Source organism: Stegodyphus dumicola, chromosome 2 (assembly GCF_044657685.1).
Source record: "Stegodyphus dumicola isolate Sdum_Otavi_A_Nest chromosome 2, ASM4465768v1".
Lineage (NCBI taxonomy): Eukaryota > Metazoa > Arthropoda > Arachnida > Araneae > Eresidae > Stegodyphus > Stegodyphus dumicola.
This window is the reverse complement of record NC_140769.1, coordinates 172,639,582-173,216,297: the sequence shown is the minus strand read 5'-3', so window position 1 is coordinate 173,216,297 and position 576,716 is coordinate 172,639,582. Positions and strand designations below refer to the sequence as shown.

Here is a 576,716-nt window from a genome sequence, read left to right as displayed (position 1 = left end):
ATAGAAAATGAATAATTTGTTAAAAATGTAATAAAATCTTTTTGTAATTAAAATTGTTTGCAATTTTTTGTTGTTTTAAGATATCTGTATGTAGTGTAATTTGTTTTATACAATAAATAATAAATATATCTTATAAATAACAATAATCATTATAATAATTTTTATAACTTTAAAGAAATTTCACGGCTAATGTATGCAATTTCATACATATCGAATCACATAATGTTAAAATTATGTCAGATTTTTAAGTTTCAATCTATTATACTAGATTAATCACACTGACCAAACTTCAATGATAGTTATTAATATTTAGCGTTAAATATTATTATTACCTATTATTTATCTCATTCAACAGAAGATGTGATTATTATTAATAATTACTGGTTATTAATAATGCTGAAAATTTTTTTTTTGCTCTAACCGTAACATATATACTCAATTTCAATTTAATTTCTTAAAAAGGTTTTTTTTATATATATTTCCGTGTATTTTTATAATGATGACAAAATGTAATTCATTACGGAATTTATTAGGAAAGAAAATGGTCATTCTTCATAACATCGTACAATGACGATCGTAAATTCTAAAAAAGACAACACCTCTTTAGACTGCCGGTGAAGATCTGTACAAGGAATGCGAAATTAAATTTAAATGCAGCGTAATTAACTTAATGAGCAGCGAAAAAATGGGGATTATAATTCTTTCACACCTTCTGTTGTATCATTGCATAATTTATCCCCTTTCATGAATTTGATTTATGTTTGGAGATTTTCGTTTAGTGTTACTTCAACATCCTTTATTTTTATTGTTTTTATTTCATCCAAACATTTATGGTAGACAAGAAATTATGATACATGTAATGCCTATTATTTTTATACATGAATATTATTAAAATATGGAGTGTTAAACTTAAAGGAAGTAGTTTTGTTTTACTTTGGATGTTTTCTAAAAATCTTCTAAGAGTTACAATGAATAGCAAGTTGATGTTCATGTTAAATTAACAAATAAGAAATAGCATAGCTTGAGTAAACAGTAAGAATCCGATATAACATAATTATTTGCTATTTTAAAATGTATTTTCTGCGTTATTTATTATTCTAGTTTCATAAACATGATTATATATATTCCAGAAAAAAAGCTATAAAAACTGCATAAGAAAAATGTATTATAATTCTTCAAGTAATATACCAGTTTTCCTTTACTTACACAGTCGCAAATTTTTTCAAGCTGCCTAGGGAGAGAGATGTCTTCGTGTAGGACTTTTTCAGGAGAGCTGGCTTATATCTAAGTTACGCACATAGAAAACTACAAATTTTCCGAAATTTCACCCGCATAGAATACCAGTGTTCGTCATCTAAATCTCACAGTGTTTAATCTAACCAATAAAGGAACTGTACCACCAGTCCTGACAAACCCGTACAACTAAGAACAAACGAAGAAAATAAGTAAATACAACATAATAAAATGTAATAATAATAATAACAGAAAATTTACTTCAACAATTTCCACGAATGGAGATTTTACAACTTTTAAGTATCAAGTTATATATACTTTGTAGAGACATTAGGTTATTTAGAAGCAGGAGAGATGAAAAATGAGCAACATCCTCGCCGGGAATCGAACCATGAATCAAGCCGGGAATGAACTCTGAAATACGCGCCCAGTTTGCAGACCACTACACTACGAAGGCCTGCTAAGAATACCTTATAACTTTTAATACATCAGTTCACTTATACACTTGATAAGCTTGTTAACAATCATTCATAATTGTGAAATTTGTCAATACTTATAGCATAGCCAATACGAATAATATTACATAATTATATCACAAAATCAAAATTTAATTTATTTCAGCCTAAAGGAAAAATTACAACCTAATCAGTTATTTCAAAATATTCACAATTAATTAAATTGCTTGCAATTTTCATAATTCCTAATCTAGATTTTTCGAAATATTTACTTACACATTTTCTCCTGAAATATTTTTAATATATTTTTCCCTAATAGGAACTGTTTGCATATATTCCCACAAGTAATGTGTAAAATCTGCATGCTGTGATTCACAACCACATTTACATTTCATATTCTTTTTATAAAATCTATTCAAATATTCTGGACATTGTCCATGAACTGTCAGTGCTTGGTTTATTCTTTTGTCACTGAAAAGTCTTGTCTCTCTTAAGGAAAAATCCAAAAAAAAAATTTCTTCCACTATTATCATTTTCCCATCGATCTTGCCATTTTTTCGTAATTTCTCTTTGCAGTAATGTTTTTATATAGTCCATTGAGATGGCGAAAAATATATCTGTAATGTTCTTCGTTGCTTCTTTTGCAGTATTATCTGCAGCTTCATTCCCTAGCGTTCCTGTGTGACCTTTTACCCAATTTATTCTCAAATTATGATTTTCTATAAGTTCCATAATTTTGTTTCTTACTTCAAATATCTTTCTAGCCAGACATTTTCTGGAGTTTAATGCTTTCAGCACACTGTGGAAATAAGTATAGATTAAAACAGAGCAGCTTGGCAGATCTTGTTAGTCTATCCAAGGATCAGTCCATTTTAAAGTTTCTTTGAAGGCTGATAATTCAGCCTAAAATATTGCGCTTTTTCATTTATTCTAAAACTTTGTCTTCATATTTCTATTCATTATAGTAAGCTACAAAGGCAACTCCTATTTTCTCATTCATCACCGAGCCATCAGTAAAACCTCTAAACCACATCGTTATGGCATATCGTTCCCCATATATAATGCCAGATAAGTTCCAACTTCTAAATTTGCCTTTAAATCAAAGGGAGTAACTACCGCTAAGACTTGTATATTTAATTCAGAAGTCAAACAACAAAAATCAGCGTTATATTTACAAAATTTTCACAGGACTAGTTTCGATGGTTTTACCGAACCACCATCCTCAGCTACAAAACCGCAACTGGACAAGATAGGAAATAATGATTAGATAAGATAAGAAAGTCTGGACAAGAATAAGCAAGTGGCGCCATCTGTTGGTGAAACCAGAACTAAAACATAATTTCTTTAAAGGCCGAAGGCCAATTTGGATTGGAATTAGGATCGTTAACTACAACAAAAAGATTTTTATGAATTTGAAATGCCTCTAGAAAATTAAGTTCTCCAATGGAAGATGTTTTTTGAATAATTTTGGCAGCAGAAAAATTGAAAGTGTGATTTTCGGACCAACAATGTTGAGCAACAGAAGACTTCTGTGTTTCCTTTTTTCTAACATATGCTTCATGTTCCTTGACGCGAAATTTTAAGGCTCTCTTAGTTTGGCCATGTAAATTAAACCACACTGGCAAGGAATCCTATAAATACCCCAGGAATTCATATCCGGAAAGGGGTCCTTGAGTATGGAGCTCGGAATTTTATTGATGGGAGAATAAACAACCCGAAACTTAAATTTCTGCAAAATATGTGTAACTTTATAGCTGATTGATGGAAAGAAGGGAATGACAACAGAACTTTTATAATCTCCTAAAACAAGAGTGTGCCTTTTAGTGTGTTGAGATGAGAATTTTTTAACTGCTTGATTAATAATGTTGGGTGAAAAGCCCCTGTCAATAGCTATTGCTTTTAAATACTTTAGTTCTTCATCAAGGGCTAGTTTGGGGGAGCAAACTTGAAGAGCACGGAAAACATAGGAATAAAATGAAGCTAACTTTTGTTTAGTAGGATGACATGATTTAAATTGTGGTGGAAGGCAAACCGATGAAGGTTTACGGTAAACCGTAGTACTGAAGTTGGAAATGTTACGTGTGACCAGAATGTCGAGAAACGGAAGAGAATTGCAAGTCTCAAGTTCAAAAGTGAACTGAACAGCAGGATTTATAAAATTCATTGTTGAAAGAACTTTATTTAAATCATCTTTATTACCTTCAAACAGAGTAAAAATATCGTCTACGTAGCGGAACCATGCCGGGAAGTTTAAAGTTTCAAATAATTTTGATTCATAATAATGCATGTAGATATCAGCCAGGATGGGACTGAGGAGGCTTCCCATGGCTAATCCCTCAGTTTGATTGTAATATTTATTTTGGAAAACAAAATGTGTTTGTTTCAGAGTTGAGTGAGAGAAATTAGCTCATCAATTTCGATGCAAGAGAAATGAAATTCGCGAAGTCTGGTTTCTAGACATCTTAATGCACCCTCCACTGGGATACTGGTGAATAATGATTTTACATCAAAAGAAACCATGAGTAAATTACTAGGAGAAATGTTTTTAACCTTTTTTACAAACTCTATTGAATTTTTTATGGTGTAAATGTTATTGTCTAATATAGTTGAAAATCTAGAAACCAAATACTATGTAGCTAATGGATACGAGGCAGTACCTAAATTTGATACAATAGGGCGGAAAGGAATACAGCTTTTATGAATTTTTGGAAGAACATATAATCTGGCACAATTCGCAACAGATGGGATAAGCGAATGTTTTAAGTTGCTTGAAATGATTTGCGAAGATTTGATCGCAGTTTTTATTTTTGAGAAGTCCGAAGGTGAAGGATCTTTAGGGATCGGATTATATGGGCCTTCGTTGTCCAGACTTTCTTATCTTATCTAAACATTATTTCTTATCTTGTTCATTTGCGGTTTTGCAGCTGAGGATGGTGGTTCGGTAAAACCATCGAAACTAGTCCTGTGAAAATTTTGTAAATATAACGCTGATTTTTGTTTTTGACTTCTGAATTAGTATTTATTCGGCGTGTTATTGTGTCTTAACTTGTATATTTGTTGTCGATACTGTCTTGTAGTAAGCAGTAACAGACAGTAAGTCCAATCTTTGAATCTGTGAAAGTTTTAACTTTTGTCTTTTCATTCTCCTTCCACCACACGGGAGCATTATATAAAATAATTCCTTCTATTCCTCTTTTATACTACTCTTTATGTACAATTTTATTTCTATAGTTATCTTCGTTTATGAATCTATTTAATGTATTAAAAATTTCATATGCCTTTAATTGGATTTATATCAAATGTGGAAGCCAACTAAAGTTTGTGTCCGTAGTTATTCCCAAATATTTTATACTCTCTTTACTAATAATATTCCTTTTATTCCATGATACTGTAGGTAGACACGCTAGCGTAGACTTTTAAAAAATGTTATCATAGGTATTTTATCGATACTAATTTCCAATAAATTTTCATCACTCCATTTAAGAAAAATATCCAAAGCCTTTCTCTCCTTGTCTTCTATCACTAATCTAATTTCTCGTGAAGATCATCGCTAATTTCAATCATTACTCCATTTAGGAAAGATAGTCAAAGTATTTCTCGCCTTGTCTTCTAATATTAATCTTCTTCTCCTGAAAGAAGTAATGAAAGGTCATTAGCATAAGCTTGTAACTTTTTTTAACATCATCAAATTTTAGTCTCAAGACTGTATCTGCTATCAAATTCCATAAGTAACAGTGCTGTATAGTTAAAATTGCACTCTACCGGTTATAAAACCCAAACGCAACTAGATTGGAGTGAATGCTCAAATCACAGTCATAGATAAACAGTAATTAAAGACCTTCTTTAAATGATTAAATTTAAGTATAATGGCAATAATGAGACAGTTAGAGAAAAACTTGGTTAAAATATATGAAGTAATCGAACGATAAACAAACGGAATGCTCGAAGCAGGAAATTTGTATACAAGCGTTCTCACATTATTTGAATTTTCTCAGGGGCCATCCAGCTTCATGTATATACATGTATTTTTCATATGGTTCTTCATAGTTTCTCAGATTGTAACGTGGCTGTAGTACTTAAAAGCGGAAGGAAATTATCTGAAAGATACATGACCTAAGAATGAAGCTCTCAATACTCAAAATCTATTGCATCCTTATGGATTTCATTTATGCACATGAAGGTTGAAATATTACGTTCTTGATTATCTTCTTCGTCACATATTAAGCAATTCCATTTTAATTATCTGGAATAAATAATTTTCTAGAATTTTGCTTCTTATATGATAAATTCTTAATTTATCTTTCTCACTTGTCAATCCCATGAAATAAATAATAAATCGTTCCTGACATCTTTGGATCTGCGTTGAAAAGCCTTTAATTCTAAAATTAAATAGTTATAAGATTAAATAAAAGGGAAGACCATTGGTTTTACTGAATCAATATAATGAGCAAAGTAGTAGCTATAAAACTAAGTTGAAATTTGAAAAGAAAATAACAAAAGTAACAACACATAATAAGGAGATAAATAATGTACTCAAAATTTGAAATAAAAAGCATTTATATTGAAAGTGGAGCAATCATTTTTAAGTTCTGTTGCTCAGTAACATTTTGATGTTGCGTTATCTGAAGTGCAGTAGTGTCGTCAGCCCGCAGAAAACAGCAGAACAATTAGTCCCTAAAGGGATTGTTTAGCGACTGAGTCTGGCAATTTATCAGTTCCTCCAAATAATTATACTCCAAACAGTTGAGGAACTTTTCGGGTTGGAGACCGAAGAGCTAAAGATTAATTTCACTAATTCTGCTTTATATCTTTTATATTCCTTCTTATCTAAAGGACATTTTTGTTACCAGCGACCGAGCGGTAAAGTCTCTAAACATTGGTAGTTCGGGTCTGGGATTCGAATGCTGCATGGGCGTTTTCGTCGTTTTCTCCATATGTAATGCCTATACAAGCCAGTTTTCCTTAGAAAGGTCCTCTTCGAAGACATCCCTTCTCTTAGGCAAATAGCCCTAGAGTGCTGTGCCATAATCAGATAAAACAAACCTGAAAGAAATTTCAATGTATTGGCAAAATTAAAGACAAATACAGCATCCTCAGTCCTGGGGAACATAGACATAAATAACGAAGGTACCTTTAAAGTAAACAGTAAAATAAGAATTTTACTTATGATACTAATCTATAAGCACAAATTAGCAAGAAACAAAACAAAACAGAAAAGGTTTAACTTACTATTGCTAATTTTATCAATATTTTCGCACATTTCTTAAAATATTTTGCAAAATAAGGTTAAAAATAAATATAGTCATCTTGAAATTTGAGGCAAAACCAACGTTATCAGTAATTCTAAATACTTAAAGGCTACGAATAATTTTCAGTTTAAGAAAAATGAATTCTTTGTTCAAATGTAAGTTTAGGAAAAAACAACAGATATCTGTTTCGATCTAATAAATGTGAATTATAGGCAGAATAAAGTGTATTTTAAATGACTGGCAAAAAAATTTTTAAAAATGAGATGGTTTTCATAGTCTATAACAGTGGTGCCCAACCTTTTGCCTCTCGCGAGCACATTTTGACCTATTGCGAGCACATTTTGGCCTATCGCGAGCACACGTGTTCAAAACACCAAAACTTTAAATCATGTTTAACCCATTCTGGAATTATCATTTAAGTTATTAAATTATTCCATATATTGACTCAGCATAGCATCCACAACACATTCAGTCAGTTTCTACGCCTTTAGTGTCTCTCTGCCGAGTAAGACCAAGCCTTTCAGTTTTGGGCACCGATAAATCTACCTTCTTGTCCGCTGGCCGAATTGCTTGTTTTTGCGTAGAAACTATAATTTTAATTGTAAAACTTGTTCTTTAAATTGTTTTAAGTGCATTTATGTTTTATATTTTCCTATATTTTTCAATTTTTAATAAAAGAATTTTGGAGGTTTTTATGTATTTTTGCCTTGTCGCAAAGTGAGAACTGAATTAATTCAATGAGAAATATATATCTCTAATGAAATTCGAGGAAATAAGTTTAAATGAAATGCGGAAAAAATGCGAATAACTTAATATTACGTACAAGGAAGTCATGTGGTGTACATACAGTTATTTTTTAATATAAATATTAATTTCGGTAAATTCCATTGCAATAATTTAAATTAAAGATCTATTTAAAGGAAAAAATAATAAATTTTCTGCGTACGAAGGTATGAATTTATGCATTCAAACTATGAAACAGCTTGAATATTAAACAGAATAAGTAACCATTGTTCATATTTCGATACTTTAACAAAGTATATATGGTTAGAATGAAATGGAATATGTGTTCGAAAAAATAGACATCTTTCATTTTCTTAATTTATAATAGAAAGAATTTTTGTAAAAGAATGGTATTTTTTTAGTTCCTTAAGTGAGTTAGTCCACTCCATTTTTTTTCCTTTTTGTGTTAGCTTTATCTCATTAGCAGCAGGTGCAGACAAAGAATAACTTGATTATAATTGTAGAATAAATGAAGGAGAAGCGCACTGATAAGCTTATCAGATAAATTTCATTAGGCAGTTAAAATGATTCTGGTAATAGAAATCACAAAATCGATTTCGGAACCAGAAACTACTTAAGAAGCAAAAATTAGTATTATAAAATAAAAGGCGCCCAAGATAAAACATTAATCTGAAATAGAATAACTTTTTCTAATTGACAAATTACTAAACTGAAATATTTTTGTGCATTTTATTACAAAAGAAATTAAAAAGAAAAGTGGGACAGTTCGATATCTCCCATTTTACTCTGCCGATTGACGAAATTCAAATTGCGTTTTTCGTGTCTTGAAAGCGCCACATAGTATATATATTAGATTTATATACAACATTGTTCTGATATAGGTATTTTGACACAAAATCGTACTTTTTCTGAAATGACATAATTTTGTTTTTTCAAATTTAGATTCTACGATTCATATTATGCCTAAATATGGTAAATGTTTTATAGGTTAAGAGGATGGTAAAAGTTTTACAAGTCGAAATTTTGTTTGGTAAATTTTTAAAAAATGCTTCAAAATACCAATTTTAAAAATAAATCACCAAAAAACGGGCAAATTTTATTTGTAATGAACTTAAATTTCGAAATGTGAAAGGAAGAATCAAATATGTTTAATCAAAAAAAAAGCGATATCAAATTCAATTAACACAGAGGAGCTAAAATTTTAAAAGCCAATTATTTAAAAACTGCTTTTGCGATTTTTTTACAAAAACTTGGCACTTTGGCATAATTTGAGTCGTAGAATCGAAATATGGAGAAACAAATTGGCATGCCATTGCAGAAAATCCGATCTTGTGTCTAAATACCATATTATGTTGAAATGTAATCTATATTATGTTGAATGATATTATGCTGCCTAAATACCTATGACATGTTGAAATGGGCGTGGCCTTTCATAACCGTAAGACCAACTTGTTTGGTTTAGACAGGTCGGGCTGCGCCCACTATTGATACTAATACCTATATTAAAACAATGCTATATATATATATCTAATATATATCCAAAGTTGCGCTTTCGAGACATGAGAAACGAAAGTTGAAGGCCAGTCGGCCCAGTAGAATGGGAGATATAGAACTGTCCCCCTTTTTTTGCGCAGTGTATAACAGCAATAATTCGAACTTGTAAATGAATTTTATATATTATTAAGGAATTATAATCTGGAAAATATTATTGAAGAATAGCCAAGGCAACACCAACAAAACTAAAACTGTAGTATTTCTTACATTTCTTCTTTCCTGTCATGCTTATTATATGAGCGCTCATAAGACATCACATGCATTCTACAGCATACACATGTAGAAGCACGCGCAGTTTATTTTTTATCGCCATGAGGTTGTTCTTGAATACATCAATTTTTTTTTATGTTTACTCTTTCTCTTTTTTTTATATTTTTCTTTTGTCTTTATTATCTCCCACCAACATATGTACATAGGTAAGGGAGGTAAACGTTTGGGGGTCCAAAAATGCATAGGGATTTTTCAGTGAATTAGGTTCCCCACAACACATTTTTACTATTTTTACAATGATGTCTGCTTGTGTGCCTATATGTGTAGAACGGTTTGTTTTGTCCACGATAACTCTTACATCAAATTTTCAAAACCTATTCCCGATTTAAGCTTTCTACATTTTTATAAAGAGTTCATTAGACTTCGGGTAAAATTACATAACTTTATAAGGACTAATGGATAATCTGAAGTAGTACTTTGTTTGAAGCCCATATTAATTTTAATGAAGCACTATATTAAAATATAATCCAATATTTTTAAACTTTAGAGTTTAAAGATTTTATATGAATGGAAACAACACATAATATTTTGGCTAAAAGTCATAAACCGAAATTGATATTTTATTTGAAACTCTGAACAGAGTTTCATAAAAAAATATATTATGATATAACCCAAAGCTTCTTAAATTTAGTATTTAAAATAGATATGTGATTTAAAAAACAACATATTACACTTTTGAGCATCAAATATATTGTTGTAATGTTGATAAATACAACGAGAATAAGCTTATTATTAAAATGAACACTCGTTATGGAACAATTAAATGTGCTGAGCCTCAATTCTCAGTTTGCTGTTCCTTTCACTTTCGTGTTGAATCACTTTACAAACAAAAGGATGTTCCCAAATGTTATCTCTGTGTATCAAGTTTAAATAAATAACATAGGAAATACAAATAATACAATGAATATAAAAAACTGCATGGAAACAATTAGTAGGACATGTATTGTATAATAAGAGGAGGCCCACCAAAATGCTATTAATAAAATTTGTAAAACTTTTGCTTCATTTTATGTAGCATATATGAAGTATTTGGGATGTACATCAGTTAAAGACACGATGAACCATTTGAAACAATACGGTATTATGTTTTTAGATTAAGCTTTCGCAGTGTGGGAAAATAAAATCTTTACGCTTTTCTATCCTTCATCAAAACGTTTTCCTTAATGATACGCGGTGAGATAATTTCTCAAAAGCTCTCGTGTAGATAGCATGTACAGAGTGGTTGCCATACTAATATAAAAACTGTTCCTTTTGCACGTGGAGTAAATTAAAATAAATTAAAAAAATTCATTGCTTTAATTCTCATCAGCAATGCTACATATTCATAATATGCTGTATATTTTGTCGACATGTTTTTAATTAGCAGATCTGTCAGTGTAAATTATACACAAAAGAAAAATGAATATTTTTAATGAACCCGGATGTGCAGAAAAGGATAAAGTATTAACATACATTTTAATGTTTACATATTCCTTTGTTAAAAACGCCACAAAATGATTCCTCTTTCCCAAGAAAATATATTGTATCTCTTCTGGAGTATTTTTTCTTTCTTCTGACAAATGAGCCAGGCAATTAATTTTACTGCTCAGTTTTCTCGGAAACGTTGTTGAATTTATATTACATAATATTTACTTTACTACTAATAATAAATCTTCAAATTCTTTAGATATTAATGTCACTTCGCTTTGTTTAAATTCATGCAAATTGGAATAAGGATGTGCTGCGGAAAGAGGATTTGGTGTATTTTTAATTAAATGCGAATCCTCTATTCCAAGAACGATGGGGAAGTTCATTCCAGTGTTTCCTAATTTTTTACGAAATATTAATAGAGATTTTAATGTCGTCATAGTAAAATATTTTAGATAAAAGAAATATGTCATAAAAATGAGACAATCTCTTTAATTTACAATTATTATCAGATCAATTTTTAATAAAGTTCATCCTTTTCATTTCGGAATTAAATTTTAGGAATTTAATAATAATTAATTATAGGAATACTAAAGTAAAAGAAAAGTTTATTTTTGAAAAAATGTTATTATCACTCTAATTTATATTCTTCTTCACATATTTTTCCTTACAACTATAAGCTATTTCTTCCGCCTTCCTAGCTTGTCTTCGTGGTGTGGTGGTTTGCACGCTGGGCGAGTATTCCAGAGGTTCGAGGTTCGATTCCCGGCGAAGGCGTTGCTCATTTTTCATATCTCCTACTTCCAAAAAAAAATAGATAATCTCTCTACACAGTTAACGAAAAATCATGCTTCTCAAAGAATGCAAATTATCATAATTGTAGTTTAAGATTTTAAAACCATTCCATCTTTATGCAAATATTATTTAGCTTAGCATATTAAATTGTCGAAAATATCGAATTATATTAATTCCACAATCAAATTACGTGACCCTTATACCTATTGAAGACAGTACATTAGAGAACAGCATTATGAAGAAATTCGAAAAAGTGGACGTAAAAACATTTATGCATTTGAGAAATTCCAAGACAGTACAGTCATATCTTGACTTAATGCTGTTCCGTCGGCCGAGTTCGTGATGGATTGAATGCACACGGAACCGATGAATGTTTGATGAAATTTATTTTCAGAAGTCTCTTCACAGTTCTGTAACAGTACTTGCTCAGCTCTTCTCAGTATGACCGAGCACAATCACTAGTTACTACTTCAACTACTAAGAAGAATGAATGCAAGGCAATATAAAACGCATGAAAATAGCAAAATTCTCTACGGTGATCTCTTAATACTTTGAAATTTCAAGATAAAAATGATAACTGACGCTCTCTTTGGTACTAGTGTATATAGTTTTCCCCCGTCCGCCAGGAAAAATTGTGTAGGTTCGATTTCTGAAAATTGCAGGAAGACATAAACTAGTACAGATATATAGGGTCATGTACAGTTACACAGTGATCGAACCGAAATGTAGCCAGTAGAACGCCTAGCTTGGGGACTTTTTGAAAATTCTCGTCAAATTTGACATTTTCCTTAATGATAAATGGACTTCACAGCGTATCTCTAACAAGAGGTACCGAAATTTACAAAAAGATGCTAAAATTTACACAAAATTTCACCAACATTATTCACATGTATACAAAATTTGTAATACTGCCCCGTTCCCAAGGACTGCACGCAGTACAATCCCTGGAGAAAATCATATTTGCAACTAAAGAAAGTCAACAACAGAAATTATACAATTACAATATTACAACTAAACATATTAAAATAATGGTTTGACAAACAAAACAAAACTTTAAGAATCTATGGAAAATACGTATATTACTCAAGGAAAACCAATTATTCCATTATGTGCACCAAGAGAGATAAATAAATAAATAAATAAAATAACTTAATAAATGACAGACAACTAATAAAATACTATATAAATGAATACAGGAATTTAGAAATTAGAAACACATAGGTCCATGATGGTAGTACTTAGATTATAAATACTAAGGGGATTACGGACTATGACCATAGTAATTGACTAAGCTGTCGTAATGAATTACCTTAAGCTTAAAATTTGATGACTTACGGATCTGAGCAACGACGTCGTTCAGCTATGGCAGGATTGTGTAAGGACAACATAGTCAGGACTTTTAACAACTGTCTCAGGGTGACTGTAGATTAAGGGAAAGTACTTTCTTTTTCGAATCGGAATTCATAACTGCATCTTGTCACCTTCGTTGAATCAATGTCCTGTAGCTCTCGTGCCGTATAAGGTCTTCATCTTCTCCGTCACCAAGATAACTCTCGTGAAAAATTGTACATCACTTCAAACCATGCCTGAAGATCTTGAATGTACTCCTCAGGCGATGAAGACGCGTACAGAGGGCGACCAATTAATATAGTGCGAGGCAGACGAAGGTCCCAAACGAAAAGCATTTGGGAGGGAGAATAGCCTGTAGTCTCGTGGAGAGCACTGTGATAGTTTGTTAACTTTATTTTATAGAAAAGTAAGAATACAGGTAATTTTTGCTTCCAGTCCTGTCAGCTTCTGAAATCACCGTCGAGTGGTTGCTAAGGTTCGTTCAATTAAAACTTTCTAACATGGGGCCTGATTGTGGATATAAAGGTTTCGTCTATGTTTTATCTACGCCAAGTAGTTTACAAAATTCTTTCATTCCAGCCAAAAACGCCTTTCTTGATCGGAATGTAACTAAAGAGCACTCCGAACCTGGAAATCCAGTGCTGTATCATTAATTCTGCTAATGTGACAGTCTTTTGTTTAGGAACAGGATACGCTTCAGGCCACTTTGTGAAGTAATGAATGATAAAAAGGGTGTGTTTTTTGCCACCAGCAGTTCGTGGTAGAGATCCCAGGACTTCAAAAGCAATGCGTTCAAAAAGAGCTCCTACACTGTACGTTGCACCTTCCCTCGGTTGCGTTTCCTCAGTCCTATTCGACCCAGAAACGCATTACAAGATTGGCATCAATTTTGACCGTCCGCCCTTGCTTTACTCCAGTAAAAGCGCTCTCGAACACTTTACAAAGTCATCATTCTTCCGAAGTGCTGTGTAGTTCCTTAATAACGTCCTGGAGCTGGGATTTCGGTAACACTATCAGGACTAGTGTTTCTTTTGACTTGCTTTGGAAAATGAATGGTCTTGAATAGGAATAGGGAGCTTACTCAAGCTATGTTCAAGAATGTGTGAAGTAGACAATACAAGCAGCAAGGGTATACGAAACCCTTTATTTTCTATACTTTACAGGAGTTTCCGAAACTTCGGAATACAGAGGCCAACCACTTGTGGTCTGAACGTAAGAATATAAAAACTACTAACAAAAACTCTAACTAAAAACTAACTTTGAATTAGTATACAAGTGCCTAGCACTAAGATTGGCCTGTATTTAAAGAAAGGTACGTAGGTAGTACGCCGAGCTGCTAAAACTACGATACGTGCGCAATTATCAAGAGGGCTAAACCTCTGGCCTTGAAGGCAACAGAAACAGAGTGAAAACTCGTAAAACTACAGTGGCAAGCGGTTTGCTTCCAATAACTCCTTCCTCTCTCTTGCTTGGCAAAAAGTCACAACTTAAGTACTTGGCGTTAGCAAGACAATTTGCATAAATAAGTTAAAGCGTTTAATTCTGGCCGGATGTAGAAAATAAGAAGTGATAGTTCAGTTTTAAAATAAAATAAACGTTAGTAAAACTTAGGATCCTTAGAACACCACCTGCTTGAGAATGTCTTTCCATCAGTCGATTGGAACTTTCGTTACAAGACACCGTTTCGAATATGAAAAAAGTCTCAAAGAGACCAATATTGTTTTGCCATCGAAATGTCCTGCCAGGCAATTTATTTATTTGAAGATTCCTTTAGTCCATTATAGGTTTAATGTTGCCGTCGTCCAACTGGTCTTTCCTGTTTTATTCGTCACTCTATGGGTCTCAATCAGCCCATCTTGAAGTTGTAACTTGTCATGCGACCAGTTTAACCAGCTCGTATTTCTTTTCAATTCCGTAAAGATATCCGTAGCTTTATAGGCCGGTTGTTCTAAACAGGACTTTGGCATTTTCATGTGACGATCCCTTCCGATGATGAATAGTTATGTCATATTCCTAGAGACTCTCTATTCCTTTTGCTAACTGACTTTCGGAATTGCTGAAATTTAACATCTAAGTCAACGATGCATGATCTGCGTGAAGCTGACGTTTCCTTCTGTAGAGTTAATGATTGAAATCTTCTACGGTTTACGTAAGGGGGTAAGTTTTTCCTGGTAACACAGTAATTCTTCTCTGGTTTAGATAGTAACTTGCTCTAGTATGCCATGACATGTCCTTCATCTTTTATGTTTTGGAACAAAACAAAACCGATACACTTATTGCTCGCATCCGTGTCATAAATAAATGGTTTGTCGAGTTGAAGATACATCAGAATTGCCGCAGGTGTTAAAGCCTCTTTCAGTCTGTAAAATGCATACTCACAATTCTTTTCCACGAGAACTTTTCTTGCTCTTTTTCGATTTCTAAAGGGGTCTTGTGAGGAAGAAACGTCCTTCACAAATCTTCTTAGTGTGCACAAAGCCCCAAGAAAATTTCAGCTGATGGCCCTTCCGGAACGTATTCAGTCTTTATTTACAGATACTTCTTCTGGATTCGTATATCCACCTTCGGCAGAGATGACATAACCGAGATAACTTACTTGTCTAAATAATTTACATCTGGCAGGACTTAATTTTAGATTGGCTTCCTTCAATTTCTGTAGCATATTCCTAACATTCTCGAAATGCTCTTCAAAACAATTATAACGTCATCTAGGTATTTCAGATCGGCTCTGTAGAAACGATCTCCCGGTCTCCATGAGACGTTCGAATGGTGCCTGCGCGCTTCATTATTCAAAAGGCGTCATCTTGAAATGCCCAAGGTCTCTTCCCCTAGTAAAAGTAAAAGCTATCTTAGTAGTTGCAGCATTTCAAAAAGAAAAAGAAAAAGAAAAAAAAAAAAAAAGAACAGCTGAAGTACCAGAAAATTGAGTCACGTAACGCCCTACCCAGCTTAAGCCAAATACTACTGCAACTAAAAATTAATATTAGAAAAATAGCTCACCCCGTAGAATAGTAACAGGACTGTAAGAGCAAAACCTATTGTAATGTAAGCTTATTACTATCCATTTTGTATGTACTTCTTAAAATAATGTTGTAAAGCAACTAAAAATGACATTGAAAATCCAGTCAATGTGTAAGTGAATTACAAGTTTACTTTGATTATCTCAATAAAAGTATTGTAAATATGAATTCAGATAATGTTTAAATGTGCACGTAGCTGTCATGATTACATCTAACTATCACATGTAACTTGTACAAGACAATGTCTGTAATTAACATATTTTTCTATGCTTATACACAGGTCTTGTATGCCCATGTAATATTTATATTTTTATACGGAAGAAATTATCCCTTCTGCCAGGATGACTATTAACACTGTAAGACTTTTACAACAAAGTCAGGTCAGTGGCTATCTCATGCGGCGCTCAGTAAAAGCCATCTTTTCTTGGACGTCAGGGTATATCTCTATGTACCACTCTCTACTCATTAAATCACGCGTCCGAAACCACTTACTCCTAGAAAGAGTAACCAGAATATCGTTAATTTTCAAAAGATTGTAGTGTCTTTCTTTGTGGGGTCATTCAACCGACGACAGACCACGCAAAATATAGCTGTCCTTATTTCTAACAAGGACGATAGAAGAAGTCCACGTTCTCGCTGAAAGCTCTATAGGTTAGGTATAATTACAGGAAGCACCTACTATTTAAGCTGCATAAGTAGGCCATAGACTCTTATACTAGCTCTCCAGATTAACATCACTTTCTTAAGGTCCGCGATGCCGTTCTGGTGCAGAGGTATTGCCTGGTGCAACCTACATCGAAATGTCTGCCACCACTGGCCGTATCATCATGTTTTATGTCCTGTTTCATGTTTCTAGCATTGCTTTTCTGTAGAATTGCACATGAAAATATTGAATCTATATTTCAATGCATTGTTTTGCTGTTGCTAAGCACCTTTTTGGCCGCTAATTTTCGCTGCATAGCTCTTCACGTTTGGCAGCCAGAAAGTCAATAGTTTTCTTTCGTAATTTTATTCCTTAAGTGCTTATTTCTGACTGCATATCTAAGGAATGGGACTAAATTCTCTCCTAAATTTCCTTCTTTAGATGAAACAGCTCTGTTAACGGGCAAGAAAAAGATAATATTCAGAACGGCCCCTTTCTCCTCGTGCCGAGTGACGAATCTGTTGAAGACAGATTCCTTGCATGGGAAATGGGAACGTAGGAAAATGGGCGTGCCCCGTGAAGAAAGCACGATAACAGCACTCTTTTAATAAAAATACTCTATTACATGCTCTTTAAAAATGTTCCTACCTCTTGTTTAGTTCTTATTTGTTCGCCTCATATGGACTTTTTATTTCATATCTTCATCGTTTTGGGTTCCATCATACTGACAACTGCATCTGTGGCTCAATAGGACCAATAGATCATTATAATGTTCCGAATGTTCAGTAACCAAAGATCTCTACTTTTGATCCTTCACAGCTGTCAACACAAAAATCTTGTTGAAACCACCTCTTAAACATAATTTTCTTCATAATAAACTGCATAACTTAGTCTAATATCTCATAGAAAACTGAGATCATTTAAAAGCAAAATAAAATAAGTTCACGCCATCTATCTATCAACACTATCATTTCAAAATAAAAATGAACCAAAACTCCTATAACAAGTACCTTCTATTTCATACTTCATGATCCCCGTCGGCAAAATTTTGAGATTTTCCAAGATTAAAAGATTCTTCAAAATTGAACTTATGTACTCAGAACTCGACTTCCTATTTCTCGTTCTTTTTCTAATCCAAGATTCAAGATATTTCATATTTCCATACACAAGATTTTGCTTTCATTCATTTGCAAACTCAAGATGTTGTATATTCAGTGGCATACTCAAGTTACTCAAGACGTCAAATGGAACTTTTAACGCTTTTAAATAACTCTATAAACTTCTAAGAACTCTAATTCCAATATACTAATTGAACTTATATAGTTAATATCTCTTAATTCAAATTCCTATGACTTGTTCATAAACACTTATGAACTTAAAAAAAAAAAACTCTAAATTCATCTCAGCAGCTAATACAGAACTTTCAAATTAGATTTAATTAATTTTTATGTATATATCAAAATGTTTCTCATAAATTTATTTAATGCGTATCTATCTATCTATCTACACTACAGACCAGGCTCCCGTCCTAAGGTTAAACCAATCGGAATATACCTTAACTGTAGAGCCCAGTAGATCAGCGGCTTTTACTGAATTTCGAATCAAAACAAATTACAGTAATATATATAGATCATATTAACATATATCTGCAGCTGATACGCTGCCACATATAAAGCCATTACAGATAAATTACAAAATATTACAGCCATACATAAACGGTATAGTACAACTAAGTTCATCACTGACTAAGTCAGTATTATAGTTCGTTGCAGATAAAGTCAACGTTACATAGTACATTGCATAAACATATACATAGTCAAATTCTATGCCGTTGTTTCATAGTCATGGTCTTAGTCATAATCATATGTCAGTCAATAAGTATGGTCCAAGTCTGAGTCATTATCATTTGTCAAGCATTACATAGTTATTGTAATAGTCTTTTGAATAATATTGTTACGAAATGTAAAGGCACGGTAAGATGGCTTCTCCGCAAAGCAGTTTTAGGGTTGCCATAAAATGGCAAGGGAAAACAGGTTTGCCAAATTTTGCGAGAAATCGACCATTTGGCGATATTTGGCGACAAAATTTGCGATATACTATGAACGGTTTTAGAATCTTCTGCAACGAATTCTTACAGGTTTAGCCCAGAATGTTCTCGAACACAAGCCAAAAGCTATATAAATCCCGCTGGTCCGCAGTCAGTTTATCTCGTTGAGAGGGCGAGTGAGTATGTCTCGTCTAGAGTGCGAGTGTCTCATCTAGTTAGTCCGTGCGGAGACGATCGAGTTGACAGCTGGCCAGCGAGTGCCGAGTGGGTCGTTGAGTGCACCGAAGGAGTTTGTTAGTGTTTCGCGGTTACTGCATCGTCCATAGAGCGTGTTGAGCTCCGGGAACGAAGAGTCGGGAGCTGTGTCGTCGAGTGCATCGCGAGTTGTAGCGTGGAGAGTCTCGAGAGTACGTGGAGTTCCGAGAACGACCAAGCAGAGTCGGGTGCTTTGCAGGAAGCCTGATAACATGAAGGCTGTGTCGCTGATCGTGTCAGCGTGTTTATAGTAGTTCATCGACGACTGTAAAAAAAGTGTTATTTGAGCTGTCCTGATTAATATTGGCTAAATAAAGTGTGCTTCCATACTTCATCAAGTGTCGTCGTTATTCATTCCAAATCTACGAATCCCGCACGAACGTGAAGAAATAAAATAACGTAACAACTGGTGTCAGAAAAGAAAAAAAAAAGTAACAATATCACAGTCATTTGTTACATTACATAGTCTATATAGTCAATATGCCGTTTCTAACTGTACATAATCAATATACAATAATCAATATTGCCGTAGTCTGTTTAAATCATATCATAGTCATGTGTTACAATACAAAGCCTATATAGCTAATATGTTATTTCTTGCATTACGAAATCAATATATCAGTCATTACATATTCAAAGTCTTTTGAATCATATAATGATATGTCACATAGGTACAAACATACGAAAAATACTGCTACAAACAGCCTATTATGCAAAGTACTAATTATAGTCTTAGTCATATCTAAATTACAATTACAAATTCCTTATAAGTTCCTTACATTGACATTACATGCACCTTGACATAAGTCATTGACAAAATCTTATTACAGAGCATAAGTTACAGAATAGAAGTTATAATTACAAATTCATATTTGCATTACAAACAGTAGCATATTATAATCAACAGATAAGATCAGTGTAGCTGTAGTACAGGATTAGAGTTATAAAGTGCTTACAGTGGCATAACTCGCATTGCACATTGAGTTATAGACAAGGTCATTATTGCAACAATACAATCATCACTGTCAAAATCATAGTTATACAGTTATAGTTGCTTACAGGTATAAAACATATGCAAAAAAATTAGATAAATAGATACATCATATAAAACGTGAACAATATTTAAATAAATAAGATATAATAAAATTTAGACATTTAACATAAAAAAGCCTTTAACTACATATATAAATATAGACATATACAAATAGAAATTGAGTAAAAAACTAAGTGAAAGTGTTTAAGCAAGATAGGGCATGATTGAAACTTTGGCTAATATTTACTAGTGATTCCAATTTATGTAATTGACATTACAAGTCTTAAAGACGTTGAATAATCTAGTATGCATTCCTGGATGTGAAGTCAATTTCTTGGTCCACTCTCCTATATAACGATTTGAACCGTGAGGTCTGCAGATTGCGGAAGCCATACGAACAGTGTTAAGACATCTTCAGCGCATCACCCAATCCAGGAAACTGGAAGTCCCTTGTTGAGATAGTCATGTGAAATTTAAAAATGAGGTGCAAACTTTAATATTTGTATTTAAAAGTTTTTTTTTTTCGTAATTTATTAGTCTGCGTATAATATTTTTTCAAATACACTATTTTAAACCGGATGAACCCTTTATAATTACCCCAAGTTAGCTGTCTTTGAACGTTAAAGACTTCACAATTAGTGCTATTAAGCAATTTCTAAAGAAAATATTTTGTTGACGTAGCTTAAAAACCACTTTTTGAGTAGCGCTGAAGACATGATGTTGGAGGAAATACAAGACTAGCTCTGTGATTTTGTTGCGTTTCTACGAGTCCGGGGATTTGGAGTGATTAACGACAACACTTGATGAAGAATGAAAACGCAATTTACACAATTTATTAGCCAGTATTACTCATGACAGCTCAAACACGTTTACAGTCGTCGAAAAACTACGACAAACACGCTGAAACAATCAGCAACACAGTCTTCAGGCTATATCGGTGAAGCCAGCTTCATGGCAAAGCACTAGAGCATAGCTCCCGACTCGGTTCGGTCACTCTCGGAGCTCAACACATTCAAGATAAAAGTCGATAGCCTCAACGACGCAGACTCTCCATGCACTACGAGACACTAGACGCTACTCCGCGTTCAAACAGGGTTTATATAGCTTTTGGCCTGCCTTCGAGAACATTCTAAACCAAACGGGTAAGAATTCGTTCTAGAATGTTTTCCATCAGTCTAGGGCATAACGGCTATTTTATCTCAAAATGGGAGATTTCGTGTCAAATATGGCAACCCTGTCTTTCCTTGCCATTTTCTGGCAACAATAAACCTGCCTTAACCCGGAAGCTATCTTACCGCAGCTAGGCGTTTTGTAATAATATTTAGTGTTTAATATTTTTGATTGATTCTATCTTTATTGAACTATTAATACTGTCAAAAAACCCAAATAATTGGGTATCAAGTACTTAATACATCGTGTCAGAAGCATCACTTATTAATAATAATATTGTAGAGACATTAGGTTTATTTTAAAGCAAGAGATGTGAAAAACGGGCAGTACCCTCGGCGGGATTCAAACCCTGAACCTCTCGAATACGCGACGAGTGTGTACTGTTACACAACGAAGGCATACTGAAAGGAGGGAGAAAATACCTTATATACTCCCCTTTTAAAGGGTGACTTGGGATGAGGGAACCCAATCGCCAAATCTTGGTTGTGAAGAATCATCATCCACCACCTTTTTAGTTCGGGCGCCACTGTAGAGACATTGGGGGATTTTTGAAACAGAAGCTGTGAGAAATGAACAGTGCAATCGCCAGGACTCGAACCTGTAACTGTCGAAGAATGCAGAAAGGAAGGAGAAAATACCTTATAATATTTTTTTTTAAAATTTGTAACAATTATATTTGTTAATAAGAAGAGAAAATAAGATTTTTGTCATTTAAAAAATATATTTTATTGCTTTTTAATAGTTCTGCTTGTTTGGCAATAGCAAACTGATGAAACTTGAAAGCTAAATTGAAAATATTTTTGAACGAAAAGCAACACTCTAGGAATTGGTTATCGTATGCAAATACTTACTACTGCACACATATACGGACTATATAAATTCCCTCCTACAAATAGGCACAGCCCATCAAAGGTTGCTAAACAGTGGTAATTCCACTTGAGTTCAAAGCACGTTGAATGTGCGTTGAACGTTGCACGTGGCTGCATGGAAATTGTCAGGATATTTCTCATGTATAATGTGAATACAAGATGATTCCTTGACCATTTCTCAGGAATCCTCCTCCAAAACATCCATTAACTTGAGCAGATAGCCCGAATAGGCGTTGCCATAATACAAAATTAAAACCAATTCCATCCAAAATTCGTTTACGTCCTTTATATAAATCTAAAAGTGCACTAAAAATTGATTAACAATAAAAACATATTATTTCTTTATTTATCCTTGAAACGCAATGGAAGTACAAGTAATGCTTTCGACACATTTCGATAAAAGAGTGTTTTATAATATATATTTTTGTTTCTTTCTGTTAAAGATTAGATTTACTTTTAAATTTAATGCAGAACATAAAACTTGTGAAATGTAATGAATGTATTTGTATCCTAGACTAAAAAAATTGATTTCCATCCATTTTTATTTTGAATAGATATTCGCATGGCAATAATTGTTTTGTGCATGAAATGCTTTTTATTTTATGATTATGAATTTCTATTACTGTCAGCGATTTAGAGTTTGTGAATTTTCATCACATAGCAGATGCTTGAAATATGAAGATAAGTAGTAGCGAAGCTCATCCGAAGAAAGAATTCAAAGCAGTAATTATGACTTCTATCATAAATGAAAATGAGCCGAAACGATGCTGTAGTAGGTTCCGATAGAAATCAGACGCAATTTTGGTGTTGTCGTCTGTAAACATAAGTGTAGGAAAATAAAAACATAGAAATTTGGCTTATCTTTACTAGCTTTCAGAGACTATTAGCCAAATTCTTAAAATATTACAAAAAATTAAGTTTTAAAATACATGTGATAATTGTGAGTTTTTCAAATCAAGCATTATTTATCAACTTTGAATTTTGTCTAATAAAATTATTTGTACACGTATATTAATAATTTTGTCAGTTTCCAGCTTAAGCATAAAAGCAAGTTTCATGAAACGTAATATATTTTTAAGTCTGCAAAGACTGGAAAACATTTTCAATCCTTACATGAAAAGAATTCAAAAATGGCGAAAACGAAAAAATAATCATACGATTTTCAATCATACGAGGCTTTCATCAAAATAAAAGAGAAACGGTTGTAGAGACATTAGGATTTTTGAAAACAGGAGAGTTTAAAAATGAGAAATGCTCTCCCCGGGACTCGAACTACAGACCCCTCGAATACGCGTCGAGCATGCTGACCACTACACTACGAAGGCATGCTAAGAAGGTGAGAAAAATATCTTATACAGTTGATCAACTGATCTTTTTTTCCGTAATTTGTTCGTTAATTAATATAAAAATAATGTTATTTTATCTGAATTATTACTAATTAATCGATACTATTAATTATTTATAAAGATATGAGTGATTGATGATGAATTTTGCTATTTATTGTTATTAAATATTAAATTATTACATTTACGGAAGAATTATTAACTCAGAATCTTCTCCGCAAAAATAAATTGCGTGTAAATTTACACAAAATTTTTACTCATTTCTTATGATAAACGATGTCTCACTCCTCATATCCATCTGGCAGAGAAAATAAATCATTTTGGAAAAAAATACCTAGACACAGGTGCAGAAAATTTCTACAGCTATGTCATCGTTTCGAATAAACGTGGCAAATATAATTTTGTCAATTACTGGATTCTAATTATTTTTTGGTTTTATTATTGGCCCTAATTGTACTAGTTGATGAGTTTTTACCACTAAAAATAAGTTAATACTTCAACATGTATGCGTTGTTGAAAGAAATGGATTTTCAAATATTACATCCGCTTGCATTTCGTAAAAAATCATTAAATTCCCTTTCAAACCGGCGTATTGTCAATAAAAGTGAAATAGGTTCACATCATTGCCTGCATCTTCTATAAAAATAATCATAACATAGATAATTCTACCTTGTTTTAGTGTTTATAAAACTCTCCTTCAAATGATTTACGAAATATGCTCATATTAGGTATATATTATAGCCAAAATAAAGAAAAAGGCATGAAATCTCCTGATTAAAAACTCACTTAATCAGGACTTCTGCCCTTTTGCTAAAAAAATGATATAGCTACTAATTTTAATTTGTGTTAAAAAAACTATTATATTTTGCCACCAATAACTATAAGAAACTTAATACACAGCGAAAAACTTGCTAAGAAATATCTGCCCATCTAAAGAGAAAAAACTCCCAACGCTTACTTCACTTCATCTTTAGAAGTCTAGAAAAGTCATTTTAGGTAGAATAACAAATAGAAGAGTAGCAAAGGTCAGCCCAGATATTTTACCCTGAGGCCAGAGCATAGAATAAAACTCCTCCCAATCCGTTAGTCTATACTGAATGACTTATTAAGAAATCTGAATCTTTGTAAGCAGCCTGATATGCTTGGATAGGAATTGCGAAAAGTGAATTAAACGGTTCCCAGCACTAGTATTTCAATCTTTAGGAAAGGCCATTAACAATTTCAATATATTATGTCATGAAAATCCCTTTGGGTATAGATATAGATCATTTAAAGGGAAAGTTTACTTGTCAACAAAATTCCTGCAGAATGAGAGTTGTTTACATTTCCATCTAAACTAGTGATTCCTAACGTTTAATTATTTTAAGAGAAGAGAGATTTTGAGCATTATATATCATATACCTGACTCAGCGTCACGTTTTTATATCTTCGAAGTACCGTAATTTAATTTAACATTTCTTAACTGTATTTCTCTTCGAATTTAGAATGTTCAACCTTTGCTATTCTCACATCAGATTTTAGATTTTGGATTATTTTCAGCTTCCGTTCTGTTTAATATTTCATTTCTGTTCTTCATTCCATTCTCATACTTTACAACATTATTACACACATATATTATTTCATACATTATTGCATACATGTATTATTTCATACATGTATTATTTCATACATTATTATACATTATTTTAATTGAGAAGAGACATTTCTAGCACTATATATCATATACCTGACTCAGCGTCGCCTTTTTATATCTTAGAAGTGTCGTAATGTAATTTAATATTTCTTAACTGTATTTCTATTCCGGATTTATAATGTTCAATCCTTGCCATTCTCAGATCAGATTTAAGATGTTTGTTTATTTTTAGTTTCCGTTCTGTTTAATTTTTCCTTTCTGTTCTTCTTTCCATTCTCACACTTTCGCACAGTCTGACAATTTTTCCTGTAGGCATAGCTGTCTATTTTCTATGCTAAGGCTTTTGTCTGAAATCGGTGCTTTGGCATAAATATGAGTAATGATACTTTACGCCTCGTGTTAAGTCTAATCTTTCAATTATATCAGAATTACCTCTATGTAGTATTCGTTGCTCTGTTAAGCTGTTTCGTGATTTTTCTTTTCCAAATATAAATATATTTCTTTGCACGTGAAAGTAAAGTCTCTTTTAATCCATTTAATATTAGGTTATTGTTTATTTCTTCTGCGTTTTACCAGTTTTTATCGTTAATATATACTAACCACACTAAGTTATGTCTTCCAAAGCAAGATACATTTCATCATTTATCAGAGTTAAATGCCTTAAATATTTTACGGATTTTGACCAATAGTTTTAATACTTCCCTATCAATTGTTTTTAATACTCTTATTTCTTTATAGATAGTTCTGCCAATAATGTCATACTAGTTCACCAAATACGATACAACTAGAGCCCCTTTCAAGATTGTTGGTGCATCTTGTAGTTATGAATTCTCTATACACTTTGAAACTAAAATGGCAACTTTGCAGAATTTATTGGGCGTTCGTGAAACAAGCACTTTCAAGAACATGTGAAATCTTTCTAACTTCTCATTATTGAAGCTATTTTTTTCCTATTTCTGTGTTATACCTTCAAAGAAACTCTACCCTTCCTCAGCTGCAAATTAATGCTTAGAGATCTGCAAACTTTAGTGCTAAGACTATTTAGTTTTCATTTCTCAAAGACTTATTTCTCTTTGCAGGCTTTCATAACTTTCACTTCCTATATTCTCCACACTACAACTGCAATATCCTGATTCAATACTTATTCCTTTCACAGTATTTCCTTATTTTATAGTCTTAAGAATGTTATCTAGTATATTCCTTTTCTAGTCCCCCTTTACATGTGAAAACTGCACCATTATCATCAGTAGCTGCTTACATGGAATACAACCCTTAGTTAGCTAAAGTTCAGTATCGATCAGCTGACGATTGTTGTAGTAACTGATTCCACAATAACAATAACAATTCAAATAAATTGGAATGCTAAGCCTTAGCTGGGAAAAGGGATGTTTCTAAAAGAACCTTTTTACGTATCAGTCAAGCTTCTAGTGCTTTACTAAATACCATACTTTCATACACTTGTGGGAAAAGGTATTTCCAGCTCAGTGTATCACGAATGCTTCACAGGAAATTATTATTTCAGCCGAATATTTCAGGTATTCATTTTCAAATGTATTTTGCGCAGGTACGCCTTTCAGAGGACGCTCAGACGGTATAGTGGTTAGGAAAGCCTACTGAAGTTTTCGGATCCGAGTCCCGGAGAAGGCATGGATGCTGTTAAATGTATAGTGTCTATGCAGCATGAGTTAATAACAGCATAATGTTCAATCCTAAATATATAGCCATCACTCTTGTATGGTTTGGTGGTAGGAGAAAGGGGTGGGAGCAACCTGCACCCCCCGGGGGTGCGCTTCCTCAATAATAATATTTTTCCAAAACATTTTCTATACCAAAACATTTCTAGCAATAATATTTTTCCAAAACATTTTCTATACCTAGAATATATAGCCAAATTCTTCGTGTCTTTTTTTCTGATTAAAGTCATGTTCTATTCGTCTTTATTTCCCATCTTCAAGAAAAATCAAGAAAGGGGGTGGGCAGTTAATTTCTGTCTCACTGATTCCAGTATCTCACTCTTAACAAGAAAGAATTAAAATCTATTAAGGAAAACAAATGAAATATTAATTCATAAACTGAAGAATAATATTATGCTCCTTGTACGTATAAACAAGGCTCTTTTCACCGTAGGACCAAAAAGATCCACCTTCAGTCGGGCGTTTCCTTCTATAATATCTTCCTACTCTTTGTTCTTGGATATCAACGTGACCCTTCTCTGTGAATGTAATCACCTGTTCGCAGTTGCTGAGCATATCGTGACGTAGGTCATTTTGCACGTATACACGTAGTCCGATCATGCAAAAATAACATTTAAATTTCGTGCGTATTTGCAAACGAGGACTACGCATGGATTTTTTACCCGACAGACTCGTTCCTTAATAACTTGGAAAGAAGTATCGATGTTGAAAAAACGCCATAAACTGCACAATTATAACCAAATACAGCTTTAAAAATTGTCTCTTCTGGCAAACCTCTCATCGAAAGCAAATTTCTGGTAATGTCAGATTTAACGACAGTTCGGATTGAGTGGTTGGTGCCTTAGTTTAGGAGAGACAAATCTAAAAATTCAAAATCATACTTCATCAAATACGATAAAGATATCAAACAGTCAGCTATTTCCTCTGAAGGAGAAGAAAGTATTCAGTACTGAAATAGCCACATGAAACGATCATGAAATTTTCAGTATAGCAGCAATGTGCCTGAATAACAAAAGACTATATAAAAATGAATGAAAAAGTAGTTATCAAAATTAGATTAAATGCAGATGTTACTATATCTATAGTGAGGTTTTTACGAAAATAATTTAAAGAACAATTGCACATTGTTATGATTCTAAATATTTGTAATCCATCAGGTCGTACATTGTTCATTACTCTTCAAAACAATGCTATTGTAGTGCTGAAATGAAATTTTGAAGAATGTCAATTGCGCAAGAATGTTTATGATTAGATTAATAAACTATAACATAGAATTACGAAACTAATTCCGAATATTACGTAGCATTTTTTATATCCTATAATGTAACACAGATTTTGCAGAATAGTTTCCTGCAAACATTTCTTTTGAAATGACTATAAACATGTCTCAATGACAAACGTTACAAAAACAGTAGGATATTCTATTTAATTTATAATTACTTATACCTTTATGATTACTAGTAAGCCCTCCGTTCTGTAACGAATTGAACAAGCGACCGCGTCAAACTCGCCATGTTATGAAATGCAAGGAATTGAAAATGGAAGAATTAAAAAGTAGAGAATCAATACAACTTTAAAGTTGTACATACATTTTGTTATTTTTTATGTTAATTGATTAAGGCAAAGCAACTCGAGAGCTATCTGCCATTGGGGCCCAATGCCTTCGTGAAGGAAATTTAAGTACATACATTATGAAAGTTAGCGATAAGATTTTTAAAAAAATGAAAAAAAAAAAAATCTGAAAGCTTTCAGCTTTTTTATTACGCCCAAAAGTGCGTTTTTTTAAAGTTTTGTGTGTTGCCCTTATTTATTAATATCATGTTCTTCCCACTTAAACCACATGAAATTCAAATCAACAGTAATATCACAAAATATTGAAAAATAGAAAAACAGCATACTTTAGAATTTTCGATACACATTTTCGAGCGCTGAAGATAAAAAAGTTCTTTTTTCCCGTACAGTTTTGCTATTGCTCGCTTTGAAATGAATTTGCTAATCAAAAATTCGTTTACGATGTTTCACAAATAGATAATAAAACGGATTCGAAATACAAAATTCGGGCTTCCAAGTGCCCATGTTCAGTTGGAGGACAACGATATTGAAAATTTGATGGCCTTAGGTACAGTTTTTGTTTCACAATGCCACAATTATTCATGCAAACATGCAGATTCTTCATTATTTAATTTCTTCAAATGTAATGCATGATGATACTATTTTGATGGCAACAGTTTGAAAAGTGAACCAAAGAAAGTAAAACGACGCAAAATGCTGTTTTCAGACTAATAGTCTTTGAGTGTAACGCCTCTTTCAGCTACAAAGATTAAATGAAATTAAAAAATAAATAAAAAAAAAAAAATAATAAAATCTGAAAGCTTTCAGATTTTACATTACGTCCAAAGGAACTTTTTTTAGCGTTTTGTGTGCTACCTTCATTTATTGAACATCATGTTCTTTGCTCTTAAACCATAAAATTCAGTCCAAGAGCAATATCGCAATATAATTTTAAAATGAGCATATATTTAGAATTTCCGATACACAGTCTCGCGTGCTGGAGTTAAAAATGTTTTTTTTCTGTAAAACGTTGCCATTGTTCGCTTTAAAATACTCGAGTTTCTTAATAAAAATTCGTTAAAGTTTTACAAAATATGAAATCGATTATAAAACAAATTCCAGATTTCAAATTTGGGTTTCCAGATGCCCATATTCGCAGGAGAATTACATTATTCAAAATTGGATGGCTCTAGGTACCGTTGTTTTATCACAATGCGAGAAACATACATAAATTTACGCAGATTCTTCATTATTTAATTTCTTTAAATATTACACAGGGCTCTAATATTTAACGGCAAAAGTTTGAAATGTGAACTGACATTTATAGTGCCAAAACGAAATTAATAGCCTTTCTGGGAGAACGCCCTTTGGGCTAATAATCAATATTTATTAAAAATTAAATTCACGTGGACCAATAATTATTTTATTGTTTCATTTTACAACAAAACCTAAACTTTGCGCAACAATGAATGTAAGGATTATGTTAATTTTATTAACAGTTAAATTTTGAGGTAAACTTCCTTTCCTATCGCTTCTTAATTTCAACTTACCACTTCCGGCCAGAACGTAGTTTTAGAATCACGTCTGAATGCTAATGAGGAAGAGTGGTATTTAACCGCGAAGTTTTACTATCTTAGTGAGAGAGATACCAGATATTCTGGCTGCACGCGTCCGCCTTTTTAGGCTATTATTACGCTCGGCCGTATTTTAGCCCTCGATAGCTTCGCAGTCAATTAGCGTTAAGGGGCCAACTCTGTTAGAATTTTGATAGCTTCGTCTATACCTCTTTAGTTTAGATTAGTTTAGTTTGATTCTTAGTCTCTTAAGTTCAAGCCCAAGTGTCGGCTTTATTGTACAACTCCAAGACGGAATTCTGTTAAATCTTAGTTGAATAATAAAGGGTTTTTTAACACTTTCCAAGTTTATTTATTGTCTCACGAACTCAAGCGATTGTTCGGTTACTAGTAGTTCTTAAGATTTTACACTTTTAACTGTAACTTACACAGTGGGGAATCCTACAAGGTAACAAAATAAATCAGCTCATGAAATTAATCAAAGCCTTCACTGTGTAGTATTCCATATTTAGAGTAAAAACCATTGTAAAACAGTGCGAACCGTTACTAATAATTCGTGAAATGTAATAATAATTTGCCTCAAATTTAATGTTAAAGAATGCACTTCTACCTAATGTGGTACTTGCAGTGCATGCATGTAGTTAAAACTTTCAGGTTGCAAGAGGATAGGAGGGAAGAGGTTTTTTTCTTATGATCTTGCAAAATCAGCTGAGCGTTCTACACCCCGCCTATTTTTTGCTCTTTGCTTTTTTAATACAAGATGGCTTAACGTATCAGTTCGTTTAAACATATAAGTTTATTTTAGTATAGCCTTTCCTTAACTGGTTTAAGGAAACGTGACATTAAAATAAACTCGTACATTTTTAAAACGCCCTACACCTAAAAGCATAATTCTTGAAAACCTTACGGGGAAAGATAGGCAAATTTTTAGCAATCAAAATGCTAACTTTTGTACATTATTAGAAAATTTATTTCCATTTAATAATTCGTTTTAAATCAATTACATAATTCTTTATACTTAACTATCACTATAAGTTGGGAAGAGGTGAAGGTATAAATGCCCTTCAAATGAAAACAATAAACATCTTGCAACTTCAAGATACATACAAGGTGTGACACAAAAAAAAACGAAACTGGTCCAATAAATCGTTGTACTTACATAATCAGTTCTCCGTGACATTATCACCTTCAAAGTAGTTCCTTTCAGCATTCACAGACTTCTGCATTCGGTGCTGCCATTGCTGTTAACAGTTCTGGAACGAAGTTCTCCGTTTTTGCCTGAACCTCTTCAACTGAAGTAAAATGTGTTCCCTTTAAGCAAGATTTAACTGTAGGAAATAAAACAAAGTCGCATGGAGCCAAATCAGGTGAATAAGGAGGATGCCCCAGAAGAGTAATGTTTTAACTAGTCAGAAACTGTTTAACAGATAGGGCCGTTTGAGTGAGTGCATTGTCCTGATGCAACAGCCAACCATCACTCCACAACTGTGGCCTTTTTTTCCCCTAATTTTTTTACGAAGTCTTTTTAGTATTTCAATGTAGTAGTGTTGATTAACAGTCTGACCATTGGGCACCCATTCGATCATGATGACCCAGCACGTTCATCATCTTCCACATTGTCCTTTCCCCCTGAAACCGCTTATTGCATTCAGACACACGTGCATGAGACAGTTTCATCTCCATAAGTCTCGGTTAACATTTGAAATGTTTCCTTCGTGGCTGATTTCTTAAGTTTCACAAGAAACTGGATGTTGATTCGCTGTTCGGTTTTTACATTAGACATTTTCCCGGCAGAATGTAGTTGCAAAGTGTTCACTCAATGACGCAGTATTCCCCGCTGGCGTTGTTGGTTAAGTCGAAACTGGCCGCATGGATAGAGGAGCTGTGTGGCATGACGTCTGCAGAACCTTTGTTGCAAACTCCACTATTTTTTTTTTTTTCAAGCTGCACTCTTAGGCTCTTTTTTTGTGTGTGTCACACCTCGTATATTTACAAATATTCTCCATAATTACGAAGTTTCTTATTCCTTTTAGCAATTGCAGTCTTTGAACTTACTCCTTACAAAAATCCCTGTTTTGTACTGAAAACTAATTTCAGTCTTCTTGAAAAGTATTTCTTCGGTGATATAAGCAAAGAGTACGAGGCAATCAGTCAGAAGCAAGGAATTTTTAATAGGTTGTTGCTGATGCCCTTGTACCAGTAACCATATACTTTAATCACTATTACAGCAGCCTATATCTAACCTATATCTAACCTATATCTATCGTTTATGGAAAATCATTGCGCAATGCGGCTCTCTAACCAACTCCTGTTTCCTTTATTTTAAAAGTTATTCTGCGATAGATAAATTGCAGTTATTGTCTGCAGACATAAAAATTTTCAAATTTTCATAGCTAGTAAACAACTGTTTTTAGAGCATATTATCTCAAACATAGCAGAGTTACTAACGTATATATGTTTCTTGCTTATTATTTTTAAATTTCCTATACTTTATTTATAATATGTACTTCGTCATTACCAGTGCAGATGAAATGTAAGTTGTAGTATATTTTTGGCAGCAGTGCTATTATTTTGGTTCTTTATAGCCTAAGTAGCAACAATATGAACATTACAAGTATTAATTTATAATATTATTAAAATTATTATTTTCAATCATTAATTTATAAGATCATTAAAATTATTCTTTTATCATCATTAATTTACAAGAACTTTTTATTGGTTCTAATCATTTTATGCAGAAAAACCAGCGACTTTAATTTATTGCCCAACCAGACCCATACTTTTTTAAAATCACCAAATTTCCACTCACAAAATTTTCACTTGTAGTTGGTAGGATTCGAACCTACGCGGGAAAATCCCAATGAATTTCTAGTCCATCCCCTTAACCGCTCGGCCACAACTACTTACAATGCGTTACTTTACCGGTAAAGTTGTCATTCCTTCAAGCGAGTATTTTGCGCTAGATTTTAAGACATACTCCGTCTCCGCGCAATTTGCCCGTGCATATGAGAACAAAATTTACTTCCTCCTCTGTGTAACTTGCATTTCTTGAAAAAGCGATAGGTTGAAATATAAAAGAAAAGTCTGAACCGAAGCAAAACCTGTTTTATACAAAGCAAATAAATTTTAATACAACAAAAATAATAATTTAATTTTAGCAACGGAAAATAATACTTTTCGGTTAAAAAAATGCTCAATCGCTGTCAAGTAACACAGAACTACAAACATTCAGAATAAATGATACCAGAGACTGCACAAAGAAGTGAAATATGGCACAGTCAGGAAAAAAGGCACAGACGTTGTCAAAAGAACACAGAACTACAAAATTGTTTAGGCTTTCACACTTTTAGACATTTTAGACGTTTTTCAGACTTTTTAAGACTTTCTTTTTCAGACTTTCTGACTAAATGATAGCAGAGATCGTACGTAGAAATAAAACACCTGATAACTAGGCAGGTATCCTCTCCCTCTAGATTAAATACCTTGTATGTATGCATTAAAATATAAATGATGACAATTTATTGTTTATATATTGCACTTTATTAGAACAAAGATGATATAGTTAAATGATATACTTTATATCTCAGGGAAAAGAAGGAGAAAAAAGTGATGCGATGTATGTAGCTAATGTTACTGTCTACAATTATTAAACTGCATATGATAATGGAAGAAAGTATGTGTTTTCATTTCAGTTCATTTCAGTTTCTTGCTCTGAAAAATCTGTTTTTACGAAAGTATTTTTTATAGCTAAAACTGACGTCTGGAATAAACAAAGAGATGTAGACGTTATTTGAAAACTTGAAAAACCTGAGGTTTCTGTTATTTTTCCTTCCTTGTACGAAGTAAAAAGGAAGTATTGTAATCGCGAAAAGTTTCAGGCAGCATATTTCAACGAAAATATCCATTTTGACCGCTATCGAATGAAATTTAACGATGTTTTTGCGTGATATCTGTACGTAAGGACAGAATAAAAGACTCCTTTCCTCCAAAAATATTATAAAACTGCTTTAAAATTAATTCTGAAGAGAATTTTTCGTGGCGTCTGTACGAACGTATGTACGTATCGCGCATAACTCAAAAACGAGTAGCTTCAGAACGTTGAAATTTTGTATATAGGACTATATAACATGTAGATGTGCACCTCGTATTTTGGTTGCAGTCGGCCGCGCCAAACGTATATAAATATATTTGTACATATATCCACTCTGTTACCCGGCTCAGTGATCTCAGTTTCTTTACACTTATATGTTTGTATACTGTTCATTTTTTGCTTTAAAAATGATTGAATTATGTTGTTCTTATCTTCCGGTTAAGGTTTTTATGCCTTTAGTAAATCTGTATGCAATGTTTTTAGAATTATCAACAATTTTGAAGTTGTTTTAGTGCCGCTAAGCCTAATATTTTTTTTTTGATGGCGGCCATTGCTTGTTTACATTTGAAACAGCAGAGTAGTGGATTTGTTGCCAATCTAGAGAAACGTAGCTTCGCAACAACAAAGATAACGCCTTTATTTATTATTGCGAATTAAATCATGCTTAATCCTTTCTGGAATTTTTTCGAGGAAATAAGTGTTTAAGATCTACTTAATTTTTAATAATTAGTAATTTAATTTTAATAATTAGTAATTTAATTTTTAATAATTAGTAATTTTTAATACGGATATTTTGAGTTTTTGTATTTTTGCCTTGTCGCGAAATGAGAACTGAATTAATTGAATGAGAAATACTCAATCGTCTGTGAAAAACTTTTTTTGTTTTTGTTTTGTTTGCTTAATTTCTTTTATACATCGTTCTAACTTTATTATAGTATTTGAATATAACATGTGGCAACGATTAGATAATTCTTTAAATGATATAAATTTTGTGCATTCTGAGTTATAATATCCACGAAATATAATACTGTTAATTGAACCTAGCGCCAGAGTGTCGCTATGATAAACAAATAGAGTGAATTTTAAAGAATGCATTTATTCTATTGGGGTATATGCGCTGTATGCGAAGTAGATTTAATTAAATTCAATAAGTTTAAACGAAAAACAAGAAAAAATGCGTATAATTTAATATTCCGTACGAGGAAGTCATGTGGTGTACACATCAGATTTTTATTTTGCAGTATCACGGATTACTTATCAACGAATAGCTTATAGTTATTTGAATTTTCGGAGCTCCTAACCGACAATTCCATTGTATTCTCCAATGCAAAAAAGCTAATGTCACTTTGTTACATTGTTTGTCTCTTTGTTGGAGATAAGGGCAGAAATTTTATGGCGTTTATCCCAATAAATAAGAATTCCCCAAAACTTTTTCTGGAACGCGCATGAATATACAATTTGTTTCAATCGGTAAAAAAACATGAGCAGCCTTTGCTACTAGCTCCTGAGCCGTACTCACAATTTTCATAATACCGTCCATATAATTTGCAAAAATACAAGCCTATCATAATTCCTCCTTCTTTTCTACTTAAAACAATCAACATTTACGTTCAGTAGGAATTGGTCCAAAATTAAGACTTCCTATTTTTGAAACTGGGAATGAGATAGCTATAGTGGGTTCAAGCTAAATGTGTTTTTGATCAGCAGTCCAGTAGTGGGAAAAATTAATTTTGAGATTGATTGCAATAGCTGACAGATTGCATCTAAAATTTTTCAATACCCTATATGAAGTTGCTGCCTTGATGATCTAAGTAAGATGGGAGTTAAAACGGTCGTAAATCTTTCACTTATTTTGCTTCATAATGTGAAAAATACCACGATACTTTATCCACGAAACTTCTGCCCTTAGGTAAAATTCCTGGCATTATGTCAATTCAAATATTTTTAGATTAACCAAGCAGTCTATATGAATTCGATGATAGTTCATATTAAAGACTAATAGTTTTATGAGGTTTCAATAGCCATTCGTCTGCTCGAAACAAAAAGAAATCGACTAGTTTCAAGTGGCTAGTGTCCAAATGGGCAAATGTGTCCCAAGCGAGCTCTATACGTCTGTGTTGAGCGTTCATCAACAGCGATCAGTTTGGGTCTTCTGAAGCCCACGTAACAAAGGAAAGATATTAAGTTCTCTCGCTATTGTTTACTGCGATGCCAGATTTGAACCTCGTTGTTGCATTGTTACATGAGGCAATGTTGCATTCGAATCACGTGAAACAACTCATAACAGCTGAATTTGTTCTTTCATAGACCTCTTAGAGCCGAATCTTTACTCAATCAAAGTTTGATTCTTTTTAGAGTCGAATCAAAGTTTTACCTTAATTTTTATCTTCATGGAATAATCTTCCAATTAAACCTACATGAAAGATCCAAACGTTGCTTGTACTTCTGAAATACTAACACTTGTCTGACGAACTCCAAACATTATATCCAAATAAAAATCTTAACAACACACAATTGTTTAAATGGAAACAGTTCTAGACGATTCTCTATATGTACGTTATCACTTTTATACATGCATTGGTGGAAATAAGTAGTAGCGAGACTAACATTATTTTTTATTCCGCAAAGGCACAACTGTACTAGTAGTTTTCTTTTTTTTTCACTTCAGTACATCTTTAGTTTCATCAGTCCCCACCATGCACTTTCTTTACATGTACTGCTCCTTCTTTCAGGGCTCCTCAGTTTACATAGTCAATTTCCGAAGGACACAGTACTAAGCTTTAGGTTCTTTTTTTAAAACCCAAAGGGCGTTAGCCCAGAAGGGCTATTCATTTCGCTTTGGCATTTTGCTCCAAAAACTTTAAATATCCGTTTCACGTTTCAAACTGTTGCCACAAAATATTTTCACCTTGTGTTTATTTAAAGAAATTAAGTAATGAAGAATCCACATAAATGTATACATGTTTCTCGCATTGTGATAAAACAGCAGTACCTACAGCCATCAAATTTTGAATAAAGTGATCCTTAATCGAATATGGGCATCTGAAAGCCCTAATTCGAAATATGGAATTTGTTTTATTATCGATTTCATATTTTGTAACACGTTAACGAATTTTTTATTAACAAACTCAACAATTTCAAAGCGGGAAATGGCAACACTGTACGAAAAAAAAATTATTTTTTTTTTAAATCTCCAGCGCGCGAAACTGTGTATCCGAAATTCTAAAGATACGCTCATTTTAAAATTATTTTGCGATATTGCTGTTGAATTGAATTTTATGGTTTCATTGCGAAGGACATGATATTTAGTAAATTGAAGTAACACACTAAACGTTAAAAAAAGCCCGTTTGGTCGTAATGTAAAATCTGAAAGCTTTCTGAATTGTTTTCTCCCAATTCCAAAGACGGGATCGAACAGGCACCTAACCCAGTTGGCTAATTGTTCTGTCGATGGCGAAAAGAAATATAGTACATATGACTGCCCAAACTTTTTTTTCTGTCTATCAATTAATATATATAAGTTCAGAAATTATAGCTTATATTCTCACTCAACGTTTTTTCTCCAGTGCACGAATGTTCACACTCACCAGGCAGCGAGGATGAGAAGAAGATTAGTCCCAGCAACAGTTCACTTCAGTGTAACTCAATTTAAACGATTACGAGTCCACAGCATTTATATCCTGTCCTAATCTCTTCTTTGTATAGCTATATACATACGTATACGAAATCAGAAAAACAGAGTGAAAAGAGAGAAAACTGAAAATGTCTGTTTAGGTGTGTATTGGTGTATTAGCACACTAGGACTATCTGCCTAAGGGGAGGGATGCCTTCGTGGAGGGCTTTCTAAGGAAAACTGGTTCGGAACTAATAACAAAAGAGCCTTAATTAGAAGAAATAAAATTTTAAAACTATTAAGATCTTCGAGACTTTCATAGAATGAATATGGGCTTCAGCTAGCCTTGAAGAAATTATTGTGTAGATCACAGGATTTAAAAATGAAAGGATAACACTAGAAATTTTGTTCTTAAGTAAGAAATGTGGTGTAGGTAAACTGTTGTGATTGTCATTTTGAAATAAATTTTGTCATCGTATGAAAAGTCAATATCATTGCTGTTTGTAAAGTTGATCTAATCTAAAAATCTATGATATATAAATTTAATTTATTCTTAAAAGTTATTTTTATGCAAATTCAAATTAACGTTTGTGTTTATTAATAATAGCTGTTTTGAAATTATATGGAAATTGGCGTTATCTAAACACGTTCTGTCTGTTGGGTATAATTATTTAATTAATGAACATATTGAAAAGTATTTAATATTAAAATGATGTTTAGTTAATGTAAAGAAAAGCGAGTTAAATCTAAGTGTTATATTTATGCACTATTCGTTTGATTAAAGAATGCTACAAAGACAAATATTTACGAATAGATTTTCTTTCCATCTGCTAAACTTTGATCATAAAGCATTCTTCTGCATGTTTTATGCAGACTGTAAAATGAATGTTTCTCTATATTCTTTTTTACGAAAACAATGCTTAAGTTATATTTATTGTTTGTATAATAGTTCTTTTTATTTAAAGACCGAGAATAAAAAAGCGGGCTTAAGAAAGTCTCTCAAATGTCTACATGTTTAAAAATTCTTCCATCGTAATTAAGGCAAAGCTAATATTTTAGCGTCTCAAATGCTTGTTATAAATTTCGGATCTTTAATAATATGAAATGAAAAATACATCTTGGACTTGCCATTTTTTCATTAAAAACATTTTCCGTTAAATGTTACGCATTTAGTAAATAATCAAGTTGTAGACGTGCAGTATCAGAATACTTATTTATATACAAATATAAAAAAGCGTAAAAACTTATTTTTGCAGAAATATATGCATGGTGAATATAGTTTTCAAATAAGCAGTTTTCTTTCAGTAAAAAATCTGATGTGTACACCACATGACTTCCTTGTACGGAATATTAAATTATACGCATTTTTTCTTTCATTTCATTTAAACTTATTGTATTGAATTAAATAAGACTTCGTCGATAGCGCATAAGATGCAATAGAATCTGAAGATGAACTCTTTAAAATTCACTATAATTGTTTACCACAGCGACACTCTGGCGTTGGGTACACTTATCAGCGTTATATTTCGTTCATATTATAACTCAGAATGCTCAAAATTTATATCATTAGGAGAATTATCTAAGCGTTGTCACATGTTCTATTCAAGTACTATAATAAATCTAGAACGATGTATAAAAGAAATTAAGCAAACAAAACAAAAAAGAAACAGTTTTTTCACAGACGATTCAGTAACTCTCATTCAATTAATTCAGTTCTCACTTCGCGACAAGGCAAAAAGACATGAAAACTCAAAATATCTATATTATAAATTACGAAGTAAATCGTAAACACTTATTTCCTCGAAAAAATTCCAGAAAGGATTAAGCATTTTTTTAATTCGCAATAATAAATGAAGGCGTTATTTTTGTTGTTGCGAAGCTTAGTCTCTCTAGATTGGCAACAAATCTACTATTCTGCTGTCTCAAATGTAAACAAGTATGTCCGCCATGTTATTTAAAAATTAAGGCTTAACCGCACTTAAACAGCTTTTAACGTGATAATTGTACAAATATTGCTTGCAGGTTTCCTAAAGGCTTAAAATCCTTAAGCGAAAGATAAGAACAACATAATTCAATCATTTTTAAAGCAGAAGATGTACAATTTACAAACATATGAGTAAAGAAACTGAGATCGCTGAGCCGAGTAACAGAGTGGATATATATATAAATATATTTATATATGTTTGGTGCGGTTGGTTGCAACCAAAATACGAGATGCACATCTACATGTTATAGCAGTCCTATATACAAAATTTCAACTTTCTGAGGCTACTCTATTTTTATTTATGTGAGATATATACGTACATACGTACGTACAGACATCACGAAAAATTCTCTTCAGAATTCATTTTAAAGCTGTTTTTTAATTTTTAGAGGAGAAGAATCTTTTATTCTGTCCTTACGTACAGATGTCAAGCAGAAACATCGTGAAATTGCATTCCATAGGATCAAAATGTATATTTTCGTTGAAATATGCTGCCTGAAACTTTTCGCGATTACAATACTTCCTCTTTACTTCGGACAAGGAAGTAAAAATATACTGCTTTACTGAAAAGGATCATCTTTGAGTAATTGTAAATATTTAGATAGTTTAACTACATAAAAAGCTTTTTATAAGTTACTTTTATGCAGAATAATTTCTCAGGCCTTCAAGTCAAATACATGAATATGTGAAGAGATTTACTGGTTGCAAACCTGCGGCATTTTTATGTTATTATTATGATTAGCATATAAGTTTTATTTTCTTTTAATAAATAAGGATATTTTTCTTAAGAATCTGGACGGATCGTTTTCGTAGGACATTACGTGTGAGCTTCTAAGACGCAGCCTCGTACGGGAATGTTTTTGAAAGAAAAGGAAAAGTAAAAATCTAAAAGAATTTACTCCTTTCCTGAACTGAAAAAAGTTTAACTGAAATCAATAAAATAGCTTTTCTGAAATAAAAAATTCGGTAATGATAGTTCTGATGAAGCTGTGCTGATTTGGCTTTAATGAGGTGCAAATTAACAATCTCGCTCCATTCTCTCTTTATCATCTTAATAGTTTTTCTGCCAAAAAATGTTTTCTTTTGATTCTCGGAACCTTCAAAGATTAAGTTACGTTAATTTGAGTTTGGCAAAGCACAAGAGGGTACCTGTCAAAGGAGACTGATGCCTTCGTGGTGAAGTTTTTTAAGAAAAATTGGCTCGTGTTCACTTTGCACACGCGGAAAATCATATGAAACTAACCACATAACCAAACCGTTCGCCTTGCGTGGAACTCAAGTCGAAACTTCCAGTAATAAGTCGTCTTTAACCACTTGGCTATTGCTGGGCTGGAATCTTCAACAGAAGCTGAAAGGAGAATATGATTGGTTTTATTTCCTTTCAGACTTAAATAACATGTATGTGAATCCATTAGTGTACACGCATTTATACGGCATTCTTTCTATTAATTCTTTTCTGTGCTTAGAAATTTTCAATATTATGCATCAAATTTCAATTCATCTTTTAGAGTCTTTTCAGAAGTTACTCATACTTTATAGATCTTATTCTTTCACACAGCATATTGGCTAATTCGAGAAACTAAAATTTAATTGATAGTGATCTGTTTAATCGACAGAATTAATTTCGATATGATAGAGACTAAAATGGCAGTGGATAAATTTCTAACATATTTCCCATCAAGTTGCTTTTAATGTTGCCTATGTAATGTTGCTTATAGAGAAGTAGTTTATAGCTTTACAAACTTACGAAAGTAAAAGATTGCATTATCTCAATAATTTTTAAAAGAGTTATTCAAATTTCACTTTGGTTATTAATACTTCCGATAAGAAAACTTAAATAATCTCTCAGGAGTAATTATCTCTTTAAATTTCCATTCAAAGCCAGTTACTATACAGTAATTTTAAGAAACACTTCTTAAATGCTTTTAATGTAGGATTATGTCCCTGCGTAACGTTATAGAAGAAATTTTAAAAAAATACACATATTTTATTTATTACATTTATTTGTTTAAAATGGCCCTGTGTAAAATTGGTCGATGATATGAGAAATAATGTATATAATTTAAGATGTCTGCAGGTATATTCCTAGCTAATGGAGCAGTTATATTCCTAGTAAATGGATCTATAAATTAATTGCCAAGTTTACTTGGATAGTTACTTGGCACCATATTGAGATTAAAATGATGTTTCATAAAATTGAATGCATGTATTAAATCTCCTGAATTAACAGTTGGATAAATATATAAGGAAGCTAGAATAAATCTTGACTGTCCATTAATAATTACATCAACTATATAAATATCGCTTGCTTTTGAATCCTGTATTCTCTTACGTTATTTAACAGTAAATTTTATCGATAGACAATCTGCTATAGTGGTCAAGGCCACTAGCTTGATGAAATAAAATAAAAAAGAGCAAACACAAGCCGAATACACTAACTGTCTACCATACCACCTTTAAAATATAAGTTTCCTTAATAAAGACTGACTGTTATTGGTAAATTATACAAGAACGAACTAAAACTTGTCGGTAAGGAATTAGACTTAACCGTGTAGGGATTTATATTTATTTTAACTAACAAGTTAAAGTTTAATTTTAAACTTTCCTATAAGCCTTTTATTCCCCTAATTGTCAGTGCCAGAATATTTAAATTTTGTAGCGCGCGTGGAGGAATGCAAATTTCTACTTTCAAGAAAGTATTTAAAAGCCGAATTTCAGTGGGAAAGAGAAAAGAGTTAGGCTACACCTCTGCCGTAGATAAGTTTGCTTATTGCTGGTTCATGTGGCTTAATTGCATTTACTTGCTAACACTAGTTTCGAAGGGGGTTTGAGTAACTGGATCTCGCTGAGCCCTGTAGTTTAGTTCTATCACTTGTTAAATATCTTCAAATTTTAGTTTCGTTATCTGATATTTCAGTTACAGCTCAAGCAGAGGTGAAGTTTGATAGCGTCGAGTTGACGCATTGTAAATTTTAAAGAGTTAATAAAGGGTACTTTAACCCTTCGCTTGGTACAATTACTACGATTCCAGTTTTTTCACACGGAAGTATATCTACTGGACTTTACAAACTGCTGGATCATCCAAAAAGTTACAGTTTTTCAAATCGAAGAGTGCTTCCTTCTAATTGTTGTGTTACTTCTTATACGAAATGAACTTTTCTGCTCACGTTCCATAATTATAGTATATATTGTGTTATAACTTCTGTTTCAGCTCAGTGCTAGGAATGAAAAACACAAAAGTTCATTTCCCTCACATTATGCTTTTTTATTTAAAAAAGAGAAACAAAGGCTAATAATATTGCTTGTAAAATTTATGCTATATGCAGAAATAGTTCTGTTTCTCATAGCACAGTTCGAAGGCGTTTTGAGAAGCATGAGAGTTTCAGCCTTGAAGACGATGCTATGCCCTCTCAGAATTGCCATCCCCTAAATGAACGAAACTATTACTGAAGATCCAGGTTATATAGTTCAGGCTAATAAATATTTCGAAAAAGTTAAATATAAGTTAAAAAGATTAGATTTGTAATTCAGCTACCCTATATATGGGTATATATGGGTATCCTATATAGCGCAGCAGGGTAGAATATGCTTGCTCACGTTTTGGTATGGGGTTCTTTGTTGAAAAAAATAAAGATACTCTAATTTTGAAAGAGAAGGGACTATTATATAATAGTTAAGGAAAAAAAATAACCTTCTTTAACAAGAATGGGAGTGGGGTTGCATCTCAAAAAAGTAATGCTTTGTGTATGTTGGTACTACGAAGGAAATATATACTACAAATTGTCGCCACGAAATCAGACAATGAATTCTTAAAAATATTTTCCCCACATTGTAGGTTTAAAAGTGGAAATCGAAGCAAATTGCTGTGAAATAACCAATCTTCCATGTTTAGTCTTTCCTAATAACAATGCTCGGCTCCCCATTTCTATGAATGTATAAATATGTCTATAAATATATTTACAGAGATTTTTTTTTCGTAGCTGCCTCAGTATTCTACCTTGCCCTATTGAATTCATCTCATTAGGTCACTTCAGAATCTTCAAAATGGCCTGGAATGAGTTAACTTCTCTGTCAAACAGCAGGTCGATAACCTTTTTACGAATTAGCTTAATCCCTTTTCTTTCCAGCTCCTGAAAGATGGCCAAAAATTATAGAATAAAAGGGTGTTATGTGATTCAATGGAAGTTTCTTAAGCTTTTAGACTGCTTCAAATTGTATTCATTATAAAAAAACTACAGAACGTTAAGGATCAACCAATATATGAGTCAGTTACAGTATCACTTTAATTATAAATCAAATGAGAGAAAATACATAGAAACAAGACAAACAGGGACCAGGTAAAATCAAAATAACAGGAGCAGAAAACTTGCGCAACTTTTTACAGAAATTATCTAAACAAACTACTTTGTTCCTAATGCAAATGTGTGTTTTAAAATTAGGCTATATATTATTTGTATTATAAGGAGAGGAATCAGAATTATTTTTTTGTAAATTACTAAGTAATTAACACGTTCGCTGCCATCGTAGTTGGAAAACTGAGTTTACTTGCCAGCTACGAGATAACTCGCTACTGATAGGCCTACGTAGTACGAGTATTGTCGTAACAATTTTTTTTTTTTTTTTTTAGCCCAAAATGACAATTTGCCCAGGACTGGCTGTTAATTTCGTTTCGGCATTTTACGTCGTCCACTATAAAACAGCGTTTCACTTCTCAAATTGTTGTATTTTGCGTTGATTCACTATTAAACGGAGAATCACTTTTTAAACTGTTGCCATCAAATATTAGAGCCCTGCATTGTATTTAAAGAAATTAAATAATGAAGTATCTGCATGAATGTATGTAGGTTTCAGCATAGTGAAAAAACAACGGTACCTAAAGATATCAAATTTTGAATAAAGTTGTCCTCCACTCGAATATGGGCATCTGAAAGCCCAAATTTTGAATTTATTTTATCTATTTCATGCTTTGTAAAACTTTAACGAATTTTTTTATTAACAAACTCAACGATTTCAAAGTGAGCAATAGCAAAATTGTGCGGGAAAAAATGTTATTCCCAGCACGCCAGACTGTATATTGGAAATTCTAAAGATATACTCTATTTAAATATTTTGTGAAATTGCGGTTGAGTTGAATTTTATGGTTTAAGTCCGAAGAACATGATAGTTAATAAGTAAAGGCAACACATAAAACGATAAAAAAACGACCCTTTGGGCTTAATATAAAATCTGAAAGCTTTCAGTTTTTTTTTTTTTTTTTTTTTTTTTTTTTCGCTTTAGTCACTTGGGAAACGTTTGAACGGCCTGCTCAAATTCTTATTCAGTGACTCACCGCATATGCAGTTTATCGTGAAAGCTCAGAACTGGGGAACATTTGTTTACCTGGTTTTGAGTTATCTGGTAGATGGCACAGGCAGCAAAAATATTACTTTATATACCAACTACCTCGCGTATCTATGTGGATTTATTTACGGCTAAAAGTAATGTAGTATACCTGAATTTAAATAATAAAACAACACGAAATAATTTAAAAGCATAAAAATGCTTTTGATAGGATTTTGGAGCGTGTGAACGGATGCACCTTATCAGCTTTGGCAGCTAATGTTAAGTCATCGTACACAATAAGCTTTGATTCTTTTTGTATGTGTTACTTATGCACTTCGCTTATCTGGCATTCTGTAAGTTAACCAACTATTTATTCATTTCATATACTTAGGCACTAAAAAAGTAACAAATAAGTAAATAAAATTAAATTAAATCTTTAGGTTGCCCTAGATTTCATACATAATATGAAATATAGTTTTATGCAAAATTACTGTCAATCTAGGGATTCTCCAGAATTATTTTATGCTTCATATGGCATGCTTCTCATAATAACTTTATTTATTTGTCACCCCGGTAAAAGAAAAAGCTTATATAAAACTAAAATCCAAAAAACAAAGCTTAATTAACACCAAAGCCAAGCGCAGGACAGAGGCTCCTAATTTTTCCCATTTTAAATATTTTTTACTTTAAAAAAAGTAGAGGAAAAAAATGGAAAGGACACATTGCAAAATTTATCCAACGAAAAAATATATGTTATGCGCATTCTACCTTACAGGCTTTAAGCACATGCGTATATTGTTTAACAAATAATGTAACCCTAAAGAGAAATCAGTATTAAAAAAAATATGATCTTGAAATTTGTTGCCCCATGCCCCAATTTTCCCTCTGAATGTAATGCAGTAAATTATGGAAAGAGGAAGTGTTGCCAGAAAATTTTCAGCTAAAGTAAGCTAAAACAGACTCAAAACGTCGCAACAACGTCGCATTTGTCTCTCTGTTTGGGTACCCAATAATATATGTTACATTTTTTTCTCTATTTTGGTACCCAATATATGTTAAATTTCTTTCTCTGTTTGGTTACCCAATATGTGTTTTATTTCCTTCTCTGTTTAGGTACCCAAGCTGCAAGTTCTTTTGTCCGATTCTTTATCATCATAGAACTGGACTTAAAAACAAAACTGACTTAAACTGAACTAATTTAAAAACAAAACACACAGGACGGGGGGGAGGTGAGGAGAGAGTTCCCGAAGCAGTTTTTTTTTTCTTTCTTTCCCCCTCCCTTTCCCCTTCTCGTTATACTGAGGTCAGGATGTGAAGCCCATTAAAGGAAAGCCCATATGTAAATTGGATTGCCAGAAGCCAACTTTTTTTTAAGCCTAAATAAACTGTTTTTTTCTAATGTGTACTATTTTTAACTGATACATTAATTTAACATTTCAGCATTTTACGATATATTAAAAATATCTTTGAAGTCGCAAAAAATAGCATAAGGAAATGATGGAAGTCGCAAAAATTTCGCAAAATCGCAAATACTAAACTTTTAGTAGCACAAGTTTGTCAAAAGTCGCAAATTTTCGCAAAATCGCGCGATCTGGCAACACTGGGAAGAGGATACCCCAGGAGATTAGAATTCTAACCTCCTTGAGGTAACTCAAACGCTTTGCATAACGGCGGAAGATTTCTAATTAGCCTCTGTAAATAATGTTGCTGAGAGCATAAAATATAAATGTTATGGGAAAGCAGATGTGCCTTTGTTATCACGACGTTGAAAATGCGGGCCAATGAAATGAAGCGTTGAAGAGGTTTCTAATTAAAATTATTTTGGGAGCTTCCCTAACGTGGCTCAGTGGTCTAGGGGTATGATTCTCGCTGTGCGTGCGGGAGGTCCCGGTTTCAAATCCCGGCTGATCCCTGGGTGTTTTGTTTTTTTTTTTTTTTTTCTGATACAACTAACGTATCCTTTTTTTTATCTAAATAAAATACTTCGTAAGTGGAAGTGGCTGTTCGTTCATATAACATACATTGATGTTCAGTATACATACAATTACATTTTTCCCGTCTTTACAAACTTTGCCATCTGACTAACTCAACCATGATAAAAGGACTTAAGAAACCATGATCAATTCCCTAAAGCATTTACATACATCATTTCCCATAGCAGCAATACGAATATTTCTTTTACCCTTTTAAGGTAACCCACCTCGTTCAAAAGGCCGATTTCGACTGAAAAACTCATTTTTTTTTTAATTTAGTATTTTTAAGGCCATATTCTTAGCTATCGAAAACAGCTTTTCTCTTCTTGATATGTTGATTAGAAGTGGAGATATACTCGTTTTTCTGAGATACAACAGACCGGAAGTAACTGTCTACCACACCGGAAGTTAAAGTTTAAAGGACAAATTAAAGGTGCAACTTCCACTTTTTTCTGTGTTATATATAAATTAAATAATTTTAAGCCTTTCGATATGTTTGGAGAATCTGGCAAAGTATTTTCATTATGTATTTTCTCTTTTACGTTTGGCAACAACGTTTCAAACTTGTTGTTTTGTTTACATTGAGATTTCGGTATTTCGGTTTTGTGTACAAATTTCCTGCACTAATTTATCAGCTAAAGATTCATTTTTCTGCACTTTTTTTATTCTGTTTAATAATCGAAAGTTCGAGAATACCAAAATTTATACGTAGTCATTCAAAAAAGCGGAAATTTTACAGCGACTAATACACTAAATATGTGACTGCTGATGCTGGTAGTCACAATGAAACTGAAGAATCTGTCTATGAAATTATCTGGAACATTTATTGCAAATGATAAAAGTGATTTTGATGAATTAAAAGGCAAACATATGTTGAGGTTTCGATTCTTTTAAATGTTATACTCTCACTTTGTCACATATAATGCAGGAGCATTTTTAGTGAATATTTGTGTATATAATGTCATGTAACAATCTGAAAACTTTAAACGTGATTTTTGATTAGTTGTTTTTTTCATGATTTCTGTTCACGGCAACCTTGATAACTCTAAACGTTCATTATAGAATCACTTGAAATTTTACACACACGTGTTATACATTATTATGCATAATCTAGACTAGCAGTTAAAAAATTAATCCCATAGAATTTAAGTTACATCATTTTTTCTTCAATAGCGTGTGTATTTTTTTAAAAAAAAATAGTGTTTACTAACATATTTGACCATATTTTGCTAGTGAATCAATATTTTCAAATTATTCTGGTTCAATATATGTTTCTAAGTAGTATGTATAACATAAAGCCGAAAATAGATTTTTTATCAACAATATTTTCTTGTCAGTGATGGTTGATATTTTTATTAATTTTGATATAAAATTTTCAGTTTTTTGCGTACATTTCTCAAAATAATGATTTTTTTATCGCTTTTGCGGTGATTACATTTAAGCTTGAGTACAATTCATTAAAAAATCACTTAAATTCAAAAATAGAACAAACATTTTAAAAAACGCCCATCGAACGAGGTCGGTTACCTTAAACAATTTGCAAACATGAAATTTAATTAGCCTTGAAAAATATATCTCTAATTTTTTTTCGCGGTGTGTTTCTGAAGCTTTTTCACTTTGCTGCTCTCGTATAAACACTACATCTTGACACTGATTTTAATCGAGGATCAGATATTATAGCTTCATCGTATAATTCGCCAAACTGAGAATCATTAACTTAAATAATCTATAAGCATAGTTCTAAGAAGGTGCACACGCAATATCTGTAACCAGAATATTCATCAGACCACATAACTGAATAGCTAGAATAACAGCACTTAATATTTCTTAATGTATTACTGTAACTAATTAAATAATATCCTAATGGGTACTTTGAAGAAAAGGGTTGAATTTAAGTTCAATTAATGCTACTTAATGATTTATTATATTTTGGAACGGCTTTGCATCATATATTAAAATACTATTCCATATTTTGCTTATATTGTGCTGTTATATATGTATATAACTTTGATTCATTTATTTTCAATGATTCTTATTAGCTTTCCAGTAACAGCTCAGCTTGAAGACTGTGTCTAATATGATCGAAATTTTCGATGCATAACTTGCTACACATTTTAGTATAAAGTTAAGATATTTTAACATTTAAGACTTGAAAAGATTTTTCAAGAGATTGAAAAACATATCGATTAAAAATTCGATTATTCGATAAAAAATTTCGTCTAATAATAAAATTTTACTTGATTAATCGGTCATTATCAAGTTTATTCCAGGAAAAAACTCAAAAGATAGAAAATTTCTTCTTCTTGCCTTAGATAACTGAAGCAAAAGTATTATAAAATATGAAATACCAAAATTTAACTTGTACAACAATCGAAATTAATTACATTTATAGCATTAGTAAATTAATTACATGGCACATTAGAGGTATTTGCTAAAAGAAAGGAATAACTTTGTAGAGCACCATGAAAAGTTTAACCTGTCAAGCCGCAAATACGCTAGAAACATATACCTAAAAAAATTCTTTTTTAAGTTTCACGGATTTAACCACTGAGTCATTTGTTGATTTACAGTAGAAGATATGGGTGGCTTAGCAATATGGACGACTTGCTGGGATGTCATTATAAAGTTTACTATTGTTAACTATTGAGCATCGAATCCATTGTTAACATTATCGTGCTCAGTGGTCGAATGAAATTCTGAAGGTTAAGAAGTAAGATTTTTGCTTAAGTGAAATGTTATATCACTGCGCAAGTAATAAAATTTCAAAAAACATATGCTTCAAACAGATTAATTAAATTCTATACCACTGACCAAGACATATAATTTCAGGAAGACCACGTTTAAAACAGATTAGCAGAAAAAAATAAAAAAAAAAATCATGTTTTCGATGAAATGACTTCAAAAAATTTCTAGTCGTGGCCATGAACTTCAAAAGTCATGGAGGCGACATCACGCTTATGAATCTGAATTTTTTTCTGTTGGTTTCTTCCTGCAAAGACAGCCTGTACGGAAGTATTCATGATTTTCCCCTAGTGCATACGTAAATATGAATACATAAATAAATATATATATAATAATATAAAATGTATAATATATATAAATGAATAAAATGTGTAAATATGAATACATAAATAAATATATATAAAATAATATAAAATGTATAATATATACAAATGAATAAAATGTGTAAATATGAATACATAAATAAATATATATAAAATAATATAAAATATATAATATATATATATGAATAAAATGTGTAAATATGAATCAGTTTACTTTTAAAAGTTCATCACGGAGACTTATCTTTTTATCAAACAGATAGCCCAACGTAAGTAGGCAAATAAAGTTAGACTCTTATTGAGTTTGACGTCACTGTGGGTAAAATGGAAACCACAAGTAAATGCTTTTGAGTAATTCTTTGAGTGTTCAAAAATTTTGAGTGCTTTTGAGAGTAAATGCTTTTGAGTAGACTAAGAGCCAGTGACGTCACAGAAGAGCAAATCTTTTAAGGTATAGTTACCTTGAAATAGTCCTCATGTCCTGTTTCAATTACCTAAATAATTCAATCCAGTTATCTCCGTCTTTATTTTGTTTGTTCTCAGTCTTGTTAATATTTCTCAAAAAAGTAATTTTACTGTTTCTGTGCTTCGACAGAAACACTGAAACTAACTATGCTGACTATATATAAGACACAATACAGTTTTCATCAAAACACTCTCGAATCAGTGCACTCAAATATCAAAGAATTACGTGTATGATAAACAATCGTATATGAATATTATTAAAAAAACCCAGTAGTCATTTATGTTAAGTATACTTGGCGTGATATACGAGTACATTAACTGAACATAGTATGTAGTGTAATATCAATGTACTAAGACATGTATTACTTTAAAATTTTTAGAATCAAAGAAATATTTTAATAATAATGATATGAGCGAAAAAGAATGAAAAGAATTTGTAATTCATCCCATAAAAATTTCTGCGAAATATGCCTGTGATGTTACTGAGTTTATATAAAATAAAAATTTGAAATGTCTGATGCACATTAATAACTCATATGTAATCGAATTATAATAGAAGTAGAACAAACTGCGAAGAAGGATGTGCACAAAATTTGTTAAAGTGCATTATGGCTGATATTATGAAAATAAATATTCTGGAATTATATGCAGTGTATAATGAACGGTAATAATGCTCTAAGGGTTTAAGAATGTCACATTCGTGAGATAATGTATTTAGTGACTAAAGCTAAAACGTTATATAATAACAGAAAAAATGAAAAATATCCAACATAAAATTTAATAAATCTGTTTCAAAATTAATTAATTTCACAGAATAAAAATATCGAAATATAGTTTAAAAATTCTTATCAAGATAGTACAGCATATTTAGAAAATTCATGCATGAACGAAAATTCATGAAAGAAAAGAAGAAATTCAATGAAAATGTTCATTTAGTTTTATAGTTTATAGAAAAGTAGTTTATTAGTTTATAGAAAAGCAATGAAAAGACCTTCCTGATAGTGTCGCAAAATATTGTAACACTCGAACGAAAACTGTAAAAAAATTTATTAAAAAAAATAAATAAATCTGAAATCTTTCAAATATTATACTGCGCCCAAAGAAGCCTTTCTATCATTTACACATACATACACGTTCCTAACGCCACTTTGGGCTAAAAATATTTAAAAAAAGCATATCTTTAAAATTTCCGATAGACAGGTTCGCACGTGGAGATAAAAATGTACAATTCCCTACTGTGTTACCACTGCTTGTTTTGAAATTGTTGAGTTTCTTAATCAAAAATACGTTAAAGTTTAAAAGATATGAAACAGATAGTAAAGCAAATTCGAAATTCAAGATTCGGGCTTCCAGATGCTCATATTCGGATGGAGGATTACGTTATTGAAACTGCTTGATGGTTCTAGGTATCATTGTTTTCCCACAGTGCTAGAAACATACATACATTCATGTAAATTATTTATTATTTAATTTCTTTGAATATAATAGAGAGCGTTAATGTATGGTGGCAAGAATCTGAAGAGTGATATAGCCGTTTATAGTGATTCGACGCAAATTTCCGTTTCGAGACAAATAACACTTCTGGGTTAGCGTCCATTTGGGCTAATAAATAAAAATACATCCTTCCTCCCAAAAAAAAACATAAAAATTCATTAAAATACTCAGGAAATTATATTTGAGTAAAAAAACGTAGACTGACAAGATTGATATGTTAGAGGAAAACCGTACTCACCTAAGATAATGCTATACACTAATACTCAGGAAATTATATTTGAGTAAAAAAACGTAGACTGACAAGATTGATATGTTAGAGGAAAACCGTACTCACTAAAGATAATGCTATACACTAATGACACTTATATTTATTAAACTGCAAAGCTAATTACAAATGTGTAGCTAATTATAAAATAGTGTTATTTAACCGTTTCAAATAACAACATAAATTTTAAACAAAATAAGAGTCAAAGTACGCAGAGTACTGTTCTATTTTAAATTTTAAAGAACCTATTATTGGGTACCGGCTTACAGTCTCCCAGCAGTCATTTTGAATGAGGTATTTAATAAAAATAATTACTAGCTTCGAATTAGGTCCTAAAGAACAAATTTCCTTCTCTGAAAGCATTAAAAAAATGCCAAGAAAATCCAGAGAGGACAGTAATCTCCGATATGACGATAACAGAATTAAATGAGTAAATAAATGCAATTTTTTTTAAAACATCTTTATACATTTAAATATCTCACTCCAGTATTGTAGCACATCGAAATAGTCATTTCTAAAATAATAAATAAAAAGTATGAAACAAAATGCAGGAAATTTCTTTGGAATAAACCAGATGAATCACCAAGAAATATTTAATCGTTAATCATGTAGATTATCGTCACGTGTTTTACCCACGTCCGGCTGTCTTTGTTATCACAGTGCTGAAAATGCTTATCTTACAATAGATAACCCATGGATGTTAAGCCACGTGTGTTTGTATGGTTCGGTGTGCTCTAGGAGTATGATTCTCGCTTCGAGTGCGAGAACTCGGCTACATGTTCTTGTTGAAATTTTATTATTACGACATTTACAACAAAAATTCATAGGCTTAAACGCAACTAAATAAAAAGGGAAATCATGAATGGATCAGAAGCAAGACTCGAACTCGAACAAAATTGCCTTAAAATGTACCAATAAAAATAAGGGTAATAAATATATCGAAAAATTAATTGGATTTTCCACCAGTGGTAATTTTTATATTGCCATAAAATAAATGCCGCTATAACAATTCGTGCGCTTTGCCGTTTTCGAATAGCCTAGCCTAATCTAACAGCAATAACAATTAGGAAAAAAATTCTATAATATATAAATTAATACACATAAGTCTTAAAGGTTTAATGCATCGGAAAAAATATAATTCTATTTTCTTCCTTTCCTACACTCTGCATTCCCAACTTATATCCAAAGGTTCTTCTCCAATTTGTGTCTCTAATTAGGAAACAGATTTCACCTTTCTTCTTTATTAATTTCAGGGGTCTGAATTTTGTGTCTAAAGCTCCGTTCAGGCTTCGTTGCTAGGTAACCAGATCTTGCTACTTCACAAGAACTGGTTTGGGGGCTCTGGCATAAAGTTCGAAGTTTCCAACTTTATGCCGACTTGGTATAAGAGTTAACCAATCAGAGCAAAGGCTCGAATCCTGAACGGAAAAACAGGACGGGAAAGCTGTAGACACATCCACGCATGCGCAAATTTAGCTTTTTCTGATTGTGTATGGCTTATACCATGTCTCGCAGGTGTGAAAGGAACTTCCGCATTTTAAAATTATGTCTAGGCCTCTATGACATTTCTACCATCTGCTGAACAGAGCTTAATACTGTAGTTTTGTTTCATTAAACCGCCAAGCCCAGAATCATTTATAAAAACCATCTATAAACAAAACCTAAACTATAGTTTCGTTGCATCAAACCTCCAAGCCAAGAATCATTTATCTAAACCATTTATAAATGAAACCTTATAAAAGTAAAGTTTTCAATCTGGTATCCAATACTCTGCTGAACAGCTCTTATAACGACTTTTGCTATTTCACCAATAGTAATTAATCACTGACCTGAATAACTAGTACTGAAACTTTTAAATATTCCGTAAAGGCTTTAGTAACGCAACTATTAATAAATTATATTCTAATAATTCACTAATTAATTTAATAATTCTTAAAGGAAAATATTGAATTTAAGTTCAATAAATGCTTATTTATGACCTGTTTTATTTTGCGAAACATTTTCATTATATTTTAAATAGTATTGCAACATATATTTATATATCCTGTTATAACTTTAAGTCCTCTATTCTAAAAAATTTTGTTGTGGATTTAGTAATGGACAGAAAAATAATTTTTTCTAATGAAAGTTCAGAATATTTACCACAAATTATAGTAGACTGCTATGGTCACAACCGCATCTTTACTGCAGGCCACCTTAATGTGATCTTTAACATGTAATTTACTTTCCAAAATAATATTAAATTATTTATAACCCCGACTGCGCTGCTATAATTTTTTTATGAACACCCTGTATTTTTCTAATCTTCCGCTTGATGGCTCTTTTGTACCTTGAGTAAAGAATTTCATCATTTCTAGTTTCACTAGTGAAACAAAAATGTGACCTGTTTATTAGAAGAAACTAGACCTGCTCTATTAGAAGTTTATTAGATTTGTTCTATTAGAAGAAAAAAAAAAAAAAGACGAGCTCATCATAGTTATGTTGCTTGTCAATTAGTGATATAATTGCAAGAATTGTGCTAGCAAATGGCTACATCTGCATTGATACAGCATCACCAGCGCCACTATAAAGCCACTATATAACTACGTATAAGGGAAATGCAGCAGCAATTTGCATTCATATTTTCTTATCCAAAAGAAGTTACAGAACTTTCTATAAAAAGCTTCTTATATTCATTTTATTCCAACATTATTGAGACATTAGGATTTTTTGGAAGCTGGAGATGTGAAAAATGTGCAGTGCCCTCCTGGACTCGAACCTAGACCTCTCGAGTACTCGCCGAGTGCGCTAACACTTACACCACGAAGGCGTGCACAAAAGGAGGGAGAAAATAGCTTATTTTGAAGATTCTGATTTCGCTCTTTTGAAGGGCGACTGGGAATTATGGGACCCATTCGCCCAAATCCTGGTTGGGAAGAATTATCATCCACCACCTTTTAGTTCGGTCTCCACTGTAGAACCATTGTTCTTTTGATGCGGAAGACGTGAAAAATGAGCAATGCCCTCGGGACTAGAACCTGGACTCTAGAATATGCGCCGAATGTGCTATCTTTACATCACGAAGGCATGCAGGAGGGAAAACCTGCCTTATAACATAATTGTATTATAAATATATAAGAGCGCATATCTATGTATAGCTACAAAATATACAAGCATTAAAATCAGGGATGTAACACATATTCTATTTTAATTTCATTTAAAACTTGTACAAATTGAAGTTTTTAAACTCTTTAAACCATCGAACATTGCAAATTCTTGATTAATTTTTGTTGAAGACACTTATTATGTTTTAGTTAGCATCAGGTTCAGTTTGAAAATCAGATTTGACAGAATGAATAAATCCAATTCCATGTTAAGACATGAAACTGGAAGAAAAGCAACAAGATTTAAGTAAATTATATTTCTTCTTTCTGATCGCTTGGAAACAAAATATAATTTTTTTACAAGCTCTACGGCCCAATGTTTATTACAAACACTGCTCTTTTTTGTTATCATGTTCCCCATAATGATAAGTTAATCATGTTCATGTGCACATCAGTTTCTCATGCTTTCATCTGGAAACATCACATCGATTGCACTATATAATCATATCATATAGTGTTTCGAGTTTAAAAATCAATGATTTAACAATCATAAAATTTTTAAAAAGAGCAAAACAGCACATCTTTAGAATTCCTGATGGCGTTAAGTGATATCATTCATTTATTTCTATATTTGCTATATTGTTTATATTGATATACCAATTAAAAAAATAATGCATATTTGGTGGTCGTGTGTGCTTAATGCATGATATAACTAAAGGAAATAAGAGTAGACAATCTCCTATAACAAAAGAATATATTAAATACTAAATTACATTTTAAATTACATTGCAGAGATCAACACAGAGCTCGGAACACAGTTCGTGCTAGCGTCGCGTACCTTGTCCGACGAGAAGTCTGAGTGAGTAAAGATGTCGCTTTGCTGCTCCGATTAAGAACTGGATTTTACACGTGGCGCCATCTCGTGAATAGAAGGTGAAGTATCTGTCGGAACGCCACAGTACTGCCCCCCAAGTACCATCGGTACGTTATAAGTACTTTGGGTTAAATTTAACCTTTCTTCCAGATCTGGTAGTTTTAGGTTGCTCTTTAACGGGATGTAAGCTTTCTTCCGGGAGTGATGTTGATGAGGAAGTTGTTGGATCTTGCATTAGAAATGCTGGTTTGAGACGATCGATTCCAATCACTGATTGTTTGCCATTGCAGATGATGGTGAAATGTTTCAGTGTTCGTTTGACAACTTTGAATGGACCATCGTATGAAGGTGTTAAAGTTGGCTTAACTGCATCGTTGCGCACGAATACGTGCGACGATGTCTCAAGCGCAGGATGTACAAAATAGCTTGGCTGGTTATGCGAAGATGCTGGGGTTGGCGAGATTGCTCATGGTCTCACGTAAACGTTGAAGGAATGTTGGAGGGTCGATAACTGGAGTAGATTCTGGGTGAAAGAATTCATCTGGCAGACGGAGGGTTGCACCATATAACATTTCAGCACAAGTGCTACCAATGTCTTCTTTGAATACTGTGCAAAGACTAAGCAAGACTAGGGGTAAGGCTTCTGTCCAGTGTGTGCTACTGTGGCACTTCAGACCTTCTTTGAGAGATCGGTGAAAGCGTTCCACCATCCCATTTCCAGATGGATGGTATGGTGTTGTGCGAATATGGCGAATGCCAAGAAGAGAGGTGAGGGATGCGAACAAGTGACATTGAAATTGTCGGCCTTGGTCAGTAGTGATGGTGGTAGGCATGCCAAATCTTGAAAGCCACTGGGAGATGAATGCTCGAGCTACAGTTTCAGCGGATATATTTTCAATAGGAATGGCTTCAGGCCATCTTGTGTACCGATCAATACAAGTGAGGAGGTAAGTGTAACCATTTGAAGAAGGCAATGGGCCAACCAAGTCTAAGTGTACATTATCAAAGCGTCTTGCTGGAAGGTTAAATTGTTGAATGGGACTGTGAGTGTGACGGGATACTTTACACCGTTGACATCTAATACATGAACGAGTCCATTCTGTGATGTCTTGATTCATCGCTGGCCAGACAAATCTGTCTGCGATCAGCTTTTTGGTGGCACGGATTCCAGGATGTGCCAAATTGTGCAAGTCATTAAACACTTCACGTCTAAAATTGACAGGAATATAGGGACGTATTCTATTGTTCTCTATGTCACAGTAAATTTTAAGCGTTGGATCAATGTGCAGCGGTTGTAACTGAAGGGAGATTTGTAGATTTGAGATTAGGTTCTTGAGTTCCTCATCATGCAATTGAGCTTTTGCAATTTCAGAGAAATCTGGGGTAGTGAGGTTGATATTGTTTACCCGAGACAAGGCATCAGCGACACAATTATCAGTACCAGAGACATATCTGATATCTGTACTAAAGTGGGCGATGAAATCCAGATGTCGAAGCTGACGAGGAGAACATGAGTCAGAGTTTTTTCTAAAAGCGAAGGTTAATGGTCGATGATCAGTGAAAATGATGAAGTCGTGTCCTTTCAAGTTGTGCCGGAAGTATTTAACAGCACAGTACACAGCAAGTAGCTCTCTGTCATATGTGCTGTATTTCCTTTCTGCAGTAGTAAATTTTCTGGAAAAGAATGCCATTGGGGAAAGTCCTTTAATGGTATGGGCTTGAAGCACTGCTCCTATGGCCGTGTCAGATGCATCTACCATTATAGAGAGCTAATCACTAGGTAAGTGATGGGAAAGTGTGGCTGCATTTGCCAGATCGTGTTTGCATTGCATGAATGCTACAGATGCAGATTCAGTCCAAGGGACAGCTCGTTGATCGTTTTTTTTTTTTTTTTTTTTTTTTTCTATTCTTCAGAAACTCATGTAGGCAGGCTTGTGTTTTTGCGGCATTTGGCAGAAAGCGTCGGTAGAAATTTAACATTGCTAGAAAACGCTTCAGTTCAGAGATGGTTTTGGGCTGAGGTAGGTCGTTAATTGCTTTGACTCTTTCCGGTAAAGGTTTGACTCCATTCTGGGTGATAAGACATCGAAGAAAGGAAACTGAAGGTTGATCAAGTACACATTTGGATGGATTTAGTTTTAATCCATGATCTTTAAGGCGAGTGAAAATCCGACGCAGATGTTGAAAATGTTCTTCCGCATCTGTAGATGCAACCAGGATATCATCAAAATATGGAATGCAGAAATCGAGGCCAGACAGTACTTGGTGTATGAAACGCTGAAATGTTTGGCCAGCATTGCGAAGGCCAAATGGCATATATAAGTACTCAAAGAGACCAAATGGTGTAGTCACTGCGGTCTTGGGCACATCTTCAGCATGCACTGGGATCTGATGATATGCTTTGGCAAGATCGAGGGTAGAAAATATGTTTGTTCCATGAAAAAGATGGGTACAGTCTTGGATATGTGGGACTGGATATCTGTCAGGGACTGTGACGGCATTAAGTCGACGATAATCTCCACACAGCCGCCAGTCACCATTAGACTTTTTAACCATGTGAAGTGGACTGGCCCATGGACTTTTAGATGGGCGAATGGTTCCCTGTGCTAGCATGAATTCAAATTCTTTGCGAGCAGCTTTTAGCATCTCTGGAGAAAGACGACGAGGCTTGGAAAATACAGGTGGGCCATGTGTTTCAATGTGATGATACACTTCCGGCTGATGAGTATGCTGCCCTGATTTGGATGGATTTAAAATGTCAGGGAATTCTGCTAATAACCGATGAAACCGTGTGCTGCCCGATAAAACACTTATGTTGGTAGGTACGTTTGATATGTGAGAAGCTTGGCCCTGTGATGTCAGCTGAGTTGTAGCATCAATTAAGCAATTATTCTTGACATCCACTAGAAGGTGGAAATGTGTCAAGAAGTCGACACCAATAATTGCTTGAGTTACATCCGCAATAATAAAAGGCCAGTTGAAAGTCCGGCGCAAGTTTAAATCAAGTGTCAATAGTTTGGTGCCGTAGGTTGCAATTTGGGTACCATTGGCTGCATACAGTACAAGTTTATTAAGTTGGTGAGCATTTGTTTTAGTTCTCGGGAGCACTGATATGTCAGCTCCAGTATCTACTAGAAAACATAACTGAGTTGAACGATCAGCCAGTACTATTCTGTCGATGTGGCGGACATTCTGTTGGCCATCAGAAGACCGCCCATTTAGTTTCCAGCTTGTTCAAAAGTGCATGGAGGGGCACACTTGCGAGCCAAAATGCATATGATAAAAACATATGCCACTTGTGGGTTCTTTGTACTGCGTTCGAGTATTAAGACGAGATGGACTCCTGCTTCGGGCACGAAATTTATTACGTGGGCCCTGATTTGATCGATTGTATCTCCGTGAAGCATGAAGACTTGCAGAGAGTTCAGATACTTTTTTGGTCAATTCAGCCACTTGTTGTTCGAGGGATGAACTGGAAGGTGCAGCATTAGCAGCACTGACATAAGCTGGAGTAACAAGTTCATTAATTTTGTCAGCCATTGCTGCTAAACGGGTTAGATCTTCATTGGAAGCAGCAAGAATTATTTGTATGTTACTAGGGAGACGCGAAAGCCATAGTGACTTCAACAAGTCGTCACTAAAATGGCTTCCTGCCAGATCACGCATTCGTGACAGCAAGTATGAAGGTCGCTGATCTCCAAGTTCAAGTCCTTGTAGTAAAGTACGTATTTTTGAAGATTCACTTTCTGAATAGATTTCAATGAGCCGCTGTTTCAGTTTGGAGTATTTATCACAATCAGGTGGTTTGAGAATTAAGTCATGCACTGAATTCAGAATATCAGACTCAATTGCTGCAACTACGTGGTTGAATTTTGTAGAATTCTCACTAATGCGAGCGATAGAAAATTGTGCTTCGATCTGAGCGAACCACAATGAAGGATTATTTTTCCAGAAAGGCGGTGGCTTCACCGCAACGCGTGTGATTTGTGGCTCTGGTGGAATATCGTCGGGCATACTGATAGATAATTTTCACTTTAAATAATAAACACTTAACAGCACAAATATTGTAGCATGAAGATACACTATTGATATTTTACCATGATAACAATAAATATTTTAACCATGCAGAAAAAATTTACGTAACGATACACACACAAATAAGACAGGGTCAGCAATTACACACACAAATAATATTTTACCGAAATGCATTTGAAAAGAAACCCCTATTTGAGAAAAAATGATGCGTTCATTTTGTATTGCGCACACACAAAATCACCACTTCACACTGCTAAGGCACTTTCGAAGGAAAAAGGAAATCACTCCTGTAGCACATGGGAAAAAAATTCACTACTTTCGAACACCGAGGGAAGAATTTTGCCGTAGCACGTTGCAGAAAAATTACTGATGTAGCACATTTAGCGAAAATCACTATTGTATCACATTTGTCACAAAAGTTGAATGATCGAAGAATTATTGCACGACTGGCGAAGTCAGCGGAACGGAACAGATCACATTGATGATTTGCTGAAGCTCCTTGCGATGATATGCACGACTTTGTAAAAAACACAAGCAATATACATCAATACTTCTAGAAATAATTGAAGGGATACGTTGTAGCATACGTTTAATGTCCATATTCGTTGTTATTTTTAGTCAGTTCTTCAGAATGCCTTGGATGCACGTGGCTTAGGGTCGTTGAAAATCCATTCTCAGTAACGTGCTCAGTCAAAAGGTCACCACTTTTGGTGGTCGTGTGTGCTTAATGCATGATATAACTAAAGGAAATAAGAGTAGACAATCTCCTATAACAAAAGAATATATTAAATACTAAATTACAATTTAAATTACATTGCAGAGATCAACACAGAGCTCGGAACACAGTTCGTGCTAGCGTCGCGTACCTTGTCCGACGAGAAGTCTGAGTGAGTAAAGATGTCGCTTTGCTGCTCCGATTAAGAACTGGATTTTACACGTGGCGCCATCTCGTGAATAGAAGGTGAAGTATCTGTCGGAACGCCACACATAGCATTGGCAACATCCTTTTATTTGAAAAGTGATTTGACACAAGAGTGAAAACAAAACGAAATTGAAGATTGAAGCTAATGTATTTAATTGCTTCATAATGAAAGCTTTTTATTCAGTATAAGTTTATTCTCGTTGCATCTCGTTGCATTCCAAAATTATTTTAGTTTTTGATTATTTGAATATGACAAGCCTAAGCTATTTGCCTAAGGGATGCTTTTGTGGAGGAATTCCTAAAGCAAACTGACTCGTATTCACGTTACAATGGTGAAGTACATTAAAACCAAGCATGCAGCCAACCCCCCCCCCCCGTGCACCTGGGATCTGATCCATGCGAGTTCGAAATATTTCTACTTTTTTTTTTTTTTTTCTGCGAAAGTCTGTTCAAGTATCGTTTTCGGTTTATCCATTTTACCCGAAATTTAATATCTTGTTTCCATTTATATGAAAGACTAAATTGAAAAGGCTTGGGTTATATTTTAATACTTTCTTCAAACTATGATAGACTTCACATAAAGTACCACTTCGAGTTGCCCATTAAGAATTGTTATGGGCTTGGCATAAAATACTACTTCCAATTGTCCAGTTTTACTCCAAATCTAATCAACGGTTTGCACGACTGATGAAAGCTTAAATTCAGAAAATGGAAATTTTTCGAAGTTTCATATAAGAATTACTGTGGACGAAAAGGTCGTCACATACATATTTACAGAAAGATATCATTGTAAAAATAGTAAAAAGTGTAGTGTGGACCCTAAATCGTGCTTATTCTCTAAAAACTTACTATCGAATTCTTGAATCTAAAACGTTATCTCCCTTAATGATGTAGATAAAAATATTTTTATCGTAACTTCAGGAAAGAGAAGATTTATAGTTATTCATATTTTTGAGTTACTAATTTCAGTAACAATGGGCGAATAAATCTTCTGGTAAATGTAAGCATTCCCCTGAAAGAACATAATAATAAATATATTTTATTTATTATTTAATGAAAATAATGAAATTTATTATTAAATATTATTATTGTTTTCTAATAATGAAATTGTTTGAAAACAATATCCTTTGTATAGAAAAGTTGAAACTGCGAAAAAACAGAATAACAAAGATCAGCGAAACCCTGGCAGAAACGAGGCTTCTCCCTTTACACTTACTGATAACATTCGAGGTTTTGCGTGCGCCGAAATAGCTTAGTTGGGAGAGCGTTAGACTGAAGATCTAAAGGTCCCTGGTTCGATCACGGGTTTCGGCAGCGCTATTTTTTTTCCTTCAGTACCGACTATGATAACGTCTTAAGAGCGTTTAATACCCCTTTCTCATGTCGATTTTTAATAACAGATGGCGCTACGAACGTTGAGCGATAAAGACTCAAATCTGTAAGATTACCTACAGCCTGGTTACTATGGCAACGACGCTTCCTTCCTCTGTACTTGTTTGGCGGGAAAGTGAGTAAGCCATAAAACACATCCCCTCAGTTGAACAAAAGACCTGCTGTCATTTCTTCCGTCTGTGACTCAGACTGCAGGGTATGTTTTGAACAGGAATAGAACTTTTTCACCTTTGTGTTGAATGAAAGATATCTGTGAGATACGTGCAGCAGTCGCTATTTCTTTTCGCAAAATTTGTTCATCACGCTTTTCAATGTTGCGTAATGTTTCATAATTTGCCGTTATTTTGCGGAAGAAAACAAATTTCATCGCGACATAAAAATTATATATAAATGATTTTATACTTGATGATATGTGTATACATATATAGCACGCACATAATATTCCATTTACTCATCCATCCATAATATTTCATAAATTACCATCCATAATATTCCATAAATATGTGTTAGCACTTTCCAGAGCTTTATATATATTTTTTACTTGTATTATAAAATCGTATAACACTCCTAACTATTATTTTTTTACTTCAAAAGTGGATAAATCATTATCAAATTTTTCTAGTACACGGAGAAATGGTCTATGTATCCACACACATAAACGTAGTAAAAGATACTATTGTTGATTGAATATCTTTTGGCAGCAATATCAAGATGCAACGAAAATTCGAAATCAATTAATAACATGCATTTTATTACAAAAACACTAGCAGGACGTATTATTTGCACAAAAAACTTAGTGTGGAAATAATTTGCGGCACATTATCTGAGATCCGCTTTGAATGAATACATAAAGTGTTATAATGAACAATCAGTTTTAATATTTCACTTGATACTGAAATGCATAAAATCAAATTGCGTTTCTATGTTTCAGGTTTATAAAATACAGCTGATAATTGAAGGGGTATCAGGTTTATAAAGTACAAGCTGATAATACATGATAAGGGAGAAGAAATTCCTAAATTACAAAATTGAATATTATATTTTAATAAAGTAAAATGATACATATTATAGATACATCCTAAAAAACGATAATATATATATATATTGTATATCGTTGTATACCGTATATATATATTATGTATTTATATGTATATCTACTCTTTTCCGGATGTAACTGTAATTACGTACTGTGCTGGTTTATCATCTTCCTGTAGCGATGCATTTGGATTTGCTGTGTATGAATCTGTTTCATTGAACAGGAACAAATAGGAAACAGAATATTGAAAATTGAATTTTTTTAAAGCATTAGTAATTTATATATATTAGATTGACTAAAAAGAGTATATTCATGCATAACGTATAAATATGCGAAGTGAATACTTTTTGGCAATCACCTTTCTAGGATGATCATTTTTAAAAATAACCAGTACTGTTGATAAAATAAACACCGGTACGATCTATCTGCCTAAGGGAAAGGATGCCTTCGTGGAAGACTTTCTAAGGGAAATTGGCTCCTAGACACGTTACACAGGGTAAAACCACGAAAGCGCAACTAGTCCCTTCGCGGGATTCGAAACTCGGACCGAAATACTGGTGTTCAGCTACTTTACCGCTTCGTGCCTCATTTCAGAGCGGATTCGCTATATATGAAACAGAGTAATGTGCTGTTACCGTATTTAGCAGCCTGCCTTTTTCCTTGACCTACCATAAAAAAATAAAATAGCAAAATTATAACAGCGTCTCTAAAAAGATGCTTTGCTATATTCTCATTAAATCTTTATCATTCTGCGCTACTAAAAACGAAGTACGATTATTTCAAATTCAAAATTTTATAACATTACTTTACAGAAAGCGATCTCATGTCTTCTAAAAATAAAACCCAACATCTGTTTCTACTCAAGCGCTTACTTTCTAGACAAAGTAATTTCAGTGTAACGTACGTTCAGTTTTATCTAACTTTGAACGGAAAAAAAAAAAAAAAAAAAAACTATGTACATAACAGGCAAAGGTAATATACATAACAGGCACATAAATTTAATCAATTATATTGGATTACCAGAGGAGAAAAAAATAATTCGATGAGATAATTCTCTGAGAATTCATAAACGCTAAATTAAGAATAAATTTTATAAAATGTTTACTAATGAATACATGTATTTGCATAGTAAGTTTCCTTTTTTAAAAAATTTTTCATCTTTATCACGTTTATCGGAGTGTCGTATTTAACTTCACAATTATGCTCCGAAATTTCATTGCTGTAGATTGGATTATTACCAATATATAATTCTACTAGTAACCAGAGCCAGTATTAGAGGTTTTTGCTGCTCACTACAATATCTGTGGCTCTTACTTCTGCCACGCGCCGCCAGTGGCTGAGTGGTTAAGAATATTGATTACTGGAAGTTCGACCTGGTTTCGGTTCGATCCCAGGCGAACCAGCTGGCTGCATGGTTTGTTTTCCTGTTGTGCAACATGAATACGATCCAGTTTCCTTCAGCAATTAGGCTCACCCGCGGCCGAGCGGTTAAATCGCTGAACACTGGTAGTTCCGACCTGGGTTCGAATCAAGGCGAACGGGCTGGCTACATGGGCGTTTTCATAATCTTCCCCGTGTGTAACGTGTATGGGGAGCTTTGCTATAAACTAAACTAAGCCTTCAGAAACTTCCTCCACGAAAGCATCTGCTATCTGCCACCTCGTGGCTTTGCTATATTCAAAGAGCCTAACCCAATTCTAGCACTCAGTTCCTCTCTAAATTCTAGCGGGCGAGCGCTAAAGTCGCCTATTACTGGTAGTTCAACCTCGGCACATTATCTGAGTTCAGCTTTGAATGAAAACAACATAAAGTGTTATAATGAACGATTAGTTTAAAGATTTCACTTGATACTGAAATGCATAAAATCAAATTGCGTTTCTACATATCAGATTTATAAAGTACAGCTGATAATTGTAGGAATATCAGGTTCATAAAGAACAGTTGATAAATACATGAGAAGTGGGAAGGAATTCATAAATTACAGAATTTAATGGTTGTAACGAAAATTTTAAGCACGAACGTTCTTCATAAAGTTATGAAAAAAAAGCAGTCAGTACCTTTAGTGCGGATAGTAATCACTACCAAAAATCTATGCTTTTCTGCCAATTTTTTGGTAGTTTTTCAAAACCTTCGGCTCGGAAACTTGGTGGCCCGAGTCCAAACACAGGTCAACTTCATTTCGGACGTCTTGTGCAGAAGTGAAGATAGGACCAGCAAGATGTAGCTGAAAGTCCGAACGTGCGATGTCGGGGTTATATGGTGGATGTGGTGAAAGATCCCTTTCGAGTCCGTACAGAGGCTAGCCGGTGAATGCAGACACGTATGGTATTATCTTGATGGAACGTTACCTTTCTGCGCCGGAACTCAATTCGACTCTTTTCCTTGATAGCAGCGTCAACATGCACTAGCATCTCGTTGTATCCTTTACTGTCAAGGGTTTTACCTTTTTCCATATACTATTTGTGATTAATACCACGGCAATCCCACCAAATACAAAAGAATGATCTTTTTGTTAGTCAAATTACGCTTTACGATGCTGCCGACGGACTCACGGGCGCAGATCAACTAAATTTTTGGCCTATGTTGTTGAAATAAATTTATTTTTCAACACAAGTGACTATCCAGATCACCAGATCCAAAGCATGATCTTTTCGTTAGTCAAATTACGCTTTGCGACGCTGCCGACAGGCTCACCGGGCGCAGACCAGCTCCCTTTTCGACCTATATTGTTTGTGTAAACTTGTCTAACTTTGAAAGAAAAAAAAAAAAAACTATGTATATAACACGCAAAGATATTACAGAACATAAATTTACTCAATTTTATTGGATTACCAAAGGAGGAAAAAATACTCAAATAACTCTCTTAGAATTCTTAAACGCTAAATTAAGAATAAATTTTATAAAATGTTTACTAATAAATACAAGTATTTTAAATAATAAATTTTTCCATCTCTACATATACCACGTTTATCGGAGTGTCGCATTTGACTTTACAATTAAGCTCCGAAATTTCCTTGCTGTAGATTGGATGATTACCAATATACTTACAATCCTACTAGTAACCAGGGCCACTATTAGGGATTTTTGCTACTCAGTACATTATCTGTGGCTCCTACCACACGCCACCAGTGGCCGAGTGGTTAAAACTACTGAATACTGGAAGTTCGAACTGGTTTGGGTTCGATGCCAGACGAATCAGCTGGTTGCATTGTTTGTTTTCACCGTGTGTAACATGAATACAAGCCAGTTCCCTTCAGCAATTAGGCCCTCCCGCGGTAGAGGAATTAAATCGCTGAACACTGGTAGTTTCGACATGGATTCGAATAAAGGCTAACGGGCCGGCTGCATGGACGTTTTCATAATCTTCTGTATGTGTAACGTGTATGGGTTGTCAATTTCTCTAAGAAAGTTCAACATGAAGGCATCCTACTGTGCTTTGCCATAATAACCTAATCTAAGCCTTCAGAAAATGACTCCACGAAGGCCTGCCATCTTAAGAAGGTAACCCTCGTGGCTTTGCTACATTCAAAGAGCCTAACGCAGTTCTAGCAAGCGAGCCGCCGAACACTGGTAGTTCATCCGGAGTTCAAGCCTCGATAACGAGTTGGATGCATGACCGATTTTGGTGTTTTCCAAATTCACCTGCTTTGGCGTAATCAAAGTCTATAATTCTAAACAAACTGACGTTCGGTTCGGCTCCAACGGCTCTAGCACCACGTTCCAAATTATAACTACAGTTCAACAAATAAATGTCTGGCGTATACATTCGAATAACCTAAGTAAAAAAAAAAAAAAAAGGGGGGGCTTTTTAATTTCTTCCACAACCAAGCATGCATGCATGCACATAAAGCGAATAAAGAAAAACTTATGGAGTGCAATAGGGTTCTAATCCATAACATATTTAGTTAGTGATCGCCATCATTGGGAGCTATAAATATGCTATATTGACGGGAAGGAGAAAATTTTACTTCCTGAGTGAGCTAATTCAGAACTAGTCATTATTTCATCTGTCATCTTAAATTTAGGATGTCAAATTACGTGACTAACAAAAACCTAGTATTTATATGAAGCTTGATAAAAATCAAAGTTTTGAAGACGGTATATGTGATCATGTTCGGTTGATTACCATTATGATCAGCAAATAACAACAGCAATTTACTGATGTCTTTCTTATCTTTATATTCAGATGTAGTTTTCAGGGCAACTAGAGAAAATTTATTAATTACTTTTATTATTTTTGATACTTTATACGTACGAAGATACATACTTGTAGGAAGAGAGATATAAATATCATATTCGAACAAATAAAAACAAATCGTGACTTGAAGACCCTAGAGATACGGCTTCTGATTGCTTTTCAAATTTTTACCATATTAGTAACGATATAATCGAATAATCTTTCAAAGATTATTGTTTACCGATTTTAGGTAACAACTAGAAAACATTTTTTCGAACTTATCCTCAAACAAGTTTGCTATTGGTAATGAATACTGCTGTATCATGAATCAGGTACGGCGCTATGCATTTTGCTGACTTTGTACGCAATAAATTCTGTTGTCAAGTGCCCTTCCCACAAAATTCTAAAATTTTATTGCTTGATGCTTCGCTGAATTTTACAATTTTGCTGTACGTAAATTCTGCCGTACCGGCAGTGATCATGATTTCAAATTCCCCCTCCCCGAGATTTACTGTGTTATCTGAAAAACAGCTCACAAGTTGCTAAAAATAGCTATAAAACTGGTTCCACAGCTTTTAGCAACGGCCTCCCGTTGTGCGTTTGGAAACTCAGCTTTTGAAAGAAAAGGAAGGGGAATAATTTCTCTCTGACTACAGTATAGATGAGGTCCGTGACTTTGTTTGAGCTACTGCAGAATGTTCTGAAGTACACTTTTTTCTGTTTCGGCAACATTCATCTTGAGAATTCAACACTTGTTCATTAGCCCTTAGTAATTGACAGAAATGCTTTTAGAAAGTAGTGGGTTCATTGATACCAACAAAATGGTTGGTATCAATAAACTGGGGATACGTTAGTTTCAGTTGTTGGGTTCAAATGAACCTTTCAAATACTAAAAAAGTCCTTTTGCATAATCGAATCCTTTTGCATAAAGAATTTCATCTGAGAATAATTTTTCTACTTAAAAATGAGTTTTGCAGTACTTTTTAAATACTACTTGTATTTTTATTTTCGAAAATTTTCATAAATATTGTAATTAATTATTTCCAATTTTAATAACTCGCAGAAAAAACACAATTTTCAAGAAATTTTTTTATTATGGTTATTCAAACTTATACTAATATACAGCATCTTTTATATTCCTTATACATTTGACACTGCATCCTTCAACCTGCATGTAAGTTTCTCTTCCTTAGTAACTCCTGACCCAGAGGCGTCTCAATGAAAGCCAAATCATGCACAAAATTTTCACCTGAAAAGAAAAAAAAAAAGAAAATGATAAAATATTTTTAACACCATATTCTCGACCCCCCCCAAAAAAAAAGAAATTGCAAGAAATACAAATTTCTAACAGAAAAATGCATTTTCAAGCAGCTGAAATTGTTTCACAAATTAATAAAGCAGATAGCAAATGTAACATATGGCACTATTGCCACTCAGTGCAAACTCTGCATATCCTAAATTCTGCTGGCTGATGTCTTCGTAAGTTCTAAACATTTTTTTGCCTCTAAATTTTGCTGCTCAGTGCCCTCTGCTAAATTATAAAATTTTGACTACCACTGGTTGCACAGGCCCTGATCAAAGCAAAGAGGCAAGATGCTACCTGCTATTGATAAACTGCCTTATAAATACCAAAAATCTAAATAAATATCAGTTTTATTTCCAAAACAGAATTATCTCACAGCTAAAGCATTGCCTTTGCAGAAAATCTTCTAAATGGAAATAGAATTGCATCCACATTACATGTGCAGAATCCCAATAATTCATTATAAACAGTTCCAAACCATAGTTAGGCTTAGAACTCACAACAGTATTCTTCTTGGAAGTCTTCCTAAGGAAATGGTAGTATATTCAGGGAACATGTGGGCAAAATCATGACAGTATATCACAAGCCTAATTCTTGACCATACATACTAGAAAGATCACAGAAATTCCTCACAGGAAGCTAGATTCATATAACAAAATTTCATGCAACATATGGCATATGGGAAAAAGCAAGGACATTATAATCACTAGCATAGTTTATACCCAAATGAGTTGCAGATGGTGCACTATGTGCTCACAGCTGATTATCACTAATGCAGATATATATTTACTAATATTTAGAAGATGATGAAGTATAGCAAAATATACAAAACATTAGTCCTTAAATCCAACACATTTTCTGATTTTCATACCATCTAGAATAATAGATTTGACGTTAGGTACAATATCAGAATTTTGGGTACATGAAATGTGAAATGGTTTTTTATTTTTAGTCACTGTTTCTAGTAATTTGTTCGAAAGTAACAAATAAGCTGGTTTCAGTCTGTCAATGAAATGTTAACTTGTCTGTCCTTAATTAAGACTCGGAAATATTTATCATATTTTTTCACCACAAAAAAATGGTCCCTCAATAAGCAAATTCAAGTGCCTTTTTCACACGATCAGTTCTCACAAACACATGAGAACATGATCTCAAGTCTTTATGCATAAATATTTTATGTTTGTTAGCAGTTGATAAACTGGTGCTGATCCATAAAAGACAGTAAATTTGTTACAAATGGTTCAGGTTTAGTTTTAGTGGTAGGTAGTCGAAAAACTCACATGGTAACCTTATTTGCATAAAATATACCATTTGAGCTACAGAGTGATTAGTATCAGGACATATTGCAACTCTGAATCCTAGAAGGATTTCTGTCCATCTGATGTTGCTGTGAGCCTTTATTGCATTTTTTTAAGTTCTGAGAAACTGCTCAATTTTCCCACTGCAATGTGGGTGGTATGGAGTGGAACGTAAAACTTTAGCACCACATACTTTTGCAAGGCTCTTGAAAGGCTGCGACTCAAACTGTCTTCCTTGATCTGAGATTATGGAACTAGGCACAACAAATCTGCTAATCCAATGATTGTAAAATGCTTTGACAACCATTTCTCTTGTGATATCTGGTAAAGAAACTACTTCTCCCTAACAGGAAAAATGGTCAATAAATGTCAGATAATACGTCCTACCAGCAGATGGTGGTAATGGCCCAATCAGGTCAACTTGCACAATACTTAATCTAGCATGAGGTGCTTGGAACTCGGCTATTTTAGATTTTGTATGCCAGTTGACTTTGCTCCTTTGACAATTAACAGGACTTTAAGTCTATTCGTGAATTTCTTTCTTTATATTTGGAAAGATAAATTTTTCAGTCATCTCGTTGACAGTTGTCCTGATACCAGAGGAGCAAAATTATGAATTTGATGAAACATTTGTTGTCTAAATTGCTTTGAAATAAAAGGCCTGATACTGGTTGTTGAGCTGTCACATCTTAATGTTTTCCAAAATGCTAATGTAGATGATTTAAATTTCAGTGAAGCACTACCTGTCATTAAATGTTGCAATTCTTCATTATATTCTTGAGCATCTGCTACTGCTTCATAGCCAGTAACTGAGACTACTTCAACTGCAACTAAATTTTCTTTGGCATCAATATGCTGAATATCAGTTGAAAATTCCGATATATACTGAAGTTGGTGTTGTTGTCTGGGTTATGCCTTCCCATTCTTTTGCTTCTATGCATATGACAGTGGCTTGTGATCAGTAAGTATGATGAATTTGCGTCCTTCCGATACATGTTTAAAATGCTTGACAGAAAGATATATTCCTAAGAATTCTCTGTCATAGGTACTATAAACCTTCTGTGCATTATTTAATGTTTTAGAGTAGAACACAATAGGTTTTCAGTCTTGTTCTTGTTCTTCCAATTGCTGCAATACTGATCCTATAGGAAAGTCTGATGTATCTGCACACAAAGGGTAATCCATTGGGAAACACAAAAGGGCACCATTGACTAAATCAGATTTGCACTTCTCAAACTGGTGAATTCCTTCATCTGTGCAGGCCTACCAGCGGCAGAGCGGTAAAATCGCTGAACACTGGTAGTTCGGTCCGAGGTTCGAATCCCGCGAACGTACTGGCTGCATGGGCGTTTTCGTGGTTTTCCCCATGTGTAACGTGTATATGAGCCAGTTTCCCTTAGAAAGTCCTCCACGAAGGCATCCCTTCTCTTAGGCAGATAGCCCTAGTGTGCTTTGCCATAATTAAATACACTAAACACCTTCATCTGTGCATGGAACTTTACAATGATCTTTTTTTATCACCCTTTAACATTTCGTGTATGACTCCTTGAGTTTCTGCAGCATTTTTCAAAAAGCATCGATAAAATTTTCTCATGCCCATAAATGAACAAAGCTCATGTATTGTCGGTAATTTACATTGCAGATTACTTCAACCTTTTCTGGCAGCGAACAGGAACCTTCTGTAGTTATGAGGTAACCCATAACTTATGTTTAATATGTAATACATAATGTAATATCCCACCACATTACCCATTTCCAATCCTCAGATGTCCAGTGTCTTTTCTCGACACCACTGAAAATGAAGTCTTGCATGTCGGCAGAACTGAGTGATTTTCTTACAGGCACCAAAACTATGCATTCCTATCCCTCTGCAATTCGCTGCGCATAGTTCTAGCTGAAATTTGTTGGGAAGAGCCTTGGTTGACGATTTGTGATAGTTGAATCCGTGTTCTGCCGTACAATTCATCGGAGATACCGCCGATCACTGTCTTTGAAAACTATGCTCGAACTGCAGTTACATTTTTTAGAGAAGGATTCGAAATCGATGCCCCCACTAAATGTGCACCAACAATAAGCCCCTTTTTCAAATGGTGAACGATCTGCCGCCTTTTTTCCCCATTTTACTTCATTCATCATGAAAAGCACTCATCATGAAAGCAGTGCAGCACAGGAGATTCTAGCTTCAAGTATTGATTACAGAATTATGGCAGAATTGATCAGACGTATCTATTACTGAAAGCAGAGACTTTTTGAACATATTTTTTTTAGAGAAATGGGGTAATATTCTAATTAGGTATGGATTTAATCATAATGCTTTGTTGCAGGCATAGTTTTTATTCAGACGTAGAAAATGTTACGGTGTGCTGGCTTGGCTTGTTACTGATTACAAATCAAAAATAATTTTTGGTTTCCTGATTCTTTTCTCTCCTGCATTCTTTCTAGGAGATGAAATAATTTTATCTGCTTCTGAAATTTCAATTTCTCTTTTTTCTTGTGTTTGTTTTACAGAAGCAGTGGCCTGTTTTTGTTTCTCATTCTGTGCTCTAGCATCAACAATATACTTCGGTTCTCTAAGAGACATTTTTCTTGGTGCTCTTGAATCAACAAGCTCAGGAAGAATACAATTCACGTAAAATTTTTCGAGTTTTGGAAATAAACTGATCCAGAAAGTTTTGTCTTCGGGTATTCTTAATGTGATTGCATCTTCTCTGCACCATATATATAAATCACACCAATTCCTCTCTGTTATGGCTAACTGCCCTTGAATTTGAAAATAATATTTGTGGCTTTTCGGTAAATAAAGATTATTATCAGCATCCATCCGAAGACCAACAGAATTAGGCTTGCTGAAAAAGTCTGACAAGTCTGCTGAGAATCTGGCTGTATAAGGACATTTTATTTCAAGTAATCCATCTTCGTCTATCAATCCATCTGGCGAAGTACAAAGAAAGGGATATTTAGGATCAATAAAAAGGCCACAACGTCTGATGTTTTTTCCCATGTGCTTTTCCTTGTATTGATTTAAGGCTACTGCTTCGTTAGCCAAGCCATACTTTAATGCTTTAGTTGAAACGTTATCATTATATATGATACGTTTCACTAAAGCAGCACTGAGTGTTGTTGGACGCCTATCAGCAACATCTTTGAAAAAGGATGATGATATTCTTCTTGATCTTTCATGACGCCATCTTTCAGATGATGACTGTCCACGTGTTACGGCCTCAAGAGAATCTTTTTTTGGAACTTCAATTGATATAAAAAAATTTTTAGCTGCCAATTCATATGCTTCATCTGATAGGTCTGGTTTCTCAGGAAAATCACCATAAGAAATATCCCCACCTTGCTGAATATGTCCTGCTTTCCTCATATTTCTCTTTTTCTTCTCAGTGTCAAAAAGTCTACGTCTCTCAAGACGTTTTACATGGCGCTTATTTCTGGAAGCTAAGAATTTCAAAGTTGGAGTCCTGGGGCTACTTCCTGTTACAGCTTTTTGTGCATTTTTTTGCCACTGCTGTGCTGGATTTTGATAGGCCATGACAGCAATACTCGCACGCCTGTTCATGCCACCAGCTTTGGAAAAATCAACTCTTTTTCCACCAGATGTTTTACACAGTTGACTCATGAAGCTTTCAGCAGGATTATTTGTGGCATTCCAAATAAGAGTACTGCTACACGATATCAGTACTCTTCCCACTTCTGCTTCAATAGCTTGCAACATACCCGAGGAAAAAATTTCATTGTATGTGCTGTCCAACTCTGCACCTTTCTTTGCACAAAAAGCACTACAAGCATCATGCTTGCCAAATATATGATGTGGCCCATTTCTCAAGTCAGATACTAATGCATCAATAGCTTCTTGTGTGTGCTGATAATGGCTAGGTAAAGCATGAGCTTTTATAGCTACTCTAGCACCTCTGACTAACAGTGGCATTTTAATTTTCAGCAATTTACGGGCAGCAATTCCTTTAGCCCCGGGGAAGCGCGCAGTATTTTGCTGAAGTTTCTCAAGAGCTCTGCGATATCTTCGAACAGCATGGTTAGCACATTCTACTTTGATCACTCGTCCTCCATATGAAACGCTTTCTTTCACTTTGGCCATTGTGTTAGCATCTCCATCTCCAACAAGTCGAGTACAACGTATTTTGTGAACACACTGGAGATAATTCAGACCTTCCACAATGGCACTGCTTTCCATACCTGTAGAAGGCCCATTCCAATTTCGCCAACAAAGGTGCACTTTATTTGGCATCTTGCCATCTTCAATAGCACTGCATATAAGGCACACTTTGTTGCGAATTCCAACAAACAAAATTTTCTGGGTGACCATGCCTATAATAACAGATATGCCACTTGAAGCATTGTAACCATGCCCATAGCTTCTTTTACACCAACCTCCATCAACAATGACAGTTATACAGTGATAACCATCATTATCTTTATCATTGCGAAGTTCTGCCTGCGTTTTCTCCTCTTCTATAGCAGCACACATAGTTTCCTGTGCACATCCCTGTATTATTTTGCCAGTAGTTCGCTCACAAGAAGCAAAGGTCGAGTTGCTCATATACGGAATTTCCATGATGCTAAACTTTTCCTCCTCTTGTGAAAATCCACTGCCAGTAGATAACGCACCTAATACTGCAAGCTGATTTAGGCTGCTTTTCTCCATATCAGAACAAATTGTTGCCATTTCCCCACATAAAATTTTATCACATACATAGTTATATGTAGTGACAAGACCACGTCGAATCACTTTGTTAAAAATAAATGATCCTCCAAATTTACAATTTAGGGAATGTTGCTCTAATGTCCTAGCCTGCACTATTACAAAAGACATATTGCAAATTGTTCTGCCAGATGGTAATGGATTTGCCTTTCGTCGATCTTCCCTTTCGATAATTAAAGGTGAATCAGGACACAGAAATTCATCATTAAGGTTCTCCTGAAGAGGCTCAGACTCCAAGCTAAAATATATATATATACAATATATATACATATATATAATTAATATATATAAATATTACAAATTAGGTTTAAATTTGGCTTATTTGATGACAGCAAAGCACTTGATCTTCCTAAGAGGAGGAATGCTTTCATGGAGGACTTTCTAAGGGAAATGGCTCATATACACGGGGAAAACCATGAAAACGCCCATGCAGGCAGCCCATTCGCAATTAGGTTTAGGAAATTTAGGCAACAGATAGCAAATAAATTAACAATAATAATACACTGGATTACCAGTATATTACTACAAGAAGATGAGTCATCTTCACAACTGCTGCTTCCATGCTCGCAGTGTCATTTGCTCGTGCAATATTAGTCACTACTTTGTGTGCCGGAGGTTTCACATGAAGGGCCTCTACACCTGAGTATAAAATGTTCGTGTTCCAGTAAAGACTGAATTCAGAGGGGCAAGAATAACTCTTTCATGGTGGATAACTCAGTTACCAAATGGCTTTCTAAGGCTCTATTCAAGCCGTTGTATAAATGTCATAATTCCCAACTAACAACGCTTTGTAGTCAGACCTTGCTATGTCACAAAAACTAGTTTGGGCATTAAGCTTGAAGTTTTCAACTTTGTGCCGACTTGATATAAGAGTCGGCCAATCAGAGCATATACATAAAACCTATTGAGAGAGAAAGCTGTAGACACATACATGCATGCACAAATTTAGCTTCTCTAATTGGCTATGGCTTAGACCCTCTCTCGCAGGTGTGAATGGAACTCCCACATTTTGTGCCTTATGATTATGCGTCTATGACATTTATACCATCATGTGAACGGAGCCTTAGGATGGCATACTAAGAAGATGCACTGTCTTGTGGGGATAAGCAATTTATACTCCTAAGCCTAAAAAAAAAACTTGGAAAAAAAGATCACGACTTAAATTTGTTGTCTAATTGCTCTAATTTGAGGCACATTATGAGAGGAAAGCAAAGGTAGTAATCAGAATTATTTAAAAAATTTTATCCTTATATTTTTCTTAAAAATTCTGTAAAATAATAAAATTTGTGGTTTTCCTCAAATAAATATATATGGAAAAAATAACAGCCACATAATCACAGATTTCATTTTGTTATATTTTATTAACAAAATTTAAATTATTAAAAATCTCTTTCATGAAGGGAACATAAAACATCATGAAAACAATGAAAAAGAAGCAATATTTAAAAAAGATAGTAGGCTTATTGATGAGGCTCCCATCAAAAGAATCAAACCCCAAAATATTTTCATTTGCTTCAGTGTCCCGACTGAAAATTTCACTGATTTCAATGAATATATTTTTAAAAAAATCTTTTATTTTCAAGTTCTTTCATGCAAAACGTCCAAATTTGGTACAAATCAAATTCATCCCCCTCTTTTTGATAGCTACAATATTATATTTAACAGTTTTAATAGCTATCAGTATGTAAACAACATAATGTAACACCATAAAAGAAAAACATAAATGATGACATTTTAATTTTGGCATAGAGAAATACATATTTACCCCAAAAGAGAGCTTGTATTTCTACCTTCTACGTCAGAGTCAATAACTGAAATGTCCAGATCAGAACTGAGAAGAAAAGAACCATAATTAGTTTAATTAAGATACAATAACACACCGACCAAGTATTAATTTGAGAGTCAAGCAACAAAAATCAGCATCATATTTTGAAATATTCACTATTTGAAAATATAACGCTGATTTTGGTTGCTTGACTTCTAAATTAATACATAATTAGTTAACCATAATTAAGTAACTGTAATATCATGCACAGCTAATATCTATTTTAAAAATAAACCAACTTACCTCAGGAAAGCCTGGTTTGTCTTAGGAACATTAGCTGTAACTTCTGGCGTAGAAAAGTCAAATTTTTCACTTCCGGACCTAAGAATGAAAGAAATAAACTGCTATAACATAATTAAAAAAAAAAAAAAAAAAAAAAAAAAAAACATGAATAAATAAATAAATAACACATAACAAATTTAAGCATTAAGCTATGTATGACTACCACCCATCTCAGACAGTGCGACAGATATTGCTGTATACTGTTTCGCCATACCCTGTGTAGCTATTATATCATGCTGTATAACCACAGTTTAGAAAAATTACAAAATGTGTTATTTATATCTATCTAAAATGGTACATTACTACATGATTTGTAAGAATAAATTAGAGGGCTCTGCGAATGAAATTCCTTCCAATTAAAAAATGTAGGAATAAAGAAAATGCAGGAATTGCAAATGCAGAAATGAAAAAGGGGATTATATTTTTTGTACAGAATCCAGATGACATATTTTTCAACATTTTAGAAATTTCAATATTAATTTTAGGGGCATAAAATATTAGGCCCCTAAAAGCAGAATATAGTTTTTAAATGTTCAGATAATCTTCCTATGAGAAGAATTCCTTTGAGAATTACACATCTGAACCACAATTAAAAAACATGTACAAGAACAGAGCTGAGGACTTCTGTTTGCAGAAAGTCTGTCACATAACATATGAAAAGTTTCTTATTGGTAGATTTTTGATCAGACGGATATTTTAATGTTATACAGAGAAAGCATTCACTCCCTTTATACTGGAGATAATTCAATTTGGACAATGGCAAAAAGGCTAAGCAAGCCTGAGCGTATTGGTCCCATTCTTGGCACTAGTTTGGTTTACGCTCAAAATACACAGCAGATATTTTCTAATAACCTGCATCCCAATATCAATTCAATTTAGCTTTTGGTGGAATTTAACATTTGTGACATATTTTTCAAAAACTACACTTCACAACATGCATACATGACAAATACACAGAACCATAAATAAACAAGCAATAATATATATTTATATATAAATTTTACTAAATGATCATAAAATGTTCCAACGCTAAAAGAAAGTTTTAACATCCAAGTAAATGACATAATAAAAAAAAGCAAGTTGAACAGCGAGCACATGAATAAATGTGCATACACCTGTTAAAATATACCATAGGTAACTGACAAAGCATTTCGTAGCAAACATATGACTATAAAATTTCCAATAATACATGTAATGATGGTGAATTCAATTTAGATCGCAAGAACATGCTCATACTTTTGAAAAGATTCAATTATTTCAGCAATTCCTTGTGAATTGGAATTTACCCTTTCAATATTTCCCAACAATTTAGTGTGAATGGAGGAATAAATTCTTATAACAGAATTGAACAATTATTAGCATCCCCTCATACACACACATACAAAAAAAAAAAAAAAAAAAACTTACTTTGTAAAAAAATCATCCGGGCAATGATTCTCCTTTGACACAGATGCAGTTGTATCAATAATTTCTGACCTTCAATAAAAAAAATACGCATATTTTACTTCGGAATTAACTTACTACGAAATCATAAACACGGGGTAGTCGATATAAAGAATAAATTATTTCTCACCTTTCGAAAACATCCGCTTGTTCGGAATCTTCCACATCTCGGGAATTTAATTTCATATTTTTTTCTTGAGCTCGACGTTTACGCTGAATTCTGGATCTTTTATTAAAACCAGGATGTTTTTTCGGTCGTCCTTGATATTTTCGCATATTTTTTGCAAACTGACCACAGTACAAATAAATGTAAACAAAACGAGTGCGGAATAGCAATGCAATAGGGTTGCCGTAAACGTCATTCTGCTGACAGCTGACAATGTTTAGTGAAAACTGTGTATAAAGGAATATATGAAACGCTTCTAAATATTATTTAGAAAAAAATATGATTTATAACTGATATCAAAATCAATTACTTCGTGAATTTTTGCAGAAATAAGATTACAATGTTAAATTTTAACTTGTAGCGCCATCTATTGATGGCTTTCCAAACTACACATTAAAATTACGTATTTCAAACTAATTTTTTTAAAATATAATATTTAAGTAAATTTCATTTCAAACCTGATTCTAACATTGTGATTCGAAAACTGACCTATTGCTTTATATTTCTGCCAAATTGCACGCAACATAGTTTCTTAATTAGCGATTCTGCGTGTAAAAAAATTTTTAGTATTGTAATGCTGCTGTAGTAGACCACCTTAAATCCTAGACGAAACCGTCAAGTAATTTTAAGTAATTCTTCATATTACGCGAGACAAAGAAATAATGATTTACATACATTTCAAGACATTATTTTTACTTATTTGTTACTAACAGAAGGGCATGATCATTCCGATCATTCATATTTCTTAATTTATGTTTAGTGGTTAAAATTTTCTTTATTAATCTAGCATGATGAATGATGTTGGATTATTCCACAGCGGATTAATTCTTCTTAGTTTAATTTTCTTTCTTTCTTTCTTTTTTTTTTAATTAAGATTCTTACACACTACTTTAATTAAGATTTTTGTCATTAAGATTTTTTTTAATTTAAATTTTACTTATGTTCTTATCTACTGAATGGCGCATAATATTTATGAATGAGCTATTCCGGTGTTACAGTTAGTTAGTCATAGATTTTAAGCTTAATTGCAACTAAGCATGTTTCTTATTGCTAAGTAAATTAAATTCCATCTAATTTTTAAAATACTTTTTTTTTTTTGACGAGAAACTTTCTTTGCGGTTTCTCAGGCGCTTCTATATGTTTAATACTTAGCTAGCACATGTAACATGCGCTAGTCATGTAATTCTACATAAAAATTATTTTGTGCTTTACGCTGGAGTATCATAAAAATGCAACGCTTTAAAAGAAGAAATTAAAGCAATATCATAAATATTATTAATTACAAACGGAGAGGCGTATTTAGAAAATCATGATTTTATAGGACTAATGTAGAAGTTTTAAAAGCTCTTCTTTAGTACTGCAAAGTAAATTTATATCACAGAAGTTTTGCGTTCATGATAAATGTACGCAATTCTTTATATCAATGTGCTCGAAAGTTTTTTAATTTAGTGAACTTTGTGAAAGGAGATTCCGAAAGAAACTGCCTGGTATTTACATAACATATGATTTCTTCGTTTCACCAAGTACGCCAAAGCATAATAGTTAAGGTGAGAGATGCCTTCTTGGAGAATTTTCTAAACTCGTATCATGTCACTCACGGGGGAAACACAAAAGCGTACTTGCAGCTGCGGCTTGTTTACCGGGAATATATCCTAAATTTAATTATCATTGTTCATAAATTGAACTATCATTGCTCCATCCACTCAGCTTCTCAGAGACATTTGCATGCTGGTGTCCAACATTTAATGAAGGGTTACAAAAATTAAGATAAGCTGTAGGATCCGAAAAGAGCCAATCAGAAGATTGCCTAATATCCAATACAGTACCGCACACGCAGCATGATGTACTGTGGGCATGAAAGAAAGCCCAGGTTAGTGTACCTTTAAGGATTTAGAGAAAGAGAAAATACTTCTTACGTTTTAAAGAACTTTGATGTTATTAATTAACCAGTTTTGTTATATTTTGTATCCTTATTGTCATTTCTCCCTTCCGTTTTCCTGCTAGAATGCAAATTAGTTCGCTTGTGTTTAAGATGAGGTTTTAGACTGTAAGACAGAGTATGTTCTGCCTCCGGGGGGCACATAACTAGGTTTCTATATCAGGTAAGATTTGCAGTCTTCGGCATTGCATTATAGTTGTCTATATTTGAATATCCACGCCGGTTAAGTTTTGAGCCAACTTCTCGTTAATTGATCTGTGTAGCCTAGCCTTTGGCTACTAGCTTATTTAAATTCAATTTTACGTTTGACTTACTGTTGCTTTAAGTTACTTCGCCACAAGTTGTTGGCTGTGTTGTAAGCACAAAACAGGCCGACTGTTTTTATTCAGTTTTAAATAAAGGGTCTTTTACACATTTCTCAAATATCAGTTGTTACTTTAGACTTAGCAATAAGTCTCTGGCAGTCTATTTAAAGTTTGATTACACTTTATGATGCCAAAGAAAATTACTAAACTTTGTAATTTGGCCGAGTTAAGATTCATGGTGGTGAAACTTGTCTGCACGTAACTAATACCGAGATGACATACAGTAGTTATCAGAATTATGCTGGAAAAGTAGTACTGTCAATTTCCTCTCATTTCGAGAAACGTTACTACGTTATATTGTAAATATTTTTTGTTAAACTTTATAAATGCTTACTGTAAAAGATGTATCTCAACTCTGACACAAAACGGGATTCACTCATTTTGAGAGATGATCATAATTATCTTTCATCATGCTGCTTCTGAAAGGATTATATATAAAATCCTTTATTTAACGTAGATACCAAACTGAGACTGAAGCTCGTTTAACTTCGGGTTTAAAATTGTGTCATTATTTGGTATATGTATAAAACTTTCTTTTTTCCAAGGAATTCCCCCCCCCCTCATTGTCATGGAAAAATTTCTTGTTTATCAAAAAATGGCCAAAGATTTTTTTTTTTTTTAAACATTTCATAGAAAGAACTAATTATTTTCATGTTGAAAATATGAAACTCTCCAGTAAATGTTAAATTTGAAGAAAGAGAGAAGATATAAAAAAGTTTTCCCTGAGCTCCTATTTTTTTTTATTCATTTCTATTTACGAAGAGAAACAAAAAATATCAGCACATAATGAAAGCAGACTTTTGTTTGGATTTACGAGAAATACAAATGGGGAACTTTGTATAATGTATTTGGTTTAAAAGAAGGACAAGAGGACTTTACTCTGATGGCTGCAGAAGTTTCCGAATTTAAATTCTTACAGAATTACGGTACTGCTCCATATTTTCCGCATAATCCCTTGAAATACAAATTTGATAAATTTCTAATGTATAGTACAAAATGACAGAAAATAAAAGTACAGAATACAAGCTATAAGTTTAAAATATTAGCAATGCGGAAATGTTTTATTAGTTTTTATTACTTCAAAAACTGAGCTACTTAACAAGCATTATTTTTAAAGTATAAAAATGGCAAAAAACTTTACAATTACTGCTATTTTTTATTTCCCCTTCTATATTTATACTTAATAAACAGAGGGTTTTGTTTGTTTGTTTGTTGTATTCATTTAAATTTCTATTAACGCTTTAAATACTCTTCTGAATTTTACTTCCTTATACGAAGTAAAGGAAGCGAAAAATTTCGAGTATCAGATTTCAAAGAAAATATCCATTTTGGCAGCTATCATATCCATTTGAACGGTGTATTTGCGGGACATCTGTACCCACGGACAGAATAAGAAACTCTTTTTCCCTCAAAACGGATTGTGAAATGGATTTAAAAATGGATTCAAAAGAGATTTCTTTCGTGACGTCTGTACGCACGTACGTATGTACGTATCTCGCATAACTGAAAAACGAACAGTCTCACAGCTTTGAACTTTTGCATATGGGATAGCAATAACATGTACCTCATTTTTTTGCTTGCAATCGGCAATGTACCTCATTTTTTTGCTTGCAATCGGCGGCACCAAACATATTTAAGAATTTTTACTTCTGTAAAAAATTCACTGTATTGTAAATATTTTTTCATGTTTTTAGATACTTGCATTTAATTTACATATGCTTTCTAAATTTGAATAATACTGCAAATTAATTCGCAGCAATAATTAATCTTTTATTTGTGTTGTTACGTTTTTTTTTCTGACACTAGTTGTTACTTTATTTTCTTCTTTCACGTTCGTACGAGGTTCGTAGATTTGGAGTGAATAATGACAACACTACTTGATGAAGTTTCGAAACACACTTTATTGGCCGGTATTAATGAGGACAGCTCTAAAACACTTTTACAGTCATCGAAGATCTACTATAAACACACTGGAACAATCAGTGACACAGCCTTCACACTGTCAGGCAATAACGGTGGAGACAGCTTAACTGCAAAGCCCCAGAATACAGCTCCCGACCCTTCGTTTCAGTCGTTCACAGATCTTAACACACTCTCTCGACGGTGCACTAAGAGACTCTTCGATGCACTCGACGACCCACTCGGCACTCGCTGGCCGGTTGTCAACTCGATCGTCTCCGCACGGACGAACTAGATGAGACACACTAACACGCACTCGATGAAGCACTTAGTCACACTAACTGACTGCGGACCAGCAGGGTTTATATAGCTTTCGGCTGACTTTCGAGAACATTCTGGGCTAAACCGGTAAGAATTCGTTCCAGAAGGTTCTCCATTCGTCCATGGCATATCGCCGATTTTATCGCCAATTGGGCGATTTGTCGACAAATGTGGCAACTCTGCTTTCCCTTGCCATGTTTTGGCAACCCTAAAACTGCTTTGCAGGGAAGCTATCTTACCGCGCCTGTACATTTCGTAACAGTATACAATTTAATGGTCCTAATTTAAAATTTAAATTATCTTTATATGAATGAGAGAATATTTATTAAATTCAAGTATTTATATACGCTGTTACCCGGCTCGGTGATCTCAGATTTTTTATTCTTATATGTTGGTAAATTGTGAAATTTTTGCTTTAAAAGGGATTGAATTATATTGTTTTTATGCCTTTAGTTAATCTGCATGCAAAAACTGTAGAATTATCAACAATTTAAAAGTTCTTTAAGTGCTACTAAGCCTAATGAAGCCATCATTTGTTTACATTTGAAACTCTTATTAGAGCAGTTAATTTAGTCTGATTCTGCACCAACTTCAGTGTCTTTTTGCCGGGTGGGGCCTAAGGTAGACTTAGTTTTGTATACTTAAAAATCAGACTTCCTGCTCGCTGGCTTGTTTTTGCGTAGAAACTATAATTTTAATTGTAAAAATTATTTTCTTAACTGTTTTCAACAATATTTGGTGTTTTAGGTTTTTCTGTATTTTACAGTTTTTAATGAAGCTGTTTTGAGTTTTTATGTATTTTTGTCTTGTAGCGAAGGGAAAACTGAATTAATTGAATGAGAAATATATCTGCAATGGAATTCGAGGAAAAAAGTTTAAAACAATGCAGCAAAAAATGTTTATAATTTAAGTTCTAACCCAAGTTGAAATAGAAACTAGTAATTTATTCTACTAACACTCATTTTTGTGTCCCGTACGACTTTTCTAACAGGCACTGTATGAGGAGTCGACTACTGAAAATTGTTTTAATCCCGCAAAATATTTGTATTTTATCGTTTAAAATTTATATCGATTATTCTACAAACCACTAAGTTTTGTGCCTCGGGCGAGTGGTTTAAAGCTTATTGTATGAGGAATCAATTACTGAATACTTTCTGTTTTGATCCAAGTAAAATATTTGTATTTTATTTCTCAAAACTTGTATCGATTATTTATAAAATTCGAAAATATGTGCAGAATCGCAGATGAATCCTAATATGAGATACTAAAATCCTGGACTTTTTCCCACTTTTTTGGTGGTGTTATCACGTTTATAGCGCGGTATTTTACAGAATCTTTTCGAAACGATTGTCTGAATTTGCAACACGTATGTTCAGTGATGTTGTCACATCTACAATGTCCGTTCGCTGAAGATCGGATCAATCTGACAAGCGTGATTGATCATGTGCTGCAGTCTAATAATCCGTAATTCGACGTAAATTATGGTCTTTTAGCGATCGTACTTACAAAAGTGTTGTTGCGTACGCGCTTTCTGCGGACCACTTAAAACACTTTTTCGGGGATCTGTGAAATTATTAGCAGCTGGAGATTACAGGTTTTAGCTGTCATTGCAAAGTAACATTTTTAGTCCAAAGCCCCTTTGGACTAAAAATGGATTTTGTCACTGAAGGACTATTGTTTTCGTTTTGCGATTTTGCGTTGGTTCACTATAAATCTCCGTTTCCCTTTACAAACTGTTGCCACCAAATGTTAGAGTCCTGCATTATATTTGAAGAATTTAAATAATGAAAAGTCTGCATAAATGTATGTATATTTCTCGCATTGTGATAAAACAATGGTACCTAGAGCCATCGAATTTTGAGTGACGTAATCCTACTGCGAATATGCGCATCTGGAAGCCGAAATTTGGAATTTGTTTTATTATCGATTAGATATTTTGTAGAACTTTAATAAATTTTTTATTAACAAATTCAAGGATTTCAAAGCGAGCAATGGCAACGTTGTACAGAAAAAACATTTTTATCTCCAGCGCACGAGACTGTGTATCGGAAATTCTAAACATATGCTCAATTTAAAACTATTTTGCGATATTGCTCTTGAGCTGAATTTTATGCTTTAAGTGCGAAGAACCTGATATTTAATAAATAAAGGTAACAGACGAAATGTTAAAAAAACGCCGCTTCGGACGTAATTTAAAATTTGAAACCTTTCAGATTTTTATTTATTTTTATGTGTTTAGTTTTATTTATTAAACACTTCGAATAAAAACTTGGTTTTTTATTTTTTTCAAATTAATTTATTGAGGAAGGCTAGTATTAATTTTCTTTGTGTTGAAGACGAACGACAAAACAACACTCAACGCAGTCAGTCCATTCCATCACATTAACTTTTAAGGATGAAAGTATTTTTATTATTCTGTATCTGGAAAGTTCTTTTTAGCGATGAAATGCAGAAATTTAGAATACTTTTTTACTCAATTATTCAACTTGGATTTTAATCCTAGCAAACCAACTATTTGCATGGACGTTTTTGTGCTCTTCGCCACATGTGACATAAATAAAAATCATTTTCTGTAAGAAGTCCTCAGCGTAAGCATCATTCTGTTTATTAAGATAACTCAAGCTCAATTAAACAAACAAACAAAAATTATAATCTGAAATAATAATAAAGATTTATGTTCTCAGAGTAATATAAATTTTGGGATTTAAATGAGTAAATACTAATCGATTTATTTTTGGATATTTCGCTTATCCCTCCGCATTTTCTACTTCAAAGTGAAAGAATTTAAGTGGAAATTTACATAAAATATGACGCAAAGATTTAAAGTAAGAAACGTGTTAAATGGTTTCTGTTATGGAAACGAACTGAACCTCGATTATCCGATCAGTGTGAAGTGGAAATGAAAATTTTGTACGATAATTCTTATATGCTGCTTAGACACCTTAAAGCCAAAGTTAAACTTTAGATCGGTTTTCAGGAAGTCTTAAGTTTTTTTAAAAAAGCAAGCGCATAAATTTTCGTGTTACAGTAACTGCACAAAATCCTTTCTGTGTATGTGTGTTAACATGCATATGCGCGCAGATGTATGCTTACACATTGGAGTGTACGGTACGTTTACACAGGTAAATGCAGCAAGTTTTTAGCAGCTTACGTTATCTCAAGCTTGAGCTAAAACAAATTTACTGGCGCGTTTATTTGTCGTCTATAGCGTAAATGAAAATTTTGCACATTTTGCTCCTAAATTGTCCATTTTTATATCTTCGCACTAACCTGATCTTAAATAAATATTGGCCCGTAAATAAATTCTCTTTAGGGTTAAATTCTCTTTAGGCTTTAGGAGAGTTGATTGACTCAAAGACTATACTTACATATTTTCCGAAGCTCGGATAATATGGTGTGGTTTATTTGATTATGGCAAAACACTCAAGGGCTATCTGTTTAAGGGGACGGATGCCTTTATGTAGGACTTTCTAAGTAAAACTGTCCTTTCGTATGGTTAAACCATGAAAATGACCAGACATCCCTTTCGCAGGATTCGAACCAAGGACTGCACTACCAGTGCTCAGCTACTTAAATGCTCGGCCGTTGGTAGAACCTCGTGATTATATAGAAGTAATTATTTCTAAATGTACTGGATTTCGGACGTTCAGTATTTCAGGTTGTTAGATTAGGCTCTATTGCTAGCATAGACCAATTAAAATACAGTTATTGCCAAAGAGAGAGAGTTGACCAAGGTAACTTTAGCGAAAGCGCAGTAAAAGGATGGTAAAACTGTGAGACCATGAGAGTGAAAACCATATATAGTGTTGAATCAAAATGGAAGTAATACGAGCTGTCTGCGTGATCGTTTTCGTGGTTTCCCCATGTATAAGGCCAATACGAGCCAGTTCCCTTAGAAAATCCTCCACGAAGGCATCCCTTCCTATGTAATATAGGTATCCCTCCACAATATTAGGATAAAAAATTATTAATTACATTTAAAGCAGCTTTTAATGTCTTTTTGTTATTAACGGAAAAAAAAATATGTGTCAAGTAGGAGGAAAAAGAAATGCTTTGATATATAAATATATAATATATATATTTGATATAAGGCAGATATCATAGAACTGAATACTGCTAAAAGTAGTTGAGCCTGTTTTATATTGTGGACTTTCAATAAAGCAGATTCTAGCAAATCGTCTTCTCTTTGCTTCTCACACAATGTTCTATGTTGCAGAACAGATTACGAATGCTGTCCGTGAACAAACGTTCAGCTTGAATGAAGCCTGGGCTGGAATGTCCTATCCTTATCGAGCAACGCCGTCACTTGTCGATCTTTAACGAGCATACGTAGCAGTTGAACAAAACTATTAAATCAACAATCAAAATATCAGACTACTGTAGTAATGCCTGTAATGTTATTTTGGGAAGCTTTCTGCGTGGCTCGGTGGTATAGGGGTATGATTCTCGCTTTGGGTGCGAGAGGTCCCGGGTTCAAATCCCGGTTGAGCCCTTTTATGGTTTACTTTTGGAGTATTTAAAATGCAGTACCAGTAGTTCGCTCTTTTCTTATATAAAGGTCATAGATTTTTAACTTTCCAATCTCAGTACATGGTGGAAGAAAGAAATGTAAAATGCGGTCATTCATATTATATGTGCTTTAAAAAAGTTCCTTGATTACAATTTTAATAAAGCGTCATGCAAACGCTTTTACAACATGAATGGCCTATAATAGCACAGAGAATACGAAAGACATCCTTAAGTATGGCGTATATATTGAATTAAAAAACTATGGATTTGGAGAGGTCCCTCTCGTCCAGTCCCTCTTTTCTAGGAAAAAATAAATAAGTTTGCCAAACTTCTTCTCCCTTTCTTCTGAAACTAAGGTTCCTTTTCTATCTAATTTTAAACTTTATACAGAAGTGTTTCTCACCCCCCCAAAAAAATCTGAAAGGTTTCAGATTTTAAATTACGCCCGAAGGGCGTTTTTTTAACGTTTTGTGTGTTAACTTTTTTATTTACTAAATATCATGTTCTAAGTACTCAAACTATAAAATTCAATTTAACAGCAATTTCGCAAATTAATTTTAAAATGAGCATATCTTTAGAATTTCGATAAAGAGTCTCCCGCGCTGGAGATAAAAATGTTTTTTACGTACAGTGTTGCCATTGAAAATGTTTACATTGTTGCCATTTGAAATCGTTCAGTTTTTTTAATCAAAAATTCGTTGAAGTGTTACAAAATTTGAAATCTATAATAAAATAAATCTCAAATTCAAATTAGGCTTCCACATGCTCATATTCTATAGAAGATTACACTGTTCATATTTTGATGGCTCTAGGTATCGTAGTTTTATCACAATGGGAGAAACATGATACATTTAGCAGATTGTTCATTATTTAATTTCTTTAAATATAAGACAGGGCGATAATGTATGCTGGCAACGATTTGAAAAGTGATGCAGCCTTTTAAAGTTTTCGACGCAAAATGCCAAAACGAAGTTAATAGTTTTTCAGGGCAAATTGGCCCTTTGGACTAAAAAAAGAAAAAAAGAAAAGAAAAAAAAAAAAAAAAAAAAAATGTGAAAACATTCACCCAAATAAAAATTAAATCCTTCTTAATTCTTAAATTCGCGATGCCATATTTTGATTACCTATTCCTTAGTTTATTCAGTAAAAACTATAAACAAATTAGTGTATGTATTAATTAATACAGATTCTTCGCAATAGTATTATTTCTTCTTTTTATTCCACATAAAGTAACATTTTACTCATTACTGTCTGTATAAGATGCTAGGAAACCTCTATATGCGAAAGGGAGGGGAATAAATCAACTTCATATTAATGCATATTCCATATTTCAATTAACATCAGGGTCGCATTAAGACTTTTAGAGGTCCTGAGCACTTAAAACATTATGATGCCCAAACACATATTTACGCCAGGTTTTTTTTCTCCATTCCTTCTCTTTCTCGGTTCTGGTTTGGCTTACAAAGAACACCATGGTTTACAAGGTAAAACGGACAAAGGGAAATATTTTTGATGGCCTTTATATTGCTTAAGGGTTTATCCAGCTCAGAATGCGTTGCTGATTTTGTGTTCCGTACAATTGGCAACAAGTTGCAGAAATCTCATTTTAACTACTTGTTTTGCCATGTTCTAGTAAAAACAATACTCGCTTAAAAAAAAAAAAAAAAAAAAAAAAAAAAAACCTGAAAGGTTTCAGATTTTAAATTACCTTCAAATAGGCGTTTTTTAACGTTTTGTGTGTTACTTTTATTTACTAAATATCATGTTCTTTGCTCTTAAACCATAAAATTCACTTCAAAAGCAATGTCGCAAAGTAATTTTAAAATTAGCATATCTTTAGAATTTCTGATACACAGTTCCGCGCGCTGGAAATAGAAAGGTCCCCCCCCCCCGCGTAGAGTGTTGCCATTACTCGCTTTTAAATCGTCGAATTTGTTAACCAAAATTTGTTAAAATTTTACAAAATATGAAATCAATAATAAAACAAATTCCAAATTTCAAATTTGGGCTTTCGGTTGGCCATATTCGCAGTAGGAATATGTCATTCAAAATTGGATAGCTCTAGGTACCGTTGTTTTATCATCACAATGCGAGAAACATACATACATTCATGCGATTCTTCATTATTTAATTTCTTCAAACATAATACGGGGTGATAGTATTTGGTGGATTCGATTTGAAAAGTGATACGCCTTTTATAAGTTTCCGACGCAAAAAAGCAAAACTAAAGGACTAAAAATTTAAAGAATAAACTTAGCTGAAATTATTTATGAAAAAATACTAATGAAGTGTCTGTGTGCCTAGGTATGCTGCTTTCATATAAATAACTAAAGGACATTGATTTTGCTTTCACATTATACATGAAAAATCTTAAAAAGACGCATAGAGCTAGCTTATTTCGCAAATTAAATCCAAAATTCAAGTATTAGCATTCACGATTTTAACAAATTCTTCACCACCAATGTCCAAACCGACAAAGAATAACGAAATTTTCAATGTTGCATTGAATAATATTCATCAATATTGCTCGTTTCTATAGATTCAATGTGCCAGGTGAGACTGTTATGCTGTTATTAATAGTTTGCTTTATTAAATAAGTAAACCGACTGAATTGCGTTTCTTAAAATAAAGGTATGAATATCTATGAAAAATCTTATGCTTTTTTTTTCATTCAATGTAAAGCAAATCAACAAATGAAAATGACTGTCTGTGGGCTTCTTAACACCCCAGAGTCATCGAATTCATTATTAAAATATTTTTTCTAGGTACACATCGCATATTTTTTAACCTCTAAATGTTAAATAAGTAAATTTTGCAGAAAGCTATTTTATTTGGAACATTAAATTTCCTCTAAACCTTTCGCTTTCAAAAATCTATCAGATTTAATTAACGAATCCTGCTCTTCTAAAAGTGTTTAGAAATTATATACTATTAATGTTTGCTTTTTTATTTTTTGTAATACACAATAGATGGCGCCACAAGTACTGTTTTTTTATTAATCGTATGTGAGAGTTTTTTTTTTTTTTTTTCGGGGGGGGGGTTCCCTGAGCTGATACTGTAATCCTGTTTCGAATCATGAACGAAATTATTCTCCAATTTAAGGGTTAGAACATATTTCATTTATCTTCAAATTTGAAGTTATGCTGCTTCGGTAACAGAATGGTCCCTTTAAGCACATATTCCCTTCTTAATAGTAATTTGACAATATTGTATAGCAAATGTTTCATTAAATTCATTGGTTTACTTAATGAAATAAATTTTCAGATCAATAATAATTCATCTTAGTTGAAAAATCCATTTAATTATCTTAATTGCTTACTATTTTACCTATATCAGTAGATAAACAATCACATCTAATGCAATCAATTTTAACATGTTTCATAATGTTTTAAACAGTAAAGTCTTGGATTTATTAAATGAGAGCACTAACGTTGTTTTTAAACTAAAAATAAATAAATAAATAAATATTTGTATGATTTACTATTAGTTTGTTTTTTCTCAGCAAATTTCGTTTCGTGAAATTCGAAGTCTCTACAAATTCTCTTAAATTTCACACTTATCATAAAAAGACAAACTGTATTTTCATGCCCTAGGCAAAAGGTTCCATTGGGGATTGTTAATTATATGTCCCTAATAGGGAAACAGCATGTTTAAATTATTTTTGGCAGATTTTCAGCCCCCGCTAAGCCTAAGACCCAGCAGAGCGGGATTAACTATCAAGTAAAATAAACACTCACTGAGGGCATCAAAGTAAGAGGGTACAAAATTTCTCATTGCAGGTTTTACAGTGAAATGTATAAAGCAGTCAAACAAGATCGGAAGTGGAAAAATGGAGAAAAAACTGTTGTAAATGTAATGTGAGAGCAACAAAATTTTTCAAATGCTTTCTAATAGGTCCAATAGTCTCGGTCGCCATTCTATAAATCTTTCTCCTCAATCAAGCGCTGATATCCTCATAACTATTTAATCTCTAATTAATATATTGATCGTCACGTGAAACGTATTAAGATATGGAAATATGAAATATCATTTTAATACAATAAAATCATTTTTCAAAACTTCCTCCATTCAGCTGCTTTTTAAATTGTACCATTTATATTTAACTCTTACATTATTACCCATTGAGTTTATTCACATTAATAAGATTTCTTAAGCAGAAAATAAATATATATATATAAAGTACATCTAAACACTAACTCCTAAAATATATTAGCAATCATAAGTGGTAAGAAAGAAAATGAAATTCATAAATAAGTATAAGTAAGTATATTAAAAATAAGATACAAAATACATCTCTCACCTTTATTATTTTACGTCTTAGAATCGATACTCGGGTTTAAGAAACAACTTTCGGAATCTGAAAAATCACAAAAAGTGCTGTTAGGCGATCGTTAATTAACACCGCTAACTGTAAGCTAAGAAGCTCTCTGTAGCACCTCAGAAACTAAGCTTTTATAAAAACGTATTATAGGATCAACGGTGATACATACATACATACATATATATAAGATAAAAATATTTAAACTAACAGTATATCTTAAATTAGCAATACACGTTTAATTCCTCATTTTAACATGAGTATTTCCCCTCTCTATTCTAAAACTAGAATTAACTTTTCCTGGATTGCAGCATTGTTATAATAATTTATATATGACTTTTACATAATGATGATTGATGACTTAACTAATCCGAAACTTAAACCAAAACCTTTTCTGTTAATAAACTTCCACATTGAAATAACTATGCACTTTGCTTCTGCTTCTCTCGCCTTAAGATACTGTCGTGCTATTTTCTTCTTATCGCAAAAATATCAAAAATGTAAACATTCGTAAAAAGACACAATTAGTGTGCCAATTTGTTTGTGGCCACAAAATAATTATTCAAATAAAGATGAATATTTAATATATATAATATGCCTAGGTTAGCAAATGTGTTATCCACTATGGATCAACATCTACGAAAAACAATATTTCTAGCTACGCTATCAGCACCCCTACATCATTACGTCTAAGTTTGCGAATCGGCTAGGAAATCATCTCTGTCGGAAATCCAAGCCTGAAGGTTCAGTTCATCTGCGCAAAATGAGACTAACTTAAAATGCAGTTTATCTATAAAATTAAAATTAGTAAATAAATAAATAGAAAACTGAAAGCTTTCAGATTTTATATTATGCTTGAAGGAGCGTTCTTTTAACATTTTGTGTGTTATATTTATTTATTAAATATTATGTTCTCCGCACTTAAACAAAAAAAATTCAACAGGAATATCTCAAAATATTTAAAAACAGAATATCTTTAGAATTTCCGATAGGCGCTGGAGATAATTCTATCCCCTCCCCGGTACAATGTTGCCATTGCTCACTTTGAAATCATTGAGTTTGTTAATCAAAATTTCGTTAACGTTTTACAAAATATGAAATAGATAATAAAACAAATTTCAAATTCATAATTCGGGCGTCCAGGGCACATGTTAGGGTGGAGGATTACGTTACTCAAAATTCGATGGCTCTAGGTGCCATCCTTTTTTCACAATGCTAGAAGCATACATACATTCATGCAGATTCTTCTTTACTTAATTTCTTTAAATATAATACAGCGTGATAATAATTGGTGGCAACAATCTGAAAAGTGAAACAACGCTTATCGTTAATCGACGCAAAATGCCAAAACGAAATTAATAGTCGATATTATGCAGATGATTGAGAAGATCGTCGTGGCTGTAGGTAGGGCTAAGTAGAAAAGCATGATGACGCATTTAGCACAACTGAGCTTGAAGAATCACAATCGTTATTTTTGACGCATAACAAATAATTTTTTTTGCAGACAAAATATTTTTTAATTAATAATAGTTGAATAAAATATTTTTTAATTAATAATTATACATTAGTTGAATAAAATAAGTTCCTTTTTAAAGTAAGACGTTACCTTAGGCAAATAAGCAGCAGCGTAGAACAGCAGCGTCTTGCCAGCAGGAAGGCGAAAGCGAAAGAGAACGCTGCAAAACAGAGGAAGAAACGGAGAGAATCAATAGTTTCAGTTCGAATTAATGTTGGTTTACAATTAATTTGGTTGGACAAAAGACATCTGCATTAAAACATTACGTAACATAGAAAGATCTCGAATCCAGGAGAACAGTTTAATTTAGGGAAGAGCATACATTTTAGAATCGTTAATTTTGAGATCGCCAATTATTTTTAAAGCAGCTATCGTATTTTGTTATACCTTACTAAATATATATGTAATGATAAAATTTAGTTTGGCAGTCGGGAACTTTTAAAGAATCACAAAAATCACTTGATTTTCCAAATATATCTTTATTTTTTGTGGCACTTCCCACTGGGGGCCAATTTGCACCCCACCATTTTGATGATGGCGCATTACATTTTAAATACAAGGAGCAAAGCAACAGACGTCATTCAGCCAGCAAGCACAAGCAGAGAAAGAGGGTGGGGGTAGGATTGAAACAGTATTTATAGTAAAATTTTTCGTTAATCTGATTGGCTAAAACTTATAGGCAATGCAGTAGTTTCAAGATGACATAATGCGGAACACGTTTTCAGATATGACGCAGTTTAGATAAAGTTATTATAAAGTGCCCAAATTAAAAATGTGCTATTAAGAGGCATTTTGAATTATAATTTTTATTTGCATTTTTTTATCTTACATATCTATACATCTATATATAGATATGTGTGTGTGCGTGTAATAAGATGGCTTGAATTAAGCTGCAACAGACTAACGATGGTTCTCTGCGTTATAGACTTTACTGCATAGTTAGAAAGGTGAAACTCAAAGGAAAAGCTTGTAGACAGACGTGGCCGAATTAAATATAACTTTTATTGTTGGATACGAACTAATTATCAAAAAACACAACGAACTAATAATCTTTCATCACGCATGATCATGGGCGCATAAAACTTGCCAGGCAATTTTATATATCCTATCACATTTTAGATAATGGCATTGTTAGCGGCACGACAAAGCGAACGGAACGAAGTAGCATCTTGACTGCAAAAGAGCTTAAGTTAAAGAGCGCAGTTATGAAATATGGAGGCTCACCAAGAGAAGGTTTTGGTTTAGGTCAGAAAGGTTTCAGTTCTCGAAATTTTGAGTTCAGGTTCCGAGTTAGCTAAGTCATCAGCGTTACGCAAGCCATGCAAGATGGACTGATATTGATCTAGTAATGCCACAGTCCAGAAAAGCTGCGATTTTTAGAATAGAGAGGGGGAATTGCAAAGTTAAGTTTGATTTATATAATTTTTATCTTACATATTTATATATAATTTACGTGTAATTAACTTCCGAATTCTAAGTATGAAGTTCCATTCTGGATATTTTATGAAGTTATTAATTCTTAATTAGAAATATTTTCGAGTCGTTTGGGCAGAAAACAAAAGTAACTCATATTTCGAGCATTGCGCAATGAATTATATTTTGTATAAAGATGAATAATTAAATTATCTCAGCTTTCAACATCGATTGCATAATTCACGGAAGAGCGAACATTTTAATCTATCGTGGAAGGATGCACATTTTAAATCCGCATTAAAGAAATAAACTTTAAGGTCGTGAATAAATTAGTCCAGGTGCAGAAGATCTGTTTGATTACATTTTGTTTTTCTTCTCGAGTTTAAAGAAAAAGTTGAAATCGCAAGTTCTTTGAAAAAGAAATCGTTTAAATTAAGTAAAATAAAATCTTAAAACTACTATTTACCAGTTAGCAAAAAGCATCAAAAATTTATTTGAATTTTTGAATGATTAAGTCTTTTTATTTAAACTTTTCATTGTTCTTAGTACTTTATCATTCCAAAAAGTGTGAGAACATTATTTAGTTTAATAATTTGTGTACTTTATCTGTTTACATATAATGCGCGATGAGGTAGAAATGAATTTACATTAAATTCAAAGTGAAGAGTTTTCCAACGAAACACTAAGTAAGATAAAAGGAATAAGCAAAGAGAATTAATTCGGTTAGCTTAATTTAGTTTATCGGGTTATTTGTGCGTTAACTGCTAACTTCTGCATTACTTTATAGAAATTCTTTGTTTCACAGGTGAACAAATATTTGTGGAAATTAACTATAACAGTTACTGAGCTATGGTGGTGAAAATTACCATACAGTTACTGAGTTAGAGTCACAAAAATAGTTACTGAGCTATAAACAGATACTAAAACAATTACTGCGTATTAAAAACATAACCTAAATAATGTTTAACTAGTCTCAATGTTTAACTAGTGTCAATGTTTAACTAGTGACCTAAATAATGTTTAACTAGTCAACAGTGTTCTTATGTTGTGTTTATCTTTCATCAGGATAAAAAAGAGCATAAACATTATTCCAGATCGATTAATAGAAGTATAATAGTAGTAGATAAATAGTTATAGGACACCGAACATGCACAAATAGCAAACAAGTATTGTCTCGTCATACTATTCTTGTAAGATAAAGCACTGACTGATGAGTAATATTCTATTGTAGTATATACTACTGCATTCTCAATATTCATTATATTTATACATTTTTGAAAATAAATCTGAAAATGATACATCGCACTTTGGAAATTGGATTTTGATAATGAGTGGCGATTGCTCTTCATTCGATGTCCTTTCTATCTTACGGAAATTTTCTCCTTCGCAGCAACGTTTGCAAATATTATGACATAGTTCATTTCAGAAGGTTGTTATTAATTAATAAGTATTATTTTACATCTCTGAAGAATAAGTCAAATGTTGAAGAAGGAAGAGCTGTTAGGATGATGTCTGTGTGTGATACAATTCAGTACCGTAGGTCTTGAAAAGAGACATTACTTAAAATTATTTGCACGTCATTCACTTGGATTTTACTAAATAACTCTAGAAAGGTAATGAATCTGCCCCTAAAAGCTTGCTGTGATGTGCAGCTATTGATGTACATCTAAAAATATAATGATCAAAATACTGTCTTGATGCCCGTAAAAATTAGGTTTGGCCCGACCATCGTACGCGGGCTATGCCCGTCATTGTAGATTAAGGGGTTAAAATTGAGGCCTTTTCTTCTCCAAATTACAAAGTCCTATCGTACTATTTCTAATCATGCTTTGCGTTTTTTTGTCTTTCAGGGATGCCTCGATTATGCATCCAGTCAGAAAGCGTAAATAAAACAAACGTACTACAAGTAAAACAGGAATCTAACATGTATGATAAAAGCTTTGCTTCAGAAAAATGCGAATTTAAGTGCTTTTCTCAAATAAAATATCCTCGGCATTGATGTGATTTTCATGCCAATGAAAGAACAGATCGCATGGAAAGATTTTCTAAAACTTGAGAACAACGTATACAGTACATTGGTCATTAAATATGCTATTATTTATTCAGCTACATATGAATTTCTCAAACTAGCAATTAAATTTGACAGTTTTGCAGCGCTTTATACACGTCACAAATTATTATTTGTATTTACAATTTTTAAGGCCTGAAAAACGCATTATGCGATTTTTATCGTCATACAATAATTTATACCTGCTTTAATTAAATTGCGAAGTTTTCAAGCGGTTTTATTTTCGACAACCGTATTTTGTACCATGATGTTTAGAACTGCGATTTTTTCCCTTACTTTCTTTTCTTTCACGATATTTTGCACGACGACGTTTTCGACTTGCGTTCCTTGCTGTAACCAAGGAGTAGAATGTCTGTCAGTATACAAACATGTTGCGAAAACTACCACATCACACATATATAGAGAACTTTAAACCTCTGCTGCACAGTGTGTCCGGTCTAGACACACCTAAAAATTTCCTTCTGTACGCACAGAAAAATTGAATGAAAAATAATTTATAGGTTTCTATAGGTTACTCTGAACCTTCTTTATTTATAGTAGATGACAGCTCAACACAAACCAGTCCATATATTTTAGTCATGTTTAGTTTTTTAAGACCCTCATTTTTCAAAGAAAGATAATGAATCTGCCCCTAAAAAGTTCCAGATTTTTCCTTCCCTTGTACGAAGTAAAAAGGAAGTATTGTAATCGCGAAAAGTTTGAGGCAGCATATTTCAACGAAAATATCCATTTTGACCGCTATCGAATGCAATTTAACGATGTTTTTCCGTGATATCTGTACTTAAGGACAGAATAAAATACTCTTTTTCTTCAAAAAAAATTATAAAACTGCTTTAAAATTAATTCTGAAGAGAATTTTTCGTGGCGTCTGTACGAACGTATGTACGTATCTCGCATAACTCAAAAACGAGTAGCCTCAGAACGTTGAAATTTCGTATATAGGACTGCTATAACATGTATATGTGCACCTCGTATTTTGGTGCAATTATGTTTTTGTATTCGTTTCATCAACAGATGGTGCCAGTAGCTTAACTCCTGTCTAGTCTTTCTTATCTTATCTTATCTAATCACTGTATCTTATTTCGTTCATTTGCGTTTTGAAGCTGAGGATAATGTTTCGGTAAAACCATCGAAACTAGTCCTGTGAAAATTTTGAAACATAACCCTGATATTTGTTATTTGATTTCTAAATTAATTACTTACAAATTTAAGAAAAATAACCGCAACTTCAGTTTTACCATAGTAACCGCAGTTTCATCATTGCTCATTGTTTAAATATTTGTAAACATAATAATTTGATTGGTAGGTGGGCCTTTGAAATAATCCATTAAATATACTTGTGCATGCATTAAATATACCTATCCATTGAATATACCTCTCTGAGAAATTTGCAAGTAAAATCATGGAGTTTTTAGTATTAACTTAATAAAGCATATTGCCATTGTTTTCATGAAGACCATATAAAAATTTATGTTTTTCATTTTAAAATCTGTCAACATCAGCTGAAATTGTCCTTATAAAATTCTCTACTCTACTTCTTCATTTATAAAAATTTCCTGACTGACTGTGAAAACAGCAATTAAGAAAATAAACCAGCCTTCATGAATATTTTCTACACATCATAAGTAGTAATTACAGTTGGATACCTTTATATCGTTTAAATAAATATAAGCACTTAAAATAATGAATGAATTGGAACAATGTCTGTAATTAAAGCAACGCACAGACCGACTCTTGCAATGTGTATTAAATGAATGAACAAGCATGAGGCCATGGCTACTGTAATTACTGACAGCTACAATGTTGACAGAATCTAGTTGTAATTATCACATAGCTATAAACAAGATACTTTCTCATAGATGTAAATGTATGTACATATTTTGTTGTTTTACATTAATCTCCGCGATTGCGATAAGCAGTTTATGTTATCTAAATAGATTCCAAGTATGTTTACAGGGCAGAAAATGAGCTCTGAATTTATTAAGTCTAAAGACTGGTGTTAACGCCAAGATTTATCTTATATCACAGTTAAATATACAAACCGGAACAGCATTATTTTATCATTCAAATACATTAAAGCTATTTCTCTTCAACAGATTAACATTCATAAGGAGATTTAAAAAATGAGAAAGCTTTTAAACTATTCGTTTCTTCTAAAAAGGGTCTTAAATTTTCAGTGTAGCTCCTTTATTTACAAAATGAGGATACTAACAGTAACTAATGCAGGTTCAAAACAAAAAACAAGAAAGTTATACGGAATTTCTATTTTACTAAGTTTATTAACTTTTCATTTGTATAATGTTAGTAATTTATACGTTTCAAATATACTTAATTAATTAAACATTTAATATTTATACATGTTATTAAAATCTTTATAATTTTTGTATGTCATAAAATTAGGCAAAAGAACATCCTTGTGTTATACGTAGATTTTAATTAAGACTCTATCAATTTCGCAGGCAAATAGGTGCAGCTCCCTCTTCCTCAGGAGCAAAGAAATTTGCCTCGAAAGTAGAAGCTATGGTTGTATTTATACCAAAAGCAAAAGAGTAAAGCGAACGAGAAGGTAGCACCATCTGTTTCTCATAAATTTTAAAGAAAATTAATTTAGAATTTTAAAGACGTTAGGGAGTATTAGATTAAAGCCATGAACTAAACGAGATAAAGCTTTTTAATGTAAATTCGTTGCAGATTTCGTTGCTTCTGATGGCTCCTGATGAAAGGGCACCTGTCCCTTTCACCCTCGAAATCGGAATCTTCATATCAATTTATTAATTAAAATCTGCGCCAAGCACAAAGATGTTGCTTTGACTAATTTTGTGTATTGCTTTGGCTTGTAAGAATTGTTGTAATCATTCGTTTTAATGCAAAGGGCTGAAATTCTTCAGTAATTTGATGTGAAGGCTATTCTCGTTTTAAACAATTTGGAAGTGGCCGAAACTTAGACTATGAGTTGTATGAGTTGTTAGTTCATGAAATATTTTATAAAATTCGTATCAATGACACTAAAACTAAAAATTAGATTTAGGTTCACAGTAAGAAGTTTTCACCCAAATATTTAATCCTCTAAGTAAATCCTTAAGCTGGTTCCGATAGCCGTCATATTCAAGCAGAGAAATAGTCAAAAACATGAATTAAACCTTAAAACATAATTTACACCTTCAACATAAGTTAAACAACAAACCTTTGAAAACGCATCCAAAGTGACAGCACAGGAAGAAATCGTCGAGACATCAGAATCACTAATACAATTACGTGTATATTTCCCACAACACTAATTGTGCGACTCCACCCTAATTTTGATCGAGTACCCCCTGCCGGACGGATCCATTGTCTCCACCACTCATGGCTTACCATGTCTCAAGAGAACTTTCAGTTGGGCAGTTTAAGTACCCTTGGGCAATACAAACAGTATATGTTTGCAAATATCACAGGTCTTTCCCAGGATTTGAACCCGTGCCCAACGATACGGCAGCCAGTGTCACTAATTGCTATTCTGTCCGGGGCGGCATCCATAGAGAATCAGTAATGAATCCTGGTCTTTTTATTACAGTCTGTCTATCATAAGGAAAGCTCTCGCCAGTTAGTCTGAAGCTGTCTGTTGCCGTAGAAACCAGTCTTGACCCATTTTCCGTAGGGTTATCTTGAAGACGAATGATAAACTCTTTCCCCCTCTGCAAACAGTTGCCCAAAACAAAATAACAATAAAGCAACCCTTGGTTCGCCCCTGTTTGAAATATACTAGCTCTGTTGCTATAGCGACCGCTACCCGCCAGGCACTGTGGCTAGAGCTGTTCTCGTAGATAGACAGTGAGTGCGCAACTCACTACTTTTCACAAAAAGATAAGCAAATCAAAAATCACAACAATGATGATTTGATCTTTCGATAGGCAGGATATATTCAAAAGGAATTCGTGTCTCAGAGACAAACCATAAGTTATCATTAATTCTAAGGCACTCATAAAGGTTCAGGAAAACATTTGTTTCCATTCAGTCAAGAATTCGTGTCATCTGGATGCTGCACAACATAGTGATCTGCAGTACTGAAAGTTAGACTTGGATTCAAAAACTTCCGGAAACTCTTCTGATTTTCAGGTTAAAGTCTATGAGACTTTTTCTTTCTCTTAACGTTGAAAATTCGTTTAAAAGTTCGCCGTTTTGATCTGTGGACAGCATCCACAAAATTATAGCAGATCATTTGAAAGTGAATCCGTTTCAAGCGTTCCAGAACTGCGTCCAGAAAAGATTCAGAACGACATCTCCGGCGGAGCGTAGCTTCCGTAGGAATATACTTTGAACTAATATCACTGGTCTGTAATACCAGTGTCATTAATTTTCTGTCATATTTCGATGTTTTCAAATTTTTATTGCATCACGAATAAAGTGCGTAATGATATTTCAATTAGCACAATGCTGTCCAACTAAAACCGTATGTTTAGCAAAACGGCATGCTTTTGTCATTCAAGGAAAAGATAGGACACTGAGCTTTATAAACTGATATTGAAAGAAACATATCTCGATATAATTATAAGCAGAATTGCATTCTTCTTTCAAGCACGCGTGAAATGAATTTTTCGATTACGTCGGTAATGAAAGCTTTCCACCCCCCCAAAAAAGCTTGATCTATAACCATCTTATGACATAAAAACATCTACAGCATCATTGAAAACTGACTTTCAAGCATCTTCGTATTTTCATTCAGAGTGGGTTTCCCCCCTTTATATTACACTTTAATTTTTTATAGAGCTCACAGTTTTCTATTTATCTTTCATTATGTTTAAAGTTGTAAAATTTATAGACGTAAAATTTTCTGTTATTCATTTTACTGAAAATATGTCTAGAATGACCTGGATTTCTGATATAGGATTTTTTTTTCCTTTTTGTTTTTCTACCTGAGAAATAATATAGAGTGTTAATTTAAAAGCTAATTTAAGAAAATGAATTATTTCAATTCCTATGCCTAAATATTGGCTAAACCAGTGGTTCTAAACCAGTGGTACGCAAGAGAAAAATAGGTGGTACGCAAAGAAGCAAAGTATTTTTAACTATTAAATTTAAAATTAAAACCCCAACATCCTGATTGAATGTTTTCTCTAACACTCGTAAATTTATGAGATTTGAGCATAACTTTCTAGTGAGAACTTTGTAGTGGTGATATTAAAGGTTCTCAATTTTTGTCAAAAGGTTGAAAACTGCTAAGCTAAACTAAAGATCACGTAGATCTTAGCCCAAATTCACATCATTAGACGGCTGCAGTAATGCACAGAAATTGACCACATTTAAGTAAGGAGCAACTTTCAGATTTTTTTTCTTAAAATGAAACTATACCCCAAAAATTTACATTTCGAATAATTGTTTTTAGCAAATAAATTAAACATATACATTTTTTATTTGCAGAAAGGTACAAATTTTTACATGCAGTTGTTTTCAGAACATTCCCCAGTTTAATAAAGATATAACTATGTGTGTTTTAATATTTCCATATTATTTGCGCTCATTTATCACATTAGTATTAAATTTATATTATGATATATCCTACCTTATAAAATAACGTCATTAAATTCATTTAAAATATTGTATAAATACTTCTCAAGATCAAAGTTAATTAATTTAAATGTCATCATTTTGTATTTGCTTTGATTTGATTTTTGAAACGAAATCTGAAGTTACAAAATAGATAAAGGAAATTAAGATTATATTCATATATCTATTAATGTAATTCCTTTATCATGAACAATATTTTGAAATGTATAAAACTTTCCTTGGCAATTATAAAAAAAGTGTGAAATATACAAATAATAATGATAAACTACGTTGAGGTGTTTTTCCTTTAACAAAATAAGGAGCCATTCTACGACTGACAATCAGAAAAATGCAGACTTAATGCGCAAAAAGCAAACATTAATTAGATATTCTTAATGAAAAACTGATAAACTGTAAAAAATTGTAAGTACTCGCTATAATAATTTCTCTTTTGATATTTAATATCCATATGCAAGAGGCTTCGAAATTAATATCCTAAAACCTTTAAATGGAAAAGAGGCATTAATGCCCTTTGATTTCATACTCCTTTAATTACGAAAAAATATAATTTTATTTTTAATTATAATTTAGAAATCATATCCTTTCTTTCTAGCTTATATTTTTTCAATTATTCATTTTTCCTTTTCAGTAGATTAATGTACTTAAGTACATTTATGACTATGATGGAAGCAAAATGCGTTGATGATTTAAGTTGTAATTGAAAATTTGTCGTCAGCTCATTTTCAATCAGAGTATTTATTTATGCATTATAGGATTTCATTGGCTACATTTCCTAAGATAAAAACTTTGAAAAGAACCGGTCATGATGTTATATTAAAAGGCAGTAAATACCTTGTGATCATTTAGGTTAGGGCAAAATATGGTTGTAGAGTCCGTAGGAACCTTTTGATGCTCGAGATGTGAGCAATGCCCTTGCCGGGATTCGAACTTCGGACATCCCAAATGTGCATCGAGTGCGCTTCCATTTACACCACGAAGTCACGCACAAAGGAGAGAGAAAATACCTTATATGGTAATTAATTGAATTTATGAGTATTTATGAAATACAGGGATATAACTAGCTTTACTTTCTGAACAAATCCTAATAAGATCTAGATGATCATTTTGCCTGTATCCAAGTGTGAAACGCAGAAGCTGTATGTAGCAGCTTTTGCATTGAAAAGGTTGAGTTTTAAATTGCCTTAAATGCATAAGGAAAATTTATTAACTGAATGGCGTACCGTGAGGCATACAAGTTCAGAGTATTTAAAGCATAACAGATAAAGACCTCAGTATGAGACAGAGCTTGTTTAGATACTGAACTGTATGGAAAGAATAACATGGCAACGAAAATTTATAGTCATTTGCTTTAGAGAAAATTTAAATTCTAAAGCTGTTTACTGAAAGAATCCGGATATTGAGGTTATTTAATTGATTCTTCATAGCTTGTTACCTCAAATGCAAGGTTTTGTTAAAATACAAAATTCGATTAGACTAGTGATTTTTCAAGTCAGCAGTGAAAGTACACTAGAGCTCCAATTATCCGAATCAATTGGGATTGGACCCTATTCGGATAATTGGATTTTTCCGAAGAAAGGGTCTACATACACTTGAATTAATTACTGTATGTACAGTATGTTGTAAATGGGAGAAAAAACTATTTTTTAAAAAAAAAGAGGTTTTAATTAATTAAAATAAAAAGGCAACACTTTTACGTACATGTTATATAGCGTACTGTACAGTACTTACAAGTGCTGAAAGTTATTGCTTGCTGAATATCTCTGTCAGAATAAGCTGTCTGACGGACACCATGCGTGTACTTAAAATTTCTTAGCTAGTCGTTACTTGCTTTAAAGGATGAACAACCAAACTTCTGAGCTGAGATTTTAGCTTTTTCACAACGAATCGAACCCGAGATTGGATTTCCCATAGAACCTTGTTGCAAAAACCAAATCTTCAAATTTTCAATTTCTTTCTTTTTTTTTTTTTTTTTTTTTTAGTTGCTGCATTGATTTTCTTGAAGAACTTCCATTTTCATTTTCAAACAATGACATGAAGGTTAAAAGTGTAGGTTTGCTCCTTTTAATGTATAAAATCTCTTAATTTATTTCTTAAATTCTGAATGCGATTCGGATAATCAGCGATTCGGATAGTCGTAATTCGTATAATTGGGGTTGTACTGTAATTAGTTGGCAGAGAATAGATATGCTGTTACAGCCGGTAATAGTTTCAGAGATAGATAGAGCGATGCGATATTTTCAGCAATGAATATGGTGATAAGAATTAATGGTAGAGGTAATAAACAAAATTGCAGGTAAAATTCTGAATGTTAAGCAGTGAAATATTTGGTCAAGTAAGCAACGTGCGAATGTCTGCCGAGAAAGATGTGAAGAATAAGCAAAAAGTGGGTGCTTGAAAAAAGCAAGTAATATGGCCTAGAGCAGGGGAATCGTGTTTAGAAGTCATTAACCACGCGATAAGGAGAAATCCTCTCAAGTACAATTAAATAAGGTGTTATTAAAGAACATGGAGTTGTCCCAGGTAACTCAGTAAGTGCATTTACATATGAAGTTTAGTTTTTAAAGGACGTTATGCGCACTGGACACCAAAGCGTAGTGTAGTTTTTTAGAGGAAATAAAAATTTAAAAAAAATTATTAATTTAAAACATTCTAACAGTTGAATTATTTAAAGTTGTTGTAACAAAAGTATAACAACGCAGGATGCGTGTTGCCAACGCATACACTGTTTGAAGATAAACGTCAAAACGAAGGACCAAAAACATAGGGTGCCGTTCTATAGGGGAAGGAATCCGCAGACTACTGTTATCTTATGAATGAACAATTTGCGAGGTAATATTATCTTAGGATTAAAATTTCTTGATGACACGGAACTGCATATTAATTTCAGAACAGGTAGCGGGGAGAAGAACGAAGACGTAATTAAAAATTTTAATTACTTTCATGCAGTTGTGTGATTGGTCCTCAGGAGTCTCGTTCTTTATCGATAGAATATTTAGCATACCACTTTGATATTTACGTATATTCATGTCTTTACGTTTATATATACACTGCAGAAAATACATTTTGCCTGGCTAATTCAGGCAAATCCTGCATCCGCATCCAAGCTAATCTTCCGCGCCAGTCATGCTGCCAGTCCAGTTCTTCGTTCTGACTCGACTCAAACAGTCGTTCAAGGACTGGAGTTTTGAGTATCACGCCACCCTAAGCCTTTTTTCCCTCACGAAGAAAAGGAAGTTCTCAAAAGATGTTTTCGCTAAAAATATTTTAAAGAGAATTTTACAGACTGGGATAAATGAATGCTTTTAAATTTGCTCTCTTCTATGATATTTCTTGCTATGATATTAAATAAATTCTAAAATAATAAGTAAAACAAAGTTTGAGAGTAACATTGTTAGTCGTACGGAGCAGTTTGTATTAAATAGATTCATTAAAATAGGAAAGCATATTAATAATTAATTTTAAGAATTGTTAAAATTCTCCCGAAGGAGGTTTTTTTTCCTTCTTTTCCCCGACGAAAGAGAAAAATCGTACGTTAGCAAAAGATTAAAGCATTAGAAATATAGGATATGAAGACTAAGTTCTGAACATACCCAAGCTAAATGCAAGCTATAAAATAGTAAATATTATGATACGGCATGCTGAAATGACATTACAACCGATGAATATGGGTAACTGAGACATAATTACCTAATTGGATAGGCTCACCAGCGACGCATGGATAAGGCCTCTGAACACTGATCATTTATTACAATCTAATGCAGAATTTGATAGGAAATGTAGCTCAAAGTGGGTGTGTTTTTCTACCTCTGAAGTTTCAACAAAACTAGGGCACTAACTACTGAAAGATCAACAGACTAAGAGTCAGATAGCAAAGGCTGGTCAACCGTAGCTCATTGATTACGATACTGACATAAAGGCTGCACAGTAAAATACAGTACATGGCAATTTTTTTCAGTTGATTGTGAAGATCACAGTAAAGTGTAGCATCAAACTACCAAGGATTATCACAGAATAGTAACTCAAGCTGCTAGACTAACAGAAAGCGATGATTTAATCTTATATTATTATTAACTACGTGCCGTGCAATATCCTCCACTAGGTCAAAACCATGTGAAATTGAATGGTTTTTGAATTCTGGAAACACTGAGTTTAATTTTCGGTATCCTGGACTGACATGAAATTGGGATTATGGTTTAAATAAAATGAGGCCTTTGACTTGTTCTGTGCCAGTGTAGTTATATTGAACAAAGTAGTCGTTCTGTTTGATGGTGCAAAAAGCATTTTCATGAAATTCAGATGCTGGGTACCTCTGAATAGATCATTATAATGGAATGGAATGTTTGTTACATTTACTTCTTCATAGCCATCTTGAAGCATGAAAAGAAAAAAAAAATATGTTTCAGCTGGAAATTGCACGGGACTATTACTTTTAACAACCACTGCTTATAATGCATCTGTAGCTTTCAGTATTTGATAAGTCAGTATGTCAGTACTTTCAACCTATCCTGCGTATTATTTAGGGGTGATAACTTTCATGTTTTGCTCATTCTAGGCTTAATTAACCATAATAAAATCCTTTTCATGAGGAATTAAAACGTTATTTATGATAAATTTATTTAGACCAATAAAATATAGACCGAAAAGAAATATTTCCTTTATTGCAATAAGGAAATGCTTTGAAACGTCTATAAATGAGGGAAAGAATTTTTTAAATATAATTTATCACTAAGCTCTAGGGCATTAAATATCTGAGCTAATTGAAAAATTGAATTATTTAGGAAGAAACTTACTTATTTAAAGTATTTTTACAGTCTTACGTATTTTATTAACTAAGATTCAAAATGCAAAAATGTATTATGTGCAAACTTAAAGTAAAATACTGCATTAGATTTTCAGAAAACATAAATCTTTAATTATATAATTTTAATAACAAATAATATTTAGTAATCGTAATGCATTTAAATTAGACAAAATACTGAGTAGAAAGAGTAGCACCTAACAACTTCCCTTCGGAATCTTTTGTCAAATTGTGGTGACTATTTCGTTTCCATCATTCGGATACAATTAATAAAATGTTCATTTGAGATTCTTTTCCTATATATACTTTGAATCCGAATCAAATTGGGATAAGAACACTCAGATAAGTAAGAAGAAAGAATGATCTTATTCATACCACTATTCGAACCAAATTTTTGTGCTTTTCCGTTAAATCAAGCGGCCATACAGATTATGCAGTTTAAATAGGCGACAAATCGCATTGAAAATCTGTTTCTGACTGAAGGCCATTTTTTTTTTCATATCTGGATAACTTTCCAACTTATCATAACAACAATTTCGATTCAATTCTGGACAATTTCAATTCAAAAACTATTTCTTCTAACAGCGGTTTTCCACTTCACTTTCCTAAAGAATTATGATTTGAGAATTATGATTTAAGAAAATGTAATCAAAAATATCTACAGTTTGATGCGTAACGTTCATCTCCAAAACTGGTTTTCAGACATTAAAAATTGACACCGGTGTATGCACTACCTAACACAAATGTGTACTCCAACGCTAAAGCGCATAGTGAATGCATGTTAAACTCATACTAAATCCATGCGTGTAAGCTCCAATGCTTAATTCAAAACACCTTTCTAAACGCCAGAATCTGTTCTTATTCGATTTTTAAAAAATCCTATTAAAGAGCATTTTTTGTTCTGTGATCATTTAGTCAGACAAAATTTTCTGTTTTCATAGTAGTACTTAAGAATCGCGTTTTTTAGTTTTAATACTACTAGAAGGGATATAATTACATTTTATTATTAGATTATGGCTAAGCGCTGGAATACTTCCTCCCTTGGTCTTCGTGGAGGATTTTTTTAGTCTCGTATTCACATTACAAATAGGAAAAAGCTATGGAAATTCCCATGCAGCCAGATCATTTGCCAGGATTTAAAATATGTGTTACAAATTTAATCCAAAAAGGATTGAGTAAATGAATAGTTTTACTCGTTCTGTGTAAAATAGAATCATGCTTCTTGGTATACTTACAGTGTTATCTGTAATTATCGATTTAAAAACATTAATTCGAAGTTTTAGCATCTCAGTTTTAATGTAACTAATATGCATAAAAGATGGATTTACCGAATTCAGTAAAGAAGCAATTTGAAAATGCATTAATATTTAAGTTATAAGGTATTTCTCCCGCCTTCCTGGCGTGCCTTCGTGGTGTACGCTGAGCCGGTATTCCAGAGGTCCGCGGTTCGATTCCCGGCGAAGACGTCGTTAATTTTTCACCTTTCCTGCTTCCAAAATACCTAATGTCTGTACAAAGTTAAGTGAAAGTTCAAGAGATATGAAGTTTTCCTGTATTATCTCAAAAAAAGAGAGAGAACATTTTTGAATATGTATTTTATTGTTATTTGTATTATTATTATTATATATTTTATTATATATATTTTTTAATACGCCCTTTTAGAATATGAATTATTATTACTATTTATTACTTTTTTGAGTATGTTTTTATTTTTTCAAAATGTATTATATTATTATTGCTGTTTATGTATTTTAGTACGCGGTTTTACAACATACTAATTTTTTCCCCAGCTTTGTTGAATGATCGTTATAAATTAATTTATGCTTAGTTTATTTGCGTAGATTCTTTATTTCATAATAATATAAATGCCAATAGCATTGATTAAAAAAGAAATAAGACGGCTTCGCAATATGCAAAAACTACTTGAACGAGGAATAAAAACATGTAATGCAAATACAAAAGGTAGTTGCATTCTTCCAGTTTTTATTTTGCGATTAGTATGGTTATGAAAGTGTTATATTTAGCTTCATTCATATTCTTGGTCATAAATAATTTAAAATCTTAACACTTCGGATAATCGGATTTTAATCAGTTCGATGCAGCAAAAGGAATTTCTAGTACAAACCAAATTTTTCATCAGCAGTAAGTTTCATGTTGAATATTATGTTCAAACAAAACTATTTTTCAAATAACATATTCACTTAGGAGAACATGAACGCAATTAATTCTTCAAATCCCTTTGCAATCATGATAACACTGAAAGCGTCTGCAGCTGTTAGAAGACTTCACGACACAAATTATGTTGGTCTATATCAGAAAATTAAGTTACATGTTCGAGCAAGAGAGGAGAAAATTCACCAACTATGTTTGATGATGTAATTTACTTATCCCAAACCATAAATATTCCCATCCATCCAAATTCCATAACTGAGGCACCTTAATGTATAAAGTTTTAATCATCGTCACATATAAGGCGAGTGCACGTTGAATTAAATGATGACATTAAACATGTTAATGTTGATGCAAAAGAATAAATTTTTATGAGACTAAATTGCAAAGAATTATCGCAGTCCTTTGTGAAGGATCTCGAAGTGTAAGTGGTTAGCACATGCAACCACTAAGTGAAAGATTCGTGGTTCCAATCTCGTAATGGCACAGCTCATTTATGATGTTTCTTAATTCTAAAATATTAATAGCTTTCAAACTAGAATGTGGTGGACTGTAATTCGGCATCATCTGGATTAAGTCGACTAAGTACTGTGCCTCAAGTCGTACTTTCAATTGAGAAGAATATAAGGATGTCGTATTCCCTCATGCGTGCTGTTGTAGTATAAGTGATTAGCGCGTTCAGTTAAAAAATGCAGATACGTGCCTCAGTCTCGGAGATAACACAGTTGAATTCTCATATTTCCTAATCCAAAACATTTAATAATCCTTACAGAATGCGCATACAAAAAACTTTGCACTTGTTTTTACTTCCTTGTACGAAGTAAAAAGGAAGTATTGTAATCGCGAAAAGTTTCAGTCATCATATTTCAACGCAAATATCCATTTTTATCACTATCGAATGCAATTTAAAGATGCTTTTGCGCGACATCTGCACGTAAGGACAGAATAAAAGATTCTTTTTCCCCCCAAAAAATTATAAAACTAATTTAAAATGAATTTTGAAGAGAATTTTTCGTGCCGTCTGTGCGTACATACGTATGTACTTATCTCTCATAACTCAAAAACGAGTAGCCTCAGAACGTTGAAATTTTGTATATAGGGACTGCTATAACATGTAGATGCGCACCTCGTATTTTGTTTCAATCGGCCGCCCCAAAAGTATATAAATACGTACATGTATATATATATATATATACATATATACACTCAATTGTGCACTTTTTACTTTAAAAAGGATTGAATTATGTTGTTCTTATCTTCTGGTTAAGGTTTTTATCCCTTTAAAAAATGTATGCAATATTTGTAGAATTATCAACAATTTAAAAGTTGTTTAAGTGTGGCTAAGCCTAATTCTTTTCGCCATGGCGGCAATGTTTGTTTACATTTGAAACTTAAAAGAATAGTGATTTGTTGCCAATCTAGATAAATTAAGCTTCTCAACAACAAATATAACGCCTTCTTTTATTATTGCAAATTAAATCCCGCTTAATCCATTCTGGAATTTAATCGAGGAAATAAGTGTTTAATTTTTAATATAGATATTTTGAGTTTTTATGTATTTTAGCTTTGTAGAGAAGTGATGACTGAATTAATTGAATGAGAAATACTGAATCGTCTGTGAAAAACTGTTTCTTTTTTTGGGGGGGGGGTGTTTAATTTCTTTTATACATCGTTTTAGATTTATTATAATATTTCAATAGAATATGTGGCAACGATTAGACAATTCTTCAGGTGATATAAATTATGTGCATTCTGAGTTATAAAATGAATGAAATGTAACGCTGCTAAGGGAACTTAGCGTAGCGCCAGAGTAATGGTAAACAAATATAGTGAATTTTAAAGAGTGCATTTATTCTATTGTGGTTTATGCGCTATCGACGAAGTAGATTTAATTCAATCCAATAAGTTTAATTGAAATTCAAGAAAAAGTGCATATAATTTAATATTCTGTACAAGTAAGTCATGTGGTGTACACATCAGACTTTTTTATTTTACTTTTAATTTTCCCTTACTTCAAATTTATCTAAAAATATATATCATAAATTTCGATTTGCGGAATGGAATAAACTAGGATTACTTTTTCTTCTCCGCTAAGAGCTTAGAAATGACTTCTCTTGAAAACATATTTGAGTTGAAAATTAAATAAAGTTACTTTTCTTAAATTTAATCTATTTTTTATTAAACAAAAATTGTATATTAAAAAAGTAAGTAATTTACTAATTCATTAAAGCCAAAATTGGATTTCAGTACTGCGCAGTCAAGTTTATTGTAGTTAAACGGAGAAATGTTTTATTTAGAATCCTTCTCTGGAGTTTGTGCAAATATCTAGCGGTTTGATATACTTTGTGAATTTAATACGGAAGTGCTTTTGTTGAACATTGCACGTAAATACATCAGCTGATATGCTAAACTATTACTAAAAGTAATAAATAAATTTAAACCGAAGGAACTTACGTAACAACTTCAAGATTTATTTGACTCAAGATGAACGTTAGTTTTCCTGATACGTTTAGTTAGATAAATCGTTTTGAATAAATTAAGAAAAGAAAGCATTTCCTTGCATAATTTGTCTTACTCCAAACAATTAAAAACATTCTAGAAGTTATTAATGAGCTGAAATATAAGTTTATGAATTCCTGAAGTATGTTACCTTTGGTTAAAATACTTGCCATAGAAGTCTTTACTTAGTTCAGCAGACTGATATCTTCTACATATTTTAATGCATTAATTCTTACACTTTTACATATATTACACAATTTCTGACGTTTTGATTTCTCTAATAATCTGCGGTTAAAAGAATGCATTGCGATTCTTAAGTTTTGATATTTAGTGATATTAGTCTGTTTCAGTGCTAGATTCATGACATATTCTAGTTAAAACGTATTTCAGATGTTTTATAGTCGATTAATATATGTGTTGACATAAATTAATATTTTTAGAAAGGAATTTCTTTCCAATTGTTTTGTTTTGTTATAGCATGAAAGAACAGTTCTCAAATAATCTTACTAAAGTATTTCTGAAATTATTCACCACGTGTTACAATATCTAAAAGAAACCCAGATAAGAATGATTTTTATTTAAAAGTTAAGTAAAGTGTCAGGAAGAATGTTGCTACATTATATTTCAAGCACGAGCTTGTATCACTAACAATAAAACATGGTAATTTCATAGATTCAAGCTACTTGCAGCATACTGGTAGGAGTAGAGAAAAACCGAAATGATATTTGGAAGCACAAAGTCACGCTTCGGTATTCATAAATACGAGGATCACGTTTCTTTGCTTCGCACAACCATAATCGAATAGAACACAGACATATTATGTTACAACTTTCATATCAGTGATGCATTTGCTTGAGTGCAACTAGTTTATTACCGGCATGGCTTTTTGATTTTCAGTTTTCACCTATAGTAACACTTCTAACGTAATAGTAATTGTTACTTTTTATTGCTAAGCTGTAATTTTCCGAAAGGAAAAACGGGAGAAAATGTACTGTAGAAAATTTCTGATTATTTAATTTATTATCTTATATACCAAGACCGGTATATAGAATTCAATAGTATTAACTGTTGCATCTGATAAAACTGCATTTATTTTAATCCAAAAGTGCAAATAAGAAAAACATGAACCCTTTTTATATGAGGATCAAGGTTGATTTTTTAATATTTCAAATTACCAGTATCTAGTGTGATAGAGATTGGTAATTGTTTATTATTGTAACAGTTAATTAAAATCGATAGTGTTAAATATTTGCTTTTATTGTACATTGCGTATGCTTCCTATAGGTAAAAAATAACTTCACAATATACATGCTTTACAACAGAGACCTTATGATTAGGATTAATTTGTAAAGAGCTTGATATTTTTCTTTGCACAGGTAAAAGCTTACAAAAATCCGCTTCAATAAATTTTGCTCAAATTGTGTGTCTAACGGCTTTTCGCGAGCAAATTTTTAGCTAAACTGAAATCGATTGAAAATGGAATAGCAGATATATTGGAGTTTTCTGAAGTCTTGAACTCTTTTCGCGAAAAAATATTGTGCGCCACAAGCATAAAATTTAAGTAAATGCCTTCCAGTGTATCGTCATCCTAGCAGATGGAATGATGATGTAATTATTGTGACTACTCATAATTTACGGATTACAGGACCAACATAAATAGACAACGTTCATAACATATATAGACTATGTTCACTACATAAATATACAAGATTCTGGTGAGTGCATTCATTGTATAATCTTATACACTCATTGTTTATTTTCATACATTATTTACTTGCTATTTACATGACCTTTAATAATTTCGGTGCGCTTCCATATGTACCCAATAATCCTGAAAAACATTATGTACATGAAAGAATTGAGTTAAAGTGCGAAACATTATACAGTCCACATTTACAGTTCTAATGCAAATATATATAAAGTTGTTAAAACGTTTTCATTGACTTGAACTTCTTTATCAATGTTCAACTGCTCTATAAAAGGTATTTTCAGCAAATGTGAATAATAGTGAGAGTAATTAAATGTATAGTACGTAAGTAATTATACTTACTATGCTGGGTTTCTGTACTGCATTGCGAACTGATTAATTTATACTTACGTTATAAGATAAACTCAGAAACTGATGAAGCTAGACCGATATTCCTGGTACCTTTCTGGTGAAACGTTGAGTTATTGCAACTAATACTAAGGGTATGGTAGCTATAAAGGGAACGTCACTTTCACTATACCAAACCTTGAGAGTTAGTGTTGTTTGGTATAGTTGCGCTAGGCTGCAGTTCACCTAAGAAATGTTAAGCACTGATCTCCGCTGCAGTGTGGTGGTGTGGTGTATTTAATTATGGCAAAGCACACTAGGGCTATCTGCCTAAGGGGAGGGATGCCTTCGTGGAGCACTTTCTAAGGAAAACTGGATCGTATACACGTTACACATGGGGAAAATCACGAAAACACCCATGCAGCCAGCCCGTTCGCGGGATTCGAACCTCGGACCGAACTATCAGTGTTCAACGACTTCCGCTCGGCCGCTGGTGGGCCTCCGCTGCAGGGAGCAAAATGTGTTGTGCTGAAATTGCTAGAGTATTCCCGTTTTTAATATTTTCCTGCACAGAGTCTGATAATGTTGATAACGAAGAACGAACAGTTCAGAAGGTATAATCATAGCTGCATATTTTAGTTGTTCACATTCCTTTTTACAGACAAAGTTCCAAAATGAATAAAACTTTGATGTTAATGTGAGACTACCGCAATTTTGTTTTGTATTTGAATTATGTTTGAAATATGATGCGTTAGTCGCTTTTGACCTTAACTATAAGTGCGAAACACTTAGTTTCGCAACCCTTTTTGGCTGCAGCTCATAATCAACCAAAATGTGTGGATTAAAAGAAGGCGTTTCTGATCGGTGGTAAATTCACTATAGAACAGTCTTTCTTAGTGAGGAATAAGATGAATTTTATTGAGAAAATTATGCAATACGTTTTAAATTTAAAGTAAAATTATAATTATAATTATTATAAAAATAAACATAACTGAATTAATTTTGTGTTTATCTTCGTTATCAATAGTGATGATAACGAAGCTGCTGATGCTGAAATTGTGACATTATTTTCAGGCAAGTCTGGCTTTTAGTTAGTCATCTTAATGTGAATACAAGCATCTGGATTTTTGTGTTTAAACTGCTCCTATTCTTACTTAAATTAAATTTTATGTTTATAAACAATTTCTCACATTTACAAGCTGAACCGAATGAGGACAAAATGGGAAAGCCACCTTTTTGGAATTATGGATTATGAATCGGCGTTCCCAAACTTATCGATTTCTGTTTGAAATTATGTAGCAATCTTTGATTCTTAAAAATAAAAATGCATGTTCTTTACTGCAACTTTGCAATAAAACAAAACGGTATAGCTATTATATATTTTAGCTTTATTTTTTCAGGTATTCTTCAAATGCTCCTTTCATATTTATGTTTTACAATTTGCTTTCATATATGATACTTTATTTTCGAAACTCAAGTTTGTCGCTTGAAATTATGAAATGGATCACTCGATGACGTTCGGTTCCTAAGTTGCCGAGGCCTACATTACAGTAATCAGTAATTTGTATTAAGAATTATCCAATTTTTTTCATTATCAGATATATTTGCATACATTCTCTCTTTGGTTAGTTTTTCGTCACCTTTCCGTTCATGTTTTATTGACAGTGTGCCATAGGTTGGTACAGTATAGACTCTCCTGATGTAAAAATAAATATGCCTGGTATATGGAATAAGTATAACTAAATAATGAATAGATTTAAATGAATGAATGGCACTATCAAAATGTCATTAAACGTAACTAAAAAAGAGTAACTGCACAAATTACATATCTCGTAAATGTCAACTTAATTGATACATCATACTGACTTGAAATCAGGTGGTCACCGATATAAGACAATGTTTGGGTGTTTAACAATGAACAAAAAGTGATATATAATAGATGGCGTCATATATATAAATCGAAAGAATGCTCTGTAAATCGGATTTTTCCTTTATATTAAATTCAAAGTCTGACGTTTCGTAGATACTTACCTGTTCGGTTGTCTTAAAAGTTATGACGTATTTTTTAGGTTCTTTTAAAAGGTCCTCTATTTACATAACGAACAATGATCAGTCAATAGTATATTACGGTTTTGTTCGGTAATGTTTTGCTGTCTTTTAATCCTTTGACTACGAATTTAAACAAAAAATTACCTCGTTCTCTATCCAAGTGACCGCAATGTGTCATAATTAAGGTAAAGTTAGCATTTAGGATTTTTTAAGAAACGATTTTCACACCGAAGGCTCAGACACACATGCAACAGCCGTAGTTAAAACCCCCTGAGCACCACGATCGGCTTTATCCGGTCATGAGATTTTTTGTCACTTGTTATATGTTAGCTTACAATTCAGAGAAAAGCTGAACGAGGTGCTGATTTACGGCCTAATCTGAATTCATTATTGTATGACAAAAGATTATTGTACGATAAAAGAAATCTTGAAGACAACGAAACAAGTGAAAGTCTAAAGGCACAATATCAGACAAGCAGTTGATACGTTTGGCAACATTTCTCAACCAAACTCCAATAATTTTTGTCGGGTGATCAAACCTGTATGTGGTATTCCGTTAACGGGATGGAATGCAGTTTTTATATGATTAATGAGGTCTGGAGGTTTATGGAAGATGGATTCGTTGAAACTGTCCAGTTGGCGACAGCGCATATTAGAATTGATTTGTTGGCTCCCTGGTTGAAGCCCGGAAACAAGACTACACACAAGTTTGATCACTGACAACATTATTGGGAGTTTGAAGAAAACGTGTTGTCACCCGAATCGTACTCACCTGATCCTGTGTTTTCAGATTTTCACTTGTTTCGCTCTCTTTAAAATTTCTTTTGTGTACAATTTCGAATTCAGATGAGACCGTAAATCAGCATCTTGTTCAGCGTTTTGCTGATAAAGCTAAGTTCTTTTGTGATTTTGTGAGTGAGGAATTACAAAGCTCTTTAAAAAGCAAAAGGTTTTTATTACATCATTCTTAGTTTTGCTTTAGTGTAATTTTGGGTTTCATATCTTATTTTTTATGATTTCAGCTGAGACATTTTCTGGGTTTGAAAAATTTCAAAAAGGATTACAGTATGAGTTAATTGTAATTGTTTCATCGGTTTGCATTTATAAGAAATTTCATGGTTATGCTTTACTATCGAAATCAGAACAAACCCCTATTCATTGATTTTAGGATTAAAAAAATACCGATTTAACCCTGTGATGCACCCAGGTCAATGCTGTTGGCAGCTAAAAACCAATAGCATCGACAATTTCCAACAAATACGTGAAAAGCAAATGTTGGATTATTTAAGAGTGCAAGGAAAGGAAAAAGGGGAAAACTTGAAAAACTGATTTTACAAGATTAACAACCATGAAACTGATTGTGAATATATCTTTACTTTCTTACATAGATCATGCTTAAAAGTCAGACAAAAAGCACATTTATAGTAATTAACTCGAAACTAATTATAAGCAGAGCTTTATACGGTTATTAACGACGCTCTACATAAATCACATAAATAATATGTAAATAACATAAAACTTGCGTCAGAATATCACACCCGTTGAAAGAAGTCCTTTCCAAGTTTACAGTTCAATGCTAAAAGTTTCATTTAGAGTCTTAATTCCATTTTATGGAATTTCAGAGTTTTTTCCTTTAGACATGATATGACGATAGAAAACTTCCGAATAGCAGAATCTTACCAACATAACTTGTGCATTGTCAATAATTAATTTGTCAGCTACGGCAATGATATGAAGTGCTGGAGACTTTTATCGGAGGATGTATAAAATAGAAGATGTATCTGGTGCCAAAACATTTTCCACAATAGCATGCCAATTCCATTGAGGCTCAATTTGTTTGATCAAGCAAAATTCTGATCAGAATTTCGTTTAGTTTTTTTTTCATATGTCGAAACAGGTTTTCGTACAAATGTAAGTAACATACACATTTTTCTTAATCTTATAAGTAACTATTTTTTAGAAACGAAAAGCTAAGAATATATGACACATCATTTTAACTTACGTGCCCGAGTTGATTAACCTAATAAACTTATGAACAAAGTCTACATAATAAATTAGGCACAATGCATTTAATGATTTGGAAGCGATGCATTTTAAAGTTATGTGGAATAAGATTTCACAATGGAATTTAAATTAATTTCCACCGAATAAAACACAAGTAAGGGCATATGTGTATTAATAAAAATTTGTCTTCTTATTGCTACAATTGAAGACTTCTAATTGCCACAGAAAAAAAAAAAAACTCATTTTACCTGATGGTAAGATTTGTTTTAGCATAGTAAATGTTTTGTCTACTTGTAAAATGTTTGATATTTTCGTAACATAATTGGTAATTTTCGTCTTGTGCAGTTCATTAACATTTCATCGTGATGCAAATTAAATGAAATGGGATAATATTCGACAAGCATATGTTGCAGAATAAATATTACATATTCACAAATAACTACACAAATAAAAAGTTAACATTAAACGCATTTCTGTCGGTACATTTTGCAAGTATCATGTTACTTTGAGAAAACATCAGTATGGAATGTGAATTGACTAAACCAATACTTTTCTTGGGTCTCTGTCGAATATTCAGTGAAGCTCTAGGCCGAAATAAAATAACACTGATATAAAAATCATGAAGTCACACTGCTGGTAAATATTTTTAAGTATGAAATAATTTAAACATCTGATTAAACCTCAGTATTCATCACACAAAGTTATTTACTTTTTCCTCAAACATCACTATATGAAATCACGTGATAAATGCACGTGCCCAGCAGAGGATATAAAATGTCCAACAGCACCACCAGATGTGCCATGTGAACCTCATTTCCAATTTTTGCGCGAAGGAATCATGAACGTGAGCTGAAGGGCACTCAATCACTTGTCGCTGAAAGGCTTGTTTCCTTCTCCTTTCACAGTCATTCCTTTGAGGCCCTATGCAAGCCGCATAGGCCATCGCATGAGGTATGTATGTTTGTTCCAAAACTCCACGGAAGAGATGAGCCATAGGTCCATGAGCGTACACTGGGACGTCTTCGCCACCATGAGTATCCCATCTTCGAGGAACAGCACTTTGTTGTACATAGTTCTTTTCTTCTATAAAAAGGCAATTTTAGGGTTAATTATTGCAAAATATAACAGTTTTTTTAAAAAGACATATAATTAAATTATTTAGCAAATTTTTTATATGTGAAGATAAAGTGTCTGAAGAAAGAAATCATTTGAAAATTAACCGAACACTTGCCCAGAGACCAATTCGCTCTCTCCAATCCATATACTGTCTTTTACATCATAACGCCGTATATAAGGAGGATGACTATGATTACTTTCATTCTTCCCGATATAAAGATCAAATATTTGGCGGACGGTTTCAAGTCGAGAAACTCAGTTTGATGAAGAAAGAATTATTATCCAGAGTGATTTTTTAGGATGCTACGTATAGAGAAGAAAATAGCGTATGAGGAAGGTGTGACTGGAAAATTTCACAATATCATTGTCGTAGATTGAAACTTGGAGCCTTCAGATAACCGACTCTATGTGCTATTCATTGCATCCTAGCAGCAAGGGAGATGCCTTAAGTTTGTATAGGCAGAATTATAAAAATGTGCAGATACCCTCTGCTTTTAATTGTTCATGCTCTACATTTCAGCCATTTCATTCATAAATGGGACTCAAGTATTGTATAATGGTCAGCTATTTTCATCCGTTTCGTCATGTCCTTTATCTTAAACTTAAGTTTTAATCAGTTTACTGTATTTTTATAATCATAAAGTACGTTATGCAGAGTTACTATAAAACACTTCTTAAAATGTAAAGGTAGAAATAAGATTTTATTACGCAAGTGAATACGGCAAAGGAGCACTGAGGTGATGAAATGCGCTGTTGACATTGGTAAGGAAAAAAAGTCCTTTAGCATTAATCGTTATTCTCCTTGCGATTTTCGAGTCGTATGCATCATTAATAGGAACGCGTAATCGGCTGATATGTATTTTAGTTACAAGGCTGTGAATTGAAACTGAGCAATTACTTAAAGAGTGCATAGAGAATGGTTATCAAGTAGATAGCTGCTGAATCGCTAAACGGTCAAATATAAGATGCTGGCCATTAAAGTCGCTACGCCAGGAAAAAAATCAAATAGCAGAATCTTATTTATTGCACATATACAGTGTAATGGGAGAAGGCATGCTTAAATTTGCATGTAATTTTCGGTACACAGTGTGAAGAATTCAGTTCACAGAGTTGCAAGCTCTGAAAGCAAGAACAACCGCAATCCGTCTGAGCATCGAATCGAACTGAGCTTGAATAACAGATACGGGCATTTCATTCCATTGCAGCTTCAACTCTATGTTAAAGTTCATTAGTTAAAGAAGCTGTACCAATTTCTCACAGTCATGACCAGATTTCTCAGTGAATGAGAGACCTGCGAAAGATATGATCCAAGGAAACAATCTAACACTTTCTGTATCGAGGAACTGTAACAGTTCAGGCAGCATGTTGTCGTGCACTATCTTGTTGAAAGATGGCATCACGCAGGTCTCAAAGACAGGGCACAATTACGAGTGTTAACACATCAATCATAACAGTAGCTATCCATATTACCAGCTATATGAAAAAGAGGTGGCCGGGATGTTTACCCATTTGTACCCCATACCAGCACACCAGCTGTTGAGCCCTTATGACGACGACAAATGCGAGGCGGCAACATTCGCTCTCCTCGATGCTTCCACACACGGATACGTCTACTGTGATGCTATGCATTGATCCGGAATTCATTTGAAAAGATGATGTGACGCCACTGTGGTGGTGTCGTTGACCGTCGCACCATTATAAGTGCGTCTGTGTCTGCTACAGCGTCAAGGAAAGCCGCATAATTGGCCATGTGCTGTCAGGTTGTCGTGCTGCAGATGTCAGCATACTGTCCGTGAGGACACTTGTCGTCCTGAACTAAGTTCATGACTCAGGCTTTGTGAGGTTGCTGTACGATCCTGCAAGATCGAGAGGTCTGTAATCTCGGGCTTAGGGCACAGAGACTGTTGAGATTTTGTATAACGCTCTGTATGGTCCTCTTGGATCTATGGATTCCATATTCACCTAATAGATATGGCATCCGAAACAGTACGAGCAGAAACGTTTTGGAAATATAAACCGCAATCCCGATACTGCAGCTGTGCGATTTCGTCACGACTGTTGCGATGTTCTCTTTCTTACACGGGGCATAATATGAACTTTACACAAACAAACAACGTTAAAATGCCATTTCCGAATAAGAAACCCGCTGTTGTATTCTTCAGACTTATATAAAATATAGATGACGTTACTTATATTTGCTTTGTGAGCATGAGGTGCAATGTTAATCATCTGCATATCCCAGCATGCAAAATTGACAGGCGTTGGATATCGCTTTCGTGATTCGACATTTTCACGGCCAGTAATGTATTAACCGCTATTGCGAATCTCATGTCTACCAGCCTGATGATTGCGCACTTTGGCACTTAGTGTAAAAAACTGAATTATTAAAATGTTTGTTTCTTGATCTACCGTTTCCTTTATCTGCTATTGAAACCTTTCTTACGTGCTAGCACTTATACGCGCCATTTCACACAAAATGTTATTACAAAATAGGCTTAACTTAGCCGTCTTTGCCCTCTTTATGATTTTGTCTAGCATTTTAGCATCCCTATGAATAGATTACGCATGCACTGCGTTTTTCTATAAGATTTTAACGATCAAAACCCAATTTAATACATATATATGAACGTGTATATAAGTTAAAAGAAAATTCTTAGTGCTTTCGCTAAAACGTAGCTTAGATTCTGTGGTCCGGGTGAAAAATTTTAACTTAAGTAAAATAAAGTGCAATGAAAAGTGTAAACATTAAATAAACAATATTATTACTAGAATATTTACAAATAAAATTAAAATCTAATTGTAAGTAACGTGTATAACGTATACGTGTATGGGTCTGGGTCATAATCCCGACAAGCCAGAATCCCGACTGTCCAAAACCCCGACAACCCAAAGTCCCGACACGGTCGAAATCCCGACAGGGTCAAAATCCCGACAGGGTCAGAATCCCGACTGTCCAAAATCCCGACAAGTTAATATCTAAATACAAACACTCAATTTAGCTTAATAAAATACAATTTTTAACTAACTATTACATATTACTAATTAAAAGTTTAAATCAAAAAATCATAAAAATTATGTCATTACTTAAAATAATTTTTAACAACTTGAAATGACCGTTAAAATTTGAAATGAAGATTTATAAAATTATTTTTATTAAGAAAAAGAAAACATCACTTACACATGCAAACGACATATTTACAGTGACACATTGTGAGCGATACCACGAAGATATTCCATCACAGGTCGATTATCACGATCGTCCACAACAGTCATAATTCTCCTTTCTTTGTCATCATCTACCTTTCTACGTTTTGGTTGTTGTTCTCCGCGAAGAATGCATTCAACTTGGTATTCCAAATGCTCCTGTTCTTTTTGAAATCATTCTATGATGTTATAAACGACAACATGGCCCGTCCAATTAAGGTCTCCCATCTTCTGTGCCAAGCCTCGACAGCATTTTGAGTGCGCGGAGCTCCCAGTCGTAGGGAACCAAACACGTTCCAGAGTGCTGGTGGGAACATCGGAGGAACGCGAACGGCAATACCATTACGCAAACGGCGCCGCATTCTTCCACGAACGTAGTTGTCTTCGAACCACTGAACGACGTCTTGAGCATCGGGTGCCAAGTGAGGAAGTAAAGTGTCAAATGCTGCTGAAATTTCGTCAGCTGGTATAAACGCTAACGCAAATAAATGACGAAGCATTAAACTAAATGTTTTATCTGTGCCGTAACGAGAAGCCATTCCACTCGATTGGATTTTTCTCCAACCACACTGACACAGATGGAAAAAACAAGCCTTATTAATAACGTCAGGGAACTCTGATTTTGAAGCATTTATAGATGCCTTTTCTAGATCACTAATGATTCTAGATGGCCTCAGTTCAATATTATTTTCTTCAGCGAAATCAATTAAATCTTGTAATAATCTAATTTTCTTCAGATTTGCTAGTCATCAAAGCATATACTAGTGGAAGAATTCTAAAATTTTGAGATCCAACAGGTGCGTGAATTGTATATAGCTGGTAAAATATTGTGGGCACCGTTTTAAATGTGCTGTCCATAATCCAATAATGTGCCTGTGATAAATGTTTAACATTTGCAACTGTTGTAAACATTAGAATTCTTTCATCTCCAACTACAGAATCTCTCACTAAAAATAATTCAGCAGTTAAAGTATTTCTTAAAGTAGCTGGAATATCAATTTCATTCAATGATTTTGGTTCTGGTGGCTTTTCGTTTTGCCTGACCCGTTTAATTTTTTTCCGAATAGCTTCTTTTGATGGAAGGTATGGGCGAATGTTCTGAGAGGTTTTTATGATGTTGCTTTGAATTATCTGACACGGTTCCCTCCCGGTATGCCGAGCATCTTCTTTCAATTGGCTAATACATTTTGCGATAGCAGCTGCACTCGCTTGTGGAGCATGGTTATGCTGAGTAAATTTACGGAGATGATGTTGTCCATTCAGAAATATTGTTGTTACTCGACCTTTGCACATATCGTATTTTCTTTTTTCACAACACCAATAATATAAATCGTCGCGATTCTTATCTTTCACCATTAAATAACCACGTGCATTAATTTTATTGCTTCCTTTTTGAGACGGCACAATTTCACAAATTTCAGCCATATTTTGGAACAACTTAATGAGCAAAAAATAAACCGGCAAGTGAGCACTGTCTATCTCGAGGCGAACGCAACCCTATATCATGTAGAAAGCCTAGAGCTGTATCATTTCGTCATTGTGAAATAGTTCCTCACATAGATTATTGTGAAATAGTTCCCTCTTTCTCCTATTCACATAGATTATAAAAGGCCTAAAAGATAAAAAATGACCTTCGCGTGAGGTCAGCCGACCCTTTGCCATTAAGATGTCCTTCCGTAAGCAGCTGTGGAAGTATCTTAAGGGGTCATTAGGCCTTATTGGGATTTCGCCCGTGTCGGTATTTTGACCCTGTCGGGATATTGGACAATCGGGATTTCGACTCTGTCGGGATTTTGGCTTGTCGGGATTTCGACCCTGTCGGGATTTTGGGGATTTTGGTTTGTCGGAATTTCGACCCTGTCGGGATTTTGGCTTGTCGGGATTCTGGCTTGTCGGGATTTCGGCTGTCGGGATTATGTCCGGATACCGTACGTGTGTATATATATACGTGAATGTGTAGAATACAAGATATTCTGTAAATGTGTGCTCAATTTTAAAATTTAAAAAAAAAAAAAAATCTGAGAGGTTTCAGATTTTAAATTACGTCCAAAAGGGGCGTTTTTTTAACGTTTTATCTGTTACCTTTATTTATTAAATACCATGTTCTACGTACTCAAATTATAAAATTCAATTCAACAGCAATATAGCAAATTACTTTTAAAAGAAGCATATCTTTAGAATTTCTGATACAGTGTCTCGCGCGCCGTTCAGTTTGTTAATCAAAAATTCCTTGAAGTTTTGCAAAATATGAAATCGATAATAAAACAAATTCCAAATTTCAAATTTGGGCTTCCAAATGCCCATATTCGCAGGAGGATTACGTCATTCAAAATTGGATGGCTCCAGGGACAGTTGTTTTATCACAATGTGAGAAACATTCATACATTTATGCAGATTCTTCATTATTTAATTTCTTCAAATATGATACATAGCGATATTATTTGGTGGCAACGATTTGAAAAGTGATACGCCGTTTATAGGGTTCCCACGCAAAATCACAAAACGAAAAGATTAATCCTTCCCCACATAGCACAAAAACATCCTTGGGATATCCCGAGGATGTTGCTCGCGAGATATGCGCACATCCTCAGAACATCCCGGAATATCCCGCGAACCTCCTAAACACCTCATCCCAAGTGCTTAATGTCACATCCCGGGATATCCTCAGGACATCCTAACTAAGTCCCATTGACAGCGTGCGGGATGTTATTAGGATATGAACTCCTACTTACTACATCCTCAGGACATCCCGGGATATCCCACTAACCTCCTAAACACATCCCATTATATCCTAAAAACATCCTATCTATGTCCCATCGACAGCGTATGGGATGTTATTAGGATTTAAAGTCCTACTTACTACATCCTCAGGACATCCCGTAATAACCCAGTTTCCTCCTAAACTCATCCTCCCTAGTGCTTAATGTCACATTCCAGTATATCCTTAGGACAACCTATCTAGGTCCCACCGACAGCGTATGGGATGTTATCAGGATTTGAAATACTAGTTACAATATCCCTTTAACCTCTTAAATACATGCTCTCAACTGCTTAATGTTACATCCCAGTATATCCCCAGAAATCTTCTTTATATTCCAGTGAAAGTGTGTGAAGGTGTTGCGATAACCTGAAACTTGCTTATTTTCCACAGTCTCAGGTCTTCCATCTGTGGTTACTATGGAAAAATAAGAAATGTTAAGAATATTTATACAATTTATTTTCTAATTTCAATTTCAATTTATTTAATAATTTGTAAATATATCTAAAACTGAGCAAGAGACTTGAAATGAATTATTTTAATACAAAATATTATAAGAGAAAATTTTGCTTTAAAGTATTAAAAATCTTTCGATCATTTTTAACCATTCAATAGCCCAAAACTGAATTCTTCGATATATTCATAATTAAATTATTCTACAAATTCAGTTCTGACTTCAGTTAATTTGTATTCAAAATTCAATAATAAAATGAAGCATTTAATAACCTTTAAGTAGTGGACCAGATGTGTGTAAATTTTGAAATTCTGAACGTAAGTCGGTTATGTTGATTGAATCATTATTCATGGCTACAATATGATTAAACAGTTCATGAGTTCGTCTTGCTATTTGCTGTAATGGAGCGGAAGATTTTCTAATCATTTTTTAAATAGAAGATATATAGCTTTCAAATTTAAATGCACTGTAATTATCTAACGGCCCAAACATTTTTACATCTTCGCAAATATGCAGTAGGCCATGAACATTATGAGCAATATACTGTTTTTCATAATAAAGCCCAAAATTTACTACGAAGAGTTTTAATAGAGACTGTGCGTATTCATCAATTGCCGTCTGATTCTGTATTTTACATAAGAGTCTAATCGAAATATGAAGTAGTAAAAAATGATCATGTAGCTTTTTGTTAAATTAAAAAATAAATAAATAAATAAATAAAAGTAAGTGGGCTAGTGTACAGTAAAAATTGACGGTATTTTGTAGCTTTCCAGTGTTTCAATTCTTTTAGAGTTGGTTCCTTGGTTTTCTTGCAAATTCAATTGGTACATAAGACTTTAAAAACTGGTCATTTAAAAAAAAAAAATTAGTTCAACATTTTTATGTGGTAATCGTGCTTGTAAGGTGCCTCCGCCTATCCTAATAGTAATCATTTTTTGTACTACTCCTAAGCACACAAGGGACGTAAAGTCTAACGGGATATTTATTAGTCCTATATTTGGAATATTCCTTAAAATGGGATAATCGTTTTGGTAATCGTCATCAGTCAGTTCTCCTTGAGACATAAAAGTTCATATTTCGAATCACAGTTTGAAATGGAACTTAAAGAATATTTGCTAGCGCGAAAATTCGACACAGTCCTTTTTCATAATTAAATACTACTTCATCTTCTGACGAATCCGATAATATACGTTGATTTATTCTGTTGTAAATCCGTCTTTTAGATATCTGAGATATTTTTTTTTTAGTTCTGATCATTTTTGTAGAATAAAGGAAACATTTAGAAACTTACTTTTCACACTCTGTCAATGTAACGCTTGCAAGCGTCAGCAAGTCAGTTCGTAACTGAAAGAGAATTTGGAACGACGGCTATTAACGTTTAGCAGAATAGCTGAATTCTGGAAATCAAAAAGTAAGTACGTGTACTTTCCACTTTGTGGGGTTCTTCAAGGATATCACTATTACGGAGCAATTAATACCGTTGGGGGCGTTTTGCGACTTCGTTGTGAAGGGGGAAGGGATGTGAAGGGATGTTTCCGTTGTAGGGGGATACAAAAGAAGGGAAGGTCTGACACATAAATCTGCCACGTTAACAAAAGAGAAACCTTCTTGGGGCATCGGCTACAGAAAAAGTGCTCAGAGGTGGTACATTCTGAGCGGAGCTCGGTTTCTCAAAAGCAAAGAAAATTTGAGAAGCAGTTTTACGACCAATGATAATGATGATCAAAACTTTAAGATTTTCAACTTCAATTGTTATTTATAGTATAAAATAAAGTAATAAAACTGCTGAGTTTAAAGAACGCGTTTAATTTAAGAATTAAATCATTTTAATTTAAAGTTTGAACATCTATTTAATCCGTTATCTAATTTTGAGTTTTCATAAAAACATTTAACTTTGTGTTATATACCTTGAAGAAACGTGTTTACTGCATTTTCTGGATGTTACAAATAAATTAATAAAGCAGCAATTATTGTTAAATTATGAGGAGTCATGTAGCATTGTCGGCATAACGTATAAGACTGCAGAGCGCTGGATATATTTTTTTCGCGCTTTGTTTAGCAAAGACCGAATATTTGTATGGTTAAAGAGTGAAGTAGCAAAGTGAGGTTTGAGGAGAGTAAGAACTTAATGTTAGTTCTTCCCATTCTCAAACCTTATTTTCCTATTACAGAGAGGTAAAAAATAAGTTACTTCTTACCTCAGTCGCTTTGAAAAACTAATTCTCATTATTAAAGAACTTACCAGAAAATGAACGAAGAAACTGCAATGAATTTTTTAGCCCAATAAAATTATTCTTCTGTTTATAAATTCAAATTAAAGCAAGTTAAACCTCGTACAGACTAGTTTTTAACTGCGTCTGTAATTTAAAATTTCGTTTGTTAAAAAAAAAAAATATATTGTTACTTATTACTGCACAGCACTAAACATCATTCATTACTAATATCATAGTGTAACAGATCAAAAAGTTTTTTTTTTTTTCTTTTGCAATTTCAAAGTATAGTTATTTCTATGCTAAGAACTATCGATGGATTTAATAGAATACTTTTATAACTTGATATTTCTGATTAGTGCCTCAGAGACGGGTAAGTGATTATATTGACAGATTGCCGTACAGAAGGGCTCAAGTTCGAATGCCATATAAGGCATGGATGCACATCATGCCCATCTGTTCATAGGATAAATGTCTTCGTAAAAGATTTTCTGAGTTAACCTGTAACGTACATAATATTTGTGTTCAAAGATATTAGAAAAGTATCTAAAATAATGTTTACAAAATATATTATGTAGCAATTAGAATTTAATCGTAAACACACTTTCAATATGAAACTCAAAAACGAATGAAAACGCGTGCCTATAACTTGTAAGAAAGTTCTCTGATCAATAGGCACTGTGAAACAACAACAAAAATTTGAAAATATTATTACTTAATATTTACAGTCAACATATACAAGACGAAATCCAGTGTAAGCATAACAATTAAATTTTCATATGCAGAATAGGTAATCCATAGAGTAAGATTTTGATTCTTATAACATGACTTGCGTGTGGTACAAGGTTACTTTAATATTTTCAGATATGAGCTTCCATAAAAAGTAAGTACTGAAGATATCTGAGAAACAACATTCTCAGGAGATCTTCATATATCCCGGGACATTACGACTTGAACAGGACATCCTTAAGATGTTAATTTACGATGTCCTCAGGATATCTGAAAATCAACATCCTGAGGAGATCTTTATATATCCCGGGACATTGAGACTTGAATAGGATATCCTCAGGATGTTGACTTAAGAAGTCCTCAGGATATCTGAGAATCAACATCCTCAGGATATCCTAACTGCTTCCCGGGAGATTGCGACTTAAATAGGATATCCTGAGGATGTCTTGTGTTATGGGGGTCATGGACAAAGCCCTTTGGACTAATAAAGTAAATTTATTTAAAATAATAAATAATAAAATTTTAAATTTCCACTAATTGATTGCATTGCTATTCTCTGATATATAGCTATTATAATACTTAATAAAACTTAATAAATGTACACTGCTCAAAAAAAAGAAAAAAAAATGGAACAGTTCTATATTTCCGTTCTACTGGGCTGATTGACGAAATTCAACTTGCGTTGTTCATTCGAAAGGTATATATTATTCGACTTAGGATATATATTAGATTTATATATAGCAATGTTCTAACATAAGTATTTTGACACAGAATGGGTCTTTTTATAAAATAACATACCAGGTTTCTCCATATTTCGATTCTACGACTCAAATTATGCCTACATATTAAATTTTGTAAAATTTGCTGCGAAATTTATGGACAAATTCAAAAATTTAATTTTGTTTTGGCAGCTTTTGTTTTCAGTTTGCCTCAAGAATAATTCACTTGGCGAACTTCTTAATGTATGGCAACCTATTTTCCTTTCCCTTCTATTATGCAAGAGCGGGAAAAATGTGACATTGTTCCTGCCTTTTTACATTGTGAATAACAGGAAAAAAAGTTACACCATTCCTATTTTCAAATAATTTTAACAAAGGGCGTAAACCACATTACATGCTGTTATCGCTTTCAACAAATATGCCAAATTTCAAAACGCGCCAATATATAAATTCACGTATATCTTCCGAAATTTTGAATAAAAAGCCGAAATTTTTTGCAGGTATACTTAGAAATATATCTACATTAAGATGAGGGTAAAACTTTTATAGGTTATAGTTTTTTTCGAAAAATTTATAAAAATTATTTTAAAATAGAAATTTAAAAAATAAATCATAAAAAAATGGGGGAATTTTATTTAGAATGAAGCTAAATTCCGAACTGTGAAAAAAGGAATCAAGTAAGTGTAATAAAAAAAGATATAATTATAAATACATACCAAATTGAATTAACAATGAGGAGCTAAACTTTCGAGAGCTATTTTTTTAAAAACTCTCATGTGATTTTTACAAAACTTGGCAGTTTGGCGAAATTTAGTCCTAGAATCGAAATATAGAAAAAAAAATTTGGCATCTTATTTCATAAAAAGTTGGATTTTGTGTCAAAATACATATATTGGAACAATGCTATATATATATATATATATATAATACATATCCTAAATCGCGCTTTCGAGACATGGAAAACGTAATGTGAATTTCGTCAATCGGCCCAGTAGAACGAAAAATATAGAACTGTCCCTCTTTTTTTTCTAGTTTTTTTCTAGGAGCTTTGTTCCCTGAAGATTTTTTTTTTTTTTTTTTTTTCCCGCAGCATAATAAACCTAATAAAAACAGCATGAGGAAATTAAGTCGGAAAACTCTGTATTTACACTCTGCATTTTCAAGCGTATTACGACATTATAAATAATTTAACAATTGCACTGTCAGCTTTCAATCCGCATTCTCTTTTAATTAAACTAAATTTTCATATAATGGTAATAATCGTACAGCGCTGCCATCTATTGATAAATTTTTGAATAAAAATATATCATACACCTAAGAAAATGACCTCTATGATAAAATTCTTCATGTGCAAAACACAGTAATTGTCAACTTGGTGCTTTTGTAGAAATTTTAAAATATGTCCCGACTTATGAGACATCCTGCATTTATGTAGATAACTTTAGGCATGCCTTTAAAAGCAGAAAACATGTATTTAATAGTATGGGTTTTCCTCATTAAGAATCAGTTGACAATTCAGAAAATATCTAAACATCAGAAAAAAATTGCACCGAGCGTATATATATATATTAAATAAAACTGTTTTCGTTTCTGCCACTTTTGCATATCCACATTATTTTTGAATTTAATCTATCGAACAAGCAGTGAAAGTTTTTAATTTCAGTTCTGTTGCAAGAAATATGCCACGACAAATTATGGGGAAATTTAGAAATTGAAATTTAAAGTAAAAATAGTTCCTAAACGCTTCTTTTTCAAAGTTAAATCGTCTTTGCAAGTGTCTCTCTCATTTCCAAACACAGATTCATAACAGTTAGGCACTTTTTCAAAATGCCTTCTCAAAGACTATGGCAATTTGGTTTCTTTCCAAATGGTTCACTTTTACTTAAACTGCGCAAGTTTCTTTATACTGCGCAAAATTTGTTATAAGGATTTACGTGGCTACGTGGATAAATTAGCTGAAGAAATGTAATACTTTCGTTTTACTGACAGTTAGCAGAAGAAATGCAGTACCTAGGTTTATTGACAATGTTTCATTCCAAAACACATGAATTATAAATTTTGATGTATTATCTCTTTCACTTAACTTTTAATAAACACAATTTCATTTAACTTTTAACAAACACACAAATTTTAATAAGCACAACATTCCTTTAAACTGGCAAGGCATACTTGAGACTTCTTCTATTTTATCTGAGTATATTTGCATTACATTAGTAACTCATTCATATTCTATGTTTGAGATAAAAGTCAGCCGGTTTGGAAATAAATTCGGTAATCTTTGGATCATCAGTCAGCTAGAACTTTAACTAGTTCTAAGCAGCCTGATTTTAGACATACGAGACGTTTTCTTTGAAATTGGTGTAAGTTCATTTTTGACAAAAATTTGGTTAATGAGAACAATAAATGCAATCTACGATGGGCTTTTTATCAATAAACAGTTCCCACCCCCCAAAAAAATCCTTCAGAATTTTCATCATTTTGCCAATATAAATTTACGTAATAAAATGAAATTATGAATATAATAACTTTGGAAGGGTTGTAAATCTACTTTCCACAAAGACATAATTTTGAGTAAGGGATATTGAAAGCCAAAAAGCTTCAAAAAATGGGGATTTAGGATATATGCATTTTCAAATTTTCTTCACTTCTAGCTTGCTAAAAATACCAAACTTTAATATCGATGAAAATTAGAGCTGTAAAATATCTAGTTTTCTATCGAATGCTGATTTTTACATAAAAATATATTTTTCTCCAATTGTTTATACCCGATGTACCTTTTCTCAAGAACTACTGCTCACAGGTATGTAAATATTTTATGGTTTTTTTAACTTTTTCGTGTGGGTGGAACACATAATATTTACGAAAATTTTGTGGGACCCCGTAAGTCGCAAATCTGACACTCGTGAGTGAAAGTGTCAGTTTATTCACTTGTAATGTAATATGCTAGCACAGTTTTAAGTCATTAACTTTAATTCTCAAAGTAAAATGAACGTTTCTATTGTAAAAGAATGCGTCGAAAATTTTCGTTTCTTCTTTGTTTTTATTTTTTTGTCTTTATCTATTTTCAGATGCATTGAGTAAAAAATATTTGGTAACTGTAAAATTATTAAAAAAAGCTGATAGTTTTCAGATTTTAAATTACGTCGAAAGTGGCGTTTTTTTAACATTTTGTGTGTTACATTTATTTATTAAATATCACGTTCTTCGCAGTTCAACCATAAAATTCAGTTCAACAGCAATATCGCAAAATAGTTTTAAATTGAGCATATATTTAGAATTTCCAATACAGAGTCTGGCGCTCTGGAGATAAAAATGTATTTTCTGTACAACGCTGCCATTACTTGCTTTGAAATCTTTGAATTTTTTAATCAAAAATTCGTTAAAGCTTTACAAAATATGGAATAGATAATAAAACAAATTCCGAATTTCAAATTTCGGCTTCAACATGCTCATATTCGTAAGAGGATTACGTCATTCAAAATTCGATGGCTCTATGTACCGTTGCTTTATCCCAAAGCGAGATATATATATACATTTATGCAGATTTTTCATTCTTCAATTTCTTCAAATATATTTTATTTTGTGGCAACAGTTTGAAAAGTAAACCGACATTTATAGGAGTCCGACGCAAAATGCCAAAAGGAAAGAAATATTCCTCCGTGACTCAAATCTCTTTGAACTAAAAATCTGAAATGTTTCAGATTTGAAATTACATCCAAAGGGCCGTTTTTTTAACGTTTTGTGTGTTACATTTATCTATTAAATATCATGTTCTTCGCACTTAAACCATAAAACTCAGTTCAACAGCAATATCGCAAAATAGTTTTAAAATGAGCATATCTTTAGAATTTCCGATACAGAGACTCACGCGCTGGAGATAAAAATGTTTTTTCTGTACAACGTTGATATTGCTCGCTTTGAAATCTTTGAGTTTCTTAATCAAAAATTCGTTAAAGTTTTACAAAATATGAAATCTATATTAAAACAAATTTCAAATTTTGTCTTCAAATTTGTAGGAGGATTACATCATTCAAAATTCGATGGCCTCTGTATAATGCGAGAAATATAGATACATTTATGCAGATTTTTCATTATTTAATTTCTTCAAATATAATGCAGGTTTCTAACTTTTGGTGGCAACAGTTTGAAAAGTGAAACGGACATTTATAGTGAACCAACGCAAAATCGCAAAACGAAAACAGTAGTCCTTCAGGAAAAATGCCTCTTTGGACTAATAATAAGCTAAAGAAATATCAAAATTGTTAAAATTTTATCGACCCCCTTCTGCCTCGATCGGGTTCGCAACCCACAGTTCAATGCACAGTTACAAGATAAGGGAGAAATGATGCAATAGGTATGGGATTACTAGACAACAATGCAAACGATAAAGCAAAGACATAGAAAAAGATTTGTATTAAAACACATCGCGAAACATCAAATGGGTCGAAATAATGTGCAATGGAAACATCACGGTAATAACAGGTATGATACCCTATAATTAAAATGCATGCTTGACAACAGCAAGGTAAGCTGGCAATAGTCTCGCTGATCATTTGTTGTGTCAGTAGCTACCTTTCCTGTAGTAATGCACGTCGGGACTCGTGGAGGGTGCCTGGCGGTACACTGCGACCTGCTGTTCGTCATCTCAGCATATCCCACACATAATCTATGGGATTCAGATACGGTGATCTAGCTGGCCAAAGCAGATGTAGAATGGTTTCGCTCTCCAGATAACTCTGCACCACTTAAGCTCTATATGGGCGGGCGTTATTGTTCATAAATATTGCTTTGGTACCCATTGCAGCGATAAAAGGACCCCTCTTGGGTGTAGAATTTCGTCGCGAAATCGGACGCCTGAGGTAGAATCACGAAGAGCTCTATGCGGCTGTTAGTTGCTATCCTAGCTCATGCAAGTAAGCATCCTTCTCTGTACTGGTCACTTTCAACGATATTTGACGTGTCCGATAGCAAGTCCTTGGCTCTCGCCATATCATTGCCCTTAGGAAATCTTTATGGATGTTAAATAGTAACCCATCCATTAAAAATACGTGATCTCAGTGCTCTGGTGTCAAACTGCGATTTTCACGGACTCAACTGCGCTCACACATGCGATGGGAAGAAAGGAACACAAAACGCAGGTCATCGAGCGTACAGTCCACCTTCATGCAGTCGATGCGGCACAGTTTGGTGGGATATGGGCCATTATGCAGCAACAGAGAGATGTGACGCCATCTGTCGTGTTATAGTAACCTATGGTGTCTTTCACATAGCAAAAAAAGTGATTGTCTGCCGTTGTGTTAATCCTGCAGCGCCAAGAATCACTTCTTTTACACGGATTTTGATCCGTTTGATAACGATTACACAGCTTACTGATGACACTACAATGCACATTCAGCCCTCTAGATACAGCGGATTATCTTGCACTAGCTTGAGATATCCCGACAGCTCTCCAACGGTTAAAATCATGCAGATGGGGAATGTCTTCGGCTCATGCTATCCGCTTTGGCTATCTCGAATTACATGGAATATTTGCCTGCTAGCGGACTAACGAAAAGGTTCAACATGCCCTTTTCAAGGCGTTGTGGTGTGACCAAGGGATAGTGTTTTATGCTAATGTTGGTTGACTATTTGCATTCGGCGATGCAAATTATGCCTCACATGTAATGCGTATGCTTTATTTCCCTTTTTTACATTTGTACCCTTTCTTTCAGCGTTTGGTGCTTATTTTTTGAGCATGAGTGCACAGATGAAGACTGATGAATTGGCCAAAGAGTTCTGAAAGACAGCCTTTTTTTGTGCTCAAGAGGATATAGTTAATCAATTTTAAGGGATGGATCAGCATTTCTTCAGAGAAAATTATTAGAAAACGAAAGAGTGTATCAATATATAATGCCGAAGTGTAGAAACAAAGAAACTGCGACTAAAGTCTATCGAAACTACAATGGCAATGATATATTCAACGCGAATGTAGTTGAGCTATTTTATAAAAGAATTTATAAGTTGATATAAAGCTAAATAGAAAATTTTAAATAAAAAATATATAGACGGAGGACTTTAAAAGGATAAAGGATTATTCTTGTCCCAATATGAAATGAGCTAGCTTTACAGAAAAAAACAGAATTTCAAAATTTTCAAGAATTTTGGCCTCATGGTATTTCGATCACCAGAAGCCTATTAACAATGAGACGTGTGATATCAAGAGGTTTGATGAAAAACCGTAACAGTAAGATGAAGGAATTTGGGCCAGAAAACGAAAGCTTTCACTTATAATGAAACTTGCAATGGCCACTTTATGGATCAAGATCTGATTAAGATATTTTCGGGTTTTACAGAAAACAGCTATATATTTTGGAGAATAACGGCAAATATATAGGATAATTCGCTACTGCGTGTGCAAGTTTCAAGTGGGGGTAGGTTATTCAAAGTGCGGAGCGAGATTAGGTAGCATTAAGGTGTTAGAAATGTTATCACCGTGCGTTAGGCAGCATTAAAATGTTAGAAATGTTATCATTGTACGCACAGGACACGAAAAACAAAAGAGCAAAACGTAAGTGAAGAACATTATTTTATGTATCAAAATCTAACAGTTAAGATATTAAGCTAAGTCAAAACACAAGCCTGATATCGGGCCGCATAGAATTACGTTCATTTTAAAAGGTTTCAGGTGTCTCTTGGATAGCGGCGACAGTTACCCAAATCAAAAGCATCAATCAAAAGCATGAGACATCTCCACATTGTTCATCCTACGCTGTACCTTTCATGTACTAGGCAAAATCCAGGGAGTATAGATCCAGCGATCTTGCAGACTTGTGAATAGGACCACCATGCACTATTTGCTACTGCCCAAATTCTGCATGCGTTCCAGAATATCACGGCTAAATTCGGCTGGAGTCCTACATGTTCGAACCGCATAGCATGGTGCAAAGTCTGCCAAATCTGCTGATCGTTTAGCAGTTCGGAGTTTTATCAAGACTTAAAAAAATACAAGAAAAAGAAAAAAGTAACGCCGTTTGACTAAATGACCGAGCAGGAGAAATGGGACTATTAAATGATCTCTACTGTGCCAGATCAAGTAATGACATTAAACTGCTGCTCATGTCAGTTTTGTAAGAGGTTTCTGCACCACCCATACTTGCTAGTTATTTGCATTGTGCATCTTCTTCCGTGAAGTATGCGTCATCTGTGAGTAAGACAGGATCCGGTAAAAGGGTTCCGATGATTTTTTTCTGTAGATATCTCACTAAGCAACCATTTCCAACTAAATATCAGGCTGCCTTACTTATAGCGGTTGGTTCAAGACGATGGTTTTGGGAAGGCCCGAAGAGAGAAGAAATTTCTCGTTTACTGGTACGTGGAGTGTCTTCTGCATGACGTAGCATATTGATTTCAGGAGTCCATGTCATTCGTTCCTGATTCGTCGCATGTCTCTCAAAGAAAACTATTAAAGTTAATATTTGATGTAACCGTACAAATGTTTGGTGCCTCGAAATAGGCTTCGAGGGATAGCGCTTCCGCTTTAAAAGCAGAGTAGCTCGCCCATTACATTCAATAGCTCCATGTTCTAGACGTATATTTGCTAATTCTACATTTGTAAAACCTTCCCCTCTACTCTCTCTGCGGGAGTTGTCGAATGATGGGCTTCCTGCCGTAAAGCTTTCACGGTTGCCCAACAACTCCTTCTATTACATTATGATGCGCTTCTGACATTGTATTACCATCTGATTCTGATTCGTCTTTCAACAATATACTCTTACCAAAAGTTTGTACGATGAAGATATTATGATAAGACGTTAACTAAAAATTGACGACATCTATTATTTTCCTCTGATATTGATAATGAATTCTGAAGAATTCCCACAGATTTAAAATGAATTTCTCACCAAAGCGGGTGCAAAACTAGTGATTAAAAAGTTGATCTTCGGTTGATTAAAAAGTTTATCTTCACAAACCTATTTTTGGCTATTTTCCCCAACAATGGAAAGAAGCTAATTTAGTTCTCTTCCATAAAGAGGGTAAAGACAGAGAGACACCAGGAGCATACCGGCCAATTTGCCTTCTTTCAGCCTGGGGCAAAATCCTAGACAAGCTCTTAGCAAAAAGGCTTACATTCTTCCTAATTAAGAATAAAATACTCAACACAAAGCAGTTTGGGTTCACACCAGACACAAGCAGAATAGATGCGCTAAGAAGCTTAGTCAAGCAAAGCCATGAGAACAAAAGGAACAATCTTCATACCTGCGTGATATCCCTTGATGTGGCCTCCGCATTTAATAACTTGTGGTGGCCAGGGATACTAGCAAGACTACAAGATATAAAGTGCCCCTCAAACATATTCGGGCTAATTAAAAGCTATCTACAAGATAGAATAGTTACATATAACAGAGACGGGGTCTGCGTGACTCATAAGTATTACAAAGGAGCTCCCCAAGGTTCCAATTTAGGACCAATTCTATGGAATCTAATAGCAGACACCGCCCTAAATCTAGAATTTGAAGATCATATAAGCATACAAGCATATGCCGACGACTTTATAATAATCGTAGCAGGAGGGAACCGGCTAGTAATAGAAAGAAAGGCGCACAAAGCGCTCAGTATAATAAAGGAATGGAGCAACACATATAAGCTAAACTTCAGTATTGAGAAAACAAAGCTCATTCTATTTCCAAAAGGGAATAAATTACAGAGATCCCCACCAAGAATCAAATGGGGAAACATAGCGATCCCAAGATGTGAACACCTAAAATACTTAGGGTTCACGCTAGACCAAAAACTAACATGGATTCCCCATCTGACAGGAATAAAGGACAAAACACTCAAACTAATCAATAATCTGAATAGAATGGTTTCACACAGATGGAACCTCGAAGGGAACCTCCTTAAATCGCTATATATAAAAGCAATAGAAAGAATGATACTATACGGGTGCCCAATCTGGTACACCGGCACTGAAAGGGTAAAAACCAAATTAAATCAGATACAAAGGATAGCCCTTTTATGTATCACAAAGGCTTATACAACGTCCCCTACGGCAGGGCTTCAAATAATCGCCGGGACAATCCTCCTGGATATCAAAGCAGACATGGAGGCGCAATTTTATAGAGCGGTCCACTATAAAGAAAACATAAGTATGGGAGACACAATAATCTGGAATAATGAGATAGAGGACAGACTCCCTACAATATAATATCATCCAGCCGAAGCGAAAAGAATTAAATGGGGAAAGGACCCACCAAAGAATAAAGACATAGAGGTCTTTACAGACGGTTCCAAAATGCACAACAAAGTGGGAGCCGCATGGGTAATCTTCCAAGACAGTCAAGAAATACACAAAGAAAGGATATGCCTAAACAATGACGTAACAGTATTTCAAGCAGAAATTCACGCCCTCAGAAGCGTGCTGCTCTGGGTTGGACAGAACGCAAGTTCCTCCACCAGGGTTGCATTCTTCACAGATAGCCTGAGCACATTACACAGCCTTAACAGCGGCAAAATCTCAAAGAGATGTATACAAAGTCTAAGAGAGATCATTAATACGCTCATATCAACGCACAAAGTGTCCCTTAATTGGGTTAAAGCCCACCAAGGGACGCTGGGTAATGAAAGAGCGGATGAAGAGGCTAAGAAGGCGACAGACAAAGAAGTAGTAGACGTACACGTTCCTCTCTCAGAGGAAGTAGCAAAGAACAGACTACACAAAGAAGCCCTTTTACAATGGCAGGAAAGGTGGGACGAGGGGACAACAGGTCGGATGACATATAAAATTTTCCCTAAAGTCTCAACAACAAGACTAAAGAGCAACTATTACGAAAATCAAGCATTGAATAATCACGGTAACTTCTCATCTTACATAGTAAGATTCCACAAAAAGAAAGTAAGATGTGCCTGCGGCACTAGCGGAAGCCTCGCGGACGCAGCTCATTACATAATGACCTGCCCTTTAACAGCGCCAGACAGGAAACGTCTGTTCCCGCCCTCTCTCTCCTCCTTAGGGACGGAACACTTGGAAAAATACCCAATAGGAATTAAAGGAATAAGAGAGATCATTAAGAAAGTCACGGATCAAGACACCCATCACCATTTCATAGAGTTTTTGTAGCAATCGTTCGACTTCTGGTAAGTCCAAGATTTACTCTATGATTAATGCTACAGGACATCGAAGTCTATGTTTTTCAACTTTTCTTCGACTCATATATATATGTAAATAATGTAAATATTGTTCTACTTTTCTTTGTATTAAGTTAATAAAGTTAATTAAAATTAAGAGGATTGTGATTGACATCCCAATATAAAACGATTTGTTGGCAAGATACATCTCTCCCCAGCAAAATCATCCAGTCAGATGAGATCGTAGGGGGGTTAAAGCGGGTGGAAACTTAGCCTCAGGCTCTCCGCCCGCACTTAACCTAGCTATTTGGCATATAACTACTTACGGCACCTAAGACCGAATTAATATCATACAAATGGTTATCATCTCCTCCCGTCTGATACGGGGGATGGATAAGTGGTAATGTTTACGTGGATACCATACCACTTACGAACGCAACGATTCGGTCCTCTCACCTGCTCCTCCCACTGAGACCGGGAGTGTGTAATAGGTTTCCCACAGTTGTAATTTAATTACAGGAATGGAGAGTAAAATTGATTGATTCACAAACCCATCCCCTCCGGGGGTCGACGTAGAGAACACTGCGAAGCTACTGGCTAGGATCTGTACCTAGGCAGTCTCGGCCACGGGGGATAAAATTTATGAACTTGGTGGTTCTGAAGCCCCTGGGAAAGGTCATTTATTGGCCGGCCTCGGGGACTGGCATGTCCTGAGCGGTGTGGAACCGTAGCCGGAGGGCTAGTTCCCCTCGGTTTTTTGGGTAACGGCCCACTGCGACGAGCTCGCCCATGCGACTGGCAGGAGCACTTGACGACCAGTGCTGCCTGGTGTCTTATCCAGGTGGTGCGCTGCTCCCTTGGAAGGGTAATAGTGGAGGTTGAACCTCCACGAAGTGCCCAAAGGAAAGGCGGACCCGTAATGTGATTGAGTTCAAGGGGCGGGGCAGCCAATATTGTTATTATATTGTTATTCACAAACCTATAAAATCCAAAATAATGCTGTCGTTTTAATCTTTAAATAAAATACAGAAAATGCGTAAACAATATTAAAAAAATTTTTACAATCCTACTGGTATTTATGAGAGTTAAAGATTACAAATTTTTGTACTCAAAAATAATTTTAAAATTAATTTTTTGATAAATTTTAACGATTTTACGTAGAATGCTCAGTCATAATTATACGTATATTTTAAAGGAAGTGCAGTTATATTTTCTATTATGCACGTTTGGTTTATGCCATTTTGCATTTGCGAAAGACCTACAAAAGATAAATACTTAGTACTTTTAGCCAGTTAATGAAAGAAATCTGGACTTTTGCTTTAATCACGAAAGGCGGAAACAAAACTTTCATTAACCCTTTCTTTTATGTAGTGGTTCCAGGATAACGATTTAAAATGACAAAAGCCCTTCAAGTGTAAGGTAATTTGCTGGATGTTTTATTGCCTGCAAACGGGAAAATATGCCTTATGTTAGCAGTCAAGTATGCTGTTTTATCTCAAACTGTTCGTATGAAACGGAGTAAAATAGAAACATGAACTTTCGACTTTTGGCTAGGTAGAAACACATAGAAACAGCAAACGCAGTCCTGTTGAATATAAATGGCAGTAAAATATTTATAGAAAGCCCTAGTTCTTTGTGCATCATAGGTCTTGTACTTTAGATTACGGAATTTCCAATGTCTAAGTAAGAAACCAAAATTATTTCATAATTCTTAATTCTAGTATAATTGTTTTATTGCAGGTTTGGATGGTAAAACTAGTTTAATACGTGCAATTTCGTTTATTATAGACTAAATTTTACGGATTCTTTATTTCCTTTAGTGTTATTTTGGGTTTTAAGACATATTTGAAATGCGTTACTAATTTCTTTGAAGATCTTGAAAACGCACAAAGACTTTTCCTGCACGAATTAATGGAAATTGCATCTTCACTTTATACTATACATGACAAACTCAAAGGTTAACATGGGACAGATAAACAAGGTTTAACCGTGAATGTAAAAAAAAAAAAAAAAAAAAAAAAAAAAAAAAAAAAAAAAAAGTTGTAAATTTGTATAGAAACGTAGTTTTCTTAAGAGGTATACCGGTAAAATTAGTGTTTTCTTCTAACATATTAAATCTCTCCTCTGTTACCATCTTTTCTATTTTGAGAGAAAACTTTGTTCGCAATGATTACTTTCAAAATTGACCCAAGGTGAATGTTAGTAATTCCAGATCTTACAGGAGACTATTTTCTTTCATGACAGCAAATATTTGTTCTCATCGGTAACACTTCCAGACATAAAAATAATATCGTATGCAAAATATAGAATATTTTCAAACCTGGGTGGTAAATACTTATTAATTTCAGGCATTCCAACTTCACTGAATTTTGCCTTCGAATTTGAATCGCACTAGATTTCGATAACCTCCATTTGCACATGATTAGGAACTAATCCTGTATTTATCAAGAAAATCAAAGGAAACAAATGAAATTTGTCTTTCAAAAACTTAAAAAACACCTACAAATCTTATTTAAAAATCAATTCCAAGTCTTTTAAAATGTTTACCGAGTATTTTTATTACGATGTAGTTTCTCTTAAACGTGCTTTTTTCATGTTGCATGTCAGAAAGTGCGTTCTATTTCAATTTTTCTCTTGCGTTTCCCAAAGAGCTAGGTTACATTTAAGTGCTTTAATTTGGTCACAAAAGTTCATAATTATCCGATCCGTTTCTTGCAGTTTGAAATTTAAATCGCTTAAGAGCTTTTTGTTATCGAAATGGATAAATCTGGCAACCATACTGAATCAGAAAACAAACTTGTATCTTGATTTTTGGTTATTAAGAACCGGAATACATCATCTTTAAAATCCTAGAATCGGTTAAAAGCCTTGGACAGAATAGTCGGCGTACCTCGATATAGTAGAAAAAACTGAAATATTCGCTTTCTAACTTACTTGAGAAAGCAAAGAACTTTTGCCGACTTAAAATTTGGTTTTATGAATAAAATTTAGATTTTATGAATAAAATTAGATTTTATGAAATTAATATTTCTTTTAATAAGTGTCGACACATTTTCCATCTCTATCTTGGTATTTCTTGATGTATAATGCAATGTGTCTAATGAATACTAAATGAAACCTTGAAAACGCTCAATTTTTTTTAGTAATGCCATCCAACCGATGGTTTTTCCGACCATTAAATGGACCGCTATAGCTTGCTAAAGAAGTAAATTTTCTTACAGCTAGATAGTATTTTTGCGAAAGCTTATAAATGTAATTAAATATATTTCATCTTGGAATAGAGCTAAGCATCGGTATTAGTTTTAATAATTCCTGAAAAGTGTTGAAATCTGGGTCACTAGCAGAAAAAAACACAGGTAATTGAGTTACAGTCCAGTGTCTGTAATCTCGTCACAGCCAATGGATTTTTCCATTGGCTTCGAAATTAGATGATTTTGCTTTGATCCGATCATTTGATCTTGCTCCCCAAATCAGTAACTGTTTTCGCATTGGTATTTCGAGACAAAGCGATGTCTTTATATGCCTTCACACTTAGAGAGACAAATACATTTGCTGCTTTAAGCAAACATATCTGGACGAAATCACCTTCGGTTAAAAAATTTCGAGTGTTTAAGTACCAACTTCGACAAGAGGTAACATGCATGCATCTCCGTTTCACTTTCTTGTGATATTTTAGTAAACATGAATTGTTGTTGTCTCAGTCCTGCAACTTTTCGTGATTCATTAATCTTGCGTAACGATCATATTTTGATTAATGTTGTTCGTACTGATGTTTAGTGTTATACAGCATTGGTAGAATATCAGCATTATTATATAACAAGCAAATTATTTTATGTCCTTCAGAGCAAAAACACTCTAATTCCTACTTATCTAGGAAATTTAGATGTTGCTTAGCAGTTTTGCTTTTAGATTCACTACTTCCTGGTTTCAATAAATATCAAGTTACAAACATTATTCTAAAATATTTTTCGTTTTTGCCTCTTTGTTTGTGTGTGAATATACAAACACGCAAAAAAAAAAAAAAAAAAAAAAAAAAAAAAAAAAAAAAAAAAAATTGCAGTTAATCTTTTCGCATCGAAGTCACCCAAAATACCCGACTATTCAGACATCGGCAAGTCGCCCTGATTTATTTTCTACCCAGTGTTTTCCCTCATCACGTTAGAGCATTGCTCATTGCTTTCGGGAGTTGTTAAATGACATATCAGTCATTCTTTTGAAGTCACCAAAAGGAGTCCTTTTATTTTAATGCACCTTCTTTCTCCCTTGTTTACTGTCAATGTTTAGCTATTGATGTCTGAAGTTACAATCCTGTTCCAAGGAGAAACTGCACACAGTGGTAAAAGCATCTAAGAAAGAAGTTGTAGCTTTACTTAAGTAGGTTATTGTTAGCGCTTTAGCATTCTAATTGTCATGGGGGAAGGAAACCTATTCTAAGAGAAATTTATGCACACTGGCATTTTTGATGTTTGAGGAAAACAGATTTGGTCCTCTCTCGATGCGAAAGAGTTAACACCGGTTATACTTCTAAAGATGAATTTATAAGTTACAATCAATTCTTGTGGTCGACAGCGTAATAAATAGTTTTTGATATATGTTTCATTATGACTTTATTACGGTTAGAAATACTAGAACAATATTTGATGCATGTAATCTTATTTAAATAATGGAAGTGAACTGCCGAAGTTGCTCTCCGCATATCTCTAATATTATGGAAAATTCACGATATGTGACGTACATCAAAATTTAAACTACAAGTTTGCAAAAGCTTACTGGTATGAGCAATATTTTAATAAATTCTGTGTATTATTTTCCCATTTAATCAACTTTCCATAATCCACATACTTATAATTTGAAGTCGAAAATGCTTATAATTAATAATGAAATTCAGCTTTTTAAAATGCTTTTAATTTGGTAAGCTTATTAATTAAACTTGAATTTTAACATTTACTTGAAACTCATCAAAAAAATTTTGGTTTACGTAATGTTACTAATTTTTCGACAACGCAATGCGAATATGGCTGAAATAACTAGTGTAAATTTTAAACTGCTGCGGTTTAGTTTATTTTTAATACTACTGTTATTATTTAATTTACAATACTATCTATGTGCCCACTTACCGCTCTCTAGTGGGAAAATACAAAATTATTTATGGTGGGCAAAAAATCTGAGAAATGAAGTACCGTAGGCCCACCTGGAGAATTACAGTCGAACCACTGAATTATGAATCATAGTTTGGGCGCAATCGTCGAAATAGTTCGATAACGATTCTAATTGAGAAGTTAGTTTTCTAACTGTAAATGATTCAAGTCAAAATGTTTAAAATTACTGAATGACATCGCACAATTATTAAGGCTACAGGCTAGCGTAAATTTTAAATTGTTGTGCTTTAGTTTATTTTTAATTCTACTGTTATTATTTTATGACAATGTCTTAGCTTCCACTATTAGATTCTAGAGCTATATTTTTGACCATTGCTTCATCTGAAGCTCCTATTTCAGCAGACATTTTGAATATCCATCTGCCTCTTAATCATTTAATCGAAAACCGTAAAGAGGTTATTTTGCAGTAGGTACCAGCACACTGTGGACTCCAGGGCAATGAAATAGTTGACTTACTGGCAAAGAAGGAAACCAAAATTTCTCCAAATAATAAATAAACCAATTCCTTTTCATACCGCCAAACGGTTAATTGAAAAATCTTTGAGAGATGACTATTGGAAAAAAAATCGAAGAAGCAAACAAAGACAACAAATGGATTGAGGAAATCACAAATATTCTATTATGGTCAAGGGACAGACCTGTTGCCACGTTTCGCCTCGCTACTGGCTATGATTGCCTCTCCAAACATCTATATCGTACAAAAATACTGCCAAGTCTCTTTTGCCAATTGTGCAACATTCGTGAGGAAATGGACGCGAACCATTTAAGTAACTGCCTACACTGGGGTCGGGGACACTTCTGGGAGAAATACTGGAGAGCTTGGCAGAAGATGAACGATTTTATAGACTTACCCCAGTTTTAGTTTTATTACCTGCTCCTTCTGTTTGTATTTCTGACTGCAGTTGTCTTCTAATCTGCCATTTGAACAACAAAGCCTGAGCTTCCTCTTAGCGCCCTCTACAGGGAAAATATAAAATCTTTTATAGTGAGCAAAAATCCAAGAAATGAAGTACCATAGGTTTGCTTGGAAAATTATACTTCGAACCACTGAATTATAAATCCTAACTGTGGTGCAATAGTCGAAATAACTTGATAACAATTCTAATTGAGTAAAACAGTGTTCTACTTCAGAATGTTTCAGGCCAAAATGTTAAAAATTTTGAAAGACATCGCTCAAGAGTTATGGTTACTGACAGTATTAGACATCAAATGAATTGAATTAAAAGAATTAATCCCGCGAAAATATTCGGAAGGAAGATTATCGCGAATTCTTTAGATAATTTCTTGTCACAGATGTGGCACAACTTAATAATAACGAAGAAAGGCGATTGGTAGTAGAACACAAAATGAAGGAGTGTCGCTTGGAAACTTAATTAAAATATCCGGGCTCTGGTTACAACGAAACAAGAATTCTAGAGCCTGTTCTTTGTATCATTAGAAACAGCATTCTTATGCGAAATCCATGAAAGAGCATATGATGGCAAAGCAATTTTAATCAATCTATTAGGGGAAAAAGCAGCAGATATTACTCTCTTCGTTTAATATGAAAAGGTTTAATGGCTAGACATTAACGAGACAAAGTTAATTTTTCACAAAGACTAAAAAAATCATAGAACTATAATTGCAAGTTAAGAAAACTAAAAAAATTGAAACTAATTTAAAGTGATAGGTTATGTGAATAACTGTAATCGAAACAAAAATATTCGATGCAAAATAATTTAATTTTCTTCTTAGAGAATACCATAGTTCAAGACAATCGGTTAAAGGAAACAAAATGACATGTTTTTGATTATTTTCTGAAACTCCAAGAAAGCGGAAAGAGTTCTCGTTTACCTCGAACATTGATTCAAACTATATCTTACCACTTCTGAGCGATAGTAACTCTAAATCAGAAATAAGTCTAAAAACTAATACGCATGTGATCAACTAAAAGACCTAGCACGCAAAGGGCCTGGAAATTTAAGAGAAGATTACACAGTGATCAAAATAGGGGTAAATAAACAGGATAAAAGATTTTGCAGGGCTCTTTTTGTTAAGAAAGAAAATGTAACTTCGAAAAGAAGTAAATGAAAAAATTCCTGATTTCAAACCCAATGAAAATTTCAGTTCAGTGTTTACAAGGATTGAAATTGTTCGATGAAAATAAGAAACATTTGAACTTCTATGGTGTTCGCAATTAATAGAATTTCCTCTTTTGTTCCATAATTTCCAGAACTGATGGACAGATTTTAATGAAATATGGTAACTCCTTACATTGATGTAATATAAAAAATACTATAACAGGCATAAATCATGGTACATAAGCATCATCATGTGTAAGGGAGGTCTAATATAGAGACTGCAAGATTAAACAAAAATGATATTAATAAGGGTGTATGTTCCCAGGTATGCGGCTCTCACTATGTGACTTCATACTGAAAATGAAGTACTGTGTGAGTCCATATGGCAATCATTCCCAGGAGGAGAAAGACCTTACAAGAGCGATTCAGACATGCTCTGTAGGGGTTAAGTCTTGTGGTCTGGCTAGCCAATCCATCCGATTAATATCTTCACTTTCAAGTCATCCACCAGATTAGCCCTGTTGTTGTCATCCACTAGATTAGCACAGTTGTTGTCTATAAAAATAAACTGAGGGGCAACTGCATCATAAGGTAAGCATAGAGATCTAAGGTATTTTCGTTATACATGTTAGCAAACAAGAACCACTATTACGGACATGAAGGTTTTGCGTGTCTTTCTAAAATGATGCTTACAGAGATCATAAATCATCGCTATCATACTGGTCATTTTCTTGCATATTGAAAGAAAGATAACAAGTTACTGGCTTAGGTGAAGGTAAGTCGAGACGCACTGATTAAACTGAATCGGTACTCATCTGTGAAAAGAAGAGTTCCCCATAATTGATATTTTTTTGTTACCACTCTAGGTTATGCAAAATATTTCCGAATTTTTATTAAAATAATTTTTAGTAAAAACTAAAGACACTTAACCTTTTACGAAACGTCATATGTGGCAGAAAAGCGGATATCATGGAGAATGTTGCTCAAGACTTATATTTTCTTAACTGCAATCTTAGTGCAGTAACTTCGCTGATATGTCTTATTCTGTATATATCGGTTCTTGTCAAATTGTTATCTAGTACCATAAAAATCATCGGATAAAATGATGGCAACACGTATCATACCAGGTGATAAGATGATCAAGTAAGCTGTTTCTGTCTTTATTGTGACGCTTTATAGTGTCTTTTTACGCTTTTGTAGCACTTTCTGCGTAACGGAAGCATTTTTAAACAGATTTTTTTAATGGAATTGCCAATAAGATTGGCTACCGGGAGCTATTCTGGAATTCTGTGTTGCTTTCTTTTCCTGTTTGTAATTTCTAAAGTATTTGCTTTAAAACTTTTGCAACAATTATAAATTTCGCCCTAATAGTCCTTTTTAGTCATAATATGTATTTATCCAATAAGTAATAGTCATATAATGTATTTATCCAATAAGTGGGAAAATATACTTAGAGGACTTAATCTTGTCTCTTACAATAGTTTGGTTTAAAATATAATGTTATTGATATGATTTATAAGCAGGGTATTATCCTCTTTATTTGTTATGCTTCTAAAGTGTGGGGAACAGCTTTAGAAAAGAAGATTAATTCCCGTATACTTCGCAGAATTCAAAGAAGAATTTTACTAAGAGTTGTCCATGGCTACAGAACAATTAGCTATGAAGCATGTTTCGCAATTTCAGGATTTTCTCCGATTGACCTTCATGTTTTAAATGACAAAAAGTTTAAAGATACCATCAGGAAATTTATGTTCGATACCAAGGTGTTATTTGAAGATCTCCCTCATCCTGCCAATCGTTTGCCAATTTAAACTATCATTTATGACAATTCTGTTGATGATAATTTCCCGGTTGTATGTTATACAGATGGCAGTAAAATTAATAATCGAGTTGGATTAGCTTATGTCGCTTTCCATCATGGTTCTGAACTGGAATACAAACTCTTTAGAATTCCTAATGAATGCAGTGTTTTCCAAGCCGAATTACTGTGCATTAGTGAATCAATTAAATGGATATCTAACAACTGTTCACTAAATGCTTAATTTCTTATTCGCACTGATTCTCTTTCATCCTTATATTCTCTTAGGAATATCTTTTCATGTAATAAATTAATTGTCACTTCTCATGCCCTTCATAAAGATCTTAATAATAAAGGTGTTGATACTATTTTTTCTCTTGTATGTGGCCACACTGGCAGTCTAGAAAATGAAAGGGCTGATTGGTTGGCAAAAGAAGCTACACATCTTCAAATAATTACTCCAATGCTACTTCCCAAGTCATTTTATAAGAACAAAAATAGGGATGATACAATACTCAAGTGGAATGAACTATACAGGAATTCTACTACTGCCTCTTTGACTAAACTATATTTTCCTTTCATTTCTCACAGATTGAATAAATAATAAACACTTTTTCTGAAATTTTGAAGTTAGTCAATTTCTAACTGGACATGGTAAATTCAATTCATATCTGAAGAGATTTAGATTATATAGTACAGACTTGTGTTCATGCAGTTTCGAGGGAGTGCAAGATGTTGTTGTTCTATTGTTCAAAGCTCAAGGAAGGACGAAAGGAACTCATTTCTAGGTTAAACTCTGTGAATATTACATTTCCTCCCCCTCTTCACGTATTTGTCCAATATAAAATGGCTTTCTCTTTCTCCTGTAAATTTATCTCTTACGTGTCATCTGCGAATTTGTAAGTTTATTTTATTTCGTGTTGTGTTGTTGTATTTGTTTATTTCTCTTACTGACCTCTGTAAGTCTTGTGCAATACTATGTGGTGCACAAGGAATTTTAAATTTTAAATTAAAAAAATTAAAAGTAGTCCTTTTTTAGTGAATTACCTGCGAAATTCTCCTAGCTGATGCTTATCTAACTTTTTTAACTTTTAGTAGCTAAAATCTTACAAGATTTTCAGGATTGTACGGCCTTCAAAAGTTGGAGGTGGTTAAGTACTCTTATTCCTAAGACGCAATGCAGCTACGACTTTCCGTCTGTCTATAAGGTATGATTGCCTTGCAGCCCATCTGCACCGCATAGGTATTTCAACCGATCCTATTTGCGATTCTGAAGAGTTTTTTAAAACTTTTTGAATAGCCATTGGAAATTTAAAAAATAAAAAGAATAAAAAGAAAAAGCATTTAGCAGCCTAAACATTTTGCCTTTACAGAAAAATTATTTCTTTAATAATAAAGATAATTATAATAAAGGTAAAATTAAGACACTAGATTGTTTCTAAACTTTAAAGTACCTAATGCGTATGTACCTAATCCCTACAAATAAAACAAGAAAGTTATTTTTCTTACCTAAACTTTTACTTCTTTAAAGTCCCAGTCAGTAATGCCATAAAAGAAAGTATTCTGACTTACAAACTCAGTTCAGAAAAGCAAGTCATACAGTGTAAGTAAATCGCCTTCATATTTCTATGAGAAACTCATAGAAATATAATTTCTCCTCCTAAACAAATATATTAAGGATTCTATTCTTCAGAAACGAAAGTAACATTTACAACTGCGGAAGACTCAACTCATTTAAAAAAACATGAGTTTTTAATAAGCTCAGTCTCAACACAAGCAATAAAATATTCCCTCTTGCATCCTCAGTTACAACAACAAGAATCCATACAATGTACTTGAATCTCCTTAATTAATGATATTTTGAGAATCTCGGCATAACTACTACTCTCTAATAAATGTCTTAATGACTTCATTTTTACTTTAGAAATGAAAATGAACTTTACCATTCTGAACAACTCTATTAATTTAAGAAGATGCGACAATAATTACCAATGGTATGCGAGCTATGAAAATTATATTTAAATTTACTTGGTATTTTGTTTTGGTCTTCCTAATATTTAACTTTAAAACCTAATTTCAATTATACATGCAAAATATGAAATACTTCCGCGCTGTACAATAACTGAAAAAAATTTAATTTTGTAAAGTTCAAGTAATTTTATTTATTTCATTTGTAGCTACCTATCCGTTGTAAGTTGAAAAATCAATCATCATTTGGCTTATATAAGTTTGGAAAATTCAAACGTAAGCCTCAGCCATGGTTGATTTCTTCCCTTTATCTTTACACTGATTTCTCTTTTTAATAAATTATTTTCACAATCCAACAGGTTATTAGAAAAGCGTTGCCTGAAGGTTATAAGGCCAAAGAAAATGATTCAGCTTCCTAGAAATGAATTTATTTTAAGATATAATAAAGGACACTTAAGCTCAGCTCACCTGTATTAGTTCCTGTCAAGTTTTCTCTTCCTGTTGGAAAATCTCGATTGTATCCAGGTCCATTTGCATACAGCAATGTAGTATACGGCATGTTATCGACGTCAGATAGTTTATTATCTAACCCTGAAAATAAATATAACATGCTCTCAGCCACATATGTACTATCTTTTATAACTATTAAGATTCAAATTTGTTACATGTAAAATGCATTCATTAATTATACCCCATAAAATGTTCAAACTGACAATGTTCATATATTAAAGCAAAGTAGGCATTACATATAAATAAAAAGGTCAATATAAATAGTGACTTTACCTGGAACTGAACATAATTTAAGTTTATTGGAAGACCCGAATCTGCAGATAAGAGCAATAATTCGGTTTGGTTCCCTTTTAGCATTTCACTCCCATACACCAAAAATAAAATCTTTAAGAAAGTCAGAGTAGTAAATTTGCATCTAAAGACATCTAGTACATTAAATATGAATATGTTTCTTGTAATGTATCTTCATTGTGAAATATTATGTCAGAAGTAAACTTATGTTCAAGCAGTAAAAGATTTTGGGTCGTCCAACCGATATAGTGGTTAGCGTCGCTGACTGCCTTGCCGAAGGGCCCGGTTTGAATCCCTTAGAAGGCATGGATATTTGTAAATGTATAGTGTCGGTGCGACATGGCGGCACTATAAATATGCGGCGAACCGAAATTCCTCTCGTGTGGTTTGATGGAAGGAGAGAGGGGTGGGGAATCCTCGGTTCCGTTCTTCCGGGGTGTTCTCCTTCAAAATTGGGGACGGAATCACCTGAATGGGGCTCAAGGCTGTTGCCAACAGCAGGTGTAATCTAGCGCTCCTTGCCACAAGAAATTTCGTGGGTTTGGACTGACTACGTCAGACAAGTAAACACAAGCAACAACACAACAACAACAAGATTTTCGAAATTAGCATTTCCATATGTCATAATAGAATATCTTTCTTACATATGGTGTATTTTCAAGAGATAGAATGGCTGAATTTTCTTTAAAGATTGGTCTTAGAGCCATAAATTCAGGTTAAGGAATAAATTAAATAAAATAGTTTTCAGACTACAACCTCTGTAGTCCTGTGATACGTTTTAGTAAAAGTGTATAAAATTTTATGTGGACTTCATTGCAGGAAACTATAAATGAGAAACGTGTTTTTTGCAGCCTTATTAGCTCTAAATAAATCCATTCTCATACTACAAAAATTACATGAGATATTTTTAATTAAAATTTCCAGAGCCGGAAAGCGTCTAAGTCTCCGTTTCTGAATTTTAGAAGATAGGTTTTAACATTCAAATTCCAATTTATTGAATTATGGGAAAAAATACTTAATATTCCAGTGCTATCTGCTTAACGAAGGGATGCCCTTATGGAGGGCCTTCTGAGGTAAATTTGGCTTGAAATCCTATTATATATTGGAAACTGCCTAAAAATGCCCATTCAGCCAGCTCTTTTGCTTTCGTTTTAACTCAGGTCAAAGTACCAATGTTTTAAATGGCCATACACTTGTAATTTAATACATGAGTCAAGAAAGACTAACGTTATGTGGTGTTATCCATTGAACTACTTGGAGGGGTAAATATATGTACATCTTTGCACCATAAAAATATTAAAGTGGAAACAAAAATTTAAAATTACGATTTACGGAAAAGCTCAATACGAAATTTTGTATGTATTTATAGGATATCATCCTCATAAATTGATGATTTTGCTTTGGATATAAGGGCTTTAAGTCATATAAATTTGAATTTTTTTATTAGTTTTGCATATTACTAGTAAATTTATTTTCTAAAATATTGATAGTAGGATAAGTAAAAATTTACTATAAATGGATATTCTTAGTAAACAACCTGTAAAAAAGCTAGAGTTTCGTATATTTTTGCCATTGATGTCACGTAAAGAATACGTGACATCAACTGGCAGAAACTGTTTCAGTTGTAAGTTGAATCCACTGATCTGCAACAAATCGTTCATGAGATATTTAGTCGCTTATACGCTTCACTTCCTGCAATATCGAGTATGATTCCAGACACAACATATTTCAGAAAAAGGTAGAGATATTTAATGAAAACCTATCCAGTATTATGATTAGAAAGCTCCATAAATATAAAAGTAACTTTTTTTATGGTTCACTTATAGCAAAATCCTCGATTAGGAAATATTTACTATGCTTTATGAAACCAAACCTTAAACAAAAGGGTTAAAAGTATTGCACAAATGAGTGCTCTATACGTAAAATGGTCCGCTATATTCTTCTGTTATATATACATTAAGGCAGTATATTTATTAATATATCCATTTTAAGAATTAAATTACATTTTGATGTAATATTTTGATAACAATTTTATGATATATTATGCTGTATAGTAACATTAACTTTCCTACATAAAAATTCAGTAAACAGCTCAATCCTTGCTCTTCTTATTCTAAATAATTATTTCATCATCGTTTGGCTTACCATGTTTATAAATTTCGTAATCAATGACAATTATTGTTTCCTTAATCACATTTTGACATTTCTCAGAAGTAATTACATTGAAACGTGTGTATATGGGGTTTATAAAATAATATTTATATCTATAAACTTTAAATAGTAGTTGAGATCGAGGAGGTGTTAAAAAATCACATGAAGTTGTAGAGACATTAGGTAACTTTTAGAAGCAAAAAAGATGAAAAATTAGCAATCGCCTTCGCCGCGAATCAAACCACTGAAATACCGGCTCAGTGTGCTGACCACTACTCCACGAAGGCACGCTAAAAAGGCAGCAGAAATACCTTACAAAGTAAATGAAAAATACATCCAGAATCCATTTCACATTTTTAAAATGCTGAAAGTTCAAAAGAAAACGAAAAATGAAAACAAAGTCTTATTTTTGAAATGCCCTTGATTGTTGTAAAGAATAAAGAATTAAAGTTTGCACTGCAATGACTTGCCACAAAACATACTAGAGTTATCTGTGTAATATGCTTTGTTGTAAATGGGACAGACAGAAATGACTTCATGTAGGACATAGTCGAATAAAGAAATAACGAGATATGAAACCTTATTATTTGCTTATAAATAAATATATGAGTAAATAAATAACACGACTAAATAAATGATAAATAAAACCCAGAAATACGTAAAAAGTATAAAATTTCTACGTATAATGGCAGATGGTTACATATGTCTCTTGCCCGAAAACTGCTGTTATTGTTGTTGTTATGATTAATCTCACTTGTTTGACTTTATCAAAACAAACCTACGAAATTCATCGTGGACAGCAGTAGAAGACTGCCTGACGTTGGCAAACGCCTCGGGCATCATATAGGTGACAGTACGATTTTGCTTAATTCCACCCCAATTTTGAGGAAGAGCACTCCGGGGGGGGGAGATGGTTCCGAGAGTCTCCCTCCCTTCATCCCCTGCCACCCAAACCACATGAGAGAACTTTCTGTGCTTCAATTTATTTAGAATGCTCCTAGGCCACGAAGACACTATACATTTATACAAATCCATTCCTTATACGGGATTCAAACCTGGGCCCTTCTGCTCGATAATAGGTGTCACTAACTATCCCGTTTAGACCGCAAACTGCCATTCTGTAAGCGCTTTTGTGTTTTATATTTTAGCATTTCAGAAAAAATGCAAGAAATTATTTCTCTTGACTGAGGCTAGTCTGAATTAATTGGGTTTAACTATGGCACACCAGAGCTAAATTAATGTACGTCAAACATGAGAAAAATCACGCAAATCTCTTGATAACAGCCTATTTAACATTCAAGATGGAAAGCATCGTGAATTACCAGCATTTCACAGTTTTAACCACCGAATCACTGGCCGGCTGACAGCATTTGCAAACAGATCATACTTTTATCGTAAAAGGCTACAATACTAGTGTCATTAATAATTTAGAAAAACGTTGATATGAATTATGTTAAAATATTTCATAAAATTATGTTTAAATGCTAACCCAAGATTGAAATCCAAAAAAAGAAAAAAAATGAATTATTCATAAATAATGCAAAGGACAGGAATTCAAAGAATTTCTCTCATTATTAAAATGAACTTGAGTTGAAAAGCACAATTTAGTACTTTGCGTTCGATATAATTCTTTTTCCAGGGAACAAAAGAAGTTCATACTTTCATTTTCCGCACCATTTACATTCTTCTTTTTTGAACCATTTGCAATTTCAATTCCAAAAACAAACCGCAACTTGAACCAAATATTTAGTTTTAGTTTTGTTTCATTTACGTGGAGAATTAGAAGTATAACCTTTTTTTTTTTCAATTAGTTTGGAATATTATTCGAAAAATATTTTTGAAAACTGTTTCGAAATTATGATTTTTTATTTAACACAATTCTCTAGATAATCGCATCATAACCCATACTGGCAAGAGCACTTAAATTTAAGCTATTGAATTAAAAATTTTTATATTTATTAATTTAACAATCTCCAAGAAAACAAAAAAAAATGCGATATCTTTTTAATGGAAATGAGTACTCGCATTTCAGTTACAGCAATCATTTTTATGCCGAAGTTTAAGTTATATCTGTCTTATTTATAACATAGTATTAAAGTACCTTAAAAACATCCAGTAAAAGAACTGAAAGTTGAAAGATGATTTCTATTAATCCTTATCTACATATGACATCAAAAGTAAAATGTTGCAAATTCGTGAAACAATAATACGTTATACAGGTGAAGATAGCACTAGAAGTGGAAATTTATTACTTGGGAAATAAACAGGGTGATGAAAATTAAATTAAACTCCGCGTAATTAAACTTACGTGGAACCCATTCTGGTTGACCTATTTCGTTGAAACTTGGTATATAAGCTCGGTATATAAGTTGCATTGACCATGGAAAAAAGAAATCTGCAATAAAATTTAGTAATTTAAATTTCTACCGACAGCAATGTCGAAAAGAACACTATGCAAATTTAAAGCGTTTTAAAAACTCAGCAGTCAATGCGTAAAATCATTCCTACAGAATAGAACGTTTTCAGTCAAGCAAGGTGACATTCAAAGTCTAAGAACCATCAACAGTAGTGTACCTAGACCGATACTCTAGTGCATTAGTGACTTCCCAGACTTCAGAACAGATCACAATGCCTTACTCGACTGCTATGCAGATAATACCGCTATCCTGGTTAAATCCCGCAGACCAAATCATGCTTTAGTGAAGCTCCAGAAGATTTCAGAAAGAGAGCATTAGTATGCCGAATGGAAACGAGTATACAGCCTGAGAAGTCACAACTGCCGCTCAGGAGAGAATTCAGCTCTAGGGCCCAAATCACTCTCTTCGGGCAAAAAATCTCTAAGGTAAACCACGGAGTTTACCTAGGAGTCACTTTAAATCGTTCTTTCATCTGGACTTCGCCTATTAGAAGAGTTCGCAGCAAAACACTTGGAGTCACTATACGATCATATGCACATCTTAAAGATCAGTTTCTGTCTTTAAACTGAAAAATGTAAGTCTACGTACAGTTATTAGGCTGATCTTGTCATATGCATCGCCAGTAAGAGACATTCTGACTCTCCAGAGAATCAAGAAGATCATAAGAACTACAACAGAGCAAGATAACTACAAAACAAGATCATAAGGATAACAAAAGGAGATTCTTATTATGTAAGAAACAAAAGTATTCACGCCGATCTAAAAATTGAGCAGACTGCGGATTACTTTCAACGAACTAATCAAATTCTACGAAAATGCATTATATAATAATTCTGCGGAACTTGTAAAAGTTCTTGCCTACGAGACCTTAGATGAAGATAGGAACATAAGGCTCTTTGCAGCATTCTACTTTAAAAATGAAAACTCACAGTTCAAGTCACCACACTGCATTTCATACTTGCGGCCAAAGTTCGAACTGTGCTTTGCTGAACTACTGATGTCTCAACGAAGATAGATTTAAATGAATTTAAAATGGATTTAATTGCCCCATCAAACTGAAAGGTCATTTGGATTTCTTTTAGTGTATCATGAATACGCTAGACTTTGAAACTGAAGCATTATTTTGATATAGCTCATGTGCATTATCTGTAAATGCTACACACAGTTTACTGAACTCAACAGTGAAACTGCTGTAATACGGATGCTTTGTGATCGTAAACGCTCCGCATTTGAAGCAGACAAGAAAGTTTTCTGTATTTTCATTCGCCAATGAAACCTCAGAGGCAAGACTGCGTACCAACCCACTGTTTCTCATCTTAATTGGTGATACACTTCTGAAGAACCTTTAAGAGTGAGACCACAAGCGGCAGTGGTAAAAATTTAAATTCATTGATTCATTGATTTGATGTGGTAAGAGCAAGATACTTCCCTGCTGTACACCAGAACAAACAGCGATAGCATCAAAGCACTAAGCGTAAAATCATTCTTCACTATACTTTTAGGAAAGAAAGATCAAGCTTTACTGATCAAGTTCTCTTATCAGAACGGCAGTAATTTTTCAACTGTACTATGACATTATCGCAGTGCAGTAGGCTTGAAAGTAGAGTATGCGTTTGTAGGCTTGAAAGATCCACAAACGTTGCCTATATCAAGGCACAGTTTGAAAAATGTTGTTAAATTTGAAGAGATTGGGAGTTGTGTGTGCTGCGAGGAGGAGGACGGAAAAGTATTCCAAAGCTTGAGTAGTGTCACGTGATTTGTCTCTCCTTTAATTGACAGTACGAAAGATTCTGCGATCTATTATAAAATGGTAATCACACAACATTCAAGATCTGCAAGAGCTGCATCCTGCAGACCCGAGCAAACGCAATGATTTTGCTAGTCTTCTTTGGCCAAAATATCTGTGAACAATTCATGGCCTTGAAACATTTTGAGCTGGGAAAAATCATATTTTACCCTAAACAGAGCAGTTAATACTCAAAACTGTCATATATACTGTAATTAGCTTTACTGCTGATTTCATTTTTGATATTTTTTCTTTGAGGAGAAAATTCCTCAAAGACAATCACGGTTCAATCAAAGTTCAATCACGGCTGCTTGTTACTGCCAGTTTCTTAAGCACCAAGTCATTCCTGCTTTATAAGAACAAGAATGTTTAGAGATTGTTTTCATGCAAGAATAATGCACCACCTTACATTGAAGTACCAGTGAAGGCTCTACTTCGTGCCAGCGTAGGAGATGATCGGGCAAATTCAAGAATTTTTCCAATTACTTGGCCTCTTCATTCTCAGGACTTTAGCCCCTACGACTTATGGTTGTAGGAATTTCTGCAGTACTGTGTTTATGGAAGAAGCATATGCACTGTGTATTAATTCAAAGTAACCATAACACATCACGTTGCTAAAATTGATCGAGAAACCATTTGCGCTACCGTTGAACATGCTATAACACGCTTTGAGAGTGCGAGTGAAGCAAATGAAATGCACATTGGACAAATGCTGCATTTAAATAAAGTCCGTGTTTCCAGTTTGTGTTTTTTGTTCTTATGAGTTCCTTTCTCACCTGGTGGTCATAATTAGCATTATTATTTTTTATTCCAGTTTTCGTTTCCTCGTGGGCCATATAACGTATATACCGAGTTTAAACAGAATCGCTCTTGCCGTTGCTACCAAAACCGATTCTACTCGTACATACGTCTAAATAGGGTAACTTAATTATAACCACCCTGTATATAAAATTTGCTTTTGAATTTAAAATTTTACACAGTAATAGTCAAAATCTTTAATAATATTTAAGGGAATATTTTACGTGTAATTTAATATTTTGAAATTATTAAATTAAATGTGAATAAAGAAAATTTGCAAACTAACAAAGACAGAAACAATTAAATTCTTTTTGTGTATTGACTACTCAGAAAGTGGTTTTAATTTCTATAATAAAATTAGATGAGGATAGCAAAGTTATATTTCAAACCAAGAAAACTATTGTTACAGTACAGTCTAGGGAATTCAAGTGAAGAGGAAAGATATGTGTCTGTTGAAGTCTAAAACTTAAATAAATGATGATGGAGTTTAAATTTATCTAAAAGCATTCTGTTTATAAACATCGTGTGACAAAATTTTGCAGATGTTCAGTAGTCTATAAATTATTTGGAGAAGTTTTGTACGACCAAAGTTTTAATGGAGATTGTGCCATAAAACAAAACATGAACTATTTTTTACTCTGTGGGAATTCAAAAATATATGACTTCCACTTTCAGAGATATATATTGTGATCGCAGAATTTAATATCTTATAACATGCTAATGTGCTGTCACGTCTCTTTCGAATGTAGTAGTCTATTTCAACGTAGTAACGTGACAGAATCATAATGGGCTGTCACGTCTCTTTCCAACCTAATTAACGTTCCCTTTCAGTCACTGTAGTTTTAAAAATTGGATTTTTTAAAATATAGTGGAATAAAGGTCAAAAGTAAAAACAAGATTGCAAATATTATATCTAAATTGTCAATTAGAAAGAACTACTGATCGTAGAAAAAATACATAACTTCTAGAAGCTCAAGATGTTTCTACATCTAATGAATCTAGATTCACCTCTACAGTTTAAAAACTGAATTTTTTATGAGCCGCTTAAGATATTTTTTAGCCCAAATGGACATTAGCCCAGAAGGGCTATTGTCTCGAAACGAATTGCGCCGAATCACTATAAACGGCTGTATCAATTTTCAAACTGTTACCACCAAATATTATCTTCTACTGTATTCGAAGAAGTTAAATATTTTGTTTTATTCTCTATTTCATATGTTATTTATTTGTAGAACATTAACGAATTTTTGATTTAAAAAAACTCAACAGTTTCAAAGCGGTCAGTAGCAACACTGTCGAGAATAAAACAGTTTTATCTTACAGCGATCGAGACTGTCTATCAGAAATTCTAAAGTATGTTTTTAAATACATTTAGCCAAATGTAGAGTTAGCCCAAATGCTCTCGAAATGTATATGTGTCTTTACCCCCCCCCCCAAAAAAAATACCTCCCATTTGGGCGTAATATAAAAATTTGGAAGCTATCAATTTTTTTTTTAATTCTTTGGCAGAATGCTGATCTCTTTTATTTCCATGTGACGTCTTCATAGCTGAATGAGTTTAAATGTTTTGCAAACATTCGCTGTTGTTGAAATCAGATATTTCAGGATTTAATTAAATTAAACTTTGTCTAAGTTAACAAGTAAAATTTCATGTTCAACGTTTTACTGTGTTCTGTGTTCTTCCGTTTTTCTGAATACCAACATTCATTAACGTTTTCTCTATTTATTAGCAACAAAACATTTTCTGCCAGACGGATGGCTGGTAAAAAAAGTTGCTAGTCTATACACATAAAAATGCGTAGTTTAATTCCGATCTTTATGAAACTTGCCACACTCGACACTCAAAACTACAAAACGGTCATGTCTACATAAAATTTTTCAAGACCTGCCCAAGCGGTCCGCACTCTTTATATACCCTTTACATATATTTTAAACCAATTTAAGGAAATTTCGATTAAAAGCAAAATGACTTAAAAGCTTTGCGTTGCCGCTCTACAAAAAGCGTAAGATATTTATTTATGTTTGAAATGGTGCACCGTTTTGCACGAGAGTGAATCAACATAGCGACACAGATGAAAACCCGATACAACACTAGAGCTAGAGGACATCAATTCAACTGAGGTGACAAGGTATGATTATGGACTTCGATTAAACGGAAAGGACCATGTCCTAAACCACAGTCACTTTGGGACGGTTCTTACAGTGCTAAACAGGCTGAACGATGTTGTAGTTCAGTTCATATCCGTAAGTCATCCAATTCTATGCCTAAAGTCCTTCATTATGATAGGTTAAGCCCTTACTACGGTCATAGTACGTCGCGTAGCTGCTAACTGTGTGTAAGTCTTCAGCCGCACCTACTCATATATTTACGAAGGCATTATTGCTTAAATGTACTAATTTCAGCATCTTTGTTTAAATGTTTGAACTTTCATGAAGGAATGATTTTCCTGACTTGCCACCTGTGTTTCTTAGTTTTTTCGTCCGCAGGACGCGGCACACAAGACAATGTGCCTTTGATTGAAAAAAAAATAAAGTAAGAACCCAAAGGCCAAGATATCTCCTGATGATTACTCTTTGTAGTAGAGGCCAGACTTTAAATTTATGATCCAGATCCAGATCATAGTACGTAGTTCGATAAAGTAAATAATGTAAATAATATACTAAGGTTATGGTCATATTTGTATATAAATTTGTAAATTTATGAATTTTTGTATAGGTTTACCATTTTATTTGTTTTTTTTTTTGTCATTTATTGAAAATGTTGTTTTAGTATGGCTTCCTGTCCAACGATTGTATTGCCCAGGACATGCAGTCCTTGGGAAGGTGGCAATGTTACGAATGTTATACATATAGGTATACTTTTGGTGAAATTTTATGTGAAATTGTTGCATTTTTCTGCAGAATGTTGTAAGGATCTTAAGTTTTACTAACGTTTATTTTATTTTAAATCTTTACTATCACTTCTTATTTTCTACTTCCGGCCAGAATTATAAGCGTGAAGGAGTTTATGCAAAGTTGTCTGGCGAACGCCAAGTATTTAAGTGTGGCCTTTTTGCCAAGCAGAAGAGAGGAAGCCGTGAGTTCGAAGCAGGCCGCTTACCTTAGAAGTTACGCAGTTGCTACTTTGCCTTCCAGGCCAGAGGTTTTAATCCTCTTGATAAATTAAACGTATTGTAGTGTTCACAGTCTCTGTGCTACATACGCTTTCTGTTATTATAAGGCCAATCTTAATCTAAAGTTAAATTAGAGTTTAGTTTTATTTTGATATCTTTTAAGTTAGACCCCGAGTGGAGGGTCATTGTATTCCGAAGTACGGAAGTCATTGTATATAAAGAAAAAAATAAAGGGTTTTGTATACCCTTCGTCTGTATCCTGTCCACTTACTACAATTAGTGAACATAGCTTTAGTAAGCTCTCTGTTCTAGTCAGGTCATTGTATGTTTCCGAAGAAAGTTAGAAGAAACATTGAACCTGATAATGTAACAAGAAAGGCTTCAGAGAAAGGATGCTGTTCCGAAAAAACAAGAAAACAGGGGGAAGTCTTTTTAATATTGAGTAAATGGCTATCTCTATAATTTGGCGAGATGTCACGAAGCTGGCAACGCTTTTAGCGACTATTTTTGCGGCCAAATTTAGCAAGAAATCACGAAACGTCGTCAAACCTGGCGATCATTTGACAACATTTGTGTCCTGCCCTTGTATAATTGTAATGGATAATGTAACTGAATGACTAGAATTGATTCCTATCTGGAAATTAATTGGATTTTAAGAAAATCCGTATCTGGCCCTCATATGCCTTCCAGTAATTTCGAGAAACAGAAAATACTAGAGATTTCTTGGCTTCCGCGGTTGAACTATACAAGACTGGAGACATCATCAATATGTCAGTTGTTAGTTTAAAACTGAAGTATTGAGATATCAGAGAGAGCTTCGCCTTTTAGATGCGTTTTCCATTGCGTTGTGTTTAACGCTCTTAGCAATTTGAAGTGTAATTATTGATTGTGCTTTATCATACTGTCAAAAGTTATACTGTAAACGGCTGTATCACTTTTCAAATTGCAAGTGAAAGAGGAAAAAGGAAGAAGCTAAATAATTTGTTTTATTGTCTACTTCATGTTTTATTTATTTGTAAAAGATTAACGAATTTTTGATTTAAAAAACTCAACAATTTCATAGCTAGCAGTGGCAACTCTGTAGAGAATAAGACGGTTTTATCTCTAGCGTTTACAGGTTTTATTGTGATTCCAGAACTGTGAAGGTCTATGATATGCCTTTTATGCACTTATGCATGATATTGTTACGAATTTGGTATTTAAAAAGCTAATGTTAGTTCAATTATAAATTAATTGGTTTTATTTCCCGCGCAGTGCAGCGCGTGACGAATATTAAAAGAAGAAAGCTAAGCCGGAAAAATTAAAAATACAAGAGCGCATGCGTTAAATAAATAAATATCTCTTTTTGATTTCGAGAAAGTGCTGGAAAATTCTAGCGCGTGATTTTAAAATCTTATAAAAGGAGGAAAACATCTCAGTTTGTAGTTAGTAGTAGCTTAGTTTGTTGTTGTTTTAGAAAACTGCTCTTGTTGATTGTAGCGAATCCGCGGATTAGTGTTCTTTAGCTGTTTTGAATGACGTTCTATTGGACATTTGAGTAGTTAAAAGATAACTACTGTGAGATATTGTAATACTGCATGATAATTTGAGAAAATTTAAGCATTTTTGTTGTGATAATAATAAATTTTTGTTCATTTTTCATCGGACTTGTGCATTCATTTCATAACGAACCCGTACGCACGCAACAATTTTTGGTGTCAGAAGTGGGATTTGAATGCCAATCACAAGAGCGATGGAAGAGCAGTTAAGGCAATTGATAACAGCTTTTGCCTCGTTTAAAGAAGAAATGAAAGAAGAGATGAAATCTAGCCAAGGAAAGATGGAAGGGGCCGTCAACTCCGTTAAGGAAGAAATGAATTGGGCCAGGAATCTGTTAAGGACGAAATGAAAGCCGTTCAAGCTGGTCAAGAAAAGATTGAAGCAGGTCAAGAAGAAATGAAAAGAGAGATTACCTGCATAATAGAAAATAAATTTGAAGCTATGGAAGGCAGAATTGACACAGTTGAAAATAAAGTTGGACAAATTGAAGAAAAAGTTTCTTTTGTAAAAGATCAAATTGAAGAAAGAGTTTCTTCGGTGAAAGAAGAAATAGAAGAAAGAGTTTCTTCTGTAAAAGAACATATAGAAGGGAGAGTTTCTGCTGTGGAAGAACGAATTGAAGGAAGAGTTTGTGCCGTCCAACACCAAATCGAACAACAAATTGATGAGAGAGTTTCTGCAGTTGCCAAAGAAATGGATACTTTAAAGAAATTCGTAGCGTCGGCAGGGAGCAGGAGTCATGATTTTAAATTCTTACCAATGCCTGCTCGTCCACCTCTGAAGCTATCCACATATGATGGGAAGACCTCCTGGCAGGTGTATAAGACACAATTTTCTATTGTGGCGGATGCGAATGGATGGGATTCTCAAGCTAAGGCCTGTCATCTCGCCGCTTCTCTAAGAGCCGACGCAGCGGATATCCTTCAGACTCTTCCCGAAAACAAAAGGTTAGATTTCGAAGCTCTGTCCGGCGCCTTGGAATTGCGCTTTGGGGAGAAGTGTTTAAAACACTACAGCAGGCTCCAATTAAAATCCCGTCAACAGAAGCCTACCGAAACACTTCAGGAGCTCGCCGCGGATGTTGAAAGGCTGTCCCATCTCGCCTTTTCGGAATGCCCGACAGAAACAAGGGAAATCCTGTCCTTGCAATACTTTATCGACGGCATCCGAGATACTGAAATACAGAAAGCTCTACGAATGGCGGATGTAAAAGATTTAAAAAGTGCTCTAGTGTACGCCATGAAATTTGAGGCAGCCCAGCAAGCCACTCGTCGAGACCGCCACCCAGTCAGAGCTGCTCAAGTCCAGGAGCCAAGGGATCAAGTCACCGCTCGACTTGACGATTTAACTAGACAACTGAACGCCTTGAGACGGAATATTGGTGAGAAGAAACCGACCGTTAAGTGCTGGAACTGCGGTGCTGAAGGACACATACGACGAAACTGCAAAACACCCCAGGGTACTGATGTTAAGACCGCTTCTAACAAGCAGCAGGGAAACTAATTAATGGCCATCTCGCGGGGCGGAGGTTGCCAGATAATGAAAAGCCCCCGTTTAAAGCGCTTCAGATTTCTGCAGTGAGAGGCGGCAGTAATGGAGTTTTCATAATAGGACATATTAATGGAGTTCCCTGCAATATGACGATAGATACAGGAGCCAACGTTACCATCATCCGAAAAGATTTGGCTCAACAACTGGGATGCAAACTTATCTGGACGCCGCCCTGCGTTACCCTACAGACTGTGTCCGGTGAGAAGATCAACATCGATGGAAAAGTAAATGCTAACATCACGTTTGGAAGTGCCGCTTACCATCACACGGCATATGTAGCAGAGATCACTGATTCTTGCATACTCGGATTGGACTTTCTAAGGAAATACAATTTTTCCTTGGACTTTAAAAATAACGAATTGCATTCTACATCTGAGGACATAGCGTTATTTGGAGTCAATGATGAAGTTAAATCTGTCCATAAAATCATAGCACAAGACAATATCACAATACCGGCAAGAACAGAAATTTTACTTCCTGGATCCATAGCCGAAAACAGAAATTTCCGCTACGGCATCATAGAATATCCCAATAACTGTAATAGCCCAAAAGGAGTACTAGTAGCCTCAACACTCGTCGACCTATCCAGAACGGTTATCCCGGTGAGAGTCGCCAATGTAACTGAGAAGGGGAGAATTATTAAGAAAGGTGAAGTGGTTGCAGCATGTACTCCAGTAACCACCGTTGAAAGAAAGAGTAACATCCAAGAATCCGTGTCCTCAGAGAGAATTACATCGGAGTTATTGCAGAATGCGCAATTAAACGATAAAGAGAGGAATGCTGCCGTTCGCGTCATTAAAGATCTTCAAGTTGTTTTCTCCCGCTCGTCTTCTGACGTGGGTCGAACTAGTTTGACAGAACATAGAATAGATACCGGCGATCATCCCCCGATCAAGCAACATCCAAGACGTCTACCGTTTGCTAAACAGGAAGAGGTGCGAACACTGTTAAAAGATATGGAAGAAAGCGATGTCATCGAGCCTTCAGTAAGTCTATGGGCATCTCCCATCGTCCTAGTCAGAAAGAAAGCCGGCTCAACAAGATTTTGCGTCGACTATCGCCGGTTGAATGAGGTTCGAAGAAAGACAGTTACCCTCTTCCTAGAATTGACGACATTCTAGACACTCTTTCTGGCAGCAAGTGGTTCTCAACACTTGATTTAAAGAGTGGGTATTGGCAGGTAGAAATACAGCCTGAAAACCGAGAAAAGACGGCATTTACTACGGGACAAGGGCTTTGGCAATTCAAGGTGATGCCGTTTAGACTGTGTAATGCGCCGGCAACATTCGAACGTCTTATGGAAACTGTTTTGAAAGGCCTTTCCTACGAAGCCTGCCTCATATACCTGGACGACATCATCATCGTCGGAAAGAGTTTTGAAGAACATTTAGAAAATCTTAGGAAGGTGCTTCAGAAACTGAAAGAAGCCAATCTGAAGCTGAGTCCCGCTAAATGCAAATTGTTCCGAAAGGAAGTGACTTACCTGGGACATGTCATCTCTGCAGAAGGTGTGCGCACGGATCCTGAAAAGGTATCAGCCGTTAAATCCTGGAAAAGTCCCGAAATTGTCCATCAGCTGAGAAGCTTCCTAGGGCTTTGCACCTACTATAGGAGATTCGTGAAGGACTTTTCTTCCATCGAAAGACCCCTACACAAGCTGACAGAGAGCAACCAAAACTTCTTGTGGACAAAAGAATGCGAGGATGCATTTAACAACATAAAGGAGGCTTTAACATCTGCTCCAATCCTGACGTATCCTCAGCTTGACCGACCATTTATTCTCGACACCGACGCGAGTAATGAAAGTGTTGGTGCTGTTTTGTCCCAAGAAATAGACGGCCAAGAACGTGTAGTGGCATACTGGAGCAAGTGCCTGTCTAAACCGGAGAGGAATTATTGTGTCACCAGGAAAGAGTTGCTCGCCATAGTCAAAGCTGTAGAACAGTTCCATCACTATCTATACGGCAGAAAATTCCTGCTCCGCACCGATCATGCATCATTGACCTGGCTTTTAAATTTCAAGAATCCTGAGGGTCAAATAGCCAGGTGGATACAGAGACTCCAAGAATATGACATCACTATCCGTCATCGTAAGGGATCATCACACGGAAACGCCGACGCCCTGTCTAGAAGACCTTGCCAAGAAAGCTGCCGATATTGTTCCAGGGTGGAAGCGAAATACGAGCTGCTGACTCCGGTCGCAAGACAAATTACAACATCAACATCGGCTGATCGAGAACCGTGGAGTGATGATGAAGTCAGGAAAGACCAGCTGGAAGACCGCGACATTAAACCCATAATTGATTTAATGGAGTCATCAAACAGAAAACCTACCTGGCAGGACATTTCTATCTGTAGTCCTACAACCAAACAATATTGGGCACTCTGGGATTCACTTCACATTCGAAACGGCGTCTTATACCGGAAATTCGAATCGGATGATGGGAAGACGTTCCGATGGCAACTTATACTTCCAAGATCCCGCATTCCTGATGTCCTTAAAGAGTTACATAGCACCCCTACTGGAGTGCTACTATTATTACTGGAGGTCACTTTGGAACAATGAAGACCTTGCAGAGAATTCGTGAGCGCTTTTACTGGAATAATGCAAAGGATGACGTGCAAAAGTGGTGCAGATCTTGCGATGCCTGTGCAGGTCGGAAAGGACCGAGGAGACGCAGCCGAGGCAAGCTGCAACGTTACAACGTTGGGACGCCTTTTGAACGTATCGCCTTTGACATCCTGGGACCTCTGCCACGAACTGCTGATGGCAACAAATACATACTCGTTGTCATTGATTACTTCACCAAGTGGCCTGAAGCTTATCCTATTCCTGATCAAGAGGCTGTCACAGTAACTGAGGTAATGATACAGCACTGGATTTCCAGGTTCGGAGTGCCTCTTCTGTTACATTCCGATCAGGGAAGGAATTTTGCCTCTTCAGTAATCAAAGAACTATGCAAACTACTCGGCATTGACAAAACTCAAACGACGCCATTGCATCCCCAGTCGGACGGCATGGTAGAGAGGTTCAATTGAACCATCCTTAATAACCTCTCATTAGTGGTTTCCAGAAACCAGCAGGACTGGGACAAGAAATTACCACTCTTTTTACTGGCTTACCGCAGTGCTGTCCACGAGACTACCGGCTATTCTCCATCACAGATGCTCTTCGGTCGTGACCTTCGTCTGCCTTGTGATCTATTGTTTGGCCGCCCTCCGGATGCTCCTTCATCGTCTGAGGAATATATTCAAGATCTCCAGGCCCGGTTTGAAGTGATGCACAACTTTGCACGAGAGCGAGTCAACTTGGCGACGGAGAAGATGAAGACCCGCTACGACACAAGAGCTACTGAACATCAGTTCCACGAAGGAGACAAGGTGTGGTTGTGGAATCCGACTCGACGGAAAGGACTTTGTCCGAAATTACAGTCACCTTGGGATGGCCCGTATACAGTCCTAAACAGGCTGAATGACGTCGTGGTTCGGATTCGTAAGTCTTCGAACTCTAAACCTAAAGTTGTTCATTACGACAGGTTAGCTCATTACTATGGCCATAGTACGTAATGTAAATAATTGTAAATAGTATCAGACCATGGTCCTTTTTGTTTATAAATGTGTATTTGATTTGATTTGTATTTAGTATTTGATTTGCATTTAGTATTTGATTTGTATTTAGTATTTGTTTTGTATTTAGTATTTGATAGCATTTGATTTGTTTAAGTTAGTTATTGCATTTATTGTTTATATTGTTTGATATTGTAATGTAATGTTTATGCCTCAGTTGCATTTATGCCACAGTTGTAAGTTTAGCTTCCTGTCCAGGGATTGTACTGCCCGGGACGTGCAGTCCTTGGGAAGGGGGCAGTGTTACGAATTTGGTATTTAAAAAGCTAATGTTAGTTCAATTATAAATTAATTGGTTTTATTTCCCGCGCAGTGCAGCGCGTGACGAATATTAAAAGAAGAAAGCTAAGCCGGAAAAATTAAAAATACAAGAGCGCGTGCGTTAAATAAATAAATATCTCTTTTTGATTTCGAGAAAGTGCTGGAAAATTCTAGCGCGTGATTTTAAAATCTTATAAAAGGAGGAAAACATCTCAGTTTGTAGTTAGTAGTAGCTTAGTTTGTTGTTGTTTTAGAAAACTGCTCTTGTTGATTGTAGCGAATCCGCGGATTAGTGTTCTTTAGCTGTTTTGAATGACGTTCTATTGGACATTTGAGTAGTTAAAAGATAACTACTGTGAGATATTGTAATACTGCATGATAATTTGAGAAAATTTAAGCATTTTTGTTGTGATAATAAATTTTTGTTCATTTTTCATCGGACTTGTGCATTCATTTCATAACGAACCCGTACGCACGCAACAATATGTATGCATTACGATATGCATTTTAAGCACTTATGTATGATATACATGCATTTTATGCACTTGTGCATGATATGTAGATTATATTATTTTTGATCACAAATACTAAAGTTATTAAAAGTAATCCCTTAATTTTATCATTGCTGCTTATTTTTCTACTACATAAACGACATTCTTTGGCATTTTTTTTCCTACTTAAATTGAATCCAAATTAAATTCTTTCAAAATACCAGGCTTTCGATAAAAAAAGATTAAATTATTAAAATTAAAAAACAGCTGCAACATAAACGAATGAAAAAAGGTTAATGAAAATGGCGTTTAAAAAAGTGCGTCGAAACTTATATATTATTTTCCATTTTAAATTCATTTTGAATAGTTACATTTTCCCTCTCGTTATTTCTGCAATTTTATTAAATTTTTCTTTCAGTATAGCGCAAGATCAAAATCGCTGAAGTAGTCGAAATTTGCTTAGAAAATATTTCTTCATTTGTCATTGATTTAATTTTAAAAATATATAATTCAAAATAAATCGACTTTTTCTTGTTTGCAGAATTTCAGATTATTATTTTCTTTCATTCGCATAATTATTTCCTATGTGAAACTGATGTAGATTTCCCAAATATTTATAGTTTTTAAAGGTCTTTTTAATAACAACTAATACATTTTCTCCCGCCGTAAGATTTTTATTGGAATTTGCTGATTTAATGTGTAATTACTTAATTCGGCATGCTTTGTATATACCCTGAGCAAGCAATTTTATACAGTATAAGGCAATTAATTTCCCTTAAGTTAAAATTTTTTAATTATAGGCCAAAAATTTAATAGAAACAATTATGCTATGTATATTTGTAGGTCAAATTTTAATCAGCGTTCTTTAGTATAGGAAATTAACGCTGATACGAAGAAACTAGTGAGAAAATATGTGCAGTTCAACTAGTGAGAAAATATGTGCAATACTAAATCAACTAATGTTTCTTCATAGGAAACATAAATTATGAGTACGTTTTTCTAATTATTTTTAAAGGGCAAGCGGTCGAGCTGTAAAATCGTTTAATACTTGTGTTAAACAGAGCTCACATCTTGGCAAACCAACTGGCTATATGGGAGAGATTTTTTCATGTGTAACTCGAAAACGTGAAAGTTTGCCTTCAAGCTTCCTCTACGATTGTTCGACCCCTAACAGATGAACAGCTCTCGGGTGCTTTGCCATAATCTAAATAAATAATTCATCTTATTTAAGCACTGCAAGACAGCATTTAAGACTGCATTGCTCCTCTGGCACTCCCGTGTTTTAATTTAATTAACAAAACCAATCCGAAATTGGTTAGTCAATATGTACTACACATTCATCATTTTAACTCCAATTTCATCCCACTATATTATGTAGGTGAATAAATAATTTCGATTGTTACTTATTAGGGCAACCACCTTGGCGCAGTTCGGCGAGTTTTATGGGAGAAAAAGTGCAGCTCAAAAAGTTATTTATTACTTATATAGTTTACGTTTACGCAACCTATTTACACCAAATGACAATCAATAAAACTATTTCCAGAGAGATTCTTTTTTTTTTTTTTTTTTTTTTTTTTTTATTTGGAGCCCACCAGCGGCCGAGCGGTAAAGTCGCTGAACACTGGTAGTTCGGTCCGAGGTTCGAATCCCGCGAACGGGCTGGCTGCATGGGTGTTTTCGTGGTTTTCCGCATGTGTAACGTGTATACGAGCCAGTTTCCCTTAGAAAGTCCTCCACGAAGTCAGATAGCCCTCGAGGCTTTGCCATAATCACACACACACTTTTTTATTTGGGGGATTTCTTGGCGATTCCTCTGAGAAGAGATCCGAAACTTTGTTCCTTTTAGCGATTTTGCGAAAACGTAAAAATGTATCCCTGAAAACGTTTACTACCCTTTTTTCTACTGTAGGAAAATCCCATAAGCACATATTTTAAATTTAAGATAAAAAATAATCATGATTTGCATAAACCGTCCGAATTTAGAATGAAAAACCGTACAAAAGTGGTTTCATTGGCTGTTAAAATTGAACAGCTGTCATGCGCATGGTTCCCAGAGTTTGGCTCATACTGATCCCTTTGAGATGTCTGGAAAAATGGTTGTGATAATACACAAGTACCATGATTTCATTTAGCATGTATCACATAACGTATAAAATATAATTATTCTGGGCATTACATTATTTTCACCGAAACCTTTGCCATAAGATATGGTAAAATAATCCAGCCTTTTGCATCCAAGGGTAAAATGCCTGTAATTGTTTTGTAAGAGGTCGTAGATATTAAAATATGTGGCTAGTTATTTCAATGAACTTATGTAAAAACGATAATTGCATATATGCAAAAAAAGAGGAAAAGTGTCTTTTTAAACATTATTCCAATAATGAGAAGCCTTTGTCAAGCACAACTTTTTTAAAGTTTATAAAGGTTTCCTTGACTAATGATTTACCGCAACTGGGTGAGTGGTAGCCAGTCCTCCCCAGTCCTTACAGGCATTTCACCAACTAATCAAGCAAAGATGGAAAGAGCTTCACAGGTTTGGCACTCAAGGCAGACCAAAAAGGTGAAGATATGGATGTTCAAGAAATCGGAAGTAAATGTTGCAATCCTGCTATATCTGACACTTAGCAAAAAAAAAAAAAAAAAAAAAGTTCGCAATTCCATCAGGTGAATGCGGTGATGCTGTAAGGACAAATGGAGCTACCTCTCTTTCTATGCATGTCTTGCCAAAGAAGAAACCGAATAAAAGACTAAATTCTGCAAGCCTAAAAACCGCAGCTGCTCTAATATAATATCATTTCTATGGGTAACGAAACAGCATCTAATCTGCAGGAAATATCAAGATTCAGTCTGACAGTGGCGTGCCTTCTCCATACTTTCCACAAATAAACCAGCGTTTAAGAAAAATTGTGTAATCTCAACAGATGTTGCCTAGATTATTATTTTATCAATAAGTTATTCGTTTAAATGGCGTAAGATTGTTGAGTGCAATCACCAGTGTCCATCGGAGATCATGAAGTTCTGTAGTAATGGTGAAATGTCTTTATCTTGTTAAATTATTTTGTATAATCCAGAATATTTCAGCAGCTAATAGAAAAGTACAATAATCACATGTGAAAATGGTAGTTTTTTATTGTGGCACTGAAAAGAACTAAGAAGGAGTAAGTATAATTTTCTTTCCATTTTATAGTAAATAGTCTTAATAAGGATTCATTTCCTTCGACCTTCCATGGAACATTTGTTTGTTGAGCTACTCTGGAAGTTGATACTTAACCGAGTTTGGGTATTTCCATATTTTACCATGTAACTTAACTTCAAAGATTTCTTAAGTCATGTTTCTCATGAGATTGACGAAAATCGTTATAAGAACACACTTCTCTTGCATATTCGTGAAATTACCTCTCGTAGAAATGAAATGCGAAAGACCTCCTGGATCCGCATATTTAAACGGAAATTAATAGACCCAGAAGAAAACTAGAATGCGTGATTCAAGCGCATCATTACGGTTGCATGGAAAGACAAAATTGATAATGTGGACTTGAACAACGGAACACTTTGGAGATTTATCAAAAACCTGAAATGCAGTGGTAACCACTGAAAAGCAAATAGGCTTAACAATAAGGCTAAAGCTGAACTATTTGAAGAATTCCTTTTAAAGGAATTCATTCTTAACTCCTTCCCTACAGACGCCGATTCTGAACAGCGCATTGCTAAATTTATTGACATTTGCAATTATTGTTAAATCCAGGCGACCCAACCACACTCTTGTCAAGCTACAGGAAAAGATCCCAGAATCTGAAAATTCGTGTGGCAACTAGAAAATCAATATTCAACTGAAAAATCTGAAGTCCTGCTAATTAGGAAGTTCAGTGTCAGGAATAAAATCCAAAAAAAAAAAAAAAAAAATTGTCACCCAATAGATATAATTCCCAATGTTGACAGCATGAACTATCTCTGTGTCACGCTGAATCGTTCTTTCACCTGGTGCACTCACATCGCTAATTTTCGAAACAAGGCATGTGGAACAATTAGTAGGCATTTCCTCCTGTTCAAAGTCCTAATCTTTTATTGGGAAGAAAAAGGAGAATTAAGACTTCGATCATTTGGCGAACATTAAATATACACATTGGAAAAAATGCCTGCATGTATATTTTTAATTTCGAAACCACATAAATTTATTACAAGAACTCATCTTTTGGCTATTATTAATTAAAGCTGGTATATGCAATTCAAATTCGTTAACAAAGGTAAGCTATAAAACAGTATTGCCAGTTAAAAATATATAGGAAATAAACATGCTTTGTATAGTCTTTGAAACAGTTTTGTCGTCTATCAATGAAATTAAAAAACTAAATGATATTTCTGAATAAGTGCACAGTTTCTAAACATCTAATTATTTATATTCGTATATATTCTTTATATTCGTATTACCACAAAAGTGGAATTTACTCCTTAAATGCTAACATTATAATATCTAATTTGAAGAAAAACATTTTACGCAGAAAGTAATTCGTTGATTACATTTACTTTTATTCAAAATCTGTAACAATTTAAGTTTGGATTTCTACTTAATATTATATTATAGCGTGCTTATATCTTTTTCTTATTTTGTGCATTACTAATTCTTATGAAAGAATGAAAATACAGATGGCACACAAAATGTATAATCATTTTAAATTATCATAAAACTTTTAATAAAATCCATATTAAAATAGAACTACTTCAAGTTCGAATTAACACATGAAATATTAACTATATTATATGGATAACTGTTAAAATGAGTACCCCTTGTTAGAATAATTACTAAATTTCATTCAAGTTTTAGTCCAGTTCTTTACAGAATGTCCTTATTAATTTATGAACCACCTTTGTATGTAACGTTTGATATAGAAGTTATATAAATTTTTCCATTGATAAATATCTATAAAAATAATATAGGAATATAAGTCAAATGAACGTTTATAGCTCTTCTGTATTTAATATCTTGCTTCTATAATTAGTCCATTTCTTGCATTTTTGCGACATGGTTTATACGGTATTTCTCCCGCCTTCTTAGCATGCCTTGGTGGTGTAGCGGTCAGCACGCTCAACGCGTATTCGAGAGTTTCAAGGTTTGAGTCCCGGCGAGGGGTTTGCTCAATTTTCACATCTCTGCTTCCAAAAAAAACCTAATGTCTCTACAGGTTCATTGGCTGTATTTTTACAGAAACCGCAGAGTATTCTTTCGAAACAGAAAATAACCAAATGTGTAACATGGATTTTGTATCAAGAAGTTATGATCGTTAAAAATATCTTTTTGAGACACCGCATATACTTATTGCTTTATTAGAGATGTACACCTTTATTTCTATTAAAACCTATTCTCTTAAATTCTATTCAAACCTATTCTCTTAGTCTCCAAACATTTCTTTGGTATCAGTCTAAGCTGCTGTGAAGGAGGAGAGAGTTTACACTTCCTTTAATTCCAATATTTCCGCCTTAGTCACCTGAACTTTCAAATGTCTCAAGACTTGGGATTCTGACAAATAAAGCCCTGCTTGAGACAATAAATCGCCTGGAAAAAATACCATTTCTGCATATGGAGAATATGCGAAGAAGAGAGAAAAAAACATAAGACGAAAGAAAAACACTCTTGATATATGTAAAAGGAAAAGTGCTGACAATGCTTGGCGATAAATCCCCAGTAACACCGTTTCATGTCTTCCCTTCCATTTGTATCCTTAGCTTTTCTTCGATTTTGCCGGGTCATATGGAACGCTGGCGGATTTTATAGCAATCATTTTTATTATGGGTTAGCCCATCGTGAGAAACGTGTATGACATTTTTGTCGTATGAGATTCATTTATTTGGTTCACTTGTCCTACGAAATTTATCATAAATATCCCTTTACGGCCTTTACTTGTGCACCTAGACTAAGAAACATGCAAAGTTTCATCTTCGTACAATTTAATGAAAATTACCTGCTTGAAATTATCAGAAGCTAATTTACCCTTAAAATGATAAATAAACAATACGGTTACGCATGTTTAAACAAGCAGTTGTTTAATATAACATATAGGTCACATTCTATTACAATATCTTATTATGATACGCTTGAAATATACATAATAATATGAAATGATACTTATAGTAAACAAACAAAGCCTTTTATTACTTAAATAGAAAGACTGCAAAACTCACCTCTCATATGGGAAACCTATGGTTAATGAACTATATGTTTAATCTATATGTTTTATTAAACCATATTTTTATAAATCTGGTTATAAGATATTTATATATTTTTTTTCGTTTGCACACGTAATGAATGGGCTCTCAAGTTTTTCAAAGTTTAATGTTACTGAAATTATATGACATCGAATGCCATTTCTCAGTTGTCGTTGAATATTTAGTTATACAGATATATATAACAGAAAATTCTGTTTATGTGAGCAACAGTCTGCTAATGAGAATTCGCCTAAGTTGCATTGAAATTGTAGGTAACTTTGCTGAAGCTTTCTCTATTCTCCTTGCTCATTCTGTTTAATATGATTTAAATTTGATAGGAAATATTTTCACTGAAATGATTTAAGTTAATAAATAATTACTGACTACAAAACAGATTTAGCGATTTATACAGAATGATAAATAAATCAATGTATGTGTTAAAGGCAAAGTATGAAACGCCGGACGAATAAGAGAATTATTACATACTTTGCTTAGGCATTGCATATAATACCTAGGCATTCTATAGAATGACAAATGCTCTTTAGGCAAAGTATAAAAAAAGGTTATTATTTAAAAAACGTTCATTCCTCTAAAATAATATTATTTTGAAAAATTAATGAAAGAGTGCCATTAAAAAACTGTTATTCGAAAAAGGAAAAAAGTAGTGAGATGATCTTGATACAACATAATAAGTCTGCTATCTGGCTGAGACTGGGAATCGGTAAGATCTACCTGATAACGGAAGTTAAATTCAGAAACAATCATAAGTGTCACATTAGTGCCCTTTTAAATACCTTTTTTGTTTCTTCTGGAAAAGCTCACAAAGGTGGTTGTTACAATTCAATATCATTACATGTAACGTTTTCGTAATTGGTTGAAAGTTCTTTTGACATTCTGTCACGTCGTTCCTGTGCAGTACTCAAATGAGATTTCATGAAATACCGAAAATAACTCAGCGTCCGTGACGCAATACTGCATAGTACTGACGCTTTCTTTAACAAGATAATTGAATGTACTTTTTTTCTCCACAAAAGTCACAAACGAGTGATTCGGAGGTAATTAGTCCCGTGATTCCTTCTTAGTAGTCATTTTGGCTTTTTTACCTCATTTACTAACTTATGGTAAGTAGTTTCGGTTCTTCGAAACGAATTGGAAATGTATTTTGTACTTTGAATTTTTGTCATTTCGCATTCTATAGAATGCCTAGGAAATGTATGAAATAGGAATCGTTTCATATATTGCCGGATAGTTTTAGGCATTATGTACAATTCTGTAGAATGCCGGATTTGCCAGTAACATATGCACAATATTTTATTAAATTTCAGCAAGAGATTGAGCGCATATTACTTTAACTGCAGCTGCATAATGAGTAAACTAAATGTTCCTATATGTATCAGATCCGGAAAGGTTGCCTGAAATAAGTGAAGCACGAATTGTTTGAAATTTCATAGAACAAATCAGAATTAAACAAAAATCTTTACTAGGAAAGGTTATTTCTTGGAATGTCCCTTGGAATATTCCAAAATGCCATAATTTTCTTTACTCTGCGCGAAATTTTGACTACCATAACTTTGAAGAAGTTTCTATTATTTCCTCCATCACTCAGTCGTTCATATCACATTGTATTGCTAGAGTCTATTTTCAAACCTTAGAAATAACAACACATTATGATAAGTTAATTTAATTAATTTCTTTATTGTCTGACATTCGCTAATTGAAAGGATGCAGCTGATGATCTCTGATAAGGATGCAGCTGATGATCTCTGATAAGGATGCAGCTAATGATCTCTGATAAGGGTGAAGCTGATGATCTCTGATAAGGGTGCAGCTGATAATCTCTGATAAGGATGCAGCTGATGATCTCTGATAAGGATGCAGCTGATGATCTCTGGTAAGGGGGCTAACATATCACTGCAGATCCGTGATCTTTACATTAAGAATCTGGATTCTCAAAATATAAATAATATTTCCTATTTCATTTGCTAAAAGTTTTTTTTAAAAACTGGAAAATTTCATAAAAATTCTAAGAAACACATGCTTATCAGAACGTAAAAAATCTGGCACGGGTTCAAATCCTGGAGGAGGCATGTATGTAAGTTCTCTGTCCCTGCATAGAAGGCAACGGTGGCTCACTTATAAAGTGCCTCCATAATAGTTGGTCACTTTCACTACTAAAGCCGGAAGTGACCAACCGTTTCCGGCCTTAGTAGTGGCCAACTTCTATGACGACTTGTGCACGCCATTGGGAGAAAAAAATATAAATTCTAATAAAAATTTCTGAACTATTTCCTCTTTGTAATATCGTCATTTAATTATTATATAGATAGCTTTATTGGAAAACATAATTACGTAGGCCTTACTGATTTCTCTTGAGCTCAAAATGTGTCAATTATTAAGTATTTTGGACCATCAAATCTGAACTCCCGAACTACGTTTTGTTAATTATCAGTTTTACCCTGTCAAGATTTATTTATTTATTTTAACTAATAACAAATTTTGAGTTAATGCAACTTTCCTGTTCCTCTCCTTTTGACCCACGTTTTTCATGCCAGAGTGTAAATTAGATTGCGTGCGTTTATTCAGATTCAGGGAGAAAGAAGTACTATTTAAGCGAAGGTTTCGGTTTTTGAATTTAGAGCGTGTTATGCTTGCTTGAGACCACGTTGTTACCGTGATTTATAGCGACTTGATTCTGTGCTGATGTGTGCTTCTAGCTATTAGGCTTGCCCCGTCCGCTTTTATGAGCCATAGCCTTCCTGCGCGTTTACTTTATCCTGTGAGCCATCAGGCGAGTCTAAATTACATTTTATTTTAAGTTCAATATTACTTGTTTAAAGTTAAGCCAGAAGTATTGACTTTTGTAAAACAAATTCAATTCTTTGTGATAGAATAAATCGAAAAGAATTCGACTGTCAATTTTTTGTGATCGAATAAAAGCGCTTTTTACACACTTCTTCTGACTTTGTCTGCCTACTGTTAAAGACCTGAGGAAAATTCCTCGACAGTCTTCCTAGAGCTCGTGACTATATTTTACCAAAGCACACGAAACTGTATAACCGTCTTTCTTTCAGATACTCTTTGTATGATTTAATATCGATCTTAATCATAGTGCAGTAAAGTTCAGAAGTTTCAGAACTACAATCTTAAAATACTCGCATCATTATTTTTGATATTTTCCTGATAATGGAATAGACTGTAGTCGATTTCATACAAATGAAACAATACTTACGCTGGCAATTTAGTATTTTATGTTATCAAATGAAAAATTCGAAGCCCTTCTTAGCATAAAAAGAGTGCGCGTATCCTTTTAATGAATTCCAATTACAATAATGCAGACTACTAGACGCTATGTCTTTTAGTTCATCAGCAGAAGAATATCTACTCCATCAGTGAAGCTAAAGAAGCATTTGTTAACAAAACGTATAGTAGTGTGACACTGATAAGTATCTACGATAGCATCAGCCATGAACTTAGACTGTATTTGTTGCTATAGCTAATAAATAACAACATATTTGTTTTTATCACAGAGCTTCGATTTCAGATTGCTTACATAGAACATTCAGTCATGTGGAAAAAAGTGTTTATTATTTACCTTTGTCAGGTAATGTAAAAACATCTGATATGGAAACCAAAATAATGTCTTGTAAGGTCTATTAAATTATACAAATTTTTTCTGCATTTCATTTAAAATTATTTTCTCGAATTTCATTATAGATGTATTGTTCATTCAATTAATTCAGTTCTCACTTCGTGACAATGCAAAAATACATAACATCTTCATTAAAAACTGTAAAATACAGGAAGACATAAAGCAGCAAATGCACTTAAAACAGTTAAAAAATAAACAATTTTTACAATTAAAATTAGTTCCCAAGCAAAAACAAGCAATTCGGCCAGAGGACAAGAATATAGATTTTTTGGTGCAAAAAATTGAAAGTCTGAAAGCAAAAAGACACTGAAAGTGCAGAAACAGATTTAATTCACTATTCTACTAGACCGATGCGAGTAAGAGAGTGAGTATATTTACATAATTTTGGTGCAGCCGATTGCAACCAAAAAGAGAGGTGTACACCTACATGTTATAGTAGTCCTATATAGAAAATTTCAACGTTCTAAAGCTATTCGGTTTTGAGTTATGCGGGATATATACACGCACGTACGTACAGAGGTCACGAAAAAATTCTCTTTTGAATCCATTCTAAATTCGTTTTGGGGAAAAGAGTCCTTATTCTGTCCGTGGGTGCAGATGTTTATTTAAATGGATTCGAGAGCACTCAAAATGTATATTTTCGTTGAAATATGACACCCAAATTTTTTTGAGATTACAATACTTCCTTCGTACAAAATAGTAAACAACTAAGAAACATAATTATAGTAGCTAGTTTTATAGCTCTCTAAATGTTATATACAGAACAGGATTGTCAGGCGAGTATTTACCAAGTCGCACAGAGTTGCTATAATAATATTTTGCGAGATGTTGAAATAAGCTTACACCATTATTTTACCGCTGATTTGTTCTACTTCGCTGTAAGACTGTAGAGACATTAGGATTTTTTTGGGGGGGGGAAGCAGAAGAAATGAAAAATGAACAATGCCCTTGCCGGGACTCGAAAAACGGACCTCTCGAATACGCGTCGAGCGTGTTGACCACTACACCACGAAGGCATGCTAAGAAGGTGGGGAAAATACCTTATAACACTGCTTTGTTACAAAAAATATAAACAGAAAGTATGCCATTTCAGAAGATGTTGAAAGGTCTACATTGCTGTTGAAAGGCTATTATCACACGTCGGTTTGTTTCGGAAGAATAACCGTTTGGAACAATTTTTCTGCTTTGTCACAACAGCCAATCACCATGGATCGCATTAGGGTCAGCACAGGAAAAACTGGTTCCCTATTACAAGCAAGCTGATAGCTGATTGGTTGAAAACGAACAACTTGCAATTTTTTTTTTTGGAAAGAAAGGAAAAAGTCGCACGTCTTTCTTTCAGTAGTAAACCAGGCAGACAAATTGCCCGAAACAGTTGTTCGTGTGAAACAAACGCCGTGTGATATGGGCCTAAACTATTGACTGAGCTATCATGCATGCTTGTTTATGATGCTACTCCATAGATCTTTCAATTTGCAACGTATATCTAATATGGCAAATCCTGCATAAGAACCAACCGACGGCCGAAAGGTAAAGTAATTCAATTCAGGCTCAAATCTCGGCAGACCTTGCTGCGTAATCTGAATCTGCATATCAAAACATAAATTAACAATATTGCTGTATTGGAATTTTGGTATTTTTCCATATGCGTAATGCGAATACGAGCTAGTTTGCCTCAGAGACTCCTATGTAACCTCTTTCCTTTTTAGCAGATAGCTCTCGAATGCTTTGCCATGATCTAAATAATTCAATCCAATCCATTCTTCTTGCATAAAACTGATGGCGCATTAACTGTCATTTCTCTCTGCCATTCGTCCATTAGGTTTAGTATAACCCCCGTGCAATATGCATAAGCGCTTATTCAAAGATCAAACACATTTACCTCAACCTATAACATTCGCAAATGTTTTTCATTGTTAAACAGAAGAATACTTATAATGTAAGTTCGAGGATTTTTAAATCATATTGTAAATTGTTGAATGCGTTTTCATCAGTTGCAAAAATCTTTTAATAACTCAGTAAACGGCAGTCAGATGTGTGCTCAGATTTACGTGGAATAAGACTGTAGCCGAACAATTAACCGTATGCTGATACGGTGGAAAAGATAAAAAAGTAAACGTTTACACCAAAGTTGGGTCGCAGCGAAGCTATGCTGTAAACTTTCAAAATAGTTGAGACAGAAATTTTAAGACCTTCAATATGATGATAAAAAGGATTTTTTTTCTGTTATACATTAAGTAAAAGCACCACTTCTTTTACTCAATGACTTTTTCTAGATATTGTTAATATTACCTCAATTTTCAGTACATCAAATAAAAAATCACATAAATTTCAAATAATATTTGAAAGAAATTTTAAAATGATTGGAACTGACTATACTTTAATCTAAATTTTGACTTTTGACCTATTCAGACAATACTGTGTAGAGACATTAGGTTTTTTATATGTGGCAGCCGTAAAAAATGAGCAGTGCTCTCGCAGGGGTATCTAATCGGGACCTCTCGAATAAGGGCCGAGTGAGCTAACCATTACACCGCGAAGGCATGCAGAAAGGAGGTAGAAAATATACTTCCCCTTTTAAAGGGTTATGTAGACATTAGGATTTTTTGGAAGCAAGACAGATGAAAAAATATGCAATCGCCTTCGCCGGGAATCGAACCACGGACCTCTGGAATACCGGCCCAGCGTGCTACCGTTACACCACGAAGGCACGCTAAGGAAGTGGGAGAAATACCTTATAGACTCCCCTTTTTAAAGGGCGACTAGGTTTTTAGGGGACCTAGTCGCCAAATCCTGGATGCGGAGAATCATCATCCACAACCCTTTTAGTTCGGGCGCCACTTGTAGAGACATTAGGATTTTTTGGAAACAGACAGATGAAAAAATATGCAACCGCCTTCACCGGGAATCGAATCACGGACCTCTGGAATATCGGCCCAGCGTGCTACCGTTACACCACGAAGGCACACTAGGGAAATGGGAGAAATACCTTATAGGGTGACTGGGGATTAGAGGACCCAATCGTTAAATCCTGTTGGTGATGAACCATCATCCACCACCTTTCAGTTCGGGCGCCACTGTAGAATCATTAGGTTATTTTGAAGCAGAAGACTTTAAAACTGTGCAATGCCCTCACCGGGACTCGAACCTGGATCTCTCGAATACGTGCCGAGTGTGCTAACGATTACACTACAAAGGCATGCAGAAAAGAGGAAGAAATATCTGTTATTTAAATTGTATGATGTAATAAAGAATGATTATATAAAGCCTAGTTTCAGTTTGAATTATATGAAGCCTAGCAGTTTTTTCAGTTTAGAATATTGCCCATTTTCAGTTTTCTTCTTTAAATGTTACATCACATTATATGAAAATCTACACATAAAACCATTTTAATGCATCGTTATGAATGAAGGCATGGTTGTAACTGTCCGTCTGTTCATAGGAGGCAATGGTGGCCCCACCTATTAGGTGCCTCCATAATAAAGAGACCACCACATTCGGGTTTAGTATAGATTAATGGACTCTGCTACACAACTGTAAACTGTTCGCAGTATACCATTGGGAAAAAATATTAATTAAATAAACACAATATTGTAATGTTTTATACCTGAATATCGGCCCAGCGGTCTCTTGTAATATGCTGATTTAATGTCAGAGATATTTGAAGATATAAAAATGCATGGGAAAGGCGCTTGAAAAAATTCTCTAAGACGCATTTAGAAAGACGTTAGAAAGACTCCGCATTTTAAAGTTTAGTTAATTTTTAAAACTAAATTAATTAAAACAGAATCCTAGTATATAATTTATTGTATTGATGCAGATATAAACATAAAATTTTAAAGCTTGGTAAAATATTTCTAATTATAAAACTTTGTATCCTGTACCTATTTCAAAGGCAGTAACTAAATCTTCGTCCATTAGCATTAAATTCGGATATCCCATTGAGTCTATATGAAAATATCAAAAAGTAATTTCATTTATTAAATGCACTATTTAAACTTATTCAGAATTCTAAAATGCAATATTTCTTTATATGTTCATTCGCTAACTTTGCTTTCATCTCAATGAAAGTGGAGCCACTAGTGGCAGAGTGGATAAGAACACTAAACACTAGCAGATTGCCTAGTTTCGAATTCTTGCAAACGAGCTGTGTGCATAGGCGTTCCCATGGTTTTTCTTTGCGTGTAACATGAATACGAAGCCTGCTTTCATTGGAAAGTCCGCCATGAATGTATCATTCCTTATAGGTAGGTAGCCTTGTGTGATCTGTTCATAACTGGCGGAACAGTATTCTAATTAAAAGTATTTAATTTATATTAAAAGTAGAAATGTCCTTTCTACACATAAAAATTAGTTATATTTTAACACAGATTACGAAGCAACATATATTTGCAGATAAAAGTAAATTAAAAACATATTAGGAATAAAAAAGTGTTTTCTAGCTATATACGCAGCTGCTTACTTAATTCTAATGTTTTAGTTGCAGTTACAGCAAGGAAACTTTTATAATTCTTTCTATTCACAAACAGCTTTCTACTAACTATCAGGCATTTTTCGAAACAGTCCACCGCATTAGTTTTATCAACTTCACATGGCAGCTCATTATACCGATCACTCACTAAAGAAGAAAAGTACGTCTTAGATAAACTTAAGCACACTTAATTAGTTTTCAGCTATATCATTTGTTCTCCTTTGTCCTGAAGCTGTTAGGAACTGTTTGGGTCTAAAAATATACTTCAAGTAAATATATATATGAATAAATATACACAAAACACTAAATAACAGAAAAATATTAAAATTATCTGAATCTATAAAAATGCTAAAATAGCCCAAATAATTAAATTATAAAATAAAGCAATTAAAATAACAAAATAATTTTATTGATATTAATATATATGTATTATTTAAGGAAACTATCAAGACAATCTAAAGCTTGTCCCTTTGCTGCATATTGTTACGAATTTTGTATTTAATTACATATTTTAGTAGAATTACAATTTAAATTGTTTTATTTTCCTATGCAATGCAGCATCAGACATATTTTAAGAGAAAGCAAAGCCGAAATTAGTTAAAAATATAACAACACGTGCATTTAACATTGAATAAAGTTTAGCTCGGTAATTTATATTTAATTTGAATAAATATAATTGACTACTATGCTAGCTGTAACCGCTCTTTGCTTTCCAGAAATCTCGAGAAGCAGAAATTACTAGAGTCTCTCACGACCAATTTAAAAGCTGTATAATGCCAGACACAGAACCTCTCATCTCAGTTGTTGTTGTTTACTTAGTTGTAATTGTGCTGATCGGATTAGCTTTCTCTTCACTGTGAATTGCGTTGTATTCGGTTAATATTCCATAATCGGGGTGAGCGCCAAACTCGGCGAGAGTTTTTTATTTGGCGCTTTTGAATTGGTTGTGGTTTCTGTCTGTATGTTTTTTGTGGCATACCTTATTAATTGTAAGAGTGCGAATTTAATGTAGCTTGAAGATTTTTTTAAATTTGATTTTGAAATTAAACACGGTAGTGTTTGTTTTAAAAAGTTTTACTGTTTATTATTATATATATATATATATATGTTTAATATTATATTTATATAAATATTTTCAGAAAGTTAAGCTGTTGTTGGTGGGAGAATGTTGGATTTCAGATGACGTGAAGTTATAAATGTTTTCATTAATTTTTTTTAGTTTTGTTTCTTGCATGTGACAATCGAAGATATGGAATATTTAAAGTTTTGAAGTTTTAAACGAAAGTTGTATAGTGTGCTGAATTCCACGACTGTTTTATCATTTAATTACTTCCATTTACTATTCTGTTTGCGCATAATAATCATTGTTCACCACTGTAAATAAGAATTTGCTGTTCTGTTTACGTTTAAAACTCACTTCGCAGTGCTCTGATCTGATAAGTGTATATATTTATTTATTCAATAATTATTTACAAGAATTGTTCTTTTGGCTATTTTAGAATGAATTACATAGATAGGACTAGGTTTTTACTTGCAAAGCTGTTGGACTTTGTTTTACTCATCTAGTATTTTATCATCTCATTTTACTATTCTGTTTACATAAAATAACGGCGTTTCACTACTGCTGTTCAAAAATTCTCACCAAATTTGTTACCTCAAGAAACTATTTATTACTCGGAAATAACTATCCATATCTCTTTAGTTATTTATGACTTACAATAATTAAATAATTCCTTTACTCATACTCTAAAATGAAAAAAAAAAGTTACTCTAACTCTCTAAAAAAAACAAAGTATATTGCCATTCTCTGAAACATAAACTGTACAAAAACATAGATAATAATATGAATAGATAATGAATAAAAAAACCTATAAAGAAAACGATTACATCTGCTTGATGAAGCTCGTGCAATATTACTCAGAAGCTGCAGTTAGAAAAATAAAATGTAAACAAAAATATTAGAGTCAAAATATTGTTCATCTGCAAAACTAAATGTTACTATTCTGTTTATGTTCACATCTTGGTTCCTTCATTGCCGCCAAAAAAATTCCCCAAATTTTGAAGGCCAAAATAGTTTGGTGCAAACTTATCTAGCTTATGGAATATTAGCCTTGTATTCTAACCTTTTTAGTAGTTTAAACGATAGCTACTGATTTTATATTGCCCTATACTGTAATATTGTGCATGACCGTCCTTAGTTGGTAGAGCGATTTGTTAATTCCGAAAACTGTGATATTGTGTAAATATCTCTGAGGAAAAATTCCAGCTTTTTTATTTCTTGTGATAAGAATAGATTTTATTAATTTTATTAACTCTTTATTAACTATTTTATTAACTTGTGCATTCAATCTATTACGAACCTGTACGCACGCAACAATATTGTTACACTTCGCATGATTACATGGTAGACATACGCCGTATCATTAAGAAGTCCTTAATGTAAACTTAAGTTTCGAAATCGTTGGTCGCAGACATGTACGCTTAATCATAAGCGTTTTAAATTGAATATCTTAGGAATGTCCGATACGCAGTCTCACGCGCTGGAGATAAAAATATTTTTCTGTACAACGTTACCATTTCTCGTTTTGAAATCGTTTAGCTTTTTAATCAAAAATTCGTTAAAGTGTTACAAAATATGAAATCGCTAATCAAACAAATTTCAAATTCAAATTAGGGCTTCCACAGGCCCATATTCTATGGAAAATTACGTCATTCAAATTTTAATGGCTCTAGGTACCCTTGTTTTATCACAACGCGAGAATCATATATACATTTATGCAGATTCTTCATTATTTAATTTCTTCAGATATAATACAGGGAGATAATATTTGGTGGAAACGATGTGAAAGTGATACTGCCTTTTAAAGGTTTCAACGCAAATCGAAACAAAAGCAATAGTCCTTCAGAGCAAATTGCCCTTTGCACTAATAATGATACTAAAATTCAATATTCGTTTATTCTTAATTTATACACTTAGTGCTACCAACTGGCTGCGTGTCAACTATTTTCTAGACCACAAATTTTACAAGATCCTCTGAATAAGACATTTTTCTGAAAGAATGCTTAAGATTTTATATTGTCCAACATGGCATTCTGAATAGCAATGCTCCTCACTTGAACTGTTAACAACAGAAAGTATTGTGTAACAGATATTTAATTTTTATTTACGTACAAATGCAAAAATTCCTGTATTTGTATTATTTATATATGTATCTTCCGTAAATATGATGTCAAAATTTAAAATTAAATATCTCGGTCAATTTTTGTCGTATGGGAGTCATACATTTTTATTTTATCTATATAATGAGAAAAAATGTTTCCTAACTATAACTTTAGATAACTTTAGACAGAGCAGGAGATCATATAAATCATAGGTTATCAATGAGAAGGGAATTGCCCCTTAAAGTATAATATCAGATTTTTATTTTTGAAGGGGGGTGCGGTTTGCTGTTAAATTTTAGTTTATGAATATAAAAAACTGCTTTTATTCAAGTTTTAGTATTTTCTACCATTTTCTATAATTTTGTTAATTAATTTATAAAACACGGTAGGCCTACCAGCGGCCGAGCGGTAAAGTCGCTGAATACTGGTAGTTAGGTCCGAGGTTCGAATCCCGTGAACGGCTGGCTGTATGGGCATTTTCTTTATTTTTCCATATGTGTAACGTGTGTATGAGTCAGTTTCGCTTAGAAAGTCCTCCTCGAAGTCATCCCTCCCCTTAAGCAGATAGCCCTCGAGGCTTTGCCATAATCACACACTCACTATGAAACACTTTAGAAAATAATTTAAATCTAAATAAATGTATGAATATATTTTTCAAGTTTTGAGAAGGAACAGATGGGGATTATCTTCTGGCTATGGTAAAGGGGATAACGGGGAAAAAATGGGGGAGAATCACTGGTATAAATCATAAAAGTTAGATTTCGTAATTTTTTGAATTTTTTTTTTTTTTTTTTTTTTTTAAACTTTAAATGTGCTAGTGTCATTTAAAGCCTTTCTGGGACTGGAAGTATATGTCTACGACCAAGGATTTCGAAAATAAGTACCTCATAAAACTTTTGTAAATATGGTGTACGCTATTGCAATTAAGCTAAATATTGTAAAACTTTGACGAATTACTCTGATACACCCCCCCCTACTACTGAGAGTTTCATCGACTATAGTTTCTTTAGCGGAAGTTGTTTCACGAAATATTTAACTCCGAGCCAAACCTTATTAGTCGAGTGTTACTCTGTATTTAATATTATCATGTGACTGGAGGTATGTGCGTTTTGATATTATGTTGAAAATGTTTTCGTGCAAGTAGCGATTTTGCTTTCTGTTATTTTATCAGTTTTGTGCAGTCTTTAGGCTAATGTGTTCATAAAAAGGTTTACTTTAAACGTTTAATTGGACATATTGAGCTTGATATTAATTTGAGATACTATTAATTGACGTTCATGGTGCTTTCATCTGAGGTTCTTCGATTTAGAAGTTATACGATAAGGAATTTTTCTCTCTTTACATTTCCAGGAGTTGGCATTTCAGAATAGTGTAGAGTAGAATACAGTTTGTTTCCTGAAGGTCTGAATTCAGTTTCTGGACGACGCGCAGTTTATATTCATGAAGTCCTGATTAAAAAGCTCCTATTGTTCCTAATGAGTCATTAGATTTTTTGGAAGCAGGAGTATGTGAAAATTGAGCAATGACCTCGCCTGAACTCCAACTTGGTCTTCTCGAATATGCGCCGAGTGTGCTACGGTTACACAACCAAGGCATGCTAGAAGGAGGGAGAAAATACCTTGTATACTTCCTCTTTTAAAATGTGATTTGGGATTAGGGTATATTCATAGTGTTTATGTGAGTATCGTTTGCTTCATTTTATTGTTGCAAACAGCGTAAATTTCTTTTGTTTTTCTTCCTTTAGTTTTGAACTTTATGTGTGGCAACAAGATAATTGATTGATAGAATTGTGTTTGTGACAGCCATGTAGAATGGCTCGCTTATTTTGTATCAATTATTTTGCATCGCTGACATTTTATTTATAATTAGTGTAATGAAATAAAAGTTAAGGAATACAGTCCATTTGTTGATTGATTATAGTTTGTGAAACATATTAAGTTAAAGAACATATATTTTTGGTCAAAAGTCTAGCCGGAGAGCTAGTGAAGATAGTGACTGTTCTAAGTGTATTCTAACAAAGCAAATATGCATATGGTTGGTGAAAATATTCCTCCACTTTGTGAGGTAAGTGGATTTTGAACAAAAATTCGTTTAATTTGTTGTTAAATTTTAAGAACAATGTTGTAATACAGCATAGAATTCGATTTCATTTTAATAATAGTGTTAAGTGATTTAAGAACAATTTCTGTTTTTGAATTGATCAATTATGAGTGAACTTATAACTTTTAAAACAATGAGAACGGTTTTACGTAGGAGCGTTACTAATTATGTAAAGAAAATTGAAACTATTTTAACTGTAGATGAAATTAATTTAATAGAACTAGAGGAATGTGTCGAATTATTGAAAAAAAATAAATTGAGTTAAGGAAGCTTGATTCTGAAATCGAAAGCTTAATTACAGATACTAAAGAATTAGAAAACGAAATAGATAATGTTTAGGAGTACACAGATCTTGACAATATTAAATTACCCAAGTTAAAATTACCGACTTTTGGTGGTAATATTACAGAATGGATAGCTTTAAAAGATCTTTTCAGTACTTGTATAAGAAATAATACAAATTTATCTAATGCTCAAAAATTGCAGTATTTGAAGGCTTCGTTGAAAGGTGAAGCATATCGCATTATTCAAACCATTCAAATTTCGGATTGTAATTTTGAAATAGCATGGAATCTATTAGACGAAAGATATTCAAGTAAGAGAGAACAAATTTTTGCATATATTAAACGTTTTCTAAGCTTACCAACTATTCAAAATGAATCAGCATTTGCTATTTTAAATTTAGTTGACAATATTAATGAAGTAATTGGTTCTTTAGAAGTATTGAATCAAACCATTGATAATTTTGGTGACAATTTAATGACTTATTTAATTTTGCAAAAATTAGACCCTTCTACAAAATTATGGTGGGAACGTCAATTAAAATCTAATGAGATTCCAAAACTTACGACTTTAATTGAATTCTTAAAATCTATGCAAGAACACTTCAAAATGGCAAATCAACAAGCAATAAGGTACCTAAATCTGTGTTTCAAAATAAGAATAATGTTCTGGTTGCTACTTTGGGTTGTGGTTATTGTAAAGAAGATCATAGTTTAGCCAAATGTTCGAAATTTCTAAATTTATCGGTTCAGCAAAGAATAGAATTTGTAAAATCTAATCGTTATTGTTTTAATTGTTTATCTAATATGCACTTGCTCAAAAAATGCAAGAGTTTAAATACATGTCAACATTGCTTTAAGAAGCATCACAGTATTTTGCACATTGTAAATAATTCAAAGAATAAAACTCAGTTAAACAGTATATCTCCGCCTACGCAATCTATCCCTAAAAGAGATGAATTAACGAGTCCTAAGGATGTTTCAGCCACAGTTTGTGCTTCTCATTATGATTCCAATGCAAAAGGTAATCAAACCAGTCACATTTTATTGTGTACTGCTTTAATAAAAGTTCAAAATTCTGAACAACAGTTTGTGAAGTGTAGATGTTTATGTGACACTGGATCTCAGACATCATTTATTTCAAGGGATTGTGTGAAGAAATTAGGATTACGAGTGAAAGATAATTCCATTTCTATATCATGTCTAGGAGAATTTAATACTATAAGTAATGGGGAAGTCGATTTAGTATTCACTTCTCATTTTAAAAGTGATATTCGTGTATCAACATCAGCGTTTGTACTGGACAAGGTGACAGATAACATTCCCTATGTATCTTTGCCATCAATCATCTTCGATAACTTCAGTGATTTACAATTAGCTGATCCATTATTTTACAAGTCACAACCAGTTGACATTTTATTTGGAGTAAATGTATTTCTGCATTTAAATGATGGGAGAAATTGTCAAACGTGGTCCTGATCTACCATTTGCTCTAAATTCGAGGTTGGGATATGGATAATTTCGGGTACTACAAATTTTAAATCTACAAATTTTGAGCCAGTGTATGTTAATCATTTGAATACAAACACAGATGAGTTAGTAAATTCTTTCTGGGAGTTAGAAAAGTTTCCAAATGTACAACCTTTAACAAATGAAGAAAAACTTTGTGAAGAACATTTTAAAAACTCGCATTTTAGAGACACATCAGATTGTTATTCAGTTGCATTACCATTCAAACATAATAGAGATATTCTAGGTGACTCCCGTGAAGTGGCGAACAAAAGATTTCAATACTTGGAGAAGAGGCTGTTATCTATGAAAGAAATTTACAACCAGTATGTTCAGTTTATGAAAGAGTACTTTTCACTAGAACACGTAGAATTAGTGCCAGACACAGATTATGAATTAGAGAATAAACACTATTATATCCCACATCACTTCGTGTTGAAGGACTCTAGCTTAACAACAAAATTGAGAGTTGTTTTCGATGCGAGCGCTAAACCAACTACAGGCGTTTCTTTAAATGATACACTAATGATAGGCCCAAAAATACAAGATGACTTAATTTGTATTTTACTAAGATTTAGACTTCATAACATTGCAATAACCGCTGATATTAAAATGATGTACAGACAGATAAAGGTTCATGAAAAAGATAGAGATTTTCAGAGAATATTATGGAGAGACAGCCCGTATAAGCAAATACATGTTTGTCGTTTAAAAACAGTTACATATGGAACTGTAGCTGCTCCATATCTTGCAACCAAAGTTTTGAGTCAGTTAGCGATTGATGAAGGATTGAACTTAGTTCGGAAGGTATTGCATTGATAAACGAATTGCAACAACTGCTAAAAAGGTGGGCTTTGAGCTTCACAAATGGTCGACAAGTGTACCGTCATTGTTAAAAACCTCTGGCTTAACGAACACAGATAGTGACAATATTCATCGTGTAATATAAGATAAAACATTGAAAGTTCTGGGATTGGAATGGCATCCAGACAATCATGAATTCAAATGTAATGTCGGTGTAATAGAGTATCAAAGTGTTCCGACTAAAAGGATTATTTTGTCACTCGTAGCAAAACTATTCGATCCATTGGGGTGGATAGCTCCGTTTGTAATTCTCGCTAAAATGATCCTTCAGCAATTGTGGAAGTTACAATTAACATGGGATGATCCTGTAACGGAAGAGATTGATCGAAATTGGAGAAATCTATGTAGAGAAGTTAAACTTTTGAATTCTATAAATATACCTAGGAAAATTCTGCTACCTGATTATTTTCGATGTGAACTTCAAGGATTTTGTGATGCGTCTGAAGGAGGTTATGCAGCAGTTATTTATATCAAAACTTGCAATAACTCAGACATTAATGTTAAACTCGTAACAGCTAAACCTCGTGTAGCACCATTAAAATCTATTACGATTCCAAGACTGGAATTATGTGCAGCAGTTTTATTGGCCCGCTTGATTCAGTCTGTAAAAGCTGCATTAGTTATAAATTTTGATTTAGTGCAAGCTTGGAGTAATTCACAAATCGTGTTGTCATGGCTAAGGTCAGATCCTAAAAAATGGCAAGTATTCGTATGCAATAGAATTTCTGAAATACAATCCATCTTACCACCTGAGAACTGGAGTCATGTTGATGGAAAGGAAAATCCAGCTGATTGTGCTTCACGTGGGGTATTTCCTGCAGAACTACTATCTCATCAATTGTGGTGGAATGGTCCTTCTTGGTAAACGTGCAGTGAGATTGCCTTGTCTAAAAATATTCTTATAGATGAAGAGGCATTACCAGATGCACGTAAAACAGTCTCATTTGTAGTTTCTGAACCTGTACAGGAACTTGCTATTATATCAAATATATCTTCATTTCCAAAGTTACAACGCATATTTGCTTGGATATTAAGATTCATATCGAATTCTAAAGTAGCATATATAGAAAGAAATACGTCTTTTTTATCTAGTAATGAAATTCGAGCTGCAACGTTCTGTATTGTCAGAATAATACAGCGATGTCACTTTTTTAAAGAAATTCAATGTTTGGAGTTGGGAAAGGACTTACCTACAAACAGCATCTACTTGTGTCCAATTTTAGATGACAACAAAGTGTTACGCGTAGGAGGGAGACTGAAAATGCGCAACTATCAGAAAATGAAAAACATCCAATCTTATTACCTTCAAAACACAATCTGACAGAAAGCATAATTAGACACTTTCATGTCAAATATCTGCATGCAGCACCGGAACTTCTTCTATCTTTAATTAGACAGCAATTTTGGATCATAGCTGCTAGATCTGCTATCCGAAAAGTAGTAAGATTTTGTATCACGTGTTGCAAACTTAGAGCTGAAACTGCAAGTCAAATAATGGTTGATCTACCGGAATCTAGAGTAACACAATCGCGACCATTTCATCGAACTGGAATAGATTTTTCTGGACCGTTCATGATTAAACATCATGCAGGACGTGGACAAAAATAATTTAAATATTACTTATGCTTATTTGTGTGTTTTGTAATCATCTTGAAGTGGTAGAAGATTTGTCAACAAAGGCATTTTTAAGTGCATTGAAACGATTTATTGCAAGAAGAGGGAAACCATTTGAGATTTATAGTGACTGCGGTACTAACTTTAAAGGTGCAGACAAAGAAATCAGAAAATGTTTTTGCAATGTAAGCAAAATCAAGAAATTCACAAATTTTTGTCTTTAGAGGAAATAAAATGGATATTCAACCCGCCATCATCTCCCCATTTTGGTGTACTATGGGAATCGGCAGTAAAGGCAATGAAATTACATCTAAAAAGGACTGTTGGTGATACTGTGCTGACCTATTCGGAATTTCAGACCTTGATAGCGCAGGTTGAGGCTTGTCTCAACTCTAGGCCATTGTGTCCAACATCGGCTGATCCAAATGATTTAACTGCATTAACACCTGGTCATTTCCTAATAGGAACGTCTTTAACTGCCATACCTGAACCAGACCTAAATTATAGTTCCTTCAATCACATTGACAGATGGCATGTGAGACAGTTTATTTTTCAGCACTTCCGGAAAAGATGGAGTCGAGAATACCTGTCTCAGCTTCAACAAAGACCTAAATGGCAAAAATGTCAAAACAATTTAGAAGTCAATGACTTAGTCCTCATCAAAGAAGACAACCTTCCGACTCTTAAATGGAGGTTAGGGAGAATAATTGCTGTTCATCCGGGCTCAGATAAAAGAGTCAGAGTTGCTAGTATTAAAACTGGTCATGGTGTCATAAAACGACCAGTCGTGAAATTGTGTCCTCTTCCTATTCAGAATAAAAACTATGAATTGTTTCGCATATAATATTTTGTATTATTTTTCTTATGTTTATCTTTTATTACAGACTAAGAAGTTTCAAAATGCTCCAACTGTTGAAATTCCCTGGGATTTCAACGAGGGCCAGGATGTTTATGTGAGTATCGTTTCCTTCATTTTATTGTTGCAAACAGCGTAAATTACTTTTGTTTTTCTTCCTTTAGCTTTGAACTTTATGTGTGGCAACAAGATAATTGATTGATAGAATTGTGTTTGTGACAGCCATGTAGAACTTATTTTGTATCAATCATTTCGCATCGCGGACATTTTATTTATAATTAGTGTAATGAAATAAAAGTACAGTCCATTTGTTGATTGATTATAGTTTGTGAAACATATTAAGTTAAAGAACACATAGAGATATAAAGCCCTCACTGAACAGCAGCAGGTCCGAGGCACATAGGTCAACGATAAGTTGAGGTTTGTGTCAACCAGAGATGAGAACTGGGTATCGGGCTGGCGTTTAAAAGAGTTCGGGAGTTCTGGCTCGGATTACTTAATTGATCAAACTTGATGTACCCAGCAGAGCTGCCGATCAGTAAGAGCGAGCCTGTCTGAAATACATTTCATATTATTTTACGTATCCAGAGTACTTTAATCACATTTTTGGTTTCTAATTTTTTTTTTTTTTTTTTGTTTTTGTTTTTCTTTATAAAAGAATGAGAACTATTAATTTTATTTATTTTCATATTTTAAAGTATTTATTTATATTGTCTGTTGTAAATGCATCATTGGTTTTGCATTTTCCATTTCTCTTTAAGCATGTATTAATAGTTATTTAACATTCACATATTAAAATGCATTGTTCCATAGTTTTTACAATTGTTTTATCATATTTTTACCTTCTGCTTACTATAACTTTAATGCATCGGTTTTAATCTTCCTAATTAACTTAAATTTTAAGTAATTACAATTATTGATGATGTTATTAAATTTTAAAGTTTTAAAATAACTTGAGTTTTTATGTACAATAATTTTTTTAAAGTGTTTTTCCATAAGAAGAAACCGACTTCGCTCACCTTTTAATGTTATTTTACTTTCAAATTTAACAATGTTAAAATAGATACAAATACCATTTCTATTTCTAATTTAGTAAAGTTATAGAAGGTGTAAAGCAAATAATGCAAGTTATCTCCTAGGAAATTCGAAGCGAAATTTAGAAAGATAATGGGCACTAGTGTGGCGGTAATGAATTGGAGTTTATAAATAAATACACTGCAGGTGTCAATTTAAAATGAAAAGGAGAACGATAAAAACAAGATAATTGTTGTTAATTTCCGTAAAAGGATGCCGACTTATCAAGGGGAATTGGAATCTCTGCATACAACCATCAACAATTTATGAAAAGCGCGTTTCATCATCTCCCATGCCTGAGCAAATCCCTTTTCAATTTTACATTTCTATTCAAGTTTAGAATATCCAAATTACATCTTATCGATTCGGATATGCGGGATAATTCGTTGACGCGCGTACAAGCTATTGATTGCAATAAAATTCAGAAATAAACAATGCAGGCTGTAATAAGGTCGCATAAAGGAAGAAGAAACTGAAGATTAATATGTACAAGGATGTCTCGTGAGCATAAGAGAAAATTATTATGATTTAACTTCTGAATACGTTTTCAATAGTTGTTAAAATAATTGTTATTAAAATAATTAAATTGTTGGTAATGTTAAAAACGGAGCCTCGAGAGCCGCGAATTGCTCTCGCACGTAAAATGTATAGAATTTGATTTTAAGAAAAAGATTTAGGTTTTTCTCTTGTTGATGGTATGTAGCCATTTTTTTTGGGGGGGGCGTTCAATAAAAATTTCATGTGGTGTTCCATCATTAGCGTTTTCATTGGAGTTCAACACCACACCTTCGAAGCATTAACACTACACCACAAGGCATACAGAATCATACTTAAAGTAAAGTTCAAAAATATATAAAGCGATCATGCTGAATAATACTTGAAACTAAAGATAAGAAAAATAGAAAGAAAATTAGAGAAATTAAAATAAAAAGTAAATGAAAAGAAAGAAATAAACTAATTGGTTATAAATGCACTTAAAAATATTTTACAAATTAAGGCCAAAATTAATATTAAACTCTACTTATATTTTACTCACAATAAAAGAAATTTCGAAATGGCGCCAATTGTGAAATAAGTATGAAAAGCCAAATGTTGCTACGAGTAATGTAGGGAAGATTATTTTAAAACGGTTACAATTGTACTATTTTTTAAACTGCTACACTTTGGCTAGAATAGAAGGGGCTGCCACTGGCACAAATTTTCTTCCTGTGTGACAGTACAGCAAAAAGAGGAAAAATAATAGTAAAAACTAAGTTGCACGAGCTGCAAAAATTAAGATATGCAGAGAAAAATGTTTATATTTCAAAACAGTATAATATGAACTGCATAATTAAGAAATGTTGTTATTGTTGCTTTTGCTCACTTGTCTGAAGTAGTCAGCCCAAGCCCACAAAAATCCTCGTGGCAAGGAGCGCTAGGTTAAACCTGCCATTGGCAACGGCCTTGAGCACCCTTCAGGTGACAGTGCAATTTTGCTCAGTTCCGCCCCCAATTTGATGGAGAGTAACTCCGGGAAAGGACGGATCCGACGGTCTCCCACTCATCTCCCCCTTCCACCAAACCACACGAGAGGGCTTTCGGCTCGCCGCATATTTAGAGTGGCGCCACGCCGCACCGGCACTGTACATTTACAAACATCCATGCCTTCTCCGGGATTCGAACCCGGGCCCTTCGGCACAGCAGTCAGCAACGTTAACCGGCTGGGCGGCATAATTAAGAAAAAAGAGTAAAATTTATTTTTATAATTACTTCTGGCTGAAGTCAGTCTAAAAGAAAAATTTTAATAACGAAAGAGAAGCTAACCAGTTATATTTACAGAAAATATTTAATACAGTTTAATTACAAAATATACAAAACCTTGAAATCGGCCAGACATGCTTCCTTATCCTTCTTGGGATTTAAGATAAGCTTATCATTACCTAATTCAGAAGTCAAACAACAAAAATCAGCGTTATATTTATAAAATTTTCACAGGACTAGTTTCGATGGTTTTACCGAACCACCATCCTCAGCTGCAAAACCGCAAATGAACAAGATAGGAAGTAATGATTAGATAAGATAAGAAAGCCTGGACAAGAATAAGCAAATGGCGCCATCTGTTGGTGAAACCAGAACTAAAACATAATTTATTTAAAGTCCGAAGGCAAATTTGGATTGGAATTAGGAATGTTTTCCATTGGAGAAGTGGGTTTTCTAGAGGCATTTTACATTCATAAAAATCTTTCTGTTCTAGTTAACGATCCTAATTCCAATCCAAATTTGCCTTCGGCCTTTAAAGAAATTATGTTTTAGTTCTGGTTTCACCAACAGATGGCGCCACTTGCTTATTCTTGTCCAGGCTTTCTTATCTTATCTAATCATTATTTCCTATCTTTTTCATTTGCGGTTTTGCAGCTGAGGATGGTGGTTCGGTAAAACCATCGAAACTAGTCCTGTGAAAATTTTGTAAATATAATGCTGATTTTTGTTGTTTGACTTCTGAATTAGTATTTATTCGGCGTGTTATTGTGTCTTCATTATCATTACCTGTTAGTTTAAAGATTCGAAAAGATATTTAACGCCAGCATTTTTCGGATAATAATTAATAAAATCTGAAGAAACCTGCTCTTCATGAATTATTGAGGCTTGTATGGAGAGATTCCAATTCTCATTGATAAGTCAGGATCTTTCTATGGAATCAGTAACAATCCTCTTATTTTATTCTTCTATTTACATTTTAATTGACCTTGCAATGTATTTATTTATAAATTTTAATTAATTATGAGCCCACTAGTGCTTTCTAATGCTTTCACATGTTAGCCCACTAGTGCTTTCACATGTTAGTTTTCTAAATTGCCAATTATTTTTACTACAATAGTGCACAGTTTCATTCTAAATTTCGCTTCGAATTTCCTAGGAGATTATTTCTTTTATATTCTCTATAACTTCATTAAATATGTTTTTTGCAGCAACTGCGCTTGATTTTACTTTTTGGGGGGCTTTTGAATAAGTTTTAAAATTCGCTAATTTTAAAGATTTTCTTTATTACTTTCTACGAGTATTTCTAAGATATATTCACCGTTGTTTCAATGTATACAATTTTAATGATAGAAGCAAATACAAGGTACGAAATCAATTGAGATATAAAACACAATATATTATTGGGACTTATTTTTGATTACACTAATCCTCTCTTCCAATGATAGTTTCGCTAATCTTTCGCTGCGATGGTCTCTCGTTTTACGCCTCGACGCATCAAGATAACAAATAAAACAGGATTAGTGTGGAGATAACAAATAAAGTGGAATTAATCTTTGGATATTTTTTCAAAGCAAATTAAGGAAAGCGTTACTTTTATGCGTTTGAGTGAGTAATTTTTACCAAGGCTTAACTCTTAACTCTTTGTAGACACTAAGTACAATTTGTAATGCGGTAAAAGAAAATTTTTTGGTTTACGAAACTTAACTTCCATTTGTTTATTTTTTATTTTAACAGCCGAAAGTTTCAGTTTGGGATGCCTTTGTGTGTGTGTGTATTAACACTGTCTTTAAGTTGTGTTGTAAATACAGTTAAATTTTGTTAAGGGACTACTTTCAGAACCAGAGGAAAAAACTAACTTTTACCCTCAGTGACTTAGTATGTGAAGTTGTAAGAGCAGGTGTTTTTTGTACAAATGAGAAAAATATTCAAATAAAGAAAACAAAACTCTTAATAATAATCTTCATTAAGTGTTTTACTTTTAAGATATTTAAGTAAGGGTAAAATACAGAGTAATAAATATCAAACTACTGTAAAAAATATTTTGAATAATGGAACAACTATTCCTAATTCCACGTTCGATTTAATAAAAAGATTTCTAATCATCTGATGATGTTTTATGGATATACGAAAACATCTTTCTTTCTAATGACACGCGAATTCTTCAAACGTCCATTTAGTTTGGCGCTTTCGTTATCATTTACGAAACTTAAGTCATCAACGTTTTCTTCCCAAAGCAAGAATATACTATCTCCCCACTCAAGAAACAGATCAAGAGTCTAGTAAAATACCAGCACACGTTTTTCTTCCTTGGCTTCTAATCGACGAAGTTAAATTGGAGCTGCAAAGAAAGATGAAAGGCACAAATATCTCTCTTCTAAGAAAAACTTCGTGCCTCGCATTTTTTTTGGCTGCCTGATAGATGCTAATTATTTGTTTCTTGATACTAACTGATTTAATGGATTTCTAAGAGGCGCATAAATGTTGCTGTAATTCCCAAAACAAAGTTTAGACGAAAATGAAATAATTTTTATTTTTGTAAAATAAATCATTTACTTCTCACAGCGAACTTGAATGTGAATTTATTGCTGGATTCAATCTCAAAAGTGACATAATAATCATCAAACACCAGATGGAAATGAAATATAAATTGTTCAGGAACAACGAATCTGATGTAATATATCATAGCAACCTATTATCCAGATGACTTGATAATAAAATTTAAATGTATGTTGCAAATACTGAAATTTATGTTATTTTAATTACTGTATATTCAATATTTCAATGTGCTCATCACTTTTTTCTCAAAAGTTCCAAATATTAAGAATTTATTAGATAGCTGAAACAGTGTAGTTAATTTTTACTTCAGACTGTAAGATTTCATTAATTAATTTTCTTTTCCAAGGTCGAAATCAAAACTTCGTTGAAGAATATCCAAAAAAGTGTTAGCTGCGTTGTTTGAGATTTGAAGAACATCCTTAGAATCCTGTTACAGTTTAGTAAACTTGATTAAAAACGTACAATTTAAAAAGACTCTTTCTAATATTTTGTAATGATTTACTAGTCACTTCAGTTTTATTAAAACTATATTTTCCCTGAAATGTTGCTTTTCAGTAGCATTATTGTGCTTCTCTCTTATTGCTGTATTATCTTTGACGCTAATGTGTTTCTGTTTCTTTCTGACAGACTATGTTTTGATTTCATAAGAGTAGTTACATTTTATTTGATAAAAATATGAAACAAGTTTTTGTCGCGTGATTATTTTATTCGTATATGATCGATCATTAATCATCCAATGTCCCTGTATCTTCTTTCGGCATGAAATGATAATAAAGACGATCACATCACTCAAATAATATGGGAACTTCATCAGTTAGGTTTCCTCGAAAGAAGAAAACGAAGCAGTGATCAAACGTGACTTCAATGAAAATATCGTCTGATGACGTTACTCGTAGAACAAAGCATTCTTCTTTTAGCCTAGATGAGTCAGTCAATGCTTGTATGCTATAATAACAGCTAAGCAAAGCGGTAGTTTTGCGATATATTTCTAACATTATTTTGTAATGACCGTTTACAAATCGGTGAAGGACGAGTACAGGATTTTGAAGTTCTACGATGTTTACAGGCATGATTTAACGATGAATTAACAAATTAATTATGTAAATTAAGTTACATATACTTACCAAGTATTGGATTTCCTCTTTTTGGATTTCCTCCGAAAGCAAATACATGAGAGTGATCAGACGTAACTATAATGAGGGTATCATCCGAAGATGTCATTTCTAAAGCGACACTGACTGCGTCTTCGAGCGCAAGTGTGTCAGTCAGAGCACGATGTGCATTGTTGAAATGATGCGAATGATCGATTCGTCCACCTGCATTTAAAAAAAAACTACCAGTAACTGATGAAATAAATTAAAATGTGCAAGAGAAATGCCGCATACTTACATGAATAACAAACACTTAATATAAATTATTACATACACAGGTCTCTCTTCCTCATGAACAAAGAAATCTGCAAGACTGGAAAGAATCAGGCGCTTATACTCTACGGCAGTAAAGCGAACAAGAAGGTAACGGTAACGGTACCTGTTGGCAAAAATAGTAATGAAATTGAAAATTAAGTTAATAGAATGTTAAAAGCGTTAAGAAGGACTGGATTGGACTTAAATTTATTAACTAAACAAAACAAATGTTTGTGAATGTGAATAACTTCAAGGAAATCCAGTTCACCAACTAACTGAAGAAGCTCCTTGAATAATTTTTGCAGATCCCAAGTCAAAATTATGCTTAAATTTTCAGCATGATTAGCTATCGAAGACTTGTTAATTTCTCCTTTTAGGATATAAGATTCCCCTTCCTTGATGCGAAACTTTAATGCTGTTTTATTTTGGCCGATAGATCTCAAATCATACTAACACGATGTGAAAATTTAAACATAATTTTGATTTTGGGTCTGCAAACATTATTCAAGAAGCTTCTTCAATTGGCGAATTGTATTTTCTTGAAGCTTTTCACATTCACAAAGATTTACCCTGTTTAGTTAATTTCTTTAAGTCCAATCCAGTCTTTCCTAAAGCTTTTAAAATTTTATCAACTTAATTTCGTTACTACTTTTTCCGACAGTTAGCACTACCCTCTTGTTAGCTGTACTGCCTTTAGTTATATTTACGACCGTTGCGCTAGCTGATTTTCAGCTTTGTAGAGTTTTTCGCTCTTGATGAGGAGGGATATGTACCTGTTTGGCTTCGAAATCGATTGAGCAATTGACTAAATCTACGCCAAACATAAAGTTGTTGTTTTGCTAATTTTATGTTTCAGTTTGCCTTTTTTTTTTTTTTTTTTTTTTTTTTTTGGTTATAACTCAAAAAACCAGGATTGTTATCCTAATGGGAATAACAGTAACTAAAAGAATTCGAATGTATGCTTATAACAGATGTTTTAAGTTGCCATTCCAGCGAGAATTTGGTGTTGTAATTAAACTCAAAGCTGCATTACAAAACAATCTGATATAACGAAGTAAATATTGAATAATAGTGATAGTGCTGTGTTTGTCTATCTTTGAACTGAAATATCAATAACATCTGAAGATAGTTGAATTTATTTCGCTCTATTCAACGTATTTGTAAAGAACTACTAAAATGAAAACATTTTCTCCTTAAGATGAATTCATTTCAAATTTAAATATTTGCTCGAGTGTGCAATATTTCAAACTTCGTCGAAAGTTGGACTCTAAATTTGAGACGTAAATATTTTCCCTAATATACATAATTGAGAAACTTTTTTTTTCTTTACATGATTTAAATTCCCACTACTTAGAATATTATTTTATTTCCAAAACTCGAAATTAAAAGCAAGAATGTCAGCTATATTATCAGTAAAGATTTCTCTTATATGCTATAATGATGACTGAATTTATTTTGAATCACTAACATTCACATTGCTACGTTTGCTGTTTACTATGCATTTTAATAAAAGGTCGATTTATGTGCGGCTTATGTTCGCGAATGGTTGTAATTTACTATAAATGTATTACATTAGAATTTACTACATTTTGAAAACGAGAATTAAAAAAAGAGTTAAAATTAAGGGCTTGGCTTTTAAAAGCGAGAATACAGTAATTGCCGAAATGTAAGCCAGGGGATTTCCTAGATCAACAGCTGTTTTCTTGACGTTGTGATCTGCCATGGCTCAAAAATTCTTCGACAGATACCAAAACTGCTACCCACCTATCAAGTAGTTCTTCGATATGATCATTCAGCTTGACATATGTTCATTACAAGTGCGAAACCGTTTGCCAGTTACTGACACAGTCAAAGTGAGCAAAGAGAGAAAATCATAGAAACCAAATTATGCTCTAGAACTGAATTTTTTCTCTTTTATACACCATAAAATTGCTCAGCTAACCGCTGCGGGTGTCCGCCAAAAACATCATGGCAAAAACATCGCAGACGAAAAAGTCGCGTAAGAAACAACGCAAGACGAAAACGTTGTGATACAAAACTTCGTGGGAGAAAAGAAATCAAAGAGAAAATGTCGCAGTTCTAAAACATCGCAGTATGATGTATCGTCATCGAAAATAAAGCGGCTCAAAAACTTTGCACTTTAAAAACATCGCCATCGAAAATATCATAGTAAAAAAAGGTACCTACAAATCATCTCATGACGATAATATCGCACACATGCGTTTTTCAGCTTTTAAAAGATGTAAATGCATTTTCGCGTAATGATTTGGGAGTGCAAGAAGGAAAGAGGGATATTTTTACTTTTATATTTCCTATTTTAAAATAAACTAATAAAATTTTACTGAAAAAGTAAGAAGGAATCTTAAGCATTTAAAAATTGAAAATGAGTAGACAATTAATGCAACTTATAGCACTTAATAGAATTTTAAATTTACATAGTTAATTAACAAAGGTCATTAATAAATTAATCATTTTTATAAAGTTTTACTCATAATGTTTCATGAAAAATATAGCCTGAAAAAGGAAGATAAATAACTGTATAAGATTACCTCTATAAAAATTGCTTAGTTAATTAACTTACTTTCTTTCACGTTTGTTAATCTAATACTGATTTGGCGAAAATTATATCTTGTTTTGTTTACTTTTAAAACCTAACAAACGCAAGCGTGCGATAATTTGTAGGTGCTTTATTTTTTACCACGATATTTTCGAGGGCGATGTTTTTAAACTGCGAAGTTTTGAACCGCTTGGTTTTCGACGACGATATTCTATACCACGATGTTTTAGAACTGCGATGTTATCACTTTGCTTTCTTTTCTTCCACGATGTTTTGCATCACGACGTTTTTGCTTTGCGTTGTTTTTCTCGGCGACGTCAGCTCCAGGGATATTTATTAATTAGAAACGAAATTTAATTACTTGCATTTTAAAGTTTGGTCATTCATTGACATTCAAATTGGATCATTTAAATGATGAATCGAAAGGTTTTTCGTTCAAGAAATGTCTTTAAGATCAGAAAATTTCTTCTTGCTGTATCGTTTGTTTTATCTTAGATTGCGACATTTTAATTTTGTTGAATCGGTTCGACATTGTCTAATATTCTAATTTCATAACACCATAAAGTGCTATTGCACACAATACAGTAATGTAGTCTTAGTATGCATTTCGTAGTTTGAAATGATGAAATTATGAATTAATTATTTGTGTTTCGATACAAACTTTATGCTCTCTAAATATACTATAACAATGCGGAGTTATGCTGTGGGGAGGGGGTTTTAGGAAAAGTGCGTAAGACGGGGTCTAACCTTCCTCTTGGTACTGATTTATTTAATAGAACCAAGGGCAGAAAAACACTTGTCAAGAAGAAAAGTATGTAATAAAGGCTGTAATTTTTATACATATTAATACAAATTAATGTTAAAAATTAATGTGCTTTATAAAAGAGTTATTTCAATGCCTATGGTTTCATAAAATTTAACAAAATCCTCTGACAGCACAATTCATAAATATAGAGCGGGAAAAAATAACAAAATAGGTAAAATAAAACTCCACTTTTCACTTTTTCTGTACAAAATATAAAATAGTAACAGCACTATGCATAAAAACGTAGAACAACTAAAATTATAACCTGAATGCAGTTGTTGAAAATATATATGCAGCTCTAGAGCACATAGAATAAATTATTAAGCTTTCATGCACATTATTTCTTTAAAGTTAATTCTAACATGTATGAAGAATAATGTTTTGTTCATCAGTATTTAAGGAAGTAGAGAAAATTTCAAATTGAAATTAATTTTAAATATAAACGTGCAAAATAAACAAGGAAAATGAAGAACCGCGGAAATGCCATTTCGCACATTAAATACGTATAAAATTACAGTATGCCCCTTAATAGTTAAATCCCTTTGAAGTGAGATGGCGCTGCCATCGCTTCTATCAACGAAACGAATGTTTGGCTTACGATGCTTGATGAGTGAAGAACCACCGACGGCTTCGGAGCCTCTTTTTCAATAAATGATTAATTTTAGTAGCAAAGTGGTTATCCGTGGTATGTGTGCTGTTATGCAGTGTAGTCTTCTCTCAGTATTTCTATGATCATAAGTTTTTCATTGATAGGAGTTTATTTGCTCCCTACTGTGCTTCGTATCCAAGTATCTATGTTATATTGTAAGTAAAAAAAAAAAAAAAAAGAAAAAAGAAAAACTTTTGTGAATTATTTCTTGAAACTTTCTAGTTTAAATAATCCTTAAATTGGAAATCCGCTACATCAGTCGATGCACTCAAAGGAATAAAACTGAACATAAATGGGTTAAATAAAATTGAGATCAATATTAGAATTTCAGATCTTGCAAATAAAGAAACTATAAAATAATATGGGGAAAAACTTATTAATTTTCGATATTTTATTCAGTTAATTAAATATATGCCTAGTATTTTAAATGCATTTTCCTTGGTATGCAAGAATGCTAAGTTCGCTATTGAAAACAACCTTAAAAAATAAATATGTTCAGGGAAATGTAGAAAAAAAGTACTAATGATATTCGACACGAAAATAATAACTCACTTGTAAATGCTATTGTTTTAAGAGTGTGATAAAATATGTAACTATTGAAATCGTCATAATGATCTAAATTATTAACAGTAAATTTAATATTAAGAGTGATTCGCATCCCTTTTACCACCAAGATTTTCGAAGATTCTTAAAATGATGCTAACCTGCAGGCGCGTTGTAATATCCTAATTTCTGAGGCAATAAATGCTTATAGTTCAGGTAGAGGTTTTAAGTAGTTTTGCTTGCTTTAAAATAAATTAAAACATTAAACTACAAGTACTTTAAAGCAGCAATGTGTATGCAAAAGTTATAATAGTTATACTGAGGTATACCAATGGTAACATAAAATCTACATTAAATGGAATATTTTATTTAATGAATAATAATATCATTAATCATATTATCCAATATTAAGAACATTTACATCATACCAAAATGATATTTAAACTATGTAAAAATTCTAATATATACCGGAATTGGTGTATTGTTAACAAATAACGAATGAGTTAACATACGTAAGAGGACTAAATGTGAAATTAAGAAGTATTTCCAACAAGAATCCCAGCTGCCTTTACATGTTATAGGCGTAATAGGAAAATGACTTCCCAATTTGCATTTTCTTAAGATTCAAATAATGTGACGCAATTAAAATAAAAAGAAGAAAAGTCAAGACTTTATTATAGTTAATAATGCAAAGTTAAAAATGTTTTTAATCACATCATTTTTCTCATATGACATAACTAAATATGTAATATCATTCGATTCACTGAAACATGTACAGAAATATGCGATATCTGGATTTACATTTGAGATACTATACGGCATTTTCTCCCTTCTTTCCGCATGCTTTCGTAGTAATTGGCAGCATACTCGACGCGTATTCGAGTGGTCAAAGTTTCGAGTGCCAGCGGGAACACTGCGCATACTTCACGTACGTCTCCTCCAAATTAATCTAATGGCTCTAAGTAGAGCCTTGGGGTATTTTCTCCATTCTTTCCGCATGCCTTCGTGGTGTCATTGCAAGCATATTCAGTGAATATTCGAGAGGTCCAGAGTTCGAGTTACCACGAGGGCATTGCAAATTTTTCATTTTCCTGTTTCAAAATAACCTAATAAATGTATGTTAAAAAACTTGTATAACTTGTTTTTTAAAAAAAAATCTTTCACAATTTATTTTTCTGTGTTAGACAGCTAAAACAGGTAGGGAAAAGGGACAAATCAATGATACTTTTAATTCTACTAATTATTTGATGTTTTGATTACGTTCTACGCTTATAAGTCTCAGTGAATTAGTCGGAACGAAACTTATTTTAGCTATGTAGTTGATCAACCTGGTATGGAGCTTCAAAACAGTTTTCTCTTGACAAGTTCTGTAATGAAGCTCCAAACAAGGGAGATTAACCCATGCATTTGTGATTTCTTACATTTTCGTTTTATACTTTACTCATTAGGTTCACTTTTAGTTTTATTATTTTTGTTTTTTACCCTACAGTTATAATATATTGCAAAAACACTTGGTGGAATTCATGTCTTCTTGCGGATAGGTTGGATGCTCATCTTGTCTTTTATAATTAAATTTAGTAGCACTGAGCGCTAATTTCTAATTTTATGAACAATCTTACTTACTTCACGATTCGTCGATTACTTCTTATCTCTAAAGACTGAATATAATGTAACCATCAGAAGTATGAGTATTCAAGCAAAACGTGGTATCAGAATTATGCGGCAGTAATTTAAAAAAAAAAACTTAATATATCATTTACTAATTAAGATATTACTTACTTAAGACTAATACTAATGAAACATCAAGATGTAATTTCTTTTAAACGTTTTTCTTTTATTCTAATATTTAGACTGAAATACACTAAAATTATTGAATAACTCAGTAAGTGTGTAAAAAGCTCATTAAATTGTATTTCTTCATTCGAAACAGTGCAATGATATAATGAAATGCTGATCAGTTTCCTAATATTAGAACATATAGTTTAAATTGTTAATTATTTTTGGCCTCGTTCATCTGTTCTCTCTTACATTAGAATCTACTAGCATTCTCTCCAGGTACGAAAACCTTAGCTTAACTGAAACCAAGCAATTAAATAGATCTCTTTTAATTCAGTTTTGTCGCAGATATGCACGTTCAAATATTTTGCTTGTTCGAAGCTAGAGTCATAAAAAAGCTGTTCCATTTATTGTGTATAATAGTTGGAAACATTTGTGATATTTCCAGGCATTATATGCTCCAGCAATTCAAGAAATCTCACTGTATTTTATTGGTACGCAGCCGGAAGAAATTCTGTTTATATTGCTTCGGTTTGTAAATCATAGAAAGGTTTTTTAATTTTGTAAAAACAATTATACTTATATTTTATCACTTTGCCTGTCGTTTTGTTTTGAAACTGCTAACAAAGTCTTCATATTTAATTAACCACTACCAACTAAATATTCTAACCATTCGTTAGATCAATAATTAAATAGCAACTTATATGTTTGTAAAAGTCACAACAATTGACCTCCCCTTTTCTTTTATGAAATATAAACTTGATTTTGCTGAGGTCAGTCTGTCAACAATTAACTTCGGACAGAATATTCGAAAGTCTGATTGCTCCAGCAATATCTTAGATCCGAGATCGATGGATTATGCTTGGAGATGCTCTAGGGAAATTTATTGCAGTTCGTTAGTCCCTTACTCTTGTCCTCCATAAACTAAGGTCTGTCTCCGTACTGAAATGGAATTATTGCCTTCAGAGCTTATCATGAGCCTTGTAATCAGCATTACTCGTCGCTGTGCGTGTCATTGTCCATGACAGAAGGTCATATTCAAGATTAGCTGTCTGACCTATGATTAGCTCAGACGTTTCATTCCCTTGCCCTCTTGATCTTAAGTAATAAATTTATTGTATACTATTTTCTCTATCAAAGGACACAATCCTACTTATATATGGTATGTATGTGAAGTTTTGAAGTTTTTAGTAAACTGCAAGCTGGAGTTAAAAGAAGAATAATAGTTTTAGTTTAAACACTTATAAATCAGCGGTAAATGTATCAATGATATAAGTTTAGAAGTTAGAAGTGACATTTAAACGACTGATATGGATATTAAGAAGCGGTGCGTATTAATAATTAACATTTCAATTACAGAATCAAAGAAAAAACATACCCAGAGCAGAACTTGAAAATATGCTCAATGTTAGACCCAAATAAATTACTAATGAATAAAATTCGCTAACTTTGTTTTAAAAGCTTTAACATTAATAGAGCTTAATGAAATAGTGAGATTTATAATATTTTATTTTGTACACTATTTAATATTCGATATTTTAATTTTGTGACGTTTATATATACATGGCGATCTAAAATCGGCAAATAAAAGACATATTTGTGTTATCAGCGAATTTGCAATATATGGTAGCACAATAATCATACAAAGGATGCAATGTACGAGATTTTGTGTATGAAATTTTAATATGGAAAACTTTAATTGTAGGTTTCTCTGTCGGTCAGAGTTTGTTGTATAATGGAATCCTGAATATATAACTTCATATCTGAACTGTCATTGTCAAAATTTAGTATGATGTTAGTCTATTATGAAATAAGGCTTTTAGTAACCCAGAAGAAAAGTAATAAGCTATCTTTATAAGGACGAATGATCCCATTGACTTCCGGAAATTCTGTGACCTTTTATTATGAGAGCCTCTGAAGTCACCGATGTACTCATGTCATACAACATGAACTATAATGTTACCGGCAAGAGATAAAACAACATCATGTGAGGGCACGAAGTATGGCAAAGTCTAATAAGGCTGCCTGCTTAAAGAAAGGAATGCTATCTTGGAGGACTTTCCAAGCAAATTGCTCTTTCTCGTAGTACTGAATGAGAATAGTTATTCTGTACTCTCTTATATCAAGTGATGCATAAAAGCAATACAAATGCTCACAAAGCCAGCATATTCATAAGAATTTGAACTATTCAGCAACAAGATCATCAGTAGACATGCATTGGCACATACTGTTGATGCATTCTTACACAAATGCTGCTTCTGCCGTCAGCACATCTTATCTGCTTTTCCCGCAATACAGCATGCTTTCCACACATGCTCTTCCTTATCAGGTAATAAGAAACCTCTCGAAAGACCCATTTCTTCCAGAAGTATCAAGGAAGACATCCCATAAATAAATGGCACAGACTTTCGAGACACAGAGTTTTCAAATGAATGTCTTCCTCAGCGATGTAAAGTATTATTGATATTTTACGACGAAAATTTCGCTGCAAAATATATCTCTTAATGTAACATTTTCCTTAAAGCTGCTGGTAGAACTTTACCATTCATCCTATTTATGCAAGGAAAACGTTTCTTTGAAATGCGATTCGCGTCCTTAGGTCGTTTAATGATAGCAGAATTCAGTATCTGTTATAAAATACTTTGGGATCCTTTTCGATGGTGCGCCATTTAATAACATAGTTTTTGTTGAAAGATTTCACAACAAGGTTGTTGAAAGTTTACACACAATTTCTTTAGGAAGTATAACTCAGCAGTTTTATACTTTTTGGTGCTGCTACATTATACATTAAAAATTCGGAGAAATAAAATGTTTTCAGAAATTCCATGTTTTTTGAATAACTCTGATGTATAAGTGAAGAGGCGGGATGCGTTTTTCTAATATTATAGATTTACTAAGCATTTTTATTTTGAGTTGTAATATCACTTTTTTAGGGGCAAAATATCTTTATAACTTGAAACAGTGGTATAAAATTTAAAAGACATTAAAAGTTAAGATAATTTTACATGCACAATATTTATAAAGAGGAATTATATTAACTTATAGAAAAATTTAAAAACTGTACTGAATTGGAACATTCGTTATATTAAATATTACTTACACTTACAAAATACATATTCTTAGCAAAGAATTAGAAAAATTTCAATTAATCAGATTCTAATTTTTTGTATCATTATAACCCAATAGAATAACACATTGACAATTTTAATAAACTTTATACGAAATGAAACTGATAAAATTAGGATAAATGCTCTAATTCAGCTGTCTGTTTAAAATATTGGGTTAACATTACATCAATTCCAAGAGAATGTCACAACAATCATATTGTAAACATAAAAGTTCTTTTTGACTCGCAGTTTGATAGTGAATTTGTATTTCAACTTACCCTCCACCATAAGGAAATAGCCTCTGGGATTTTTTCGAAGTATTTCAATGGATTTCCGTGTCATTTCCGCTAGAGATGGTTCCCCGTCAGGTCCAGAATCACGATCCACTTCATATGCCATATGTCCATAGTTGAAAAGTCCTTCAAATGTAGCAGGGAAGAAACTACATGTAGAATTATATACAGAAGCATTTTTTAATGTTTATAAGTTTACAGAATAGAAATATCCCATTGGTTCAAATAGAAAAACACCTCACAACACTATATCTTCAGGCAAAATTACCTATTTTTCTGTTCATGTGAAAATAAAGAAATAACTCATAAAATTTCGTATTGTAACTTTTTTATGCCCTACTTTTTATAACTTTTTTAACTTTTTTAGAACTCCCATGTAGGAAACTCAAACATGGGCAGCTAAAATGGGAAAGCTTAATCTTGAGTATCATAACTAAAACTAAATGCAGAAATATGTACGTTATTGTTCACTTCTCTTAGCAGAATTTACGATTGTTGGTATAACTGCGCTTTCTAAGGAGATAAAATAACACAGATGAATAAATGAATAGTTTAAGTGTAGAAAAGTCAGTTTGTTTTAGATCGAAAATCATGACAGCATGTCATATTGTTACGAATTTTGTACTTAAATAGATAATTTTAGTAGAATTATAAGTAAAATTGTTGTATTTTTCTGTGTAAATAAAATTTTAAGAATAGATTTTAAGAGAAACAAATTTTAAGAGAAAGCTTTGCGATATATCGCCAATCTGGTAACGATTTTGGCTACTTATTTATTCGCCAAATTTGGCGAGAAATCTTCAAATGTCGCCACATTTGGTGACCATTTTGGTCCGAACCCTGTATCACCGCAATATGTATTGAAATTGGATAAATGTAATTGAAAACCATGTTTGCTGTAACCGTCATTCCACCCTCGTATTGCGTTCCAGTAATTTCGAGAGGCAAAAAGTACTAGAGATTTCTCGGTGGCCAGTTGAAAATTATTTAAGGCCAAAGAGAGAGCATCTGCTCTCAGTTGCTTTGATTTTGTTGTTGCGAGTTGTAGTTCCGCGTGAACTGAGATAAATCCAAGTTAGCTTGCTCTTTAGATGCGCTCTGCATTGCCTTGTGTTTAACATCTTATTAGTTTGAGGTATAACTACTGATTATACTGTGTGATACTGTGAACACTTGTACGAATACTTCTGTGGAAAATTCCAGAGTTCAGAAATATTCTTTTGATAAAAATACATTTTATTAACCTATTATAGAACTTGTGCATTCAATCTATTACGAACCTGCATGCACGAAACAACAAAATAATGTTTGTTTTCCTGTATATGGTAATATAATTGTTATTAGATGTCTGCAATTTATTTTAAGAATTTTTCATTGATTTCGTTTGTGTTGATGTATTAATTTCCCAACTTAATGTTACAAAATGATATTCTCGTATAAAAGAATATAAAAATTTCCTGTAGATAGAAATAAAACGTGAATCTTGAATTATCTATTCATTTACAAATCAGAATTATAACAATATTAGCTGTTAGTCGGTAAAGAAATTATTTGATGGGCATATTTTTTTGAAATTTAAATATCAAGAAAAAAAAAATCATTCATAAGGATTTCAAAGGCTTGTTCTTCGCATGCTCTTATGACATAAGGTTGAGAATACCGAACCGGTTGATTCGAAAGCACCTCTTGTCTCCGGGAAAAAACTAAACCTGTTCTAGTTTCTTAATGTTTCCAGAAATTATCCGAACTAAGCTAATAAGTGGAATCTAATTGAGCAAGAGAAAGTTAAAGTTTTAAACACGTATCGCTCAAAATGTCTGTACATATTCCTATAAAAAGAGTACTGAGAAGGTTATATGATATCACTCTTTCCTTTTTAACTCAGCTAATATGGAAAATAAACTGTATCTGTCTTAAAAATAAACCTTAAATACTAGAGAGCAATTCATTAATTTTAGTATCTGCAAAATCGGATCCTAGTTTCTATTTACTGGAAATTGTAATCGAACATTCGTTGAGAATAGTTCTTAAATATTTTAGCTTCTTATTCAAAGACGTAATAAAAGAGGTAAAAACAGCAACGTCTTACAAGAAATCTTGAAATTTAGATGAAAGAATTTTAATTCAAATATTAAGTTTATTTACATTAAGTTTGGGAAATCATCCTCCAAGAACCAAAGTACTTTTCTTGTATTTCCCGATCTAAGATTACCTGTCATTAATTATATTGCAACAAAATCAGCATTGGAAACAAAACTGTGTTCATAATTTTCATTAATTATATATACTTCATCATTATAAAGATCTAATTATTTTTAAAAATCTCTGATGGTTTTATGAATCTGTTCTATTCCTTAATATTTAATCCTTAGAGTGATATCCAGTCATTTAGCTGTAGACCACTTGGTTACTTCATGAATCATTCAATGTCGAATATTGAAAACCATATACAATATCCTTTTGCTGGCTATTCTTGGCAAACTGCCTTGCTGCAAGAGATAGGGATTGAAAATTTATGCATTGTTATTGCATTAATTGTGAGACTTATGGTTGGTTACGAACATAATCCATGTCATTACATAGTAGTTTCAGTGCAAGCAATCGTATTAGAGATATTTGTACCTTTCTGATAGGGGTATTAGTCGCACAAGTTCATGGACCTGATGAGAAATATAACACTAGCAAACAACAAAGAAAAATAACGGTACATATCGGTAGGGGGAAGCTACGAACTTATTTAAAGAAGAACCTTTTCTTGAGAAATATAGTTATTATCGAAGCATTGAAATAAATAGTATATTACGTTACCTAGTACATTAAGTTTATAGCGATTAGGTTAAAACATTTGAAGTATTCTGAATTCCACTTGTATATACACTTTGTATAAAACATATTAAGCATCCTCTGTCTCGTAATACAGCCCATTTAAAACAGTTTTCTACATACCTTTAACATTATAAAACCTGCATGATTCTTTTCATGAAATTTCCATACTAATTTGAACTAAAATGGGCTTTATTGCATGTCTTCAAATACATGAAACGTTGGCAAGCTTTAATATATGTAATAATTTGTTTGGAGAGATAGCTGTTAAAGATAAAGTGTTTATCTGCGTTCGTTATTACTTACGTTTCAGTGCGTGGATGGAAAAATGAACTTGTAGACAAAAGTGATCGTAGACTCAACATAGCTTAACAACATACTTTGATATTTTATCTTAAAGCAAGCCTTGATAAGCATAATCAGGTTCACATGTCATAAATATGGGCAAGATATGCATCCCACAATTTTATATAACTTATTACATCTTTAGAGAACGGATGAGACAACTTTAGACTATAAGGTCTATTTCTCTCGCCGTCTTAGCATGCTTTCGTGGTGTAGTAGTCAGCACACTCGGCGCGTATTCGAGAGGTCAGTGGTTCGAGTCCCGGCGAGTGCATTGCTCATTTTTTATGTCTTCTGCTTCCAAACTATCCTAATGTCTCTACAAGAAAATGGAGAGTTTGATCACCACAACTTAACAAGAGCAGATGCAGACAGAAAAAGGGAGGAAAGAGCGCATTCAGGAAAATAGTTAAAAGGTTCTTTAATGTGATTCCTTAGAAAATATCCCATCTGCGCTACCTTTATATAAGAAAGCATGATGCAGATTAATTTGGAAAGGTACAGTCCAGAAAAAAGTAATATAAACAATTTCCTAATTTTAGAACTCATGTTAAAATGTGCTACTACTCATTTTTCCGTTGTCTCGTCCATTGTCTAAAGATTCAGTAGACTATATAAAATTGTGGGTTATGTATCGTACCCATAATGATGGTGTGTGAGCTTGATTGTGTTTATCAAACCTTGTTTTATTATGGAATGAATATATACGGCTATGTTTTAAAGTTTTTCTTCTCCGTTATACATTTTATGTGTCTACAGAGCTATCTTCTAATCATCAAGAGATTTACAGATATTATTAAATATATTTAGATATATAGAACTGCAAATAAAATTTATCAAGATATTATGCTAGTTAATATAACTTACAGAGTTACGTGAAATATTTAAAGTTTAAAAACAAATTTGCTCTTTTTACGATATTGCATTGTACACGTTGCTTATATTGAGTCCTTAAATACGGGATAGCCCATAATTAATCAGCAATATTACGTAACATTGTTATTCTGTAATCATTTGGCAAATATCGGTAATTATTATCAACAGCTAAGCCTTAACATTTGATGGGTATTAATGAAACCCAAACACAGTATGGTATATAAATGGTGAGAGATAGGATAGCACATACAAGTAAGTAGCCAGAGAGGAGAAAGCCATGCTCTAATTGCATAAATATGTGCATCCAATTATCGTAAGTAATCCAGTAATTCTCTTTAGCATCACTGGAAACATCCTGAATACTCCTCAGCATTTCGGATGATTCAAACCTCTAAATGTGAAATTATGCGTTGCAACCATATTTTTTTTTTTTTTTTTTTTTTGGGTTTAACTCAAGGATTAAAATTTAATCACGTCCTCGTTATACTGAAAATAAAGGATATTCATGAGGGAAAAAGTCGAAAAGTTGCTTTGTTGAAGAAAAACCTGTGCACCAGTCAATTTAAATTTTTTTTTATGCATCTCAGTGACCAAATTATATTAGGTAAGTAAAGAAAGAGTAATAGTAAAAATAATAATAATAATAAAATGTAAAGAAAAGGTTAAAATGAAAAATGCAGTATAAAAATATAAATACATTTACATATATGTAAATCAAGGTATTGTTTATATTATTTTTCTTAACTGCTATCTTTTATAAGAATTTCTTAAACTTTCATCTTTTATCAGCTTTATGTGTAAAACAAAAATGGTAATTGCATGTAAATTGTGATTTCAAAATAATTGCAAATTCATTAACACATCTTTTAGTTTCTAACTTATGTCGAAGAAGCAATACTTTGCACACTCATGTTTCGGAGAATGTTTCCGTGAATATAGACAATACATGAAAAAACGTGGAACAGTTTTATATCTGTCTTTCTAGTGGACCCATTGATAAAATTTAACTTGCGTTTTTCATGTCTTAAAAGCGTGACTTTGGATATATATTAGATTTATATACAGCATTGTTCTAACATAGGCCTTTTGTCTCAAAATGGAACTTTTTTAAAATTATATATCTTTTTTTTTTTTTTTTTTTTTTTATATTTCGATTTTACGAATCAAACTACGTCAAAGTGCCAACTTTTGTAAAAATCGCATGAGTAGGTTTTAAAAAGTGCTAATTGGTAATTAAATGGTAATCGAATTTGGTATATATTTATTAAAATCACTTTTTTATTAAACTTGATCGCTTCTTTCACAATTCGAAAATTAAGTATAATCCAAATCAAATTCCCAGCTATTTTGATTTGTTTTTAAATTTTTATAAATGTTTCAAAATCATTCTTGAACTTTATTTAGGGAGGGGCCAGAAAGGTTATTTAGGGAGGGGCCATTTTATTGTGGAGCCACCTAATAAGCGGCGACCGTTACCTCCTATGAGGGGACAGACAATTTACATCCATGCCTTCTCCGAGATTTGAACCCGAGCCCTTAGGTTCCGCAGTCGGTTCCCCTAATCACTATATTGTCTGGGCGAAATTTTTGAATTATAACCTATGAAAGTTTAACCAACACTTTAAAGTAGATATACTTCTAGACATGCCTGCGAAAAATTAGACTTTATTCAAAATTTCACAGGTTGTACGTGATTTTATACTGAAGAACTATTAGGTTATTTCGAAGCAGGAGATATGAAAAATGAGCAAAGCAATCGGAGGAAATCGAACCACGAACCTCTCTAATACGCGTCGAGCATGCTGACCACTACACCACGAAGGCATGCCAAGAAATCGGGAGAAATACCTTATAATAAACTGGCACGCTTTGAAATTTGGCATATATATTATAATCGATAATAACTCTAAATGCGGTTTGCGCATTTTGTTAAAATTACTTGAAAGAATTTACGATGCACCTTTTTTCCGGTCGTGCTTAATGAAAGGGAAAATAGGTTACCATAAATTAAGAATTTCGTCAGTATCCCTGGCGCAAACTGAAAAAAAAAACCGCGCCAAGATAAATTAAAAAAAAAAAAAAATTCAGAGGCGTTAACAGCCGTAATGGGCCAGGGCCAGCAACTCGAAATCTGCTTTTTTGACCGTGGACCCCGGGTTACGTAAGCATATGCCCTAAACAAGTGGTCAGCTTGGTCGCAGGACTCCCCGTGTTTAGTCCCCAAGCGAACTTGGTACTCATTTTATCGACCCAAGTGATAGAAGTCAAAGGATGAAAGGCTGAGTCGACCTTGCACAGCCCGGGAACCGAACCCCGGACCTGAGATGCTGCTGCGCGACGCGCTAGCCAATGCGCCACCGTGCCTACAAATTTTTAAATATCTCACCAAATATTACAGAATTTATTATTTTGGCTTGGAGTTGTGGAAATATGGGAAAAAAATCTGTATATCATATCAGAAAAAGTATCAAAATACTCATGTTAGAACAATACTATATAATAAACCTAATATATGTATATATATATATGTATATATATATTGAGTCGCGCTTTCGAGACATGAAAAACGCAAGTTGAATTTCGTCAATCAGCTCAATAGAACGAGAGATTTAAAATTGCACACTCTAAGAATCACGGTTTTAAGAGAACCATGATTCTCAGAGTTAGTCTAAAAAGTTTTCTTAAGAACGGCATTCCGTCTAACTATGAACAGGTTTTAATATCTTCTGCCTGATAGGTACCGCACAGATACTTAAGCGTTTGATAAATTAATGTTTTGCTGGATGCGTACTTTTCGGACGTAAATCTTTCAACTTTAGATTGTTTTTTGGTTTGTAATCACTGCGAAGTAACTTTAGCTCTCGAACAGCCAATGCTTTGCTAACATTACTCCTCACTGGGATTCGAACCCCGTACTAAACTACCAGTTTTTAGCAACCTGCCCCTCGGCAGCTGCTGGGCACACATGCTTTTAGAAAATTCAAGTGTAAAATCCCTTATTCTAGCATATCGAACGGTTTTATAGTAGAGATATACTGTAGTGAAGTCATTTTATTATAAATTCAGGAAATAATTATTAGAGTAATAAAAGTAAATAAAATAATAAAAAGAAATAAAAGAAATAAAATAAAAGTACTATAAAAGTAATAAAAGGAAGTAAAAGTAAATAATGATAAACCACAGTAGGTAACGCAAAAGTAACTCTGGTAAATATGATAATTGAAACATTATAATTCACATGAATAATAATTTATTTGTAATCGCGGCTAGTACAATACTTCTTTTAAACAACATAACATTCCATTTCTGTAATGCATTAAAAAATACAAAAGTTTTATGTATGTCAGCAACAGCAAGAGGTTTTTACCTGTAGATCAAACTGTGAAAAGGGGAAGATTTTGTTAAATTAAAAAACGAAAAATAAATGACAATTTCTGGAATAACACGGCTGTATCCACAAGAAAAAAATAGCAACAATGGTACATAAATTCAAAACTGAGAAGGAAATAAACTACAAATACTATAAACTTCAGAATAAAATAAAATCGTAAACGTTTACTTTATTTTTCATTTCTTTTTTTAGGGAATGTGACTACTGGAGGAGGAATGGGGGATGGTTTAGAAAATGGAGCGAAAACAGTTCTAGAACAAAATAGCGATAAGAAAAAGAACTCGGTAGAAAATTCGAACACTCAATTCCTTCTCTTCAGTTCCACCCTTCTTCAAGCACTCCTTCCACCCCTCTATTTTCCCTTTTTTCTTCCCATTTCTTTTCTACTCCTTCACTTCAGTTTGTCTTTGATTGAGTGAAGAAGACAGGGTGGGAAATGCTTGAAAAGGAAGAAAGTTTTCGAAAAGAGTGGGAAAAAAAGTTTAGATGTAGTAGTTAGACTAAATGATTCAGCCGAGAGTTACTACAAATAACTTGAATTTCTCATTCAGTTTCGACAAACAGAGCAGATGTTCTTCATAGCAGATTATCGTCTGCACTGAAAAGAATAAAAATAAAAATTGAACCAATCATTTTTCCTTTATTCTACGATCTATCCCTTTGGAGATTTTCTATGTTTGATTTTTATTTCAGTATCCAAGGGATATATTTCTGTGACTCAACAGTCCTACATGTATCTGAACTTTTATTTTATTTTATTTGCTGTAAAACAAATAGCCTGTATTAATTTTCAGTTGACTGAAATAATTACATCTATCATCTTGAAATCAGATTTGGATTATTTTTGTGATCAGTATATATGTAAACAAATATGCTTGCTTACTTTAACATTATTTCTTTAGCTACTGAATCAATACAAGATTAACACGGAGTATTTCTCCGATTCGGAAATTTAATCGTATAAAAATTAAGCTCATTAAAACTAATGAAATTCTTTCATTGAATGAGGCAATCTTTAAAGATCCCTATTTCTATAACTGTAAAATGGCTGTGCACGTTAAAATTACATTTGGTCTGACAATCTCAGTTGCCAAAAATCGAATTTATGTTGGAGCATACACAGCGTGTTGATTTGAAGAAATAAGATCTGTAATTTCAATTTAAGATGTGGAGTGAGTGTGGAAGAAATTTGCCAAATTTTAAAAGCAAACGAAATTGAAACTCAAAGTTTAAAAAAATTGAAAGCGTAGATGATCTTAAATGAACTGATTCATTTTTCGTATAATTTTTGATGCCATGTGCGATGCTTAAATTTACAGTCCGCAGAAATCGATTAATCATGCTCCAATTATGCGGCGTGCCACACAGAGATTAGAAAATTGCGTGTGAAGTTCCCCACAAGTCACTGCTTTCAAGCTATTACGATGTGTGAGACGACATGTTTGCATCAATAATTCGTTCCAGTTGGCGGTATCCGGTTGGCGGTTTCAGTTGACGAGACATAACTTCACGAGCCGTGTCAAGAGATTTTAGCGTTCTGCACTGTGTCTGTCGTCAAAGACTCTCAAATTCAGGAAGGCTGACTAACCAATGATCTTGTTTTTCCTCTGATATCGTTACACACATAACGAATCAAATGCTGTAAAATACAACTAAAATATTAAGGAGGCGTGGGTAATTTATCTTGCAGATTGTTTCCAACCGAACAATACCCCAGAATGGAACTCTGGACTCGAAAGATTCGCAGTTAGCAAGATCCTTACATAATGAGAACGATAATCTTGCCTACATTAATTGTTCTATGTTTCCCATGCCATTGTACATTGTATAAGAACTTCACATAAATTTGAAATAAAATATATGTTGTGTTCAAAAATGCAGTAAGTAATATGTAACCTCAACAAATGTTCTAATCATTTAATGGAATCAAAAGCGCAACCTGCCGCTGGTTACCACATATATCCACAAGCATAATCCAAACTTTTTCAAGGAAATGGTTTTCTTTCGAGGCATGTAAATTCCATCCTTTTCGTAAAGCCTAGAAGCAAAATAATTGCCTAAGATGTGTCTCATTGTTTCGAAGGTTCTGGTATGAATTGATCAAAACAATAATTTTTAAGGGTATTCACTGCTTGAATGAATGAATGTACCTCAGAGAAAACAAACACACATAGTGTAGGGACAAGGAGTTCATAGAGCTTGCATGCTGTTTACAAAAACACAAGTGTTACGAAATGTCCAGGCGCGGTAAGGTAGCTTTTCCGCAAAGCAGTCTTAGGGTTGCCATAAAATGACAAGGGAAGGCATGGTTGCCTTATTTAGCGAGAAATTGCCCATTTGGCGATATTTGGCCACAAAATTGACGATAAACCATGGACGGATGGAGAACTTTCTGGAACGAATTCTTACCGGTTAAGCCCAGAATGTTCTCGAACAGAAGCCGAAAACTATATAAACCCTGCTGGTCCGCAGTCAGTTAGTATGTGTCTGGTCTAGCGAGCTGATAGTCAGTCATTGAGCGAGAGTCACGAAGGCTAGCGCCGAATTGGTAGTCAAGTGCATCGAAGAGTCTCTTAGTGTATCGCGGTTAGTGCATCGTCGAGAGAGTGCGTTAGGCTCTGGGAACGACTGAACCGAAGAGTCAGGAGCTGTGCTTTGTGTGTCGTCGAGTGCATCGTGAGTTGTAGCGTGGAGAGTCTCAAGAGTACGTGGAGTTCCGAGAACGACCAAGCAGAGTTGGGATCTGTATTTTGTTGCTTTGCAGTGAAGCTGTTTGCACCGTTATAGTTTGATAACCTGAAAGCAGTGTCGCTGATCGTGTCAGCGTGTTTATAACAGTTCGACGACTGTAAACGTGATTTTGGAGAGATTTTGATTCATACTGGCCTATAAAGTGTGTTTCAATACTTCATGAAGTGTCGTCGTTATTCACTCCAAATCCGCACGAACCCCGTACGAACGTGAAGGAAGAAAATAACGTAACAACCGGTATCAGAAAAGAAAAACGTAACAGAAGGATGATCTTAACATCAGTATTCGGCGTAATCTAACGCCAAAGAAATTTACTCGACATTGCTTTATTTTAGAAGATATGCATCTGGACATAATGGTGCTTTATGCTCCATCATTATCGCATTACACCGCTCTAAGGTTTATATGTCCTTCAACTATTAAATAAAATTTTCCCAAACAGATGCAGGGCTATCAAAATAAATACACTTTAATCCTCTTGATGTCTTGCAGATTTACCTTAAGTATGACGTATGTATGGCATAAAGGTTTGATCTTAAAACTATGCAGAAAAGAAAAATATATCCTTTAAATACCATTACTGAAGAAGTGTTGCAGAAAACATTTAGAAAATGATTATCAATTAAATGCCCCTTCAGTAAATGAAACTAGTGTTTAATGTAGGTTGATGTTTCTGAAAAATTATTTCTAATTACATTAGTTTTTACTTTATGAATTTCTGTAATCTTGAAAAGATGTCCATTTTTATTTTTATAAATTTATAAATAACTTCCTTCAATACACGATTCTTATCAAATTTTTAAATGCGTTTCCAATTTATTTTATAAATGGTAATATTTGCTCCGAAAATTAGTTACTCGAAATTCATTTGCGTCTCAACACTTGATAATGTTCTTACACCTACTATACTATGTGTAACAGATGAAACGTGTTTTCACGTGTTTCCATCTAAAAATCTACTTATATAGTACACAGGTACTGTTTCATTAATGAACTTATTTTGCTGTTTATTGAAAAACTGCAATTCTACAATTAATTCATACGAATTTGTTTTTCTGATTCTTGATCAAGGCATTTGTCAGAATTCCAAAGTGCCTGTAAATGACTATTGACAACAAATAATAACTGAAAATGGCTACTTTTAGCGAAGCAATGTATCTTAAAAATCGGTCATAAGCCACTGAAATAAGTAAATTACACAAAATTTTAGAAACAGGTGCTCTGTTCTATGTAGAGTGGCTATATCGTGTCTAAAGTTATATGACTACAGAACAGTTGATAGAGGTTTATATGATATGCTGAACATACAAAAGTGGAAAAAACGTACATATCGGAGGGATGAATTAAATAATTCACACAATATAGAACTTTTCACGCCGTGACATATCGGAAGAATTGAGACATTAGAATGGCCGGCTTGCTCTTTTAGCTTCATATCAACCGACACCAGATTTCTTTGAGGAATAAAGTTTACCTTCATGATACTGCAAAAATCAATTTTAAGCGATCGCTATAAAACCAACAATATTCCAACTGAGCTGCGCGTCAAAGCATGCAAATCTGTCGATTGTAGACTCCAAGCATAAATCAATTTTGAAGGCAAAATTGCTGGTTTTTAACTCTGAAAACATGTAAAACGATGTTAAGCAAGTATTTCGGAACTCTAAATTATGGTTTTAATTGTTAAGAATTATATCCTTTTATTCTGCTATTGTCCCCCTTATCTCTAAATTTTTGATTTGGTTATTTTCCCTTTCAGTTTTAAAAAGAATAATTGCTGAAATCAAATATCTTTAAATTATACCATTTCATAATTAATCCTTTTCCCACGATTCTTACAAACACGATTCTTACTGCTGACACACATGAATATACCACGCTTTAATCAATTATAATATTCAAACATCCGAAATGTAAACTAAATAACTAATCGAAGCGAAGTAAAAACGTACCTGAATCAATCAACTGCAATTTATATGATCATTCTGAACAATAAGAAATATCCATACTACACTGGTTTCCTTTTTCCCTTATTTATATAACTAAAAAATATAACTTTATATTTATATATAATATTCTTACACCTACACTATGTGTAACAGATGAAACGTGTTTACAAGTGTTTCCATCTAAAAATCTACGTATATAGTACACAGGTGACATACATAATAATGACATACAGATGACAGTATATAAATACCTGTATACTACGTATATAGTATACAGGTATTTATATACATTCTCTTTTGTATCACCATCAAACTGAACAAGGCCTTAAGTGGCAGTGGCATTTCGTTTTGAGAAATAATTTTATGTAATTTATCAATGAACTAAAACTCTATGATTGTTTCTTTCCACACTTTTATAAAATTTTACAGATATTTTCATTTGCTCATTTAATTGAAGATCTTTTCTTGCCTGCTTGTATGAGAAAATCTCCAAACTTTTTATAAGACAAAATGTCAAAAATTAGGAATGCTGGAGCTCTATGGAAAACTGACAGGGACGCTTGAACAAAAATTAGCAAAAACATAATAGATATAACAATAAATAACATAAAAAATAAAGGTTTCAGATTTCAAATTACGTCCAAATCGGCCTTTTTTTAACCTTTTTGTGTTACCTTTATTTATTAAATCATATTCTTCGCACTTAAACCATAAAATTCAGTTCAAGAGCAATATCGCAAATTAATTTTAAATTGAGCATATCTTTAGAATTTCCGATACACAGTCTCTCGCGCTGGAGGTAAAAAGGTTTTCTCGTACAGTGCTGCCCTTACTCGCTCTAAAATCGTTCAGTTTCTTAATCAAAAATTCATTAAAGTGTTACAAAATATGAAATTGATAATAAAACAAAGTCCAAATTTGGGCTTCCAGATGTTAATATTCGGGGGAGGATTACATTTTTCAAAATTGAAGTCTCTTTGTTTTATCACACTGAGAGAAACAGACATGCATTTATGCACATTCTTCATTATTTAATTTCTTTAAATCTAACACGAGGCGATATTATTTGGCGGCCAACAGTTTGAAAAGTGATATCGACATTTACAGTGAATTGACGCAAAATGCCAAAACGAAATCAATAGTCCTTTTGAGCTAACGCTCCTTTGAAATAATTCTAAGAAGAATCTACTTTAACTCATCCTTAATTCACGCATTTATACTTGCAATGTCAAAGACGGTACCTGATCTGAAGATTATTGTCTTCTACATCAGAAATTATTAGCTAGCATTACGTAGTTTGAAAATGTATTATGTTTTTATCTTTATAGTTAATGCATATGCCCATAAAAGATTATCATTTAAAAACAATTTTGTTCCTCAGAGAAAGACAAAAAGCTAAACTGCTGTTGTACAGGTCTTTTAAAAGCACCTCTGTTTCATTATCAGTCATGCTTGAAGTTTATAGAAGATGTACTCTACTTAATTTTAAGATTTAATACAATATCATGTGCAACTTAGAATGAAACCCAGAAATAAGCCAACCTCAACTAAATGTACAGTACAATATAAATCTCAAAGTAGTAAAATCTTCTTTGTCTTACCTAAAAAAATAAAAATTATTCAATGATAAATAACAAAAACTCTGTTCTACCTATATGTGACAAAATGACCTCATGGGGATATGCGAATTTCGTCTAGTCTGGTACATTGTGGGAGGAAGGATGGGGAAGGGTTTGATTTATTTATTCATGGGAAAGCACGCAACGGTTATCTACGTAAGGAAAGGGTTGCCCACGTAAAGGGCTCTTCAAGGGAAACTGGCTTATTCCCGCGTTATACCTGAGAGAATCCACGAAAAGGCGCGTACAGCTAGCCCATTCGCCTGGAATGGAACTCACGTCAAAGTACCATTGTCAGTGGCTTTACCACTCAGTGGGCAAGGAGAGGAAGGGAAAGGTTCCTTAATGAGAGAACTGATGCTGTGAATGGAAAGTAAGTACAGTCTTTGTGCCTGCCTGGTTTCTGTTTAGTTTATTTGATTACGGCAAAGCACACTAGAGGTTACCTGCCTAAGAGTAGAAATGCCTTCGCGGAGGACTTTCTAAGGAAAACGAGCTCGTACACACGTTACACATGGCGAAAACCACAAAAACGCCTATCCAGCCAGCCCATTTGAATGGAATCGAAGCTAGATAAGAACTACCAGTGTTCAGCGACTTTAGCGCTCATCCGCTGGTGGACCTTCAGTCTTTGGGCAAAAGAAATACGACACGGCAGTGGGCACTCTGTTTTGCTTCATATTTCTCATTCTAAATAAAATATATCATTCATTTCAAAGATGTATATTTAAAATAAGAAATCTGTTCCATGATTTGCTTAAAAATATAAATTTTTAATTCACAGTTTTCAATTTATAGGCACGTGACAGAAAATACTCATGCAGGCTGCCCATTTCACCAGAGATAGGGAATACAATGCAGTTATCGATATTCCATATTGTAGTCATACAGCCATTAGTTAGCAGAAACTATAGAAAAAAATATATTTAAAAACAAACTAAAAACGAGACCTCATAGTTAATATTAGAAATTTTATGAATATTCACAGTTATTCATGCTCATTAATTGGTTATATCATTTTTACTTGCATATATAGTCTAAGAAAACGTAGGTCGACAGCGCTGCTTAAATTGCATTAAGCAGAATATCAGGTTAAATAGTCTGTATTTAACTTGCTATTTTGTTTGATCTTATTTGCTTTAGTCACTTTTTGTATCCTCCATATACAATTTATGGAATTGGTTCTCTTGAGAGAAAGTTTTTTTTATAAGCATAAAAGAACGGATTACTCAAATTCCAAATAAGAGATTTTAAGAAATAAAATATTAAGGTATCAGTCTGATGGGAATTGCAGATACAGAGTAATCCGCTTCACTAGCCAGTTGAGAATAAAATTTGAATTCGTGATCCTCTTACCGAGTAAGTAATCCGTACTCTTGGGATCGACTTTGTCGAATTCTCGTTTGTTGGCGACATATTTGTACTTAAGCCCTCTAGTCTTCTTGTCGTTTTGCCAAGCGTCAATAAGATTCTGTCCATCTTCTCTTCGACCCATATCAGTTGGGATTTGTATATCTTCCTCTTTCTTCGGCAGAAAATGACATCGTCCACCTCCTAGGATTACCTGAAGATTTGAAAATATCAATATTAGTTATAGTAGTTATGACAATAGTTTAGATTTCTTATTATATACAGTATTATTTACAGTTATATGTAAGGAAACGTAGAAAGAAGATAGTAAATAATTACTTTTTAGATGTTATTTAATATTTTTATATTTTTATTATTTTACTTCATTATGAAGCCTATACCATCTAATTTATTATGCTCATGTTCAGGTTGTTTCAGGAAGTCGACTTTTTAAACGTTAAAAAAGTCTTTATTCCAGCTTTGCATTGCAAATGGCTGTAGAACGATTCCGCCATTTGCAATAGTATCCGCGTTTCTGCTTATACTGAGCTTTCTCGATAAAATATATTGGAAAACATCTTGGAGATTTACAGCATTTATAAAGCACTGAGACGAAACCACTACAAAACATACAGGTCTAAATTTAAAAAAAAATTGACACAAAGTTTTTTTTTTCTTTTTCCCCCGCATAAGATATACTTTAATTCAAAATTTTTCCACTAGATGCCGTTGCAATATCAATACTGTGAATAAGTGATATATAAAATGAGATAGGCGACAGAGATCTTGTGATGTATAATATTATTGTAATAATTATAAACAACCTCGCAAATGTAAACGAAGGAACTATGTATAATCTTTCTTTTTCTCATTTTCTCTTTATTCTCTTATAGCAGGATGCTAACAGCATAATTCATCAGTAGAAATTTGAATTAATATATATCGTAATAAATATACATCGATAATATTAATATATATCGAATCAATATATATCTAAATAAATATATATCGATAATATTAATATATATCGGAATAAATGTATAGCGATAATATTAATATATATCGATATAGTATGCGATCTGAAATTTTTAGGCTCTTCCGACTTTAACAGGTCGACATTTTAAATCAAATATTCAGCGTCCTCCTATTTTTCTCCAGTGGTTTCTTTAGTTCATGATAATCTCATCTTCAGAATCGTTCCGAAATGAACTAGCCACCTCGCTCATTTTCAAGCAGCTTGCAGCCTCTGTTGTTTTTCGCTTTCCTCGTAGAAGTGATTCGTCGCTTTGTAACACGTGCTGGGCACCGCCGAATGGCTGTCGCATGTCGAACATTTCCGCATAGACTTCAAGGCAAAAACTTTACCAGTCACACACAGTATCATTTGTTTTTTGAATAACTATCTGAGTAGTCATTTAGACAGTATTATAATTCCAATAATATTCTACCTGAATTTCATAGAATTAAAAATTTAATGGGTTTTTAATCCACTTAATCATTTTCATTTAAGTATTCTTAATTATTTATGTTAATTTTTATCTTTAAAACAGCATTTTGTTGTAACTATTTAAAAAATAAATATTGAATTAGAAACGATAGATCGCATACTACATCATTATCAATATACCTTATGCCAAAAATAAAGCTTCGCCTTAATGATATGTTGTTAAGTGCAAACTGCATTCTGATCCGCTAATTTTCTGGCTTTATATGTATTTAAAAGTTTTTCTGACACGTCATAAAATCTTTCACAGCCGTTTTCTTTTTTTGACGTGGTTCTATTAGATATGACATATGTAATGCTTGTATCATGTAGAACTTATAATATTGATACAGCTACAAATAGACAGACAGTTCACTTTGAAAACAGAGGACTTAAATTTAAATATTTGTATACACACTAGAAAATTTTGAAATTGCTTTCTTTTCTTCACGGCTATCTTAGAAGCCCATTCTTGTTTACCTGCACATCATTTTAGTGCATCTTCGTCCTTGCCGTATTCTAAGACTTTAAAATCTAGTACATATAAAATTTGGGTTATATTTTGTTTCGACTTTAGATAAGAAATTCCAGTCTATAGTAAACTGCTTTTGAGACTCCAATTAAAAACAATTATAATTTTATAGTAAATGTTTCCATATGCAAGACTTTCTCAAGTTTTTAATTAATTAAAAATGGAAACCACTGAAGCGCTGTCTGCCTGGAAGAGATGCTTATATGATGGAAGTTTGGAGGAAAAATGACGAAAACGTTATATTCTAAGCTAGGAAGTCCTCGTACATTTCATTCAGCTGAGTCAGATCAATAGCGCAGGAAATGTAGCCAAGATCAAACACCAGAGATCAGCAATTTTAGCCACTTGGCTATTCGATAAGCCTCGAAAGTAAGCTTAAGCATTATGTTGTTAACTTATTTCAATTAATAGACGATACCTGATCAAAAATTTCCTGTTGGAATATCTCTTGCTGTTTTATTATTAGGCGTATTATACAGATTTGAACATATAAATAGTTTAAGTATCAGTTAAAAGTTACTGCTTATGCTCACTAATTTCTTAAAATAGCTTTCATTTCGAGCGTTTTCATATAAAATGAAATCTTACATATATTTAGCAAATTTTGAGTATCTATTTATGGTTAGTATGCCCCTGTTTTATTTTCAGTACTTTTTAAAATAACTGACAAGCCTTGATTTTATAGTGATACGTTTCAAACATTCAATCCATATTTTGCTTCAAATGTGGTTTAATATGCTTGTAACTATGACAAAATCTTTTCACATTTAATTTATTTAAACATCTCTGATTACCTATCATAAAAGTGGATATAATAAGGTTGCGTATATGGCAAGCGCAGTGATTCTCAACCTTTTGACTAAGGCGTACCATCTAAAGAAAGATTGAATTTAGAAAGATTAGAAAAGAAAGATTAAAAAGAACTACATTTTAGAACGATTATACTATTTCAGTTTCTGAATAGAAATATTAAAAAATAAGCATTTGACATTTGCACAACCTATTGGCTATTTGTATTAAATATTCAAGCATAAAAAGTATTAGGTTCAAATTGGTTACAGTTTTAATTACCAAAAATTTAAATTATGATACTTTAATTCTAAAATTTAGTGCGAAATTTGGGCCTGTTTTAGATGGAACAGTTTTTTTATGTTTGGTCTAATTTCACATAGTTTTAAGCATAAATTAGGATCCACTTAAAATTTCGCTTTGTATTTATTTTTCAAATTTAACATGGAAGTAAATCCTTATTCACACAAATAGGCTGTGCAAAAAGGCAATAAAAGTTTAATAGCTTTATTTGAAATACCTTTAAACTCTTTTTCTCTTTTCAGCGAAAAATTAACAAGTGTATCATTTTTTAAATATTCAGATAGAGTTGCCTCAGTTATCTATTACTATCAAATTAGAATAGCACTTGTTCTCCTTACTTGTATAGTGCTAATAGGGTACATCACAGCTTTCACATGTGATTAGTTTATTTCCTTTTTTAGCAACTATTAAATTAATTATCCTGGTTATGTAAAATATTTCCAAAGAGACAAAACAGATTCCGCCATCAATTTTATAGCTCTTGAAAGTTCTGTAATTAGTTGGATTGCACAATGACGGTCATGAGACAAGTGTCTATCCGGAATAATCCTCCTGAATAAGCTGTCCGAAAATTATTGAACACTGAAAAGTCACTGGTTCTGTTTTGTTCTTGAATCTATGCGGATTATTTTGAAGCTATTATTTTCGGACTTATTGCTTGATTTATTTCTTGACGGCAGCACATGGCGAATGCACAAAATGGCAGGGAGAATTCTTAACAGAAAAGCAACATCTTTAATGAATGAAGACACTTGCCTCAAAATGAAGTTAATCGAAGACCCTTCTTTTGTACTTTCTGAGCTCGCTGTTCTATTGATTACACCAGCAAGACTAGGCAAACAACAATATCATCAGCTTATACCTCGTTACATGATGTATCATGTAGTGAGGTATAAGAGCTTGAAGATTTTTATTACACACACACACTGAAGACATAGCGAGAAGAATCGTAGCTGGGAGAATGAGAACAAAGCCTCATTCCCCTTGCAGCACGTGGTCGGAAAAAAATTCGGGAAAAAACGCTTCAGTGAGAATTTATGCATTCGCGCTGAGCGAGCTCTGTGAACGTTATTTAATAGCAGTTCCATGTATCAGTATCAGTAGCGGGCGCAGCTCGACCCGCCTAACCAAACAAGTTGGTCTTTGAAATGAAAAAATGAAACATAAAATATCTAAATAAGAATAATCATGTGTAAATAATAATTATAAGCATAAAAGTGAAGAAAAGGACAAATACAAACATTTAGACAAGAGCAGACACTAAAGACAAAAACAAAAAAGCGAATAACAAACACAAACAATGGTAACAACAAATTATTAAAATATACCAATTAGTGATGGCAATAAAATGCAAATATCATACACTGATTCCCACTGTCCGGCGCTCACCGTCAATAAATTTCATCACAGATTTATGTAATTCTGCGAAATCTTTATAACATAAAAAGGGATTTTCAAAATCAATATTTTTATTGTTTCTTAAGCCATCAAAGTAGGGATAGACCTAAAGGAAATGCTTTGCATCACCAAACAGATCACATAGTTTACATTTATCGTCGTTCTGTATCTTAAACCTAGCGAAGTATCCCGGGAAATGCCCATGTCCGGTCAGAAACTGGTTATCTTGAAAATCATTAAAGATATTTTTTTTTCCTAATCAGTTCTAAATGTTTCAAATAACGACTTTTCCTTTTAGAAGAATTCCATTGTAACTGCCATTGCTTAAAATAAAACGAATAAATAACTTTAGTTGCTATTTTTTTTAACCCTGAACATAAGGCGTCCCCGAAACACTCCCAATGGCAGCCTCTTTTGCGAGCACATCCGCTGTCTCATTACCGTATATTCCGATATGGGCTTTAACCCAACCAAACTTTATATTAAAGGATAAATATAGTTTTTGGAAAAGATCTTTAATATCGATAATCAGACCATTATTATTTTCTGTATTATAAAGTGCATTTAAACAAGACATGCAATCTGTAAAAATATAGAAGTTAGAATTTCTTGCAAAATTACTTTTCAATATCCATTTAAGGGCATAGAGGACAGCGATGAGCTCGGCTTGATAAACAGAGCTATATTCTTCAAGGCCCAATTTATAGTGATAGATCTCAGTATCAAAATAATATACAACAAAAGCCGAACCCACCTCGCCCTCATAACCCGATCCATCAGTAAAAATTTGGTATTCCGTTAAACAAGGATCATAAATATTATAATTGATAGAAATACGGTTTGCCGGATGGATCACATGTAAATTAAAGACAGAAAATGAGTCAGCAAAAACTGGGATTTCATCATAGTTAAATAAGTCCGAAATATTGTTTCTTAATATAGTTTTATCATAATAAAACATGTAGATTATCGAGAGAGGCGGAGTGCCCGCCAGGACGCAAAGCACCTCACTCGAGACTGTGCGGAAAAAACGGGTGAGCACGAGAAGCCAGCTCCGCTGAATGGAATTGAGTTTCGTACGTAAGTGTAGTAACTCCCCTGCCCTGCGACCCCAAGCCGTAATTCCATACATAACAATGGGTATAAAAACATTATTATAAAGAAGTCTTAAAATATCGTTTCTTTTATTCAAGATATTGGAGGGGTAATTTCTTTTGTAAAAATTTAAAATTAAATCAGTTCGTTTTTGAATATAATTAAGATGATAATTAAAATTGAGTTTTGAATCCAAATAAACACCTAAATATTTAAATTCTTGATTGATTTTCAAAATTTAACCGTTAAATCTTAATCTAGGAGGCCGAGTGTGGCGACCGGACTTAGGAAAAATAAAAATTTAGTTTTGGCAGCATTTGATTTCATTTGCTCCATCTTTTAAAATCAACCACCCGGTAGAGAGCGCCCTCTGTTGACCTACCAGGGACAAAACCAAACTGTCTTTTTGAAATTAAGTTATTAATAAATAAATGCTGATAAATCCTTTTTGTAATCAACTTATCAAGAGTTTTATCAAAAACTTTCAGTAAACAAATCGGTCGAAAACGATTCTCTTCCTTCGGTACCAAAATAATCTTAGCCATTTTCCAAGCGTTAGGAAATGTGTGTAGGAAATCCTAAACATTTATTAAACAGTGTTAAAAGAAAACCAGGGAAGAAATCAAAAAATATTTTAATAAAAGTCGGGGTGATCCCGTCGAGACCCGGTGCACTCCTTAATCGAATCGCGGAAATAACAGAAACGAGTTCGGACCTGGTGAAGCAGTTAGTTCCATGTATGCATTTAGCGAAATTTTGTAAAATGGAACATATTTGTTCGCATTTTATGTTAAAACTTATAATAGTTTTATGTGTGTTCGCCGCAAAAATAATGATGGTAAAAAAGAGTCAGAAGCGGTTGAAAGTCAAGAAAATGTGAATCAAATCAGTTTAAGGCATTAACTAATAACCGTAAAAAAGGAAACTGTATATTCAATGATTTAAATGTTGTAGCTAAATCAAGCAATAGACAAGAAATTTTAAAGTTCATCCTTTATATCGGATCTCAACATTCTTCTATTAGTAAATTCGCGACAGATAAATTAAAGCCAGAGCGAAAAGTCAAGTTGGTGCATAACTAGTCTGGGGGACGGAATACGGAGCAAGCGGAATATGGTGTTTATAAATTGTCGATTTGCTATCTAAGTCATGAATCCTCCCCCTTTCAGACAGAAGCATTTTCGGAAACAAAGTTTGTAACACGGTCACTGATACTAGCATTTTGAATGGACTGAAAGAGAAAGGAATTGGTTTATAAGATCTGAAACTACCGGAGACAGAAATTAATTTGTTGCTAGGAGCCAATGTCATTGTCGCTATCTTTACAGAGAAGTCTGTGAAATTGATCTGTGGCTTGCATTTGCTAAGTATTCGTTTAGAAAATGTTTTGATAAGGAAATGTATTGCTCCACAAACTGAGAAGAGTAAAGAGCTGATTTGTAATGTTATAGCTTTACAAGTGAATAACTTATCAGTTAATGATTTATGGAGTTTGGAAATTACTGGGATTTCTCACCCTGCTCGAAATAAAAGGAACAGTGAAAGAATTTAAAGTATAGTCTAAAAGCCGTACCAGGTGATAGATATGAGCCGTTCTTGCCGTTTGAATTGGAAATAAGGGAATCATCTTATAATAAAGAGTTAACTTGGTAGCATAACTTGGTAGAATAACAGCTCACAAAAGATAAATTAATTATGGATGAACATAAATAAGTATTGTAGGAGTGGGAAAAATTGGTTATTATCAAAAAGATTACAGATGGTAACGAAAGTAGTCATGTTTTATTTTTTCGACATGTCATTAAAAATGGCAGCACAACAACAAGAATTAGACCTGTATTTGACGCAACAACTAGAAAGAGTAAAAAATTTTCTTTATATTATCTTTTATATAAAGGGCTTAAGTTGATACAGCTTATTCCTGATGTTGTTGATAGATCTCAAACTTATCCGATTGGATTTCAGCTGATATAGAAAAAGTGTTTTTACAGTTGGCTGTAATGCCAGATATTTTACGATTTTTCTATGCTTCTGAAAATGGTGAAACTGTTTACAGACATTGTAGAGTAATGTATGGTGTTAAGCAGAGCTCATTTCTATTGGCAGCATAAATTTCGTATTTGCTGGATCATATGCAATGAAATGAGAAGAATTTGGTCAAAAATTAAAATCTTTGTTTTATTAAGACAATTGTGTCACATGTGTTTCAGATGTGGGAGAAGAAGATTGAAAAGGCTCAGCAGATTATGTCTATAGGATTTTTTAATTTAAGAAAATGTGAAAGAAGTTAATCATGAATTGTTCAATGGATACGTAAAATCTTTGGTGGTAATGATAATTTTAATGTAGGGTATTTTTCTTGAATATTTGATGTCTATATTCTATAGTCACGAGAATTGTTTTATCTCATCTGTCTGTAGTTAATAAATTGTTCTAGTAACGCATCATCATGCTATTTTGTACTTTGGCTTCTATTTTTGCTCATGTTTATTTTCAAATTTTTAGCATGCTTAACAAATTCTTAGCTTACAGATTTACTATCTCCCTCTAAATGTGTATCTTATTTTAGTGGTGATAAATGCAAACTTATTTCGCATACTTAAATTCTGTACTTAATTTTATAGTAACCACACTTTATATCATCTGTGTGCATTAAGTATAACAGAATTGTCTATAAATGTTCAAATTGTTAAATAGCTTCTTACAAGATCTTAAGGACAAGCTGTCATAATTTATGAAGAGTTAGTAGCAATAATATGTGATCATGGATGAGTCATAAATTACCGATCTTTACCATAATTATCAGAAGATATAAAATATCTGATTCCATTAACTCTGTAGATCAAGATAGCCATATTCTTGATCTACAGACCGAATTAAGATATTGCTGACGTTGACGAGATTGATGCTAACAGTTTACGGAAAAGATTGAAGTATCATGCTAAGTTAATAGAAGTTCTGAGAGTACACTTTATAAAATAATATTTAGGGCAATTTATCCAAATCAATCACCAAAATCCTCACATATATCGTAATTGAGCGATATCGCCCTAGTGGAAGATGATTTCTAAAAGAGCTTAGACTGACCTTTAGCCACAGTTATTGAATTATTTCCGGATAAAGACTGTAAAAGATGAATTGTGAAACTGAATGTAAAATATAACGAACTAATTCGTCCTATTATAGAAGTTTTTCTCTAGAGTTTCTCAGTCAAGATTTACCCGTAGAGCCTGTTTCTAGAGATATTTCTTCTTCAAATGAGTGGCCAGCGCAGTCACAGTGTCCAGATGATAACAACTCCAGAAAGTCTCCAAACTCTATCAACTGAAGAGACTGAATTTAGGTATTTAAATGACTCTTTTGAATAGCTATATAACAATTCAAATGGAGGAGAGGATATGTTGTGAATGGCATCAATTCACTCGCCGATAAGCACGACTCTATATCTGACGTCGCGTTATGAACTGATACGTTTAACACCTTTAAAATGTAGAGAGCTATGTCAGTCCTTTAGCAACAAGACTTAGAAAAATGTTTAAATGTTTAATGGTCTATATGGGTAGGGGAATTATAACCGTGTACAGGCTTCTCGAAACCTAGGTCTGGGACACCTTTTTAATAGTGTACTGTACTGTGTGTTCATTATACGTTTTGATGTAATTAAATTATGTTTTGTTACGTGTCGTACTATCTCTTGATTTTAGGAGTTACCGAAGTAACGTCGAATGGATTATTATTTATTGTGTTGCTTTTTCAGCGCCAGTCTTCATCGCCAGATGCGCAACAACTACGATATTTGCAAACCCCTTTATTTATTTTCTCTTACGATGTTTCGCAGGACGGCGTATTCCATTTGCTTTGGTTTTGATATGACGCTTTTGTCCGCTATGTTTTTACACCAAAGTTTTCGGTGGACACTTTTGCTTTGCTTGTTGTTATGTAGGTTGTAGAATTATTGGAGTTTTCTGAGCATGAGTCTCAGAAGCCAACCTTTCATAATCGGGAATTGAATCCATCACCTCCAAATTCCTAATTGGATATATTTCCCATTATGCCACTAAAACGTGCCGAAGCAATACCTTCAGTTCCTTTTTTATAAGGTTATTTAGTTCCCCCCTTTCCTGTTACCTAACTGGTTCAGATCGTACATTATTCATTTTTCTTTCGTACAGTGTTTTTAGTCATTTACTAGCAGTATTTATTTGCTGCATACGAAGCACCCATGCAATAAATAAATATTATGTATTTTGATTTTATTATTAGTTATATTGTCTTACTTTTGTTTATAAATTTTATTATTTTAATCAATGCGTCAATGAGATACATTTTTATCTGGTTTATTTAATTAATTTATAATGGAGCATCTACAAGGACAGTAGGATAAAGCTATCGGTTTCTGTTTCTTCAAAAAATAAATTTTTAATAAATCATATACTTGGAAAGTCATACAATGGAATTCAGTTAGTTAGCACTGGCCTGCTAAATTTTGGATTAAAGTAGCATATTAGCCTTTTTATGAACTTTTTGGTTGTTTTTAATTTTCAAAATCTTACTTATCCGTGGAGATGAGAATATTATTTACTTCAATTACATTAAAGAACATATCACTATTAATTATTATTATTAGTCATAAACGTTACATTTGCAGTAGTCACTATAAATAGCGCTTACTAATCACAGTCGAAATAAAATTAATAGCAGTGATGTACTGAAGACGCACTTCTCAAATGTAATCAAAAAATAAAACAAATTCACAAAATAAATGTACATAATTGGACTTTAAATTTCTTTATTTTTCTTCTACACATTCCTGATACTTTATTATTTTAAACTATGTATATGTATACATACACACATACATATATAATATATATATAGAAAGAGAGAAAGAGAGGGAGAGAGAGAGATACATACACACATATATATATGTGTGTGCATATATATGTATATAAATATATATACACATACATGCATACATAGTTTAATAGATTTAATATATACACAGTTTTATATGTACCATCAAAAATTAACCATTATATCATCCGGGAAAATTCGATATGCTTTTCAAAAGGACTATTGTAGCTAGTATAGAAAGATTTAGCAGAAAAAAATAGAACACCATTGAACTCAACACTTTTGAAAAAAGCATTTCGATTATACTATCCGGGAAAATTCAATATGCTTGTGAGAAGAACCATTCTAATAGTAAAATATTTAGCAAGCAAAATAGGACACTTTTGAACTAACACTCTTGAAAAAGACATTATGATTACATAATCCGATAAAGTTCAATAAAGCTTGTGAAAAGGACTATTGTAACTAGTAAAAGGATTCAGCAAAAACAGAAAAAAGACCACTATTAAATTCAATACCCTTGAAAAAGGTATAAATGAATTTATTGTTAAGACTAGCTATAGAATTAATCTTTCTGCAGACACACTTTTACAATGAAAAGTCTCGGTTTTAAAAAGCATGAAACTAAAGCTTTCTAAGTTCCAAATTTAACTGATAATTTCCACGAATTAAAATTAAAGTTGAAGTTTTTGAGCTTAAAGAGAATTTTACAATAACCAAAGTTGACAAAGGTTGTAATAATTTTACTATTATTCGAAAAATATTTACAGCTCACGCATTGAAAATAAACTTATTCAAACTATTACTTACAGATGACTGATACCAGCTTTTCCACTATTATCAAAAAGTTAGAAGCATATATAACTAAAGAAAACTAAAGACTTCTGTCCATACAGACTGCAACATATTCTATCACTGCAGAAATTCTGCAAATCTCCAGTAAAATTCTGGTTTATTGCAAATAGTACTAGAAATTAGGAAAAGGCGATTGACTACATTTTTGCTCTTAAGCTTAAAAAACATCTGTGCAATTATTTTTGCATCTGCGAGTAAAGAGCGCCATTAGAGTTGGATTTTTAATAACAACATTCCTGTCCTTACTAGCCTTAAGCATCATGAAGTAAAGGAGATCAACTGTTACGATTTTGAGAATTTATGCACATCCACTTCCATTAGCGGAAATTTACAGCAATCTGCTAATTCTCTCTATATATTTTCCTGAAATGCTGACAGTTTTCAGAAAGAATTTTGAGAATTTTCCTCCAATTACACGCTTTTTCGCAACTACAAATAAATGGGATATCAATTGTTCCAAATTTTAAACACAATGTTTAACATTTACCTTTTCTCAAAGAAATTTCCCTTCCAAAAGACACTCATTAAAGATTATAAAAATTTCTTTGAAAATGCTTTCAGGTATACTGATCATATTATTGTAATTAATAATTCTGAAAAAAGGGAAAAAACACGATATTTACCCTTCAAGCTTAAACAAAAGACTAGTACCCCTCAAAAAGAAATTAACTTTTTGGATTTGTATATTATTATATTATTGATTATAACAAGATTAGACTTTATAACAAAAGAAGAGGTTTTAATTTTGACACAATTAAATGCATCATCTGGAAACTCATATATCTCCAAAACAATCATAGATCAAACAAAACAAATGATCAAAACATAAAAAAAACGATCTATACACAGACATCTACTTGAAATGAAGAATACTTTCTTCAGAAATTAATTACTTGAAGAGATCTTTTTTATTAGTATATGATTTAATTGAAAATAAAATACCAAACAATTGCATTAAACTTTCTCTTACAAAAGCGGGCATTAACTACCAAATTTAATCTCTATTTTATTACGTAATGATTGCGTTATTCCATATCTTCCTAGGAGAACAAACCAGGGTGAGTAAACAGAACCAGATATTTGTAAATAATGTATTTAGGTCCTATTATTCCTGTTTATATTATCTGTATTTCTGGCTTAGCTGCTGTTAATAACAAAGATTTGTTTTAATTTCTTAATAAGCAAAAGAAGTCGATTTTACTTGAATGCGTTTTACTTTTAGTTGTTATTTTCGTTTGTTCGTACTGTTCGTAACTGTTTGTTAGAACAGATTTCGTTTCTACTCTTTTCTTCTTTAAGAGCCATTTTGAATTTTTACCGGCTTTCGTGTAAGTTTCTACAGTATCTTAGTGCAACTCTAGTTCTTAACCACAATCATATATGTTTATTGTCATAAAGTACTCTCTACTGATTTTTCTCCAGTTTCATAGTAAGAGCTATTTAACGAATGATCTTGGCTACTTTTTTACAATAGAGTACTACATATAGGTGGACGTTTTGAGATTTTGGTTGCTTCTTCAAATTTTTGCATTGATTGTCTTCAATGTCAACCAAGTACTATGCAGTAATAAAACGTAAGAGTTTCTTAATTTTCACTTTCCCATTTTTTCAGCGCATTTATTCTTAGATGATGAGACTATAACAGCTTATAGGGATGTATGAGGTAAATTGTTTTATTTGTATGTAGTATTTAAATATTAATCTTGAGTTTCTGTTTTAATTTTCAGAACTTTCGCGCATTTAATTATTCGAAAACTAGACAGATTGAGCTACTTCTTAGTTTTTGTGATAAATTTTAGTTCTAGCTGGAACCTTAAATAAGTCAAGATCCAGTACTTTATTTCATCATTTACCGTTTATTCAATAGCTTATTAAATTTTCATTTTTCTCTTGACACTTTATAAAATTTTAATTTTTAGTTATTTAATTATTCTAGTTGTTAATTATTTTAATAATTAATTATTTAATTTTTTTCAATCTTTTACAATTTTATTATATTAGTCATTTTATCTTCTTAATCTATACTATTAAAATCTGTGTGCCTCTGTCTGTTTGTGTGTTTGTAACATCATCTCCTCGGGAACGGCTGGGTGTAGAGCTTAGCGGAAGGTACCGTTGGATTCAGAATGCCCGTGGCTCGCCGGATTGACCATCGGCATCTTCGTGCGACTTTAATTAGCCGAGATATTAATTAAAAACTGATTTTCTCCCTACATTTCCCTACGTTTTGCACTTTCTTTCACGGGTTTCCCCTATTTTAGGGATTTGGCCGAGTGCCAAATTCGTTTTCCTCGAATATCTGCGGAACGGCTCCGAGTTGCGATTCGAAACGCATATCCCCGTATTCGAAAAAAATCAACGAATCCATCGATACCGGTCCCATCTTCGTACGACAATAATCGGCGGAGTTATTAATTAAAAAGTGCGAAAACGTTATTTCATTTTTCGGAGTGGCAACCGTCTCGGAATTAGCTGAGATAAAATTGCTTTTTCGAAAGCGCCGGGGGGATGACAATTGCTTCCGCTCGAGATTTGTGCTGGCGAAAGGTCACGTGTCAATTTCTTTTTTCTTAAATATCTATGGAACGGCGCTGAGTTGGAATTCGAGGCAGGTGTCTGCGGATTCCAAAAAATTCTACGAATCCAATGATACCATTCTCATCTTCGTAGGACGGTAATCAGCTGAGATATTAATTAAAAACTGTGAAAACGCTAATTTTCGGGCTCATTTTTCCGATTGCAACAGTTTCTTGAATCGCCGCAGATACAAATCAAGGTTATATTCTAAAGTTGAATAAAGCACGCGATTGCATGTTACCTAACTGTATTTTAAAAATATTTCGTTAATGTAGGCATTTTAAATAAACAGCTGCTTTTCACAATTTTTTTTTAATTTCAGGTTAGGATGATTGTCACGTTAATTCTTTTATTGATATTGAATAAAAGTTATTATATTACATTAAATTTAAATGATGACGTTCTTGAAGTTGTACAACTTTAATCAGCTGGGATATTAATTAAAAAATCTGAAAAAGCTATTTCTTAAAAATATGTTGTTATTTTTTTAATAATAAATTTGATTTTTTGCAATAATATATTTTTTATGTTATTAGATACGTGCACTTAATTTAGATATTATCTTTTAATGCAAATGATATTTTAAATAAGTTCGCACCAATAAAAATTAAATTCACACTTTTTTTTTTTTTTTTTCTTTTTTAGATTAAAGATTTTTCTTTGCTCCTTTGAGATGGTATACGGTAACTTTCGAATCCCGGTGAGCAGGCAGGCTACACTCATGTTTTTTGTGATTTTACGCATATCTGTTGTGTATGCAGTGTCTTCTGGATGCATAAATGAATAAAGCTGAACTCTGGTAGTTCGGTCCTAATTTCGAATCCCGGCGAACGGGCTGGGTCCATGGGTGTTTGCGTGATTTTACGCATGTGCTTCGTGTACGCAGCATCTTCTGGATGCATAAGTGAATAAAGCGGCCGAAATTCGCTCAAAACCTCTGATTACTGGTAGTTCGGTCCAACTTTCGAATCCAAGCGACCGTGTTGGCTCAATGTGTGTTTTCGGGATTTTTCGCATGTGTAACGTGTATGCGGTATCTTCTGCATGCATACTTGAATAAAGCGGAAGCAGCCCGCGCAAAACTACAGAACACTGGTAGTTCGGTCCAACTTTCGAATTCCGGGGTACTGTACATAAATTTTGGTCGCATACGTGAATACAGCGCGCGGATACCGGGTAAAACCGCTGAACACTGGTAGTTCGGTCAAACATTCGAATCTCTGCGAGCGGGCTGGCTGCATGGGTGTTTTCCTGATTTTCCGCATGTGTATAGTGTATAAAGTGATTTCTGGATGCATATGTGATAAAAGTGGGCGCAGCCTGCTCAAAACCTCTTAACGCTGGTAGTTCGATCCAACTTTCGGTGTCGGCGAACGAGCTGGCTCCCCGGGTGTTTTCTTGCTTTAACTCATGTGTATCGTTTATGCAGTATCCTCTCCATGCTTATGTGTATAAAGCGGGCGCAGCCCGCTCCACAAAATCGCTGAACAGTGGTATTTCGGTCCTACTTTCGAATTCCGGGGTACTGTATATAAAATTTGGATGCATACGTGAATACAGCGCGCGGATACCGGGTAAAACCGCTGAACACTGGTAGTTCGCTCAAACTTTCGAATCTCGGCGAGCGGGCTGGCTGCATGGGTGTTTTCGTGATTGTTCGCATGTGTATTGTTTATAAAGTATCTCATGGATGCATACGTGAATAAAGCGGGCACAGAATACTGCTAATGCGGTTCTGGTAATTCGGTCCAACTTTCGAATACCGGCGAACAGGCAGGCTCCATGTTTGTTTTCGTGATTTTACGCTTGTGTATCGTTTATGCACCATCTTCAGCATGCATACGTGAATAAAGCGGGCACAGCACGCGCAAAATCGCTGAAAAATTGTATTTCGGTCCAACTTTCGAATCGGCAGCGGGCTGGCTGGAGGGGTGTTTTCGTGATTTTACGCATGTGTACGGTGTACGCAGTATCTTTTGCATGCACACGTGAACACTGTTTTGGGCGGGCTCCCGCCCAAAAGCGCTGAACACTGGTATTTCGGTCCAAATTTCGAATAACCGCGAAAGGGCTGGAAGCATGGGTGTTTTCGTGATTTTCCGCATATGTATAGTGTATGCGGTAACTTCTGGATGCATAGGTGAAAAAAGCGGGGGAAGCCCGCGGAATGCCGCTAAAAAATGGTAGTTCGGTTCAACTTTTCAATACCGGCCAAATTTAACATAGGATATCTTTTAAAAACGAACAATGATAAGCGGGCTTCAGCCCGCTCAGCTGGCGGGCTTGCCCGCTAGTCTATACTTTTAAAATCTGTGTGCCTCTGTCTGTTTGTGTGTTTGTAACATCATCTCCTCGGGAACGGCTGGGTGTAGAGCTTAGCGGAAGGTACCGTTGGATTCAAAATGCCCGTGGCTCGCCGGATTGACCATCGGCATCTTCGTGCGACTTTAATTAGCCGAGATATTAATTAAAAACTGATTTTCTCCCTACATTTCCCTACGTTTTGCACTTTTTGGTCGGGTTTTCCCTGTTTTAGGGATTTGGCCAAGTGCCAAATTCGTTTTTCTCGAATAACTACGGAACGGCGCCGAGTTAGAATTCGAAACGCATATCACCGGATTCCAAAAAAAATCAACGAATCTATCGATACCGGTCCCATCTTCGTACGACAATAATTGGCGGAGTTATTAATTAAAAACTGCGAAAACGTTATTTCATTTTTCGGAGTGGCAACTGTCTCGGAATTAGGTGAGATAAAATTGCTTTTTCGAAAGCGAGGGGGGGGGACAATTGCTCCCGCTCGAGATTTGTGCCGGCGAAAGGTCACGTGTCAATTTCTTTTTTCTGAAATATCTATGGAACGGCGCTGAGTTGGAATTCCAGACAGGTATCTCCGGATTCTAAAAAATTCTGCGAATCCATTGATACCATTGTCATCTTCGTACGACTTTAATCAGCCGAGATATTAATTAAAAACTGTGAAAACGCTAATTTTTACTCTCATTTTTCTTGAACGGCCGGAGATAAAAATCAAGGTTAATATTCTGAAGTTGAATAAAGCACGCGATTGCATGTTAACTCACTGTATTTTGAAAATATTTCGAATATGTCAGTATTTTAAATAAACAGCTACTTTTTCTATTTTATTAATTTCAGGTTAAGATAATTGACACGATATGTTATTGCCATGTTAATTCTTTATTGATGTTGAGTAAGAGTTGTTATATTACATTAAATTAAAATGATGACGTTCTTGGAGTTCTATAACTTTCAACAGCTGAGATATTAATTAAAAAATCTGAAAGCGCTATTTTTTTTAAATATGTTATTATGCTTTGGAATAATTAATTTTTCCGAATGATATATTTTTTCATGGTTTTAGGTACGTCCACTTAATTTACGTGTCGTGTTATATATTTCTGTTATGTTTTTTTTTTTTTCAATATTTAAAATTTACTTTTGATTTGTTTCTTTTTTAGATTAAATATTTTCTTTACAGATTTTTAAAAGAGAAACTGAAATTACTATTTAAAATACTAATTTAATTTTTGAATAAAATTATTTTTCGTTCAGGGTTTTAAGTTGAATATGTGTGTTCCTTGGAGATGATATATGGAAACTTTTATTATTAGAAATAATTACGAATTATTAATTGCATTAATATAATATTGTGTGTGATTATGTTGAAGCTATAAAAAGTAAAGGAATTTTAATAACGAATATACTGTTTTAATAAACAAACCCGAAAATTTTCGCGATTACACTTTCTACAACAGCCCATTAGCGGCTGAGAGGTAAAGTCACTGAACAATGGTAGTTCCGTTCGGGGTTTTAAATTGAACATATTTTCCTTGGAGATGGTATATGGAAACTTTTTTTATTATAAATAATTATGAATTATTAATTGCATTAATATATATATTGATACAATTTTTTGAGTGATTATATTGAAGTTTATAAAAAATATAGGAATTTTAATAACGAATCTACTGTTTCAATAATAAATGCGATAATTTTCGCGATTACACTTTATACAACGGCACATTCGCGGCTGAGCGGTAAATTCACTAAACACTGGTAGTTCGGTCAAACTTTCGAATCAGGGTGAACAAGCGCGCTGCATAGGTGTTTTCGTTATTTTCTGCATGTGTAACGCGTATGCAGTATCTTGTGCATGCACACGTGTATAAAGGGCGCTCAGCCTGCGCAAAACCACCGAACACTGGTAGTTCGGTCCTACTTTCGAATCCCGGCAAACGGGCTGGGTCCGTGGGTGTTTGCGGGATTTTACGCGTATGCATAATTGAATAAAGCGGTCGAACTTCGCGCAAATCCGCTGAACATTGGTAGTTCGGTTCAACTTTCGAATCTCGGTTAACGGGCTAGCTGCATGGGTGTTTTCGTGATATTCCGCATGTGTATAGTATATGCAGTATTTTCTGGATGCATATGCGAGTAAAGCGGGCGCAGTCCGCGCAGAACCGCTGAGCACTGGTAGTTCGGTCCTACTTTCGAATCGCGGAAAACGGGCTGGGTCCATGGGTGTTTGCGCGATTTTACGCATGTGTACCGTGTATGCAGTATCTTCTGGATGAATAGGTGAATAAAGCGGATGAATCCCGCGAAAAAATGTTGAATGCTGGTAATTCGGTCCAACTTACGAATCCCGGCTAGCGGGTTGGCTGATTGCGTGTTTTCGTGATTTTAGGCATGTGTATCGTATACGGAGTATCTGCTGGATGAATACGTGAATAAAGCAGGCGTAACCCGGTCAAAACCGTTGAACGCTGGTAGTTCGGTCCAACTTTGAATCCCGGCCAACACACTGACTCTATGTGTGTTTCATTGATTTTCCTTATGTGTAACGTGTATGCATTATCTTCTGGATGCGCACGGGAATAAAGCAGGGGGTACAAGCGCAAAACCCCTGAACACTGGTAGTTCGGTCAAACTTTCGAATCCACGCGACCGTGTGGGCTCAATGTGTTTTTTCGTGATTTTCCGCATGTGTAACGTGTATGCAGTATCTTCTGCATGCATACTTGAATAAAGCGGGAGCAGCCCGCGCAAAACTTCTGAACACTGGTAGTTCGGTCCAACTTTTGAATTCCGGGGAACTGTACATAAAATTTGGATGCATACGTGAATACAGCGCGCCGATACCGGGTAAAACCGCTGAACACTGGTAGTTCGGTCAAACTTTCGAATCACGGCGAGCGGGCAGGCTGCATGGGCGTTTTCGTGATTTTCCGCATGTGTATAGTGTAAAAAGTGTTTTCTGAATGCACATGTGATAAAAGCGGGCGCAGCCTGCTCAAAACCTCTTAACGCTGGTAGTTGGATCCAACTTTCGGTCCCGGCGAACTGGCTGGCTCCCCGGGTGTTTTCTTGCTTTAACGCATGTGTATCGTTTATGCAGTATCTTCTCCATGCATATGTGAATAAAGCGGGCGCAGCCCGCACAAAGCCGCTGAACACTGGTATTTCGGTCCAACTTTCGAATTCCGGGGTACAGTATACAAAATTTGGATGCATACGTGAATACAGCGTGCGGATACCGGGTAAAACCGCTGAACACTGGTAGTTCGGTCAAACTTTCGAATCTCGGCGAGCGGGCTGGCTGCATGGGTGTTTTCGTGATTTTCCGCATGTGTATAGTGTATAAAGTGTTTTCTGGATGCATATGTGATAAAAGCAGGCGCAGGCTGCTCAAAACCTCTTAACGCTGGTAGTTCGATCCAACTTTCGGTCCCGGCGAACGAGCTGGCTCCCCGGGTGTTTTCCTGCTTTAACGCATGTGTATCGTTTATGCAGTATCTTCTCCATGCATATGTGAACAAAGCGGGCGCAGCCCGCGCATAGCCACTGTACACTTGTAGTTCGGTCCAACTTTCGCATAACGGCGAAATTACGATGGCAACTCTTATACACACGAACAATGATAAGCGGGCTTCAGCCCGCTCAGCAGGCGGGCTTGCCCGCTAGTCTATACTATTAAAATCTGTGTGCCTCTGTCTGTTTGTGTGTTTGTAACATCATCTTCTCAAGAACGGCTGGGTGTAGAGCTTAGCGGAAGGTACCGTTGGATTCAGAATTCCCATGGCTCGCCATATTGACCATCGGCATCTTCGTGCGACTTTAATTAGCCGAGATATTAATTAAAAACTGCTTTTTCCCCTACGTTTCCCTACGTTTTGCACTTTCTTTCACCCGTTTTCCCTGTTTTAGGGATTTGGCCGAGTGCCAAATTCGTTTTTCTCGAATAACTTGGGAACGGCGCCGAGTTGGAATTCGAAACGCATATCTCCGGATTCGAAAAAAATCAACAAATCCATCGATACCTCTCCCATCTTCGTACGACAATAATCCGCGGAGTTATTAATTAAAAACTGCGAAAACAATAATTTCGGCACTCAGTCTTCCGAGTGGCAACAGTCTCGGCAGTCGTCGGAGATAAAAATGCTATGGGAACGCCAAGGCCGTTCGCCACTAACAAACTAAGAATAAAAAATTAAAATAACTTAAAGGAATAAACTGAAAAGCTAAAATAAAACTAAAAATAGAAACATTCTCTTCATTTAGTTGTCGTTAGTTGAATGTAGATTGGTTTATGCCCTTGATAAGTCGAGTAAATGACGTCATAGATAAAATAAAAAGTTTTGTTTCCCGGTCTGGCAACAGATCAAATAGAATCAAAAGTTTAGTTTCCTGGTTTGGCAACAAAAAATTTATTTACGAATTTTGGATTTGGAAGGAGACCGTCGCAATTTTTTCCAGCATTTCAAATTTCGTAAATATTCTTATTATTACTCATTGCACTTAATCTTTATTTCTTTTTACAGGATATTTGATTGTTTTTTGCATTTATATTTGTAGTTTTAGTAATTTAAAGTAGTATTTTAGACTTTTATATGCTCCTGTTAGTTTAGAACTTGAGAATTCTTCGGAACATTAACTTGGTGACTCTATCTATTATATGCTCCTGTTAGTTTAGAACTTGAGAATTCTTCGGAACATTAACTTGGTGACTCTATCTATTATATGCTCCTGTTAGTTTAGAACTTGAGAATTCTTCGGAACATTAACTTGGTGACTTTAATGTATTATTTTGTATTTTTTTAAAGATCTATTCATTCGTGTTTTATATTTCTGTTATTGTTGCTCGATAAATTGCATTTACATTTTATATTTTTGACATTTTCCTGTGTGCGATAACAATTATCGTTTTAAGGCGATCGAATGTTCTATATTTTATTAGATTTGTTATTTTGTTAGGTTTTGTTATTTGAATTTCAGAATTGATTTCAGAAGTTCCTAATTTATATTTGTATTTATACCATTTATTTATTTTGTGTTTAGGTTTTCATTTTCTGTTTATGTGCATTGTTCTCAGATTGACCTAATTATTAGAAATATTTTCATAATTTTTATCTGTGCTTGGAATTTTTCATAATATTACCCATATTATTTCTTATTTGCCAGCAATTTTTTAACAGGGAAGTTTTTGTTTTACATTTTTGATTTTTTAAAATTAATTTGCTCTTAAGTGGAAAATTTTTCATTTAGTCTAGGATTATTTTAAAATTTGTGTTGTATACATATAGAATGCATTAATTTTTTTTCCAGCAGTATTGGTTTAATGAGCAATTTTTTTCTTTCATCTGCGTAGTCAATTTTTTGAGTCGAGTTAATATTTTAGTAGTGCTTTTTTTAACGTACTGAAATGCCGAAACGGAAAAGAGGCATTACAGGAGATGCATCAAGAAGACGAAGAGCTGAAGCACAGAGTTTACGGCGAGCTGCAGAAAATGAAGAAGAAACTGCTGCGAGACTGAGCACGCAAGCGCGTCGGCAAGCAAACCTACGCGCTCAAGAAACGGAAGAAGAAACCGCTACGAGACTCGGCAGGAAAGCTCAACATCAAGAAAATTTACGTGCTGCAGAAACGGAACAAGAAACCATTAGGAGACTCAGCAGGCAATCCCAATGTTAAGAAAATTTGCGTGCTCAAGAAAGTGAAGAAGAAACCAGTAGGAGGCACAGACTGGACTCTCATCGTCATCGTCAAGTTCGAGCGGAAGAGTCGGAAGAGGACGCTGCTACACGAAGAACGCGAGACGCTGCACGCCACAGACAAGTCCTATCCGAAGAAACAATGTCCGTACGAGAAGACAGGCTACGCATGAATGCAGCACAACGTTCACGCAGCACTCTTCACAATGCAGGAAGATGTGGACTCGAAGTTTATGTTGAGCAACACAGCGCCGGTTCAATGGAAGCTTCCTGCGATCTCTGCAACGGATTGTTCTTTACGGGAGAAAGGAATGCAAGAGGAAGATACATGCACTGCTGTAACAATGGGAAAATTGTCGAAGCTGAAAGAAGATATCCAGAAGAATGGCACAATTTAATGAATGGGAACCACCCGTTTTCTGAAGAGTTTTTTGCCAACATACGTACTTACAACTGCCTGCTCAGTTTTGCTTCATTGGGTGCCAATATAGAAATGCCTTCGGGTTCGGGTCCCTACTGCTTCAGGATTCACGGTGCCATATATCATCGAACGAGCCACCTTCATCCGCCTCATCCCGGTCAAGAACAGTATGCTCAGCCGTACATTTTAGATTCGGATCAAGCCCTCAGGCAGAGAATGAACATATTTGGAAATGTTGCCCTGAACGCCGAACTCCTGAGACAGTTGGACACAGTTTTAAGGAGCGTTAATCCATATGCGGAAGCCTACAAGATGCTGAAGGAATTCGAAGAAGAAACTGTACGAGAGCAAGGTGCCGAAACTGCTGCGGATATCCGCATGTACATCAAGGGTGAAAGTGTTGCTGCAGGCGAGCACAGGGGACGTTACAATGCTCCGAAAGAAAATGAAGTTGCAGTCGTCTTCAAGAGTACGGACGGCGCTCCTCCATCGAAACCGAGACATCGTGATCCATCCGAGAGGTGGCGGTCTCATCAACATCAGTACCTTAAATCCCAACTTGGAACCCATGACGTACGTACTTTTCTTTCCTCACGGCGAGCAAGGATTCAGAGTCGGACAGCAATACACAGAGTTACAGTTTTACAGTCACAGGGTGTCCGTACGACGAGATTGCTACAACCCGATTTTGTATGGCCGGAAATTGTTTCAGCAGTATCTCGTGGATGCATACGTAAAAGTTGAAGGCAACAGGATTGCGTACCTCCGGAGCCATCAGACGAATCTGAGAGTGGAAACTTACATGGGTCTTGCCGATCACATTTACAGAGTTGGTCAAGAGACGGGCGTCCGCCCTGGAATACCGGTTATACTTCCGTCAACGTTTATAGGAAGCCCTCGCTGCATGCAGCAAAACTATCAGGACTCGATGGCCATTGTGCGCGACTTTGGTAAACCGGATCTGTTTTTGACTTTCACGTGCAACCCTAAATGGCCGGAAATAACAGAAAACTTATTCCCAGGAGAGAAGGCTCACGATCGCCCGGACATCGTTTCGAGGGTATTTGACCTGAAGAAAACGGCTTTGATGCAAGATTTGACAAAGAATCACATCTTAGGTGCGACCATTGCAGATATACACGTCATCGAATTTCAGAAGAGAGGATTGCCTCATATGCACCTTTTGTTGTTTTTAGCGGAAGAAGACAAAATAAGAGATGCAGAGTGCATCGACTCGCTGGTGTGTGCTGAACTTCCAGATGCTACTCGACATCCGGAGCTACACAACATTGTGAAGTCATCGATGATTCACGGACCCTGCGGTGAACTGAATAGAAACTCTCCCTGCATGAGTGATGGTGTATGTTCGAAAGGATTTCCGAAACCGTTTCAGGCAGAAACTAAAGAGAACGTGAATGGCTACCCACTCTACAGAAGAAGGGACGATGGAAACTTTATCGTGATCAAGGGTCATGCCATCGATAACAGATGGGTCGTTCCTTACAATCCGTATTTATCGAAAAAGTACAACGCCCACATAAACGTTGAAGTATGCAGCTCCATAAAATCGGTGAAGTATTTGTTCAAATACGTGTACAAGGGTCATGATGCAGCTAAAGTTGTTCTGGAAGAATCTGGAGATTAATGTGGGACGAGATCAAATGCTTCTTAAATGCAAGATACGTGTCTGCCCCTGAAGCAGCGTGGATGCTGTTTGAAAAAAGAATGCATTCTAAGTCGCACTCCATCATACGACTACCGGTTCATTTGGAAAACCTGCAGCCCGTCTATTTTGCCGAATCCGAAGAAAGGAATGCTTTCCAGAGAGCTGCCGAGAAAAATACCATGCTCACCGGATGGTTTGAACTGAACAGGACAGTTCCCGAAGCGAATGGTTACCTGTATGCCGAAATTCCTAAACATTTCACCTGGAGGAATCATGCCTGGCAGACACGAGTTAGACTTGGAGATTACATCATTTCAAGAATGTATTCTGTTAGCCCGAAAGATGTTGAGCGTTTCCATCTGAGGTTGCTGCTGTGTCACGTTAAAGGAGCGAAGAGTTTTGCCGACTTAAGAACTTACGAAGGTGTGGAGTATTCAACGTTCAAGGAAGCCTGCCGTGCAAGGCATCTGCTGCAAGACGACGAAGAATGGAAAAATACTCTGGCAGAAGCATCAGCTTTTCAAATGCCACCGCAGCTAAGACAGCTTTTTTGCTTCATCTGTGTTTTCTGCAACCCTGCGGAACCCGTCGCTTTGTGGAATGAATTCAAAGAGTCCCTTTCTGAAGATTTTGCGAGATCTTACTCCTTAGAAGACAGTTTCAGCCTTGCACTGAGAAGTATAGAAGACCAGTTAGAAGTGCACAATGTTTCGCTATGTTCTCTTGGTCTCCCGCAACCAACATTGACTGATGCTGTTTCTCTCGAAGTCCCGCAGTTCGATGTCCAGTATGAAAACGAACAAGCCGAAGTGTTGAACGGGATGTTGAATCCTGAACAGAAATTAGTTTACGACTCGGTTTTGGAAGCTGTACGAGATGAGAATCCTAACACACCGAAGACATTTTGTGTTAATGCGTTTGCCGGAGCTGGAAAAACTTTCCTTTTTAGGACGATCCTTCATGCTGTTCGAGGAATGGGCCACGTTGCCATTCCCGTTGCGTGGACAGGCATTGCTGCTGTGCTGTTGACCGGTGGAAGAACTGTACACTCTACTTTCAAGTTGCCCGTTCCACTTCTGGAAAATTCTTCGTGCCGTGTGAGACAAGATAGCGCTGAAGGAAGGTACTTGAAGACTGCGAAACTTTTCATATGGGATGAATGCACCATGACGCCTCATTACGCTTTGGAAGCTGTCGACAGATTGCTGAGAGACTTGACCGGACTGGATGTTCCTTTTGGCGGTAAAACCTTAGTTTTAGGAGGTGACTGGAGACAAACATTACCTGTTGTCGCACATGGAAACCGAACTTCTGCGATCGAGAGCTGCCTCAGGAACTCCTTTTTGTGGCCACATTTCAAACAATGCACGCTTTCCACCAATATGCGATTGAATCCGGAAGAACAAGAATTTTCAGAATGGCTTCTGCAGTTGGGAGACGGTCGTCTTAAAAATGACAGTGGCTTGGACGAAGACATTATCGAAATTCCATCTTTGTGTGTGGTCAACAGATCGATAGTAGAAGAAATGTTTGGCTGCGGTAATGAATTCGACTTACAAGACTTGGCCAGTAAAGCGATTTTATGTCCAAAGAACGAGGAAGCTCTGAAGCTTAATGAAGAAATTCTTTCCACGTTTCCAGGTCAAGTTTTCACGCACTACAGTGCAGACTCGGTTATTTGCGATGACGAAGAAGAACAAGAAACGTATCAGCTGGATTTCATCCACAGCCTGACGCCTTCTGGAATGCCACCTCATCGTCTGAATTTGAAAGTTGGAGTTATAGTTATGCTTCTACGAAATCTACATCCATCGGTTGGACTCTGCAATGGAACAAGGCTCATTGTGAAGAGAATTATGCCAAACGTTTTAGATTGTGAAGTCATCTCTGGACAGAATGCTGGATCGAGAGTTTTCATTCCACGTGTTGAACTTTCACCATCAGATTCAAACCTCCCCTTTCAGCTCAAGCGAAGACAGTTTCCCATCAGGCTTGCATTTTGTATGACTATTAATAAGTCACAGGGACAGACACTTAAGAAAGTTGGGATTTATTTACCGCAACCAGTTTTCAGTCACGGAATGCTTTACGTAGCTTTTTCAAGATGTTCGTCTATGAGGAATGTTCGTGTTTTAGTGAAAGACACCAAGAAGCAAGGCCGTTTGATGCCCGCATGTTCTAAAGTATTCACAAGAAATATTGTTTACAGGGAGGTTCTGCAGTAAAAAAGTTACTCGAGACATTGAAACAGTGAGATTTTTGCAACACAAAATGAAGTTAATCAAGCCAAAGCAAAAATGAAAAAGATTTGAGGTTTTTGGATGACTGGGATAAATTGAAGCAAGTCAAGATGAAGCTGAAACAGTTTGAGAATTATGCATTAGTCGGCTTTTATGTCTGTTGTTACAAAGTGGAATTTTGGAGTAGTTAGGCAATCGGAAGCTGTATTATTTTTTCAATGTTGTAAATATTTTTTATAAATTTTCCTTTTCAGGTCTACATACAATTGCGTTAATTAATTTTAAAACATTTTATGTATTTTTCTTTTTTAGGTATGTATGGAACTGATTTCAATCACATAAAAATATTTCTTTTTCAGGTGTATATAGAAATGATTTGATTCAAATTAAAATGTTTTTATACATTTCTTTTCAGATGTACATAGAACTTGTAAATACTTTTTTTCAGGTGTATATAGAAATGATTTCATTCAAATTAAAATGTTTTTCTTTTCAGGTGTACATAGAACATGCTAATTTTCCTTTTCAAATGTAAATAATTTTTCTTATTCATTGCCTGCATTTTTGTAAACACACACAAATATATATATATCTTAATTGTGCGTGTGTGTATATATATGTATATACAATTGCATCAATATATATATATATATACATATTTATATATAGTGATGCAATTTTGTCTATGATTCTGTAACAGCAGACCAGGGAAGGGGCTGATACCTGGGAGAAAAAATAACCCCCTGGTCGATGAGATTGCAGAGGAGACCCCAGGTGTCAGGCAGTTTATGCCGTCAAAAGCCCACCAATTTTTTTCTGTTTAATTTTTTTTTCTGTGCAAGTTTTTAAGTTTAATATAAACTTATAACTAAGAAATTATTATTATTATTATTATTTCTTTTCAGATAAATACGGATTGTAGCTCGCCCATCTGGCGTACTTACTCGGTAGATTTTAAAAATTATTTTCTGTTTTTCTTTGAACTATTGACGCAATAACTGATTTCATTCATATAAAATATTTTGTTTTGCATGATATTTAATATACTCAAGGGATAGGCCTGTAATGTCTTTCCCAAAGTTGTGTCTTTTATAGACATAGGTACAGTAAAATATTTTACGGGTTCACACGACTGACATTTTATGAAACGTTTGGAAAAGTTTCTGTGTGCTGCCCTACTGTGTTATCCAAAGAACAACAGTTGCAGTAGTTGATGATAATGTGTGTACAGCCCCAAATAATTGGAGACAAGGACATTTTGGAGTTTGTTCAAAGCTAAAAAAATATCATTGATGCAGATTCCGACAAAGAAAACGAAATGAATAATGCAGTTCTTGTGAATGATTTTGTTTCATTGATTTTTTATTAAATACATGCCTATATGCATATCTGTGCAAATAAAATGTACTCTAATAAACTTAATTTTGTTGAAAATATGTTTTTTTTTTTTTTTTTTTTTTTATTCAATATCCTTTAACACGAAAAAATTCTTCAGTCCCTTCAGTTTCGTGTTAATAATAATGAAAGTGAGAAAAACAATTTTAATCATAGATTTAAAATTATTTTTCTGTTTTTGATTTAAATATAAAATATTTCCACAAATTTCACACAGAGACTATTTTAGACACCAGCAAAGAATTGAGTGGGTGCAGCCCGCCCATCTGCAATACTTACTCGGTAGATTTTTAAAATTATTTTCTGTTATTTATTTATTTTGAATGCGATAAAAACAGGCGACTAACTAATTTGGTTTATATGTATGTACATATATATTTTCAAATGTATATACAGGGGATATTGGACACATAAAACACTATTGACACAATATGAGCTATATCCACGCAATGATGGAACAAGGTGTGCAGCAGATGCAAGACATGGGCATGATTCACATGATATTTGATATACTCGAGGGATAGGACTGTAATGAGCAAATGAGTTTGTTCCACAAAGTTGCGTCTTTTACAAACACCCAACATTCGAATCCCAGTGAACGGGGTGGCTGCATGGGTGTTTTTGTTATTTTCCCCATGCATATACGAGCCACTTTCCTTTAAAATGCCGACAAGAAGGCATCCCTCCCCTTAGGCAGATTGCACTCGAGTGCTTTGCCGTAGCTGAATACGTTACACCACTACTTTACACACGGAAGTAAAAATGGCGCTTCCTGTGGTCGTTACCTAATTATTCAAAATATTTTGATAATTGTTATCTGTTCTTAGAATTTCCATAGCATTGCACATATTATTATTTAACATTCTGTTATTTACCAGCAATTTTACAATCTGCAAGTTTTGGTTTTACAATTTTTGATTTTTTAAAATTAAAACCTTCTTATACAATTTGCAAATGAGTTCATTGCCAAACATTCCCTTTCATATTACATCTGAAGAACTGTTGTAGCATTATGCAACAAACATTTCGCTGTTCATTAAAATATAGGAACACATTTCACTCACATTTTGATTAGAATTTGATGTAGATTGAAAAGTTGTTTTCAACTCAGCTGCCTTTACACTCGCAGTTGTATTCACAATTGATTTTCACGCTGGACTTTTATCATTTGTCATATCCGCTAAATTTTAAGTGTCAGCAATTTTTTCTGCGGTAACAGCATCTACAAATGACCATCTGCCATGAATATTCTTCACACATGCACGAGTTTTATTTTAGAACCGCTGATGCTTTGGGTTTATGATACTACTTGCTAATAGTATGCATTATGATAGCATAAGTAAAAAAAAAAATTTACCAGTATAATCAAAATAGAACAAATTCACGACTAAAATATTATCAAGAGTCTTAGAAGACCCTTCGAAGAACATTTTTAGAAGGTAAACAAAGATAACTGACGAAAACTCACGCTTGAAAAATGTAAACAAACGCCGCCGAAAGCAGTTACACTTACGACTAAGATCAAAGGTTTGCTCGCAGTTAAAAGTATTACTTCCGAGAATGAGAAAATTGTAAAATAATGCTTTTAAATGTTTTCTACAATTTTACAGGCATTTAAATGCCAGTATATATTTACTGTTATGAAACATAATTACGAAAGAGATGTTAAGTATAAAATTTATAGACAGAAGTTGGAGTTTACCAAAAAGCATTTAAATAAAGGAATTTTAACGAGTATACTGTTGGAATATCACGCCCGAAAATTTTCGCGATTACACTTCGTACAAGCGGCTAAGCTGTTAATTCGCTGAACACTGGTAGTTCGGTCAAACTTTCTAATCCCGGCGAGCGGGCTGGCTGCATGTGTGTTTTCGTGATTTTCCGCATGGAGAAAATACTGCATGCATACTTTAATAAAGCGGGCGCAGCAAACGTAAAATCGCTGTACACTGTTAGTTCGGTTCAACTTTCGAATACCACGAAGGCATCCGTCCCCTGAAGTAATGGGCTTCAGCCCGCTCAGCTGGCGGGCTTGCCCGCTAGTTTATTTATTAATTTTTGTTCCTCTTTACTTATAGTCTTCCTTAGGGCATCGTCATTTCTAATTTTAGAAATTAAGCACTGATCACATCTAATCTGGTCAATTATTTCATTTCCTTAGAGTGTCGTTGTTCTAAAGAACATTTTTCAGTAACCTAGAAAGCTTGGTCATTGGATTATAAATATCATCTCTTTCTATGATAGAATTTTTCTTCATAGCATTCTACATTGCAAACATTTTTCCGAGCTGTTTTATAAGCTTGTGTTATTTAAATGTTTTAATGCGACAACATTCGCTAAAACTGCACATTTTACATTGAAGACTTTCAAGTTCCTTTCTTCTTTAAAGCTTCTAATCAGAGTAAAAATGTTTTGCGCATTCCTGTATTGACATTAAAAGTTCTGAATAATTTCACATTGGATAAGTGTGAATAATGTTATCCAGATTCTGGTTAGTTATTAAAGTCACGCGTTTTCCAATTTTATTCCCTCTTTAATAATTTTATCAAGTTTCGACAAAAGTCTGAATAAATAAAGAAAGCAAACGATGCACAAATACGAATTTTTGAATTGAAGACGAATTGAAAATGGAAAAAAGACATAAAACAATTGTCGAGCTTTTCTGAATATTGTCGAAGGAAATGTTTACGGCCCCTTTTAATCAGAAGAAAGTCAGTGAAGTCATGTCCATTATCGGGTGAACGAAACATTGAATGATTTTTTTTTACCTTTTAGCGTAAGCTGTAATTATTAAAAAAAAAACAAATATTAACAGAACTAATTTTGGATGCCTAACTTGTGAGGAATAGTATGCGATACATATCCTTAATATCAAATTTGAATTCGATTTCCAAAATGATATTAAAAATAACTAAACCTACAGAAATAGGTTATTTCATCGTAACCCTATGCAGGTTGCTAATTTATTTACACTAAACATTATCAGATCCACTTAAAAACGTAAACGTCTGCACTTTTGCACGGATCATCTGAAAATTTTATAAACTTTGTGCTCATTATTGAAACACGTCTCGATGTCACAAATACGGAACTAGAAAACGGATGGAAGTTAAAGATACTTTTTACTTATTTACATCAAATATTTCTGTTATGAAGAAATTTTGTTAGAAAGTACGTAAGTAAACAAATTGCTACAGTTAATTCTAGCCTATATCGAAAAGATCATAGATCTACATCCGGGTATTTTTACAGTATAATGCGTGAATGCATGAATAAGTAAAGCAATATTCGGATCTTATCGATTTCTAGATTTCATATTCCTTCTTTTCAATTTATTCTTCCTTCACTTTCAAGACGAATTTCATGTATAATAAAACTTTTGGAAACGTCTTTCAGGCATTTAGAAAAAATAAATTTTGCACAATCTACCGAAACCTTCAGTTCCCTGCTTTTCTCTTTCATATTGCAAAAATTTAATACAATATTCAGAAATTCTTGAATTTGTACTAGGATTTTGCAACATGATTGAATTTATGAAAAGGTTTTGTGGGTTGACTTATATGATTAGGGCAAAGCACTCGAGGGCTATCTGCCTAAGGGGAAGGATGTCTTCGTGGAAGACTTTCTAAGGGAAACTGGCTCTTATTAACACGCTACACATGGGCAAAACCATGAAAGCGCCCATGGAGTCAGCACGTTTGCTAGGATTCGACCCCGAACCGAACTACCAGTGTTCAGCGACTTTATCGCTCGGCCGCCGGTGGGCAAATTCATGAAAATACTTTCAATTTTATTTTACTTTCAAGACGAATTTCATGTATAATAAATTTTTTGGAAACGTCTTTCAGCCGTTTAGAAAAAATAAATTTTACACAATCTACCGAAACCTTCAGTTCCCCGCTTTTCTCTTCATATTGCAAAAATTTAATACAAAATTCAGAAATTCTTGAATTTATACTAGGATTTTGCAATATGATAATTTAAAATAAATAAAGCTGACAGAAATTTTAATCCTAATTTACCCTTTATTTATTGCTTTTTTATATGCATAAGTTTGCTAGCAAATTACAAATTTACATTAACAGTGCGGTTTTGTAATTCATTTCCCAATCAGTTTGCTGTGCAGCCGTACTACATGTGTTGTGAAGTGTTAGAACGTAAATACTAATTTGAAATTTAAATTTCAACAAAAATAGCACAGAAATCTGCAAAAACAGAAACAGGTTTTGTTCCTCCCTAACATGATTGCTGTATCTTGAAACAACAGCAGGAGTATCTTGAAAAATTATGTTGAATACATAAAGCACAGACTTCAGATTGTGCTTTCAAAAAAAAAACAAACAAAAGAAATTTACAGAGTAATCTCTATTAATCAGTGTACAATGTACAGAGAAAAGCTTTCGTTTGTAGGGCAGAAATGAGTGTAATAAGCATATAATAATTTACAGACTTATCTGGTATGTAATAACGAGATGAAGCTGAACCAGAAATATTTAGTTGGAGGATATGTTAAACCAACAAAAATGATACATTTATTTTCAACACGACATGTTGATATTAATTTATTTTCTATAAAATATTTTACTCCATTATTATTTTTATACTTAATAAATTCTTACGGTTTTTGACACAGAGAACTTCTATATCACAACATTATAATAAGGATTAAGTCAAGCGAGTAAGAGGATTTTTTTTTTTAAATAATGGCTTTTAGAGATTAAAATTTATTAACTGCTCCAGTACGAATACGCGAATACTGTCAATCATAAAAAATAACTCTTTTTCAATCTTCACGCGATAATGCCGAACACCACGGATGGTAAATTTGTTGTAGCAACTAACAATTATTTGTATCCACTTTGAGACTGATACGTATAGAAATCAGCTTTCGTTGCTTATAACACATTTTGTAACAGAACACAACCATTTTCAGATTTATTTTTTTCTTCGGATTCGCTGTCAGTTATATAAAAACGATTTGGGTTCACTTATAAATACTAGTTTTTATCATTCATTATTTGAATTTAAGAGCAAAAGACACTGTAGGTATCCTCACCTTTATCTATTAACTAAGGAGGAACCTAGGTGAACTATTAAGCGAATAATCGCTTAGGTGCAAAAATAGAACTCAAGAAGGGTAAATTACCCTTCATTGCTCAAATAAAGTTGACAGATAGTTCCCTTTCTCAGGCCGTACAATAAAGCTTCCACCTGGGCTTAACTCAAAAATGCAAGAAATAAGAACTTAACTGATGATTAACTAAACAGATTTAACCGAAGCTGACATAATTTCTAAACTAGTTGGCCCGTAATAATAAATTAGTTAGCTAAGCTATCAAGGGCACGTAATAAGGCCGGCCGTAGTAACAGCTTAGAGAGAAGTAGCCAAAAGGCAAACGCGCGTTATTCAGGAAATCTAATGCACTCTGTCGAAGTCAATCCTTTCCTCCCAGTTGTTGACTCAGGAGAATTCCTGGGAAGTGCTGGCTAGGATCTGTACTTAAGCTGTCTCAACCACAGGGGTACATAATTTGACTTAGGACGAGAGCCAGGACTAGAGCCCTAACTCAGTCTAAGGCTGGTTCAGGCTTCGCAGTGACCGTACTGGTACTCTCGTGTCTGTTCTTTTGGCTGTTATGGAGCTACATCGGGGATCACCAGCCTAGTCGAGGGGGGTTTGGCCCTCAGAGTCTCAGTGACGGGGACTGACAGAGCGGACATGGCACCAAGACGATTATTTCGGTGCCGATGGAGTGGTGCCCGGAGGCAAAGCATTCAATTTTGTATTATGTATCAAGCGTTTTCTACCTTGTCCAAGGCTATGTATAAAACCGGGCAGGGACCGTGGAGTCTGCACCGCCGTTAAAAGGGGTCTCGGAAACTTGGATATTTTAACCCCGATATGGCAGACCTGAAAGATCCTCCGGGACGGGGGTCCCTGCTTTTGCGTTCTGTCGAAGTCAGTGGAACTTCGACTTAAACACTACTCCTTCTCATTTGCATTTCACGCGACTCTAAAAACTCGTTCTGGTAAAAAATTTTAAACTGAAGCTAGTAGAGATAGGAAAGGTAAATTAACTTAATATAACTGTTATAAACTTAAGATATACCTTACAACACTACTGAGGATAAATTATCTGGAAAATTATGGGCTTACATTTAGCCGATTTGCAGACACTGAACTAAGTCCATTGAAACTAAGATGACATTCTGAGACAAATATACATAGACTTGTAGCCATTTTGTTTAATTAACAATTAAGATTTAATCTGAGTCTTTTCTTTATGCGCCGTTCCGTCACGTAAGTCCAAAGGTCTAGCCAGATATGAAGGGAAATGGCGTAGTTTAAACAGAGAGAAAGAATTGTAACTGTCCTGACTTACTGTAGAGGTTTTGCTGTTGCTACAGATGTCTGCTTGTTCGATCAGAAGCTGCTGAGTAAAGTAAACGTGAGCTCCTGACAGTCTGATTTTTAGTATTTTGTGCCCATAGTCGGCTAAGCAAAAGGGGATAACTTTCAGTCACTACACAGGTAATGTTTGGTTTGTGGTTCATGGAAAGAAAGCAATTAAGCACTAAAGCACCCTCAATTGCCATACACTGACTTGAGAACAATCCATTGATTATTAGAGGTAACTGAAGACATTTGCTATTAATGGACGTGACTTTAAGTCGATCCTCTTACTTTAAGTCAATCTTTCAAAGCTTGGAAATAAAAATTGTACATTACATTTCAAGCGAGACTAACGGCTTTCTTCTGCACATAGTGTTAATGTATTTTTCACGGTTTAGTTTACATTCTAACTGCAGTATCGTATTTACACGTTAGTTCTATTAAGAGTTTTAAACATGCATGTAGTTATCAGAAGCAAAAAACTTATAAAATTAAACTCTACCCTTCCCGAGATTCGAATCACGGATCTCCTCTGGTTGGACGTATTAATGTTATATACATTAATAGAACGCAGAGGGGATTGTGACAGTTTCTTACATTCTGCTCTATTTATCGATAAAATGCGTGAATTTCCTAAAATGAATATAAAACAATTCTTAAATTACGAAGTAGGGATCGAACGTTCATATTTAAGTAAGTTTCAGACATAAATTATATGCATTTAATTTACATTACAATATGCGAAACTATGAATTGTTCGGCGTAATCCATCGGATTTATTGTTAGGCTTAACACTTTCGTTGCTTAATTCCAATCTGTAAAAATCAAGAAGTATTCTGAAAAGTCAGGATGCAGAAGGGTTACCTAATGGCTGACATCAGTTTATAGCACTTAAAAAAGACTGAGATCGGGTACAAGACCCAATCGATAAATTTAGGTATTAAAGAATTATTGGACGCCGCATGCCACATCTTTTGATTGGGCACCACTGTAGAAACTTTCAAAAGCGATAAGTGAGCAGGATAAACTATGTCAACGTTGGCATTATAACAATGGATCTTCTGATTACCATCTGATTGTGTTAACACTTACAAGAACGCGTTGAAAGGAATTCAGTAATTTTTCATATGGCCAATATTATACTAGTAAACCTATGTGTATTTAATTATAAGTAAACATTTTGAGAATGATGACCTAGAAACAAATATGAACATCAAATGCTACTATATCCTGTTTAACTATATCCTGTTTTTTGTGTTTTTAAAGGAATTAATCCAATCGAATATCTATGAAATATATTGTAAGTTTTCTTAGAATTTGTACTAAAAACCAATGCTATTAGTGTGTAGGTACTACAGATAATCATGCTTCAGCAAATAAGTAGTCCATACATCCAGGCTCATGCAGGTCTCTGCAGGCTCATGCAGGTCTCTGCAGGCTCATGCAGCTCATCCAGGCTCATGCAGCTCATGCAGGTCATCCAGGCTCATGCAGGTCTGGTATGTATAAATATACTGATAAGGATGCTAAATATATTATCATTATTATTTAATTTCTAGTGAAATATAGCAACATGATCTTAGGCATTACTATGACAGATGCTTTCAGGTGTACCAGTAGCATTACCAATTAAAGATAGCTATTATATTTGCGGAGCTTGAGTTTACTGGAAAATTTGAGTCTAAAGAAATCTAAGGGTTCAATACAGCTGGAAACGTGAGACATTGGACTACACGATTTTTAACACTGAAGGTATTTTCGATGCTTTTACTTCAAAGCCACAGACACACTCTTTATGTTTCCAGTGCTTCTGGCAACTTAGTGATTTAGATAGTTCAAAGCTACAGAAATTTCTGGATTTCTTCTACAGTTAGTTATGCTATAAAAGAAATTACGAAGAAGATGAGAAGCCACGACAAGAGATCATGAAAAATGACAGTTGAATACATTGATTTATTTGCAGTGAGCATTTTCAGCTTTTATTTCAGCTGATACTCATACTTTTCCCGATGGATTTTCATTTAAATGTCAATGATTTTGTCTCTGTTCGGTATTCTCACTTGCAATGGAAATTTTGAGCATAATTGAACTATTTGTTTTATAACTATTCATTTTTTAATCATAATTCATTACCATTATTTTAATCCAGCTGTCTGAGGTGATATTTCTAGGGGCATAATATTCAAAATTCCTCTTCAAGATTTCAAGGAATTTACAACATTAGACAAAATACGGACATGAAATATAATAAATTATAAATTAACGCTGCTTAACCCTTTCACCTCGAATGTCACGCATACATCACAGAAGAAACGCACTCATTTCCCGTCTAGCACGCTGGCGTGCCAGAGCGTTTTCTCGTTCACCCGGCTGTCAAGTATTTGCGCCAGTATCCTGTAAGGTTCTAAAAATCACTAGACTGAGTCTTATATCCATTACCTTTGAACTGATAAAAGTTTTAGGATTCTTGAGCTAGAGTTTGAAGACATTCTCCGTAACACTGGTGTCAGCTGTTACGGGGGGAGATGAGAAAGCGTAATGTAAGCAAACTCTGCTCTTTAACTAGTATTAACTTAACTCTTAACTTTAAATCTCTAACTTTAACTTGTATTAACTTATTAATTTTAACGCTTAACGTAGTATAAACATTCGCGTTTCTGGATATCCCTACGAATCGTTTTTAGTCCAAAGGGGCAATTTGGCCGGAAGGATTATTAATTTCATTTTGGCATTTTTCATTGATTCATGACAAGCATTGTTTCATTTTTCAAATTGTTGCCACCAAATATTATTGTTCTGTATTATATTTAAAGAAATTAAATAATGAAGAATCTGCATAAATTTATGTATGTTTCTTGCAAGTGATAAAACAACGGTACCTAGAGCCATCAAAATTTGAATAACGTACTCTTCCATAGAATATGGGCATGTGAAAGCCCTAATTTGAATTTGAAATTTGTTTTACTGTTGATTTAATATTTTGTAACACTTCAAAACGAATTTTTTATTAACAAACTTAATGTTTCCATGGAGCACATTAGGACCCATAATCTCTGACGTCTGTGCGCTACGTGAACATCGTTGCAGACCAGGTTCCCCATTCATGACAAAAGTATTTCCGGCGAGGGATGGTGTTTACCAACAGGATAAGGCACCATGTCATAAGGATCGGATCATCAGGGAGTAGTTCGAGAAACATTCAACTTTCAAGTCATGTATGGCCTCCAAATTCACCTGGCACTAATCCAATAGAACATTTGTGGTCCCACCTGGAAAACCAAATTCGTGCTGCCACTTTACTCCCTCGAAATGTGCGGTAATTGCAGGACCATTTGGTAAGAAAATGGCACCAAATACCTCAGATTACGTAACAGCACCTAGTGGTGTCAATGCCACGCAAGGTGCTGGCAGTTTTGAGGGATAAAGGTGGTCCTACATGTTATTAACAGGGTAGACATAATGTAATCTGTGTATATCCTAGCAGAAGCGACATAGTCTTGAGAATACTTTTATTAAAAGAAAATATTACATGGTTTATAAAGGGTTAATCATCAATGATGGCAGCTTAATAAAATTACATATTTAATATAACTTGAATTCAGATCATTTACACTGGAACCGAATATCATAATTACAGTGTAACACGCATTTCTTTAGACACATCTTCAATCAAAAATTATTTACTAACCAAAATATTATTAAAATATAATCTAATGAAATATAATACGAAATGGAATTCTTCCTTCCTTATTCTTTCCAAGAAATCATGAATTTTATTGAGAGCAACTTACTTTATCCAGAAAGCCTTCAGAGCGAAAATAAGTTACTTAAGCGAGAGCTGTGAGAAAAATGTCTATCCACGAAATAAACATCTTGGTTGATGAGATACTAGCCTCTTGGGACAGAACCAAAAGCGTCATGAAATAAATTACAATTGTTCGCAGGCAGCCAGATATGGAATGAGATATCGCGGGGTGAATGTAATAACAGATTGTAAGGATTCTTTTCAGATATTTTCTTGCTACATTTTACCCAGATATTCCGCCACAAGTAAATAAAATCTAAATGTTTTATAGGAATGTATGCTGAAATTGTTTTATAATTTCAAAAATTTAATTAATGATGTGGAGGTAAAGGAAACATGATTAAAGACCTGAGATACTGAATAAACTGAAGATAAAAGCGAAAAGCATTAATTTTTCCCGTATATTTTCTCACTTAAATTGGTAATTGCAGGTTTTCTTTAATTGTTTATTGGATAGCTTAATTGAACATTTTATACTTTCTTAAGTTCTATTCTTTTAATTCGAGTTGTCATTCTGGCCAAAGATGTTTAGTTATAAATTTAAAATTGAAATTTTTCAATTTCTGTTTAAAATTTAGAGATTGCATTTTAATGAGAAATATCTCAAAGCAGCATTTAATTTATTTCATAGTTAAATCCTTCATTTAGTTTATATAAAACTGCTTTTACAATTATAGAATTTTAAAACGATTAAAATGAAAAATTATTATGCTTTCTTTTTCTTTCGGATGCGTTTATGATTTCCAAGATTGCAACAAAAAGTCATTAATATTTTCTCAGCATTTATCCACGGATTATGCATCACTTATGCATAATTTATGTACGATTTATATTTCTGCATGTTCTTGCTTTCTCATATTTGAAATTTATATTTAAAAAGTTTGATTATTCCAAGATTGGGATTTTAAAAAATATGCCGCCAAGATTGGTATAGTGTCAGCGATTCTGGCTGCCATATTGCTAGAAAAAGCCTCAAATCTCGGAGAAGGCCGTAATCTTTGTTAGTGCATAGTATCTGTATGATATACAGGTATTTAAAATACTGGGCAGACAAGAGTTTGTTTCAGTGATAGGGAAGAAATGTGGAAGATCCTTGGATCTATTCCTCCCTAGGTTATTCGCCATCAAAGCTGGGACGTAACTTCCCTTTTCTTACGGATGCAATTTAGTCGCTTACTGGGAAATGTTCTGGGTGACAAAACGGGTAAATGACCAATGGATACTTATAATGCATTTCTCCCGCCTTCCTAGTATGCCTTAATAATGTGGTAGTCTGCACGCTGGGCTCGTATTCCAGAGGTCCGTGGTTCGATTCCCGGCGAAGGCGTTGCAAATTTTTTATCTTTCCTGCTTCCAAAATACCTAATGTCTCTACAAGGTTCATTGCCGTAAGAAAGTCTTATGGAAAGGTGTGATCTTCTCTAACACTTAGATTACTCTCACAAAATAGTTTTATACTGGATATCGGGTAGGTCATAAGTCCCTGTGGCATTCGGTCCCGATCCTGTAGCAAAAATATTCAAGTGTCTTGGAGAGTCCTAGATGGGTGAACGTGAGTTACATTTGTTCTCTCAAGAGTAAACCTGTCGTGTTCTATAAGGCTTGGTTCTATACATCTGGTTGTTCAGTCAAACCATTGATATCCTCACTTTCCAGAAAGCCACAGTTAACATATTATTCCTATGTAGATGAGCGGTACCTCTAAAAATTAGCTGAAAACAACTGTACTCCTAAAAAGGAGAACATAAGACTTAAATGTTTCAAAACTTTGCAGAAAGACCTGCTCTTTGTTTTCCACTCAATTCTGCGCACAAGGAATCTCGTTTGCGATAGTGCAGAAAACATTAATTAATTTAGGGGGGGAACTCTTCTATTCACAAATAGCTTTAGTGGGAAAAATCTTTAGTGGAACCAAGCCTTAGCGGGGCATCATTCTATCCACAAATAAGCCTAATTCAACATAAGCACTGATTAACGACATGCCTTCACTTCAAGAAAGATAGGGACCCGCTACTCGCTACCTACACTAACATTCGAGAAAAGGACCAGTAGAGGAATCAAAGATTTGATGGTATGGGCAGATATAATGTTGGTTGGACGTGCAAACTTTCACATCTTTAACATAGGCTCTGATAACTCAGCGAGATAAAATGCAAAAGATCTTAAAGCCCTATATTCGCTTTTTCAGGGGTGCAGCTAGCCCTCAATTTGTATTTATCCGACAATGTTCGTTCACATTGCGATAATCTGACAAATTATTCTTAAGAAATTTGAAACGATAACCGGATGAAACGGTCAATAGATCTTTCGCTCTGTAACCCTACAGAAAATGTGGGATGTTGTTATGAGGGCAACTGCAACTCGCGTTTCTCTCCATGAACCTTTCATGTACTGAAAACAGAATGGAACCTACTGCCACTGGGACTCAAAAACTGCCTCATTTCCAAAAAAGTATGAGTTAGTTCACTTTAGGAGATTTACATAACTTTTAGAGGGGATCACAGCACCCTATTCGCTTCATCCTGTATGAATGTGTAACGTAACTGCAATTCGGCTTTTGCTTTGTTTGTTCTTGTATCAACATTTGACCTTTCAAAATTTCATTAAAATGTGTACGGGAGCTCTGTGGATAACCGACTAAATGGAAAATTTCTTTTATTTTGAACATCGGGGTGGAAAACTGGCAACTAGACGAGACAGAAAGATTAAAATCTCAGGATATGGTACTATAAGAAAAACAATAATATGATGATATGCACTTAGCATTATCTGTTGGTGAAAAAGTAAATAAAAAATAACTCTTGACTCAAATTGTTTAAAAACTAAAGGAAAGCAACAAGCAAAACTTGGATCATTAGCCAAAGTAAAATGAATAATTTATGAACTTGAATTTTTCGAACACGAAATTTATATTCTTTGATACTAAATTTCCAAGTTTATACAGTTTGAACAATACGTATTATAACATTATAGCTAAGAAAGTTATAATATCACCGGAATTCCTAGAATAGACTGTTAAACGAAGGGTACTGTTAAAAGAAGCGTGTTTTATTAATAGAAGAAAACATTTGATCTTCCGTTGGTAAGTGTTTATATCAGATACATTAACGGTGGAATTTGAGACTCTTTGCATCAACACTAATGTCTTCGTAGCACTTAATAAAACAGATCTAGATTCTTCCAGTTTTAGAAACTTGCATTTATAACTAATAGCAATTATTGAAAAAGTTCGTTTGCCTAAAGTAATGAAACAAGGATATATTACCTAATTCTCAAGTAAATTTCAAGTTTCGCGAAGTGTTACAATAATTATCAGAGTTTATTTTCGAAGCAATTCCTCTACTCTAATGTTTAATTCAAGATTGACTAAAGATCTTTATGGAGTTTCTCTAATGAATATGTGTTTCTCAACTGATGCATATTTATGTATACTAGCTCAACATATCTTTATCTGAGTTAAATACAACATTTATTCAGGAGCTTTGTTTCATGAAATTTAAATTCGCATCATTATTCCCAGAATTTAGAGAAGTCGTCAGACCATGAAATAGTTAAACTCTCAATTCTGAAACATTCAAGTTCATGAAATACTCATGTAATATGGATCTTCCTGTGCTTTTAACTGAAAGTGCAATTTATACAAATGTAACTATATAAACATTAATTTAATGCGTAACTCTATGTATATTTAATAGCTGGTTACACTACTGTTAAACTGCATAAAATATTTTAACTTTTCAGAAAGATCAGAAGCTACAACAACAATAATTTACTGATGCATTACTTCTAGAATGGGAAGTCTGTCGGTTATAACACATGCTTCTATACTGATAATTTAAATAAAATTAAGGCTAGCTACAGAAAATAACGTAATAAACGGCCAGAATTATTGCCCCTAGTGATACTTAACTATTAACATAAAATAAATCTCAAGTGTAAAAGAGTAAGCATAACTTTTTTTGCTCCTATTAAGAGATTGCAAAACTGACAATAATACTTAACCAATCACTTCTAATACAAATTTACAGTAGCAGGCTGTTTGCCTTTAAGCTAAGATTTTGTAGTGGTTACAACAATATCCTAACTCAAATCTATAAACATTTAGAGACAGAATGAACCGAAATCTGTCATTCTTAACAACTTAATGCTCTTTCACAGTTACTGCAACAGTTCAGGAAGTGTTCAGAGGTTTCTTACCTACCATTATATGCAAAGCTAGTATCACTTTACCAAAAGCGGTGGATATAAGTATGCAAGAGATTGCATCCAGAGAAATAATATTTCATGTATCCGCAGCTGGCTCTTTTATGAATGTTTTAACGTTGGAGAAAAAGTCTTGTGGCTGCGGTGGCTATGGGTCAACGCTCTTGCCACACGTTTAGTTAAGGCAACAGTCTGCTTAAAATGCGATGCCGAAAGAAGAGTACGCACCTCTTCATCTAGTACATCGTTATGTGGCTGTTTGGCTAATTCGTCAGGAAATCCATTCCCCATAAGGTTATTGTGGGCTGGAACTCAATATAGGAAAGGATGATTGAAATGGGAGTTCCCAGCAATAGACAGCGAATAGCATATATACAGGGTAATTAAAAAATATCTGAGAAAAATACAAAGGCAGGTAGAGGAGATACAAAAACACATTCCGCAATGGAATATATGTGCGGAAATGGCACGTTGAACTGTCCGGAAGATGCTGAATCTCGGTAAAAGCGATTTGCTGTTATGAATCGTTATTCCCCATGCGCTTGTCTAGTGGTATGCATCCATAAAAGGAAGCACAGCTCCTCGATATGCATTTTTTATGAGATTTTACTCAAAGAAATTCCTGTTCCTGTTAACGAAACAATTCCTGTTAACAGTTGCTCCGGTTCCCTCTGCAGCCGCATACATAAAATGCACTTAGACGAGCCTCGCTTTCGTGTAGAAATGAATAATGTTTAATAATGTTTGGAATTTACAAAGAAATGTTGTGCCAACAGTACACTGTTACAACAGTACACTGAATGTATTTTGTACCGCGATGTTTACTGAAGATATTAAAAACTTCTGACATATGCGAAGCTCTGTCCGTAGTCATTGCAAGTAGAAGTATCAGCGATAGCAGTACACTGCGACCTCGTAGTACAATGACCTAAATGTGCAATTGCCTTGAAGTTTTTATAATTGGAATATGCATATGTCTAACTAAAACATCACTTGTTCTATCAACCATTGCACTGTTTGCAATGTTGACCTGCATATTAAGTCTAAGATTGAAATCTTTGCAAGGAATTGAAGTGCTATCGTTGATGCTGTCCGACACACGTTGAAAAGATTTGTAACTAAAAAGTACTCACAGCTACTAAGACACTAACAGTACTGAATGCTACTTTAGACGTATATAAAGAGAAGCTGTTACTTGCATAAATGTTTCATGTAGTCATTCAAAATAGTAGCGCAATAGAAAGATAAATTTTTATTTAAACCTTAAATTTACCTTAAATAGAAAATGCTTTCTTACGTTAATATTTCTGCCAGGATCGTTTTCCACCAGTTGACGTGCGATGTCTTTGCATAAAGATCGGCTGTCTTCAGGTATTTTGGCATCACTCTCCCAATAACGACTGGCCGAATGTCCATACATTGCCGCTGGAGTGGCATGAGTTACTCGCGTTGTTGTCACTAATCCTGTTGATTTACCTGTTGAAAATATTTACAAAAATCTTAGTAAAGACAGCTTTTACTGAGTAATAATCCGAAAGATAAAAAAAAATATAAAAAGGGATAAAATTTATACAGTGGAATAACAGAAGATCAGTTAATATCAGAAAATACTTTACCAATAATATTTCGAAGCATTATCAGATTGTATATATAAAATGCATCAAATATCCTAACCAAAATCAATGTCAAATATCCTAGCCTTAGAAGAAATAGAAAATAAGAGAATTAGTAGAAGAAATGAATTTGCTTGTATAAAAGCAATCATCAATAAAATGTGATTTCCTTTCTTAATAGAAATATTTTTATCCTTTTGGATGTTACAGAACAAATGTAATGTCCTGTGTAAAGTACTGTTCAAATGTAATGTGAACAAATGTAATGTTCTGTACTTTAAGGCTTAAAAATTTCTTAGTTCTAAATTAAGCATCCTGTTTCTTATGATAGCTTCCGTTATTGTGAAATAAATGAAAGTAAGCTCGCAAGAAATAAAGCAAAAGTTGTAATGAAAGCTTTTAATCGTTCTCAAGGTTCTCAAGATCTTAAGGTTCTCAAGGTTCACATTTTCATAGACATCTTTACGTACATAACTGTTAAATGCTGTAAAAGCATAAAAGTTAATATGCTAATACAAATGTTAAGAAAGATAAGGAATTTGTTGATATATATACCATGTTGTCCAGATCAAGGCAGCAAACGTAATTTAATTAATGACTCAAGAACTATTCAGATGATTTTGATGTGTTTGAATTTTAATCCTAGATTGGCGTTATGCGCATGAACTCAAGCTTTCATTAGCTCTGCTAGCTTTGTAACTGATTCATACGTATCTCATATTAGCTGAATTACCTGGCGTTGCTCAGGCTTTACTCAGGGTGAGCATTTCACTTAGGGAATGGGAGGAGTATTTTCGAAATCTCAGTTAGACAGCGATTTCCTTCTTATTTCGGTTCAAGAGGAATTGAGCAAACTTTCTACAAGCTCTAATAAAACTCTAGATTTTATTCAGATAAAAAGAATACATTATTTTCAAAGCAAACCTTGAGGGTACACAATGCTTTTCGTTTGAGCGATGGGCACGTAAACAAATACCCAGCAAACCGAATCTTGAGCAAGCAATACATAATTGGATCTGTGAAAACATGGCGTTTCCAAGTTGATAATAAACACGCAAAGCGGTTGTCCCTATGCATTACTGACACTCTTAACGAACACAAGACAGATAAAAAATGCAATCCTTTGAAATGGAAGAGCATATTTGAATCACAGCGTATCAACAGAATGCGATGAATAAGTAAGTCTTCACATCCACTTCTACGTCATGCTGGAGATCTCTATTAATTTCGGCAATAGATTCTTCAAGGTGATCCTTGATCTGCTGCACAGCTTTGGCTTTGGTTCATCGATGTCAAGTAATAATGTAATAGTGAATCTTTCTTCCTAAAGTAAGTTTGTATGGTGGTAATTCCTTAGGGCTCAACAGCATTTATATATTCTGTGAAATAACGCACAGCTTGCTCTGTATTCATTACTGGATCAATTGATAAAACCGTTACAGTGTTGCCAAGAAGCATTTCCTGCATAAGCTTATTGATATATATAACGCTGGCATTGGTGCTAAAATGTCCCTATCACACAGACATCGACTCGAGATGTAATTTTTCCATACATCCGGAATTATCTCAGCTATTTATTAGGTCGTGAATTGATTATACTGTAGAATTTTAAGGGAAAAGAAATTAGACCAGTAGTGGGGATGACGGGAAATTCTACGTTCCTAAGTGACAGAAGTTGCTTTGCAAACTGACTGCATTTGTTTCTCATCGTAGGTATACTCTCATATTCGTTTTACCATCCATTTTTTGCTACTGGTTCCATAAGACCGATGACTAACGGCAAACTTTAAGTTCTTCCGCTGGCGTAGAGAGGGAAATTAGATGTTTAGTCTGCCGAAACCCTCCTGCCAGAATGACAATAGCACAATCCATTAGCCGCCGATTTCCTCTTATGTCTTGCAGAAAACGATAAAGAGCTTTTAGTGTCCATACTGTATTCGTGCCAAAGTGTAAGTTTGCACTGGTTGAGTATTAATGATTGACATAAGATTTAACGATGATGCAAAGAAATCGCCCTAAAACCTGCAGATTCAACACTACTTTGAAATATGAATGTGATGTTTGTAGGGTTTATATTTATTTTAAGTTTAAACTATCTTTCCTGTCAAGCCTTACTTTCCCCTGGAACTGCCAATGTCAGAATATGTAAATTTTAGTAGAACGCGCAAGGATTCAAATTATCAGCGGAAGTATTATGATTTAAATAGAAGGGAAACGAGTTCGGTGTGTGATATTCTTACTTCACGAGCGCGGAGGTAGTTAGCGAGAAATTGAAGAACCCCGCGTTTCGGCCTATGTGCTTGGCGGAAAGTAGTGTTAATCGTTCAAGTGAGCTTCAAGTCTGCTGAATTAGCAGCGGTATTGTAAAACGCGGCGAGTTAGTTATTTTAGAGAGCCTCGTAGTTAGAGTCTTGTCTTTAAGTTCTTTTCAGGTTATTATTTTTATTTGACCGCCGAGTTGGCGCAGTCTGTGAGCGTCAAGAGCACGCAATTGTAATTTATTACGTTGAATAAAAAGGGACTTAAACCCTTTACAAGACTCTGTGTTTTATCCAGTTTTCACAGTCACCCCTTGGTTGCGTGCAAGTTGGAGGCGCGCAACGTTACATTGACGCCCGAACAATTATCGAACTGAAATGGCCGAAAATTGGATGGAAGCCGCTGGACAACACCAAGAAATGACAACTCAATTGGAAGGATTTGGATACCTGGTCCAGACTTTGAGAGCGTCAATCAAGCCAAACGTCCATTTCGACGGAAAAAATTCGGTGGCGGTATTTCTAGAAGGTCTAGAAAACCACTTTCAGCTCTACCCTGTTCCTGAAAGACAAAACGTTGCCATCGCCACATCAGCACTAAGAGGACAGGCCGTGCTATGGTGGAAAAATATAGGCAAATTTTTATTAGGGGAATTTGGAAGCCAGACATATACATTTGAAAATTTCAAAAAATCGTTAGTAAAGGCCTTCCCCATAGTGAAAGATCGCGCACGGCTGGAAGCCGAACTATATAGTTTCTATCAACGGGATATAGCAGAATTGACGGACTTTATTCTATGAAAAATCAAGCTAACGGATATGCTGTATGGGAAGAAACCCGATGCGGAGATAATTGAAATAATATTACCAAGATTGTTACCCGCTGTTCAAGACTACTTTGAAATTAGAAACCCAAGCACATTGCAGGAACTCTTCGAATTGGCGGTGAAGTTTCAAAATCGCAGAATAGCGGAAAAAGCGAGAGGGGAAACATATTCTCAAAGTACCCGAAGGAAATCTTCAAAGGAGGAAACCAGAAATGGAAATCGCTCTTATGGGGGAAAAAGCTATCAAGCTAACGCATCGAAACTCGAAGGTCAAGGCCCAAAAAGAAAATTTGAAAATAAACATCCGCGTACCCAGAAGACACAGATTGAAAGGAAAGCTTTAAACGAGTAGAGGGGCCTGTGAAAGGGAGGGTCCAGACCCCGGAAGTTTTAAAAAAACCCTCAAATAGACATTTAAATACGGTCATCGTAAAAAACTCACAGCTACCAATTATACAAGTCCTGGTTGGCGATGTACCAGTAGAAGCCCTCATCGATACAGGAGCAGAAGGAAATTTTATGAGTGAAAATTTCTTCAAAAAGAATTTTTATAGGGTACGACTATTTAAAACCAAAAATACGGAAAAAATAGCGGCGCAAGGAAAAACATGTCACTGCATCGGGAAATTATCATTAAACTTACAGGTAAAAGAGGAAAGTCTCAAAGTATTAATTTTTGTGGTGAAAGATCTGCAAAACTCTCTTATTTTAGGTATGGAGTTTTTAAGGGCCGCGAGGGCCAAATTAAATTTTCAAGATAGTTCCGTGGTGTTGGAGATGGACTAGAGGGTGGTGGAACCTGTGGAGACACCGCAAGTGGACCTTAGCCATCTGAATGACCATGAAAGGAAAGCAATACAGCAAGTGGTGAGTAATTTTTCTCATTTATTTTCAGAAAAACCAGGAAACTGCCAAATAGTCACGCACAAGATTCAATTAAATGCCGAAAAACCTTGTAGGACTAAACCTTATCGGTATGACAAACAAAAAGACGTAATCATCGAAGAACATATTCAGGAGATGTTAAAGAATAAAATAATAACGCCCATAAATAGTGAGTACGCGAGTCCAGTCGTACTATGTAGGAAAAAGAACGAGTTTCCTCCTTCGGATAAAAGGCCTTGGAGGTTTGCTATTGATTACAGAAAACTAAATAGTATTACTAAATTTCCAATTTAACCTTTGCCGGTTATAGACGAGATCATTAGACAGATCAAATCAACAAGATATATGTCTACTTTGGACTTAACGTCTGGCTACTATCAAATAGCTATGAGACCCGAAGATATACATAAAACCGCGTTTATAACAAAATCGGGCACTTATGCATTTTTACGCATGCCTTTTGGGTTGTGTGGGGCCACATCAACATTCCAGAGAGCTATGGACATTGTTCTAAAGCCTGTCCTAGGAAAATCAACTTTAATTTATCTAGATGATATAATTATAACGAGTAGTACGTTGGAACAACACATTAATGATCTAGAACAAGTTTTTAAATTATTAAAAGAGGCCGGTCTTACAATTAACGCCTCAAAATGCAAGTTCGCAACTAAAGATCTTAAATATCTCGGTTATAAAATTTCGCAAAAGGGTATAGAAACGCAAGATTCAAAAATAAAAGCTATTAAGAATTTCCCACCGCCCAACACCGCCAAGAAACTTTCTTCTTTCCTTGGGTTATGTTCTTACTATCGATCTTTCATAAAAGATTTCGCTAATATTGTTGAACCACTCTTAGTAATCAAAAGAAAAAGGGGTAAATTTACGTGGACAGCGGAAGCTAACACAGCTTTTGAAAGATTAAAAGAAGCGCTTATTAATGCCCCTGTTTTAAAATTCCCGGAGGGGGACGAAAACCTGGAAATTGAAGCAGATGCGTCAGACTATGCGGTGGGTGCGGTTCTTATGCAAAATAACCATCCTCTGGTATTTTTTAGTAAAACATTGAATCAGACACAAAGGAATTATACAGCTACAGAGAGAGAAACATTAGCCGTATTAATGGCTGTACACAAATTTCGAGTTTATTTCGGCAAAGCGCCAGTAACAGTCTTTTCGGATCATGCGGCTGTTGGTAGACTTTACTCGGGGAAAAACCTAACGCCCAGGTTAATAAGATGGGCTTTAAAACTCCAAGAATATAATATCACAATAAAATATAAACCGGGTAAGGAAAACAATGTAGCTGACGCACTTTCTCGTATAAAACTGGATGATGAAGAAAATGAACTTAAATGCTCTGTGTTGACTTCAAAAATTTTAGATTCTAGAGATACGGTTATTACTGAACTGAAAGCTGATCCTGAATTTGGAAATATCTATGCTTATTTGAAAGACCCCGAAAGCTTTGAGCACACAGATATCGATGCGATAAGAAATAGAGCAAAAAACTATGAAATAATAGATATTTATTATTTTTTACGAAAACAACAAACAAAAATCTTGAGTATAAACCAGTCATCCCAACCTCGCTTCGATTAAGCATTTTGAAGGAATTGCACGAAGCAAAAACAGCGGGCCATTTAGGGGTCAGAAAGACTTTAAAAAGGGTACGCGAGGCGGTATATTTCCCGCAATTATACAAAATAGTAACGGCGTATGTCAGGTCCTGCAATCAATGTCAGTTAATAAATGATATTAATTACAGCCCGGCCGGGTACTTAAATACCATTCGCGCTACATTTCCGAATGAAATTTTAGGAATAGATCTCCTTGGTCCCTTCCCCCAGAGCGAGTTAAATAAAAATCGTTTTCTTTTAGTAATAGTAGATCATTTTTCAAAATGGACAGAAATTGTTCCACTTAAACGCGCGTTTTCTTTTAGTAATAGTAGATCATTTTTCAAAATGGACAGAAATTGTTCCACTTAAACGCGCGTCAGCCAAAACAGTCGCAGATGCATTCTTACACAGATACATTTTAAAATACATTTTAAAGATTTTTTTAAGATACATTTTAAAATACGGTGCACCGATAAAAGTCATTAGCGATAACGGAAAACAATTCATTAGTCAAATATTTGAAAACATATGCAATGGACTTGATATACGCCATATCAAAATGGTTCCGTATAGACCACAGGCTAACATAGCAGAAAGAGTTAATAAAAACATAGTAAAAATAATTCGCAGTTACGTGAGCACACATCACAAGCGCTGGGATGGCTACATAAATGAATTAGCTTATGCGTTAAGAACGGCAAATCATGATACTACGGAAAAAACTCCAGCAGAATTATTCTTAGGCCGAAAATTAATTACGCCTTTAGATAAATTATTCTTTGTGCAACAAAGAGAGCAGGAGTTTAAACAAAAAGATGTGCAAAAGCTGATTGATCAGGCGCTTAAAACCTCGGATACGGCAAGAAATAGGCAGAAAATATATTATGATAGAAAACGCCGTGAAGCAGATTTTAAAGTTGGGGATAAAGTATTGAAGCGGAAATTTTCTTTATCAAGTGCCCCAGACAATTTTACGGCAAAGCTAGCTCCAAAGTTTGAAGGCCCCTATGTAATTCAGGAAATCAAAGGAGTAGTCTTATATCTTAAGAACGAGAGAGGGGAAATCTGTAAAGCAAGTCCCGACCAGGTGAAAAAATACTATAATCCAAATGATTTTGAAATCCTTAAAAGTTTCTTGCAGGACTCAAGTCTAAACGAAATAGAAGGTCCAGAGATAACAACTATTCCACCACCCAAGAAACAGAGAACTGAAGAGAGACCTAGCCCTTCTACAACCCGGACGTCGGTATCAAAAAGAAAAAATAATTTTCAAACTCAAGCGTTTAAGAAAAACAAAAATACAGATGAACCGGGTAAAGAAACCGTGGTAAACATAAAAACACCACCTACAAAGGATTGCAGGAAAAATTATACATCAAGGAGAACGCGCACACGGCCACAGAGTCAGGTGCAGCAAGGCCGCCGTTCCGGAAACTGAAACGGCAACAGGAGGCACAAAAATACGACGAACAGAAGAAATTCAAGAAGGACTCCAGATCGGAGGACGTCAAGACCAGCCGTCCCAGGGAAAAACGGAAATGCCAACCACCAGACGATTACTCCGCCAAGAGGCCAGCATGTAGAGGACGCAAAAGAAAAAGTAATGTGGACGACACTCGGAGGGCAGTAAGGAGAAGATTAACATCCATGAAACCTCTAACTTGGGACCAATTTTGCCAAAAACGAATGACGGAGTTTCAAGCATCGAAAACTCAAAGATAAGTTAAAACCTTCTATAAATTTTTTTTCTCTTTTGTTCCGAAATGTTATGCATAAGTACGAAGTTCTATGTTTTGACGAAAGTCAATATGTCTCGGTTGAGACTTAGTTTTGTTTTACTTTATTTAGCTAAGGCAAAAGTATTATTTTCTTTAAGTGTAAAAGCTAAAAACAAGCATTTTCTGTTGGTCGAAAGACTAATTCTGTTATGTTAAAGCCAAAATTTGGCCGAAGATAAAAATAACTTCGTATTCTTGTATTAATAAGAATTTTAGATTCAGTGCCGCCAGCTTGGCGAAGAATAAGGAAAGTAAAAATTTATTTTCTCTTATTCATTTTATGGTAAATTGTAAAAATCATATGTATTAAAATTTTGTAAATGTACGTAAATACTTGAATGTTATGTAAAAGTAGAATTTAGTCTAGAAGCATAAAATTGTAGATGCTAAAAGTGAATGCTTAAAAGCAATGAAGTCAAAATTTAAGTATTAAATTGTAGATAAAGTCATGCTTTAGAGTGAAAGCCTGCATGTTTAAAGATGAATGAGGGGGAAGTTAGAATGAATGTGTTTTGTAGGGTTCTCCACCTACATTTGAATTTTTAAGAATATTAAAGTAGCTCATTGAGTTGTAGAATGTCGAGTAAGGTGTGTCTATTTGGTCGTTGAATTCTAACAAATCATGGTGGTTAGGGGAAGTGTTGTAAGACTAAAACACGAATATTCCCGTTTGACACCACACACGGTGGAGAGCCAGGGTAAAGTTAAATTAATGCTTGAAAAATTGAATGAATGTGAAGTAAGCAATAACTAAGAAAAACGAATCGTTAAAAACAAAAATTTGTTGTGTCAAGAAAGTATAAATTATAATGTATTTAGAAAGATACTGATACTTATTCCTTCCAGCATCTGGAAGGAAAGACCAAGATTGATTGATGAAGTCCAGGAAAAGTTGCTGTAAGAAGAGAGCTTTATAACGATCAACAGAATTTTAGTATACAATTTGTTACATAAGATTTTTTTTGTGTAAACGAGGTTCTCGCCAGTTAGTTCAGAATTAGAGAAACTTACAACAGGTCGTTTGTAGGACCTGCTTCCAAGTTTTCCAAATTCTGGCAGCGGCAAATGTAGGGTTTATATTTATTTTAACTAACATTTATTTTAAGTTTAAACTATCTTTCCTGTCAAGCCTTACTTTCCCCTGGAACTGCCAATGCCAGAATATGTAAATTTTAGTAGAACGCGCAAGGATTCAAATTATCAGCGGAAGTATTATGATTTAAATAGAAGGGAAACGAGTTCGGTGTGTGATATTCTTACTTCACGAGCGCGGAGGTAGTTAGCGAGAAATTGAAGAACCCCGCGTTTCGGCCTATGTGCTTGGCGGAAAGTAGTGTTAATCGTTCAAGTGAGCTTCAAGTCTGCTGAATTAGCAGCGGTATTGTAAAACGCGGCGAGTTAGTTATTTTAGAGAGCCTCGTAGTTAGAGTCTTGTCTTTAAGTTCTTTTCAGGTTATTATTTTTATTTGACCGCCGAGTTGGCGCAGTCTGTGAGCGTCAAGAGCACGCAATTGTAATTTATTACGTTGAATAAAAAGGGACTTAAACCCTTTACAAGACTCTGTGTTTTATCCAGTTTTCACAGTCACCCCTTGGTTGCGTGCAAGTTGGAGGCGCGCAACGTTACATTGACGCCCGAACAATTATCGAACTGAAATGGCCGAAAATTGGATGGAAGCCGCTGGACAACACCAAGAAATGACAACTCAATTGGAAGGATTTGGATACCTGGTCCAGACTTTGAGAGCGTCAATCAAGCCAAACGTCCATTTCGACGGAAAAAATTCGGTGGCGGTATTTCTAGAAGGTCTAGAAAACCACTTTCAGCTCTACCCTGTTCCTGAAAGACAAAACGTTGCCATCGCCACATCAGCACTAAGAGGACAGGCCGTGCTATGGTGGAAAAATATAGGCAAATTTTTATTAGGGGAATTTGGAAGCCAGACATATACATTTGAAAATTTCAAAAAATCGTTAGTAAAGGCCTTCCCCATAGTGAAAGATCGCGCACGGCTGGAAGCCGAACTATATAGTTTCTATCAACGGGATATAGCAGAATTGACGGACTTTATTCTATGAAAAATCAAGCTAACGGATATGCTGTATGGGAAGAAACCCGATGCGGAGATAATTGAAATAATATTACCAAGATTGTTACCCGCTGTTCAAGACTACTTTGAAATTAGAAACCCAAGCACATTGCAGGAACTCTTCGAATTGGCGGTGAAGTTTCAAAATCGCAGAATAGCGGAAAAAGCGAGAGGGGAAACATATTCTCAAAGTACCCGAAGGAAATCTTCAAAGGAGGAAACCAGAAATGGAAATCGCTCTTATGGGGGAAAAAGCTATCAAGCTAACGCATCGAAACTCGAAGGTCAAGGCCCAAAAAGAAAATTTGAAAATAAACATCCGCGTACCCAGAAGACACAGATTGAAAGGAAAGCTTTAAACGAGTAGAGGGGCCTGTGAAAGGGAGGGTCCAGACCCCGGAAGTTTTAAAAAAACCCTCAAATAGACATTTAAATACGGTCATCGTAAAAAACTCACAGCTACCAATTATACAAGTCCTGGTTGGCGATGTACCAGTAGAAGCCCTCATCGATAAAGGAGCAGAAGGAAATTTTATGAGTGAAAATTTCTTCAAAAAGAATTTTTATAGGGTACGACTATTTAAAACCAAAAATACGGAAAAAATAGCGGCGCAAGGAAAAACATGTCACTGCATCGGGAAATTATCATTAAACTTACAGGTAAAAGAGGAAAGTCTCAAAGTATTAATTTTTGTGGTGAAAGATCTGCAAAACTCTCTTATTTTAGGTATGGAGTTTTTAAGGGCCGCGAGGGCCAAATTAAATTTTCAAGATAGTTCCGTGGTGTTGGAGATGGACTAGAGGGTGGTGGAACCTGTGGAGACACCGCAAGTGGACCTTAGCCATCTGAATGACCATGAAAGGAAAGCAATACAGCAAGTGGTGAGTAATTTTTCTCATTTATTTTCAGAAAAACCAGGAAACTGCCAAATAGTCACGCACAAGATTCAATTAAATGCCGAAAAACCTTGTAGGACTAAACCTTATCGGTATGACAAACAAAAAGACGTAATCATCGAAGAACATATTCAGGAGATGTTAAAGAATAAAATAATAACGCCCATAAATAGTGAGTACGCGAGTCCAGTCGTACTATGTAGGAAAAAGAACGAGTTTCCTCCTTCGGATAAAAGGCCTTGGAGGTTTGCTATTGATTACAGAAAACTAAATAGTATTACCAAATTTCCTGTTTAACCTTTGCCGGTTATAGACGAGATCATTAGACAGATCAAATCAACAAGATATATGTCTACTTTGGACTTAACGTCTGGCTACTATCAAATAGCTATGAGACCCGAAGATATACATAAAACCGCGTTTATAACAAAATCGGGCACTTATGCATTTTTACGCATGCCTTTTGGGTTGTGTGGGGCCACATCAACATTCCAGAGAGCTATGGACATTGTTCTAAAGCCTGTCCTAGGAAAATCAACTTTAATTTATCTAGATGATATAATTATAACGAGTAGTACGTTGGAACAACACATTAATGATCTAGAACAAGTTTTTAAATTATTAAAAGAGGCCGGTCTTACAATTAACGCCTCAAAATGCAAGTTCGCAACTAAAGATCTTAAATATCTCGGTTATAAAATTTCGCAAAAGGGTATAGAAACGCAAGATTCAAAAATAAAAGCTATTAAGAATTTCCCACCGCCCAACACCGCCAAGAAACTTTCTTCTTTCCTTGGGTTATGTTCTTACTATCGATCTTTCATAAAAGATTTCGCTAATATTGTTGAACCACTCTTAGTAATCAAAAGAAAAAGGGGTAAATTTACGTGGACAGCGGAAGCTAACACAGCTTTTGAAAGATTAAAAGAAGCGCTTATTAATGCCCCTGTTTTAAAATTCCCGGAGGGGGGCGAAAACCTGGAAATTGAAGCAGATGCGTCAGATGCGGTGGGTGCGGTTCTTATGCAAAATAACCATCCTCTGGCATTTTTTAGTAAAACATTGAATCAGGCACAAAGGAATTATACAGCTACAGAGAGAGAAACATTAGCCGTATTAATGGCTGTACACAAATTTCGAGTTTATTTCGGCAAAGCGCCAGTAACAGTCTTTTCGGATCATGCGGCTGTTGGTAGACTTTACTCGGGGAAAAACCTAACGCCCAGGTTAATAAGATGGGCTTTAAAACTCCAAGAATATAATATCACAATAAAATATAAACCGGGTAAGGAAAACAATGTAGCTGACGCACTTTCTCGTATAAAACTGGACGATGAAGAAAATGAACTTAAATGCTCTGTGTTGACTTCAAAAATTTTAGATTCTAGAGATACGGTTATTACTGAACTGAAAGCTGATCCTGAATTTGGAAATATCTATGCTTATTTGAAAGACCCCGAAAGCTTTGAGCACACAGATATCGATGCGATAAGAAATAGAGCAAAAAACTATGAAATAATAGATATTTATTATTTTTTACGAAAACAACAAACAAAAATCTTGAGTATAAACCAGTCATCCCAGCCTCGCTTCGATTAAGCATTTTGAAGGAGTTGCACGAAGCAAAAACAGCGGGCCATTTAGGGGTCAGAAAGACTTTAAAAAGGGTACGCGAGGCGGTATATTTCCCGCAATTATACAAAATAGTAACGGCGTATGTCAGGTCCTGCAATCAATGTCAGTTAATAAATGATATTAATTACAGCCCGGCCGGGTACTTAAATACCATTCGCGCTACATTTCCGAATGAAATTTTAGGAATAGATCTCCTTGGTCCCTTCCCCCAGAGCGAGTTAAATAAAAATCGTTTTCTTTTAGTAATAGTAGATCATTTTTCAAAATGGACAGAAATTGTTCCACTTAAACGCGCGTCAGCCAAAACAGTCGCAGATGCATTCTTACACAGATACATTTTAAAATACGGTGCACCGATAAAAGTCATTAGCGATAACGGAAAACAATTCATTAGTCAAATATTTGAAAACATATGCAATGGACTTGATATACGCCATATCAAAATGGTTCCGTATAGACCACAGGCTAACATAGCAGAAAGAGTTAATAAAAACATAGTAAAAATAATTCGCAGTTACGTGAGCACACATCACAAGCGCTGGGATGGCTACATAAATGAATTAGCTTATGCGTTAAGAACGGCAAATCATGATACTACGGAAAAAACTCCAGCAGAATTATTCTTAGGCCGAAAATTAATTACGCCTTTAGATAAATTATTCTTTGTGCAACAAAGAGAGCAGGAGTTTAAACAAAAAGATGTGCAAAAGCTGATTGATCAGGCGCTTAAAACCTCGGATACGGCAAGAAATAGGCAGAAAATATATTATGATAGAAAACGCCGTGAAGCAGATTTTAAAGTTGGGGATAAAGTATTGAAGCGGAAATTTTCTTTATCAAGTGCCCCAGACAATTTTACGGCAAAGCTAGCTCCAAAGTTTGAAGGCCCCTATGTAATTCAGGAAATCAAAGGAGTAGTCTTATATCTTAAGAACGAGAGAGGGGAAATCTGTAAAGCAAGTCCCGACCAGGTGAAAAAATACTATAATCCAAATGATTTTGAAATCCTTAAAAGTTTCTTGCAGGACTCAAGTCTAAACGAAATAGAAGGTCCAGAGATAACAACTATTCCACCACCCAAGAAACAGAGAACTGAAGAGAGACCTAGCCCTTCTACAACCCGGACGTCGGTATCAAAAAGAAAAAATAATTTTCAAACTCAAGCGTTTAAGAAAAACAAAAATACAGATGAACCGGGTAAAGAAACCGTGGTAAACATAAAAACACCACCTACAAAGGATTGCAGGAAAAATTATACATCAAGGAGAACGCGCACACGGCCACAGAGTCAGGTGCAGCAAGGCCGCCGTTCCGGAAACTGAAACGGCAACAGGAGGCACAAAAATACGACGAACAGAAGAAATTCAAGAAGGACTCCAGATCGGAGGACGTCAAGACCAGCCGTCCCAGGGAAAAACGGAAATGCCAACCACCAGACGATTACTCCGCCAAGAGGCCAGCATGTAGAGGACGCAAAAGAAAAAGTAATGTGGACGACACTCGGAGGGCAGTAAGGAGAAGATTAACATCCATGAAACCTCTAACTTGGGACCAATTTTGCCAAAAACGAATGACGGAGTTTCAAGCATCGAAAACTCAAAGATAAGTTAAAACCTTCTATAAATTTTTTTTCTCTTTTGTTCCGAAATGTTATGCATAAGTACGAAGTTCTATGTTTTGACGAAAGTCAATATGTCTCGGTTGAGACTTAGTTTTGTTTTACTTTATTTAGCTAAGGCAAAAGTATTATTTTCTTTAAGTGTAAAAGCTAAAAACAAGCATTTTCTGTTGGTCGAAAGACTAATTCTGTTATGTTAAAGCCAAAATTTGGCCGAAGATAAAAATAACTTCGTATTCTTGTATTAATAAGAATTTTAGATTCAGTGCCGCCAGCTTGGCGAAGAATAAGGAAAGTAAAAATTTATTTTCTCTTATTCATTTTATGGTAAATTGTAAAAATCATATGTATTAAAATTTTGTAAATGTACGTAAATACTTGAATGTTATGTAAAAGTAGAATTTAGTCTAGAAGCATAAAATTGTAGATGCTAAAAGTGAATGCTTAAAAGCAATGAAGTCAAAATTTAAGTATTAAATTGTAGATAAAGTCATGCTTTAGAGTGAAAGCCTGCATGTTTAAAGATGAATGAGGGGGAAGTTAGAATGAATGTGTTTTGTAGGGTTCTCCACCTACATTTGAATTTTTAAGAATATTAAAGTAGCTCATTGAGTTGTAGAATGTCGAGTAAGGTGTGTCTATTTGGTCGTTGAATTCTAACAAATCATGGTGGTTAGGGGAAGTGTTGTAAGACTAAAACACGAATATTCCCGTTTGACACCACACACGGTGGAGAGCCAGGGTAAAGTTAAATTAATGCTTGAAAAATTGAATGAATGTGAAGTAAGCAATAACTAAGAAAAACGAATCGTTAAAAACAAAAATTTGTTGTGTCAAGAAAGTATAAATTATAATGTATTTAGAAAGATACTGATACTTATTCCTTCCAGCATCTGGAAGGAAAGACCAAGATTGATTGATGAAGTCCAGGAAAAGTTGCTGTAAGAAGAGAGCTTTATAACGATCAACAGAATTTTAGTATACAATTTGTTACATAAGATTTTTTTTGTGTAAACGAGGTTCTCGCCAGTTAGTTCAGAATTAGAGAAACTTACAACAGGTCGTTTGTAGGACCTGCTTCCAAGTTTTCCAAATTCTGGCAGCGGCAAATGTAGGGTTTATATTTATTTTAACTAACATTTATTTTAAGTTTAAACTATCTTTCCTGTCAAGCCTTACTTTCCCCTGGAACTGCCAATGCCAGAATATGTAAATTTTAGTAGAACGCGCAAGGATTCAAATTATCAGCGGAAGTATTATGATTTAAATAGAAGGGAAACGAGTTCGGTGTGTGATATTCTTACTTCACGAGCGCGGAGGTAGTTAGCGAGAAATTGAAGAACCCCGCGTTTCGGCCTATGTGCTTGGCGGGAAGTAGTGTTAATCGTTCAAGTGAGCTTCAAGTCTGCTGAATTAGCAGCGGTATTGTAAAACGCGGTGAGTTAGTTATTTTAGAGAGCCTCGTAGTTAGAGTCTTGTCTTTAAGTTCTTTTCAGGTTATTATTTTTATTTGACCGCCGAGTTGGCGCAGTCTGTGAGCGTCAAGAGCACGCAATTGTAATTTATTACGTTGAATAAAAAGGGACTTAAACCCTTTACAAGACTCTGTGTTTTATCCAGTTTTCACAGTCACCCCTTGGTTGCGTGCAAGTTGGAGGCGCGCAACGTTACATTGACGCCCGAACAATTATCGAACTGAAATGGCCGAAAATTGGATGGAAGCCGCTGGACAACACCAAGAAATGACAACTCAATTGGAAGGATTTGGATACCTGGTCCAGACTTTGAGAGCGTCAATCAAGCCAAACGTCCATTTCGACGGAAAAAATTCGGTGGCGGTATTTCTAGAAGGTCTAGAAAACCACTTTCAGCTCTACCCTGTTCCTGAAAGACAAAACGTTGCCATCGCCACATCAGCACTAAGAGGACAGGCCGTGCTATGGTGGAAAAATATAGGCAAATTTTTATTAGGGGAATTTGGAAGCCAGACATATACATTTGAAAATTTCAAAAAATCGTTAGTAAAGGCCTTCCCCATAGTGAAAGATCGCGCACGGCTGGAAGCCGAACTATATAGTTTCTATCAACGGGATATAGCAGAATTGACGGACTTTATTCTATGAAAAATCAAGCTAACGGATATGCTGTATGGGAAGAAACCCGATGCGGAGATAATTGAAATAATATTACCAAGATTGTTACCCGCTGTTCAAGACTACTTTGAAATTAGAAACCCAAGCACATTGCAGGAACTCTTCGAATTGGCGGTGAAGTTTCAAAATCGCAGAATAGCGGAAAAAGCGAGAGGGGAAACATATTCTCAAAGTACCCGAAGGAAATCTTCAAAGGAGGAAACCAGAAATGGAAATCGCTCTTATGGGGGAAAAAGCTATCAAGCTAACGCATCGAAACTCGAAGGTCAAGGCCCAAAAAGAAAATTTGAAAATAAACATCCGCGTACCCAGAAGACACAGATTGAAAGGAAAGCTTTAAACGAGTAGAGGGGCCTGTGAAAGGGAGGGTCCAGACCCCGGAAGTTTTAAAAAAACCCTCAAATAGACATTTAAATACGGTCATCGTAAAAAACTCACAGCTACCAATTATACAAGTCCTGGTTGGCGATGTACCAGTAGAAGCCCTCATCGATACAGGAGCAGAAGGAAATTTTATGAGTGAAAATTTCTTCAAAAAGAATTTTTATAGGGTACGACTATTTAAAACCAAAAATACGGAAAAAATAGCGGCGCAAGGAAAAACATGTCACTGCATCGGGAAATTATCATTAAACTTACAGGTAAAAGAGGAAAGTCTCAAAGTATTAATTTTTGTGGTGAAAGATCTGCAAAACTCTCTTATTTTAGGTATGGAGTTTTTAAGGGCCGCGAGGGCCAAATTAAATTTTCAAGATAGTTCCGTGGTGTTGGAGATGGACTAGAGGGTGGTGGAACCTGTGGAGACACCGCAAGTGGACCTTAGCCATCTGAATGACCATGAAAGGAAAGCAATACAGCAAGTGGTGAGTAATTTTTCTCATTTATTTTCAGAAAAACCAGGAAACTGCCAAATAGTCACGCACAAGATTCAATTAAATGCCGAAAAACCTTGTAGGACTAAACCTTATCGGTATGACAAACAAAAAGACGTAATCATCGAAGAACATATTCAGGAGATGTTAAAGAATAAAATAATAACGCCCATAAATAGTGAGTACGCGAGTCCAGTCGTACTATGTAGGAAAAAGAACGAGTTTCCTCCTTCGGATAAAAGGCCTTGGAGGTTTGCTATTGATTACAGAAAACTAAATAGTATTACCAAATTTCCAGTTTAACCTTTGCCGGTTATAGACGAGATCATTAGACAGATCAAATCAACAAGATATATGTCTACTTTGGACTTAACGTCTGGCTACTATCAAATAGCTATGAGACCCGAAGATATACATAAAACCGCGTTTATAACAAAATCGGGCACTTATGCATTTTTACGCATGCCTTTTGGGTTGTGTGGGGCCACATCAACATTCCAGAGAGCTATGGACATTGTTCTAAAGCCTGTCCTAGGAAAATCAACTTTAATTTATCTAGATGATATAATTATAACGAGTAGTACGTTGGAACAACACATTAATGATCTAGAACAAGTTTTTAAATTATTAAAAGAGGCCGGTCTTACAATTAACGCCTCAAAATGCAAGTTCGCAACTAAAGATCTTAAATATCTCGGTTATAAAATTTCGCAAAAGGGTATAGAAACGCAAGATTCAAAAATAAAAGCTATTAAGAATTTCCCACCGCCCAACACCGCCAAGAAACTTTCTTCTTTCCTTGGGTTATGTTCTTACTATCGATCTTTCATAAAAGATTTCGCTAATATTGTTGAACCACTCTTAGTAATCAAAAGAAAAAGGGGTAAATTTACGTGGACAGCGGAAGCTAACACAGCTTTTGAAAGATTAAAAGAAGCGCTTATTAATGCCCCTGTTTTAAAATTCCCGGAGGGGGACGAAAACCTGGAAATTGAAGCAGATGCGTCAGACTATGCGGTGGGTGCGGTTCTTATGCAAAATAACCATCCTCTGGCATTTTTTAGTAAAACATTGAATCAGACACAAAGGAATTATACAGCTACAGAGAGAGAAACATTAGCCGTATTAATGGCTGTACACAAATTTCGAGTTTATTTCGGCAAAGCGCCAGTAACAGTCTTTTCGGATCATGCGGCTGTTGGTAGACTTTACTCGGGGAAAAACCTAACGCCCAGGTTAATAAGATGGGCTTTAAAACTCCAAGAATATAATATCACAATAAAATATAAACCGGGTAAGGAAAACAATGTAGCTGACGCACTTTCTCGTATAAAACTGGACGATGAAGAAAATGAACTTAAATGCTCTGTGTTGACTTCAAAAATTTTAGATTCTAGAGATACGGTTATTACTGAACTGAAAGCTGATCCTGAATTTGGAAATATCTATGCTTATTTGAAAGACCCCGAAAGCTTTGAGCACACAGATATCGATGCGATAAGAAATAGAGCAAAAAACTATGAAATAATAGATATTTATTATTTTTTACGAAAACAACAAACAAAAATCTTGAGTATAAACCAGTCATCCCAACCTCGCTTCGATTAAGCATTTTGAAGGAATTGCACGAAGCAAAAACAGCGGGCCATTTAGGGGTCAGAAAGACTTTAAAAAGGGTACGCGAGGCGGTATATTTCCCGCAATTATACAAAATAGTAACGGCGTATGTCAGGTCCTGCAATCAATGTCAGTTAATAAATGATATTAATTACAGCCCGGCCGGGTACTTAAATACCATTCGCGCTACATTTCCGAATGAAATTTTAGGAATAGATCTCCTTGGTCCCTTCCCCCAGAGCGAGTTAAATAAAAATCGTTTTCTTTTAGTAATAGTAGATCATTTTTCAAAATGGACAGAAATTGTTCCACTTAAACGCGCGTCAGCCAAAACAGTCGCAGATGCATTCTTACACAGATACATTTTAAAATACGGTGCACCGATAAAAGTCATTAGCGATAACGGAAAACAATTCATTAGTCAAATATTTGAAAACATATGCAATGGACTTGATATACGCCATATCAAAATGGTTCCGTATAGACCACAGGCTAACATAGCAGAAAGAGTTAATAAAAACATAGTAAAAATAATTCGCAGTTACGTGAGCACACATCACAAGCGCTGGGATGGCTACATAAATGAATTAGCTTATGCGTTAAGAACGGCAAATCATGATACTACGGAAAAAACTCCAGCAGAATTATTCTTAGGCCGAAAATTAATTACGCCTTTAGATAAATTATTCTTTGTGCAACAAAGAGAGCAGGAGTTTAAACAAAAAGATGTGCAAAAGCTGATTGATCAGGCGCTTAAAACCTCGGATACGGCAAGAAATAGGCAGAAAATATATTATGATAGAAAACGCCGTGAAGCAGATTTTAAAGTTGGGGATAAAGTATTGAAGCGGAAATTTTCTTTATCAAGTGCCCCAGACAATTTTACGGCAAAGCTAGCTCCAAAGTTTGAAGGCCCCTATGTAATTCAGGAAATCAAAGGAGTAGTCTTATATCTTAAGAACGAGAGAGGGGAAATCTGTAAAGCAAGTCCCGACCAGGTGAAAAAATACTATAATCCAAATGATTTTGAAATCCTTAAAAGTTTCTTGCAGGACTCAAGTCTAAACGAAATAGAAGGTCCAGAGATAACAACTATTCCACCACCCAAGAAACAGAGAACTGAAGAGAGACCTAGCCCTTCTACAACCCGGACGTCGGTATCAAAAAGAAAAAATAATTTTCAAACTCAAGCGTTTAAGAAAAACAAAAATACAGATGAACCGGGTAAAGAAACCGTGGTAAACATAAAAACACCACCTACAAAGGATTGCAGGAAAAATTATACATCAAGGAGAACGCGCACACGGCCACAGAGTCAGGTGCAGCAAGGCCGCCGTTCCGGAAACTGAAACGGCAACAGGAGGCACAAAAATACGACGAACAGAAGAAATTCAAGAAGGACTCCAGATCGGAGGACGTCAAGACCAGCCGTCCCAGGGAAAAACGGAAATGCCAACCACCAGACGATTACTCCGCCAAGAGGCCAGCATGTAGAGGACGCAAAAGAAAAAGTAATGTGGACGACACTCGGAGGGCAGTAAGGAGAAGATTAACATCCATGAAACCTCTAACTTGGGACCAATTTTGCCAAAAACGAATGACGGAGTTTCAAGCATCGAAAACTCAAAGATAAGTTAAAACCTTCTATAAATTTTTTTTCTCTTTTGTTCCGAAATGTTATGCATAAGTACGAAGTTCTATGTTTTGACGAAAGTCAATATGTCTCGGTTGAGACTTAGTTTTGTTTTACTTTATTTAGCTAAGGCAAAAGTATTATTTTCTTTAAGTGTAAAAGCTAAAAACAAGCATTTTCTGTTGGTCGAAAGACTAATTCTGTTATGTTAAAGCCAAAATTTGGCCGAAGATAAAAATAACTTCGTATTCTTGTATTAATAAGAATTTTAGATTCAGTGCCGCCAGCTTGGCGAAGAATAAGGAAAGTAAAAATTTATTTTCTCTTATTCATTTTATGGTAAATTGTAAAAATCATATGTATTAAAATTTTGTAAATGTACGTAAATACTTGAATGTTATGTAAAAGTAGAATTTAGTCTAGAAGCATAAAATTGTAGATGCTAAAAGTGAATGCTTAAAAGCAATGAAGTCAAAATTTAAGTATTAAATTGTAGATAAAGTCATGCTTTAGAGTGAAAGCCTGCATGTTTAAAGATGAATGAGGGGGAAGTTAGAATGAATGTGTTTTGTAGGGTTCTCCACCTACATTTGAATTTTTAAGAATATTAAAGTAGCTCATTGAGTTGTAGAATGTCGAGTAAGGTGTGTCTATTTGGTCGTTGAATTCTAACAAATCATGGTGGTTAGGGGAAGTGTTGTAAGACTAAAACACGAATATTCCCGTTTGACACCACACACGGTGGAGAGCCAGGGTAAAGTTAAATTAATGCTTGAAAAATTGAATGAATGTGAAGTAAGCAATAACTAAGAAAAACGAATCGTTAAAAACAAAAATTTGTTGTGTCAAGAAAGTATAAATTATAATGTATTTAGAAAGATACTGATACTTATTCCTTCCAGCATCTGGAAGGAAAGACCAAGATTGATTGATGAAGTCCAGGAAAAGTTGCTGTAAGAAGAGAGCTTTATAACGATCAACAGAATTTTAGTATACAATTTGTTACATAAGATTTTTTTTGTGTAAACGAGGTTCTCGCCAGTTAGTTCAGAATTAGAGAAACTTACAACAGGTCGTTTGTAGGACCTGCTTCCAAGTTTTCCAAATTCTGGCAGCGGCAAATGTAGGGTTTATATTTATTTTAACTAACATTTATTTTAAGTTTAAACTATCTTTCCTGTCAAGCCTTACTTTCCCCTGGAACTGCCAATGCCAGAATATGTAAATTTTAGTAGAACGCGCAAGGATTCAAATTATCAGCGGAAGTATTATGATTTAAATAGAAGGGAAACGAGTTCGGTGTGTGATATTCTTACTTCACGAGCGCGGAGGTAGTTAGCGAGAAATTGAAGAACCCCGCGTTTCGGCCTATGTGCTTGGCGGGAAGTAGTGTTAATCGTTCAAGTGAGCTTCAAGTCTGCTGAATTAGCAGCGGTATTGTAAAACGCGGTGAGTTAGTTATTTTAGAGAGCCTCGTAGTTAGAGTCTTGTCTTTAAGTTCTTTTCAGGTTATTATTTTTATTTGACCGCCGAGTTGGCGCAGTCTGTGAGCGTCAAGAGCACGCAATTGTAATTTATTACGTTGAATAAAAAGGGACTTAAACCCTTTACAAGACTCTGTGTTTTATCCAGTTTTCACAGTCACCCCTTGGTTGCGTGCAAGTTGGAGGCGCGCAACGTTACATTGACGCCCGAACAATTATCGAACTGAAATGGCCGAAAATTGGATGGAAGCCGCTGGACAACACCAAGAAATGACAACTCAATTGGAAGGATTTGGATACCTGGTCCAGACTTTGAGAGCGTCAATCAAGCCAAACGTCCATTTCGACGGAAAAAATTCGGTGGCGGTATTTCTAGAAGGTCTAGAAAACCACTTTCAGCTCTACCCTGTTCCTGAAAGACAAAACGTTGCCATCGCCACATCAGCACTAAGAGGACAGGCCGTGCTATGGTGGAAAAATATAGGCAAATTTTTATTAGGGGAATTTGGAAGCCAGACATATACATTTGAAAATTTCAAAAAATCGTTAGTAAAGGCCTTCCCCATAGTGAAAGATCGCGCACGGCTGGAAGCCGAACTATATAGTTTCTATCAACGGGATATAGCAGAATTGACGGACTTTATTCTATGAAAAATCAAGCTAACGGATATGCTGTATGGGAAGAAACCCGATGCGGAGATAATTGAAATAATATTACCAAGATTGTTACCCGCTGTTCAAGACTACTTTGAAATTAGAAACCCAAGCACATTGCAGGAACTCTTCGAATTGGCGGTGAAGTTTCAAAATCGCAGAATAGCGGAAAAAGCGAGAGGGGAAACATATTCTCAAAGTACCCGAAGGAAATCTTCAAAGGAGGAAACCAGAAATGGAAATCGCTCTTATGGGGGAAAAAGCTATCAAGCTAACGCATCGAAACTCGAAGGTCAAGGCCCAAAAAGAAAATTTGAAAATAAACATCCGCGTACCCAGAAGACACAGATTGAAAGGAAAGCTTTAAACGAGTAGAGGGGCCTGTGAAAGGGAGGGTCCAGACCCCGGAAGTTTTAAAAAAACCCTCAAATAGACATTTAAATACGGTCATCGTAAAAAACTCACAGCTACCAATTATACAAGTCCTGGTTGGCGATGTACCAGTAGAAGCCCTCATCGATACAGGAGCAGAAGGAAATTTTATGAGTGAAAATTTCTTCAAAAAGAATTTTTATAGGGTACGACTATTTAAAACCAAAAATACGGAAAAAATAGCGGCGCAAGGAAAAACATGTCACTGCATCGGGAAATTATCATTAAACTTACAGGTAAAAGAGGAAAGTCTCAAAGTATTAATTTTTGTGGTGAAAGATCTGCAAAACTCTCTTATTTTAGGTATGGAGTTTTTAAGGGCCGCGAGGGCCAAATTAAATTTTCAAGATAGTTCCGTGGTGTTGGAGATGGACTAGAGGGTGGTGGAACCTGTGGAGACACCGCAAGTGGACCTTAGCCATCTGAATGACCATGAAAGGAAAGCAATACAGCAAGTGGTGAGTAATTTTTCTCATTTATTTTCAGAAAAACCAGGAAACTGCCAAATAGTCACGCACAAGATTCAATTAAATGCCGAAAAACCTTGTAGGACTAAACCTTATCGGTATGACAAACAAAAAGACGTAATCATCGAAGAACATATTCAGGAGATGTTAAAGAATAAAATAATAACGCCCATAAATAGTGAGTACGCGAGTCCAGTCGTACTATGTAGGAAAAAGAACGAGTTTCCTCCTTCGGATAAAAGGCCTTGGAGGTTTGCTATTGATTACAGAAAACTAAATAGTATTACCAAATTTCCAGTTTAACCTTTGCCGGTTATAGACGAGATCATTAGACAGATCAAATCAACAAGATATATGTCTACTTTGGACTTAACGTCTGGCTACTATCAAATAGTTATGAGACCCGAAGATATACATAAAACCGCGTTTATAACAAAATCGGGCACTTATGCATTTTTACGCATGCCTTTTGGGTTGTGTGGGGCCACATCAACATTCCAGAGAGCTATGGACATTGTTCTAAAGCCTGTCCTAGGAAAATCAACTTTAATTTATCTAGATGATATAATTATAACGAGTAGTACGTTGGAACAACACATTAATGATCTAGAACAAGTTTTTAAATTATTAAAAGAGGCCGGTCTTACAATTAACGCCTCAAAATGCAAGTTCGCAACTAAAGATCTTAAATATCTCGGTTATAAAATTTCGCAAAAGGGTATAGAAACGCAAGATTCAAAAATAAAAGCTATTAAGAATTTCCCACCGCCCAACACCGCCAAGAAACTTTCTTCTTTCCTTGGGTTATGTTCTTACTATCGATCTTTCATAAAAGATTTCGCTAATATTGTTGAACCACTCTTAGTAATCAAAAGAAAAAGGGGTAAATTTACGTGGACAGCGGAAGCTAACACAGCTTTTGAAAGATTAAAAGAAGCGCTTATTAATGCCCCTGTTTTAAAATTCCCGGAGGGGGACGAAAACCTGGAAATTGAAGCAGATGCGTCAGACTATGCGGTGGGTGCGGTTCTTATGCAAAATAACCATCCTCTGGCATTTTTTAGTAAAACATTGAATCAGACACAAAGGAATTATACAGCTACAGAGAGAGAAACATTAGCCGTATTAATGGCTGTACACAAATTTCGAGTTTATTTCGGCAAAGCGCCAGTAACAGTCTTTTCGGATCATGCGGCTGTTGGTAGACTTTACTCGGGGAAAAACCTAACGCCCAGGTTAATAAGATGGGCTTTAAAACTCCAAGAATATAATATCACAATAAAATATAAACCGGGTAAGGAAAACAATGTAGCTGACGCACTTTCTCGTATAAAACTGGACGATGAAGAAAATGAACTTAAATGCTCTGTGTTGACTTCAAAAATTTTAGATTCTAGAGATACGGTTATTACTGAACTGAAAGCTGATCCTGAATTTGGAAATATCTATGCTTATTTGAAAGACCCCGAAAGCTTTGAGCACACAGATATCGATGCGATAAGAAATAGAGCAAAAAACTATGAAATAATAGATATTTATTATTTTTTACGAAAACAACAAACAAAAATCTTGAGTATAAACCAGTCATCCCAGCCTCGCTTCGATTAAGCATTTTGAAGGAGTTGCACGAAGCAAAAACAGCGGGCCATTTAGGGGTCAGAAAGACTTTAAAAAGGGTACGCGAGGCGGTATATTTCCCGCAATTATACAAAATAGTAACGGCGTATGTCAGGTCCTGCAATCAATGTCAGTTAATAAATGATATTAATTACAGCCCGGCCGGGTACTTAAATACCATTCGCGCTACATTTCCGAATGAAATTTTAGGAATAGATCTCCTTGGTCCCTTCCCCCAGAGCGAGTTAAATAAAAATCGTTTTCTTTTAGTAGTAGTAGATCATTTTTCAAAATGGACAGAAATTGTTCCACTTAAACGCGCGTTTTCTTTTAGTAATAGTAGATCATTTTTCAAAATGGACAGAAATTGTTCCACTTAAACGCGCGTCAGCCAAAACAGTCGCAGATGCATTCTTACACAGATACATTTTAAAATACGGTGCACCGATAAAAGTCATTAGCGATAACGGAAAACAATTCATTAGTCAAATATTTGAAAACATATGCAATGGACTTGATATACGCCATATCAAAATGGTTCCGTATAGACCACAGGCTAACATAGCAGAAAGAGTTAATAAAAACATAGTAAAAATAATTCGCAGTTACGTGAGCACACATCACAAGCGCTGGGATGGCTACATAAATGAATTAGCTTATGCATTAAGAACGGCAAATCATGATACTACGGAAAAAACTCCAGCAGAATTATTCTTAGGCCGAAAATTAATTACGCCTTTAGATAAATTATTCTTTGTGCAACAAAGAGAGCAGGAGTTTAAACAAAAAGATGTGCAAAAGCTGATTGATCAGGCGCTTAAAACCTCGGATACGGCAAGAAATAGGCAGAAAATATATTATGATAGAAAACGCCGTGAAGCAGATTTTAAAGTTGGGGATAAAGTATTGAAGCGGAAATTTTCTTTATCAAGTGCCCCAGACAATTTTACGGCAAAGCTAGCTCCAAAGTTTGAAGGCCCCTATGTAATTCAGGAAATCAAAGGAGTAGTCTTATATCTTAAGAACGAGAGAGGGGAAATCTGTAAAGCAAGTCCCGACCAGGTGAAAAAATACTATAATCCAAATGATTTTGAAATCCTTAAAAGTTTCTTGCAGGACTCAAGTCTAAACGAAATAGAAGGTCCAGAGATAACAACTATTCCACCACCCAAGAAACAGAGAACTGAAGAGAGACCTAGCCCTTCTACAACCCGGACGTCGGTATCAAAAAGAAAAAATAATTTTCAAACTCAAGCGTTTAAGAAAAACAAAAATACAGATGAACCGGGTAAAGAAACCGTGGTAAACATAAAAACACCACCTACAAAGGATTGCAGGAAAAATTATACATCAAGGAGAACGCGCACACGGCCACAGAGTCAGGTGCAGCAAGGCCGCCGTTCCGGAAACTGAAACGGCAACAGGAGGCACAAAAATACGACGAACAGAAGAAATTCAAGAAGGACTCCAGATCGGAGGACGTCAAGACCAGCCGTCCCAGGGAAGAACGGAAATGCCAACCACCAGACGATTACTCCGCCAAGAGGCCAGCATGTAGAGGACGCAAAAGAAAAAGTAATGTGGACGACACTCGGAGGGCAGTAAGGAGAAGATTAACATCCATGAAACCTCTAACTTGGGACCAATTTTGCCAAAAACGAATGACGGAGTTTCAAGCATCGAAAACTCAAAGATAAGTTAAAACCTTCTATAAATTTTTTTTCTCTTTTGTTCCGAAATGTTATGCATAAGTACGAAGTTCTATGTTTTGACGAAAGTCAATATGTCTCGGTTGAGACTTAGTTTTGTTTTACTTTATTTAGCTAAGGCAAAAGTATTATTTTCTTTAAGTGTAAAAGCTAAAAACAAGCATTTTCTGTTGGTCGAAAGACTAATTCTGTTATGTTAAAGCCAAAATTTGGCCGAAGATAAAAATAACTTCGTATTCTTGTATTAATAAGAATTTTAGATTCAGTGCCGCCAGCTTGGCGAAGAATAAGGAAAGTAAAAATTTATTTTCTCTTATTCATTTTATGGTAAATTGTAAAAATCATATGTATTAAAATTTTGTAAATGTACGTAAATACTTGAATGTTATGTAAAAGTAGAATTTAGTCTAGAAGCATAAAATTGTAGATGCTAAAAGTGAATGCTTAAAAGCAATGAAGTCAAAATTTAAGTATTAAATTGTAGATAAAGTCATGCTTTAGAGTGAAAGCCTGCATGTTTAAAGATGAATGAGGGGGAAGTTAGAATGAATGTGTTTTGTAGGGTTCTCCACCTACATTTGAATTTTTAAGAATATTAAAGTAGCTCATTGAGTTGTAGAATGTCGAGTAAGGTGTGTCTATTTGGTCGTTGAATTCTAACAAATCATGGTGGTTAGGGGAAGTGTTGTAAGACTAAAACACGAATATTCCCGTTTGACACCACACACGGTGGAGAGCCAGGGTAAAGTTAAATTAATGCTTGAAAAATTGAATGAATGTGAAGTAAGCAATAACTAAGAAAAACGAATCGTTAAAAACAAAAATTTGTTGTGTCAAGAAAGTATAAATTATAATGTATTTAGAAAGATACTGATACTTATTCCTTCCAGATGCTGGAAGGAAAGACCAAGATTGATTGATGAAGTCCAGGAAAAGTTGCTGTAAGAAGAGAGCTTTATAACGATCAACAGAATTTTAGTATACAATTTGTTACATAAGATTTTTTTTGTGTAAACGAGGTTCTCGCCAGTTAGTTCAGAATTAGAGAAACTTACAACAGGTCGTTTGTAGGACCTGCTTCCAAGTTTTCCAAATTCTGGCAGCGGCAAATGTAGGGTTTATATTTATTTTAACTAACATTTATTTTAAGTTTAAACTATCTTTCCTGTCAAGCCTTACTTTCCCCTGGAACTGCCAATGCCAGAATATGTAAATTTTAGTAGAACGCGCAAGGATTCAAATTATCAGCGGAAGTATTATGATTTAAATAGAAGGGAAACGAGTTCGGTGTGTGATATTCTTACTTCACGAGCGCGGAGGTAGTTAGCGAGAAATTGAAGAACCCCGCGTTTCGGCCTATGTGCTTGGCGGGAAGTAGTGTTAATCGTTCAAGTGAGCTTCAAGTCTGCTGAATTAGCAGCGGTATTGTAAAACGCGGTGAGTTAGTTATTTTAGAGAGCCTCGTAGTTAGAGTCTTGTCTTTAAGTTCTTTTCAGGTTATTATTTTTATTTGACCGCCGAGTTGGCGCAGTCTGTGAGCGTCAAGAGCACGCAATTGTAATTTATTACGTTGAATAAAAAAGGACTTAAACCCTTTACAAGACTCTGTGTTTTATCCAGTTTTCACAGTCACCCTTTGGTTGCGTGCAAGTTGGAGGCGCGCAACGTTACATGTTGACCACCAAGTCACTACGTCGATGTGACTGAAGACGCTGTAGCCAAAGTAATCTAACTTTTTGTAGAATTCCAGCCAGCAAAATGATTAGCTAAGTGTTTTCTCACTTCTTTTGGGTACTTCAAGAGAACGAAGATCACCACTTATATCCCAAATGACATTTAAAATAGCGTAACAGACTTGCCTCTGCTTTGCGACGAAAAGTGGTCTATTATTTTCAACAAATATATTAAAAGCATAAATGTAGTAGTCCTTTCCCTCCAAATATCCCTGTGTAAAATTTCTTGACCATTTCAGTTTGATGTCTTTAGCCCAGATTTCAAGAAAACCTTACTTTTCATTGGAATGCATTTGTGTTCAACAAATTAAAGCGCTTGGTTACAAATTTCATCAGTGTAACCCCAGTTAAGGATTCGGTTAGATATATATGGGTCTATGAGAATATTTTCGCTTACATGATCTTTAAATTTATCCCAAACAGATTATGGACTTTAAACAGCGCTCTTCGTGATAACGGAAAAAATATTCCTGAGTTGTTTTGGGAATGATGTGCCAGACACCTCAGCCAGAAGCTCGTTCCAATATTGATAGTTCTTAAGCAACACGTGTTTCTAACGTTCTTGCTGACAACCTTCTCACAGTTTGTCTCTCGAAAGTTTCTTAGATCATTAAATGATATTGATCCTCATACAATGTGAAGCAACAGTCACAGGCAGTAGCATTCAGCATTCGTGGGATGAAGAGTGTAAACATGATCAATGGAGTCAGTAAGACCAGGAACTGGAACTGTTTCCTTCTGTTGAAGATTTTTTGCAATTGTAGTATTTCGGTACTTCGGCAGAATAAGATCTTGGCAAATGGATCTTTCTGGCATAGCTGGGAAAAGCTCTTTGTGCTGTGCTGGGAGGCAGTTCGGCATTTTCCTGAACATTATCTTCCGTGTCTTGTCCCTGTCCGTTTTCTAAGCGAACGCTTAAATGGATAATGATTGGATATCGTAGGTGGATAGGAAAGTTTAAATAGTGCTAAACAACCTCATTGCTGCTGGTACTCCTCAACTAGTATTGAATCACTCCTTACCGTCATATTTTCATCGCCTAATCTGAAAACAACCATGTTACTATCTTTGGTGACATTTCTGTAAATATACTTAGTCGATTTAAAAGAGTGGCAGTATTCGACATTGACGTGTCCTTGAAACGTTATTGAAAATAGAAAACAATAAGTTAAAATTTATACATTATTAATTTCCATATCTCTGCTCTGGTTATTCATTTTCCCAGTCATTGGGTAAACCCCATTTTCAGGTTTCGTCTTCTGTATAATGGATAACCATAGTTGCCTGATTGTATACAATCAGTGAAATGGCTTGGATACTTTTAGTGCACTTGCCATCTTTCATACAGGACGCTTTCCGCGTCAAGGTCCGCTTGCCCCATGTTACATGTTCTTTGATTGTACTTGGACAGCAATGGATCCTTTTGAAGATCTGGCAGCTCTGCAGAAATTCTGTAATATATTCTGGAGGTTAGGACTTTTCTTTAAGCTATACCAATATGTGTACATGGGGGAAAATCTCGCTTTTTCCATGTAACTGAATACATTCAGCAATGTTTTTCACCAAATATGTGGGTTTACTTAATAACATCAAAAAATTCGATAAGCTTTAGTTTGAACACTCTGGCTATTAAATCGTGGTAGTCAATCGGTATCTGATCTTCCATAAGCTCAACGTAATCTGTGGCTTCTTTAGGAATGCCCGTAAATGTTATGAAAACATCCGAATGGCCATGGTTGTCGACATAGGACATAGAGTCGTGAGCATATTCGTGCATGTGCCTCGGACTGCCATGCGCCTCTAACATGGTCATCCTTCTTTTTGGCCGCACTATCCCGTACGTGGTACAGTCGACAATGCACAATTTTTGCTGATTTAGCAATATATAACGATGCCGCTGATATACTAATTTCAGATACATATCTCCGATGAATTGATTAAACAGCTGTGAAATCGTAACATGTGGTTTCACGATCCCTCTTTCAGCATGGTACGGTGCGCAAAAAGTCCACTGAAGATATTTGATGGACAATGTTTCCTGTTTCAGGATCGCTTTTCATGATGTTAAAGTAGTAACCTTCCTCAGCCTTCTAAAAGATCATAAAATATTGCGGATTATTGTATGAACCTTGAATTTGTAGAGTCCTCAGGAAATTTTCGCTTCTTGTCTGAATAATTATTTCATGGCAATCGTATTGTTCTAGAACAACAATGATTGTGGCTACATCGTTAATGGCTGGCGCATGAAAAAGGCCGTTAATGTTCACCAGGTGACCCTTGCTGCTCGTATGATTACTATATATTTGGAATAAAATAGCGTTTTGCAGACTTAAAACTGCCTTCTCGCACATCGCTGATTAAGCTTGTAATTTGTATCGACCATGAAACATATTTGTAAAAAGTTTGAATTTTTATCTGAAAGGGTAAGAAGTGATCCATCTTAGTAATTAATTTGGTTTTATACCTTAAACGTACCTTCTTACGCCACACATAATGTACCAAACGATGTTGTTTGAAAGCTTTAATTGTATGTCGTAATAGTTTTTAGAAAATGCTTTGAATCTACTGTACTGTTAGAGAGGCAAAATAGCAGTATCTTTGGACGCTAGGCGGCAACAGCTTCCCTTTCATATTGGAGTAACATATTCCGGATGGTTGACATTTATATTTCTTTGTCTTACAATGTTTATATAGGACATCCATCGGTCCTATTATGATTTTAGGGTGATTATAGTAATCGTATTCTGAGTTGTATTCAAATGCTCCTAATTTTAGTTTTGAAGGCCTATTCATCATTCTCGATTTTCGCCATCGATTTCACTGCAGATGCTGTTGTCTTTTTTCCAAAGTTTCCCTTGCCTTAGACGTAGAAGCCCTCACACGCTTTCCTGCTTACATCGAAGCTATTTTTGCGCTGATATTTCTCTTTCTCGAGATGTAGAAATACTGATCTGCTCCTTTTGTAGACGAAATTTCTGCTGTTCAGGTTTTCAGAGCCCGAATAGCTTGTTATCTTTTAGATGCAGGTTTTACAGATCCTAGTGTTAATTTTCTTGTTTTCAGTGACACTTCGGTGGATATGTACTGATATTTAACAAGCCAGTTTCGTGTTTTTATTAACCTTAACGTTTGTGTCCGTTAAAGTACTGAAAGTTATAAAGTATTTCTCTCGCTTTCCTAGCGTGCCTTCGTGGTGTAGTTTTTCTGTAAACTGGGCCGGTATTCCAGAGGTCTGTGGTTCGATTCCCGGCGAATGCGATTGCTAATGTTTCATCCCTCTGGCTTCGGAAAAAAAATCACCTTATGTCTCTACAAAGTTATTAACCTTAAAGTCTGAATTCTTTATTTAAATATAAGAACAAAATTTAGGTTCTCATTCTGAATTCCTTTCTTTGACGCTAAATGCAAAGAAATGATATTACACAACTACACCGGCTGATGGAAAGTCCACATACTAGTTGGCTATGATTCCAGAGATCACAATGTTCAATGCAATGATCAACACTCTCTTCGTGTAAGACCTTCATAACTGAATGCCACTGAACTGGATTCTACAATGCCCATTGCTATTTGCATTAAGAGAACTGGGAGGAGAAAATGCGCAGGCTCTACAGCTTGGTGCCAAAAATTTCATCTCTGAGTTGGAGGGTGTACTAAAGATGCTGGAGATATAGTGAAGTTGCTGAGGTCATCTATTTTCTTAGAGCTCCTGTATAGGCGCTAAAATTAAACCAAAATGCAGAAGCTCCTGTCCAATTCTTAAAGACCATGCCTACTAAGCATCTTTAGATGAAACCTTATGGAGTCGACTGGTGCATTAAATTTTCTGACAGGATTATAGCCCTTGAACGAAATGGTGCAGAGAAAGGCACTCACGTAGATACTCTCAGAGAAAATGCAACTATCTAGAAAAACTCCATAGTTCACACCGATTATGAATTTTGCATACTATGTCTACTGTGTTATCCGGCAATATATGGCAATCAATATATGACTTAACATACCTTCCAATCCTTCAACAACGCTAGACACCAGGGCAGTTTACTTATGGATCTAAAGAGGACAAAGGCAGAATTAGTGGTCAGTAATATTCCAGCTTGAGTATTCTCACTGGTCGATGCTTCAAATACGTATGGATAAAAAACCTGAGCCAACTTATTCTATTTAATGTGTAGTCAAAGACTACGCTATTAACATTTCAATTTAATTATCTGTTATTATTAAGTTAAATATTCATAAGTGGAAGCTTTACCTCTAGCACAACTTGTGGCTTAATGCTCAACTTAAGACTAAAATAAAATGGTTATTTTTACCTTATTTTGTAGTTTATGAGTTGTTTAAGATGCCGCGAAAGCTTTATATGTCTTTAGTAGAGTGTGCTGGATTTACTGTTACCTGTAACATCCAATTACAATAGCAACCTTATCAAGGAATTTAATTCTTAAGTACAACTTGAGAATAGCTCATTTTATTTCTAAACTTTTGTTCTATACGTTTATTCTTTTGACTCTGAAATTTATGAAATTTATTTATTTTTTATATTTTTACATTTCAAGATTTTTTATCATGTTATTTTATTAAAACAAAAAGTAATGAATATCAAACCAAACCATTAAATACTGAGAATCACAAAGAAAAATACATTTTTCAGTCATTTAGAGACTCCTAGAACTTTAATTAATATATTCCATTAATTAAACATGGTGCGTTCATTAAGTAACAATTTTGGATCTTTAACATATCTGAAATACTCGTCTAATTTCAATTATAACATGGATCTTTTTATTAAATAACGTGACGTTTTGCTAATAGGCCCATTAAGTAAAATTTAAAAGGCCTAATTGATGTCCTTTCTATTATTACAATAATTTCATCAATGCATATAAAAAAAACACTTCATATTTTTAAACATTTCTCTTAAGATAATATTTCAGTCAATTATAATGTACTTTGTTTGCTTCACATCACTCTAAATTTAGTATAAATCTAATAGCACTTAATTTAAAATTGCGATAATTAAATAAACGCATTAACTGTTCGAAAAAATTCTAATCACCGTGCATAAATATTTGAAGAAAGAAATGGAAAGTGCTTATAAAAATGAGAGTCATTTTGAGTGCTTAAACGAATGTCTATTTACAGTTTTTCTGTTATTTCGATAATTTATATATCGAAAATGAAATTATCTGTTTTACTTACAGCAGCAGTTAATTAGATAAGAATCAAAAGTGCATTCTTCCCTTCTCCCCCCTCAAAGTTTAACCTTTTATTGGAATTTAAGCAAATATTTCTATAAATGATAAAAACTATTAGCAGTTTTATTTGAAAAATAGATTAATTATGACAGTTTGAATAAATTAATTGATTTGATCAGTTTTACTTTAAGCAAGTAATGTGGAAAAAATACGCGAGCATAAAAGCATCAACGAATTTGCTTTATGTATAATAAAGCAAAGTGAAACTATTAAGAGAACTTCAAAATAAAACCGCAAATGTCTCCTTAACAGCCATTAAGTTTTAATCGGCTATTTAATTACCTAATATTTAATTACCTAATAGGTGCATTACAATTTTTCCAAAAACTGCGTTTTTCAGATGTGCTTCGAGTGAAATTTCATGCCTTAAAACTAACAAAATTAACTTCCTAGCCTACAATTAATAATAAAATATATTTGCCAGAAAAAAGAGGAAGAAAAAAGAAAAGAACTAAGAAAAACACTTATTTTGGTAATTCAATGATTATTGCAATTACAAGAAAATTTCGATAAATTCACTATAGTATTTACTAAATTTTATTTTATAAGAAATTGTGACCTCCTCAACATGCGTGCTCTCATGGTGTAACTGGTAGCCCAAGCCCATTCGGGTAGTACTCGGAAAGTCTGTAGTTCTAGTCCAGGCGAAAGCATATTTGAGTTATCACGTTACCAAAGTTTAAAAAAATGTCTCCAGAATGGCCCCAGAGTAAAATGTAGTGTACGATAATCGTCTGCAGTTGGATTTGGGCAATTTTGTATAGTTCTCTCTACCAGTCGTGCTTTAAGTGGGAGAAAATGTAAATAATTACAGCCTTCCCGCATTGTTTATTCTCGTGTTGTACTGGTAACACGTCTGACTGGAAGTGGGAAATATCAGTAGTTTGAAACCAGGGAAAGGAATAGTTTTCTTCTCACGTTTCCTTGTTCAAGGAATAAAAACAGGGTACGTGCCTGAAATTTAGCCTAAAAAGAATTTATTTACGTACTATATTAATTCATATATTCTTAGAAGATGATAAATATTATTAATATTAAATTTAAAATAGTGGATCCTCTCGTGTTCTCAATGAGATTTTTCGAAAAACATAGAAGTTCCTTTTCCGTGCCAGGTACCCAATCAATATGAATAAAGACTTAACTAAGTATAGCGTAAGATATTGTAAATTTATTGTAAGTAAGAAGTATATGATAAGTAAGAAAACCAAGTAGAGATTTTTAAAGAAGGAATTTGACAAATTTGTTGATTATTTTATGGAGACTTAATATTGGCAGTATCTTGCTTTAAAACCTAAGAATTTTTGAAAATTTTCTTTGCACTAAGTATTGTTATCAAAATATCGGCAATGATACTATAAAACATAAGATTTTAATTTTGTGGTAATATTTATTATATCCTCTTCAAAGCTGCCCTTTCCAACTGCCGTACACTTATGCTAATGTACTTTTCAATTCCTGAAATATATTTTGATGCATTTTTCGCGGAGCTTTTTCAGTACCTACAGCGAAATTTCTTTTATTGCGTGAACAGACTTCAAAAAGATGTAAACATTTATCTGAAGCTCTCCAAACATAAACGTGCCCGGTTGTGTGAAATAGGATAAATGCTGATTTATCAGAGTAGATGACATATTGCCAATGCTGCGAGTAGTAGTAACCGGGGGAAACCGGGCGGCGGAAGTGACGTCACAGAAAAGGGGCGTGGCCTCTGCCATTTTGAATTTCTCCGGAAGTGACGACACCAGCGCCATCTTGTATCACGTGATGGAATGACGTAATCATGTTGAGTTTCGTTTTGATTCTGTGGCAACGATCTTTTCAAAGTTTATTTTTTGTGGCAACGACACTATTTTTTATGTTTGTGGCAATGGTCGCTTAAACCACGTGACGTCAACTTTATTATTTTCCTTATTTACCAATTTTTTTCTTTATTATTTTAGTTATTTAATCTTTTTTATTCATTATTTTTTAATTATGTTTCATTATTTATTATGAATCATCCTTTTTAATTATTTAATCCGTCATTATTTTTAATTAGTTTTAATTGACTCCATAATATTTTCATCCATTTTTAATGAATTTTAAAATAAACTCCACACCCGGGATTCGAACTCCCTATCTCTGGGATGGGAGTCTAGCGCTTTACCGCTCGGCTACCCGGTCCTCTTATCGGACTTGTTATTTGAAACTCTATTTGGCACTTTGACTTTTTGCACCATTGATGACATAAGGCTGAAAGTCGGCGCATGCGCTTTGACATGAAAACCTCGTCACACATTTGTTTTTACACGACGGCTAGGATTTCTTTTGGCTTCTTAATGATTACTTTAATCATTGCTGTTTTAAATGTAAGATTTTCCCACAGTTAAATTTTTTTTATTGTTAAGATATTTTTAATTGTTTTCATTTTTCATCTCATTCTTACTATTTTTTTAGTTATTAGTTAATTTATTAATTTTTGATTTCATTTTTTTCCCTTTCCCAAACATAAATTTTATTTTTAACTTTCGCAACTTGACGTTTACTACCACAAAAGTGAATTTAAATTTTCTTTTTACTTTTTATCTTGCAAAGTTTATTTTTCTATATTTAATTTTGTTTTTGGTTTTACAAAAGTAATATTTATTTTTACGAATTGAATTTTCCTTTTCACTTTTTTTATTTTGCAAAAGTTGTTTTTTTTTTTTTTTCCAAAATTTTTTCTTTTCGTATTTTTACTTAACTTTATTTAAATTTTTTGTTTAAATTTCTTTTTGGTTTTACAAAAGTAATATTTTTATTTACGAATTGAATTTTTCCTTTTCACTTTTTTATTTTGCAAAAGTTTTTCCAAAATTTATTCCTTTTCGTATTTTTACTTTACTTTATTTTAATTTTTTGTTTAAACTTTTTTTTTTTTTTTTTGGTTTTACAAAATTAATATTTATTTTTACAAATTTAATTTTCCTTTCCGCTTTTTATTTAAAAAAAAGGTGTTACTACATTTTTAACTTAATTTTTTTACAAAAGTAATATTTAGTTTCATAATTTTAATTCTTTTTTGAGTTTTTTGTTTACACAAATGCAGTTTATTTTTCCCTTATGCATTTTACTTCCTAAAATAAATTTAATTTTTTCCCCCTTTCCTTTAAAAATTTTTTTTGTTACATTTTTATTTTACCCTTAACTTTTTTCCCTTGTTTTAAATACAATACGATGTAACATTTCCATTTCTCCAAAAGTAAACTTACCTACATTTCTCTGTCTTTGAAATTTTAACCTGGAATTTACATGCATATAACTTCACTAGATAATATTTTCTGTAATATTAAGCCAATATACACAATGCTCTTTCTATATAGTTTAACTGGAATACTGCATTTCTTACGTTTTTACTACTAAGTTGGAGATACTCAGAACTTTTCCTTCTAATGCATTGTACTAACTATTAATGACTGTATTAACGTTTTGGCCAACTATACAAAACTTTGTTGATTCCCTTTTACACGTCTTACATTTATTCAAAGGATTCACCAAACTATGTCTGACAAATGTAATTTTTACACTTTCCATTTACACATTTACCCTTATATTTAACTTATAAAACATATTCATGCTGTATTTCTGATTCCTTTTTCCCATAATAAATACAGACTTACACATGTTTCTTTATTGTAAGACCTACTGACTTTAAACAAATCTTATAAGGAGCAATAAATTTTCATGGTATGAAGCCTACTCAAACCAATGCATGGAGCATTTCTACCCAGTTAAGTTTAGATACGTACCAATAGTACTTCATTTCTTCTTATTTTACTCTACAGACATTTATACATATATATTCAGAACACTCCCTTTTATTCAGTAAAATTCATTGATACTACTAACACAAATTTTACTAACTCTTTGAAATATTTTACAAAAATATCTTGTATTTTCTTGCGCACATCCTACTTAAATCACCAAACATACACTGAACCTTGATTTTTCCTTCATGTGAGAACGTCACTCGGATTCTTAATGATTCCACCATTTACCGCAGAACTTTATAAACAGTACTCTATTCGAACTTATCACAGCCTAACTCTCTTAACAAGGTACAGAAGATTGAATTATATTTTAAGTACAGAGAAGAATATCCACATTGTAACGTATTATTTTAAACTTGAATTATAGTCACATTTTGTGACGGAGAATTTAAAGTCTATAATACACATGGAATTAATATTCAGCCATGGAAATGAAACTTTATCGCCTTTCTCCCAATTTGGAATATAAAAATGTGTTAACTTGGAATGTTTCTAACGTATTCATTGTAACTTAACTGAAAATTACCCATATTTCACATTGTCAATAATTTATTTAGCACTGAACTCTTACAGCCTTTTGAGAACGAAATTTAATTTATCATACCTGATAAATGACTCCTACATAGTTATGATACATTACACGAAATATTGAGTAGAGTTCCAAATAAGGATCTAACATAGTAATTAACATAAAAGACCTAACACAAATAATTTTAAGATAGAAATTTCAAAACACAAATAATTTTAAGATAGAAATTTCAAACTGACATTGCTTAATAATGAACTTTTACAGCTTTTTTGACACTTAACTTCTCATACATAATAAATAAAATTACACAGAAATAATTATACAAAATAGGTAATAATGACAGAAAGTCCATATAATGATCTACTATAGTCACCAACTTTAAAAATTTTAACGCATTTTGAATATGTCATACGAAAGACCACACTTTTTTGAAAAGCATTATTTTAATTAAACATTGGAACCACGCAGTGCAGCGCACATGTATAACATTTTTATTTATCATGAGCATGACACATAATAAGTAAATAAAATTTTCACAAAGTACGAAACACATTTCGCTTTTAACTGAACTGTACTCTTAAGAAAAATGCAGTATGGAATGCTTAGAACACTCAGTGCCACAGTTCCTCATTTCCCTACGCATTGACCAAAATATACATGTACTTTAAAATCAGTTAAACAAATTCAAATGTTAGTATTCAAAGAGGAATACTTCACAAATTAGATAAAAGAGAGGTACACAATGAACTTGAGTGATAAATACAGAAAAGCATGTAAGGACTGAGAAAAAGATGTATTCGTGGAGAACGTTTTAAGATAAACTTGCTCTATTTTTGCACATGGGTTACATTTTGCATTACAGATTAAGGAAACATTCAAGATAATTCCTGTATAACTAGGGATTTTCACACGTTAGTAATGTAATTTATTAGAACAGTGACAGACATATAGGACAACTATGCCATTTCCACGGAAAACAATTTTCCCCCAAGGCAGACTTTAACAGTGAAATATAAAAGGGAATAAGGAAATGCCCTATTTCCAACAAAATCAGTATCTGAGTATGCAAAAACATGAACAAGAAATGAATATTTTTCTGAAAATGTTCCGAATGGAATAAGTCGGGACTAGTTTCATGAACAGAGCATGAAAAATAATGATGAATTTTTAATTTATTTTGTCTGTAGTACATTTACTTATGCTAAAATCTTCCATTTGGTTGACTGTACTTTACATTTAGACGCAAGTTGATAAATCAGAGTGATTTTGTGTTTTAAAGCTTCAGATTCAGAAATATTACAACTTCAGAAATAATAAAACTCAAAAGCAAAAAGATTAAAACGACAAGAGAATATACTGCAAGCAAGCTAACGTGATAAATGATTTTTGGGCTGAATTTCATGAATTCATAGATGGGGTGCAAAATTTTAATGCACTGTATATGAACTATTTTTCAAATGTATTACGATCACCAACTTTACATAGACTTTAAGTAAACATTTCATGTTAATTTACCATTTTTTCCTGAGATTTATCTACGTATTTACTAAATTTTTGCATTTGGTTTATAAATATAATACCAAAAGGACATAAGAGAACATTTGTTTCTTGAAAATGTCCATAATTTTACCCAACTGTTATTTCTTTCATAGCTTTGAAGTAACCTATTAAACATATAGTTATCTTGTATTGACCAGACAGCCGTTGGTCTTGCCAATGTCTGAGTTAAGTCACAAAGCTAGGGAATTTAAGGAATATTTTACCAGTACGGAGAACTTCTTACGGCGTTTTTGATGAAAAGTGACCGAATTTAGTAGTTCATTTCTAACCTACAAGCCTTTAACTATTTTTTTTATTCGTAAAAAACACACCAGAAATTATCCTCAAGATTTTCCATACAGATTTTCCATGTACTACTTTTCATGAAATTACATTTCCAATGAAATTTGATTCATTGTCCAGATAGTTAAATGTTTGTTATTTTTTCGCATACGAATGCATTTCGTGTCTCACATACGCTCATTACATATGATTTAATAAAATTACAAACGAGTTAGAAGTTAAGTGAATATTTCCTGAAATACTGTACATTTCATTTCGGAAAGTTTACACGAGTATCTTCATTTTGAATCCTATAATGTTTCTTTTCCCCCATCCAAAGTAAATTTAGAGTAAAAAATTTTCAGTTTGGACGAAAGTTATTTACCGATGGTTGTGACGTGTTCGTGTTTTCATATATTGTTTTTTGTGAAGTACCTTATCGATAACCTTTTGAACACTTTGAATATTACGGCCACTGCAAATCATTGAATTTTCATAAATTTTCTTATTTATCTTTTACAAGTCCTTGTAAAGATTTGGGAACAAATTTTTATTAAATAGTTGTATTGTATGATTTAATAACTTTTTACACGTTTGGAAGATTTAACTTCAACAACACTACCACACTGAATCAGAAATTAAGAAAAGAAATGGAATTTTTTTTATCTTAGTATACTACAGGAATAGATAATTTTTCTCTAATATATTCGAATGTAGTAGATAATGGAGACTTTTAACACAGATCATACAGACTTTGAATATTTTCTCTAAGTCACCAAAAATTGCATTGTCATAGATTTTTCTCATGAAGTCTATTTCTTTCTTAAAAGAAATTTATATACTAATTTCATTAGAAACATATCTAAGAAAATATCTGACATTCATAAAAAAATCAGCGCTTGTTTCTTTACTAAATTTGTACTTGACTTCATTCTACTGAATCGAAAATATTCATAACTTATTGCGAAGAAAAATGTTATACTTTTTTATTAATTTTCATACCACAGTATTATCTTTGAAATTTTTTTTCCTAGTCCACTGCTAATATATTGCTAATTTTCGTACGTGACAAAAAAAACTCAGTTTAGAAACTTTTCTACTTAAAACCTTGTATTGCATTGCTGAACCGGGGCCATGCTTTCATTTTTATCACATATCATGCGAATATTTTAAAAAAAGCATATTTTTTCCTTCTGTTAGCACAATTTTTAACCAACATTTTACTATTACAGAGACTTCTTTAGTAAATTCTCAAGTGTTAAATTGAACGTTTCATTACTAATTTTGAAGATTCTGGATATATCCTACTTAAAAGTTTATAACCGATTAGCAAAATAATTTATATATGTACTTCGTTGTGCTCTTGGTAAATTTTTAAATCGTTGTTCAACTATAACACTTGATTTCTAGTGAAGTATCGAAATGATTATTTACTTTCTGCTTTTTCCAAAGAATTTCGTAGACACATATGTTCAGTACAGAAAATTTTCCTAACTTACCAGTATCATTACCAAAATAGAAAACATGCAAAATTTTCCTAAAAATTTATATATTTGTTTTTTTACAAACATTTACACGAATACTCACATTTAATTATTTAACGTGTATTTTCCTATATCAGAACGAAAATTTCGAACGAAAATTTTTAACTCCGTAAAATTTTTGTATTTGTGATGTCATCTTTTTTTGCAAAAGTTTTCAGAGTGTGCTCTCGGTAGTCTTTTAGACATTTTGAAACTCTTTTATCTTTGCTATTGGAAACTATTCTCTTTGCTATTGGAAACTATTTTATTTTTTGCTGTTGGTATATGCCTATGAATTCTCGATACTTTCTTGGTTTATCTTCAACTTATGAAATATTTAAATACTTAAAAATATATTTGTAGATCGTCTATGTTGAAACTTGTGATAGATTTCCTGGATTAATTTTTTTTTTTGGAAAATGTATTTTATTTTATTTACGTGAATGAAACTGATGTTTTCTTAAAATTTTATTATTCAGAGTATTAGTCAATTATGACAGAATGTCTGATTTGTTCTCCTTTTAGTCAACATTCATATGAACTTCAGTATTTCAAATCTCTCACGTAACTGTAATTTTTCCTATTGGTAGTAGGAAGACGAATGGAATACATGCAGTTTATGCAGACATAAGGGTAAAAATCTGGAAGTAGAGAAATTCTTCATATTTAGGCAATTCAGTAGAATGTGCAAATATTCATCCTATTCGAAGCTTATTTTTGGAATTACATAGCATATAAAGTGTAAATTTAATAAAAAGAGATATAATGAAAATCAAGTACTCTGCAAAATATGAACGATAATTATGCAAAACTAGTTATAAGGCAGTTTTTCATAAAAAGTTGTTTCAACGGAGGAAACACGCTAGCAATCTCCTGAAACTCTAAGTCGGCGTTTGATCTTCGCTCTTACGTAGAATTTACAATTCTACTTTACTTTTGTAAGAGCAAAGATCAAAGGCCCACTTAAAGTTTTAGGAGACTGCTAGCGTGTTTCCTCCGTTGAAACAACTTTTTATGAAAAACTGCCTTATAACTAGTTTTGCATAATTATCGTTCATATTTTGCAGAGTACTTGATTTTCATTATATCTCTTTTTATTAAATTTACACTTTATATGCTATGTAATTCCAAAAATAAGCTTCGAATAGGATGAATATTTGCACATTCTACTGAATTGCCTAAATATGAAGAATTTCTCTACTTCCAGATTTTTACCCTTATGTCTGCATAAACTGCATGTATTCCATTCGTCTTCCTACTACCAATAGGAAAAATTACAGTTACGTGAGAGATTTGAAATACTGAAGTTCATATGAATGTTGACTAAAAAGAGGACAAATCAGACATTCTGTCATAATTGACTAATACTCTGAATAAAAAAATTTTAAGAAAACATCAGTTTCATTCACATAAATAAAATAAAATACATTTTCCAAAAAAAAATTAATCCAGGAAATCTATCACAAGTTTCAACATAGACGATCTACAAATATATTTTTAAGTATTTAAATATTTCATAAGTTGAAGATAAACCAAGAAAGTATCGAGAATTCATAGGCATATACCAACAGCAAAAAATAAAATAGTTTCCAATAGCAAAGAGAATAGTTTCCAATAGCAAAGATAAAAGAGTTTCAAAATGTCTAAAAGACTACCGAGAGCACACTCTGAAAACTTTTGCAAAAAAAGATGACATCACAAATACAAAAATTTTACGGAACATAACATTAGTTAAAAATTTTCGTTCGAAATTTTCGTTCTGATATAGGAAAATACACGTTAAATAATTAAATGTGGGTATTCGTGTAAATGTTTGTAAAAAAACAAATATATAAATTTTTAGGAAAATTTTGCATGTTTTCTATTTTGGTAATGATACTGGTAAGTTAGGAAAATTTTCTGTACTGAACATATGTGTCTACGAAATTCTTTGGAAAAAGCAGAAAGTAAATAATCATTTCGATACTTCACTAGAAATCAAGTGTTATAGTTGAACAACGATTTAAAAATTTACCAAGAGCACAACGAAGTACATATATAAATTATTTTGCTAATCGGTTATAAACTTTTAAGATTCTGGATTTTATTTTGAGGATTCTGGATATATCCAGAATCTTCAAAATTAGTAATGAAACGTTCAATTTAACACTTGAGATTTTACTAAAGAAGTCTCTGTAATAGTAAAATGTTGGTTAAAAATTGTGCTAACAGAAGGAAAAAATATGCTTTTTTTAAAATATTCGCATGATATGTGATAAAAATGAAAGCATGGCCCCGGTTCAGCAATGCAATACAAGGTTTTAAGTAGAAAAGTTTCTAAACTGAGTTTTTTTGTCACGTACGAAAATTAGCAATATATTAGCAGTGGACTAGAAAAAAAAATTTCAAAGATAATACTGTGGTATGAAAATTAATCAAAAAGTATAACATTTTTCTTCGCAATAAGTTATGAATATTTTCGTTTCAGTAGAATGAAGTCAGAAAGTACAAATTTAGTAAAGAAACAAGAGCTGATTTTCTTATGAATGTCAGATATTTTCTTAGATATGTTTCTAATGAAATTAGTATATAAACTTCTTTTAAGAAAGAAATAGACTTTATGAGAAAAATCTATGACAATGCAATTTTTGGTGACTTAGAGAAAATATTCAAAGTCTGTATGATCTGTGTTAAAAGTCTCCATTATCTACGACATTCGAATACATTAGAGAAAAATTATCTATTCCTGTAGTATACTAAGATAAAAAAAATTCCATTTCTTTTCTTAATTTCTGATTCAGTGTGGTAGTGTTGTTGAAGTTAAATCTTCCAAACGTGTAAAATGTTATTAAATCATACAATACAACTATTTAATAAAAATTTGTTCCCAAATCTTTACAAGGACTTGTAAAAGATAAATAAGAAAATTTATGAAAATTCAATGATTTGCAGTGGCCGTAATATTCAAAGTGTTCAAAAGGTTATCGATAAGGTACTTCACAAAAAACAATATATGAAAACACGAACACGTCACAACCATCGGTAAATAACTTTCGTCCAAACTGAAAATTTTTTACTCTAAATTTACTTTGGATGGGGGAAAAGAAACATTATAGGATTCAAAATGAAGATACTCGTGTAAACTTTCCGAAATGAAATGTACAGTATTTCAGGAAATATTCACTTAACTTCTAACTCGTTTGTAATTTTGTTAAATCATATGTAATGAGCGTATGTGAGACACGAAATGCATTCGTATGCGAAAAAATAACAAACATTTAACTATCTGGACAATGAATCAAATTTCATTGGAAATGTAATTTCATGAAAAGTAGTACATGGAAAATCAGTATGGAAAATCTTGAGGATAATTTCTGGTGTGTTTTTTACGAATAAAAAAAATAGTTAAAGGCTTATAGGTTAGAAATGAACTACTAAATTCGGTCCATTTTCATCAAAAACGCCGTAAGAAGTTCTCCGTACTGGTAAAATATTCCTTAAATTCCCTAGCTTTGTGACTTAACTCAGACATGGCAAGACCAACGTCTGTCTGGTCAATACAAGATAACTATATGTTTAATAGGTTACTTCAAAGCTATGAAAGAAATAACAGTTGGGTAAAATTATGGACATTTTCAAGAAACAAATGTTCTCTTATGTCCTTTTGGTATTATATTTATAAACCAAATGCAAAAATTTAGTAAATACGTAGATAAATCTCAGGAAAAAATGGTAAATTAACATGAAATGTTTACTTAAAGTCTATGTAAAGTTGGTGATCGTAATACATTTGAAAAATAGTTCATATACAGTGCATTAAAATTTTGCACCCCATCTATGAATTCATGAAATTCAGCCCAAAAATCATTTATCACGTTAGCTTGCTTGCAGTATATTCTCTTGTCGTTTTAATCTTTTTGCTTTTGAGTTTTATTATTTCTGAAGTTGTAATATTTCTGAATCTGAAGCTTTAAAACACAAAATCACTCTGATTTATCAACTTGCGTCTAAATGTAAAGTACAGTCAACCAAATGGAAGATTTTAGCATAAGTAAATGTACTACAGACAAAATAAATTAAAAATTCATCATTATTTTTCATGCTCTGTTCATGAAACTAGTCCCGACTTATTCCATTCGGAACATTTTCAGAAAAATATTCATTTCTTGTTCATGTTTTTGCATACTCAGATACTGATTTTGTTGGAAATAGGGCATTTCCTTATTCCATTTTATATTTCACTGTTAAAGTCTGCCTTGGGGGAAAATTGTTTTCCGTGGAAATGGCATAGTTGTCCTATATGTCTGTCACTGTTCTAATAAATTACATTACTAACGTGTGAAAATCCCTAGTTATACAGGAATTATCTTGAATGTTTCCTTAATCTGTAATGCAAAATGTAACCCATGTGCAAAAATAGAGCAAGTTTATCTTAAAACGTTCTCCACGAATACATCTTTTTCTCAGTCCTTACATGCTTTTCTGTATTTATCACTCAAGTTCATTGTGTACCTCTCTTTTATCTAATTTGTGAAGTATTCCTCTTTGAATACTAACATTTGAATTTGTTTAACTGATTTTAAAGTACATGTATATTTTGGTCAATGCGTAGGGAAATGAGGAACTGTGGCACTGAGTGTTCTAAGCATTCCATACTGCATTTTTCTTAAGAGTACAGTTCAGTTAAAAGCGAAATGTGTTTCGTACTTTGTGAAAATTTTATTTACTTATTATGTGTCATGCTCATGATAAATAAAAATGTTATACATGTGCGCTGCACTGCGTGGTTCCAATGTTTAATTAAAATAATGCTTTTCAAAAAAGTGTGGTCTTTCGTATGACATATTCAAAATGCGTTAAAATTTTTAAAGTTGGTGACTATAGTAGATCATTATATGGACTTTCTGTCATTATTACCTATTTTGTATAATTATTTCTGTGTAATTTTATTTATTATGTATGAGAAGTTAAGTGTCAAAAAAGCTGTAAAAGTTCATTATTAAGCAATGTCAGTTTGAAATTTCTATCTTAAAATTATTTGTGTTTTGAAATTTCTATCTTAAAATTATTTGTGTTAGGTCTTTTATGTTAATTACTATGTTAGATCCTTATTTGGAACTCTACTCAATATTTCGTGTAATGTATCATAACTATGTAGGAGTCATTTATCAGGTATGATAAATTAAATTTCGTTCTCAAAAGGCTGTAAGAGTTCAGTGCTAAATAAATTATTGACAATGTGAAATATGGGTAATTTTCAGTTAAGTTACAATGAATACGTTAGAAACATTCCAAGTTAACACATTTTTATATTCCAAATTGGGAGAAAGGCGATAAAGTTTCATTTCCATGGCTGAATATTAATTCCATGTGTATTATAGACTTTAAATTCTCCGTCACAAAATGTGACTATAATTCAAGTTTAAAATAATACGTTACAATGTGGATATTCTTCTCTGTACTTAAAATATAATTCAATCTTCTGTACCTTGTTAAGAGAGTTAGGCTGTGATAAGTTCGAATAGAGTACTGTTTATAAAGTTCTGCGGTAAATGGTGGAATCATTAAGAATCCGAGTGACGTTCTCACATGAAGGAAAAATCAAGGTTCAGTGTATGTTTGGTGATTTAAGTAGGATGTGCGCAAGAAAATACAAGATATTTTTGTAAAATATTTCAAAGAGTTAGTAAAATTTGTGTTAGTAGTACCAATGAATTTTACTGAATAAAAGGGAGTGTTCTGAATATATATGTATAAATGTCTGTAGAGTAAAATAAGAAGAAATGAAGTACTATTGGTACGTATCTAAACTTAACTGGGTAGAAATGCTCCATGCATTGGTTTGAGTAGGCTTCATACCATGAAAATTTATTGCTCCTTATAAGATTTGTTTAAAGTCAGTAGGTCTTACAATAAAGAAACATGTGTAAGTCTGTATTTATTATGGGAAAAAGGAATCAGAAATACAGCATGAATATGTTTTATAAGTTAAATATAAGGGTAAATGTGTAAATGGAAAGTGTAAAAATTACATTTGTCAGACATAGTTTGGTGAATCCTTTGAATAAATGTAAGACGTGTAAAAGGGAATCAACAAAGTTTTGTATAGTTGGCCAAAACGTTAATACAGTCATTAATAGTTAGTACAATGCATTAGAAGGAAAAGTTCTGAGTATCTCCAACTTAGTAGTAAAAACGTAAGAAATGCAGTATTCCAGTTAAACTATATAGAAAGAGCATTGTGTATATTGGCTTAATATTACAGAAAATATTATCTAGTGAAGTTATATGCATGTAAATTCCAGGTTAAAATTTCAAAGACAGAGAAATGTAGGTAAGTTTACTTTTGGAGAAATGGAAATGTTACATCGTATTGTATTTAAAACAAGGGAAAAAAGTTAAGGGTAAAATAAAAATGTAACAAAAAAAATTTTTAAAGGAAAGGGGGAAAAAATTAAATTTATTTTAGGAAGTAAAATGCATAAGGGAAAAATAAACTGCATTTGTGTAAACAAAAAACTCAAAAAAGAATTAAAATTATGAAACTAAATATTACTTTTGTAAAAAAATTAAGTTAAAAATGTAGTAACACCTTTTTTTTAAATAAAAAGCGGAAAGGAAAATTAAATTTGTAAAAATAAATATTAATTTTGTAAAACCAAAAAAAAAAAAAGTTTAAACAAAAAATTAAAATAAAGTAAAGTAAAAATACGAAAAGGAATAAATTTTGGAAAAACTTTTGCAAAATAAAAAAGTGAAAAGGAAAAATTCAATTCGTAAATAAAAATATTACTTTTGTAAAACCAAAAAGAAATTTAAACAAAAAATTTAAATAAAGTTAGGTAAAAATACGAAAAGAAAAAATTTTGGAAAAAAAAAAAAAAACAACTTTTGCAAAATAAAAAAAGTGAAAAGGAAAATTCAATTCGTAAAAATAAATATTACTTTTGTAAAACCAAAAACAAAATTAAATATAGAAAAATAAACTTTGCAAGATAAAAAGTAAAAAGAAAATTTAAATTCACTTTTGTGGTAGTAAACGTCAAGTTGCGAAAGTTAAAAATAAAATTTATGTTTGGGAAAGGGAAAAAAATGAAATCAAAAATTAATAAATTAACTAATAACTAAAAAAATAGTAAGAATGAGATGAAAAATGAAAACAATTAAAGATATCTTAACAATAAAAAAAATTTAACTGTGGGAAAATCTTACATTTAAAACAGCAATGATTAAAGTAATCATTAAGAAGCCAAAAGAAATCCTAGCCGTCGTGTAAAAACAAATGTGTGACGAGGTTTTCATGTCAAAGCGCATGCGCCGACTTTCAGCCTTATGTCATCAATGGTGCAAAAAGTCAAAGTGCCAAATAGAGTTTCAAATAACAAGTCCGATAAGAGGACCGGGTAGCCGAGCGGTAAAGCGCTAGACTCCCATCCCAGAGATAGGGAGTTCGAATCCCGGGTGTGGAGTTTATTTTAAAATTCATTAAAAATGGATGAAAATATTATGGAGTCAATTAAAACTAATTAAAAATAATGACGGATTAAATAATTAAAAAGGATGATTCATAATAAATAATGAAACATAATTAAAAAATAATGAATAAAAAAGATTAAATAACTAAAATAATAAAGAAAAAAATTGGTAAATAAGGAAAATAATAAAGTTGACGTCACGTGGTTTAAGCGACCATTGCCACAAACATAAAAAATAGTGTCGTTGCCACAAAAAATAAACTTTGAAAAGATCGTTGCCACAGAATCAAAACGAAACTCAACATGATTACGTCATTCCATCACGTGATACAAGATGGCGCTGGTGTCGTCACTTCCGGAGAAATTCAAAATGGCAGAGGCCACGCCCCTTTTCTGTGACGTCACTTCCGCCGCCCGGTTACCCCCGGTTTCTACTGCTGCGGAACCCAGTTTCGGTGAACTCTGCGCCTTTGACATTGGTTGAAAACAAGATGAGAAGTAAATAGTGGTTTACGAATTGCCACTCTGTAATTAACGAAAGTAAATAGCTCCGTTGTGAGAGAATTGGTTGAAAGAGAGTCCTGGAGAAGTCTGTTCGTTTCAGATTTATCAGCGTTAACAATTGCATACGCTTTTCGAGCTACGGCCCGCTTTTAACATCCATCTACTTTTCGTCATCTTTGTCCACTGTCATGCCCTGAAGACACTAACATATCGTCTTCTGTATACGCTATAACGGCTGATACCATGTTCTTTGTATACCCAAAATGTTTTGCTGTTTTCTTAGCAGAAGCCCGAGTTAAAATCGCTAGAACAATCAGTCCACTTTATAAGTCTGCCATGTCCGATATTTCAGCGTCTTTCAGAAATGCAATTACAAACATACAACTTTTATGAGAGTGCTAAAACTGATTCTTTTCCCTTCACGGCCACTAGGTTGAAACTTCCATAGGTGGTCACGTGGTTTGCAGGAATGAATTGCAAGTATTTTCACAGGTGTTCTTACTTTATCTGTATGACATAAAATTTTAAAGTATTTTTAAGAAAATCGCAAGAAATAAAAAAAAATTAAAAATTCACTAGCTTCGCTGATATCTTTGTCTTCGGATTTTGGATACGCACATTCGAAAATATTTTCATTGCACTACAGAAATATTTCATAATACACAAATCTTAATCATTCGAATCATTTTTAGTCTTTTATGTAGTTGCAGCTAAGGGAATGGGGAACTGTTATATCATCAGGTTTTAAGGATACATTTTATACCATTTAAAGTGCTTCCATAATTAAATTATTTACACTACTTTTAAATAAATAAAGTATTTACGCTACTTTTAAAGAATATATGTATATACATATGATTATAATTCTGGGATTATCCCTATTTAGGCAGAGTTTCGTCAAATGATGAACACAACACCGCAGGTGCAAGGATGAGTGCGATCGATCTTGATGTTTTTCACATATTCTAGATTTCACATATTTCATTTTCACACCCGGAAAGAAAGATAGATTCTGGATAAGCTTTCAGCAGTATAGAGCCAGTCGTAAAATGAGCGATGATTATGTAATCATTGTTAGTTATTTTAATTCTCAGCAGAGGGAAGTAACATCGCTTAATTGCAAATGGTTAATCAAAGTTTCAATTTAATTATGATTGAATAAAGGATTTTGTTTTCACTTTTGCCGTTATGTAAGTATATGAATCACTAGCATTATACAAAGAACCGTATGATAAGATTTAATTTTGAAATGGTGCAGATCAAAAAGGTTAATTATAATAATACAATCGAATTCGGTTAATTGGACCATCGGATAATCGGACCAGCCGCTTTTTCGGACCGAATCCTAAAGAACCAAAACAAATCTTATGTACAAAGGCCTAATATTATTCGATCAAAATTCCGTTTAATCGGACCAAAAAAAACGTGAGAGCGAATAAGAAACAGAAGCCATAAATCGGCCGCTTACAACGGATGTACAGGTGGTCCGCGACATATGGGAGTATCAGTACCTGCGTTGCCCAAAAGAATGCTTTATCAAATGTCAGGAATTCCTTAAAGTGCATGACAAGAGCAAAACCAGTGGGAGGTGAACACGCGCACCATTTTCTTTGACCTTTCTTAAAACAGAGCCACCAGTAGCCGTCAGCGAGGTTATTTGGTCCCACTGCGTCTCCGATTTTTGATGAAATGAACAATAGAGTGTCCGGCTTCACTTGAAAGAAATTCTTCGCTGTCAGTCATGATTAAAGTTTACACGAGAAAGCTATCATTTCAACACCCTTTTCGGAAGATTTTTAGTGCCAAAGCTTTGAATGGCGAGCATGTTATCTCCTTCATGACCTCAAAATCTTGACCTCGAAACACCAAAGTTTCTTCACTCAACTTTAGCCAGTGAACGTTGCTCGTGTCTAATCTCCCATGCCAAAACTCCACGACGGGACTTGACGTTAGCGGAAAAAATTGGTTTCCTGGATAAGATCAAGAAACAACCACGAAACACTAGTCAGCGTCGGTTGGTGGAAATTACCGGATTGGCAAAGACTACAATTTCGCGCTTGATAAAGCAAGAGAATGAGCTGCGAGAAGAATGGGTACAATGGGAAAGACGAGGAGGAACTTTCAAAAAACGGAAGCGTGAAGGCAAAGATCCAGACATCGATGAGACCCTTAATGAATGGTTTGCCATTGTTACTGGAGGAGCTGTGCGAGTAAGCGGCCCAATGTTAAAACGCAAAGCAGAAGAACTCGCAAAAAGCTGCCCCATGATGACTTGAAAGATACGGTCGGTTGGTTGTCTCAATAGAAATCTAGACATGACATAAAATTCAAGAAAGCACAAGGAGAGAAAGAAAGTGTTGATAGTGAAGATGCTGAAGAATGGAAATCAACAAAACTGCCCGAGCTTCTTGAAAATTTTTCAGCAGATGACATCTACAATGCTGATGAAACTGGGCTGTGTTATCGTGCTACACCGGACAGCTCATTAAGTTACAAACATGTTGCACTCTCTTGCTCCTAAAAAACGATGGATTGCGTAACTGTCTTGTGCTGCTTAATTTGTCTTAACAGGTCAGGAGCGGACAAGAGGAAGGTGTTGGTTATAGGAAAAAGTACTAAGCCTTGCTGCTTTAAAGGACTTAGGATGGACAGTTTACCAGTTGTGTATCGTGCGAACAGAAATGCGTGGATGACATCTGAACTTTTTAAAGAATGGTTGTAGGACTGGGACAGAGAGCTACAACGAGAGTCGAAAAAAGTGTTGCTTCTTCTTGACAATTGTTTTGCACATCATCATTTAGATTGCTTGAAGAACATCCAACTGGAATTTCTACCTCCCAGAATCACAGCTTTGGTCCAGCCAATGGACATGGGCATCATAAAAAATTTGAAGACCCTTTATCGTGCAAGGTTGGTTAATTACATCCTTGAAGCAATTGAAGAAAGTTTGCTGACCTCATCGTCAAAAGCCAGCGAAGTCAATGCAAAGGTCAACATCTTACAAGCAATTACATTTGTGGCCGACAGCTGGCGCAAAGTGAGCAGTGAGACAATTCAGAGCTGTTTTCCTCACTGTGGCTTTAAGCATTTGGTTTTGAAGATGGATGTGGACATGCTCATTTAAAGTGAAAATGATCTTTAACCGATACAAAATTGCGAACAATTTTTATCCATCGACAACGAGCTTCAATGCTACGATGAAAATGAAGATTACGACGCTGCAATCGTTGCTCGGGTTGCAGCAAAACACACGAGAGCATCGGAAGACCAAGAAAGTGATGATTACGATGCCGCTAATACGTTGGTGCAAGTGACAACACAAGATGCGAGGAAATGTATTGAAACTTTGCGTCGGTATTTCATGCAGAAGGGAAATGAAGGAAGTCTCATTGCTGCGTTAGATGTTCGTGGCGATTTCGTTCACGTGCAATCCGTCATGAGAACGCGTCAGACCACATTGGATAAGTTCTTCAAATATTGACTGGAATTTGGTAAGAACTTGTTTTAATTGTGCTTCCCATGCTGAGTATCGTGGAGATCGTTTCTTAGAATTTGTTTCTAAATTAATTTTCTCAATGAAAAAAGTTCGACTGTAGTTTTTGTTTGAACATGTATGTTCGCCATATGTGTGTACCGCACGATAAAGGTCATAATTACAGTTTAGTACATGATTTACATGTACATTTACTATTTACTACATGTGCAGGCAAGCCTTCACATTATTCAGCATCAGGTTTGTTAACTGCGACCGCCGAATGACAAGGCGAAAAAGATTGCAACAACCAATTTCTCCTTTTCTGCTGCTGGGGTTCGTTGGTGTAGGTCGCTGGCTGGCTGTCCTCCCTTGGCCGATGAGATGTGCTATTTTCTTTCTTTTTCGTTGCTGTTTTCCTTAGATGCGGTCTGCTGATACAAGAAACTCCTTTTTAATCAGATTTTTAGTTCAAGATTCAACAAAATAATTACTCCAGTTTCCTATACATCGTTGCAGAAAATAATTTTGTTCAGCTCCTGCCTCCTTTCGAGAACTCTTCGCGCGCACGTGTTTATGAGATCTGAAATTTCCTGATTTAAAGAAGAGAAGGCAATAACACTACGATTAACCAAGTACACATAATGACTGCCATCAAAATTTGATTGTTCCTTTCGCACAGAGGAATTGTTTCGCGCTGATGGAAAAATATTAATTTTATTCTCAGTGCTTCATTCACTATTTTGGTGATGCGCATCACTCGTGCCTGATATTCAGATTCATTCATTCGTCTGTCTGGTAGATAATTTTTATTTGTGTGAATGCTTATTTCAGTAACAAAGATAAAGAAATAAATTTAATTGATTTGGTAATACCTGTTTGTCATTTTTTGGGGTAAGTTATCTTGATTTCGTATTTCTTTTAGATCACACATTTTATTATCTGCACATTTTTCAAGTATTTATGGGTTATTGCGATTCACATTTGTTAATCCTTAAATTCGATCACGCTAAGTTACTATTTTTGGTGCCCAAGTAATTCTTATTTACTACACTTTCAACCATTATATCATTACATTTTGGATATTAAAACATTTGCTGCCGTATTTTCTCACATATTTCTCTACACTACATGTAGCACGCCCCGTCTTACACATAGGACACGTTCGTGTAATCGGACCAGCCGGTTATTAGGACCAAAACGATCGCTTCCCGATGTGGTCCGATTAACCGGAATCAACTGTATTATTATTTTTATAATAGAAAGGGAGAAATAATCACATTAAAAAGAATGTTTAAAAGCCTGCTACAAATTAAAAATTTATCTTATTTACATATATATATATAACTGCCCAAATTTGGCCCAAATGCTGATTTAATTGGTTAATATGTGCTTTTAGCGTCTTTATTTTTATCTCTTCCCAGGTAATAAATAGATAAAATAATAATAAATAAAAGGAATAACCACGGATGATAAAGGAGTAACCAAGGATGTTACGAATTTTGTATTTAGATAGCTAATTTTAGTAGAGTTATAATTAAAATTGTTTTATTTCCCCATGCAATGCAGCGCGAGACGAGTTTTAAGAGTAAGCTATGCAGGGAAAGTAAAAATACAGGAGCACGTGCATTTAACATTGACTAAAAGTTTATCTCAGTAATTTATAAGTTACATTTAATTTGAATAAATGTAATTGTGGTACAACTCTGATATACGCCCTAATTTCACCAAATGTGGCGATATGTGTTCTGCGCTGGTTTTTGGCGTGTTGTATGGCAACCCTGTTGACGTTGAAAAATCTTTCGCTGGAGTTCGTTTGTTCGCGTCATGCTTTGTGTCTGAGAAGCTAGAGGGGAAAGATATAACGGTGAAAGTTGTTGAAGTGAAGTTCGGCAAAAGGAAATATCGTCTTGGCCATCCTGTTGAGGGGCAATGGGTATTTGGAGGTGTGGAAAGAGGGTATGGGAGATTATTTTTAGTGGCTGTACGTGATAGAAGTAGGGATTTGTGATTATTTGTTATTTTATTTATTTGCGAACCATTATATGAATTTTCTGGATAGTGTGTCTGGCTGTCATATAAATACGAAAGTGATTATGTGGCGGCATGTTAAAGGCGGTATGAAATTGGTATTTCTGCTGTTCGAAAAAGCATTAATGGTAAGTGCATTTTATTTTATTCTTGTTCTTATTTTGTAGAATGTTAAATTCATTGTTTTTTTTAGTAGGAATTTCTGTCGCTATTGTTGTTTTTTTGAATTGTTTGAAATTTATTTTAGTTATTTATTTGATTAGTGCGTACCGTCTAAATTGTGCATTTCGCAGATGTTTTTTAAAGTTGAAACAGAACGCTGTGTACATGGTATTCTTTGAAATTTATTGTTGTTATGTTAATTTATTAAAGTGAGATGTGCGTAGTTCGTAGATTCGTTTGTTGCCTAAATTGTGCAATTCGTAGATGTTTTTTTAAGTTGAAACAGGATGCTGTGTACATGGTATTCTTTGAAATTTATTGTTATGTTAATTTATTAAAGCGAGGTGTGCGTAGTTCGTAGATTCGTCCGTTGCCTAGATTGTGCCATTCGTAGATTTTTTTTTTAAGTTAAAACATATCGCTGTGTACATGGACTCTTGTCAAATAATTTTGGTTAGAAACTTCACGGTTTTTGGTTATCTAAATTTTTTGTTTTTGTTTCGGATTTTTAGCTTAAATTGTGTGTTCAAAACGTGGTTTTTGCATTCGCGAAAACCGTGTTTTTGGAGACATTTTAGGCTTAAAGTTCGAAATGTAGACAAAACATTTAGATAGCAATATGGCAGCGTGGAGGTTCTCGCCAAAAATATTTGGCGACCTGAGAGCGCATATCAGAGTAGTTCCGTAATTGTCTACTATGTTAGTATTCAGTAATTCTTCTCCTTTTCTTTCCAGAAATCTCGAGAAGCAGAAATTACTAGAATCTCTGGCGACCTATTTAAAGTTATAAAAAGCCAGACAGAAAACATCTCATCTCAGTTGTTGATGTTTAGTTAGCTGTTTTTGCTACTGTTGATCGGATTAGCTTTCGCTCTCCTGTGCTTTGCGTCCTACTTAACGCTTTTAGTACTTTAAAGTGCAACTACTGATTACTAGTGCGTGATAATGTGAACACTTGTGCAAATATTTCTGAGAAAAATTCCAGTGTTTTGTTATATTCCTTTTTCTAAGAGTGAATTTTAATAACCTCTTATAGGACTTGTGCATTCAATCTCTTACGAATCCGTACGCAGGCAACAATATGTGCTTTCGACGCATTTATTTTTATCTCTTCCTAGGTAGAAAATAGATAAAGGAGTAATAAACTCACCTTCTGCTTGAGCCCATTCTGCAAGGCATGGAATACGGGCTAAAAGACTGCTTTCACATTTTTCGAAGATCCCGCTGTCGTCTAATCCTACAGTCTCGAAACGGCCTTTAACACCGCATAGTAAAGCCGTTGCGCAAGCACCAGAATCCCCAACTTGACTGTTGGTGTTGTATGTCTAAAAGAAAAGACAGAAAGCGAAGCCTGTATTAAAATATTTCAAAAGAGTAATCTGTTGTGAAATAATAGATATGAGTTATTGCTGAAAGTTAATGACTCTGAAAGAAGAAAACAAAAACTTCCTTTTTTAAATCATTATGTGGCAGTAGTACGCCTGGATATGAACTTATATTTCGTTACATTGAAAGCCAAAAGCAGATAAGGTGTAGTCATTTAAGTCATAATCATTTTTAAAACACATACTACGTTTTCAAAGAAGATAAATTCATCAGAAAAACATAATTAATATAGTTAATGTTCAGTTTATTGTACACCTCTATAATGGGAAAGACGCGTCCTCTTTGATATCGCAATATGATGCCTTTACAGATATTGCCTTTAATATGATGCATTTTTTACTGTGCAGACATGGAAAAATTATAAAAGGTTTTGCACTACCATACGAAAATTGTGTTATGAATGAGAGAATGACAACCAGAACATACCATCGGCTGTTTGAATATCTCATTCGCGAACTGGCTTACGCGATCACATGTATATCGCTTTAGGTCAATAATGAATCAAAGAGATTCAAATGGCATTGTAGTACGTCAAATAATAAACAAAGACTTATCTACTTTTAACTGGGTTTTATGTTTTGGAATATTTAGAAAGTAAATTAATGCAGATATGTCTTCAAGATCATTTATATGCATCCAGTATTTGTTGCTGTTAATAATTTCACTTGTATGACAGTCAGCACAAGCATTATTAATGTCATGAGTCAGCCCATGACATTAATCATGGGCTGACTGTCAGACAAGCCCATGACATTAATCGTGACCAGAAGTCAAATTTTTCTGCCGATGGCAACAGCCTTCAGCACCATTAGGTGACAGCCCGACTTGAGCTAATTTCCGCCCCCAATTTTGAGGAAGAGCACCTCGTAAAGAACGAGTCCGTAGGATCTCCTATCTCTTTTTCCCTACCACCAATTTCTTGAGCTCTCGATGGTACTTTCGGCCCTCCGCATATTCAGAGTGACCCCATGCTGCAACAGACATTATACATTTACAAACATCCGTACCTTCTCCTCGATTCAAGCCCGGGCCCTTCAATAAGGTAAGCCACTAACCAGCATTTCGGTTAGGCAGAGCATTTAGTGTAAGATTTACAAACTTCAGACCTGGATCTCCTCTGTTTACTTCTCAAGATTTCAATTATATACTGGGTATATTAATGGTAGGTACTCACTACTAGCTTATAGAATTTTACGAAATTTAACATTTCCCGTGTGGTCTGAGGCTAAGTAATTGTTAGTGGATTTTTTATCTGGCAGGCAATGATATATGCCTGTAAACGTTTTGAGTTCTGTAGAATTGTAATACTTCTGTAGAAAGTATTAGCTAAACATTAATAAAAGCTTTAACTTACGCTTCAAGATTTCGTTCTAGGGACTTCTCCACTAACAATAAACAGAATGAAATAGCAGCGGTTCAGTAGGTTTGCCCTATGATGCTCTGGGAAATTTAGACTTTTAAATAATACATTACTGAATAGCAGTTAGAGTGATAAGCTATTAAACAGTATTTCCTGTAGGTTGTTATAAGACTTGATTAAAACTTGGTCAGCATACTGAGTCTAAACATTCTGTTTAGTCTGCAAATGGTATTAACTGTTAGCTAGACAAAGTATCATTATGCATATATTCTAAGTGCCCATCTAAGGAATTAAGTTTCTGCAATTACTGTTCATGATGGAATTTAAAATTTTATTGCATGCAGTATAGTTAACAATATTTAGAGTCTATAATTAAACAAATAAAACATGTTTGGTAAGGTTTTCATCAATCATGTATATTTAAGCAAAATGGAATTTTTTACATTGTCAAAAGTTTTGAAGAAGTAGACAGTATTTACTTGCAAAATTTCTATTTCCTGTAATACAAAAACGCGTCGTACGTCACTTGATCTCACCAAAATGAAGGTTCTATATCAGGTGCATTACACGCATGATTCGCATGAGTTATAAAGCATCAAGATAACCTTAAATTCCATGCCATACATTCTAGGGCCCAGTACTAAAACCAGTACTGAAAGCAGTGCTAAAAAGCGGTACTGAAAAATTCCGTGCCAAAGGTTTGGTCATGTGGTGAGTTGAACAGACTCATAACTTCAAGGAATACTGAAATAAAAATTCCACAACATGATCAGCATCTGGAGATCTGTGAGTTTATACCATCATATCACAGAAGTAATAATTTGCATTGAGAAGACATTCGTCGTTGCAGAATTGTTGTGTTTAAGTAAAACACCGAACTCACAGCTAAGTATTGGAATATAATCCTTCTTCATTATACTTTTAAGTAATGGATGACATGTTTTTTATCTCAAGAACTAACAACATCGCAAGCTGCTAAAGTCATTCTTCTTCCCCTCTTTGAAATACCCTATATTTAAGGTAAAGAATTTGAAAAAAAAGTCAATGATATTCAAAAATATATTTGCGCTTATATTTCTCAAATCTACCAAAAATGATATGAAAAGTAATTGGAAAACAGCTTCTTTAAAATTTCCAAATATCCTTGAAGATAGGGAATCAATTTATTTAATTATTCAAATTCAGCTCTGACCTTTTAATATAATATTAGGTAGTTTTATAAAGAATTTCAGCTTAATATTCTCTCAATTCTTTATTTTAATATTTTTGTTTTTTAACTGTTAATTAGCACCAGAAATGCTATTAGTCTTGTTCATCAATTTTTCCGTCCTTCATATTACTTTTTAAATAAATCGATGTTGTACAAAATGTTGTATATTATTTAAATATAATATAGCGAATATAGAAAAACGAGTATGGCAGTAGAGATAAAACGATGTTTCCACCAAATGTTATCACGATGCATTATTTTTAAAGACAAAAATATAGCGAATATAAAAAATGTGTGGTAAAGTAATTGAGAATTCTAAAGGTATGCTATTTTTAAATATTTTGTGATTTTGCTTTTGAATTTCATGACTTGTAATTGAAAAGAAAGTGATGCTTAAACAATAAAGTAAAAAGAGGCAGAATGTTAGTAATAAGGAGATAATAATAATAAATAATATCACTAAGAAAACTGAATATTGATACGATGAATTGAGAAAAGCCTGAAAACATGTAATGGCAACACTTAATACTGTGTCGGGAATTCTAAACATATGCTGTTTTTAAAAAGTTTCTAATTTTGCTGCTGAATTTTATACGGTACAAGTATATTTCTATGAAGAAAGTGATGTTTAGTAATAAAGTTAAAAATGCAAAAAAGAGTGTGTAGGTGATCGTGTTTAGAAAATTGAACACTGATATGATGAAATGTGAAAGGCCTGAAAACAAAAATAGAAAAGTGTACGGCAACACTTAAGCGGGAGTTCTAAAAAATGATGATTTTAAAAATTTGATCATTTTATTGCTGAATATTATGTGCCGTAGTTCGAAGAAAGCGGTATTTAATACGAGTAATAATTAAATTAAAAAGACAAAACGACGCTGTGTTAACAGATGGAAATTCAGTAGTAAATTAGTAATTGCTAGCTCAGCAAAAGGCTAAATATCCTTAATAAACCATCTGACGTGGCCGCCCAGACGAGAAAGGGATTAGTTACTGCGATTCCTATACGGAAGAGCCCAGGTTCGAGTCTGGGTTTGGCATAAAGGTAAATTGTCTGCCCTTCCTAGAAGCCGTTGAATCCTTTCAGAATTTATTTTAATTTTTAAATTCTTTATTGATTACATTGCTGCATCATATATAAACACAGTTAGTTGCACGAAGTTCAACAAGAATAAAAATGCATTCATACGGTCTTTTAAAAAGAAAAATGATGACTGGAAATTACAAGAAACATTAAATCTTTCTGTTGCATTAAATTCAAAATTTTTCATAGGTACACTTCTCATTCGTATCCATGTATTATTACCTGAAATTTGAAAACACAGCATTAAGGGAATAATTTTATAATTATCCCTAAGACTTTAAAACTACAAAGGTTATGGCAGCTTCCCAATGCAGTGTATTAATCTATCTCTCAGGGAGAAAAGCTTTAACTGGACTTAGTGGTTATATTTTTATGAATGTAAACGAAGAAGTGCATTTAAAATAGATTGCGGTTTCTTAAATACTATTTTTGTTCCCTTTAATCTTTAGTTTTACGACTTCAGGTAATTTCTGAACAAGGTAAACGATTTTTTACAAATAATTTTCGGTAAACTGAAATTAGCAACATTTTTTCAGAGGCATTAATAGCTTTTTTTAGTTCCTCAATTTTATAATACAGTTGCTGTGCAACAATTATTACTTCACTAATCTTCTGATTGCACAAGCCCATCATTAAAATAGTCATGCTTTTTCCTGCATAGCTTGTGGATCAAGTGGTGTATTTTTAATTTAAGCGTATTAAAATGAAACCAGAAGTTAAATAAAAGGTGCAATATCAAATTTAAAGAGCAGGCAAAAGACAAACAATATACAGCTATTAACTGAAAGCACTACCATCTACTTTAGAAGATTGTTTAAGAACATTAAGAATAGTCTTCACAGAACAGTTCGATAGTTTAATGATCCAACGAAGCCATTGCAAGCTCAGACAGAATAAATAATAGTACCACATTCCAGCCGGAAATCTAACTACAATGAGTAAATGAGGGAAAGGAAGTAGAAAGAAAGATTTGACAAAGGAAGCGCAAAGCTGAAGTAAAGGAAGAAAACAGACAGATGAGGAAATTGAATTACTTCTGTCATCTCTATAAGAATTAAGAACTCATTTATCTACACCATAATCACGGAAGCCGCATTTTAAGTAACAAAAACATAGTATATAGTATTAAATGGGAACTGTGACTTGCCTCACTTAACTGAAAGAAGAATCAGGATAAGTTACGAATTTTACCGTGGCAGGATCTGTTATTGGCATGACCCTTATGGGTAACTTTGTACAACTGCGTCCCAGTTTTAAAGGAGAATCCTCGAAAGACAAATTCAAGGGCTTGAAATCATTCTTACCCTATCTCTAAACCTCTCAAGAAAACTATCCCAAATGGCTGCGTACTTAAAGTGCTCCCATGGCATGAAGACTATGAAGAAGATTATGCACTTACAAAAAATCTAAGTTTTGTCTTGGACTCGACCCCGTGCCCAACCATATGGCAGCTACCAATGCTAATCACTTTACCGATCAGGGCATCAAACAGCCCTTTACTGCCATCATTGAAATAATGTTCTATATTTAAGAAGTAACTAAACGAGAAACTTCTTCAGAGATTACGATTGTTTCTTCTTTTAAACGAGGGACAAAATCAACAACAAAATAACATTTGAAAAACTGCCTGATGCATATTTGTGCTACTTTTAGCCTTCCACAGAAAGACATTGTAGACGTTTGCATCTGGCAACTAAAAATTACGGGCATGGAAAAATTACAGGCACTAAACTTTACTATATTTCCGACACATATTCATATTAGAGTTATTCAATCAGATTCTCATACTAACCTTGAACTGCACCTAATACTTGCAGAACAATTTTTCATTTCTGGCAGTTAATATTATATTGCCGTAAAATAGTCCCCATACTTGTAAAATACAATTGTTTCAAGGGTGACAGGAAAGACCAAACGGCTTGACTTGAGGACATTTAAGGTCCCTCGCATATTCCCCATAGTACTGAAACGTTTCCCACTTGTGCCAGATGTAAAAAACCATGAAGTTACTGAGCAGCATCTACTTTGTTGTGTTCCGTTGTTGTGTGAAGATCTGTTGAAGAGACCTAATTTCGTCTTGGAAGTTATGAAGATGAATGAATTTATAGATCTGATTTGAGATTAGTCAGAAGATTAGTCAGAAGAAGATAAAACACTAAATGTTCATTTGTCAATTAAATGTTAAATAATATTGAAAGAAAAGATTTTGTATTAACTACCAACTGTCTGTTAGTTTTCATTTAAGGAAGTTTTATTTATCATATGCATTTTAATAAATTTACAGTTCATATCTAAGAAAGTATCAGACGCGGTTTATTACAATATCAGTTAGCAGTAATCGAACTACAACTTAACAATACTTTGCCTTTAAATTTCCCTAATAATTTTTGCAAATATATTTTGTACTATGCAATGTTAAGAATTCTTTCGCAGAAAAAAGAAGTGATAAAACAACTAAAATATCCTATATAGTTTATTACTAAAATATCTAAAATATTTTACAAGAGACGAATCAAACTGATAATACGAGCAAATATTCCAATAGCAAAGTAAAGCTGTTTGCTTTACTATTGGAACATTGTCATATTAACTGCGATTATTTGATTAATTAATATTCGCATTCAGCTTTATATTCTTCCTGCTCAAAAGATATTTTAATGTTTAATTTTAACTGAACAAACATTGCAAAACATACCCGCCTAAGTAACAACTGATGACATTAACTTATTGAACTGAATAAATGTGTTATACTTTTATTTTCCTTCAATTATTAAAAATATGTGATATTTCGGTACAGTTTAGAGAGGTTTTTGTTCTGGCTTAACTTATTTTCATGTGTGTTAGTTACTCTATTAAAACATTGAGATGTATAAATAATAATAGCTACTGGTGAGAATTCGAAATTATTTTAGCAAGTATATGCGTATGAATGAAAATATTTCTAAATTTGTCTATACATTGGCAAATAATCTAAATGTTTCATCGCTTAGAAGTATGAACGAAGTAACTAGTGAGTAACATTCAACTAGTGCAGTAACATTTAACTAGTAAGTTCTGTTTTGCATTTTCAAGTATTTAGTGTACGTATATAACTATTGCCTCGAGTCTTACATTATATCCAAATTTAAATAACGATAGCAAACATTTCACAAGATATTCGTAACAATACCGTATGCTTTTTATCTGATTCACCTGCAAGGCATTTTTACATTAGAACGCCTCTGCACATATTTCTGACAAGATCAGAAAGATTTTTTTACCGAAAGCACGACATTCTGTACATCTATAAAAATGATAAAATAAATAATACTTTTACTTTGCTTTATGTTTTAAATGGGGATGATATAATCAACATCTCTTGTGCGTCTCGTTTTTCTTGAGGGCGGTGGGAGGGCAAATACGGAAATAATTTTAGAAAAAATAAGTCAGTACAAAGCAGAAATGATTAGATTGATAATAGAATAAAATACGATGCGTATTCGGAAATCATTGGCGGGAAACTTTCTCCAAATTGAATTCCTATTGTTCAACGTCTTTTCCTCTTTACCTCTTTTGAGTTCAACTGCGTGACATGACTACTTGCTACCATCTAAGGGCTCATAAATTTTGCAATCTCTCCAACAGATGCCAAAATTCTATATTCAGATAAATGATTTACTCTCAGCTGGAAGGCCTGTTATATAGCATGTCCTTTTATGTCAGTAGTGCATTTCATCCAGCCTAACATGCTTTCCTGGGCACACTGTGTGAATGGCGAAATAAACTAGTAGTCATTACCGCCGAATAATACTATTTGTAATCCAATGGCATGCACTTGCCTGTTCAGCACTGGCCAATCCTAAAGCTAGAAGTGGAGGCACTTAATAGGCGACCACCGTTGCTTCCTATGAAGGGGACGGACAGTTACAACTATGCCTTCTCCAGGATTCGATCATAGAACTTCTTTATCAGCAAAATTCTCAACCACAATGCTATCATCCTTATTACTGAAATTTTAACAACTAAAATGTTTTGTAAATCTCAAAATACATGATAATCCGAATGTCCAAGGTCGGGGCTATACAGGAGATGCAATATCACTCCCAACCACGCTCCGGTAACTTCGTACTTCTTGCTAAAGGTGTGTGAGGCGTCGCATTGTCGAGGTAGAACATGATTACTTTGTGATTAGACAATTCTGTCCTTTTCTCCTTTGTTGTTTTCTCCAGTTTCATGAGTTGTTGGCAGTAAACATCTGAGTTGATCGTTTGGTTCCTTGGAAGCAGATATAAACACAGAGTACATTTGTAATCTCACCAAATTGCCAACAAGATCTTTGTCTGATGCAACTGAGCTTTCGATATGATTTGCGCTAATTCATCATGCTTGGAAAATGATCTTTTTTCGATAAATGTTATTGTAGACGGTCCATTTTTCATGACCAGCAATAATTCGTTTCAAAACGTTATATGACGATTCCATTTAATTATGGCTTTAATTTTGTCAGAAAGTCGGCTAAAACGTTGGTCATCTTCAAATAAAAAATATCATAAAACAAAAATTTTTAAACAAATTCTGACACATGTGTTCTATTAAGCAATCAACATCATTAACTTCATATATCTCTTAGGGAGCTTCAGCCGCTTCTTGTCTTTATGAAAATAAAAACGTGAAATTTGTCAGTTTTTTTTTTAATTTTAATTTTTACACCTCATGTTAAAATCGACCTTAAATCGACTGTAAACACAAATTTACGGAATATGTTTCAAAAGCACCCATAAAGTGTCAACTGCCAAATTTCAAAAGTAAAAAATATAAAATTGAAAGAAGAATAACAAAACGAACATAACGCTGCGTATTTTTGCAAACCGAAATTATTTTCTTGCCAACCTAATATTTCTGCTTCCTTTGTTTTGCACGCTATTTCGATCTTTTGGGGTTAGCTTTCTTCCAGTTCTGTGCCTCAGACCACGCAAATTTGTAACTTTTAAGAGACAATATTACTGAATATTATATTTTTTATTTTAAACATTAATCTCCGTAATATATATTTATTGAAATATAAAAGTGAGTAAACTTACTTTCGCTAGAGCGACGTATTCAAATTTGTCAAAAGTCAGTTCATTTTCTTCTCCTGTGTGACCTCTCTTTTGTCCCCTCAAGATACGAGCTGTCGTCACTGTAGTCAGACCCATTCCATCTCCGATGAAAAGGATAATATTTTTAGCAACGTTGTAATTTCTATCGTCATCTAAATTTTTTATCAGCTGGTTCTTGGCTTGTTGGTACCAATACCATCGATCTGAAAGGAAATTAATAGAAATTTTCTTGAATTCATATTTATAATCAAAATCCTGATCTTCAGTTTAAAAACTTTGTGAACATTAATAATCTTATTTTCAAGAAAATTTTTAGCTCAATTACATAAATATTTTACTATTTTTTCTGATCTAAAATTAATGTGGTTTGGAACAAGTTTGTGATGATCAGAATCAACCATGTAATCCCCCCCCTTTTTTTTTTTGTCTGAAAAAGGACTCGGCAAGTATTATGCAAAATTTCATGCCTGACTTGCAAATACCATCAGAATTTATTTCGGAACAGAAGGTGTGAAACATTTGCAAGAACCTCTCTGAGATTCGATTTTCGGATTCTGAGATTCGTTCCCCACTGATCTCCGAGATTCGTTCCCCACTGCTAGTTGGACATGCTTCCAGTAACACCGCGAAGTTCAAGCAATGAAGAGAGAAAAAAACATTATATTTTCCCCCACTCAGAGGGAATTAGAATGTTTTAGACATAGACAAGGTGAAACAGCCTGCTTGCCCCCGCCGGGATTCGAATTCCGAAACTTCCGATTGCTAGACGGAGATTCTTTCGAATTGTACGACGAAGGCATTCGAGAAGGTGACAGAAAAACCTTTCAGACTTACAGTCGAGAGGTATTCTTATGTTTAGTTTAAAGGTATCAGAAGTGGTCGTAGCCCAACCCACCTAACCAAACAAGTTGCTCTAAACATGGTCTAACAGGCACGTTTAGTTTAAAAGGTAATTTATCCAAAGAACGTCTAGTATGTAAAGAAGGGAAGGCTCCATAGAGGTAATGTAAACCAGTTTGTCTTCTACGTCGCTAGAAAGAAAGGGAAAATTCGTCAAGGGATTTGGCGACGGAACCTGTTGGCGAGAATTCCCCCCTCTGTGATGTACCGGACCTGACCGAGATTTTCCTCTTCCGCCGCGTGTAAAGGAAATTGAGGAACAGGTTAAGATGAAAAAGAAAATCAGGTGAAGTTTCACTTTCACTGGCTGTTGAACTTTTTGGTGACAGATGTTTCACGCATGCGCAGCTGTTTTCCTTTTCGTTTGAAGAAAGCTTTTCCTGCTACTGCGAAGTTTTTCTTCTTAACAATGCATATTCTTTGTTTTATCCTTCCTTCCAGTAGTGGTGTAATGGTAGCATACTCGGCGCATAATCGAGCCATCCAAGTTTGAGTCTCGGCGAGGGCACTGCAAATTTTTTACATCCTCTGCTTAAATAACCTATTGGTTCTACAATGGCGTCCGAAGTGAAAAGGTGGTGGACGATCATTTCTCATCAGCAAGATTTGGCGATTGGATCCCCAATTCCTCAGTCGCCTTTTAAAAAGAAAGTATATAAAGTATTTTCTCCCTCCTTTCCATATGCCTTTGAGGTGTAATTGGAAGCATACTTGACGCGTATTAGAGAGGTCCATGCTTTGAATCCCGGCGAGGGCATTGCACATTTTACACGTCACCTGCTTCAAAATAATCTAATGACTTTACAAGTTTAAAATCAGTTTAAACTCCAATACTTTGTACAACAATTTCTATGTACCCGAGGCGAAAGCTTACCTTCCATTAGCAGTAAAACTTGATGTTCAGATGAAACGTTTTGCAAATTCTGGTGTCTTTCAGACTTTTTTATTTGATATAAAGTGTTTCAAGAACACGCCTATGTCAAAAAGCTTTTTAGGCTAAAAGCTTTGCACGAATTCAAGCTTTTAGCTCTAAAGGTGAAGCAAAGTCTAATTCTTGTTACAAAATATTTGAATTCGAAATAAGAGAATTTTGGGGAAAATTAAATTTGTTAATTATGGCAAGTTTTACGCGTGTCTGAAAAATGTTTAAAACATGTTTTTAAACTTTTAATCAAAAGTATTTTTTAAGTAAAATTATGCTAGTCACAGCTGTGTTTTCAGACATAGAAGGAGCTTAACTAAAACTATGCTAAGTTCTATAAATTCTTAGGAACATGAATAAAGGTGTTTTGTGGAACCGTTTTTGTGCATTACGCTTGTATGTAACACAGATATATGTAATAAAAAAAAGAAGCGTGCAAATAAGATTTTAAAACTTAAGCGTAGCTTGGTTGCTGCTGAGATGCTTATACAGCATTAAATTAAAGTAAATTATAATTAGGCAGTTTTAAGTTTTTGAAATAAAAGTTACCGAGAGTAATATAACTATGATGTGAAAGTTAGTAAACAGCCATTGGCTAAGAGTGAAAGTAAACTGTAAATATTAAAATCAAATTATTTTGAAAAAGACCTGATTAAAATTAATTTAACTATATTACTCTCTCTCTATTTTTTGTTTCAACATTCAAAATTTTAAAATTACCTAATTATAGTTTAAGTAAACATATGCACATATATATATATATATATATATAATAAAATTCACTCGTACATATATATATGTATATATATATATATATCATTCTCCTCCTGACGAATGGCACTGAAGTTGATTGAATTCCTCTTCTATTATATTCGTTTTCCTTTAAATTTTATTGATTGTTTGAATTTTGGTAGTGCTTGTTTGAAGAATTTTGGTTTTAACATTTTTTAAAATTTTTTGTTGCATTTATATTATTATTTGAAATTTATTACTTATGGATTTCAGTTTTGGGGTTTGTGAAAAATTAGTTTTAAATTTTTTACTTTGTGTCTTTACTTATAATTTTTCAGCAGCTTAATGCGCGAAAATTCTAGGCATGATTAAATTTGGTTATTTAAAAAAATTGTTCGGTAATTATATATATATATATATATATATATATATGTACGAATAATTCATAACAATTTATAAAAAGAAATCTCTCCATATACCATCTCCAAGGTAGAGAAATTCAATTTAAAATCGTGAATGAAAAACCATTTTAGACAGAATTTTAAATTGCATTTTAAACTAGTATTTTTAGACCACTTTTGCTTTGGAAACCTAAAAATCTGTTAAAAAAAATCTTAAATTGCAAAAATACGAAAATCAAAAGTAAAATTTTAAGTATTAAAAAAATAGCTATTGTCATTGACATTATAGACATAACTATTGTCATAGCTATTATTGACATAGCTATTGTCATTGACATTATAGACATAACTATTGTCATAGCTATTATTGACATAGCTATTGTCAATGACAATACTGACATATTGTCATTGACTACCATCAATTAACAACATGTATATTAAACTCTAAGAGTTGTTACTTTTCCGGAACTAAAATTCGAATTACAGTTAGATTCAAAATACTATATATAATTTAAAATCAGTTTCACTGGATTTTTATTTTTACGCCATATCAGAACACCCGTCCATTAACCAAAACTATAATTTTATTATATGACCATCCGAATCAGGAACTGATCTTTGGATCACAGACTTAAAAGATGAAACCTTTAAGAAGTACATAATGAATATTTTAAATGAGTTAAGGCATTGATTTGATTTACTTGCAAACAAAAGTTCTTATGTTACTCCCTATTATTAAATAAATGTTTACAGAAGCTTTTATATATATATTTAATATTATTACATTTCTATCGAATAAAAAACCAAAAGTGTTAATATTTAAATTCCGTAAGCACTATATCAACTTTCAGCATTATTTGATTAATTAAATAACAATTATTTAACATTCATTTGTACTATCAGTATGAACTAGTCGTGAAAATAAAAAGTACAAATAAAATTCGTTTGAAATGCTTAGAAGTGTGTTACAATGTAATCAGTGAAGAAAATCGTGCAATTAACTAGCATCGAGTAAACTAACGTGATTAAACGAGTACTAATGATACAGAAGTGCGTTAAAATGTAATCATCAATCAATAGCGGTGCAGATAAACTGTTTCAACCAAACAATACAAATTAAAGGTCTTTAAATCGGGAAAGTTTCCTAATGGAACTGATCGATAAATCAACACACTGCTTGTAAATGCGGCTGGTAATTAACGTGATAAATGTTAATATTCTCTGAAAAACATTTCCGTCTAAATGGATAAAGAAACACCACTGCACTAAGAAAAGAGAATTTTCTCTATAGAGAGATATCGAATATCAATAATGTAGAAGTGTATGATCCCGTAGAGGATAAGCTATTTTTTTAAGCGAAAGAAATTTTTGTGATACCTTTAAGCGCCGAAAGTCGAAGATCGTTTTAATGTTTCGTACTGCTGCATATTTTATTCCATTAATGAATTATAATCGAGCATAATCAGATGGAGGCTCGATTTGACGCTTCTAAAAGCTGAATGTACATGTAGAATATTTACTCTTTGACGTGGAATGAAAAAACCAATTTATGTATTGAAATGATATATTTATCCATTGAATTTAATACAGAAAAAAAAGGTTAATTATGCTTATCTTAAAACAAAACTAAAAAATTACTCTGAATCTCTTGTATGCTTTATAATGAAACGTTGTCTCTATTTCGAGTGATTGTTTGTTTTACTCTCTCGCATCGACAGATGGCAAATATGTTCCCTTCAAACATCTAAAACGCCAGTATATACGAATTTGTTTTGAAATAGATTTTCTTTCCCTGTGCGTAGTAGAACTACTACAGCGTTACTAATAACCTTCTTAAGAGAAATGATTATTTCTCTCTTGGAATCTTTGTGCCGTTTCACCTATTGTGTGCAGTTTCCCCTTAGGATCGGATTGTAACTGTAAGCATCAGTAGCTAAACGTTGATGCTAAAGAAAGGAGAGGGAAGGTGCATTCATTTAAGTGAGCTACTTTAGTTGCTTCAAAAGAATGATTGGCATATCAATGAACAACTTCCGAAACTAATGAGCCATGTACTAACGTGATGCGGGAAAACACCAGGTAGAAAATGGACGTAGGCATTCGGATGACCTTTCGATGTCTGCACGGGCGTTACGGGTGACTTCGGTGTAAAAGATTTAATCCGTCAGTTTTGTAAAACTCATGATCTAAATTTGCTAAACTTGTATTCAGATACACTAATTTCGGATATATCTACTCAATTTGTATTAGTTCTCATGTAAATATTATTAATTTACCCAAAAGTTTCCCCAATCGTAAAAGGAAATAAGATATGATTGAAGAAAATTATGAAAATATCTAGAGCGCCACTTTACACATATATGTGAAAAACAGGGTCATGAGAACAACAGTAATTACAAAATATTAATGCTAGAATTGCTGAAAAATTGTCCAGATAACTACATGAGATGACTAATCGAGAATTAGTAGTACTAACACAGAAAACTGCGCAAGGTGACATAGGAGAGTGTACTCATTATTGAATAACACATAGTACAATTAATATAACACCAAACTGTAGTAGCGTTTATGTGTTATCTAAAACCATTTATTTTACATTTATTTCATTTACAATGGAATCGTGGTTGGTGAAAGATCTCATTTTTATTTACGACGTTTCTGCTAGAAACAGATATTCAACGGTTGCAGCTCAGATGCTCTTTCTCTGACACTTCAACATAGGACAGCATGGGACAGATTCCAATACACAAAAGTATCTTTAAAGTGGATTTAACAGTTTCGATTCGTAGGCTGTGTAAGACCAAAAACAGCACAAGGTGCTAAGGAAACCGTGAGAACATTAGCAAATTGTGACAGGAGAGAAAGAGCAGCATTTTTTAGTAGCCCCCGATATTCAGTTCAGCATCACTCATTAGCATTATGCTTGGGACTGAAGTCAGTTGTAAGAATTTTGAAAAAAAAAAAAAAGATTTTAAACTCCACCCGTATATAATTAATTATCTGTGTGCATCAATTCCTCGCAACGGATTATGGAATAGATTTTACAGTACGGATGGAATCAGTTTCCAGCCGTCCACATATCACAAACAGCAATTTTTCTCACACCATTTCAAATCTAAGACATAACGTTTTGTGATAAATTAACTCTTTAATGGAAAAAAGCTATGTATAAAGAGTTCAAAGAATGCAACTTAAATTTTCAAAACATTTAAATATTTATCTCAACCCATTCGATACATCGATGTTTAGAATATTTTGCGGATTTTGCTTAAAACTGCATGTACTGATTTCATTTCGAAAAGTAAAGATACAATGGCTCGCATTCCTTAAAAAAAACATTTATTTAGAAAACGTCAGTTACATCTTATTAACTGTATTATTTATTATTTTTCGACATAATCACCCCCGTTATCCAAACATTTGTTAAGTCGGTGCACAAGCTTTTGTATCCCACAGTCACAGAAGGTTGCCGCCTGTTGGAACCCAGCGCGCACGCAATTTCCTGTACCCTAACTTGACAGTCACAACTTCATAAATAGTTGTCATTGTCACTTCCGGTATGATCTGATGCAATTCTTTCAATTTGAGACGTCTATTCGCACGACTTGCTTCCTCCGTTCTCTGAAGAAGGGCATCAGAGATCATAGATGGCCAACCTGTTCTTTCTTCGTCATGAACATCGGTCCTACCTTCAGAGAAATGACGACACCATTTCGTTACATTTTGTCGATTCATAATGTTCCCATAAACAGAAACAATTTCTTTGTGAATATCCGCTGGTCGCTGACATTTTGCATGAAGAAAACGTATGACGGAGCGCACTTCGCATTTGGCGGGATTCTGAATCGGCGCAGCCATTTTAAAGAGGACCTACTCCAACCAGAATCAACGTTGAAATGCCGAACGACCGCGAGGAGAAAGCTAACGATTCAAGGTTAACACCTGTGTTGCCAACTTTCTCACCAAAACTTTTCCTTTCCTCTGGCGTACGGTGTATCTTTACTTTTCGAAATGCCCTCGTAAATAGTGAGGCTTCTGAACGACGAAAATAATTACCGATTCTTCAAGAGTTAGAACACACCTGAAGACATAGTATTGATATAGCTTGCTTCGCTGAATATAACTTAACTTTCGATAACTTTCGAAGAAAGGAAATTCGGTTCAAAACTACTCGCGAACAATAATAAACGTATTTAGCGTTCAAACGCATCGCAACTTTACACAGCATTAGACATGCTATTCGACAGAACGTGAACATTGCTCGTCAGAAAAAGTATGTAATACATATTTTGATGGGGGGATAGGAACAAGGAAAATTAATAAATAAAGTTTTTCAATAAAAAGATTTTAATTGAATCTAAAAAAATTAATGAAGTAAGAGTAGGAAAAAAATTATCATATAGTTTAATGGGAGCAAGTGAGAGCGCCCTTGATAAATTTATATGTAAATTATCAAATTGTTAAACATGAACGAAGAGAACGAAGTTAATGTATTTGACAATATAGTTCAGTTATTATATTTTTGTTAATTAGGCGACAACGCTTTTATTATTCATCATATAAAATTGCAAATGAATTTTATGAAGAGAATTACTTAATCTCTTGCTTCCATTAAACTAAATAAGAAACTATTTTTTAGTCCAAAGGGGGTTTGTCCCTGAAGAACTATTGTTTTCGTTTTCCGATTTTGAGTTGAATCACTATAAATGTCCGTTTCACTTTTAAACTGTTGCCACCAAATGTTAGAGTCCTGCATTATATTTGAAGAAATTAAATAATGAAAAATCTTCATAAATGTATGTATATTTCTCGCATTGTGATAAAACAAAGATCCATAGAGCCATCGAATTTAGAATGGCGTAATTCTACTGGAAATAGGGGCATATGGAAGCCCAGATTTGAAATTCGGAATTTTTTTATTATCTATTTGATATTATGTAAAATTTAACAATTTTTAGTTAACAAACTCAAGCATTTCAAAGCGAGCAATAGCGACGTTATACAGGGAAAAAAAAAGTTTTATCTCCAGCGTGTGTAAAGATATCCTCAGTTTAAAATTATTTTACGATATTACTCTTGAACTTAATTTTATGATTTAAGTGCGAAGAACATGATAAACATAATAAATAAAGGTAACACACAAAATGTTAAAAAAAGTCCCTTTGGAAGTAATTTAAAATCTGAAACCTTTCAGATTTTCTTTTGCTAGCTTTTTAGTTTGTAGTTCATTGATTACTTTATGAGTTTTAAATAAAAGCTTATTTTTTTTTAATTTTCCTCTTTTTGTTCTAAATGAAACGTTATGAATCAAATTATTCAACAGAAAAATAATTTTTCAACAATGAATAATCACTCTTTTACTTTCAACAATTTTTTACGTCGAAATGGTCGAAAAAGTCCATAAATTTTCCAGATAATTAGAAACTACTTTAAAATCTCCTACAAATTTCACATAGAAATCCTTTTTTCCATTCTATCCATTGGTGCAAGCAGTAAAATTCTGAGATTTTTAGTTGGCTTGTTAAACAAAAATATGTGCGAAAAATTGTTTGAAGAATAAATTCAAAAAATCTAGATCAAATTTTGAAAACCTTCGGTTTACCATATCGTATTGTCGTCCATAAGCAGTTTTGTGGAAAACATTTTTCAGTAAAACATGACTATTTGCTATTAAGTTCTTTAGAGTTTAGATCAACAAATTTCGCGCCTTTTGAAACGGTTAAGTATAATTACTTAACGGCGAGTTTTAATTCGTTCTTCTTTAATCTACACAAAACAGGCATTTTTTAAAACATTAAGAAACGTAAACAACAGAAAGTTATCTCACATCCAACAGCTGAGAAGGCTCGTTTACATGCTTTGTCGACAATAAAAACCCTGAAACTATTTTCCAAGAGGAAAAAAAGAACCGATAGCTTTCTACTGTATTTAAGGGCTTCATACTGTATTACAATGAAAAGAGAGCGAAGTATTTGTTTTGTAATATAAATTTCAAAATATTATAATTAATACATTTTTAGATGTTAAAATTAAACAAAATGTACATCAAAATATTTAAAAACATCGAGAAATTTTCAAGCATTTTCCATAAATTTGAAGTTTACGTTAAAAACTTTCACACAATTTTTTTTCGTTACATTTGATGGCAGAAAAGTAAAATTCTGCGATTTTTAGTTCGCTTGTTAAATGAAAATTATGTCCGAAAATTTGTGTTAACATTAAATTTTAAAAAATCCAAAACGAATTTTAGAAAGACCACGTATAACGCATATTGGTGTCTATAAAGAGTGTGTATGCAAAATTTGACCTCGAAACTTATCAGAAAAGAATTCACCAATCGATGACAAGTTTTTGACAAACACCATGAGAACATTAAGCGAAAGATCAAAAGAAAACTTCTAAGTTTCGTTGTTATTTAAATTTCATTATTATATTTATTATTAAATTTATAATTAAAAAATTATGTTTTTTTTTAAATTCAAGTCTGTTTTAAAACAGTGTACTGTAAGTCGTTCCGTTGAAGGTTCTGAAAAGACCAATAAATAAATATAGACCAACTTTTTGAATTATTCGTAGTTTTCAAATTATTGATGCACGCCCAAGCATTACTTAATTAACAAGGATAATATGGAATTCAGAGTACTTCGTAATATCTATTTTGTTTGTTTTAATTTGCTAATTACTCTATGTAAACATGATTTAAACCTCTATTAAATTCATATGCACGAAATTCTTGTTAACACACTGTGTAAATATTACGTTTTCTCTCTGGAAATTCTCTTTCATTATAATATTAGATATTGAAGATTTATTTCGGCTTCCAACTACTTGTTGAAATGAGTGTGAAATGAATATACTGAGGTTTAACAGAACTAATAAAACTTCAAAATTCTAATGCATGTTTATAGCCATTATAAAATATTATGCATTAATATTTTTCAACCTGTTTACCCTACACTGAAAGGATAAAATATAAATGTTAAAAACGTGAAACTAAACATTTGAGACATATGTATGAAAGCCATTCATGAAGGTATGAATCATCAATCAATGGTGAACAACTACCAAGGAAATGAATATGTTATCAGCCCTGAGCATCTTTCTGGTTACCTATTTAATGGATAAGACTTACTCTAAGAAAAACTACATTTTTACCAAATTTGCCGCATAACAGATGAGAGGAAAAGCAATTCATCCATACTTTATACGAAATCCTTACCTTTGAGTTATCTTGTAGCAAGACACATGGCAAGCCATCACGCAAAAGTAGACAGCTAATTTTTTCTCCTTTTTCTGAAAGCAGGAAAGAATTGTCCTCCTGAAGTTGCTGAAAGGGTGAAAATGACACCCATAAATCAGAACTCGTGCGAATGACTGACTCAATTTCTCACTCAATCTGTCTGCATTAACATCTAGGACAGGTGCATTAGACAAGAAAGTAGTAGATTTTTTTATGAAAGTGCCGATTGATTTGTTATTCTTCGCCAACACGGCGCCAAACAAGATGGCAATTGTACATTTCATTGACAGTTTTAGAAAAAAAAGTAAGGTTGCACTTAAAAAGATTAATTTCAAAAATATAAAATAATCTATAACAATAAATTATATACTTTCTAACTGAGCAAAAGTTTGAAGGGATATTGATAAAAATTCAAGTGACAAAAAAAAAAAAAAAAAAAAAAAAAAAAAAAAAAAAAAAAAAAATTAAACCTGGTTCTTTAACTTTCCAGTCAATGTGTTTTTGTTAACCACTTTTTTCTCTAAATTTGAGTTTTCTATTAAAAAGTCATTAATACGTACGGTTCTACTGCATGAACGGTATCTGGAATCTTGCGCTAATGTTCTCCAGAGCCTAAAATGTACTCCAGAGAATATCAATGTAAAAAAATTTACAATAGGATAAATAATTTTTAAAAATTTTATTTTCAAATTTAAATCTAGTTTAAATTTACACAAATAATTAGTATGTGGTAAAATAATAAATGTAAAAGTATATATTGTCATCAGACTTGTCGCCAATACTAAAGCCGAAAACGGTGGACATTTTATTATGGAAGACCCCTAATAGGTGGCCACTGTTACCTCCTATGAACGGACATACACTTTACATTCATTCCTTCTCCGGAATTTGATCCCAGGCCCTTTGGTATCGCAGTAGGCACCCCGTCTGGGCGGCTAGTCTGAAACAAATCATAGTCTTAATGAACGCTTGGTTTTAAGACTTGTGAAATGAAACGAAAGGGACAAGTTTGTGCGACAGATGAACCTCCTCGACTTGAGCATACCTAAATTTACGTAATAGAGCGTTGAATTTCGAATGTAGGTAACGTAGTCCGAGACCACACATAGTCTGAGACTTCTTAAGCTGGCTGAAGATAGCTAGCGGTACGTATTTAAACGTCGGTTAAAACGATGCTAAATCCAAAATAAAACTTGGCAGAGCTGGTAATATGAAGCAAGAGCAAGATGGAGACTGCCAGAAGCTCTCACCTAAACATTTAACTCTTCTGCATTCTGGTGAGGACTACGGAAAGAAGTTGTAGTAAAAGTGCAGAGACATTAGGTTATATCAATACAGAAACTTCAAAAATGTGCAGTACCCTCCGCGTGACCGGGATTCGAACTCCGAAGCTCCTGCATACGCGTCGAGAGTCCACTGCATACACGTCGAGAGTTCAATTAGCCACGAAGGCATGCCGAAAGGAAGGTTAAATACCTTATAAAAGTTTAACTCTTAATAAATAGTTAATTAATATAAACTACCTTATAAATTAGGCATTTCTTAAGAATATCAATGTAAAAAAATTTACAATAGGATAAATAATTTTTAAAAATTTTATTTTCAAATTTAAATCTAGTTTAAATCTACACAAATAATTAGTATGTGGTAAAATAATAAATGTAAAAGTATATATTGTCATCAGACTTGTCTGTAGTGATATTATAAGAAGCACTTACATTTTTGGTACATACAACATAATCTTTGATATTACATCATTAAATAATTTAAATAATGCTAAATAATTTTTGGGCATATTTCCTATCTATTTTATTCCCGAAAAGACCTATCACTATTTAAAATCCATTTACCGAAAAATATTCATGATTACTATAAAATGTTGTCTCAAATTATTTTTAAGTTAAGGACCAAACTATGTGCTTCTCTTCTAAACTAATACTTTATCAACTCAAACCTATGCGTCATAAACTACTCTAATTTGAAAAATCCATTTGCTGCTATCCAGTAACTTCCTAAATATAAATTTTAGAGATTATTAGTTTTTTCTGTGCAGGGAACATGAAAAATTATCTATGCCTCCCCTGAGTTAAAACTTTAATCATTTAATTGTAGAAGGACGTGCTATGAAAATATGGATGGGAGTATACGGTAAATTATTCTAGATATCGATACAGCGTAGCCTGACAAACAATGTATGATGCCATAAGTTGATTGATTATGCCAATGGTAGCTTTGTCTTGGTATCTAAAGATTAATCGCGCCATCATTCTATGTACTCTCAGTTAAATACACTCATGTCCATAAATTAAGGATAATGCAAAATCAGGCAAAGTAAGAGTTAGAAGCAAAATAAATTTGACTTATTTGTAAAGCTTATTTATTAAACAAAAGGTAAAGAGCAAAAACAAATGCTATATGTTTGGTATTATTAAAAAAAAAATAGAGATTTTTTTCTCCCTGGAGCAAATTACCAAAATAACCCTATTTACAAAAAACGAATATTACATGGTTGGTATAATTGTTAATACATTGTATGTCTCCCAGACGATGCAATACAGTCCGTACAACGCCTAGCCATGCTGAGTATCAAATTATCGATCTGATCTTGGGGGATATTACACCACTCAAAAAGCAATGCTCTCCGAAGTTCCGGTAGACATGTAGGAGGAGGTTGACGGGCTGCAACTCGTCGGCCAAGCATGTCCCACACGTGCTCTACTGGATTCAAGTCTGGTAAGAATGCTGACCAGTCCATACGGGTGATATCCTCCGATTGAAGGCATTTACTTGCGATGTTTTCATGGTGAGGACGGGCGTTGTTATCCATAAACACAAATTGTGCACCCATGGCGCCCCGAAACAAACGTACATGTTATTCCAGAATGACGTCCCGATAGAGTGGCTTGTCATGGTTCCAATTTGAACATGCAGGTCAGTTTTGGAACCCAGAATAATTCCACCCCAAACGAGCACTCCTGCACCACCATAACGGTGTCGTTCAATGATGTTTTCTTGGTGGTAACGAGTACCTGGAGCTCTCCATATGAAAGTCCGGCGAGAATCAGACTGCAAGCTAAACCTGGACTCGTCGGAAAACATCACACAAGCCCACTGTTGCGGTGTCCACAATGCATGCTCTCTACTCCAGGCTAACCGCAGGCGACAGTGAGTTGCAGTAAGTGGAACGCATCTGACAGGTCTACGAGCATATAGACCCATCTGCCCTAAGCGTCTGTACACGGTCTGCCTTTAAATTGTCATACCAGTGGCTGAAGAGAGCTGACGAGACAGGTCTGAAGCTGTGCTCCGCCTGTTTCTTTTGACATTAACTGAAAAATACCAGTCCTCATTCGACGTTGTAACTCTTGCGCGACCTGTGCTCTAACGTCTACTCACATTACCATCTATTTGGAATCTTTGCCAAAGCCTGGAGATGACACTCTGGGAAATTCCAAGTTTGTCTGATACTTCCAGTTGGGTACGCCCACATGCCAGGTGGCCAATAATTCTAACACGTAAAAAATCATCCAAATGCGTCCTTTGTGTTATAACTATTCGGTTATTGCACTAAAATGCTTATAAAGCGCCTGCGAACAATTTTACTTCTTTGCCTGTATTCCTTATATATCACTCTTGTCATTGTGACGTACCATCGGTGTCATCTGGCTACTTCCTGAAATTTGCATATGATTCTTGAAGATGTGTGTAGTGATTTCACAGGTGATATATTTATTTTAGAGTTCGATTTCCACGTGACTCTGAATTATCCTTAGTTTATGGACATGAGTGTCCATAAATTAAGTAAAAAACTACAAAAGTTTGGGAACACAGGTGCTAATCATACAAATAACAGCTCGCAACTTCAAGACGGTCTAAGTTGAGTTTTATCATCTGAGTAGAGGAGATTTTGTAATTAAATGGTAGTATCTTTGCACTTTTTGTGCATCTTTAACTTGGCCTTTACGTTCTGACTGTCATTTATACTTATTTATGTAAGTTATCCGACGTTATCGTTCGACACCCAAATTTTTTAAAATAATACAAATATATCTATTATTGGCGTTATGTAATCAAATACTACTTAAAATGATAGAAACAGGTGATAAACATATTACCAAAATATAATTTTTGTTTCATTCTTACATTTTGTGTTAAAAATGTGTTAAATTTCAAGATTACTAGAAATGTTCCCACAAAACTAGTTATCTTTATTTTAATTTCATGTTTGTCATTTATTTTTATTAAGGCATAAGAAATTAAATGGACTAGAGTCTAAGAGTTAAAGTAAACTTTCTAATAAATATATCTGTTTGATTACATGCACTAGCTATTTTTCGAGAAATTTCTTTTTTCATTTACAAAATTGTTTAAAAATATTTTAGACGTGTACATAAACCTAAATCTTTAGTCCATTTAACTCACAAAATATTTGTGGAACGTTTCATAAAATTACTATATAATATTTTAAGTTTGCTTCTTAACAGAAAAGTTGAAAAAATCAATATGTTTTAAACAAATAGGTTTAATGTAATGCAAACACAAACAGAAGGAAAAGAAAGTACTACCAAGAATCAAAATTAAGTCCCGAGCTCTTAATAACAAATAGAAAATTTCAAAATCCTCTTTTGAACATCATCAGAAACATTCAAATGATCATTCTCATTTTAAAGTTATTTTTAGTGGTCTGTATACCCTCAGACATCACGTTCCGGGTTCTTAAATAGAAACATCCGGTTCACGGTATAGAACAAGAACAGCTATAATTCTGTTTCTGACGGCCGGAGAGACAAAATTAAAGTAGTTTCCAGAAACTTAATGTGCAAGCTTTAACATAAAGTAATAAATGTGTTTTGAAACATTTCACCAAAATTCACGATTAGAATAGTGGATACTTTAAAGTGTTGGCAATTGTTACTTTGCCAGTCTTATAGCAAGCACTATTGATACTTTTTTTTATTATAGCAAAAAAGGAAAGACGTTCCTTTATTTTTCTTTCAATAAATGTGATTTTTAACATCTTTTCACATTAATTGAAATCACAACATTTTAAATTATTTTACGCACTACCAGTGGATCTATTTAACAAACTAATGAATCTTTCGATGTTCCATTAAAATTTTGTTTAATAAAATTAGAATTTTTTCCTCGCACTTTTTTTTATTTGGGCATTTTAATGCAATACACGATTAGCAAATGACGAATGACACTAACAAATATAATATAATTAACAAGCGATGTAAAGAAGAATATTACTCCCGGTACCATTTGTATACATTTAAGTGTATTTTTGTACAGGGTGTCAAGGAAAAGGCGCTGTAAAATTATGACAGATACATCTGAAATTAGTCTGTACATTGCACAGTAGTTTGCACAGTTAGAAAGAAGTGCTCAAAACGTTTTCCGGAAAGTCTGGCGTGGAGCAAACTCGACCTCTTTGGATTTGCTTACTGATATTATGAAGATGATGGTATACGGTATTTCTCCCGCCTTCTTAGCGTGCCTTCGTAATGTAGTTGTCTGCACGCTGGGCACGTGTTCCAGAGGTCCGTGGTTCGATGCCTGGCGAAGGCGTTGCTCATTTTTCACTTCTTGCTGCTTCGAAATAAATCTACAGTGGCGCCCGAGGTAAAAGGGTGGTGGATGATGATTCTCCGCCTCCAGGATTTGGCGATTGGGTCCTTAAAAACCCCAGTCACTCTTTAAAAGTGGGAATGTATAAGGTATTTTTCCCGCCTTCTTAGCATGTCTTCGTAGTATAGCGGTCTGCACGCTGGGCGCGTATTCCAGAGGCCCGTGTCTCGATCCCGGCGAAGGCGTTGCTCATTTTTCCTCTCTCCTACTACCAAAAAGTACCTAATGTCTCTACAATGGTATTAAGTTGCACCAGTGATGCTTTTGAACTTGTGGAAAGAGATAGAGCACGACCTTAGTCACAAGCCGAGTTACAAATGGGGCTCACATAGAGGCGTAGTAAAATTTTTTGAGTTCTTCATTCCAATTGTGTGAAGTATAATGCAATACACGCATTAATTTTCGATGTCTGTGTTGTTCGTTTTCATCACTTCTTTTCCAGACACCCTGTAATTTTCTGGGTGCTTTAGCATGCTGGATGCTATGAACTTCAAAGATATTATAGATTTCAACTCACAGGTACTGAGCACCGCCTGTGATAGCCACTGACCTGACTTTGTTGTAAAAGACTTATAATATTAATAGTCATCCTGGCAGAAGGGATTATTTCTTCCGTATAAAAATATAAATATTACATGGGCATACAAGACCTGTGTATAAGCATAGAATGTGTTAATTACAAACATTGTCTTGTACAAGTTACATGTGATAGTTAGATGCAATCATGATAGTTATGTACACATTTAAACATTATCTGAATTCATATTTACGATACTTTTGCTGAGATAATCAAAGTAAACTTGTAATTCGATTACACATTGACTGGATTTTCTATGTCATTTTTAACTGCTTTACAACATTACTTTTAAGAAGTGCATACAAAATGGATTGTAATAAGCTTATATTACAATACTTTTTGCTCTTACACTCCAGTTACTATTCTACGGGGTAAGCTATTTTTCTTATGTTGATTTTCAGTTTTTGTAGTACTTTCTGGCTTAAACTGTAAAAATAGATATTCACAAGGCGACGGGAAAAAAGATACTGGGAAAAAGATAGTCACAGATACTGGCAGATAACATACATCTATGTGATAATCCGGTACGATAGGGATTTTAGCAGTGCAGGATTATTTAATATGCTGGACTATCGGACTAAAATTTTAGAACAACGCAAAATGTTTTTTTACATAACAAAATGCATTTTAAAAATTGTTTATTAATTTTACATACTTATTTAATGAATAAAAGTTATTAATAAATACATTTATTCACAACTTAAGTATGGTTCAACTTAAGTTCACTAGTTTTAGAAGTCATCGAGTTTGACTGTGCTTCAAGGTCTTCAAATAACGATTAAATGAACCCTCACTTCATATCCTTGGCACTTTTTTCACAGCAAATATAAGTATTTGCGTAGAATGGGAAAATTTATTATTTCTACATTATTATAATATTTAGTTCTCTGGTGAATTTAAATCTTTACGAGCTTTTTTCAAGTAGTCTTGACTTCTTCATCGTTGTCTACTCGTTATTTCTTTTGCTAACTTCAACACACTAACTTTGTCATCAATTAACCCTCCCACAATAAGTTTATTTTTATCACTTTCAGTGCATTGAGTTATTTCGGTAATCGTTTCTTGAAGGAACTTTTAATGGGTTACCTAAAAGAAAAATTTCAAACTTTATTTCAATAACTGAGTAACTGATTAGTTTAGATTATCAATATATCAATACTTCCGACTGAAATTTGGTTCACAGTATCTTGCTATAGCTTTCTTCAAGAATTTTGTAACGCAGCGTTGTTCGAATTTTTTTAAGGAACAGAAGCCGTGAATTGCGCATTTTCTGTTAAGTTATACTTGAAAGTCTTTGACGGTGTAATCCAAATTTAATAAATTATTCACTAGCCAATTTCCTGTATTTACATTAAAGGCTTTGTATATCTCATTAATTCATAGGTTTGATTAATATTATCGAGATTCTGGCAAATTAGGAAAGTCCCATGTTTTAGTTTTATTACTTTATTAAAATTTTTATAAAGTTCTGAAAGCAATCTAATTAGGTTGTAGAGACATTAGGTATTTTTTGGGAGCAATGAGCAATCGCCTTCGCCGGGAATCGAACCATGGTCTTTTGGAACACCTACCCAGCGTGCAGAACTACTACACCACGAATGCACGCTAAGAAGGTGGGATAAATATCTTATATACTCCCCCTTTTTAAAGGGCGACTAGGTTTTTTAGTGAACCCAATCGCCAAATCCTGGGTGAGAAGAATCCTCATCCAACACCCTCTTAGTTCGGGTGCTACTGTAGAGACATTAGGTTTAATGGAAGCAGAAGAGATGAAAAATTACCAAAGCCTTCGCCGGGACTCGAACCACGGAACTTTCAATTACGAGCTGAGCGTGCAGACCTCTACGCCACGAAGACTCGCCCAGAAGGTGGGAGAAATAACATATAAGGTAAAGCTAAAAGCAAGAAACAATACACTATAAGCGCAAAATATTAAACAAAAGTATAACGGAAAACAGCAAATCGATTTTAAACAATGGGCCAAGGTATGGTAGCGCCATCTTATGGTAGGAATGTCACGAAAAGGATGCTGAGTTATCGGGCTGCCAGACTCTTGGATTTTTATTGTAGTTTTAAGTTCATGCTGTATAGATACTAAAGGTTTCTAACTTCTCGGATAGCAATAAAAATATTAATGTAAGAAAAAGATTTTTTTATTTTTTGCTCTCGTATAGTACCTGAGAAAACGAAAATTACACGGCTGAGTTTCAGCATGTCCACAACACTCAGAATTCCGCATTCTCTTCATCTAGCATCTCTTTCATCTAGTATCTCTTCACCTGCATCTCTTTATCATTATCGTTTCAAAGTTTTCATGTGGAGAACTGTGCTATTATTGTGAAACACCTACAAACATGCTAATGCATTCTGCAGACGTGATATATGTTAAAAAATCTATTCATTGTGCGTAACAGAGAGAACATCGATTTAATAAAGAACTTTTGTACAAAATTTGGATAACTGAGAAATTTATTACCATTCGCAAACTCAAGCCTCGTGCTGTCAGTCAATTAATTTAATGAATTTCAAGAATTGAGAATTCGTTTCAATGAATATCCTCTCGCAGAGTGAACTATTATGGATGGTGTACGACCTTGTAACAAACAGTCTCTCATCGTTCCTGCTGGTCCGTGTTAATCCGACTGTTCCATTCATAATTGGAGTCCAAGTTTGTAAAGACTAACGTCATTGAACAGGATTCCCCAGGTCCGTCTCTTAACTCGGTGATAGGTAGCTCATAAATTGCAAAATAATTATGATGAAATTAGTTTGTGGTCATAGGGCATTCAGTTCAATAGCAATGTTTATTCTCTTGTAAGAAAGGAAATAATTTGTTTTTAATGAAGCTATTATCTTTCCATTCTAATTCCTATTTTGCAAATATAATAATGCGTAATTAGACTGCACATCGGATTAGATTATTATTACTATTATTAGTTCAAAGGGACTTCGTCCCTGAAAAATTATGGTTTTCGTTTTGCGATTTTGCGTTTTGCGATTTAACTATAAATGTTCGTTTCATTTTTCAAACTGTTACCACCAAATGATAGAGTCTTGCATTATATTTGAAGAAATTAAATAATGGAAAATCTCCATAAATGTATGTATATTTCTCGCATTGTCATAAAACAACGGTACATAAAGCCATCGAATTTTTAATGATGTAATCCTCCTACGAATATGGTCATGTGGAAGACCAAATTTGAAATTTGGAATTTGTTTTATTATTAGTTTCATATTTTGTAGCACTTTAACGAATATTTGATTAACAAACTCAACGATAAAAGCGAGCAATGGCAACAGTCAACGGGGGGGGGACCTTTTTATTCTCCAGCGCGCGGAACTGTGTATCGAAAATTCTAAAGATAGGCTCATTTTAAAATTATTTTGCGACATTGCTTTTGAACTGAATTTTATGGCTTAAGTGCGAAGAAAGTGATATTTAATAAATAAAGGTAACACACAAAATGTTAAAAAAACGCCCTTTTCGACGTAATTTAAAATCTGAACCTTTCTGATTTTCTTTTTTTATTATTATTATCATACACATTATTAGACTGCACTTACTAAAATCATTTTATCCATTGGATCATTCCGTTTTAATTTAAGTAAAAGAAAAAATAATACTTAAGTTATAAAATGTTATTTTTAAATATTTTTAAAGAATTATGCTTATTAGTTTGTGTTTTAAGAGGTAATTGTTTTTGTCTTCTGAAAACAATTTTTTTTGTTTTTTTCCGTTGAAAAATTACATTATGGGTTATGTGCGTTTATATAATTTCTATAATGCATACAAATATACAGGGTGTCTTAAAAGGTCGTTGCCAAACTTAACATGTTGGTCTGTCATACCGTAGCAAACAAGATTTACATAGCAACTTGTGACCGAAAATGCGAATAGTGATTGCTAGAGGACTGTATTAACAGGCTTAGGGGACAGTGGGAAATTTGATCATTTCAGGCGAGGATGTTGCGGGAGAAACATGATTCGATTTAGTAACTGAGTTTTTTGTGGAAAGAGATTTCCCGGATATAATGGTTGACGTTCCATCAGCTACACGCCGAAACATCTGTGCAGGAATACATCGATAAGACATATCCTGACAACTGGAATTGCAAAGCAGAAAAGTCGCTTGGCCACCTAGATCCCCCGATTGGACTCTCCTGTATTTCTACTTTTAGCATTACATGAAGTCGATGGTGTACGTGATCACAGGAACATCGAAAATAGATCTCGTTTCCAGGATTGTGGAAGATGTGGCACGTGTCCGTGACGCACCTGCCCATTTTGAACTGGTCCGTGAATCCATGCGTCGACGTTATGACGCATGCATTGCAGCGAATGGAAGGTATTTTGAACATCTGGGATTTAACCATGTTTTTTAATAAAAGTCATACTAACACCTCTTTTGATAGCCTCTCTTTCTTCCTCTCTACGCTTGCGAACATTGCCCCCTAGCGGTCGCCGTTTGCATTTTTTGAAGCAAGTTCCTACGTAAATCTTGTTTGTCATGGTACGACTGAGCAGCATGCTAAGTTTGGAAACGAGCCTTTTGAGACACCCTGTATGCCTACTCTAGTACAGTGCAAAATAAGTGCTTAAAATTAATTTTTTTATCCTTACTATTTAGATGATTAATTATATGCATTGCTACAGACTAGAACAACACATTTTCTAATTCCAAGTACAGTGGTAACTCGACATACGAGTTTAATTCGTTCCGTAACCTTGCTCGTATGTCAAATTGCTCGTATCTCAAAGCAATTTTTCCCCAGTGAAATTAACTGAAATGCCATTAATCCGCTCCAACTCCCGAAACACCACCTCAGTTGTTTTTGTTAAGTGTTTTTGAATAAGAAAAATGTATTTACAAGAAGAAACATTTATTTATAAATAACAGATACATATTCTATAAAAGCATAATTAAAAGAAAAATGTTTTTACTAGAAGAAACATTTATTTATAAATAACAAATGCATAATCTATAAAAGCATAATTAAAAGAAAAAGTGAAGTGCTTACGGAAGAGCTTAATTTTCGTCACGCTTTCCTCATTTTCACCTCCAGATCGTTTAAAAAAACTGTCCAAGGAGGTTTGTTTCTTCCTCCCTTTCAGGATATTGAGGAAATGAGTTAGGCAAGTTTCGTTGAACAACTCCGATGCATGACCAGTTACAACTTTGCATCCTCGCCAAGTCAATTATTCGCACACCTTGCTCATGTTCTTCTATGATTTCACGCTGAAATTCAATAGACATCATCTTCTTTTACGGACCCATGGTTATAAAAATAAACGTGATAATGTTTTGTAAATGTAAAAAAAGCAAAAAACGGGAACCCAGCTTATCAACAATGCTTCGAAAACGAAGGAAACAAGCACACAGACTGAGGCAAGGTTTAATATTCCTCGTATCTCAAATCTTGCTCTCATCTCAAAGCAAAATATCGTTCGCTAGGCGGCTCGTATATCGAGGTACCACTGTATACACTAATCCTTTCAACGCTATGTATGCAACAAACTGATAGAAAATCATGTAACCCAAAACTAAGAAACTGCTATAACGAAAGCTTTTTGGGGCTTTATTAAATATAACTACTATTGAGTTTATTCCACAAAATATGTTCCAATGCAATATAGCTTATATATAATTCTATTTTAAATTTGCATTCATCTGTATTTGAAATTGCAAGCTATTCTGTACATAATATTTATATACAGCACTTTATCAAAGATTTGTTTTTAAATTTGACAGTAACCTACAAAACAGGTAGTTTTTGAGTGTTATTCCGAGAAAAAAGTACTATTTGTTTCGCTAAAATTGTACTAGGTTATTTATATTGCAGAGATACTGTATTAGATTCAGGATGCATTTGATAAAATCGCAAATTTTTGTATTCATAACTAAAATACCAAGATAAAGGTATCAAGCATTTCATAGTAAACGAAAATATCGCTTTAGTATAATAAATACTATATACGAGTAAAATTTCAATTTAATAGTAAAAACAGTTATAGAGTCATTAGAACTTTTTTTTTTTCTGAAGTAGGAAACACGAAAAATGAGCAGTACCCTCGCCGGGACTCGAACTTACCTCTTGAATACGCGCCGAATGTGCTATACGAAACAAAGGCATGCAGAAAAGGAGGGAGAAAATGCCTTATATACTCCCACTTTTAAAGAGAGATTATGGACCTCTCAAATACGCGCCTAGTGTGTTATCATTACACCACGAAGGCATGCAAAAAAGAGGGAGAAAACAGTTAAAAAAATCAATGCTTTGTTCTTATAAAAGCTCACAAAAGTGCAGTGCAATTTTCCTGTTATTTTTCACTACACTGTAATCTATAATGGCTAGAACTAATCGTTCCTAACTTTAATTGGATGTTTATGTTAATGTGATTACCACAAAACCTCCAGGGCTATTTGAATAAGGGGAGTGTGGTGTAGTGGCCGAAACCGTTACGCAAACCTTGGGTTCTGACATAGGCTTGGAATGAACTTCAAACTCAAGTTTTAACAATAACATGAATTTTAATAAGATGAGAACCTTAACAGTTGCATATCATGACAGTATGGGATTTGGATATAATTAGTCCCGTAATTTCAGAATTTTGTTACACGAAAAATGCTCTATGGCATTATACACGAGGAATGATCGTTCTAGCAGGCCAACATGGCCATAGCTCTAAACAGGATATTTTTTCCTCTTCTCAGGAAACCGCCTTATATATCTCTCTGTATTTACTTGCTCTGAAATCCCCGGGGGGGGAGAGATTCTTTCACAAAGAACCTTTATGCCACCTTATCACAGGAGAGATGCCTTCGTGGAGGACTTTCTAATGAAAACTGGCTCGCATACACGTTACACATGGGGAAAACCACAAAACCACCAGCCCTTTTCCCGGATTCGAAACTCGGACTGAACTACCAGGGTCTAGCGACTTTAGCGCTCGGCCGCTGGTGGGCAACTTTAATTTGAACCCAAATATGTTTATTCAGTATGCAGTGAACAAGAAAAAAAATTATAAGACTAATAATATAGTTTCTAAGATTAATAAAACAAACTCTTACAAAACTGTTTATATAATGAAAAACATAAATATCCTTTTTATGAATTGATAAGCTTCTTTCTTACTTAAACCAACATGATTAAAAGTAAAATTATAGTTCATTAATTACTTAAACATAAATAACTATAAATTGTACTGTAAGTATAACTTAAACATACCAAGCCCATGAAAGAGAAACTGTTATAACAGCAGTTGTTTGCTTCGTAGTTTAAAATATTCATTTATGATATCTAAGTGGTGCTATATGTGTTTGTCTTAATGGTTCTTCACACTAACTTGAATTAAAGCTTACTTGGAAAAAGAAGAATCCAATTAACTTTGCACATGCAGGGCATTAAAAAAATCGTCGATGCGTGTTGAGTTGCATACTTTTAAATAATTATAAAATCATCGACATTGCTAATGAGAACTAGCCACAAAAACAAAAGTAAAAAGAAAAAATCCCTCTTTAGCAAGAACCGCTTAATTCAAAACCACTTAACTATAACAATTTGCATTTGGGTAATTTTCGCTGTGGACTGTTTTCAAGTGTTGGAAATTTATTCGTTTTAAGTTCTCACTAATTACAAAAGATTATCCTTGCCATAAATAAAAAAGATACCCCGAAGTCATAATTAGTGTAAGACCCTCCTGTCTTCCTTGCAGCCATTTGAGAGCACAGCATTCGTTTCGCTTTTTTTTTTTAACTTGAGAGTAAAGCTCTCGTATTAAAGAACAAATTAGTATTTCTTGTTTTTTTGCTCTTCTCAAGATGTCCAAAGATTAGTTTTATGCTTTTTCTAATTAAGTTGAAAATATAAAAAAGTGTGTATTGGTTTCAAAGGTTTTAAAACTTTTAATGCTTAAAATGTAATTGCTTGTTATTTTGAAATGGATGCATATTTAATCATCTATTATGTTTCCAAAGATTGCTGCTAACGCAGTGTCTCTTTAAACGGTTAAAATATAAGAAATAAAAACAAACATATTTAATGTATCTGAGATGCCATCACAAAAGACTGAATGATCACGCGGATTCATGCAAAAATGCATTTGTGATGATTACCTATTACTCTAATTAAAATGGCCCTGAATTTACACTATCACGTGCCCTCACGGCATAAGTATCATTGAGTTGGATGCGTCACGTGCGCACAGTGACATCCCGGCGTAAATTGCATTGATTGATTGATTGATTCTAACTAAAATATTGAGATAAACTATAATATATATTAAAACTAAATAAATTCTATTGATCTAGAGTTACTACCCCAAAGGGGTGGTAGCCCAGAAAAGCTATTAGTCTCAAAGCGGCATTTTGTGGCGTTTCAATATAAACGGCGTATCACTTTTTAAATTGTTGCCACCAAATTGTTATCACCCTGTATCATATTTAAATAAATTAAATAATGAAGAACCTGGATGAATGCATATATGTTTCTCGCATTGCGAAACATCAGCGGTACCTAAGACCACCAAATTTTGAATAACGTCATTCTCCACCCGAACATGGGCATGAATTTCAATTTTTTTATTATCTATTTCATATTTTTTAAAACGTTAACGAATTTTTGATTAACAAACTTAATGATTTCAAAGGGAGCGTTGGAATCACTGTATGGGAAAACACTTTTATCTTCAACGCGCGAGACTGTCTTGGAAATTGAAAGTGTATGCTGTTTTTAAACGTTTCATGATATTGCTGTTAATTGAATTTTATGTGATTTGAACATGATATTGAATAAATAAAGGTAATGCACAAAACTTTAAAAAAGCGATCCTTTTGGCATAGCTCACCAAGAGAATGTTTTGGTTTAGGTTAGAAAGGTTTCAGTTCTCGAAATGTTTAGGCTCCGAATTAACTACGCCATCAGCATTACACAAGCCATGTGACATAGATTAATCTAGAAATGGCGCATTCCAGGAATATTATTACTACTTTTACAATACAGAGAAGAAATACGTAAATTAAAAAATGAGGAATTAAGAATCCATTACTAAATTAAATTATATATATAATTTATTGGTACGATGAGAGAATTTAGTACAGAAGACACCAATTATTTTTCAGTCTTAGCCAGAGTGGGGAAAGATGAAGCTGTGACACGGTAAAAGATAGCTTGGAATTGCTGAGCAGTAAATAACTATAGGGACAATCGCAACTAGCTTGATGGTTAAAACATTATTTTTATTTTGAACATGAACAATTCTTTAGAGGAACATCTTTTTTTTATTTGATACAACATTAGGGGGGCTAAATGCCCCGCAATTTTATATACGCAGTTACATTTTAGAATAGAAGAATGTGGCTAAGCGAAGAGACATTATATTCAGTAAGCAAGTCTAAGCGACAATATAGGAGACGTATCGTATCGATATCGGTAACGTTATGCTACGATATTGCGAATTTCGCAATGTATCTGGCTCAAGTTGCAGTAGTATTTTCAACTTGGCTCCATTGTTTGAATCCTGAATGATGATTGCACAAAAGCTTTGCCAGTGCGGAATACTGAAGGCTTTAATGCATATGTGAAGGAGGCTGTTTTAAATTGAAATTAGAAAGTTAAAGGTCCGTTAGATAATTAAGCTAGTAATTTTGTTAGTAATTGTCTTTAATATTTTATGTTTTGTATTTTGCATGTATGTATTTCAATTAACTATTGACAATAACGACTGGCATTTGAATAAATCAATTATTCGCATTTGTTCCTTATGTATGTGTTTTCAAATCAAAGACGTATGTCAAAGCTATAAAAGATATAGCTCAAAGCTGATCTTAAAAATCAGTTTTATTTAGTCAGAACAGTCATGGAATCATCATCAATAGAAGGACTTCCAGACTAGCTTATCTGTTCTTGGGAGTACTGCAAACTGTGTTTTGGAGAAGAGGTAAAATCATCTAGTCTGTCTATTAACGATGAGCTAAAATACCAGTCATTCTGAGTTCAAACTATATTGTCTATTTTGTAATTGAAACATTGTTACTCCTATTCGATTTTGCATTTAAGGTGATACTGTGAAACCGAGAATGTCTTTTCGGAAGCTTAAAATTTAGAGACTACCTGAAGACCAGAGAGCGAGTTGGTGCTATGTCTTGAAAAATCAGATGACTACCGACGAAGGTTAAGACAAACTTTTTACTTTAACTAAACGGAACAGAACATACATACGTTCTGTGTTTACAGCTAACCACCACTTATGGCTAAGTAACTTAAACGCAAAATAGTATGTACAATGAGAATGAATTCAATTTTAACTACACGACTGGCTTCTACTTCAGTCAATTCCGCTTTATCGGCTGCACGTAGCAAAGCCGAGTTTAGAATATCAATATAAGTGGCTAGCACAAATATTCAGCTACAGAGCTACTTGCAAACACGCGGCATAACTCGTTAATGGAGTAACCCGCTCTACTCGTAAACAACTTATCTACTGCGAACTCTTAAATTCTGCTATATAAATACTATTTCCGAACTCATTGAGATTTGCATATACGTCATTTAAATTTGAATTGTGGCAGAAAATTGCAAACAGAAGGGAAAGAAAAGTTTCTTAAAATAAAAAAAAAAAATTAATTAGTACAAAATAAGGTCTTTACAATATGACTATAAAACCTTGAGCAAAAAGCGAAGTATTCCGATTAAAAAAAGAAAGCGGAACAAATTGCCTTTTGAAACATTTATTTAAAATTAATGTCATATTCGAAGTTAAATCTGGTGTGATCCTAAATGAAAACCTTGAGCTTTATAAAAATTTAATCGATCGACAAATGAAAGTATTTTTAAGAACTTTCATAACAATAAGTACTAGTATGTACTTCTGGAAGATAATAACATACTTTTCATAAGGTACTGATTAGATTCTTCTAGGTACTCTAGCAAACCACTTCTGAAAACTATTTCTTCTAAATCTGATTTTTTCTAAGTAGGCTTTGCCTTAAGTTAGTGTGAAAAAGCATTAACAACAATACTTAGGTACAGCTGTCTTTTGATAGCAATACAGAAGAATATTTATTCAATCGATGGATGAAGGTTATTTTAGAAACAGTCTTATAAGATACAAATTATTTACTTCTAGATGCAAATAAGGTATTTATATTTTTAAATGCTTTTTGAACTCTAATAAAGTGTATCTAAAGGCAATTTTATAAGATCAAGAATTTCACAAGTATATAATTTGATACAAGAAAGCATAATGTTTCTACAGTAGGGCACATTTCTAGTGATTTTTAAAGGTAGGAGATGTTTATAGATTAGTTTTGTCGGAGAAAAACTGTGAAAAATCATTTGTGCCTCGTTAGAGCTTCAGATACGCGTCTTTCCATGTTAACCGAACATACTACCAGTTACACTGCATGGTCCTTTTATAATGGAGCACATGGTGCTTTTATAATAGTCTTTTTAAATTTCAAAGATTTAATTTAAAATTTTAAATATTTTATAAGATAATATAGTTTTAAATATTAAAAGCTTTTAAAAGACTATGTATTCTAAAGTATTAAAAAGCGCTTTAATTTAATCAAGAAAAATGCGTGCTTGCCACTTATCTGCTCGGTGACGTCAGTGATATCACCAAATCTCATACGTGTTATCTTACTTTCGGTCTTTCGGTCTCTCTCTTCGATTAACAGACTGAAGAAAAGTTGTTCCGTTTTGAAGTAGATTGTAGGAGAGTAATTTAGTACCATTAACGCCAGCTGAATTTTCGTTAAAATTATAAAACGTTAGTTTCTGTTAAACAACTATATTTATCATTACTTCTTCATTCATCCTGCTCAGGTTCAAGAGAAGTTATCTCTTTAAATTATACAAGACTTACCATTCTCTCACATTTTGTAAGATACCATTTTTATAAAAATAATTAAGAGAATTACGCAATTAAAATTCTCACAGTTTAAAACAAGCTGCAAGTCCTCGTGTTCATAATAAGCTTGGTGTATTTTTATTTCCTTGTACGAAGTAAGGAAGTATTGTAATCGCAAAAAATTTCGAGTATCATATTTCAACAAAAATATCCATTTTAACCGCTAATGAACTCAATTTAACCATGCTTTTGTGTGAGATTCGTACTTAAGGACAGAATAAAGGACTCTTTTTCCCAAAACGAATTGTAAATGGGTTCAGAAGAGATTTCTTCGCGACTTTTCTACGTACGTGCGTACGTACATACGTATATATGTATCTCGCTTAACTCAACCGAGTAGCCTCAGAGTGTTGAAAATTTCTACATAGGACTGTTATAACATGCAGTTGCTCAACTCCGTTTTTAGTTATAATCGGCCGCATCAAAAGTTTTACATTTCCTCTCTCTTACTCGGCTTAGTGAACTCAGGTTTCTTTTTATTCTTATATGTTGGTAAATTTTGCATTTTACCAACCGAGTAGCCTCAGAGCGTTGAAATTTCTATATAGGACTGTTATAACATAGAGCTGCGCAACTCCCTTTTTAGTTATAATCGAAAGCAACAAAAATTTTACATTTCCGTCCTGTTACTCTACTTGGTGAACTTAGGTTTTTTACTATTTTTGTATGTTGGTAAATTGTGCATTTTTTGCTTTATAATAATTGAGTTAATATTTTTCTTATGCTTTGATTAAGATTCTTATATTAATCTCCATGCAATAGTTGTAGAATTATCAACAATTTAAAAGTTGTTTAAGTGCGACTAAGCTTAATGGAACAGCCATATTTATTTACGATTGAAACTTAGCCAAATAGTGAATTATTGGACGCTGGCCGAATTGCTTGTTTTAGCGTAGAAACTCTAATCTTCATTGTAAAAATTGCTTTTTTAATTGTTTTAGCTGTATATGATGTTTTATGCTTTTCCATAATTTTCTATTTTTAAAGAAGATATGAGTTTTTATGTATTTTTGCCTTGCCGCGAAATGAGAACTGAATTAATTGAGTGAGAAATATATCTCCAATTAAATTCGAAGAAATACGTTTAAATGAAATGCAGTAAAAAATATGCTCAATTTAATAGGCCGTACAAAGAAATCATGTGATATGGGCATCAGAGTTTTCATTTTGCAAGTGCGGCATTTCTTAACCTGCAGATGAAGAATGAATTTAGTTAAAAAAAAAAAGAAACGGAAAATAATTCTAAATTTGCATAACACTGAACAAAAGTAATAAGCAGTCCTCTCTGTGTATGTATATGTAATCTCTCCGTTTGTAGGTCGGCGAATTAATGCTGCGATTTTATGATGATTCAAAGTATTGATACATCTGTTACCGCATTATGTTAAGTGAAAATTACTTCAGTTATACGTAGAAGGAAGGCACTAATTAAATTGAATGTCTACAGTTTAACAGTCCAAATGAACATTTGATTAAGATAACTATCTCGAGAACAAGGCTCACCAAAACTGCGAATTGCAGCATAAAGACATACAGTTGCAGAGGAATATCTTTAGGCTGTATGATTACAGATCTGTGACAACCCAGCTAGTTAATGAAATCAATATTGCTGCGATTATGGACCTTTATCGTGTTAATTATGTATATTTAGTTCACCCAAGCAAACATGTACGAGAAGCATTTGATACTTTGAGCTCTTGATTAACTTGATAACCTAAATAACTCATCTATGTTTACGATATAAGTTGCCTAAAATGCAATTATTAGCGGTTAATAAAATGAGCTGTGCTTTCAAACACATTGCTGTATTTCTCTTCTAAGAATTTAATTTGCATTTAAGGGAATGAAAATGTACCTTGGTTACAAGCAATTTTGCTCTTCTTTTGTCTTAAAGTTGCGTAAATTTTAAATGAATTTCTTAAATTTTAACTTGAGCAAAATGATTTTTGATGTTATGCGTTTATATGTAGAGAAAATTACTACGTAAGTTATGAACAACAACATACCAATTATGTCTAAAATTTCCCGTTAAAATGTAATATTTTCTGATAAAATACAAGAAGTTACAGAAAGTATCTTAATATAGAAGTATAATGTCAAAACATATTTCAGACTGTGTATATAATAATTTGGTTTGTTAATAAAGCGTAATGGAACAGATAAAAATGTTTCCACGCTGATTATGAACACCAACATAACAGTTACAAAATTTCCCGTTAAAATTTTATATTTTCTGTTAAATTACAAGATCGTATAAAAAGTATCTTAATATGCAAATAAAATGTCAAAACATAGCATATCAGATTGCGTGGATTAGGTATAAATGGCTTGTTAACGGATCAGATTAAAATGTTTCTACTCTGCAGGTTTTTAGAGCATATCTAATCGTACTAAAAGAACAACCTCTTATATAAGAAAGAAAAGCGTATTTTATTAAAATTCCTCCTGTTGTAAAACATTGTCTACTTCGTATGTATTTTTGGGAAAAACTATGCTTTCTCGTTAAGTAAAAAGGGTCTCAAAACTTTCCAATTGCTGTCTTTCACATTGAAAGTCAAACCCGTTCGATAATTTGACATCTTTCTAATCTTCCTATCCTTACATTTTGACATCTTTGTCAGATATGGAGTAAATGGATATGATACGATTGTCACAGAAATGCGAAAATTTATATGGAATTTTGAGAAGATATTTCCTGTTCTATCATCATCAAATAATCTAAACATCTATTATTATAAGGTAGATGTATTATTATCTATTACTCACACAACAAGATCTTTTGCATAAATCATTGCTAAAGCTCTAATTTTTAAAGATTCTGCTCTTTCTTACATATGCAATAAATTAAATTATCTGCCAAAAGGAAAGGATACACACTTCATGAAATAATTCCTTATGAATGACGCATTTTATTATTATATAGCTTTCATGGAAATGCTTAAAACTCAAGCAACTAATCTTTTCGCTTGAGAAAGAAAATTTCAAGCATTTAATGTTATCTGATTTGACATTAGCGATCCTCGTAACGATTACTTTAGGTTTAAAGGATTTGATGTTATTGCAGAAATCCACGTTTCACTTAACGATCAAATGATATTTACTTCTAACAAGCGGAAAGAATACATTTTGTTTTTGAACCTTTCAACGCTATGGTTAGACAATACATAAGACATATATATTAGCAGATTAAAATGGAAAAAAAAAGTATATGCTGAACTTTCGGACAACTGTAGTATTGATCTTTCAATTAGAATTTAACACCAGAGCAAATTTTCATTCTTTCATTTCTCTTAATGTTACTTTCTTGAACTTTTGTGTTACATTACGATAGGTGTAAATTACGTTCTTAAACACGCTTTACCTTGAGTCGCATTTTCATTAATTTTTTTAAAATTTGAATTAGATTTTTCTGTCACTTCTATGAACATCGTTTAATATTTCAGGTATGAATGTGTGATGAGGACGATGATAAGTATTTTCTACTTTATTCATTCATATAGATTATCTTGTATAAATTTTTAAACGTTTCTCTAACTGCTTGCTTTATTAGCCCAGAAAGGCTTTTAGTCTGAAAACGGCATTTTGCTTGGAATCACTCAAAGCACTGAATCACTTTTCATACTGTTGCCACCAAATATTTTCTCCTTGTATTTTATTTAAAGATTATAAGCAATCTGCAAACTGCCTTCCTAATTCGAAAATTCCTGCGATCATCATCCTATAATTTGCTGGTGTTAATTTAAACTGTATTTGTGTAATTTCGAAAGCTATGCCACCATTTTTCTTGAAACCATTAGTGAATATGGATTTAGCCTTGCAAAGAGAGGCACTAATATACGACACTAAGCGCGGAAGGATATAAAATGATATGGCAAAATTTATTTCCTGAAATGCACTATTGCTAGAACTTCCTGAAAATTAAATTGAACGGATTTACAATATGCACGACGTATCTTAAAAAAGGGAATTTCAGAAGCATATGTTGGGAAAAGGGAAAATAGGGTGAACGGCTAAAATTCCTTTTCCTGATAAATGTATCTGCTCTTTAACATGGCTACCTCTTTCCGGTGACATGGCTGTAATGCTAAAACAGATTTTTATCTTTAGCGACGAAAACTTGGAGATTTACATCCGCTTCAAAATAGCGGAAATTCCCTTTAAACTCCCTACCTCATCGATCATGCCGCACTCTATTTCTTTTCCTTTGTTGTAATCTCTCATTCAGCCGTCAACAATCCGTCGCCATCTTGAAACGTGTCACGTGGTTAAGCCATCGAACAACCCATTCAAAAGAGGTTTTCAAACGTGATTAATTAGTGTTGCCAAACGATGTTTTCAGAATCATCGGCAGGGCTTCTGTTCAAAAGATCGAGATATTTCGTTAATACTTTTTGAAAGGTTTATGTGATTTTTTAAGTAATAATATTTTCCAGAAAGAATAAGTATTTTAAAAAGATTTGAAGGAGTATTAAACTTCAAAGAAAAATATAATCATCTGAAACGTTTTTATCCACTTTCTCAATATTAAGAACACTTTGAAGTAAATATTAAATATACTTTGAAAAAATAAATATATTGATAGAGAGTCAAACCAGTGTCTAGTAGTGACTGAAGTAATATACTTACATTAAAGAAAAGTAATATATAAAATCCATATCGATACTAACCGAAATTATTTTAAAGATTTTACTTTTAAGTCTCTATTTGTTAGGTTATGGAAACTTTTGACCAAAATATTGCATGAAAGCGCTTTTTTACTGTACAAATTGTAAAATAAATACTGTCACCGTGCAAAATAAATTTTACAAATTCTATCTCTTTTTTTTTTCAGAATTTCGTTTAAAAATATTTAATAACAATATATTTTTTTCCTCTTTGGCATTTAGAGACCAGCATGAGACTTCTTCTAACATATAAATATGTGTAATAAATATTATGCACATTTTGACATGTTGGATAATACCAAACTCTTATTGCATGCAATAAGGGTTTATTTTTTAATATTTTTATGAAAACTTTTATTTGTTTTCTTTTGTTTTTCTAAACAAACTTTATAAGGTATTTCTACCGCCTTCTTAGCATACCTTCGTAGTGTGGTGGTCAGCAGGCTGGGCGCGTATTCCAGAGGTCCGTGGTTCGATTGTCGGCGAAGGCGTTGCTCATTTTTCACTTCTCCTGCTTGCAAAAAAAAAAAAATACCTAATGTCTCTAATGTCTAATTTTAGCTAACAATCGAAACTGACTCAAGTTCCGAAACGACGCTTATGTATGAAATTTGATGCTTGTTTTAAGCGAGCGTAGCTAACATTTATTCCTTTAAACAAAGGAAATCAATCTGTGGAGGAATTTCACTGTTACAAGAGAACACACCAAAGAACTGAATAATAGAGAAATCACCAGTTACCGACAGGAACTAGCAAAAGGTGAATGACATAGCAAGTGAAATCTTATGAATATTCGAAAAGGAAGAATGACTAGGATGAACAATCGATTTAACCAACTGTCCATTGATAGGATATGCGAAGTCTCTGTTAATTACAACTCCCCCAAAACAATGGATTCTGTGACCGAGAGTTGACTCAGAAGGGCACATATTGAGTTACGGAAAATGAAAAAATAAAAAACAGGATTTGAAATGCAAAAAGAAGCTGTAGCAGCTAAAAAAGATTCTGTTTCATTTTCGAAACTGTAATACTGCCCAAATGTTACAAATGCACCGCTACATTCATTTCTGTAGTTAGGTATTTCTTTTTATAGAATTAAATTTCATTGTGTATCATAATAATCTACAAGCAAAATTAACGTACGTCCCGGATTATGAAGATGATTTTCGAATTTTAGAGCTGCGCCTACCCAAATAGAGATGATGTTACAAAAAAAAAAAAAAAAAAAACAAAGAGACGCACACAGATTTTTAATAGCTTTAGGAAAAACTCATGCATGAGGCATTTCTCATATGGAGTAAAAAGTTATGTCCCTACACTGTTATTGATCACCTTATAAGGTATTTTCTCACTCCCTTCCGCATGCCTTCATAATGTAACTGGCAGCATATTATATTCGATGCGTATTCGAGAGGTCCAGGTTCGTATCCCGGTGAAGGCACTGCGCATTTCCACGTCTCTTGATTCAAAATAACCTAATAACTCTACAAATGGCGTCCGAACTAAAAGCTGGTGGATGATAATTTGTCACCATATCAGGTATAGGCGACTGGCTTCCCTAATCTTCAGTCGCCCTTTAAAAGGTGGAGCATGTAAAATACTATTGCGTGCGTACGCGTTCGTAATAGACTGAATGCACAATATGTCTTATGATAGGTTAAAAAATTAATTTTATCCAAAGAAGTACTTTCTGAAATTTTTCCACAACAATTCTCGGACAGGTGTTCCACAGAGTACAACCAGTAGTTACACTTCAAACTACCAAGAATTTTCAACAATAAAACGCAATGTATAGCTCATCTAAAGAGAAAGCTTACTAGGATGTATCTCAGTTCACTGGGAACTAACGACTCGCAACAACAATAACTAAGCAACTCAAAGCAGATACTCTCTCTCCAGCCTTAGATAGTTTTTATTCGATAACCGAGATGTTTCGAATACTTTCTACTTCGGTAAATGAATGGAACGTAATGCGAGGATTACGGTCACAACTAAAATAATGATCAATTTCATTTATTGAATTTCAGTACATATTACAGTGGTAACAGGGACCGGACACAAATGTCGCCAAATGATCACTAAGCTTGCCGACTTTTGGAGATTTCTCTCCAAATTTGGAGACAAAATAAGTCGCCAAAACCGTTGTCGGCTTGGCGATATTACCGAAATCAAAATTTATTATTACCGAGATTTACTCAATATTAAATGAACTATATTCGTACTTTTCCGGCATATCTCCTCTCTCTCTTAAGATTTTTTGCATTACATTACACCGAAAAAATAAAAACATTCACATATAACTGCACTAAAGTCATCTATCTATGTAAAAAATTCGTAACATTTTTTTCTCCTTCCTTCCAGCATGCCTTCGTGATGTAAGGGTAGCACACTAGGCGCGTTTCCAAGAGATCCAAGTTCGAGTTCCGAAGAGTGCATTACACATTTTTCACACCTCCTGCTTAAAAATAACCTAGTGATTCTACAACTTAATTGATAAAATGAAATTTTAATCGTGAGTTAGGAAGAACATATTTTCGAACAGTTTTAGAAATGTTATTTGTTTTCCAGGTAATAATGTTTTCTTAAAATTTCATGATCGAGGTATTACTACAGTTTTATATGTTTTGCAGAGTAATATCATGTCCCATATCTTCGAATTCGATTTTTGGTCGTCTCTTATATATTCAAAGAAAATTCAAATTCGATGTATGTGTTATGATACATGATGATAAATTCGATGTATGTGATATGACTACAAACAGATTTATGAAGACAGACTCTTCGAAACAAGAAACATGAAAAGTTAACTGTGCTCTCATAGGGAATCGAATCACGTTTTTAGCTGGATGTATAAACAATTACCCCAGAAGAGCTAAAATGAGGTTTGGAATAATTCTTTTATACTTATTGAATTTTTATTCAGCAGCTTTTGAAAGTTCAACTTATTTGTGCATGTAAAATTAATTTTGGACATCTGTGCATAAGAATATATTAATTTTGCGAACATTACAGCAACGAAGTTTTACCATGCTTTATTATGAATCACGTTTAAGTTGTTTCTATATTACCAAAACGGACGTAAATATCCTTTTCTGGTATACAATAACAACCACTTAAGGTAAGGTTGTAATATGGTCTTAAGAATCGCGTCAGTATTCTCTCAGCTATATTATCACATTAAATTACTTTAGGCGGTAAGCTCTGACGAAATGAAATTGCTTTGCAGTCGCAAAGTTAATATCCACTATAGTCAGACTTCTTGAGACGAGAAAGTATTTTCTGGAATGTAATAATATACAAATACTTTCTTAGCTTGCTAGGAAATTGTTTCCGGTAAGATGCATTTGTATAACATAACGAAATGAACATGAATGGCTTTTGCTCAAAGACGCAGTTAAAGGAAGCCTTACAAAATAGCAACCATTATTTAAAAGAATTCTATAAGCTTGCTGCAAAATTATTCATAAGTAATTTACAACTATTATTTGAAAAAAAGTACTTTGAAGAACAATTTAATACGTGATTGAAATATATTTATTAAACGAACATAGTTTTATAATAAGTACAATTTGTTCGATGTCAAGATATTAATGTGATGCTTGATTTATCAAAGCATCAAATTATTTATTTATTTACAGATTAATATCTAAAAAACACAGAAATACAGACAGCAGCATTACAATGATTTAACTTTTGTTTGGAGTACAGAGAAATTGACAGGCAATACAAACAGACGTTAACTATTAACAAGAGTATGGACCTATTCTAATATTTTTAGATTTGAAAGGTATTCTGATACCTGTTATGATCAAAATATTAAGATACGTTTCTTTCAATAATGCTCATACGTAGTTTCTAAAGTATAAAATTAGTAGCTAAGCAATACTTGTCACCAATAAAATATGAAATGAAATGAAACAAAGCTATTACAAACATGAAACAAATATGACCTTTAAATCCATAATTCCTAATTAAACACATAACCTCTTCAGGGATAGGCTTTGCTCTATTTTGCGTCACTCTGAAACATGTTACTTCATTCTTCTCCTGCAATTTCTCTGCACTGCGAAACATTTTGTTAAATTGCTACTCCGGAATAAAACAAAAGCTTTCCCAGCTTATAAATACGACTGCAGTTATTACTTATTACTCTTTCGCCAATATTCTTTCTAGAATCTTATGCTGTTTCTATCATTCTATTCTTATTGGTCACGCTTTAATCGTTTTATCATTTTTCATTAGTGTGCTGCAGATATAATAGATTTTGTATCTATCATCCCTGAAAATACTATGTTATGCAATATAATGAGAGCTTAGCCTGAGCTATTTCTTAATTTCTGAGTGAAACTGTAACTCCAGTTGGAGCCTCGAATATGGCAAGGAGCGGCATTATATAATTTTATTTCAATTCCTAATTAATAATTTTATTAATTTTTATTTATCTCTTTATATTTCTCTCAATTTTAATCAAATTTTTTGTCCAAAGGGGCAATTTACACAGAAATACTATTAACTTTCTTTTGGCATTTTGCGTTGATTCACTACAAGCTTTGTTTTACTTTTCAAATTGTTTCCACCAAATTTTATCGTCCTGTATTATTAAAGAAATTTGATAATAATGAAGAATTATAATGAAGATAATATAATAGATTATAGAATAATAATGAAGAATCTAAATAAATGTATGTATGATTCTCGCATTGTTTTAAAACAACGGTACCCAGAGCCATCAAATTTTGAACAACATAATCCTTCTGCGAATATGGGCATCTGCAAGCCAAATTTGAAATCTGCAATTTTTTTTTTATTATTATCAACTAGCAGCTACGCTGTCAGCCTTCGTTTGGCTTTTAAATGTACCAGACAAATGCCTGAAGAGAACACCAAACGTTAAATTTAAAAACTGCGTAGAATTTTACTCTGCAGAATAACTTCATTAAAAAAAAAAACCCAAAATTTAAAAAATGTATTACATATAATTACAACGAAATAAATAATATCCCTTAATACAAATATTAATTATCCTAATGAATAAATTAACAAAATGCCCGTTGCCTTCTCTCAACAAATGTCCAGTATACAAGCGAAACATTATATTTATAAACTTCACAGAATTATCGCCCTCATTTTTCCAAGTGGCAACAGTGCTGATTTTCAACAGTCAGCAGTCTAGTATACAATTGAATGAAAACCTTTTGCCAAAACCACATTTCTAAAAGAATGAAACTATTCAAAATGATGCGATAAAATCGATAGGATAAAATAAAAAAAAAAATCTGATTCGAATTTTGAAAAAATCGCTTCGAGGTGCCCTGGCTTTTGTTTAGATGCACTAATATACCAGATTTCGTAGCCCTGGGTCTATTAGTTTACGCGCAGCACGAACGGAAGAGACACAGATTCTTTCTTTTCTTATATGAAGAGATTTCATATTTTGTAATATTTCAATGAATTTTTGATTAAAAAATCTGAACGATTTCAAAGCATACAATGGCAACACTGTACGGGAGAAAACATTTTAAGTGCGAAGAACATGATATTTAATAAATAAAGGTAACACACATAATGTAAAAAAAAAGTTTTTTTGGACGTAATTTAAAATCTGAGACCTTTCAGATTTTTTTAGTTTTTTATTTTAATTATTAGTTTATTTTTTCCTTCCTTCATAACAATATTCCATACAGCTAATTTTTTTTTAATTAAGCACCAATAGTATCTCTCAATTTAAATTATACTTTGTGCCTCTTTGATCCATTTGTCCATTTCGAAGTTAGCCGAATCTCAGTGTGTCTGCACTTTAATACCGAAGAAGGCATTTAGATGTATATAATACTCACTGTCGCCCTTCTAGCAGATATAACAATAGTTGCTGTTTGTGGAACACTTTAGGAAGCGCTGTCAGTGATGAGAAGGCTACATGACCGATTAGTTTGGCCATTGTTGTGAAATAAATAGTATGTAGGAAAGGTCCGGTCATTTGATGACAGAAAATTCGTAATTTTGTGTAGTAATGTCAATGTTAATAATAAATGCCAACTAATTTAAACTTAGATGAAGATTTTTTATATATTACAGAGAATATAACTTTAGAGAAGAAAGAAAATTTTTTAGAAAAGAAAGAAAATTAATTTCTAAAACTGATAAAATTTGTTTACTTGATTTTTGGCTTTTACATATTCTTCCGTTTCAACTAGGATCTTCAGCAAGATCTTTATTATTTTGATATTTTTCATTTTTAATTAACGTTTTTTTTTCGTTTTCCATTTCTTCAGCGGCTTAGGATAAAGATAAGTTTCATCATAAAAATGAGTGACGAAAGCGAATTAGTCAATTCCGAAATTTCGCTATGGCAGTGCGAATGTGATTGAAACTGTTATACCATTTGTCTTCCTCAGATCTTTACAAATGTTGTGATTGCCTGGTTACAGACAAATGTTGAGAACGTATGGCTATTGACCTTCAAAATACTACTAAATGTTTCGAGTAAGAAACACAAAAAGTCAATTACATTTTCACCGAATACCGGATTACGTATATTGCATTTCCTAGCTGGGTATAAGTAGGTGAGTGGCTAAGAATACTAAATATTGATAGTCCGGGTTCGAGCCCAAGAGAATGAGCTAGCTGTATGGGGCGGTTTTCGCAATTTCTCCCGTATGTAACATGACAATGAGCCAGATTCCCTTAAAATTTCTTATAAGAAGACATTCCTTCCCTTAGGCAAATAGCCGTCGCTTACTTTGCCATATCCCGAATAACGCAATCAAACTTAGTTGGAAATGCTAGCCACACAATATTATCGAAGCATTGCTGCTATGTTAACATAACACATTTAGGTGAAAGATGAGAGATCGGAGACACCAGATGTCTAACATAGATAAACAGGTGTCACGCCGTCCCATAACCACAGCAACACCTCCCAGGGGCACTAAAAAAGCCCCTTTGGGAGTTTAATTATACTGAGCATAAAATTATACATAGGTAATAATTTTAGAAGGGTTTTATTTCTCATAATTTTTACGTGTCGAACACGACAAAAAACATAGTTAAAACACATTGCATATTTGCACAAGACCACATACGATACAAAAGGAATTACAGATGATGTCAAATGTCTCTCTTTTTTTTTTAACTGACACAAGAGTACAGACGATATAAAAAGAATTACAGTCGATGTCAAATGTCTCGTTTTTTTAAACTGGACTACTGTTGCCAAACAGAAAAGTCTATCCTGTTTTTTCCTTGTGAGGCTATTTTTTGGCATCTCATCCAGTGGATGCAACTATAACTAAATAGTTTACGTAATGCAATTTAAAAAAGATTAGAATTTTTATGCATTTGCTCCCTTATACTTTACAGACTGAGTTGTAAATCAATCTCAATCATTACGGAAGCCTGAATAATTTTATATTCAATAATATACTGCGGATAGGCATAAAAAATGTTGTATTATTTCGAGTTTTGCTCGACGTCTACTTTATAGAAACAAAATAAACAACAGACCTTTAAAAGTACACGCTAATTTGAAAAATGTAATGAAATGTTTTTCGATGATTGCTTATTTAGAATAAATTCTTATTATTCTGTTGCTGACAAACGATATTTCTGTGGCAAAGTTAGACTAAGGAATTCTATATGAATAACATCTTATACTGTATTGTAAGTAAGAAAAAAATTGTATGACTTCTTTTTTCTGACTTACTAAAAATCCGACATCTTCTAACACTTTACAAATGATTATGTTGTGTCATTTTCTGAAAATGAAATCAATCTGAATAGCAATTTATGAATAATGGCCGCAATATGTTATGCATTTCCAGTTTTTGATGGTTTTCCTCTTCAAATAATTTTTTTATAAAATTGCTACAAAACTTCGATAATAAATAGTAATGATAATCTGTTTTTTTTTCCCAATAAGATGTGATTATTATTGCAGAGCTCACTAAACGCATTCTGGTTTTAATGTTTTCTTCTTTATTGAAAGCACTATTTTTAGAACCTTTTTAGAACTTTTCTTCTATTTAATTTCTTACATCATTATTTTAAATGGAAGTGCTTTTATCATATTTACTATCATCCACTAAAAATTAAAAATCATCGTAATGTACAAAACTGCGAACACCCACAAAGTAACTGCAACCGAATATTAATATTCTCATTAATATTTCACACTTATTATTTCTTCATTTTTAACATTGATTGTTTATTTATGATAAAAACTTTTGGAAGCCATAAAAATTAACGTTTCATATTCATGAAGTATGTTCACTTTGAGTATTTTTTGCCTATGATTAGACTTTTTTATAACGATCATTTTGTGCGAAAGTGTACCAACCCTTTTTATGAATCGTTAAAAATGCAGTAATCGGAGACCGTGAAATTTTATAAAAAAAGACATTAACCATAATTCTAAATGAATATTAATGCGTTTTCAAAATTACTCAGCAAAGAGCTTATTTGTTAAAGAGTAATCACTATTTAATTTTTAACGAGAATCTTGTTTGCAGCTAGAAACCTGAAATTTAATAAATGAAGTGCTTGTTCTTCGAGCTCAAAATATCCCATCTGCAATACCTACTTTAATGTACATTAAAAAAAGTAAGTATTTCATTTCTTAATACTGGTATTCTAAAAATATATGAAGGAACATAGTGCAGTTTTTTTATAGTCAATCTTTGGAACATATTTTCCGTGCGTGTATTCGCTGTATTTTGTACCAGACATTGTACACTCTGCACAAAAAAAAAAAAAAAAAAAAAAAAAAAAAATGGAACAGATTTATATCTCCCGTTCTACTGGGGACGAAATTTAACTTGCGTTTATCATACCATGAAAGCGCGAGATATATATTAATTATATATATATATATATACAATAGCATCTTTAAACAAGTACAGGGAATCCCAACGGGCGGTAATTTTTCAAGCTCTGTCTGTGAATTATTCCTTTTTACAAAAGAATTTACCTTTGTCCGTTCACTCAGTACAGAAGAACGTATATTTTACCAACACATCTATAGATATATTGATGATGTCATTGCATTTAATAACTACAACAAAATAGAAGTAGCTAATATCTACCCTACATGCTTAAAACTAAATAAAACAAATACAGAACAGCATAATGTAGTCTACCTTGATTTACATATTATTGATTACAATTTTATTAAAGTTTACGACAAAAGAAGAGAATTTATTTTTTTCCACACTAAAATTAACTAACTGGAATTCAAATATTTCCAAAAGATTCATACTTAACACAATTTATTCACAGCTACTCAGAATAAAAAGAATCTGCAATATTGCAAAACACTTACAAGAAGAAATACTATACTTCGTAACTATTTTGAAAAGTAACCTAATTCCTCATAAAATAATTAAAAATACCCTAAAAAAAGCTGGCATTAGCCTTACCTATTTTTAGATTTTTTGAATTAGATAATGATATTTTATGCCTAAAGCTCGAAGGATGGTATAAGGTGGATGACTGATTCAGAGAATCTAATGTAAAAATGTACAGATAATTCTTGTTTATTCATTCTCTTTCCTCCAAAATTTTGGCACTTTACTTTTAATACTATTTTAATACAATTCTTGACCATTATAATTTACATAATTTTAAGACATAACATAGAAATAAACGTGCTTGATATTGTACCAAACACCAAACTTAGACTGTTTAAGGAATCGATTTACACTCTTCAAAAAAAGTCACTTTATCCTTACGGACTAAATGCATATCTTAGTAATACCACCAATAGACAGCAAGAAATCTCTATATATGGACAATTCAGATTTTTTAGCAATACTACTACCAGAGGATCTAGAGGAGGTGATACCAAAAACAAAAAAATGTTTTCAACACAAGATCTGAAATTAATTGTTCACAATCTTAATTCCTACCTTGAACATAAAGAATTCGCAAAAAAATGCCATAAAACTTCTTCGTACCTTTAAGAATACTACCTTATGGAATTTGATGAAAACAGTAAATCAACCTTCTCAATGCTTCAAAATAGTCAAGGATCTGATTATAGACTTCTGCAATTTTAAACTAAAGAATAGTAATATTTTTCACAAAAAACTTTTTTGTACTATTCAGTTCAAACACCCTTCTTACGATAAGTTAAAAATACCTAGCATGTTTAAAAATTTTCAGCACTTGCTTCCTGACCAACCACTTCAAATTAAACCCTGTTTTAAATTTGAAAAAACCTTAGGTCAACTTGTCATCAACCACCACGTTATACAAGATAATAGCAAATGTAATTGCCAATTGACTGTCTACAAAAAATATGTCGATCCTTTCCACCAACATGTTATTACTGGAGAGATCTTAATATCATTGAAGATGTAGAATTACGAACCCTTATGCAACTTGGCACCAAATTTCGTCCTACTTTCGGTATTAATAAGCACGTTTGCCTCAGACAATTCAATAATGATCTTGATAAATTTATTATTTTAGCTAGTAATAGGTCCAATTTACCCACTACAACTTTTCTTGAATGGAAAGCTGCAAAAATTAAAAAATTTCAACGTTTGCTGTTCAAGTCACCTTTTTTCAACTCTTTACACAATAAAAAACGTCTAGAGGATCTAATTCAAAAATTGCAAGATAACTTTATCATCACGAAGATTGACAAAACAAGCAACAATTTTAGTGTTACTTGACAACAATTCTACTTCAACCTTCTGCATAAAGAGTTAAATAACACCTGCACTTACCCAAAAGTCACTACCAGTACTAAGATTCTTTTCAATAAATTTAACGCACTCCATAAAAGGCTAAAAATACAGAAATATAACAACAGGTTTGCCAATCGCTATGCCTTACCTAAATTTCATAGGTCTCCAATAAAATTCAGGTTCATAGCTAATAGTACCAAACGTTATCTCAAAGAAATAGATTATCTCTTTGCACAAAAACTTCGTATGATACGTGACCTAATTAATAACTATGATTTTAAGGATCTGCATTGCAACTGGATGATCTCTAGTAACGAACTAGTTCTTAAAACTGTGAATTCACTTAAAATAGACCATATCCAATGCTACGACTTTGAAAACCTCTATACTTCTCTACCACTTGAAGAAATTTTTACAAGTTTACTAGCTCTTCCAGATTTATTTCCGCAAATTTTTTAGCGCGTAGGTTTAGCTGAATTCACCATTTTCACTTTCAGTAACAATTTTTTCTTCCAACTACATGTCAGACGCCATTTTGAAATTTTTTCTCGTTTTTCCGAGTTTTCCGACCCCCTTCGATAATTAGAGACGAGTTGCAGCTAACGGATAGTCTTTTCGTATTGGCTGATGCCCACAGAACATCGCTCCCCCCTATATACGTCACACGACTGAAGTACACAGAAGGGAAATACAACTACATTTCAACTTAGTTTTAAGAGGGAGAGCTCTGCATCGCCACAGGTCAGTTTTATGTTTCTTTTGTTACAACTTTTTATTGGTCTTAGCAAGACCCACTTTGTTAGTTTTCATCTTAATTTTCTTTTAATTTAATTACAGATTTCTAAAATATATAAAATTCTAAATCTTTAAGCTTGCAGGCCCAGCCCGTATGTTTTTGTATATTTAGGACTAATAGCAGAGCGCTATTTATTTTTATTTTTATTTTTATTTTAGTCTAGATTTTAGATATAATCGGAATAGTTTTTACATATTTTAACACCTTAATGTGTCATTTTGTGCGGACGCGTCGGGAAATTGGAACAGAGAATTGAGACTAATAAAATTTCCAAGACACTTTGTCTAAATTAAAAAACTTTTTGTTACATGGTTTGATTTTCATATGTATTAATTTTTTAAAACGTGTTGAACTTTTTGGAGCAACAGCTCCTGGTAACTTTTAGGCGAGCTTACTACAATTTCTAATTTACTTATTTTGCAGCATATTGCGCAAAATGTTATCTGGACCAAATTGGTCATTCAGTATTGTAATAACTACCTTGCTTGTTATATATATATATACACATATCATTTTTCTAACATAGATATTTTGATACAAAATCGCACATTTTTCTAAAATGATATACCGATATTTTTCCGTATTTCAATTTTTCTACTCCAATATATCAAAGTGCCAAGTTTTGCAAAAATCGCACAAGAGGCTTTAAAATATTAGCTCTCAAAATTTTAGCTCCTGAGAGCTGATTAAATTGGCTATATATTTATTAATATTGCTTTTTTATTAAACTTGATTAATTCCTTCTTTCATAGTTCGAAATTTAGATTTAACCCAAATTAAATTCGAAGATATTTTCTAATTTATTTTTAAAATTTGTATTTTGTAGTAATTTTTTTAAATATTTAGAAAACAGTTTTGAGTAATGACCTGAAAATTTTTGCCATAATCTTAAATTTGATGTATATCTAGATATACCTGCAGGTTTTTTACTCAGAAATTCTCAAGATATAGATGAATTTATATATTGGCCCGTTTTGAAATTTAGCATATTTTTTGTAAACGATAATAACGCCAATTGTGTTTTACGCCCTTTGTTAAAATTATTTGAAAGAATGAGTGACGCACCATTTTTTTTCGCTCGTGCAACAATGAAAGGGAAAGGAAAATAGGTTATCATAAATTAGGAATTTAGCCAAGTGAATAATTCTTGGGGCAAGCTGACAAAAGTGCGCCAAGATAAATGTTTTAATTTCTCGTTAAGTTTCTCACCAACGTTTTCAAAATTCAATACATAGGCGTAATTTGAGTCGTGGAACCAAAATATGGAAAAAAATCATCACTCGGGAAAAAATTCGATGTTCTGTCGAATACCTATGTTAGAAAAAAGCTGTATATAAATCTAATATATATCCTAAGTCGCGCTTTCTAGACATGAAAGGTGCATATTAAATTCCATCAATCGGCCCAGTAGAACGGGAGATATAGAACTGTGCTCTCTTTTTTTTTTTTTTTTTTTTTTTTTGTGCAGAGTGTACAAATACTATCAGGTATACATTTTCCTAGACGACTGCTGAGTGTAAACAGGTTAGTTGTACAGGGATTTCCCCGTGACTAATATGAATACAAGTTCCTCTTATAATATACTGAGTGCCAGTTCCTCTTATAATATACTGAGTGCCAGTTTCTCTTATAATATACCGAGTGCCAGTTCCTCTTATAATACACTGATTACATGCCTTGTGAGGCAAATAGTTACTTAAGCGTATAAATAAATTCTTCAATTGTCAAATAATGGGTTTCCCGGAAATCGAATTTGTCAAAGAGCCTATGAAAAGGATAAGATTTTCCAAAATCCTTACCATTTTACATTTGAAATTTTTTCCTCATTGCATTCTACCTTGATGATTTGGGCTACCTTGATGAAACAATCCGCACGACTTGGAATGATGGAGGTTTGTATTTCGGTAATTAATCTTTCGCAAATATTTATTAATCTTGCTAATTTATGTTTTACTTCTTTATATTTTACCTTTGAGAAAACCAATTATGCATTTTATGAAAGGAGAAGCAGCGAAAGAACAGAATTTAATGCCCAGGCATGGAATCTGAATTATGTGCTATAAACAGAGTTTAAAATACTTCGGCGGCCATCGAAGACCAGCTCCGGTACTTCTATGTTTTTGAGATAAATCATAATTTCAGCCGGAACGCCCCTAAATAAAAGGGCTCCAGCACTTCTTTTATGTAAGTGAACCACAATTTCAACATATTTTAATAATAAGTATACTTAAAATTCGCTTCTGACTTCTGAATGTAGACCTGTCTCTCCGTCGGATACAAACCTTGGACAGAGGTTGAGCATTTCAAAGAAAGAAAAACACCTATCCACATGTGAAAAGCTTATTCTCCCGTAAGAAATTAGGAGAGCGGATGAATTTTTTGCTCCAGAAAGTGCTAAAAATGGACCCAGGTCATACCCGTGCTAGTGATCTCATACGTCATACTCCCTGTGGACCGTTTGAACAATGCAACCAAGCGGAAGAACAACCTCTGTCACTACTATAGAGAAATCTTACGTTTATTTATCGGATCATATTCAGGGAAAATTCCTCTTTAACGGCAAGAATTGTATCGTTATCAAGAAGTCTTGGAGGCTATCCCCTTTATTTTCAAAGTAACACTTTTCAGTTAAAATTGCCTTCCATATCCTCATGCTATTTCCAGAATTTTTCCCTATTCTCCTTAATGACGCTTTAATATTTATATGCTTTTCAATTAGGGGGCTGAAAACAATAATTTTTGTATCTATCACCCTTTTCAAAGCTTCAATTTGGACCGAGATCGACTGAGATACTACTTAGCTTCTGAATGGAATTGTAATTCTAGCCGGAGCTCCAAATAATACGAGGTCCGAAAATTCATTTTTTATTTAACTATTTATAATTAATTTAATAATTTATTAAATTTCTATTTATCTCTTTGTATGTCTCTGAATTTTAATTTAATTATTTTAATTATAGTTTATTTATTTTCCCCTTCCTCCCTTAACACCTTCCATAGGGCTCCGGCACTTTGGTTTTTGGAAATTAAGCCCTGGCTAAAAGTGGAGTTAGATTCAAGAGGAAATCAAAAGAGTTTATTTATTGTCTCTGCTCCAGTAGCATTTTACTGTTTTGTTTCTTGAAGAAGTAAAATTTTCTTAATTCTATTTGTTGAGCGTTTCTATATCTGAAAATTCTTTTACGAAGAAAAATATTGGATGATTTAAAATGAAAAAAAATCAAACAGTTACCCTAGATTCATAAAAAAATAAAATCTAACGGTTTCCATACGGGAAAAAATTCCAGATAATTCAAATATATTGCTGCGTTCTATGTGTTCGTGGATTTAGAGTGATTGGTGACAACATTTGGTGAAGAACTAAAACACAATTAATTCGCCAATATTACACATGACAGTTCCAAAGACACGTTTCAGTCGTCGAAGAACTACAACAAACACGCTTAAACAGATAGCAACACAACTTCAGCTATAACGATAAAGGCAACTTCACGGCAAAGCATTAAAGTACAGCTCCGACTCGGTTCGGTTGCTCTCGAGCTAATTTCTGAACTACACATACTCTCAATGCTCTCAATTCCGCGTACAGGCAGGGTGTGTATATATAGCTTTTGACCTGCTTTCGTGAATATTCTCGAGGAAATCGGTAAGAATTCGTGTAGCTATTCATGCTCTAGCTCCGTGCATAGCAGATCGCCAATTGTGTCGTAAAATGGGCAATTTCTAGCCAAATATGGCACCTTTCCTTGCCACTTTATGGCAACACTAGTTCCGCTTTGTGGGGAAGCTTGGGAATTTCATAATATGCTCAAGGTGCACAGCCACAATTTTAATTCTTAATAAAATTTTGTGTAATGTTGACACATTAATTTCAGAAACAAGCAACCTTTGTTTTAGTATTGTAAATGAGCAGCTTTTGCTTGGATTCAAAATATTTTCTCGGAAATCATTTATCATTTTAGTAAGAGGCATAGGAAAATAACCTAAATAGGTAAATTCATTTTTAAATATCTCAAAATTTTTCTTTAGAAAAGAATGGAATATTTCTCTTATATTTAATTAAAACACAATATGTGTATTAACCCTCTGGAATTTTTTTCTTTGGGAAAGTTACTATATTTTATTTTTACACAGCCATCTCAATCAGAGTGGTCTCCATTAGTGGCTGAGCGGTTGATGTCTACTAGGTACTCATTCATTTGCGGTTTTGCAGCTGAAGATGGTGGTTCGGTAAAACCATCGAAACTAGTCCTGTGAAAATTTTGTAAATATAACGCTGATTTTTGTTGTTTGACTTCTGTCTTAGGTACTAGTACTTTGTCTCGGGTTTGAACCCTGGAAAATGGTCGGGCTGCATGGTTAGTTTTCGTTGTTTTTTCCATGTGTACTGCAAATAGGAGCAAGTTCTTTTAGAAAATACTTTACGAAGACTTCCCACCTCTTAGACAAGTAGCCCTTGTGTACTTTGTCTTATTCAAATAATCTAATCTAACTTGATCCTAATCTAACTTGATCACTCAGTCCTAGTGATGAAATTGAAACATAGAATTCTCTACCTTATTTTTAAAAATATTTAATAAACAACATTCCTAGGATTAATGTTAAAAATAAAACATTTTTTTTCTCGAACATTAGGTGTAGCGAATTGTAGTTGCAACGTATAATGTTTCTTTCGTTAGAATATTCTTGCCGAGTATAGCCCTCCTTGTTCCAGCTTTCTGCATAAGATGATATCCATGCATATGTACTTCAGGAGTCACAGGCATTTGTATACATGGCTCTGTAAAGCAAAAAAAAACTTTGGATTCAAGTATTACTAATTCGCATGGAAAATTCTAAGATTACTTGTTCGTTTTCATTGTAAGAAAGAAAAATATTCAAAGGAAAACAGGGTTTTTTGTCGTCCTTTCAAGAAGTAGATCCCCTTTCCTTCCCAAATTCTAACCGCACAGCGAAAGAAATGTTCTCCTACTAGTATCTTAAAGCTTACAGCAAATAAAAAAGAAGTTATCAAATTTTCTCTACAGTACCGAGAAAAACATTCTTTTCATAGAGTGTATATAAGTCTCTAATAAAAGGGTGTGCGCAGAAGGATAAAAAAGTATCCTCAGAAGCATTAACTTCCCTTTTCTGAAGCATCTCGTGGTTGGATGAGCTTTGCAAAAGAACGAGAAGAATAAACAGGAAGAAAATTAGAATGAAGATGAATTTTTTAACAACAGCGAATTGCTGCATTAAATGCTGTAGTTTTTCATTAATAACATGGCTAGCAATGTAAGTAAAATCTTTGAAAATTAACATAATCTTTCTAAGATTGCTTTAAATGCATTAATCGTTAAAGCAGACCGCAGTATGTAATTATTTCAGTTTAGAAATCTTCTTAATCTCCCCACGACTCGCGTTTTATAATTAGAAAATGCTTGTAGAAGCGAAATTCTAATAAATTAAATTTAACAACTGTCTGAAATTTAAAACTCAGATTGCCAAATTTTGGATTTCTTCAAAAATAGTTCGAAATCTTAAGAAATTATTCGAATCGAATTGTATCTTGGAAATGATTATACTAAAGGTGGGACGCAACCTAAATTTGTTTTTAATCCTGATCTGAATTCTCAGATTTTCTCTAATTTCTCAATTATTTCAAACGAAGAATAAGAAGAAATACATATATTTAGCATTAAATGTTATTCAAAATTTTTAAGTAAAAAATTTAAACACTGTATTTAAAGTAAAAGAATTAAATCAAGTTTTAAATACACATCTGTAATTATTAAATTATAAGTTTAGTAAGCGAAGTACATAAATTAAATTCTCGAATCATGAGCTCAAATTTCTGAATGTAATATGTAAAAAATCTGATGTGTACACCACATGACTTCCTTGTACGGAATTTTAAATTACACGCATTTTTCTTGCATTTCATTTAAACTTATTGGATTGAGTTAAATCTGCTTCGTCGATAGAGCATAAACCACAATAGAATAAATGTACTCTTTAATATTTGTTTACCATAGCAACACTCTGGCACTAGATTCACTTAACAGCGTTATACATTCATTTTATAACTCAGAATGCACAAAATTTATATCATCTGAAGAATTATCTAATCGTTGCAACATGTTCTATTCAAATACTATAATAAATCTAAAACGATGTTTAAAAGAAATTGAACAAACAAACAAAAAAAAAAAAAAAAAAGAAAGAAAGAAACAGTTTTTCACAGACAATTTAGTATTTCTCATTCAACTAATTCAGTTCTCACTTCGCGACAAGGCAAAAATGCAAAGAAACTCAAATTATCTATATTAAAAATTACGAAGTAAATCTTAAACACTTATTTCCTCGAATAAATTTCAGAATGGATTAAGCATGATTTAATTCGCAATAATAAATTAAGGCGTTATCTTTGTTGTTGCGAAGCTTAGTTTCTTTAAATTGGCAAAAAAATCCGCTATTCTGCTAAGTTTCAAATGTAAACAAACGTGGCCTCTATGGTAATAAAAAAATTAGGCTTAGCCGCACTTTAACAACTTTTAAATTATTGATAATTCTACAAATATTGCCTGCAAATTTACTAAAGGCATAAAAACCTTAACCGGAAGATAATAACAACACAATTCAATCATTTTAAAGCAAAAAATGCACAATTCACAAACATAAAAGAATAAAGAAAAACTGAGCTCACTGAGGCAAATAACAGAGTGGATATATGTATATATACATACATACATTTATATGCTTTTGGTGCGGCTGATTGCAACCACTCAAAAAAAAAAAAAAAAAAAAAAAAAAAAAAAAACCCGAGGTGCACATCCACATGTTATAGCAGTCTTACATACAAAATTTCAACATACTGAGGCTACACGTTTTGGAGTTATGCGAGATACCTATGTACGTACGCACAGACGCCACGAAAAATTCTCTTCAGAATTCATTTTAAATCAGATTTATATTTTTTTTTTTAGTCAAAAGAGTCCTTTATTCTGTCCTTACGCACAGGCGTCAAGCAAAACATAGTTATATTGCGTTCGACAGCCGTCATAATGAATATTTTCATTGAAATATGATACCGGAAATTTTTAGCGATTTCAATACTACCTTTTTACTTCGTATAACGAGTATAAAGGATTTGAGATTCCTTCAGATTTTTTACAGTTTCTTTTTAAATAAGAGCGACGGTAAAACAGAAACGATTATTTCAAAAGATAGCATAGATACACTGCAAGAATAGAAAGTTAAACCTTCTCCAAAGTATTAAAAGTGTGTCACTTGGGTCACGAATGGTATTACTATTTGGATCAACTGAAATCGTAACAATCATATCCCTTACCTTTCTTTGTACGGAGCAAAGCACGTATTGTTATTGCGAAAAATTTCGGGTATCATATTTCAATGAAAATATCCATTTTGATCGCTCTGGAATCCATCTGAACTATTTGCGTGATATTTGTATTTACGGATAGAATAAAGGACTTTTGCTTCAAAATGGATTTAAATAGTATTCAGAATGGAATTCTTTCATGATGCCCGTGCATACGGTCTTTTATGTATGCATCTAGCATAACTCAAAAACAATTAGCCGTAGAACGTCGAAATTTTATATGAGGGACACCTAAAACATCTAGTTATGCACGTACCTTTTTTGTTGCAATCGGCCGCACGAAACGTATATATATAAACATATATATAGGATGCGGTAGAAAAATGTATACACACTTTGAACTCTGGTAGAAGATTTATTTTCCAATCAACGAGGTTAAATATCTGAGAAAAGTAAGGCTATATTCCAGTTTGCAAAAATAAGCGTACTTTCGGGTCAAAGTGAATAACCCAAATGGTGTTTAAAGTAAACATTTAAAATGGTGACTTTCAGCATCGGTGCATTTCTAAGTATGAGCCACGATTGATTCCGTGCTTCGTACCAAAGTGTCCAATGGGATTTCTTGAATCTCATTCCGAAGTGAGTCAAGGTTACGTATTTTACGACACTACACTTTATCTTTTACTGTGCCCTATAAAAAAATCGAGCCGTGTAAGGTCTGGAGAGCGTTCAGGAAACTCGAATTGTCCCCTGCGTCCAATCCACTGGCCTAGTACATTACCACACACCACCAGCAGTTACACCACTTTCATGTGCCTTGAAGATTTTTGTCGTGAACATTGGAACTTAGGAATCATAACATGTAGACTCGATAGGTAGCCCTAATCGGCCTTTCTGCTCATCACACCTGTTCCATAAATTTCATAAACCTCGAATTTTTCTCGTAGAAGTATAATTGTTAAACCTTGAAGGTGGATCAGTCCCGTACTCACATCTTCACCGTCTCTAAACCACAAGAACATTCTCAAAATTCCAGTACCACTCCGCTCTTGAAAGCTCAAACGTGATGTTGTTGTGCATGTTATTCTCTTGAAACTAACCGGGTTGCGCAGCTAGATCGGCTACTCTGCTGCTACCTTTTTAGGAAATATAATATTACGTTTTCTTATAAATTTAACCTTGCAGGTAGGAAAATAAATTTTCCACGTGAGTTCAAAAAATGTGTATAAATTTTTCTGATGCACCCTGTACCCCTTTTACCCGGCTCGGTGAGCTCTGCTCCTTTATTCTTTACATGTTGGCAAAAATGCATTATGTCGTTCTTATGTTCCGGTTGAAATTCTTAGTCTAGTTAATCTACGTGTAACGCTTGCAGAGTTATCAATAATTTAAAAGTGTAAATGGCGCTATTATTTCCGTTTCTAGTATTGTTTCTGTCTTTATATTATACATTCAGAATCATCGAATAAAAATATTTTGCTTTAACTGATATAGACCACAGAATTTTGTTTATTTCTTGTCTATTCCGATACCTAAGCACAATTTTTTTTTTTTTTTTTTTTTTTGTTCTGAAGATCTCTTGTTCTGAATTTTATTTGATATTTTGAATACTATATGTTTTCCGATGCCGTTCATAACTTACCTATATTTTAATGAGGAAAATTTCAAGTTATTTTTTATTTAATTTAATGGCTAGAAAACGTCTTAGTGAAAAATTTATTTCATTATTAGCAAAGTGGAAATTAGAAAATGCTCATTAATCTAGTAAGATAAACGCAGTTAAATTAAGAGATAAAAGAAGACAATTTCTCTTGATCTTTTCCTCATTAGTAAAATACTCCTTTAACTTAAGTATTCAACTATTCAGTTTTTGCTGTAAATAATAATGGCTGCATAAAATATGTTTTAATTAAAAGGAAGAGGGTAAGCAGCAAAAAATTTATCCTGCTCTAAAAATTATCTTAAAGCACAAGGGAAAAACATGAACATTTAAAAAAACAATCGGCTGCACTCCGAGGTATGCAATTTACTGCTTAAAAATTGCCTTTAATTGCGTAAAATAATCCCGCAAATGCTCAAAGTTATTATACGGATATATTATAAATTAATTAAATTGATATCAACTTAGTTTTATTTAAAAACCCAAAAAGTGTACTTTATTAAAAGAGCATTTTTTGATTTTAAGTGTCTCTCTCTCTGTGAAAGCATACAGTTTTAATGTAAAAAGTAAATTTAAGACTTGATATCTCATGAAATAGCAATACTTAAATAATCTCATTAATGATAAATGAAATGCTAGAGTAAGATAAAATAGTCTAAATCCTTGGGTACAGAATGTTGTTGGTACGATCAGCGTCAAAGCAATATCAAGTGGTAAGAGAGCTCAGTATAAATCTTAGTTTGTCTTCAGTTGATATAAATTTTTTCAAAACATCAGATCTGTATCTAGAAGGTCTGAGGAAAGCAATAAGAAAATGTCCAGTAATATTCACTCAAGATTGGTATTTATCCCTTTCAATATAGAGCCAATGGATTTCTACAGCCACATAACTTTCTCGGGACTTTCTGGTGTTATTAGAATCTTTTTTTCAGGGCTTACTATTTCCATAAAACTTCAGAAGAAAGAACTTTTACCGAAAGAACCTCGCTGATTCCCTCAGCAAACAGAGTGCATCTAGCATAGACCACAGACATCTAGCATAGACAACAACCAGAGTGCATCTAGCATAGGCAGAGAACATCAAACTTGGTACTAACTTCAGTGGGCCCAAGTTCTTCTCAGTGATGTGTTCAGAATCAGATTAGTCTCGATTTGCTTTTATCTGGAGAGCACTTAGAATACGACAGTATGAGTCCAGTACAAGTGAAAATACCATTAACGTTGCTGAGTATTCATGATCTAAGCAAGCATCTTGTTGTATTGCAGCTCATTAGCCCATGTGTTTGACACGGCTTCCTGACTGCTCAGAGTTATAGAGAACCTATGTGTGACAGAAGCGCAGTTGGTTGTCAGTTTCCTTACTTAGAAGCAACTTCGCCTTCATAGGACAAAGATAGGTGAGGACTATCTTCAAAGTGAGGATATTCAGTGGATGAATAGCTCTCAGTCAATTTTACATACCTTAGACCGATTAAAAATGTCTAAGATTCGCTTTGAAGCGGGTTCAAATTCTACTAACCGTCTTCGAGTACCATTCAGGAGCTAGGAGGTGCTTTGATCTTGGTGTGGGTGAGGCTTCCACAGAGAGTCATCCAGTGGTCTCTTTAACAATACTGAAGATTCACTTTGAGACCTGCGTATTTGGCACTCCCTATTAGCCTTGCTTAGGCAGTATTTTACAATGTCTGTTTTGGACATTAGTTGTCTCGCGCCCATTTCTCAAAATCACGAATGATTAGTTTCACTGACGTTTCTACTGTGTAAAGTGTTGTCTTGCATTATGTTATATCCTAACGATATTTCACTACATGTTTTCCAATATTGTTGTGGAAGTTCAAAGAAATGTGTAAATTATTTTAAATATAACAAGAGAGCAGGAAACTGCATCATGAAATGCATTGCGATATAAAGAGTAAAAGAGAAAATAGGCATTTGTTTTGGTATTATACATAACAGAACAATGCCTGGTTAGCAAGTATTTGTAATCATTTTACAAACACAAAACAATCATTTGCTTAGTTCATTCTGGCGCAATTCTTTTCCATATAGTATTCACGTATTTATTACACAATGCTGTATGATAAGATATTTTAAATCGATTAAATTTTATAGACTAAAAATAGATAGATTTGATTGAATATACCTTAAACAAGATTTAGTGATTAATTGGTTGATTTTTTGAGATTTGGAAGCTTTTACAGACTCGAAAATAACCTCTAACGATTGAAACCTAAATTTTTCACTTCATTGAGAATTAATTACGCTTTCATTCAAGAGCATAAGAAATTTCCTACGTGAAAAATGTGCCTAATATATAGTAAACTAAGTAGAGGTGAATGAGGTTTTAATAATGCAGATAGCTGAAATGACAAAGGCATTTTTAACTTTTATTATTAAAGAATTATTAATTCTATCATGTTCAACTCCATATGTAATCGGAGAGTCATTTTCAGCTTCGGAAAAAGTCTTTACTTCTGGATTTCCAACTAATCAAATGAATTGCCTTCTTGTTTAAGTAAAATTTTTTGAAAATGACTTTAAATTATCCCCAAGCTCTCTATAAATGCTGTGTATTAGTACTTATGCAATATTTTGTCCGATCAAACGAAATCCAATTCCTGTTGTTCATTGGAATGATCATTCAAAAGTTAAGGCTTACAAATAAGACAAAAAATTTTTGTAAACCATTTCATTTATTCATATATGATCTATCCATGTTTTTAGCATATTTATTCTATTTTGATGTTTAATTTATTATTGCTCTGATGTTTTAAATAACAGCCTTAAATTCCTAACATTTTTTTTTCAAGTTAAAGAGAAAATAACAAATCTACAAAAACAAAACTCTTTCGGATCTATCCATGTTTTTAGCATATTTATTCTATTTTGATGTTTAATTTATTATTGCTCTGATGTTTTAAATAACAGCCTTAAATTCCTAACATTTTTTTTTCAAGTTAAAGAGAAAATAACAAATCTACAAAAACAAAACTCTTTCGGAAAACATTATGAATAAATGAGAAACGTCGTGAGTAAACAACAATAAAATTGGCTTTGAATTATTTGAGTTTCTTCATTCCCTTATAAAGAAACGAATTTTTTATGAGTTTCATTTTGCTTTCATAAAAGTTTCAATCGGAAACTTTATATAGCTGCTTTATTCCGTACTAAAATACTAAGCATGTCTAAAATCGCTTAAGCCCGTTTTTCTGAAATAGAGTTCAAGGAACTCTAAGGTTGTGTGCAAAGTAATTCAGAATTTTTCAACAATATCAGAGATCTAAATTGTCAATTTTGTTCAAAACGTTTAATGTTGTTTTTAACTTTCTCATCTCTTTTCCATAATTATGTTTTAATTAAATTCTATTAAACGACACTTCTCAACAAAATAAATAATAATTTGAAGTTAACGTGCCAGTTTAAAGTGAATGTCATTTGCATTAAAAGATTATTTCAAGACAGCCACACTTCTATTCGTACTCGCTATATTAATTGTGGCTTTCGGAAGAATAAATTTCGGACTATTGAGAAACTGTCTTGTTGTTTAGAAAGTCTAAATCTTATAAAAAAACTGTGAACGACGTTTAGACAGAAGCCGGACACCATGTTTATCTTACATAAACGTATCTTATGCAAAAAAATGCTTCAGACAATAGTCCGAAATTTATTCTTCCGAAAGCCACAATTAATATAGCGAATTTAAAAGCAAACGTTTTCTCAAAATTGAAAAAAAAGTATATTAAACGTGAGGCTTATGATGTTCTTCCACATCCCGTTTATTTATATTACAGATTACTACTAATTAATGAAATGACATATCAGGTCAAATGAAAAACAGATCGACACCTAGTAAAAATAATATATTAAATAGATCTAAAAGATGCTTTATGCTCTGCTCTCCTTTGATACAGTAGGTTTTTTTGACAACAAATTTTCATAAACTAGAAAACCCTAAATGTTAAAATGCATAAGATGCCGACAAGAATTGAAGTCTCCCAAATTAAATCGAATTTTGACGAAGTTCTGATAAAAACTGCACCATATTCTTGTAGTTTAGAAAAATAAAATTTTTCGGGACTTTTGTTTCTTAATAACTTTACGTCATTTTTAATGTCCTGAGTAAATTGTGCAATATATATAAAAACTTCAAAAGCTCTTATTTAAAAATATTTTAAAGAATTTTACTTATTTATATAAATAAAAAACTTGCATTTCAATTGAGGTTCTATAACTTTGGTATATAAGTCGACAGACGCTTGCACTCAAACTTTAATTGGAAGCACTACTTTAGACAGCTATACATTATCTCGCAGCGGGAGAGAAACAACAAACAGTATGAGATAAAGAATATGTAGAAGACTGTCATTAGCCTTTTCTCTGCAACTGTTGCTGCCAAACGCGTCCTGTCAACAGCTGTTGTTGACATTTGGTCTGATAAAAGCAACTGCTTGGGAGAAAGCGGAGCGTTTCTTTGCTTTAATTCTGATCGTCTCTAAAAATGCTTATAAATTTCTGCATTTCGAATTTGCTGTTTTGTTACCTTTTTGTATTCAGGATAGATTTATTTATGAGCGATGTTTTTTCGATTATTTTTATATATGAAAATTAATTGCAGTAATACTAGTTCGTAGAAAAATTACAAAAAGCTGAAATCTATCGTATCTCTTTCTATATTAGGAATGGAGATTAAAATATTTATATTCACTTAAAATCTCAAAGTATAAGGAATAATTGAGTAGAAAGAATATCTACAAAATTTTATAAATAGCTTTTAAAATTAATTATAACACAGCATACATCAGTCAATAACACAGCATACATCAGTCATACTCATTAATATTAAAACTGCACATGTTATATTTCTTACATATATTATAATCTTTATTTCATATAAAATATTCTGAAATATATAACGAAACCAAAATAATTACAGCTTTAGTACATGGAAGGTGATCATAGAGATATGACATCCTTAAGTATTCCTAGAATAGAGGAAACAAACAGCCTTTCTTGTGTTTTAATTTAAATTTTATTTCAGGTAGTAATCACATGAAGTTTATTCACTACAGACATCATATTAAAATAGTAAAAGTCTCTAATTTAAAATATTAGAAAATTACGTTTAGGCTGCACAAAACAGATTGCTGTATATACACTTATATTTAAGAATAAACTTTCACATTTACAAAACTGTTTCTCATTCTTAATATAATAGCTGAAAATAAATATATGATGCCATTTCTTGTGGAAAGTCTTACATTAAGTGTATAACTAGATTATTACTGATTGTTTTTCTTCGCCTTTTTACTCAGGGATCACGTAGCCTTAATAATCCCTAAGGCTAAGTACCCCGAGTCTCCCTTAGGCGATATAAGTAACCGTATATAGTGAAACTTTCTCTTTTGCACTAAACATATTTTTGACTGTGTAAATATAAACGTAGGCATGCGCCTTTATGTATATATATACATAAATTGCATATAGGTAGAGGGACAGAGAGATACAGAGAAAAAAATTAAAAATCTTATTATACGTCCACGTAGTTGTAGTTGCTTAGACATAACATATGTTACGGTGAAACACCGAAATCTGAAGAATGTCGAAATTCACCGGTGAATGTCAACATTCACATAGTCGCTTGGTGTATGTCCGAAATATTTTCCAAATACTCTTATTTCTTACTTCACTGGTTAATGTCGATATTCTCCGCGTACTAATGGTGAATGTTGAATATATAAGAGTATATTATATTTTCTTCTTCGTAACTCAGTCGCGAACAAACGCACTTGAGACTTAAAATAAGAACTTAAGAACATAAGAACTTAATACACACAATACATTCAAAATGAGAAAGGAAAATAATAGAAGCTAAAATCTTACTAAATTATGTGATTCAAATCGTATTTATTGCAACAACTTAAACTATAATGACACTTTGAATTGCATAAGAGGCCCTTGCTTTTACAACTGCATTTATTTCTGAAACACTTCCTTTTGCAATGACAGCGTGTACATATACTCCTCTCTTTTCGACCTACACCAGAGCATATCTGTGATTGTCGACATACACCGGTGAGGGTCCGAATGTACAAGAATGTAATGCAATGCTCAATCTTTCACCAACATATTTGGTGAATGTTGACATTTTCCGATGAAAGTCGACATTCTGCAATTTTGGTCTTTCACGTAAATTACTTAGAAGGCCAGACTCTACTTTTATTAACAAAATCGGGCCTTTTCATTTTTCATAGTAGCTTGACAGCCCTCTAGCTCGAAGAATGACGACTTTTATTAACAGATGATTATTTTCCAATTTACACTTTCTTTCTGTGGCCAAAAATAAGTAATTTTAGCTGAATTAGCCATTTTCACTTATTTTTAACAGTTTTGTTCTTCCTTCAACTTGACTGACGCCATTTTGAGTTTTTACGTGTTTTTTCTCATTTGTCACCCCCTTCTGTAAAAAAGAGAGGGACCGGCCAACTTTCTCTCTCAGCCCATTGGCCTCTTCAGTTTTAATAGCTTCGCACGATGACGTCATTATACGATAAGGAAGGTTGGTTTGAACAAGAAAGGATTTTTGCGCCCTTTTCCAAAATTTTTTCGGAAGCTGAGGACGGAACCTCTCAGGTCAGTTTTTCCGTTTTTAGTATAAGTTTTTTGGTCCTAATAAGACCCTGCAACGTTTTTACTTACTAAATTGAATAAATTTTTTTACTTACAATGTCGATTAAATTTTTTTACTTACAATGTCGATTACATTTTTTTACTTACAATGTAGATTACATTTTTATCTGTTTACAGCACCTTTCTTCTAATAAAAGTTACGAAGTCTTTAAGGTAAAGGACCAGCCCGTACGTTGATGTGTATTTTGACTAATAGCAGACCGCTATTTATTTCAATTTATTATTTTTAATTTATTATTTTTCTACTTTGATTTTGATTTTGATTTTACATCGCTCGGAATCATAATAGCCTTTGACACCTTAATGTGTTTTTCAGCGGACGCGTCGGGAAAAAGAGACAGAGCAGTGGAGCTACTAAAAAGGATTTATTCCAAAAGAAATTTTTCGGAAATACTAATATACTTTTGTATAAAGTTTTTTTCGCATTAAACAAGAGCTTCAATGGTCTGTTTCGGCGAAACGCGTAATGGTATTTAGCCTATTTCGTAGATCAGTTTTTTTTCCCTTGAAAAGCCAACTGAGAGTACGAATGGGCTAATATACCATTTTTCCGCTATTTAATTATTGTTTTTGTAGCTAGTTTTTGATGCTTTTTGTGTCTTTTTATTATTTTTTAATTTTGATTTTAATTTTTATGTATTGGCATATTATATATTGGCAATTTTAATTTTAATTTTTTATGTATAGGCATTTTATATATTGACATTTATAATCCATGTTTTTGTAACTTCCTGATATATATATATATATATATATATATATTTTCCGTCCATCTTTTTTTCATGTGAGTTAACATTTCACATTACACAACGGTCAGATTAATTAATTTTTTTCGTGCAATAGCAAGTCTTCCAGCACTAAAATTTGGCAATTTTATCGCGCTTATACAGTTTTTCCAGTTTTACCAGGCAAATTTCTTATTGTCTATGTAGTACTATGTTACAACATTTCGTGGAGCTACAGCTCCTGGTAACTTTTTAGCAAGGTTGCTGCAATGTTCCTACCTACTACTATTCTTTCAAATCTTTTTGCAGCATTATGCGCAAAAGTTTTTGAGACCAGATATGTCTTTCGTCTAATTACCAGTTCGCTTTATATTTTCTTTTTCAATATATATATATATATATATATATATACACACACATGTGTGTGTATCTGTGAGTATGTATGTAAAATATAAAAAATATGAAAGAAAATGATTAACAGATTGCTATTTCAATTGGAACAAATTACTAACTTTTTTGGTAATATCACATTAAATTCCTAATTTTAATTTAAATACAACTCCTTAGAAGCTCTGTACTGTGTCAAGCTTTTTTCCCGTCGTCATTTAGGATTCGAACAAAGCCTTCATAGCTTATTTATAAGCCCTTCGGCTTAATTCGCGTCACTTTTCCTCGCCTTCTGTCGCCTAGTTGGTATCTGTTTGCCGCTCTGCTGTACTAAAAGTGCAGTTGTGTTTCATATATAATTGCGCCCCTTCACTCTGCCCATGATTAAAAAGTAATTGGTGTCTTCTCTACTAAGTTCTCTCTCTGTACTATCTACATCGTACAATCTAAAATTATCTCCAACATATATATACGTATTATACGTATATATGTATGTTTAATCGTATGTTTAATCTTGCATATATATGTGAATATATATATATATATATACATATATATGCAAGATTAAACATACGAAAGCAAACTCTGAATTTAACTTTTATTTTTAATTTCAATTTGCATATTTCCCCTTTGTGCCCTAAAATTAGTAATCAACACAATTTATTCGCAGCTACTTAGAATAAAAAGAATATGCAATACTGCGAAACACTTACAAGAAGAAATACTATACTCCGTAACTATTTTAGAAAGTAACCTAATTCCTCATAAAATAATTAAAAATACCCTTACAAAAGCTGGCATTATCCTTACCTATTTTTAGATTTTTTTGGATTAGATAATGATATTTTATACCTAAAGCCACGGACGGTTTAAGATGGATGACTAATTCAGAGAATCTAATGTAAAAATGTACAGATAATTCTTGTTTATTCATTTTCTTTCCTCCAAAATTTTGGCACTTAACTTTTACATACTATTGTGTACATAGGTTTTAATTTCTATAATGGCCAATTTTACTGCTTTTATTAACAAATCGGGCCTTTTCGTTTTTCATAGTAGCTTGATATCCTGCTAGCTTGAAGAATTACGACTTTTTTAACAAATGGCTGTTTTTTCCTTTTACTCTTGCTTTAATGGCCACGTTTTTGTAGTTTTAGCTGAATTAGCCATTTTCACTTCGAGACAAAATTTTTTCCATCCAACTACATGCCAGGCGCCATTTTTGAGATCTTTTCACGTTTTTCCGAGGTTTACGTCCCCCTTCGATAATAGGAGGCGAGTTGCAGATAACTGACAATCTCTTCGTATTGGCTAAAGCCCACAGAACTTCGCTCCCCCCTACATAGGTCATTCGGATGAAGTACACAGAAAGGAATTACATCCACTTTTCAACTAGTTTTAAGAGGGAGAGCTTTGCATCGCCACAGGTCAGTTTTTTGTTTCTTTTGTTACAACTTTTTCTTGGTCTTAGCAAGACCCATTTTGTTTGTTATCATCTTAATTTTCTTTTATTTTAATTACAGTTTTTAATTACAGATTTCTAAAATATATAAAAAATTAAAATGTTAATCTTTAAGCTTGCAGGCCCAGCCCGTATGTTTTTTGTATATTTAGGACTAATAGCTGACCACTATTTATTTTCGTTTTATTTTGATTTTATTTTTGATTTTAATTTTTATTTTAGTCTAGATTTAAGATAGGTAATAGTCTAGATTTAAGATAGATAAGGTATAGTTTAACATATTTTAACACCTTAATGTGTCATTTTGTGCGGACGCGTCGGGAAATTGGAATAGAGAATTGAGACTATTAAAATTTCCAAGACACTTTGTCTAAATTTAAAATATTTTTGTAGCGAAAAAGTTTCAATTGTCTGTTTCGGCGAAACGCGTAATGAGGTTAACTTGATTCGACGTTCAAATAAATTAAATTTCCCTCCAAAAGCCAGTTTGGAAGTCGAGTTGGGCTAATTTACCATTTTCCGCCTACTTTTTTTTATCTGTTTCTGTTTTTTTTTAATGTTTTACATGTTTAATGGTTTGATTTTCATATGTATTAATTTTTTTAAAACGTGTTGAACTTTTTGGAGCAGCAGCTCTTGGTAACTTTTAGGCAAGCTTACTACATTATATATATATATATATATATATATATATATATGTGTGTGTGTGTGTGTATGTATGTATGTATGTGTATATGTAATGAAGAAGATTTACGTGTAAGAAACATTGATAACGTAGATGTAGAAATATTGCATTTCGCAGATATTGATCCGTAATGAACAGTAGCTTAACAGTCGAGCCAGATTAAATATTCATTTTTATTTTGAGACAGCAAACAAATGGGCATACAACTCGTGCCTTTTCAAGAATATTTATATTTTCGGCAGCTGTGTGCTAAAATTAGAAGCAGCAAGCAGCAGTCTATCCAGGCCGAAGTGCAAAAAGCAAGTGCTTTGCGTTCTGGATGGAATTTTAGTTCACGATCAGTTAGTTTCGGTTTTCCATACATTTGATTGTATAATTAATAATGCTGTAAAATTGTTGTTGGATGCTTGAGGTTTAGTTCAATTTACGTCACCAGAATTATTTAAGAGTGGTATGACATGGATTAGTCTCGAAATGATACATAGATACATCAGATGACATGTTTTGCGGCAATAGTAGAATGCAGCTTATTATAAATATGTGATATATATTTTTTTCTCTTTCCCTCGAAGATGAGGCTAATAAAGCCGAAGAATAATGACAATCATTTTTCGAAATATGGTCCTGGCTTTCAGGAAGCTTTCAGCTCTAGATTCAATTTATTTTTCTGCAATCCACTTGGCTCGTCGCCATTTATGGCAACCAATAATAGCCAGCGTAGGTTTTTGAATTTATTCATTGTCAGTAAAATGACAGTTTATCCATATGGGTTAAATGGACTTGTTTCTGCCAACTCAACATTCTTACTAGCACTATTAACGCCAATCCATTACACAAATGTTTTCTTTAAAAAGTTTAACAAAAAAAAAAATCTGTAATGGGAAAAAATAAAGGCTCAGAAATGCTTCCCCTTCACTTCTGAAAATTGCAAAACGCGTCATTTACCGCAACTGGTCGAAACAAATACGATTATGAAGAAAAAGAGTGAGTAAAAAAATAGAAACAAAAGTACATCTGTTTTAGACTTCAAAATACTAGCCTTTCCAATTTTCTAAGTTTCAAATCAAAGTCAGGAAGGGGAGAAAATCAATGCTTTAATCCCTCGACAGGGAAAAGTTAAATGAAGCGAGAAAATCGTAGGGGAAAAGTCGGAAGACGGGGGACTTAGTCCAGAAATTTATTTTTCTTTTTATAAAAAAAATTCAAAACAAGCAAATGAAAAACCAAAACAACATTCTCAACGGCGGATGAATTTGGATACATATCCTTCTCGCGTTTCGTTTTTCTTATTGGCCAAAGGGGGTAGATTGAAATTCTTACAGAATTTATTCTATAAAAATCGATTTCGATCCCGATGATCGCTGAAGTGCGGTGAGTTTTCAATCGAAATCGATGCAAAGTATCTGAACCCGTTATTTCTTCCTTGAAAAACTTTTAAATCTAAACAACGGAACTTTTCTTTCAGAGTTGACTTCGGTTAAAATTATGAATATACGATTTTTTTTATCAGTTTCTGAGCAAAAAGCATTTTTTTACACTCCCGTCACGGTCAGATGTTATAACTTAATATTAACTGAGCAAAGAAACTACTTTCTCCTTTGTGTGCAAAAGACAGAAATAGATTATTTGCTTCCATTGTGCTCACGTATAATAAGCAAGTTAACTTTTTTAAAATACAAATTTTTGAAAAATATGGATAAGAAAATGAGACTCTCTTAAATTCAAAATAGCGTAAGAAAATTTCAAAAATCAGTTTCTCAGACTGAGATATACTGAATAACGTAATTCCTAAAATTCAATTATTTTTTTAATTTCTTTTGTGAACCCAGGAGTTCTCCAATTAGAGATCAAGATGAGCTGGAAATTGCATAAACAATCTTTGCGTTCTGTTTGTATACATGTAGACATTTCAAGTCTTTGTTTACACGAGTATGATACCATAAATATGATGCATGTCTTATGATGCTTTTTATAAAATCTACGAAATCAATATACTGTATTAAAAATTGTAACTTGTTTTTAATTTATTTCTAAAAGTTTAAGTATTCATTAATAAAATCTGTATTATATGAGGAGTTTTTATATGAGCCAGTAGCGACCTTTTCATGTTAATGGAAAAGGATCACAAGTGAAAATACTTTAAGGTCTAATGAAACAAATAAAAAAAAAATTACAAAAAAAAAAAAATCTAAAAGTTTTCAGATTGCACATTACGCCCAAACGGGCATTTTTGCTTCCTTCTACGAAGTGAAGCAAAAACGCGAAGTGAAGGAAGTATTGTTACAGCTAAAAATTTCGGGTACCGTATTTCAACGAAAAGATCCATTTTGACCGATCTCGATTCCATTTAAAAGATATTTTTGCGTTACATCTGTACGTGTCTCGCATAACTCAAAAACGAGTAGCCTCAGAGCATTGCAGTTTTGTATATAGGACTGCTAACATGCAGATCTGCACCTCCTTTATTGAATGCAATCGGCCGCACCAAAAGCGTATAAATATATGTATGTGATGATATAACTTAGTTCCTTGCAGTAATTTGATGAGGGATGGATACTTGACAAGGGAAGAAATTATTTTGCGGTCGCGAGTGAATTGAGGTTAGATCATCACTAAAAATCTCAATTACATAGTTGTTGAGAACTTTGAAGAGCCACAAAAGTCACTTCACAAGCTAAATAAATATCTCTTTATTACTTGTTGATGGCATTGCTCATCATAATGGAGCCAATCCGCACCCCACAGTTTTGATGATGACGCATTACATTTTTAATAGAAGCAGCTAAGCAAGAGACGTCCTTAAGCTAGTAAGCGTAGGTAGAGAAAGAGAGAGGGAAGTTAGATTGAGAAGCTATTTATAGCAACATTTTGTATTAATCACATTGGCTAGAACTTATACGCAATGCAGAAGTTTAAGATAATAAACATAGTGTGGAATTAGTTTTCAGATGTGACGCAGTTTCTAGAAATTTATTATTACAGAGGAAGTACCCATTTTAACATGAGCCAATTAAGAAGCTTTTTAAGTTATAATTTTGATTTACATATTTTTAGGTTACATATTCCCCCTCCTGTAAGAAGAAAATGGCTGGGTGACAGATAAGAGGTTTTAGAGAGAAAGCGCTGAAGCATTATCAAATGAAGAGAAATTAATTGAAAAATACAAATCCTGAAATTTTGACCAAATAATTATTCACATAATTGCAAAATATTAATTTCGATAATATTTTAAAGTCCTATTAAAATTTTCAGTCCAAAAGTCTGTGTTTCTTAGAGTCCACATAATTATATTTTTCTTTCAGAGAAGATATAATATCACAATTGTAAAAATTTGCACACACATTACGTATTTTGAATAATGACATCAAATTTCAAAATTTTCAAAACGTAACAAATTTTCATTATTTTAACATCATATATTGTATAATAGTATTACTAAAACTATGGCTTTTCCTATTATGTTACATTTCTGACTTTATTATTTTACAGAAAACTAGGTGATCACAAAGATTTCTCTAATGCAAACATTTCCATCTGTTAGGCTAATCCGCTTAAAACTGACTGATGTATGTTGTCAGTGGTTAAGGGTTCCTTTGAAAGTTGCTTATATGTATGCCTATATGTTACCCGGTTCGGTGAGCTAAGTTTTTTAGTCTTAGTAAATTGTGCATTTTTTTTTTTTGCTTTAAAAATGATTCAATTATATTGTTCTTATGTTCCAGTTAAGGTTTTTATGCATTTAGTTAATCTGCATGTAATAGTTGTAGAATTATCAACAATTTAAAAGTTTTTAAAGTGCGGCTAAGCCTAACGACGCCGCCACTTATTTACATTTGAAACTTAATAGTGAATTAAGTTAGTTTCTGCACAAATTTCAGTGTCTTTTTACCGAGTGGAACCAAAAGATTTGTGCACCTAAAAATCTGTCTTTCTGCCGAATTTTAATTAATTTAAATTCTAATTGTAAAAATTGTCTTTTAACTCTATTTGGTGTTTGAGGTCATCCTGTATTTTTTCACTGAAGATTATTTTAGTTTTTATGTATTTTTCCTTGGCCACGAAGTAAGAACTGAATTGATTGAATGAAAAATATATCTCCAATGAAATTCGAGGAAATAAGTTTAAATGAAATGCAGCAAAAATGTGCATACTTTAAAAAGACATACAAAAACGTTCTGTGATGTCCACATAATTTTGTTTTTCACTTCTTTTACGAAATAGCAGAAATACTGTAATCGCGAAAACTTTCGGGTATCATATTTCAACGAAAATATCCATTTTGACCGCTATGGAATGCAATTTAACGATGTTTTTGCGTGACATCTGTATGCAAGGGCAGAGTAAAGGACCCTTGTTTTTTTGGATTTGGAGACACATACACGTTTCGAGAGCATTTGGACTAAAATATTTTAAAACATCATTTAAATGGATTCAAGAGCGGTCAAAATGGATACTTTCGGTAAAATCTGATACCCGAAGTGTTTTGCGATTATAATACATCCATTACTTCGTACAAGGATGTAAAAAGGCACAAACAGTGTTTTCAATTTAAGAGTATAAATAGTAATGATAATAATGATGATAATTATAATTATAAATAATAATTTTTATTATTGTTTTGAAAAGGAAAAATTTAAACTTCTGGAACTGTGTTTCTAGATTTGTAACTTAATTGTAGATCACTTATCCTTAGCTTTATCTTACTTCATAATAATCAGGGGTAATTTGTTCATTAATAATGATCACGCTATATTTTACAGTACCAGAAATAAGACATGGGTTGAAAAATTATCATTGCATAATTAACGCACGTAGTAAACATTTATGAACTAAGTAATTTTAGTGAGACTTCAGATTTCCTGACATGAAATTATTTCAAAGGTTAGTCTACATAAATTTAAGTTCTAACAATGACATAAAAAAGATAAAACTCTAAGACAACGAATATATAAATACAGGCACAATGATAAGTGTTATATCTTCCACTAGATGCTGAATAACCTTTGTATTTTAGGCTATAATAATGATGGCAACATTTATGATGGTTAGCTATTTCAAAGAATTAAGCTGATAATTTCTTATTCTGCAAGAATTTGCTTTAATGGCGTCGAAACTACTGAAATTACTTTTTTTTCACTTTTCGTTTACACCTCTGGATGAAAAATTATATCCTTGCTGAAGGGTTTTTTTGGGGGGGGGATTTGGACCCAAAAATTGATGGCGATAGCATGTAACTGAAGGCATCACTCTTTTTCAGTCATTCCTATAAGAATTGTATTTTTACAGGGGACTGGATTCAGACCTCTCGATCTTTAAACAAATATCCTGATTCCTGGGCAAGCGAAATTGTTGACTTCACATGATCAGCTTCATAGGCACTGTCTGAAGAACAAGTACTTTAAAAGCTTTAGAAATGTGCATGTAGCTGTAGAAATTGTGTTATATCTACGGATCAGGATAAATTAAAATTAACAACCCATGCGCCACAAATCTGAGCATGAAAAGCGTACATAAATGCAATAAATCATTTAAGGGCCGTTGTTCCCACTTGGATTTATCTGAGCTAATTGAGACAATTGACGTAGCCGACCCATCTCCAAAACTAGTTTCTCCCTATAGGGCAGCAAGTTGGAAAACCTGAACTGCAAGCATAGCGGAGCTTGTCGACACGTGGAACTGACTCCGTTAGCTCAGATAAACTCTAGTGGGAATGGCCATCTATGATTCCAAATTCAAAAGTGAAGAATAGTTTAAAACTTCTAATGAAGATTTATGTTATAAGGTATTTCTCCCGCCTTCTTAGCATGCTTCGTGATGTAGTGGTCAGCACGCTCGGCACTATTCAAGAGGTTCGAAGTTCGAGTCCGGGCGAGGACATTGCACATTTTTCATCTCTCCTGCTTCGAAATAACCTAATAGCTCTGCAGTGGTGCCTGATCTAAAAAGGTGGTGGATGATGATTCTCCATCATCAGGATTTGGCGACTGTGTCTCCTAATTTCCAGTGGCCTTAAAAGGGTGAGTGTATAAGGTATTTCTCCCGATTTCTTAGCATGTCTTTGTGGTGTAGTGGTCAGCACGCTCGACGCGCATTCGAGAGATCCGAGGTTCGAGTCCCGGCGAGGACATTGCACGTTTTTCAACTCTCCTGCTTCGAAATAACCTAATAGGTCTGCAATTTAAATTCGTAAATACAATTTAAATAAATATAAATTTTAATAACGGCCTGTTATCGAAACGTGTACATGAAATGTGTGCATGCATTTCAATGGCTTCAGAAATCTTTCTCCATCATAAAGGAAACGTTATTTGAAAAGTATTTTTGGTCATTAAGAGGATTCGGAATATTTTTGCTCCTGGGAGAAAAGATTCTTACATATCGCCATCAAAATGGATAATTTATCCATAACACCAGTGTTAGTGTGCAATTTATTGTCAAATAGCTTATGAAATGAAATTTTAAATTAGTGTGTGTTAAAAAAAAACTTTGCGAGTTACGCAAGTTTTTTTTTTTCCTTCATTGAAATATGGACTTATTTAAGATTAATTTTTTGTTGCTATTCACTATTGATTTACACATTTACATACACTTTAGCAAGAAGAACTATAAATGTAAAGATAAATACTTTCCACGTCATTTTCACCCATGTTGATATTTTCTCTCCTACTGCGCACAAACTTTGCCGGTCACGTTCTAAGCCCAAACTGACAACTCTTTTCTCCTTCTGACCGGCTTCCCTTGTCAGTCTGTCACTTTGACTTTTGAGTCGTGTCTCGATAAAGAACACAAATCCAGGAATATTCCTGTTCGAAATATTTACGGAGAACTTCACGCTGTGTGACATTTTTGCATATTATAATTATAGACCTTTCGAAAAATCGATGTTGAAAATTATTACTTTATAAAAAATTTCTATCTTATCAAAATATAGATATTAGAGCAAGAATTTCTATCTTTTGCTCGAATTTCTGTCTTTTGCCAGAATTCGAACCAAGGATCTCCTGATTGTCGACTGGATGTGCTATCACAAACGCACGTAGTACGAAAAGCGAAAATTCCCTATCTGTCACCAAATCCAAGTGGGAAACAAATGTTATCTATCAAAATTTAGTTGGCAGCTTGGAGCTATTTAGAATTTTTAAAGCAGGAAACGTGAAATATCAAACATGCCCCCGCCAAAATTCGAAACACTATTTTCCTGATTCCCAGCGGGAGGTGCTTACGGATTCCTGATTCCCAGCCGGAGGTGCATCACGAAAGTACGCCATAGAAAGCGAAAATTATTTATACATTTGATTATATTTATGATTTAAATGTATTTGATGTATTATAGCTATCATGTATACGTATGCATTTGATTTAGAATTTATTGAAGTATTGATTAGATTTTGTGCAAATAAAACCTTTTGTGACACTCAAGTGTCCAGAAACTTCATTTCTCTTGAAACACATTATCAAGTGTAATTTGTTTTAAAAAATAATAATTTTCACTGTAGTTAAATGGTAGATATAAAATTTTTGCTCGCAGAGTAAACTCTGATTTACTCTTCAAATAGAATTCCATTGCATCTCTTTGAGGCGGAAAGATATGCATAGTAAAAGCGTCTTAGATAGGAAAATAAATTATTAAGCTATCTAATTCATCTGGAAATGATGTGAAGATGTTTTCGTCATTTTCAAAATTATTTGCAAAATTTATATCGCTTCATTATTACAGAGATATCTCCATCATTCGGCATGAACTGCGATAAAGAATTTATTGTTTTCATGTCAGTTTTAAGTTATTTAAATGAAGGAATTTTGCAGAAACTGATTTTCCCAATTTAACTCTAGTTCCTCAAAAGTAAAAATTTAATTTAGCAATTATTCTGTACTTCAACACAAGCAAGCATAATTTATATATAAATATCTTTAAATTATATTAATTTGCATAATTAATCAGTGCATCCTGCGTGGCTTAAAGTCTAGTTCAAATAAACGTTGCTTTTATGTGTTTAATAAAATTCCGAATGGTAGTAGTTTCTTTATTGCATTCGGCTATCAACGAATATTTTCTTTGAACTAAGTTAACACTTTTTTTCTTGTACTATGTTTTTGGAAGGTAAATTAAATGCGTTTTTATTAGGAAAAAGGAGAATTTATTATGATTAAAGTCACGTATCAGGTTTCCAATGACGAGTATTTTCTGAGTACCACAGTGCACCTCGACGCGTATTAGAGAGGTACGTGATTCGAGTCCCGGCAAGGGCATTGCTCATTTTTCATCTCTCTTGCTTCGAAACAGCCTAATGTCTCTAAACTTTTTTCTGAAATTCCTAGTTGAGTAGCAATTAGTTGAGCAGATATCTAAAAGTTGTAGAAAAAGATGCCAGGTATCTAGAAGGAAATAATAGGTGTGCATCTAATTGCTCGGATTTCCTTATGTTACTTTCGTTTTTTATGTATTTTTTTAAATATTTATTCACTTTTTAAATACATAAATCATTAAGGATGAAAATGGCATTTTTTACAAGTTGCGCCAAACGGCATTCTATTCTGCCCACTTGAAGTACTGTGTTTGACATGCCTGGTATGTTATGCCTGGTTTTGTCATGCCTGGATAACTTTACGTTTTATGTATTACCGGTATAAAAATTTGACTTTTCCCCTTTCTGTTTGGCATTAGCGAATCTTTGACGTAAGAGTAAATATTATTGTGAAAGATTTAGTTTGTGATATAAGAATAAAAATTACCTTTTTGTTACTTCGAAAATCATGTGGCAGTTTACACAACAACTCACATTCCTCTAATTAAACACATATTTTTTATAAACTTCCTTTCTCAGCCGGAAACATTATACGAAAGAGTAAAGAAAAGCTACTTAAAAGTTCTGGTTATTACCTTAACAAACGTAATAAAACTTTTGCGAAGAATAAAATTCCCTTGTTATTGGAAATGCGATCGAATCCTAAAATTAATTGGATTAGTCTTTTTCCATTTATGGCTCTGTGGTGGTAAAAAAAATATTTAATTATTTCACAAGGGCGCTTTTAATTGCTAAAACTCTTAGCTTTGTGGAACTTTTTCAAGCATTTAACACAATCCATTAAAAATGTTGGATGTACCCAAACATACATATTACTTCCTTTTCCTGTACATCTCATAAGCGGAAAAAAACATAATGTGCCAAAACTAAAACTTTCGACATGGTTTCAGTGAATTTTTTTACATTATTTAATGAAATATGTTCTTTAATACTTTTAAAATTAATTTTACCTACGGCAAAAAGGGCATAGATCTCATGATTGGTAATCCTTCCATGACATGTATGAGTTTGTAATGCATCTGTACATATCGTTGCGCTTTTCATTGCAAACTTCAAAGCAATTCTTCTAATTTTTTAAAAGTATTTTTAAAATTTTCTCATAAGTGTATCTATTGATAATCTATAAAATAACTAATATTCATTGGTTTGGTTTGAATTATTTAATAATGGCAAAGCACACTAGGGCTATCTGCAAAGCTGGGGTTGGCAAAGCACCTAAGGAGAGGTATGCCTTCGTGGAGGACTTTCTAAGGGAAACTGGCTCGTATACACGTTACACATGGCGAAAATCACGAAAACGCCCATGCAGCCAGGCCGTTCCGGGATTCGAACCTCGGACCGAACTACCAGTGTTCAGCGACTTTACCGCTCTGCCGCTGGTGGGCTATTTAAATATCATTGAGCTAATAAGAAATATTCAGTGCAGCTACAAATATTACATTACAAAATGAATTGAAAAATATCCATATTTTTATAAGTCTATAAGATTTTTCTCCCACAGATGTTTTACTCGTCAATGCAGTTAACAGTACTAGTTTATATATATTACCAATCAATTATGTATTTTCTAGTACTAATGCTATTCAAATTCCATCTAGCGAGAATCAGAAATTTACTTTATAATTTTTCTATTGACTGAGAAATGTTCAAGTTGAAAAATACCGAAAGTGGAAGATATAAAGATATGAAATAAAAGTGACAAATTTTACAGCTGTTTATTAATATATTTATAGACTATTTTAATGAGTATTAAACAAAATATAATATGATATTATTAACATTTACTACAAACCAAATATAAGTGTACTGGCTGTAACTTTAATATTATACGTAATATCCTTAGAGAAGTTAGTGCCTGTTCATCGAATGGTTTCAAGTATTGAACAACTGTAATTTTGAATTCAGTTTTAAAACAAACGTGTGTATGTATTGTATACGTTGTTTTTCTTGCTTTGCAATGTATCAGTCAATCAAGCAAGTTCGTGCGGTTTTCTCACTCATCAAAAAATGGCCCATGAAAGTCTTACGCTGCTATCTCACATCTGTTTGTTTCGTAAGAATAACTGTTTGGAACAATTTTTCTGCTTTGTTCCAACAGCCAATCATCACAGATCACCTTGGGGTTAACACAGGGAAAATTGGTTCTCCAATTACAAACAAGCTAATAGTATTCGAAGCTAATAGCTGATTGGTTGAAAACGAACAATTTGCAATTTTGTTCGAAAGGAAGGAAAACTCGCGCGTCTTTCTTTCAATAGTAAACCAGGCAGAAAAATTGTCCGAAACAGTTGTCGTGTAAAACAAATGGGTGTGTGATATGGGTCTTAAATACCATGTGATTCTTCAAAATAATCACCTTTGGCTTCAATTACATGTTCCCAAAGAGATACAAGCTTATGTCCGTTTTGAAAAAAATCCTTTTTTCTGGATTCCAAAAATTGTGATACAGCTTTTGTGACATCCTCGCGTTTTCGGAAGTACTGCTCCATGGCGAAAATAGATAGTAATCAGATGAGACGAGGAATAGTCTCTGTCCCAGAAACAGATGTCTGAGGCTGAGGCAGAACTTCCCAACATTGCATTGTGATGACCTATCTGGTTGTTTTTGCAGTATGAGGTCTGGCATTATCTTCGAGGAAGAGAACTCCTATTCTGTTAACCAATTCTGACTTCTTCTGGTGCAGTTCAGCTGAAACTGTTTGAATGAGTAGACCTCGGCTGTTATGATTTTTCCGCTTTCTAAATATTCACAGTGGAATATGCAGCGCTGGTCCATCAAACACGCAGCATTACCTTCTTTTAATGAATGTCCGGTTAAGCGGCCAATGAGACCGAATCAGAAGTCAACCAATGATGTTTCCGCTTTCGGTTATCATACAGGGTTGATGTTTCGTCACATATCAAGATTGGGTCCAGGAACGAGGTTTTGTTATGGTGTGGAAGCAAACGCAAGCAGGTATTCAACATTTGGAGAGAACATGAACAACCCACTTGCTTAGTTTCCATGTCATCTAAAGGTTATAAAGATGTGGTCGAACTGTTTCATCAGGCACGTCGAACCTCTTTGAAAGCTACTGGCAGGTTTTGATGAGAATTCTGCTTGATTTCCTCTTCCAGCTGGACATTGTCGAGCGTTAGATGGACGACGATGCTTGCTTTTAAGGCTATCGTCTCCAGAAGAAAATAGTCTAAACGGCTTTTGATCAATCCGTTCACTCACTGACGTCTCTCCAAGCACGAAGCATTTTAATGTAACGGCCTCTAAAGTTGTTTTTTTATTCCAACGACATGTTCTTAGAAGATTACGCTTCCTACAAAATCGGCAGCGAAACATACAATGCACTGAACAACTCTCTGCTGAATAAGGTATGAAAGGGGTGTAAACATTTGATTTCATCAGAATCAATTTGACCGTATTAATGCTCCAAAAGCAACTGCTCTCAGAAACCTCGCGAACTTTCTTGGTTAGCTGGTATATAACAGCTAATGTTCTGTCGAATCATTCAATAAAGACGTACCATAGAATTTCCATTTAAAGAAATAAAATCACGTGCTCATTTAAGTGTTATTGCAGTCATCCCAAACTGGCTCTCCGAGGTATGCATAAGGCACCTGAAGCAATTTTATGCGACCCGCGAATATTTTTCAATTATGTGTTGTTGCAATACGGTATTGCAAAGCTTTCAATATTTTCATTATTTGAAGCCCAAGTTGACATTATTTTATAAGATATTTCTCCCGTCTTCTTAGCTAGCCTTCGTGGTGTGGTGGTCTGCACGCTCAGCGCGTGATTAAGAGATCCGCCGTTCTTTTCCCAGCGAAGGAGTAGCTAATTTTTCATCTTGCCTGCTTCCAAAAATACTTAATGTTTCTACAGTGGAACCCGAACTAAAAGGGTGTTGGATGATTATTCTCCTCACTCATGATTTGGCGATTGGTTCCCCTAAAAACCCCAGTCGCCTTTTAAAAGGGGGAGTATAAAAGGTATTTCTCTCGCCTTCTTAGCGAGCCTTCGTGGTGTGGTGGTCTGCATGCTCAGTACGTAATTGAGAGGTCCGCGTTTCGATTCCCGGCGAAGGCGCTGCTAATTTTTCATCTTGCCTGCTTCCAAAAATAACTACTGTCTCTACAATTTTAACTACCATTAAAACCGTATATGAATAGCGCACGACAAAATCTAGTGCGAGTAATGAAGCTAATTATTTTACAATCGGTTATATATCTTCTGCAAAAATTTGAAGATACACGATCTGTTAACTTTTATTCATACGTCAAGAAGTAAAGAAGCAGTTTTGCACTAAGAATAATCACTTTTTTTTCCGAATACATATATATGCAAACTTAATATTATATGAATAAAGTTTTCGTTACAGCCGAAAACTACTAAAATGAATTCGATTGACCGATGAGTAACTACAGTACATCTACAAACAAAGTTAATTTCTAGTAATTTATCTCCTAGGTTGCAAACATTTTCAAAGTCAAAAACCCATTAATTATCAAGCTATAATAAGAAATAAAACATTTTATGATTATTTACATATAAAATATGTATTTTTAATTATGCGTCAAAGAGAAAATAAATAAGAGAAAGAGACTAAGATGCTATTATTTACTCTTAACTTTAGTCCCGCTTCGCAATAGTTTTCTCATAATTTGTTTAGATTTAGTTTAAAGTAAAGTAAGCTAGTTAAGGATTAATTAAACATATTATAAATGTTTAAAATGAAAGTCAATCTGAAAATTTCATATTTAGATACGTAGAATATATTTGGACTGTAATGTATAAACAAAAACATGTCGTCCAGGTATCAGATAAAAAATAAATTTTAATTTTAACTTTCTGTTTTCGAGATATTATTATTGTTTACGTATGTTTTGATAAAATTTAATAAACGAAATTAAAAACTCATTTAAAATATTTTTAGTTTGCTAAGAAAAAATTTCATTTTCCTAAAAAATCAGATGAATCCTATCAGCCATTTTCAGATCGTGCGTTCTGTCCCCGTGCAATCTGAGTTTGCGACTGCTATGCGAGGTGACAAAACAATGTTCAGTTTTATATAAAAGCAGACTTCTGAATTTTCTTTCATGCACTCGTATCTCTGCCTAATGACCAGTTTTTAACATATGGCTACACAGAAAACACGTAATCATATTCACTTTATTTTTCATTAACAGAAAGTATTTCATGTACTACAATTTCCAGTCGTAACTTTGAAGTCTTTCCTAATATTAAGATTCAAATGGTATGGTCCTACAGGAAACCTCCATGATGTTCCTGTTATGAAAAAAAAATGTTTTTTGCTTCAAATCTTGAAGATTATAAATAAATGGATTACTGACGAATCCAGCTATATTGCGCTTAAATGTTAATTCACAACTCTACTTTTTTATCATGCCAGAGCTTAAATTATTATATAACCCCCACTTGAAAACTTTCTACCTAAACTAAACTCTTCCATCACTTTTAGACGCAAGGCAAAGGTTACAGAACATCAAACACTGCATTCTTCCTAATCTGGAGTATCCCTTACGCCAGCTTCTCACTTTCTAATTAACTTAGTCTATTTACTCTCTTGATAAACGATTTTCTGGTGTCATCCCATTATACAATACCTGAACCTACTAATCATATACTGAGTGTTAAAATTTATAGGGAGAATCAGAGATTTTGTATCATGTCCTTTTCAGGGTTACTTTCAGTTGCGAATTTCATGACTGCTAATTGCTTTGATGAAATAAATATAATTTATGTGGGATTACCATATTGAGTTTACATAGATTAGACATGAAAAGATTTTAAAGATGTACGTTTGTTCAGATAACACAGCTGACGTCCATTAACTCTTTGTATTCTCTGTGTATAAGCAGATCCATAAGCATTTCAGTTAACAATTAGTAAATGGTTCAAAGAATTGCAGATAAGAGACCATTAAAGAAGAAGAATTAGCTCAGTAATATCATAGTAGAAGCTTTCCTGAAAGAAGCCATCTCGAATTTACATTAGAAGTAACGGAAACCATCAGACCAACTCCGGTTGTTGTCTCTGTTTTGGAGTGCTAAAGAGTGGATAAAACCGCTCAACATAACATGATTTTGAGGTAAATTGCAGATAACAGGCAGGCTGCATGAGCACTTCGGTAGAGTTCTATATCTGTAAAGTGATTACGAGAATGTTTCACTTCGACATGCCTGCAGTAACACATGCTTTCACTTAGGGAACCAAAATATGCTTTGTTAGTACAATCTAACGAATCCTGTCCAATCCTATTCTAGGTTTCAAATGAAAATGAAATTTGGATTTTGTTAGTAACATTCCTTATAAAAGTCGTTCACTGAAAACTGTATACGTGCTTATTTTCAAGAAATTAATTTTTAAATTATCAAATATTATGAAAAGGGCACATTTAAATTTATGAAGCTTCTTTTCTAATCATAAATACTGTTTTCTATCGAATACCATTAAGTAAAACTGCTTATTTGAAATATTTCACACTGAAAGCATCTTAGCAAAAACTTAGCAAACGAAAACAATTTGGAGAAACATTCAGTTAGGACAAAACGTGATGCACAAAACTTAGCGGAAGAAGAATTCATTTCGTTATGTTGTTATTTTAAAATAGCTGGACACTTGCAGCTCAATGCATTTGTTCGTATTTGTGAATATCCAACCGTCATTTAGCTATCTTAACACTGAGAAAGTTGTCCCATCTGCACCACAGAGGCCACCGATTTTACCTTGCCAAAATTCTGTTACTTTTTAAATACAGAATGGCCCAGGGGATGGGACTAAGGGTCTCCAGTCACTCTTCCCCTACCAATAAACCACTGAGAGGACTTGCAACTCGTCATGTATTAGCGTGCTCCCATGCGGAGAAGATACGATGCATTTATAAACATCCTTGCCTTCTCATGGATGCGAACCCAAAGATACAGCAACCTGAAGTTGTAACCACTATACCAATCATAGCGGTACTTCGCAATGTCAAACTCTCAACATGAAAGATTTCATACAAAATGTAAAAAAATTCTTCGCAATTTCATAACATTGCTGGAAAAAAAGCAAGATGTAAATATAGCTTTAGAAAGCATAAATGAAAATAGCAAATACAAAAATTCACACTTTCAAATTGTAAGATTTATCTTAAGTTTTTAACATTTATCTTTAGTTAAATCTGCTTTCCTACCTGTCCTGATTTCAGCTTACAATTTCCTACCAGAATGTGCTTTGAGAATCCCGGTTAATGCAAATGAGTAAGAGTTCGTTAGAGAGCCAGAGATTCTGACTAGCGTGGGTTTGCCGTTTGACTACACTCTCTCTAAGCTATTACTACGACCGGCCGTATGTCAGGCCCTTGATAGCTCTGACAGTTTAGTTGATATTTGGGGCCAACTACTTAGAATTTTGATAGCTTCGGCTATACCTTTTTAGTTAAGCATTAGTTAAGTTTTATTTCTTAGTTTTCTTGATTTCAAGCCCAAGTAGAGGCTTTTTTGTAGCTCTGAGAAAGAAGCCGATTGTTAATTTCTTATTTTGAGAAATAAAATGCAATTAGACTTTCTTGAGTTTACGTTTATGTTCCTGAACTAAAGCGATTCTTCGCTTAACAGTTCATGAGATTCTTACACACTTAGCTGTTCGATAAAAGTCGGAACCCTACAAAATATGAACATAAAATACATAGTGATAAAAACCTGATGTGTACACTACATGACTTCCTTGTACGGAATATTAAATTATACGCAATTATGCTGAATTTCATTTAAACTAATTTCCTCGAATTTCATTAGAGATATAATTCTCATTCAATTAACTTAGTTTAACAAGGTAAAAATATTACTGTATAAACTTTCAACAGGAAACGTTTTAAAACATTTCACTTCATTATTCTTAGAAGTTAAACATTTCTTCCTGAGAAGGGTGTCGACTATCCTGAACTCATGGACAGTCATAGAATTCAAATATTTTGCTTCACGGTAGACGTTACGTCTCATATAAATAATATGTATAGTAAATTACAGGGAAAAGGAAATATTTCATTTGAAAACAAATTACACTTTTTGCTCATGATTTTTAAAGAGAACCCCTAATTCATTTCTCAAGCTTGCTGAAGCATTGTTAAGCAAATAACTTGGTAATTAAAATTTATTGTAACTAGCAATTATAAATACTAGAAAAACTTTTATACGAATATTACAAAGGTTTCAGGAATTCAGAAACATCATAGCAATGTTACCCGTTGTTAAAAAATCTCTCAGTGTTGATGCAACAGAATTGAACTTTTTCTTTTTAATATTGACAAAGACACGTTTGAAATGCAATTATTGGAGTTGAAAAACAAAAACAAATTATGGAGCTACAAATGTTAACGCCTTAATGCTGATATATGAAAATTGAAGAAAATTAAATGCTTCTAAGTTCACAGCAAAAGTCGTCTGCTTTGAAAGACTTGGAGAAGAGTAACAGGATAATTTAATCAAGATACATTATAAAAAGTAATTTAAAAAATAGTTTTACTGGTTATAATCTGGAATCCTTCATAAATTAATTAAAATGTGTCCTCATTTTTATGTTATTATCTATATTTTATAACATGTAAACTGTATTTACCTTTCGGTAAAAAAAATCAATAAACGTTGTGCATTTCTGAGCACTCCAGTTAAATTTAAAAAAAACTCAATAAAACGGTAATTGATGAATATGATCAGAAATTCATTATGAAGCATATTTCTGTAAACTCTTTTTGTGATCGCCTGGACGTTTCCCAATGGAATTAATGCTTCAATTTTCATGAACTGAAATAATTCCCAAAAGCGTTAAAATATATTCTTCTGTAGTCTTCCTTCTTCTAAAATAGTATGCCATCTCTTATAAAAAATGTACTTTGAGTTTAAATATTATCCCTCTGATTGTAGTTCGAATTTTCAGGGAGAAATTAAAATCTCTTGCTTCTTGAATTTTATTTTATCAGCTAGCCGCGTTGGCGAAATATATGTACACTTATTTCGTTTTCATACCTCAGAATTTCTTTAACAAAGCATAAATGCTTTTAAGGAATTTTTTCTATAAACATCACATATTAAATAATTAATTAAAACGTATGATTAATTGAATTCCGTCTGAGTGATTTTAGTAAATATTACCGTTTTGTGCTTACACAATTCACCGCGAAATCGCCCACATGGCCAACAGGTTTCGTACATTTTTTTCCTACTGAACTATTGCTTAAATATCAGTCCAAAATTTTGCATTATTTATAACTATTTCTTTAAAACAGTTGTCCTCTCCTCCGAAAAAAGAGCTCTCTTTAACTTCACTCTCTAACATGTGGTACGTTTCATGATATATGTCTCATTTTTACTCGTAACAAGCAAATGGAATGAATTAATGACAGTAGAGACATTTGCAACCAAGATAAGAGCAGAGACCTCTAGCGTTCAAGTGATTATGACATTCCTTGAAAATTACAAGTAACACTTACTCCTTCTTCACATGAAAAATAAACATAATTTATCAAAACTAATTAAAACTGCAGTTTTGCTTCTAAGAAAACTGAAAGGCGTTTGTTTCCACGCACGTATAAGTGTATTTAGGAAAAAGCGGAGGAAGAATGATTTTTGAACTTGCTGTCTGATTTGCATGTTTACTTTTTTATAATAGAGTGTAATTTTTAAAACTAAACTGTTTAGGCTGTCACAAATCACTTTTATAAGATATTCATTGGGTTTATTTCGTTATAAGGTATTTTCTTCCTCCTTTTCGCATGTCTTCTTGGTGAAATTTGAAGCACACTTAACGCGCATTCGTGAGGTCCAGAGCTCGAGTCCCGGCTACGGCACTGCACATTTTCATGTTCCTTGCTTCAAAATAACCTAATGATTCTATAACTTCATGAAAAATTTATTATTTATTCAAATTATTTATTTAAATATTCGAATTCAAATAAATAAAAGACCTTTCGCTTTGTATTTGTAAATTATTCATAACAAAAGCTTAGTAATTATGAAAGGTATATATTTGGGCAATTTAATTCTCTAGCAAGCTGTATGATTTTTTTTCGTTTATTCCTTGTGTATGGCTCATTTTGTGGAACGGACATATATTTCCGTTCTCCTTGTTACGGTTGTGAAGTGCCTAAATTAGCTTACCTATGATCTCTAGCAATTTAAAATAGCCATTAAAATTTTATAGGATTTATCTTGTTCCTGTAGATATTCAGGAACTAACAAATTAAATCTTTTAATGGAAAATATAAATGTTGCTAACTTCTGATAAATTTCGTTTGATTCACTCTATTGAATTTCGCCTCATATTCATTGGAATAGACCAAGCAATAAATAAGCGTTTTGTCTATTTGTTCATCTAGATTGTTCAGAGGATGAATTTTTATCTTATAAAATATGCATGGAGTGAATGCAGACCCTTCAAAATGACCGAAATTTCAAACATTATTATTTTAATTTCACAAAGAAAAAGTACATATGGCGAAAGCCAAACTATAATCCCGTGAGAATACTTCGTATTAATGATTTATTTTATGAAAGACTACCTGAATTGATTGTGATGTTCTCAAAAGTTTGCTAAATGAGTTACAGGACGCTGGAATGTATGTATGCAAGGAATGTACATGTAAAGTGCAAGAGATACTCAACTGAACGATTTACATCAAAGATTTGAAAGGGAAGTTTTTCACATGAGGCATCAGGGAGATAACGGGAAGGAAACGTTAGATGAGTCAACAATTGGTATTCTCTGCCTGAAAAATCCAGTTTCCGAGTTGCTTTTGGCATCAGAAAACACATGTATCTTGGTAATTACGCTGACGTCAAATTTTGTAAACATTTTCATGAAGGGTTTTACTTCAGGCCTACAAACGGTTGGTTGGTTCTTCGGTCATATTGAAGCTGAAGCATACTTAAGAGAAGAATTTGAAAAGCATGAATTAAAGAAGGGAGTCTGAATCGAGCCAGGGTACATCTAGACTAACATTAGTACACCTACGACTGACGCATACACAGGAATGTGGTGGTGACCCAAAAATGCCCCATCCCGACATTATGTAGAATATAGAAGGATCTTCAGATGTTCAAATATCAGCAAGGGCAACTTACAGACTATTGGTCTAAAGGGGCTTACAGACATGGTGTTATTTACAAATACTGCTATTAACACAAAGCCACCGACGCCAACGATTGCAATAGTTTGAGGAACAGAGCCAACTGGACAAACGAATGAGACAGAGTAGTGTATACTGACGACTCTTGATTTCTTTCTACCGGTGGTAGTCGCCGAATAAAGATCTGAAGAAGATACGGAGACAGTCTAATTTCTGCTGCGACTGAGCGCTATTCTACTCAACAATGCGGCGTAAAGATTTGGAGCACCATCATCATGGATATCCTATTCTGGTACTTATCAGAGGTACATTGATGGCATAACTATGTACGCCTGTAGCGCTATAGCAGCTTACACTACCTTACCTTCAGCAATTACAAAACGATGTCTCCGACCAAGAAACATTCGACCGCACACGACAATAATCAGCAGACAAACTCTGCATTGCCTCCAGATGTTTCCTTGGTCACCGAGATTTCCTGATACTACGGTGTTCTAATATGTGTGGAAGATTATCGTTTGTATGATTTATCCCAACCTCAATCGGAGTGTGGAGGATGGCTGAAAGCATATTTCATTCACTTATTTTGTCTGTGCCTCGAAGGGCTGCTTCTTGTATTATGTTGAGATGGTCCTACTTTCTATTGATAATCTTGCATATTATATTATTATAATGTATTGATTTTGGGAAATTAAAATCACATATTTATATATGAATTATCTGTGGATCTTCCATTTCCTAACCCCTCTTTCATGGTACTCCATTTTTTCTGTCAGGCAGGGCGCAAACAGTATATTCTCTAACATTAATAATTCTATTATGAAGCTTCGCAGTCAATCACTTAGTTATTATCTCATAATTTCTTCTAATTATTCCTAGTTAGAGATATCGCTATGATATCTGACAGTGCTAAAGTTACTATTCTATATGCTCTTCTCGATGAAAACCTTTCCCTGCGTACTAATAGTATGTACCTAGTTTTTTATGGAAAATCTATTCTGGAAATATTCTTCTTGGATTTACTGGCTACTGTACAACTTCCCACTCTTCAGTACTGTTTTTCATTTCAATGGATTTCTGAAGCATTTTTCCAGCAATATCTGAATATGAATTAGCTATTCAGCCATATGATAAGCATATGAAGCGAATTTATATTAGACTTTTCAAACGATTTATGTATTTGCATTCCTGGTGCTTCAATGTGACGCGCTTGAAAAACGCGTTATTCTTTACTGTTGTTAAATTTACATATGAATTTTTAACTTTTAACGATATGGTAAATTACATTTCTTTAGGTATTCGAGGAGTTCTGCCTGTCAGTATACTATTTAATTCGGCAGATTTAATGGACAATGTTTATTGTCAAATGCTCGTAACATTGGATACACATCTTATAACATAAGATTATTTTTGAATATTTCTAAGCATTTTATAATAATTTAAAATATATCACTTGCATAGTATATATTTGTATTACATTTTTGCAGAAATATTATATAAGGAAACAAATCATACAATGTTACAATTACAGTAAAGATTTGTTTACAATTAAGTAGATCTTAAAAAGGCAAAGGAAATCTGGGCTCCTACTGATTTTAAATAAGCTTTACGTTTGTATGAAATTTTAATTTATTTTGCATTTTGATATTTACATTTTTCTGATGCAAAAGCATCAATTTTAATTAAGAATCATATTTAGTAAACTTAAATCATAAAGATAATGATGAACTTTTAAATGTATTCCAGAATTGTAACAAGCAATAAATTAAATAAATATTTTAGTAATTTGTTTTATTAATTATACTCAAATTCATGATAATTATATCGACTCAAAGGCATTTCTTCGAGATTAACTTCCAGAACAAGTAAATATATTTTTTCATACAACTTTTCTTCTTATATTACTCGTATATCTGTATAATAATTTAAACTCTTGTTATATACATAGAGAGAGAGAGAGAGATAAAACTAGAGTTTACATATTTGAAAATTAAGATTATAAATTATCAAAGTCACACAGTAAGCTGCGAAATTAATTAACTAAACAATGCATAATAACTAAATAGTTTTGTTGTTAACATTCTAACAGGAATCAAATACACAAATTTAGAACAAAATTTGTTTTTATTGTGTATTATTATACATTTATGTATTTAGAATTTTGAAATTCTAAATGCAGCGCAATTTTTGCTAAACTTGTTGTACTATAGTTAATCAAAATAATTAATGAATTTAAGAAGCTTAAAATTTTGAAATTATGAAAATAAAAAAAGATATTAAATTAACAACCTTATTACATATAATTTCTCACATCTTAATTTGGTCTTGCTCATTCAGATTAAAATTTTTATGCAAACTGTCACTCTTAGCCAAAGTTGTTGACAATTTATTTCGCAATAATGAAACTTTTTAGTTTACGATATTTTAGTGTATTTTCATCCTTTGTTTTTAATTTCAAAATTTTAAATGTTCGGAAGATATAATTTACTTTAATTATTATTATATATACAGGATGTTTCTGTACATCGTTTTAGAACTTCTAGCAGGGGTAGGGTGCACACCGATGATTCGAAATCATACAACAATGCTTTCCAGACGCTCTGATGTACACAGAAGCATCAGAAATTAAAAGAAGCCTTGGTGAGTTAATATTCGGTTTAGTGATAAATTTTCATGAACAAGAGTCAAAGATAGTGTTCGAAGTTTCGTTCACCGACTTCGAATGCATGCCTCACATCTATGAAGCATGGAATTCCGAATATTCTGCAATATTTCAGGTATAGCTGGAATTTTCCCGGCAGCTACTGCAATTCGTGCAACCAGCTACTCAGCGCTATCAAAAGGGGTGACATAAACCAGAGTCTTCATATACCCCCATAAAAGAAATCAAGACATTACTGGTTCAGAGATCGAGCAGTCCAACGCATCCGACCACCATGTTCGATGCACTGTTGGCCAATCTGACGTCTAACGTAATGGCTAAAATGGGCAGGGGCTCCATTGTGTTGGAACTACATTGTCTGTCGCATCGATGCAGAAATCTATTCGTCATCTAACGGTTGTGGCAAGACTTGCTGCAGAAAGATGAAAGACAATAGGTAAGGTTCGATGAAATAATACCCCCCACAATGCCGGCCCAAACATTAACGGAAAACTGACTCTGTACTGCACGACCTAGCATAGCATGACAGTTCTCTACCGCCCAGAGATCTGCATTATGTGCGTTTTCCTTCTATTGTGAAGGATGCCTCATCAGTAAACAAACATTAGCAAGGAGGTGATCTGTAGCACACGTTTCAAGATACCATTGCGCAAAAGCATTACCAGTGCATAATCGCCCGGTTGAACTGCCTCGATACAGATGGATTTCGTTTCCTCTGAAAATCCTTCAGATGTTGGAACGGCAACACTTCGCGTAGTCAAACTTGGAGTCCCCTGTACTTGATGTAGCGCATTTTCTTCGATACCCGCAGTCCGTGCTGATTGTGCCCGATTCGTCGAAGCTCTTTGAAAGGAACCTGTTTCACTAAACTCCGGTGCAGCTATGTAAAGAAATTATGGTTGGGTATACGCCTCATAGAATACTGTTCCGCGTGCAAGCGCTATGGGGCTGGCCCTCTACTATCTGCAGCCCCATACGCCAAATGCATATAGTCTAACTCCGCCTTCGTATACTTATTCATCCTACTAACTCTGCGTTTTTGTGCGAAAAGATGATTCCTTGCAAGAAATCTCGAACTTTCTGACAACGCTATCTACCGCGTCAGAAAAGCCTTTCAGGCCCTGCACCTCTATATGATTCCGAGTCTTTGGGGTGCACCCTACCCCACCTAAAAATCTGATACGTGGTACTGAGACGTACCACGAGACAATATATATATATATATATGTGTGTGTATACATATTTAATATTTAAATGTAGAATTACGAAACCCGGATTATCTGGTGGGAAAACATTCAGTGTGAAATTTCTATTGCATAGTAACTAAAATGCTAAATGTACTGAAAATAGTTAAAGCTTAAATTGAATATAAGTAAAAACTAATCATTCGTAATTTAATGAAATAAAACTGATTTCATCAAGGGACTTTAATCTTTTTTGTTAAAAACCATTGAATAATTAAATAATACTGCTTAGAGTTTCTGTCTTTCTAGACATTTGAGAGTAAAGTCAGCTGTAAAAGAGAACTTCCATAATAGCTCACTTATTTTCAAATATTCTTAAATAACGATAAAAACGCCAAATCAGTCCTTTCAATGTAAAAATTGTTTGCATAAATATAAAAAATAAATTTTCCAAAATTGATGATCAAATTACTCTCAAATAGTCTAGAAAGACGGAAACGGTAAATCAGTAATCCTTATTATTGAATGATTTGATCAAAAAGGCTAGGGCATCATGATGAAGTGAACCTTATTACATTAAATTTTCAAGGTACTTAATTTTTACTTCTGTCTAAGATTTAATTATTTGCAGTACATTTAAGTTTAACTATTTGCAGTATATTTGAGTTTATATACTTGCAGTATGTTTAACTATTTGCAGTATATTTCAGATTTTTTCAGTATATTTAGCGTTTTATTTACATTGCAATAGAATTTTCATATTGAGTATTTTTCCAAAAATTATCTGGGTTTATTAATGCTATAATTAAAAAAAAAACTGAATACCTCTTAGCTGCGTTAACGCTAGGTTTTTAGCTCTAAAAGTCCATTTTATTAAATTTTTACATTTTATTCGCCAATTTGATATATACATATCAAAAACATCAGATAAAATAGTCTGAAAAAATTAAAGCTTGCACAGATTTAATCGAAATTTGAATGATATACTTCTCGTTCGTGATCAGAATTATTGTTAGTTTCCTGTCTATCATTTCTACAAGGCAGAACATCGCTTTTTTTAAAGAATAATACCTTAAATAGAAACTGAGCTATCATATAAGAGAACGGAATCCGTAACTCTCTTGTATCCCATTGGGAATACTGCAGTTACGTAGAAGTTTCATATGATAATTGAAGGAAAATCAAGTTATAGATAAAGCCATTTTGAATGTGAACGTTTCCGTTTATGATTACTAGCTGGATTTCAAGAATAGTAGATTTCTTGAAATGGAATTAAAAATTGCTATTCTGTACTAAGATTCTTTTATACATTTTTTTAACTCTAATTCTAATTTCGGATATGGTATTTCATTTGAAATTGCATGTTCAGGTCACGAAACAAAAGAATAATCTTTTAAAATTCCTTAATTCCTAATTGGAATAACGGCGAGGAAAAGATGTATTTTTTCAACTATTTTTATCAGGTTTATTTTCAGCTCTTTCTTATGCCATTAGTAGAGTTGTTAGATTGTCTTTGCTGATAATGCCTGGAACTCTCAAGCTAATGTGCTGTAAGATATATTTTAACACTGTACCCAAGGTTATTTGAGGTCATATTAAGGATAAATAATTATAAGTGAAACACTAGAAAGCTATCAGATAAGAAAAAGGGTGCTTTCTTTAAGGATTTTCAAAGGAAAACTGAGGGAAAGTATGAAATTCCTAAGCATCAGATAACTTTGTAGGGTCATTAGGTTTCTTGACGTGAAAAATGTGCTGAGATTTGAACACTGTACCTCTCGAATACACGTCAAATATATTTCCAATTACACCACGAAGGCATGCGGAAAAGAGAGAGAAAATACCATATATTTACCTCCTTTTAAAGGACGGATGGGGATTAGAAGACCCAAATCTGGTTCGTCCACCACATTTTTTAGTTTGAACGCCATTGTAGAGTCATTAGCTTTTGGATGCTGAAGAAGTGAAAAATGCGCAATGCTCTCACCCAGAATCGAACCCTGGACCTCTCGAATATGGTATGCTTCCAGTTGCACGATCAAGGCATGCGGAAAGGAAAGAGAAAATACTTTATAACTCTGATTCTTGAAATTGAATTGATATGAACAGGAATCTGGAGCTTTAATATTCAGTCATTGTTGTGCACATATTGCCTGGGAAATTCTTTGAGGCTTGAAAATAACACATTTTTTTTAATGAAAAACATTCAGGTACAATCTCTAGAAGGTAACATATAATATCATACAAACTCTAGAATTAATCCCGTATTATAGTTATTAAAATTCCAAAAATGTTATAAGGTATTTCTCCAGCCTTCTTGACACGCCTTGGAAGTGTGGTAGTCTACAAGCGGGGCGCGTATGCCAGAGGTCCTCGGTTCGATTCCCGGCGAAGTTGTTGCAAATTTTTCATCTTTCTTGCTTTCAAAAATACCTAATGTCTCTACAGTGACGCTCGAACTAAAAGGGTGTTGGATGATGATTCTCCACACTCAGTGTTTAACGACTGGGTCCCCTAAAACCGCAGTCGCTCTTTTAAAGAGGAAGTATATAAGGCATTTCTCCCGGCTTCTTAGGGAGCCTTCGTGGTGTAGTGGTCTGCATGCTCAGCGCGTAATTGAGAGGTCCACGGTTCGATTTCCGGGGAAGGTGTCGCTAATTTTTCATCTTGCCAGTTTCCAAAAATACCTAATGTCTCTACAGTGGCGCCCGAACTATAGGGTGTTGTATGATGATTCTCCACCCCCAAGATTTGGCGACTGGGTCCCTTAAAACCACAGTCGCCCTTTAAAAGTGGGAGTATATAAGGTATTTCTCCCGCCTTTTTGGCATGCCTTCGTGGTGTGGTGGTCTGCACGCCGGGCGCGTATTCCAGAGGTCCACGGTTCGATTCCTGGCGAAATCGTTGCAAAATTTTCATCTTTTCTGCTTCCAAAAAATACTTAATTTGTCTATAGTGTCTTCTAGATGTTTTTGAATTTTTTGTTTTTTGTTTTTTTGTTTTTTTCAGTAAGAGGCATATCATTACAACACTACCTCCTCGCTATTTTTTATTTTTTGAGGCTTCTTTTCAATCTTCCTTTAAGAATTAAATTCAATAAAATGTAAAAGCGAGAGAAATCAAAGTAATGCTTTAAAACCTACTGCTTAAAACGTATAAAAATGTATGACATTTTCCTCCTACATGTAGCTCTGACATAAAGGTTAACCTATCGCAAAGGTAGTTCAGGGAGCATTCATTTCATCATCCAGCCGAAGACTCATTTCATTTTCAGCAGGAATGAAACACCAGAATCTTCGAATCCGCAAATCTTGAAACAGTTTAAAATTCAAAAGCTGAAAACTTTGCCTCCTCCTCCTCACCACCTATTTTGCTCGAATAATTTGAAATTTAGTCTAAAAAATTATTTAAATTTCAAGCCGAAATTTTAGATGCATTAGTTTCATTGATATCCAAGAAAAGTGATGATTAAAGAAGGATTGCGATTTTTTAAATTTTTTGTGAATATGGATCTTACATATCACCTCGTAATGACCTAATTAACACACTATAAATTTTCTGGAGAGAATGTAGCATTGCATGTGTATTGTTTACCCATTAATTCCTTAAATAATCGCCTCTGTTTCAGATTTGATTTATTTTAAAAGTATTCTAGAAAAACATAAAATTTTAAACTGTCATTAAAATTACATTGTGAAAATGAACTTTAATTTTCAAGAGTTCCAATTGCATAGTTCATTCATGAAATTTCAGTTGTACTGCCTTAATAAATATAGATATATTTTTAGAATAGTGATCTTGAATTTATTCTTCATTAAACGTAGATTTCGAATTTTGATTAAATTAATAACTTTTAAAATTAAGTAATTTTTTCGTTTCAAATATTTTTATTTCTTATTATATAAAGAATTAGAGCGATGTAAAATCAGGAAGTTTCGAGAACGTTTTTAATTCTGAATCCGGAAAATTTAGGATCGTTCCTTTTCTAATTTTCAATTATAGCTTCTTCATTCTTCTAATATATTCTACACACTATGCATGTACATTATAATACACTGAAACTGTAAATTATTTATATCAAGTCCACTAACCTGCTGGCTCTAACAAGGTTATCAGATCATGCGATTTTTCGCAAATTTGCGACTTTTGACAAACTTGTGCTACTAAAATTTTAGGATTTGCAATTTTGCGAAATTTTTGCAACGTACATCATTTTCTTACGGTACTCTTTGCGACTTATATTTATATTTGTTAATATACCGTAAAATGCTTTTATGTTAAAATAATATATTTAAAAAGCTAATGTTAGTTCAATTAAATTAAATGGTTTTATTTCTCGCGCAGTGCAGCGCGTGACGAATATTAAAAGAAAGCTAAGCCGGAAAAATTAAAAATACAAGAGCGCGTGCATTAAATAAATAAATATCTCTTTTTGATTTCGAGAAAGTACTGGAAAATTCTAGCGCGTGATTTTAAAATCTTATAAAAGGAGAAAAACATCTCAGTTTGTAGTAGTTGCTTAGTTTGTTGTTGTTTAGAAAACTGCCGTTGTTGATTATAGCGAATTCGCGGATTAGCGTTCTTTAGCTGTTTTGAATTACGTTCTATTGTACATTTAAGTAGTTAAAAGATAACTACTGTGAGATATTGTGATACTGCCTGATAATTTGAGAAAATTTAAGCATTTCTGTTGTGATAATAATAAATTTTTGTTCATTTTTCATCGGACTTGTGCATTCATTTCATAACGAACCCGTACGCACGCAACAATATCAATTAAAAATACCGTATTTACGCGAATCTAATGCGCATCGTTTTTGGCCAAATGTAGTATTCAAAATTGGGGTGCGCATTAGATTCGAGTGCAAAGTTCGCCGATGACGTCAACCAAATTTCTCGACTACATTTACCGTTACATTTATCGTTGACATATTATTGCATAGAGGATACAAACTGCAGAGTACGTAGTCGCGAAATGGAGGGCAAACAGAGAAGAATGTCATATGACGCTACTTTCAAACGTAAAGTAATTCTTTATGCTGAAAAAAATGGCAATAGAAAGGCAGGGAGAGAGTTCAACGTAGCTGAGAGGAATGTTCGCTTGTGGCGGGAACAGAAATTGGCACTGTTTGCAACTAAAGCTAGTAGAAAGGAATTCACTGGCCCTCGCAAAGGAAGACACCCTAAAATTGAAGAAAAAGTTTTGGAATTTGTACGTGAAAGGAGGAAGAATGGACAACCTGTGACTAGTGACACCATAAGAAATAAAGCAAAAGAGAAGGCTGAAGTTCTTGGAATACCGAAACAAGAGTTTAAGGCTAGCCGTGGATGGGTGGATCGGTTTATGAAGTGGATGGGTTTATCTCTAAGACGCCGTACAACAATATGCCAAAAGCTTCCTGCAGATTTTGAGGGAAAACTACTAACATTTCAGCGGTATGTCATCACACTTCGGAAGGAAAAGAATTTTTCAATGGGGCGAATTGGCAACGCTGACGAGACGGCAATTTGGTTTGATATGCCTCGTAACTACACCATTACGGAGAAGGGGACTAAGGAAGTTATGATCAAAACTTCGGGATGTGAAAAACAACGCGTAACAGTGATGCTGGCAATAACAGCAGACGGGTGCAAACTTCCCCCTTTCTTAATCTTCAAACGGAAAACATGCCCTAAAACCCCTAAGAATGAAAAGCTATTCCCAGATGATTTCCTGATTCGAAACCAAGAGAAGCGGTGGATGACGGAATCATTAATGCTTGATTGGCTCCGAAATGTATGGAAACGCCGTCCCGGTGGGCTCTCTAATCCATCATCAATGCTTTGTATGGACGCATTTCGTGGTCATCTCAACGACGACGTAAAAAAGAAGATGCACAGCCTAGGCAGTGATCTTGTTATCATTCCTGTAGGGATGACGTCTGTGTTACAACCTCTGGACGTTATTATCAATAAACCTTTTAAGGGTTACCTTCAGGCGGAGTATGAAAAATGGTTTTGTGAGCCAAACCGTGTATTGACCCCGACAGGAAAAATTAAGCGTGCTGCACCGCACATTGTTGCACACTGGGTTTCTGCTGCCTGGAAAAGCATCGAAGAACCAATGATTGTGAAATCTTTCAAGAAATGCTGCCTTTCAAATTCATTGAATGGCAGTGACGATGACGTGCTCTGGAACGCCGAGGATGACGATGACGATGATGAGGAAAGAAGAAATGAATCTGCTTCTGACGAAGAGAGCTGCGAGGATTCCAGTGATGAAAACATTAGTGAATAAAGACGTTTACTATTAATCACTGATTGTAGAAACTGTTAGCTAGATAGAAATGTTACGATTTATTTCATGTTCATATTTTACGATAGGTACCGTATATACGGTAATGCTAATTAACAATGATTGTTTCACATGACAATAGCCCACTAATAGGTTAATTCTATGTTCTGTTACTTTATGTATAAATCCATTGTTGTGTAAAATATGGTATCTAAATTTAAATAAAATTATCATACCATTAATTTATAGTTTATATACAAATCCATTGTTGTATAAAATAAGATTCAATAAATTCCTCATATCATTGATGCGCATTACATTCGCCGACAAACAATTTTTTTATTATTTAAAGTTTTAAAATGGGGATGCGCATTAGATTCGCATAAATACGGTAATTTATATTAAAAAAACAGTTTATTTAGGCTTAAACAGAATTTGGCATCTCGGTATTCTTGTTTACATTTGGGCTTTCCTTTTCAAGGCAGCACAGCCAGACCCTGGTATAATAAGAAAGGGTAGGGGAAGGGAAAAAGGTGGGAAAGGAAAGAAAAAAAAATCTGCTTCGGACCTTTTAGCTTCCCTTCCTCCACTCCGTGTGTTTTGGTTTCAAGTCAGTCTTTCATAGTTCTGTGGTAATAACGAAGTGAACAAAAGAACTTGCAGATTGCGCGCCATATTTTGGGTACCCAAATAGAGAAGGAAATGAAATTGATTCTCCTGATTAAAAATATTTCTAAGACCTAATCAGTGGAAATGACTTAAACATCAAAGCAACGCATTTTCTAAATAATAATACAAATAAATTTAACATTGAAAGAACAAAACTTAATCAGAATCTGAAATGAATCCACCACGCAGAACGGAAGTCTCACTGAAATGCATTCCTCAGTTAAAATGTTCACAATTAACCAAAAAACAACAATGAATTAAAAAACATTAACTGCTAACAAATAATTTAGTACAAAAGCGCTAACAGTCTAAACGGGAGGAATCTCTTAAGAATGGATATGCACAAATTCATCCACAAATTGAGATCTAAATTAAATGAGCATTAAAGAAAAATGAAATGGACATTTAAATAATTGAAAATGAGCAATATAGTTTTAAAATTTTCGTTAAACCTAAGATATGTAATTAAAAAGACTATGAATCGAATATAGTCTGTAACTTACGGAACCAATAGACAGTAAACTTGTGATGACGTCAGAGGTCATGTGAGCATGCGTAGTTATGAATTTTTGAGCCGTATCCATGAATTTTTTGTGAATTTTTAAGCCTTCTTTTGCTACTTTGGTTGAAACTTTTCTGACAATACTGGTCGCTAAAAGCCCAAAGAAGTTATTTGTTACTTAACTTATTCTAATTTGATATACTGTCCAATAAAAAATAGCATTTTATACTGCAGGCAATTATTTATTTTTCTATTGCTTCGATCATAAGTGATTTTGATTATACGTAGGTCAGTCAGAAAGTTAGTTGCACCTCTTTGTAAAAACGTTCTTTTAAAGGCTATTTCGATGAAACTCTCCGGCGACACTTCAGACATTTAGCGGTATCGTGTGGCGTAACGGCTTTTACGAGGTAATTTTAGTTTGTCTGATAATCAGTCGTAAACACGTCTGGACAGCTGCAATTGGCGTCCGAATTGGAAATGCGGGGAGTGATTCGCTTTTTGTAGGTGAAAACGCGTAACAGCTGTGAAATTTATCGGCAGTTGTATGAAGTTTATGGTGAAAATGCAATGTAACGTCAAGCTATTGCGAAGTGGTGCGACATGTTTAAGAACGGACGTATAGATATTGACGACACTGAGCGCGATGGAAAACCATCAACTGCCACAAATTCTGAAATGTCTGCTGGCGTGAATGAATGCATTCTTGCAAACAGACGCATAACGATAGCCGAAATCTCTAATGAACTAGATATTTCTCATGGAAGTGTGCATAAAATTACTGCCGATCAGCTTCAATTTCATAAAGTTTGTGCTCGATGACTGCCTCGTCTACTGATGGAGGAACCTAAAGAGAAGCATTTTGAAATTTCGTTAAAATTTCTGCAATGTTACCAAAAAGAAGGAAATCAGTTTTTGGACAAAATTGTGACCGGAGATGAGTCTTGGATTCACCAGTTCTCACTTGAAATGAAACGCAGGTCCTTCAAGTGGAAACATTCCACTTCCCAGACATAAAAAAAAGTGTCGAACTGTTTCATCTGCGGAAAACGTGAAGCTGAAGCTGTTTTCAGCAGAGAAATTTTGCTGCATACAGAGTTCATGCCGAAGGGTGCCACAATTAATGCATCTTCGTATTGTGAAACACTAAAACGATTACGACAATCACTTAAAAATCGACGCCCAGGTAAACGTTCGAAAGGCATTGTGCTCCTGCATGACAGTGCAAGACCGCATGCAGCAAAACAAATGTGCGATCTTCTGAAAACGTTTAGGGGGGAAGTCTAGAATCACACTCCTTATAGCCCTCACCTTGCAACGTGATTTGTTTTTGGTCCCAGAGTAGCAGAACATTCAAAGCGATGACATCACTAGCATGACGAGGTGAAAACGGCAACCCAAGAATGGTTATCGGGCATTGGACGGGATTTCTTTGCAGAAGGAAACTTGTACCACGCCTCTACAAATGGTTAAATAACGGAGGTAATTACGTTAAAAAGTAGATTTTGAATGGAACTTTAAGATAGAAATAAATTTATTTTGATATTTCTCTCCTGTTTTGTTTTCTAAAGCAGTGCAACTAACTTTTTGACTGACCCTCGTATATTCATTTCTCCATAACAGGATCTTTATAAGTAAATTACGAAGAATCAGAATTGCATTAGAAGATCAAACAAATAAAAATCTTACTAAGATTTAGAAACCATTATTCATATTGTTGCTAAATTATGCATTGTGTAAGGAAGATCTGGGATCCCAATTGTAAAATATTCAACAAAAGTCCTTTCAACCCTATGAGATTGGCAAAAGTGTCGCCGCTCCATCCAAAATATTATAAAAAATATCTTGAGAAGTTTTTAAAGAACCTTTTTATATTTAATCTTGAAATTACTCAAAAGCTGTGGGTCGAAATAAAATTTCCTAGTTGATTTAAAGCCTGCAAATATTTTAGCGAAGCCTCTCAGTAATTTCAGCGAAAACTATGTCATTGTATCATAACAATACAGCCTTATCTATTGTACCAAATACAATCCGTAAATCAAAATTTATGTAACATCATTAAAATCCGCCGAATTTTCATGCGATTATAAAATAATAAAATCCAAGAAAAAGATTTGTATATTAATTTTATACTTAATTTATGAGTCAGTCGAACCTACTCAATTGTAAATGAAAATGCCAAAAATAAAATAAAAGCAGATGAAGTATACATTGTTATACAAATAACTATAAAATTACATTTATAACTAAATGAAAGAAAAGTACTGAAATTTTAAAATTAAACAGCTAATTTATAGTTAAATGTGCAATGCATGCATTAGGATTTGATATGAAGATAGAGATGAAATTTTACCTAGTTAAAGACACTCGATATGTAGCATTAATGTTAAGACTCTGATACAAAAACGCTTACAAGGAGATAACATTTCACGTCGCCTTTATGTTTAGCTTCATAATCAAAGGCTTCATAACCTTCTATTTTCAAAATGAGAAAGGGCATGTGTGAATGCGCTGCTGGTTCATTTCAAATGAAAAGGGCTTGGAAAACCTACTGAAAAAGATAGCAAAACAGATACGGAGTTCGCTAATTCAAATAGCCTACATATATAATCTCAGTGTCCAGAAACTGTGGAATCACAAAAGTTTATTTTATGGAATATAATGAAGTTTAAACATGAATACATATTTTTTTATAAATTAATCAAACTAGCTTGAAAGTCAGCATGGCACACATAGGACGATATAACTTATTTCAAGAATTTTATTTAACTCAAAATGTAAAGGTTGATAATGGAATTAGGTTCTGTATATAAATTAAAGATTGAAGGGATTGAAAGAATCAAGAGCACTGCTGTTATTAAAAATCTAAAATATTATTCTACTGCCAGAAGTTAGCTGCATTATTTTATTTGTTGGTTTTGAATCTTATTCGTAGCATTATTTTAATATTTTAAATTATTGCATTGCAAAGTTTATACGGTTTGTTGTATCTATAAGCTTTAAGTTTCTTTTAAGGAAAATTCTCAAACTCCATGTTATCCATATATATATATTAGATCTGCAACTAATCAGAATCTGGAAACCGGTATACGACAATTGAAGTAAAGAAAATCTGATATATACACTACATGACTTCCTTCTACGGAATATTAAATTAAATTTGTTGCAATTCATTTAAACTTATTTTCTCAAATTTCATAAGTGATATATTTGTCATTCAATTAATTCAGTTCTCAATTCGCGGAAAGGCAAAAATACATAAAACTTCAAAATATCTTTATTAAAAATTGAAAAATATAGAAAAATATAAAACATCAAATACAATTAAAGCAATTTATTTGTTATGCACTTAAACAAATTTTAAATTGTAGATAATTCTATAATTATTGCATGCAGATTAATTAAAGACATAAAAAACTTAATCAGAACATAAGAATAACATAATTCGATCATTTTGAAAGCAAAGAATGCACATTTTTTCAATATATAATATTAAAAACTGGGATCACGGATCCGAGTAACAGAAAGGTGTATATATATATAAAATATTTATATAGGACTGCTATATATATATATATATATATTGCTATACTTTTGGTGCAGCCGATTGTAGCCAAAAAGGGAGGTGCACAACTGCATGTTATAGCAGTCCTATATAAAAAATTTCAACGTTCTGATGCTACTCGTTTTTGAGTTATGAGAGATACATACATATATATGCACGTATGTACAGACGTCATGAAAAAAATCTCCTTTGAATCCATTTTAAATCCTTTTTGCAACACATTTTGGGAAAAAGAGTGCATTATTGTCTCCTTACGTACAGATGTCACGCAAAAACATAGTTAAATTGCATCTGATAGTGATCAAAATGGATATTTTCGGTGAAATAAGATACCTGAAAATTTTCGCAACTACAAGACTTCCTTTACTTCATACAAGGAAGTAAAATGGAAAGTAAGAAAAGAAAAGAAGGAACAAAAATCTGAAAGAAATTAGATTTCAAAGTCGTACTTTTTTATTTTTAGCTTTATTATTAAGCATCCTTTTCTTCGCACGCTCACCACATTAAATTCTAGAGTAAAATCACAAAATATTTCAAAATAACTTATCTTTAGAATTCCCGGTAAAGTGCAAGAGGTGGCCACCAATTTTTTAAAATTTTATTTATTACTGTATGTTTACTTTGAAAGTATGGAGCTGGACCGGCCAGTAGCCTAAAAGAGTGACTTTCGTCTCTCTATCTAAACATAAAAATGAAAAATATATAATGATTTAAAAGAGTCCAGATAATGTCATTTCATAAAAATATGTAATTCTTCTAATTAGATATCTCACGATTTAAATGCATTTTTATTTAAATTAATCATATTAAAAAGTAGAAAAAATATTTTTAAGAATTGCGTTTATTGCTTTCCAATGACTCGGATTGCTAGTCATTAACAGAATAGAGTTGAAAGTTAAATATCCTACGCATTACTGAAATGCAATACACAAGATGATGGGGATAATAAATATTCTATTTGAGGCAGTGGCAACACAGTGCTTTCATATAGTCGAATTTGTGGGTTTGAACTGAAAGATCTTACATTTTGCGGAATAGCAATATTCTCGCTCGCTGCAGATAAAACTGTTTTATTTTGAGCAGTGCTGTCCCTTCTCGCTTTCATATAACTGAGTTTGCTAAACAAAAGCCCATTAAATTTGTTTAAAATATGAAATAAATGAAAAAAATTAAAAATTAAAAATTTCGTCTTGGAAGAGCTCATGTTCGAGTGGATGACTATGTTTGTTTAAACTTAGATGGCTCTAGATATCGTCCTTTTCCCACAGTGCGAGAAACAAAAATACAAACAAACAGATTCTTCATTACTCATTTTTTTAAATCACACATTGCAATAAAATTTGGTAATAACAGTTTGAATATTGATTCGACTCGAAAGTGACTCACAGAAAAATGTGAATTTTGAGACTAATAGCACCTCTGGTGCTAAACATCGGAACATAAATGTAGACCAGAATTTCTAATTTTTAATTTATGCCAATTGTAATAAAAACTGAAATCAATACTTGTTTCCCTTTGATATCCATGCAAGCTTGTATTTTGCATGCTAATCATTTTATATCAGTTGATTCAAGAAGTGATATAAAAAAGACTTTTTTAACCAGAAACAGCTGATCGTCTAAACAAGATATTAATTGATTTCAAATATGTCTAATTAGATATTAACTAATTTTTAAAATTTTAAGTCTGTAAGATTAATCATAGCTCTATTAAAAATATTTATGATAACATTTTTAATTTATGTAAATGTTAAGCAGCGCTTTTCTCCTCTCTATCCAGCACGTCTCAAACATATATTTATGCACTTAAATTCTAAATGGTTTCTCTTTTATTCTGGATATTTTACTAAAGTGCAATATAGACGATAATATTAATAATGACGATAATAAAATTTATTTGTTAAAACAATACTTTTTATTCTAGTTATCGATACCCCTTATAATTTAATATATAGGTATATCCAAAGTTATTTCTCCATAAAAAATAAACACATGATAAAAGATAATATCCAGATGCATTATAACATAGTTATGGGCGTCGATAAACAGACGTGTATAGCCTACGGTAGCAAAAACCAAAGAGGATCAAAACATTCACTGTATGATTCGATAGCAAACATCACACCTAAAAAAGGTACTTTAATACTGAAACTTCCCAAACTGGGCTAATTATCGGAAAGGCAGTAAACTGGGAGTCTTTTTACTGGAATTCCCTTCTACTGCAAAATCGAAAGAATGCACGCCAAGGATTGCAGTTAACTGGTAATTCGAAAACGTAAAGAGTTTGCCTAGCACTTTCGTAAGCGAAAATCGATTCCGCTCGGACACAGTTTGTTTTGATTCTTACTTTTTTTGGAAAAAAATTAATGATCCTGGACTTATATCTTTGTTAGTTACCATCTTTTCCATGAGTATTGTATTGGTCTAGAGCTGAGCTGCCATTATTCAGCTGAAGATATTTCTCATCAAGAAATTATATATATGTAAAATAAAGAAAAAATAGTAATGAAATGCAAACCTTGCCAGTTATATAAGTACTTTAATCCACAAGAAATTCACTTTTAATGTGCTTTAATTTTAGAATTTTGTAATTAAATATATAGAGTTAAAAATATTAAAATGTCCTTAAAAAGTAAAGTTTAAAATAAAGCAAAGCAAAGTATTTCCAAGATTGTTCTTCCTGTATAAAAACTGTTGAGATATTTTGTTCTTGCAAGCAGTTTGTTAAAGTATACAAAATACGTACAATGTGAGCAATTTTACCAGAAGATTTCAAATTAAATTACAATAATTTTCACAAGATTTTTTACGTTTATTTAAATTTAAGGCTTCCTTTTTCAGTACCCGATTCCTTCTACTTCAGCATTTTCAATCGTATAAAAATAACGGCATCTTTCAAACAAACAGTATCTACAAGAAACAGACAAATAATAATTCATTAATGACGCTAGCGAAAGATTAAGATATTACAAATTATTCATCTGTTACAATAGGCGTTCAAATTGCTTTATTCTGAGATACTTTAACAAAAAATAGATCAAATTACAGAAATTTAAAATTAAAAATTAAATATACAAGATTAATTTTTAGAAAAGTATTTATTTTTTCTTCAGCGAGGGGTTACGAACCTATTAGAGTTCGTTGAATAAAAGCAAAATGAATCAACGAAAATCTAGATGATGGCATGCGGAATGAGCGCTATTTAGGGATGTAAACAGCTAAAGAAGTAAGAAAATATACTCATGCATATTGCTATATCAATATACTTTTTGAGCACGTGCTGGTAACTGGTTGCCATAGCCTTCAACTTCCCTGTAAACTTTGTTTCCTTCTAATTGTTCCACCGAGGCAGTGAACTATATTTTACAGTTGTTTAAATACGCTTTCTTATGAGCATTTTCTAAACGTTTTCAAAATATTTAACATATCTTTAATCAATAAAACTGAATATAAATATGCAGAAAAGTTATGATATCTAACCACACTTCTCCAGTTTCTGTAATCCGTTTCGTCATTAGTAGGTCAGAAATAAAATAATAAATTATAAAAGTGTGAGTTTTACAAAAAGATGGCACGAAAGACATTGCAAAGATGTCTTTTTACAGATGTAAAGTGAGATTAAATGTAAATACAACACTGCTGTCAAGGAGGCTCTTGAGTAAGAAATTCAAATAATCGATCTTGAATTTTTCGTGACCTTCACTAAAGTATAGATAAGTTTCCTTCGAACAGAAACTAAAAGAATAAAGATAACATTCTCGAACATTTATTACTTCGGTATTTAGATAGCCTTGCAAAGACTTAGTTGACTGACATTAATTTTATCAAAACACTAAACCTTTTAATGTTAAAAGGTTAAGTTTTAGTGCTTTGTCAAAAGTGTTCATAAAAGTGTTTATGAATTTGTTTTTATCGTTATTTCTCAATATCACTGCTGTCCATTTTCAATCGAAATTCACTTTAAATATTTCGTTTACTATTTCCAGACGCACAGTTTATTATTTATAAATTTCAGAAATGTAAAATTCACTATAAATCAGGAATCACTGCAGCACATATCTGCAATATATTTAATATTAACATGAAAGCAATTCTGTGTGAACACGAAATCAGAACAAAGTAACGTAAAATTTGAATAGGATATTTAATATTAGGGTTCGAAGAATACACATGTGTGATCCTAGCTACCCTTTATGTTGATATAGATCATCCGGTTTAATTGAAGGATTTCAAATATTTTTATGCGCAAATTTTTATTCATGGCATATGAGAAGAAAATTAAAAATTCTAGCGGTATATTGCTTAAATTTTATTTATATAATCGGCTATAAAGTTGGCTTATTCATTAAATGTCTTATACCTTTGAAATCGGAAATAAAAGAAAATATAGTTTTCGTATATGGTTGAGTAAATAAATTGTAACATGTTTTTGTTTCAAAGTGGAAGAGAAATACTGTAATGTAACATTTAAAATTAAGAAAAGGGCAATATTACTTTGACGCATATTTTTAATAAAACGCTACCGATTTCAACAGTAATCCTTCCCTTTTAGTCACGTCCCTTTTTTCCGATGTTGTGCAAAAATTATTTTACTCGGATGTAGTTGTTTTATTGATTTGTTTTTTTGTCTGGATAAAGAGATCAAATGAAACTCGTAGATTTATTTTAAAACTCGTGGAACTAATTTTGTCGTAGATGAGGTTTTTAAGATGAATTCGAAATTATAATGACTTACACCATTTCATACTTTTTCTATAAGTAAACCTGAAAATACAATAACTTATATTAAGTCAAAATCCCATCGTAATTCTTTCATACCAATTTTCTAAATCAAATTTAGGAATCTAATTATTTACTCTAGCGAATTTTTATTCAGAAAGGCCAACAGCAGCGGAGTGCTGGTAGTTCGATCTAGGTTCAAATGCCGACGAATGGACTGGCTGTACGGGAGTATCGTGGTTTACTCATGTCTAACGTGATACAAGCCGGTTTCAATCAGAAAGTCCTATACGAAAGCATCAGTCTCCTTAGGCTGGATTACTTTACTAATCCAAATATTCGAATAATTTACTCTCTGGTCATAAATCCCAAGTATGTCTTAAATTATTAACAAATATTGTAAAAATGGAGGCCAAAATTTATCTAAAGAAACACGGTGATGCATAAGATTTATGTAGAAATTACTGTTATGATGAGCTACGTATTATTTATCAATAGTACATTGAACATAATGTCAGTAATTATACCAAATTATTGGATACTTGGAGGAGAAAAAGTGCTTTGAAAATGTTATTTATAGCATTGATTCTTGCCGTAGAACCTAAAATAATAACGTAAATATATAATTCAGATTATGAAAAAAAAATGCATTTACAATTTGAAATCGTTTTTTCAGATTCATTCGTAGATTTTAGCGTGATTTGTTGGTAAATACAAAGATTTGGATTTAACAATAATTTGAGTATTCAAACCGAAATTGGAAATATTGATAAACGTTTGAGATTATTTTAAAGGTTTAATCAGAAATATAGCTAAATGTTCGATGTAAGATGACAGTACAATCGGTGTGTAATCGGCGAAAGCAGTTGCTAATTTTTCATCTTTCCTGCTTTCAAAAAATACCTAATGTCTCTACAGTGGTTCCCTAACTAAAAGGGTTGTGGATGATGACTCTCCACACGCAGGATTTGGCGATTCGGTCCCCTTTAGAGCCATTAGGTTAATTGGAAGCAGAAAAGATGAAAAATATGGAACCGCCTTCGCCGGGAATCGAACCACGGGCCTCTAGAATACCGGCCCAGCGTGCTGCTGTTACACCACGAAGGCACGCTAGGGAAGTGGGAGAAATACCTTATACCCTAAAAACCCCAGTCGCCCTTTAAAAAGGGGGAGTATATAAAGCACTTCTCCTTCTTCCTAGCGTGCCTTCGTGGCGTAATGCTTCTGCACTCTGGGCCGGTATTCCAGAGGTCCGTGGTTCGATTCCCGGCGAAGGCAGTTGCTAAAATTTCATCTTTCCTGCTTCCAAAAAATACCTAATGTCTCTACAAACGTATTGTTGTTAGTTGTAAAATGAAAATAGTAATTTTTTTCCTGCTTTCGGAAACTAACATCTTTGGTTCGTGTAATACGGAATCTCATAACACTGCGTTTTTAAGACAAGTGTTGCCTAGTATATGAAACAGCGTAACGTGATTTTCAAAGAATTTTAATAATATGTGATATGAAAAACAAAACTTTTCCTTTCATTTTCTGGACCATAAAAAAAAAGACATATAATTTACAAAGAATTATAATTTTCATTAAAATTCTAAACGAAAAAAATTTTAAAGGTTTCAGATTTTAAATATTACATCCAAAGAGGCGTTTTTTTTTTTAACGTTTTGTGTTACATTTATTTATATCATGTTCTTTGCACTTAAACAATAAAATTCAGTTCAATAGCAATGTCGCGAAATAATTTTAAAATGAGCATATCTTTAGAATTTCCGATACGGAGTTCCGCGCGCTGGTGATAAAAAGTTTTTTTTTTTTTTTTTTTTCCCGTAGAGTGTTGCCATTGCTCGCTTTTTAATCGTTGAGTTTGTTACTCACAATTCGTTAAATTTTTACAAAATATTGTTACGAAATGTCCACGCGCGGTAAGATTGCTTTCCCGAAAAACAGATTTAGGGTTCCCATAACATGGCAAGGGAAGGCAGGGTTACCACGTTTGACCAGAAATCGCCCATTTGGCGACAAAATCGGCGATATGCCATGGGCGGAAGGAGAACCTTCTGGAACGAATTCTTACCGGTTTCACCTATAATGTTCTCGAACAGAAGGCAAAAGGTATATAAACCCTGCTGGTCCGCAGTCAGTATGCATCGTCTAGAGTGCTGATTAGTGTCTCTCATCTAGTTAGTCCGTGCGGAGACGATCGAGTTGACAGCCGGCTAGCGAGTGCCGAGTAAGTCGTCGAGTGCATCGAAGAGTCTCTTAGTGTATCGCGGTGAGTGAATCGTCGAGACAGTGCGTTAAGCTCCAGAATCGACTGAACCGAAGAGTCGGGAGCTGTGCTATGTGTGTCGTAGAGTGCATCGCGAGTTGTAGCGTGGAGAGGGTCGAGAATACGTGGAGATCCGAGAACGACCAAACAGAGTCGGGAGGTGTACTCTGGCGTTTTGCAGTGAAGCTGACTCCACCGTTATAGCCTGATAACCTGAAGGCTGTGTCGCTGATTGTTCCAGCGAGTGTATAGCAGATCTTCGATTGCTGTAAAACGTGACTTTGGAGCCTTTCTGATTAATACCGGCCAATAAAGTGTGTTCCGATATTCCATCAAGTGCTGTCGTCGTTATTCACTCCAAATCTACACGAACCCCGTGCGTACGTGAAGGAAAAAAAACGTAATAACTGATGTCAGAAAAAAAAACGCAACAATATGAAATCGTTAATAAAACAAATTTCAAATTTGGTCTTCCACGTGCCCGTATTCGTAGGAGGATTAAGTCATTCAAAAATCGATGGCTTTATGTACCGTTGTTTTATCGGAATGCGAGAAATATACATACATTTACGCAGATTTTTCATTATTTAATTTCTTCAAATATAATTCAGAACTCTTAACATTTGGTGGCAACATTTTGAAAGTGATTCGCCGTTTATAGGAATTCAACGCAAAATCGCAAAACGAAAGCAATAGTCCTTCAGTTACGTCTAAAGGGGCGTTTTTTAACATTTTGTGTGTTACCTTTCTTTATTAAATATCATGTTCCTCGCACTTAAACCATAAGATCCAGTGCAACAGCAATATCGCAAAATAGTTTTAAAACGAGCATATCTTTAGAATTTCCGATACAGAGACTCACGCGCTGGAGATAAAAATGGTTTTTCTGCACAACGTTGCCATTGCTCGCTTTGAAATCCTTGAGTTTGTTAATCAAAAATTCGTCAAAGTTTTAAAAAATAGGAAATCGATCATAAAACAAATTTCAAATTTCAAATTTGGTCTTCCACATGCTCATATTCGTTGGAGGATTACGTTATTCAAAATTCGATGACTCTATATACCGTTATTTTATGACAATGTGAGAAATATACATACATTTACGCAGATTTTCATTATTTAATTTCTTCAAATATAATGCAGGACTCTAACATTTTATGGCAACAGTTTGAAAAGTGAACCGACATTTATCCGTCCGACGCAAAATGCCAAAACGAAACTAATAGTCCTTCGGGATTCAAATCCCTTTGGACTAAAAAAAAAAAAAAAAAAAAAAAAAACCCGGTTAATTCATAATGTTGCTTATCACAATATATGAAGAAAAGGAGAAAAGTATCGATTTCAGTGGTTTTAAAGAAGACAGTTAGCGTTTCTCTTTTTAAAACAAGGGAGGTTTCAGATTTAATTCAAGTCTGTGGCATCCACTAAGAATCATTGTCATAATAAAATGCGAAGAGATTCGTGATGCTTCGCGTGATTTAATGATAGTAATGTACAGCTAAGGCTAAATTACCAAACTCCTCGTCAGTTTGCCATTTTTGCCCACTTTCTAATTTATAGTTTGACATTAACTGTAATTAAGTATTTTATTAACAGATAGATTCCGGTTATTTGTTAACAAATAATTTAACACGATTGTTTAAATAAATTGATTGTTAAATTTAATATATTTTATAAGACACAGTCATAGAAAGGCATTTCGAAATTAGAAATTAATGTATCAGAAAAGAAATTTCTAATTTACGAGACATATCATTTTTAATTGAATTTTTTACATTTAAAATAAACCTATATTTATGCAAGGCAATTAGATTAAACTTCCATAAGTTTATAGACTTGAATTATATTCTGTGTCAGAAGAAAATAGAAAGATGTCTGAGAATTTCTGTGAAAATTTATATTCCGTAATTTTGTCGCCCAAACTAAAACTAAATGCAAGATACCAAGCTGCCTTTAAATTTTATGAATGCATTGATTCTTTCTTCGGCTTTAATTTCTTTAGAAATTTAGTAACTTGTGCAGGATAATATTTAAGTAATACTTTCAGAAACCGAACCATAAATCTCGTCCTTCTAAATGCCTTTTTAACATAGAACTACGTTACTCAAGGACGATCTCAGGGACAAAAATATTTTAAGACGCAGAACAAGTTTTAGTAGAACGCTTATATCTCAAAAACACCAAAATCTATAGTTTTTGTTTATGGCTTATTAGTTAAAGGAAACCATTGAAAACACAGAAAAATATTTGAAAATTGAAATCGTGGTTGAACAAAAGTAGAATCTCAAAGTTAGGCAAAAATACACAATATTGTGATGACAAGTGCGCCCTCTCGAGTTAGGTTGTAAGACCGTTCAGTTATATGTTGGATTGGAGGGTGTGTGGTGATGAGAGCAACGTAATGATTTTGTCTGTACAAAAATAAATATAAAATTCCGAAAAATAAAGACGCATTATGAATAAAGCGTAAGAGACAAGCATAAAAATTAAAGAAAGATTTATTGAAAGAATATAAAAAAGAATGTTTAACTGTAATATAGGAAAAAACGCAACAAGCCATATCATGAAAATAATATGAAAAAAAATTCGCTGAAGTTGTTAGATTTCAAATAAATCAAGGTGTTTCAAATTTTATACTGTTCACAATAATATGTCGTTAAATTTGGGCATATGTTTACCAGATTATAGTGAAGATATTCATTAAATCTCTTTGTCAAATAAAAGAAGTTGATCAGTTATGCACACAAAATTAAAAATATCTTCAGAACTAGTTCTACGCGTTTAAACTAGCGGCCGTTTGAAACAAATGTAACAGACAACCTCCCGTCAGGTTTTGTTCTTTAAATACACTTTAAAAAGATCATATGTTAATTAATGTTAGTTTAAAAAATTCTTAATTTTTATGAAGTAATAGAATTAAGAAAAAAAGAACAAGGCAGGCTAATTGTTCAGTCTTCGATGTGTCGATGTGTGCAGATTACTTTTAAACCTCTATCCAGATTTTTGCTTCTACCATTTAGATCAATGATGGATTTGACGTCATGCATCCTTCAACATTAGCACATAGTACCTACAAACTGGATATTACTTAAGTAATTTATCAATTTATTTCATTATGTTTACACAAGTAAACATACATATCGTTACGTTTCTACAGTTCGTGGATTTGTATTGATTGATGATAACAGTTGAAAAAGAATCAAAACACAATTTATTTAGCCAGTATTACTCAGGACAGCTCCAAAAACACGTTTACAGTCGTCGAATAACTACGACAAACACGCTGAAACAATCAGTAACGCAGCTGAAACAACCAGCAATCAGCCTTCAGGCTACGACGGTGAAGACAGCATCACGGGCAAAAGACTAAAGTACAGCTTCCGACTCGGTCGATCGCTCCCAGAGCTCAACACACGAAGGATAAAACTCGACGTAAACTGACGAGACACTCTAACGATACTCACTCGATAAACTCAACGATGCACACTCTCGATTGCGTTACGAGTTATTCGTCTACCAGCTCGACACTAGTCTGCTACTTCTCGTACAGGAAGAGTTTCTATAGGTTTTGGTTTGCGTTGGAGAACATTCTGGGCCAAACCAGAATTCATTTTAGCATGTTCTCTGTCCGTCTATGGCATATCGCCAATTTTGTCGCAAAATGGGCGATTTCCCGTAAAATCTGGCAACCCTGCTAACCCTACCGTTTACTGGCAACCCTAACCCGCCTTGCGGGGAAGCCATCTTACCGCAGCTGGACATTCTTAATAATATATTATATATGAGTCGCTGCATTTTTGGTAATATACAATGGAACTCGCTTATAACGAACGCGAAGGTACCGCGATACTTTTTCATTGTAGATGAGTTTTAGTAAAAAAAAAACGGGTTCATGGAGAATATCATAAAAATTCACATATCTGATTAACCTAAAGGAGCGTTAGCTAAGAAGGGATATTAATTTCGTTTTGTAATTTTGAGTCGATTTACTCTATTTATTCACTTTTAAAACTGTTGTCACCAAATTTTACACCCCTGTCTTATATTTAAAGAAATTAAATGATGAAGAATCTGCATAAATGTATGTATGTGTCTCGCATTGCGATAAAATACCGGTACCTAGAGCCATCAAATTTTGAATAATAATCCTCCTCTGAATATGGGCATCTAGAAACCCAAATTTGGAATTTATTTTATTATCGATTTCATATTTTGTAACACTTTAATGAATTTTTGATTAAGAAACTCAACAATTTTAAAGCTAGCAATGGCAAAACTGTACGAAAAGCACACATTTTTATCTTCAGCGCGCGAGATTGTGTATCGGAAATTCTAAAGTTATGCTCATTTTAAAATTATTTTGCAAATTTATTTTTGAATTGAATTTCATGGTTTAAGTGCGAAGAACATGATATTTAATAAATAAAGGTAACACATAAAACGTTAAAAAAACACCCCTTTATGCATAATGTAAAATCTGTAAGCTTTCAGATTTTTTTTTAAATTTTAAATATTACATTCTATTGTTTATATTTTATTTCCGTATAGAGGAAAAGAAATTGGTTAATTTGCTTTGAACTGTATCATTGTCTCTTTTGTGTGTGTGTTATTGCTCTTCTGGAAAGACTCATTCCCAAAAAACATCGTTATTTGCACCGCGGCTTCGCAAAATTTTGAAGTATCTCTGCCTGCTCATAAACACTGAGTATGTTGAGGGCTGATGAGCTAGGAATTCGTCCATTCATCTTTATCATCGTCGCTTTCATTATTTTTTCATCTGTTTTAGTTTGAATTTCAGCTACAATATCCTAGTGAGTAGACATCTCGCAAGTGATTACATTGACGTCAACAGATACGTAATTTTCAAATTCTTCTCTACTCATTTCCAAAATTTTCAAGTACTCTTCTTCTTCTTCTTAGTGATTTGCCTCTCTTGAGAAATGTCCAGTTCACGGAAGCAGTGGGTGATGCATGTTGATGCAACGTTTTTCCATGCATCTTTATTAAACCTATCGCTTCACGTGCGCTCACATTAGCATTTGAGATTGTTTCCATTTTTATTCTTCTATCAGGAGGCATCAAAATCAAGTGCTTACGATTGATTTAAGTGTTTGATTTAAGCATTTCTGATGAACCCGTCGGTCCATAGGCTGGATAAACTTGTCAAATTCGGAGGGAAAATTCAGTCCTGATAAAGTCCAGTGATTTCAGGATGCACTTTACAATTATTAATTAAAAGGAGAATTTTAAGCTTTTTTTTTCTCAGTTGCCTCTCCCATTTTGCAATTCAATCTCTGATTACTAGCTAGCACCGTTAAAATGTCTGAAGGCATCCAGGCGTTCTTGCTGTGGTCATAGTCAACAGGAATCCCTTTTACATGCTTAAAGCACCTAGGGTTTTGGCTTTGCCGCTAACCAACAGTTTCTTCTTGTCAGTGCCAAACATATCAGAAGACATTAAGGTTGTCAATCAACTATTGGGGACCTAGCTTCCGAAGTACCTTTTGCCCTTGAACTTAATAGACTGTTATGGCGTACTTTGCTGTAGGGTTAAGTTAAAATGCTCGTTTCATTGGCATTATAAATGTCATGCTTTGTGCATCCTTCTCTGATTACTAGCTTTTCTGACTTCTTCATGTCACGATATCCTCCGTGTTTGCAGACTTTTCTTCACCACAAGTTTTTCCAGAGGATATCCCATGTCTATTCTTGAATCAATCAAGCCATCCAATCGAATATGCAAATCCAGAATAGCTAAACTGTTCACTAAGTGTTTCAGCTTGAACTTTTAATAATGGGCCACTTACGGGAAAATCTGTACACTATGTTGCACTTTCATCCACTTTAAATGACCTTCGTCTTTAAGTTTTTTGCTTCACAAAAATTCTCATTACCGTCCAATCAGCAACATCCGTCGTCTGCCTCCATCTCCTCAAGGTCGCCGTCAGGTGTGCGAGGACACCCGACGACGAATATACACTCCATAAGATGAAAAAGATCGCCATCACATATTTGCAGGATTTATGACATAATAAAAATTTTCGTTTGAGTTTGTTTCGGAATGTTAAAGGAATTTCAAAGAAAGGTTTAGCTAAGCTGGATTGCAAAAATATTGTTTGCTATTTCAGGGATTTGTTCGTTAAAAGAAAGTTATGTTTCCATAGACTTAACACTGTACCAACAAAGTATTTCTTATTTCTTCATTAAAAGCGGGTTCTCATTAAATTAAGTATCGCTATAAGCGATATGTACTGTAATTTTTAAAATTATAAAACCAAGTAATTAATAAAAGTTCTATTTTCCCTCTTGGTTTCCCGTTTCTACCATATAAACATTGTTACAAAACCACATAAACTCTTTTATTCCTATTAATAGATAGGAGAAATATTTCAAATAAAAACTAAATTCAAAAATGAGGCTAGATTTGTTTGCTATATCTTGATATTTTAGATTCTGAATCCTATGCCCTGTATATAAAGACACAACATGTGCAGAAAATGCTAATTTTATTTAAGATACTAAAAGAGGAAAATTTGTATTTTAAATCAGATTTGTTGTATCTGTTTCTGCTTCACTTGTTGGTTTTTCTTCAGTTACATTTAAACCTAAACACTAAAAGTTATTCTTAATGCTCTACCTACGGCGCATTGTACAGATAAGAAAGAAAAGGTATTCCACAGGGAAATTTTAGAAAGAACTTCAGATAGAGAATAATTTCTCTAAATTTTCAGAGACATTTATTGGTACTCGAAACTACCATTGAGAATTTGTATTTGAAACCTTGAGATTTTCTGTCCTGAATTTAAATTTGATAGGAACGGAAATTTAAAATATTGGCATTAAGAAAAATGAGTTTCGATGTTGAAATTGTTATCGGATCTGTATCCAAACGTAATAAATTGAATTTGGATGTTGTTGTAATAGCAACATTTATTTTTGTTGTCCTTATTTGTTAACATATTATATTAGGGCTGTGCCACCTTACTTTCCCTCTAATTGGGGCTCTATCGTTGGCCGAGTTGTTAAGACTGCTGAATGTTGGCAGTTCGAAGCGCGTTCGAACCCAGGCAAACGGGCTGCTTGAATAAATATTTTTGTGCTTTTCTCCATTTGTAAAGTGAATGCGAGCGAGTTTCCTACACAAAGTTCTCTATGAAGGCATCTATTACTTTATTCAGATAGCCCTCATAAGTTTTAGTATTTAAATAACCTAACCTAACCTTTCAGTGGATGCTTATTCACTTCTATACTTCTAAACTAGTAACCAAGAAAATATGTTGGGCTTATTCCACATTCAACAAATTTTTAAACGTATTTAGAAAGATGTGTTCACATTTATTCAAATGATTAGCTAAACGTTACGCAACTAATTAAGTTTAAAAGTTGAAAACAAGCATGTCTATGTGCAGAAATGTCTGTGATGAGTACATTCTGATTGTCTTCACTCTTTGAAAGTCATAATGTTAAATTCTTGAACTTCGTTTCTGCTGTTTCAAGATACTAACTTGTACTGACTTGACAAGATACTGTCTCTTTTTAATCAAAATGTCTCTTCAAAAATTTCAGCTTGGCGTCCACTCCAGGTATACAGATTCCTGATTGTGCGATACCAGTAAATCGATATTTTCATCCAGCGAAGACTAACATAAACGACTCTCTAGTTTCTTCTTCAATTTTTCTTTTACATTCACAGTTAGTTGCTCCACAATTTGCATGATAGTGATCCTAAACAGGCAGATTTTTAAAAGTCTCAATCGATTTAAGGCACTGCCGTACAGTTGAAACATTTTCCATAAAAAAGGCTTTTAATGATTTCACTGTTTTTCAAGCAGTTAGAAAATTGAGTATATCCACATCTCAGCATTACCGTATAAGGATTTTACTATCTGCTTGGTCAGATGTTGTAAGTGATTAGTATAGTCAACTAGCAACTGGAATATCTGCTGTTTGAATCTCGGCGAACACGCAGTTGAGATTTCTCACGTTTTCTGGATCAGAAAACCGTAATGGCTTCTACAGTGCAGCAAACATTAAAATATGGTCAGTGACAACTCATCACCACTTGCATTTATTTAATAGGATCTTGCACTCTTTAAATGGTAGAGGTAGCACATGTGCGTTATGTCTAAAGTAAATGCTCATCTAGCTAGAAACTGGAAAGTTAGTGGTTAAAATCTCAGCGAGGGTAAAGTTATTGTTTAGATTTCTTGATTCTTGCGTATAATATATATATATATGTATATATTGCTAAAATTAATATATAATGCTGAAAATTCAGTGATGCCTTCATAAATAAATATCATTTGAAATTATATTGCTAATCTGTTTGAACTATCTCTTAGCATATTAAACAAAGAGATTTTCCATGTTTTTTTCATTAAAAGATGCACATTTCTCATCAAAACTTTGATAATAAATGTTACACAAAAAAGAAAGAGCGCAAATGGTTGGCTTTACATACCGTTTAAATTTTAAAACGATATCAGACTTAGATAATTTTATTCATAAATTTAAAACTGCTATGCATATGTTTAAAGAAAAAAAATAACCGACTTTAGAAAATTTGCCAAATGACCAAAAGTTAGAGATACGAAATAAGTTTCATTTAAACATATGCTATGATTAGTTCGATTTCTAAGCAAAGAAATGTGCGAAAATGTGCTTTAATGTTAAATAAAATTTAAATTTAAAAAAGTAGTTCTAAGTGTATGTTAACCTCTAGAGATACGAAATAAGCTTCATTTAAACATATCAGCAACTGAAATTCTGAAATGATTTGTTGAAGTTTTAAGCGAAGAAATGTGTGGAAATGATCTTCAATATTAAATAAAATTTTTAATTCTGAAAAAAAAACGTTCGAAGTACATTATAACCTCTCTGAAGAATCTGCTGACAGATTTCATATCTCATCCACTTTTTCTTTATTCCCTATGAGATACTGTAACACATCCACAAATTCATTTATTATTGCAGGTAAATGGAAGTGAAATTTGTGCATAATGTATTGCTCTCCTAACCGAAAACAAAGTCTGCAAAAAATCAAGTGCTTTATATTTGCACAAAACAGAAAGATATGTAAGTGTTACCATACCAGTTGGAAGAGCAAATAGGCGGATACCAATACAGAAATCATCAAACAAATCCCTAGTTATCCCCAAACCAAATTTTGAAAACCTAGAGACCTCAATATAAGATGAATAATGTTTCTACACAACAATTTGTTGATACTAATATTAGCATTTATGTTTATTTTTGTTCCGTTTGTATTTTCCAGGTAAAAATATTGATCCAATATCGTTGTTTGTGTTTGTAAATTTGTTTGATGGTAGAAGCGTCGTGAATATTTGTATTAAATCTTGTTATTTATTAATTATTTAAAATAAATTTTGTGATTTATTAATTACTTAAATTAAATCTTTTAATTTATTAATTACTTAAAAGTTCAACTTTGTAATTTATTAATTACTTAAAAAATTAAATGTTGTAATTTAATCTTTTAAATTAAATTTGCAGGATTAATTAACTAATTACTCTATAATAAGAATTAAGTTTCTTCTTTTTATTTGACAACATCTGATGCTCTATTAATATTAGGTTTTGTGTCCCTATTTGTTCTCTATAAATGGGTACCCAGACGTCTTTGCCATTTAAAATGCCAGTTGCTAAAATCTTGTTATAATTAAAAAGAATAAATGAAACTATTATTCCCATTCATTGCGTTTCACTTCTTGTTATGAGCAGCATACATATGTATCCTTCCATAATGCAGCCCGCATTCCTAGTCGTAATTCCTTTTTTATTTAAAAATTGATAAATAACAAAAGTTTGATTCCTGCTTCTGCTTTTAACTGACTTGTAATTACTTCATGGATTTCCAGTAACATTTTAAATTTAAGTTTTAGTATTTTATATGTCTATCGAGTGTGAATGTATTTACGTAGAAATATAGATAAGTAAAATTTTACGATGTTTAAAACTTTGTTTTTTTTTTAAAGAGTAATACAAAAATCATAGTACAGAAAAGTGCACTATACTTTAAGAAAACGTTTCATAAATTGAAATAAACTGCTAAATTATTTGCTAAAATACAAGGCAGAATTTGTCCTTGTAAATTATTTTTCACTTGTTAATTATAACGCTATATTTAAATTTTAACTTGTTAGTTATTATATTTAACTTGTAAATAACACGTAATTTAAATTAAATAAATTAAGTGAAAAAAGAATCTAACTTTTCTGGATTATTGAAGCACGTAGAGGGAAATAGAGAAATTATCATGGAGTATTTCTTCACGAAAACAATTTATAAACTTATTAAATAGCTGGAGAGTTCTCATATTCTACGGAAGATTTGTTTATTATTGATATTAATATTAATGAAATTTAATTAGTTTATTATTATTATTATTAACAAGCTATAGAAAGAAAGTAATTAATTTTTTCTTATCCAAAAATTAATCCGATAATTTCTAAATTATTTTAATTGCTAATTTGAAATTTGATCTTATATTTTCTAAAATAATTCACTTTCAATTAAAACCCTTTTAATTATTATGTCAAAAAGACAGTTTTTTACATTTAGAGATACCGCAACTATTGAAAAATCACTTTGAAGCATGTTCATACATATAAATATAGCATTTAATCTTTAAATTCTTTTCTAAGGAATCATTTGCGGAATTGTTTATGAATAACATGCCTGCCATGTTTCCTTAATTTCAACAATTCGAAATATATTGTTGTGTGTGTGTGATTATGGCAAAGCCTCGAGGGCTATTTGCCTAAGGGGAGGGTTGCCTTCGTGGAGGACTTTCTAGAAAAATTGGCTCGTATACACGTTACGCATAGAGAAAACCACGAAAAAGCTCATGCAGCCAGCCCGTTCGCGGGATTCGAACCTCGGAGCGAACTACAGTGTTCAGCGACTTTACCGCTCGGCCGCTGGTGGGCCAGATATATTGTTGATTCGTTCACATTGCTGTTAACAAAAAATCATGAATATTTCCTTATTTTTGGAAATCTTAAATACCATACTGATACGAATGAAAGACGCAGAGATTAATTATCAAGTTAAATCGGAGAAGGTAAATCAAGAGAAAATTTTAATTTTAATAAAAACTAAATAAGAATTAGCAAAACTATTAGAATTTAAAAAAACAAAATAAACGAAGTAAAGGAATCTTCGTCAAAACTGGGTAAATATCGGCAGTGAGGATTAAGACAGAATATATTAATGTATACCTTTTTTTACATATTTTTATCACAGTTTGCGAAATATACACACATACACACACACACACATATATATATATATGTGTGTGTGTGTGTGTGTGTGTGGGATGGCATCGCTCATTATAATCGGATGACGTGACAAGCTCTGAGAATAAATCTTTTACTTTTCCGATGATAGACGTCAGACGATTCCGCCATTAAGACGATGACGCGATTAAAAGATGTTTGAATGTAAAGACGATTCCTTCTCTTCATCTGTAAATAATCTCATCTATTTCCTTCTACGTATCGGCCACATCGGAAGTAAGTTTACAGACATCATATTCCTAGACAGTTAGTACCGATTCTACAGATTTGGGCGCTCAGGCCGCGATGAGCCTAGGAAGAAGCATGATGAATATTACAAAAGAAGAGAAGTAAGTTTTGTTTCGATTATTTCCACATTGTTACTTCTAAGAATAGTGTTCTATGATACTGTGAATTAAGATGACTACCTTAAATTCTATTCCTAGAATTTCAAATTCTTTAAAGACTGGGCCTACTAAGTCAATTAAACTTTTACATCAAACTGTGTTTGGAACTTTGGGTGATCGAAAAAATAGAGCTAGATTGCGTAACTTTTGTGGTTTTCCATCTGATTTTAATATTGAAGAAACAAAACAAAAATTACTTAAAACTCTTACTGCAAATGATTTTATTTCTGTGTGTAATTTGTTACATCTTAATTATGATTCAAATCCTGATAAAAACTGTGATTTAATATTGAATAGTCTTTGTGATTTTAAGCTTTTAAAATCCGAAAGTGATGCCGATGATGAGTTATCTGAAAACGAAAGTGTTTATGATTCTGATAAAAATGATGATGTTAATTCTGTTCGGTTAGAATCACCTTCCAGAAATAACTCAGTGGATGAAAACATTATAATGCCTAGCAATATTTCTCTACATTTTCGTGATATTTTAGATACTGTTTCAGAATTTAACGGCACTGATACATATCCAGTCGAATCCTTCATTGGTGATTTAGATGAATCTTTTAAATTATTTAAGTTATCGGAATTACAGAAAATTGTGTTTGCTAAAAAATTGCTTACTGGTTCTGCTAAAGTATTTATTAGGTCTTTGAAGGGTATAATATCATGGGACAAATTAAAAGAAAATCTTTTATCTGAATTTGGTTCTAAAATAAACAGTGCACAACTTCATAATTTGTTACAGAAACGACTCTTAAAACCTGGTGAATCACTTTCCGAATATTTAATTGCCATGCGTGAAATAGCCAGTCGCGGTTCTGTTGATGATTCATCAATTCTTGATTATGTAATCAATGGGATACCAGATCAGAGTAGTAACAAAATTGTTTTGTACGGTTGTAAAACTATTTCTGAATTCAAAGAGGAATTAAAAATTTATGAGAAAATTCGCGTTCCAGATACGAAAAATAAGGGTTTTTCAAGTACTAACACGCAAAATAAAACACGCGCTGTACCTAGTAAGATTAAAGAGCCAAGGTGTTATAATTGTGGAAGTTTAGGCCATAAATCGAATTTCTATTACAATAAGAGTAAAGGATTTAAGTGTTTTAAATGCGATTTGTTTGGACACAAAGCCGTAGATTGTTCGAAAACATCATCTAAAAATATCCAAGATGCCAAAGCTGTTACTCCAATAACTCAGACTTGTCAGAAAGAAATGCATAAAACTGTTAATTTGGGTAATTTGCAGATTGATGCTTTAATAGATACTGGTAGTCAAGTAACGCTAATCCGAGAAGATATACATAAGAAGATAAGTTCTCCTGAACTTAAGTCGGCAGAGCTATAGTTAACGGAATTTGGCAACAAACCTATAGAGAGATTTGAAGGTGAATTCCAAATTGATGGTTCTTCATTTAGATCAAATATTTGTTTTATCGCAGAAAACAAGAAATCTGAGAATGGTTCTGAAGAAGGATTTGAAAAAGTTGTTAATTATTTTTTTTTACTTTCAAAACCAGAAACTGATCCTGTTAGTATAGTTCCTGTTACAGTACAGAATATGATCAAACTGGACACTTCATCTACAATCAAAGCAAGTGGTATTGATTCTCTGATTGTGAATTCTATGATGTCCCGAGTGATGCAGATTCTGTTGTAAATGAAAATGATGCTATTAAAGATGAATTAGTGCAAAAAGAGAACTCAAGCACAATAGAATTAGCTCTGAAGCCAACGAGGAGAAACGTCACTGCTGAAGGAGATTCTGAAGAGAAGCATTTTTCCGAAGAAGAGTCAGTTGCTAAAGATGATGAATCAAATGTGAATTCCGCTAGAACAATTATAATAAAATACCTTAATAGAATAATAAAATACCTTGCAATAGAGAGGCAAGAGAAGCCACTGGAGACTAAGAAACTGCAGAGACCACCGAAGAAGAAGAGAAGATTGAAAAGCAGAAGTCAGTCAGAAAACCTGATCACAACGACGCTGATACGGAAAGCAAAGACGGAACAAAAGAAAGTAAAGAAGGTGAGAAAAAAGAAGCGAAAAAGCAGATTCAAAAGATCCAGGAAGAAAATTGAAAATCTTTGATAATGAAATACCGATTTTGATGATTCCTGATTTAGACGTTTTTCCCGACTAGACAAATTTCTCCCGATGTAACTAATGGACTATTGTTTTAAAGACGTGGACTAATGTAAGAAGACTGAAGATGATGTCTAAAGATGAAATGTATAAAGGAAGACGGCTTAAAGAAGTTGATTTTGAGAAGACGCATTCGAATGACGGATCTTGAAGATATCTAAGAAGCATTCAGAAGACGTATCCAGACGGTATTTAAGAAGACGAATTCAGACAATGTTTAAGAAGACGTAAATACGTGTGGTGTGGTGGTGTATTTATTTATGGCAAAGCACACTAGGGCTATCTGCCTAAGAGGAGGGATGCCTTTCGTCGAGGACTTTCTAAGGGAAACTGGCTCGTATACACGTTACACATGGGGAAAACCACGAAAACACCCATGCAGCCAGCCCGTTCGCGGGATTCGAACCTCGGACCGAACTACCAGTGTTCAGCGACTTTACCGCTCGGCCGCTGGTGTGCCTAGACGTAAATACGAAGATGAATTGTCCCAGACAACATCAAAGGAAGACGTGTTTGTAAAATACATGTATTCAGATAGACTGTTGAAGATGAACGAACACTGAAAAGAGCATTTAAGAAGAGCTAACGCCGTTATTTCTGAGAATGTTAAGATGATAAGGGAAGATGGCTGAAATAAACCATTTAGGATGACTTTTTCCTCAATAGTAACTAAAAATATTTTTTTTTTTTTTTTTTTTTTTAATTTTATTTTTTAGATCCCTAGATGTAGACGGTGGTGCTACGAGAATGCGAGGCCGCATTCCATCAGGATGGACGAGCATTTGTGGGATGGCATCGTTCATTATAATCGGATGACGCGACAAGCTCTGAGAATAAATCTTTTACTTTTCCGATGATAGAAGTCAGACGATTCCGCCATTAAGACGATTATGCGATTAAAAGATGTTTGAATGTAAAAACGATTCCGTCTCTTCATTTGTAAATAATCTCATCTATTTCCTTCTACGTATGTAATTACTTTGTAGTTTGTTGCAACTGTTCATGTTTCATTAAATATTCAAGTTATTTGTAAATCAGACTAGTTTATTAGCCCCTAGACAGCCACATGGGAAGTAAGTTTACAGACATCATATTCCTAGACAGTTAGCACCGATTCTACATATATATAAGGTATTATTTAAATAAATTTAAGGAAACGTGATAAAAAAAGTTTCTAAAATTGTTTTTTAGAATACAGTGGGTTTTTTCAAAATTCATTTAAAAAATATGATTTATCACATACATAATGACAAGCGACAGCTTTCGGCAACTGTCTAGTTACCATTAATTTTCCCAAAATATATCAAGTAAAAAAATAACAGAAATAATGGAAAATACTTAGTGCAAAGCAGTGTAGGTGCGTATTGGCTTGCTTTTCTCAAGAAATTTGATAAATATTTTAAGATTATTTCTTTGTTTTTTGTAAATAGTCCTATGAATATCCATTGCAAATTTGTGAGGTGATAGGTAAAGAGACAAGAAAGGGAAAAATAAATTATGTAATGTTAGAGAAAGAAAGCTCTCTTTAAAATAAGCATTTCTGTCATCATAATACTTTACATATATATGTATATTTTAGTATGTTACTGATATACAGTGCAATTGGCTTTCGAATATTTCTTATTCAAATTTTTTGCGAATTCGTATTACGTGTAATGTTTCACTTAAACTTGTGTAAGAGTAGTTTACGAAATAAATGCCAATGTTTTTTAATAAACAGTTAATCGAACTAAAAAAGAAAAACAAATGATACTCATACAATCAAAATACATACATTTGAAATACAAGATCAAGATCATTTTGATCATTTATACAAGATCATTTATACAATATCATTTTGAAATTTTAATGGAACGTTATAAATGTTGCTATAGACAGAATTTCATCTTCAGCTTCAAGTTAAAAATTTTATAATTTGATTATGTTTGCTAAAATTTAAGTTTTTTTATTATGTGCAGAAATTAATTTTTATACGCCGTAAATCGAATTACTTTGCCATTCCTTTTCAGAAGGTGATAGGTGATTTAGATCACATAATATTGAAACTTTCTTTCAGGAAATGGTATAACGTAATTTAGGCAATTTTTTTCGGTTCCATGCTACAACCTTCTTTGCAAAAACAGTTTTAAGTGAGAAGACAAATAACCTAATAATCGAAACTTTCTTCATAGTTGAATGTGAAATATTTTTAACGTCCTTTATATTATTGAAAGTTTTTTACTTGGCAAAAATTAGCATAGTTTGATAACCTACTTTATTTGATTTATATTTTAAACTGGAAACTTGAGTCTGGAATTATGGAAGTAATTTTTATTTTAATGAAAGGCTCAAACTTGCTGTGTAAAAAAAAGAGAAATTTTACCGGATTCTCTTAATCTAATAATACCGTAAATGTTCCCTGACAGCAAGTTTACATGTGTATTTTCAAAAATTATTTACTGTATTAAAAGGAAAAATACAAATAAACAACTGAATACTTTTAACTGATGTAGACTGCTTTTTAATTTGATAGTTACATGTGTGAAAATCTCAAACTTTGGCAGCATTATCAAAGGCTTTACATAGAATCAAGATTTCGTTCAATTAGACAGCATTTTGATATATTATATTGTTGCGCGCGTACGGGCTCGTAATAGATTGAATGCACACAGAACCGATGACAGGTTGACAAAATTTATTTTATCAAAGAAAACACTTCATGTTTATGGAACTTTCCTCAGAAATAGTCGTACAACTGATCCCAGAATCACAAAGTGCATTCAGTAGTTAGACTTTTAACTAATAAGAGCGTTAAACACAAGGTAATGCAAAGCACATCTAAAGAACGAAGCTCACCCGGAGATATCTCAGATATCCGAACTTATGCTGAATTAAACAGCTAACAACAACTGAGTAACTGATGCTGTCGTCGGTCTTACACAGTATTTTCTCGGCCGCCGAGACATTTTTAGTGCTTTCTGCTTCTCGAAATTACATATGAGAGCCAAATACGGTTGCGGTTACACATAAGATCATTTAAATTTATACAATTACAATACGTATTACAAGTGATACATGAATCGAACAAAAATGTCGCCAAATGGTGGTCAAGTGTGGCGACTTCTGACGATTTCTTGCTAAATTTGGCGACAGAAAGGAATCGCCAAAACTGTTGCCGGATTAGCGATGTCTCGCCAAATTAGCGAGATACCCATTTACTTAATGTTGAATAGACTTGCCGCCATATTCTTAATTTTCCGGCATCCTTTCTCCAGATTTTCACGTTACATTGAACAGAAAAATACACTTTCACATATAATTGCACTAAAACTATCTATCTATGTGCAGAATTCGTAACACTATTATGCACAAATGTATTTTTAGTAATGCAGTGTCTGTTACATTGTGTCAGGCTTTTAAACCTAGAAATCCTACCAAAGACGCCTATCAAATCATACTCATTTTACATGAACGAATTTCGCAATTTAATCGGTACTCATTCTCAGATATGCAGCTTAAAGAGAAGTCTGCTTCTTTCCCCATAAAATCCAAATAAACTACTCAAAACTCTCATTCTTCAAATATGAAAAATAAATATCTCGCAACTCTTCTGTGTAAGCTATATTTGTATCTGAAATTAATTTATAATAAAAAAAAATGCTTCAAAAATTACTAACATGGTAATTTAACGTAATAAGTATCGAAATCAGAAAATAACACTGCATTTTAATTCTTTAACTGAACGCAAGTACCTTGGCATCTTGAAAATTAATTTAAGGTTTAATGTGGTTCAAGGTGTGGTGGTTCAATGAAAGGTTTCAAGGTCTGATCTGAATTTTAAGGCAAAATTGCTTCGTAGTATAACTGTATCATCTAAACGTTTTGTTTAGTATCATTTATAATATTAATTTACGAAAAGCTAGTATTAAAATTATATAAATATGGAATATAATCAAACATTTACTAAACAAATTAGAAAATAATGAGCAACAAACCTCAAATTTGTATATTTATTAGGTATCATCGGAAACATTTGATGCTCTCGAAATTTTAGAAAATGCTATGATGCTCATGGAAACGAACCCAGCGTAAAATTTAGCTGCAAGGACTAAACGTTTAAACTTATCTTAGATTATTTGATTAGTGCAAAACACGCGAAGGCAATGTGCCTGAGGTGGGAGATGCCGTCGCGAAGAGAAATATCTAAGGACATACTATATCCGCTTTAGACATAAAGAAACCCGCAAAACGCTCATGTAGCCAGCTCATTTGCCTGGTGTCGGACTCAGGTAGAATAAAAAGCGTTGAGAGATTTTACTGCCCGGCCACTGGTAAGGCATAAAATGTTCAAGAGATATATAGCTATTGCAATTATTTTGAAGCAACTGTACAGTCAGCTTTTTCTATTGAAGAATAAGCGTTGACACTCATGTCCTCCTATAAAAAATTGGTTATGAAACATTCAAATAAAAAATGGAAAGATTAAAAAATTATCTCTAACTTCATTTTAGGGATAGGAAAGTTTGTAATTACTTATATTCCAAAAGCACTATTGTTTATATGAGTAAGATAGGTTAAAATATGTGATCAAATAGTGAAATTAAAGCTAAAGCGTGGGCTGGATGGAGTTATTTGATATTTCATTTTTCAAGCCAATAGGGCTATTTAGAATCATCCTCTTGCAAATAGGATTGACATTTTCAAAATAAAAAAAAGAAAATTATAAAAGAATCTGAAAGGTTTCAGATTTTTAAATTACGTCCAAAGGGGCATTTTATTAACATCTTTTGTACTAAACTGTATTTATTAAATATCATGATCATAAAATTGTATTTTCTGCACAACGTTACCATTGATCGATTTGAAATTCTTGAGTTTGTTAATCAAAAATTCGTTAAATTTTTACAAAATATGAAATCGATAATAAAACAAATTCCAAATTTCAAATTACGCTTCCATATGCCTATATTCGCATGAGGATTATTCAAAATTTGACGTCTCTAGGTACTGTTTTAACACAGTGCGAGAAACATACATACATTTATGCAGATTCTTCATTATTTAATTTCTTTAAATATAATACAGGGCGATAATATTTGGTGGAAACAATCTGAAAAGTGAAACAACGCTTGTAGTGAATCAACGCAAAATGCCAGAACGAAATTAATAGTCCGTCTTGGCAAATTGCTCCTTTGAACTAAAAAGAAAAATGAAAGCAAGAAAGAGAAAGAAAAAAAAGAAAAGACTGAAAACTTTTGATAAAGCAGTTATTTAAAACCTTCTTGCTGTGATATAAATACATACTTCATAATAACTATTTACTTGTAGTAGTGATACTATAAATCGAGTTTAATAATTATAAGAAGAAATCTAATCGGATTTTACACTAGATTCTTTTCTCTGCGATTTTTCCGCTGTTTAAATTCCAGTAAAAAGCAAAGGTCATAAAATTAGCATTTCAAGAACAAATGGCATCAGCAATAACATTTCTCGTGTGACTGTTTTATTGGATATTAACTATAGAATTGAGTGACAGATTAACGTAACATTCATTTCAGAGCAATTATTCATTAAAATATGGCAGAATGTTGATAGTATTTTCGCTTTTGAAGTTGTCTGGCAATTGGAGCTAAACTGATGGTGAAACAATATTGGAAACCCAAGGCAGGACATTTTTTCTTTCCCGGGTTTGATATAATATTGCCCAAACAAACCTCTCTAAATTTACATTTTGCTTCGTTTTGTTCCATTTCCAATTCTCTTATATCCATTAATGGATTACATTCTAGCTAACAACGTGAAAATAAATTGCGATGTAACAGTTAACGTTTATCACCATTAATTTAACATTTTTTTACAAAATCTATGAAACCGATTTTACATTATTTGAAAGAAACATGCATAAAAACAAATTATATTCTTGTCATTTAATTGAATTATTGAAAATTGTTTTTGCTGTTAAGGAAAGTAACTTGAAAGATAAAAAGAAATTTAAACAAACAGAAAAAATAGTAAACTGCTAGCATTTATATAAAGTTAAGAAAAGATTTTTCAAAACAAATTTAAAATAACATTTTACGCAAATAAGAATAAATGTCTTTTCTTCATATTAGTTTGTTTGCATTGAATAATCCCCAGCTAATGTAATAAAGAAACGCAGGGAAAAAGGTAGAAAGAATAGATTAATCCGCGAACAAACATGGCAGATGCATGTTCTGCCATTTTTTCTCAAAAAGTTTTATGAACCTTTCTACCCTCTCTATTACAGATCTGAAAGATAATAAAGAGGTAAAAAAAGAAGACAAATCTGAGGAAATTCTTGTACAAAAATACTCACGCGATCTACCCGTTAACCGCAATTCGTTATAACCTTCTTTCTCCAGCAAAATCAAGCTGTGTGATAAAAAAAATAGTGAATTTCGAACATAATTTTTCGGAGGGATTTCCCCAAGGCAATTAAGGAAAAGAACTAAACTAAATAAAATTGTTCTTTCGTGCTTCTTTCTCGCGAGTGGTAGTTTTAGGGTTTGATTTAGGCTTGACTGATGAACATTTTCATTTGCAGTTTGCAGAATTTTGTTTTTTATGAGTGTAAGATAAAGTTAGGCTTTATTTCATATTCATGCGCGCTCCAGTTATGATTTTAATTGAGAAGCATTGCAGTTTTTGCGATAACTGCGACACTAAAGTTGCTGCAAATGATACTCATGACATCAGTATGTGTTTTATGATCACATAGATGTGCTTTCGTTTGATTTATAGGGCAATTGAAACTTATCCAGTAAAAGATAATTATAATTTTGAGAATAATTACTCAAAAAGAAATGGAAGGATTCAAGATATTTCCACCAAGACTTTAATGCTCAATTCAGATTTAATGTGTCAAATTTTATCTTATAATGATTGAGCTTGAAAAGAAACTTCAGTAATCATGCGGATTAAATATAAAGGGCTTCAATCAAATAGTTAGTAAATGTCTTGTGTTTTTCCATTTGAAATTCAAATCTGGAGATATGTTTCTTTTAATAGTTTTAATTGATATTCTTTATGTTGTTACACTGTTAAAACCCAGAAGCAACCAAGGAAGCAAAAGTTGTTAAGAGTGACTTGAGGTACAATTAATTCACTTTGGTTTCGATTCTGTATGGTTAGATGGTCTGGATATATTTGTGTTATCGTGTTTTTTGTCATGTTTGTCAACATGACTCAATTTCCTTTGTGTATGAGTGTAGGAAAATGTCCTGCCAAAGGGAGAAAACAACACAGTTAGAAAAATTTTAAAGTTAGCTAACAGCCGTTTTCTGTACAGTTTGCACATACTTAAGCATGATCGATAACGAATACAGGAAGAACTATAAACTAGCCTTTTGCTACATTGCCCACGGCTCTATCCTAGACCTCAGCCTACAATCATGGGTTCAGTAGCACTAAATTCAGGGGATTCTGACGGCTAATGAATGATTCAGAGCTTGGATTAATACTTCCGGAATACCACCTTAGTATCCCGGTAATTTGATGCTCACTAATTTGTTTAAACAGTATGTTCTTTGCAAGAATATAATATGGGTTCGAAAGGATGTTGAAAAGTAAATCATACATCCTCTTAGCTCATAGATTTTAAAACTCCTCAAGGCACAATAAGGGACTTAATATATCAATGTGATGGAATGAGAAGATTGTATATAAAAAATGCCACATACAGTTCATGGTAACAAAAATAAATTATGAAGTTTTCTGAGTGATAGTGTCATATTAATTGTGCAAAATCAGTACTTTAGTGAAACCTCCATGAACGGCAGTAAGATTTTCTAAGCATTGGTCATCCACTCAAACAATTTGGTGTTCTTGGGATATTGCATGCTTGCTTTTTCGATCTTAGTCTACATTTAATTGTTATTGGCAGTTGGAGAAGAGTGATATTCCAGTTTCCTATCGTCTATAGTTTATACGTGTTCAATCGACAACATGTCTGGGTTAAAACTAACCAGTAACATCAACTATGCTTTAAAACAAGCTAGAGATTCAGAGAAACATGTAGTTAATTACCCTCTTCACTTCTGTATTTCGTCTAATAACACGCTCTAAAGTGCATATGTTAGATTACTCGAATATGGGAAAGTAGACGAACGTTATCTGCCTAAGGGAGGAGTGCTTAGTGAATATCTTTCTAAAGGAAGCTAGATCCTTTCACATTACACATGGGGAGATCCACGAAAACCAATCATAAAACCAGCCCGTTCGCTGAATACTGGTATGCGTGTCGAACTGTAGTTATTCAGCAGTGTTAACCACTTGCATGTAAAAAAAAGGGTGCTTTCCATAGAAACACCTAATGAGTACACGAACATCAATATAGAAGCGGAACTCACCTTAAAACAGAATGTGTTGCCAATCCTTATACCACTTTCTTTATTTATGCTCCCGTTACAGCTTGAAGCATCAATTATTCACTGTCAAGGAACTCTGAGCCAAGGAATGCTTATACCCTGGCTTCTGTGCAGCAGTTACTAGTGTATCGAAGTAACAGACAATGACATACATAATGCAGAACTATAATGACGTGCTAGCGTTTGAGGAGAAGTTACACAGTTTGTCACTCCAGGTAGATGAGACGTTCCGTCATCCAGCGGAGTCGTTTCATTTATTGGTCCATTTGAAAGTTCCAGATCCGTCCGAGTCTCTTTAGTTGACAACTTTCACATTCGTAGTGTTACTATAGCATCATGTGCCGTACGAACAGCAGTTTCTTCTTTTGAAACTTTTCCTTCCCCAAGACCAATAATCCATCTGGGTAGGAATTATGTAGTTTGCTTATATGGTATTTTTTGACATTGATATAGCAGTGCCTTATATATCACTGTTTTCAGCTCACTAACGATAATGAACGAATAATTTACTGGGTACCCAACAGTTCTCTGGTTATGCAACGCTGTTTATTCTTGCCCTGCGCATTCGCAGGGAAGTTTTAAATCATTTATACGCCGAACCTTGCTTAACATTTTGTTTTGCGGATTATCCTGGTCTTACAATTTTCTTAATACAATTTTTTAAATATTAAAATGCAACTCTTTTAGAAAATTTCTTAGTCAGATTTCACAAATTTAAGCCTCATTTACAATGGATTTTATTTCACTGACTTACTGACTTGGCTATCATTTACTAATCTTCTGTTTGTTTCGTTGTTTTGACCTGGTAAAAGTTACGAAATCTATCTAAGGTGAAGGAGGATTTCATAGATAAATTCCTAAGGGTTTGTGTTTTGTATTTTCTATCACTTATGAGGAAAAACCTAAAATGTCTACGCAGCTAATCTTATCTCCAGGATTAGAATTCAAGCCGAAACTATTAGTATTCATCTGTTATCTATAATTTGATGATAGGACATTTTACCATATTATAATAACATTTACACATTAGCCACTTTGGATGAAAATAATAGTATATAAGTCTAGACGCTAGTACTTTTACATATGAAGTATTCTGTAGCAGTTTACTTTTTAACATACGCATTAGCGTATAAAAGTTGCACAGTTAGGAAGAAAATAAGAATAGATAAATTCAGACATACTGCTGTACATAGCTCTTATCATTATGTAATAAGGAATGTTATTTTAATTTTAAACTAACTAATTTTGCAACAAAGCACCAAAGACAACAAAGCAATAGCAACAAAGGAAATTTCAGAAGAAATATTTTCAGAAGAGGACAAGGAGAAAACGATTCTAGTTCTCTAATCCGTAACATTTATGCAAAATGGAGTAAGATGCAGCTTTTTCCCGTAAAGGTTTCACCCTGATAAAGCATTAACGAATTACAACAGAGGCATTTTCAGAGCCAGTGTTATATCTCACTTTAGAAACATAAGCAACAACATATCACATTGGATATAGTATTTTGAATCAAACGGAGGCCCAGTGACTCTCAGGCAGAGACGAATGGCGCTAACGGAGAAAGGCTAAAGGATGACTCCTAAAGATAGTGAGCTGATGGTTTATAGAAGGAAATTTCGCACCTAAACAATAAAACTTTCCTCATTACTTTTCGCTTAAGCTATCTAATATCCTTTGTACAGGTAGAGTAAAATTACATTTAATTTTGTTCTATTTTTCTGGTTACTATTGTGTTTACCTGCTTTGATTTATATTTAATAATTTCCATTGGTTTTGTGTTAAGAACTTATCCATGTTTAAATAAGCGATCATCATTGGTTCAGGAACGAAATAATTCATTTTACATTTATTCGTACGAAGAAAAGGGTTTCGGTATACGAACATTTCGGTTGGAGATGACTTTCGGGAACCAATTAAATTCGTGAACCGAAGTTTTGCTGTAATCCCAAAAGTTTATGAAAAATAATTTGGAACAGATCTGAATTAACCCGAGAATAATAGTTTTTTGGATAACATATAAATCTTTGCATTAAATAAAACAAGAAACATCATCATTTGTGCGCATTGGTTTCAGTAACAACTCGATGTATTTAGCATAAAATCTTCATAGATTTAATTTAATTTTAAACAATAACGTTATTTCTCCAGATATTTAGTAAATATACAGCTTTAAAGATTTTATTTTAACTCTAATAACTATTTAATTTACACTGCTCGACATTGAAAACGCAACACCGAGAAGAAGTGGTCAGAACGTGATGAAATTTCGAAAAAAGACGGAGACAGCAAGCAGCAATAAGTGATCTTTATTTCAAAAAGGTTGTACAGAGTGAGAACGACGTCGGCTCAGTAGGATGTAGACCCCCGCGGACAGCGATGCACAAAGAAACACGTCTAGACATAGAGTCAATAAGAGTGCGGATGATGTCCTGAGAGATGGCTCTCCATTCCCTTTCAACCATTTGCGACAGTTCGTCTTCTGAACGAGGCGGGAGCAGAGTCTACAAACGGCCTCCAATCACATCCCAAACCTGTTCGATTGGTGACAGGTCAGGAGAGTACGGTGGCCAGGGAAGCATCTGTATACCTTGCAGAGCATGTTGGTAGATGCGAGCACTGTGTGGTCGGGCGTTATCCTGCTGAAAAATTGCATTAGGCAGCCCCTGAAGGTAGGGGATTGACACCGGCCGCAGTACATTATCCAAGTATCGTTGGGCCGTCATAGTGCCCTGAATACAAACTAGAAGTAACCTGGAAGGCAATAGCACCCCAAACCATTATGCCACGTTGTCGCGCGGTAGGGCGTTCAGAAGTTACTGCCGGATTAGATCTATTTCCACTTCGACGACACACAATATGCAGCGACTGTCACTGGATAAACAGAAGCGTGACTCATCTGAGAACACGACGTTTCGCCATTCTGTCATCCACATCGCTCCAGTCCGGCATCATTCTAAAAGTTGGCGTCTATGAAGTCAATGGCAGTCTTCTTAACGGACGGCCGTGAGTGCAGGCCACGTTCAACAAATCGACGGGAAATGGTTCTTGTCAACACGGGAACATCCAGGGTATCTTGCACATGCTGCAGAATCGCGGTACAAATGACTTGTACAAGTGACTTGCGGGACCGCCACAGCTTGTCGACAGATGCGTCGATCCGCGCGTGCTGACATCACTCTAGCTACACCTGCACCCCTCCTTCTTCCCACATTTCCTTGTTCCAACCATGTTCGCTGTAACCGATGCACCGTGCTCGCATCCATGTGGATATCAGCTGAGATTTGACGTAAGGACCAACCCGCCCTTCTCAGTCCGATCACCATAACCCTCGTAAAATCGTCTATCTGCTGTAAGTGCCTTCGTTGACGGCGGCCTGGCATTCTCTCCTCTTACATGTATCCTCCGGGACAAAACACAACTTTCTTCGATAATTCGTCTGGCAGAAATAACGACACGAATAGTGCCCCTTCTGTACGTTCCTTCCCTTATATCTTACTTCACGTGCGTCAGAGAGCTGCGCATTTCACATCATTCGCATAACTCAATGACGTGAGTCTACTCTAAAATTTGCATAAAGTTCTGATCACTCCTTCTTGGTGTTAAATTTTCAATGTCGAACACTGTACTTTTAACTCTAAATTGCATAAAATAGGTAATATGATTCTAAAATATTAATTGTAAGACTCATCAGCCACAAACGTAGATATGAAAAAACAGTGAATGACAGAACTTCACTTGGGAATAACCCTTTTTTTTTATAAAATGAAAATTTATACTTTTAATTTACGTTCTAAGTAATCTTTTAGTGAAAAGTTAATTTCAATTGATATAATATGTTTATGAATGTAGATTGTTAAATGCCATCTCAGGATATATGTTTTATACACAGCAATGTAACGGTAAATTGCTTACATTATAAATTTTCACCTGATTACGTTAGATATTTACTTCAATAATAAGTGGGAATGACTAGTTTTCAAAGTTATAATTACAGTTTTACTTTGCTTCTCCATTTCGGTTAAACAAACGTTTTTTGTCAAATTAGTTTTGCAGTAACTAATTATATCGTGTCATGGAAATAGTAATTGGAAAAAGCAATTTAAGAATCTTAACAATCTTATAATTATTTAATTTATTCAGCTATTTTAATTATTCGACTGATTACCTGTTCAAGTCTTTTAAATCTAGTTTCAGTCAAAACTCTGACTCTAAAATTTATGCTTTAAATATTCATTTAATTAGCAGCTAATCATCAATTGCATCTGTTCTTGACTACAACACGGTCTTAGTTTAGAAAAGTTTGAAACTCTGCGAAACTGATTGGTAAATAAGAGCTTTATGAATGAAACTAAATGAAGAAAGAAGAAAAAGTAATAATATTTTTAAGTTATACTTAGAGATATTGCAGATTTAGGTAGGTACTCGATTTTACTGATTTTAAGGATATATGGATATATATTTGTATAGATAAATAAAAATGAATAAATGCAAAATGAAAAGCAGTTACAGATTTTGGTGATATGCAAAATAAATTTTAAAATAATATTTTTGCCTGCATACGAGTTCGTAATGGATTGAATGCACAACTCTGATAATAGGTTCATAAAAATTTGAGCGTAAAACACAAGGAAATGCAAAGCGCATTTAAAGAGAAAGCTAATCCGATCTCACTCTGAACTCGCAACAATAACAACAGCAGATCTAAAATTTGATAGGAGATGGGGTCGCCGTCATAAATTATTATCACTCATTGGATAGTTATTATTGAAACATCCTAAAATCCACAAAGTGGAAATAGTTACACACAAAAGTGCTGCTTACACACAAAAACACAAAAGATCTGTGCATGAGAGAGCAAATACTGTCTCTTAAAAAGTTTTTAACCGGCCGCGAAATATTTCTAGTACTTTCTGTTTCTCCAACTTACTTACTCGTATTATTATACGAGGGAGGAGTTACAGTTACAACTAAAATAATGGTCAATTACACTTGTTCAATACAAATTACCTAGATACCCATTTACTCAATATTAAATGCACGTGTCCCTGTATTTTTAATTTTCTCGCATAGCCTTCTCTTAACTAGCTACATTACACAGAAAAATACAACAATTTTACTTAAAGTTCTAGTAAAATTACTAATTCAAGCACAAAATTCATAATAATATGTTTAAAATTTATCAAATATTCTGTTACAAAAACATATGTAAAAATCACGGGGCACACAGAGGCTGTGGCAAACTGTAAGACAAAAAGTGGCAAAATATGCAAAACCATAAATGAAATAAGACAGTTACATCTTTCAGCGCATCTTATCATCTGGCTGGTGCTATGAAAGAACTGTTTCTGAACGAACAAAGCTACATATTAAAGCTTACAACTTACAATTATCTCAGGAGAACAATCAAAGTAATTTTTGTCTTTCATCAGTCCGGTTAAACACATTTTAAAAATCACAGCACATAAATCAGAAAAAAAAAGTAAAAATTAAAAAAAGAAAAAAAAAATTAAAGGTTTCACATTTTAAGTCACGTCCAAAGGGGCGTTTTTTTAACGTTTTGTGTGCTACCTTTATTTATTAAATATCATATTCTACGTACTCAAAATATAAAATTCAGTTTAACAGCAATATCGCATATTAATTTCATGTTTTTAGAATTTTCAATACAGAGTCTGGCCCGTTGGAGACAAAGATGTTTTTTTCATAGAGTGTTGCCATTGCTCGCTTTGAAATTGTTTAGTTTGTTAATCAAAAATTCATTGAAGCGTTAAAAAATCTGAAACCGATAATAAAAAAAATTTCAAATTCAAATTAGGTCTTCCACATGCTCATATTCTATCGAAGATTACGTTATTCAAATTTTGATGGCTCTATGTACAGTTGTTTTATTACAATGCAAGAAACATACATACATTTATGCAGATTCTTCATTATTTAATTACTTTAAATATGAGACAGGGCGATAATATAGGGTGGCAACGATTTCAAAAGTGATACAGCCTTTTTAATGTTTTCAACGCAAAATGCCATAACGATATTAATAGTCCTTCAGGGCAAATTGCCCCTCGGACTAAAAAGTAAAAACAAGTAAAGAACCTTAAAAATGTAATAATAATATTAATTTTCGATTTAAGCTGATCATATGCAAACTACATTTAAAACAGCAACAATCCAAGAATTAATGAAAAATAATTTAGATCCAATAAACAGAAAATAAAAATTTTAAAGTAAAAAGAGGAATTATTTCTTAAAATCTTTAACATTTAGAGCAACAAATGTTAGGAAATGAAAAATATTAGAGCAACAAAAGTTCGGAAATGAAAAATATTGGAGAAACAAAAGTTTAGAAAACATATATTCGAACTCTTTAGCAGCAAAACAAAAAATGTGCTAAGAAATGAATTAATGTAAACTGCATATTTAAAATTATGAATTAAGCTGATTAATATCATTAAAAATAATTAGAAAAACCTTCATTGTAACGTTAAATATAGTGTAACAAAAGAATAATCTGTGAAGCCATAAAACGTCGAATAGATGTAAATATTTATGTCTATAGATATAACAGAATTACTTGAGTTTTAATCTGCGAGACGGTATGTTGAGGAATATCCTTTGATATCGCCAAGAGATGGCGTTAGAAGTCCATCAATTGGCTTACTTAATGCTTCCCCTTCTGCACACGTAACTTGCAAAACATTTTAATTAGATGAGTTATCTTCTAATTAATTCTAGACCATATAATCCGATCCCTAAAGATCCTTCACCTTCGGACTTATCCAAAATAAAAACTGCGATCAAATCTTCGCAAATCATTTCAAGCAACTTAAAACATTCGCTTATCCCATCTGTTGCGAATTGTGCCAGATTATATGCTCTTCCCAAAATTCATAAAAGTGGTATTCCTTTCCGCCCTATTGTATCAAATTTAGGTACTGCCTCGTATCCATTAGCTAAATATTTAGTTTCTAGATTTTCCACTCTATTAGACAATAACATTTACACCATAAAAAATTCAATAGAGTTTGTAAAAAAGGTTAAAAACATTTCTCCTCGTAATTTACTCATGGTTTCTTTTGATGTAAAATCATTATTCACCAATGTCCCAGTGGAGGGTGCATTAAGATGTCTAGAAACCAGACTTCGCGAATTTCATTTCTCTTGCATCGAAATTGATGAGCTAATTTCTCTCACTCAACTCTGTTTGAAACAAACACATTTTGTTTTCCAAAATAAATATTACAAGCAAACTGAGGGATTAGCCATGGGAAGCCCCCTCAGTCCCATCCTGGCTGATATCTACATGCATTATTATGAATCAAAATTGTTTGAAACTTTAAACTTCCCGGCATGGTTCCGCTACGTAGACGATACTTTTACCCTGTTTGAAGGTAATAAAGATGATTTAAATAGAGTTCTTTCAACAATGAATTCTATTGATCCTGCTATTCAGTTCACTTTTGAACTTGAGACTTGCAATTCTCTTCCGTTTCTCGACATTCTGGTCACACGTAACACATCCAACTTCAGTACTACAGTTTACCGTAAACCTTCATCGGTTTGCCTTCCACCACACTTTAAATCATGTCATCCGACTAAACAAAAGTTAGCTTCATTTTATTCCTATGTTTTCCGTGCTCTTCAAGTTTGCTCCTCCAAACTGGCCCTTGATGAAGAACTAAATTATTTAAAAGCAATAGCTATTGACAGGGGCTTTTCACCCAACATTATTAATCAAGCAGTTAAAAAATTCTCATCTCAACACACCAAAAGCCACACTCTTATTTTAGGAGATTATAAAAATTCTGTTGTCATTCCCTTCTTTCCATCAATTAGCTATAAAGTTGCACATATTTTGCAGAAATTTAACTTTCGGGTTGTTTACTCTCCCATCAATAAAATTCCAACTTCTATACTCAAGGACCCCATTCCGGATATGAATTCCTGGGGTATTTATAGGATTCCTTGCCAGTGCGGTTTAATTTACATTGGCCAAACTAAGAGAGCCTTAAAATTTCGTGTCAAAGAACATGAAGCATATGTTAGAAAAAAGGAAACACAGAAGTCTTCTGTTGCTCAACATTGTTGGTCCGAAAATCACACTTTCAATTTTTCTGCTGCCAAAATTATTCAAAAAACATCTTCCATTGGAGAACTGGATTTTCTAGAGGCATTTCACATTCATAAAAATCTTTCTGTTCTAGTTAACGATCCTAATTCCAATCCAAATTTGCCTTCGGCTTTTTGAGAAATTATGTTTTAGTTCTGGTTTCGCCAACAGATGGCGCCACTTGCTTATTCTTGTCCAGGCTTTCTTATCTTATCTAAACATTATTTCCTATCTTGTTCATTTGCGGTTTTGCAGCTGAAGATGATGGTTCGGTAAAACCATCGAAACTAGTCCTGTGAAAATTTTGCAAATTAACGCTGATTTTTGTTGTTTGACTTCTGAATGAGTTATCTTCTTGAGAGTAGAATTCGTGCATTGCGCAGTATAATTCGATTATTAGATTCTTTTGATGAACCTATTCAGTTTTTGCTTTTTAAGCGCTGACATTCGATTTAGGCACTTTAGCCTACATTATGTATATATGTATAATTAAGTTTTATATTAAAATTATGTAAAACCCTCCAGGCCATGCATCTCATTTTTTGATTATCAATTTGATTCGAACTTGATCTACAATTTCGTAACAATTTGGTGCATCGACCAGGAACGGAAGAATCTGAAATTTTGTGTTTTTTGCTTTTTGAATTAAGCTTTCTAAACGAAGCCTGATCACAGTAAGTCTCCTTTGATACTTTATAAAAATGGAACAGAAGACACTAAATAAGAATCGAGCACATATGCGTGCTTCTGTAACTCAAATTATTAAAAATGTAGATGAATATCAGAAGGAAAAGAAGAAGAGTTAGAAAATTGTTTGGAATTGTTAAATAGTAAAGAAATGAAACTACATGATTGAAATGAAAAAGTACAAAATTTGACTGAAGATGAATCAAAATTAGAGTCAGATATTAACACTTCTATGGAATATAACGACAGAGTAATAAAAAAGTCTAAAATTAACCGTTATTTAAAGAAATACATTACTCAAAATGTCAACACGAATTTAAATAATTCATCTACAGAAGTTAAAACCATAAGTCGGATTGAAGGTAATGTTAAACTGCCCAAACTGTTAATTCATAAATGTTTCGGACAGACTATAACAATTGGATAAATTTTTGGAATTCATTTGAAGTTACTATTCATTATAATGTTACGCTTTCGAAGATCGAAAAATTTAATTATTTGAAAACTGATTTATGTGGAAACGCAACATGGGCCATAGAAGGTCTCTCAATCTCAGAGGCTAATTATGACTCCGCTATAGACATTCTCAAAAATAGATTCGGTCAAAGTGACCTTATTATCAATACACACATTTCTAATCTCTTAAATTTAAATCCCGTTCAAAGCTCAAATGAAGTGACAAAATCGCGAAAATTTTATGATACAATTAGCGTTCAAATTAGAAGCCTTTTAACAATCGGTGTGAAACCAGAAACGTATTTCAACATATTTATTCCATTTTGATGAAAATTGTCCCGAACGATATAACTTTAGAATTTCATCGTACAAATACTGAAAATCCTTCAACCTATGATTTAAACAAATTTCTAGACTTTTCCCAATTAGAAATAGAATCGCGAGGAAAAATTAATTCCTTATCCTTTCCACGCAATTCAAAACCGTAAATGAAAGGTATTAACAGATATCCACCCACACCAAAACATAAACAAACTGTCACTACACATGAATTTACGGCAGCCGCGGCATCAAATCGAAACTGCATTTTTTGCTTTCAAAACCGTGACTCAGAGTGCTGTTTATGGCTTACAGTTAATGAAAAGAGAGATATTTTGAAGAAGCAAGGGCGTTGTTTTCTGTGTGCCTTTCACCTAAACACAGAATTTCAGAATGTCGGGAACGGCAAACTAAAGTTTGTAAAATTTTTAAAGATAAACATTCGGAAGCCATATGTTTTAAATCCAGTTCGATAGTTAAAAAGACAACAAGTGGTAAAAAGAATAGTATATTAATTTCGAGAAATAATTTCCAAAAAAAAAGGAACCGAAAGAAGAGATTTTTTCGGCCGTTTCGCATAGTGTAAATAATATAATTCTTTTACAGACTTGCACGATAAAAGTTAAAACAGTTAAGGAATAAAGTGTTTGGCTGACTTCTCTTGGATAGTGGAAGCAGGAAAAGTTTTTGTGCGCTCGAATTAGTGAACAGATTAAACCTCGAAGTCATAAGAAATTAAAAATTGACTGTCTACACTTTTGGGAATACCTTATAAGGTATTTCTCCTGCCTTCTTAGCGTGCCTTCGTGGTCTAGTGGTTCTGCATGCTGGGCCGGTATTCCTGAGGTCCGTGAATTGATTCCCAGCGAAGGCGATTGCTAATTTTTCATTTCTCCTGCTTCCAAAAAATCCTAATGTCTCTATAGTGGTGCCCGAACTAAAAGGGTGGTGTATGATGATTCTCCTCACCCAGGACTTGTGGATTCGGTCCCCTAAAAACCCCAGTCGCCCTTTAAAAGGGGGAGTATATAAGGTATTTCACCCGCTTTCTTAGCGTGCCTTCGTGGTGTACTGATTCTGCATGCTGGGCCGGTACTCCAGAGGTCCGTGGTTCGATTCCCGCTAATTTTTTCCTCACCTGCTTGCAAAAATACCTAATATCTCTACAACCTCACCCATCTAAAAATATTATGACGTAGTTAAATTAAGTTTAGAACATAGAAGTTCTCCCGATTCTAGAACAGAAGTTGAATTATTAGTAACTGATTATGTATGAGATACAGATTTTCCTCCTCCTAAATCAGAAGAAATTGAGCAAAACAAACAGTTAAAAAATTTGACACTCGCAGATTTTCCCGATTGTAAAAAACCCATTTTCATTCTAATTGGAGCAGATTATTATTACAACATAGTAATGGGACGCATTAAATACTTAAGCAGAAACCTCGTTGCAGTGGAAACTATTTTTGGCTTCGCCTACATGGACAAAAAGGTAATGATGATGTTTTTTTAGCTTTCAATGTAGTTTTAGGGGAAGATTTGATTTCCAAAAAATAACAAAATTGTGGACTTAGAAAACTCAGAACTTATTGATAAGAGAGAATAATAGGGAAATCGCGGAACAACGATTTAATCGATTTAGAAAACAATTTAAAAAAAATCCTAATCTATTTTCCGAATACAGGAACATATTAAGACATCACTTAAAGCTAAATATTGACGAACCAGTTACAGAAATTTCAAATGAAGAGGATGTCGTGTTTTACTTACCACATAGGGAAGTTATACTCGAGGATCGAGCTACAAGTAAATTACGTATAGTTTATGATGCATCATCGCATGCTCCAGGGTCTAATTCTTTAAATGACTGTATACATGTTGAGGCAAATTTATACCTTGAAATATTCAAAATATTGTTAAAATTTCGGTATAATCCAATAGCTTTTACCGAAGATAGTATAAGACAAGCCTTTTTACAGATTCTCATTCATGAAAAGGATCGGGACGCAGCCAGGTTTCTGTTCTCCGAATTCCCTAATGATGAAACCATTTCTCCTGACATATATAGGTTCACTAGAGTTTTATTCGGAATAAATAGTAATCCGTTTCTATTAACCGCTCCCATTAAACATCATCTGAAAAAATATGATAAATTTTATCCTGTAAATTTTATCCTTTAATTTTATCCTGATTACTTTTTGAATGAGAACGTATATGTAGATGATGTGATTGCCAACTAACGATGAATGAAGCATTAACTACGAGCTTAGAATTGGTCCAAATATTTAAGGAAGCAAGCATGCAGCTTGGCATGCTCACAAATGCCATAGTAACTCAAGACAAATACATGAATTGTGGGTAAAATAGGATATCGTTCCAGATGAAAAATCCTGAAGATTTTAATAGAGAAAATTTCCCATTTAAGGTCTTAGGTATGGCATGGGATAATTTAAAGGATTTACTGTATTTTGATATTCGAAACCTATTGTCTTTCACATCTAAACCAATAGAAACAAAATAATTTCTTCTGCAAGTGTTGGGTCAGATATTCTATCCGATTGGAATTTTAGGGCCTCTCTCTGTAACAATAAAGTCTTAATACAGAATATTTGCTCCTCAGAAATAGATTGGGATGAACCGTTACCTAAAGATTTGTTCTCTGAATGGACAACGTAGTGTGAAGAGCTACCTCAAATGGGTGAATTCTCCATCTCTCGTTATCTTTTCATAGCCCCGAACTTTAATGTCGAAAATCTCGAATTACATTGCTTCTCCGATGCAAGTGTCAAAGCCTATGGTTCAGTCGCATATTTACGTTTCACGAAAGGTTATAAAGAAATCAAAACGGTCTTTGTCTCTTTTAAAAATAGGCTAGCCCCACTAAAACCCCTTAAGTTACCGAGGTTAGAATTAATGGGGGCATTGCTTATCAGTTAAGTTAGTCAGCAATATTCTGAAAGCACTGAAATTGAAAATTCCGTGCTATTTTTGGACAGACTAAACAATTACTTATTTTTGGATCCAAAAACAACCTGAAGCCTTCAAACCCTTTGTCAAGAATCGTGTCGAAGAAATGCAAAAATTAAGCTCACCTCAAGATTGGCATTATTGCCCAGGTGTCGACAACCCTGCAGATCTCGTATCTCGGGGTACGAAAATTTCCAAGTTAATAAACGAGACGATTTCGATGCAGGGTTCCCAATGGCTTCAACACCCTTTACGAGCTTTGGCCAAGATTAGGTATTAAAGAAACTATAGATGAAAACAAAGTGGAAAAGCGAAAGGTATCCTGTGATATACATCAACTTGAATGTACAATTGAAAAACGTACAGATGATCTTTTCGACATATCAAAATATAGCACATTAGAGAAGGTGTTAAGAGTCACTGCTTGAACAACACATTTCATTAGAAAATTATGAAAACGTTTTGACATTGAAGGAACTCTCATAGCTGAAGAGTTACAAGAAGAAAATTTCTGGATAAGATCAGAGAAAAAGAAGTTTTTTGCTGAAGAAAATAAATCCCTCAAAGAAGGTAATTTGATTTAAAAATATTCTCTTTTGTACAATTTTCTTCCTTACATTGATGAAAAGGAAATCATGAGGTTGAGAGGAAGATTGGAATTTTCTGACTTCTCACTAGATAATAAGCATTCAATAATCCTCCTAAAAATTCTCGTTTGACGATATTAATTGTACGCAAAGAACATGAGAAGATAATGCATGGAGGAATTGCTGCAACTTTAGCCAAAGACAGATCATGTTTCTGGATTCCTAAAGGACGCCAGTTAGTCAAAAAAAGCATTAAAGGGTTGTATAATTTGCTAAAAATATTTAGCTAAACCAGCAGACCAGATGACCAAAGGATAGAGTCTAAGAATCATTTCCATTTGCAGTCTGTGGAATTGATTTCGCCGGATCAATTTACGTAAAGAATTCTAAAGACACTCAAAAATCCTATATTGTTTTGTTCGTTTGTTCAGTAACCCGAGCTGTACACTTAGAACTTGTATCAGATATGTCAACAGAATTCTTTTTATTTGCATTTCGTAGATTTTTGAACAGAAAAGGAAACTGCATAATCATCTACTTTGACAATGCGAAGACCGTTAAGAGGACAAAGAAAGAACTTAAGAATTTTTCAAGTTTTAAAAGATGACAAATTTAAGAATTTCATTAGTTCTTAATTCACGACCTCTAAGTTACGTTTACAATGACAATGACGAGGCATAACCCTTGACTCCAATGCACTTCCTCAACATAGGACAAACTGATTTGAAGTATCCTTTGACTTTTGGTAGAATCATTAGCAAAACGACAAGAGAAACGCTGTTAAAAAGAATTGCTGTTAAATCAGTTGTGGTGCAAATGGAAGTAACAATATTTATTAGATCTTAGGACTGCTCATTTCTTGAAGAATCCGAAACTTCAACCAGAACTAAAGTAGGAGATGCTGTTTTAGTTGAAGGAGACAATAAAAACAAACTATTATGGAACTTGGCAGAATCATAAAAACCATTCCTGGACGTGATGGTAAAGTTCGATCATTCGAATTAAAATTGGTAATGGAACTTTAAAACCGTACTTTCCAATATCTATATCTTCTTGAACTTTAAATATTTTGACCTTTTAACGATTTTTTTATGCATTTTTCTTTCTTTTTTTTCTTTCATATTAATGATTAAATTGAATATCATTAGTTACGTTTGTTTAGCTTAGTTGAAAATATTTTAACAAATTTAGATCATTTATTAGTTATAGCATTTAGTAATTGATACATGTTGTGTATAACCTGTTTTGTAGTTGAAGGTTTTGACTATTTAGAATTCTTTGTATTTTATAGAATAGTGATTTATGTTCATGATTGTATGTATAATTCAGTTATATGAACTCTTTTCAGATTTCAGGTGGAGAGTGTGTTGAGGAGTATTCTTTGATATCGCCAAGAGATAGCGTTAGAAGTCCATCTAGTGGCTTAGTTAACGTTTCCCCTTTTAAACACGTGACTTGAAAACATTTTAATTAGATGAGTTAGTCTTCTAGAGAGTAGAGTTTGAACTGCATTGCGCAATATAATTCGATTATTAGATTCTTTTGTTGAAACTATTCAGTTCTTGCTTTTTAAGTGCTCACATTCGATTTAGGTACTTTAGCCTACATTATGTATATATGTATAATTAAGTTTTTCATTAAAATTATATGAAACCCTCCATGCCATTCATCTCATTTTTTGATTATCAATTTGATTCGAACTTGATCTACAATTTCGTAACAGGTGATCTGCCATCTAGAAAGCAAAACTCGCATGCGTATGAAATAAAACCTCGGAACTTAATCTTGGATTTAAATGCGCTGTGTAATCAAATCAATTTAGTTCATTAAAATTATATTCAAAATTTCAGTTGCATATTTTAAATTACTACATAAGCATTAATTAGAGGTATTAATAATCAAATCGTTTAAGCTTAGTTTCCTTTATTTTGGAAAAATCTGTTATTCGGCTTTTCGTTTTAGCTTAACTCGGTTAAAAAAGCTATGCATCTTAAGCAATTTTTGAGTAAGGCTGCAGTTTAAAAATAAAAATTAATGATTTTGTAATCTGAAATTTTTATACACTATGCAGTAAAACTTGCCTTTGTAGTGAACTTATATTTGTTAGTATAGGTTAATAAGTCGAGACATTACCAGGAAAAGTATCAAATAAGTTAAAAGGTATTTCTCCCGCCTTCTTAGCGTGCCTTTGAGGTGTAGTGGTCTGAATGCTAGATGCGTATTCCAGAGGTCCGCGGTTCGATTCCCGGAGGAGGCGCTGATCATTTTTCACCTTTCCGTCTTTCAAAAATAACCTAATTTCTCTACAGTGGCGCTTGAATTAAAAGGGTGGTGCATGATAATTCTTCACACCCAGGATTTAGCTATTCGTTCCCCTAAAATTCCTAGTTGCATTTAAAAGGGGACGTGTATAAAGTATTTCTCCTGCCTTCTTAGCATGCCTTCGTAGCGTAGCGGTCTGCACGCTGGGTGCGTATTCCAGAGGTCCGTGGATCGATTCCCAGAGAACGCGTTCCTCATTTTTCACGTCTCCTGCTTCCAAAAAATACCTTGTCTCTACAAAATATATATTTTCATTAGAAAAGGCGAGGACTTAAAAGAGCTAATCTTTAACTCTGTTTTAAAGTCAAGGTTGGCACCTCGGCAGCTGCAAAGAAGGTATATGTGAAGAAGAAAAGCTGACATAGACGTAATCTAAATCAATTTGACTACTACGCCATTAAATCATGGAAGGGCAATTCCCGTCGCCAAACTACCAGGTGTAGATGTAATTGAGGAATATGGTACAAATACAAAGAAATGACAGGATTCCTTCTTTGATAAAACTTTTCGCGATAATTTAAATTCGAATTTTCTTAGATTTTGGTGACCCAAATAATGCGCTAGTTAATCTACTTGCGCGGATCACTGATTTGATTTACTCTAAATGGCGGGAGAAAAATGATATCACTGAACTTTGAGCTTTTGACCAACGTACCAATTTTACACCGGCTCGATAACTATTACGTGCATGAGCAAAAACGTGTTAAGGCTGGATAATAGCCCTTGCAAAGTAGACTTGGAGTATATTTTTCTTTCTGTGGTCTAACAGAGCCAATTCTGGCTTTGGCGAAGCTATCGTTTTTAACACACGCGTTATTTGGGCAGTTGTATCTGGTTTCTCGCATCCCCTGCTTCCGTGGGATTGTAAACACGCGATAAGGGTTACAATTTTTTTTATTGGCATTATCAACAAAAAGGTTTGGAAACTGAAGGCTGGGAATGTGCAAAATTTTCTTTGTTCTTGGCATAGGTGCTGAAAATTCTCTTTTTGGGGGGCATTATCTGGAATGTGCCAGTCTTTACTCTTTAAGGAAGTTGCACGCTGAAGAAAGCCATCTTTTCCCTCGGCTTCTTTCCTTCGACTGGTTTTATTTTCTGAGCCACACTCAGTAGGCCTTGCAAAGGAAACAAATGATAAACAAACTAAAACTAAATTTCACAGCTCCTGATGTCAAGAAGTCGACGGTGTAACTCAGCAAAGAACCCAGCTAAGACGAAAGATGTAGATCTTGTTGTGATAAACATCCGTTTTGGTCTGTAGAGCGGAGCTAAATTTTTGTTTTTCAACGGCATTTTACCATCTACCAAAAATCCCTTCGAAGCAGTTCTTGTTCTATAACATCACCAGACCGATCCTGGAGGACTCTCAAAATTTTTCATCTGGTGAGACTCCAAGGAATCATTATTGCTTAAATAAATACCACCTTTTTGTTTTATTCAAACAAAAAGATAGACTTCCATTAATAAGAATATTTTTTCTCTTTACGAACACGCACTGCCTCTCAGATAAGTGTATTCTGTTCGAACCATGAGATTCGTTAAATAGCACATAAGAAAATTGTTCTTTTAGCATATAATGAGATCCTTGCAATAAAGTTTTCTGATTGCTTGCTATAAATGTTTAATTATCTTCAACTATTTACTACTATATTTCTCTGGAGATCTCTATGCTTGTCATGTTATTTTTTTCTTCTTGTTGTTGTTGCAAAAATCTATTAAAAATAAATTATTTATTTGATTAAAATAAATTAATTTCTTTTTCTGTTTCCTATCACCTGTATGCCTGTATACCTAAGCAGTACAATTGCTCCATACTATTTGTTTTGAATTTCTTTAAAAAACAACGCAAAGTCATTTAATGGTATATTTTTTAGTGTTAACTCATTTAAGGGTTTTGAAGGGTTTCAAGAACCACTGCAAGTCGTAATACGAAATAAATTTTGAAGTAGATCAGACTGAAGTAAATGAATGCTAATAATGAATTTCACATTTCAGAAAGTGTCTCTGCAAGTATAAAAATATAGGTCGACATCAAAATAATCATCGGACTATGAAGCAAAACATAAAATGGAATGAAATATGATGTATAGTGCAAAAGATGAAAAAAAATATCAAAAGCAAATAGATGAAAAATTTATTGATAACGGAAATTGTCAATTATGCTCGCTCTCATTGTGTGCCGTGCAGGAAGGGAAATGCATGACATATAATCAACTATTTCTAGTCACGTTTCTGAGTCTTGCATTTACATCCTTACATAACTTAAGAAGAAAACGAAAAATTATTATAATTTAATTATGAACATGTAAGGTTAAAAAATGTTCCGTCTTCCTCTTATGTGACTTCTCAATCATGAAAAACGAAGCAAAATGAGCAAATGTGCTCGAGAATTTGTAGATAAAAAATTAGAGAAGAAAACATGAAACTAGAAAATATGACAATGGAAATTTATAAATAATTAAGATCTTGCTATTGGACAAAAAGAGAGACATAAATGTGCAAAATAAAATTGTAAAACTATTCTAAATAAACATAACGAATAATATAAACTGGCCAAGTATAAAAAGAATCCTTTTACAAAAGTTTGTTGAAAATTCCTGGTGGAGTAATAAAATAATATGCAGACAACTAGTGACAGATTCCCTCAGAAGTAAGAATAATAAAACAATTATGAGCAATGACTACTAAAAGTGGAAACATTTCATTTCGAAAGCGCATACATCAGTAATAAAATAATATGCAGACAACTGGTGATGGATTCCCAGAGAAATAATAATAAAACATACTAAGCAACAACTTCTAAAAATGGAAACATTTCATTTCGAAAGCGCATATGTAATTATACACGAAACAGGCTGTTTAATTTGCAGAAGCCTTGGTAAACAAATACCAAAAAATATAAAATGAATTGATATCAACATATTTTAATCTTATAATTGAAAAATATTTTGATAGACAATCCTGAAAAGGAAAGAAAGAATAATAGAAATAATAATTTATTCGGATATCATCTGCACAAGCAGGATGCTTTTGTCACTAAGAATTCTCGAGACAGGAAATTTCAAAAAATGAACAGCGCTTTCTTGGGAGATGAACCCAAACTAATCAGTTACAAACTGTACGTGTTGACTACAGCACCACAATGTCGCATGAGATGAATATCACAGCTCGTTACCTCCAGCTTGAATTGTGACTGGGTAGACCAAGTATAAACCCAGACGACTGTAGCAAGCTGATGATGAGTTATACTCTAAGCCATTTCAGCTCAAAAGCCATCATAGAATCATTAGTATTTTTAGAGTAGAAATCTCGAAAAACCCAACTATGCTTTAAAGGCACCAAATCCTCTTTGCTCTTTGCCATTAAAGAATCCCTAATTACCTGTTTTTATTGTTCCTCTTGCTCACTTGTCTGACGTAGTCAGATCAAGCCCACGAAATTCCTCGTGATAAGGAACGCTAGATTACGCCCGCCTTTGGCAACAGCCTTGAGCACCCTTCAGGTGACAGTGCGACTTAGCTCAGTTCCACCCCCACCCCCCAATTTTGATGGACAACACCCCAGAAGGAAGGGTCCGAGGGTCTTCAACCACTTTCCTCTTCCATCAAACCACATGAAAGAACTCTCGGCTTGCCGCATATTTAGAGTGCCACCATGCCGCACCGACAATATACATTAACAAAAATCCATGCCTTCTCCAGGATTCGAACTCGGGCCCTTCGGACGGGAGCCAGCGACGCTAACCTCTATACTGGCTGGGTGACAAGTATTCCCTGGTATCGCAGTATATAAACTAAAGTTAAATGTACCAAAATTAACACTAATTATTCAAGAACCTCTATTGTATGAATGGAGAACATTGTCTCTACAGAATATAGCAACACTTCGTTTCATAAACGGTTCTACATATCAGTCACTAGGTATTTAGAAGTTTTCTTATTTGAGTGTTTCGTACATCGAACAGTTTAGACGAGTCAAAAGTTTTGCATCAGTGCAAGTCAAAATATTTTTTTTAGTATGACAAAATGAACAGTGTGTATTTCGAATAAATAAAGTTTATAAATCATTCATTGCTTTGCACTGTTGGTTACCTTACAAACTTTTACAATGAAAATTATCAAAAACATGTCTCTAATTAGAGAATGGGATTATCTGGTTGCTTGCAAGGGTCACCAAAATTTTTGTTATTTCGGCTAACGGAAGCACTGGTAGTTCGAAAGGGATTCCAATCCCGATAAGGAGCCTGGTACACGAGAATTTTATATTACACTCCGAATATGGGTTAGCTTTCCTTTGAAAATGCTGCACGAAGGCATCTTTCTCTTAGATTGCCGTTATGGTATTCAAATAAATAAACAAAGAATATGTATCTTCATTTTAGGCTTTTAAACGTCTTTATTAATGGAAATTTGTTTATTTACAATTCATCAAATAACGTCATTAGGTGCTCAGTTTCCTACCACTTGCTGTGACTTTATTATAGCACCTCCTTAACTAATTTGAGCACCCGATTCAAACAATAGAATCCAAACGCGATCCAAACATTAGAAACCCATTCTAAGAAAGTTTTGTATGCATTATGTTAATTTTCGTTGCAATTGTAGAGACATTAGGTTTTATTTCGTAGCAGGAGAGATTAAAAATGAGCAACGCCTTCGCCGGGACTCGAATCACGGGCCTCTCGAATACGTGCTGACCACTACACTACAAAGGAATCCTAAGAAGGCGGAAAAAATACCCCATACAATCATCTTTATTTATTCGATTTATTTTCATGCATTTGTTCAAAATTATATCTTGAAAACACAAATGTTGAAAGTTTTTTTAAAGATCCTTCATTTTAACCACAGAATTTCAAATCCTAAGTAAATAACAATTCATGATAAGAAAATTAAATTTGAAAAAATATGTTATTTTATCATCACATTACTTAGCGGAGAAATTCTGACTGAAATTTTATCATTACCCTTGATTGAATAATTCAAATTATCATTCTTTACCTACTCAGACATGATGAAAAACAGAAGCCAGACAAACAATATATAACAATATAATATACGTCATACTATATTCATGTGCATGACAGGAATAATTGTGCTTAATTTATTTTTAGCCTAAAGAGGCAATTTTTCCAGAAGGGCTGTTAATTTCGTTTTGGCATTTATGTTGTAAGAACAAAACAAAAATAATTTACTCAAATTTTACTTGAGTCTTTTCGAAATAAAATCATGTATGCTTATTTCCGTTATGTTTTCTATCAAAATCTAAACGTCCACGCGCACACATGAGGCTCATATTAAGTTTGAGCCATAATCTTAGATTCTAAAATCATGACTCAAACCACTAAGTGAACAAATCCAGAATCCGACAACAAAGCTAAATTCTAGAAAATCATGTGACATTTTTTACCCATAAAATATCACGCAGTTATTCCCGATACTTTCGATCATCTATTGCCAGTATTAAATTTTTATTCCCTTTTCCCTTTTTACCCTCTTCAAGACTTTGATTTATACGGCTCAAGAGAGAAGGGCAAAGAACCGTGAATATTGAGCGATCTGTCTGTGTGTCAGATATGAAACATATTTTTTTCGACGGTGGCAACAATAAAATCACTATGAACTTTTTTTATTAGATATGTCAGCGTGTAGAGAGTATTCAGTGCAATAAAATACCTTTTCCTCATATATCGGAAGATAAGATCAAAGTCCTCGGCTAAGCTTTTCTGACCTTTAACGGCTAAGTTTAACAGTAGTGGCTCACATTCAATGATTATATTTATGGCTTTTATTTTTGCTTAAAACATTACTTAGATATCCCATGATAAAGAAGAAAATGCAAATGAGCGATTTGTATTTATTTTTCTGAAATTTTGATCTAATGATTAATTAATTGTAATTTATAATGAAGTTGCTTAAATATTTAAAAATTTATCAGGCAATACTATTTTTTTTCTTTTTCATCTGGCAATGAAGCTAATGAAAGGCAATGAAAATAAATTTTCTGAAGGCAATGAAATGCTAATTTCTTTCTTATTGTTAAATAATTTTATAAAACTTTTAAATTTTCCCATCTTATATTTCAGCGTTTAATAATAAAAGAAAATAAATTTCAGTAGTTTTTAGATTGTTTCAAAGAATTTAATTTATTCGAAAGTTGAAGAAAACTCTAAATCTATTATTTCAGTGCGCAATTTTATTAGCATAGGTATAGATTGCAATTCCTCTTAATTCACAATTTATAATTCGCTGTGTAGATCGAATTCATGTTACATGTATGGGCAGGCTGATTCTTAATTTTGAACTACTATTCTTCTTGATTTTCGAATTACTTTGTATGCATAAAAGCAAATTTTTCTTTTGTTTAATAAAACCATCAGTCATAATTCAAAAGTTTTACTAATTTTTTCCGTTAGTTATGTGTTAAAACCCATCATTTACCAAGAGAATAAGATTAACGATAACTAAAATTTCATCCCAGGTTTTGTTTCGAACGATCGAACGGTATGTATATAAATTGTGCCTTCCTTTAATAAATAGCAAACATCGTAACTCACATTAGAATGTTTATTTCTCTTCTGAGATTCATGCAATGGGATTCCTTAATGGTTTGGATGTAATTAGTTGCTTGTGAGAAAGCTCACTAGGGTTATCTTCCTCTGATAAAGGGTGCCTTTATGGAAAAATTTCCAGTAGAGACTGACTCATTTACATGTGACAGTAAAAATCCTTTCCTTATTTCAATATAATGGGTATTGAACCTTGTAGGAAGAACAAAGCTAAATTTTCAGAATGAACAAAATACTTTTATTTGAATTTTAAAACAGAACCAAAAAAAAAATAAATGCTGCAGCTCTTAACTATCAAAATTTTAAACTCTTAACTACTACAGTTAAAACTCTTACAACTATTAGAAAACTAAAAGCTTAAACTCTACAAACAAAATATATCAAAACAAAAATCTTCCGAATTCTCTTCTTGTTGCCACACCATAAAATGCAAGTTCTTGTCCTATTATTTATATTTCACGTTCTCTTTAAGTGACGATCTTTACAAGTCATAATCTTTACAAGTCACGATCTTTACGAGTCATGATCTTTACAAGTCCCAACACAAGAAGCACATTCGTCACCGTAGAGACAATGCTGCTCAGAGTTCATTGAGAGAGAAAGAGTTAACTGCTAACCTTGACAAAGCATCAGCATTCCCATGTGAACTTCCTTTGCGGTATGTCACAGTCATGTTATACCGTTATAACGCTAAGGCCGAACGAGACAGTTTAGCACCATGAGGGGTGCTTTGGGTCAAGTAGGTGAGGGGATTGTGATCAGACACAATCTGCACTTTGGCACCGAAAATCCATGTGTCAAATTTTTTCAAGGCTTCAATGACACAAAATGCTTCTCGTTCGATGGTTGACCATCGTTGTTGACAGGGCGTTAGTTTCTTGCTGAAAAATGCTATGGGCATTTCTTTGCTATGTTCGTCGTTTTGAGCTAAACACGCTCCAATTGCGAAAGCAAATGCATCCGTATAGAGTTGAAAGGGCTTGCTGATGTCCGGAGTATGCAGAGATGGCATTTTAATCAACTCTTCTTTAAGTTTGTTGAAAGCTGCTTCTTTTTCAGAGTCCCATGGAATATTATTTGAAACAATCTTTCTTTGTAAGATTTGTTAGAGGTAAAACAATCTCAGAAAAATTTGGGATATAATCCCTATAGTAGCTTGCTAATCCTAAAAGACTTCTGACTTCTTTTTTAGTGGTAGGCTTAGACAGATTTCTGATGACTTCTACCTTCTCAGGGTCTGGAGAGTGAGTGCTAGAACCTATTACATGTCCTAGAAATTTCACGTGACTCTTTCCGAAATCACACTTTTCTAGATTTGCGGTTAGACCTGCGTTTCTCAGTGTCTGAAACACTTGGTCGATGTGATAGAGGTGGCCATCCCAAGTTTCAGAAAATATTGCCACATCATCAATATATGAACGGCAGTAGTTCTTATGGTTTGCCAGCACCTTATCTATCGATTTTTGGAAGGTTTTTCCAGCATTTTTCAAACCGAAAGGGAGAACTTTCCATTGGTAATGGCCGGAATGAGTGATAAATGCTGTGTAGGGTTTAGCTTCTTCTTTCATAGGAATTTGCCAATATCCCTTGGTTAAATCGAGAACTGTTATGAATTTGGCTTTCCTATTTCGAATAGTAAATCTTTAGCAATCTTCATCGGATAGGCGTCCGGAACTGTGAAGCTATTTAAAAGCCTGAAGTCTATGCACAGTCTAACGTCGCCATTCCTTTTTGCAACACATACTATAGGATGTGCCCAGTCACTGTCACTCGGTTCTATAAGATCCCATTCTAACAGCTCTTTAACTTGACGATCGACTTCCTCTTGAAGTGAAACAGGAACACGGTAGGGCCTCAATCTTTTTGGATTACATTCTTCTGTAACCTTGATGTCATGACCATCAACATTGGCTTGACCAGGTTTGCTACTGAAAACATCTACATAAGATTTTAGTACTTTAAATAGTCCTTCCCGTTGGTTATATTTTAAGTCGCCTTTCAAATTTTGTAAATGGGTCCAGATATCATCAGCATATTTATTCATAAGATCTGCTGATGCATAGTGGATATCTCCAAACTCTTCATCTTGGTCAAAAATGATACCAACGTGATCTACACGAGCAATATAAGACTTAACTTATTTATATGAAGTTCTCTAATATTTCCGTTTTCCATTTCGATTTTGGCAGAGTGTGGCCTGGTAAGTTTCATCACGGTAGCTGGTCCTTGCCACGTGTTGAGCAATTTATGTGATGATGATGGCATTAACACGAGGACTTTGTCCCCAACATTGAAAGTCTTTTCTTGAGAACGTAAATTGTATCTTGAAGTGTACTCTTCTTGAGATATTTTGGAATTTACTGATGCAATGTCATGAGCTTTTCTTAATTTTTCTAAAAGGTCTTGTAGATAATTTTCAATTGAACGGGAAGCTGTAACTGGAATGCTACGTTCACCTGTCCATATCTCTTTCAGCAAAGATAATGGTCCTGGTGGTATTCTTCCATATACCATCTGGAAGGGAGACAAACCAGTGGTGCTGTGTGGCACTTCTCTGTAGGCAAACAGGAGATAGGGAAAATTCAAATCCCAGTTTCTGCCATGTTCTTGGATATTTTTGTTCATCATCTCTTTTAAGGTTCTATTCCAATGCTCGACAGCACCCATACTCTCGAGGTGTCCTGAAGTGGAGAATCGTGGAGACACACCAAGTAAGTTCTCAAAGGCTCGGGTGAGTTTGGCTGTGAAATTAGTTCCCTGGTAGGAACAAATCACTTTTGGAAATCCAGTTTGAGTAAAAAGCCTCATCAAAACGTTGCATGTTGTTTTCACACTTACGTCTTTGACGGGGGTGGCTTCTGCCCATCTGGTGCATAGGTCAACTGCACATATCACAAACCGATGACCTCTCCTGGATGGAGGTTCTAATGGCCCGATACAATCCACGCTCCATACTTCAAAGGGTGTTTCCGGCCTAACAATAGGTTGAATTGGGATTCGATCTTTGTACGTAACTGTTCTCCTCAATTGGCATTCTTTACAACTTTCACAGAATTTTTTAACATCTTGCTTAATAGTAGGCCAAAAGAATGAGTACTTGATTCGTTGAATTGTCTTTTTCTCACCGAGGTGGCCGGCAACAGGGATTTCATGTGCCATTCTTAGGACTTCCCTTCTTTTTTCTAAAGGTAATACAACTTGCTTAATGTTTTCACCACAGATATATTCAGAATGAAGTAATATGCCATCATCGAAAGTATATGAATTTTGATTTTTATTTGCCCATTCAAAGCATTTTTTTAGAGTTTCGTCTTGTTCTTGATGTGTCTTGAATTCTAGTCTTACTCTGTTCGTTGTTTTCAGAGACTCTATGTTTTCTTGGGAAATCTGATTAACAACAGCCAAATTTGTAGTATTGTCTTCAACTGGTGAGGGTTTATCATCTGTCTCTTTGTACTCTAAGGGGGATTTATCCCAATGACGATCACAGTTCCACAGTTCGATATTTCCACAGAGTGTTTCATAAGCTGAAGAACTCAATAGCAAGTCGGTAACTAGCTTTTTTGAAGCAGCACACGTAATTGACACTCTTTTGGTACATAACTTAGATGTATGACCTTCTTTTCCACAATTATAGCAAGTTAGTTTGAAACTAGGCTTTTGTGGTTCGTCGCTCTTACGGGATGGGTACACTCTTGGCGTGTTTTCAGCGGACAGCGATTTATTTCTGAAAGCTCTTTCTGGAAGTGGAGAACGAGGTTGCCATTTTTTATTAGTCCTGTCTGCTGATGGATTACCACCAGTCCGTTTTGAGATATTACGAAAACTGTCATATTCGTCAAGTTTATCAGCTAATTTGGTTGGAGAAACGAAATTCGCCCAGTCGTCAAGAAGATGGTCTCTTACTTCATAGGGTACTCTTTTCTTAATTTGGTCAGTAATAATCAAGTCTTTTAACGCGGCAAAATTTGTGATTTCAAGACCATTGATCCATTCTTCAAAATAACTTGTAATTTCGTAGCAAAAATCTCTCCATGATTTTTCAGCGCTCTTTTGGTGCATCACAAATTTTTTTCTAAAGCTTTCAGGATTTCATTTAAATCTCTTCAATAAAATGGCCTTAATGTACTCATAATCTTCAAAATTTTGTTCAGATTCCCTACCAATTAATTGAATGATTTCAGATGGCATTAAAGTCAATAAACATGAAACCCAATCTTTAAGATCAATCTTTGTCCTTTTAGCTTGTCTTTCAAATAAGGATAAATAAATCACAATATCATCGTTTCTTAAATTGAATTTGGGAATAAGCTTAATTAAATCAAAATTATGATGTCCATTTTCATTTGTTGGTGGAGTTTGTGTTATTCGAACACGAGATTCAATTTCGAGTTTCCTCAATTCAAACTCCATTTGCTCTCTTTTCTGCTGTGCTTCTAATTCTTCTTTCCTTCTTTGTTCCTCAATCTCTTCTTTCTTTCGCTGTTCCTCAAGCTCTTCTTTCCTTCGCCTTTCCTCAAGCTCTTCTTTCCTTCGCTGTTCCTCAATCTCTTCTTTCCTTCGCTGTTCCTCAATCTCTTCTTTCTCCTTTCTTCGCTGTTCTTCAATCTCGTCTTTCTCCTTTCTTAGTTGTTCCTCTTCTTTTCTTTTCCTCTCTTCAATAATTGTTAAAAACACTTCTTTAGCAAATGCTTCATCATATGTATCACTTTGAATTATTTCATTTTTTATCGCCACGATTTTCATACTTGGATCTACTTGAATTTCTAATTCAGCAGCTAAAACCAGCAAATCCTCTTTTTTCCCACCTCCCATAAAAGCCATGTCTCGATTTTAAATAAACCTTTTTCTTTGCAAATTTAATTAAAAAAACTAATTTCTTGTTAATGCGTCCTTCAATTTATCCTTAACATTAGTTAAAGGTGTCATTTCCTTTATTTTCACACATTTTACCAAGAAGAAAACATGGTGAATCCCTTAGGTGCTACGTTTTTTAATTGTAAGCAGATGAGAAAAATCAACCATGAATTCGATTGATTTTTCTTTTGAATTTAAAAACCAAATATTTCATTTATGTAGAGAAAATTGTTCGTTGTACTCATTTGTGTCAAGCACACTATTTTATCTTTCTTCTTCAATTCAAAACCGTTTCAAATGTTTTGATTTAGCTCCTTTAAAAGATCTAATTTATTTTCTAACCTTTTATCAGTGAGTAATTTGAAGAAATTCTTGTTTCATAAAATCTTTTCAAATACATCTTCAACACTTTTTCTTTCTTACCTTTATACTCAGCAGTCTATTTCTTTTCTTGAATTTCTGCTTCAATCAAATTTTTAGCCCGAGAAATTTTTGACTGTTCAGTTGGCCTCTTTCTTCACCTAATCTTGTCTTTAAATCACAGGCATTTTTCAATCTTTTGCACGATGTTTTCTTTGTTAACAGTAGCAAACAATCTGAGGGACAGATCTAAATTATTTTCTTCTAAGACGCTAATATCTAAGTTATTATTCAAATCCAAAGTCAGACATTTTTCAATACCTTCTATGCCTTTGATGGGATTTTCTTTTGTTTCATAGGTAACGGTTTTTGTATCGTATGATAACATTAATGAATCGACAGTGCGTACCAAAACACGCTCCTTTTCAAGACATAGATGATCATCCTCTTAATCATTTTCCACCATTACGGATATTACAAATTAATCTTATAAAAGTTTCCTAAACTAATAAAACGCTTACAGGTCACCTTACATTTAGATTCATATTAATTAGACACTTATGAAATTTCTGAATGGACTTGTGTAATTCAGATTCCTTTGCAAACTTGCATCTTGATTATTTAGCCTCATGTCTTTTTGGAACTTTATGGCCTCTAAAGTCTTTTGCATGATTTTCTTTCTTTTTTAGTCCAAAGGGCGTTAGCCCAGAAGGACTATTAATTTATTATTTACTATTGTTTTATTATTTAGAACTATTTGGCATTTAGCGTTGATTCACTGTAAACGGCGAATGACTTTTTAAATTGTTGCCACCAACTATTATATTAAAAAAATTAAATGATGAAGAATCTGCATAAATGTATGCATATTTCTCGCATTGTGATAAAACAACGGTACTTAGATTCATCAAATTTTGAATAATGTATGTCTCCACCCGAATATGGACATCTGGAAGCCCATATTTGGAATTTGTTTTATTATCTATTTCATATTTTGTAAAGCATTTATGAGTTTTTGGTTAATAATCATAACGATTTCAGCGCGAGCAATGGCAACACTTTACGAAAAAAAAATTATCTCCGGCGCGCGAACTGTGTATTGGTAATTCTAAAGGTATGCTCTTTTAAGTATTTTTAGATATTGCTGTTGAATTGAATTTTATGGTTTAACTGCGAAGAACATGATATTTAATAAATAAAGTAACACACAAAACGCTAAAGGAAGGACATTTCGGCGTAATATAAAATCTGAAAGCTTTCAGAATTTTTTTTTTTAAATTACATATTTTAAACTTTTAACCTTCATTCTCTGAAAATGTATACTTAATTATTTAATATCGTTCATTTATACTCAAATAAATTTTGCATCATAAAAGAAATTATTTCGCTGTAAATGATACAATTAAAAAAATTATGACAAAGAAGGAATGAATTACAGACTCGAGTCAAAACACTCTCAGGCCTATCCACCGTTTCAGGTTTATCATTGCCGGAGAATCTGGGTCGGGAAAAATAAATGTTTTAATGAATTAATAAGCTTTTAAATTACGATATATTATACATATGTGCTAAAAATATTTCAGATTTCATTGAGAAATTTAAAAGATTTGATGATATTCAAAGAAAAGATATAAATTTTATAACCAATAAAATGTTACAAAAATAATTGTTACGAAAATATAACAAACTTAACAAATCATTCTTTGCAACGGATGACTTAGAAGATCTTGTGCAATTAGAAGATTTAGATCCGAATAGAAAGAAGATAACTGTGTTTGATAAATGCTTTGCAGAAGATCAGACAAGTATTAAAATATCATACTTTAGCTGTAGACACAAAATCTCGCCCTTCGTTTATCTAGAACAATTACAGCGTTCCTTAAGAAAAAATGATCAACAGTAATTATATCATATTTTTAATTACAACTGAAAGAAATGCAGCAGAATATGAAAGAAATTGGTTGGGAATTGACAAGAGAAAAATATAGTGAAATGTATGATAGATGTATTAAGGTACCCATGATTTCATCATCGTGTGATTTTAAAAATTCTAAAAGGAGACACAGAAAAAATATATCCCTATATAAATGGAAAAGAAATGAGGGTTGGTTATACGTTTATCACAAGAATTCAAAAGTTTATAATGATCTCAGTTTATCGTTCTCAGACTCCAAATATTTCTTTAGTACTGCAAGTTCTTTAACCGCCTTAGCGTTTTTGCCTCTTTCTGCAATGAGTATTATAACAGGAATAATCGAAATCCTAGATAAATAGTTAAATGTTTCACAAGGAAAATATTAATATAAGTATAATTATAAATTTTATAAGTCACTGTTAAATTATCTGAAAGCAAAACTGTGACTGAGGAAGAAGGTTTGGTAAAAGACCGGAAATATACTACAAATTTAAAATTTTTACTAATAAAAAAGTACCTGCAAAAGCAAAACTTGAAAGGCTGATAGATGCTTTTTATACTATATAAATGAAGAAAGGAAAAAGTGTCATTCATAAACTCATTACCAATTCACCCTTTGAAATGCATTTACCTAGGCACTCGTTTACAGGGCCTGCAATGCAACTTTTGTGACGAAAACGAGAACGAGTCTTGTGTTAGCTTATAAAGAATGGTTTAAGCCTCAATACATGAAATAGCATACAAACATAATATATGTTATTTAAAAAATAGTGATATTAAGACTAGAAATGATGTTTGTGATAAAAATATTATAGAAGATTTATATGAAATTAAAAAATTAACTGCATGAAAGAATAGAAATAGGGATCATTAGACTTATCATATAAGCAAAAGCATTTGGAATGGGATGTTGTTTAAAATACAAAGAAAAAAACAAAAACTAAAAATTCGCATGAAATCACTTCTGAAAACAACATACTACTCGTTGTATTTAAAGGTATTTGCGATGTTTGCGGCTCAAAGTACTTATTTTAGCTCAAATGGCTTCTCGAAAGAAAAAGAACAAAAATAAAATCTGAAAGCTTTCAGATTTTACATTACGCAGATTTCAGATTTTACATTAGTTTTTTAACGTTTCGTGTGTTACTTTTATTTATTAAAATCATGGTCTTCGCACTTAAACCACAAAATTAAATTCAACAGTAATATCGCAAAATAATTTTAGAAATGAGTATATATCTTTAGAATTTCCGATACACAGTCTCGCGCGCTGGAGATAATTTTTTTTTTTTTCGTACAGTGTTATCATTGCTAGCTTTTCTGATTATATCTGCTTTTATCGTTCATATATTCTTTTTAAAATGATATTCTTTCCTTTTTAGTGATTGTTCAGTAAGTTTTAAACACAGATTCTCCTACTTATAGACTAAAGGATTCAAACAATGGAGAAATTAAAGGAACTTTTTATAAAAAAATGGTTAAATATGGAAAAAAAGATTAAATTTATAAAATTGAAAAAAAAAATAATAAAGAAAAATAAAATGAAAGAAAGATGTCGTTAAATGATTGGAACATCCGGAAAGTTTTAATTCTTAAGTTGATGCAAAAAATTATTTTAAAGTTCTGAATTTATTATAATAATAAAAATATTTTGCAGAATCCAAAATTTTTTGTATACTTTCTTAATAGAGTATTTGTCCGTGTCATCTATTTTAATTATCGTATCCTTGACGTTTTTTTCATTAAAAAGTGTCCTACATCGATTATTAATGTTCTTTAATACGGAATTTTTTTCTCTTCGTTTTTATTAAAAATTTTGAATCACCGATTTATATATAAAATATGAACCTGTTATAAAAGGAGCTTTAAAATTATAAAATTGCTAATTTATTATTTCTAATTTGCTAATTTATTTTTATTTATTTATTTGTTTACATATTTTCGTTTTAGAAAAATGACATTTCCTTTTTATTACCTTCAAGGTGTCCTAGTTCAATTGCTTACTAACTGCTGTTAAATGCATCTCAAAGTAGGTAAGTACAAATAATTTTAGCTCTGCAGTAAAGTAAAAACAAGTTAAATAAGCAGCAACAAACAAAATAGAAGCATGCAAAATGCAAGTGATAGTATCTAAAAAATAATTACATACAATTACACGTATGTGTATACATAAATCTAAATGGCCTCGCTCCTGTATATTTTATAAAAGTATTGTTACGAAGTTTGTATTTAGTTAGATACTTTTAGTAGAATTATAATAAAAGTCGTTTTATTTCGCCGTTTAATGCAACGAATGACATATTTTAAGAGAAAGCTACGCTGGAAAATAAAAATACAATACCACGTGTATTTAACATTGAATAAAATTTATCTCGGTAATTTTTATTTACTTTGAATAAATGTAATTGTCTAGTATGTTAGCTGTAACCGTAATTCTTGTTGGCTTCCAGAAATATCGAAAAACAAAGAAATTAACAGAAATTTAAAAATTATTTTGACAATTATTTGCCACTTTTTCCCCCTGTGCTAAGGTTCTAGAATAAAATAATTGCCATTTTTTCTTCCGCGCAAGAATTCTTGGACTGAATCAGTTACGGGTAATTTTAAGCTGAACATCTGTAAAATACGAACCCTCGGATGTTCAAACAACACTGTAATGTGAAGTACTGTATTTTTACTGAATGAAACCAGAAATAATTTTGTTCAAAAAACCAAATCCACTTCTGGGAAGAGAGTAGAGAACATTAAAAGGAAAGAAATTCTTTTTTGAAAACCGATACTAAACCTTTACCATCAAATTGTCTTGTGAAGTCGTTGTTCAAAGTATCTAAGATCTAAAGGCAGAAAAATAAGAGTACTGCCATACTAAGAAGAAATGTCTGAGTGTGGATCATATGACGAAAGGAATATTACAAAAATTTTTATTCCCAGGAATAAAAGTAGACTGATAACACACTGATCATATCAAGTTACTTTTCTGATTATATCTGCTTTTAGCATCAAAATAGTCTTTTTAAAATTGGCATTGTTTCTTTTTTAATGACTGTTCAATAATGTATGAAATTATGAACCTTTTGATTGATAAGAGATAAAATGATCTGTAAAGCAATTAAATACTTAAAAAGCAAATTCGCACTCTCACATATTGAATAAAATTATGCATTTATGTCTTTTTTACCATAGTACTGTACCCATAGAGGAGAGTAAGTAAATTAGATCGTTGAGTAAGTAAGATCGCTGAGTTGTGTAGATCGAATTCATGTTACATGTATGGGCAGGCTGATTCAGTCGAACGAGCAAATAATATAAGCATTTTTGTGATTTTTCTTCTATGTCACTGTAAAGATCGTGACTTGTAAAGATCATGACTCGTAAAGATCGTGACTTGTAAAGATTATGAATTGTAAAGATCGTGACTTAAAGAGAACGTGAAATATAAATAATAGGACAAGAACTTGCATTTTATGGTGTGGCAACAAGAAGAGAATTCGGAAGATTTTTTTTTGATATATTTTGTTTGGAGAGTTTAAGATTTTAGTTTTTTAATAGTTGTAAGAGTTTTAACTGTAGTAGTTAAGAGTTTAAAATTTTGATAGTTAAGAGCTGCAGCATTTATTATTTTTTTTTTTTGGTTCTGTTTTAAAATTCAAATAAAAGTATTTTGTTCATTCTGAAAATTTAGCTTTCTTCTTCCTACAAGGTTCAATATCCATTATATTGAAATAAGGAAAGGATTTTTACTGGCGCAGTCGACAGGATCGGGGTTTCCCCGCATATAATTACGAACCAAAATAACTCAGGTGAGAGCTCAATTTAGCTTGTAAACGTAAAATAATTAATTAAGATTATGAAAAGTTAATTATTGTTTCCGTCATGGAATCTTAGTTTATTTACTTGTCAAAGTAATGAATACGCCAGTGTTCAAATGCAATTTCGTTTGACTCGCCAGAGTAGGTGAACAACACATTAAGTATTGATTCCACTGATTGATTTTCGTACCGAATAAAATTAAATTCATTGTGAATTATATTTGAATAGAAAAAGAAAAAAAATTGCTTTTTATAAAACTAAGAGTCTATTGACTGAATAAAATCAGGAATCAGTACTTGGCGTCAGCCAGCTGCTACAGTGTTACACACTGTAAAAAAAATCTGTAAAGTTACTAAGAAAACTCATGGAAACTGGGATGCCATGGGTTATTTGAGTAACAGAAACAGGTGTTTTCTTTGTAAAATTACAAGAGTTTTGCCTGTAATGGTTACAGATCTTTTTCTTGTAATATCACAGCATATAGTTATGTAAGTATAACATATTTTTCTCATGTAAATTCCCAAACGATATATCTGTAATGGTTACAGATTATTTGCGTGTAATATTACAGCAAATAATTATGTAAAAAGAACATGTTTTTCTCATGTAAAATCCCAAACGATATATCTGTAATGGCTACAGATTATTTGCGTGTAATATTACAGCAAATAATTATGTAAAAAGAACATGTTTTTCTCATGTAAAATCCCAAACGATATATCTGTAATGGTTACAGATTATTTGCGTGTAATATTACAGCAAATAATTATGTAAAAAGAACATGTTTTTCTCATGTAAAATATCAAACGATATATCTGTAATGGTTACAGATTATTTGCGTGTAATATTACAGCAAATAATTATGTAGAAAGAACATGTTTTTCTCATGTAAAATCTCATCAGATATATCTGTAACCGTTACAGGTTATTTACATGTATTATTATAGCAAGTTATTATGTGAGTAGAAGATACTTTTCTTACGTAAAATTCCAATGGTTGTATCTGTAAAGGTTTCAGATTATTTCCTTCTAATATCCCATTAAGTAATTATGTGTGTAGAATATATTTTTCATAGATAATACTAAAGGATATGTTTATAAAAGTAGTAGATTTTTTTTGTCTAAAATGATGCTTATTATAATAAAATATATTGAAATCAAGATGTTTTGAGTAAAACAATATCTTCATGTGTATATCATTATACAGATATATGCAAGTGAAGCATAATAGTTTGGCTTTTTAAATTAGTCAATTTGACCTCAGAATAGCATTAATTTAAAAGATGTGATTTCAACAGCAATGTTCTTTTTTCAAAAAGTAACATTAGTCTGTTGCAGAGTATTTTTGTTTTATGAAGAGAAACTTATGTCTGATATTATTGAAAGGCCTTTCATATTATCATTTTGATTAATTTAAAAGTTCAAATTGATATGCTACTCCTTATATTTGCCCTGTAAAATAGCTGAAAAAAATAGTATGTTTTATTTGCATGTTAGTGTCAGTTAATAAGATATGTTCTAGAACTTTCTTTTTAGTAATTTTAGCTAAAATAGACACATGTTGCTTTAGATTTAACTTATATGAGTAAACGTGTTGCATGTTGATATGATCATATTATTACAGTAAAAGACATTTTGTGAAATATTTCTATGAAGAACTCAGAACAGCTGTTCTTCATATTTCAAAAATATATCCTCTCCTTCTAAAAAATGACATTGTCAGTAAATTAAAGAATTCAACATAGCAATGAACTTCATTTTGTTACTACAAGGAATTCAAATTTTGTTCATACGCTTGAATTACAACGTCTAACTAATTTTTGTATTCTTATCTGCACTCAGTGTTTGTCAACAGTCTCCTATTGTTTGAAATAATGCATAACTTTTTTACTTACCTTCAAATAATTTCCTTTGCATTAACAGATAGAAGTCTTTCATTAAAAACCTAATGTCATGCTTTTTGAATAAGCATAAAACTTTGCCAACTGACCTTAATTTTTAAAGCCTTGTTTCCCTTAAAATTCTTAATACAATTATGCCTTTAAGAAATTTATTTCTAAAATTAATACTTCAGTTTAGCTTAAAATTTAATGCATTTTAATTTTACCTATAATTTTTTACAAACATAATATGTAATAAATCTAAGCTTAATATTTACAATTTCGAAAGTGATACTAAAAAAGTATTCCTAGATATTATAAATTTCGAGATTCGCATACAAAATTGTGAAATAAACATGTGACAACAGAAAACAAACTTTATGCTCTCTCTATATTACAGCATGTTAATTAAGAAGTTTATTGAATTTATAATTTTATTGTGAAACACTATGAAGCAAATAATATGCTATTTAAAATACAGAAGTAAAATAATTTATTACTTAATTCATAAACTTTACATAAAACCTGAAAAAAAGAATTAATTAAAAAATAACATAATTTAATAAACATTTCATAAAAATTCGTTTCGACTGCTTGGAAAAAATGAATGGTTTTTCTCCTCTTTGTAAACCATGTCTCCTAAATAAAGAAAAAAAACATTTCTTTTAAAATCATAATCATGCTCTTAAAAAGCTTATAAAAATTATTTTAATAGATGTTTTAAACATGTGCTTATATAACACTTTTAATCATATTTCTTTGTAATATCTTAATTAATTAAGAACAGCTTAAATTCTTTAAAAAATTGGATTACAGTGAACCGTCTGATTACGACAAGCTACCTCAGTCAATCACTTTTTAAATTTAATCAGCATCCCTCATAAAATAACTAATTAGTAAACATAACTTCACTAGGATGCCCACTATCATTTAAAGATCAAAATTTTCAGGAATCACGTAGCTTAGAGAAGGTTCATTGTACAAAAACAGCCAATATTCAAATATTTTCATAAATGAAGCCCACCATAGTTATTAAATATAATATACAGTATACTTATATTCAGAATTCAGAACTTGAATAAATTTCTCGAACTGTTTTAGCATTCGAAAAATATTATATTTATTACCTTAAATTTCTAAAACAATATTATATATTCGTCCAAAGGAATCACTGGGACTCGGACAACATTTTCCCCCTAGCTTTCTTTTAGCACAGGATTATGAATATGTTTTAAAGATTTAGGTAATGTTTGTCTTCCTTAAGGCGCTCACAAAACAAGTTACCCTAAATGTTTTGTCCGCATAGTGGTCATTTTCATCTTACTAACTGATTTGCTAGTGGATTTTGGATGCATGGCCTATCATTGATGAAACAATAATAGTGAACACCTTCAAGAAAATGGGGATATCTAATGCTCTTGATGCCATATTCCCACTTATTTTTACTAATTTTATCTTCCGAAAATTAAGAGGGAAAAATTAAACGAATAATTTAATTTCCAAAGGACACAGTCACAGTAGGAATATAACAAATGAAAAGTAATCATGGATAAACTACTACTATCACAATATTATTTATTTAAAAGAAACCTCTATTTCAATAAGAATACACATAATTGCAACATCTAATAAGTTATCTCATTTCTTCTTTATAATTTGAACTTCTGTCATTCTCATTGTTGTTCTTGCAAATCCTTAGGCCTCAGATCATACATAAATAATTAGAGAAGGTTGTGGTCCGATGCTTGCTAGGGTGAACATTCAGCTGATATGGCAAAATTGCACAGTGAATGGCAGTTGGTATTTGCTTTCACTATCATAGATCATTGTTTGTATTAGGCTGACATAATATTCAACAGTTAGAAGAGAAAGATTCAACGGGGCCTTAAGTGTGCAAAAGTTTGCCTTTGTTAGTATGACGAAAACAATCATTATGTTGATAAATCCATTTTAAAATCTTGGAATATTCATTTTCTGAATGCATTAAAAGGGGGAAAATTATGTAAATATTTTTTTAATTTTCAGAATCTGGTTCTAAAGCTGGGTGGGGTGGAATATGCAACGCAATACGATAATTCTGAAGATCATTGCTCGTGGCAGTACAAACTAAACGGTGATAACTTGCATGCTGTAGAAAAAGACACAAATTGCAGTTCCAGATGCATTAAATGCTTTGAGGTCTAGGGAATAGCAGTGGGCAATACTAAGAGTGAAATTCAATGTATAGGGAAGTAGGAATGAAAATTACTTTTATTAGATAACTTAAATGGTTATGTTACTAAGCTTTCTTATTGGAATGTAGGTTTCTTTTAAATAATAATACTATGATAGTTACCAGTAGTTCATTCATGAATATTTTTGATTGGTTATGATCTTATTGTAATCACATCCTTCAAAATTAAATTGATTGATTAATTTCCCCCTTGGTTTTCATACTATAATATAAAAGGAGGAAAATAGTCTGGAAGTAAACATAACTCCTCTTTCTCTCTATATATATAGACATGTATCTTCGTGTGCAACTAAGCAAAACAAATGTGACTTTTTCTTCTTTAAAAAAATTGTGTAAATAAATAGAATTAAGTTCATTTCAAAGACTTATGACACATGAAATATACATGATCAAAATAAATTAGAAAATTAAGTTCAAATAAATTTTAAGCTAAATTACGTGTTGCAATGTAAGTTGCAATAATTAATACTAACAAAACCAAACATCATATTCCCATTCTGCAAAGTATAAAAATTCTTCTGAAAAACTGAAAAAATGACCAACACTTTGGCTTATTTGATAACTTTCAAATTCACTCCTTTGTTTGCATTTAGAATTTATAACTTTAATTTTCCACAGAAATTTGTTTTTGATTTTAAAAACTTTCACTGGCATAATTTCATTCACTTCAGCATATATTAATAGATGCAGAAGGTTTTTGTACCTTACATAATTTTAAATCTTATGTAAACTAACGTAATTAATAACAAAATCAAAACATAGATCAGAAACAGCATAAAATTTAATTAATAATTACTACTAGTGTCACACAAAATGCTATGAAATTGATTAATAAAATAAGAATGAGATAAAATATATAGAATTAATATTCCACATGTGTGAAGTTTGGAAGTTTTACGTTAAATATTTTTTTTAATTAAGTATTTTTAAAAATGACCCCTTAAAGCATGGGACCTTTCGTAATTAGAACTTGCAAATCTGCTTCGCTAGTCTTTCATAACATTGCTTTTCTTTTATTAACAAGAAATATTGCATTCAGTTATTTAATTTAAGATATCAAAAATAATGCTACTGAAAGGCATGAATACTTACTTAAATTTGAAATTAATTTGGTTGACTTAAAATAATATTTAAAAAAAAATAAATCTTCATATATAGGTCTAAAAATCAGACCTTATTAATTTTCTTTTATTTGAACGATATCTGAATTCTGCCTTAGTTTGGACTAGTAAATCATTGGGCAATTAAATGCCAAGCTATAAGAGAACTAATGTAGTTTACAAATGCACTGAATTTTATTTCCGGTATTAACTTTCAAAGAAAGTAAAATTTTCTGCATATTTGCATCATTTGGATTGATAGAATATGGCAAAGCATGCAAAGGCTATTAGCCTAAAGGAAAGTATATATTCATAGGCGGTTTTGTAAGGAAAAGTAGCTTGCATTTCCATTTATTCATGTGTGTATATCTATATATATTTACATTGTTGATGCTAAATTCAATGCTTCATTAAAAATTCATTATTATTTTATTTTTAATACAACATACAGATACAGAATTGTTTTAAATTCCAATAAACAATAATAATTTATTTTTAAGAAAACTTATTTTATGATTTATATATTATATTACATGAATAAGAGAAACATTTGTCAAGAAATGTATTAAACTTGTATTAGCAGATTCATGCTATCCTAGTAACAAGACTATCATACTTCAAAACTGTATTAAAACTGGGCAAAATAAAATCAACATAAATTCTACATTAAATGTTTAAAAACTTATAAGTATGCAATGGTAGTTATATATACAATATAATATATGTTGTCATTTATAAAATATTAATGAAATGCTATTTTTGGAAATAATGCACAAAATTTTAGTTTTGTTTTATAATTAGTTTAACGAATTGTTAGAAAAATATTTTAGGTCATTTCCATTTTTCCCCTGTTGATATTGGTATATTAAAATATACGGAATAATTAAGTTGCATCTAGTTAGTAAAACAAAACATTACGAAAAGTATGATACGGCATATTTTTAATCAATATAATTACTTCATTTTGGAATTATAATATTTTCGTAAGAAATTAATACCACTGAAAAAAATATTATTACACTAAAGGAATAAACGAGATTCTCGACCGCGTTGTTCAAGTTTTTGTAATTTTACTTCATAACACACTCGTACATAAACATATTAGACTGAATTATAAACCAGGTATAACTAATTAGATAATCCTAGAAAAAGAATAAACTAAACCTAGTAAGCAAAAAAATATATACATTACATTCAGAATTCTAAATGTTTATATAAACGTTTCTCGCAAGGCCTGCCGGGAAAAAGATGTCAAACGTTCTTTGGTCAGACGATTGGAAAAGAACGCTAAAATGATTAGTTTTGTTTTCAACAACCACATTACCATTTCAATTATATACCACAAACAGTGATTAAATTTTGGAATAATTAGTTTTAAATAATAATAAGGGCAGTTGAAGGCGTAATTTATCGGATGCACAATGACAAAATACTACTATTAGATCTGCATTTGGAATAAATATTTTGAACTCTTTCAACTCATTAGACATTACGAACACTGATATTAATTAATCGCAAAGCTTAAACGTTTAAATACTTACTCACTACATATAACAGTGCAATGTGCATGAGAATAATCTGCATAAAATGAACAAAAAATATTTCAAGTAGTAATTGTAAACATTTTCTTACTTACCTGCGCTATACAACCAACATGCATTCAGCCATGTTTTTTTCTGCAACTAGCTTTCAAACACTTTTCTCCTGATTGGCTAATTTCCAGTCAGTCACGTGATTCTTCCGCGCGGCTACTGAAACATTATCTGTAATGTTACAAGCAAATCTGCTGTTACCGCTACAGTTTGCTTTCAACCTGTTACCATTACAGGAAATTCTTCTGTAACTTTTTGATTTCTGTAACTTTACAAAACTTTTGCCTGTAAAGAGCGAACTTTTTTTTTACAGTGCACATAGAAACGATTTTTTTTTTTTTTTTTTTTTTTTTTTTTTTTTTTTTTTGTTTCCCCAACGAAAGAGAAAAACCGCAATCAGGGAGTTCATACTTTAACTAATGTTAAGGATAAATTGAAGGACGCATTAACAAGAAATTAGTTTTTTTAATTAAATTTGCAAAGAAAAAGGTTTATTTAAAATCGAGACATGGCTTTTATGGGACAAACACTTTGATGGATTTCAGGGGTCCGATTTCATTATTCCAAATAAATATTTTACTGTTGTAGAATTGAACAATTACTTGGAAGATTATTTTTTTAACAACTTGAAATAAAAAGTAGATAAATATGAACCACCCATTAAGTTCTAAAATCTAGATAACGATTCTAAAATCTAGATAACGATATACCATCAAATTACTGAACGAATAAAAAAAGATTTGTCTGTAAGTAAACTGTAGACAGAGGCGTAGCTAGGGTTTTTAGCGCCCAGGGACAACTGAAAATCTTCATATTACTCACCGATAAAGGGTTAGGAAATAAAGTAGATCTTTCAAAGGAGCTAAATCAAAACGTTTGCAACGGTTTGAATGGGAAAAAAAAAAAGATCAGACAGTGTTGTTGCTTGACACTAGTGACTACAATGAACACTTTTCTCTACATAAATGAAATATTTGGTCTTAAATTTAAAAGAAAAACCAAAAGAACTCATGGTTGAAATTTCTCATCTGATTACAATTAAAAAAGTAGCACCTAAGGGATTCACCATATTTGTTTCTTGGTACAATCTGTAAACATAAAGGAAATAACATCTTTAAACACTTTGTTGGATTTCAGGGGTACGATTTCATTATTCCAAATAAAACTTTTACAATTATACAATTACTTGGAAAATTTAGGTAGGGTTTTCAGCGCCCAGGGAAAACTGAAAATCTTGCGCCCCGTTTAGTGTGCCAAGAATGAAAAATGTTTCCTTCTAAAATTTCGTAACATCAATTTGACGCCCTTGGATGCTGCGCCCGGGGACAGATGCCCTTCCTTGATCCACCCTAGCTCAGCCACTGACTGTAGAAAATACGTATTTGGATGTACAGAAATATTTATCACTATGTCTGGGTTGCACCTTTTTATATACTGAATTGCAAGTTTCTGAGAAACACCTTTATGAGTCAAAACAAGTAAAACCGTCTTTTGAAAGGAAATCTAAACTTGCTAGATTTATAAGGTACTTCTCCCGCCTTCTTAGCATGCCTTCGTAGTGTAGCGGTCTTCACGTTGGGCGCGTATTCCAGAGGTTTGTGGTTCGATTCCCGGCTAGGGCGTTGCTCAATTTTCAGCTCTCCTGATTTCAAAAAATTACTTAATGTCTCTATAGCGGCGCCCGAACTAAAAGGGTGGTGGATGATGATTCTTCACTTCCAGGATATGGCGACTGGGTTTCCTAAAACCCCAGTCGCCCTTTAAAAGAAGGAGTATATAAGGTATTTCTCCCGCCTTCTTGGCATGCCTTCGTGGTGTGGTGGTCTGCACGCTGGGCGCGTATTCCAGAGGTCCGCGGTTTGATTGCCGGCAAAGGCGTTGCTCCTTTTTCGTCTTGCCTGCTTCCAAAAGTATGTTGTCTACAAGGTTTCCTGCCAATCTTAATGCGCATATAGTAACAGTAGACACATCTTTTTTGCATACATGACTTACAGTATGCACTAGAATATCTGTGCATGATATAAGAAAATCTATTAGTGCGACTTGAAGACGTCTAACTAGAAGGTAACTGATGTATCAATGTTTTGAACGCTTGTAAGGGCATAGCTGATTTTCATAAGTTTCCTCCTCCGAACAAGTCATAATATCTCTACAGTGGCGCCCGACTAAAATGGGGTAGACCATAATCCACTATCATCTATATATAATTGACTAATTATTTTCGTCTTCCAATCGTGCTTTAAGAATGCTTTCTGTTGTATTTTCACATCCGCCTTTTCCGACCTTAATTGTTAGAAATTTTTATAATTATTTTAAATCACCTGCTCTACCTCCTACATTGAAGTGTATAGGTATTCAGAAAACATTCTGTTTCAAGCATGTGCATACTAGATATTGTGTTAGAAACAGTTATAGCAGTGAAACGTTTCGGTCGATCTGCTAAACCCCGCAGCGGTCGCCCTAATTTTGGTAAAAAATGTGTGTGAGAATATAACGAATTTTCGCATTTCTCATGCTTGCTCCCGTGATTTAATACATAGCACTCCTAGGTAGTAACAGAAAAATCCATGGTTAGAATCTCAATGAGAGCCTGGCTCCTTTCTCAAGACTCGTGCTTTGAAAAAAACAAAGGAATATCTCGTTGCATAACGCATTTCCAAAGCGAAATTCAAAAACTCTTTTACTGACCATCTTACCTTTTATTAAACGTACCCTTTTATCTTTTATTTTTTAGTACAGAAAAAGAAGTTTGTACGGAATTAAATAAATCATTAATCACATAAAAACTAAATTAATTAACTTGTCATATACCTTACCCTATTCACTTCCTTTATTAATACTCACACAGAGTAAAATTTATTGAATCACTTACTCAGCTTTGCTAATTTACAACATCAAACACTTTTCTATAAGTGCTTGATAAAAAAAAAATCAAGTAAAACCACGAAGAAAATCAAAAACTGGACCATCGAAGTTAAAGAATTCCAGTAATAAACAACACCTGTAGAAAGAGAATTTGATTTCATTCCTTAGAATGCAACTGTTACATTAAAATTCCTTTACATACTAACCTAAATTGCATGCAAGATGGAAGACGTTAAAGTAATTTAAATTAAAACGTAGTGTCATATTACTTCGAGTTATTCAGATTATTAGGTTCTGAAACCTAAAGGGTTATGCAGAAAAGGAAGGTAATAATGGACTAAAAAGAGATGCTCGAAATTTTGTATTAAATTTAGTCTGTCCCTAAAATAATACACAGAAGGAAAGGATTAAAAGGTGTTAAAGGATTTATAAGGTATTCCTCCCGCCTTCTTAGCATGCCTGAGTGGTGTGGTGGTCTGCACGATAGGAGCGTATTCCAGAGGTCCGTGGCTCGATTCCCGGGGAAGGCATTGCTCATTTTTCATCTTGGCTGCTTCTAAAAATACCTAATGTCTCTACAGTGGCATCCGAAATAAAAGGGTGGTGATGATGATTTTCCACACCCAGAATTCGGCGACTGGGTCAACCAAAAACCCCAGTTGCCCTTTAAAATGGAGAGTGTATAAGGTATTTCTCTCGCCTTCATAGCGTGACTTCGTGGTGTAGTGGTCTGGACGCTGGACGCGTATTCCAGAGGTCCGTGGTTCGATTCCTCGAGAAGGCGTTGCTCATTTTTTCATCTTGCCTGCTTCCAAAAATTACCTAACAGCTCTACAAGTTACATGGATGAGTACTAAAAATATGTTTGTATTTTGAAAATGAATTGAAGAATATATTAGAGAGGTTATGACTTAAAAAATTCACACAGTATTTAAATTTGTTTTTTAGTTTAAAAAAAAGGGGATTATTTTTTAATTCTATTCTAATTTTACTTGTTTTATATACCCAGAGACCTAACTAAACGTAAAACAATATCCTTCATATTATGAGTTAAAAAGATAAATTCCCCAAATGAAGTTTTTAAATGTGCGCATAACTAACTTTGCTTATTTTTAAATGGATTTCTATGTTAAGAACACCTTGTTTTAATTAATTTAAGGAACAAAAGAAAGCAGCTGAACGTTCCCTCCAGCTTTAATTTAATTAAAAAAACTTTTAATATAAAATTTTTAGTCCTAGCAGAGCTTGTTAAAATGATGAATTAAGGAAATAAAGATTATGAAACTAAAGTTTTAGAGTGAGTTATTTTTTTCTCTTAATGCATCTTTGCAGGTGATTGAAAATGTGGAAGAATAAGGAATAAACTTGTGAATTTGTTTAAACAAAACAATTTTTTAAAATCCCAGAAATTTATTTCATGATGAATATCTGGCTGAAGGAAATGGCTAACTTTTTTTAACAGGATGAACATTTTATTTGCTTTCATTTTCTTAATGTAAAGCGTATTTTAACATCTCACATATGTAATTGAAAAACACTTCAGTTTTCAAAAATACGCGAGTTTTTAAGAGGTGGAGATATTGCCAGATCAAAGTGTCCTATACATTTTTCTGGTCACTTATTCGATTGCAATAAAGCATAACAGAATTGCACGTCTAAGAAGTAGGATGCCTTCAGGGATGATTTCTTAAGAAACTATTCACGTTACACATGAAGAACTCATACATACAGTCAGCCCTGTTGTCGAGATTTATTTTTCTTAAGGGCATAACTCCATTGTATGAATGATCCGCTGTATGATTCAAACGAAGCAACTCTCAGATGCTAGTCATTAATTTTACTAAAATTTTAGTTATAGTCCTTGCTAACTCATTTGCAGTAGTTAAATAATTCATTTTGACTATAATGACTACTTTGACTAAATAGTCGCGTCCGTCTATTGATTAAGCTATTATAATCTTCGTGTTTGTTTCTTGAATTTCTGGTTGGTGCTTCAAGTCTATGTTTACTGTGTGGTGTGTGTTGTGGTTGTTGTTGTGACGTATCTCACTTGTCTGACAGTAACATCAGAACATGCCCACAAAGTTCATTCCGATAAGAAATGCAAGATTGCGTTTGTCGTTGGCAATAGCCTTGAACACCTTGTAGGTATTATTTTAATTTTCTAGTGGTTATTTTTAATTTTGAAACCCTTTCTTTTATTTTCTTTTTTCTCACCTACAATTGTCTGCCAGAATGTGTTTCCAGTATGTCGTTTTATGTGAATGAGATATAACCAGTATTTAATGAGAAGTTCAGTCACTACCGTAAAAAAGCTCAGAAATTCTCAGTAGAGTGTGTTCAGCCTTCTGACCACGTGAATGCTTTAAGCCTATCTAACTACTTTCGGCTTCTTACGTGCCTGTTAGTATTTGCTGGTGAGATATAATTAACGGCCAACTTGGTTGTTTATTTCTGTACAGCCTTGGCTAAATTTTAGTTAAAACTAAGTTATTTTCTTACTTTTTGTCTTAAGTTAAAGCCCAAGTATAGGCTTTCCTGGAAGCCCGAGAGGGTTCAACTGCTATTATTCTTTGAGTGGAATAAAAGGGTATTTTTAATCCTTCTTTGGACTTGTTTCTGTAATTGTAAGAATCACGGCGAAGATCCGCTATACTCTTCTCTAAGGTACTGGTTTCCAAGGACACATAATTTAACTACAACCGTAGATCTTTACGAGTGGAAGTACAACTTTGCTCAGTTCCGATCCCTGTTTTGAGGGATAGTACGTCGAAGGAATGGGTCTGAAGGCCTTCCACCCCTCTTCCAATATCACCAACCTCTCGAGAGGACTTTCGGCTCGCCACCTCTCCAGAGGACTTTCGCTTAGCTAGAGTGCCATCATCCCGCACACACACTGTACTTTGACAAATGGCTTCTCCTGGATTTGAACCCGGGCTCTTCAGTACGGCAGTCAGCGTCGTTGCCCCCCCTATTCAGGTTGGGTGGTAAAATATTGGTGCGTCGTGTGTTCTATTCCTATACCGGTCAATCCCCAAAGTCCGTCCTGTATTCAATACCTTTCCCTGGCTTTAACTGGAACGTTTTTAAGATGCTTATCAGCAGAAATTGTCATCATAGTTTCTTGAGTTTTTTAGTGGAATAACAAACATCCTGAGTGGAAAAACATCAGCTATTCGATTAAACACTCTGTTAGATTAATCGTCGATTTTTATGTGCGTAAGACAACAGAAAACTATTGTCCCTGTAACAAGACATCTTTACACCACAGCAATCCCAGAATTGATTGTTCATTTCTGTTATACGAATGGTCTCAAATCCCACATTCCGTTTTTATTTCTTGTATATTAATATTATGTTCAATAATTTTCATATGTCGAAATTATTTCCTTGATTAATATATCTAATAACCGGTGCTGAATGTCTGGTTACTCAAATTTTTATAAAAACTTATACTCTCTTTTTTTTTCAGTTTCAGTAAATCGAAGTTTGACTGCATTTTAGTATTTGATTCACTCAATATGAAAAATATTATATCAGACTGACTGAAAATCTTTGCATAACTGAAACCATGTAATTGGTTCTCCAAAGTTTTATTATTTTATGCAATGATGCACAGAATGTTCAGATTTCATTACATGAAAAATTTATCAATTCATTTCTTTTATAGGAATTTAAATCTGAATTTGTTACTTTTAATCATAGATATATTACTAATTATGGTATTATTGTAATAAATTAATATACATGCAAAACCTCTGGTCACATTACATATAATTTTGATGCTACACAGCCACTAGTAATAACTGAAGGAAGCTAAATGAATCTTCATCCATCACTTTAAAAGGTTATTTGAATGTTATTAGAGACTGAACTGAAATATGCTGCACGATCAAGGAGGTCTCTACTAATGATGATTTCTGTTCAATAAAAAGTCAGACATGACAGCCATTAAGAAAACAGCATAATTACATCTAAGCTTCAGAATAAAAGTATGAATTACTCTAGAAAATAGATCTGTTCGTAAATTTCCCCGAAATTAATATGTTCCGATTCATTGAGAAAAATTTCGAAATATTAAGAGAAATGCAGGAAAGCTTAATTATCATGTGAACCCATTAGAGAAAATATGAAAGATGTTATCATCATTGAAAAGATTGAAAGCTACTAGTTTCAAATATAGAAGAAGAAATTGCTACCATATGAGGTACAAACCTCTGAACGTTACGGTATCTTTCAACTTAAGCAATACAGACCTTGGATCAGATCCAGTAATTAATACCAGTAAGCATTTGGAACATTAACCACTCTCAGTTCTTATAACCAATCTTTCGTATAATTTTTAAAACCTGCTAATATTTTTAACTATTGTTTCTAACGTTTCTTAAACCAAATCTTCTTAACAGAAATCCAATTTAGGTATACCATAATCATGTGGTTATAACTGCCAAATAGAAATATGGAATTGTAAAGAAATGGGAAAATAAATCACGTCAGTTTACCGTAACATATTACATCACTAATATACACCAGTTCTATGTATAAAAGCAATATAAATGACTGAAATGATAATGGTTAGTGACTCTGACTGTCGTACCGAAGGACCCATGCTCGAATCCTGGAGAAGGCATGGATGTTTGTAAATGTATAGTGTACATGCGGCATGGGAGCATTCTAAATATGCGGCGGGCCAAAAGTCTTCTCGAGAAGAGGGGTGGGAGATCCTCGTACCCATCGCTGTGGGATACTCTCCTTCAGAATTGGGGGTGAAACTGAGAAAATCGTACTCTCACCTGTATGATGTCCAAGGCTCTTGCAAGCGATAGGCGCAATCTTGCCACGATGAATTTCGTGAGCTTGCCTTGATGTCAGACAAGCAAGATTAGTCACAACAACAACAGCAGCAATAAAAACTGCCTTGTTGGAATAAAAACTTCGTGGAAGTAACGGGTGGTCTGTAGTAGGTTCTACGACAGACAACTTTCTAAAGGTTGGAATGACATAGACCTTGTTTGCGAGAAAAATCTTACAAAAAGTCGGAAAGTGGTGGACGCTACATTGAGCATGCTTTGTAAAACGTTTTAGAAACGATTAAACACATTTTAAATCCATACCTTATTAGCAATATTGTATACAGCGCCATTTTCCCTGGTGGTATTTTTTTTTTTTTTTTTTTTTTTTTTTTTGTGGAAAATAAATTCCTATGACCTCATTTACAAGATCACCGAGTTTGATAACATGTGGTCCAGTAGTTTTCCTTGTATGACCATTTCAAAGTGAAACTTTATTTATAACCACCCAATCAAATTTAATCAATATCAAATTTAATTAATATGGGAGAGCTAAAATTTTGAGAACTAATTTTTTAAAAACTATTCGTGCGATTTTTACAAAATTTGGCACTTTGGCATAATGTGAATAGCAAAATCGAAATATGTAAAAAAATGGCGTGTCATTTTAGAAAATTTCCGATTTTGTGTCAAAATACCTATATTAGAAGAATAATGCTATATGTAATCTAATACATGTCGTAAATCGCGCTTGGGAGACCTGAAAAGGGTAAATTGAATTTCATTAATCGGCCCAGTAGAACGGGAGATATAGAACTGTCCCCCCCTTTTTCCGCAGTGTATATTGTCTGTCTCCTCACAGGAAGCAGCTGTGACCCACTTATTAGGTGCCTCCATAAAAAAAGTGACCACCGTTTCCGTCGTTAGTAGTGGCCAACGCCTATAACGACTAGCGGCCCCAAATTGGAATTAATAACAAAATATCTGTATTTCTATTTTTCACATCCGATTACATTCTTCTGTTTTACTATGTTTATCATCTACGTCAGTTTGGCAAGTATTGCAGTCCAGAGCTCTATTTATCCTGAACCCAGTGGTCAGGTTGCCAGTCCTTAAATATATCGTTGTGCAATGTGCCATTACATTCTTTCATTTACTTTTCAAATTGCAACTATGTTCGTTTGACAGATTTTATGTTATGTTATTATTTTGGTTTTACTTTAATTTCTACTTTCGACTGTTTCCAACAAAATTCATATTAGTAAAAGAATAAATAAGCTTCCAAGTTTTTAAGTTTTCAGGACATTCCTGACAGCATAAGCCAACTATAGCTCGGCTTAATCTTACCTACTGTTGAATTTAACTTATCGACTTGTGCTTCTGCTCAATGTTGCAATTTCCCGAAAACTTACATACGAGCTAAGGTTTAGTTAAGCTTGTTGATTTTATGATTTATGTGTTACTTACTTTGAACGCGAATTGCACTCGAGCTAGCGGACTTTTAATTTTATCTGACCAAATTTTTTTAATTTGTTTAACTAGCAGGTCAAAGCGTTAATAAGTGAGTTTTATTTTACACTTTTCTCTTAGTCTGCTATCTTTGCAATTAGAGAGCAGATGATACAAAGTGTCGTCTGATAGTCTGTAGGGTTATTTTGAATGATTGGTAGTTAATCAGTGATAGCGTAACAGTAACCTTAATGAGGAATTTAAAGCAATACGTTTACCTCTTAATAACTTCTTTGATTACAATAATATATCTAGTAGGCATCATTTAAATTAGATTAAATTTATAACGTTCGATTTATAATCATGACACTATTTTGCCTAAATAGCAGAGAGATTTGAAAGCAACGTACAGCAGATTCATGATATATTTTGCTTTTTCACGGTATGTTATTTTAGGTCCACCAGCGGCCGAGCGGTAAAGTCGCTGAACACTGGTAGTTCGGTCCGAGGTTCGAATCCCCCGAACGGGTTGGCTGCATGGGCGTTTTCGGGGTTTTCCTCATGTGTAACGTGTATACGAGCCAGTTCCCCTTAGAAAGTCCTCCACGAAGGCATCCCTCCTCTTAGGCAGATAGCCCTAGTGTGCTTTGCCATAATTAAATACACACACGATATGTCTTAGTGTTGCAATTTACGACACATCAAATCATAAAAGATAACACATATAAATATCAACACCAAGTTGTGAATAGTAAAATCTGTTTCTAGGACTGCATATGCATTATACACTTCAACACAGAATATGAGTTTGCGAACCACCTTTATTTGAGACAAAAAACAAATCCATTTAAATTAAGGAATAAATATAAATGGAAATTAAAAAGAAAGCAAAACACTCTTTAAGAAAAATATTACCAAATTAACTTTTGAGAATTGAAGTAATTTCTGTGAACAGAAAAAAAAAAAAAAGAAGTTATTCAATTTCCTATGCTGTGCTAAAAGCCATTTCGTCGTCAAAAAGATTTAACGTCAACCTTTCAGATACACGCCTTTTTTTTTTTTTTTTTTTTTTTTCAAAACGAGAAGGAAAAAAAATTGATTTTTATGCTACGTTATTTTCAATCTAGCTCGCGCTTTCCATAGAATAGAACCATTACTTTCTAATAGAAAAGGGGGAAAGGGGGAAAAATACTCGGTCACAAATTCCCCAAGCAGATTACATATACACTATGTTAATTTCCCCGGAGGGATATCATCCTGATAGAAATCCTTGTTTATCAGTTTTAATGTAATTGTTAAAACAGCGCAGTTGCGGGTGAAAGAAAAATGTTGGATTACTTTGCTGAGAGTTAAGTATTTGATGCTCAGCTGGGTTCTTTTTCATCGGGGAATGGGAAGCGATTCGATTAAGCAAACTCCTTGTAATCAATATCCCACAGAAGCCATGTTTGCTTACGATGCTGTCAAAAGTTTTGGTTAATTATTATAGCGAAACTAACTGCACTTGGACATGCCCGAATGGTTTGTAATGAAATTTACAGTAAAAATTATGTCTTATAAGTATTTCAGTTCCTCTGTATGCAAATTATATCCACAGACTAAAGCATTTAACTATTGTAAATAATCTATTTACCATCAAACTAATGTAAATGCAATGCAGTTTAAATGAGACTTTCAAAATAAATAACAACAAAAGTATTTCAAACGAATTGTACACTTTCCTATTTCCCTTGAGAGCAGAGTTACAATTTTGATACCTGTCCCTTTTCAAAAGTAATGATTACCTACATTTAGCACTAGAAGCTCTCGAATTGAATTTTATATTTGAGGTTTTAGCACCGGACTACTGCCAAAAGAGAGCTATTTTAGGTCACAAATGTGATTAGAAAATAAATATTTTCATAAGCATTTATTTATCAACGTATTAAATATACAGTTATGTAAACATTAGCCTTAAGAGAAGTTTTTTAACAAACATTCAATTATATTGCTTATACACAAATATTAGGTTAGGTTATTTAAATACTGCAAAGCACACGAAGGCTGTACCTAAGGAGACGGATGCCTTTGTAGAGGACTTTCTAGGATAAACTATCTTGTATTCATGTTGCATTCGGCATAATGGTCAAGGACAAGAAATAGAACACCGACATCAAGAAATTTATAGAAACTTTTTATTTATTGGAACGTACGTGAAAAGAAAAATTCATTTCCTTTTACTGTCTGCCCGTATGACAAAGAAAAATTCCCAAGAGTGAAATTTTAAGAATTAAATTTATAATTATAGCCGTAGCCTCTAAGAACTTTAATTACTTGTACCGCCCTTCGTAATTTTCAACCATACAAAAATATTCAAAATGTAAATTTAAAAAACATCTAGTAATGTTACTAATATAGGAATTATTTAACAGAATTTTGTTTAATAGGGGTAAGAGAGCGATCTAAAATAAAAAATTTCAATTTTGATTTTTTTTCTTTTCTTCTTGAGTAGTAAACTAACTATATTATACTGAAAGGTTTAAGTATAATACGTGCTGAGGATTCACTGTTTACTTGGTACATCTACTTGGTGTTTACTTGGTACACTGTTTCCTCCATTGACTATCCTTCTCAGTATGTGTAAAGAACTACTTAATATGTCTGAAAGCTCACTGTATCTCATGCTCCATCTAGTGAAATTCATATTTCGAGTTTCCTATCCTGGTGCTTTACATTTGCTCTAAATATTCTTTAAGCTGACTTCGAGAAAATTTGATAATTAATGGTACTTAATATGAAAATTTTAAAGTATTAGGCGTGTTCAGAATTTTAAATATGCATGTTTAAAGTAACTGAAAATTTTAAAGATATAACATGTATTTAAAATGCATATTTAAAATTTATTTATTTAAAAAGATAAAAAGGCGTGCCATCCTAGATAAGTAGAAATCTGTTAAATTTTGCCATAAAGGAACCTCAGTCCTCTTGTGAATAATATTAAAGGCCTTCCCTAGTATTCGATCCCCGGTCCAACCATATGCAGCCAGCGTCGCTAATCATTATACCGATAAGGCCTAGAACAATCGCCATCGCCTGGATTTATTCGAGTGTGTCTAGTGTCTCTCCCCAATCGCTCTTTAGACTCAAAAGAATACAGCCGACCATACGAATATAGCATTTAAAATATTTTGAATACCAGAAGAAGCTCACACGGCTAGATCTCGCAATTCGTGGTTTCAAGGAAAGCAGCTTTTCTCTATATTTGAAGTTCCATTATTTAAAAAGACAAAAAGCACAGCATCCTAGGTAATTAACATAATTCTGTTTATGTGTAGGGATTGTTTTAAAACTGTTTAGATTGTAGGGCTTATCCTAAGTTTTCAACAGTTATTTTAAGTTAAAGCTTCTTTCTTCTTCATCCTAATTTCAGCTTACAATTTCCTACCAGAATGGGTTTCTAGATTCACGTTTAATGTAAATGAGTAAGAGTATTTAAGTCGATGTTCCACTGACTTCGAGAGAGAGCCTCAGAGTTTCTGACTAGCATGCGTTTGCCTTTAGTCCATGTCTCTCTAAGCTACTAATACGCTCGGTCGTATTACAGGCACTTAATAGCTTCGTTAGCTAATTCGTTATTTAGGGGCCAACTAATTATAATTGTGAAAGCTTCGGCTATATCTCTTTAATTAAGCATTAGTCAAGTCTTATTAGTCAAAAGGGGCTTAATCCCAGGATCTCGGTGTTTCAGGCAGAACTTACAGCTCTAAAGGCAGCTCTGGACTTTACTGCTAACAATTGCAGGTATAAAGTAATTTACACAGACTTAATGTCAAGCTTGCAGGCCAACCAGGGTGGCCGCAGTAGACATCCCATTGTCAGAGACATACAAAAACTATTAATTTCGATTCCTGCAAGTCTGGCCCCAGCTACAATGGGTTCCAGCCCATACGGAGATTAAAGGAAATGAAGCAGCGGATATGATTGCGAAAGGCGCAGCCAATGAACCCCACGTGAGTAGCATTGGTGTGCCCCTTCCGCACTCGTATCTGAAAACTACTCTCAAATGTAAACTAATGAAGCAATGCAAAACTACTGGGAGACAAGCACCACAAGCAGAAGACTGTATGATTTCCAAACAAAAGTTACCCACAATTTAAATAGCAGTTCTTCGCACCTCACACAGTATCTGACAGGACATGGCCCATATATGTCCTATCTTCACAGATTTCGCCTAAGAGACAGTGACCAATGTATTTGTGGCAGTACTGGTTACCCAGATCACTATCTGTTTGCTCGCACACAGGGAATTCACATTTAAAAAGACCACCTGCAATCAATATGCCGGCATGATTCAAGAACACAATTAAGAATAAATATGCGCTCAGCCGCATTAGAGACTGCACTACCATTGCTAAAAGCATTGCTGACAACCTGGAGTGACTCCTTTCCTTGGACATCGGGCAGTCAACAGCCTGCTCTGTACATATATTAATTTACTTAATGTATTGTGGTTTTTTTCTGTTTTTAATTATATTTAATATTATGGTTGATCCAGAACTCATTTAATGGATTCCACAATTTGTAATGTATTTGGTCATTTTTACATCTGTACCTGATTTTTACAGCACATTCTTAATATAAATGTATGCCTAACATGTACGATAATAGCGAAAAGTGTTCCGCTTAGTCTCAGAAGTTCCCACCATGCACCTTCTTTCCATGCTCTGGTCCTTACTTCAATGTTCCTCGTTTCGTGGCCAATCCCCGGTGGACACAGTACTAGGCTCTTTATTTATGTTTATTCATGTAGTTATTTTTAATTCCATCGAAGGGATCCAACAGGCTGAAAAGCACCTAACCCAGTGGTCCAGCTGTTCCGTCGATGGTGAAAAAAAAAAAAAAAAAAAAAAGAAAAGAAAGTCCAAAGGGGCTTTGTCCTTGAAGTACTATTGTTTTCGTTTCGCGATTTTGCGTCGGAACCCTATAAACGGCGTATCACTTTTCAAGTCGTTGCCACCAAATACTATCGCCCTGTATTATATTTTAAGAAATTAAATAATGAAGAATCTGCATAAATGTATGTATGTTTCTCGCATTGTGATTAAACAACGGTACCTAGAGCCATCCAATTTTGAATTACGTTAATCCTACTGCGAATATGGTCATCTGAAAGCCCAAATTTGAAATTTGGAATTTGTTTTATTATCGATTTCATATTTTGTAAAAATTTTACGAATTTTTGATTAACAAACTCAACGATTGGCAACACTCTACGGGGGGCAAACCTTTTTATCTCCAGCGCGCGGAATTGTGTATCCGAAATTTTAAAGATAGGCTCATTCTTTTGCGACATTGCTATTGAACTGAATGTTATGGTTTAAGTGCAAAGAACATGATATTTAATAATAAATGTAACACACAAAACATCAAAACAACGCCCCTTTGGATGTAATTTAAAATCTGAAATCTTTGAGATTTCTTTTTTCTTATTATTTTGAATTCAAGCCCTAGTGGAGGCTTTGCTACACGCCTTGAGAAAGGGACCATCTGTTAACTCTTATTTTGAGCGATAAAGGGTAATTAACCCTTCTCGAGTTAACGTCACTGTTCCTGAGCTTAAGCGATTATTCGCTTGGCTGTTCACTAGGTTCCTCCCCATTTAGTTTGTAGGGTTTATATTTATTTTAACTAACATTTATTTTAAGTTTAAACTATCTTTCCTGTCAAGCCTTACTTTCCCCTGGAACTGCCAATGCCAGAAAATGTAAATTTTAGTAGAACGCGCAAGGATTCAAATTATCAGCGGAAGTATTCTGAGTTAAATAGAAAGGAAACGAGTTCGAAGTGTGCTTTCTTGCTTCACGAGTGTGGAGGTGGCTAGTTAGAAATTGAAGAACCGCGCGTTTCGGCCTGTGTGCTTGCCTCGGCAAATTGTTAATCTTTCAACGTGGTATTCAGAGTTTGCTGAATTATCAGCGGTATTTTAGAACGCGGTGAGGTTAGTTACGTTTAGAGAGCCTGGTAGCTAGTCACTCGTTATTATCTTTTTAGTTTCTTATTTTTATTTTACCGCCGGGTCGGCGTAGTTTGTGAGCGTCAAGAGCACGCATTTGTAATTTCTAAAGTTGAATAAAAAGGGACTTAAACCCTTCTCAAGACTCTGTCTAATTTCCAGTTTCAGCAGTCACCACTTTGTTGCGTGCAGGTTGGAGGCGCGCAAATTTACATTGGCGCCCGAACACTTGTCGAACTAAAATGGCCGAAAATCGGATGGAAGCCGCAGGACAACAACAAGAAATGGCAAGCCAATTGGAAGGATTTTGATACCTGGTCCAGACGTTGAGAGCGTCAATCAAGACAAACGTCAATTTCGACGGAAAAAATTCAGTGGCGATATTTCTAGAAAGCCTAGACAATCACTTTCAGCTCTACCCTGTGCCTGAAAGACAAAAAGTTGCCATCGCCACATCTGCACTAAGAGGACAGTCCGCGCTATGGTGGAAGAATATCGGCAAATTTTTATTAGGGGAATTTGGAGGCCAGACATATACATTTGAAAATTTCAAAAAATCGTTATTAAAGGCATTACCCATAGTGAAAGATCGAGCAAGGCTAGAAGCCGAACTATATAGTTTCTATCAACGGGATATAGAAGAGTTGACGGACTTTATTCTGCGAAAAATTAAGCTGACGGATATGCTGTATGGGAAGAAACACGACGCGGAGATTATTGAAATAATCTTACCAAGATTGTTACCTGCTGTTCAAGACTACTTCGAAATTAGAAACCCAAGCAGATTGCAGGAGCTCTTCGAATTGGCGGTGAAGTTTCAAAATCGCAGAATAGCGGAAAAAGCTAGAGGGGCATCGTATTCTCAAAGTACCCGAAGGCAATCTTCAAATGAGCAGACCAGAAATGCAAATCGCTCTTATGGGGGAAAGAGCTGTGAAGCTAACTCATCGAATTCGAAGTTCAAGGCCCAAAAAGGAAATTTGAAAACAAACGTCCGCTTACCCAGAAGGCAGAAGTTGAAAGGAAAGCTTTAAACGAGTAGAGGGGCCTGGGAAAGCAAGGATCCAGACCCCGGAAGTTTTAAAAAAACCCTCAAAAAGACACTTAAATACGGTCATCGTAAAGAACTCACATCTACCAATTATACAAGTCCTGGTTGGCGATGTACCAGTAGAAGCCCTCATCGATAAAGGAGCAGAAGGTAATTTTATGAGTGAGACATTTTTCAAAAAGAATTTTTATAGGTTACGATTATTTAAAAACAAAAACACAGAAATTATAGCGGCGCAAGGAAAAACCTGTCACTGCATCGGGAAATTATCATTAAACATACAGGTAAAAGAGGAAAGCCTCAAAGTATTAATTTTTGTAGTAAAACATTTGCAAAATCCTCTTATTTTAGGTATGGAGTTTTTAAGGGCCGCGAGGGCCAAATTGAATTTTCAGGACAGTTCTATTGTGCTGAAGATGGACCAGAGGGTGGTGAAACCTGTGGAACAACCGCAAGTCGACCTTAGCCATTTGAATGACCATGAAAGTCAAGCCATCCAGCAAGTAGTGAGTACTTTTTCAAATTTGTTTTCAGAAAGGCCTGGTAGCTGTCAAATAGTTACGCATGAGATACAGGTAACTGCCTAAAAACCTTGTAGGACTAAACCGTATCGTTATGATAAACAAAAAAAACCTAATCTTCGAAGAAAATATTCAGGAGATGTTAAAGAATAAAATAATAACGCCCATAAATAGTGAGTACCCGAGTCCAGTCGTACTATGTAGGAAAAGGAACGAGTTTCCTCCTTCGGATAAAAGGGCTTGGAGGTTTGCTATCGATTACAGAAAACTAAATAGTATTACTAAATTCCCAGTTTACCCTTTGCCGATTATAGAGGAAATTATTAGAAAGATCAAATCTACAAGATACATGTCTACTTTGGACTTAACGTCTGGCTACTATCAAATAGCTATGAGACCCGAAGACATACATAAAACCGCGTTTGTAACAAAATCGGGCACTTAAGCATTTTTACGCATGCCCTTTGGGTTGTGTGGGGCCCCATCAACATTCCAGAGAGCTAAGGACATTGTTCTAAAGCCTGTCCTAGGAAAATCGACTTTAATCTATCTAGATGATATAATTATAACGAGTAGTACGTTGGAAAAACATATTAAAGATCTATAAGAAGTTTTTAAATTATTAAAAGAGGCCGGTCTTACAATTAACGCCTCAAAATGCAAGTTCGCAACTAAAGAACTTAAATATCTGGGTTATAAAATTTCGCAAAAGGGTATAGAAACGCAAGATTCAAAAATAAAAGCAATCAAGAATTTCCCACCGCCCAACACCGCCAAGAAACTTTCTTCTTTCCTTGGGTTATGTTCTTACTATCGGTCATTCATAAAAGATTTCGCTAATATTATTGAACCCCTGTTATTAATTAACAGAAAGAAAAGTAAATTCACGTGGACAGCGGAAGCAAATACCACATTCGAAAGATTAAAAGAAGCGCTCATCAATGCCCCTGTTTTGAAATTCCCGGAGGAGGCGAAAACCTGGAAATTGCAGCAGATGCGTCGGACTATGCGGTGGGTGCGGTTCTTATGCAAAATAGCAATCCTTTGGCATTTTTTAGTAAAACGTTGAATCATACACAAAGGAATTATATAGCGACAGAGAGAGAAACATTAGCCGTATTAATGGCTGTACACAAATTTCGAGTTTATTTCGGCAAAGCGCCAGTAACAGTCTTTTCGGATCATGCGGCTGTTGGTAGACTTTACTCGGGGAAAAACCTAACGCCCACGTTAACAAGATGGGCTTTAAAACTCCAAGAATATAATCTAATAATAAAATATAAACCGGGTAAGGAAAACAATGTAGCTGACGCACTTTCTCGTATAAAACTGGACGATGAAGGAAATGAACTTAAATGCGCTGTGTTGACTTCAAAAATTTTAGATTCTAGAGATACGGTTATTACTGAACTGAAAGCTGATCCTGAATTTGGAAATATCTATGCTTATTTGAAAGACCCCGAAAACTTTGAGCACACAAATATCGATGCGATAAGAAATAGAGCAAAAAACTATGAAATAATAGATAATTTATTATTCTATACGAAAACAACAAACGAAAATCTTGAGTATAAGCCAGTCATCCCAGCCTCGCTTCGATTAAGCATTTTGAGGGAGTTGCACGAAAAAAAAACAGCGGGCCACTCGGGTCAGAAAGACTATAAAAAGGGTACGCGAGGCGGTATATTTCCCGCAATTATACAAAATAGTAACGGCGTATGTCAGGTCCTGCAATCAATGTCAGTTAATAAATGATATTAATTACAGCCCGGCCGGGTACTTAAATAGCATTCGCGCTACATTTCCAAATGAAATTTTAGGCATAGATCTTCTTGGTCCTTGTCCCCGGAGTGAGTTAAATAAAAATCGTTTTCTTTTAGTAATTGTAGATCATTTTTCAAAATGGACAGAAATTGTTCCATTTAAAACGCGCGTCAGCCAAAACAGTCGCAGATGCATTCTTACATAGGTACAGTTTAAAATACGGTGCACCGATAAAAGTCATTAGCGATAACGGTAAACAATTCGTTAGCCAAATATTTGAAAACATTTGCACTGGACTTGGCATACGCCATATCAAAATGGTTCCGTATAGACCACAGGCAAACATCGCAGAAAGAGTTAATAAAAATATTGTAAAAATAATTCGAAGTTATGTTAGCACACATCACAAGCGCTGGGATGGCTACATAAATGAGTTAGCTTATGCTTTAAGAACAGCAAATCATGATACTACGGGAAAAAACTGCAGCAGAATTATTTTTAGGTCGTAAGTTAATTACGCCACTAGATAAATTATTCTTTGTGCAACAAAGAGAAGAAGAATTCAAACAGAAAGATATACAGAAACTTATTGATCAGGCGATTAAAAGTTCGGATACGGCAAGAAATAGACAGAAACTTTACTATGATAGAAAACGCCGTGAAGCAGATTTTAAAGTAGGGGATAAAGTTTTAAAGCGAAAATTTTCTTTATCAAGTGCCCCAGATAATTTCACTTAAAAATTGGCTCCAAAATTTGAAGGCCCCTATGTAATACAGAAAATCAAGGGAGTCGTATTGTACCTTAAGAACGAGAGAGGGGAAATCTGTAAAGCAAGTCCAGACCAGGTGAAAAAATACTATAATCAAAATGATTTTGAAATCCTTAAAAGTTTCTTGCAGCAATCAAGCGTAAAAGAAGTAGAAGGTCCAGAAATAACGTCACCCGTTCCACCACCCAAGAAGCAGAGAACTGAAGAGAGACCTAGCCCTTCTACAACCCAGGCGACGGTACCGAAAAGAAAAAACGAAAACTTTCAGACTCCAGCATTTAAGAAAAACAAGAATGCAAAGCCACCGCGTAAAGAAACCTTGGTAAAGAGGAAAACACCACCTACAACGTATCGCAGTAGAAATTATACATCAAGGAGAACGCTCCCAGGGCCAGAGAGTCAGGTGCAAACAAGGCCGCCGTTCCGGAAAATAAAAAGACAGCAGGAGGAACGAAAAGACCAGCAACAACAGAAGAAATTCAAGAATGACTCCAGACCGGAGGACGCCAAGACCAGCCGTCCAGGGGGAAAACGAAAAAGACAGCAACCCGACGACTACTACGCCAAGAGGCCAGCATGCAGAGGACGAAAGCGAAAAATTAATGTGGACGACACTCGGAGGTCATTAAGGAGAAGATTGACGTCCATGAAACTTATAACGTGGGAACAGTTCTGCCAGAAAAGAATGACGGAGTTCCAATCATCGAAAACTCAAAGATAAGTTAAAATCTTCTATAAAATTTTTCTTTTGTTCCAAAATGTTATGCGTAAATACGAAGTTCTATGTTTTGACGAAAGTCAATGTGTTTCGGTTGAGACTTAGTTTTGTTTTACCTTATTTAGATAAGGCAAAAGTAGTATTTTCTTTCAGTATAAAATCTAAGAACAAGCAGTTTCTGTTGGTCGAAAGACTAATTCTGTTATGTTAAAGCCAAAATTTGTCCGATGATAAAAATAACTTCGTATTCTTGTATTAATATGAACTTTAGTTTCAGTGCCGCCAGCTTGGCGAAGAATGAGTAAAGTAAAAATTTATTTTTCTGTTATTCATTTTATGGTAAATTGTAAAAATCATATGTATTAGAATTTTGTAAATATACGTAAATACTTGAAAGTTATGTAAAAGTAGAATTTAGTCTAGAAGCATAAAATTTTAGATGCTAAAAGTAAATGCTTAAAAGCAATGAATTCAAATTTAAGTATTAAACTGTAGATAAAATCATGCTTCAGAGCGAAAGCCTGCATGTCTAAAGATGAATGAGGGGGAAATTTGAATGAATGTGTTTTGTACGGTTCTCCACCTACACTTGAATTTTTAGAATGTTAAAGTAGCTCATCGAGTTGTAGAATGTCGAGTAAGGTGTGTCTATTTGGTCGTTGAATTCTAACAAATCATGGTGGTTAGGGGAAGTGTTGTAATAAAACGCGAATATTCCCGTTTGACACCGCACATGGTGGAGAGCCAGGGTAAAGTTAAATTAATGTTTGAATACTTGAATGAATGTGAATTAAGCAGTAACTAAGGAAAATAAATCGTTTAAAAACACAAATTTATTCAGTGTCAAGAAAGTGTAAATTATAATGTATTTAGAAAGTTACTGATACTTATTCCTTCCAGATGCTGGAAGGAAAAGAACAAGATTGATTGCTGAAGTCCAGGAGAAGTTGCTGGAAGAAGAGAGATTTAATTAAGTATACTCAGAAATTTTATTATCCTTTTGTGAGATAAGATTTTTTTTATGTAAACGAGGCTCTTAAAAGTTAGTTCAGAATTGTAGAAACCTTTCAACAGATCGTTTGTAGGACCTGCTTCCAAGTTTTCCAAATTCTGGCAGCGGCAAATGTAGGGTTTATATTTATTTTAACTAACATTTATTTTAAGTTTAAACTATCTTTCCTGTCAAGCCTTACTTTCCCCTGGAACTGCCAATGCCAGAAAATGTAAATTTTAGTAGAACGCGCAAGGATTCAAATTATCAGCGGAAGTATTCTGAGTTAAATAGAAAGGAAACGAGTTCGAAGTGTGCTTTCTTGCTTCACGAGTGTGGAGGTGGCTAGTTAGAAATTGAAGAACCGCGCGTTTCGGCCTGTGTGCTTGCCTCGGCAAATTGTTAATCTTTCAACGTGGTATTCAGAGTTTGCTGAATTATCAGCGGTATTTTAGGACGCGGTGAGGTTAGTTATGTTTAGAGAGCCTCGTAGTTAGTCACTCGTTATTATCTTTTTAGTTTCTTATTTTTATTTTACCGCCGGGTCGGCGTAGTTTGTGAGCGTCAAGAGCACGCATTTGTAATTTCTAAAGTTGAATAAAAAGGGACTTAAACCCTTCTGAAGACTCTGTCTAATTTCCAGTTTTAGCAGTCACCACTTTGTTGCGTGCAGGTTGGAGGCGCGCAACTTTACAAGTTGTTAGATAAAAGCGTGGAACCCTACAAGATATTAAATAGAAATCTGTTAAATTTTGTCGTAAAGGAACCTCACTCCTCTTGTAAATAATATTAAAGTTTTTAAGAACTTCAGATATAACGCATGTTTATAATAGGAAAGCAAATCTATTAGAAAAAACTCGTAAAAATCCATTCAAGTCTTATAAAGAAGGACAAAAGAAATCGTTATTATACAGAAATCAGCTGGCACGCTTCTGGTTTGATTTTATAGAAGATAAAATCATACCAGAAACTTTCTAAACACACAAATGCAAGTTCAGACATGCGTTTCATCTCATGCATTGTTTCTGTAACTAACACAATTTGATTGGTAATACCTCACTATGAATGAAGTATTCTCATTCAGTAAATAAAATTCAAAAAAAGTCATTTTAAATTCTGCGTTCATATTTCTCGAATGCCAGGTAAAGCCAAAATAAGCAAAAACTTGATTTAGGATAATTCATTTTATTTATGCTTTTGAAATGAAATAATGCAGCTCAGTATTCAAAATTTTGATTTGTTTCCTCTTGTAATATATATCTAGTTATTAATTCTGACATATGGACGAAAGCTACGGCAAAAATGTGCATTATTTATTTAGGTTCGTTTATTTCTCGCTAGGCTTTACAAAAAAGAATGATGATGTCAGTTTTATAAATTCCATATTTTGACAGAAACACCTTTTATTTCCTCCTAACTTCGACAAGCTAATTTTATTTGTTCCATTTTAATAGCTAGGTATAACATCACGCGTGTATGATATAGGACAGAATGCAAAGGTCAATTTGAATGTCAAACGAAATATAAAAGTTAGTAAATCATAAGTATTGTTATACTTAAATCTTTATCAGTGTTGAAATCTTCGCTGATATTCGAGATCATTTAGATGAAATCGTCGGTTTTTTATAGGAAAATATCCCACATATAAAATTGGATTTTTTTTTTAAATTTATACAACGTTTAATTTGAAAAATAATTTAAATACGTAGTATATACATTTACATTCTAGAAATTTACTGTTTACATGAAATGCTAAATACAGCATTCGTAGATGTAGATATTTAAAAGCTGATATAGTTGGCCAAGGGTCTTCCAAAGTCAAAGATAAATATCCAAGGGTCTTTCAATGTCAAAAAGTAGTTAGCATTTTAACTGGAGCATAGAATATATATAAGCTTCTAAGTTCATCCATTTTATTTAACCCTATACTGCTGAGAATTAAAAGTCTTTGAAAGAAAAGCAAAAGTCCTAAAATTTCTTTGAAAAATAAAGCATGATGATATAAAACAAGCTGCGGTCATTCTATGGCATACTCACATTACATAAATGCGTAGTGATTTGTAGGAGTGTTGCAAAATGACAGGTGGAAAAGACCTCTTATCATTCCGAAAAAAACTTTTACTCGTTTTTCTTGTGCTGAAATATCATGCGATACCTTATATAAAACAGGAACTCATGGAAGCATGTCTCCAAATTCGATATCGTGAAAGCCGAAACCTACATTCCTATTATTTTTTCACATTTGTTAATATCCAATGACTTTGTGAAAATTTGCAATCGATCGATAAAGGTGGACCACAAGAGTCGCATGCAAGATCTAAATTGAGCCCAATGTTCCAGCAGACAGATATCCTGCCCTCATTGCTGTTAAGACTTGTACAGCTACATCGCATACCTGGATCAGAAAACTGAATGGGCTGCACAGCGCGAAGTATCTGCACTACAGAACGACGGTGCCTCTAATGGCATGGACTGCTAGCAAGACAACTATTACTTCAGTCCTTTCTTACGTTACAGCACAATAATTATTGCTTAAAACGTTATGTTCAACGACTCATTTCCTTTAGTGGCATGACTTCCTTTGTTTTGACGAATTCTGCATATGTTTACAGCATCATGACAACCTTACTTATGTGTCGAGACACAGAGGAGAATGAATGCTTGAGGCTTGCGTTCATACCGACCCAGAATCTGGGCTGATGGTACAGGATGCGGATGTCTGCACGTGCCGTTCATTTTTAGTCAGCGTATTTTGCCCAGCCACTGTTATATTACTGAGGTTTCTAATGCTTGTGACTTTGCCACAAGCACACACTTTGGCGTTTCGTAGCCCAACCTCTGTACAGGACAGTTCGAGATCGCATGTTACCGACGCTATTCTAAGTTTTCTCAATACACAAGATGTTCAACTCCTACTTTGATTGACTTGTTGGCCAGATCTCCCCCTTACGGATAATGTCTGGTCAATGGACACAGATAAAATGGTACGACAACACTAGCAACCGATATGATTGATGAACGTTGGCATAAAAATGAAGCTATTCAAACCTACCCCGCCGTTTCTGTTATTGTCAGAACTTTCGTCAGAGACTTTTACTATTTTCGCCTCTAAAATAAATTGTATTCAAAATAAAAGATACAGCATAATTTTGTGAAGACTATACTTTTAATTTACGTTCGAATGTAAGCCGAATATTTTGCATTGTGTTATGAAGTCAAATCAAAGCAACATTAAATTAAGTTTACAACTAAAATAAACTATAAGCTATATTTCATCAAGAACAAATGATTGTTTTAACTCGTTTTCCTTCGAGTGGATATGAACAACACATATGCTTTGAGTCCGTTCTGTTTCTAATCCAACTAAAGTACAGGGTGACCCCAAAGTCTGTTAACATTTGGAAATTCAATAATTCATTGAATAATGTAAATATTGACACACATGCTTGAAATGACATAGGGTTTTATTGAAAGCAAAAAAAAAAAAAACATTGCTAAAGAAAGACCAGTAAATATCAATAATGCCGCACAAGAATTGTGTATGAAATACATACCACATACATTCGTGGAACAATCATAAGCACGTCCAGCTAGAAATCCAAATGTTGAGTTCAAAGCTTGGCAACAGCATCATTGATTTTTCTTATTTCCTGCTTTGAAAAGCTCAGTATAATGCACAAATGTAGTTTATATATGTAAGCGTTTGATCGCAATTTAATGCTAGAAACATTAATTTGCAATTCTGTCTAAAGTCCACGCTAAAAATAGAGTTCAGCGTCAAAATGTTTATATGAGCTTTTTTCCCTCTCGTTAAATCCGCTTTGATTAATTACAGAACAAAACAGTAACCTCCTCAAGGAACAGTTGATATGATTAAGGAGACCTATCAACACTATCAGTTCCTATCGAGTTTGAGGTCCCCACCAGTGGCCGAGCGATAAAGTTGCTGAACACTGGTAGTTCAGTCCGAAGTTCGAATTCCCCGCATAGACTGGTTGTATGAGCGTTTTCGGGGTTTTCCCAAGTGTAAGGTGTATACTAGTCAGATTCCCTTAGAAAGTGCTCCACGAAGGCATCCTTTCGCTTAGGCAGATAGCCCTCGAGTGCTTTGCCATAATCAAATAAACCAAACCAACCTCTGGAGCTCGAAGCTCGGAAGCTGTTTGAATGGGTACTTTAAAGGTTTCCTGCAGAGAGACATGAAAAACAGCCAGATTTCTTTAGTGAATCCTCAACGAAGGAACTCCTCTAGTTTATTTTTCCATAATTCAAATAATTCATGTCTTCACCTGTGATCCGTGAGACTGGTTTAGTTGCTATGACACTATTTGAGACTCAAATCTGTTTGGAAAGAAATGCTTGCATATATAGAGAAGACTGGTACGTAGAATCGGCTTTTAAATTTCTTGAGAACCTGACGAAAGAAAATTTTTAGATTCTAATATTTACAGCAGACCTCCAAAAAATACAATTTCATAATCCAGAATAATTGTTCTTTGCGTAAATGAATTACTTGTCTAATACTTATTCATAAGTGTAAATTTCTAAAACCTAAAAAGAAACAAAAAATAGCGTACATGCTTATATAAATAAAATCCAACCGAAATTTCTTATCTAAACTAATACACATTCTTTTCTTGCATTCTACAAAGCAAAGCAAATACATTCTTTTCTTGCATTCTACAAAGCAAAGCAAATCCTTCTCAAAATGTCTTTCCCTTGTGTTCTCGGCAGGCGTATGACATACGTCAAATCTTTTATTTCCTTTCCGCACACCTTTCTCTTTCATGTATTAATGCATTATGTATGAAAAGAGTTATTACCACACTGAAAGATATTCTTTCACCTTTGAGGCTATTTTTGCTTCGTTTCGAGAATACCGACAACATGTTAGATGAGTATCTTTTTATTTTAACCAGATACAGCCGGATTACTTTTTGATGTGCTGGTTTAATGCATTGCTCCTGTCATTGAAGAGTGCGATGTTTTTGAATACATAATAAACTAAGAAACCTTTTTTGTCATATATCGTACTTTTGGTTTCTCTTTTCTTTTATCTGAGAAATATTTCAGTCGAACTTATGTTACACATTAGCATACATAGCAAAGTATATTTTACGAATTCAACGTGTACTGAATGGAAAAAGAACTGATGCATTATACAAATATTCTCTGCTTTATGAACGTACACTTCACGCTTCTTTGGTTTTAGGAAAGACATAAATTATATCTTATTTCCGTTAACGACAGAAAGATTATGATTTTCGGATTTACGATGAAAATTTAAAACTGAAAACACTCTTGAGCAATTGTTTTATGCAATGGTTGCAGAAAAGTATGATTTTAATTATGAAATAGTACACAAAACTTTTAACACCCTGCATGAAACTGAAAATCATGGGGAAAATACGTCAATTTTGTGACAATTATTTTAAAGTTTTCCTAGTATTTACGCTTTAAGTGGCATATATTCATTTTTTAGCCCAAGCGAGCGTTAACTAAAGACGAGCTATCAACGGAAAATCTCGAAAGCTATAGCAACGGAAAATCTCGAAACGGGATTTTCCGTTGAATCACTATAAGCGTCTGGATCTCTTTTCAGATTGTTGCCATCAAATATTATATTTAAAAAAATTAAATAATGAAGAATCAATACATGAATGTATGTATTTTTCCCACATTCTGAAAAACGACGACAAATTTTGAATAACCTAATCCTCCACCCGAACACGGGCGCCTGGAAGCCTTAATTTGGAATTTCGAACTTTTTTTATTACCTATTTCATATTCTGTAAAACTTTAATGAATTTCTGATTAACAAACTCATCGATTTCAAAGCGAGCAATGGCAACACTGAATGGAAAATTTAATTTTTTATCTCCATCGCACAAGACTGTTTATCGGAAATTCTAAAGACATGCTATTTTTTAAATATTTCGTGGTATTGCTGCTGAATTGAATTTTATGTAGTTTAAGTGCGAAGAACATGATATTTAATAAGTAAAGGTAACGCATAAAATGTTAAAAAATACCCCCTTTGGGTGTAATATAAAATTAGAAATTTTTTCTTTTGTCTTATTTTATATATATTCGCTTTGAAAAGAAGGATAATTTACATCATATTCAAGCGAAGTAAATGCAGGCGGTTTTTAAGTGCAAATAACGCTATTATAGAGCAGATCTTTGCCGCGAGTGGGGCCGATATCAAATAAATTTTGCTTAGAGGGTTATATTTCGCATAAAAGTGGACAATTTTATTACAATTTGTCCACGTTTATGCAATTATTGTGTAGGCGGTGAGCACTTGGGCAAATGATTAATTAATTTTATTGTAGTTTCCTGTAAATTAGTCTAGATAATTTTTTTAGACTTGATTTCGTAAACTGTGCAGAAATTGGTAGCCTAATTGCAATTTCGTGTCGTTAAGAGAAAATAATTGTGCACGTAATATTTTAAGTTTTGCATCATATGTTGTATTCGAAGCGACACAAAACTTAAAATATAATTTACAAAAGTAAAATAATAAAACATAAAAATAAATGATAATAATTGAATAATTCAATAGCTTGAGTAAAATTTAACATTGATTTAAGTTCGTAATTATAATTTCTGTTTTTTTTTTCGATAAATCAATGACTTAGTTGGTTCGCTGGCCATTAAATATTTGAAGAGATGTTCAGGAAAGTCCAGTAAATTTGCTAATTTTCTGGGATTTCTTGAACTTACGTGATTACTATCACGTAAGCCCATTTTTTACAGCAGACCTTTCAAGCAAACTGAGTAATTGACAAAATTTGATATTTGACGAAGCAATCATACAGACTATAAAACGTAGTGTCGCAATGGCGAATATGAAGAAAAGATTTTAGGAAATATATTTCGCCTTTCTCTTCTATACCCTCGTATTTTGCCGGAGTGAATTACTCATTTTAATGCACCATCATAACTACCATTACTTAAAATTTTCCAACGGGTCTGCTTCATTATCAGCTTCAGAACGTGAAATAAGACTGTGTCCATGCTATTGCTATTTATTTATCCTGTATATTTATCATATCAGTGTTTCTTTTACTGTTATTTTAAATTTTAAAACCTTTTTGATATTATTTAATAGATTTTTTTAAGAAACGGGAATAGCCCCTTCGCTTTACACTATCTGGTATTATAAATGTCTTGTGGCAGAAATATATGATGCCTATCTGTTGATACATATCTATGATATTTTTCTAAGATACCCGCAATCTATGAGACCTGTCAAGCTTAAATGTTTATCCTGAAAAACATCTGAATTTCAATATTTATTTATTTGCCTGCATATTCAATCTAAATTCAATGTGTTAAAGGTGTTTATCTGAATTTTTTCCATAATACCTCTTACCTCAAATTGCAGATTGAAATGTTAATTAAAAATTCAAAACTCGGGTTACTTTTCAGATGTAATACTTGCTTAGCAACACTTCACATAGTTAACATGACAAGCGTATGTTCTAATACCTGGAAAATTCTCAATAAGATGGGGGCTTCTGCGGTTATTTTAACAGCCGGTAGGAACTTACGATAATGCTTAATAATGGAGATGAATGAGAATCAGCCTGTCAATTTTATTATTTTTATGATTTTTTCATTTTGCTCGCCAGACTCAAGGAAGATCAAAGGCAACAAAAGTCATAGCGCTTAAAAAATGCAAGTGTTATTAGTGAAAAGAAAATAATATCTTTCGAACGAAGAATAGAATGATAAATCTCAAAACCTTTTGGGACGGAAATTTTCAGATCAAAAAAGAAGCAAGTCACTGTCAAGTTTTACATTCCACCGAACAGGCTTTCAGCAATCATAAAAAAAGAGATTCAACACAACAAATACCGAAAATAATAATATTAGATTAAAACGATAATCAATCATAAACGAAAAAATATCGAAAATTTTCCTTTTTTGATGCACAATGGTTAATAAACAATTGTTTGTATAATGCCATAATCAAATAATTATTTATCTCAGTGGAATAATACTACGGAAGAAATCTGGGAATTTAATAGATCATGACAGTAACAGAGAATTTAAGGCCGGTAAGATGGCTTCGAGATCTTTCGTTTTGCAAAAAATGAATCAAGAAGCTTTTTTCTCTCACACAACATTATGAGCCAGTAGATATCTTCAGAGCTTAAGAAACAGGGCTATTTTCTCCTCTGTTTTCCCAAATAGCAGTGGTATTAAAAACTTCGCTAGGGGTAAAATGAGTAAATACGCATACTACCAGAAATAATCAAAAAAAGGAAAAGATTCCATTGATAATCCATCCATTGCAAAGCTCATCAATTCTCGAAAGCAATCGCTTCTTATAACATACAAAAGTGTTGTGCGTCTGTGCTGCAATAGCATGATTTAAGCTAAATTGCTACAAAGAAGCGAAAAAAACAAAATCCTGACGCCATTACAAATGAATGTAGTATATTCAGACGAATGGATGAACGATGACGTGAATGAAATTAATCAAAATATTTCATTTGAGAACATTTTAATCGAGAAGTTCAGGTGGAATAATGGTCAGTGACGCTGACTGCCGTTCCGAAGAGACCGGGTTCGATTCCCGCAGAAGGCATGGATTTTTATAAATATATAGTGGCTGTGCTGTATGGGGGCATTCTAAGTCCTCCGGAGAGGTTGATGGTAGGGGACCCTCGGACCCGTCCTTCTGGGATGCTCTCCATCAAAGTTGGAGGCGGAACTGAGCAAAGACGTATTATCACTTGTATGCTGCTGAGGGCTTTTACCAACGACATGCACAGTCTTGCACTCCTTACCACGATAAATTTCGTGGGCTTGTGCTGATGTTACTGTCAGACAAGTGAGGTAAGTCACAACAGCAACAATACATTTTGATTGTGGACAATGCAAAATAATGGAAAGGTTACACATTTTTTGGATTTTTTTAATTATTTATATCTGATGAATGTTTTAATTCATTTTTTAAAGCATAAAGAAGAAAACGATGTTTAAAATTCACAGATAAGATTCATCTTAGAGAAGGAATTTGTTTTTGGAATGTATGGTAAGAAAATTTTTAATTTTGAATTCTTATTAAAAATAATCATAATATTTTGTTATTTTACTGACTGATTACTAAGCTGTCATTTTCCATTTCATCGCTTAATGATTAATTCTAACGAATATTTCGGAAGAAAATAGCAGAGCAGCAATATCAAATTGCTGATTGTTTCGAAATATTTCGAAATGTACATAAGAACTATATTTCACAGCCATTATCTAGATCGTGAACGAGAAAGAATTAAACTCCATCCGTTACGTTAAACTTATTTGCTTAAATTAAACAGTTTAAAATTCCTGTCAGTTCTTTTTAATCTTAGGTAACAGTAATATTCATTCAATGTATATTTTAGAAAAGATTACAAAACTGATGAATAATAATCTTGGTTTGATCTATACAACACAATTATTGAAGACAATTATAGTGTGACACCACAAAAATTCTTGTTTCAATTCATATGCATCTTACAGTTTCCTAATCTTCCATAGTATTAAAATCTGCAATGTTTGCTTGTGGCATCATCTCCTCCGAAACGGCGGAGAATTTCGTTTTAAAAGAGATACCTTCGACCATTTTTTCTTCGTACCCCTTTAATCAGCCGAGATATTAATTCAAAACTCCGAAAACGGTAATTTTCCCACTCATTTTTTCCGAGTGGCCACAGACGCGCACGCTGGAGGTAAAAAATCTGCGTCATTTCGAAGTGTTGCCACTGATACCTTTCAAGTCGAAGAGTTTGTTAATAAAAAGGTTTTGTTTTACAAAATACGAAATAAAAATAGCATTTCCAAAGATTAAGTATATTATTCCGGATTCCAAAAGATCGTGATAAGCCATTTCGACCATTCTCATATTCGTTTGACTTTAAACAGCCGAGATATTAATTAAAAACTTTGAAAGCGCTAATTTTCGCACTCATTTTTCTGAGTGTTAACAATCTTGCACACTGCGGATAAAAAATATTCGACACGTGTTACCACTTTCAAATAGTAGAGTTTATTAAACAAAAATTTGTAAGTTTTAAAATATATGAAATAAAAATAGCATTGCCAAACATTAAACATATTGTTATTATATAAGATCACATTCTGCTGTTGAAGAAAGCACGCGATTACTTGTTACATTTTATGTCGAAACGGTTTCGTTAATGACAGTATTTTAAGTAAATAGCTGTTGTGGACAACTTTTTTGTTTAATGCTAGGGTAATTGAAACCATATATTATTGCCATTTAATTATTTTATTGATATTGAGAAATGCTTATAGTGCATTAAATTTAAATCATGACGTCATACGTATGTGTGTTAACCTAAGGTGTAAAAAGTTTTTGTTTCCTGGTTTGGCAACAAATAAAATTATTTACGAATTGGTTGTTGCGTGGAAACACTGAATTGAATTCATTCACATTGAAGTAGTTTTATGCATTATCTTTTTAGGTTTATGTAGAACTTATACACTGCTTTGACTGCAGCTCCCTTATATAGCGGGCTTGCCCGCTAGAACATCACTTAAATTCAGAAAAGAATTTGCTTCAGATTTTGAACGCATGTCTAAGTTTGAACTCGAAAATGAATGAGTCTAAGTAAGGGAAATAAATCCCAGGAAACATTTGTGTATTATAAATAAACAGAAATCTGTTGTTCTCTATAATAGTACCTGCCATTTTCCCAACGTTTACCTAAACGAAGCGGGAGTCGTATTAAAATTCTGTGCACTTGCATATTGTGCATGCAGAAGGGCATGTAACCAACTTTTAAGTTTTCTTTTTGTATGGTTCTTTTTGCACATTAATACCTTCTGCATAAAAAATATATATCATTTCTGAAACAGAAATATCCATACCTCCATTAAATTTATTTTCTGCACTTCGTGGATCTCAGGCACGCATTTGGAAACAACCCCATGTTTTACTGGATATTCCCAGATTATTTTTAAACTCGTTATGCATATTTCAAGGACTATATATCCAAGAGCGTTTATTTTTTAATATTAACTAGAGATGCCGAGTGAAAATACTATAACTTTCCATTCATACTTCATAAATATGTGAAGATGGGGAATATCCTAGGATGTGAGAAATTTGTATACAATACTCGCGGCTTCTTAAAATCATTTACTTTCCAAACATTTTTGAGGTTATTAAGGGTTTGAGTTTAATACACGACGATTTATGATAGCACACTTTTAAATTTTCCAAATAAAATAATAACTGTTACGAATTTTATGCACAGACAGATGATTTTAGTGCAGTTATATGCAAAAGTCTTTTTCTGTGTAATATAACGTCAAAAATCTAAAGTGACAAGCTATACACGACAAGCTACACACGATACGTTGTATAAGAACACAACGGCAAGTGTATTTAACATTGAGTAACATTGAGATATCGTCAAGTTGGCAACTATTTTGGCGACTAATTTTAGTCGTCACATTTGGCGAGAAATCGACAAAAATTGCAAAACTTCGCGACCTCATATGACAGCCAGTGGCCATATGAGGTTATTGGCACGTTATTTCTCTTTCATTGAAGCATTCCTAACAGTATTTGGAAAAAAAACTTATAAGATATTTCTCCCGCTTTCTTACCCTGCCTTCGTGGTGTAAAAGTCAGAATACTCGTCGTGTATCGAGAGGTTCGAGTCCCGGAGAGGGTATTGCTCAATTTTTAGGTACCCTTCTTTCAAAGAAATAACCTAATGTCTTCACAGTGGCGCCCGAATTAAAAAATGGTAGTGAATAATGATTCTCCACCACCAGAATTTGGCGATTGGGTTCCCTAATCTCCAGTAGCCTTTTAAAAGTGTCAGAGTATATAAGGTATTTTTCCCGTCTTCTTAGCATGCTTTCGTGGTGTAATTGTCAGCACGCTCGGCACGTATTCGAGATGTCCCAGGTTCGAGTCCCGGCGAGGGCATTGCTCATTTTTTATGTCCCCTCCGACTTAACCTAATGACTGTACAAACTCATAACAATAAATATCAGTTGAAAGAAAAACTTTAATAACTAGTGAAATATGCTTTAATATTTTGTTACATATTGTGGCACGTAGAAATTTTAATCTAGTGTTCAAAAACATGTAAGAGCATTCTATAAGCAAACCAGATGGATCATGATACACTTGGTTGAAATGAAATCCTTTAATAGTGCAATAATATTTCCAAACGTTGAAAGATTTATTTGTAAATTGCCAGAAGTAGCCTTTTGGCTCACACAATGACCAACCAGGGGCTATGTGAGTCTGCATCAGTGCAGAAGTAAGTGGGGTCAGTACAAACATGACTTTACCATTCTCGACAAGTACCACGTCAAAGCAGCGGTGGCGGCGCACAGTGCAATAATGCATATAATTTTTTTTTTCAGTATTTGCACAAGTGGTGTGGAAATTTAGAAGCCCTAAAATTGCTGTCATTTCTCCGAAGAAGCTCATCCAATCAGCAGGAAAAATCATGCTCATTCTCTTCTGCGATGCAAATGGAGTAATTTCGGAGCTCTGCGTCGAAAACGAGAGTAACAGTAAGCCGTACATCTTGTGTAGATCTTCTTTAAACTGACCTTTGCCTTGCAATCAGGAACAAGCTTCAGCTCGTTTAACGACAGCGACACTCCAGAATATGAAATCTGAATGTCCCACCCATCCACCTAATTCACAACATATCTCCTTTAGTCAACATTATGTGTTCACCCCTGAAAATGTGATGAGAGGGCTGAAAACGGAAGTGCACAAGCTATACACGACAAGCTACACACGATACGTTGTATAAGAACACAACGGCAAGTGTATTTAACATTGAGTAACATTGAGATATCGTCAAGTTGGCAACTATTTTGGCGACTAATTTTAGTCGTCACATTTGGCGAGAAATCGACAAAAATTGCAAAACTTCGCGACCTCATATGACTCATAATATATGTTATTGTCGGGACAAAAAAAATTTTTTTCAAGCAGTTCCCACAAATTTTCGAAGCGCTGTAATCCATGTATCGCACATAGGGATTACACTGAAAAATAATACTGTACCATTTTTCTGTATTCATTGATTTGCCTCATAATGAATAACTGGGTTCTTCTTTTGAATCAGATTAGTAAGCTGACTCAATATTTGTTTTCGAAATTGCAAACTAAATTTTCATTAAAAAATTTTTTGAACACATAAAAAATAATTCTTATACTTTAATACTACTTTATCACGCTGCATAACTTTTTTTATTACAGCTGTTTATTATAAGGTAATTTAACGCATTTCTAAGTTATTTGGTTTACTCTGTTGGCTATGTTATCTTCGAGGCATTTTTATGCTGAATTTAAGATACTGCATTTTCAAGATTATTACATTCTTATTTTTCTCTACTATAACTATTACAGTACAGAAAAATAAAAATGTAATACCTCTGCTCATATTGCTATTGGCATACGCTATGTGTCCAAAGACTGGAAAAATCTTCGAATTTTCTTCTGCTTATACTATAATGTGTTGTACTGAAAAACATTGGAGATCTTATTCCCGCATTTTTACAGAAGTAGGAAACTACGTGTTTTACAGGTTGAGTCACAATATTTATTCTTAAATCCGCAAGAGACAATATCAGCTAAAAATTAACAATCTGTCAATTCAGTAAAATCAACACAAGAATATTGTTACAGATTTTGTATTTAGTTAATTTTATTAGAATTATAATTAAAATCGTTTTATTTCCCCGTGCAATGCAGCATGAGACATATTTTAAGAGAAACCTAAGCCGGAAAAGTAAAAATACAAGAGAAGGCGCATTTAACTTCTAATAAATAAATATATCGTAATTTTTATTTAAATTGAATAAATGTAATTAACTACTGTGTTAGCTGTAGCCGTAATTCTACTCTTTTGCTTTCCAGAAACCTCGAGAAAACAGAAATTTCCAGAACTTTCTCGAGCCCGATTAAAAAGCCATAAAAGGCGGAAAGAAATACTATCTTAGTTCAGTTGTTTAGATAACTGCTGTTGTTGATTTGATTTTAGCAAATTCACGGTGAGATCGGATTAGCTTTCTCTGCGCTTTGGATTGCGTTCTATTTAATGTTTTAGTAGTTTAAAATATAGTTACTGATTATATTGCGTGATATTGCGATAGTGTACGAATATCTTTGAGGAAATATCCAGCGTCTTGTTATATTTCTTGTGATAGGAATACATTTTATTAAATTTAAATCGGACTTAAACATTCAATCTTATTACGAAACCGTACGCACGCCCCCAACAATACGTTACACTCGTCCATCAAGACGAGTGAGTTTTAAAGCCACATGCTCAGTCAGATCATGATTACCGAATAAATTCGCAAAGTTGGAACTTAGAACTTCAAATCTGGGACTCATTAAATTAGGGCTCTGGGAACTACGATTGTACCTAACTATAAAACGTTCATTGACAATGGATGGAAACTGGTAACATTTTTCAATGAGATGAGGTGCCAGATGTTTCTAGGAGCCTGAAAAAACACCTAACAGGCAATGCCTGCATACTTAAAAGTTGAATCTAAATTAAATCGATGAGATTTTCGAAAAGATATTTTTAAATATTCATAGATTTTTTCCATCTTTTCTAAGAAATTCTGTCTCACAGAATAACGTAGCGCAGAAAATAGATATGTTGACAACAGCAAAATGTATTAAAATCTGTTTCAGTGTTCGCTGATTCAGTCTGATTCCTTGTTACAATTACCTAGAAGTACAACGAGTCTGATTCCTTGTTACAATTACCTAGAAGTACAACCAGTCTGATTTCTTGTTACAATTACCTAGAAGTACAATGTTGAGCATAAAAAGTGTTAAGTGAAGAATGAACGTGCCTCAGAACGGCAAATAAAACCGCATATCATAAATTAAACGAGAACACATCTACGTATATAATTTGAAAGATGACTTATTCATAAATTATTACAGAGTATTTTATGCTAAAGAGCTACTATATAAATAAACGGCCCCCGAGACGGTATATTGTTTAGGGAAGTGTACTGCGATACCGAAGGGCCCAGATGCGAATTCCTGAAAAGGCATGAATGTTTGTAAACGTATAGTGTCTTTGCGCCATGGAGACTCTCTAAAGACATGGCGAGCCGAAAGTCCTCCGGAGAGATTGATGATAGAGGAAGAGGGATGGGAACTCTCGGACCTCTTACCCCGAAAGGGGGGGCCTCTATGAACTTCGAGTGAACTATGAACGGCAAAACTTCGAGTGCTATCTGCCTAAGGGAAGGGACGCCTTCATGGAGGACTTTCTAATGAAAACTACCTCGTATATACGTTATTACATGTGCAAAACCACGAAACCGCTCATACAGCCAGACCTTTCAAGGGATTCAAACCTCGGACCGAACTACCAGTGTTCAGTGACTTTACCGCTTGGCTGTTGGTGGGCATGCAAAACTTGTTAGAGATATCACAAATCTTAATATATATTTGAAATCAGTAAACATAAATACTTAGAAAACTATTCTACAGCAAAAGGTTTGCTGGCCTAGTAAGTAGTTCTAACTAACTATAGACCTTTCAAATACAGAAATCAGTCATTTTAATCATGCTTCGTTTATTAATAAACATTCTGTCACACTGTGTTAAGAATTTCTCGGCAAACACAATTTAACTGCTGCTAACACAAAATTAATTGTTAAACAGAAACTGATATTAATCAATGATGATGTAATACCTAACAGGTATCACTATAATATAGTCTATAATCTGTCACAATGATTAATCCATTTCAAAAGGATATAAAATATTAATACAGAGTTCCTGTGATCTGTAGTTTAATCTCCGTAGTTAATCTAGTTTTCACAGAGCTTTGTTCCAAAGGACATTATTATTAAAATTAACTCTTCTTCACAAGTAACATCAAAAGTTTAAATCACATTGTTTTCACGAAAGAGTGCAAAACTGCTCTACATGATTAATTTGTTAACTAGTAAAATATTTTTATGAGTTCCGTATGTTATTAAAGTTCGTGTAGTATTAAAGTAACATTATAATATCAGTGTAATAGTAAGGTAACATTGCTTAGCCAATTTTTTTGAAATTTTATTTATTTGTTATGTTAATTGTACATAATGTATACTCATTTTTTATATTCTGTTACTTTAATGCTGCAGGTAGATTAAATGAAATAAGGAATAGTAACTCTATAGCTTACGACAGTTTTTCAAAAGAAACTTCTTTGAATTTTTTCTTAAGAGATCGTAGTTTGCCTTCTTCCTTATAGAATTATAAGTCATTTCTTCCCCCTTCTTAGCAAGTCTTCATGGTGTAATGGCCAGCACGCTCCGCGCCTATTTCAGAGGTTCGAGACTCGGCCAGGGCATTGCTCATTTTTCACGTCTTCCGCTTGCATATAAGCATTCTGTACCGCTCCACGTAGGTAAACGACAGTACTTGTAATTGGACATATTTTCCGGTGACATCATTTTCTCTTGGCGTGATGACGTTTAGACGGCATTCTTACGCTTTTGGTTTCGATAAATTACGCGCCTGAGCGACGAGGAGACGTGAAAATTATCGTTTGTTTTCTTTAAACGAAAACATTTAGCTGCAGCGTTCTACAGATGGCTTGCTGTTTCATGGAATAATAAAATTATAAAATCTTTCAAAGATGCTGTTAATATCAGAAGCAATATTTTTAAGCGCTAAGAATATATAAATAGCTGAGTTCATGAATTTAGTGCAAAAACCAAAATACGACGCTCTCGATCCAACTGTTAAGGCACTGTGTGCTAGTAAGCATATTATTATTATTGCAATTTTGTTGCATTCAGTTCATTTCATACTATAGAAAATATTTCTTTTGCAAATGTTATGTTATTTCCTTGTTAATGTCCGTGTCATTTCTAATATTGTGTTGCTTTAAATATTAATAAGTCTTATCCTTAGCGAAATTTACATTGATATCCTATTACTAATTCCCTTCAATAATCTTAAAGTTAAAATTATATCCGTAAAACATTTAACAAGTCACTTGTAAAATAAGCTACTTACACCCTAAGGTAAACCCACATAAAAAAAATTCCTTGCAAGGTCTTGAAGAAAAATTTTAACTGGAGTTAGAATTTACAGAATTTAAGGAAATAGCAAATTAAAGATGCGTAAGTTTTCTTCACTTAGTTGGAAAAGATCCGGCAGGAAAAGCAGGAAGCTGGCAATCCGTCGGGTTACTTAAGCCTCCTTCACCACTGGATTTTTCCGAGAAAAGCAGGATCAGCAAGCATTAAGGATCGGGCAGCTAGAAGTCACAAGAAATCCGGCAGCTAGTTACTATTTCAGGAAGGTGAAGGAATAGCTGGAGCGTCTGCATGTAGGTGACATCTGCAGGTAGAACAATCATCAGAAATCGGGTCGAAACTCGTAGCATTACGGATGAAGGCACAGGAAATCGGATTGTTAATTGCTATTTCAGGAAGATGAAATAAGACGGTTGAGTTTGCATCTAGGCGATTTAGGCAGGAAGAACAATGACGGCATCTCGTTCCTTGGTAAAAATGTCATACTGGACTCATGTAGTAAAAGGATAAACTTACGTCTTTAATTCCATGCATATTTTCACATCTTAAAAGTAGAAGTAATTTAGCAACATTAGAAGGCAGCGAAACGCTGGCGACTTCAGTGAAAAGGTACTAAAAATCTGTTCTCGGCCTATAACCACAAGAACGCCTGCCTTCGCCTCCCATCGTCGAGCGTAGGTGACAAAAATTTTCTGGATCCACGAGAGCATGAACTCACACGGCCATGGTGAAAGCCAGAATTAACCAGGGAAGAAGGGCAAGAGGCCGAAATCCCGACTTGCAGCACCTTTTAGACATGATGAGACTACCACATTGGCTAAGAAAAGCCAGAAATTGTGAAAAAACCAGCTTCTACAACCACCGCCTCACGCGATGTAAAATTTCTCCTTTTTCTGAGGCATTGAACTAAACACAAAGTTAAACATCGCCAACTATCCCCGAGCCTGGAACATTTGCGAAGGCCGAACTGGCAAACATAAACTCAACCCGCCGAAAATCCCCTAACTGCGTATGCAAGAGAACTAGAATCTTGTTAGAAACTGCGTTTTTGCTATTTCCTCCCCCATTACTTCACTCACAATGAAAAATGGAAATTTCAGTTAAATAAATTACTTTATCTTAAAAATCTGTTAAGGTTAGAGTCTTGAAAGCAATCTTAAATTAAGGAGCTAATTTTGCTGTTTCTAGTGGTATAAATTACGAATGGTTAAACTCAAATTAAGTAATATAAAATCAAGATTATTACGTAGAAAAGCACCCGATTCCATTGTGTGTTTCAGCGCGTTTACAAATAACGAGTGAAAAGAACGTACCAATTCTTTCGTGAAAATCCCCAATTAAAATTAAACAAACTTAGCACAGATAATTAAATAAAATACTCGTTGTGAAGCATAAATTTAGAATATTAATAAATTAATTTTTAATAAGTTGTAATTTAAATAATTAAGCGAATTTGCTACACAACAATAAGAACCCCCACTACCTTATATAGCGGATAGGAAAACGTGGGTGAGACACAGGTATTCGTCATAGACAAGTAGATATAGTCCAATTCCACTAACTATCTAGAACAGCCCTATCCAGGATCGTGAGAGACGTGCCTAGGCGCATTTTCATGCATTCCTAGGCGCATTTTCATGCGACAGCCCGAGGTTTTGAACCGCACCGTTCATGTCGTCCAAAGATGCGGATGTTTATTTAAAATTGAACAGAGAAAAACATATTGTAGCATTTAAACATACATGAGGCATATATAGAGTTACAACATGTATAGACATACAGTTTCAACAGACATAGATTTGGTAATGACTTCTGATGATGGGGCGCATAATTCTGTTCTTTCAAGAAATCCCTTAATCTTGCGAAGATTACCACGCTGATGTTTGGGCTTGTAGAGAAATTTCACGAACGCATAGATATCAATACTGGGTCTTTTGAGCTGCCATTGACTTTTCAGAGGACAGTTGAAGACGAAATGTTCCAGGTCACCCCTTTTCCCACATTGGCAGATATCTGATAGGCACATATTCCTTTCGTAGAAATATGTAGGTAAAGGGATGTGACCTGAAATTAGACTGCATTTGTTTGAATTTTGTGTCAGTGAACCTTGCAGATGAGCTTGAATGCTCTTCTTCCCTGCTTCGTTTCTTGCCAGTAAGTTTGCCACTTACTTAGGAGATGGGATTCCAGTATTGCTTTAATTTTAGAGGATGGCTGCGGTAATTCAGCTTTGGTTGCGGTGAGATCCTTTGCTGCTGCTTTGGCAAACTTGTCTGTCCTCTCATTTCCTGACTGGCCGACATGTGCTTTTATCCAAGCTATCTTAAATTTTTTGTCTCTGTTGACTGAAGATAGGTTTTGTATCTCCCTTATTTTATTGCATTTGTGTTGAGGATTGATTAGGGCTTGTATGGTAGATTGCGAGCCTGTGAAAATATTGATTTCTTTAAAACTGGAATTCATGCTGTATTTGAGACCTTTTTTTTTATTGCAAATGATTCTGCCTGGAAGATACTATTGTTCTTGTGTAAAACGAATTTTCTTTCTGTAAGAATATTGGAGGGTTGTCCTATGCACGTGAATGCACACCCATTACTTGATTCGTGTCCACTGCCGTATATAAATTATAACATCTCCAGAGAATGAACAACATACAGAGAAGAAAGGCACATGTAATCAGGGCAAAAGGAAGGCAGGAAAAGGTAGTGCGCCTTTCAGCATAGAGGTATTTATAGAGTTGATTTCTTTAAAAAAGTATCCGCAGTGCTACTCCTACGTAATAGCGCAATACGGATCAATTTTATGATGACAAACTTCAGATTTATGAAGTATAAACAATTAGTAGTTTTAGGACGGGAAGGGGACTTAGTAAAATTAACATGAAGAATTAAAATGACTACCAATAAATTAATGTAAGTACTTTTCTCTTGTATTTCATGTCTCATATTCATATATATATTAAACAATAGACAAAAAGTAATAAATTTAGAACCAAAACAACAAAGACATGAAATAAATTAAATCAAATATCTTTGTTCTAAAAAATTTCTGTGATTCTATATATGTATATATAGATATGTAAAACAGAAATATATTTTTTCACATTTGTTTGAGAGATCAGAAATGTGAAGCTCCCATTGAAATTTTTAAACGAAATTAATCTCAGCTACTTAATCTGCATAAAGTTTTCGATAAATATAACCGGAGCTCATCATTTTGTACACCATTCTAATTTTATTTTTGAATACGTTAAATTTCAGTTTATATAGTCTAGATCTCTAAGAAGGTACAATGATGCTTATCTTAAAGCAATAAACAAGCATCAACCAAATCTTTCCATTGAACTATAAAAATCAGATAATCCACAAAAGCAATTTTAAAGCAGTTTTGAAAGGAGAAAATTTACACTTATGAGCATTAATTGCAAGAAAGCAAATGCAAGTATTCAACTTTGAAGGCAGTTAACACTCCAAAATATAATCTTTCCCAATATAAAAACTCTAAAATGCGAGCGTGCAAAAATTTCCTAATTGGGTAGAAAGTCTGTTACGTACATTAGTGTGTTTTATCTGCTTTATAATCTCTGGCCGTCAAGTATTAACAAAAGCCACTTTGTATTGCATGTAAAAGCATTAAATCGGGGAGTAATTTTCCGTTTAACATGTTTGCTACTGTCTTTGTTCGAGTGTGGGCCCCATCATTTTTATCGCACATTTTTTACCAAAACTAGGGTGCGGTCTATACTTAAGATAATGAATAATGTAAAGGAAATTATAGTTTTAAAAAACTTTATTTTGGCTTTGCACACTTTAGACTTATAAAAGCTGTAATTAGTATCGTCATTTGAAGCTGATATCTATTATGACTGGCAGGATTTCACTGAGCATTCTTTCTAGCTTCGAACTGACTACACGCAGACAGTTTGTGTGTGTCTAGTCAGCTCGAAGTGACTACTTTGGTGTGTGTGTGTCTAGTTTGACTAGACACAGAAAACTCGATTGCTTAGGTTTCTTTGATATATCTAAAAAGGTTACTTTTCGTGTTCAGGCATTTTCTTGCTTTTCGCAAAACGGTAATTGATTTTGTGGCGTTTTCTTAAGAACACGTTTTGTTTCAATTCATTCAAACACTTTCTTTTTTGTCTACATAAAACTTCCTTGCTGTTGTTCGATTTCCCTTTAATCGTTACAGTGTAAACTCTTTCTCACTTGATTCATGTTTAAGAGTCACTAAGCAAGCACTCAACGGTAAGAATTAATGGTCATTTCGTCCCTTTGTTAGTTATCTTATTCAGAAACGAACACGTTGCCAACAGCAGCTAGTTATTTAAAATTCGGTAACAAAACCCTTTCGATATGCAATGACGTCACATGTAATACATGTCCTTATGTACTTGAAAACATCTTTACTCCTAATTCCGGCTTCGATCCTGAAATTGAGCAAGAAGTCCAAGAATTCAACGAGAATTTAATTCCTCGCACTGAAGTAAATTATTTATTATCTACCTTCCCTAGAGAAATACAGAACATCATTAAGAATCTCAAGGTGAGAAAAGCAAAAGGATATGATTCAGTCTCCAATAAATCTACCAGAAAACTTCCCTGACATTAGATTGTACTATTAGCAGGTCTCTTTAATGCCTACCTTTGTTTACATAATATTCCGCATCAATGGAAGCATGTTATAATCATTAACTCCCTCAAAACAGGTAAACATCCGAAAGAAACGACCAGTTACTCCCCAATCAGCTTGCTTCCCTGCATTGGTGAAATTTTCGAGACAAAATTATTCAAATCCGACTGATTGATCATCTAAAAAAGAATAATATTATCGACTACGGACGATATGGATTTCGCAGAAGACATAATGCACACACCAGCACATTATTGTAACTGAATTTATTGCTGACACTTTTATTAAAAAAATACCGTTGCTGCATGCTTTGTAGACATAGAAAAGGCAGAGTATGGCACGTCGGCCTTCTCTTCAAAATGCAAGAAACACTTCTCCCTATCAATCCCACCAAATTATAATATACTTCTATTAAAAAATCGTATATTTCAAGTTAGAGTTGGAAACTCTCTCTCCAATAGAAAGATCATTAAAGACGGCGTCCCTCAAGGAAACATTTTTGGCGCCGATCCTATTTAATATCTTTATAAATGACATACTGCAGCAATTAAATGCTAAAATCGCTAACTATGCTGATGATAACATCGTTTTTAGGAAGTCTTTAAAACCTCAACTCGCTATTGACAAACTAATGTTCCCAGTTAATATCACTGATCATTGGTTCAGGATCTGGAGTAAACCCAAGTAAATGTAACGACACTATTTTTAGAAGATTTAAAAAGAATGCTCCTATCGACATTCATGTTCAAATTAATAATGTGTAAACACGAGTTAACAGCTCTATTAAATACCTAGGTATGCTCTTTGACGAACAACTATTGTTTAAAGAACAAACTATGAATGCATTACGAAAAGCTAACATAGGGGCCATTTACCTTTATCCTCTCCTACGAATAAGTCGAAAATTCACATAAGAGCAAAGCGTATGTTATATATTACTAGGATTCCACCCACCAATTTCTACCCATCTCACTAGGATTCCACCATTTTACTATACGGTATTTCTACCTGGAGCACTACTGCAAAACACCTATCGTACAAAAGTAAGATTTTCAAAATAAATTACTAAGGATGATTTTAAACGTCCCATGGTGTGTTCCGAACAATAGAATACTTAAAAAAATGAAGATCGATTAACTACATGACGAAATACTTTCTACTAGCTAAAACGTTTTCCAGAAAATGCCAACTTCGAAATATAAGAGAACTTGTAAACTATAACCCAGCAACTTTGCCGTGGTCAGCACTTGGGTGGGTGACCACATACGTAGCTGACATGGATGAATCATCCTTCTTCTGTGTTTACACATGTTTACAGCCTGACAGAACAGGGTTTAGACTCCTCAAATTTTTAAAAAGCGGAGACTCTTTGTGTATTAATTTATTATCATCAATTTGAAATGTGTTTTCCAAGTTTATGTGTTTTAACACCAGACAAAGCGAGTGAGTGCCTTTACAATACATGACTAATCAGATTTTAGATTTAGTGATTTGTGTTGTGTATTTTCCTCTTCAAATAGTTCCAAGTGTAAAATTACAGCATACTCCAAATATTGCAAGAAATATGTGTTCTCCATTTGGAAATTATATTTTCAATAGAACTTAAACTGACTGAGTTCCCCTACAACAGCTCAAGCTCGTGATTAAATCTCTCGCTTTCAGTTAAAGACTCTTTTGGTCGCTAAATGACGGCACTCATCCATGGATTCACCTTTTCAGCGTGAGCATTCCTTAAACTTCTAAATAAAGCCAACGTCCTCGGGCGAAAACTTCAAATATAGGTAAAAGCATATTTTGAAATGCTAAATATCCATTGTATCCTGATGACCAATGCGAAATGATCTTATATAATAATAATAATATATTTAATGTTTGGAAATGCTATTTCTATTTCATATTTTGAATTTTTTACTAACAAGATCTATGATTTGAAAACGAACAGTGGCAATATTTTTCGAAATAAAGCAGATTTTTATCTCCAACGTGCGAGACTGCTGCCACTCGGAAAAATGAGGTCGAAAATTATCGTTTTCAGAGTTTTTAATTCATATCTCGGATGATTAAAGTCGTAAGAAGATGAGAATGGTAATTCAAATCTATTTCGTAAATTTTATGTATTTTTATTTCATCTCTGCAATTTTGATGGTGTTTTTATTATCATTTCATTTTATTTTCGTACATTACCAACCTAAAGATTTGTATTTGTTTATACCTTCTGTTAGAAATAAAAAAGTAACTCTCCCAGTACTTTCGGATAATGTTAACAACAAAGATAAACAGATCAGATGTAATTCAGGTCATGCCAAGGTGTTAATAAACAAGTAGGCCCTGACATTCTGCATCTGCACTTGGAGATACTCATATTAAAAGGAAGGGGGAAAGAATAAATGCTTTATTAAATATTTTTGCGCCAAATTAGCTGTAGCATAATACTGAAGCTAATGTAATTAAGCCGCCATTTGCTTCTGTTAGTACACTCTATAACAAAAAAACTCGATGCACCAAGAAAGTGTCATCCAATTGCTTTGAAATTTTGTATGCCTAAATGTTTCGACGAAATATGCAAATGATTAAAGTTTGGTGTCCAATGAATGAATAGTGCGATCTCCAGCTCATCAGAACTGCGCATCCAGCAGATGTACGGTATATAACAACAGATGTACGGTATATAAGGAGCTGTTCTTGAACTTTTGGTTAAAATTTTCTGTTGCATTGGGATTTAGGATACATTTAGACGACTGAAAAAATACGTCGGCGGAGGATTCGAGCGCATTACGAGCAACTGTCAGAGTTTGAAAGACGTCATATCATTGGATTGAAAGAGGTGCGTTGGGCAAATCGGAGAATCGCTCGTCATATGAGTCGAAGCGATGAGGCGATTAGAAGATGCTGGCAAAAATGGGTGTATAATGGCAGATTTTAGCGTCATAATGGTAGCGGTCAACCTAAAATCACGACACATCGGGAGGAGAGATCAGCTATCACAGCGCCTGATTCATCTTTATCAACCATCAGACGTGCGACCCACACACGAGTAACCACTATGACCATTCACGGACGGCTGATAGAGCGAAATCTACATTCGTACAGACCGTTACGCCACCTGCCACTCACACCTACACACTGCCGAGGCAGATTATAGTGGTGCGTGGCTCGATCAGGTTGGAATGATGCTGACTAGGGACGTATAGTCTTTAGCAACGAATCCCGCTTCCAACTGTGTCGTGACGATCATCGAAGACGTGTCTGGAGACGCTCAGAGCAGCGTGCCTATCCTGCTTTCACTATTGCACGCTACACACGACCTTAATCAGAAGTTATGGTCTGGGGTGCCATTTCCTTTGATAGCCAGATCCCTTTGGTCGTCATTAGAGACACAATTGCAGCACAGCGGTACGACGACATTCTAAGACCTGTTTTGCTACCGTTCCTTTTATTGCACCCAGGCCTTATTTTTCAGCAAAATAATGTTGCTATTAACTGTCTTACAGCTTGTCAAACACTTCCTTAGCCAGGCAGACCGCCAGATCTCTCTCCCATCGAGCATGTCTGGGATATGATGGGAAGACGACTACATCTGCCAGGGAATGTTGATGACCTAACCCGACAATTGGAGCAAATTTGGCAAGAAATACCTCAGGAGCCCATCCGGGAGTCTATGCCACGCTGTATGTCAGCTTGCATCCAGGCTAGAGGTGGGTCAACAACTTATTGAGCTCGTTACTTTGTAACGATTAAACTCTGAAATAAATCATAAAATTTTTCTGAAATTTTAATCATTTTCTATTCTGTACATAATTTTTTTATCCACCAATTTTTGTCTATATCGGACAACTCCTTCTTGGTTCGCCGAATTTTTTGTTATAAAGAGTATTACGGAGAACTTAAATGTTCCAGATATCTGCTTAAAATATCGTACTACACGATGCATTTCCAGAAGAAGATAAGATGCAATATAAGATTTTAATAAAATATCTGAAACATTTCAGGTTTTAAAGGTCGTTCAAAAGGGTTTATTAAGGCTTTTTAAGTTCTCGGTGAGCTCACAGGCTACTAGTCTGATGTTACATCCACTCTTGCCAACTATTTTTTTAGCTTGATTGTTAAGCATCATTTTCTTCGCACTTTCGCCATATACAATTCAACAGCAAAATCACGAAAATTTTAAAAGCAGCATAGCAGCACTTGTTTAGAACTCCCGACGCAGGTTTTAAGTGCTATTGTTGCGAAATGTCCAGGCGCGGTGGGATAGCTTCTCCGCAAAGCAGTTTTAAAGTTGCCATAAAATAGCAAAAGTAGGCAGGGTTACCACATTTGGCGAGAATTCACCCATTTGGCGACAAAATTAGCGATATACCATGGATGGTTGGAGAACCTTCTGGAACGAATTCTTACCGGTTTAGCCCAGAATGTTCTCGAACACAAGCCGAAAGCTATATAAACACTGCTGGTCCGCAGTCAGAGAGTGTGCCTCGTCAAGAGGGCGAGTGAGTGCCTCGTCGAGTGCGAGTTACTGTATCTCATCTAGTTAGTTCGTGCGGAGACGATCGAGTTGACAGCCGGACAGCGAATGCCGAGTGAGTCGTCGAGTGCATCGAAGAGTCTCTTAGTGTATCGAGGTTAGTGCATCGTCGAGAGAGCGTGTTGAGTTCCGGGAAGGACTGAACCGAAGAGTCGGGAGCCGTGCTCTGTGTGTGGTCGAGTGCATCGCGAGTTGTAGCGTAGACAATCTCGAGAGTACGTGGAGTTCCGAGAACGACCGAGCAGAGTTTTGAGCTGTACTCTGGTGCTTTACAGTGGAGCTGTCTCCACCGTTATTGCCTGACAGTGTGAAGGCTGTGTAACTGATAGTTTCAGCGTGTTTATAGTAGATCTTCGACGACAATAAAAGTGTTTTGGAGCTGTCTTGATAAATGTTGGTAAATAAAGTGTGTTTCGATACTTTATCAAGTAGTATTGCCATTATTCACTCCAAATCCTCACGAACCCCGTACTCTCGAGACTCTCTACGCTACAACTCGCGATGCACTCGACGACACACAGAGCATGGCTCCCGACTCTTCGGTTCAGTCATTCCCGAAGCTCAACACTATCATACAATTTTTTGTTGTTGTCGTTTCCAGTCTTTCCTCATTTTATCAGGTTCAGTTTAATTAGATAAATGGCTTAGAAAGCTCGTTTTTATTTATTTATTTATTAACGATTTGTGTGTTAACTTTACTTGTTAAATATCATGTTCTTCGCACTCACGCTAAATAAAATTCAATTCAACAGCAAAATTACAAAATATTTAAAAACAACATATTTTTGAAATTTACAATAGACAGTAGCGCCCGCTGGAGATAAAAACGTTAACTAAAATCACTAAAATTTAAAAAATATAAAATAAGAAATGTATATAACAACATTCTATGAATAATTTTAATTACACAGATCATGAATCAAAAGAAATTTTATTATTTAAATTTATCCGATTTAGAAGTAAGAATTAAGTTTTTCTTCAGAACTGCATCGTTTGCTTTCAAATAGTTCAGTTTGCTAATCCACAACAGATAGATTCAGTCTGAAAGATAAATATCTTACATTTTGCCAAATAGCAACGGACTCGTATGTAAAATGAAACAACTCATTTATAGTGACTCGAGGCAAAATCCCATTTCGTGACTAATAGGCCTTTTGAGCAACTAAGTTCTGCATAGTATCTCTAGCTATACCTGAAATCGCTCCCCCAAAAAAAGATAATAGCTTGAAGAAGCATTAAATTACTAGATATGCACTGAAGTTTACGTAACAGATTTTCTAAGTCTACGAGTATGAATGTAATATCATATGTAACAAAAATCCTATGTCACTTGTGATGATTCTTTATGGTATGTAGGTTACCATGAACAATAATACATATTGTATTTACTTCGTCATTGCATGGGAGTTTTGTTATGAAAGAGCAAACACCTTCGTAACGTAAAGAAAAAAAAAATCCTTATTGTATGAATTAGTGCACCGCAGACTAGGTAATTATCTGTTTTTTATACTATCGTTATTGGTAAGGCCAACATAACTTTTTAGTCCAAAGGGACAATTTGCCCAAAGAAGCTATTAATTTCATTTTCGCATTTTGCCTCGTCCACTATAAAATGGCGTTTCACTTTTCAGACTGTTGCCACCAAATATTAGATACCCGCGTTATATTTAAAGAAAATAAATAATGAAGAATCTGCATGTATGCATGCATGTTTCTTGCATTATGAAAAACAAAGGTACCTAGAGACATTAAATTTTTAATAACGTAGTCCCCTACCCAAATATGGGTATCTGGAAGCTCAAACTTGGAATTTGGTTTTATTATCTATTTTCATTTTGTAAAACTTGAACGAATTTTTGATTAAGAAACTCAACTATTTCAAAGCGAGCAATGGAAATAATGTAAAGGGAAAAAATGCGTTTTTATCTCCAGCTCGCGAGACTGTGTATCGGAAATTCTAAAGGTATGCTCTTTTTAAATATTTTGCGATATTGCTGTTGAACTGAATTTTATGGTTTAAGTGCGAACATGATATTTAATAAATAAAGGTAACACACAAAACGTTAAAAAATGCCCCTTTGGACGTAATATCAAATCTAAAAGCTTTCAGATTTTTTTAATTATTTCAAAGTTAAATTTTTCCAGAGGAACAAATTGGTATTTCCTCATTATTTCGGCACCAGGGACTTCTTGTTAATGGAATGCGTCGAAAGACTTTATGGTGGTGGAGTGTAAGTGAGCATATTGAAGACTTCCGGCCGTTTGGTAAGGGATTGGGAAGAGCTCTGATTAAGATGGCCACTCAGACACAGTTGAGAAAAGGCATCATTAAAAAGGAGAAAGACATTATTGAAAAAGAAGTACCCAAAAATTTTATGACAATATAGAACTGCGCGGTATGCTGACACAGTTAATCGATACTTGAATTGAAGATAAAAATTTATTTCGAGGTAAACCTTTGAATATCACATTTAGAACACATGAAACATATAATAATGCACTAAAATTTTATAAAGGAAATTGGACAATAATTTAAGCGTTAAATTATGTTTCTTCATTAAATGTTCAGAACTTTTCTTCTGATGCCTTTTCCTCTTGCAACTCAGACAAATGTTCCCCGGGCCCTCTCTGTCGAACTTGTCAAAAATTGCAAAGAGTTACAGAAGTTGTTTCCGCATTTTTAAAAAAATTCCGATAGAACATTTTTAAGAATCAAATGTTTTGAAATAAATATTTCTAACAACAATTTAATATTTGAAATCAGAATATGGTCTGTTACTTTCAAAGTTATTCTTCTTTCTAAATGTCGCATGTAAGCAAGTTGCGAATTGAAGGATATGTTTTCGTCCTTTCAGAAAGAAAAATATTCCTATTCCATACTTTAAAAAACTTAAAATGCATGATGTTAAAATTTCGAAGTGGAAAATAATTAACATTATTGATCGGAAAGGGAAAAACGTTAATTAAAAAAATTCATTAATTTCACATGGGAAGAATGCTTAAAACGAATACCCGAGATACACTGCTCAAAAAAAAAATGGGACAGTGCTATATCTCCCGTTCTACTTGGCCGATTGACAAAATTCAAACTACGTTTTTCATGTCTCGAAAGCGCGACTTAGGATATATATTAGATTTATATATAGTACTATTCTAACATAGGTATTTTGACACAAAATCGGACTTTTTCTGAAATAACATACCAATTTTTTTACATATTTCGATTCTACGACTCAAATTATGCCAGAATACCAAGTTTTGTAAAAATCGTACGAATAGTTTTTAAAATATTAGCTCTCAAAATTTTAGCTCCTCAATGTTAATTGAATTTGGCAAATATTTATTAATATCTCTTTTTTATTAAACTTTTTTGATTTTTTCCTCTCACATTTCGAAATTTTGGTTCATTCCAAATAAAATTTACTCATTTTTTGCGTTTTATTTTTTAAATTTCTATTTTTAAATAATTTCTATAGATTTTTCGAAAAAAATTTTGAATTATAACCTATAAAATTTTTACCATCATCTTAAAGTAGGTGTATTTTTAAGCATATCTGCAAAAAATTAGACTTTTTTATTCAAAATTTTCTAAGATATACACGAATTTACATAATTTCGCGTTTTGAAATTTGGCACCTTTTTTTTTGAGCGATAATAACGCCAAATGTGGTCTATGGACTTTTGTTACACTGAATTGCCACAGCTATTTTTAACCGTTAAACTTCAAGTAAAATTTTACGGAGAATTAATTATATGACATTTTTTCCCTCAATGATGCGTAATAAATATTTATTAATACTATATGAAAGGCTATTTTTTTAAATTATAGATGATATTATTCAAATTTTTAACTATTTTTTTTTAAATTTCTCTCGTATCTTTTCTTTTCTTAAAAAAATTAAGAGGAAGTTTTTGTAAGAGTAAATTTTTACCATCGGCGTTTTATCGTCTGCTACTGTACTTCGTTTAAATCGAATTGTCTAAAACTGAGAATTTTCGTTTGATATTTATTTGAATTTTATGACATTAACTGCATAATTTATTTCTAAACAAACTGTTGCTTTTGAAGTGGCTGAAAGAGCGGCTGATACTATTATCCATATTTTTAAAGCACAATATATTTTTATAGAAACATAATATTTAGAATAATAATTTTTTATAAAAGTCAAATTATGATATAAACATACAACCCTCTAGAGACTGAATTAATGGAAGTTCAATGGTTATGTAGAAATGATCTGCAGCTACTTAATGGCTGGATAAGTCAGCAGATTCTGTGGACAAGTAAGAATAATTATATAAACGACACCAACATTCTGGATTCAATAAACAACGAGGATACGATGTTTACTAAATGAATTTAAGAAGTTTTAAAATATAAAAAATCAACTCATTTTTTTCCTAAAATGTATTTTTGTGCGTAGCGTATTTTCATTATATCCTTAAAATTCTAATTTAGAATGTAATTGTCAAGAACTGAATCCTAATCATCAGTAATATAATAAGTAATTATTACGGTTATTAATAAATCCTTCTTATAAAGTAATTGCAAATATTTCAAAATACTTTCTGTCTGAATGCAAACATTTTCTATGCAAATATTTTTAATTTTATATTAATCAAGATTGCACACCATATTACTTATTTCCATTTCAATTCTTACCGTCAGTTCTAGTAGAATTTACAAATCAATTATATTTAATTAAGGATTGGATTGGATTATTTAATTATGGCAAAGCACACGAGGGCTATCTGCCTAAAGGGAGGGATGCCTTCGTGGAGGACTTTCTAAGGGAAACTGGCTCGTATACACGTTACACATGGGGAAAACCACGAAACCGCCCATACGGCCAGCCCGTTCGCGGGATTCGAAACTCGAACTGAACTACCAGTGTTCAGCTCAGCTTTACCGCTCGGCCGTTGGTGGGCTATTTAATTAAGGAATGACCATCTAAGTTAAGAAACAGCGTACCGTAACAACATTTCAATTATTGGTTCCGTATCTTTCATGTTACTCCCGATTGGCTAGCTACACGATTTTTAATGAGTATTCGGATTTTACTAGTAACTTCACTTGGAAATCGCGCTTGAACTAGGTTAGTTGGTTATTTGAACATAGAAAGAACATGGGAGCTATTTGATTAAGATGCTTTCATAGAGAATCTTTGTAAAGAGAACCTAAAAATTTAAGAAAACCAACCATGCAGCCTGGGTTAGACTGAGCAGCAAACAATTAGTATTTAACAATCTTTTCTTTTTCAAATGCTAGGCAACTGATGAGGCTCCAATTAAATCTCCAGTTTAATATTTTATTTGTAAATATTTAAAATATTGTTGTATTCTTTGACACAAAAAGCAGAATTTAAGTTTTGTTAACTCGTTAGTAAACTACCAAGCCGTAGTGCAAATGAATATTCAATTTCTTTGGCAATAATTGTATTCACTTAATATTCTTGGAATATGAGCTAAAGAAGGAACGTTCTCGGAAGATTAAAGAAGTGTTTAAATCCAGTGATATTAGGTTTGTCTTACAAGCTCAGGATCAAAACGATTCTGCAATTGCCCGAGTAGTTGACTTGTAAATGGATGTGAATTAAGCAGATGACTTTTAATCTTACGTTATTCAGCCAGAAAACGTATTCCAAATGTTTTGTATTGCATGACAATGCATTTTTTCATTATTCAATAACCAGTCGGAGAATCGCTTGTGTTCGGAAAATAAGTATGTATATTCAATCGTCCTGCATGTTCTTCAAATTTGTCTTCTTGTGATTTTTTTTCTTTCTCAAAAACTAAAGTTGCCTCTCAAAGGAAAGTTTTTTGACATTGAAGAGACAAAATTAATATGACATCTACTTTTAGAGGCATGTCAAAAACAGATCTCTACAAACCTTCTCTTCCATTACCTGTTGTGCAGTCAGACAAAAAGTTACATCAGCGTAAATTCTATAATCTATTTTTATTACACTCTGATTACTTTATTAACATACAGTGAATATATACTAAATCTTTTACTTTAGCTTAAGTAATTCGGAATTTTTGACGGAATTGTTGTCGGAACTAGGACTTAGAAGATAAGTCAAATTAAATATTTCGATAACCCAGTAAATTCAAGTTCGAAATTCCAATATTTTATTTTCGGAGGGAGGGGAAATGTTTTCAGTTTTGGTCCATTATACTAAGTATATTTGCTTCGATTTTTTATTTTTCCATAAAAGCGAAAATTTTACGCTTGGTATACATATAACGCATAGCTTCAAATTAAAATTTAATAATATACAGAGTGGTTATAATTAAAGTTCCACATTGAAACGGTCATAAAAGGAAAACTACTGGATCAAATGTTATCAAACTTGGAAATCGTGTAAAGGAGGTCATGGGAATTTATTTTCCGTGAAAAAAAGGAAGTTCGAAACCTCACCACCAGGGGGGGAAATGGCGCTGTATGCAATATTGTTAAACGAAATACGGGTCGGAATCTAACTTAACCTTTTGTTAAACGGGTTTAATATGTTGTATACCCTTAAGAAACTTTGAAGTAGGCAAATTACCATTTAAAGACGTTAAAATCGATAAATGTCGAGTGCGCCATCCCTGTAAGTGAGAATTTCGTCCGTGAAAACCACGAATTAGCGATTAGAAAATGTGAGATCGCAAATCACTCTCACAAGTGCGTACAATCTGGAAATAGTTTTCTTACAGATCGCTAATTTGTAATTTTTTAAGCCTGAATTCGGCAATAAAACATGAAGATACTGATTCAAAACGCTTTTAATCGATTTGGGCCAAAGAAATCGCTCATGTTATCTATCTAGTTCCATTGCATTCTCCTACTGCATTCGATTGCATAACAGTCATTTCACACCGTTTACTGTTGAATGACAGCTAGTTTTATAACTGAACCATTTTTTTCTGAAGAGCAGTCAACAGCTGGACCACTGCGATTGCAGTTCCTTAGAGCCAATATTAAAATGTTTCGTGATACATGAACTGTAGTAACGTGGCATTTTAGATACTACGATTTTTATGCAGGGCTGGGCACCACCTCAAGAGTGTAGCATAGTTACTTAGGCAACATTTCACGAATGAACGTCTTATAGGCCAACACTTCCCCTCTTCCCACCAGACCTCAACCTCTGTGACTTTTGTCTATGAGGTTATCTCAAAAGCACAGTTTATGGTGATAATCTAAACAATTTGGCAGAAATGAAAAATGTGATATACTGATAACATTCCTCCTGATATGCTATGTGTAACGTGTATACGAGCGAGTTTCCCTTAAAAAGTCCTCCACGAAGGCATCCCTCCCTTAAGGCAGATAGCCCTTGAGTGCTTTGCCGTAATCTAATAAACCAAACCAAAACCAAACCTGATATGCTAAGAGCTGCTGTTGAGAATGCAGTAACATGATTTAACTTGCTTTCGGAAAATGCTGGACGCTACATTGAACATGCTTTGTAACACGTTTCGGAAAATATTAAACACATTTTAAACAGATGTTTTCGTGTCTTATTTCATTTAACAATATTGTATACAGCGCCACTTTTCCCCTGATGTTGAGTTTTTGAACTCTTTTTTTTTTTCCGCCGAAAATAAATTCCCATAACCTCCTTTACACGATTCCCAAGTTTGATAACATTTGGTCCGGTAGTTTTCCTTTTATGACCATTTCAAAGTGGAACTTTAATAATAACCACCATGTAAAATAAGCTTTAAAAGTCTGACAGTTTGGTTCAAGTCCCAACTTTAAAAAATATATATATAAATATAAATTTTTATATTAATTCTCTTAAAAAGCATGTTTTAAGAAGCTAATTTCTCTCTCGCGTTATAGATTGTATAAAAAAACATGATCTTTAATATGATTTAGTTTGTTTCAGCCGGTATAAGAATCGGGTTACTCTGTGGTACAGAATAAACCCTGCTGGACTGTTTTATTTCTTTGTCATTTAGCAAAAATCTTTTAATTAAAATATTTATCCTTTGGACTTCGCTTTAAACTTTATTTATAGCTAAAATGACTAGAAAATGAAAAGCTGTCTTTAGCTGAAACGCAATTCATATAATTGATGTTTTAAAAAATTGACAAGAATGCAAAATGTATGGAAGTCTAGCAGTCGAAAAATCTTAATTTTCTTGTGTGAGCACTGAAAATAACTGTAGAAGGAAAGAAGAAAATTAGGGAGAAAAGTAAGCAAAAATTTGCAGGGAAATTTGGCTGTCAGACGTACCAAGATGTTCAAAAAGTTGGGCGCTTTCGAATATACTATCAGGATACTTCAAAGAACTTAGGTGTTCAAAGAGAAAACAGTTGGACGTGTGCACCAGCAAATACCATCAATTGAGCTTGTGTTAACAAAAAAGACAAAACGATATCATTGCAGATTAAAGTGAAGAGCGACTGGTTTTAAGCTATATGGTTGTGTAAATTACGTTATAGAACATCATATCGTATCATAAATGGTGAATCCCATGATTTCCTCAGTCGAATTATTTGAAGATTCAGGAGTTTATCCAGTGATGTATGTGGATGTCACTTAAAGATGTTTTTTTCCCTTCCTGATGAAACAGCGGCCGAGCGGTAAAGTCGCTGAACACTGGTAGTTCGGTCCGAGTTTCGAATCCCGCGAACGGGCTGGCTGCATGGGCGTTTTCATGGTTTTCCCCATGTGTAACGTGTATGCGAGCCAGTTTCCCTTAGAAAGTCCTCCAGGAAGGCATCCCTCCTCTTAGGCAGATAGCCGTAGTGTGCTTTGTCATAATAAAATAAACCAAAACCTTTTGATGAAACCAGTCTTTCCTTTCATCTCATAGCTTCAAAATGTTTAGCCTCTAAAGACTGATAAAGGCTCTGACGAAATACTTCGTGAAGAACTTTCTAAGGGAAACCAACTGTCATACGCGGTACACATGAGAAAATCCACGAAAACGCCCATGCAACCAGCCCGTTTACCGGAGTTCGAACCCCGGAGTGAACTACCAGTGTTCAGCAACTTTACCGCTCGGCCGTTTGTGGGCCTTTATGAAATGGAAGGCGATAACTTTATTTAAAATGATTGTCAGAAATACCAAAATGTTTCGAAAAGTTGGATACTTTTCAATATACTTTCAGAATGCTTAAAGAAACAGAGAAGAAAAATAAATTTTTTCGTAAAATTTAGTATTCGTATTTTTTTAAATTTAAAACTTTTCAGTCTTATGATATTTGATTCTTGCGATTTCAAAAATAAAATATTTGACTAAAATATGAATAACATTTTAAGAAACCAAATGTAGGATAAAATTGTGTAAAGCAATGGGCACAATGATAAAACTGTTTAAAGCAGTGTATGCAAGTCATCCTAAGTTAAAATACCGGTTATACATCTCTCTTATTTATATATATTTTTTTCTGAACGGAACATTGAAAGGCGTGTAAAACTGTGCTTTACTGTATTTTCTCTTTTAATATAGTATGCAGTTTTCAAACGCATCGTAGTCTGGGTTACAAAGTATTCTTCCGAAAAAAACGCAGTTCAAATAAATAAAATCAAATTCTGGAAAATTGATATTAATAAATATATTTAAAATGCATAGTTCGAAGGAATAAATAGAAAATTTTAAAACAATTATCTGAAGAGACAATGCAACACAAACAATTAAAATAAAAGTATAAAAATTTAAAAATGACCTAAAATAATAGCTATGACGAAAAATATATATATAAAGAAAACTATTTGAAAAAAAAAAAAAAAATAAACGCTGCACCTTTATTTACGCAGTTCGAATAGGTAAATAGAAATTTTTAAAACAGTTATTCGAAAAAAAAAAAAAAAAACGTGCAACTTAAACAATTAAAATGAAATTCGAAAAAGAAAAAATTACTTAAAATAATAAGTTATAATTAAAAATATAATATAAAGAATATTATTTGGAAAAAAGGAACGATGGTGACTTTTTTTCCTAAGGAAACTAGGTTGCTATATATTAAGAAGTTCGCCAAGTGAAGTATTCTTGGCGCAAACTGACAAGAAATTGCCAACATAAATTTGTGAATTTCTCCGTAAATTTCGCTCCAAATTTTACAAAATTTCATATTTAGGCGTAATTTGAGTCGTAGAATCGAAATATGTAAAAAAATTGGTATGTTATTTCAGAAAAAGTCCGATTTTGTGTCAAAATACCTATGTTAGAATAGTGCTATATATAAATCTAATATATATCCTAAGTCGCGCTTTTGAGACATGAAGAACGCAATTTGAATTTTGTCAATCGGCCCAGTAGATCGGGAGATATAGGACTGTCCCATTTTTTTTTTTTTTTTTGAGCAGTGTACCTACCGTTTATAATGTTTTTAAAGTTAACTCTTTGGTAAGAAGGGAAAACCCGCCGATGTAGAAATCTGTTTCAAAATCTTTAAATATATTATAAGGATCTTAAGTTTTACTAACGTTTATTTTATTTTAAAGCTTTACTCTCCTCTCTTATTTTCCACTTCCGGGCAGAACAAACGCGTTAGTCTGTTTATGTAAATTGTGCTTGTAAACTTTTTAAGTATTGAATTTATGGCTTTTCGCTAAGAAGAGAGAGAGGGAGAACGTGAGACTTCTTTCGCCACTTGATTTCACGCGCGTTTCAAGTCAGTTGCTTCAAGGCCAGAGGTTTATTCCTCTTGATATTGATATTGAAGACGTGTTGTAGTTTTCCTGCAGTTCGCGTACTACATACGTAAAAATCTAAAAGGTAATTGTAGTACTGATCACTACAATACGAAGGCATGCTAAGAAGGCTGGAGAAATACCTTATAAATTATCCAAAAAAATTTTTATGTTTTCTCTGTGATCTTTTATTTTGGTGTAGTATGCTGTTTTCAAAAGTTAAGCATGCAAAAGTAAACTCGACATTGATTGACACAAATTTCATACTAGGATAGCAGTTTGATTATTTATTATACTACTAAATAATTATAGTAAATAATATATGTTAAGATGTATTTCCAAACATTTATATATCTACATAACATTTTTCATATTCAAATAAAGAGTTTACCGAACAAATGATAGTTACGTTTAATAGCAAACCGACCACTTCTGACAAGTTATGCAGGGACTACCCATACTTCATTTAAATCGTACTCAAGTCTGTTGGTAACGACAAGCGTAATCCTGCGCTGCTTGCCATTAGGAATAACATGGGCTGAATAGAGGTCAGACAAGCGAGCATTAGTTAACAACAACAAAAAAAAAAAAAAAATCTGGCATAATCATGCGGCAGTTGCTTAGAAGGCTTTTCAAGTATATGAGATTCTAATATCATTAAAAAAATTTGATAAAATTCCACAGTTGTGAAATAAGGTTTTGATTACTTCAGTTTTTTTTTTCTTGTAAATATTCAGTCATGCAATAAAATATTGTATATTTGTTTGATTGAGGGAACAAATTTTACCTCGTAAGAAATGAGTTTCTTAAAATACTAATAATATTCCTTGTTCATTTATTTTTGGAATTTCAGATAAACAGTTTCATAAATCCTTATCTAAACAAATCTGGTATGATTTATGCTTTAGTCTCAATCAACCGAGTTTTTAATTATCTGACGTGTCCTACTTACCTCGGGTATTTTAAGTTCTAATATATTGTATAAGCGTAAACATTTGTACCTTTTAAAGAAATTAAGTTAAATGTTTCTAAACAAAGAATAAATATGTATAATAACAAGAAGAGCAGTTTTCCCTTATTCTAGAAAAGTATAGATTGCAATGCTAAATAAGATTTCCAATGACGTGTTACAATTTTAAATATTTATGAGATCACAGTTGCAGTTGTTTGACGGTGAGTTCAGTAAATGATTCGAAAATCCCCGAGAAGACAAGTTAATCGGCATTTAACAGATTTACGAAAACGTTTAGGTACGATTTAGGGATAGCATTCAGCTACATATATCTAATAAGAAAAACAAAGAAAATACTGTTACCATCATTCCAAAAATATTTGATTAATCGAATATATATTACTAGATACAGATACAGACAGATATAGATACAGACTATACAGATATATACTGACTAAATACACTCAAGAGCCAAAACATTATGACCAGCCCTACATTTTGCGATGGACGCGCCGGGATGATGTGGAAGACACGTGATCAGGTGGAAGTGGTATTTAACTGCTGCTGGAGAGTTTAAGCAAGCATTCTTTCACTTACTTCTGTGTGTGATGGCAAAGGCTGCGGATCTAAGCGACTTTGATAGAGGGCAGATTGTAAAGGCTCAAAGGCTCGGAACAAGTATTTCCGAAACTGCACGACTCGTGGGTTGTTCGCGATCTACAGTTGTTAGTACGTATGAAAAGTGGATGAATGACGGTGAAACCAGCAGTAGGCGACATGGTGTTGGACGTCCACACGCTATCAAACAAAAAGGTCGTCGGAGACTGTCTCGCATGGTGAAGCAAAACCGGAGCCAGACAGTGGCTCAGCTGACAGCCGAATACAATGCAGGGCCAAGTAGAAAAGTATCGGAGCACACTGTTCAGCGAACACTGCTCGATATGGGGCTACGCAGCAAACGTCCCACTCGCGTGCCTTTGCTGACCAAGCGTCATCGCCAACTGCGCCTGCGCTGGGCCCGGGAACATCGCGACTGGTCCATGGATCAGTGGGAGAGAGTTGCCTGGTCAGATGAATCACGGTTTGTCATTCATCACGCCGATGATCGTGTCAGGATACACCGTCTTCCAGGCGAACAGTTGCTCCCTCAATGAACAGTAGGTCATACACAGGCCGGTGGTGGCGGTATTATGCTCTGGGGGACGTTCTCTTGGGCGTCGCTGGGACCCGTGGTTGCAGTAAAGCCGACCATGAATGCTACAGGGTATCTGAACATCATTGCGGACCAGTTGCACCCTTACATGGCCTCTGTTTTTCCAGCTGGAAATGGAATGTTCCAACAGGACAACGCCCCGTGTCACAAGGCTGCAATTGTGTTGGAGTGGTTCCAGGCACATGATGCTGATTTCCAGTTAATGTCCTGGCCGCCGGATCTCAATCGGATAGAACACATTTGGGATGTCGTGGGACGGCAGCTCAGAGGTCAAAGACCACCAATTCGCAATATCTCGGATTTGCGTGACCATTGCTACAACATTTGGTACAATCTGTCTCCGGCCATCTATCAAGGACTTGTGGCATCCATGCCAAGGCGGGTTGAAGCTGTGTTGCATGTCAAAAGTGGCCCAACTCGTTATTGACAGGTGGTCATAATGTTTCGGCTCTTGAATGTAGACTACACAGGTATTGGTAAGCAAATATAATAACACATAAACTGAGAAATTACCCATAATAAGATATTATTCTGCTGTATGCATCCGCAAAGCGTTTTCCTATCTCCCTTATGTGTAATGTTAAGAGATTTTGACATTAGCCTAATATGCAACACTCGAGAAAACTGTGAAACATTCTACTGCACAGCCATTCAGAGGATGAAGATGGGAAGACAAGGAAGGTAAGAAAGGAGAAGAGGCGCGGCGTTGAAACATTATAAACTAAATATTTCAGTAGAAAAATAACCTAGTATGCCTAATTTTGAGATTTGTCTGAGGTGCTGAAAATCAGGTCAGCCCTGCTGTCTAACATCCGTACAGTTCCATAGGTTAGGTTAGTTTATTTAATTACGGCAAAGCCTCGAGGGCTATCTGTGTAAGAGGAGGGATGCCTTCTTGGAGGAATTTCTAAGGAGAACTGGCTCGTATACACGTTACACATGGGGAAAACCACGAAAACGCCCATGCAGCCAGCCCGTTCGCAGGATTCGAACCTCGGACCGAACTACCAGTGTTCAGCGACTTTACCGCTCGGCCGCTGGTGGGCCGTACAGTTCCAAAGAACAAATGACCAACAAAAACCGTTTGAACTTTTTAATTGCTTTAAAAGCAATAAAAAGTACACTTATATCGTTCATGTATTCCATGGAAAGATAATAACTGGCACGTTGGGGCTGCTGCATTTCCCATATCAGAAATCTTTTATCTTTGGAACAATTTGGAAAGGGGAGTGACATTACAAATCATTGAAATTACAGATCGGTTCCAAATCGGTTTGGTCCACGAACTGTGACGTGGCCAAGCGTGAGAGGGTATCTCCTGTCATTGGCTAAAGTTTTAGGTAAGTGGGGTGAGCAGTGTAAGTCTGCACATTTGCGTCCCAATTTAGATGGAGAACAGATCGAAAGACCTTCCAGCAGGTAACTTCTATGTAAATATTTTATGTGCTTTAATGGTATTCATGATTGCATCACATAGCATTGATTATGTTAAATTTATTTAATGACAAGTACTGTATGCATTATTATGTGTAAATTTGTTCAACTGTATCATACTTAAATTCGCATGACTGTTTATGCATGAAATTAACAGGTTACTTCTATGTAAATATTATATGTACTTTAATGGTACACATGATTGCATCCCACAGCACTGATTATGTCAAAATTATTCTTATTTAATGACAAGTACTGTATGCATTTTATGTGTAAATTTGCTCAACTGTATCATACATAAATTCGCATGAGTGCTATGTATGAATTTAACTGGTAACTTCTATGTAAATATTTTAAGTACCTTAATGGTATTCATGATTACATCCCACAGCATTGATTATGTCAAGTACTGTATGCATTATTACGTGTAAATTTGTTCAACTGTATCATATTTAAATTCGCGTGACTGTTATGCATAAATTTAGCAGGTTACTTCTATGTAAATATAATATGTCCAGTAATGGGATTCACAATTGCAACCCACAGCACTGATGTGTCCATAGTATTCTTATTTAATGACAAGCACTGTATGCATTTAATGTGTAAATTTGTTCAACCGTACCACAGTTAATTTAGGTGTGTGTTACTAATATACATACCACGTCTGTTATGTGTGAATTTAGCAGGTAATTTAGCAGGTAATCACGTGGTGCTATTGCCGGTTAACCTTAACGATGGAGGGATGGTGCCCACGTCCTCCGTTACTACTACTACTACCTCTCTTCTCCCCCCCCCACCAACTTCTCAGGATATTTTCATCTTGATACTTCAGCGCCCTCATACCTCAAAGACATACATTTACAAAAATCATACTATATCCTGTATTCGAAATCGTCCCTAACGATATGACAGCCAGCACTGTTAACCGATGCTAATCAAGAGAGGCTTAGCTTTATAAAATGCTGACGAAAGAGGGCCATGCCGCTACAGATCGTCTAAAATACTGTGAAGCGAGAGAAATACTGCAACAACCTTTCTTATTTAATGCCATATTCGTGAATTATTTCATGCAACAGCCTTAGCATATTCATGAATGATTTTACATAGCCAACAGCTCTATGTACGAAATAAAGTGTTTATGCACGGAAATACATTAATCTGTTTCTCTTGCACATTTGTCAGATCTGTTATGTATGTTATAACTACTATATGAAAAGTTGAACAATGTTGCATATTTAAATGTTATATGTTATTTATGTTAATAGGAGCCGGAAATATTAAGGCATGTTAATTAGGAATAATTTCAAATGAAAAATTGTTTTGATGTTACAAAGGAAAACTAATTTATTGAACTCTGCATTAGGTTTCTAAGAAGCAGGAGTTTCCTTTATGAACTTTCCCTTATCTAATATAATGCTAAATATTTCTAGCTAGAATTTTCTGTTCTAAAAGTTAATTTAATGAGACCGCCAAATATTAACAATCTCAGAAGTGACATTCCATTAAATTTATCACAAGGAGATTCCATCACATACACTGTTGCAATTTTTTCAGAACATTTCCGCCATTTTTACCAAGTATAATTACGATTTGTAAACAAATTATTCCTAATGAGAATTTTCATTTTCAAACACTCGTGTGAATATTCACTTAGCATTCCATTAGTGTTAGTAAATACATTTGTATACATGTATGTGTTTTGCGGAGCTATCACATGAGCAATTTTCAATAAACTTCGCAATGGGTTTGCAAATTAATGCCTCCATTCAGCCTTTTTAACGCTCGCTTAATTACCCCACTTAAAACTGCAAAGGTTTAAAACAGGAATTAAAAACGTGTAATTAACTGAACTCATTCTAAACGCCATTAGACATGCTCTACACTAGATGTTACGTGCACACAACATTTAAATGGAGCTTCAACGTCACTGAGTAATAGGAAAATAATTTATAACGTCTTTATCGTAACTTTGCAGACTTTAAATTTAAATTAATGGAAAGAAAAATAACTAGAGCCATTTTAACGGGAAGAAATTTATGCGTACACGAATATTTAAATACAAGTCTGGCATTAACATGCTACATCAAAAGAGTTTTAAAGTAAATTCAGACTCTCATTGCTGCTATAAATTAGGTTACTAAATAAAATCCAATCCCTGTTTTAAACGAAATAACTATGTTAAACTATGCACAGATCTTGAGAAGTAGATCTACAACTGGCAAATGCTTCGTTTTAAGATATCACTGTAATTTAACGATATATCATTATCTTTAATTGTATATCAGCAACAAATTCTAAAGAAATTATTTTAAACAAATATATTAGCTTCTGTTCAGAAACCTTTAAATGAAGGTTGAGAATGTTTTTGAATAAAAGTCCTTTTAATGCTTCTTTTGTAGAATTTAATTGCTTCCAACGAAACGAAACGTCAACATTTACAAGAAAAATCACTTTATGAGAACTCACATATAAAAATCAGAAGTATATACTTCTGAATTAACTTCAGAGGAGAAAAGGGCTGATACGCATAAGTTTAAATTCATTATAAAAACACGAACGAATAGCGGATAAGAGTTCTTAAAAATATAGCGCATGTTGCAAGATTGAAAATATGCTTTTGTTGTTCAGAAATTTCAATCGCACAAATATATTTTTAAAAAACTTTATCACTTATTTATCTTTGAAAAAGCATTTGAAATTAAAAATATGATGGATTTTTTATGAAAATTAAATTAAATATGGGCTTTACAATGCGGCAGTGACTGTGAAGTAAACATATTTAATAATGCATACCCAATACTTAAAATAAAGGGAAAAATGAGTTATAGTTTAATGTATGAACGTAGTGGTTTAAATTCACACCTGCTGATTGAATGTTGTCGAAGGTTAAATAGTGATTATCATTCATTGTATTATTATAATGAATTATAATCAATGAACATTTTGTTAAACCCAAATTGAAAATTCATTGTAATGCTTACGCGATAGTAACTCATTGTCTCTTTATAATCAGAACTGAATCTAACTACGTTCGGAAATATTTAAGTTACAAAAATTGAGCATAAGTTAATTTACTATTTTATAAAGATAGAAAAAGGTCGAAGTTGGAAATTAGGAAAATTTATGTTATAAATTATTGTAACAGATCCCTCATTTTTGGGTTATCAATGCAACGAAATTATAAAATAATATTGTTCGAAAAGTATTTTCAGTGGTTGATGGTGAATATTATTTACGTATCAATAAAATACATTGCTATTTAACAATCAAGTATTGAAAGTTGATTATGATACCTTCAACTCAAAAATCATATTTTATTAAAGAAACCGATCAGGTTGGGACAAAATAAGTGTTTACTAATAAGCGTATATATTAAATGTTGATGATTTTGCTACAGAAGTATTACAAAGACATTTTAAACATATTCAAAACAACGTTATTTTTCTTGATGAAGTATGAACTGCTTTCTATTTTGATTCCCTTTTTACATGTATTAAAATATTTAATATTAACTATTTTTATTCTTTTTCTCATTCATCATAATCATCAAGTATTGATTTCTGAGCTAAAATCTATTTTTTCTTGTTAGCTACGCAAAAACTGTGATGCAAGTACAGATAGAATAATATTTTATTGATAACTGAAGAATATTAATTACACAGCATCAGTTGTTTAATACTTAAAGTCTGAAAATTAAAAGCTTGATAAACTTTCATGATGATAATTGACCGAGGTAAATTAGTATGCACGGACTGTGAAAGAAAAGTTGATTCAATCGTACCAAACATCCGGTACGTTTAGAAAACGTTTTCTGCGATATATGTAAGATGTTTGAACTGATTTTTAAAGTTTTTAAAGTGGAAGAGGTGTTTAGCTTATGATTTATAGTGTTCTAATGCATTTTATATTGAATTTTAATGATAAAAATAAAGCAACATATTATAACCAAAATTCTTTTTCTGAGAGATCAGGGAACTGAGCTGTCGTAAAAAAATCTAAATTAAGGAGAAAATGACAGCACGTCTCATATTAGTTTAGTATAAAAGTACAAAGCCATTTTTAAAATAGTCTGATTTTTGTAGAGCTAAATTATGATTATTCGCTTGTCTATTATTCGATATACATTTCTATTAAATATAGCATGTAAACATAATTAGTTCTAGAAATTATTATGAAATGTTATCACTGTACTACGTGTTTCATTCAAAATGAGAGTTCTCAAAACAACAACTTAACCATTACTGGCTCTGTGTTAAAGTAACCTTGTTGAAACCTCCAGAATAATAATTATATTTTTTTCATATCTATTAAAATTAATTTTTTTTACCCTACAATATTTACTCCCGCAGTGAATATCGTAATGGACCATATTTTATTTTTTAATAAAATTATTTTATTTTTGTAGGCACAAAATCGAAAACTTCTGCACGAGTTTTGTGAAATAAGGCAACAGAAAATCTTTCACTAATTGGAGTAATGCTGCAAATTTTCATAACAATTAGCAGTCTGCAGCCAAAGCAAAATTTACAAGTTCTATATACACCTGAAAAGAAAATGTGTAGAAGCATTTCCGTATGAATGAAATCAGTTCAATCTTCCCAAGCAACAAGCAATTCGTAAATAATTTTGTTGTTGCCAAACCAGAAAACAAAAACTTTTGGCACAGGTTAATACGTAAAGCATGACGTCATGATTTAAATTTAATGTAATGTAAAAACTTTTTCTCAATACAAATAAAAGAATTAACATAGAAATAACATATCGTATCAATTATTCCAACCTGAAACAAAAAAGTTGCTAAAAGCAGCTATTTATTGTAAATGTTGACATTAACGAAAAGTGTTCGGTTTACACTGACGTCACATGCAATCACGTGCTTTCTTCTAAGTCAGAATATGATCTTATATAACAATAACATGTTTAATGTTTGGAAATGCTATTTTTCTATCATATTTTGTAAAACTTATAAATTTTTTATTAATAAACTCTATGATTTCAAAGCGAGCAGTAGCAAAACGTTTCGAAATAAAGCAGATTTTTTTATCTCCAGCGTGCGAGACTGTCACCAGTCCGGAAATGAGTGCGAAAATGAGCGTTTTCATAATTTAAAATTAATATCTAGGCTAATTAAAGCTGTACGAAGATGATAATGGTCGAAATGGCTTTCCACGAATTTTTCGAATCCGGGGTTATCTCTCTCAAAACTCAACTCCCCGCCATTTCGAAAAAAGATGATATCAGAAACAAACAAGCAGATACGCAAAAATTTTAATAGTATAGAATATTGATTGTTTGTAATTATTAAAAATGTAAACTAAAGATTTAAATTAAAAAGTGCATCTACAAATCACAGTCTTTAATCAGCCTTTTAAGCTGTTACAGATTAATTAGTTGTGAAAGATATGTAAATATCAATAATTATGAAAGATTGTATGTCTTATTGAATGACAATGCTCTATTAATTGGCTATCTAAAAGGCTAAAGACATATTTATCGTACAATAACACTACTTACCGCATTGTCAGGATGAAAAATGCTTGGTAGCATACCATGAAACTACTTCTGAAAATTTAGAAAGTTCGTTTCTGATATCAAAAGTATGCTGATTTATATACAGGAAAATATATGTAGTCATAATATCTGTCTTTTTTGCGTCACATTTGTTTATTATTTTTATTCTATTTAGTAGACCTATTTTTAATCGAACCAGTAGTTCTATGCTATTTTCCGTAAACAGATGATTATTCAGTCCCACTAAGAACGAATAATCAGAACTCTACTGCAATTACAATTATTCACTGAAGTTTAACTAATTAGCAACAGAGCATACTCTCGCACTTCTAATATTTCACGTCACTTAGCTTATACGTATATATAACAGTATGATGAATGTCACTAACTATTAGCCATTACTGGTTAGTTTATGTAGTATATTCATGCAAATTTCATAAATATTTATTAGATACCAGATTTATTTCAATTAACGTATGTCAGAAAGCGGAACTTTAAAGGCATGACATTTTAAGGAAATAATTACGGAAAGTAATTGTATTGTTGATAAATATTGATAGTGACATTAATAAATAAGCGTTGGGAAATTCGAATTCAGTGTTACTATAAACGAAAATTTTAAATAAAAAGAAAATTTTAATATGGTGATCAACTCCTTGAATGTTAAAAAAATATTTTTTAGTCAAATTCCTACTTTCGGTAATAGATAATATTTCAGTAATACTATATAAAACAACTCTCCATAAAGCATAAATTTATCTTCTATTCTTTATCTGCATGTTTGCAAGTTTGAACTGAAAGTTGTAAAACAAGTATTCATATTTATAAATTGAAGTTGAGGTTTTTAATTTGTGTATAAATACAATTTAAATTTGATCATTAACTGCAAAGAAAATACATAATCAGCTCATAAGCACATTATAAACAACATACAACATTGAAAGGATTAATTATTAAAGTATCACTATCTTTATTATTCTTAGAAGCCTTTCACAAGCCTGGCTTACCAAATTTATAACAAAAGATAATACTACTATATGACGCTATACGTCAAATTCTCTAATAATACTAAATGAGTATATACATCAAGTTCTCTAATAATACTAAATGACTATATACATCAGAATCTCTAAGTTACAAAATTTTAATTAAATGCTGTAATATTTTTTAAAGAAATCTGAAATGGGTTTAGATTTTAACAAGTCCCCTAAAGGGTTTGTTAGAGTTTTTTATGTTCCCTCTGCGCTACTACTCTGAATGAGACTAGCAGCAGGTTAGACTTCCTCCTGACCCGTTTTCTTTTGTCTTTTTAGCTTTGTTATTAAGCATCATTTTCTTCGCACTTACATCATATGCAATTCGACTTCAAATTTACAAAAATTTTAAAAACAGCACAGCAACATATATTTAGAACTCTCGATACAGTTTTATGTATTGGCATACATATTTCTATATTTTTAAGTCTTTTCTCAGTTTAACATCTCAGTGTTCAGTTTTTAGTAAGATGGCTTGCAAAACTCCTTTTTTGTCTTTTTATCACTAACATTTTGTGTGTTAACTTTATTTGTTAAATAACAAGTTCTTCGCACTTAAGCCACGTAAAATTCAATTCAATAGCAAAATCACAAAATATTTAAAAACAGCGTATCTTTAGAATATCCTAGACAATCTCGCGGACTGGAGATAAAAATGTTTTATTCCTTACAGAGTTCGCACTACTCACTTCCAAACCACTTAAATTGTTAATCAAAAATTCATTTTAGTTTTATAAAATATGAAATATAGAATTTGAAATTCGAAATTAGGACTTCCAAGTGCACATGTTCGGATAGAGAATTACGCTATTCAAAATTTGATGACCCTCCCCTTTGTTGATTCAAAATTTGATGGCCTTTCAGAATACGAGGAACATACATACATACATACATGCGTACAGATACTTCACTATTTAATTCCTTTAAAAATAATACAAGGCGATAATATTTTGGGGTAACAATTTAAAACGTAATACAGCCCTTTATAGTAGGCGGTGCAAAATCCCGTTTTGAGACTGACTAACAGCCATCCGAGTAAATTAAATGTAATCATTCACATATATGTCATTCTCTACTACCATTTATGCTACTTCCTAAAATTCTGTTATATCTCAATACAAAGCGTTATGAGCTTACAGGTTTTTATGTTTACTTTCACATAAATAAGAAGACTACTGCTACAACTAAGAAACTAATTTTTACTTTTATTACTTGCAGTGCACTTAAATAAAATCATGTAACTTTAGAAAAATTATATTAGTATTATATGCAATACAATGTTCTATATTCCTCATGGGTAGTACTAAAAAATCTGAAAAGAAAATTACTTGTTTAAAATTTTATTTAAATTTTATACTTCTATACTAAAAATTAAATTTTATTTTTTCGTTTTCATATAATATATTCTAGGCATAGATTAAGAAAACATCAGACAATACAGATAATAACTATCTCACTGTGGAGAGCATTACCCATCTTAATCTTTCAGACCTTTGCTAGTTTTCATGTTAATGATATTTTCTAGTTTTCATTTTAATGATATTTGTCGCATTGGTGAAATTGCCTTACAAAATAATATTTCTCTATTTAAAGATTAAATATTATTATTCCATGTGAGTTTTTCTTTTATATTTCTTGTGTACTGTCTGTCAGTAATCTAAAACTTTGTTTTGAAAATTTTCCTTTGTTTGGTATTGTTTAATTGTACTTTTAATATACACAAAATGCCTCAGTATCATGGTCACAAACTCGTAAGAGAGGCAGGTTGCACCCAGACGACTCGGAATCACATAACAATGCACCGTCAAAAATGTTTTCCTGATGTTAGTCTACCTTTTCCCGCAGCGAAACTTTACTTCAAAGCGGGCAAAGAGGTAACAGAAAGGATGATTTTACGAATACGGTATATCGATATGCATCTGGTATATGGCGCTGTAAAATATACTTGAAGAGCAGCACATCAATTTTACGAGGAATGTTATGTAATTGTGTGCATTCGCAACCTTAAACTCTAAACACCTGCACCATAGGTGAGCTGAAGCGGTCTCCTTTTAGGAAGCTGGTATGAATTGGGAACAATCAACGCAGACTTAGACATCAAAGACCCCGTACTACATTATGTACAGGACACTCCACGTTACAGGACAATGTACCGAACACTTAATGTTACAGCCCATGAAGTCAGGGTTTTCCGCTGCAGCGTCTGCAGGGTTCAAGAAAACAAAATACAGCTATCATACATCAAATCTACATGCAAGTCTAGACACTTCAGCCAGAGAATTGTGCACTTTTCACTGCTTCTATAGAATTATTTCTATAACATCCGTTGTTCAAGGAAGATTCATGCTTGAAAAGAGATGGAACTTTCAGTTCCCATTATGTTCATGCATGGGCGGTGGCGAAACTCCACGCAAAGCGAATTCCTGCAGCACAGAGCTGTTTCATGCTAAATGTTTGAACCGGCATCATCTTATCAGGTCTTACATGTTGCCTTGTCTAACCGCTAGCAATTACTTCATATTCTGAAACACGCATTATAGCAACTTTTGGATGCCGAGCAGCTTTCTGTGTAGACGTATCCTTTATTTTCCTTCCGGCACGATGAGGCTCCACCCTTTTTAATCTAGCATTCATAACTACTTAGATATTAAATTTGGGCAAAAGGGGATCTACTTCGTGCTCCAATGCATTGGCCTACTTGACAACCATATCCAGTCTTGATTGCTTCTTTTGGAGGCATATGAAAACGTCAGTACGTGGTTTTCTCGTTGACAGCACTGAAGATCTGGTTGGATGCATTGCAGTAGTTGTCAGGAGAGTCTGATACATGCTTGAAATTTTCCAAAATATTCGGAATTCCATGTATCGGAGATGTGAGCCCTGCATTATAGCTCGTTAAGAACATTCCGACCACTTTTGTTAACCTCAGTTCTTTCCTGAATGCACTTTTATTAATAAAACGTATATTTACTTGCGTGATGCCCTTTCATTTGCGCATCACTTTCAATTTTCTGTGTACATAACCACATACGCATGTTGCTTCCTACATTGCTGTATTACTGCATTCATACATTTCTATCAGATTCTGAATCGTTTGGGTGCACCCGACACCTAGTACTATTTTATAACACTGGAGATGAAAAGGCCTATTTGTCTATTATACATTTTAGTCAATATAATTGGAGAAAATTGCAAAAATACATAAAATAAAATAAAAATAAAATCTGGAAGCTTTTACATTTTATATTATTTATATTACTTCCAAAGGGTCTTTTCTAACGCTTTCTGTGTTACCTTTATTTATTAAATATCATGTTCTTCTCACTTAAACCACATAAAATTCAATTCAACAATAATATCACAAAACATTTAAAAACGCCATATCTTTAGAATTTCCGATAAACAGCCTCACGCGCTGCATATAAAAATGTTTTTTTCTGCACAGTGCTGCCATTGCTGACTTTGAAATCCTTAAGTTTTTAATCAAAAATTCGTTAAAGCTTTACGAGATATGAAATAGATAATGAAACAAATTCAAAAATATTTTAATTTTTTCTTCCAGGGGCCTGTTTTCGGGTGGAGGATTAGGTTATTTTAAAATGCGATGACTTTACGTACCGTCGTTTTTCACAACGCAAGAAACATGCATACATTCATGCAGATTTTTTATTATTTAATTTCTTCAAATGCAATACAGGGCGATAGTATTTGTGGCAACAATTTAAAAAGTGATTCGCCGTTTATAGTGAAACGTCACAAGATGCTGTTTTGAGACTACCGTCCCTTTGAGATAAAAATCGCTGCCTCTGAAGGTAAGAAAATTCTTCCCTCTGATTATCATAGCCATCATATCTCTCTCTTTTTAAGTATTCTGCTCTATTCAATTTGTTTGAAATTACTGGCTCATCAACGGCAGAACGGAAACTCTACAGAGTACTGTTAATTTGACCAAGTTTCAAATCACTGCGAACGGACTGGGTGCATAGACGTTTTCATTGTTTTCTTCTTAATGCGACGAGAATGCGAATTAGTACTTTTCTCCACGAAGACATCCCTCTTAAGAAAAATGCCATAGCGTTCTTTGCTGGAATCCAAATAATCTCTTCTATTCCTTTGACAATTCAAATTTAAAAAAAAAAAACCACGCTCATTGCTGATAGCCATGAATACTAAAACTTGTCAAACGAGTTTTGGAAAAATTACAAAAAATAGATGATGAAGTTACCAAAGACTATTATCTGATCTATCCCATAATGCAAAGATCGAAATTTTACTATGATTAGTTTGACCATTATGCAAAGACTGGTGTAAAAGAAATGAATAAAACTTCGTTTCGGCATTAATTAAAAAGAACGTTAAATAGAATTTTGACGAAACCGAGGTGAAATATTGTATTGTCACCGTAAATACATATGTATGCAACATTCGAGAACCGAATTTCGAAGCAGACACACTACCTTACTGTTAACTACTATTTTTAAAATTATGTTCCCTTTCTTTCGAATTTATCGCTATTATTCTAGTTCTGTTTACAGCATTCTGACGTTTTATTTCTTGCATTTTCTGTATTTTTTTATTTTCACTTTTTTAATGTAAAATTTAAATTTTTATATCACTTATCTATCTTTTTTTATATAAACAATGAATTTTGGTATAACGGTGTATGTAGAATGGCTTGCTTTCGAAAAAGGGAAATATGTGTCATTTGTTTCCTTGAAATGCGTATTGTATTTTTCTAAACTTGTAAGATCTATCTCTACTTTTTCACATCCACTGACTTAGATACTACAATGAACCTGGCGAATTCTCGCACAGAAGAAGGGTGCAAAATAACCCTTTATTAACTCAAACTAAAATAACAGACAGCACGCGCTTCGGGCGTTACGAAAACACCGTTCACTTGCGGCTATAACTTAAACATAGACGAGAATACAAAATCAAATCTGAAAAAATAAATGAGTGCAAGAACGCACTTCAAAATTACTCCTACGAGATGGACTCACGGAAAATCTAACCGGCGTGATACTTAACTGATGAGGCCAAAGGGCTTACTCGAGTGACCGCGAAATAACAACGAAACGTGCGCTAGGCTAGCGAAACACGCTCTGAATAAACTGAGATAATCACATGTTTAAATAGCACTTCACTTCGCTTTAATTTTACATCCTGGCGAGAGAATGCGAGGGAAAGTTTGAGAAGTTCAGAACAGGAAAACTTAAAATAAATTTGTTATGCAAATTAAGATAAACCCTACAAAATTAGCATTAGTTTCAAATCGCTTCTTATCTGAACTTAGAGTTTAAATTGGCATGATTATCTTTCATATGTTCACAGTGATTTGGTCAATTTTTTCACATTTTATTATTAAGAGGCGATAATATTTGCTATACGAATATCAGCGAATCATAAAAATCAAAGGAAATTTAACACGTCTAGATATGCTTCATTTTCATTATCTTTAGAAAATATCAAAGACACATTTTTAGCTGCTTTGCTTCAGCGCATGTGGATAATAAAGGAACTTTTGGTTAATTAATTAATTGCGTTAAAACGGAGAAAACTTCGTTTAATAAATCGAGAGATACTTTCGTAAGAGATCCTCTAAGCAAAACTAGCTCAGATTTACATAGCGGAGACCCTCATTTACTTAAACCCGTCCGTTGCTGTGTGCCAAAGCCGATGCAAACTACCAGTTGTGCGCAGTTTTAACCATTCAGCTATTAATAAGTATCCGAGAAAATGAACGTAGATGTTCAAAAAAAATAATGCGAGGCACCGTGCATTGAAAAAAGTAAAGACATTTTTTAAAGATATTGATCGGAATGTAATTCAATTCGTTTTCTAAAGCTGAAAAATTCTTTTTTATCTGGAGAAGATTTTATGAATATGCATTTCCTTAAATATTTCTATGTATTTTTTGACATAGAATTTTTGTATAATCCAAATACTTAGTAAATCTTGAAAGCAAAATTCGTGCGTATATTAATAATGAGCTGATTTTGATTGTTTTATTATTTTATCTCTGTAATTATTGTGCATTAAAAAGTGATAACAGAATTAGAAAACACTTCAGAGTTATCGATTAAAATTCTTTCTAAATACAAGTTTAAAATTAATTTAACGTTTCCTTTCATCTCTTAATATTATAAATTCATAAAACAATTCATTTTTCGGAAGGTTATGTTATGGGTTTTGGTTTCCAAACATAAATTGAACCATTCCAAGCATTCCACTTTAACAGCAGTAACAGAAGTCTTAAAATGCTTATATTTGTATTATTCTGTATTCATTATGAATATACCAAATACTTCTTAAAGGAGACATATATGCTGTTCATTTTCAGTCATTAAGCTCGTACTGTGAACAATCCACTAAATATCATTTCGAGTATTTATATTATTGCTTAAAAATTTGAATTTATAAATTAAGTTCATCCCATGCACTTGAAGGTTTTAAATGCAGTATTAGCAGTACTACGAATACAATGACAATTCTGACAACCATAAATTATAGCGTGAAAAACTCTATAAAACGTAACCGCAAATAACCTTCCGAGGTTTTAAGAACATTTCCAGAAAAATATGCTCTAATTTTTAATATTTTATTTAAAATGAAAATGTAAAAAATAAGAATATTGATAATTCTAACAAAACCTGATAATTAATAACATCGAATTATTACAAACGCCTAATTCATGTAAAAACGCAACATGTCTCAGAATTCCATTCTTAAATAAGTCATCAAATTTCCATGATTATTCTTACATCTTTCCATTAATAAATACTATGCTTAAAAATCTGAGATTTATTAAAATCAAAATTCTCTCAGACCACAAGAAAACAGCTGCATATTTCAATATCATTGACACCAAATTGATAAATCTGACCATTTAAATGAATGAAATATTTTCAGCTTGTGAAAGTTAAATGCAACTATTTGTACGAAATACATATAAATTATCTTTCTTGTTCAAGCTCGCATTGAAATTTTAATGAAATGTTTAGTTTGTGAAATATATTTCTCTTACCTTGTGGCACCACAAGGCGGACAACAGACAATATCATTGTTACTTTGATCATCCACGTGATGCAAACCATATTCGAACACATTTTCGGAATGAAGAAGAGAAAAAGAGTCACATCATAATCCAATCACTGAAATTCTCAGAGCACAATATCCTTTGCAAAGAAGTAAAGAAAAGAAATCGAAATTTGTTTCGACGAAAAGGCCAAAAAAAAATTAATAAAGCACTTTAACTTCCACTCGCAGACTATATCTTCCAACGATCAATTCGAGAAACCAGAGGAGGATACTTTGGAAATGTCCTAACCCGAAAGATTTCGGAGTAAGAATGAATCACGAGGCATCGTTTGCGACCAAATACGCCGCCAGGTGTCGCTCAGAGACATCACCCGCTTGCTTCCTTGTGCAACAGTTGCTATCTCGTAAATTCCTTGCAGAGAACGATAGTAATTTTTTTTTTACTTAGAGAAGATTAAATTCTCTGAAAAATACAAAAAAAAAAAAAAAAAAAAAAAAAAACATATATATATTCAGGGGGCTTGAAAAAAAATTATTTCTGAAAGTAGACGAATTGTTTATGGTTAAGATAGAAATTTACACAACTATGTTAGACAAGCAATATACGTAGGGCCGAAGATTATAAGGATGCGGGAAAGACAAGGAACCCGGGAAATGCGAAAGTCTCGAATAAGAGGGAGAAAAGCAGAAAATACTATTAAAAAATTTTCAAAGCTTTCAAATTTTATATTATGCGTAAAGGAGCACTTGTTGTAACCTTTTTTGTGTTACTCTTATATTATTAAATATCATGTTCTTCGCACGTAAACCATTAAATTCAATTCAACAGGAATATCGCAAAATCTTTAAAAAAAGCATATCTTTAGAATTTTAGATACGAACCTCGCACGCTGGAGATAATTTTTCCCCGTACATTGTTGCCATTGCTCGCTCCGAAATCGTTGAGTTTGTTAATCAAAGATTCGTTAAAGGTTTTGCAAAATATGAAATAGATAATAAACAATTTCAAAATTTATGGTTCCAGATGCCGATATTTGAATGGAGGACTGCATGTTATTGAAAATTTGATGGCTCTAGGTACCATCGTTTTTTCACAATGCGAAAAACATGCATACAATTCATGCAAATACTGCATTATTTGATTTCTTTAAATATAATGCAAGACTAATAATTAGTGGCAACAGTTTGAAAAGTGAAACGCCGTTTTATAGTGGACGACGCAAAATGCCAAAAAGAAATTAATAACTCTTCTGGGTGAATTGTCCCTTTGGGCTAAAAATGAGAAGGAAGCATTTTAATTCAGGAAAGTTAATTTCATTTTACAGATCCTATAGGAATTTCGTACTCCAGTTATATAAAATTACCACTTCCTCATATGTACATAACATACGTTTCCCTTATGTAACTTTCCCTACACATAACATACGTTTCTCCTTATGTAACTTTAATACAAACCACTTTCCTTCCCCATACGTAACTTAAATACAACTAATTTCTGTTAAAAGTCTTCCATCAAGGCATTCTTTCCCTTAAACAGATAATTCTAGTGCATTTTCTGTAATTTAATAAATCTAATCCAATACAATATTATAAACATATGCTAGCAGAAAAGTTATGGTAATCCTACCGTGATATACGGCGACTATCAAAAAGGAAACTAGAAGTATTTGAAGCCCTCCCATACTGTGCAGCATCGTATGACTATTACACTTATAAGGTATTTCTCCCACCTTCTTCGCATGCCTTCGTTGTGCAATGGTCGGCACA

The 576,716-nt window shown here is 33.6% G+C and overlaps 2 protein-coding genes and 4 non-coding genes across 7 annotated transcripts; 3 read left to right on the top strand and 3 right to left on the bottom strand.

The window, feature by feature from the left end:
• Positions 1-32,710: 32,710 nt before the first annotated feature.
• TRNAS-AGA (transfer RNA serine (anticodon AGA)) lies at positions 32,711-32,792 on the bottom strand. The gene has a single exon. It is a non-coding gene; the product is annotated as a tRNA-Ser (tRNA).
• Positions 32,793-62,093: 29,301 nt separating this feature from the next.
• TRNAF-GAA (transfer RNA phenylalanine (anticodon GAA)) lies at positions 62,094-62,166 on the top strand. Its single transcript has one exon. It is a non-coding gene; the product is annotated as a tRNA-Phe (tRNA).
• Positions 62,167-68,040: 5,874 nt separating this feature from the next.
• Positions 68,041-100,202, bottom strand: LOC118205376 (uncharacterized). Its single transcript, XM_085810245.1, has 5 exons — positions 100,030-100,202; positions 78,296-78,364; positions 76,850-76,927; positions 76,547-76,612; positions 68,041-68,706 (listed from the first exon to the last, which is right to left on the bottom strand). The coding sequence occupies exons 1-5, from the start codon at positions 100,200-100,202 to the stop codon at positions 68,703-68,705; spliced, it is 390 nt and encodes a 129-aa protein (XP_085666371.1). The 3' UTR covers positions 68,041-68,702.
• TRNAP-UGG (transfer RNA proline (anticodon UGG)) lies at positions 87,442-87,513 on the top strand. Its single transcript has one exon. It is a non-coding gene; the product is annotated as a tRNA-Pro (tRNA).
• Positions 100,203-117,294: 17,092 nt separating the features above from the next.
• LOC118201177 (alkaline phosphatase, tissue-nonspecific isozyme-like) lies at positions 117,295-575,264 on the bottom strand. Of its 2 annotated transcripts, none has more exons than XM_085811453.1 (9): positions 574,936-575,264; positions 333,328-333,548; positions 324,378-324,552; positions 268,371-268,573; positions 225,081-225,288; positions 209,956-210,096; positions 199,959-200,150; positions 150,691-150,813; positions 117,295-119,026 (listed from the first exon to the last, which is right to left on the bottom strand). In XM_085811453.1, the coding sequence occupies exons 1-9, from the start codon at positions 575,015-575,017 to the stop codon at positions 118,680-118,682; spliced, it is 1,692 nt and encodes a 563-aa protein (XP_085667579.1). In that variant the 5' UTR covers positions 575,018-575,264; the 3' UTR covers positions 117,295-118,679. The 2 variants fall into 2 exon arrangements, with proteins under 2 accessions (XP_085667579.1, XP_085667580.1); XM_085811454.1 differs by having other exon boundaries at positions 268,395-268,573; positions 574,936-575,263.
• Positions 402,792-402,864, top strand: TRNAA-CGC (transfer RNA alanine (anticodon CGC)). The gene has a single exon. It is a non-coding gene; the product is annotated as a tRNA-Ala (tRNA).
• Positions 575,265-576,716: the final 1,452 nt, after the last annotated feature.

Bases quoted from the DNA above. Each gene is read 5' to 3' on its own strand.
- LOC118201177 (XM_085811453.1), bottom strand. From the start codon at position 575,017: ATGTGTTCGAATATGGTTTGCATCACGTGGATGATCAAAGTAACAATG. The intron at 210,097-225,080 runs GTAAGAGGATCA...CTACATTTGAAG, and splicing joins GAGTACGGATTACTTACTCG to GACTTTTCAACTATGGACAT. The intron at 119,027-150,690 runs GTGAGCTGAGCT...GCCTTTTTATAG, and splicing joins CTTGACAGGAACTAATACAG to AAGAAAAGAACTATGTACAA.
- LOC118205376 (XM_085810245.1), bottom strand. From the start codon at position 100,202: ATGGTAAGCCATGAGTGGTGGAGACAATGGATCCGTCCGGCAGGGGGT. The intron at 76,928-78,295 runs GTAAGTTTTTTT...TTTCATTCTTAG, and splicing joins CCGGATGATTTTTTTACAAA to GTCCGGAAGTGAAAAATTTG. The intron at 76,613-76,849 runs GTAAGTTGGTTT...TTTTCTTCTCAG, and splicing joins ACAAACCAGGCTTTCCTGAG to TTCTGATCTGGACATTTCAG.